This window comes from Myodes glareolus, chromosome 20 (genome assembly GCF_982192425.1).
Source record: "Myodes glareolus chromosome 20, mMyoGla1.1, whole genome shotgun sequence".
Classification (NCBI taxonomy): Eukaryota; Metazoa; Chordata; class Mammalia; order Rodentia; family Cricetidae; genus Myodes; species Myodes glareolus.
This window is the reverse complement of record NC_142045.1, coordinates 64,925,532-65,502,247: the sequence shown is the minus strand read 5'-3', so window position 1 is coordinate 65,502,247 and position 576,716 is coordinate 64,925,532.

Below are 576,716 nucleotides of genomic sequence, written 5' to 3'. Positions count from 1 at the left end.
TAGGAGAAACTCATGTGAGTTGATGGTGAATGCTTGTAATTAGCGTAAGGTACTTTCAAAGGAAAGTGATTCTCTCTGAAAGTACAGCATTTAGAAAGTGAATAAACACTCCATCACTTGGCAAAGTGAATTGAAATGTTGCAACAGACTGCTTCACTTTCAGAGAAACTCATGTGAGTTGCTGGTGAATGCCTGTAAGTAGCTTAAGGCACTTTCAAAGGAAAGTGATTTTCTCTGAAAGTACAGCATTTAGAAAGTGTAGCAACACTCCATTCACTTCGCATAGTGAATTGAAGTGTAGGAACAAACTGCTTCTCTTTCAGAGAAATGCATGTGAGTTGCTGGTGAATGCATGCAAGTATCTTAAGGAACGTTCAAAGGAAAGTGATTTTCTCTGAAATGACAGCATTTAGAAAGTGAAGCAACACTCCATTCACTTCGCACAGTGAATTGAAGTGTTGGAACAGACTGCTTCTCTTTCAGAGAAATTCATGTGAGTTGCTGGTGAATGCTTGTAAGTAGCTTATGGCACTTTCAAAGGAAAGAGATTTTCTCTGAAAGTACAGCATTTAGAAAGTGAAACAACAACACATTCACTTCGCACAATGAATTGAAGTGTTGGAACAGACTGCTTCTTCTCAGAGAAACTCATGTGAGTTGCTGGTGAATGCTTGTAATTAGCTTTAGGTACTTTGAAAGGAAAGTGATTTTCTCTGAAAGTACAGCATTTAGAAAGTGACGCAACACTCCATTCACTTCGCACAGTGAATTGAAGAGTTGGAACAGACTGCTTCTCTTTCAGAAACACTCATGTGAGTTGCTGGTGAATGCTTGTAAGTAGCTTAAGGCACATTCAAAGGGAAGTGATTTTCTCTGAAAGTACAGCATTTAGAAAGTGAAGCAACACTCCATTAACTTCGCAGAGTGATTTGAAGTGTTGGAACAGACTGCTAATCTTTCAGAGAAACTCATGTGAGTTGCTGGTGAATGCTTGTAAGTAGCTTAAGGCAGTTTCAAAGGAAAGTGATTTTCTCAGAAAGTACAGCATTTAGAAAGTGAAGCAACCCTCCATTCACTTCGCAGAGTGAATTAAAGTTTTGGAACAGACTGCTTCTCTTTCAGAGAAATGCATGTGAGTTGCTGTTGAATGCTTGTAGGTAGCTTAAGGCAGTTTCAAAAACAAGTGATTATCTCTGTAACAACAGCATTTAGAAAGTGAAGCAACACTCCATTCACTTCGCACATTGAATTGAAGTGTTGGAACAGTCTACTTCTCTTTCAGAGTAATGCATGAGAGTTGTTGGTGAATGCTTGTAAGTTACTTAAGGCACTTTCAAAGAAGAGTGATTTTCTCTCAAAGTACAGCATTTAGAAATTGAAACAACAACACATTCACTTCGCACAGTGAATTGAAGTGTTGGAACCGACTGCTTCTCTTTCAGAGAAACTCATGTGAGTTGCTGGTGAATGCTTGAAAGTAGCCTAAGACAGTTTCAAAGGAAAGTGATTTTCTCTGAAAGTACAGCATTTAGAAATTTAAGCAACACTCCATTCAGTTCGCACAGTGAAATGAAGTGTTGGAACAGACTGCTTCTCTTTCAGACTAATGTATGTGAGTTGCTGGTGAATGCTTGTAAGGAGCTTAATGCTGTTTCAAAGGAAAGTGTTTTTCTCTGAAAGTACAGCATTTAGAAAGTGAAACAACAACACATTCACTTCGCACAATGAATTGAAGTGTTGGAACAGACTGCTTCTCTTTCAGAGAAACTCATGTGAATTGCTGGTGAATGCTTGTAAATAGCTTAAGGTACTTTGAAAGGAAAGATATTTTCTCTGAAAGTACAGCATTTAAAAAGTGACGCAACACTCCATTCTCTTCGCACAGTGAATTTAAGAGTTGGAACAGACTGCTTCTTTTTCAGAGAAATGCATGTGAGTTTCTGGTGAATGCTTGTAAGTAGCTTAAGGCAGTTTCAAAGGAAAGTGATTTTCTCTGAAAGTACAGCCTTTACAAAGTGAAGCAACACTCCATTCACTTCGCACAGTGAATTGAAGTGTTGAATCAGACTGCTTGTCTTTCAGAGAAATGCATGTGTGTTGCTGGTGAAAGCTTGTAAGTACCTTAAGGCACTTTCAAAGGAAAGTGTTTTTCTCTGTAACTACAGCATTTCGAAAGTGAAGTGAGACTCCATTCACTTTGGACAATGAATTGTAGTGTTGGAACAGACTGCTTCCCTTTAGGAGAAACTCATGTGAGTTGCTGGTGAATGCTTGTAATTAGCTTAAGGTACTTTCAAAGGAAAGTGATTTTCTCTGAAAGTACAGCATTTAGAAAGTGAAACAACAACACATTCAATTCGCATAGTGAATTGAAGTGTAGGAACAAACTGCTTCTCTTTCAGAGAAATGCATGTGAGTTGCTGGTGAATGCATGCAAGTATCTTAAGGAACGTTCAAAGGAAAGTGATTTTCTCTGAAAAGACAGCATTTAGAAAGTGAAGCAACACTCCATTCACTTCGCACAGTGAATTGAAGTGTTGGAACAGACTGCTTCTCTTTCAGAGAAATGCATGTGAGTTGCTGGTAAATGCATGTGAGTAGCTTAAGGCACTTTCAACGGAAAGTTATTTTCTCTGAAAGTACAGCTTTTAGAAAGTTAAACAACAACACATTCAATTCGCACAGTGAATTGAAGCATTGGAACAGACTGCTTCTCTTTCAGAGAAACTCATGTGAGTTGCTGGTGAATGCTTGTAAGTAACTTAAGGTACTTGAAAGGAAAGTGATTTTCTCTGATAGTACAGCATTTAGAAAGTGAAGCATCACTCCATTCACTTCGCACAGTGAATTGAATTGTTGGAACAGACTGCTTCTCTTTCAGAGAAATTCATGTGACTTGCTGGTGAATGCTTGTAAGTAGCTTATGGCACTTTCAAAGGAAAGATATTTTCTCTGAAAGTACAGCATTTAGAAAGTGAAACAACAACACATTCACTTCGCACAGTGAATTGAAGTGTTGGAACAGACTTCTTCACTTTCAGAGAAACTCATGTGAGTTGCTGGTGAATGCTTGTAAGTAGCGTAAGGCAGTTTCAAAGGAAAGTGATTTTCTCTGAAAGTACAGGATTTAGAAAGTGATGCAACACTCCATTCAATTCACACAGTGAATTGAATTGTTGGAACAGACTGCTTCTCTTTCAGAGAAACTCATGTGAGTTGCTGGTGAATGCTTGTAAGTAGCTTAAGGCAGTTTCAAAGGAAAGTGATTTTCTCTGAAAGTACAGCATTTAGAAAGGGAAGCAACACTCCATTCACTTTGCACAGTGAATTGAAGTGTTGGAACAGACTGCTTCTCTTTCAGAGAAACTCATGTGTGTTGCTGGCGAATGCATATAAGTAGCTTAAGGCAGTTTCAAAGGAAAGTGATTTTCTCTGAAATTACAGCATTTAGAAAGTGAAGCAACACTTCATTCATTTCGCACAGTGAATTGAAGTGTTGGAACAAACTGCTTCTCTTTCAGAGAAGTGTATGTGAGTTGTTGGTGAATGCTTGTAAGTAGCTTAAGGCAGTTTCAAAGGAAAGTGATTTTCTCTCAAAGTACAGCATTTAGAAAGTGACGCAACACTCCATTCACTTCGCACAGTGAATTGAAGTGTTGGAACAGACTGCTTCTCTTTCAGAGAAACGCAAGTTAGTTTCATGTGAATGCTTGTAATTAGCTTAAGGCACTTTCAAAGGAAAGTGGTTTTCTCTGAAAGGACAGCATTTAGAAAGTGGAGCAACACTCCATTCATTTCGCACAGTGATTTGAAGTGTTGCAACAGACTGTTTCTCTTTCAGAGAAACAGATGTGAGTTTCTTGTGACTGCTTGTAAGTCGCTTCAGGCAGTTTGAAAAGAGAGTGATTTTCTCTCAAAGGAGAGCATTTATAAAGTGAAGCAACACTCCATTCACTTCGCACAGTGAATTGAAGTGTTGAAACAGACGGCTTCTCTTTCAGAGAAACTCATGTGAGTTGCTGGTCAATGCTTGTAAGTCGCTTAAGGCAGTTTCAAAGGAAAGTGATTTTCTGTGAAAGTACAGCATTTAGAAAGTGAAGCAACACTCCATTCACTTCGCACAGTGAATTGAAGAGTTGGAACAGACTGCTTCTCTTTCAGAGAAACTCATGTGAGTTGCTGGTGAATGCTTGTAAGTAGTTTAAGGCAGTTTCAAAGGAAAGTGATTTTCTCTGAAAGTACAGCATTTTGAAAGTGAAGCAACACTCCATTCACTTCGCACAGTGAATTGAAGTGTTGGAACAGACTGCTTCTCTTTCAGAAAAACGCATGTGAATTTCTGTTGAATACTTGTAAGTAGCTTAATGCACTTTCAAAGGAAAGTGATTTTCTCTGAAAGGACAGCATTTAGAAAGTGGAGCAACACTCCATTCACTTCGCACTGTGCATTGAAGTGTTGCAACAGACTGTTTCTCTTTCAGAGAAACAGATGTGAGTTTCTTTTGACTGCTTGTAAGTAGCTTCAGGCACTTTCAAAGGAAAGTGATTTTCTCTGAAAGGACAGCATGTAGAAAGTGAAGCAACACTCCATTCACTTCGTACCGTGAATTGAAGTTTTGGAACAGACTGCTTCTCTTTCAGAAAAACGCATGTGAATTTCTGTTGAATGCTTCTAAGTAGCTTAAGGCACTTTCAAAGGAAAGTGATTTTCTCTGAAAGGACAGCATTTAGAAAGTGGAGCAACACTCCATTCACTTTGCACTGTGAATTGAAGTGTTGCAACAGACTGTTTCTCTTTCAGAGAAGCAGATGTCAGTTTCTTGTCAATGCTTGTAAGTAGCTTAAGGCAGTTTCAAAAGAAGGTGATTTTCTCTAAAAGGAGAGCATTTAGAAAGTGAAGCAACACTCCATTCACTTCGCACAGTGAATTGAAGTGTTGGAACAGACTGCTTCTCTTTCAGAAAAATGCATGTGAGTTGCTGGTAAATGCTTGTAAGTAGCTTAAGGCACTTTCAAAGGAAAGTGATTTTCTCTGAAACTACAGCATTTAGAATGTGAAGGAACACTCTATTCACTTCGCACAGTGAATTGAAGTGTTGGAACAGACTGTTTCTCTTTCAGAGAAACAGATGTGAGTTTCGTGTGAATGCTTAAAAGTTTCTTTCAGTTTCAAAAGAAAGTGAATTTCTCTGAAAGGACAGCATTTAGAAAGTGAAGCAACACTCCATTCACTTTGCACAGTGAATTGAAGTGTTGGAACAGACTGCTTCTCTTTCAGAGAAATGCATGTGAGTTGCTGGTAAATGCATGTGAGTAGCTTAAGGCACTTTCAAAGGAAAGTGATTTTCTCTGAAAGCACAGCTTTTAGAAAGTGAAACAACAACACATTCACTTCGCACAGTGAATTGAAGTATTGGAACAGACTGCTTCTCTTTCAGAGAAACTCATGTGAGTTGCTGGTGAATGCTTGTAAGTAACTTAAGGTACTTTGAACGGAAAGTGATTTTCTCTGAAAGTATAGCATTTGGAAAGTGAAGCATCACTCCATTCACTTCGCACAGTGAATTGAATTGTTGGAACCGACTGCTTCTCTTTCAGAGAAACTCATGTGAGTTGCTGGTGAATGCTTATAAGTAGCTTAAGGCAGTTTCAAAGGAAAGTGATTTTCTCTGAAAGTACAGCATTTAGAAAGTGAAGGAACACTTCATTCATTTCGCACAATGAATTGAAGTGTTGGAACAAACTGCTTCTCTTTCAGAGAAATGTATGTGAGTTGTTGGTGAATGCTTGTAAGTAGCTTAAGGCAGTTTCAAAGGAAAGTGATTTTCTCTGAAAGTACAGCATTTAGAAAGTTAAGCAACACTCCGTTCAGTTCGCACAGTGAATTGAAGTGTTGGAACAGACTGCTTCTCTTTCAGGGAAAGTCATGTGAGTTGCTGGTGAATGCTTGAAAGTAGCCTAAGACAGTTTCAAAGGAAAGTGATTTTCTCTGAAAGTACAGCATTTAGAAAGTTAAGCAACACTCCATTCAGTTCGCACAGTGAAATGAAGTGTTGGAACAGCCTGCTTCCCTTTAGGAGAAACTCATGTGAGTTGCTGGTGAATGCTTGTAATTAGCGTAAGGCACTTTCAAAGGAAAGTGATTTTCTCTGAAAGTACAGCATTTAGAAAGTGAATAAACACTCCATCACTTCGCATAGTGAATTGAAATGTTGCAACAGACTGCTTCTCTTTCAGAGAAACTCATGTGAGTTGCTGGTGAATGCCTGTAAGTAGCTTAAGGCACTATCAAAGGAAAGTGATTTTCTCTGAAAGGACAGCATTTAGAAAGTGACGCAACACTCCATTCACTTCGCACAGTGAATTGAAGTGTTGGAACAGACTGCTTCTCTTTCAGAGAAACGCAAGTTAGTTTCATGTGAATGCTTGTAATTAGCTTAAGGCACTTTCAAAGGAAAGTGATTTTGTCTGAAAGGACAGCATTTAGAAAGTGGAGCAACACTCCATTCATTTCGCACAGTGATTTGAAGTGTTGCAACAGACTGTTTCTCTTTCAGAGAAACAGATGTGAGTTTCTTGTGACTGCTTGTAAGTCGCTTCAGGCAGTTTCAAAAGAGAGTGATTTTCTCTCAAAGGAGAGCATTTATAAAGTGAAGCAACACTCTATTCACTTCGCACAGTGAATTGAAGTGTTGGAACAGACGGCTTCTCTTTCAGAGAAACTCATGTGAGTTGTTGGTCAATGCTTGTAAGTCGCTTAAGGCAGTTTCAAAGGAAAGTGATTTTCTCTGAAAGTACAGCATTTAGAAAGTGAAGCAACACTCCATTCACTTCGCACAGTGAATTGAAGAGTTGGAACAGACTGCTTCTCTTTCAGAGAAACTCAAGTGAGTTGCTGGTGAATGCTTGTAAGTAGTTTAAGGCAGTTTCAAAGGAAAGTGATTTTCTCTGAAAGTACAGCATTTTGAAAGTGAAGCAACACTCCATTCACTTCGCACAGTGAATTGAAGTGTTGGAACAGACTGCTTCTCTTTCAGAAAAACGCATGTGAATTTCTGTTGAATGCTTGTAAGTAGCTTCAGGCACTTTCAAAGGAAAGTGATTTTCTCTGAAAGGACAGCATTTAGAAAGTGGAGCAACACTCCATTCACTTCGTACCGTGAATTGAAGTTTTGGAACAGACTGCTTCTCTTTCAGAAAAACGCATGTGAATTTCTGTTGAATGCTTGTAAGTAGCTTCAGGCACTTTCAAAGGAAAGTGATTTTCTCTGAAAGGACAGCATTTAGAAAGTGAAGCAACACTCCATTCACTTCGCACAGTGAATTGAAGTGTTGGAACAGATGGCTTCTCTTTCAGAGAAATGCATGAGAGTTTCTTGTGAATGCTTCCAATTAGCTTAAGGCACTTTCAAAGGAAAGTGATTTTCTCTGAAAATACAGAATTTAGAAAGTGAAGCAACACTCCATTCTCTTCGCACAGTGAATTGAAATGTTGGGACAGACTTCTTCTCTTTCAGAGAAATGCATTTGAGTTTCTACAAAATGCTTGTAAGTAGCTTAAGGCACTTTCAAAGGAAAGTGATTTTCTCTGAAAGTACAGCATTTAGAAAGTGAATCAACATTCCATTCATTTTGCATAGTGAATTGATGTGTTGGAAAAGACTGCTTCTCTTTCAGAGAAACGCATGTGAGTTTCTTGTGAATGCTTGTAAGTAACTTAAGGCACATTCAAAGGAAAGTGATTTTCTCTGAAAGTACAGCATTTAGAAAGTGAAGCATCACTCCATTCACTTCGCACAGTGAATTGAATTGTTGGAACAGACTGCTTCACTTTCAGAGAAATGCATGTGAGTTGCTAGAGATTGCTTGCAAGTAGCTTAAGGCAGTTTCAAAGGTAAGGGTTTTTCTCTGAAAGTACTGCATTGAGAAAGTGAAGCAACACTCCATTCACTTCGCACAGTGAATTGAAATGTAGGAACAGACTCCTTCTCTTTCAGAGAAATGCATGTGAGTTGCTAGAGAATGCTTGCAAGTAGCTTAAGGCAGTTTCAAAGGATAGTGATTTTCTCTGAAAGTACAGCATTGAGAAAGTGAAGCAACAATCCATTCAATTCGCAGAGTGAATTGAAGTGTTGGAACAGACTGCTTTTCTTCATGAAATGCATGTGAGTTTCTTGTGAATGTTTGTAATTAGATTAAGACACTTTAAAAGGAAAGCAATTTTCTCTGAAAGTAGAGCATTTAGAAAGTGAAGAAACACTCCATTCACTTCGCACAGTGAATTGTAGTGTTGGAACAGACTGCTTCTCTTTCAGAGAAATGCATGTGAGTTGCTGGTGAATGCGTGCAAGTATCTTAAGGAACTTTCAAACGAAAGTGATTTTCTCTGAAAGAACAGCATTTAGAAAGTGAAGCAACAACACATTCACTTCGCACAGTGAATTGAAGTTTTGGAACAGACTGCTTCTCTTTCAGAGAAATGCATGTGAGTTGCTGGTAAATGCATGTGAGTAGCTTAAGGCACTTTCAAAGGAAAGTGATTTTCTCTGAAAGTACAGCTTTTAGAAAGTGAAACAACAACACATTCACTTCGCACAGTGAATTGAAGTATTGGAACAGACTGCTTCTCTTTCAGAGAAACTCATGTTAGTTGATGGTGAATGCTTGTAAGTAACTTAAGGTACATTGAAAGGAAAGTGATTTTCTCTGAAAGTACAGCATTTAGAAAGTGAAGCATCACTCCATCCACTTCTCACAGTGAATTGAATTGTTGGAACAGACTGCTTCTCTTTCAGAGAAACTCATGTGAGTTGCTGGTGAATGCTTGTAAGTAACTTATGGCACTTTCAAAGGAAAGTGATTTTCTCTGAAAGGGCAGCATTTAGAAAGTGAAGCAACACTCCATTCACTTCGCACAGTGAATTGAAGTGTTGGAACAGATGGCTTCTCTTTCAGAGAAATGCATGAGAGTTTCTTGTGAATGCTTCCAATTAGCTTAAGGCACTTTCAAAGGAAAGTGATTTTCTCTGAAAGTACAGAATTTACAAAGTGAAGCAACACTCCATTCTCTTCGCACAGTGAATTGAAATGTTGGGACAGACTTCTTCTCTTTCAGAGAAATGCATTTGAGTTTCTACAAAATGTTTGTAAGTAGCTTAAGGCACTTTCAAAGGAAAGTGATTTTCTCTGAAAGTACAGCATTTAGAAAGTGAATCAACACTCCATTCACTTCGCACAGTGAATTGAATTGTTGGAACAGACTGCTTCTCTTTCAGAGAAATGCATGTGAGTTGCTAGAGATTGCTTGCAAGTAGCTTAAGGCAGTTTCAAAGGTAAGGGTTTTTCTCTGAAAGTACTGCATTGAGAAAGTGAAGCAACACTCCATTCACTTCGCACAGTGAATTGAAATGTAGGAACAGACTCCTTCTCTTTCAGAGAAATGCATGTGAGTTGCTAGAGAATGCTTGCAAGTAGCTTAAGGCAGTTTCAAAGGATAGTGATTTTCTCTGAAAGTACAGCATTGAGAAAGTGAAGCAAAAATCCATTCAATTCGCAGAGTGAATTGAAGTGTTGGAACAGACTGCTTTTCTTCATGAAATGCATGTGAGTTTCTTGTGAATGTTTGTAATTAGATTAAGACACTTTAAAAGGAAAGCGATTTTCTCTGAAAGTAGAGCATTTAGAAAGTGAAGCAACACTCCATTCACTTCACACAGTGAATTGAAGTGTTGGAACAGACTGCTTCTCTTTCAGAGAAACTCATGTGAGTTGCTGGTGAATGCTTTTAATTAGCTTAAGGCACTTTCAAAGAAAGTGATTTTCTCTGAAAGTAGAGCATTTAGAAAGTGAAGCAACACTACATTCACTTCGCACAGTGAATTGAAATGTTGTAACAGACTCCTTCTCTTTCAGAGAAATGCATGTGAGTTGCTGGAGAATGCTTGCAAGTAGCTTAAGGCAGTTTCAAAGGAAAGTGATTTTCTCTGAAAGTACAGCATTTAGAAAGTGAAACAACAACACATTCACTTCGCACAGTGAATTGAAGTGTTGGAACAGACTGCTTCTCTTTCAGAGAAAATCAAGTGAGTTGCTGGTGAATGCTTGTCTGTAGCTTAAGGAACTTTGAAATGAAAGTGATTTTCTCTGAAAGTACAGGATTTAGAAAGTGACGGAACACTCCATTCAATTCACACAGTGAATTGAAGTGTTTGAACAGACTGCTTCTCTTTCAGAGAAATGCATGTGAGTTGCTAGAGAATGCTTGCAAGTAGCTTAAGGCAGTTTCAAAGGAAAGGGTTTTTCTCTGAAAGTACTGCATTGAGAAAGTGAAGCAACTCTCCATTCACTTCGCACAGTGAATTGAGATGTTGGAACTGACTCCTTCTCTTTCAGAGAAATGCAAGTGAGTTGCTAGAGAATGCTTGCAAGTAGCTTAAGGCAGTTTCAAAGGAAAGTGATTTTCTCTGAAAGTACAGCATTGAGAAACTGAAGCAACAATACATTCAATTCGCACAGTGAATTGAAGTGTTGGAACAGACTGCTTTTCTTCATGAAATGCATGTGAGTTTCTTGTGAATGTTTGTAGTTAGACTAAGACACATTAAAAGGAAAGCGATTTTCTCTGAAAGTACAGCATTTAGAAAGTGAAGCAACACTCCATTCACTTCGCACAATGAATTGATGTGTTGGAATAGACTGCTTCTCTTTCAGAGAAATGCATGTGAGTTTCTGGTGAATGCTTGTAAGTAGCTTAAGGCAGTTTCAAAGGAAAGTGATTTTCTCTGAAAGTACAGCATTTACAAAGTGAAGCAACACTCCATTCACTTCGCACAGTGAATTGAAGTGTTGGAACAGACTGCTTGTCTTTCAGAGAAATGCATGTGTGTTGCTGGTGAAAGCTTGTAAGTAGCTTAAGGCACTTTCAAAGGAAAGTGTTTTTCTCTGTAACTACAGTATTTAGAAAGTGAAGTAAGACTCCATTCACTTTGGACAATGAATTGTAGTGTTGGAACAGACTGCTTCCCTTTAGGAGAAACTCATGTGAGTTGCTGGTGAATGCTTGTAATTAGCGTAAGGCACATTCAAAGGAAAGTGATTTTCTCTGAAAGCACAGCATTTAGAAAGTGAATAAACACTCCATCACTTCGCACAGTGAATTGAAATGTTGCAACAGACTGCTTCTCTTTCAGAGAAACTCATATGAGTTGCTGGTGAATGCCTGTAAGTAGCTTAAGGCAGTTTCAAAGGAAAGTGATTTTCTCTGAAAGTACAGCATTGAGAAAGTGAAGCAACAATCCATTCAATTCGCACAGTGAATTGAAGTGTTGGAACAGACGGCTTTTCTTCATGAAAAGCATGTGAGTTTCTTGTGAATATTTGTAATTAGATTAAGACACTTTAAAAGGAAAGCGATTTTCTCTGAAAGTACAGCACTTAGAAAGTGAAGCAACACTCCATTCACTTCGCACAGTGAATTGAAGTGTTGGAACAGACTGCTTCTCTTTCAGAGAAACTCATGTGAGTTGCTGGTGAATGCTTTTAATTAGCTTAAGGCACTTTCAGAGAAAGTGATTTTCTCTGAAAGTAGAGCATTTAGAAAGTGAAGCAACTCTCCATTCACTTCGCACAGTGAATTGAAATGTTGGAACAGACTCCTTCTCTTTCAGAGAAATGCATATGAGTTGCTGGAGAATGCTTGCAAGTACCTTAAGGCAGTTTCAAAGGAAAGTGATTTTCTCTGAAAGTACAGCATTTAGAAACTATAACAACAACACATTCACTTCGCACAGTGAATTGAAGTGTTGGAACAGACTGCTTCTCTTTCAGAGAAACTCATGTGAGTTGCTGGTGAATTCTTGTTTGTAGCTTAAGGTACTTTGAAAGGAAAGTGATTTTCTCTGAAAGTACAGCATTTAGAAAGTGAAGCAACACTCCATTCACTTCGCATAGTGAATTGAAGTGTTGGAACAGACTGCTTCTATTTCAGAGAAACTCATGTGAGTTGCAGGTGAATGCTTGTTAGTAGCGTAAGGCAGTTTCAAAGGAAAGTGATTTTCTCTGAAAGTACAGCATTTAGAAAGTGAATCAACACTCCATTCACTTTGCCCAGTGAATTGAAGTGCTGGAACAGACTGCTTCTCTTTCAGAGAAACTCATGTGAGTTGCTGGTGAATGCTTGTAAGTAGCTTAAGGCACTTTCAAAGAAAGTGATTTTCTCTGAAAGTACAGCACTTAGAAAGTGAAGCAACACTCCATTCACTTCGCACAGTGAATTGAAGTGTTGGAACAGACTGCTTCTCTTTCAGAGAAACGCATGCGATTTGTTGGTGAATGCTTGTAAGTAGCTTAAGGCAGTATCAAAAGGAAGTGATTTTCTCTGAAAGTACAGCACTTAGAAAGTGAAGCAACACTCCATTCACCTCGCACAGTGAATTGAAGTGTTGGAAAAGAATGCTTCTCTTTCAGAGAAACGCATGTGATTTGCTGGTGAATGCTTGTAAGTACCTTAAGTCAGTTTCAATAGAAAGTGATTATCTCTGTAAATACAGCATTTACAAAGTGAAGCAACAATTCATTCACTTTGCACAGTGTATTGAAGTGTTGGAACAGACTGCTTTTTTTCAGAGAAATGCATGTGAGTTGCTGGTGTATACTTGTAAGTAGCTAAAGGCAGTTTCAAAGGAAAGTGATTTTCTCTGAAAGTACAGCATTTAGAAAGTGAAACAACAACACATTCACTTCGCACAATGAATTGAAGTGTTGGAACAGACTGCTTCTCTTTCAGAGAAACTCATGTGAGTTGCTGGTGAATGCTTGTAAGTAGCTTAAGGTACTTTGAAAGGAAAGTGATTTTCTCTGAAAGTACAGCATTTAGAAAGTGACGCAACACTCCATTCACTTCGCACAGTGAATTGAAGAGTTGGAACAGACTGCTTCTCTTTCAGAGACACTCATGTGAGTTGCTGGTGAATGCTTGTAAGTAGCTTAATGCACATTCAAAGGGAAGTGATTTTCTCTGAAAGTACAGCATTTAGAAAGTGAAGCAACACTCCATTCACTTCGCAGAGTGATTTGAAGTGTTGGAACAGACTACTAATCTTTCAGAGAAACTCATGTGAGTTGCTGGTGAATGCTTGTAAGATTCTTAAGGCAGTTTCAAAGGAAAGTGATTTTCTCTGAAAGTACAGCATTTAGAAAGTGAAACAACAACACATTAACTTCGCACAATGAATTGTAGTGTTGGAACAGACTGCGTCTCTTTCAGAGAAACTCATGTGAGTTGCTGGTAAATGCTTGTAAGGAGCTTAAGGTACTTTGAAAGGAAAGTGATTTTCTCTCAAAGTACAGCATTTAGAAAGTGACGCAACACTCCATTCACTTTGCACAGTGAATTGAAGAGTTGAAACAGACTGCTTTCCTTTCAGAGAAACTCATTTGAGTTGCTGGTGAAAGCTTGTAAGTAGTTTAAGGCAGTTTCAAAGGAAAGTGATTTTCTCTGAAAGTACAGCATTTAGAAAGTGAAGCAACACTCCATTCACTTTGCAAAGTGAATTGAATGTTGGAACAGACTGCTTCTCTTTCAGGGAAAGTCATGTGAGTTGCTGGTGAATGCTTGAAAGTAGCCCAAAACAGTTTCAAAGGAAAGTGATTTTCTCTGAAAGTACAGTATTTAGAAAGTTAAGCAACACTCCATTCAGTTCGCACAGTGAAATGAAGTGTTGGAACAGACTGCTTCTCTTTCAGACAAATGTATTTGAGTTGCTGGTGAATGCTTGTAAGGAGCTTATGGCAGTTTCAAAGGAAAGTGTTTTTCTCTCAAAGTACAGCATTTAGAAAGTGATACAACAACACATTCACTTCGCACAGTGAATTGAAGTGTTGGAACAGACTGCTTCTCTTTAGGAGAAACTCATGTGAGTTGCTGGTAAATGCTTGTAAGTAGCGTAAGGCAGTTTCAAAGGAAAGTGATTTTCTCTGAAAGTACAGCATTTAGAAAGTGAATCAACACTCCATTCACTTTGCCCAGTGAATTGAAGTGTTGGAAAAGAATGCTTCTCTTTCAGAGAAACGCATGTGATTTGCTGGTGAATGCTGGTAAGTACCTTAAGTCAGTTTCAATAGAAAGTGATTATCTCTGTAAATACAGCATTTACAAAGTGAAGCAACAATCCATTCACTTTGCACAGTGAATTGAAGTGTTGGAACAGACTGCTTTTTTTCAGAGAAATGCATGTGAGTTGCTGGTGAATACTTGTAAGTAGCTAAAGGCAGTTTCAAAGGAAAGTGATTTTCTCTGAAAGTACAGCATTTAGAAAGTGAAACAACAACACATTCACTTCGCACAATGAATTGAAGTGTTGGAACAGACTGCTTCTCTTTCAGAGAAACTCATGTGAGTTGCTGGTAAATGCTTGCAATTAGCTTTAGGTACTTTGAAAGGAAAGTGATTTTCTCTGAAAGTACAGCATTTAGAAAGTGACGCAACACTCCATTCACTTCGCACAGTGAATTGAAGAGTTGGAACAGACTGCTTCTCTTTCAGAGACACTCATGTGAGTTGCTGGTGAATGCTTGTAAGTAGCTTAAGGCACATTCAAAGGGAAGTGATTTTCTCTGAAAGTACAGCATTTAGAAAGTGAAGCAACACTCCATTAACTTCGCAGAGTGATTTGAAGTGTTGGAACAGACTGCTAATCTTTCAGAGAAACTCATGTGAGTTGCTGGTGAATGTTTGTAAGTAGCTTAAGGCAGTTTCAAAGGAAAGTGATTTTCTCAGAAAGTACAGCGTTTAGAAAGTGAAGCAACCCTCCATTCACTTCGCAGAGTGAATTAAAGTTTTGGAACAGACTGCTTCTCTTTCAGAGAAATGCATGTGAGTTGCTGTTGAATGCTTGTAGGTAGCTTAAGGCAGTTTCAAAAACAAGTGATTATCTCTGTAACAACAGCATTTAGAAAGTGAAGCAACACTCCATTCACTTCGCACATTGAATTGAAGTGTTGGAACAGTCTGCTTCTCTTTCAGAGTAATGCATGAGAGTTGTTGGTGAATGCTTGTAAGTTACTTAAGGCACTTTCAAAGAAGAGTGATTTTCTCTCAAAGTACAGCATTTAGAAAGTGAAACAACAACACATTCACTTCGCACAGTGAATTGAAGTGTTGGAACAGACTGCTTCTCTATCAGAGAAACTCATGTGAGTTGCTGGTGAATGCTTGTAAGTAGCGTAAGGCAGTTTCAAAGGAAAGTGATTTTCTCTGAAAGTACAGGATTTAGAAAGTGAAGCAACACTCCATTCAATTCAACAGTGAATTGAAGTGTTGGAACAGACTGCTTCTCTTTCAGAGAAACTCATGTGAGTTGCTGGTGAATGCTTATAAGTAGCTTAAGGCAGTTTCAAAGGAAAGTGATTTTCTCTGAAAGTACAGCATTTAGAAAGTGAAGCAACACTCCATTCACTTTGCACAGTGAATTGAAGTGTTGGAACAGACTGCTTCTCTTTCAGGGAAAGTCATGTGAGTTGCTGGTGAATGCTTGAAAGTAGCCTAAGACAGTTTCAAAGGAAAGTGATTTTCTCTGAAAGTACAGCATTTAGAAATTTAAGCAACACTCCATTCAGTTCGCACAGTGAAATGAAGTGTTGGAACAGACTGCTTCTCTTTCAGACTAATATATGTGAGTTGCTGGTGAATGCTTGTAAGGAGCTTAAGGCTGTTTCAAAGGAAAGTGTTTTTCTCTGAAAGTACAGCCTTTACAAAGTGAAGCAACACTCCATTCACTTCGCACAGTGAATTGAAGTGTTAGAACAGACTGCTTGTCTTTCAGAGAAATGCATGTGTGTTGCTGGTGAAAGCTTGTAAGTACCTTAAGGCACTTTCAAAGGAAAGTGTTTTTCTCTGTAACTACAGCATTTCGAAAGTGAAGTGAGACTCCATTCACTTTGGACAATGAATTGTAGTGTTGGAACAGACTGCTTCCCTTTAGGAGAAACTCATGTGAGTTGCTGGTGAATGCTTGTAATTAGCGTAAGGTACTTTCAAAGGAAAGTGATTTTCTCTGAAAGTACAGCATTTAGAAAGTGAATAAACACTCCATCACTTGGCAAAGTGAATTGAAATGTTGCAACAGACTGCTTCACTTTCAGAGAAACTCATGTGAGTTGCTGGTGAATGCCTGTAAGTAGCTTAAGGCACTTTCAAAGGAAAGTGATTTTCTCTGAAAGTACAGTATTTAGAAAGTGTAGCAACACTCCATTCACTTCGCATAGTGAATTGAAGTGTAGGAACAAACTGCTTCTCTTTCAGAGAAATGCATGTGAGTTGCTGGTGAATGCATGCAAGTATCTTAAGGAACGTTCAAAGGAAAGTGATTTTCTCTCAAATGACAGCATTTAGAAAGTGAAGCAACACTCCATTCACTTCGCACAGTGAATTGAAGTGTTGGAACAGACTGCTTCTCTTTCAGAGAAATTCATGTGAGTTGCTGGTGAATGCTTGTAAGTAGCTTATGGCACTTTCAAAGGAAAGAGATTTTCTCTGAAAGTACAGCATTTAGAAAGTGAAACAACAACACATTCACTTCGCACAATGAATTGAAGTGTTGGAACAGACTGCTTCTTCTCAGAGAAACTCATGTGAGTTGCTGGTGAATGCTTGTAATTAGCTTTAGGTACTTTGAAAGGAAAGTGATTTTCTCTGAAAGTACAGCATTTAGAAAGTGACGCAACACTCCATTCACTTCGCACAGTGAATTGAAGAGTTGGAACAGACTGCTTCTCTTTCAGAAACACTCATGTGAGTTGCTGGTGAATGCTTGTAAGTAGCTTAAGGCACATTCAAAGGGAAGTGATTTTCTCTGAAAGTACAGCATTTAGAAAGTGAAGCAACACTCCATTAACTTCGCAGAGTGATTTGAAGTGTTGGAACAGACTGCTAATCTTTCAGAGAAACTCATGTGAGTTGCTGGTGAATGCTTGTAAGTAGCTTAAGGCAGTTTCAAAGGAAAGTGATTTTCTCAGAAAGTACAGCATTTAGAAAGTGAAGCAACCCTCCATTCACTTCGCAGAGTGAATTAAAGTTTTGGAACAGACTGCTTCTCTTTCAGAGAAATGCATGTGAGTTGCTGTTGAATGCTTGTAGGTAGCTTAAGGCAGTTTCAAAAACAAGTGATTATCTCTGTAACAACAGCATTTAGAAAGTGAAGCAACACTCCATTCACTTCGCACATTGAATTGAAGTGTTGGAACAGTCTACTTCTCTTTCAGAGTAATGCATGAGAGTTGTCGGTGAATGCTTGTAAGTTACTTAAGGCACTTTCAAAGAAGAGTGATTTTCTCTCAAAGTACAGCATTTAGAAAGTGAAACAACAACACATTCACTTCGCACAGTGAATTGAAGTGTTGGAACAGACTGCTTCTCTTTCAGAGAAACTCATGTGAGTTGCTGGTGAATGCTTGAAAGTAGCCTAAGACAGTTTCAAAGGAAAGTGATTTTCTCTGAAAGTACAGCATTTAGAAATTTAAGCAACACTCCATTCAGTTCGCACAGTGAAATGAAGTGTTGGAACAGACTGCTTCTCTTTCAGACTAATGTATGTGAGTTGCTGGTGAATGCTTGTAAGGAGCTTAATGCTGTTTCAAAGGAAAGTGTTTTTCTCTGAAAATACAGCATTTAGAAAGTGAAACAACAACACATTCACTTCGCACAATGAATTGAAGTGTTGGAACAGACTGCTTCTCTTTCAGAGAAACTCATGTGAATTGCTGGTGAATGCTTGTAAATAGCTTAAGGTACTTTGAAAGGAAAGATATTTTCTCTGAAAGTACAGCATTTAAAAAGTGACGCAACACTCCATTCTCTTCGCACAGTGAATTTAAGAGTTGGAACAGACTGCTTCTTTTTCAGAGAAATGCATGTGAGTTTCTGGTGAATGCTTGTAAGTAGCTTAAGGCAGTTTCAAAGGAAAGTGATTTTCTCTGAAAGTACTGCCTTTACAAAGTGAAGCAACACTCCATTCACTTCGCACAGTGAATTGAAGTGTTGGATCAGACTGCTTGTCTTTCAGAGAAATGCATGTGTGTTGCTGGTGAAAGCTTGTAAGTACCTTAAGGCACTTTCAAAGGAAAGTGTTTTTCTCTGTAACTACAGCATTTCGAAAGTGAAGTGAGACTCCATTCACTTTGGACAATGAATTGTAGTGTTGGAACAGACTGCTTCCCTTTAGGAGAAACTCATGTGAGTTGCTGGTGAATGCTTGTAATTAGCTTAAGGTACTTTCAAAGGAAAGTGATTTTCTCTGAAAGTACAGCATTTAGAAAGTGAAACAACAACACATTCAATTCGCATAGTGAATTGAAGTGTAGGAACAAACTGCTTCTCTTTCAGAGAAATGCATGTGAGTTGCTGGTGAATGCATGCAAGTATCTTAAGGAACGTTCAAAGGAAAGTGATTTTCTCTGAAAAGACAGCATTTAGAAAGTGAAGCAACACTCCATTCACTTCGCACAGTGAATTGAAGTGTTGGAACAGACTGCTTCTCTTTCAGAGAAATGCATGTGAGTTGCTGGTAAATGCATGTGAGTAGCTTAAGGCACTTTCAACGGAAAGTTATTTTCTCTGAAAGTACAGCTTTTAGAAAGTTAAACAACAACACATTCAATTCGCACAGTGAATTGAAGCATTGGAACAGACTGCTTCTCTTTCAGAGAAACTCATGTGAGTTGCTGGTGAATGCTTGTAAGTAACTTAAGGTACTTGAAAGGAAAGTGATTTTCTCTGATAGTACAGCATTTAGAAAGTGAAGCATCACTCCATTCACTTCGCACAGTGAATTGAATTGTTGGAACAGACTGCTTCTCTTTCAGAGAAATTCATGTGACTTGCTGGTGAATGCTTGTAAGTAGCTTATGGCACTTTCAAAGGAAAGATATTTTCTCTGAAAGTACAGCATTTAGAAAGTGAAACAACAACACATTCACTTCGCACAGTGAATTGAAGTGTTGGAACAGACTTCTTCACTTTCAGAGAAACTCATGTGAGTTGCTGGTGAATGCTTGTAAGTAGCGTAAGGCAGTTTCAAAGGAAAGTGATTTTCTCTGAAAGTACAGGATTTAGAAAGTGATGCAACACTCCATTCAATTCACACAGTGAATTGAATTGTTGGAACAGACTGCTTCTCTTTCAGAGAAACTCATGTGAGTTGCTGGTGAATGCTTGTAAGTAGCTTAAGGCAGTTTCAAAGGAAAGTGATTTTCTCTGAAAGTACAGCATTTAGAAAGGGAAGCAACACTCCATTCACTTTGCACAGTGAATTGAAGTGTTGGAACAGACTGCTTCTCTTTCAGAGAAACTCATGTGTGTTGCTGGCGAATGCATATAAGTAGCTTAAGGCAGTTTCAAAGGAAAGTGATTTTCTCTGAAATTACAGCATTTAGAAAGTGAAGCAACACTTCATTCATTTCGCACAGTGAATTGAAGTGTTGGAACAAACTGCTTCTCTTTCAGAGAAGTGTATGTGAGTTGTTGGTGAATGCTTGTAAGTAGCTTAAGGCAGTTTCAAAGGAAAGTGATTTTCTCTCAAAGTACAGCATTTAGAAAGTGACGCAACACTCCATTCACTTCGCACAGTGAATTGAAGTGTTGGAACAGACTGCTTCTCTTTCAGAGAAACGCAAGTTAGTTTCATGTGAATGCTTGTAATTAGCTTAAGGCACTTTCAAAGGAAAGTGGTTTTCTCTGAAAGGACAGCATTTAGAAAGTGGAGCAACACTCCATTCATTTCGCACAGTGATTTGAAGTGTTGCAACAGACTGTTTCTCTTTCAGAGAAACAGATGTGAGTTTCTTGTGACTGCTTGTAAGTCGCTTCAGGCAGTTTGAAAAGAGAGTGATTTTCTCTCAAAGGAGAGCATTTATAAAGTGAAGCAACACTCCATTCACTTCGCACAGTGAATTGAAGTGTTGAAACAGACGGCTTCTCTTTCAGAGAAACTCATGTGAGTTGCTGGTCAATGCTTGTAAGTCGCTTAAGGCAGTTTCAAAGGAAAGTGATTTTCTCTGAAAGTACAGCATTTAGAAAGTGAAGCAACACTCCATTCACTTCGCACAGTGAATTGAAGAGTTGGAACAGACTGCTTCTCTTTCAGAGAAACTCATGTGAGTTGCTGGTGAATGCTTGTAAGTAGTTTAAGGCAGTTTCAAAGGAAAGTGATTTTCTCTGAAAGTACAGCATTTTGAAAGTGAAGCAACACTCCATTAACTTCGCACAGTGAATTGAAGTGTTGGAACAGACTGCTTCTCTTTCAGAAAAACGCATGTGAATTTCTGTTGAATAATTGTAAGTAGCTTAATGCACTTTCAAAGGAAAGTGATTTTCTCTGAAAGGACAGCATTTAGAAAGTGGAGCAACACTCCATTCACTTCGCACTGTGCATTGAAGTGTTGCAACAGACTGTTTCTCTTTCAGAGAAACAGATGTGAGTTTCTTTTGACTGCTTGTAAGTAGCTTCAGGCACTTTCAAAGGAAAGTGATTTTCTCTGAAAGGACAGCATGTAGAAAGTGAAGCAACACTCCATTCACTTCGTACCATGAATTGAAGTTTTGGAACAGACTGCTTCTCTTTCAGAAAAACGCATGTGAATTTCTGTTGAATGCTTCTAAGTAGCTTAAGGCACTTTCAAAGGAAAGTGATTTTCTCTGAAAGGACAGCATTTAGAAAGTGGAGCAACACTCCATTCACTTTGCACTGTGAATTGAAGTGTTGCAACAGACTGTTTCTCTTTCAGAGAAGCAGATGTCAGTTTCTTGTCAATGCTTGTAAGTAGCTTAAGGCAGTTTCAAAAGAAGGTGATTTTCTCTAAAAGGAGAGCATTTAGAAAGTGAAGCAACACTCAATTCACTTCGCACAGTGAATTGAAGTGTTGGAACAGACTGCTTCTCTTTCAGAAAAATGCATGTGAGTTGCTGGTAAATGCTTGTAAGTAGCTTAAGGCACTTTCAAAGGAAAGTGATTTTCTCTGAAACTACAGCATTTAGAATGTGAAGGAACACTCTATTCACTTCGCACAGTGAATTGAAGTGTTGGAACAGACTGTTTCTCTTTCAGAGAAACAGATGTGAGTTTCGTGTGAATGCTTAAAAGTTTCTTTCAGTTTCAAAAGAAAGTGAATTTCTCTGAAAGGACAGCATTTAGAAAGTGAAGCAACACTCCATTCACTTCGCACAGTGAATTGAAGTGTTGGAACAGACTGCTTCTCTTTCAGAGAAATGCATGTGAGTTGCTGGTAAATGCATGTGAGTAGCTTAAGGCACTTTCAAAGGGAAGTGATTTCCTCTGAAAGCACAGCTTTTAGAAAGTGAAACAACAACACATTCACTTCGCACAGTGAATTGAAGTATTGGAACAGACTGCTTCTCTTTCAGAGAAACTCATGTGAGTTGCTGGTGAATGCTTGTAAGTAACTTAAGGTACTTTGAACGGAAAGTGATTTTCTCTGAAAGTATAGCATTTGGAAAGTGAAGCATCACTCCATTCACTTCGCACAGTGAATTGAATTGTTGGAACCGACTGCTTCTCTTTCAGAGAAACTCATGTGAGTTGCTGGTGAATGCTTGTAAGTAGCTTATGGCACTTTCACAGAAAAGTGATTTTCTCTGAAAGGACAGCATTTAGAAAGTGAAGGAACACTCCATTCACTTTGCACAGTGAATTGAAGTGTTGGAACAGACTGCTTCTCTTTCAGAGAAACGCATGTGAGTTGCTGATGAATGCTTATAAGTAGCTTAAGGCAGTTTCAAAGGAAAGTGATTTTCTCTGAAAGTACAGCATTTAGAAAGTGAAGGAACACTTCATTCATTTCGCACAATGAATTGAAGTGTTGGAACAAACTGCTTCTCTTTCAGAGAAATGTATGTGAGTTGTTGGTGAATGCTTGTAAGTAGCTTAAGGCAGTTTCAAAGGAAAGTGATTTTCTCTGAAAGTACAGCATTTAGAAAGTTAAGCAACACTCCGTTCAGTTCGCACAGTGAATTGAAGTGTTGGAACAGACTGCTTCTCTTTCAGGGAAAGTCATGTGAGTTGCTGGTGAATGCTTGAAAGTAGCCTAAGACAGTTTCAAAGGAAAGTGATTTTCTCTGAAAGTACAGCATTTAGAAAGTTAAGCAACACTCCATTCAGTTCGCACAGTGAAATGAAGTGTTGGAACAGACTGTTTCTCTTTCAGAGAAACAGATGTGAGTTTCGTGTGAATGCTTAAAAGTTTCTTTCAGTTTCAAAAGAAAGTGAATTTCTCTGAAAGTACAGCATTTAGAAAGTGAAGCAACACTCCATTCACTTTGCACAGTGAATTGAAGTGTTGGAACAGACTGCTTCTCTTTCAGGGAAAGTCATGTGAGTTGCTGGTGAATGCTTGAAAGTAGCCTAAGACAGTTTCAAAGGAAAGTGATTTTCTCTGAAAGTACAGCATTTAGAAATTTAAGCAACACTCCATTCAGTTCGCACAGTGAAATGAAGTGTTGGAACAGACTGCTTCTCTTTCAGACTAATATATGTGAGTTGCTGGTGAATGCTTGTAAGGAGCTTAAGGCTGTTTCAAAGGAAAGTGTTTTTCTCTGAAAGTACAGCCTTTACAAAGTGAAGCAACACTCCATTCACTTCGCACAGTGAATTGAAGTGTTAGAACAGACTGCTTGTCTTTCAGAGAAATGCATGTGTGTTGCTGGTGAAAGCTTGTAAGTACCTTAAGGCACTTTCAAAGGAAAGTGTTTTTCTCTGTAACTACAGCATTTCGAAAGTGAAGTGAGACTCCATTCACTTTGGACAATGAATTGTAGTGTTGGAACAGACTGCTTCCCTTTAGGAGAAACTCATGTGAGTTGCTGGTGAATGCTTGTAATTAGCGTAAGGTACTTTCAAAGGAAAGTGATTTTCTCTGAAAGTACAGCATTTAGAAAGTGAATAAACACTCCATCACTTGGCAAAGTGAATTGAAATGTTGCAACAGACTGCTTCACTTTCAGAGAAACTCATGTGAGTTGCTGGTGAATGCCTGTAAGTAGCTTAAGGCACTTTCAAAGGAAAGTGATTTTCTCTGAAAGTACAGCATTTAGAAAGTGTAGCAACACTCCATTCACTTCGCATAGTGAATTGAAGTGTAGGAACAAACTGCTTCTCTTTCAGAGAAATGCATGTGAGTTGCTGGTGAATGCATGCAAGTATCTTAAGGAACGTTCAAAGGAAAGTGATTTTCTCTCAAATGACAGCATTTAGAAAGTGAAGCAACACTCCATTCATTTCGCACAGTGAATTGAAGTGTTGGAACAGACTGCTTCTCTTTCAGAGAAATTCATGTGAGTTGCTGGTGAATGCTTGTAAGTAGCTTATGGCACTTTCAAAGGAAAGAGATTTTCTCTGAAAGTACAGCATTTAGAAAGTGAAACAACAACACATTCACTTCGCACAATGAATTGAAGTGTTGGAACAGACTGCTTCTTCTCAGAGAAACTCATGTGAGTTGCTGGTGAATGCTTGTAATTAGCTTTAGGTACTTTGAAAGGAAAGTGATTTTCTCTGAAAGTACAGCATTTAGAAAGTGACGCAACACTCCATTCACTTCGCACAGTGAATTGAAGAGTTGGAACAGACTGCTTCTCTTTCAGAAACACTCATGTGAGTTGCTGGTGAATGCTTGTAAGTAGCTTAAGGCACATTCAAAGGGAAGTGATTTTCTCTGAAAGTACAGCATTTAGAAAGTGAAGCAACACTCCATTAACTTCGCAGAGTGATTTGAAGTGTTGGAACAGACTGCTAATCTTTCAGAGAAACTCATGTGAGTTGCTGGTGAATGCTTGTAAGTAGCTTATGGCAGTTTCAAAGGAAAGTGATTTTCTCAGAAAGTACAGCATTTAGAAAGTGAAGCAACCCTCCATTCACTTCGCAGAGTGAATTAAAGTTTTGGAACAGACTGCTTCTCTTTCAGAGAAATGCATGTGAGTTGCTGTTGAATGCTTGTAGGTAGCTTAAGGCAGTTTCAAAAACAAGTGATTATCTCTGTAACAACAGCATTTAGAAAGTGAAGCAACACTCCATTCACTTCGCACATTGAATTGAAGTGTTGGAACAGTCTACTTCTCTTTCAGAGTAATGCATGAGAGTTGTTGGTGAATGCTTGTAAGTTACTTAAGGCACTTTCAAAGAAGAGTGATTTTCTCTCAAAGTACAGCATTTAGAAAGTGAAACAACAACACATTCACTTCGCACAGTGAATTGAAGTGTTGGACCAGACTGCTTCTCTTTCAGAGAAACTCATGTGAGTTGCTGGTGAATGCTTGAAAGTAGCCTAAGACAGTTTCAAAGGAAAGTGATTTTCTCTGAAAGTACAGCATTTAGAAATTTAAGCAACACTCCATTCAGTTCGCACAGTGAAATGAAGTGTTGGAACAGACTGCTTCTCTTTCAGACTAATGTATGTGAGTTGCTGGTGAATGCTTGTAAGGAGCTTAATGCTGTTTCAAAGGAAAGTGTTTTTCTCTGAAAGTACAGCATTTAGAAAGTGAAACAACAACACATTCACTTCGCACAATGAATTGAAGTGTTGGAACAGACTGCTTCTCTTTCAGAGAAACTCATGTGAATTGCTGGTGAATGCTTGTAAATAGCTTAAGGTACTTTGAAAGGAAAGATATTTTCTCTGAAAGTACAGCATTTAAAAAGTGACGCAACACTCCATTCTCTTCGCACAGTGAATTTAAGAGTTGGAACAGACTGCTTCTTTTTCAGAGAAATGCATGTGAGTTTCTGGTGAATGCTTGTAAGTAGCTTAAGGCAGTTTCAAAGGAAAGTGATTTTCTCTGAAAGTACTGCCTTTACAAAGTGAAGCAACACTCCATTCACTTCGCACAGTGAATTGAAGTGTTGGATCAGACTGCTTGTCTTTCAGAGAAATGCATGTGTGTTGCTGGTGAAAGCTTGTAAGTACCTTAAGGCACTTTCAAAGGAAAGTGTTTTTCTCTGTAACTACAGCATTTCGAAAGTGAAGTGAGACTCCATTCACTTTGGACAATGAATTGTAGTGTTGGAACAGACTGCTTCCCTTTAGGAGAAACTCATGTGAGTTGCTGGTGAATGCTTGTAATTAGCTTAAGGTACTTTCAAAGGAAAGTGATTTTCTCTGAAAGTACAGCATTTAGAAAGTGAAACAACAACACATTCAATTCGCATAGTGAATTGAAGTGTAGGAACAAACTGCTTCTCTTTCAGAGAAATGCATGTGAGTTGCTGGTGAATGCATGCAAGTATCTTAAGGAACGTTCAAAGGAAAGTGATTTTCTCTGAAAAGACAGCATTTAGAAAGTGAAGCAACACTCCATTCACTTCGCACAGTGAATTGAAGTGTTGGAACAGACTGCTTCTCTTTCAGAGAAATGCATGTGAGTTGCTGGTAAATGCATGTGAGTAGCTTAAGGCACTTTCAACGGAAAGTTATTTTCTCTGAAAGTACAGCTTTTAGAAAGTTAAACAACAACACATTCAATTCGCACAGTGAATTGAAGCATTGGAACAGACTGCTTCTCTTTCAGAGAAACTCATGTGAGTTGCTGGTGAATGCTTGTAAGTAACTTAAGGTACTTGAAAGGAAAGTGATTTTCTCTGATAGTACAGCATTTAGAAAGTGAAGCATCACTCCATTCACTTCGCACAGTGAATTGAATTGTTGGAACAGACTGCTTCTCTTTCAGAGAAATTCATGTGACTTGCTGGTGAATGCTTGTAAGTAGCTTATGGCACTTTCAAAGGAAAGATATTTTCTCTGAAAGTACAGCATTTAGAAAGTGAAACAACAACACATTCACTTCGCACAGTGAATTGAAGTGTTGGAACAGACTTCTTCACTTTCAGAGAAACTCATGTGAGTTGCTGGTGAATGCTTGTAAGTAGCGTAAGGCAGTTTCAAAGGAAAGTGATTTTCTCTGAAAGTACAGGATTTAGAAAGTGATGCAACACTCCATTCAATTCACACAGTGAATTGAATTGTTGGAACAGACTGCTTCTCTTTCAGAGAAACTCATGTGAGTTGCTGGTGAATGCTTGTAAGTAGCTTAAGGCAGTTTCAAAGGAAAGTGATTTTCTCTGAAAGTACAGCATTTAGAAAGGGAAGCAACACTCCATTCACTTTGCACAGTGAATTGAAGTGTTGGAACAGACTGCTTCTCTTTCAGAGAAACTCATGTGTGTTGCTGGCGAATGCATATAAGTAGCTTAAGGCAGTTTCAAAGGAAAGTGATTTTCTCTGAAATTACAGCATTTAGAAAGTGAAGCAACACTTCATTCATTTCGCACAGTGAATTGAAGTGTTGGAACAAACTGCTTCTCTTTCAGAGAAGTGTATGTGAGTTGTTGGTGAATGCTTGTAAGTAGCTTAAGGCAGTTTCAAAGGAAAGTGATTTTCTCTCAAAGTACAGCATTTAGAAAGTGACGCAACACTCCATTCACTTCGCACAGTGAATTGAAGTGTTGGAACAGACTGCTTCTCTTTCAGAGAAACGCAAGTTAGTTTCATGTGAATGCTTGTAATTAGCTTAAGGCACTTTCAAAGGAAAGTGGTTTTCTCTGAAAGGACAGCATTTAGAAAGTGGAGCAACACTCCATTCATTTCGCACATTGATTTGAAGTGTTGCAACAGACTGTTTCTCTTTCAGAGAAACAGATGTGAGTTTCTTGTGACTGCTTGTAAGTCGCTTCAGCAGTTTGAAAAGAGAGTGATTTTCTCTCAAAGGAGAGCATTTATAAAGTGAAGCAACACTCCATTCACTTCGCACAGTGAATTGAAGTGTTGAAACAGACGGCTTCTCTTTCAGAGAAACTCATGTGAGTTGCTGGTCAATGCTTGTAAGTCGCTTAAGGCAGTTTCAAAGGAAAGTGATTTTCTCTGAAAGTACAGCATTTAGAAAGTGAAGCAACACTCCATTCACTTCGCACAGTGAATTGAAGAGTTGGAACAGACTGCTTCTCTTTCAGAGAAACTCATGTGAGTTGCTGGTGAATGCTTGTAAGTAGTTTAAGGCAGTTTCAAAGGAAAGTGATTTTCTCTGAAAGTACAGCATTTTGAAAGTGAAGCAACACTCCATTCACTTCGCACAGTGAATTGAAGTGTTGGAACAGACTGCTTCTCTTTCAGAAAAACGCATGTGAATTTCTGTTGAATAATTGTAAGTAGCTTAATGCACTTTCAAAGGAAAGTGATTTTCTCTGAAAGGACAGCATTTAGAAAGTGGAGCAACACTCCATTCACTTCGCACTGTGCATTGAAGTGTTGCAACAGACTGTTTCTCTTTCAGAGAAACAGATGTGAGTTTCTTTTGACTGCTTGTAAGTAGCTTCAGGCACTTTCAAAGGAAAGTGATTTTCTCTGAAAGGACAGCATGTAGAAAGTGAAGCAACACTCCATTCACTTCGTACCGTGAATTGAAGTTTTGGAACAGACTGCTTCTCTTTCAGAAAAACGCATGTGAATTTCTGTTGAATGCTTCTAAGTAGCTTAAGGCACTTTCAAAGGAAAGTGATTTTCTCTGAAAGGACAGCATTTAGAAAGTGGAGCAACACTCCATTCACTTTGCACTGTGAATTGAAGTGTTGCAACAGACTGTTTCTCTTTCAGAGAAGCAGATGTCAGTTTCTTGTCAATGCTTGTAAGTAGCTTAAGGCAGTTTCAAAAGAAGGTGATTTTCTCTAAAAGGAGAGCATTTAGAAAGTGAAGCAACACTCCATTCACTTCGCACAGTGAATTGAAGTGTTGGAACAGACTGCTTCTCTTTCAGAAAAATGCATGTGAGTTGCTGGTAAATGCATGTGAGTAGCTTAAGGCACTTTCAAAGGAAAGTGATTTTCTCTGAAAGCACAGCTTTTAGAAAGTGAAACAACAACACATTCACTTCGCACAGTGAATTGAAGTATTGGAACAGACTGCTTCACTTTCAGAGAAACTCATGTGAGTTGCTGGTGAATGCTTGTAAGTAACTTAAGGTACTTTGAACGGAAAGTGATTTTCTCTGAAAGTATAGCATTTGGAAAGTGAAGCATCACTCCATTCACTTCGCACAGTGAATTGAATTGTTGGAACCGACTGCTTCTCTTTCAGAGAAACTCATGTGAGTTGCTGGTGAATGCTTGTAAGTAGCTTATGGCACTTTCACAGAAAAGTGATTTTCTCTGAAAGGACAGCATTTAGAAAGTGAAGGAACACTCCATTCACTTTGCACAGTGAATTGAAGTGTTGGAACAGACTGCTTCTCTTTCAGAGAAACGCATGTGAGTTGCTGATGAATGCTTATAAGTAGCTTAAGGCAGTTTCAAAGGAAAGTGATTTTCTCTGAAAGTACAGCATTTAGAAAGTGAAGGAACACTTCATTCATTTCGCACAATGAATTGAAGTGTTGGAACAAACTGCTTCTCTTTCAGAGAAATGTATGTGAGTTGTTGGTGAATGCTTGTAAGTAGCTTAAGGCAGTTTCAAAGGAAAGTGATTTTCTCTGAAAGTACAGCATTTAGAAAGTTAAGCAACACTCCGTTCAGTTCGCACAGTGAATTGAAGTGTTGGAACAGACTGCTTCTCTTTCAGGGAAAGTCATGTGAGTTGCTGGTGAATGCTTGAAAGTAGCCTAAGACAGTTTCAAAGGAAAGTGATTTTCTCTGAAAGTACAGCATTTAGAAAGTTAAGCAACACTCCATTCAGTTCGCACAGTGAAATGAAGTGTTGGAACAGACTGCTTCCCTTTAGGAGAAACTCATGTGAGTTGCTGGTGAATGCTTGTAATTAGCGTAAGGCACTTTCAAAGGAAAGTGATTTTCTCTGAAAGTACAGCATTTAGAAAGTGAATAAACACTCCATCACTTCGCATAGTGAATTGAAATGTTGCAACAGACTGCTTCTCTTTCAGAGAAACTCATGTGAGTTGCTGGTGAATGCCTGTAAGTAGCTTAAGGCACTATCAAAGGAAAGTGATTTTCTCTGAAAGGACAGCATTTAGAAAGTGACGCAACACTCCATTCACTTCGCACAGTGAATTGAAGTGTTGGAACAGACTGCTTCTCTTTCAGAGAAACGCAAGTTAGTTTCATGTGAATGCTTGTAATTAGCTTAAGGCACTTTCAAAGGAAAGTGATTTTGTCTGAAAGGACAGCATTTAGAAAGTGGAGCAACACTCCATTCATTTCGCACAGTGATTTGAAGTGTTGCAACAGACTGTTTCTCTTTCAGAGAAACAGATGTGAGTTTCTTGTGACTGCTTGTAAGTCGCTTCAGGCAGTTTCAAAAGAGAGTGATTTTCTCTCAAAGGAGAGCATTTATAAAGTGAAGCAACACTCTATTCACTTCGCACAGTGAATTGAAGTGTTGGAACAGACGGCTTCTCTTTCAGAGAAACTCATGTGAGTTGCTGGTCAATGCTTGTAAGTCGCTTAAGGCAGTTTCAAAGGAAAGTGATTTTCTCTGAAAGTACAGCATTTAGAAAGTGAAGCAACACTCCATTCACTTCGCACAGTGAATTGAAGAGTTGGAACAGACTGCTTCTCTTTCAGAGAAACTCAAGTGAGTTGCTGGTGAATGCTTGTAAGTAGTTTAAGGCAGTTTCAAAGGAAAGTGATTTTCTCTGAAAGTACAGCATTTTGAAAGTGAAGCAACACTCCATTCACTTCGCACAGTGAATTGAAGTGTTGGAACAGACTGCTTCTCTTTCAGAAAAACGCATGTGAATTTCTGTTGAATGCTTGTAAGTAGCTTCAGGCACTTTCAAAGGAAAGTGATTTTCTCTGAAAGGACAGCATTTAGAAAGTGAAGCAACACTCCATTCACTTCGTACCGTGAATTGAAGTTTTGGAACAGACTGCTTCTCTTTCAGAAAAACGCATGTGAATTTCTGTTGAATGCTTCTAAGTAGCTTAAGGCACTTTCAAATAAAAGTGATTTTCTCTGAAAGGACAGCATTTAGAAAGTGGAGCAACACTCCATTCACTTTGCACTGTGAATTGAAGTGTTGCAACAGACTGTTTCTCTTTCAGAGAAGCTGATGTCAGTTTCTTGTCAATGCTTGTAAGTAGCTTAAGGCAGTTTCAAAAGAAGGTGATTTTCTCTAAAAGGAGAGCATTTAGAAAGTGAAGCAACACTCCATTCACTTCGCACAGTGAATTGAAGTGTTGGAACAGACTGCTTCTCTTTCAGAAAAATGCATGTGAGTTGCTGGTAAATGCTTGTAATTAGCTTAAGGCACTTTCAAAGGAAAGTGATTTTCTCTGAAACTACAGCATTTAGAATGTGAAGGAACACTCTATTCACTTCGCACAGTGAATTGAAGTGTTGGAACAGACTGTTTCTCTTTCAGAGAAACAGATGTGAGTTTCGTGTGAATGCTTGAAAGTTTCTTTCAGTTTCAAAAGAAAGTGAATTTCTCTGAAAGGACAGCATTTAGAAAGTGAAGCAACACTCCATTCACTTCGCACAGTGAATTGAAGTGTTGGAACAGACTGCTTCTCTTTCAGAGAAATGCATGTGAGTTGCTGGTAAATGCATGTGAGTAGCTTAAGGCACTTTCAAACGAAAGTGATTTTCTCTGAAAGCACAGCTTTTAGAAAGTGAAACAACAACACATTCACTTCGCACAGTGAATTGAAGTATTGGAACAGACTGCTTCACTTTCAGAGAAACTCATGTGAGTTGCTGGTGAATGCTTGTAAGTAACTAAAGGTACTTTGAACGGAAAGTGATTTTCTCTGAAAGTATAGCATTTGGAAAGTGAAGCATCACTCCATTCACTTTGCACAGTGAATTGAATTGTTGGAACAGACTGCTTCTCTTTCAGAGAAACTCATGTGAGTTGCTGGTGAATGCTTGTAAGTAGCTTATGGCACTTTCAAATAAAAGTGATTTTCTCTGAACGGACAGCATTTAGAAAGTGAAGCAACACTCCATTCACTTTGCACAGTGAATTGAAGTTTTGGAACAGACTGCTTCTCTTTCAGAGAAATGTATGTGAGTTGTTGGTGAATGCTTGTAAGTAGCTTAAGGCAGTTTCAAAGGAAAGTGATTTTCTCTGAAAGTACAGCATTTAGAAAGTGAAGCAACACTTCATTCATTTCGCACAGTGAATTGAAGTGTTGGAACAAACTGCTTCTCTTTCAGAGAAATGTATGTGAGTTGTTGGTGAATGCTTGTAAGTAGCTTAAGGCAGTTTCAAAGGAAAGTGATTTTCTCTGAAAGTACAGCATTTAGAAAGTTAAGCAACACTCCATTCAGTTCGCACAGTGAATTGAAGTGTTGGAACAGACTGCTTCTCTTTCAGGGAAAGTCATGTGAGTTGCTGGTGAATGCTTGAAAGTAGCCTAAGACAGTTTCAAAGGAAAGTGATTTTCTCTGAAAGTACAGCATTTAGAAAGTTAAGCAACACTCCATTCAGTTCGCACAGTGAAATGAAGTGTTGGAACAGACTGCTTCCCTTTAGGAGAAACTCATATGAGTTGCTGGTGAATGCTTGTAATTAGCGTAAGGCACTTTCAAAGGAAAGTGATTTTCTCTGAAAGTACAGCATTTAGAAAGTGAAGCAACACTCCATTCACTTCGCACATTGAATTGAAGTGTTGGAACAGACTGCTTCTCTTTCAGAGTAATGCATGAGAGTTGTTGGTGAATGCTTGTATGTTACTTAAGGCACTTTCAAAGAAGAGTGATTTTCTCTCAAAGTACAGCATTTAGAAATTGAAACAACAACACATTCACTTCGCACAGTGAATTGAAGTGTTGGAACAGATAGCTTCTCTTTCAGAGAAACTCATGTGAGTAGCTGGTGAATGCTTGTAAGTAGCTTAAGGCAGTTTCAAAGGAAAGTGATTTTCTCTGAAAGTACAGGATTTAGAAAGTGATGCAACACTCCATTCAATTCACACAGTGAATTGAAGTGTTGGAACAGACTGCTTCTCTTTCAGAAAAACTCATGTGAGTTGCTGGTGAATGCTTGTAAGTAGCTTAAGGCAGTTTCAAAGGAAAGTGATTTTCTCTGAAAGTACAACATTTAGAAAGTGAAGCAACACTCCATTCACTTTGCACAGTGAATTGAAGTGTTGGAACAGACTGCTTCTCTTTCAGAGAAACTCATGTGAGTTGCTGATGAATGCTTATAAGTAGCTTAAGGCAGTTTCAAAGGAAAGTGATTTTCTCTGAAAGTACAGCATTTAGAAAGTGAAGCAACGCTTCATTCATTTCGCACAGTGAATTGAAGTGTTGGAACAAACTGCTTCTCTTTCAGAGAAATGTATTTGAGTTGTTGGTGAATGCTTGTAAGTAGCTTAAGGTAGTTTCAAAGGAAAGTGATTTTCTCTGAAAGTACAGCATTTAGAAAGTTACGCAACACTCCATTGAGTTCGCACAGTGAAGTGAAGTGTTGGAACAGACTGCTTCCCTGTAGGAGAAACTCATGTGAGTTGCTGGTGAATGCTTGTAATTAGCGTAAGGCACTTTCAAAGGAAAGTGATTTTCTCTGAAAGTACAGCATTTAGAAAGTGAATAAACACTCCATCACTTCGCATAGTGAATTGAAATGTTGCAACAGACTGCTTCTCTTTCAGAGAAATTCATGTGAGTTGCTGGTGAATGACTGTAAGTAGCTTAAGGCACTTTCAAAGGAAAGTGATTTTCTCTGAAAGTACAGCATTTAGAAAGTGAAGCAACACTCCATTCACTTCGCACATTGAATTGAAGTGTTGGAACAGACTGCTTCTCTTTCAGAGTAATGCATGAGAGTTGTTGGTGAATGCTTGTAAGTTACTTAAGGCACTTTCAAAGAAGAGTGATTTTCTCTCAAAGTACAGCATTTAGAAAGTGAAACAACAACACATTCACTTCGCACAGTGAATTGAAGTGTTGGAACAGACAGCTTCTCTTTCAGAGAAACTCATGTGAGTTGCTGATGAATGCTTATAAGTAGATTAAGGCAGTTTCAAAGGAAAGTGATTTTCTCTGAAAGTACAGCATTTAGAAAGTGAAGCAACACTTCATTCATTTCGCACAGTGAATTGTAGTGTTGGAACAAACTGCTTCTCTTTCAGAGAAATGTGTTTGAGTTGCTGGTGAATGCTTGAAAGTAGCCTAAGACAGTTTCAAAGGAAAGTGATTTTCTCTGAAAGTACAGCATTTAGAAAGTTAAGCAACACTTCATTCAGTTCGCACAGTGAAATGAAGTGTTGGAACAGACTGCTTCCCTTTAGGAGAAACTCATGTGAGTTGCTGGTGAATGCTTGTAATTAGCGTAAGGCACTTTCAAAGGAAAGTGATTTTCTCTGAAAGTACAGCATTTAGAAAGTGAATAAACACTCCATCACTTCGCATAGTGAATTGAAATGTTGCAACAGACTGCTTCTCTTACAGAGAAACTCATGTGGGTTGCTGGTGAATGCCTGTAAGTAACTTAAGGCACTTTCAAAGGAAAGTGATTTTCTCTGAAAGTGCAGCATTTAGAAAGTGTAGCAACACTCCATTCACTTCTCACAGTGAATTGAAGTGTAGGAAAAGACTGCTTCACTTTCAGAGAAATGCATGAGAGTTGCTGGTGAATGCATGCAAGTATCTTAAGGAACTTTCAAAGGAAAGTGATTTTCTCTGAAAAGACAGCATTTAGAATGTGAAGCAACACTCCATTCACTTCGCACAGTGAATTGAAATGTTGGAACAGACTGCTTCTCTTTCAGAGAAATGCATGTGAGTTGCTGGTAAATGCATGTGAGTAGCTTAAGGCACTTTCAACGGAAAGTGATTTTCTCTGAAAGTACAGCTTTTAGAAAGTGAAACAACAACACATTCACTTCGCACAGTGAATTGAAGTATTGAAACAGACTGCTTCTCGTTCAGAGAAACTCATGTGAGTTGCTGGTGAATGCTTGTAAGTAACTTAAGGTACTTGAAAGGAAAGTGATTTTCTCTGAAAGTACAGCATTCAGAAAGTGAAGCATAACTCCATTCACTTCGCACAGTGAATTGAATTGTTGGAACAGACTGCTTCTCTTTCAGAGAAATTCATGTGAGTTGCTGGTGAATGCTTGTAAGTAGCTTATGGCACTTTCAAAGGAAAGAGATTTTCTCTGAAAGGACAGCATTTAGAAAGTGAAGCAACACTCCATTCACTTCGCACAGTGAATTGAAGCGTTGGAACAGACGGCTTCTCTTTCAGAGAAATGCATGAGAGTTTCTTGTGAATGCTTCCAATTAGCTTAAGGCACTTTCAAAGGAAAGTGATTTTCTCTGAAAGTACAGAAGTTAGAAAGTGAATCAACACTCCACTCTCTTCGCACAGTGAATTGAAATGTTGGGACAGAATTCTTCTCTTTCAGAGAAACGCATTTGAGTTTCTACAAAATGCTTGTAAGTAGCTTAAGGCACTTTCAAAGGAAAGTGATTTTCTCTGAAAGTACGGCATTGAGACAGTGAAGCAACAATCCATTCAATTCGCACAGTGAATTGAAGTGTTGGAACAGACTGCTTTTCTTCATGAAATGCATGTGAGTTTCTTGTGAATGTTTGTAATTAGATTAAGACACTTTAAAAGGAAAGCGATTTTCTCTGAAAGTACAGCATTTAGAAAGTGAAGCAACAGTCCATTCACTTCGCACAGTGAATTGAAGTGTTGGAACAGACTGCTTCTCTTTCAGAGAAACTCATGTGAGTTGCTGGTGAATGCTTTCAATTAGCTTAAGGCACTTTCAAAGAAAGTGATTTTCTCTGAAAGTAGAGCATTTAGAAAGTGAAGCAACACTCCATTCACTTCGCACAGTTAATTGAAATGTTGGAACAGACTCCTTCTCATTCAGAGAAATGCATGTGAGTTGCTGGAGAATGCTTGCAAGTAGCTTAAGGCAGTTTCAAAGGAAAGTGATTTTCTCTGAAAGTACAGAATTTAGAAAGTATAACAACAACACATTCACTTCGCACAGTGAATTGAAGTGTTGGAACAGACAGCTTCTCTTTCAGAGAAACTCATGTGAGTCGCTGATGAATGCTTATAAGTAGCTTAAGGCAGTTTCAAAGGAAAGTGATTTTCTCTGAAAGTACAGCATTTAGAAAGTGAAGCAACACTCCATTCACTTCGCACAGTGAATTGAAGTGTTGGAACAGACTGCTTCTCTTTCAGAGAAATGCATGTGAGTTGCAGGTAAATGCATATGAGTAGCTTAAGGCACTTTCAACGGAAAGTGATTTTCTCTGAAAGTACAGCTTTTAGAAAGTGAAACAACAACACATTCACTTCGCACAGTGAATTGAAGTATTGGAACAGACTGCTTCTCGTTCAGAGAAACTCATGTGAGTTGCTGGTGAATGCTTGTAAGTAACTTAAGGTACTTGAAAGGAAAGTGATTTTCTCTGAAAGTACAGCATTTAGTAAGTGAAGCATCACTCCATTCACTTCGCACAGTGAATTGAATTGTTGGAACAGACTGCTTCTCTTTCAGAGAAATTCATGTGAGTTGCTGGTGAATGCTTGTAAGTAGCTTATGGCACTTTCTAAGGAAAGAGATTTTCTCTGAAAGGACAGCATTTAGAAAGTGAAGCAACACTCCATTCACTTCGCACAGTGAATTGAAGTGTTAGAACAGACGGCTTCTCTTTCAGAGACATGCATGAGAGTTTCTTGTGAATGCTTCCAATTAGCTTAAGGCACTTTCAAAGGAATGTGATTTTCTCTGAAAGTACAGAATTTAGATAGTGAAGCAACACTCCATTCTCTTCGCACAGTGAATTGAAATGTTGGGACAGAATTCTTCTCTTTCAGAGAAACGCATTTGAGTTTCTACAAAATGCTTGTAAGTAGCTTAAGGCACTTTCAAAGGAAAGTGATTTTCTCTGAAAGTACGGCATTTAGAAAGTGACGCAACACTCCATTCACTTCGCACAGTGAATTGAAGAGTTGGAACAGACTGCTTCTCTTTCAGAGACACTCATGTGAGTTGCTGGTGAATGCTTGTAATTAGCTTAAGGCACATTCAAAGGGAAGTGATTTTCTCTGAAAGTACAGCATTTATAAAGTGAAGCAACACTCCATTAACTTCGCACAGTGATTTGAAGTGTTGGAACAGACTGCTAATCTTTCAGAGAAACTCATGTGAGTTGCTGGTGAATGCTTGTAAGTAGCTTAAGGCAGTTTCAAAGGAAAGTGATTTTCTCTGAAAGTACAGCATTTAGAAAGTGAAGCAACCCTCCATTCACTTCGCAGAGTGAATTGAAGTGTTGGAACAGACTGCTTCTCTTTCAGAGAAATGCATGTGAGTTGCTGTTGAATGCTTGTAGGTAGCTTAAGGCAGTTTCAAAAAAAGTGATTATCTCTGTAACAACAGCATTTAGAAAGTGAAGGAACACTCCATTCACTTCGCACATTGAATTGAAGTGTTGGAACAGACTGCTTCTCTTTCAGAGTAATGCATGAGAGTTGATGGGGAATGCTTGTAAGTTACTTAAGGCACTTTCAAAGAAGAGTGATTTTCTCTCAAAGTACAGCATTTAGAAAGTGAAACAACAACACATTCACTTCGCACAGTGAATTGAAGTGTTGGAACAGACAGCTTCTCTTTCAGAGAAACTCATGTGAGTAGCTGGTGAATGCTTGTAAGTAGCTTAAGGCAGTTTCAAAGGAAAGTGATTTTCTCTGAAAGTACAGCATTTAGAAAGTGAAGCAACACTCCATTCACTTTGCACAGTGAATTGAAGTGTTGGAACAGACTGCTTCTCTTTCAGAGAAACTCATGTGAGTTCCTGATGAATACTTATAAGTAGCTTAAGGCAGTTTCAAAGGAAAGTGAATTTCTCTGAAAGTACAGCATTTAGAAAGTGAAGCAACACTTCATTCATTTCGCACAGTGAATTGAAGTGTTGGAACAAACTGCTTCTCTTTCAGAGAAATGTATGTGAGTTGTTGGTGAATGCTTGTAAGTAGCTTAAGGCAGTTTCAAAGGAAAGTGATTTTCTCTGAAAGTACAGCATTTAGAAAGTTAAGCAACACTCCATTCAGTTCGCACAGTAAATTGAAGTGTTGGAACAGACTGCTTCTCTTTCAGGGAAAGTCATGTGAGTTGCTGGTGAATGCTTGAAAGTAGTCTAAGACAGTTTCAAAGGAAAGTGATTTTCTCTGAAAGTACAGCATTTAGAAAGTTAAGCAACACTCCATTCAGTTCGCACAATGAAATGAAGTGTTGGAACAGACTGCTTCTCTTTCAGACAAATGTATGTGAGTTGCTGGTGAATGCTTGTAAGTAGCTTAAGGCAGTTTCAAAGGAAAGTGTTTTTCTCTGAAAGTACAGCATTTAGAAAGTGAAACAACAACACATTCACTTCGCACAATGAATTGAAGTGTTGGAACAGACTGCTTCTCTTTCAGAGAAACTCATGTGAGTTCCTGGTGAATGCTTGTAGGTAGCTTAAGGCAGTGTCAAAGGAAAGTGATTTTTTCTGAAAGTACAGCATTTAGAAAGTGAATCAACACTCCATTCACTTCGCACAGTGAATTGAAGTGTTGGAACAGACTGCTTCTCTTTCAGAGAAACGCATGTGAGTTTCTTGTGAATGCTTGTAAGTAGCTTAAGGGAGTATCAAAGGAAAGTGTTTTTCTCTGTAACTACAGCATTTAGAAAGTGAAGTAAGACTCCATTCACTTTGGACAACGAATTGTAGTGTTGGAACAGACTGCTTCCTTTTAGGAGAAACTCATGTGAGTTGCTGGTGAATACTTGTAATTAGCGTAAGGCACTTTCAAAGGAAAGTGATTTTCTCTGAAAGTACAGCATTTAGAAAGTGAATAAACACTCCATTCACATCGCACAGTGAATTGAAATGTTGCAACAGACTGCTTCTCTTTCAGAGAAACTCATGTGAGTTGCTGGTGAATGCTTGTTTGTAGCTTAATGCACTTGCAAAGGAAAGTGATTTTCTCTGAAAGTACAGCATTTAGAAAGTGAAGCAACACTCCATTCACTTCGCACAGTGAATTGAAGTGTTGGAACAGACTGCTTCTCTTTCAGAGAAATGCATGTGAGTTGCTGGTGAATGCATGCAAGTATCTTAAGGAACTTTCAAACGAAAGTGATTTTCTCTGAAAGAACAGCATTTAGAAAGTGAAGCAACACTCCATTCACTTCGCACAGTGAATTGAAGAGTTGGAACAGACTGCTTCTCTTTCAGAAAAATGCATGTGAGTTGCTGGTAAATGCATGTGAGTAGCTTAAGGTACTTTCAAAGGAAAGTGATTTTCTCTGAAAGTACAGCTTTTAGAAAGTGAAACAACAACACATAAACTTCGCACAGTGAATTGAAGTATTGGAACAGACTGCTTCTCTTTCAGAGAATCTCATGTGAGTTGCTGGTGAATGCTTGTAAGTAACTTAAGGTATTTTGAAAGGAAAGTGATATTCTCTGAAAGTATAGCATTTAGAAAGTGAAGCATCACTCCATTCACTTCGCACAGTGAATTGAATTGTTGGAACAGACTGCTTCTCTTTCAGAGAAACTCATGTGAGTTGCAGGTGAATGCTTGTAAGTAGCTTATGGCACTTTCAAAGGAAAGTGATTTTCTCTGAAAGGACAGCATTTAGAAAGTGAAGCAACACTCCATTCACTTCGCACAGTGAATTGAAGTATTGGAACAGACGGCTTCTCTTTCAGAGAAATGCATGAGAGTTTCTTGTGAATGCTTCCAATTACCTTAAGGCACTTTCAAAGGAAAGTGATTTTCTCTGAAAGTACAGAATTTAGAAAGTGAAGCAACACTCCATTCTCTTCGCACAGTGAATTGAAGTGTTGGAACAGACTGCTTCTCTTTCAGAGAAACACATGCGATTTGCTGGTGAATGCTTGTAAGTAGCTTAAGGCAGTTTCAAAAGGAAGTGATTATCTCTGTAACTACAGCATTTACAAAGTGCAGCAACAATCCATTAACTTTGCACAGTGAATTGAAGTGTTGGAACAGACTGCTTATTTTCAGAGATACTCATGTGAGTTGCTGGCGAATGCTTGTAAGTAGCTTAAGGCACTTTCAAAGGAAAGTGATTTTCTCTGAAACTACAGCATTTAGAATGTGAAGGAACACTCTATTCACTTCGCACAGTGAATTGAAGTGTTGGAACAGACTGTTTCTTTTTCAGAAAAACAGATGTGATTTTCTTGTAAATGCTTGAAAGTTGCTTTAGGCTGTTTCAAAAGAAAGTGATTTCTCTAAAAGGAGAGCATTTAGAAAGTGGAGCAACACTCCATTCACTTCGCTCAGTGAATTGAAGTGTTGGAACAGACTGCTTCTTTTTCAGAGAAATGCATGTGAGTTTCTTGTGAATGCTTGTAAGTAGCTTAAGGCACTTTCAAAGGAATGTGATTTTCTCTGAAAGTACAGCATTTAGAAAGTGAAGCAACACTCCATTCACTTCGCACAGTGAATTGAAGTGTTGGAACAGACAGCTTCTCTTTCAGAAAAATGCTTGTGAGTTTCTTGTGAATGCTTGTAAGTAGCTTAAGGCACTTTCAAAGGAAAGTGATTTTCTCTGAAAGTACAGCATTTAGAAAGTGAAGCAACACTCCATTCACTGAGCATAGTGAATTGTAGTGTTGGAATAGACTGCTTCTCTTTCAGAGAAACGCTTATGAATTTCTGTGAATGCTTGTAAGTAGCTTAAGGCACTTTCAAAGGAATGTGATTTTCTCTGGAAGGACAGCATTAAGAAGGTGAAGCCACACTCCATTCACTTCACACAGTGAATTGAAGTGTTGGAACTCACTGCTTCTCTTTCAGAGAAATGCATGGGAGTTTCTTGTGAATGCTTGTAAGTAGCTTAAGGCACTTTCAAAGAAAGTGATTTTCTCTGAAAGGACAGCATTTAGAAAGTGAAGCAACACTCCATTCACTTCACACAGTGAATTGAAGTGTTGGAACAGACAGCTTCTCTTTCAGAAAAATGCTTGTGAGTTTCTTGTGAATGCTTGTAAGTAGCTCTAGGCACTTTCAAGGGAAAGTGATTTTCTCTGAAAGGACAGCATTTAGAAAGTGAAACAACACTCCATTCACTTCGCACAGTGAATTGAAGTGTTGGAACAGACAGCTTCTCTTTCAGAGAAACACATTTGAGTTTCCTGTGAACGCTTGTAAGTAGCTTAAGGCACTTTCAAAGGAAATTGATTTTCTGTGAAACTACTCCATTTAGAATGTGAAGGAACACTCCATTCACTTTGCACAGTGATTTGAAGTGTTGGAACAGACTTTCTCTTTCAAAGAAACAGATGTTAGTTTCTTGTGAATGCTTGTAAGTCGCTTCAGGCAGTTTCAAAAGAGACTGACATTCTCTAAAAGGACAGCATTTAGAAAGAGAAGCAACACTCCATTCACTTCGCACAGTAAATTGAAGTGTTGGAACAGACTGCTTCTCTTTCAGAGAAATGCATGTGAGTTTCTTGTGAATGCTTGTAAGTAGCTTAAGGCACTTTCAAAGGAAAGTGATTTTCTCTGAAAGGACAGTATTTAGAAAGTGAAGCAACACTCCATTCACTTCGCACAGTGAATTGAAGTGTTGGAACAGACTGCTTCTTTTTCAGAGAAATGCATGTGAGTTTCTTGTGAATGCATGTAAGTAGCTTAAGGCACTTTCAAAGGAATGTGATTTTCTCTGAAAGTACAGCATTTAGAAAGTGAAGCAACACTCCATTCACTGAGCATAGTGAATTGTAGTGTTGGAACAGACTGCTTCTCTTTCAGAGAAACGCATATGAATTTCTTTTGAATGCTTGTAAGTAGCTTAAGGCACTTTCAAAGGAATGTGATTTTCTCTGGAAGGACAGCATTAAGAAGGTGAAGCCACACTCCATTCACTTCACACAGTGAATTGAAGTGTTGGAACTCACTGCTTCTCTTTCAGAGAAATGCATGGGAGTTTCTTGTGAATGCTTGTAAGTAGCTTAAGGCACTTTCAAAGAAAGTGATTTTCTCTGAAAGGACAGCATTTAGAAAGTGAAGCAACACTCCATTCACTTCGCACAGTGAATTGAAGTGTTGGAACAGACAGCTTCTCTTTCAGAAAAATGCTTGTGAGTTTCTTGTGAATGCTTGTAAGTAGCTCTAGGCACTTTCAAGGGAAAGTGATTTTCTCTGAAAGGACAGCATTTAGAAAGTGAAACAACACTCCATTCACTTCGCACAGTGAATTGAAGTGTTGGAACAGACAGCTTCTCTTTCAGAGAAACACATTTGAGTTTCCTGTGAACGCTTGTAAGTAGCTTAAGGCACTTTCAAAGGAAATTGATTTTCTGTGAAACTACTCCATTTAGAATGTGAAGGAACACTCCATTCACTTTGCACAGTGATTTGAAGTGTTGGAACAGACTTTCTCTTTCAAAGAAACAGATGTTAGTTTCTTGTGAATGCTTGTAAGTCGCTTCAGGCAGTTTCAAAAGAGACTGACATTCTCTAAAAGGACAGCATTTAGAAAGAGAAGCAACACTCCATTCACTTCGCACAGTAAATTGAAGTGTTGGAACAGACTGCTTCTCTTTCAGAGAAATGCATGTGAGTTTCTTGTGAATGCTTGTAAGTAGCTTAAGGCACTTTCAAAGGAAAGTGATTTTCTCTGAAAGGACAGTATTTAGAAAGTGAAGCAACACTCCATTCACTTCGCACAGTGAATTGAAGTGTTGGAACAGACTGCTTCTCTTTCAGAAAAACGCATGTGAATTTCTGTTGAATGCTTGTAAGTAGCTTAAGGCACTTTCAAAGGAAAGTGATTTTCTCTGAAAGGACAGCATTTAGAAAGTGAAGCAACACTTCATTCACTTCGCACAGTGAACTGAAGTGTTGGAACAGACTGCTTTTCTTTCAGAGAAACTCATGTGAGTTGCTGGTGAATGCTTGTAAGTAGCTTATGGCACTTTCAAAGGAAAGTGATTTTCTCTGAAAGGACAGCATTTAGAAAGTGAAGCAACACTCCATTCACTTCGCACAGTGAATTGAAGTGTTGGAACAGACGGCTTCTCTTTCAGAGAAATGCATGAGAGTTTCTTGAGAATGCTTCCAATTAGCTTAAGGCACTTTCAAAGGAAAGTGATTTTCTCTGAAAGTACAGAATTTAGAAAGTGAAGCAACACTCCATTCTCTTCGAACAGTGAATTGAAATGTTGGGACAGACTTCTTCTCTTTCAGAGAAACGCAATTGAATTTCTACAAAATGCTTATAAGTAGCTTAAGGCACTTTCAAAGGAAAGTGATTTTCTCTAAAAGTACAGCATTTAGAAAGTGAAGCAACACTCCATTCACTTCGCACAGTGAATTGAAGTGTTTGAACAGGCTGCTACTATTTCAGTGAATTGCATGTGAGTTGCTGGTGAATGCTTGTAAGTAGATTAAGGCACTTTCAAAGGAAAGTAATTTACTCTGTAATTACAGCATTTTGAAAGTGAAGGAAAACTCCATTCACTTCGCACAGTGTATTGAAGTGTTGGAACAGACTGCTTCTCTTTCAGAGAAATGCATGTGAGTTTCTTGTGAATGCTTGTAAGTAACTCAAGGCACATTCAAAGGAAAATGATTTTCTCTGTAACTACAGTATTTAGAAAGTGAAGTAACACTGCATTGACTTCGCACAGTGAATTGAAGTGTTGGAACAGACTGCTTTTCTTTCAGAGAAATGCATGTGAGATGCTGGTGAATGCTTGTAGGTAGCTTAAGGCAGTGTCAAAGGAAAGTGATTTTTTTCTGAAAGTACAGCATTTAGAAAGTGAATCAACACTCGATTCACTTCGCACATTGAACTGAAGTGTTGTAACAGACTGCTTCTCTTTCAGAGTAATGCATGAGAGTTGTTGGTGAATGCTTGTAAGTAGCTTACGGCACTTTCAAAGAAGAGTGATTTTCTCTGAAAGAACAGCATTTAGAAAGTGAAACAACAACACATTCACTTCGCACAGGAATTGAAGTGTTGGAACAGACTGCTTCTCTTTCAGAGAAACTCATTTGAGTTGCTGGTGAATGCTTGTTAGTAGCTTAAGGCACTTTCAAAGGAAAGTGATTTTCTCTGAAAGCACAGCATTTAGAAAGTGAATCACCACTCCATTCACTTTGCCCAGTGAATTGAAGTGTTGGAACAGACTACTTCTCTTTCAGAGAAACGCATGCGATTTGCTGGTGAATGCTTGTAAGTAGCTTAAGGCAGTTTCAAAAGGAAGTGATTATCTCTGTAACTACAGCATTTACAAAGTGCAGCGACAATCCATTCACTTTGCACAGTGAATTGAAGTGTTGGAACAGACTGCTTATTTTCAGAGATACTCATATGAGTTGCTGGCGAATGCTTGTAAGTAGCTTAAGGCACTTTCAAAGGAAAGTGATTTTCTCTGAAACTACAGCATTTAGAATGTGAAGGAACACTCTATTCACTTCGCACAGTGAATTGAAGTGTTGGAACAGACTGTTTCTCTTTCAGAAAAACAGATGTGATTTTCTTGTGAATGCTTGAAAGTTGCTTCAGGCTGTTTCAAAAGAAAGTGATTTCTCTAAAAGGAGAGCATTTAGAAAGTGGAGCAACACTCCATTCACTTCGCTCAGTGAATTGAAGTGTTGGAACAGACTGCTTCTTTTTCAGAGAAATGCATGTGAGTTGCTGGTGAATGCATGCAAGTATCTTAAGGAACGTTCAAAGGAAAGTGATTTTCTCTGAAAAGACAGCATTTAGAAAGTGAAGCAACACTCCATTCACTTCGCAGAGTGAATTGAAGTGTTGGAACAGACTGCTTCTCTTTCAGAGAAATTCATGTGAGTTGCTGGTGAATGCTTGTAAGTAGCTTATGGCACTTTCAAAGGAAAGAGATTTTCTCTGAAAGTACAGCATTTAGAAAGTGAAACAACAACACATTCACTTCGCACAATGAATTGAAGTGTTGGAACAGACTGCTTCTTCTCAGAGAAACTCATGTGAGTTGCTGGTGAATGCTTGTAATTAGCTTAAGGTACTTTGAAAGGAAAGTGATTTTCTCTGAAAGTACAGCATTTAGAAAGTGACGCAACACTCCATTCACTTCGCACAGTGAATTGAAGAGTTGAAACAGACTGCTTCTCTTTCAGAAACACTCATGTGAGTTGCTGGTGAATGCTTGTAAGTAGCTTAAGGCACATTCAAAGGGAAGTGATTTTCTCTGAAAGTACAGCATTTAGAAAGTGAAGCAACATTCCATTAACTTCGCAGAGTGATTTGAAGTGTTGGAACAGACTGCTAATCTTTCAGAGAAATGCATGTGAGTTGCTGTTGAATGCTTGTAGGTAGCTTAAGGCAGTTTCAAAAACAAGTGATTATCTCTGTAACAACAGCATTTAGAAAGTGAAGCAACACTCCATTCACTTCGCACATTGAATTGAAGTGTTGGAACAGTCTGCTTCTCTTTCAGAGTAATGCATGAGAGTTGTTGGTGAATGCTTGTAAGTTACTTAAGGCACTTTCAAAGAAGAGTTATTTTCTCTCAAAGTACAGCATTTAGAAAGTGAAACAACAACACATTCACTTCGCACAGTGAATTGAAGTGTTGGAACAGACTGCTTCTCTTTCAGAGAAACTCATGTGAGTTGCTGGTGAATGCTAGTAAGTAGCGTAAGGCAGTTTCAAAGGAAAGTGATTTTCTCTGAAAGTACAGGATTTAGAAAGTGATGCAACACTCCATTCAATTCACACAGTGAAATGAAGTGTTGGAACAGACTGCTTCTCTTTCAGAGAAACTCATGTGAGTTGCTGGTGAATGCTTGTAAGTAGCTTAAGGCAGTTTCAAAGGAAAATGATTTTCTCTGAAAGTACAGCATTTAGAAAGTGAAGCAACACTCCATTCACTTTGCACAGTGAATTGAAGTGTTGGAACAGACTGCTTCTCTTTCAGAGAAACTCATGTGAGTTGCTGGTGAATGCTTATAAGTAGCTTAAGGCAGTTTCAAAGGAAAGTGATTTTCTCTGAAAATACAGCATTTAGAAAGTGAAGCAACACTCCATTCACTTTGCACAGTGAATTGAAGTGTTGGAACAGACTGCTTCTCTTTCAGGGAAAGTCATGTGAGTTGCTGGTGAATGCTTGAAAGTAGCCTAAGACAGTTTCAAAGGAAAGTGATTTTCTCTGAAAGTACAGCATTTAGAAATTTAAGCAACACTCCATTCAGTTCGCACAGTGAAATGAAGTGTTGGAACAGACTGCTTCTCTTTCAGACTAATGTATGTGAGTTGCTGGTGAATGCTTGTAAGGTGCTTAAGGCTGTTTCAAAGGAAAGTGTTTTTCTCTGAAAGTACAGCATTTAGAAAGTGAAACAACAACACATTCACTTCGCACAATGAATTGAAGTGTTGGAACAGACTGCTTCTCTTTCAGAGAAACTCATGTGAATTGCTGGTGAATGCTTGTAAATAGCTTAAGGTACTTTGAAAGGAAAGATATTTTCTCTGAAAGTACAGCATTTAAAAAGTGACGCAACACTCCATTCTCTTCGCACAGTGAACTGAAGTGTTGGAACAGACTGCTTCTCTTTCAGAGAAATGCATGTGAGTTTCTGGTGAATGCTTGTAAGTAGCTTAACGCAATTTCAAAGGAAAGTGATTTTCTCTGAAAGTACAGCCTTTACAAAGTGAAGCAACACTCCATTCACTTCGCACAGTGAATTGAAGTGTTGGATCAGACTGCTTGTCTTTCAGAGAAATGCATGTGTGTTGCTGGTGAAAGCTTGTAAGTACCTTAAGGCACTTTCAAAGGAAAGTGTTTTTCTCTGTAACTACAGCATTTCGAAAGTGAAGTGAGACTCCATTCACTTTGGACAATGAATTGTAGTGTTGGAACAGACTGCTTCCCTTTAGGAGAAACTCATGTGAGTTGCTGGTGAATGCTTGTAATTAGCGTAAGGTACTTTCAAAGGAAAGTGATTTTCTCTGAAAGTACAGCATTTAGAAAGTGAATAAACACTCCATCAATTCGCATAGTGAATTGAAATGTTGCAACAGACTGCTTCTCTTTCAGAGAAACTCATGTGAGTTGCTGGTGAATGCCTGTTAGTAGCTTAAGGCACTTTCAAAGGAAAGTGATTTTCTCTGAAAGTACAGCATTTAGAAAGTGTAGCAACACTCCATTCACTTCGCATAGTGAATTGAAGTGTAGGAACAAACTGCTTCTCTTTCAGAGAAATGCATGTGAGTTGCTGGTGAATGCATGCAAGTATCTTAAGGAACGTTCAAGGAAAGTGATTTTCTCTGAAAAGACAGCATTTAGAAAGTGAAGCAACACTCCATTCACTTCGCACAGTGAATTGAAGTGTTGGAACAGACTGCTTCTCTTTCAGAGAAATGCATGTGAGTTGCTGGTAAATGCACGTGAGTAGCTTAAGGCACTTTCAACGGAAAGTTATTTTCTCTGAAAGTACAGCTTTTAGAAAGTGAAACAACAACACATTCAATTCGCACAGTGAATTGAAGCATTGGAACAGACTGCTTCTCTTTCAGAGAAAGTCATGTGAGTTGCTGGTGAATGCTTGTAAGTAACTTAAGGTACTTGAAAGGAAAGTGATTTTCTCTGATAGTACAGCATTTAGAAAGTGAAGCATCACTCCATTCACTTCGCACAGTGAATTGAATTGTTGGAACAGACTGCTTCTCTTTCAGAGAAATGCATGTGAGTTGCTGGTGAATACTTGTAAGTAGCTAAAGGCAGTTTCAAAGGAAAGTGATTTTCTCTGAAAGTACAGCATTTAGAAAGTGAAACAACAACACATTCAATTCGCACAATGAATTGAAGTGTTGGAACAGACTGCTTCTCTTTCAGAGAAACTCATGTGAGTTGCTGGTGAATGCTTGTAATTAGCTTAAGGTACTTTGAAAGGAAAGTGATTTTCTCTGAAAGTACAGCATTTAGAAAGTGACGCAACACTCCATTCACTTCGCACAGTGAATTGAAGAGTTGGAACAGACTGCTTCTCTTTCAGAGACACTCATGTGAGTTGCTGGTGAATGCTTGTAAGTAGCTTAAGGCACATTCAAAGGGAAGTGATTTTCTCTGAAAGTACAGCATTTAGAAAGTGAAGCAACACTCCATTAACTTCGCAGAGTGATTTGAAGTGTTGGAACAGACTGCTAATCTTTCAGAGAAACTCATGTGAGTTGCTGGTGAATGCTTTTAAGTAGCTTAAGGCAGTTTCAAAGGAAAGTGATTTTCTCAGAAAGTACAGCATTTAGAAAGTGAAGCAACCCTCCATTCACTTCGCAGAGTGAATTAAAGTTTTGGAACAGACTGCTTCTCTTTCAGAGAAATGCATGTGAGTTGCTGTTGAATGCTTGTAGGTAGCTTAAGGCAGTTTCAAAAAAAAGTGATTATCTCTGTAACAACAGCATTTAGAAAGTGAAGCAACACTCCATTCACTTCGCACATTGAATTGAAGTGTTGGAACAGTCTGCTTCTCTTTCAGAGTAATGCATGAGAGTTGTTGGTGAATGCTTGTAAGTTACTTAAGGCACTTTCAAAGAAGAGTGATTTTCTCTCAAAGTACAGCATTTAGAAAGTGAAACAACAACACATTCACTTCGCACAGTGAATTGAAGTGTTGGAACAGACTGCTTCTCTTTCAGAGAAACTCATGTGAGTTGCTGGTGAATGCTTGTAAGTAGCGTAAGGCAGTTTCAAAGGAAAGTGATTTTCTCTGAAAGTACAGGATTTAGAAAGTGATGCAACACTCCATTCAATTCACACAGTGAATTGAAGTGTTGGAACAGACTGCTTCTCTTTCAGAGAAACTCATGTGAGTTGCTGGTGAATGCTTGTAAGTAGGTTAAGGCAGTTTCAAAGGAAAGTGATTTTCTCTGAAAGTACAGCATTTAGAAAGTGAAGCAACACTCCATTCACTTTGCACAGTGAATTGAAGTGTTGGAACAGACTGCTTCTCTTTCAGAGAAACTCATGTGAGTTGCTGGTGAATGCTTATAAGTAGCTTAAGGCAGTTTCAAAGGAAAGTGATTTTCTCTGAAAATACAGCATTTAGAAAGTGAAGCAACACTCCATTCACTTTGCACAGTGAATTGAAGTGTTGGAACAGACTGCTTCTCTTTCAGGGAAAGTCATGTGAGTTGCTGGTGAATGCTTAAAGTAGCCTAAGACAGTTTCAAAGGAAAGTGATTTTCTCTGAAAGTACAGCATTTAGAAATTTAAGCAACACTCCATTCAGTTCGCACAGTGAAATGAAGTGTTGGAACAGACTGCTTCTCTTTCAGACTAATGTATGTGAGTTGCTGGTGAAGGCTTGTAAGGAGCTTAAGGCTGTTTCAAAGGAAAGTGTTTTTCTCTGAAAGTACAGCATTTAGAAAGTGAAACAACAACACATTCACTTCGCACAATGAATTGAAGTGTTGGAACAGACTGCTTCTCTTTCAGAGAAACTCATGTGAATTGCTGGTGAATGCTTGTAAATAGCTTAAGGTACTTTGAAAGGAAAGATATTTTCTCTGAAAGTACAGCATTTAAAAAGTGACGCAACACTCCTTTCTCTTCGCACAGTGAATTTAAGAGTTGGAACAGACTGCTTCTCTTTCAGAGAAATGCATGTGAGTTTCTGGTGAATGCTTGTAAGTAGCTTAAGGCAGTTTCAAAGGAAAGTGATTTTCTCTGAAAGTACAGCCTTTACAAAGTGAAGCAACACTCCATTCACTTCGCACAGTGTATTGAAATGTTGGAACAGACTGCTTGTCTTTCAGAGAAATGCATGTGTGTTGCTGGTGAAAGCTTGTAAGTACCTTAAGGCACTTTCAAAGGAAAGTGTTTTTCTCTGTAACTACAGCATTTCGAAAGTGAAGTGAGACTCCATTCACTTTGGACAATGAATTGTAGTGTTGGAACAGACGGCTTAACTTTAGGAGAAACTCATGTGAGTTGCTGGTGAATGCTTGTAATTAGCTTAAGGTACTTTCAAAGGAAAGTGATTTTCTCTGAAAGTACAGCATTTAGAAAGTGAATAAACACTCCATCACTTCGCATAGTGAATTGAAATGTTGCAACAGACTGCTTCTCTTTCAGAGAAACTCATGTGAGTTGCTGGTGAATGCCTGTAAGTAGCTAAAGGCACTTTCAAAGGAAAGTGATTTTCTCTGAAAGGACAGCATTTAGAAAGTGTAGCAACACTCCATTCACTTCGCATAGTGAATTGAAGTGTAGGAACAAACTGCTTCTCTTTCAGAGAAATGCATGTGAGTTGCTGGTGAATGCATGCAAGTATCTTAAGGAACGTTCAAAGGAAAGTGATTTTCTCTGAAAAGACAGCATTTAGAAAGTGAAGCAACACTCCATTCACTTCGGACAGTGAATTGAAGTGTTGGAACAGACTGCTTGTCTTTCAGAGAAATGCATGTGAGTTGCTGGTAAATGCATGTGAGTAGCTTAAGGCACTTTCAACGGAAAGTTATTTTCTCTGAAAGTACAGCTTTTAGAAAGTGAAACAACAACACATTCAATTCGCACAGTGAATTGAAGCATTGGAACAGACTGCTTCTCTTTCAGAGAAACTCATGTGAGTTGCTGGTGAATGCTTGTAAGTAACTTAAGGTACTTGAAAGGAAAGTGATTTTCTCTGATAGTACAGCATTTAGAAAGTGAAGCATCACTCCATTCACTTCGCACAGTGAATTGAATTGTTGGAACAGACTGCTTCTCTTTCAGAGAAATTCATGTGACTTGCTGGTGAATGCTTGTAAGTAGCTTATGGCACTTTCAAAGGAAAGAGATTTTCTCTGAAAGTACAGCATTTAGAAAGTGAAACAACAACACATTCACTTCGCACAGTGAATTGAAGTGTTGGAACAGACTTCTTCACTTTCAGAGAAACTCATGTGAGTTGCTGGTGAATGCTTGTAAGTAGCGTAAGGCAGTTTCAAAGGAAAGTGATTTTCTCTGAAAGTACAGGATTTAGAAAGTGATGCAACACTCCATTCAATTCACACAGTGAATTGAAGTGTTGGAACAGACTGCTTCTCTTTCAGAGAAACTCATGTGAGTTGCTGGTGAATGCTTGTAAGTAGCTTAAGGCAGTTTCAAAGGAAAGTGATTTTCTCTAAAAGTACAGCATTTAGAAAGGGAAGCAACACTCCATTCACTTTGCACAGTGAATTGAAGTGTTGGAACAGACTGCTTCTCTTTCAGAGAAACTCATGTGTGTTGCTGGCGAATGCATATAAGTAGCTTAAGGCAGTTTCAAAGGAAAGTGATTTTCTCTGAAATTAAAGCATTTAGAAAGTGAAGCAACACTTCATTCATTTCGCACAGTGAATTGAAGTGTTGGAACAAACTGCTTCTCTTTCAGAGAAGTGTATGTGAGTTGTTGGTGAATGCTTGTAAGTAGCTTAAGGCAGTTTCAAAGGAAAGTGATTTTCTCTCAAACTACAGCATTTAGAAAGTGACGCAACACTCCATTCACTTCGCACAGTGAATTGAAGTGTTGGAACAGACTGCTTCTCTTTCAGAGAAACGCAAGTTAGTTTCATGTGAATGCTTGTAATTAGCTTAAGGCACTTTCAAAGGAAAGTGATTTTCTCTGAAAGGACAGCATTTAGAAAGTGGAGCAACACTCCATTCATTTCGCACAGTGATTTGAAGTGTTGCAACAGACTGTTTCTCTTTCAGAGAAACAGATGTGAGTTTCTTGTGACTGCTTGTAAGTCGCTTCAGGCAGTTTGAAAAGAGAGTGATTTTCTCTCAAAGGAGAGCATTTATAAAGTGAAGCAACACTCCATTCACTTCGCACAGTGAATTGAAGTGTTGAAACAGACGGCTTCTCTTTCAGAGAAACTCATGTGAGTTGCTGGTCAATGCTTGTAAGTCGCTTAAGGCAGTTTCAAAGGAAAGTGATTTTCTCTGAAAGTACAGCATTTAGAAAGTGAAGCAACACTCCATTCACTTCGCACAGTGAATTGAAGAGTTGGAACAGACTGCTTCTCTTTCAGAGAAACTCATGTGAGTTGCTGGTGAATGCTTGTAAGTAGTTTAAGGCAGTTTCAAAGGAAAGTGATTTTCTCTGAAAGTACAGCATTTTGAAAGTGAAGCAACACTTCATTCACTTCGCACAGTGAATTGAAGTGTTGGAACAGACTGCTTCTCTTTCAGAAAAACGCATGTGAATTTCTGTTGAATACTTGTAAGTAGCTTAAGGCACTTTCAAAGGAAAGTGATTTTCTCTGAAAGGACAGCATTTAGAAAGTGGAGCACCACTCCATTCACTTCCCACTGTGCATTGAAGTGTTGCAACAGACTGTTTCTCTTTCAGAGAAACAGATGTGAGTTTCGTGTGAATGCTTGAAAGTTTCTTTCAGTTTCAAAAGAAAGTGAATTTCTCTGAAAGGACAGCATTTAGAAAGTGAAGCAACACTCCATTCACTTCGCACAGTGAATTGAAGTGTTGGAACAGACTGCTTCTCTTTCAGAGAAATGCATGTGAGTTGCTGGTAAATGCATGTGAGTAGCTTAAGGCACTTTCAAAGGAAAGTGATTTTCTCTGAAATCACAGCTTTTAGAAAGTGAAACAACAACACATTCACTTCGCACAGTGAATTGAAGTATTGGAACAGACTGCTTCTCTTTCAGAGAAACTCATGTGAGTTGCTGGTGAATGCTTGTAAGTAACTTAAGGTACTTTGAACGGAAAGTGATTTTCTCTGAAAGTATAGCATTTGGAAAGTGAAGCATCACTCCATTCACTTCGCACAGTGAATTGAATTGTTGGAACCGACTGCTTCTCTTTCAGAGAAACTCATGTGAGTTGCTGGTGAATGCTTGTAAGTAGCTTATGGCACTTTCACAGAAAAGTGATTTTCTCTGAAAGGACAGCATTTAGAAAGTGAAGCAACACTCCATTCACTTTGCACAGTGAATTGAAGTGTTGGAACAGACTGCTTCTCTTTCAGAGAAACGCATGTGAGTTGCTGATGAATGCTTATAAGTAGCTTAAGGCAGTTTCAAAGGAAAGTGATTTTCTCTGAAAGTACAGCATTTAGAAAGTGAAGGAACACTTCATTCATTTCGCACAATGAATTGAAGTGTTGGAACAAACTGCTTCTCTTTCAGAGAAATGTATGTGAGTTGTTGGTGAATGCTTGAAAGTAGCTTAAGGCAGTTTCAAAGGAAAGTGATTTTCTCTGAAAGTACAGCATTTAGAAAGTTAAGCAACACTCCATTCAGTTTCGCACAGTGAATTGAAGTGTTGGAACAGACTGCTTCTCTTTCAGGGAAAGTCATGTGAGTTGCTGGTGAATGCTTGAAAGTAGCCTAAGACAGTTTCAAAGGAAAGTGATTTTCTCTGAAAGTACAGCATTTAGAAAGTTAAGCAACACTCCATTCAGTTCGCACAGTGAAATGAAGTGTTGGAACAGACTGCTTCCCTTTAGGAGAAACTCATGTGAGTTGCTGGTGAATGCTTGTAATTAGCGTAAGGCACTTTCAAAGGAAAGTGATTTTCTCTGAAAGTACAGCATTTAGAAAGTGAATAAACACTCCATCACTTCGCATAGTGAATTGAAATGTTGCAACAGACTGCTTCTCTTTCAGAGAAACTCATGTGAGTTGCTGGTGAATGCCTGTAAGTAGCTTAAGGCACTTTCAAAGGAAAGTGATTTTCTCTGAAAGGACAGCATTTAGAAAGTGACGCAACACTCCATTCACTTCGCACAGTGAATTGAAGTGTTGCAACAGACTGCTTCTCTTTCAGAGAAACGCAAGTTAGTTTCATGTGAATGCTTGTAATTAGCTTAAGGCACTTTCAAAGGAAAGTGATTTTGTCTGAAAGAACAGCATTTAGAAAGTGGAGCAACACTCCATTCATTTCGCACAGTGATTTGAAGTGTTGCAACAGACTGTTTCTCTTTCAGAGAAACAGATGTGAGTTTCTTGTGACTGCTTGTAAGTCGCTTCAGGCAGTTTCAAAAGAGAGTGATTTTCTCTCAAAGGAGAGCATTTATAAAGTGAAGCAACACTCCATTCACTTCGCACAGTGAATTGAAGTGTTGGAACAGACGGCTTCTCTTTCAGAGAAACTCATGTGAGTTGCTGGTCAATGCTTGTAAGTCGCTTAAGGTAGTTTCAAAGGAAAGTGATTTTCTCTGAAAGTACAGCATTTAGAAAGTGAAGCAACACTCCATTCACTTCGCACAGTGAATTGAAGAGTTGGAACAGACTGCTTCTCTTTCAGAGAAACTCATGTGAGTTGCTGGTGAATGCTTGTAAGTAGTTTAAGGCAGTTTCAAAGGAAAGTGATTTTCTCTGAAAGTACAGCATTTTGAAAGTGAAGCAACACTCCATTCACTTCGCACAGTGAATTGAAGTGTTGGAACAGACTGCTTCTCTTTCAGAAAAACGCATGTGAATTTCTGTTGAATGCTTGTAAGTAGCTTAAGGCACTTTCAAAGGAAAGTGATTTTCTCTGAAAGGACAGCATTTAGAAAGTGGAGCAACACTCCATTCACTTCGCACTGTGCATTGAAGTGTTGCAACAGACTGTTTCTCTTTCAGAGAAACAGATGTGAGTTTCTTTTGACTGCTTGTAAGTAGCTTCAGGCACTTTCAAAGGAAAGTGATTTTCTCTGAAAGGACAGCATTTAGAAAGTGAAGCAACACTCCATTCACTTCGTACCGTGAATTGAAGTATCGGAACAGACTGCTTCTCTTTCAGAAAAACGCATGTGAATTTCTGTTGAATGCTTCTAAGTAGCTTAAGGCACTTTCAAATAAAAGTGATTTTCTCTGAAAGGACAGCATTTAGAAAGTGGAGCAAAACTCCATTCACTTTGCACTGTGAATTGAAGTGTTGCAACAGACTGTTTCTCTTTCAGAGAAGCTGATGTCAGTTTCTTGTCAATGCTTGTAAGTAGCTTAAGGCAGTTTCAAAAGAAGGTGATTTTCTCTAAAAGGAGAGCATTTAGAAAGTGAAGCAACACTCCATTCACTTCGCACAGTGAATTGAAGTGTTGGAACAGACTGCTTCTCTTTCAGAAAAATGCATGTGAGTTGCTGGTAAATGCTTGTAAGAAGCTTAAGGCACTTTCAAAGGAAAGTGATTTTCTCTGAAACTACAGCATTTAGAATGTGAAGGAACACTCTATTCACTTCGCACAGTGAATTGAAGTGTTGGAACAGACTGTTTCTCTTTCAGAGAAACAGATGTGAGTTTCGTGTGAATGCTTGAAAGTTTCTTTCAGTTTCAAAAGAAAGTGAATTTCTCTGAAAGGACAGCATTTAGAAAGTGAAGCAACACTCCATTCACTTCGCACAGTGAATTGAAGTGTTGGAACAGACTGCTTCTCTTTCAGAGAAATGCATGTGAGTTGCTGGTAAATGCATGTGAGTAGCTTAAGGCACTTTCAAACGAAAGTGATTTTCTCTGAAAGCACAGCTTTTAGAAAGTGAAACAACAACACATTCACTTCGCACAGTGAATTGAAGTATTGGAACAGACTGCTTCACTTTCAGAGAAACTCATGTGAGTTGCTGGTGAATGCTTGTAAGTAACTAAAGGTACTTTGAACGGAAAGTGATTTTCTCTGAAAGTATAGCATTTGGAAAGTGAAGCATCACTCCATTCACTTTGCACAGTGAATTGAATTGTTGGAACCGACTGCTTCTCTTTCAGAGAAACTCATGTGAGTTGCTGGTGAATGCTTGTAAGTAGCTTATGGCACTTTCAAATAAAAGTGATTTTCTCTGAACGGACAGCATTTAGAAAGTGAAGCAACACTCCATTCACTTTGCACAGTGAATTGAAGTGTTGGAACAGACTGCTTCTCTTTCAGAGAAACGCATGTGAGTTGCTGATGAATGCTTATAAGTAGCTTAAGGCAGTTTCAAAGGAAAGTGATTTTCTCTGAAAGTACAGCATTTAGAAAGTGAAGCAGCACTTCATTCATTTCGCACAGTGAATTGAAGTGTTGGAACAAACTGCTTCTCTTTCAGAGAAATGTATGTGAGTTGTTGGCGAATGCTTGTAAGTAGCTTAAGGCAGTTTCAAAGGAAAGTGATTTTCTCTGAAAGTACAGCATTTAGAAATTTAAGCAACACTCCATTCAGTTTGCACAGTGAATTGAAGTGTTGGAACAGACTGCTTCTCTTTCAGGGAAAGTCATGTGAGTTGCTGGTGAATGCTTGAAAGTAGCCTAAGACAGTTTCAAAGGAAAGTGATTTTCTCTGAAAGTACAGCATTTAGAAAGTTAAGCAACACTCCATTCAGTTCGCACAGTGACATGAAGTGTTGGAACAGACTGCTTCCCTTTAGGAGAAACTCATGTGAGTTACTGGTGAATGCTTGTAATTAGCGTAAGGCACTTTCAAAGGAAAGTGATTTTCTCTGAAAGGACAGCATTTAGAAAGTGAAGCAACACTCCATTCACTTCGCACATTGAATTGAAGTGTTGGAACAGACTGCTTCTCTTTCAGAGTAATGCATGAGAGTTGTTGGTGAATGCTTGTAAGTTACTTAAGGCACTTTCAAAGAAGAGTGATTTGCTCTCAAAGTACAGCATTTAGAAATTGAAACAACAACACATTCACTTCGCACAGTGAATTGAAGTGTTGGAACAGATAGCTTCTCTTTCAGAGAAACTCATGTGAGTAGCTGGTGAATGCTTGTAAGTAGCTTAAGGCAGTTTCAAAGGAAAGTGATTTTCTCTGAAAGTACAGGATTTAGAAAGTGATGCAACACTCCATTCACTTCGCATAGTGAATTGAAGTGTTGGAACAGACTGCTTCTCTTTCAGAAAAACTCATGTGAGTTGCTGGTGAATGCTTGTAAGTAGCTTAAGGCAGTTTCAAAGGAAAGTGATTTTCTCTGAAAGTACAGCATTTAGAAAGTGAAGCAACACTCCATTCACTTTGCACAGTGAATTGAAGTGTTGGAACAGACTGCTTCTCTTTCAGAGAAACTCATGTGAGTTGCTGATGAATGCTTATAAGTAGCTTAAGGCAGTTTCAAAGGAAAGTGATTTTCTCTGAAAGTACAGCATTTAGAAAGTGAAGCAACACTTCATTCATTTCGCACAGTGAATTGAAGTGTTGGAACAAACTGCTTCTCTTTCAGAGAAATGTATGTGAGTTGTTGGTGAATGCTTGTAAGTAGCTTAAGGTAGTTTCAAAGGAAAGTGATTTTCTCTGAAAGTACAGCATTTAGAAAGTTAAGCAACACTCCATTCAGTTCGCACAGTGAATTGAAGTGTTGGAACAGACTGCTTCTCTTTCAGGGAAAGACATTTGAGTTGCTGGTGAATGCTTGAAAGTAGCCTAAGACAGTTTCAAAGGAAAGTGATTTTCTCTGAAAGTACAGGATTTAGAAAGTTACGCAACACTCCATTGAGTTCGCACAGTGAAATGAAGTGTTGGAACAGACTGCTTCCCTTTAGAGAAACTCATGTGAGTTGCTGGTGAATGCTTGTAATTAGCGTAAGGCACTTTCAAAGGAAAGTGATTTTCTCTGAAAGTACAGCATTTAGAAAGTGAATAAACACTCCATCACTTCGCATAGTGAATTGAAATGTTGCAACAGACTGCTTCTCTTTCAGAGAAATTCATGTGAGTTGCTGGTGAATGCCTGTAAGTAGCTTAAGGCACTTTCAAAGGAAAGTGATTTTCTCTGAAAATACAGCATTTAGAAAGTGAAGCAACACTCCATTCACTTCGCACATTGAATTGAAGTGTTGGAACAGACTGCTTCTCTTTCAGAGTAATGCATGAGAGTTGTTGGTGAATGCTTGTAAGTTACTTAAGGCACTTTCAAAGAAGAGTGATTTTCTCTCAAAGTACAGCATTTAGAAAGTGAAACAACAACACATTCACTTCGCACAGTGAATTGAAGTGTTGGAACAGACAGCTTCTCTTTCAGAGAAACTCATGTGAGTTGCTGATGAATGCTTATAAGTAGATTAAGGCAGTTTCAAAGGAAAGTGATTTTCTCTGAAAGTACAGCATTTAGAAAGTGAAGCAACACTTCATTCATTTCGCACAGTGAATTGTAGTGTTGGAACAAACTGCTTCTCTTTCAGAGAAATGTATTTGAGTTGCTGGTGAATGTTTTAAAGTAGCTTAAGACAGTTTCAAAGGAAAGTGATTTTCTCTGAAAGTACAGCATTTAGAAAGTTAAGCAACACTTCATTCAGTTCGCACAGTGAAATGAAGTGTTGGAACAGACTGCTTCCCTTTAGGAGAAACTCATGTGAGTTGCTGGTGAATGCTTGTAATTAGCGTAAGTCACTTTCAAAGGAAAGTGATTTTCTCTGAAAGTACAGCATTTAGAAAGTGAATAAACACTCCATCACTTCGCATAGTGAATTGAAATGTTGCAACAAACTGCTTCTCTTTCAGAGAAACTCATGTGAGTTGCTGGTGAATGCCTGTAAGTAGCTTAAGGCACTTTCAAAGGAAAGTGATTTTCTCTGAAAGTGCAGCATTTAGAAAGTGAAGCAACACTCCATTCACTTCTCACAGTGAATTGAAGTGTAGGAAAAGACTGCTTCTCTTTCAGAGAAATGCATGAGAGTTGCTGGTGAATGCATGCAAGTATCTTAAGGAACTTTCAAAGGAAAGTGATTTTCTCTGAAAAGACAGCATTTAGAAAGTGAAGCAACACTCCATTCACTTCGCACAGTGAATTGAAATGTTGGAACAGACTGCTTCTCTTTCAGAGAAATGCATGTGAGTTGCTGGTAAATGCATGTGAGTAGCTTAAGGCACTTTCAACGGAAAGTGATTTTCTCTGAAAGTACAGCTTTTAGAAAGTGAAACAACAACACATTCACTTCGCACAGTGAATTGAAGTATTGGAAAAGACTGCTTCTCGTTCAGAGAAACTCATGTGAGTTGCTGGTGAATGCTTGTAAGTAACTTAAGGTACTTGAAAGGAAAGTGATTTTCTCTGAAAGTACAGCATTCAGAAAGTGAAGCATCACTCCATTCACTTCGCACAGTGAATTGAATTGTTGGAACAGACTGCTTCTCTTTCAGAGAAATTCATGTGAGTTGCTGGTGAATGCTTGTAAGGAGCTTATGGCACTTTCAAAGGAAAGAGATTTTCTCTGAAAGGACAGCATTTAGAAAGTGAAGCAACACTCCATTCACTTCGCACAGTGAATTGAAGCGTTGGAACAGACGGCTTCTCTTTCAGAGAAATGCATGAGAGTTTCTTGTGAATGCTTCCAATTAGCTTAAGGCACTTTCAAAGGAAAGTGATTTTCTCTGAAAGTACAGAAGTTAGAAAGTGAAGCAACACTCCATTCTCTTCGCACAGTGAATTGAAATGTTGGGACAGAATTCTTCTCTTTCAGAGAAACGCATTTGAGTTTCTACAAAATGCTTGTAAGTAGCTTAAGGCACTTTCAAAGGAAAGTGATTTTCTCTGAAAGTACGGCATTGAGACAGTGAAGCAACAATCCATTCAATTCGCACAGTGAATTGAAGTGTTGGAACAGACTGCTTTTCTTCATGAAATGCATGTGAGTTTCTTGTGAATGTTTGTAATTAGATTAAGACACTTTAAAAGGAAAGCGATTTTCTCTGAAAGTACAGCATTTAGAAAGTGAAGCAACAGTCCATTCACTTCGCACAGTGAATTGAAGTGTTGGAACAGACTGCTTCTCTTTCAGAGAAACTCATGTGAGTTGCTGGTGAATGCTTTCAATTAGCTTAAGGCACTTTCAAAGAAAGTGATTTTCTCTGAAAGTAGAGCATTTAGAAAGTGAAGCAACACTCCATTCACTTCGCACAGTTAATTGAAATGTTGGAACAGACTCCTTCTCATTCAGAGAAATGCATGTGAGTTGCTGGAGAATGCTTGCAAGTAGCTTAAGGCAGTTTCAAAGGAAAGTGATTTTCTCTGAAACTACAGAATTTAGAAAGTATAACAACAACACATTCACTTCGCACAGTGAATTGAAGTGTTGGAACAGACAGCTTCTCTTTCAGAGAAACTCATGTGAGTCGCTGATGAATGCTTATAAGTAGCTTAAGGCAGTTTCAAAGGAAAGTGATTTTCTCTGAAAGTACAGCATTTAGAAAGTGAAGCAACACTTCATTCATTTCGCACAGTGAATTGAAGTGTTGGAACAAACTGCTTCTCTTTCAGAGAAATGTAATTGAGTTGCTGGTGAATGCTTGAAAGTAGCCTAAGACAGTTTCAAAGGAAAGTGATTTTCTCTGAAAGTACAGCATTTAGAAAGTGAAGCAACACTCCATTCACTTCGCACAGTGAATTGAAGTGTAGGAACAGACTGCTTCTCTTTCACAGAAATGCATGTGAGTTGCTGGTGAATGCATGCAAGTATCTTAAGGAACTTTCAAAGGAAAGTGATTTTCTCTGAAAAGACAGCATTTAGAAAGTGAAGCAACACTCCATTCACTTCGCACAGTGAATTGAAGTGTTGGAACAGACTGCTTCTCTTTCAGAGAAATGCATGTGAGTTGCAGGTAAATGCATGTGAGTAGCTTAAGGCACTTTCAACGGAAAGTGATTTTCTCTGAAAATACAGCTTTTAGAAAGTGAAACAACAACACATTCACTTCGCACAGTGAATTGAAGTATTGGAACAGACTGCTTCTCGTTCAGAGAAACTCATGTGAGTTGCTGGTGAATGCTTGTAAGTAACTTAAGGTACTTGAAAGGAAAGTGATTTTCTCTGAAAGTACAGCATTTAGAAAGTGAAGCATCACTCCATTCACTTCGCACAGTGAATTGAATTGTTGGAACACACTGCTTCTCTTTCAGAGAAATTCATGTGAGTTGCTGGTGAATGCTTGTAAGTAGCTTATGGCACTTTCAAAGGAAAGAGATTTTCTCTGAAAGGACAGCATTTAGAAAGTGAAGCAACACTCCATTCACTTCGCACAGTGAATTGAAGTGTTGGAACAGACGGCTTCTTTTTCAGAGACATGCATGAGAGTTTCTTGTGAATGCTTCCAATTATCTTAAGGCACTTTCAAAGGAAAGTGATTTTCTCTGAAAGTACAGAATTTAGATAGTGAAGCAACACTCCATTCTCTTAGCACAGTGAATTGAAATGTTGGGACAGAATTCTTCTCTTTCAGAGAAACGCATTTGAGTTTCTACAAAATGCTTGTAAGTAGCTTAAGGCACTTTCAAAGGAAAGTGATTTTCTCTGAAAGAACGGCATTGAGACAGTGAAGCAACAATCTATTCAATTCGCACAGGGAATTGAAGTGTTGGAACAGACTGCTTTTCTTCATGAAATGCATGTGAGTTTCTTGTGAATGTTTGTAATTAGATTAAGACACTTTAAAAGGAAAGCAATTTTCTCTGAAAGTACAGCATTTAGAAAGTGAAGCAACACTCCATTAACTTCGCACAGTGAATTGAAGTGTTGGAACAGACTGCTTCTCTTTCAGAGAAACTCATGTGAGTTGCTGGTGAATGCTTTTAATTAGCTTAAGGCACTTTCAAAGAAAGTGATTTTCTCTGAAAGTAGAGCATTTAGAAAGTGAAGCAACACTCCATTCACTTCGCACAGTGAATAGAAATGTTGGAACAGACTCCTTCTCATTCAGATAAATGCATGTGAGTTGCTGGAGAATGCTTGCAAGTAGCTTAAGGCAGTTTCAAAGGAACGTGATTTTCACTGAAAGTACAGCATTTAGAAAGTATAACAACAACACATTCACTTCGCACAGTGAATTGAAGTGTTGGAACAGACTGCTTCTCTTTCCTAGTAACTCAAGTGAGTTGCTGGTGAATGCTTGTTTGTAGCTTAAGGTACTTTGAAAGGAAAGTGATTTTCTCTGAAAGTAAAGCATTTAGAAAGTGAAGCAGCACTCCATTCACTTCGCACAGTGAATTGAAGTGTTGGAACAGACTGCTTCTCTTTCAGAGAAACGCATGCGATTTGCTGGTGAATGCTTGTAAGTAGCTTAAGGCAGTATCAAAAGGAAGTGATTTTCTCTGAAAGTACAGCACTTAGAAAGTGAAGCAACACTCCATTCACCTCGCATAGTGAATTGAAGTGTTGGAAAAGAATGCTTCTCTTTCAGAGAAACTCATGTGATTTGCTGGTGAATGCTTGTAAGTACCTTAAGTCAGTTTCAATAGAAAGTGATTATCTCTGTAAGTACAGCATTTACAAAGTGAAGCAACAATCCATTCACTTTGCACAGTGAATTGAAGTGTTGGAACAGGCTCCTTTTTTTCAGAGAAATGCCTGTGAGTTGCTGGTAAATACTTGTAAGTAGCTTAAGGCAGTTTCAAAGGAAAGTGATTTTCTCTGAAAGTACAGCATTTAGAAAGTGAAACAACAACACATTCACTTCGCACAATGAATTGAAGTGTTGGAACAGACTGCTTCTCTTTCAGAGAAACTCATGTGAGTTGCTGGTGAATGCTTGTAAGTAGCTTAAGGTACTTTGAAAGGAAAGTGATTTTCTCTGAAAGTACAGCATTTAGAAAGTGATGCAACACTCCATTCACTTCGCACAGTGAATTGAAGAGTTGGAACAGACTGCTTCTCTTTCAGAGACACTCATGTGAGTTGCTGGTGAATGCTTGTAAGTAGCTTAAGGCACATTCAAAGGGAAGTGATTTTCTCTGAAAGTACAGCATTTAGAAAGTGAAGCAGCACTCCATTAACTTCGCACAGTGATTTGAAGTGTTGGAACAGACTGCTAATCTTTCAGAGAAACTCATGTGAGTTGCTGGTGAATGCTTGTAAGTAGCTTAAGGCAGTTTCAAAGGAAAGTGATTTTCTCTGAAAGTACAGCATTTAGAAAGTGAAGCAACCCTCCATTCACTTCGCAGAGTGAATTGAAGTGTTGGAACAGACTGCTTCTCTTTCAGAGAAAGGCATGTGAGTTGCTGTTGAATGCTTGTAGGTAGCTTAAGGCAGTTTCAAAAAAAAGTGATTATCTCTGTAACAACAGCATTTAGAAAGTGAAGCAACACTCCATTCACTTCGCACATTGAATTGAAGTGTTGGAACAGACTGCTTCTCTTTCAGAGTAATGCATGAGAGTTGTTGGGGAATGCTTGTAAGTTACTTAAGGCACTTTCAAAGAAGAGTGATTTTCTCTAAAAGTACAGCATTTAGAAAGTGAAACAACAACACATTCACTTCGCACAGTGAATTGAAGTGTTGGAACAGACAGCTTCTCTTTCAGAGAAACTCATGTGAGTTGCTGGTGAATGCTTGTAAGTAGCTTAAGGTACTTTGAAAGGAAAGTGATTTTCTCTGAAAGTACAGCATTTAGAAAGTGACGCAACACTCATTCACTTCGCACAGTGAATAGAAGAGTTGGAACAGACTGCTTCTCTTTCAGAGACACTCATGTGAGTTGCTGGTGAATGCTTGTAAGTAGCTTAAGGCACTTTCAAAGGGAAGTGATTTTCTCTGAAAGGACAGCATTTAGAAAGTGAAGCAACACTCCATTAACTTCGCACAGTGATTAGAAGTGTTGGAACAGACTGCTAATCTTTCAGAGAAACTCATGTGAGTTGCTGGTGAATGCTTGTAAGTAGCTTAAGGCAGTTTCAAAGGAAAGTGATTTTCTCTGAAAGTACAGGATTTAGAAAGTGACGCAACACTCCACTCAATTCACGCAGTGAATTGAAGTGTTGGAACAGACTGCTTCTCTTTCAGAGAAACTCATGTGAGTTGCTCGTGAATGCTTGTAATTAGCTTAAGGCACTTTCAAAGGAAAGTGATTTTCTCTGAAAGTCCAGCATTTAGAAAGTGAAGCAACACTCCATTCACTTTGCTCAGTGAATTGAAGTGTTGGAACAGACTCCTTCTCTTTCAGAGAAACTCATGTGAGATGCTGGTGAATGCTTGTAAGTATCTTAAGGCAGTTTCAAAGGAAAGTGATTTTCTCTGAAAGTACAGCATTTAGAAAGTGAAGCAACACTCCATTCATTTTGCACATTGAATTGAAGTGTTGGAACAGACTGCTTCTCTTTCAGAGTAATGCATGAGAGTTGTTGGTGAATGCTTGTAAGTAACTTAAGGCACTTTCAAAGAAGAGTGATTTTCTCTCAAAGTACAGCATTTAGAAAGTGAAGCAACACTCCATTCACTTTGCACAGTGAATTGAAGTGTTGGAACAGACTGCTTCTCTTTCAGAGAAACTCATGTGAGATGCTGGTGAATGCTTGTAAGTATCTTAAGGCAGTTTCAAAGGAAAGTGATTTTCTCTGAAAGTACAGCATTTAGAAAGTGAAGCAACACTCCATTCATTTCGCACAGTGAATTGAAGTGTTGGAACAAACTGCTTCTCTTTCAGAGAAATGTGTGTGAGTTGTTGGTGAATGCTTGTAAGTAGCTTAAGGCACTTTCAAAGGAAAGTGATTTTCTCTGAAAGTACAGCATTTAGAAAGTGAAACAACAACACATTAACTTCGCACAATGAATTGAAGTGTTGGAACAGACTGCGTCTCTCAGAGAAACTCATGTGAGTTGCTGGTGAATGCTTGTAAGTAGCTTAAGGTACTTTGAAAGGAAAGTGATTTTCTCTCAAAGAACAGCATTTACAAAGTGACGCAACACTCCATTCACTTCGCACAGTGAATTGAAGAGTTGGAACAGACTGCTTCCCTTTCAGAGAAACTCATTTGAGTTGCTGGTGAATGCTAGTAAGTAGTTTACTGCAGTTTCAAAGGAAAGTGATTTTCTCTGAAAGTACAGCATTTAGAAATTGAAGCAACACTCCATTCACTTTGCACAGTGAATTGAAGTGTTGGAACAGACTGCTTCTCTTTCAGGGAAAGTCATGTGAGTTGCTGGTGAATGTTTTAAAGTAGCTTAAGACAGTTTCAAAGGAAAGTGATTTTCTCTGAAAGTACACCATTTAGAAAGTGACGCAACACTCCATTCAGTTCGCACAGTGAAATGAAGTGTTGGAACAGACTGCTTCTCTTTCAGACAAATGTATGTGAGTTGCTGGTGAATGCTTGTAAGGAGCTTAAGGCAGTTTCAAAGGAAAGTGTTTTTCTCTGAAAGTACAGCATTTAGAAAGTGAAGCAACACTCCATTCACTTTGCACTGTGAATTGAAGTGTTGGAACAGACTGCGTCTCTTTCAGAGAAACTCATGTGAGTTGCTGGTGAATGCTTGTAAGTCGCTTAAGGCAGTTTCTAAGGAAAGTGAATTTATCTGAAAGTACAGCATTTAGAAAGTGAAGCAACACTACATTCACTTCGCACAGTGAATTGAAGTGTTGGAATAGACTGCTTCTCTTTCAGAGAAACGCATGTGAGTTTCTTGTGAACGCTTGTAAATAGCTTAAGGCAGTATCAAAGGAAAGTGATTTTCTCTGAAAGTACAGCATTTAGAAAGTGAAGTAACACTCCAGTCACTTCGCACAGTGAATTGAAGTGTTGGAACAGACTGCTTCTCTTTCAGCGAAACTCATGTGAGTTCCTGGTGAATGCCTTTAAGCAGCTTAAAACAGTTTCAAAGGAAAGTGATTTTTTCTGAAAGTACAGCACTTAGAAAGTGAAGTAACACTCCATTCACTTTGTACAGTGAATTGAAGTGTTGGAACAGACTGCTTCTCTTTCAGAGAAACGCATGTGAGTTTCTTGTGAATGCTTGTAAGTAACTTAAGGCACATTCAAAGGAAAATGATTTTCTCTGTAACTACAGTATTTAGAAAGTGAAGTAACACTCCATTGACTTCGCACAGTGAATTGAAGTGTTGGAACAGACTGCTTCTCTTTCAGAGAAATGCATGTGAGATGCTGGTGAAAACTTGTAGGTAGCTTAAGGCAGTGTCAAAGGAAAGTGATTTTTTCTGAAAGTACAGCATTTAGAAAGTGAATCAACACTCCATTCACTTCGCACATTGAATTGAAGTGTTGGAACAGACTGCTTCTCTTTCAGAGAAACTCATGTGAGTTGCTGGTGAAGGCTTCTTAGTAGCTTAAGGCACTTTCAAAGGAAAGTGATTTTCTCTGAAAGTACAGCATTTAGAAAGTGAATCAACACTCCATTCACTTTGCCCAGTGAATTGAAGTGCTGGAACAGACTGCTTCTCTTTCAGAGAAATGCATGCGATTTGCTGGTGAATGCTTGTAAGTAGCTTAAGGCAGTTTCAAAAGGAAGTGATTTTCTGTGAAAGTACAGCACTAAGAAAGTAAAGCAACACTCCATTCACCTCGCACAGTGAATAGAAGTGTTGGAAAAGAATGCTTCTCTTTCAGAGAAACGCTTGTGATTTGCTGGTGAATGCTTGTAAGTACCTTAAGTCAGTTTCAATAGAAAGTGATTATCTCTGTAACTACAGCATTTACAAAGTGAAGCAACAATCCATTCACTTTGCACAGTGAATTGAAATGTTGGAACAGACTGCTTTTTTTCAGAGAAATGCCTGTGAGTTGCTGGTGAATACTTGTAAGTAGCTAAAGGCAGTTTCAAAGGAAAGTGATTTTCTCTGAAAGTACAGCATTTAGAAAGTGAAAAAACAACACATTCACTTCGCACAATGAAATGAAGTGTTGGAACAGACTGCTTCTCTTTCAGAGAAACTCATGTGAGTTGCTGGTGAATGCTTGTTAGTGGCTTAAGGTACTTTGAAAGGAAAGTGATTTTCTCTAAAAGTACAGCATTTAGAAAGTGACGCAACACTCATTCACTTCGCACAGTGAATAGAAGAGTTGGAACAGACTGCTTCTCTTTCAGAGACACTCATGTGAGTTGCTGGTGAATGCTTGCGAGTAGCTTAAGGCACATTCAAAGGGAAGTGATTTTCTCTGAAAGGACAGCATTTAGAAAGTGAAGCAACACTCCATTCACTTTGCACTGTGAATTGAAGTGTTGGAACAGACTGCGTCTCTTTCAGAGAAACTCATGTGAGTTGCTGCTGAATGCTTGTAGGTAGCTTAAGGAACTTTCAAAGGAAAGTGATTTTCTCTGAAAGTACAGCATTTAGAAAGTGAAGCAACCCTCCATTCAATTCTCACAGTGAATTGAAGTGTTAGAACAGACTGCTTCTCTTTCAGAGAAACGCATGTGAGTGTCTTGTGAACGCATGTAAGTAGCTTAAGGCAGTATCAAAGGAAAGTGATTTTCTCTGAAAGTACAGCATTTAGAAAGTGAAACAACAACACATTCACTTCGCACAATGAAATGAAGTGTTGGAACAGACTGCTTCTCTTTCAGAGAAACTCATGTGAGTTTCTGGTTAATGCTTGTAAGTATCTTAAGGCAGTTTCAAAGGAAAGTGATTTTCTCTGAAAGTACAGCATTTAGAAAGTGAAACAACAACACATTAACTTCGCACAATGAATTGAAGTGTTGGAACAGACTGCGTCTCTTTCAGAGAAACTCATATGAGTTGCTGGTGAATGCTTGTAAGTAGCTTAAGGTACTTTGAAAGGAAAGTGATTTTCTCTCAAAGTACAGCATTTAGAAAGTGACGCAACACTCCATTCACTTCGCACAGTGAATTGAAGAGTTGGAACAGACTGCTTCTCTTTCAGGTGAAGTCATGTGAGTAGCTGGTGAATGCTTGAAAGTAGCCTAAGACAGTTTCAAAGTAAAGTGATTTTCTCTGAAAGTACAGCATTTAGAAAGTTAAGCAACACTCCATTCAGTTCGCACAGTGAAATGAAGTGTTGGAACAGACTGCTTCTCTTTCAGACAAATGTATGTGAGTTGCTGGTGAATGCTTGTAAGGAGCTTAAGGCAGTTTCAAAGGAAAGTGTTTTTCTCTGAAAGTACAGCATTTAGAAAGTGAAACAACAACACATTCACTTCGCACAATGAATTGAAGTGTTGGAACAGACTGCTTCTCTTTCAGAGAAACTCATGTGAATTGCTGGTGAATGCTTGTAAGTAGCTTAAGGTATTTTGAAAGGAAAGAGATTTTCTCTGAAAGTACAGCAATTAGAAAGTGAATCAACAACCATTCACTTCACACAGTGAATTGATGTGTTGGAACAGACTGCTTCTCTTTCAGAGAAACGCATGTGAATTTCTTGTGACCGCTTGTAAGTAACTTAAGGCACATTCAAAGAAAAATGATTTTCTCTGTAACTACAGTATTTAGAAAGTGAAGTAACACTTCATTGACTTCGCACAGTGAATTGAAGTGTTGGAACAGACTGCTTCTCTTTCAGAGAAATGCATGTGAGATGCTGGTGAATGCTTGTAGGTAGCTTAAGGCAGTGTCAAAGGAAAGTGATATTTTCTGAAAGTACAGCATTTAGAAAGTGAAGTAACACTCCAGTCATTTCGCACAGTGTATTGAAGTGTTGGAACAGACTACTTCTCTTTCAGAGAAACTCATGTGAGTTCCTGGTGAATGCTTGTACGTAGCTTAAGGCACTTTCAAAGAAGAGTGATTTTCTCTGAAAGTACTGCATTTAGAAAGTGAAACAACAACACATTCACTTCGCACAGTGAATTGAAGTGTTGGAACAGACTGCTTCTCTTTCAGAGAAACTCATGTGTGTTGCTGGTGAATGCTTGTAAGTAGCTTAAGGCAGTTTCAAAGGAAAGTGATTTTCTCTGAAAGTACAGCATTTAGAAAGTGACGCAACACTCCATTCACTTTGCACAGTGAATTGAAGTGTTGGAACAGACTGCTTCTCTTTCAGAGAAATGTATGTGAGTTCCTGGTGAATACTTGTAAGTAGCTTAAGGCAGTTTCAAAGGAAAGTGATTTTCTCTGAAAGTATAGCATTTAGAAACTGAACAAACACATTCACTTCGCACAATGAATTGAAGTGTTGGAACACACTGCTTCTCTTTCAGAGAAACTCATGTGAGTTGATGGTGAATGCTTGTAAGTAGCTTAATGTACTTTGAAAGGAAAGTGATTTTCTCTGAAAGTACAGCATTTAGAAAGTGACGCACCACTCCATTCACTTCGCACAGTGAATTGAAGAGTTGGAAAAGACTGCTTCTCTTTCAGAGAAACTCATGTGAGTTGCTGGTGAATGCTTGTAAGTAGTTTAAGGCAGCATCAAAGGAAAGTGATTTCCTCTGAAAGTACAGCATTTAGAAAGTGAAGCAACACTCCATTCTCTTTGCACTGTGAATTGAAGTGTTGTAACAGACTGCTTCTCTTTCAGAGAAACTCATGTGAGTTGCTGGTGAATGCTTGTAAGTAGCTTAAGGCACTTTCAAAGAAAGTGATTTTCTCTGAAAGTACAGCATCTAGAAAGTGAATCAACACTCCATTCACTTCGCACCGTGAATTGAAGTTTGGGAACAGACTGCTTCTCTTTCAGAGAAATGTATGTGAGTTGCCGGTGAATGCTTGTAAGTAGCTTAAGGCAGTTTCAAAGGAAAGTGATTTTCTCTGAAAGTACAGCATTTAGAAAGTGAAACAACAACACATTCACTTCGCCCAGTAAATTGAAGTGTTGGAACAGACTGCTTTTCTTTCAGAGAAATGTATGTGAGTTGCTGGTGAATGCTTGTAAGTAGCTTAAGGCACTTTCAAAGAAGAGTGATTTTCTCTGAAAGTACAGCATTTAGAAAGTGAAACAACAACACATTCACTTCACACAGTGAATTGAAGTGTTGGAACAGACTGCTTCTCTTTCAGAGAAACTCATGTGAGTTGCTGGTGAATGCTTGTAAGTCGTTTAAGGCAGTATCAAAGGAAAGTGATTTTCTCTGAAAGTACAGCATTTAGAAAGTGAAGCAACACTCCATTCTCTTTGCACTGTGAATTGAAGTGTTGGAACATACTGCTTCTCTTTCAGAGAAACTCATGTGAGTTGCTGGTGAATGCTTGTAAGTAGCTTAAGGCACTTTCAAATGAAAGTGATTTTCTCTGAAAGTACAGCATCTAGAAAGTGAATCAACACTCCATTCACTTGGTACAGTGAATTGAAGTGTGGGAACAGACTGCTTCTCTTTCAGAGAAATGTATGTGGGTTGCTGGTGAATGCTTGTAAGTAGCTTAAGGCAGTTTCAAAGGAAAGTGATTTTCTCTGAAAGTACAGCATTTAGAAAGTGAAACAACAACACATTCACTTCGCCCAGTAAATTGAAGTGTAGGAACATACTGCTTTTCTTTCAGAGAAATGTATGTGAGTTGCTGGTGAATGCTTGTAAGTAGCTTAAGGCACTTTAAAAGAAGAGTGATTTTCGCTGAAAGTAGAGCATTTAGAAAGTGAAGCAACACACCATTCACTTTGCACAGTGAATTGAAATGTTCAAGAGACTCCTTCTCTTTCAGAGAAATGCATGTGAGTTGCTGGAGAATGCTTGCAAGCAGCTTAAGGCAGTTTCAAAGGAAAGTGATTTTCTCTGAAGGTACAGCATTTAGAAAGTGAAACAACAACACATTCACTTCGCACAGTGAATTGAAGTGTTGGAACAGACTGCTTCTCTTTCAGAGAAACTCAAGTGAGTTGCTGGTGAATGCTTGTTTGTAGCTTAAGGTACTTTGAAAGGAAAGTGATTTTCGCTGAAAGTACAGCATTGAGAAAGTAAAGCAACACTCCATTCACTTCGCACAGTGAATTGAAGTGTTGGAACAGACTGCTTCTATTTCAGAGAAACCCAGGTGAGTTGCTGGTGAATGCTTGTTAGTAGCTTAAGGCACTTTCAAAGGAAAGTGATTTTCTCTGAAAGTACAGCATTTAGAAAGTGAATCAACACTCCATTCACTTTGCCCAGTGAATTGAAGTGTTGGAACAGACTGCTTCTCTTTCAGAGAAACTCCTGTGAGTTGCTGGTGAATGCTTGTAAGTAGCTTAAGCCACTTTCAAAGAAAGTGATTTTCTCTGAAAGTTCAGCACGTAGAAAGTGAAGCAACACTCCATTCACTTCGCACAGTGAATTGAAGTGTTGGAACAGACTGCTTCTCTTTCAGAGAAACGCATGCGATTTGGTGGTGAATGCTTGTAAGTAGCTTAAAGCAGTTTCAAAAGGAAGTGATTTTCTCTGAAAGTACTGCACTTAGAAAGTGAAGCAACACTCCATTCACCTCGCAGAGTGAATTGAAGTGTTGGTAAAGAATGCTTCTCTTTCAGAGAAACACATGTGATTTGCTGGTGAATGCTTGTAAGTACCTTAAGTCAGTTTCAATAGAAAGTGATTATCTCTGTAACTACAGCATTTACAAAGTGAAGCAACAATCCATTCACTTCGCACAGTGAATTGAAGTGTTGGACCAGACTGCTTCTCTTTAAGAGAAATGCATGTGAGTTGCTGGAGAATGCTGGCAAGTAGCTTAAGGCACTTTCAAAGGAAAGTGATTTTCTCTGAAAGTACAGCATTTAGAAAGTGAAACAACTCTCCATTCCCTTCGCACAGTGAATTGAAGTGTTGGAACAGATTGCTTCTCTTTCAGAGAAATGCATATGAGTTGCTGGTGAATGCTTGTAAGTAGCTTAAGGCAGTTTCAAAGGAAAGTAATTTTCTTTGAAAGCACAGCATTTAGAAAGTGAAGCAACACTCCATTCACTTCGCACAGTGAATTGAAGTGTTGGACCAGACTGCTTCTCTTTAAGAGAAATGCATGTGAGTTGCTGGAGAATGCTGGCAAGTAGCTTAAGGAAGTTTCAAAGGAAAGTGATTTTCTCTGAAAGTGCAGCATTTAGAAAGTGAGGCAACACTCCATTCAATTCTCACAGTGAATTGAAGTGTTGGAACAGACTGCTTCTCTTTCAGAGAAACGCATGTGAGTTTCTTGTGAATGCTTGTAAGTAGCTTAAGGCCGTTTCAAAGGAAAGTGATTTTCTCTGTTACTACAGCAATTATAAAGTGAAGTAACACTCCAATCACTTCGCACCGTGAATTGAAGTGTTGGAACAGACTGCTTCTTTTTCAGAGAAACTCATGTGAGTTGCTGGTGAATGCTTGTAAGTAGCTTAAGGCATTTTCAAAGAAGAGTGATTTTCTCTGAAAGTACAGCATTTAGAAAGTGAAGCAACACTCCATTCACCTTGCACTGTGAATTGAAATGTTGGGACAGACTGCTTCTCTTTCATAGAAACGAATGTGAGTTTCTTCTTAATGCTTGTAAGTAGTTTAACGGAGTTTCAAAAAAAGTGATTATCTCTGTAACTACCGTATTTAGAAAGTGAAGTAACACTCCAATCACTTCGAACCGTGAATTGAAGTGTTGGAACAGACTGCTTCTCTTTCAGAGAAACTCATGTGAGTTTCTTCTAAATGCTTGTAAGTAGCTTAAGGCAGTTTCAAAGGAAAGTGATTTTCTCTGAAAGTACAGCATTTAGAAAGTGAAACAAAAACATATTCACTTAGCACAGTGAATTGAAGTGTTGGAACAGACTGCTTCTCTTTCAGAGAAACTCATGTGAGTTGCTGGTGAATGCTTGTAAGTAGCTTAAGGTACTTTGAAAGGAAAGTGATTTTCTCTGAAAGTACAATATTTAGAAAGTAACGCAACACTCCATCCACTTCGCACAGTGAATTGAAGTGTTGGAACAGACTGCCTTTCTTTCAGAGAAACTCATGTGAGTTGCTAGTGAATGCTTGTAAGTAGATTAAGGCAGTTTCAAAGGAAAGTGATTTTCTTTGAAAGTACAGCATTTAGAAAGTGAAGCAACACTCCATTCACTTCACACAGTGAATTGAAGTATTGGAACACACTGCTTCTCTTTCAGAGAAACGCAAGTTAGTTTCATATGAATGCTTGTAATTAGCTTAAGGCACTTTCAAAGGAAAGTGATTTTCTCTGAAAGGACAGCATTTAGAAAGTGGAGCAACACTCCATTCATTTCGCACAGTGATTTGAAGTGTTGCAAGAGACTGTTTCTCTTTCAGAGAAACAGATGTGAGTTTCTTGTGACTGCTTGTAAGTCGCTTCAGGCAGTTTCAAAAGAGAGTGATTTTCTCTCAAAGGAGAGCATTTATAAAGTGAAGTAACACTCCAGTCACTTCGCACAGTGAATTGATGTGTTGGAACAGACTGCTTCTCTTTCAGAGAAACGCATGTGAGTTTCTTGTGAACGCTTGTAAGTAACTTAAGGCACATTCAAAGGAAAATGATTTTCTCTGTTCTACAGTATTTAGAAAGTGAAGTAACACTCCATTGACTTCGCACAGTGAATTGAAGTGTTGGAACAGACTGCTTCTCTTTCAGAGAAATGCATGTGAGATGCTTGTGAATGCTTGTAGGTAGCTTAAGGCAGTGTCAAAGGAAAGTGATTTTTTTCTGAAAGTACAGCATTTAGAAAGTGAATCAACACTCCATTCACTTCGCACATTGAATTGAAGTGTTGGAACAGACTGCTTCTCTTTCAGAGTATTGCATGGGAGTTGTTGGTGAATGCTTGTAAGTAGCTTAAGGCACTTTGAAAGAAGAGTGATTTTCTCTGAAAGTACTGCATTTAGAAAGTGAAACAACAACACATTCACTTCGCACAGTGAATTGAAGTGTTGGAACAGACTGCTTCTCTTTCAGAGAAACTCATGTGAGTTGCTGGTGAATGCTTGTAAGTAGCTTAATGTACTTTGAAAGGAAAGTGATTTTCTGTGAAAGTACAGCATTTAGAAAGTGACGCACCACTCCATTCACTTCGCACAGTGAATTTAGAGTTGGAAAAGACTGCTTCTCTTTCAGAGAAACTCATGTGAGTTGCTGGTGAATGCTTGTAGGTAGCTTAAGGAACTTTCAAAGGAAAGTGATTTTCTCTGAAAGTACAGCATTTAGAAAAGGAAGCAACACTCCATTCACTTCGCACTGTGAATTGAAGTGTTGGAACAGACTGCATCTCTTTCAGAGAAACGCATGTGAGTTTCTTGTGAACGCATGTAAGTAGCTTAAGACAGTATCAAAGGAAAGTGATTTTCTCTGAAAGTACAGCATGTAGAATGTGAAGTAACACTCCAGTCACTTCGCACAGTGAATTGAAGTGTTGGAACAGACTGCTTCTCTTTCAGAGAAACTCATGTGAGTTGCTGGTGAATGCTTGTAAGTAGCTTAAGGTACTTTGAAAGGAAAGTGATTTTCTCTGAAAGTACAGCATTTAGAAAGTAACGCAACACTCCATTCACTTCGCACAGTGAATTGAAGTGTTGGAACAGACTGCTTCTCTTTCAGAGAAACTCATGTGAGTTGCTGGTGAATGCTTGTAAGTAGATTAAGGCAGTTTCAAAGGAAAGTGATTTTCTTTGAAAGTATAGCATTTAGAAAGTGAAGCAACACTCCATTCACTTCACACAGTGAGTTGAAGTATTGGAACAGACTGCTTCTCTTTCAGAGAAACGCAAGTTAGTTTCATGTGAATGCTTGTAATTAGCTTAAGGCACTTACAAAGGAAAGTGATTTTCTCTGAAAGGACAGCATTTAGAAAGTGGAGCAACACTCCATTCATTTCGCACAGTGATTTGAAGTGTTGCAACAGACTGTTTCTCTTTCAGAGAAACAGATGTGAGTTTCTTGTGACTGCTTGTAAGTCGCTTCAGGCAGTTTCAAAAGAGAGTGATTTTCTCTCAAAGGAGAGCATTTATAAAGTGAAGCAACACTCCATTCACTTCGCACAGTGAATTGAAGTGTTGGAACAGACTGCTTCTCTTTCAGAGAAACTCATGTGAGTTGCTGGTGAATGCTTGTAAGTAGTTTAAGGCAGTTTCAAAGGAAAGTGATTTTCTCTGAAAGTACTGCATTTTGAAAGTGAAGCAACACTCCATTCACTTCGCACAGTGAATTGAAGTGTTGGAACAGACTGCTTCTCTTTCAGAAAAACGCATGTGAATTTCTGTTGAATGCTTCTAAGTAGCTTAAGGCACTTTCAAAGGGAAATGATTTTCTCTGAAAGGAAAGCATTTAGAAAGTGAAGCAACACTCCATTCACTTCGCACAGTGAATTGAAATGTTGGAACAGACTGCTTCTCTTTCAGAGAAACTCATGTGAGTTGCTGGTGAATGCTTGTAAGTAGTTTAAGGCTGTTTCAAAGGAAAGTGATTTTCTCTGAAAGTACAGCATTTAGAAAATGAAGCAACACTCCATTCACTTTGCCCAGTGAATTGAAGTGTTGGAACAGATTGCTTCACTTTCAGAGAAACGCATGTGAGTTTCTTGTGAACGCATGTAAGTAGCTTAAGGCAGTACCAAGGAAAGTGATTTTATTGAAAGTACAGCATTTAGAAAGTGAAGTAACACTCCAGTCACTTCGCACAGTGAATTGAAGTGTTGGAACAGTCTGCTTCTCTTTCAGAGAAACTCATGTGAGTTCCTGGTGAATGCTTGTAAGTTGCTTAAGGCAGTTTCAAAGAAAAGTGATATTCTCTGAAAGTACAGCATTTAGAAAGTGAATCAACATTCCATTCACTTCACACAGTGAATTGATGTGTTGGAACAGACTGCTTCTCTTTCAGAGAAACTCATGTGAGTTGCTGGTGAATGCTTGTAAGTAGATTAAGGCAGTTTCAAAGGAAAGTGATTTTCTTTGAAAGTACAGCATTTAGAAAGTGAAGCAACACTCCATTCACTTCACACAGTGAGTTGAAGTATTGGAACAGACTGCTTCTCTTTCAGAGAAACGCAAGTTAGTTTCATGTGAATACTTGTAATTAGCTTAAGGCACTTACAAAGGAAAGTGATTTTCTCTGAAAGGACAGCATTTAGAAAGTGGAGCAACACTCCATTCATTTCGCACAGTGATTTGAAGTGTTGCAACAGACTGTTTCTCTTTCAGAGAAACAGATGTGAGTTTCTTGTGACTGCTTGTAAGTCGCTTCAGGCAGTTTCAAAAGAGAGTGATTTTCTCTCAAAGGAGAGCATTTATAAAGTGAAGCAACACTCCATTCACTTCGCACAGTGAATTGAATTGTTGGAACAGACTGCTTCTCTTTCAGAGAAACTCATGTGAGTTGCTGGTGAATGCTTGTAAGTAGTTTAAGGCAGTTTCAAAGGAAAGTGATTTTCTCTGAAAGTACTGCATTTTGAAAGTGAAGCAACACTCCATTCACTTCGCACAGTGAATTGAAGTGTTGGAACAGACTGCTTCTCTTTCAGAAAAACGCATGTGAATTTCTGTTGAATGCTTGTAAGTATCTTAAGGCACTTTCAAAGGAAAGTGATTTTCTCTGAAAGGACAGCATTTAGAAAGTGGAACAACACTCCATTCACTTCGCACTGTGAATTGAAGTGTTGCAACAGACTGTTTCTCTTTCAGAGAAACAGATGTGAGTTTCTTTTGACTGCTTGTAAGTCGCTTCAGGCACTTTCAAAGGAAAGTGATTTTCTCTGAAAGTACAGCATTTAGAAAGTGAAGCAACACTCCATTCACTTCGTACCGTGAATTGAAGTTTTTTAACAGACTGCTTCTCTTTCAGAAAAACGCATGTGAATTTCTGTTGAATGCTTCTAAGTAGCTTAAGGCACTTTCAAAGGGAAATGATTTTCTCTGAAAGGAAAGCATTTAGAAAGTGAAGCAACACTCCATTCACTTCGCACAGTGAATTGAAGTGTTGGAACAGACTGCTTCTCTTTCAGAGAAACTCATGTGAGTTGCTGGTGAATGCTTGTAAGTAGTTTAAGGCTGTTTCAAAGGAAAGTGATTTTCTCTGAAAGTACAGCATTTAGAAAATGAAGCAACACTCCATTCACTTTGCCCAGTGAATTGAAGTGTTGGAACAGATTGCTTCTCTTTCAGAGAAACGCATGTGAGTTTCTTGTGAACGCATGTAAGTAGCTTAAGGCAGTACCAAGGAAAGTGATTTTTTCTGAAAGTACAGCATTTAGAAAGTGAAGTAACACTCCAGTCACTTCGCACAGTGAATTGAAGTGTTGGAACAGTCTGCTTCTCTTTCAGAGAAACTCATGTGAGTTCCTGGTGAATGCTTGTAAGTTGCTTAAGGCAGTTTCAAAGAAAAGTGATATTCTCTGAAAGTACAGCATTTAGAAAGTGAATCAACATTCCATTCACTTCACACAGTGAATTGATGTGTTGGAACAGACTGCTTCTCTTTCAGAGAAACTCATGTGAGTTGCTAGTGAATGCTTGTAAGTAGCTTAAGGCAGTTTCAAAGGAAAGTGATTTTCTCAGAAAGTACAGCATTTAGAAAGTGAGGCAACACTCCATTCACTTCACACAGTGAATTGAAGTGTTGGAACAGACTGCTTCACTTTCAGAGAAACTCATGTGAGTTGCTGGTGAATGCTTGTAAGAAGCTTAAGGCAGTTTCAAAGGAAAGTGATTTTCTCTGAAAGTACAGCATTGAGAAAGTGAAGCAACAATCCATTCCATTCGCAGAGTGAATTGAAGTGTTGGAACAGACTGCTTTTCTTTATGAAATGCATGTGAGTTTCTTGTGAATGTTTGTACTTAGATTAAGACACTTTAAAAGGAAAGCGATTTTCTCTGAAAGTACAGCATTTAGAAAGTGAAGCAACACTCCATTCACTTCGCACAGTGAATTGAAGTGTTGGAACAGACTGCTTCACTTTCAGAGACATGCATGTGAGTTGCTGGTGAATGCTTTTAATTAGCTTAAGGCACTTTCAAAGAAAGTGATTTTCTCTGAAAGTAGAGCATTTAGAAAGTGAAGCAACACTCCATTCACTTTGCACAGTGAATTGAAATGTTCAACAGACTCCTTCTCTTTCAGAGAAATGCATGTGAGTTGCTGGAGAATGCTTGCAAGTAGCTTAAGGCAGTTTCAAAGGAAAGTGATTTTCTCTGAAAGTACAGCATTTAGAAAGTGAAACAACAACACATTCACTTCGCACAGTGAATTGAAGTGTTGGAACAGACTGCTTCTCTTTCAGAGAAACTCAAGTGAGTTGCTGGTGAATGCTTGTTTGTAGCTTAAGGTACTTTGAAAGGAAAGTGATTTTCGCTGAAAGTACAGCATTGAGAAAGTGAAGCAACACTCCATTCACTTCGCACAGTGAATTGAAGTGTTGGAACAGACTGCTTCTATTTCAGAGAAACCCATGTGAGTTGCTGGTGAATACTTGTTAGTAGCTTAAGGCACTTTCAAAGGAAAGTGATTTTCTCTGAAAGTACAGCATTTAGAAAGTGAAGCAACACTCCATTCACTTCGCACAGTGAATTGAAGTGTTGGAACAGACTGCTTCTCTTTCAGAGAAACGCATGCGATTTGGTGGTGAATGCTTGTAAGTAGCTTAAATCAGTTTCAAAAGGAAGTGATTTTCTCTGAAAGTACTGCACTTAGAAAGTGAAGCAACACTCCATTCACCTCGCACAGTGAATTGAAGTGTTGGTAAAGAATGCTTCTCTTTCAGAGAAACTATTGTGATTTGCTGGTGAATGCTTGTAAGTACCTTAAGTCAGTTTCAATGGAAAGTGATTATCTCTGTAACTACAGCATTTACAAAGTGAAGCAACAATCCATTCACTTTGCACAGTGAATTGAAATGTTGGAACAGACTGCTTTTTATCAGAGAAATGCATGTGAGTTGCTGGTGAATACTTGTAAATAGCTTAAGGCAGTATCAAAAGAAAGTGATTTTCTCTGAAAGAACAGCATTTAGAAAGTGAAACAACAACACATTCACTTCGCACAGTGAATTGAAGTGTTGGAACAGACTGCTTCTCTTTCAGAGAAACTCATGTGAGTCGCTGGTGAATGCTTGTAAGTAGCTTAAGGCACTTTCAAAGGAAAGTGATTTTCTCTGAAAGTACAGCATTTAAAAAGTGAAGCAACCCTCCATTCACTTCGCACAGTGAATTGAAGGGTTGGAACAGACTGGTTCTCTTTCAGAAAAATGATTCTGAGTTGCTGGTGAATGCTTGTAAGTAGCTTAAGGCACTTTCAAAGGAAAGTGATTTTCTCTGAAACTACAGCATTTAGAAAGTGAAACAACTCTCCATTTCCTTCGCACAGTGAATTGAAGTGTTGGAACAGATTGCTTCTCTTTCAGAGAAATGCATATGAGTTGCTGTTGAATGCTTGTAAGTAGCTTAAGGCAGTTTCAAAGGAAAGTAATTATCTTTGAAAGCACAGCATTTAGAAAGTGAAGCAACACTCCATTCACTTCGCACAGTGAATTGAAGTGTTGGAACAGACTGCTTCTCTTTAAGAGAAATGCATGTGAGTTGCTGGAGAATGCTTGCAAGTAGCTTAAGGAAGTTTCAAAGGAAAGTGATTTTCTCTGAAAGTGCAGCATTTAGAAAGTGAAGCAACACTCCATTCACTTCTCACAGTGAATTGAAGTGTTGGAACAGACTGCTTCTCTTTCAGAGAAACGCATGTGAGTTTCTTGTGAATGCTTGTAAGTAGCTTAAGGCACTTTCAAAGCAAAGTGATTTTCTCTGTTACTACAGCAATTATAAAGTGAAGAAACACTCCAATCACTTCGCACCGTGAATTGAAGTGTTGGAACAGACTCATGTGAATTGCTGGTGAATGCTTGTAAGTAGCTTAAGGGACTTTGAAAGGAAAGAGATTTTCTCTGAAAGTACAGCATTAAAAAAGTGACGCAACACTCCATTCTCTTCGCACAATGAATTTAGGAGTTGGAACAGACTGCTTCTCTTTCAGAGAAACTCATGTGAGTTGTTGATGAATGCTTGTAAGTAGTTTAAGGCTATTTCAAAGGAAAGTGATTTGCTCTGAAAGTACAGCATTTAGAAAGTGAAGCAACACTTCATTCACTTTGCACTGTGAATTGAAGTGTTGCAACAGACTGCATCTCTTTCAGAGAAACTCATGTGAGTTGCTGGTGAATGCTTGTAGGTAGCTTAAGGAACTTTCAAAGGAAAGTGATTTTCTCTGAAAGTACAGCATTTAGAAAATGAAGCAACACTCCATTCACTTCGCACTGTGAATTGAAGTGTTGGAACAGACTGCTTCTCTTTCAGAGAAACGCATGTGAGTTTCTTGTGAACGCAGGTAAGTAGCTTAAGGCAGTATCAAAGGAAAGTGATTTTCTCTGAAAGTACAGCATTTAGAAAGTGAAGTAACACACCAGTCATTTCGTACAGTGAATTGAAGTGTTGGAACAGACTACTTCTCTTTCAGAGAAACTCATGTGAGTTCCTGGTGAATGCTTGTAAGTAGCTTAAGGCAGTTTCAAAGGAATGTGATTTTCTCTGAAAGTACAGCAATTAGAAAGTGAATCAACAACCATTCACTTCACACAGTGAATTGATGTGTTGGCACAGACTGCTTCTCTTTCAGAGAAACGCATGTTAGTTTCTAGTGAATGCTTGTAAGTATCTTAAGGCAGTTTCAAAGGAAAGTGATTTTCTCTGAAAGTACAGCATTTAGAAAGTGAAGTAACACTCCATTCACTTCGCACAGTGAATTGAAGTGTTGGAACAGAGTGCTTCTCTTTCAGAGAAACGCATGTGAATTTCTTGTGACCGCTTGTAAGTAACTTAAGGCACATTCAAAGAAAAATGATTTTCTCTGTAACTACAGTATTTAGAAAGTGAAGTAACACTCCATTGACTTCGCACAGTGAATTGAAGTGTTGGAACAGACTGCTTCTCTTTCAGAGAAATGCATGTGAGATGCTGGTGAATGCTTGTAGGTAGCTTAAGGCAGTGTCAAAGGAAAGTGATTTTTTCTGAAAGTACAGCATTTAGAAAGTGAAGTAACACTCCAGTCATTTCGCACAGTGAATTGAAGTGTTGGAACAGACTACTTCTCTTTCAGAGAAACTCATGTGAGTTCCTGGTGAATTTTTGTAAGTAGCTTAAGGCACTTTCAAAGAAGAGTGATTTTCTCTGAAAGTACTGCATTTAGAAAGTGAAACAACAACACATTCACTTCGCACAGTGAATTGAAGTGTTGGAACAGACTGCTTCTCTTTCAGAGAAACTCATGTGTGTTGCTGGTGAATGCTTGTAAGTAGCTTAAGGCAGTTTCAAAGGAAAGTGATTTTCTCTGAAATTACAGCATTTAGAAAGTGACGCAACACTCCATTCACTTTGCACAGTGAATTGAAATGTTGGAACAGACTGCTTCTCTTTCAGAGAAATGTATGTGAGTTCCTGGTGAATGCTTGTAAGTAGCTTAAGGCAGTTTCAAAGGAAAGTGATTTTCTCTGAAAGTATAGCATTTAGAAAGTGAACCAACACATTCACTTCGCACAATGAATTGAAGTGTTGGAACACACTGCTTCTCTTTCAGAGAAACTCATGTGAGTTGCTGGTGAATGCTTGTAAGTAGCTTAATGTACTTTGAAAGGAAAGTGATTTTCTCTGAAAGTACAGCATTTAGAAAGTGACGCACCACTCCATTCACTTCGCACAGTGAATAGAAGAGTTGGAAAAGACTGCTTCACTTTCAGAGAAACTCATGTGAGTTGCTGGTGAATGCTTGTAAGTAGCTTAAGGCACTATCAAAGAAAGTGATTTTCTCTGAAAGTACAGCATCTAGAAAGTGAATCAACACTCCATTCACTTCGCACCATGAATTGAAGTGTGGGAACAGACTGCTTCTCTTTCAGAGAAATGTATGTGAGTTGCTGGTGAATGCTTGTAAGTAGCTTAAGGCAGTTTCAAAGGAAAGTGATTTTCTCTGAAAGTACAGCATTTAGAAAGTGAAACAACAACACATTCACTTCGCCCAGTAAATTGAAGTGTTGGAACAGACTGCTTTTCTTTCAGAGAAATGTATGTGAGTTGCTGGTGAATGCTTGTAAGTAGCTTAAGGCACTTTCAAAGAAGAGTGATTTTCTCTGAAAGTACAGCATTTAGAAAGTGAAACAACAACACATTCACTTCACACAGTGAATTGAAGTGTTGGAACAGACTGCTTCTCTTTCAGAGAAACTCATGTGAGTTGCTGGTGAATGCTTGTAAGTAGTTTAAGGCAGTATCAAAGGAAAGTGATTTTCTCTGAAAGTACAGCATTTAGAAAGTGAAGCAACACTCCATTCTCTTTGCACTGTGAATTGAAGTGTTGGAACAGACTGCTTCACTTTCAGAGAAACTCATGTGAGTTGCTGGTGAATGCTTGTAAGTAGCTTAAGGCACTTTCAAAGGAAAGTGATTTTCTCTGAAAGTACAGCATCTAGAAAGTGAATCAACACTCCATTCACTTGGCACAGTGAATTGAAGTGTGGGAACAGACTGCTTCTCTTTCAGAGAAATGTATGTGGGTTGCTGGTGAATGCTTGTAAGTAGCTTAAGGCAGTTTCAAAGGAAGGTGATTTTCTCTGAAAGTACAGCATTTAGAAAGTGAAACAACAACACATTCACTTCGCCCTGTAAATTGAAGTGTTGGAACATAATGCTTTTCTTTCAGAGAAATGTATGTGAGTTGCTGGTGAATGCTTGTAAGTAGCTTAAGGCACTTTAAAAGAAGAGTGATTTTCTCTGAAAGTAGAGCATTTAGAAAGTGAAGCAACACTCCATTCACATTACACAGTGAATTGAAATGTTCAAGAGACTCCTTCACTTTCAGAGAAATGCATGTGAGTTGCTGGAGAATGCTTGCAAGCAGCTTAAGGCAGTTTCAAAGGAAAGTGATTTTCTCTGAAGGTACAGCATTTAGAAAGTGAAACAACAACACATTCACTTCGCACAGTGAATTGAAGTGTTGGAACAGACTGCTTCTCTTTCAGAGAAACTCAAGTGAGTTGCTGGTGAATGCTTGTTTGTAGCTTAAGGTACTTTGAAAGGAAAGTGATTTTCGCTGAAAGTACAGCATTGAGAAAGTGAAGCAACACTCCATTCACTTCGCACAGTGAATTGAAGTGTTGGAACAGACTGCTTCTCTTTCAGAGAAACTCATGTGAGTTGCTGGTGAATGCTTGTAAGTAGCTTAAGCCACTTTCAAAGAAAGTGATTTTCTCTGAAAGTTCAGCACGTAGAAAGTGAAGCAACACTCCATTCACTTCGCACAGTGAATTGAAGTGTTGGAACAGACTGCTTCTCTTTCAGAGAAACGCATGCGATTTGGTGGTGAATGCTTGTAAGTAGCTTAAAGCAGTTTGAAAAGGAAGTGATTTTCTCTGAAAGTACTGCACTTAGAAAGTGAAGCAACACTCCATTCACCTCGCACAGTGAATTGAAGTGTTGGTAAAGAATGCTTCTCTTTCAGAGAAACACATGTGATTTGCTGGTGAATGCTTGTAAGTACCTTAAGTCAGTTTCAATAGAAAGTGATTATCTCTGTAACTACAGCATTTACAAAGTGAAGCAACAATCCATTCACTTTGCACAGTGAATTGAAGTGTTGGAACAGACTGCTTTTTTTCAGAGAAATGCATGTGAGTTGCTGGTGAATACTTGTAAGTAGCTTAAGGCAGTTTCAAAGGAAAGTGATTTTCTCTGAAAGTACAGCATTTAGAAAGTGAAACAACAACACATTCACTTCGCACAGTGAATTGAAGTGTTGGAACAGACTACTTCCCTTTCAGAGAAACTCATGTGAGTTGCTGGTGAATGCTTGTAAGTAGCTTAAGGCACTTTCAAAGGAAAGTGATTTTCTCTGAAAGTACAGCATTTAAAAAGTGAAGCAACCCTCCATTCACTTCGCACAGTGAATTGAAGGGTTGGAACAGACTGCTTCTCTTTCAGAAAAATGATTCTGAGTTGCTGGTGAATGCTTGTAAGTAGCTTAAGGCACTTTCAAAGAAAAGTGATTTTCTCTGAAAGTACAGCATTTAGAAAGTGAAACAACTCTCCATTCCCTTCGCACAGTGAATTGAAGTGTTGGAGCAGATTGCTTCTCTTTCAGAGAAATGCATATGAGTTGCTGGTGAATGCTTGTAAGTAGCTTAAGGCAGTTTCAAAGGAAAGTAATTTTCTTTGAAAGCACAGCATTTAGAAAGTGAAGCAACACTCCATTCACTTCGCACAGTGAATTGAAGTGTTGGACCAGATTGCTTCTCTTTAAGAGAAATGCATGTGAGTTGCTGGAGAATGCTTGCAAGTAGCTTAAGGAAGTTTCAAAGCAAAGTGATTTTCTCTGAAAGTGCAGCATTTAGAAAGTGAAGCAACACTCCATTCAATTCTCACAGTGAATTGAAGTGTTGGAACAGACTGCTTCTCTTTCAGAGAAACGCATGTGAGTTTCTTGTGAATGCTTGTAAGTAGCTTAAGGCACTTTCAAAGGAAAGTGATTTTCTCTGTTACTACAGCAATTATAAAGTGAAGTAACACTCCAATCACTTCGCACCGTGAATTGAAGTGTTGGAACAGACTGCTTCTCTTTCAGAGAAACTCATGTGAGTTGCTGGTGAATGCTTGTAAGTAGCTTAAGGCATTTTCAAAGAAGAGTGATTTTCTCTGAAAGTACAGCATTTAGAAAGTGAAGCAACACTCCATTCACCTTGCACTGTGAATTGAAATGTTGGGACAGACTGCTTCTCTTTCAGAGAAACGAATGTGAGTTTCTTCTTAATGCTTGTAAGTAGTTTAACGGAGTTTCAAAAAAAGTGATTATCTCTGTAACTACCGCATTTAGAAAGTGAAGTAACACTCCAATCACTTCGAACCGTGAATTGAAGTGTTGGAACAGACTGCTTCTCTTTCAGAGAAACTCATGTGAGTTTCTTCTAAATGCTTGTAAGTAGCTTAAGGCAGTTTCAAAGGAAAGTGATTTTCTCTGAAAGTACAGCATTTAGAAAGTGAAACAAAAACATATTCACTTAGCACAGTGAATTGAAGTGTTGGAACAGACTGCTTCTCTTTCAGAGAAACTCATGTGAGTTGCTGGTGAATGCTTGTAAGTAGCTTAAGGTACTTTGAAAGGAAAGTGATTTTCTCTGAAAGTACAGCATTTAGAAAGTAACGCAACACTCCATTCACTTCGCACAGTGAATTGAAGTGTTGCAACAGACTACTTTTCTTTCAGAGAAACTCATGTGAGTTGCTGGTGAATGCTTGTAAGTAGATTAAGGCAGTTTCAAAGGAAAGTGTTTTTCTTTGAAAGTACAGCATTTAGAAAGTGAAGCAACACTCCATTCACTTCCCACAGTGAATTGAAGTGTTGGAACAGACTGCTTCTCTTTCAGAGAAATGCATGTGAGTTTCTTGAGAATGCTTGTAAGTAGCTTAAGGCACTTTCAAAGAAAAGTGATTTTCTCTGAAAGGACAGCATTTAGAAAGTGAATCAACACTCCATTCACTTTGCACAGTGAATTGAAGGGTTGGAACAGACTGCTTCTCTTTCAGAAAAACGCATGTGAATTTCTGTTGAATGCTTGTAAGTAGCTTAAGGCACGTTCAACGGAAAGTGATTTTCTCTGAAACTACAGCATTTAGAATGTGAAGGAACACTCTATTCACTTCGCACAGTGAATTGAAATGTTGGAACAGACTGTTTCTCTTTCAGAAAAACAGATGTGAGTTTCTTGTGAATGCTTGAAAGTTGCTTCAGGCTGTTTCAAAAGAAAGTGATTTTCTCTAAAAGGAGAGCATTTAGAAAGTGGAGCAACACTCCATTCACTGCGCACAGTGAATTGAAGTGTTGGAACAGACTGCTTCTTTTTCAGAGAAATGCATGTGAGTTTCTTGTGAATGCTTGTAAGTAGCTTAAGGCAGTTTCAAAGGAAAGTGATTTTCTCTGAAAGGACAGCATTTTGAAATTGAAGCAAAACTCCATTCATTCGCACAGTGAATTGAAGTGTTGGAACAGACTGCTTCTCTTTCAGAGAAATGCATGTGAGTTTCTGGTGAATGCTTGTAAGTAGCTTAAGGCAGTTTCAAAGGAAAGTGATTTTTTCTGAAAGTACAGCCTTTACAAAGTGAAGCAACACTCCATTCACTTCGCACAGTGAATTGAAGTGTTGGAACAGACTTCTTGTCTTTCAGAGAAATGCATGTGTGTTGCTGGTGAAAGCTTGTAAGTAGCTTAAGGCACTTTCAAAGGAAAGTGTTTTTCTCCGTATCTACAGCATTTAGAAAGTGAAGTAAGACCCCATTCACTTTGGACAATGAATTGTAGTGTTGGAACAGACTGCTTCCCTTTAGGAGAAACTCATGTGAGTTGCTGGTGAATGCTTGTAATTAGCGTAAGGCACTTTCAAAGGAAAGTGATTTTCTCTGAAAGTACAGCATTTAGAAAGTGAATAAACACTCCATTCACTTCGCACCGTGAATTGAAATGTTGGAACAGACTGCTTCTCTTTCAGAGAAACTCATGTGAGTTGCTGGTGAATGCTTATAAGTAGCTTAAGGCACTTTCAAAAGAAAGTGATTTTCTCTGAAAGTACAGCATTTAGAAAGTGAAGCAAAACTCCATTCACTTCGCACAGTGAATTGAAGTGTTGGAACAGACTGCTTCTCTTTCAGAGAAATGCATGTGAGTTGCTGGTGAATGCATGCAAGTATCTTAAGGAACTTTCAAACAAAAGTGATTTTCTCTCAAAGGACAGCATTTAGAAAGTGAAGCAACACTCCATTCACTTCGCATAATGAATTGAAGTGTTGGAACAGACTGCTTCTCTTTCAGAGAAATGCATGTGAGTTGCTGGTAAATGCATGTGAGTAGCTTAAGGCAGTTTCAAAGGAAAGTGATTTTCTCTGAAAGTACAGCTTTTAGAAAGTGAAACAACAACACATTCACTTTGCACAGTGAATTGAAGTGTTGGAACAGACTGCTTCTCTTTCAGAGAAACTCATGTGAGTTGCTGGTGAATGCTTGTTAGTAACTTTAGGTACTTTGAAAGGAAAGTGATTTTCTCTGAAAGTATAGCATTTAGAAAGTGAAGCATCACTCCATTCACTTCTCACAGTGAATTGAATTGTTGGAACAGACTGCTTCTCTTTCAGAGAAACTTATGTGAGTTGCTGGTGAATGCTTGTAAGTAGCTTATGGCACTTTCAAAGGAAAGTGATTTTCTCTGAAAGGACAGCATTTAGAATGTGAAGCATCACTCCATTCACTTCGCACAGTGAATTGAAGTGTTGGAACAGACGGCTTCTCTTTCAGAGAAATGCATGAGAGTTTATTGTGAATGCTTCCAATGAGCTTAAGGCACTTTCAAAAGAAAGTGATTTTCTCTGAAAGTACAGAATTTAGAAAGTGAAGCAACACTCCATTCTCTTCGCACAGTGAATTGAAATGTTGGGACAGACTTCTTCTCTTTCAGAGAAACGCATTTGAGTTTCTTGTGAATGCTTCCAAATAGCATAAGGCACTTTCAAAAGAAAGTGATTTTCTCTGAAAGTACAGCATTTAGAAAGTGAAGCAACACTCCATTCACTTCGCACAGTGAATTGAAGTGTTGGAACAGACTGCCTCTCTTTCAGAGAAACTCATGTGAGTTGCTGGTGAATGCTTGTAATTAGCATAAGGCACTTTCAAAGGAAAGTGATTTTCTCTGAAAGTACAGCATTTAGATAGTATATAAACACTCCATTGACTTCGCACAGTGAATTGAAATGTTGCAACAGACTGCTTCTCTTTCAGAGAAACTCATGTGAGTTGCTGGTGAATGCTTGTAATTAGCTTAAGGGAGTTTCAAAGTAAAGTGATTTTCTCTGAAAGGACAGCATTTAGAAAGTGAAGCAACACTCCATTCACTTCACAGAGTGAATTGAAGTGTTGTAATAGACTGCTTCTCTTTCATAGAAACGCATGTGAGTTTCTGGTGAATGCTTGTAAGTCGCTTAAGGCACTTTCAAAGATAAGTGATTACCTCTGTAACAACAGCATTTAGAAAGTGAGGCAACACTCTAATCACTTTGCTCAGTAAATTAAAGTGTTGGAACTGACTGCTTTTCTTCAGAGAAATGGATGTGAGTTTCTTGTGAACGCTTGTAATTAGAGTAAGGCACTCTAAAAGGAAAATGATTTTCTCTGAACGTACAGCATTTAGAAAGTGAAGCAACACTGCATTCACTTCGCACAGTGAATTGAAGTGTTGGAACAGACTGCTTCTCTTTCAGAGAAATAATTGTGAGTTGCTGGTGAATGCTTATAAGTAGCATAAGGCACTTTAAAGGAAAGTGATTTTCTCTGAAAGTACAGCATTTAGAAAGTGAAGAAACACTCCATTCACTTCGCACAGTGAATTGAAGTGTTGTAACAGACTGCTTTTCCTTCAGAGAAACTCATGTGAGTTGCTGGTGAATGCTTGTAAGTAGCTTAAGGCACTTTAAAAGAAAGTGGTTTTTTCTGAAAGTACAGCATTTACAAAGTGAAGCAACACTCCACTCACTTTTCACAGTGAATTGAAGTGTTGGAACAGACTGCTTCTCTTTCATAGAAACGCATGTGGTTTGCTGGTGAATGCTTGCATGTAACTTAAGGCAGTTTCAAAGATAGTGATTATCTCTGTAACTACAGCATTTCAAAAGTGAAACTCCACTCCATTCACTTAGCAGAGTGAATTGAAGTGTTGGAACACACTGCTAATCTTTCAGAGAAACTCATGTGAGTTGCTGATGAATGTTTGTAAGTAGCTTAAGGCAGTTTCAAAGGAAAGTGATTTTCTCTGAAAGTACAGCATTTAGAAAGTGAAGCAACCCACCTTTCACTTCGCACAGTGAATTGAAGTGTTGGAACAGACTGCTTCTCTTTCAGAGAAACTCATGTGAGTTGCTGCTTAATGCTTGTAAGTAGCTTAAGGCGCTTTCAAAGGAAAGTGCTTTTCTCTGAAAGTACATCATTTAGAAAGTGAAGCAACACCCCATTCACTTCGCACAGTGAATTGAAGTGTTGGAACAGATTGCTTCTCTTTCACAGAAATGCATGTGAGTTACTGGTGAATGCTTGTAAGTAGCTTAAGGCAGTTTCAAAGGAAAGTGATTTTCTCTGAAAATAAAGCATTTTGAAAGTGAAGCAACCCTCCATTCACTTCGCACAGTGAATTGAAGTGTTGGAACAGACTGCTTCTCTTTCATAAAAATGATTCTGAGTTGCTCGTGAATGCTTGTAAGTAGCTTTAGGCACTTTCAAAGGAAAGTGATTTTCTCTGAAAGTACAGCATTTAGAAAGTGAAGCAACACTCCATTCTCTTCGCACAGTGAATTGAAGTTTTGGAACAGACTGCTTCTCTTTCAGATAAACTCATGTGAGTTGCTGGTGAATGTTTGGAAGTAGCTTAAGGCACTTTCAAAGGAAAGTGATTATCTCTGTAACTACAGCATTTAGAAAGTGAAGCAACACTCCATACAGTTCGCACAGGGAATTGAAGTGTTGGAACAGACTGCTTCTCTTTCAGAGAATCTCATGTGAGGTGCTGATGAATGCTTGTAAGTAGCTTAAGGCACTTTCAATGGAAAGTGCTTTTCTCTGAATGTACAGCATTTAGAAAGTGAAGCAACACTCCATTCACTTCGCACGGTGTATTGAAGTGTTGGAGCAGACTGCTTCTCTTTCAGAGAAACTCATGTGAGTTGCTGATGAATGCTTGTAAGTAGCTTTAGGCACTTTCAAAGGAAAGTGATTTTCTCTGAAAGTACAGCATTTAGAAAGTGAAACAACAACACATTCACTTCGCACAGTGAATTGAAGTGTTGGAACAGACTGCTTATCTTTCAGAGAAACTCATGTGAGTTACTGGTGAATACTTGTAAGTAGCTTAAGGCACTTTCATAGGAAAGTGATTTTCTCTGAAATTACAGCATTTAGAAAGTGAAGCAACACTCCATTCACTTCGCACAGTGAATTGAAGTGTTGGAACTGACTGCTTCTCTTTCAGAGAAACGCATGTGAGTTTCTTGTGAATGCTTGTAAGTTGCTTAAGGCAGTATCAAAGGAAAATGATTTTCTCTGAAAGTACATCATTTAGAAAGTGAAGTAACACTCCAGTCACTTCGCACTGTGAATTGAAGAGTTGGAACTGACTGCCTCACTTTCAGAGAAATGCATGTGAGATGCTGTTGAATGCTTGTAAGTAGCTTAAGGCAGTTTCAAAGTACAGTGATTTTCTTTGAAAGTACAGCATTTAGAAAGTGAAGCAACACTCCATTCACCTCGCACAGTGAATTGAAGTGTTGGAACAGACTGCTTCTCTTTCAGAGAAACTCATGTGAGTTGCTGGTCAATGCTTGTAAGTAGCTCAAGGCAGTTTCAATGGAAAGTGATTTTCTCTTAAAGTACAGCATTTAGAAAGTGAGGCAACACTCCATTCACTTTGCACAGTGAATTGAAATGTTGGAACAGACTGCCTCGCTTTCAGAGAAACTCATGTGAGTTGCTGGTGAATACTTATAAGTATCTTAAAGCACTTTCAAAGAACGCGATTTTCTCTGAAAGTACAGCATGTAGAAAGTGAAGCAACACTCCATTCACTTCGCACAGTGAATTGAAGTGTTGGAACAGACTGCTTCTCTTTCAGAGAAACTCATGTGAGTTGCTGGTGAATGTTTGTAAGTAGCTTAAGGCAGTTTCAAAGGAAAGTGATTTTCTCTGAAAGTACAAAAGTTAAAAAGTGAATCAACATTTCATTCACTTCACACATTGAATTGAAGTGTTGGACCAGACTGCTTCTCTTTCAGAGAAACGATGTGAGTTTCTTGTGAATGCTTGTAAGTAGCTTCAGGCAGTTTCAAAGGAAAGTGATTTTCTCTGAAAGTACAGCATTTAGAAAGTGAAGTAACACTCCATTCACTTTGCACAGTGAATTGAAGTGTTGGAACAGACTGCTTCTCTTTCAGAGAAACGCATGTGAGTTTCTTGTGAATGCTTGTAAGTAACTTAAGGCACATTCAAAGGAAAGTGGTTTTCTCTGTAACTACTGCATTTAGAAAGTGAAGTAACACTCCATTGACTTCTCACAGTGAATTGAAGTGTTGGAACAGACTGCTTCTCTTTCACAAATGCTTGTGAGATGCTGTTGAATGCTTGTAGGTAGCTTAAGGCAGTGTCAAAGGAAAGTGATTTTTTCTGAAAGTACAGCATTTAAAAAGTGAATCAACACTCCATTCACTTTGCACAGTGAATTGAAGTGTGGGAACAGCCTGCCTTTCTTTCAGAGAAACTCATGAGAGTTGCTTGTGAATGCTTGTAAGTAGCTTAAGGCACTTTCAAAGGAAAGTGCATTTCCCTGAAAGCACAGCATTTAGAAAGTGAAGCAACACTCCATTCACTTCGCACAGTGAATTGAAGTGTTGGAACAGATTGCTTCTCTTTCACAGAAATGCATGTGAGTTACTGGTGAATGCTTGTAAGTAGCTTAAGGCAGTTTCAAAAGAAAGTGATTTTCTCTGAAAGTACAGCATTTTGAATGTGAAGCAACACTCCATTCACTTCGCACAGTGAATTGAAGTGTTGGAACAGACTGCTTCTTCTCAGAGAAACTCATGTGAGTTGCTAGTGAATGTTTTTAAGTAGCTTAAGGCACTTTCAAAGGAAAGTGATTATCTCTGTAACTACAGCATTTAGAAAGTGAAGCAACACTCCTTTCAGTTCGCAGAGTGAATTGAAGTGTTGGAACAGACTGCTAATCTTTCAGAGAAACTCATGTGATTTGCTGGTGAATGCTTGTAAGTAGCTTAAGGCACTTTCAAAGGAAAGTGATTTTCTTTGAAACTACAGCATTTAGAAAGTGAAGCAACACTCCATTCACTTCGCCCAGTGAATTGAAGTGTTGGAACAGACTGCTTCTCTTTCAGAAAAATGCATGTTAGTTTCTTGTGAATGCTTGTAAGTAGCTTAAGGCAGTTTCAAAGGAAAGTGATTTTCTCTGAAAGTACAGCATTTCGAAAGTGAAGCAACCCACCTTTCACTTCGCACAGTGAATTGAAGTGTGGGAACATACTGCTTCTCTTTCAGATAATGCATGTGAGTTTCTTGTGAATGCTTATAATTATCTTAAGGCACTTTCAAAGAAAGTGATTTTCTCTGAAATTACAGCATTTAGAAAGTGAAGCAACACTCCATTCACTTCGCACAGTGAATTGTAGTGTTGGAACAGACTGCTTCTCTTTCAGAGAAATGCATGTGAGTTCCTGTTGAATGCTTGTAAGTACCTTAAGGCAGTTTCAAAGGAAAGTGATTTTCTCTGAAAGTACAGCATTTTGAAAGTGAAGCAACAGTCCACTCACTTCGAAGAGTGAATTGAAGTGTTGGAACAGACTGCTTCTCTTTCAGAGAAATGCATGTGAGTTGCTGGTGAATGCTTGTAAGTAGCTTAAGGCAGTTCCAAAGGAAAGTGATTTTCTCTGAAAATACAGCATTTAGAAAGTGAAGTAACACTCCAGTCACTTCGCACAGTGAATTGAAGTGTTGGAACAGACTGCCTCTCTTTCAGAGAAACTCATGTGAGTTGCTGGTTAATGCTTGTAAGTAGCTTAAGGCGCTTTCAAAGGAAAGTGCTTTTCTCTGAAAGTACATCATGTAGAAAGTGAAGCAACACTCCATTCACTTCGCACAGTGAATTGAAGTGTTGGAACTGATTGCTTCTCTTTCACAGAAATGCATGTGAGTTACTGGTGAATGCTTGTAAGTAGCTTAAGGCAGTTTCAAAGGAAAGTGATTTTCTCTGAAAATACAGCATTTTGAAAGTGAACCAACCCTCCATTCACTTCGCACAGTGAATTGAAGTGTTGGAACAGACTGCTTCTCTTTCAGAAAAATGATTCTGAGTTGCTCGTGAATGCTTTTAAGTAGCTTAAGGCACTTTCAAAGGAAAGTGATTTTCTCTGAAAGTACAGCGTTTAGAAAGTGAAGCAACACTCCATTCTCTTCGCACAGTGAATTGAAGTTTTGGAACAGACTGCTTCTCTTTCAGATAAACTCATGTGAGTTGCTGGTGAATGTTTGGAAGTAGCTTAAGGCACTTTCATAGGAAAGTGATTATCTCTGTAACTATAGCATTTAGAAAGTGAAGCAACACTCCATACAGTTCGCACAGGGAATTGAAGTGTTGGAACAGACTGCTTCTCTTTCAGAGAATCTCATGTGAGGTGCTGATGAATGCTTGTAAGTAGCTTAAGGCACTTTCAATGGAAAGTGCTTTTCTCTGAATGTACAGCATTTAGAAAGTGAAGCAACACTCCATTCACTTCGCACGGTGAATTGAAGTGTTGGAGCAGACTGCTTCTCTTTCAGAGAAACTCATGTGAGTTGCTGATGAATGCTTGTAAGTAGCTTAAGGCAGTTTCAAAGGAAAGTGATTTTCTCTGAAAGTGCAGCATTTAGAACCTGAAGCAACACTCCATTCACTTCACACAGTGAATTGAAGTGTGGAGCAGACTGCTTCTCTTTCAGAGAAATGTATGTGAGTTGCTGGTGAATGCTTGTAAGTAGCTTAAGGCAGTTTCAAAGGAAAGTGGTTTTCTCTGAAAGTACAGCATTTAGAAAGTGAAACAACAACACATTCACTTCGCACAGTGAATTGAAGTGTTGGAACAGACTGCTTATCTTTCAGAGAAACTCATGTGAGTTGCTGGTGAATACTTGTAAGTAGCTTAAGGCACTTTCATAGGAAACTGATTTTCTCTGAAATTACAGCATTTAGAAAGTGAAGCAACACTCCATTCACTTCGCACAGTGAAATGAAGTGTTGGAACCAACTGCTTCTCTTTCAGAGAAACGCATGTGAGTTTGTAGTGAATGCTTGTAAGTTGCTTAAGGCAGTATCAAAGGAAAATGATTTTCTCTGAAAGTACATCATTTAGAAAGTGAAGTAACACTCCAGTCACTTCGCACAGTGAATTGAAGTGTTGGAACAGACTGCCTCACTTTCAGAGAAATGCATGTGAGATGCTGGTGAATGCTTGTAAGTAGCTTAAGGCAGTTTCAAAGTACAGTGATTTTCTTTGAAAGTACAGCATTTAGAAAGTGAGGCAACACTCCATTCACTTTGCACAGTGAATTGAAGTGTTGGAACAGACAGCCTCTCTTTCAGAGAAACTCATGTGAGTTGCTTGTGAATACTTATAAGTAGCTTAAAGCACTTTCAAAGAACGCGATTTTCTCTGAAAGTACAGCATGTAGAAAGTGAAGCAACACTCCATTCTCTTCGCACAGTGAATTGAAGTGTTGGAACAGACTGCTTCTCTTTCAGAGAAACTCATGTGAGTTGCTGGTGAATGTTTGTAAGTAGCTTAAGGCAGTTTCAAAGGAAAGTGATTTTCTCTGAAAGTACAAAAGTTAGAAAGTGAATCAACATTCCATTCACTTCACACAGTGAATTGAAGTGTTGGACCAGACTGCTTCTCTTTCAGAGAAACGATGTGAGTTTCTTGTGAATGCTTGAAATAGCTTCAGGCAGTTTCAAAGGAAAGTGATTTTCTCTGAAAGTACAGCATTTAGAAAGTGAAGTAACACTCCATTCACTTTGCACAGTGAATTGAAGTGTTGGAACAGACTGCTTCTCTTTCAGAGAAACGCATGTGAGTTTGTTGTGAATGCTTGTAAGTAACTTAAGGCACATTCAAAGGAAAGTGGTTTTCTCTGTAACTACAGCATTTAGAAAGTGAAGTAACACTCCATTGACTTCTCACAGTGAATTGAAGTGTTGGAACAGACTGCTTCTCTTTCAGAGAAATGCTTGTGAGATGCTGTTGAATGCTTGTAGGTAGCTTAAGGCAGGTTCAAAGGAAAGTGATTTTTTCTGAAAGTACAGCATTTAAAAAGTGAATCAACACTCCATTCACTTTGCACAGTGAATTGAAGTGTGGGAACAGCCTGCTTTTCTTTCAGAGAAACTCATGAGAGTTGCTTGTGAATGCTTGTAAGTAGCTTAAGGCACATTCAAAGGAAAGTGCATTTTCCTGAAAGCACAGCATTTAGAAAGTGAAGCAACACTCCATTCACTTTGCACAGTGAATTGAAGTGTTGGAACAGATTGCTTCTCTTTCACAGAAATGCATGTGAGTTACTGGTGAATGTTGTAAGTAGCTTAAGGCAGTTTCAAAGGAAAGTGATTTTCTCTGAAAGTACAGCATTTTGAAAGTGAAGCAACACTCCATTCACTTCGCACAGTGAATTGAAGTGTTGGAACAGACTGCTTCTTCTCAGAGAAACTCATGTGAGTTGCTAGTGAATGTTTGTAAGTAGCTTAAGGCACTTTCAAAGGAAAGTGATTATCTCTGTAACTACAGCATTTAGAAAGTGAAGCAACACTCCTTTCAGTTCGCAGAGTGAATTGAAGTGTTGGAACAGACTGCTAATCTTTCAGGAAACTCATGTGATTTGCTGGTGAATGCTTGTAAGTAGCTTAAGGCAGTTTCAAAGGAAAGTGATTTTCTCTGTAACTACAGCATTTAGAAAGTGAAGTAACACTCCATTCACTTCGCACAGTGAATTAAAGTCTTGGAACAGACTGCTTCTCTTTCAGAGAAACTCATGTGAGTTGCTGGTTAATGCTTTTAAGCAGCTTTAGGCACTTTCAAAGAAAGTGATTATCTCTGTAACTACAGCATTTAGAATGTGAAGCAACACTCCATTCACTTCACACAGTGAATTGAAATGTTGGAACAGACTACTTCTCTTTCAGAGAAATGCATGTGAATTTCTTGTGAATGCTTGTAATTAGCTGAAGGCACTTTCAAAGGAAAGTGATTTTCTCTGAAAGTACAGCATTTAGAAAGTAAAGCAACACCCCATTCACTTCTCACAGTGAATTGAAGTATTGGAAGATACTGCTTCTCTTTCAGAGAAACTCATGAGAGGTGCTGGTGAATGCTTGTAAGTAGCTTAAGGCACGTTAAATAAAAGTGATTTTCTCTGAAATTACAGCATTTAGAAAGTGATGCAAACTCCATTCACTTAGCACAGTGAATTGAAGTGTTGGAACAGACTGCTTCTCTTTCAGAGAAACTCTTGTGAGTTGCTGGTGAATGCTTGTAAGTAGCTTAAGGCAGTTTCAAAGGAAAGTGATTTTCTCTGAAAGTACAGCATTTAGAAAGTGAAGCAACACTCCATTCACTTCGCACAGAGAATTGAAGTGTTTGAACAGACTGTTTCTCTGTCAGAGAATCGCATGTGATTTGCTGGTGAATGCTTGAAAGTAGCTTAAGGCACTTTCAAAGAAAGTGTATTTCTCTGAAAGTACAGCATTTAGAAAGTGAAGAAACACTCCATTCACTTCGCACAGAGAATTGAAGTGTTTGAACAGACTGCTTCTCTGTCAGAGAAACGCATGTGATTTGCTGGTGAATGCTTGTAAGTAGCATAAGGCACTTTCAAAGGAAAGTAATTTTCTCTGAAAGTACAGCATTTAGAAAGTGAAGCAACACTCCATTCACTTTGCACTGTGAACTGAAGTGTTGGAACAGACTGCTTCTCTTTCAGAGAAATGCATGTGAGTTTCTTGTTAATGCTTATAATTATCTTAAGGCACGTTCAAAGAAAGTGAATTTCTCCTAAAGTACAGCATTTAGAAAATTAAGCAACACTCCATTCACTTCGCATAGTGAATTGAAGTGTTGGAACAGACTGCTTCTCTTTCAGAGAAATGTATGTGAGTTGCTGGTGAATGCTTGTAAGTAGCTTAAGCCAGTTTCAAAGGAAAGTGATTTTCTCTGAAAGTACAGCATTTAGAAAGTGAAGCAACACTCCATTCACTTCGCAGAGTGAATTGAAGTGTTGGAACAGACTGCTTCTCTTTCAGAGAAATGTATGTGAGTTGCTGGTGAATGCTTGTAAGTAGCTTAAGGCAGTTTTAAAGGAAAGTGATTTTCTCTGAAAGTACAGCATTTAGAAAGTGAAGCAACACTCCATTCACTTCGCACAGTGAATTGAAGTGTTGGAACAGACTGCTTCTCTTTCAGAGAAACTCATGTGTGTTGCTGGTTAATTCTTGTAAGTAGCTTAAGGCACTTTCAAAGGAAAGTGATTTTCTGTGAAAGTACAGCATTAAGAAAGTGAAACAACACTCCGTTCACTTCGCACAGTGAATTGAAGTGTTGGAACAGACTGCTTCTCTTTCAGAGAAATGCATGTGCGTTGCTGGTGAATACTTGAAAGTAGCTTAAGGCACTTTCAAGAAAGTGATTTTCTCTGAAAGTACAGCATTTAGAAAGTGAAGCAACACTCCATTCACTTCCCACAGTGAATTGAAGTGTTGGAACAGACTGCTTCTCTTTCAGAGAAACGCATGTGAGTTACTTGTGAATGCTTGTAAGTAGCTTAAGGCAGTTTCAAAGGAAAGTGATTTTCTCTGAAAGTACAGCATTTAGAAATTGAAACAACAACACATTCACTTTGCACAGTGAATTGAAGTGTTGGAACAGACTGCTAATCTTTCAGAGAAACTCATGTGAGTTGCTGGTGAATGCTTGTAAGTAGCATAAGGCACTTTCAAAGGAAAGTGATTTTCTCTGAAAGTACAGCATTTAGAAAGTGAAGCAACACTCCATTCACTTTGCACTGTGAACTGAAGTGTTGGAACAGACTGCTTCTCTTTCAGAGAAATGCATGTGAGTTTCTTGTTAATGCTTATATTTATCTTAAGGCACTTTCAAAGAAAGTGCATTTCCCTGAAAGTACAGCATTTAGAAAGTGAATCAACACTCCATTCACTTTGCACAGTGAATTGAAGTGTTGGAACAGACTGCTTCTCTTTCAGAGAAACTCATGTGAGTTGCTGCTGAATGCTTGTAAGTAGCTTAAGGTACTTTGAAAGGAAAGTGATTTTCTCTGAAAGTACAGCATTTAGAACGTGACGCAACACTCCATTCACTTCTCACAGTGAATTGAAGTGTTGGAACAGACTGCTTCTCTTACAGAGAAACTCATGTGAGTTGCTGGAGAATGCTTGTAAGTAGCTTAAGGTACATTGAAAGGAAAGTGATTTTCTCTGAAAGTACAGCATTTAGATCGTGACGCAACACTCCATTCACTTCGCACAGTGAATTGAAGTGTTGGAACAGACTGCTTCTCTTACAGAGAAACGCATGTGTGTTGCTGGTGAATGCTTGTAAGTAGCTTAAGGCACTTTCTAAGGAAAGTGATTCCTCTGAATGTACAGCATTTAGAAAGTGAAGCAACACTCCATTCACTTCGCACAGTGAATTGAAGTGTTGGAACAGACTGCTTCTCTTTTAGAGAAATGCATGTGAGTTGCTGGTAAATGCTTGTAAGTAGCTTAAGGCACTTTCAAAGGAAAGTGATTTTCTCTGAAAGTACAGTATTTTGAAAGTAAAGCAACCCTCCATTCACTTCATACAGTGAATTGAAGTGGTGGAACAGACTCCTTCTCTTTCAGAAAAATGATTCTGAGTTGCTCGTGAATTCTTGTAAGTAGCTTAAGGCACTTTCAAGGGAAAGTGATTTTCTCAGAAAGTACAGCATTTAGAAAGTGAAGCAACACTCCATTCACTTCGCACGGTGAATTGAAGTGTTGGAACAGATTGCTTCTCTTTCAGAGAAATGCATGTGAGTTGCTGTTGAATGCTTGTAAGTAGCTTAAGGCAGTTTCAAAGGAAAGTGATTGTCTCTGAGAGTACAGCATTTAGAAAGTGAAGCAATACTCCATTCACTTCGCACAGTGAATTGAAGTGTTAGACCAGACCGTTTGTCTTTCAGAGAAATGCATGTGAGTTGCTGGTGAATGCTTGTAAGTAGCTGAAGGCAGTTTCAAAGGAAAGTGATTTTCTCTGAAAGTACAGCATTTAGAAAGTGGAGCAACACTCCATTCATTTCGCACGGTGACTTGAAGTGTTGGAACAGAATGCTTCTCTTTCAGAGAAATGCATGTGAGTTGCTGGTGAATGCTTGTAAGTAGCTGAAGGCAGTTTCAAAGGAAAGTGATTTTCTCTGAAAGTACAGCATTTAGAAAGTGAAGCAACACTCCATTCTCTTTGCACTGTAAATTGAAATGTTGGAACAGACTGCTTCTCTATCAGAGAAATGCATGTGAGTTGCTGGAGAATGCTTGCAAGTAGCATAAGGCAGTTTCAAAGGAAAGTGATTTTCTCTGAAAGTACAGCATTTAGAAAGTGAAGCAACACTCCATGCACTTCGCACAGTGAATTGAAATATTTGAACAGACTGCTTCTCTTTCAGAGAAATGCATGTGAGTTGCTGGTGAATGCTTGTAAGTAGCTTAAGGCAGTTTCAAAGGAAAGTGATTTTCTCTGAAAGTATAGCACTTAGTATGTGAAGCAACACTCCATTCACTTTGCACAGTGAATTGAAGTGTTGGAACAGACTGCTTCTCTTTCAGAGAAATGCATGTGAGTTTCTTGTGAATGCTTGTAAGTGGCTTAAGGCACTTTCAAAGGAAAGTGATTTTCTCTGTAACTACAGCATTTGGAAAGTGAAGTAACACTCCAATCACTTCGCACAGTGAATTGAAGTGTTGGAACAGACTGCTTCTCTTTCAGAGAAACTCATGTGAGTGGCTGGTGAATGCTTGTAAGTCGCTTAAGGCAGTTTCTAAGGAAAGTGAATTTCTCTGAAAGGACAGCATTTAGAAAGTGAAGCAACACTCCATTCACTTCGCACAGTGAATTGAAATGTTGGAATAGACTGCTTCTCTTTCAGAGAAATGCATGTGAGTTGCTGGAGAATGCTTGCAAGTAGCTTAAGGCAGTTTCAAAGGAAAGTGATTTTCTCTGAAAGTACAGCATTTAGAAAGTGAAACAACAACACATTCACTTCACACAGTGAATTGAAGTGTTGGAACAGACTGCTTCTCCTTCAGAGAAACTCATGTGAGTTGCTGGTGAATGCTTGTAAGTAGCTTAAGGCATTTTCAAAGAAGAGTGATTTTCTCTGAAAATACAGCATTTAGAAAGTGAAGCAACACTCCATTCTCTTTGCACTGTGAAATGAAATGTTGGGACAGACTGCTTCTCTTTCAGAGAAACGAATGTGAGGTTCTTCTAAATGCTTCTAAGTAGCTTAAGGCAGTTTCAAAAAAATGTGATTATCTCTGTAAAAACAGCATTTAGAAAGTGAAGCAACACTCCATTCACTTCACACAGTGAATTGAAGTGTTGGAACAGACTGCTTCTTTTTCAGAGACACTCATGAGAGTTGCTGGTGAATGCTTGGAAGTACCTTAAGGCACTTTCAAAGGAAAGTGTTTTTCTCTGAAAGGACAGCATTTAGAAAGTGAAGCAACACTCCATTCACTTCGCACAGTGAATTGAAATGTTGGAACAGACTGCTTCTCTATCAGAGAAATGCATGTGAGTTGCTGGAGAATGCTTGCAAGTAGCATAAGGCAGTTTCAAAGGAAAGTGATTTTCTCTGAAAGTACAGCATTTAGAAAGTGAAGCAACACTCCATTCACTTCGCACAGTGAATTGAAGTGTTGGAACAGACTGCTTCTCTTTCAGAGAAACTTATGTGAGTTGCTGGTCAATGCTTGTAAGTACCTTAAGGAACTTTCAAAGGAAAGTGATTTTCTCTGAAAGTACAGCATTTAGAAAGTGAAGCAACACTCCATTCACTTCGCACAGTGAATTGAAGTGTTGGAACAGACTGCTTCTCTTTCAGAGAAATGCATGTGAGTTGCTGGTAAATGCTTGTAAGTAGCTTAAGGCACTTTCAAAAAAGTGATTTTCTCTGAAAATACAGTATTTTGAAAGTGAAGCAACCCTCCATTCACTTCGTACAGTGAATTGAAGTGGTGGAACAGACTGCTTCTCTTTCAGAAAAATGATTCTGAGTTGCTCGTGAATTCTTGTAAGTAGCTTAAGGCACTTTCAAGGGAAAGTGATTTTCTCAGAAAGTACAGCATTTAGAAAGTGAAGCAACACTCCATTCACTTCGCACGGTGAATTGAAGTGTTGGAACAGATTGCTTCTCTTTCAGAGAAATGCATGTGAGTTGCTGTTGAATGCTTGTAAGTAGCTTAAGGCAGTTTCAAAGGAAAGTGATTGTCTCTGAGAGTACAGCATTTAGAAAGTGAAGCAATACTCCATTCACTTCGCACAGTGAATTGAAGTGTTGGAACAGACTGCTTCTCTTTTAGAGAAATGCATGTGAGTTGCTGGTAAACGCTTGTAAGTAGCTTAAGGCACTTTCAAAGGAAAGTGATTTTCTCTGAAAGTACAGTATTTTGAAAGTAAAGCAACCCTCCATTCACTTCATACAGTGAATTCGAAGTGGTGGAACAGACTGCTTCTCTTTTAGAAAAATGATTCAGAGTTGCTCGTGAATTCTTGTAAGTAGCTTAAGGCACTTTCAAGGGAGAGTGATTTTCTCAGAAAGTACAGCATTTAGAAAGTGAAGCAACACTCCATTCACTTCGCACGGTGAATTGAAGTGTTGGAACAGATTGCTTCTCTTTCAGAGAAATGCATGTGAGTTGCTGTTGAATGCTTGTAAGTAGCTTAAGACAGTTTCAAAGGAAAGTGATTGTCTCTGAGAGTACAGCATTTAGAAAGTGAAGCAATACTCCATTCACTTCGCACAGTGAATTGAAGTGTTGGACCAGACCGTTTCTCTTTCAGAGAAATGCATGTGAGTTGCTGGTGAATGCTTGTAAGTAGCTGAAGGCAGTTTCAAAGGAAAGTGATTTTCTCTGAAAGTACAGCATTTAGAAAGTGGAGCAACACTCCATTCACTTCGCACGGTGAATTGAAGTGCTGGAACAGAATGCTTCTCTTTCAGAGAAATGCATGTGAGTTGCTGGTGAATGCTTGTAAGTAGCTGAAGGCAGTTTCAAAGGAAAGTGATTTTCTCTGAAAGTACAGCATTTAGAAAGTGAAGCAACACTCCATTCTCTTTGCACTGTGAATTGAAATGTTGGAACAGACTGCTTCTCTATCAGAGAAATGCATGTGAGTTGCTGGAGAATGCTTGCAAGTAGCATAAGGCAGTTTCAAAGGAAAGTGATTTTCTCTGAAAGTACAGCATTTAGAAAGTGAAGCAACACTCCATGCACTTCGCACAGTGAATTGAAATGTTTGAACAGACTGCTTCTCTTTCAGAGAAATGCATGTGAGTTGCTGGTGAATGCTTGTAAGTAGCTTAAGGCAGTTTCAAAGGAAAGTGATTTTCTCTGAAAGTATAGCACTTAGAAAGTGAAGCAACACTCCATTCACTTTGCACAGTGAATTGAAGTGTTGGAACAGACTGCTTCTCTTTCAGAGAAACTCATGTGAGTTGCTGGTGAATGCTTGTAAGTCGCTTAAGGCAGTTTCTAAGGAAAGTGAATTTCTCTGAAAGGACAGCATTTAGAAAGTGAAGCAACACTCCATTCACTTCGCACAGTGAATTGAAATGTTGGAACAGACTGCTTCTCTTTCAGAGAAATGCATGTGAGTTGCTGGAGAATGCTTGCAAGTAGCTTAAGGCAGTTTCAAAGGAAAGTGATTTTCTCTGAAAGTACAGCATTTAGAAAGTGAAACAACAACACATTCACTTCACACAGTGAATTGAAGTGTTGGAACAGACTGCTTCTCTTTCAGAGAAACTCATGTGAGTTGCTGGTGAATGCATGTAAGTAGCTTAAGGCATTTTCAAAGAAGAGTGATTTTCTCTGAAAGTACAGCATTTAGAAAGTGAAGCAACACTCCATTCTCTTTGCACTGTGAAATGAAATGTTGGGACAGACTGCTTCTCTTTCAGAGAAACGAATGTGAGGTTCTTCTAAATGCTTGTAAGTAGCTTAAGGCAGTTTCAAAAAAATGTGATTATCTATGTAAAAACAGCATTTAGAAAGTGAAGCAACACTCCATTCACTTCACACAGTGAATTGAAGTGTTGGAACAGACTGCTTCTTTTTCAGAGACACTCATGAGAGTTGCTGGTGAATGCTTGGAAGTACCCTAAGGCACTTTCAAAGAAAAGTGTTTTTCTCTGAAAGGACAGCATTTAGAAAGTGAAGCAACACTCCATTCACTTCACACAGTGAATTGAAATGTTGGAACAGACTGCTTCTCTATCAGAGAAATGCATGTGAGTTGCTGGAGAATGCTTGCAAGTAGCATAAGGCAGTTTCAAAGGAAAGTGATTTTCTCTGAAAGTACAGCATTTAGAAAGTGAAGCAACACTCCATTCACTTCGCACAGTGAATTGAAGTGTTGGAACAGACTGCTTCTCTTTCAGAGAAACTTATGTGAGTTGCTGGTCAATGCTTGTAAGTACCTTAAGGAACTTTCAAAGGAAAGTGATTTTCTCTGAAAGTACAGCATTTAGAAAGTGAAGCAACACTCCATTCACTTCGCACAGTGAATTGAAGTGTTGGAACAGACTGCTTCTCTTTCAGAGAAATGCATGTGAGTTGCTGGTAAATGCTTGTAAGTAGCTTAAGGCACTTTCAAAGGAAAGTGATTTTCTCTGAAAATACAGTATTTAGAAAGTGAAGCAACCCTCCATTCACTTCGTACAGTGAATTGAAGTGGTGGAACAGACTGCTTCTCTTTCAGAAAAATGATTCTGAGTTGCTCGTGAATTCTTGTAAGTAGCTTAAGACACTTTCAAAGGAAAGTGATTTTCTCAGAAAGTACAGCATTTAGAAAGTGAAGCAACACTCCATTCACTTCGCACAGTGAATTGAAGTGTTGGAACAGATTGCTTTTCTTTCAGAGAAATGCATGTGAGTTGCTGGTGAATGCTTGTAAGTAGCTTAAGGCAGTTTCAAAGGAAAGTGTTTTACTCTGAAAGCACAGCATTTAGAAAGTGAAGCCACACTCCATTCACTTCGCACAGTGAATTGAAGTGTTGGAACAGACTGCCTCTCTTTCAGAGAAACTCATGTGAGTTGCTGGTCAATGCTTGTAAGTATCTTAAGGCACTTTCAAAGGAAAGTGTTTTTCTCTGAAAGTACAGCATCTAGAAAGTGAAGCAACATTCCATTCACTTCGCACAGTGAATTGAAGTGTTGGAACAGACCGTTTCTCTTTCAGAGAAATGCATGTGAGTTGCTGGTGAATGCATGTAAGTAGCTTAAGGCAGTTTCAAAGGAAAGTGATTTTCTCTGAAGGGACAGCATTTAGAAAGTGAAGCAACACTCCATTCACTTCGCACAGTGAATTGAAATGTTTGAACAGACTGCTTCTCTTTCAGAGAAATGCATGTGAGTTGCTGGTGAATGCTTGTAAGTAGCTTAAGGCAGTTTCAAAGGAAAGTGATTTTCTCTGAAAGTACAGCACTTAGAAAGTGAAGCAACACTCCATTCACTTCGCACAGTGAATTGAAGTGTTGGAACAGACTGCTTCTCTTTCAGAGAAATGCATGTGAGTTCTTGTGAATGCTTGTAAGTAGCTTAAGGCACTTTCAAAGTAAAGTGATTTTATCTGTAACTACAGCATTTAGAAAGTCAAGTAACACTCCAATCACTTCGCACAGTGAATTGAAGTGTTGGAACAGACTGCTTCTCTTTCAGAGAAACTCATGTGAGTTGCTGGTGAATGCTTGTAAGTAGTTTAAGGCAGTTTCAAAGGAAAGTGAATTTCTCTGAAAGGACAGCATTTAGAAAGTGAAGCAACACTCCATTCACTTCGCACAGTGAATTGAAATGTTGGAACAGACTGCTTCTCTTTCAGAGAAATGCATGTGAGTTGCTGGAGAATGCTTGTAAGTAGCTTTAGGCAGTTTCAAAGGAAAGTGATTTTCTCTGAAAGTACGGCATTTAGAAAGTGAAACAACAACACATTCACTTCACACAGTTAATTGAAGTGTTGGAACAGACTGCTTCTCTTTCAGAGAAATGCATGTGAGTTTCTTGTGAATGCTTGTAAGTAGCTTAAGGCACTTTCAAAGGAAAGTGATTTTCTCTGTAACTACAGCATTTAGAAAGTGAAGCAACACTCCATTCTCTTTGCTCTGTGAATTGAAATGTTGGGACAGACTGCTTCTCTTTCAGAGAAACGAATGTGAGGTTCTTCTAATGCTTGTAAGTAGCTTAAGGCAGTGTCAAAAAAAAGTGATTTTCTCTGTAACAACAGCATGTAGAAAGTGAAGCAACACTCCATTCACTTCGCACAGTGAATTGAAGTGTTGGAACAGACCGTTTCTCTTTCAGAGAAATGCATGTGAGTTGCTGGTGAATGCATGTAAGTAGCTTAAGGCAGTTTCAAAGTAAAGTGATTTTCTCTGAAAGTACAGCATTTAGAAAGTGAATCAACACTCCATTCACTTTGCACAGTGAATTGAAATGTTGGAACAGACTGCTTCTCTTTCAGAGAAACTCATGTGAGTTGCTGCTGAATGCTTGTAAGTAGCTTAAGGTACTTTGAAAGGAAAGTGATTTTCTCTGAAAGTACAGCATTTAGAACGTGACACAACACTCCATTCACTTCGCACAGTGAATTGAAGTGTTGGAACAGACTGCTTCTCTTACAGAGAAACTCATGTGAGTTGCTGGAGAATGCTTGTAAGTAGCTTAAGGTACATTGAAAGGAAAGTGATTTTCTCTGAAAGTACAGCATTTAGATCGTGACGCAACACTCCATTCACTTCGCACAGTGAATTGAAGTGTTGGAACAGACTGCTTCTCTTACAGAGAAACGCATGTGAGTTGCTGGTGAATGCTTGTAAGTAGCTTAAGGCACTTTCTAAGGAAAGTGATTCCTCTGAATGTACAGCATTTAGAAAGTGAAGCAACACTCCATTCACTTCGCACAGTGAATTGAAGTGTTGGAACAGACTGCTTCTCTTTTAGAGAAATGCATGTGAGTTGCTGGTAAATGCTTGTAAGTAGCTTAAGGCACTTTCAAAGGAAAGTGATTTTCTCTGAAAGTACAGTATTTTGAAAGTAAAGCAACCCTCCATTCACTTCATACAGTGAATTGAAGTGGTGGAACAGACTGCTTCTCTTTCAGAAAAATGATTCTGAGTTGCTCGTGAATTCTTGTAAGTAGCTTAAGGCACTTTCAAGGGAAAGTGATTTTCTCAGAAAGTACAGCATTTAGAAAGTGAAGCAACACTCCATTCACTTCGCACGGTGAATTGAAGTGTTGGAACAGATTGCTTCTCTTTCAGAGAAATGCATGTGAGTTGCTGTTGAATGCTTGTAAGTAGCTTAAGGCAGTTTCAAAGGAAAGTGATTGTCTCTGAGAGTACAGCATTTAGAAAGTGAAGCAACACTCCATTCACTTCGCACAGTGAATTGAAGTGTTGGAACAGACCGTTTCTCTTTCAGAGAAATGCATGTGAGTTGCTGGTGAATGCTTGTAAGTAGCTGAAGGCAGTTTCAAAGGAAAGTGATTTTCTCTGAAAGTACAGCATTTAGAAAGTGAAGCAACACTCCATTCACTTCGCACAGTGAATTGAAGTGTTGGAACAGACTGCTTCTTTTTCAGAGACACTCATGAGAGTTGCTGGTGAATGCTTGGAAGTACCTTAAGGCACTTTCAAAGGAAAGTGTTTTTCTCTGAAAGGACAGCATTTAGAAAGTGAAGCAACACTCCATTCACTTCGCACAGTGAATTGAAATGTTGGAACAGACTGCTTCTCTATCAGAGAAATGCATGTGAGTTGCTGGAGAATGCTTGCAAGTAGCATAAGGCAGTTTCAAAGGAAAGTGATTTTCTCTGAAAGTACAGCATTTAGAAAGTGAAGCAACACTCCATTCACTTCGCACAGTGAATTGAAGTGTTGGAACAGACTGCTTCTCTTTCAGAGAAACTTATGTGAGTTGCTGGTCAATGCTTGTAAGTACCTTAAGGAACTTTCAAAGGAAAGTGATTTTCTCTGAAAGTACAGCATTTATAAAGTGAATCAACACTCCATTCACTTCGCACAGTGAATTGAAGTGTTGGAACAGACTGCTTCTCTTTAAGAGAAACTCATGTGAGTTGCTGGTGAATGCTTTTAAGCAGCTTAAGACAGTTTCAAAGGAAAGTGATATTCTCTGAAAGTACAGCATTTAGAAAGTGAAGCAACACTCCATTCACTTCGCACAGTGAATTGAAGTGTTGGACCAGAATCCTTCTCTTTCAGAGAAACTCATATGAGTTGCTGGTGAATGCTAGTAAGTAGCTTAAGGCAGTTCCAAAGGAAAGTGATTTTTTCTGAAAGTACAGCATTTAGAAAGTGAAGCAACACACCATTCACTTCCCACAGTGAATTGAAGTGTTGGAACAGACTGCTTCTCTTGCAGAGAAATGGATGTGGGTTTCTTGTGAATGCTTGTAAGTAACTTAAGGGACATTCAAAGGAAAGTGATTTTCTCTGAAAGTACAGCATTTAGAAAGTGAAGCAACACTCCATTTTCTTTGCACAGTGAATTGAAGTTTTGGAACAGACTGTTTCTCTTTCAGAGAAATTCATGTGAGTTGCTGGTGAATGCTTGTAAGTAGCTTAAGGCACTGTCAAAGGAAAGTGATTTTCTCTGAAAGTACAGCATTTAGAAAGTGAAACAACAACACATTCACTTCGCACAGTGTATTGAAGTGTTGGAACAGACTGCTTCTCCTTCAGAGAAACTCATGTGAGTTGCTGGTAAATGCTTGTAAGTAGTTTAAGGTACTTTGAAAGGAAAGTGATTTTCTCTGAAAATACAGCATTTAGAAAGTGAGGCAACACTCCATTCACTTCGCACAGTGAATTGAAGTGTTGGAACATACTGCTTCTCTTTCAGAGAAACTCATGTGAGTTGCTGGTGAATGTTTGTAAGTAGCTTAAGGCAGTTTCAAAGGAAAGTGATTTTCTCTGAAAGTACATCATTTAGAAAGTGAAGCAACACTCCATTCACTTCGCACAGTGAATTGAAGTGTTGGAACAGACTGCTTCTCTCAGAGAAACTCATTTGAGTTCCTGGTGAATGCTTGTAAGTAGCTTAAGGCAGTTTCAAAGGAAAGTGATTTTCTCTGAAAGTACAGCATTTAGAAAGTGAAGCAACACTCCCTTCACTTCGCACAGTGAATTGAAGTGTTAGAACAGAATGCTTCTCTTTCATAGAAATCCATGTGAGTTTCTTGTGAATGCTTATAATTAGCTTAAGGCACTTTCAAAGGAAAGTGATTTTCTCTGAAAGTACAGCATTTAGAAAGTGAAGCAACACTCCATTCACTTCGCACAGTGAATTGAAGTGTTGGAACAGACTGCTTCTCTTTCAGAGAAATGCATGTGAGTTGCTGGGGAATGCTTGTAAGTAGCTTAAGGCACTTACACTGGAAAGTGATTTTCTCTGAAAGTACAGAATTTTGCAAGTGAAGCAACCCTCCTTTCATTTCGCACAGTGAATTAAAGTGTTGGAACAGACTGCTTCTCTTTTAGAAAAATGATTGTGAGTTACTGGTGAATGATTGTAAGTAGCTTAAGGCACTTTAAAAGGAAAGTGATTTTCTCTGAAAGTACAGCATTTAGAATGTGAAGCAAAACTCCATTCACTTCGCACAGTGAATTGAAGTGTTGGAACAGACTGCTTTTCTTTCAGAGAAATGCATGTGAGTTGCTGGTGAATGCTTGTAAGTAGCTTAAGACAGTTTCAAAGAAAAGTGATTTTCTCTGAAAGTACAGCATTTAGAAAGTGAAGCAATACTCCATTCACTTTGCACAGTGAATTGAAGTGTTGAAAAAGACTGCTTCTCTTTCAGAGAAACGCATGTGAGTTTCTTGTGAATGCTTGTAAGTAACTTAAGGCACTTTCAAAGGAAAGTGATTTTCTCTGTAACTACAGCATTTGGAAAGTGAAGTAACACTCCATTCACTTCGCACAGTGAATTGAAGTGTTGGAATAGACTGCTTCTCTTTCAGACAAACTCATGTGAGTTGCTGGTGAATGCTTGTAAGTAGCTAAAGGCACCTTCAAAGGCAAGTGATTATCTCTGTAACTTCAGAATTTAGAAAGTGAAGCAACACTCCATTCACTTCGCACAGTGAATTGAAGTGTTGGAACAGACTGCTTTTCTTTCAGAGAAACGCATGTTGGTTTCTTGTGAATGCTTGTAAGTAACTAAAGGCACTTTCAAAGGAAAGTGATTTTCTCTGTAACTACAGCATTTTGAAATTGAAGTAACACTCCAATCACTTCGCACAGTGAATTGAAGTGTTGGAATAGACTGCCTCTCATTCAGAGAAACTCATGTGAGTTGCTGGTCAATGCTTGTAAGAACCTTAAGGCGCTTTCAAAGGAAAGTGATTTTCTCTGAAAGTACAGCATTTAGAAAGTGAAGCAACACTCCATTCACTTCGCACAGTGAATTGAAGTGTTGGAACAGACTGCTTCTCTTTCAGAGAAACACATGTGAGTTGCTGGTGAATGCTTGTACTTAGCTTAAGGTACTTTGAAAGGAAAGTGATTTTCTCTGAAAGTACAGCATTTAGAAAGTGACTCAACACTCCATACACTAAGCACAGTGAATTGAAGTGTTGGAACAGACTGTTTCTCTTTCAGAGAAACTCATGTGAGTTGCTGGTGAATGCTTGTAAGTAACTTAAGGCACTTTCAAAGGAAAGTGATTTGCTCTGAAAGTACAGCATTTAGAAAGTGATGCAACACTACATTCACTTCGCACAGTGAATTAAAGTGTTGGAAGAGACTGCTTCTCTTTCAGAGAAACTCATGTGAGTTGCTGGTGAATGCTAGTAAGTAGCTTAAGGCAGTTTCAAAGGAAAGTGATTTTTTCTGAAAGTACAGCATTTAGAAAGTTACGCAACACACCATTCACTTCGCACAGTGAATTGAAGTGTTGGAACAGACTGCTTCCCTTTCAGAGAAATGGATGTGGGTTTCTTGTGAATGCTTGTAAGTAACTTAAGGCACATTCAAAGGAAAGTGATTTACTCTGAAAGTACAGCATTTAGAAAGTGAAGCAACACTCCATTCTCTTCGCACAGTGAATTGAAGTTTTGGAACAGACTGTTTCTCTTTCAGAGAAATGCATGTGAGTTGCTGGTGAATGCTTGTAAGAAGCTTAAGGTACTGTGAAAAGAAAGTGATTTTCTCAGAAAGTACAGCATTTAGAAAGTGACGTAACACTCCATTCACTTCACACAGTGAATTGAAGTGTTGGAACAGACTGCTTCTCTTTCAGAGAAACGCATGTGAGTTGCTGGTGAATGCTTGTAAGTAGCTCAAGGCAGTTTCAAAGGAAAGTGATTTTCTCTGAAAGTACAGCATTTAGAAAATGACTCAACACTCCATACACTTCCCACAGTGAATGGAAGTGTTGGAACAGACTGCTTCTCTTTCAGAGAAACGCATGTGAGTTGCTGGTGAATGCTTGTAAGTAGCTTAAGGCAGTTTCAAAGGAAAGTGATATTCTCTGAAAGTACAGCATTTAGAAAGTGAAACAACAACACATTCACTTCGCACATTGTATTGAAATGTTGGAACAGACTGCTTCTCCTTCAGAGAAACTCATGTGAGTTGCTGGTGAATGCTTGTAAGTAGTTTAAGGTACTTTGAAAGGAAAGTGATTTTCTCTGAAAGTACAGCATTTAGAAAGTGGAACAACAACACATTCACTTCGCACAGTGAATTGAAGTGTTGGAACATACTGTTTCTCTTTCAGAGAAACTCATGTGAGTTGCTGGTGAATACTAGTAAGTAGTTTAAGGCAGTTCCAAAGGAACGTGATTTTTTCTGAAAATACAGCATTTAGAAAGTGAAGCAACAATCCATTCACTTCGCACAGTGAATTCAAGTGTTGGAACAGACTGCTTCTCTTTCAGAGAAATGGATATGGGTTTCTTGTGAATGCTTGTAAGAAACTTAAGGCAGATTCAAAGGAAAGTGATTTTCTCTGAAATTACAGCATTTAGAAAGTGAGGCAACACTCCATTCACTTCGAAAAGTGAATTGAAGTGTTGGAACATACTGCTTCTCTTTCAGAGAAACTCATGTGAGTTGCTGGTGAATGTGTGTAAGTAGCTTAAGGCAGTTTCAAAGGAAAGTGATTTTCTCTGAAAGTACATCATTTAGAAAGTGATGCAACACTCCATTCACTTCGCTCAGTGAATTGAAGTGTTGGAACAGACTGCTTCTCTCAGAGAAACTCATTTGAGTTCCTGGTGAATGCATGTAAGTAGCTTAAGGCAGTTTCAAAGGAAAGTGATTTTCTCTGAAAGTACAGCATTTAGAAAGTGAAGCAACACTCCATTCACTTCGCACAGTGAATTGAAGTGTTGGAACAGAATGCTTGTCTTTCATAAAATTGCATGTGAGTTTCTTGTGAATGCTTATAATTAGCTTTAGGCACTTTCAAAGGAAAGTGATTTTCTCTGAAAGTACAGCATTTAGAAAGTGAAGCAACACTCCATTCACTTCGCACAGTGAATTTAAGTGTTGGAACAGTCTGCTTCTCTTTCAGAGAAATGCATGTGGGTTGCTGTGGAATGCTTGTAAGTAGTTTAAGGCACTTACACTGGAAAGTGACTTTCTCTGAAAGTACAGAATTTTGAAAGTGAAGCAACCCACCTTTCATTTCGCACAGTGAAATGAAGTGTTGGAACAGAGTGCTTCTCTTTTAAAAAAATGATTGTGAGTTGCTGGTGAATGATTGTAAGTAGCTTAATGTACTTTGAAAGGAAAGTGATTTTCTCTGAAAGTACAGCATTTAGAAAGTGAAGTAATACTCCATTCACTTTGCACAGTAAATTGAAGTGTTGGAAAAGACTGCTTCTCTTTCAGAGAAACGCATGTGAGTTTCTTGTGAATGCTTGTAAGTAGCTTAGGGCACTTTCAAAGGAAAGTGATTTTCTCTGTAACTACAGCATTTGGAAAGTGAAGTAACACTCCATTCACTTCGCATAGTGAATTTTAGTGTTGGAATAGACTGCTTCTCTTTCAGAGAAACTCATGTGAGTTGCTGGTGAATGCTTGTAGGTAGCTTAAGGCACCTTCAAAAGCAAGTTATTATCTCTGTAACTTCAGCATTTAGAAAGTGAAGCAACACTCCACTCACTTTGCACAGTGAATTGAAGTGTTGGAACAGACTGCTTTTCTTTCAGAGAAACGCATGTTAGTTTCTTGTGAATGCTTGTAAGTAACTAAAGGCACTTTCAAAGGAAAGTGATTTTCACTGTAACTACAGCATTTTGAAAGTGAAGTAACACTCCAATCACTTCGCTCAGTGAATTGAAGTGTTGGAATATACTGCCTCTCATTCAGAGAAACTCATGTGAGTTGCTGGTCAATGCTTGTAAGTACCTTAAGGCACTTTCAAAGGTAAGTGATTTTCTCTGAAAATACATCATTTAGAAAGTGAAGCAACACTCCATTCACTTCGCACAGTGAATTGAAGTGTTGGAACAGACTGCTTCTATTTCAGAGAAACTCATGTGAGTTGCTGGTGAATGCTTGTACTTAGCTTAAGGTACTTTGAAAGGAAAGTGATTTTCTCTGAAAGTACAGCATTTAGAAATTGACTCAACACTCCATACACTACGCACAGTGAATTGAAGTGTTGGAACAGACTGTTTCTCTTTCAGAGAAACTCATGTGTGTTGCTGGTGAATGCTTGTAAGTAACTTAAGGCACTTTCAAAGGAAAGTGATTTTCTCTGAAAGTACAGCATTTAGAAAGTGATGCAACACTACATTCACTTTGCAAAGTGAATTAAAGTGTTGGAAGAGACTGCTTCTCTTTCAGAGAAACTCATGTGAGTTGCTGGTGAATGCTAGTAAGTAGTTTAAGGCAGATCCAAAGGAACGTGATTTTTTCTGAAAATACAGCATTTAGAAAGTGAAGCAACAATCCATTCACTTCGCACAGTGAATTCAAGTGTTGGAACAGACTGCTTCTCTTTCAGAGAAATGGATATGGGTTTCTTGTGAATGCTTGTAAGTAACTTAAGGCAGATTCAAAGGAAAGTGATTATCTCTGAAATTACAGCATTTAGAATGTGAAAGAACACTCCATTCAATTTGCACAGTGAATTGAAGTGTTGGAACAGACTGCTTCTCTTTCAGAGAAACTCATGTGAGTTGCTGGTGAATGCTTGTAAGTAGCTTGAAGCTGTTTCAAAGGAAAGTGATTTTCTCTGAAAATACAGCATTTAGAAAGTGAAGCTACACTCCATTCTCTTCGCACAGTGAATTGAAGTGTTGGAACAGACTGTTTCTCTTTCAGAGAAATGCATGTGAGTTGTTGGTGAATGCTTGTAAGTAGCTTAAGGCAGTTTCAAAGGAAAGTGATTTTCTCTTAAAGTACAGCATTTAGAAAGTGAAACAGGAACACATTCACTTCGCACAGTGTATTGAAATGTTGGAAAAGACTGCTTCTCCTTCAGAGAAACTCATGTGAGTTGCTGGTGAATGCTTGTAAGTAGTTTAACGTACTTTGAAAGGAAAGTGATTTTCTCTGAAAGTACTGCATTTAGAATGTGAAGCAACACTCAATTCACTTTGCACAGTGAACTGAAGTGTTGGAAGAGACTGCTTCTCTTTCAGAGAAACTCATGTGAGTTGCTGGTGAATGCTTGTAAGTAGCTTAAGGCAGTTTCAAAGGAAAGTGAATTTCTCTGAAAGTACAGCATTTAGAAAGTGAAACAACAACACATTCACTTCGCACAGTGAATTGAAGTGTTGGAACAGACTGCTTCTCTTTCAGAGAAATGCATGTGAGTTTCTTGTGAATGTTTATAATTAGCTTAAGGCACTTTCAAAGGAAAGTGATTTTCTCGGAAAGTACAGCATTTAGAAAGTGAAGCAACACTCCATTCATTTCGCACAGTGAATTGAAGTTTTGGAACAGACTGCTTCTCTTTCAGAGAAATGGATGTGAGTTGCTGGGGAATGCTTGAAAGTAGCTTAAGGCACTTTCAAAGGAATGTGATTTTCTCTGAAAGTACAGCCTTTTGAAAGTGAAGCAACCCTCCATTCACTTCGCACAGTGAACTGAAGTGTTGGAACAGACTGCTTCTCTTTCAGAGAAATGCATGTGAGTTTCTTGTGAATGCTTGTAAGTAGCTTAAGGCACTTTCAAAGGAAAGTGATTTTCTCTGAAAGGACAGCATTTAGAAAGTGAAGTAATACTCCATTCACTTCGCACAGTGAATTGAAGTGTTGGAACAGACTGCTTCTCTTTCAGAGAAATGCATGTGTGTTGCTGGTGAATACTTGTAAGTAACTTAAGGCAGTTTCAAAGGAAAGTGATTTTCTCTGAAATTACAGCATTTAGAAAGTGAAACAACAACACATTCACTTCGCACAGTGAATTGAAGTGTTGGAACAGACTGCTTCTCTTTCAGAAAAACGATTGTGAGTTGCTGGTGAATGCTTGTAAGTAGCTTAATGTACTTTGAAAAGAAAGTGATTTTCTCTGAAAGTACAGCATTTAGAAAGTGACACAACTCTCCATTCACTTCACAGAGTGAATTGAAGTGTTGTAACAGACTGCTCCTCTGTCATAGAAACTCATGGGAGTTGCTGGTGAATGCTTGTAAGGAGCTTAAGGCATTTTCAAAGGAAAGTGATTTTCTCTGAAAGTATAGCATTTAGAAAGTGAAGCAACCCTCCATTCACTTCGCACAGGGAATTGAAGTGTTGGAACAGACTGCTTCTCTTTCAGAGAAATGCATGTGGGTTGCTGGAGAATGCTTGTACGTAGCTTAAGGCAGTTTCAAAGGAAAGTGATTTTCTCTGAAAGTACAGCATTTTGAAAGTGAAGCAACACTCCATTCACTTCGCTCAGTGAATGAAGTGTTGGAACAGACTGCTTCTCTTTCAGAAAAATGCATGTGAGTTGCAGGTGAATGCTTGTAAGTAGCTTAAGGCACTTTCAAAGGAAAGTGAATTTCTCTGAAAGTACAGCATTTAGAAAGTGAAGGACCACTCCATTCACTTCGCACAGTGAATCGATGTGTTGGAACAGACTGCTTCTCTTTCAGAGAAATGCATGTGAGTTGCTGGTGAATGCTTGTAAGTAGCTTAAGGCAATTTCAAAGGAAAGTGATTTTCTCTAAAAGTACAGCATTTAGAAAGTGAAGCAACATTCCATTCACTTCGCACAGTGAATTGAAGTGTTGGAACAGACTGCTTCTCTTTCAGAGAAACGCATGTGAGTTTCTTGTGAATGCTTGTAAGTAGGTTAAGGCACTTTCAAAGGAAAGTGATTTTTTTCTGTAACTACAGCATTTGGAAAGTGAAGTAACACTCCAATCACTTCGCACAGTGAATTGAATTGTTGGAATAGACTGCTTCTCTTTCAGAGAAACTCATGAGAGTTGCTGGTTAATGCTTGTAAGTAGCTTAAGGCACTTTCAACGGAAAGTGATTTTCTCTGAAAATACAGCATTTAGAAAGTGAAGCAACACTCCATTCACTTCGCACAGTAAATTGAAGTGTTGGAACAGACTGCCTCTCTTTCAGAAAAATGGATGTGTGTTCCTTTTGAATACTTGTATGTAGCTTAAGGCACTTTCAAAGGAAAGTGATTTTCTCTGAAAGTACAGCATTTAGAAAGTGAAGCCAAACTCCATTCACTACGCACAATGAATTGAAGTATTGGAACAGACTGCCTCACTTTCAGAGAAACTCATGTGAGTTGCTGGTGAATGCTTGTAAGTAGCTTAAGGCAGTTTCACAGGAAAGTGATTTTCTCTGAAAGTACAGCATTTGGAAAGTGAAGTAACACTCCATTCACTTCGCACAGTGAATTGAAGTGTTGGAACAGACTGCTTCTCTTTCAGAGAAATGCATGTGAGTTGCTGGTGAATGCTTGTAAGTAGCTTAAGGCAGTTTCAAAGGAAAGTGATTTTCTCTGAAAGTACAGCATTTAGAAAGTGAAACAACAACATATTCACTTCGCACAGTGAATTGAAGTGTTGAAACAGACTGCTTCTCTTCCAGAAAAATGATTGTGAGTTGCTGGTGAATGCTTGTAAGTAGCTTAATGTACTTTGAAAGGAAAGTGATTTTCTCTGAAAGTACAGCATTTAGAAAGTTACACAACACTCCATTCACTTCACCCAGTGAATTGAAGTGTTGGAACAGACTGCTTCTCTTTCAGAGAAATGCATGTGAGTTGCTGGTGAATGCTTGTAAGTAAGTTAAGGCAGTTTCAAAGGAAAGTGATTTTCTCTGAAAGTACAGCATTTCGAAAGTGAAACAACAACACATTCACTTCGAACAGTGAATTGAAGTGTTGGAACAGACTGCTTCTCTTTCAGAGAAACTCATGTCAGTTGCTGGTGAATGTTTGTAAGTAGCTTAAGGCTGTTTCAAAGGAAAGTGATTTTCTCTGAAAGTACAGCATTTAGAAAGTGAAGCAACACTCCATTCACTTCTCACAGTGAATTGAAGTATTGGAACAGACTGCTTCTCTTTCAGAGAAATGCATGTGAGTTCCTGGTGAATGCTTGTAAGTAGCTTAAGGCAGTTTCAAAGGAAAGTGATTTTCTCTGAAAGTACAGCGTTTAGAAAGTGAAACAACAACACATTCACTTCACACAGTGAATTGAAATGTTGGAACAGACTGCTTCTCTTTCAGAGAAATGTATGTGGGTTGTTGGAGAATGCTTGTACGTACCTTAGGGCAGTTTCAAAGGAAAGTGATTTTCTCTGAAATTACAGCATTTCGAAAGTGAAGCAACCCTCCACTCACTTAGCACAGTGAATGAAGTGTTGGAACAGACTACTTATCTTTCAGAAAAATGCATGTGAGTTGCACGTGAATGCTTGTAAGTAGCTTAAGGCACTTTCAAATGAAAGTGAATTTCTCTGAAAGTACAGCATTTAAAAAGTGAAGCAACACGCCATTCACTTCGCACAGTGAATTGATGTGTTGGAACAGACTGCTTCTCTTTCAGAGAAACGCATGTGAGTTGCTGGTGAATGCTTGTAAGTAGCTTAAGGCAATTTCAAAGGAAAGTGATTTTCTCTAAAAGTACAGCATTTAGAAAGTGAAGCAACATTCCATTCACTTCGCACGGTGAATTGATGTGTTGGAACAGACTGCTTCTCTTTCAGAGAAATGCATGTGAGTTTCTTGTGAATGCTTGTAAGTAGGTTAAGGCACTTTCAAAGGAAAGTGATTTTTTTCTGTAACTACAGCATTTGGAAAGTGAAGTAACACTCCAATCACTTCGTACAGTGAATTGAATTGTTGGAATAGACTGCTTCTCTTTCAGAGAAACTCATGAGAGTTGCTGGTGAATGTTTGTAAGTAGCTTAAGGCACTTTCAAAGGAAAGTGATTATCTCTGAAAGTACAGCATTTAGAAAGTGAAGCAACACTCCATTCACTTCGCACAGTGAATTGAAGTGTTGGAACAGCCTGTTTCTCTTTCAGAGAAATGCATGTGAGTTGCTGGTGAATGCATGTAAGTACCTTAAGGCAGTTTCAAAGGAAAGTGATTTTCTCTGAAAGTACAGCATTTTGAAAATGAAACAACAACACATTCATTTCACACAGTGAATTGAAGTGTTGGAACAGACTGCTTCTCTTTCAGAGAAACTCATGTGAGTTGCTGGGGAATGCTTGTAAGTAGCTTAAGGCACTTTCAACGGAAAGTGATATTCTCTGAAATTACAGCATTTAGAAAATGAAGCAACACTCCATTCACTTCGCACAGTGAATTGAAGTGTTGGAACAGACTGCCTCTCTTTCAGAAAAAAGGATGTGTGTTTCTTTTGAATGCTTGTATGTAGCTTAAGGCACTTTCAAAGGAAAGTGATTTTCTCTGAAAGTACAGCATTTAGAAAGTGAAGCAAAACTCCATTCACTTCGCACAATGAATTGAAGTGTTGGAACAGACTGCTTCACTTTCAGAGAAACTCATGTGAGTTGCTGGTGAATGCTTGTAAGTAGCTTAAGGCAGTTTCACAGGAAAGTGATTTTCTCTGAAAGTACAGCATTTGGAAAGTGAAGCAACACTCCATTCACTTCGCACAGTGAATTGAAATGTTGGAACAGACTGCTTCTCTTTCAGAGAAATGCATGTGAGTTGCTGGTGTATGCTAGTAAGATGCTTAAGGCAGTTTCAAAGGAAAGTGATTTTCTCTGAATGTACAGCATTTAGAAAGTGAAACAACAACACATTCACTTCGCACATTGAATTAAAGTGTTGGAACAGACTGCTTCCCATTCAGAGAAACTCATGTGAGTTGCTGGTGAATGCTTGTTTGTAGCTTAATGTACTTTGAAAGGAAAGTGATTTTCTCTGAAAGTACAGCATTTAGAAAGTTACACAACACTGCATTCACTTCACACAGTGAATTGAGGTGTTGGAAGAGACTGCATCTCTTTCAGAGAAATACATGTGAGTTGCTGGTGAATGCTTGCAAGTAGCTTAAGGCAGTTTCAAAGGAAAGTGATTTCTCTGAAAGTACAGCATTTAGAAAGTGAAACAACAACACATTCACTTCACACAGTGAATTGAAGTGTTGGAACAGACTGCTTCTCTTTCAGAGAAACTCATGTCAGTTGCTGGTGAATGCTTGTAAGTAGCTTAAGGCATTTTCAAAGGAAAGTGATTTTCTCTGAAAGTACAGCATTTAGAAAGTGAAGCATCACTCCATTCACTTCTCACAGTGAATTGAAGTGTTGGAACAGACTGCTTCTCTTTCAGAGAAATGCATGTGAGTTCCTGGTGAATGCTTGTAAGTAGCTTAAGGCAGTTTCAAAGGAAAGAGATTTTTTTTGAAAGTACAGCGTTTAGAAAGTGAAACAACAACACATTCACTTCGCACAGTGAATTGAAATGTTGGAACAGAATTCTTCTCTTTCAGAGAAACGCATGTTAGTTTCTTGTGAATGCTTGTAAGTATCTTAAGGCAGTTTCAAAGGAAAGTGACTTTCTCTGAAAGTACAACATTTAGAAAGTGAAACAACAACACATTCACTTCACACAGTGAATTGAAGTGTTGGAACAGACTGCTTCTCTTTCAGAGAAACTCATGTAAGTTGCTGGTGAATGCTTGTAAGTAGCTTAAGGTACTTTGAAAGGAAAGTGATTTTCTCTGAAAGTACAGCATTTAGAAAGTGACGCAACACTCCATTCACTTTGCACAGTGAATTGAAGAGTTGGAACAGAATGCTTCTCTTTCAGAGAAACTCATGTGAGTTGCTGATGAATGCTTGTAAGTAGCTTAAGGCAGTTTCAAAGGAAAGTGATTTTCTCTGAAAGTACAGCATTTAGAAAGTGAAGCAACACTCAATTCACTTCGCACAGTGAATTGAAATGTTGGAACAGACTGCTTCTCTTTCAGAGAAATGCATGTGAGTTTCTTGTGAATGCTTATAATTAGTTTAAGGCAGTTTCAAAGGAAAGTGATTTTCTCTGAAAGTACAGCATTTAGAAAGTGAAGCAAAACTCCATTCACTTCGCACAGTGAACTGAAGTTTTGGAACAGACTGCTTCTCTTTCAGAGAAATGGATGTGAGTTGCTGGGGAATGCTTGAAAGTAGCTTAAGGCACTTTCAAAGGAAAGTGATTTTCTCTGAAAGTACAGCGTTTTGAAAGTGAAGCAACCCTCCATTCACTTCTCACAGTGAAATGAAGTGTTGGAACAGACTGCTTCTCTTTCAGATAAATTCATGTGAGATCCTGGTGAATGCTTGTAAGTACCTTAAGTCAGTTTAAGGAAAGTGATTTCCTCTGAAAGTACAGCATTTAGAAAGTGAAACAACAACACATTCACTTCACACAGTGAATTGAAGTGTTGTAACAGACTGCTTCTCTTTCAGAGAAATGCATGTGAGTTGCTGGTGAATGCTTGTAAGTAGCTTAAGGCAGTTTCAAAGGAAAGTGATTTTCTCTGAAAGTACAGCATTTAGAAAGTGAAACAACAACACATTAACTTCGCACAGTGAATTGAAGTGTTGGAACAGACTGCTTCTATTTCAGAGAAACTCATGTCAGTTGCTGGTGAATGCTTGTAAGTAGCTTAAGGCTGATTCAAAGGAAAGTGATTTTCTCTGAAAGTACAGCATTTAGAATGTGAAGCAACACTCCATTCACTTCGCACAGTGAATTGAAGTGTTGGAACAGACTGCTTCGCTTTCAGAGAAATGCATGTGAATTTCTGGTGAATGCTTATAATTAGCTTAAGGCACTTTCAAAGGAAAGTGATTTTCTCTGAAAGTACAGCATTTAGAAAGTGAAGCAACACTCCATTCACTTCGCACAGTAAATTGAAGTTTTGGAACAGACTGCTTCTCTTTCAGAGAAATGGATGTGAGTTGATGGGGAATGCTTTAAAGTAGCTAAGGCACTTTCAAAGGAAAGTGATTTTCTCTGAAAGTACAGCGTTTTGAAAGTGAAGCAACCCTCCATTCACTTCACACAATGAATTGAAGTGTTGAAACAGACTGCTTCTCTTTCAGAGAAATGCATGTGAGTTTCTTGTGAATGCTTAAGTAGCTTAAGGCACTTTCAAAGGAAAGTGATTTTCTCTGAAAGGACAGCATTTAGAAAGTGAAGCAACACTCCATTCACTTCGCACAGTGAATGAAGTGTTGGAACAGACTGCTTATCTTTCAGAAAAATGCATGTGAGTTGCACGTGAATGCTTGTAAGTAGCTTAAGGCACTTTCAAATGAAAGTGAATTTCTCTGAAAGTACAGCATTTAAAAAGTGAAGCAACACGCCATTCACTTCGCACAGTGAATTGATGTGTTGGAACAGACTGCTTCTCTTTCAGAGAAACGCATGTGAGTTGCTGGTGAATGCTTGTAAGTAGCTTAAGGCAATTTCAAAGGAAAGTGATTTTCTCTAAAAGTACAGCATTTAGAAAGTGAAGCAACATTCCATTCACTTCGCACGGTGAATTGATGTGTTGGAACAGACTGCTTCTCTTTCAGAGAAACGCATGTGAGTTTCTTGTGAATGCTTGTAAGTAGGTTAAGGCACTTTCAAAGGAAAGTGATTTTTTTCTGTAACTACAGCATTTGGAAAGTGAAGTAACACTCCAATCACTTCGTACAGTGAATTGAATTGTTGGAATAGACTGCTTCTCTTTCAGAGAAACTCATGAGAGTTGCTGGTGAATGTTTGTAAGTAGCTTAAGGCACTTTCAAAGGAAAGTGATTATCTCTGAAAGTACAGCATTTAGAAAGTGAAGCAACACTCCATTCACTTCGCACAGTGAATTGAAGTGTTGTAACAGCCTGTTTCTCTTTCAGAGAAATGCATGTGAGTTGCTGGTGAATGCTTGTAAGTACCTTAAGGCAGTTTCAAAGGAAAGTGATTTTCTCTGAAAGTACAGCATTTTGAAAATGAAACAACAACACATTCATTTCACACAGTGAATTGAAGTGTTGGAACAGACTGCTTCTCTTTCAGAGAAACTCATGTGAGTTGCTGGGGAATGCTTGTAAGTAGCTTAAGGCACTTTCAACGGAAAGTGATATTCTCTGAAATTACAGCATTTAGAAAATGAAGCAACACTCCATTCACTTCGCACAGTGAATTGAAGTGTTGGAACAGACTGCCTCTCTTTCAGAAAAAAGGATGTGTGTTTCTTTTGAATGCTTGTATGTAGCTTAAGGCACTTTCAAAGGAAAGTGATTTTCTCTGAAAGTACAGCATTTAGAAAGTGACACAACTCTCCATTCACTTCGCACAATGAATTGAAGTGTTGGAACAGACTGCTTCACTTTCAGAGAAACTCATGTGAGTTGCTGGTGAATGCTTGTAAGTAGCTTAAGGCAGTTTCACAGGAAAGTGATTTTCTCTGAAAGTACAGCATTTGGAAAGTGAAGCAACACTCCATTCACTTCGCACAGTGAATTGAAATGTTGGAACAGACTGCTTCTCTTTCAGAGAAATGCATGTGAGTTGCTGGTGTATGCTAGTAAGATGCTTAAGGCAGTTTCAAAGGAAAGTGATTTTCTCTGAATGTACAGCATTTAGAAAGTGAAACAACAACACATTCACTTCGCACATTGAATTAAAGTGTTGGAACAGACTGCTTCCCATTCAGAGAAACTCATGTGAGTTGCTGGTGAATGCTTGTTTGTAGCTTAATGTACTTTGAAAGGAAAGTGATTTTCTCTGAAAGTACAGCATTTAGAAAGTTACACAACACTGCATTCACTTCACACAGTGAATTGAGGTGTTGGAAGAGACTGCATCTCTTTCAGAGAAATGCATGTGAGTTGCTGGTGAATGCTTGCAAGTAGCTTAAGGCAGTTTCAAAGGAAAGTGATTTCTCTGAAAGTACAGCATTTAGAAAGTGAAACAACAACACATTCACTTCACACAGTGAATTGAAGTGTTGGAACAGACTGCTTCTCTTTCAGAGAAACTCATGTCAGTTGCTGGTGAATGCTTGTAAGTAGCTTAAGGCATTTTCAAAGGAAAGTGATTTTCTCTGAAAGTACAGCATTTAGAAAGTGAAGCATCACTCCATTCACTTCTCACAGTGAATTGAAGTGTTGGAACAGACTGCTTCTCTTTCAGAGAAATGCATGTGAGTTCCTGGTGAATGCTTGTAAGTAGCTTAAGGCAGTTTCAAAGGAAAGAGATTTTTTTTGAAAGTACAGCGTTTAGAAAGTGAAACAACAACACATTCACTTCGCACAGTGAATTGAAATGTTGGAACAGAATTCTTCTCTTTCAGAGAAACGCATGTTAGTTTCTTGTGAATGCTTGTAAGTATCTTAAGGCAGTTTCAAAGGAAAGTGATTTTCTCTGAAAGTACAACATTTAGAAAGTGAAACAACAACACATTCACTTCACACAGTGAATTGAAGTGTTGGAACAGACTGCTTCTCTTTCAGAGAAACTCATGTACGTTGCTGGTGAATGCTTGTAAGTAGCTTAAGGTACTTTGAAAGGAAAGTGATTTTCTCTGAAAGTACAGCATTTAGAAAGTGACGCAACACTCCATTCACTTTGCACAGTGAATTGAAGAGTTGGAACAGAATGCTTCTCTTTCAGAGAAACTCATGTGAGTTGCTGATGAATGCTTGTAAGTAGCTTAAGGCAGTTTCAAAGGAAAGTGATTTTCTCTGAAAGTACAGCATTTAGAAAGTGAAGCAACACTCCATTCACTTCGCACAGTGAATTGAAGTGTTGGAACAGACTGCTTCTCTTTCAGAGAAATGCATGTGAGTTTCTTGTGAATGCTTATAATTAGTTTAAGGCAGTTTCAAAGGAAAGTGATTTTCTCTGAAAGTACAGCATTTAGAAAGTGAAGCAAAACTCCATTCACTTCGCACAGTGAACTGAAGTTTTGGAACAGACTGCTTCTCTTTCAGAGAAATGGATGTGAGTTGCTGGGGAATGCTTGAAAGTAGCTTAAGGCACTTTCAAAGGAAAGTGATTTTCTCTGAAAGTACAGCGTTTTGAAAGTGAAGCAACCCTCCATTCACTTCTCACAGTGAAATGAAGTGTTGGAACAGACTGCTTCTCTTTCAGATAAATTCATGTGAGATCCTGGTGAATGCTTGTAAGTACCTTAAGTCAGTTTAAGGAAAGTGATTTCCTCTGAAAGTACAGCATTTAGAAAGTGAAACAACAACACATTCACTTCACACAGTGAATTGAAGTGTTGTAACAGACTGCTTCTCTTTCAGAGAAATGCATGTGAGTTGCTGGTGAATGCTTGTAAGTAGCTTAAGGCAGTTTCAAAGGAAAGTGATTTTCTCTGAAAGTACAGCATTTAGAAAGTGAAACAACAACACATTAACTTCGCACAGTGAATTGAAGTGTTGGAACAGACTGCTTCTATTTCATGGAAACTCATGTCAGTTGCTGGTGAATGCTTGTAAGTAGCTTAAGGCTGATTCAAAGGAAAGTGATTTTCTCTGAAAGTACAGCATTTAGAATGTGAAGCAACACTCCATTCACTTCGCACAGTGAATTGAAGTGTTGGAACAGACTGCTTCGCTTTCAGAGAAATGCATGTGAATTTCTTGTGAATGCTTATAATTAGCTTAAGGCACTTTCAAAGGAAAGTGATTTTCTCTGAAAGTACAGCATTTAGAAAGTGAAGCAACACTCCATTCACTTCGCACAGTAAATTGAAGTTTTGGAACAGACTGCTTCTCTTTCAGAGAAATGGATGTGAGTTGATGGGGAATGCTTTAAAGTAGCTAAGGCACTTTCAAAGGAAAGTGATTTTCTCTGAAAGTACAGCGTTTTGAAAGTGAAGCAACCCTCCATTCACTTCACACAATGAATTGAAGTGTTGAAACAGACTGCTTCTCTTTCAGAGAAATGCATGTGAGTTTCTTGTGAATGCTTAAGTAGCTTAAGGCACTTTCAAAGGAAAGTGATTTTCTCTGAAAGGACAGCATTTAGAAAGTGAAGCAACACTCCATTCACTTCGCACAGTGAATTGAAGTGTTGGAACAGACTGCTTCTCTTTCAGAGATATGCATGTGAGTTGCTGGTGAATACTTGTAAGTAACTTAAGGCAGTTAGAAAGGAAAGTGATTTTCTCTGAAAGTACAGCATTTAGAAAGTGAAACAACAACACATTCACTTCGCACAGTGAATTGAAGTGTTGGAACAGACTACTTCTCTTTCAGAGAAACTCATGTGAGTTGCTGGTGAATGCTTTTAAGTAGCTTAATGTACTTTGAAAGGAAAGTGAATTTCTCTGAAAGTACAGCATTTAGAAAGAGACACAACACTCCATTCACTTCACAGAGTGAATTGAAGTGTTGTAATAGACTGCTTCTCTCTCATAGAAACTCATGTGAATTGCTGGTGAATGCTTGAAAGTAGCTTAAGGCAGTTTCAAAGGAAAGTGCTTTTCTCTGAAAGTACAGCATTTAGAAAGTGAAGCAACACTCCAGTCACTTCGCACAGTGAATTGAAGGGTTGGAACAGACTGCTTCTCTTTCAGAGAAACTCATGTGAGTTGCTGGTGAATGCTTGTAAGTAGCTTAAGGCTGTTTCAAAGAATGTGATTTTCTCTGAAAGTACAGCATTTAGAAAGTGAAGCAACACTCCAGTCACTTCTCACAGTGAACTGAAGTGTTGGAACAGACTGCTTCTCTTTCAGAGAAATTCATGTGAGATCCTGGTGAATGCTTGTAAGTACCTTAAGGCCATTTCTAAGGAAAGTGATTTCCTCTGAAAGTACAGCATTTAGAAAGTGAAACAACAACACATTCACTTCACACAGTGAATTGAAGTGTAACAGACTACTTCTCTTTCAGAGAAATGCATGTGAGTTGCTGGAGAATGCTTGTAAGTTGCTTAAGGCAGTTTTAAAGGAAAGTGATTTTCTCTGAAATTACAGCTTTTAGAAAGTGAAACAACAACACATTCACTTCGCACAGTGAATTGAAGTGTTGGAACAGACTGCTTCTCTTTCAGAGAAATGCATGTGGCTTGCTGGAGAATGCTTGTATGTAGCTTAAGGCAGTTTCAAAGGAAAGTGATTTTCTCTGAAATTACAGCATTTAGAAAGTGAAACAACAACACATTCACTTCGCACAGTGAATTGAAGTGTTGGAACAGACTGCTTCCTTTCAGAGAAACTCATGTGAGTTGCTGGTGAATGCTTGTTTGTAGCTTAAGGTACTTTGAAAGGAAAGTGATTTTCTCTGAAAGTACAGCATTTAGAAAGTGAAGCAACACTCCATTCACTTCGCACAATGAAATGAAGTGTTGGAACAGACTGCTTCACTATCAGAGAAACTCATGTGAGTTGCTGGTGAATGCTTGTAAGAAGCTGAAGGCAGTTTCAAAGGAAAGTGATTTTCTCTGAAAGGACAGCATTTAGAAAGTGAAGCAACACTCCATTCACTTCGCACAGTGAATTGAAGTGTTGGAACAGACTGCTTCTCTTTCAGAGAAATGCATGTGAGTTTCTTTTAAATGCTTATAATTAGCTTAAGGCACTTTCAATGGAAAGTGATTTTCTCTGAAAGTACAGCATTTAGAAAGTGAAGCAATACTCCATTTACTTTGCACAGTGAATTGAAGTGTTGGAAAAGACTGCTTCTCTTTCAGAGAAACTCATGTGAGCTGCTGGTGAATGCTTTTAAGTAGCTTAATGTACTTTGAAAGGAAAGTGATTTTCTCTGAAAGTACAGCATTTAGAAAGAGACACAACACTCCATTCACTTCACAGAGTGAATTGAAGTGTTGTAATAGACTGCTTCTCTCTCATAGAAACTCATGTGAGTTGCTGGTGAATGCTTGAAAGTAGCTTAAGGCACTTTCAAAGGAAAGTGAATTTCTCTGAAAGTACAGCATTTAGAAAGTGAAGCAACACTCCATTCACTTCGCACAGTAAATTGATGCGTTGGAACAGACTGCTTTTCTTTCAGAGAAAGGCATGTGAGTTGCTGGTGAATGCTTGTAAGTAGCTTAAGGCAATTTCAAAGGAAAGTGATTTTCTCTGAAAGTACAGCATTTAGAAAGTGAAGCAAAACTCCATTCACTTCGCACAATGAATTGAAGTGTTGGAACAGACTGCTTCACTATCAGAGAAACTCATGTTAGTTGCTGGTGAATGCTTGTAAGAAGCTTAAGGCAGTTTCAAAGGAAAGTGATTTTCTCTGAAAGTACAGCATTTTGAAAATGAAACAACAACACATTCACTTCACACAGTGAATTGAAGTGTTGGAACAGACTGCTTCTCTTTCAGAGACACTCATGTGAGTTGCTGGGGAATGCTTGTTTGTAGCTTAATGTACTTTGAAAGGAAAGTGATTTTCTCTGAAAGTACAACATTTAGAAAGTATCACAACACTCCATTCACCTCGGACAGTGAATTGAAATGTTGGAACAGCCTGTTTCTCTTTCAGAGAAATGCATGTGAGTTGCTGGTGAATGCATGTAAGTAGCTTAAGGCAGTTTCAAAGGAAAGTGATTTTCTCTGAAAGTACAGCATTTTGAAAATGAAACAACAACACATTCACTTCACACAGTGAATTGAATTGTTGGAACAGACTGCTTCTCTTTCAGAGAAACTCATGTGAGTTGCTGGGGAATGCTTGTAAGTAGCTTAAGGCACTTTCAAAGGAAAGTGATTTTCTCTGAAAGTACAGCATTTAGAAAGTGACACAACACTCCATTCATTTCACACAGTGAATTGAAGTGTTGGAACAGACTGCTTCTCTGTCATAGAAACTCATGTGAGTTGCTGGTGAGTGCTTGTAAGTAGCTAAAGGCAGTTTCAAAGGAAAGTGATTTTCTCTGAAAGTAAAGCATTTAGAAAGTGAAGCAACACTCCATTCACTTTGCACAGTGAATTGAAGTGTTGGAACAGACTGCTTCTCTTTCAGAAAAACTCATGTGAGTTGCTGGTGAATGTTTGTAAGTAGCTTAAGGCTGTTTCAAAGGAAAGTTATTTTGTCTGAAAGTACAGCATTTAGAAAGTGAAACAACAACATATTCACTTCGCACAGTGAATTGTAGAGTTGGAACAGAATCCTTCTCTTTCAGAGAAAGGCATCTGAGTTTCTTGTGAATGCTTGTAAGTAGCTTAAGGCAGTTTCAAAGGAAAGTGATTTTCTCTGAAAGTACAGCATTTTGAAAATGAAACAACAACACATTCACTTCACACAGTGAATTGAATTGTTGGAACAGACTGCTTCTCTTTCAGAGAAACTCATGTGAGTTGCTGGGAAATGCTTGTAAGTAGCTTAAGGCACTTTCAAAGGAAAGTGATTTTCTCTGAAAGTACAGCATTTAGAAAGTGAAGCAACACTCCATTTACTTCGCACCGTGAATTGATGTGTTGGAACAGACTGCCTCTCTTTCAGAAAAATGGATGTTTGTTTCTTTGGATGCTTGTATGTAGCTTAAGGCACTTTCAAAGGAAAGTGATTTTCTCTGAAAGTACAGCATTTAGAAAGTGACACAACACTCCAATCATTTCACATAGTGAATTGAAGTGTTGGAACAGACTGCTTCTCTTTCAGAGAAAGGCATCTGAGTTTCTTGTGAATGCTTGTAAGTAGCTTAAGGCAGTTTCAAAGGAAAGTGATTTTCTCTGAAAGTACAGCATTTAGAAAGTGAAACAACAACACATTCACTTCGCCCAGTGAATTGAAGAGTGGGAACAGAATGCTTTTCTTTTAGAGAAATGGATGTGAGTTGCTGGGGAATGCTTGAAAGTAGCTTAAGGCACTTTCAAAGGAAAGTGATTTTCTCTGAAAGTATAGCCTTTTGAAAGTGAAGCAACCCTCCATTCACTTCGCCCAGTGAATTGAAGTGTTGGAACAGACTGCTTCACTTTCAGAGAAACTCATTTGAGTTGCTGGTGAATGCTTGTAAGTAGCTTAAGGCACTTTGAAAGGAAAGTGATTTTCTCTGAAAGTACAGCATTTAGAAAGTGAAACAACAACACATTCACTTCGCACAGTGAATTGAAGTGTGGGAACAGAATGCTTCTCTTTAAGAAAAACTCATGTGAGTTGCTGGTGAATGCTTGTAAGTAGCTTAAGGCAGTTTCAAAGGAAAGTGATTTTCTCTGAAAGTACAGCATTTAGAAAGTGAAGCAACACTACATTCACTACGCACAGTGAATTGAAGTGTTGGAACAGACTGATTATCTTTCAGAGAAATGCATGTGAGTTTCTTGTGAATGCTTATAATTAGCTTAAGGCACTTTCAAAGGAAAGTGATTTTCTCTGAAAGTACAGCATTTAGAATGTGAAGCAACACTCCATTCACTTCGCACAGTGAATTGAAGTTTTGGAACAGACTGCTTCTCTTTCAGAGAAATGGATGTGAGTTGCTGAGGAGTGCTTGAGAGTAGCTTAAGGCACTTTCAAAGGAAAGTGATTTTCTCTGAAAGTACAGCCTTTTGAAAGTGAAGCAACCCTCCATTCACTTCGCACAGTGAATTGAAGTATTGGAACAGACTGCTTCTCTTTCAGAGAAATGCATGTGAGTTGCTGGTGAATGCTTGAAAGTACCTTAAGGCAGTTTCAAAGGAAAGTGATTGTCTCTGAAAGTACAGCATTTGAAAAGTGAAGCAACACTCCATTCACTTCGCACAGTGAATTGAAGTGTTGGAACAGATTGCTTCTCTTTCAGAGAAACTCATGTGAGTTGCTGTTAAATGCTTTTAAGTAGCTGAAGGCAGTTTCAAAGGAAAGTGATTTTCTCTGAAAGTACAGCATTTAGAAAGTGAACCAACACTCCATTCACTTCGCACAGTGAATTGAATTGATGTAACAGACTGCTTCTCTTTCAGAGAAACTGATGTGAGCTGCTGGTGAATGCTTGTTAGAAGCTTGAGGCAGTTTCAAAGGAAAGTGAATTTCTCTGAAAGTACAGCATTTAGAAAGTGAACCAACACTCCATTCACTTCGCACAGTGAATTGAATTGATGTAACAGACTGCTTCTCTTTCAGAGAAACTCATGTGAGTTGCTGGTGAATGCTTGTTTGTAGCTTAAGGTACTTTGAAAGGAAAGTGATTTTCTCTGAAAGTACAGCATTTAGAAAGTGAAGCAATACTCCATTCACTTCGCACAATGAAATGAAGTTTTGGAACAGACTGCTTCTCTTTCAGAGAAACTCATGTGAGTTGCTGGTGAATGCTTGTATGTATCTGAAGGCAGTTTCAAAGGAAAGTGATTTTCTCTGAAAGTACAGCATTTAGAAAGTGAAGCAACACTCCATTCACTTCGCACAGTGAATTGAAGTGTTGGAACAGACTGCTTCTCTATCAGAGAAATGCATGTGGGTTGCTGGTGAATACTTGTTAGTAGCTGAAGGCAGTTTCAAAGGAAAGTGATTTTCTCTGAAAGTACAGCATTTAGAAAGTGAAGCAACACTCCATTCACTTCGCACAGTGAATTGAAGTGTTGGAACAGCCTGTTTCTCTTTCAGAGAAATGCATATGAGTTGCTGGTGAATGCTTGTATGTAGCTGAAGGCAGTTTCAAAGGAAAGTGATTTTCTCTGAAAGTACAGCATTTTGAAAATGAAACAACAACACATTCACTTCCCACAGTGAATTAAAGTGTTGGAACAGACTGCTTCTCTTTCAGAGAAACTCTTGTGAGTTGCTGGTGAATGCTTGTAAGTAGCTTAAGGCACTTTCAAAGGAAAGTGATTTTCTCTGAAAGTACAGCATTTAGAAAGTGAAGCAACACTCCATTCACTTCGCACAGTGAATTGAAGTGTTGGAACAGACTGCTTCTCTGTCATAGAAATTCATGTGAGTTGCTGGTGAGTGCTTGTAAGTAGCTTAAGGCAGTTTCAAAGGAAAGTGATTTTCTCTGAAAGTACAGCATTTAGAACGTGAAGCAACACTCCATTCACTTTGCACAGGGAATTGTAGAGTTGGAACAGAATGCTTCTCTTTCAGAGAAACTCATGTGAGTTGCTGGTGAATGCTTGTTTGTAGCTTAAGGTACTTTGAAAGGAAAGTGATTTTCTCTGAAAGTACAGCATTTAGAAAGTGAAGCAAAACTCCATTCACTTCGCACAATGAAATGAAGTGTTGGAACAGACTGCTTCTCTTTCAGAGAAACTCATGTGAGTTGCTGGTGAATGCTTGTAAGTAGCTGAAGACAGTTTCAAAGGAAAGTGATTTTCTCTGAAAGTACAGCATTTAGAAAGTGAAGCAACACTCCATTCACTTCGCACAGTTAATTGAAGTGTTGGAACAGACTGTTTCTCTAACAGAGAAATGCATGTGAGTTGCTGGTGAATGCTTGTAAGTAGCTTAAGGCACTTTCAAAGGAAAGTGATTTTCTCTGAAAATACAGCATTTAGAAAGTGAAGCAACACTCCATTAACTTCGCACAGTGAATTGAAGTGTTGGAACAGCCTGTTTCTCTTTCAGAGAAATGCATGTGAGTTGCTGGTGAATGCATGTAAGTAGCTTAAGGCAGTTTCAAAGGAAAGTGATTTTCTCTGAAAGTACAGCATTTTGAAAATGAAACAACAACACATTCACTTCACACAGTGAATTGAAGTGTTGGAACAGACTGCTTTTCTTTCAGAGAAACTCATGTGAGTTGCTGGTGAATGCTTGTAAGTAGCTTAAGGCAGTTTCAAAGGAAAGTGATTTTCTCTGAAAGTACAGCATTTAGAAAGTGACGCAACACTCACTTCGCACAGTGAATTGAAGTGTTGGAACAGACTGCCTCTCTTTCAGAAAAATGGATGTGTGTTTCTTTGAATGCTTGTATGTAGCTTAACTCACTTTCAAAAGGAAAGTGATTTTCTCTGAAAATACAGCATTTAGAAAGTGAAGCAAAACTCCATTCACTTCGCACAATGAATTGAAGTGTTGGAACAGCCTGTTTCTCTTTCAGAGAAACTCATGTGAGTTGCTGGTGAATGCTTGTAAGTAGCTTAAGGCAGTTTCAAAGGAAAGTGATTTTTTCTGAAAGTACAGCATTTGGAAAGTGAAGCAAAACTCCATTCACTTCGCACAGTGAATTGAAGTGTTGGAACAGATTGCTTCTCTACAGAGAAACTCATGTGAGTTGCTGTTGAATGCTTGTAAGTAGCTGAAGGCAGATTCAAAGGAAAGTGAGTTTCTCTGAAAGTACAGCATTTAGAAAGTGAAGCAACACTCCATTCACTTCGCACAGTGAATTGAATTGTTGTAACAGACTGCTTCTCTTTCAGAGAAACTGATGTGAGTTGCTGGTGAATGCTTGTAAGAAGCTTAAGGCAGTTTCAAAGGAAAGTGATTTTCTCTGAAAGTACAGCATTTAGAAAATGAAACAACAACACATTCACTTCGCACAGTGAATTGAAGTGTTGGAACAGACTGCTTCTCTTTCTGAAAAATGATTGTGAGTTGCTGGTGAATGCTTGTAAGTAGCTTAATGTTCTTTGAAAGGAAAGTGATTTTCTCTGAAAGTACAGCATTTAGAAAGTGACACAACACTCCATTCATTTCACACAGTGAATTGCAGTGTTGGAACAGACTGCTTCTCTGTCATAGAAACTCATGTGAGTTGCTGGTGAGTGCTTGTAAGTAGCTAAAGGCAGTTTCAAAGGAAAGTGATTTTCTCTGAAAGTACAGCATTTAGAAAGTGACACAACACTCCATTCACTTCGCACAGTGAATTGAAGTGTTGGAACAGACTGCTTCTCTTTCAGAGAAATGCATGTGAGTTGCTGGTGAATGCTTGTAAGTAGCTTAAGGCAATTTCAAAGGAAAGTGATTTTCTCTACAAGTACAGCATTTAGAAAGTGAAGCAACACTCCATTCACTTCGCACATTGAATCGAAGTTTTGGAACAGACTGCCTCTCTTTCAGAAAAATGGATGTGTGTTTCTTTTGAATGCTTGTATGTAGCTTAAGGCACTTTCAAAGGAAAGTGATTTTCTCTGAAAGGACAGCATTTAGAAAGTGAAGCAACACTCCATTCACTTCGCACAGTGAATTGAAGTGTTGGAACAGACTGCTTCTCTTTCAGAGATATGCATGTGAGTTGCTGGTGAATACTTGTAAGTAACTTAAGGCAGTTAGAAAGGAAAGTGATTTTCTCTGAAAGTACAGCATTTAGAAAGTGAAACAACAACACATTCACTTCGCACAGTGAATTGAAGTGTTGGAACAGACTACTTCTCTTTCAGAGAAACTCATGTGAGTTGCTGGTGAATGCTTTTAAGTAGCTTAATGTACTTTGAAAGGAAAGTGAATTTCTCTGAAAGTACAGCATTTAGAAAGAGACACAACACTCCATTCACTTCACAGAGTGAATTGAAGTGTTGTAATAGACTGCTTCTCTCTCATAGAAACTCATGTGAATTGCTGGTGAATGCTTGAAAGTAGCTTAAGGCAGTTTCAAAGGAAAGTGCTTTTCTCTGAAAGTACAGCATTTAGAAAGTGAAGCAACACTCCAGTCACTTCGCACAGTGAATTGAAGGGTTGGAACAGACTGCTTCTCTTTCAGAGAAACTCATGTGAGTTGCTGGTGAATGCTTGTAAGTAGCTGAAGGCTGTTTCAAAGAATGTGATTTTCTCTGAAAGTACAGCATTTAGAAAGTGAAGCAACACTCCATTCACTTCTCACAGTGAACTGAAGTGTTGGAACAGACTGCTTCTCTTTCAGAGAAATTCATGTGAGATCCTGGTGAATGCTTGTAAGTACCTTAAGGCCATTTCTAAGGAAAGTGATTTCCTCTGAAAGTACAGCATTTAGAAAGTGAAACAACAACACATTCACTTCTCACAGTGAATTGAAGTGTAACAGACTACTTCTCTTTCAGAGAAATGGATGTGAGTTGCTGGGGAATGTTTGAAAGTAGCTTAAGGCACTATCAAAGGAAAGTGATTTTCTCTGAAAGTACAGCCTTTTGAAAGTGAAGCAACCCTCCATTCACTTCGCACAGGGATTTGAAGTGTTGGAACAGACTGCTTCTCTTTCAGAGAAATGCATGTGAGTTGCTGGAGAATGCTTGTAAGTAGCTTAAGGCAGTTTTAAAGGAAAGTGATTTTCTCTGAAATTACAGCTTTTAGAAAGTGAAACAACAACACATTCACTTCGCACAGTGAATTGAAGTGTTGGAACAGACTGCTTCTCTTTCAGAGAAATGCATGTGGCTTGCTGGAGAATGCTTGTACGTAGCTTAAGGCAGTTTCAAAGGAAAGTGATTTTCTCTGAAATTACAGCATTTAGAAAGTGAAACAACAACACATTCACTTCGCACAGTGAATTGAAGTGTTGGAACAGACTGCTTCCTTTCAGAGAAACTCATGTGAGTTGCTGGTGAATGCTTGTTTGTAGCTTAAGGTACTTTGAAAGGAAAGTGATTTTCTCTGAAAGTACAGCATTTAGAAAGTGAAGCAACACTCCATTCACTTCGCACAATGAAATGAAGTGTTGGAACAGAGTGCTTCTCTTTCAGAGAAACTCATGTGAGTTGCTGGTGAATGCTTGTAAGAAGCTGAAGGCAGTTTCAAAGGAAAGTGATTTTCTCTGAAAGGACAGCATTTAGAAAGTGAAGCAACACTCCATTCACTTCGCACAGTGAATTGAAGTGTTGGAACAGACTGCTTCTCTTTCAGAGAAATGCATGTGAGTTTCTTTTAAATGCTTATAATTAGCTTAAGGCACTTTCAATGGAAAGTGATTTTCTCTGAAAGTACAGCATTTAGAAAGTGAAGCAATACTCCATTTACTTTGCACAGTGAATTGAAGTGTTGGAAAAGACTGCTTCTCTTTTAGAGAAACTCATGTGAGCTGCTGGTGAATGCTTTTAAGTAGCTTAATGTACTTTGAAAGGAAAGTGATTTTCTCTGAAAGTACAGCATTTAGAAAGAGACACAACACTCCATTCACTTCACAGAGTGAATTGAAGTGTTGTAATAGACTGCTTCTCTCTCATAGAAACTCATGTGAGTTGCTGGTGAATGCTTGAAAGTAGCTTAAGGCACTTTCAAAGGAAAGTGAATTTCTCTGAAAGTACAGCATTTAGAAAGTGAAGCAACACTCCATTCACTTCGCACAGTAAATTGATGCGTTGGAACAGACTGCTTCTCTTTCAGAGAAAGGCATGTGAGTTGCTGGTGAATGCTTGTAAGTAGCTTAAGGCAATTTCAAAGGAAAGTGATTTTCTCTGAAAGTACAGCATTTAGAAAGTGAAGCAAAACTCCATTCACTTCGCACAATGAATTGAAGTGTTGGAACAGACTGCTTCACTATCAGAGAAACTCATGTGAGTTGCTGGTGAATGCTTGTAAGAAGCTTAAGGCAGTTTCAAAGGAAAGTGATTTTCTCTGAAAGTACAGCATTTTGAAAGTGAAACAACAACACATTCACTTCACACAGTGAATTGAAGTGTTGGAACAGACTGCTTCTCTTTCAGAGACACTCATGTGAGTTGCTGGGGAATGCTTGTTTGTAGCTTAATGTACTTTGAAAGGAAAGTGATTTTCTCTGAAAGTACAACATTTAGAAAGTGTCACAACACTCCATTCACCTCGGACAGTGAATTGAAATGTTGGAACAGCCTGTTTCTCTTTCAGAGAAATGCATGTGAGTTGCTGGTGAATGCATGTAAGTAGCTTAAGGCAGTTTCAAAGGAAAGTGATTTTCTCTGAAAGTACAGCATTTTGAAAATGAAACAACAACACATTCACTTCACACAGTGAATTGAATTGTTGGAACAGACTGCTTCTCTTTCAGAGAAACTCATGTGAGTTGCTGGGGAATGCTTGTAAGTAGCTTAAGGCACTTTCAAAGGAAAGTGATTTTCTCTGAAAGTACAGCATTTAGAAAGTGACACAACACTCCATTCATTTCACACAGTGAATTGAAGTGTTGGAACAGACTGCTTCTCTGTCATAGAAACTCATGTGAGTTGCTGGTGAGTGCTTGTAAGTAGCTAAAGGCAGTTTCAAAGGAAAGTGATTTTCTCTGAAAGTAAAGCATTTAGAAAGTGAAGCAACACTCCATTCACTTTGCACAGTGAATTGAAGTGTTGGAACAGACTGCTTCTCTTTCAGAAAAACTCATGTGAGTTGCTGGTGAATGTTTGTAAGTAGCTTAAGGCTGTTTCAAAGGAAAGTTATTTTGTCTGAAAGTACAGCATTTAGAAAGTGAAACAACAACATATTCACTTCGCACAGTGAATTGTAGAGTTGGAACAGAATCCTTCTCTTTCAGAGAAAGGCATCTGAGTTTCTTGTGAATGCTTGTAAGTAGCTTAAGGCAGTTTCAAAGGAAAGTGATTTTCTCTGAAAGTACAGCATTTTGAAAATGAAACAACAACACATTCACTTCACACAGTGAATTGAATTGTTGGAACAGACTGCTTCTCTTTCAGAGAAACTCATGTGAGTTGCTGGGAAATGCTTGTAAGTAGCTTAAGGCACTTTCAAAGGAAAGTGATTTTCTCTGAAAGTACAGCATTTAGAAAGTGAAGCAACACTCCATTTACTTCGCACCGTGAATTGACGTGTTGGAACAGACTGCCTCTCTTTCAGAAAAATGGATGTTTGTTTCTTTGGATGCTTGTATGTAGCTTAAGGCACTTTCAAAGGAAAGTGATTTTCTCTGAAAGTACAGCATTTAGAAAGTGACACAACACTCCATTCATTTCACATAGTGAATTGAAGTGTTGGAACAGACTGCTTCTCTTTCAGAGAAAGGCATCTGAGTTTCTTGTGAATGCTTGTAAGTAGCTTAAGGCAGTTTCAAAGGAAAGTGATTTTCTGTGAAAGTACAGCATTTAGAAAGTGAAACAACAACACATTCACTTCGCCCAGTGAATTGAAGAGTGGGAACAGAATGCTTTTCTTTTAGAGAAATGGATGTGAGTTGCTGGGGAATGCTTGAAAGTAGCTTAAGGCACTTTCAAAGGAAAGTGATTTTCTCTGAAAGTACAGCCTTTTGAAAGTGAAGCAACCCTCCATTCACTTCGCCCAGTGAATTGAAGTGTTGGAACAGACTGCTTCTCTTTCAGAGAAACTCATTTGAGTTGCTGGTGAATGCTTGTAAGTAGCTTAAGGCACTTTGAAAGGAAAGTGATTTTCTCTGAAAGTACAGCATTTAGAAAGTGAAACAACAACACATTCACTTCGCACAGTGAATTGAAGTGTGGGAACAGAATGCTTCTCTTTAAGAAAAACTCATGTGAGTTGCTGGTGAATGCTTGTAAGTAGCTTAAGGCAGTTTCAAAGGAAAGTGATTTTCTCTGAAAGTACAGCATTTAGAAAGTGAAGCAACACTACATTCACTACGCACAGTGAATTGAAGTGTTGGAACAGACTGATTATCTTTCAGAGAAATGCATGTGAGTTTCTTGTGAATGCTTATAATTAGCTTAAGGCACTTTCAAAGGAAAGTGATTTTCTCTGAAAGTACAGCATTTAGAATGTGAAGCAACACTCCATTCACTTCGCACAGTGAATTGAAGTTTTGGAACAGACTGCTTCTCTTTCAGAGAAATGGATGTGAGTTGCTGAGGAGTGCTTGAGAGTAGCTTAAGGCACTTTCAAAGGAAAGTGATTTTCTCTGAAAGTACAGCCTTTTGAAAGTGAAGCAACCCTCCATTCACTTCGCACAGTGAATTGAAGTATTGGAACAGACTGCTTCTCTTTCTGAGAAATGCATGTGAGTTGCTGGTGAATGCTTGAAAGTACCTTAAGGCAGTTTCAAAGGAAAGTGATTGTCTCTGAAAGTACAGCATTTGAAAAGTGAAGCAACACTCCATTCACTTCGCACAGTGAATTGAAGTGTTGGAACAGATTGCTTCTCTTTCAGAGAAACTCATGTGAGTTGCTGTTAAATGCTTTTAAGTAGCTGAAGGCAGTTTCAAAGGAAAGTGATTTTCTCTGAAAGTACAGCATTTAGAAAGTGAACCAACACTCCATTCACTTCGCACAGTGAATTGAATTGATGTAACAGACTGCTTCTCTTTCAGAGAAACTGATGTGAGCTGCTGGTGAATGCTTGTTAGAAGCTTGAGGCAGTTTCAAAGGAAAGTGAATTTCTCTGAAAGTACAGCATTTAGAAAGTGAACCAACACTCCATTCACTTCGCACAGTGAATTGAATTGATGTAACAGACTGCTTCTCTTTCAGAGAAACTCATGTGAGTTGCTGGTGAATGCTTGTTTGTAGCTTAAGGTACTTTGAAAGGAAAGTGATTTTCTCTGAAAGTACAGCATTTAGAAAGTGAAGCAATACTCCATTCACTTCGCACAATGAAATGAAGTTTTGGAACAGACTGCTTCTCTTTCAGAGAAACTCATGTGAGTTGCTGGTGAATGCTTGTATGTATCTGAAGGCAGTTTCAAAGGAAAGTGATTTTCTCTGAAAGTACAGCATTTAGAAAGTGAAGCAACACTCCATTCACTTCGCACAGTGAATTGAAGTGTTGGAACAGACTGCTTCTCTATCAGAGAAATGCATGTGGGTTGCTGGTGAATACTTGTTAGTAGCTGAAGGCAGTTTCAAAGGAAAGTGATTTTCTCTGAAAGTACAGCATTTAGAAAGTGAAGCAACACTCCATTCACTTCGCACAGTGAATTGAAGTGTTGGAACAGCCTGTTTCTCTTTCAGAGAAATGCATATGAGTTGCTGGTGAATGCTTGTATGTAGCTGAAGGCAGTTTCAAAGGAAAGTGATTTTCTCTGAAAGTACAGCATTTTGAAAATGAAACAACAACACATTCACTTCCCACAGTGAATTGAAGTGTTGGAACAGACTGCTTCTCTTTCAGAGAAACTCTTGTGAGTTGCTGGTGAATGCTTGTAAGTAGCTTAAGGCACTTTCAAAGGAAAGTGATTTTCTCTGAAAGTACAGCATTTAGAAAGTGAAGCAACACTCCATTCACTTCGCACAGTGAATTGAAGTGTTGGAACAGACTGCTTCTCTGTCATAGAAATCCATCTGAGTTGCTGGTGAGTGCTTGTAAGTAGCTTAAGGCAGTTTCAAAGGAAAGTGATTTTCTCTGAAAGTACAGCATTTAGAAAGTGAAGCAACACTCCATTCACTTTGCACAGTGAATTGTAGAGTTGGAACAGAATGCTTCTCTTTCAGAGAAACTCATGTGAGTTGCTGGTGAATGCTTGTTTGTAGCTTAAGGTACTTTGAAAGGAAAGTGATTTTCTCTGAAAGTACAGTATTTAGAAAGTGAAGCAAAACTCCATTCACTTCGCACAATGAAATGAAGTGTTGGAACAGACTGCTTCTCTTTCAGAGAAACTCATGTGAGTTGCTGGTGAATGCTTGTAAGTAGCTGAAGACAGTTTCAAAGGAAAGTGATTTTCTCTGAAAGTACAGCATTTAGAAAGTGAAGCAACACTCCATTCACTTCGCACAGTTAATTGAAGTGTTGGAACAGACTGCTTCTCTAACAGAGAAATGCATGTGAGTTGCTGGTGAATGCTTGTAAGTAGCTTAAGGCACTTTCAAAGGAAAGTGATTTTCTCTGAAAATACAGCATTTAGAAAGTGAAGCAACACTCCATTAACTTCGCACAGTGAATTGAAGTGTTGGAACAGCCTGTTTCTCTTTCAGAGAAATGCATGTGAGTTGCTGGTGAATGCATGTAAGTAGCTTAAGGCAGTTTCAAAGGAAAGTGATTTTCTCTGAAAGTACAGCATTTTGAAAATGAAACAACAACACATTCACTTCACACAGTGAATTGAAGTGTTGGAACAGACTGCTTTTCTTTCAGAGAAACTCATGTGAGTTGCTGGTGAATGCTTGTAAGTAGCTTAAGGCAGTTTCAAAGGAAAGTGATTTTCTCTGAAAGTACAGCATTTAGAAAGTGACGCAACACTCCATTCACTTCGCACAGTGAATTGAAGTGTTGGAACAGACTGCCTCTCTTTCAGAAAAATGGATGTGTGTTTCTTTGAATGCTTGTATGTAGCTTAACTCACTTTCAAAAGGAAAGTGATTTTCTCTGAAAATACAGCATTTAGAAAGTGAAGCAACACTCCATTCACTTCGCACAGTGAATTGAATTGTTGTAACAGACTGCTTCTCTTTCAGAGAAACTGATGTGAGTTGCTGGTGAATGCTTGTAAGAAGCTTAAGGCAGTTTCAAAGGAAAGTGATTTTCTCTGAAAGTACAGCATTTAGAAAATGAAACAACAACACATTCACTTCGCACAGTGAATTGAAGTGTTGGAACAGACTGCTTCTCTTTCTGAAAAATGATTGTGAGTTGCTGGTGAATGCTTGTAAGTAGCTTAATGTTCTTTGAAAGGAAAGTGATTTCCTCTGAAAGTACAGCATTTAGAAAGTGACACAACACTCCATTCATTTCACACAGTGAATTGAAGTGTTGGAACAGACTGCTTCTCTGTCATAGAAACTCATGTGAGTTGCTGGTGAGTGCTTGTAAGTAGCTAAAGGCAGTTTAAAAAGGAAAGTGATTTTCTCTGAAAGTACAGCATTTAGAAAGTGACACAACACTCCATTCACTTCGCACAGTGAATTGAAGTATTGGAACAGACTGCTTCTCTTACAGAGAAATGCATGTGAGTTGCTGGTGAATGCTTGTAAGTAGCTTAAGGCAATTTCAAAGGAAAGTGATTTTCTCTACAAGTACAGCATTTAGAAAGTGAAGCAACACTCCATTCACTTCGCACATTGAATCGAAGTTTTGGAACAGACTGCCTCTCTTTCAGAAAAATGGATGTGTGTTTCTTTTGAATGCTTGTATGTAGCTTAAGGCACTTTCAAAGGAAAGTGATTTTCTCTGAAAGTACAGCATTTAGAAAGTGAAACCACAATACGTTCACTTCGCACAGTGAATTGAAATGTTGGAAGAGACTGCTTCTCTTTCAGGGAAACGCATGTGAGTTGCGGGTGAATGCTTGTTTGTAGCTTAAGGTACTTTGAAAGGAAAGTGATTTTCTCTGAAAGTACAGCATTTAGAAAGTGAAGCAACACTCAATTCACTTCGCAGAATGAATTGAAGTGTTGGAACAGACTGCTTCTCTTTCAGAGAAACTCATGTGAGTTGCTGGTGAATGCTTGTAAGTAGCTTAAGGCAGTTTCAAAGGAAAGTGATTGTCTCTGAAAGTACAGCATTTGGAAAGTGAAGCAACACTCCATTCACTTCGCACAGTGAATTGAAGTGTTGGAACAGATTGCTTCTCTTTCAGAGAAACTCATGTGAGTTGCTGTTGAATGCTTGTAAGTAGCTGAAGGCAGTTTCAAAGGAAAGTGATTTTCTCTGAAAGTACAGCATTTAGAAAGTGAAGAAACACTCCATTCACTTTGCACAGTGAATTGAAGTGTTGGAACAGACTGCTTCTCTTTCAGAAAAACTCATGTGAGTTGCTGGTGAATGCTTGTAAATAGCTTAAGGCTGTTTCAAAGGAAAGTGATTTTGTCTGAAAGTACAGCATTTAGAAAGTGAAACAACAACACATTCACTTCGCACAGTGAATTGTAGAGTTGGAACAGAATGCTTCTCTTTCAGAGAATCCCATGTGAGTTGCTGTTGAATGCTTGTTTGTAGCTTAAGGTACTTTGAAAGGAAAGTGATTTTCTCTGAAAGTATAGCATTTAGAAAGTGAAGCAAAACTCCATTCACTTCGCACAATGAAATGAAATGTTGTAACAGACTGCTTCTCTTTCAGAGAAACTCATGTGAGTTTCTGGTGAATGCTTGTAAGTAGCTGAAGACAGTTTCAAAGGAAAGTGATTTTCTCTGAAAGTACAGCATTTAGAAAGTGAAGCAACACTCCATTCACTTCGCACAGTGAATTGAAATGTTGGAACAGACTGCTTCTCTATCAGAGAAATGCATGTGAGTTGCTGGTGAATGCTTGTAAGTAGCTTAAGGTACTTTGAAAGGAAAGTGATTTTCTCTGAAAGTACAGCATTTAGAAAGTGAAGCAACACTCCATTCACTTTGCACAGTGAATTGAAGTGTTGGAACAGCCTGTTTCTCTTTCAGAGAAATGCATGTGAGTTGCTGGTGAATGCATGTATGTAGCTTAAGGCAGTTTCAAAGGAAAGTGATTTTCTCTGAAAGTACAGCATTTTGAAAATGAAACAACAACACATTCACTTCACACAGTGAATTGAAATGTTGGAACAGACTGCTTCTCTTTCAGAGAAACTCATGTGAGTTGCTGGTGAATGCTTGTAAGTAGCTTAAGGCAGTTTCAAAGGAAAGTGATTTTCTGTGAAAGGACAGCATTTAGAAAGTGAAGCAAAACTCCATTCACTTCGCACAGTGAATTGAAGTGTTGGAACAGACTGCTTCTCTTTCAGAAAAATGATTCTGAGTTGCTGGTGAAGGCTTGTAAGTAGCTTAATGTACTTTGAAAGGAAAATGATTTTCTCTGAAAGTACAGCATTTAGAAACTGACACAACACTCCATTCACTTCGCACAGTGAATTGAAGTGTTGGAACAGACTGCTTCTCTGTCATAGAAATTCATGTGAGTTGCTGGTGAGTGCTTGTAAGTAGCTTAAGGCAATTTCAAAGGAAAGTGATTTTCTCTGAAAGTACAGCAGTTAGAGTGTGACGCAACACTCCATTTACTTCGCACAGTGAATTGAAGTGTTGGAACAGACTGCTTCTCTTTCAGAGAAACTCATGTATTTTGCTGGTATATGTTGTAAGTAGCTTAAGGCTGTTTCAAAGGAAAGTGATTTTGTCTGAAATTACAGCATTTAGAAAGTGAAACAATAACAAATACACTTCGCACAGTGAATTGTAGAGTTGGAACAGAATGCTTCTCTTTCAGAGAAACCCATGTGAGTTGCTGGTGAATGCTTGTAAGTAGCTTAAGGCAGTTTCAAAGGAAAGGGATTTTCTCTGAAAGTACAGCATTTAGAATGAGACGCAACACTCAATTCACTTCGCACAGTGAATTGAAGTGTTGGAACAGACTGCTTTTCTTTCAGAGAAATGCATGTGAGTTTCTTGTGAATGCTTATTATTAGCTTAAGGAACTTTCAAAAGTAAGTAATTTTCTCTGAAAGTACAGCATTTAGAAAGTGAAGCAACACTCCATTCACTTCACACAGTCAATTGAAGTTTTGGAACAGACTGCTTCTCTTTCAGAGAAATACTTGTGAGTTGCTGGGGAATGCTTGAAAGTATCTTAAGGCACTTTCAAAGGAAAGTGATTTTCTCTGAAAGTACAGCCTTTTGAAAGTGAAGCAACCCTCCATTCACTTCACACAGTGAATTGAAGTTTTGGAAGAGACTGCTTCTCTTTCAGAGAAACGCATGTTAGGTTCTTGTGAATGCTTGTAAGTAGCTTAAGGCACTTTCAAAGGAAAGTGATTTTCTCTGAAAGTACAGCATTTAGAAAGTGATGCAACACTACATTCACTTTGCAAAGTGAATTAAAGTGTTGGAAGAGACTGCTTCTCTTTCAGAGAAACTCATGTGAGTTGCTGGTGAATGCTAGTAAGTAGTTTAAGGCAGATCCAAAGGAACGTGATTTTTTCTGAAAATACAGCATTTAGAAAGTGAAGCAACAATCCATTCACTTCGCACAGTGAATTCAAGTGTTGGAACAGACTGCTTCTCTTTCAGAGAAATGGATATGGGTTTCTTGTGAATGCTTGTAAGTAACTTAAGGCAGATTCAAAGGAAAGTGATTATCTCTGAAATTACAGCATTTAGAATGTGAAGGAACACTCCATTCAATTTGCACAGTGAATTGAAGTGTTGGAACAGACTGCTTCTCTTTCAGAGAAACTCATGTGAGTTGCTGGTGAATGCTTGTAAGTAGCTTGAAGCTGTTTCAAAGGAAAGTGATTTTCTCTGAAAATACAGCATTTAGAAAGTGAAGCTACACTCCATTCTCTTCGCACAGTGAATTGAAGTGTTGGAACAGACTGTTTCTCTTTCAGAGAAATGCATGTGAGTTGTTGGTGAATGCTTGTAAGTAGCTTAAGGCAGTTTCAAAGGAAAGTGATTTTCTCTTAAAGTACAGCATTTAGAAAGTGAAACAGGAACACATTCACTTCGCACAGTGTATTGAAATGTTGGAAAAGACTGCTTCTCCTTCAGAGAAACTCATGTGAGTTGCTGGTGAATGCTTGTAAGTAGTTTAACGTACTTTGAAAGGAAAGTGATTTTCTCTGAAAGTACTGCATTTAGAATGTGAAGCAACACTCAATTCACTTTGCACAGTGAACTGAAGTGTTGGAAGAGACTGCTTCTCTTTCAGAGAAACTCATTTGAGTTGCTGGTGAATGCTTGTAAGTAGCTTAAGGCAGTTTCAAAGGAAAGTGAATTTCTCTGAAAGTACAGCATTTAGAAAGTGAAGCAACACTCCATTCACTTCGCACAGTGAATTGAAGTGTTGGAACAGACTGCTTCTCTTTCAGAGAAATGCATGTGAGTTGCTGGTGAATGCTTGTAAGTAGCTGAAGGCAGTTTCAAAGGAAAGTGATTTTCTCTGAAAGGACAGCATTTAGAAAGTGAAGTAATACTCCATTCACTTCGCACAGTGAATTGAAGTGTTGGAACAGACTGCTTCTCTTTCAGAGAAATGCATGTGTGTTGCTGGTGAATACTTGTAAGTAACTTAAGGCAGTTTCAAAGGAAATTGATTTTCTCTGAAAGTACAGCATTTAGAAAGTGAAACAACAACACATTCACTTCGCACAGTGAATTGAAGTGTTGGAACAGACTGCTTCTCTTTCAGAAAAACGATTGTGAGTTGCTGGTGAATGCTTGTAAGTAGCTTAATGTACTTTGAAAAGAAAGTGATTTTCTCTGAAAGTACAGCATTTAGAAAGTGACACAACTCTCCATTCACTTCACAGAGTGAATTGAAGTGTTGTAACAGACTGCTCCTCTGTCATAGAAACTCATGGGAGTTGCTGGTGAATGCTTGTAAGGAGCTTAAGGCATTTTCAAAGGAAAGTGATTTTCTCTGAAAGTATAGCATTTAGAAAGTGAAGCAACCCTCCATTCACTTCGCACAGGGAATTGAAGTGTTGGAACAGACTGCTTCTCTTTCTGAAAAATGATTGTGAGTTGCTGGTGAATGCTTGTAAGTAGCTTAAGGTACTTTGAAAGGAAAGTGATTTTCTCTGAAAGTACAGCATTTAGAAAGTGACACAACACTCAATTCACTTCGCAGAGTGAATTGAAATGTTGGAACAGACTGCTTCTCTTTCAGAGAAATGCATGTGATTTGCTGGTGAATTCTTGTAAGTAGCTTAAGGCCGTTTCAAAGGAAAGTGATTTTCTCTGAAATTACAGCATTTGGAAAGTGAAATAACAACACATTCACTTCGCACAGTGAATTGAAATGTTGGAAGAGACTGCTTCTCTTTCAGAGAAACTCATGGGAGTTGCTGGTGAATGCTTGTTTGTAGCTTAAGGTACTTTGAAAGGAAAGTGATTTTCTCTGAAAGAACAGCATTTAGAAAGTGAAGCAAATCTCCATTCACTTCGCACAATGAAATGAAGTTTTGGAACAGACTGCTTCTCTTTCAGAGAAACTCATGTGAGATGCTGGTGAATGCTTGTATGTAGCTGAAGGCAGTTTCAAAGGAAAGTGATTTTCTCTGAAAGTACAGCATTTAGAAAGTGAAGCAACACTCCATTCACTTCGCACAGTGAATTGAAGTGTTGGAACAGACTGCTTCTCTAACAGAGAAATGCATGTGAGTTGCTGGTGAATGCTTGTTAGTAGCTGAAGGCAGTTTCAAATGAAAGTGATTTTCTCTGAAAGTACAGCATTTAGAAAGTGACGCAACACTCCATTCACTTCGCACAGTGAATTGAAGTGTTGGAACAGACTGCCTCTCTTTCAGAAAAATGGATGTGTGTTTCTTTGAATGCTTGTATGTAGCTTAACTCACTTTCAAAAGGAAAGTGATTTTCTCTGAAAATACAGCATTTAGAAAGTGAAGCAACACTCCATTCACTTCGCACAGTGAATTGAATTGTTGTAACAGACTGCTTCTCTTTCAGAGAAACTGATGTGAGTTGCTGGTGAATGCTTGTAAGAAGCTTAAGGCAGTTTCAAAGGAAAGTGATTTTCTCTGAAAGTACAGCATTTAGAAAATGAAACAACAACACATTCACTTCGCACAGTGAATTGAAGTGTTGGAACAGACTGCTTCTCTTTCTGAAAAATGATTGTGAGTTGCTGGTGAATGCTTGTAAGTAGCTTAATGTTCTTTGAAAGGAAAGTGATTTCCTCTGAAAGTACAGCATTTAGAAAGTGACACAACACTCCATTCATTTCACACAGTGAATTGAAGTGTTGGAACAGACTGCTTCTCTGTCATAGAAACTCATGTGAGTTGCTGGTGAGTGCTTGTAAGTAGCTAAAGGCAGTTTAAAAAGGAAAGTGATTTTCTCTGAAAGTACAGCATTTAGAAAGTGACACAACACTCCATTCACTTCGCACAGTGAATTGAAGTATTGGAACAGACTGCTTCTCTTACAGAGAAATGCATGTGAGTTGCTGGTGAATGCTTGTAAGTAGCTTAAGGCAATTTCAAAGGAAAGTGATTTTCTCTACAAGTACAGCATTTAGAAAGTGAAGCAACACTCCATTCACTTCGCACATTGAATCGAAGTTTTGGAACAGACTGCCTCTCTTTCAGAAAAATGGATGTGTGTTTCTTTTGAATGCTTGTATGTAGCTTAAGGCACTTTCAAAGGAAAGTGATTTTCTCTGAAAGTACAGCATTTAGAAAGTGAAACCACAATACGTTCACTTCGCACAGTGAATTGAAATGTTGGAAGAGACTGCTTCTCTTTCAGGGAAACGCATGTGAGTTGCGGGTGAATGCTTGTTTGTAGCTTAAGGTACTTTGAAAGGAAAGTGATTTTCTCTGAAAGTACAGCATTTAGAAAGTGAAGCAACACTCAATTCACTTCGCAGAATGAATTGAAGTGTTGGAACAGACTGCTTCTCTTTCAGAGAAACTCATGTGAGTTGCTGGTGAATGCTTGTAAGTAGCTTAAGGCAGTTTCAAAGGAAAGTGATTGTCTCTGAAAGTACAGCATTTGGAAAGTGAAGCAACACTCCATTCACTTCGCACAGTGAATTGAAGTGTTGGAACAGATTGCTTCTCTTTCAGAGAAACTCATGTGAGTTGCTGTTGAATGCTTGTAAGTAGCTGAAGGCAGTTTCAAAGGAAAGTGATTTTCTCTGAAAGTACAGCATTTAGAAAGTGAAGAAACACTCCATTCACTTTGCACAGTGAATTGAAGTGTTGGAACAGACTGCTTCTCTTTCAGAAAAACTCATGTGAGTTGCTGGTGAATGCTTGTAAATAGCTTAAGGCTGTTTCAAAGGAAAGTGATTTTGTCTGAAAGTACAGCATTTAGAAAGTGAAACAACAACACATTCACTTCGCACAGTGAATTGTAGAGTTGGAACAGAATGCTTCTCTTTCAGAGAATCCCATGTGAGTTGCTGTTGAATGCTTGTTTGTAGCTTAAGGTACTTTGAAAGGAAAGTGATTTTCTCTGAAAGTATAGCATTTAGAAAGTGAAGCAAAACTCCATTCACTTCGCACAATGAAATGAAATGTTGTAACAGACTGCTTCTCTTTCAGAGAAACTCATGTGAGTTTCTGGTGAATGCTTGTAAGTAGCTGAAGACAGTTTCAAAGGAAAGTGATTTTCTCTGAAAGTACAGCATTTAGAAAGTGAAGCAACACTCCATTCACTTCGCACAGTGAATTGAAATGTTGGAACAGACTGCTTCTCTATCAGAGAAATGCATGTGAGTTGCTGGTGAATGCTTGTAAGTAGCTTAAGGTACTTTGAAAGGAAAGTGATTTTCTCTGAAAGTACAGCATTTAGAAAGTGAAGCAACACTCCATTCACTTTGCACAGTGAATTGAAGTGTTGGAACAGCCTGTTTCTCTTTCAGAGAAATGCATGTGAGTTGCTGGTGAATGCATGTATGTAGCTTAAGGCAGTTTCAAAGGAAAGTGATTTTCTCTGAAAGTACAGCATTTTGAAAATGAAACAACAACACATTCACTTCACACAGTGAATTGAAATGTTGGAACAGACTGCTTCTCTTTCAGAGAAACTCATGTGAGTTGCTGGTGAATGCTTGTAAGTAGCTTAAGGCAGTTTCAAAGGAAAGTGATTTTCTGTGAAAGGACAGCATTTAGAAAGTGAAGCAAAACTCCATTCACTTCGCACAGTGAATTGAAGTGTTGGAACAGACTGCTTCTCTTTCAGAAAAATGATTCTGAGTTGCTGGTGAAGGCTTGTAAGTAGCTTAATGTACTTTGAAAGGAAAATGATTTTCTCTGAAAGTACAGCATTTAGAAACTGACACAACACTCCATTCACTTCGCACAGTGAATTGAAGTGTTGGAACAGACTGCTTCTCTGTCATAGAAATTCATGTGAGTTGCTGGTGAGTGCTTGTAAGTAGCTTAAGGCAATTTCAAAGGAAAGTGATTTTCTCTGAAAGTACAGCAGTTAGAGTGTGACGCAACACTCCATTTACTTCGCACAGTGAATTGAAGTGTTGGAACAGACTGCTTCTCTTTCAGAGAAACTCATGTATTTTGCTGGTATATGTTGTAAGTAGCTTAAGGCTGTTTCAAAGGAAAGTGATTTTGTCTGAAATTACAGCATTTAGAAAGTGAAACAATAACAAATACACTTCGCACAGTGAATTGTAGAGTTGGAACAGAATGCTTCTCTTTCAGAGAAACCCATGTGAGTTGCTGGTGAATGCTTGTAAGTAGCTTAAGGCAGTTTCAAAGGAAAGGGATTTTCTCTGAAAGTACAGCATTTAGAATGAGACGCAACACTCAATTCACTTCGCACAGTGAATTGAAGTGTTGGAACAGACTGCTTTTCTTTCAGAGAAATGCATGTGAGTTTCTTGTGAATGCTTATTATTAGCTTAAGGAACTTTCAAAAGTAAGTAATTTTCTCTGAAAGTACAGCATTTAGAAAGTGAAGCAACACTCCATTCACTTCACACAGTCAATTGAAGTTTTGGAACAGACTGCTTCTCTTTCAGAGAAATACTTGTGAGTTGCTGGGGAATGCTTGAAAGTATCTTAAGGCACTTTCAAAGGAAAGTGATTTTCTCTGAAAGTACAGCCTTTTGAAAGTGAAGCAACCCTCCATTCACTTCACACAGTGAATTGAAGTTTTGGAAGAGACTGCTTCTCTTTCAGAGAAACGCATGTTAGGTTCTTGTGAATGCTTGTAAGTAGCTTAAGGCACTTTCAAAGGAAAGTGATTTTCTCTGAAAGTACAGCATTTAGAAAGTGATGCAACACTACATTCACTTTGCAAAGTGAATTAAAGTGTTGGAAGAGACTGCTTCTCTTTCAGAGAAACTCATGTGAGTTGCTGGTGAATGCTAGTAAGTAGTTTAAGGCAGATCCAAAGGAACGTGATTTTTTCTGAAAATACAGCATTTAGAAAGTGAAGCAACAATCCATTCACTTCGCACAGTGAATTCAAGTGTTGGAACAGACTGCTTCTCTTTCAGAGAAATGGATATGGGTTTCTTGTGAATGCTTGTAAGTAACTTAAGGCAGATTCAAAGGAAAGTGATTATCTCTGAAATTACAGCATTTAGAATGTGAAGGAACACTCCATTCAATTTGCACAGTGAATTGAAGTGTTGGAACAGACTGCTTCTCTTTCAGAGAAACTCATGTGAGTTGCTGGTGAATGCTTGTAAGTAGCTTGAAGCTGTTTCAAAGGAAAGTGATTTTCTCTGAAAATACAGCATTTAGAAAGTGAAGCTACACTCCATTCTCTTCGCACAGTGAATTGAAGTGTTGGAACAGACTGTTTCTCTTTCAGAGAAATGCATGTGAGTTGTTGGTGAATGCTTGTAAGTAGCTTAAGGCAGTTTCAAAGGAAAGTGATTTTCTCTTAAAGTACAGCATTTAGAAAGTGAAACAGGAACACATTCACTTCGCACAGTGTATTGAAATGTTGGAAAAGACTGCTTCTCCTTCAGAGAAACTCATGTGAGTTGCTGGTGAATGCTTGTAAGTAGTTTAACGTACTTTGAAAGGAAAGTGATTTTCTCTGAAAGTACTGCATTTAGAATGTGAAGCAACACTCAATTCACTTTGCACAGTGAACTGAAGTGTTGGAAGAGACTGCTTCTCTTTCAGAGAAACTCATTTGAGTTGCTGGTGAATGCTTGTAAGTAGCTTAAGGCAGTTTCAAAGGAAAGTGAATTTCTCTGAAAGTACAGCATTTAGAAAGTGAAGCAACACTCCATTCACTTCGCACAGTGAATTGAAGTGTTGGAACAGACTGCTTCTCTTTCAGAGAAATGCATGTGAGTTGCTGGTGAATGCTTGTAAGTAGCTGAAGGCAGTTTCAAAGGAAAGTGATTTTCTCTGAAAGGACAGCATTTAGAAAGTGAAGTAATACTCCATTCACTTCGCACAGTGAATTGAAGTGTTGGAACAGACTGCTTCTCTTTCAGAGAAATGCATGTGTGTTGCTGGTGAATACTTGTAAGTAACTTAAGGCAGTTTCAAAGGAAATTGATTTTCTCTGAAAGTACAGCATTTAGAAAGTGAAACAACAACACATTCACTTCGCACAGTGAATTGAAGTGTTGGAACAGACTGCTTCTCTTTCAGAAAAACGATTGTGAGTTGCTGGTGAATGCTTGTAAGTAGCTTAATGTACTTTGAAAAGAAAGTGATTTTCTCTGAAAGTACAGCATTTAGAAAGTGACACAACTCTCCATTCACTTCACAGAGTGAATTGAAGTGTTGTAACAGACTGCTCCTCTGTCATAGAAACTCATGGGAGTTGCTGGTGAATGCTTGTAAGGAGCTTAAGGCATTTTCAAAGGAAAGTGATTTTCTCTGAAAGTATAGCATTTAGAAAGTGAAGCAACCCTCCATTCACTTCGCACAGGGAATTGAAGTGTTGGAACAGACTGCTTCTCTTTCTGAAAAATGATTGTGAGTTGCTGGTGAATGCTTGTAAGTAGCTTAAGGTACTTTGAAAGGAAAGTGATTTTCTCTGAAAGTACAGCATTTAGAAAGTGACACAACACTCAATTCACTTCGCAGAGTGAATTGAAATGTTGGAACAGACTGCTTCTCTTTCAGAGAAATGCATGTGATTTGCTGGTGAATTCTTGTAAGTAGCTTAAGGCCGTTTCAAAGGAAAGTGATTTTCTCTGAAATTACAGCATTTGGAAAGTGAAATAACAACACATTCACTTCGCACAGTGAATTGAAATGTTGGAAGAGACTGCTTCTCTTTCAGAGAAACTCATGGGAGTTGCTGGTGAATGCTTGTTTGTAGCTTAAGGTACTTTGAAAGGAAAGTGATTTTCTCTGAAAGAACAGCATTTAGAAAGTGAAGCAAATCTCCATTCACTTCGCACAATGAAATGAAGTTTTGGAACAGACTGCTTCTCTTTCAGAGAAACTCATGTGAGATGCTGGTGAATGCTTGTATGTAGCTGAAGGCAGTTTCAAAGGAAAGTGATTTTCTCTGAAAGTACAGCATTTAGAAAGTGAAGCAACACTCCATTCACTTCGCACAGTGAATTGAAGTGTTGGAACAGACTGCTTCTCTAACAGAGAAATGCATGTGAGTTGCTGGTGAATGCTTGTTAGTAGCTGAAGGCAGTTTCAAATGAAAGTGATTTTCTCTGAAATTACAGCATTTAGAAAGTGAAGCAACACTCCATTCACTTCGCCCAGGGAATTGAAGTGTTGGAACAGCCTGTTTCTCTTTCAGAGAAATGCATGTGAGTTGCTGGTGAATGCATGTAAGTAGCTTAAGGCAGTTTCAAAAGAAAGTGATGTTCTCTGAAAGTACAGCATTTTGAAAATGAAACAACAACACATTCACTTCACACAGTGAATTGAAGTGTTGGAACAGACTGCTTATCTTTCAGAGAAACTCATGTGAGTTGCTGGTGAATGCTTGTAAGTAGCTTAAGGCACTTTCAAAGGAAAGTGATTTTCTCTGAAAGTACAGCATTTAGAAAGTGAAGCAACACTCCATTCACTTCGCACAGTGAATTGAAGTGTTGGAACAGACTGCCTCTCTTTCAGAAAAAAGGATGTGTGTTTCTTTTGAATGCTTGTATGTAGCTTAAGGCACTTTCAAAGGAAAGTGATTTTCTCTGAAAGCACAGCATTTAGAATGTGAAGCAAAACTCCATTCACTTCGCACAATGAAATGAAGTGTTGGACCAGACTGCTTTTCTTTCAGAGAAACTCATGTGAGTTGCTGGTGAATGCTTGAAAGAAGCTTAAAGCAGTTTCAAAGGAAAGTGATTTTCTCTGAAAGTACAGCATTTAGAAAATGAAACAACAACACATTCACTTTGCACAGTGAATTGAAGTGTTGGAACAGACTGCTTCTCTTTCAGAAAAATGATTGTGAGTTGCTGGTGAATGATTTTAAGTAGCTTAATGTACTTTGAAAGGAAAGTGATTTTCTCTGAAAGTACAGCATTTAGAAAGTGACACAACACTCCATTCACTTCGCACAGTGAATTGAAGTGTTGGAACAGACTGCTTCTCTGTCATAGAAATTCATGTGAGTTGCTGGTGAGTGCTTGTAAGTAGCTTAAGGCAGTTTCAAAGGGAAGTGATTTTCCTGAAAGTACAGCATTTAGAAAGTGAAGGAACACTCCATTCACTTTGCACAGTGAATTGAATTGTTGGAACAGACTGCTTCTCTTTCAGAAAAACTCATGTGAGTTGCTGGTGAATGCTTGTAAGTAGGTTAAGGCCGTTTCAAAGGAAAGTGATTTTCTCTGAAATTACAGCATTTAGAAAGTGAAATAACAACACATTCACTTCGCACAGTGAATTGAAATGTTGGAACAGACAGCTTCTCTTTCAGAGAAACTCATGTGAGTTGCTGGTGAATGCTTGTTTGTAGCTTAAGGTTCTTTGAAAGGAAAGTGATTTTCTCTGAAAGTACAGCATTTAGAAAGTGAAGCAAAACTCCATTCACTTCGCACAATGAAATGAAGTTTTGGAACAGACTGCTTCTCTTTCAGAGAAACTCATGTGAGTTGCTGGTGAATGCTTGTATGTAGCTGAAGGCAGTTTCAAAGGAATGTGATTTTCTCTGAAAGTACAGCATTTAGAAAGTGAAGCAACACTCAATTCACATCGCACAGTGAATTGAAGTGTTGGAACAGACTGCTTCTCTATCAGAGAAATGCATGTGAGTTGCTGGTGAATGCTTGTTAGTAGCTGAAGGCAGTTTCAAAGGAAAGTGATTTTCTCTGAAATTACAGCATTTAGAAAGTGAAGCAACACTCCATTCACTTCGCACAGTGAATTGAAGTGTTGGAACAGCCTGTTTCTCTTTCAGAGAAACTCATGTGAGTTGCTGGTGAATGCTTGTAAGTAGCTTAAGGCACTTTCAAAGGAAAGTGATTTTCTCTGAAAGTACAGCATTTAGAAAGTGAAGCAACACTCCATTCACTTCGCACAGTGAATTGAAGTGTTGGAACAGACTGCCTCTCTTTCAGAAAAATGGATGTGTGTTTCTTTTGAATGCTTGCATGTAGCTTAAGGCACTTTCAAAGGAAAGTGATTTTCTCTGAAAGTACAGCATTTAGAATGTGAAGCAAAACTCCATTCACTTCGCACAGTGAATTGAAGTGTTGGAACAGACTGCTTCTCTTTCATAGAAACTGTTGTGAGTTGCTGGTGAATGCTAGTAAGAAGCTTAAGGCAGTTTCAAAGGAAAGTGATTTTCTCTGAAAGTACAGCATTTAGAAAATGAAACAACAACACATTCACTTTGCACAGTGAATTGAAGTGTTGGAACAGACTGATTCTCTTTCAGAAAATTGATTGTGAGTTGCTGGTGAATGCTTGTAAGTAGCTTAATGTACTTTGAAAGGAATGTGATTTTCTCTGAAAGTACAGCATTTAGAAAGTGCAGCAACCCTCCATTCACTTCGCACAGTGAATTGAAGTGTTGGAACAGACTGCTTCTCTGTCATAGAAATTCATGTGAGTTGCTGGTGAGTGCTTGTAAGTAGCTTAAGGCAGTTTCAAAGGAAAGTGATTTTCTCTGAAAGTACAGCACTTAGAAAGTGAAGAAACACTCCATTCACTTTGCACAGTGAATTGAAGTGTTGAAACAGACTGCTTCTCTTTCAGAAAAACTCATGTGCGTTGCTGGTAAATGCTTGTAAATAGCTTAAGGCTGTTTCAAAGGAAAGTGATTTTGTCTGAAAGTACAGCATTTAGAAAGTGAAACAACAACACATTCACTTCGCACAGTGAATTGTAGAGTTGGAACAGAATGCTTCTCTTTCAGAGAAACCAATGTGAGATGCTGGTGAATGCTTGTTTGTAGCTTAAGGTACTTTGAAAGGAAAGTGATTTTCTCTGAAAGTACAGCATTTAGAAAGTGAAGCAAAACTCCATTCACTTCGCACAATGAAATGAAGTGTTGGAACCGACTGCTTTTCTTTCAGAGAAACTCATGTTTGTTGCTGGTGAATGCTTGTAAGTATCTGAAGACAGTTTCAAAGGAAAGTGATTTTCTCTGAAAGTACAGCATTTAGAAAGTGAAACAACACTCCATTCACTTCGCACAGTGAATTGAAGTGTTGGAACAGACTGCTTCTCTATCAGAGAAATGCATGTGAGTTGCTGGTGAATGCTTGTAAGTAGCTTAAGGCAGTTTCAAAGGAAAGTGATTTTCTCTGAAACTACAGCATTTAGAAAGTGAAGCAACACTCCATTCACTTCGAACAGTGAATTGAAGTGTTGGAACAGACTGCCTCTCTTTCAGAAAAATGGATGTGTGTTTCTTTTGAATGCTTGTATGTAGCTTAAGGCACTTTCAAAGGAAAGTGATTTTCTCTGAAAGTACAGCATTTAGAATGTCAAGCAAAACTCCATTCACTTCGCACAGTGAATTGAAGTGTTGGAACAGACTGCTTCTCTTTCAGAGAAACTGATGTGAGTTGCTGGTGAATGCCAGTAAGAAGCTTGAGGCAGTTTCAAAGGAAAGTGATTTTCTCTGAAAGTACAGCATTTAGAAAATGAAACAACAACACATTCACTTCGCACAGTGAATTGAAGTGTTGGAACAGACTGCTTCTCTTTCAGAAAAATGATTGTGAGTTGCTGGTGAATGCCTGTAAGTAGCTTAATGTACTTTGAAAGGAAAGTGATTTTCTCTGAAAGTACAGCATTTAGAAAGTGACACTACACTCCATTCACTTCGCACAGTGAATTGAAGTGTTGGAACAGACTGCTTCTCTGTCATAGAAATTCATGTGAGTTGCTGGTGAGTGCTTGTAAGTAGCTTAAGGCAGTTTCAAAGGAAAGTGATTTTGTCTGAAAGTACAGCATTTAAAAGTGAAACAACAACACATTCACTTCGCACAGTGAATTGTAGAGTTGGAACAGAATGCTTCTCTTTCAGAGAAACTAATGTGAGTTGCTGGTGAATGCTTGTAAGTAGCTTAAGGCAGTTTCAAAGGAAAGGGATTTTCTCTGAAAGTACAGCATTTAGAAAGTGACACAACACTCCATTCACTTCGCACAGTGAATTGAAGTGTTGGATCAGACTGCTTTTCTTTCAGAGAAATGCATGTGAGTTTCTTGTGAATGCTTATTATTAGCTTAAGGCACTTTCAAAGGAAAGTGATTTTCTCTGAAAGTACAGCATTCAGAAAGTGAAGCAACACTCCATTCACTTCACACAGTCAATTGAAGTTTTGGAACAGACTGCTTCTCTTTCAGAGAAATGCATGTGAGTTGCTGGGGAATGCTTGAAAGTATCTTAAGGCACTTTCAAAGGAAAGTGATTTTCTCTGAAAGTACAGCCTTTTGAAAGTGAAGCAACCCTCCATTCACTTCACACAGTGAATTGAAGTGTTGGAACAGACTGCTTCTCTTTCAGAATAATGATTGTGAGTTGCTGGTGAAGGCTTGTAAGTAGCTTAATGTTCTTTGAAAGGAAAGTGATTTTCTCTGAAGGTACAGCATTTAGAAAGTGACGCAACACTCCATTCACTTCGCACAATGAATTGAAGTGTTGGAACAGACTGCTTCTCTTTCAGAGAAACTCATGTGAGTTGCTGGTGAATGCTTGTAAGTAGCTTAAGGCACTTTCAAAGGAAAGTGATTTTCTCTGAAAGTACAGCATTTGGAAAGTGAAGCAACACTCCACTCATTCGCACAGTGAATTGAAGTGTTGGAACAGCCTGTTTCTCTTTCAGAGAAATGCATGTGAGTTGCTGGTGAATGCATGTAAGTACCTTAAGGCAGTTTCAAAGGAAAGTGATTTTCTCTGAAAGTACAGCATTTTGAAAATGAAACAACAACACATTCACTTCACACAGTGAATTGAAATGTTGGAACAGACTGCTTCTCTTTCAGAGAAACTCATGTGAGTTGCTGGTGAATGCTTGTAAGTAGCTTAAGGCAGTTTCAAAGGAAAGGGATTTTCTCTGAAAGTACAGCATTTAGAAAGTGAAGCAACACTCCATTCACTTCGCACAGTGAATTGAAGTGTTGGAACCGACTGCCTCTCTTTCTGAAAAATGGATGTGTGTTTCTTTTGAATGCTTGTATGTAGCTTAAGGCACTTTCAATGAAAGTGATTTTCTCTGAAAGTACAGCATTTAGAATGTCAAGCAAAACTCCATTCACTTCGCACAGTGAATTGAAGTGTTGGAACAGACTGCTTCTCTTTCAGAGAAACTGATGTGAGTTGCTGGTGAATGCTTGTAAGAAGCTTAAGGCAGGTTCAAAGGAAAGTGATTTTCTCTGAAATTACAGCATTTAGTAAATGAAACAACAACACATTCACTTCGCACAGTGAATTGAAGTGTTGGAACAGACTGCTTCTCTTTCAGAAAAATGATTGTGAGTTTCTGGTGAATGCTTGTAAGTAGCTTAATGTACTTTGAAAGGAAAGTGATTTTCTCTGAAAGTACAGCATTTAGAAAGTGAAGCAACACTCCATTCACTTCGCACAGTCAATTGAAGTTTTGGAACAGACTGCTTCTCTTTCAGAGAAATGCATGTGAGTTGCTGGGTAATGCTTGAAAGTAGCTTAAGGCAGTTTCAAAGGAAAGTGATTTTCTCTGAAAGTACAGCCTTTTGAAAATGAAGCAACCCTCCATTCACTTCACACAGTGAATTGAAGTGTTGGAACAGACTGCTTTTCTTTCAGAGAAATGCATGTGAGTTGTTCGAGAATGCTTGTAAGTAGCTTAAGGCAGTTTCAAAGGAAAGTGATTTTCTCTGAAATTACAGCATTTAGAAAGTGAAACAACAACACGTTCACTTCGCACAGTGAATTGAAGTGTTGGAACAGACTGCTTCTCTTTCAGAGAAACTCATGTGAGTTGCTGGTGAATGCTTGTTTGTAGATTAAGGTACTTTGAAAGGAAAGTGATTTTCTCTGAAAGTACAGCATTTAGAAAGTGAAGCAACACTCCATTCACTTCGCAAAATGAATTGAAATGTTGGAACAGACAGCTTCTCTTTCAGAGAAACTGATGTGAGCTGCTGGTGAATGCTTGTTAGAAGCTTGAGGCAGTTTCAAAGGAAAGTTATTTTCTCTGAAAGTACAGCATTTAGAAAATGAAACAACAACACATTCACTTCCCACAGTGAATTGAAGTGTTGGAACAGACTGCTTCTCTTTCAGAGAAATGCATGTGAGTTGCTGGTGAATGCTTGTAAGTAGCTTAAGGCCGTTTCAAAGGAAAGTGATTTTCTCTGAAATTACAGCATTTAGAAAGTGAAATAACAACACATTCACTTCGCACAGTGAATTGAAATGTTGGAACAGACTGCTTATCTTTCAGAGAAACTCATGTGAGTTGCTGGTGAATGCTTGTAAGTAGCTTAAGGCACTTTCAAAGGAAAGTGATTTTCTCTGAAAGTACAGCATTTAGAAAGTGAAGCAACACTCCATTCACTTCGCACAGTGAATTGAAGTGTTGGAACAGACTGCCTCTATTTCAGAAAAATGGATGTGTGTTTCTTTTGAATGCTTGCATGTAGCTTAAGGCACTTTCAAAGGAAAGTGATTTTCTCTGAAAGTACAGCATTTAGAATGTGAAGCAAAACTCCATTCACTTCGCACAGTGAATTGAAGTTTTGGAACAGACTGCTTCTCTTTCAGAGAAACTGATGTGAGTTGCTGGTGAATGCTAGTAAGAAGCTTAAGGCAGTTTCAAAGGAAAGTGATTTTCTCTGAAAGTACAGCATTTAGAAAATGAAACAACAACACATTGACTTCGCACAGTGAATTGAAGTGTTGGAACAGACTGATTCTCTTTCAGAAAAATGATTGTGAGTTGCTGGTGAATGCTTGTAAGTAGCTTAATGTACTTTGAAAGGAAAGTGATTTTCTCTGAAAGTACAGCATTTAGAAAGTGACACAACACTCCATTCACTTCGTACAGTGAATTGAAGTGTTGGAACAGACTGCTTCTCTGTCATAGATATTCATGTGAGTTGCTGGTGAGTGCTTGTAAGTAGCTTAAGGCAGTTTCAAAGGAAAGTGATTTTCTCTGAAAGTACAGCATTTAGAAAGTGAAGGAACACTCCATTCACTTTGCACAGTGAATTGAAGTGTTGGAACAGACTGCTTCTCTTTCAGAAAAACTCATGTGCGTTGCTGGTGAATGCTTGTAAATAGCTTAAGGCTGTTTCAAAGGAAAGTGATTTTGTCTGAAAGTACAGCATTTAGAAAGTGAAACAACAACACATTCACTTCGCACAGTGAATTGTAGAGTTGGAACAGAATGCTTCTCTTTCAGAGAAACCCATGTGAGTTGCTGGTGAATGCTTGTTTGTAGCTTAAGGTACTTTGAAAGGCAAGTGATTTTCTCTGAAAGTACAGCCTTTTGAAAGTGGAGCAACCCTCCATTCACTTCACACAGTGAATTGAAGTGTTGGAACAGACTGCTTCTCTTTCAGAATAATGATTGTGAGTTGCTGGTGAAGGCTTGTAAGTAGCTTAATGTTCTTTGAAAGGAAAGTGATTTTCTCTGAAGGTACAGCATTTAGAAAGTGACGCAACACTCCATTCACTTCGCACAATGAATTGAAGTGTTGGAACAGACTGCTTCTCTTTCAGAGAAACTGATGTGAGCTGCTGGTGAATGCTTGTTAGAAGCTTGAGGCAGTTTCAAAGGAAAGTGATTTTCTCTGAAAGTACAGCATTTAGAAAATGAAACAACAACACATTCACTTCCCACAGTGAATTGAAGTGTTGGAACAGACTGCTTCTCTTTCAGAGAAATGCATGTGAGTTGCTGGTGAATGCTTGTAAGTAGCTGAAGACAGTTTCAAAGGAAAGTGATTTTCTCTGAAATTACAGCATTTAGAAAGTGAAATAACACTTCATTCACTTCGCACAGTGAATTGAAATGTTGGAACAGACAGCTTCTCTTTCAGAGAACTCATGTGAGTTGCTGGTGAATGCTTGTTTGTAGCTTAAGGTACTTTGAAAGGAAAGTGATTTTCTCTGAAAGTACAGCATTTAGAAAGTGAAGCAAAACTCCATTCACTTCGCACAATGAAATGAAGTTTTGGAACAGACTGCTTCTCTTTCGAGAAACTCATGTGAGTTGCTGGTGAATGCTTGTATGTAGCTGAAGGCAGTTTCAAAGGAAAGTGATTTTCTCTCAAAGTACAGCATTTAGAAAGTGAAGCAACACTCCATTCACTTCGCACAGTGAATTGAAGTGTTGGTACATACTGCTTCTCTATCAGAGAAATGCATGTGAGTTGCTGGTGAATGCTTGTTAGTAGCTGAAGGCAGTTCCAAAAGAAAGTGATTTTCTTTGAAATTACAGCATTTAGAAAGTGAAGCAACACTCCATTCACTTCGCACAGTGAATTGAAGTGTTGGAACAGCCTGTTTCTCTTTCAGAGAAATGCATGTGAGTTGCTGGTGAATGCATGTAAGAAGCTTAAGGCAGTTTCAAAAGAAAGTGATGTTCTCTGAAAGTACAGCATTTTGAAAATGAAACAACAACACATTCACTTCACACAGTGAATTGAAGTGTTGGAACAGACTGCTTATCTTTCAGAGAAACTCATGTGATTTGCTGGTGAATGCTTGTAAGTAGCTTAAGGCACTTTCAAAGGAAAGTGATTTTCTCTGAAAGTACAGCATTTAGAAAGTGAAGCAACACTCCATTCACTTCGCACATTGAATTGAAGTGTTGGAACAGACTGCCTCTCTTTCAGAAACATGGATGTGTGTTTCTTTTGAATGCTTGCATGTAGCTTAAGGCACTTTCAAAGGAAAGTGATTTTCTCTGAAAGTACAGCATTTAGAATGTGAAGCAAAACTCCATTCACTTCGCACAGTGAATTGAAGTTTTGGAACAGACTGCTTCTCTTTCAGAGAAACTGATGTGAGTTGCTGGTGAATGCTAGTAAGAAGCTTAAGGCAGTTTCAAAGGAAAGTGATTTTCTCTGAAAGTACAGCATTTAGAAAATGAAACAACAACACATTGACTTCGCACAGTGAATTGAAGTGTTGGAACAGACTGATTCTCTTTCAGAAAAATGATTGTGAGTTGCTGGTGAATGCTTGTAAGTAGCTTAATGTACTTTGAAAGGAAAGTGATTTTCTCTGAAAGTACAGCATTTAGAAAGTGACACAACACTCCATTCACTTCGCACAGTGAATTGAAGTGTTGGAACAGACTGCTTCTCTGTCATAGAAATTCATGTGAGTTGCTGGTGAGTGCTTGTAATTAGCTTAAGGCAGTTTCAAAGGAAAGTGATTTTCTCTGAAAGTACAGCATTTAGAAAGTGAAGGAACACTCCATTCACTTTGCACAGTGAATTGAAGTGTTGGAACAGACTGCTTCTCTTTCAGAAAAACTCATGTGCGTTGCTGGTGAATGCTTGTAAATAGCTTAAGGCTTTTTCAAAGGAAAGTGATTTTGTCTGAAAGTACAGCATTTAGAAAGTGAAACAACAACACATTCACTTCGCACAGTGAATTGTAGAGTTGGAACAGAATGCTTCTCTTTCAGAGAAACCCATGTGAGTTGCTGGTGAATGCTTGTTTGTAGCTTAAGGTACTTTGAAAGGAAAGTGATTTTCTCTGAAAGTACAGCCTTTTGAAAGTGGAGCAACCCTCCATTCACTTCACACAGTGAATTGAAGTGTTGGAACAGACTGCTTCTCTTTCAGAATAATGATTGTGAGTTGCTGGTGAAGGCTTGTAAGTAGCTTAATGTTCTTTGAAAGGAAAGTGATTTTCTCTGAAGGTACAGCATTTAGAAAGTGACGCAACACTCCATTCACTTTGCACAATGAATTGAAGTGTTGGAACAGACTGCTTCTCTTTCAGAGAAACTGATGTGAGCTGCTGGTGAATGCTTGTTAGAAGCTTGAGGCAGTTTCAAAGGAAAATGATTTTCTCTGAAAGTACAGCATTTAGAAAATGAAACAACAACACATTCACTTTCCACAGTGAATTGAAGTGTTGGAACAGACTGCTTCTCTTTCAGAGAAATGCATGTGAGTTGCTGGTGAATGCTTGTTTGTAGATTAAGGTACTTTGAAAGGAAAGTGATTTTCTCTGAAAGTACAGCATTTAGAAAGTGAAGCAACACTCCATTCACTTCGCAAAATGAATTGAAATGTTGGAACAGACAGCTTCTCTTTCAGAGAAACTGATGTGAGCTGCTGGTGAATGCTTGTTAGAAGCTTGAGGCAGTTTCAAAGGAAAGTTATTTTCTCTGAAAGTACAGCATTTAGAAAATGAAACAACAACACATTCACTTCCCACAGTGAATTGAAGTGTTGGAACAGACTGCTTCTCTTTCAGAGAAATGCATGTGAGTTGCTGGTGAATGCTTGTAAGTAGCTTAAGGCCATTTCAAAGGAAAGTGATTTTCTCTGAAATTACAGCATTTAGAAAGTGAAATAACAACACATTCACTTCGCACAGTGAATTGAAATGTTGGAACAGACTGCTTATCTTTAAGAGAAACTCATGTGAGTTGCTGGTGAATGCTTGTAAGTAGCTTAAGGCACTTTCAAAGGAAAGTGATTTTCACTGAAAGTACAGCATTTAGAAAGTGAAGCAACACTCCATTCACTTCGCACAGTGAATTGAAGTGTTGGAACAGACTGCCTCTATTTCAGAAAAATGGATGTGTGTTTCTTTTGATTGCTTGCATGTAGCTTAAGGCACTTTCAAAGGAAAGTGATTTTCTCTGAAAGTACAGCATTTAGAATGTGAAGCAAAACTCCATTCACTTCGCACAGTGAATTGAAGTTTTGGAACAGACTGCTTCTCTTTCAGAGAAACTGATGTGAGTTGCTGGTGAATGCTAGTAAGAAGCTTAAGGCAGTTTCAAAGGAAAGTGATTTTCTCTGATAGTACAGCATTTAGAAAATGAAACAACAACACATTGACTTCGCACAGTGAATTGAAGTGTTGGAACAGACTGATTCTCTTTCAGAAAAATGATTGTGAGTTGCTGGTGAATGCTTGTAAGTAGCTTAATGTACTTTGAAAGGAAAGTGATTTTCTCTGAAAGTACAGCATTTAGAAAGTGACACAACACTCCATTCACTTCGTACAGTGAATTGAAGTGTTGGAACAGACTGCTTCTCTGTCATAGATATTCATGTGAGTTGCTGGTGAGTGCTTGTAAGTAGCTTAAGGCAGTTTCAAAGGAAAGTGATTTTCTCTGAAAGTACAGCATTTAGAAAGTGAAGGAACACTCCATTCACTTTGCACAGTGAATTGAAGTGTTGGAACAGACTGCTTCTCTTTCAGAAAAACTCATGTGCGTTGCTGGTGAATGCTTGTAAATAGCTTAAGGCTGTTTCAAAGGAAAGTGATTTTGTCTGAAAGTACAGCATTTAGAAAGTGAAACAACAACACATTCACTTCGCACAGTGAATTGTAGAGTTGGAACAGAATGCTTCTCTTTCAGAGAAACCCATGTGAGTTGCTGGTGAATGCTTGTTTGTAGCTTAAGGTACTTTGAAAGGCAAGTGATTTTCTCTGAAAGTACAGCCTTTTGAAAGTGGAGCAACCCTCCATTCACTTCACACAGTGAATTGAAGTGTTGGAACAGACTGCTTCTCTTTCAGAATAATGATTGTGAGTTGCTGGTGAAGGCTTGTAAGTAGCTTAATGTTCTTTGAAAGGAAAGTGATTTTCTCTGAAGGTACAGCATTTAGAAAGTGAAGCAACACTCCATTCACTTCGCACAATGAATTGAAGTGTTGGAACAGACTGCTTCTCTTTCAGAGAAACTGATGTGAGCTGCTGGTGAATGCTTGTTAGAAGCTTGAGGCAGTTTCAAAGGAAAGTGATTTTCTCTGAAAGTACAGCATTTAGAAAATGAAACAACAACACATTCACTTCCCACAGTGAATTGAAGTGTTGGAACAGACTGCTTCTCTTTCAGAGAAATGCATGTGAGTTGCTGGTGAATGCTTGTAAGTAGCTGAAGACAGTTTCAAAGGAAAGTGATTTTCTCTGAAATTACAGCATTTAGAAAGTGAAATAACAACACATTCACTTCGCACAGTGAATTGAAATGTTGGAACAGACAGCTTCTCTTTCAGAGAAACTCATGTGAGTTGCTGGTGAATGCTTGTTTGTAGCTTAAGGTACTTTGAAAGGAAAGTGATTTTCTCTGAAAGTACAGCATTTAGAAAGTGAAGCAAAACTCCATTCACTTCGCACAATGAAATGAAGTTTTGGAACAGACTGCTTCTCTTTCAGAGAAACTCATGTGAGTTGCTGGTGAATGCTTGTATGTAGCTGAAGGCAGTTTCAAAGGAAAGTGATTTTCTCTCAAAGTACAGCATTTAGAAAGTGAAGCAACACTCCATTCACTTCGCACAGTGAATTGAAGTGTTGGTACATACTGCTTCTCTATCAGAGAAATGCATGTGAGTTGCTGGTGAATGCTTGTTAGTAGTTGAAGGCAGTTCCAAAAGAAAGTGATTTTCTTTGAAATTACAGCATTTAGAAAGTGAAGCAACACTCCATTCACTTCGCACAGTGAATTGAAGTGTTGGAACAGCCTGTTTCTCTTTCAGAGAAATGCATGTGAGTTGCTGGTGAATGCATGTAAGAAGCTTAAGGCAGTTTCAAAAGAAAGTGATGTTCTCTGAAAGTACAGCATTTTGAAAATGAAACAACAACACATTCACTTCACACAGTGAATTGAAGTGTTGGAACAGACTGCTTATCTTTCAGAGAAACTCATGTGAGTTGCTGGTGAATGCTTGTAAGTAGCTTAAGGCACTTTCAAAGGAAAGTGATTTTCTCTGAAAGTACAGCATTTAGAAAGTGAAGCAACACTCCATTCACTTCGCACATTGAATTGAAGTGTTGGAACAGACTGCCTCTCTTTCAGAAACATGGATGTGTGTTTCTTTTGAATGCTTGCATGTAGCTTAAGGCACTTTCAAAGGAAAGTGATTTTCTCTGAAAGTACAGCATTTAGAATGTGAAGCAAAACTCCATTCACTTCGCACAGTGAATTGAAGTTTTGGAACAGACTGCTTCTCTTTCAGAGAAACTGATGTGAGTTGCTGGTGAATGCTAGTAAGAAGCTTAAGGCAGTTTCAAAGGAAAGTGATTTTCTCTGAAAGTACAGCATTTAGAAAATGAAACAACAACACATTGACTTCGCACAGTGAATTGAAGTGTTGGAACAGACTGATTCTCTTTCAGAAAAATGATTGTGAGTTGCTGGTGAATGCTTGTAAGTAGCTTAATGTACTTTGAAAGGAAAGTGATTTTCTCTGAAAGTACAGCATTTAGAAAGTGACACAACACTCCATTCACTTCGCACAGTGAATTGAAGTGTTGGAACAGACTTCTTCTCTGTCATAGAAATTCATGTGAGTTGCTGGTGAGTGCTTGTAATTAGCTTAAGGCAGTTTCAAAGGAAAGTGATTTTCTCTGAAAGTACAGCATTTAGAAAGTGAAGGAACACTCCATTCACTTTGCACAGTGAATTGAAGTGTTGGAACAGACTGCTTCTCTTTCAGAAAAACTCATGTGCGTTGCTGGTGAATGCTTGTAAATAGCTTAAGGCTGTTTCAAAGGAAAGTGATTTTGTCTGAAAGTACAGCATTTAGAAAGTGAAACAACAACACATTCACTTCGCACAGTGAATTGTAGAGTTGGAACAGAATGCTTCTCTTTCAGAGAAACCCATGTGAGTTGCTGGTGAATGCTTGTTTGTAGCTTAAGGTACTTTGAAAGGCAAGTGATTTTCTCTGAAAGTACAGCCTTTTGAAAGTGGAGCAACCCTCCATTCACTTCACACAGTGAATTGAAGTGTTGGAACAGACTGCTTCTCTTTCAGAATAATGATTGTGAATTGCTGGTGAAGGCTTGTAAGTAGCTTAATGTTCTTTGAAAGGAAAGTGATTTTCTCTGAAGGTACAGCATTTAGAAAGTGACGCAACACTCCATTCACTTTGCACAATGAATTGAAGTGTTGGAACAGACTGCTTCTCTTTCAGAGAAACTGATGTGAGCTGCTGGTGAATGCTTGTTAGAAGCTTGAGGCAGTTTCAAAGGAAAGTGATTTTCTCTGAAAGTACAGCATTTAGAAAATGAAACAACAACACATTCACTTTCCACAGTGAATTGAAGTGTTGGAACAGACTGCTTCTCTTTCAGAGAAATGCATGTGAGTTGCTGGTGACTGCTAGTAAGTAGCTTAAGGCCGTTTCAAAGGAAAGTGATTTTCTCTGAAATTACAGCATTTAGAAAGTGAAATAACAACACATTCACTTCGCACAGTGAATTGAAATGTTGGAACAGACAGCTTCTCTTTCAGAGAAACTCATGTGAGTTTCTTGTGAATGCTTGTTTGTAGCTTAAGGTACTTTGAAAGGAAAGTGATTTTCTCTGAAAGTACAGCATTTAGAAAGTGAAGCAAAACTCCATTCACTTCGCACAATGAAATGAAGTTTTGGAACAGACTGCTTCTCTTTCAGAGAAACTCATGTGAGTTGCTGGTGAATGCTTGTATGTAGCTGAAGGCAGTTTCAAAGGAAAGTGATTTTCTCTCAAAGTACAGCATTTAGAAAGTGAAGCAACACTCCATTCACTTCGCACAGTGAATTGAAGTGTTGGAACATACTGCTTCTCTATCAGAGAAATGCATGTGAGTTGCTGGTGAATGCTTGTTAGTAGCTGAAGGCAGTTCCAAAAGAAAGTGATTTTCTCTGAAATTACAGCATTTAGAAAGTGAAGCAACACTCCATTCACTTCGCACAGTGAATTGAAGTGTTGGAACAGCCTGTTTCTCTTTCAGAAATTTGCATGTGAGTTGCTGGTGAATGCATGTAAGTAGCTTAAGGCAGTTTCAAAAGAAAGTGATGTTCTCTGAAAGTACAGCATTTTGAAAATGAAACAACAACACATTCACTTCACACAGTGAATTGAAGTGTTGGAACAGACTGCTTATCTTTCAGAGAAACTCATGTGAGTTGCTGGTGAATGCTTGTAAGTAGCTTAAGGCACTTTCAAAGGAAAGTGATTTTCTCTGAAAGTACAGCATTTAGAAAGTGAAGCAACACTCCATTCACTTCGCACAGTGAATTGAAGTGTTGGAACAGACTGCCTCTTTTTCAGTAAAATGGATGTGTGTTTCTTTTGAATGCTTGCATGTAGCTTAAGGCACTTTCAAAGGAAAGTGATTTTCTCTGAAAGTACAGCATTTAGAATGTGAAGCAAAACTCCATTCACTTCGCACAGTGAATTGAAGTTTTGGAACAGACTGCTTTTCTTTCAGAGAAACTGATGTGAGTTGCTGGTGAATGCTAGTAAGAAGCTTAAGGCAGTTTCAAAGGAAAGTGATTTTCTCTGAAAGTACAGCATTTAGAAAATGAAACAACAACACATTCACTTCGCACAGTGAATTGAAGTGTTGGAACAGACTGATTCTCTTTCAGAAAAATGATTGTGAGTTGCTGGTGAATGCTTGTAAGTAGCTTAATGTACTTTGAAAGAAAGTGATTTTCTCTGAAAGTACAGCATTTAGAAAGTGACACAACACTCCATTCACTTCGCACAGTGAATTGAAGTGTTGGAACAGACTGCTTCTCTGTCATAGAAATTCATGTGAGTTGCTGGTGAGTGCTTGTAAGTAGCTTAAGGCAGTTTCAAAGGAAAGTGATTTTCTCTGAAAGTACAGCATTTAGAAAGTGAAGGAACACTCCATTCACTTTGCACAGTGAATTGAAGTGTTGGAACAGACTGCTTCTCTTTCAGAAAAACTCATGTGCGTTGCTGGTGAATGCTTGTAAATAGCTTAAGGCTGTTTCAAAGGAAAGTGATTTTGTCTGAAAGTACAGCATTTAGAAAGTGAAACAACAACACATTAACTTCGCACAGTGAATTGTAGAGTTGGAACAGAATGCTTCTTTTTCAGAGAAACCCATGTGAGTTGCTGGTGAATGCTTGCTTGTAGCTTAAGGTACTTTGAAAGGAAAGTGATTTTCTCTGAAAGTACAGCCTTTTGAAAGTGGAGCAACCCTCCATTCACTTCACACAGTGAATTGAAGTGTTGGAACAGACTGCTTCTCTTTCAGAATAATGATTGTGAGTTGCTGGTGAAGGCTTGTAAGTAGCTTAATGTTCTTTGAAAGGAAAGTGATTTTCTCTGAAGGTACAGCATTTAGAAAGTGACGCAACACTCCATTCACTTCGCACAATGAATTGAAGTGTTGGAACAGACTGCTTCTCTTTGAGAGAAACTCATGTGAGTTGCTGGTGAATGCTTGTAAGTAGCTTAAGGCAGTTTCAAAGGAAAGTGATTTTCTCTGAAAGTACAGCATTTGGAAAGTGAAGCAACACTCCATTCACTTCGCACAGTGAATTGAAGTGTTGGAACAGCCTGTTTCTCTTTCAGAGAAATGCATGTGAGTTGCTGGTGAATGCATGTAAGTATCTTAAGGCAGTTTCAAAGGAAAGTGATTTTCTCTGAAAGTACAGCATTTTGAAAATGAAACAACAACACATTCACTTCACACAGTGAATTGAAATGTTGGAACAGACTGCTTCTCTTTCAGAGAAACTCATGTGAGTTGCTGGTGAATGCTTGTAAGTAGCTTAAGGCAGTTTCAAAGGAAAGGGATTTTCTCTGAAAGTACAGCATTTAGAAAGTGAAGCAACACTCCATTCACTTCGCACAGTGAATTGAAGTGTTGGAACAGAGTGCTTCTCTTTCAGAAAAATGGATGTGTGTTTCTTTTGTATGCTTGTATGTAGCTTAAGGCACTTTCAAAGGAAAGTGATTTTCTCTGAAAGTACAGCATTTAGAATGTCAAGCAAAACTCCATTCACCTCGTACAGTGAATTGAAATGTTGGAACAGACTGCTTCTCTTTCAGAGAAACTGATGTGAGTTGCTGGTGAATTCTTGTAAGAAGCTTAAGGCAGTTTCAAAGGAAAGTGATTTTCTCTGAAAGTACAGCATTTAGTAAATGAAACAACAACACATTCACTTCGCACAATGAATTGAAGTGTTGGAACAGACTGCTTCTCTTTCAGAAAAATGATTGTGAGTTGCTGGTGAATGCTTGTAAGTAGCTTAATGTACTTTGAAAGGAAAGTGATTTTCTCTGAAAGTACAGCATTTAGAAAGTGAAATAACAACACATTCACTTCGCACAGTTAATTGAAATGTTGGAACAGACAGCTTCTCTTTCAGAGAAACTCATGTGAGTTGCTGGTGAATGCTTGTTTGTAGCTTAAGGTACTATGAAAGGAAAGTGACTTTCTCTGAAAGTACAGCATTTAAAAAGTGAAGCAAAACTCCATTCACTTCGCACAATGAAATGAAGTTTTGGAACAGACTGCTTCTCTTTCAGAGAAACTCATATGAGTTGCTGGTGAATGCTTGTATGTAGCTGAAGGCAGTTTCAAAGGAAAGTGATTTTCTCTGAAAGTACAGCATTTAGAAAGTGAAGCAACACTCCATTCACTTCGCACAGTGAATTGAAGTGTTGGAACAGCCTGTTTCTCTTTCAGAGAAATGCATGTGAGTTGCTGGTGAATGCATGTAAGTAGCTTAAGGCAGTTTCAAAAGAAAGTGATTTTCTCTGAAAGTACAGCATTTTGAAAATGAAACAACAACACATTCACTTCACACAGTGAATTGAAGTGTTGGAACAGACTGCTTATCTTTCAGAGAAACTCATGTGAGTTGCTGGTGAATGCTTCTAAGTAGCTTAAGGCACTTTCAAAGGAAAGTGATTTTCTCTGAAAGTACAGCATTTAGAAAGTGAAGCAACACTCCATTCACTTCGCACAGTGAATTGAAGTGTTGGAACAGCCTGCTTCTCTTTCAGAAAAATGGATGTGTGTTTCTTTTGAATGCTTGTATGTAGCTTAAGGCACTTTCAAAGGAAAGTGATTTTCTCTGAAAGTACAGCATTTAGAATGTGAAACAAAACTCCATTCACTTCACACAGTGAATTGAAGTGTTGGAACAGACTGCTTCTCTTTCAGAGAAACTGATGTGAGTTGCTGGTGAATGCTAGTAAGAAGCTTAAGGCAATTTCAAAGGAAAGTGATTTTCTCTGAAAGTACAGCATTTAGAAAATGAAACAACAACACATTCACTTCGCACAGTGAATTGAAGTGTTGCAACAGACTGCTTCTCTTTCAGAGAAATGCATGTGAGTTGCTGGTGAATGCTTGTAAGTAACTTAAGGCAGTTTCAAAGGAAAGTGATTTTCTCTGAAAGTACAGCATTTAGAAAGTGACACAACACTGCATTCACTTCGCACAGTGAATTGAAGTGTTGGAACAGACTGCTTCTCTGTCATAGAAATTCATGTGAGTTGCTGGTGAGTGCTTGTAAATAGCTTAAGGCAGTTTCAAAGGAAAGTGATTTTCTCTGAAAGTACAGCATTTAGAAAGTGAAGGAACACTCCATTCACTTTGCACAGTGAATTGAAGTGTTGGAACAGACTGCTTCTCTTTCAGAAAAACTCATGTGAGTTGCTGGTGAATGCTTGTAAATAGCTTAAGGCTTTTTCAAAGGAAAGTGATTTTGTCTGAAAGTACAGCATTTAGAAAGTGAAACAACAACACATTCACTTCGCACAGTGAATTGTAGAGTTGGAACAGAATGCTTCTCTTTCAGAGAAACCAATGTGAGTTGCTGGTGAATGCTTGTTTGTAGCTAAAGGTACTTTGAAAGGAAAGTGATTTTCTCTGAAAGTACAGCATTTAGAAAGTGAAGCAAAACTCCATTCACTTCGCTCAATGAAATGAAGTGTTGGAACAGACTGCTTTTCTTTCAGAGAAACTCATGTGAGTTGCTGGCGAATGCTTGTAAGTAGCTGAAGACAGTTTCATAGGAAAGTGATTTTCTCTGAAAGTACAGCATTTAGAAAGTGAAGCAACACTCCATTCACTTCGCACAGTGAATTGAAATGTTGGAACAGACTGCTTCTCTATCAGAGAAATGCATGAGAGTTGCTGGTGAATGCTTGTAAGTAGCTAAGGCAGTTTCAAAGGAAAGTGATTTTCTCTGAAAGTACAGCATTTAGAAAGTGAAGCAACACTCCATTCACTTCGCACAGTGAATTGAAGTGTTGCAACAGACTGCCTCTCTTTCAGAAAAATGGATGTGTGTTTCTTTTGAATGCTTGTATGTAGCTTAAGGCACTTTCAAAGGAAAGTGATTTTCTCTGAAAGTACAGCATTTAGTAAATGAAACAACAACACATTCACTTCGCACAGTGAATTGAAGTGTTGGAACAGACTGCTTCTCTTTCAGAAAAATGATTGTGAGTTGCTGGTGAATGATTTTAAGTAGCTTAATGTACTTTGAAAGGAAAGTGATTTTCTCTGAAAGTACAGCATTTAGAAAGTGACACAACACTCCATTCACTTCGCACAGTGAATTGAAGTGTTGGAACAGACTGCTTCTCTGTCATAGAAATTCATGTGAGTTGCTGGTGAGTGCTTGTAAGTAGCTTAAGGCAGTTTCAAAGGAAAGTGATTTTCTCTGAAAGTACACCAGTTAGAATGTGACGCAACACTCCATTTACTTCGCACAGTGAATTGAAGTGTTGGAACAGACTGCTTCTCTTTCAGAGAAACTCATGTATGTTGCTGGTATATGTTGTAAGTAGCTTAAGGCTGTTTCAAAGGAAAGTAATTTTGTCTGAAAGTACAGCATTTAGAAAGTGAAACAACAACACATTCACTTCGCACAGTGAATTGCAGAGTTGGAACAGAATGCTTCTCTTTCAGAGAAACTCATGTGAGTTGCTGGTGAATGCTTGTAAGTAGCTTAAGGCAGTTTCAAAGGAAAGGGATTTTCTCTGAAAGTACAGCATTTAGAAAGTGACGCAACACTCCATTCACTTCACACAGTCAATTGAAGTTTTGGAACAGACTGCTCCTCTTTCAGAGAAATGCATGTGAGTTGCTGGGGAATGCTTGAAAGTATCTTAAGGCACTTTCAAAGGAAAGTGATTTTCTCTGAAAGTACAGCCTTTTGAAAGTGATGCAACCCTCCATTCACTTCACACAGTGAATATAAGTGTTGGAACAGACTGCTTCCCTTTCAGAAAAATGATTGTGAGTTGCTGGTGAAGGCTTGTAAGTAGCTTAATGTTCTTTGAAAGGAAAGTGATTTTCTCTGAACGTACAGCATTTAGAAAGTGAAGCAACACTCCATTCACTTCGCACAATGAATTGAAGTGTTGGAACAGACTGCTTCTCTTTCAGAGAAACTCATGTGAGTTGCTGGTGAATGCTTGTAAGTAGCTTAAGGCAGTTCCAAAGAAAGTGATTTTCTCTGAAAGTACAGCATTTGGAAAGTGAAGCAACACTCCATTCACTTCGCACAGTGAATTGAAGTGTTGGAACAGCCTGTTTCTCTTTCAGAGAAATGCATGTGAGTTGCTGGTGAATGCATGTAAGTAGCTTAAGGCAGTTTCAAAGGAAAGTGATTTTCTCTGAAAGTACAGCATTTTGAAAATGAAACAACAACACATTCACTTCACACAGTGAATTGAAATGTTGGAACAGACTGCTTCTCTTTCAGAGAAACTCATGTGAATTGCTGGTGAATGCTTGTAAGTAGCTTAAGGCAGTTTCAAAGGAAAGGGATTTTCTCTGAAAGTACAGCATTTAGAAAGTGAAGCAACACTCCATTCACTTCGCAGGGTGAATTGAAGTATTGGAACAGACTGCCTCTCTTTCAGAAAAATGGATGTGTGTTTCTTTTGAATGCTTGTATGTAGCTTAAGGCACTTTCAAAGGAAAGTGATTTTCTCTGAAAGTACAGCATTTAGAATGTCAAGCAACACTCCATTCACTTCGCACAGTGAATTGAAGTGTTGGAACAGACTGCTTCTCTTTCAGAGAAACTGATGTGAGTTGCTGGTGAATGCTTGTAAGAAGCTTAAGGCACTTTCAAAGGAAAGTGATTTTCTCTGAAAGTACAGCATTTAGTAAATGAAACAACAACACATTCACTTCGCACAGTGAATTGAAGTGTTGGAACAGACTGCTTCTCTTTCAGAAAAATGATTGTGAGTTGCTGGTGAATGCTTGTAAGTAGCTTAAGGCACTTTCAAAGGAAAGTGATTTTCTCTGAAAGTACAGCATTTAGAAAGTGACACAACACTCCATTGAATTCGCACAGTGAATTGAAGTGTTGGAACAGACTGCTTCTCTGTCATAGAAATTCATGTGAGTTGCTGGTGAGTGCTTGTAAGTAGCTTAAGGCAGTTTCAAAAGAAAGTGATTTTCTCTGAAAGTACAGCAGTTAGAATGTGAAGCAACACTCCATTTACTTCGCACAGTGAATTGAAGTGTAGGAACAGACTGCTTCTCTTTCAGAGAAACTCATGTATGTTGCTGGAATATGTTGTAAGTAGCTTAAGGCTGTTTCAAAGGAAAGTGATTTTGTCTGAAAGTACAGCATTTAGAAAGTGAAACAACAACACATTCACTTCGCACTGTGAATTGTAGAGTTGGAACAGAATGCTTCTCCTTCAGAGAAACTCATGTGAGTTGCTGGTGAATGCTTGTAAGTAGCTTAAGGCAGTTTCAAAGGAAAGTGATTTTCTCTGAAAGTACAGCATTTAGAAAGTGACGCAACACTCCTTTCACTTCGCACCGTGAATTTAAGTGTTGGAACAGACTGCTTTTCTTTCAGAGAAATGCATGTGAGTTTCTTGTGAATGCTTATTATTAGCTTAAGGCACTTTCAAAGGAAAGTGATTTTCTCTTAAAGTACAGCATTTAGAAAGTGAAGCAACACTCCATTCACTTCGCACAGTTAATTGAAGTTTTGGAACAGACTGCTTCTCTTTCAGAGAAATGCATGTGAGTTGCTGGGTAATGCTTGAAAGTAGCTTAAGGCAGTTTCAAAGGAAAGTGATTTTCTCTGAAAGTACAGCCTTTTGAAAATGAAGCAACCCTCCATTCACTTCACACAGTGAATTGAAGTGTTGGAACAGACTGCTTTTCTTTCAGAGAAATGCATGTGAGTTGCTGGAGAATGCTTGTAAGTAGCTTAAGGCAGTTTCAAAGGAAAGTGATTTTCTCTGAAATTACAGCATTTAGAAAGTGAAACAACAACACGTTCACTTCACACAGTGAATTGAAGTGTTGGAACAGACTGCTTCTCTTTCAGAGAAACTCATGTGAGTTGCTGGTGAATGCTTGTTTGTAGCTTAAGGTACTTTGAAAGGAAAGTGATTTTCTATGAAAGTACAGCATTTAGAAAGTGAAGCAACACTCCATTCACTTCGCACAATGAATTGAAGTGTTGGAACAGACAGCTTCTCTTTCAGAGAAACTCATGTGAGTTGCTGGTGAATGCTTGTAAGTAGCTTAAGGCAGTTTCAAAGGAAAGTGATTTTCTCTGAAAGTACAACATTTGAAAAGTGAAGCAACACTCCATTCACTTCGCACAGTGAATTGAAGTGTTGGAACAGATTGCTTCTCTTTCAGAGAAACTCATGTGTGTTGCTGTTGAATGCTTGTAAGTAGCTGAAGGCAGTTACAAAGGAAAGTGACTTTCTCTGAAAGTACAGCATTTAGAAAGTGAAGCAACACTCCATTCACTTCGCACAGTGAATTGAAGTGTTGGAACAGACTGCTTCTCTTTCAGAGAAATGCATGTGAGTTTCTTGTGAATGCTTATAATTAGCTTAAGGCACTTTCAAAGGAAAGTGATTTTCTCTGAAAGTTCAGCATTTAGAAAGTGAAGCAACACTCCATTTACTTTGCCCAGTGAATTGAAGTGTTGGGACAGACTGCTTCTCTTTCAGAGAAATGCATGTGAGTTGCTAGTGAATGCTTGTCAGTAGCTTAAGGCAGTTTCAAAGGAAAGTGATTTTCTCTGAAGTACAGCACTTAGAAAGTGAAGAAACACTCCATTCACTTCACACAGTTAATTGAATTGTTGGAACAGACTGCTTCTCTTTCAGAGAAATGCATGTTAGGTTTTTGTGAATGCTTGTAAGTAGCTTAAGGCACTTTCAAAGAAAGTGATTATCTCTGTAACTACAACATTTAGAAAGTGAAGCAACACTCCATTTACTTTGCCCAGTGAATAAAGTGTTGGGACAGACTGCTTCTCTTTCAGAAAAATGATTATGAGTTGCTGGTGAATGCTTTTAAGTAGCTTATGGCAGTTTCAAAGGAAAGTGATTTTCTCAGAAAGTATAGCATTTAGAAAGTGACGCAACACTCCATTCACTTCGCACAGTGAATTGAAGTGTTGGAACAGACTGCTTCTCTTTCAGAGAAACTCATGTGATTTGCTGTTGAATGATTGTTTGCAGCTTAAGGTACTTTGAAAGGAAAGTGATTTTCTCTGAAAGTACAGCATTTAGAAAGTGACGCAACACTCTATTCAATTCGCAGAGTGAATTGAAGAGTTGGAACAGACTGCTTCTCTTTCAGAGAAATGCATGTGAGTTGCTGGTGAATGCTTGTAAGTATCTTAAGGCAGTTTCAAAGGAAAGTGAATTTCTCTGAAAGTACAGCATTTAGAATGTGAAGCAACACTCCATTCTCTTGAACAGTGAATTGAAGTGTTGGAACAGACTGCTTCTCTTTCACAGAAACTCATGTGAGTAGCTGGTGAATGCTTGTAAGTAGCTTAATGCAGTTTCAAAGGAAAGTGATTTTTCTCTGAAAGTACAGCATTTAGAAAATGAAGCAACACTCCATTCACTTCGCACAATGAATTGAAGTGTTGGAACAGACTGCCTCTCTTTCAGAGAAATGCATGTGAGTTTCTTGTGAATGGTTATAATTAGCTTAAGGCACTTTCAAGGGAAAGTGATTTTCTCTGAAAGTCCAGCATTTTGAAAGTGAAGCAAACCTCCATTCACTTCGCACAGTGAATTGAAGTGTTGGAACAGACTGCTTCTCTTTCAGAAAAATGATTGTGAGTTTCTGGTGAATGCTTGTAAGAAGCTTAAGGTTGTTTCAAAGGGAAGTGATTTTCTCTGAAAGTACAGCATTTAGAATGTGAAGCAACACTCCATTCACTTCGCACAGTGAAATGAAGTGTTGGAACAGACTGCTTCTCTTTCAGAGAAACTCATGTGTATTGCTGGTGAATGCTTGTAAGTAGCTGAAGGCAGTTACAAAGGAAAGTGACTTTCTCTGAAAGTACAGCATTTAGAAAGTGAAGCAACACTCCATTCACTTCGCACAGTGAATTGAAGTGTTGGAACAGACTGCTTCTCTTTCAGAGAAATGCATGTGAGTTTCTTGTGAATGCTTATAATTAGCTTAAGGCACTTTCAAAGGAAAGTGATTTTCTCTGAAAGTTCAGCATTTAGAAAGTGAAGCAACACTCCATTTACTTTGCCCAGTGAATTGAAGTGTTGGGACAGACTGCTTCTCTTTCAGAGAAATGCATGTGAGTTGCTAGTGAATGCTTGTCAGTAGCTTAAGGCAGTTTCAAAGGAAACTGATTTTCTCTGAAGTACAGCACTTAGAAAGTGAAGAAACACTCCATTCACTTCACACAGTTAATTGAATTGTTGGAACAGACTGCTTCTCTTTCAGAGAAATGCATGTTAGGTTTTTGTGAATGCTTGTAAGTAGCTTAAGGCACTTTCAAAGAAAGTGATTATCTCTGTAACTACAACATTTAGAAAGTGAAGCAACACTCCATTTACTTTGCCCAGTGAATAAAGTGTTGGGACAGACTGCTTCTCTTTCAGAAAAATGATTATGAGTTGCTGGTGAATGCTTTTAAGTAGCTTATGGCAGTTTCAAAGGAAAGTGATTTTCTCAGAAAGTATAGCATTTAGAAAGTGACGCAACACTCCATTCACTTCGCACAGTGAATTGAAGTGTTGGAACAGACTGCTTCTCTTTCAGAGAAACTCATGTGATTTGCTGTTGAATGATTGTTTGCAGCTTAAGGTACTTTGATAGGAAAGTGATTTTCTCTGAAAGTACAGCATTTAGAAAGTGACGCAACACTCTATTCAATTCGCAGAGTGAATTGAAGAGTTGGAACAGACTGCTTCTCTTTCAGAGAAATGCATGTGAGTTGCTGGTGAATGCTTGTAAGTATCTTAAGGCAGTTTCAAAGGAAAGTGAATTTCTCTGAAAGTACAGCATTTAGAATGTGAAGCAACACTCCATTCTCTTGAACAGTGAATTGAAGTGTTGGAACAGACTGCTTCTCTTTCACAGAAACTCATGTGAGTAGCTGGTGAATGCTTGTAAGTAGCTTAATGCAGTTTCAAAGGAAAGTGATTTTTCTCTGAAAGTACAGCATTTAGAAAATGAAGCAACACTCCATTCACTTCGCACAATGAATTGAAGTGTTGGAACAGACTGCCTCTCTTTCAGAGAAATGCATGTGAGTTTCTTGTGAATGGTTATAATTAGCTTAAGGCACTTTCAAGGGAAAGTGATTTTCTCTGAAAGTCCAGCATTTTGAAAGTGAAGCAAACCTCCATTCACTTCGCACAGTGAATTGAAGTGTTGGAACAGACTGCTTCTCTTTCAGAAAAATGATTGTGAGTTTCTGGTGAATGCTTGTAAGAAGCTTAAGGTTGTTTCAAAGGGAAGTGATTTTCTCTGAAAGTACAGCATTTAGAATGTGAAGCAACACTCCATTCACTTCGCACAGTGAAATGAAGTGTTGGAACAGACTGCTTCTCTTTCAGAGAAACTCATGTAAGTTGCTGGTGAATGCTTGTAAGTAGCTTAAGGCAGTTTCAAAGGAAAGTGATTTTCTCTGAAAGTACAGCATTTAGAACGTGAAACAACAACACATTCACTTCTCAGAGTGAATTGAAGTGTTGGAACAGACTGCTTCACTTTTAGAGAAACTCATGTGAGTTGCTGGTGAATGCTTGTACGTAGCTTAAGGTACTTTGAAAGGAAAGTGATTTTCTCTGAAAGTACAGCATATAGAAAGTGAAGCAACACTCCATTCACTTCGCACAGTGAATTGAAGTTTAGGAACAGACTGCTTCTCTTTCAGAGAAACGCATGTGAGATTCTTGTGAATGCTTTTATGTGGCTTAAGGCACTTTAAGGAAAGTGATTTTCTCTGTAACTACAGCATTTAGAAAGTAAAGCAACACTCCATTCACTTCGCACAGTGAATTGAAATGTTGGGACAGACTGCTTCTCTTTCAGAGAAACGAATGTGAGGTTCTTCTAAATGCTTCTAAGTAGCTTAATGCAGTTTCAAAAAAAGTGATTATCTCTGTAACTACAGCATTTAGAAAGTGAAGCAACACTCCATTCACTTCACACTGTGAATTGAAGTGTTTGAACACACTGCTCCTCTAACACAGAAACTCATGTGAGTTGCTGGTAAATTCCTGTAAGTAGCTTAAGGCAGTTTCAAAGGAAAGTGATTTTCTCTGAAAGTACAGCATTTAGAAAGTGACGCAACACTCTCTTCACTTCGCAGAGTGAATTGAAGTGTTGGAACAGACTGCTTCTCTTTCAGAGAAACTCATGTGAGTTGCTGGTGAATGCGTGTAAGTAGCTTAAGGTACTTTGAAAGGAAAGTGATTTTCTCTGAAAGTACAGCATTTAGAATGTGAAGCAACACTCTATTCACTTCACAGAGTGAATTGAAGTGTTGGAACAGACTGCTTCTCTTTCAGAGGAACTCATGTGAGTTGCTGGTGAATGCTTGTAAGTAGCTTAAGGTACTTTGAAAGGAAAGTGGTTTTCTATGAAAGTACAGCATTTAGAAAGTGAAGCAACACTCCATTCACTTCGCACAGTGAATTGAAGTGTAGGAACAGACTGCTTCTCTTTCAGAGAAACGCATGTGAGTTTCTTGTGAATGCTTTTATGTAGCTTAAGGCACTTTCATAGGAAAGTGATTTTCTCTGTTTCCACAGAATTTAGAAAGTAAAGTAACACTCCATTCACTTTGCACAGAGAATTGAAATGTTGGGACAGACTGCTTCTCTTTCAAAGAAACGAATGTGAGGTTCATCTAAATGCTTGTAAGTAGCTTAAGGCAGTTTCAAAAAAAAGTGATTATGTCTGTATCTACAGCATTTAGAAAGTGAAGCAACACTCCATTCACTTCACACTGTGAATTGAAGTGTTGGAACAGACTGCTTCTCTTTCAGAGAAACTCATGTGAGTTGCTGTTGAATGATTGTTTGTAGCTTAAGGTACTTTGAGAGGAAAGTGATTTTCACTGAAAGTACAGCATTTAGAAAGTGACGCAACACTTGATTCACTTCGCAGAGTGTATTGAAGTGTTGGAAAAGACTGCTTCTCTTTCAGAGAAATGCATGTGAGTTACTGGTGAATGCTTGTAAGTAGCTTAAGGCAGTTTCAAAGGAAAGTGATTTTCTCTGAAAGTACAGCATTTAGAATGTGACGCAACACTCCATTCTCTTTGAACAGTGAATTGAAGTGTTGGAACAGACTGCTTCTCTTTCACAGAAACTCATGTGAGTTGATGGTGAATGCTTGTAAGTAGCTTAAGGCACTTTCAAAGGAAAGTGATCTTTTCTGAAAGTACAGCATTTAGAAAGTGAAACAACAACAAATTCACTTCGCACAGTGAATTGATGTGAAGGAACAGACTGCCTATCTTTCAGAGAAATGCATGTGAGTTTCTTGTGAATGGTTATAATTAGCTTAAGGCACTTTCAAGGAAAAGTGATTTTCTCTGAAAGTACAGCACTTTGAATGTAAAGCAACCCTCCATTCACTTCGCACAGTGAATTGAAGTGTTGGAACAGACTGCTTCCCTTTCAGAGAAACTCATGTGAGTTGCTGGTGAATGTTTGTAAGTACATTAAGGCACTTTCAAAGGAAAGTGATTATCTCTGTAACTACAACATTTAGAAAGTGAAGCAACACTCCATTCACTTCACACTGTGAATTGAAGAGTTGGAAAATACTGCTTCTCTTTCAGAGAAACTCATGTGAGTTGCTGTTGAATGCTTTTTTGTAGCTTAAGGTACTTTGAAAGGAAAGTGATTTTCTTTGAAAGTACAGCATTTAGAAAGTGACGCAACACTCTATTCACTTCGCAGAGTGAATTGAAGTGTTGGAAGAGACTGTTTCTCTTTCAGGAAATGCATGTGAGTTTCTTGTGAATGCTTATTATTAGCTTAAGGCACTTTCAAAGAAAGTGATTTTCTCTGAAAGTACAGCATTTATAAAGTGAAGCAACACTCCATTCACGTCGCACAGTCAATTGAAGTTTTGGAACAGACTTCTTCTCTTTCAGAGAAATGCATGTGAGTTGCTGGGGAATGCTTGAAAGTTCCTTAAGGCAGTATCAAAGGAAAGTGATTTTCTCTGAAAGTACAGTCTTTTGAAAGTGAAGCAACCGTCCATTCACTTCACACAGTGAATTGAAGTGTTGGAACAGACTGCTTCTCTTTCAGAGAAATGCATGTGAGTTGCTGGAGAATGCTTGTAAGTAGCTTAAGGCAGTTTCAAAGGAAAGTGATTTTCTCTGAAATTACAGCTTTTAGAAAGTGAAACAACAACACGTTCACTTCGCACAGTGAATTGAAGTGTTGGAACAGATTGCTTCTCTTTCAGAGAAACTCATGTGAGTTGCTGTTGAAATCTTGTAAGTAGCTTAATGCAGTTTCAAAGGAAAGTGATTTTTCTCTGAAAGTACAGCATTTAGAAAATGAAGCAACACTCCATTCACTTCGCACAATGAATTGAAGTGTTGGAACAGACTGCCTCTCTTTCAGAGAAATGCATGTGAGTTTCTTGTGAATGGTTATAATTAGCTTAAGGCACTTTCAAGGGAAAGTGATTTTCTCTGAAAGTCCAGCATTTTGAAAGTGAAGCAAACCTCCATTCACTTCGCACAGTGAATTGAAGTGTTGGAACAGACTGCTTCTCTTTCAGAAAAATGATTGTGAGTTTCTGGTGAATGCTTGTAAGAAGCTTAAGGTTGTTTCAAAGGGAAGTGATTTTCTCTGAAAGTACAGCATTTAGAATGTGAAGCAACACTCCATTCACTTCGCACAGTGAAATGAAGTGTTGGAACAGACTGCTTCTCTTTCAGAGAAACTCATGTAAGTTGCTGGTGAATGCTTGTAAGTAGCTTAAGGCAGTTTCAAAGGAAAGTGATTTTCTCTGAAAGTACAGCATTTAGAACGTGAAACAACAACACATTCACTTCTCAGAGTGAATTGAAGTGTTGGAACAGACTGCTTCACTTTTAGAGAACCTCATGTGAGTTGCTGGTGAATGCTTGTACGTAGCTTAAGGTACTTTGAAAGGAAAGTGATTTTCTCTGAAAGTACAGCATATAGAAAGTGAAGCAACACTCCATTCACTTCGCACAGTGAATTGAAGTTTAGGAACAGACTGCTTCTCTTTCAGAGAAACGCATGTGAGATTCTTGTGAATGCTTTTATGTGGCTTAAGGCACTTTAAGGAAAGTGATTTTCTCTGTAACTACAGCATTTAGAAAGTAAAGCAACACTCCATTCACTTCGCACAGTGAATTGAAATGTTGGGACAGACTGCTTCTCTTTCAGAGAAACGAATGTGAGGTTCTTCTAAATGCTTCTAAGTAGCTTAATGCAGTTTCAAAAAAAGTGATTATCTCTGTAACTACAGCATTTAGAAAGTGAAGCAACACTCCATTCACTTCACACTGTGAATTGAAGTGTTTGAACACACTGCTCCTCTAACACAGAAACTCATGTGAGTTGCTGGTAAATTCCTGTAAGTAGCTTAAGGCAGTTTCAAAGGAAAGTGATTTTCTCTGAAAGTACAGCATTTAGAAAGTGACGCAACACTCTCTTCACTTCGCAGAGTGAATTGAAGTGTTGGAACAGACTGCTTCTCTTTCAGAGAAACTCATGTGAGTTGCTGGTGAATGCGTGTAAGTAGCTTAAGGTACTTTGAAAGGAAAGTGATTTTCTCTGAAAGTACAGCATTTAGAATGTGAAGCAACACTCTATTCACTTCACAGAGTGAATTGAAGTGTTGGAACAGACTGCTTCTCTTTCAGAGGAACTCATTTGAGTTGCTGGTGAATGCTTGTAAGTAGCTTAAGGTACTTTGAAAGGAAAGTGATTTTCTATGAAAGTACAGCATTTAGAAAGTGAAGCAACACTCCATTCACTTCGCACAGTGAATTGAAGTGTAGGAACAGACTGCTTCTCTTTCAGAGAAACGCATGTGAGTTTCTTGTGAATGCTTTTATGTAGCTTAAGGCACTTTCATAGGAAAGTGATTTTCTCTGTTTCCACAGAATTTAGAAAGTAAAGTAACACTCCATTCACTTTGCACAGAGAATTGAAATGTTGGGACAGACTGCTTCTCTTTCAAAGAAACGAATGTGAGGTTCATCTAAATGCTTGTAAGTAGCTTAAGGCAGTTTCAAAAAAAAGTGATTATGTCTGTATCTACAGCATTTAGAAAGTGAAGCAACACTCCATTCACTTCACACTGTGAATTGAAGTGTTGGAACAGACTGCTTCTCTTTCAGAGAAACTCATGTGAGTTGCTGTTGAATGATTGTTTGTAGCTTAAGGTACTTTGAGAGGAAAGTGATTTTCACTGAAAGTACAGCATTTAGAAAGTGACGCAACACTTGATTCACTTCGCAGAGTGTATTGAAGTGTTGGAAAAGACTGCTTCTCTTTCAGAGAAATGCATGTGAGTTACTGGTGAATGCTTGTAAGTAGCTTAAGGCAGTTTCAAAGGAAAGTGATTTTCTCTGAAAGTACAGCATTTAGAATGTGACGCAACACTCCATTCTCTTTGAACAGTGAATTGAAGTGTTGGAACAGACTGCTTCTCTTTCACAGAAACTCATGTGAGTTGATGGTGAATGCTTGTAAGTAGCTTAAGGCACTTTCAAAGGAAAGTGATCTTTTCTGAAAGTACAGCATTTAGAAAGTGAAACAACAACAAATTCACTTCGCACAGTGAATTGATGTGAAGGAACAGACTGCCTATCTTTCAGAGAAATGCATGTGAGTTTCTTGTGAATGGTTATAATTAGCTTAAGGCACTTTCAAGGAAAAGTGATTTTCTCTGAAAGTACAGCACTTTGAATGTAAAGCAACCCTCCATTCACTTCGCACAGTGAATTGAAGTGTTGGAACAGACTGCTTCCCTTTCAGAGAAACTCATGTGAGTTGCTGGTGAATGTTTGTAAGTACATTAAGGCACTTTCAAAGGAAAGTGATTATCTCTGTAACTACAACATTTAGAAAGTGAAGCAACACTCCATTCACTTCACACTGTGAATTGAAGAGTTGGAAAATACTGCTTCTCTTTCAGAGAAACTCATGTGAGTTGCTGTTGAATGCTTTTTTGTAGCTTAAGGTACTTTGAAAGGAAAGTGATTTTCTTTGAAAGTACAGCATTTAGAAAGTGACGCAACACTCTATTCACTTCGCAGAGTGAATTGAAGTGTTGGAAGAGACTGTTTCTCTTTCAGGAAATGCATGTGAGTTTCTTGTGAATGCTTATTATTAGCTTAAGGCACTTTCAAAGAAAGTGATTTTCTCTGAAAGTACAGCATTTATAAAGTGAAGCAACACTCCATTCACGTCGCACAGTCAATTGAAGTTTTGGAACAGACTTCTTCTCTTTCAGAGAAATGCATGTGAGTTGCTGGGGAATGCTTGAAAGTTCCTTAAGGCAGTATCAAAGGAAAGTGATTTTCTCTGAAAGTACAGTCTTTTGAAAGTGAAGCAACCGTCCATTCACTTCACACAGTGAATTGAAGTGTTGGAACAGACTGCTTCTCTTTCAGAGAAATGCATGTGAGTTGCTGGAGAATGCTTGTAAGTAGCTTAAGGCAGTTTCAAAGGAAAGTGATTTTCTCTGAAATTACAGCTTTTAGAAAGTGAAACAACAACACGTTCACTTCGCACAGTGAATTGAAGTGTTGGAACAGATTGCTTCTCTTTCAGAGAAACTCATGTGAGTTGCTGTTGAAATCTTGTAAGTAGCTTAATGCAGTTTCAAAGGAAAGTGATTTTTCTCTGAAAGTACAGCATTTAGAAAATGAAGCAACACTCCATTCACTTCGCACAATGAATTGAAGTGTTGGAACAGACTGCCTCTCTTTCAGAGAAATGCATGTGAGTTTCTTGTGAATGGTTATAATTAGCTTAAGGCACTTTCAAGGGAAAGTGATTTTCTCTGAAAGTCCAGCATTTTGAAAGTGAAGCAAACCTCCATTCACTTCGCACAGTGAATTGAAGTGTTGGAACAGACTGCTTCTCTTTCAGAAAAATGATTGTGAGTTTCTGGTGAATGCTTGTAAGAAGCTTAAGGTTGTTTCAAAGGGAAGTGATTTTCTCTGAAAGTACAGCATTTAGAATGTGAAGCAACACTCCATTCACTTCGCACAGTGAAATGAAGTGTTGGAACAGACTGCTTCTCTTTCAGAGAAACTCATGTAAGTTGCTGGTGAATGCTTGTAAGTAGCTTAAGGCAGTTTCAAAGGAAAGTGATTTTCTCTGAAAGTACAGCATTTAGAACGTGAAACAACAACACATTCACTTCTCAGAGTGAATTGAAGTGTTGGAACAGACTGCTTCACTTTTAGAGAACCTCATGTGAGTTGCTGGTGAATGCTTGTACGTAGCTTAAGGTACTTTGAAAGGAAAGTGATTTTCTCTGAAAGTACAGCATATAGAAAGTGAAGCAACACTCCATTCACTTCGCACAGTGAATTGAAGTTTAGGAACAGACTGCTTCTCTTTCAGAGAAACGCATGTGAGATTCTTGTGAATGCTTTTATGTGGCTTAAGGCACTTTAAGGAAAGTGATTTTCTCTGTAACTACAGCATTTAGAAAGTAAAGCAACACTCCATTCACTTCGCACAGTGAATTGAAATGTTGGGACAGACTGCTTCTCTTTCAGAGAAACGAATGTGAGGTTCTTCTAAATGCTTCTAAGTAGCTTAATGCAGTTTCAAAAAAAGTGATTATCTCTGTAACTACAGCATTTAGAAAGTGAAGCAACACTCCATTCACTTCACACTGTGAATTGAAGTGTTTGAACACACTGCTCCTCTAACACAGAAACTCATGTGAGTTGCTGGTAAATTCCTGTAAGTAGCTTAAGGCAGTTTCAAAGGAAAGTGATTTTCTCTGAAAGTACAGCATTTAGAAAGTGACGCAACACTCTCTTCACTTCGCAGAGTGAATTGAAGTGTTGGAACAGACTGCTTCTCTTTCAGAGAAACTCATGTGAGTTGCTGGTGAATGCGTGTAAGTAGCTTAAGGTACTTTGAAAGGAAAGTGATTTTCTCTGAAAGTACAGCATTTAGAATGTGAAGCAACACTCTATTCACTTCACAGAGTGAATTGAAGTGTTGGAACAGACTGCTTCTCTTTCAGAGGAACTCATGTGAGTTGCTGGTGAATGCTTGTAAGTAGCTTAAGGTACTTTGAAAGGAAAGTGATTTTCTATGAAAGTACAGCATTTAGAAAGTGAAGCAACACTCCATTCACTTCGCACAGTGAATTGAAGTGTAGGAACAGACTGCTTCTCTTTCAGAGAAACGCATGTGAGTTTCTTGTGAATGCTTTTATGTAGCTTAAGGCACTTTCATAGGAAAGTGATTTTCTCTGTTTCCACAGAATTTAGAAAGTAAAGTAACACTCCATTCACTTTGCACAGAGAATTGAAATGTTGGGACAGACTGCTTCTCTTTCAAAGAAACGAATGTGAGGTTCATCTAAATGCTTGTAAGTAGCTTAAGGCAGTTTCAAAAAAAAGTGATTATGTCTGTATCTACAGCATTTAGAAAGTGAAGCAACACTCCATTCACTTCACACTGTGAATTGAAGTGTTGGAACAGACTGCTTCTCTTTCAGAGAAACTCATGTGAGTTGCTGTTGAATGATTGTTTGTAGCTTAAGGTACTTTGAGAGGAAAGTGATTTTCACTGAAAGTACAGCATTTAGAAAGTGACGCAACACTTGATTCACTTCGCAGAGTGTATTGAAGTGTTGGAAAAGACTGCTTCTCTTTCAGAGAAATGCATGTGAGTTACTGGTGAATGCTTGTAAGTAGCTTAAGGCAGTTTCAAAGGAAAGTGATTTTCTCTGAAAGTACAGCATTTAGAATGTGACGCAACACTCCATTCTCTTTGAACAGTGAATTGAAGTGTTGGAACAGACTGCTTCTCTTTCACAGAAACTCATGTGAGTTGATGGTGAATGCTTGTAAGTAGCTTAAGGCACTTTCAAAGGAAAGTGATCTTTTCTGAAAGTACAGCATTTAGAAAGTGAAACAACAACAAATTCACTTCGCACAGTGAATTGATGTGAAGGAACAGACTGCCTATCTTTCAGAGAAATGCATGTGAGTTTCTTGTGAATGGTTATAATTAGCTTAAGGCACTTTCAAGGAAAAGTGATTTTCTCTGAAAGTACAGCACTTTGAATGTAAAGCAACCCTCCATTCACTTCGCACAGTGAATTGAAGTGTTGGAACAGACTGCTTCCCTTTCAGAGAAACTCATGTGAGTTGCTGGTGAATGTTTGTAAGTACATTAAGGCACTTTCAAAGGAAAGTGATTATCTCTGTAACTACAACATTTAGAAAGTGAAGCAACACTCCATTCACTTCACACTGTGAATTGAAGAGTTGGAAAATACTGCTTCTCTTTCAGAGAAACTCATGTGAGTTGCTGTTGAATGCTTTTTTGTAGCTTAAGGTACTTTGAAAGGAAAGTGATTTTCTTTGAAAGTACAGCATTTAGAAAGTGACGCAACACTCTATTCACTTCGCAGAGTGAATTGAAGTGTTGGAAGAGACTGTTTCTCTTTCAGGAAATGCATGTGAGTTTCTTGTGAATGCTTATTATTAGCTTAAGGCACTTTCAAAGAAAGTGATTTTCTCTGAAAGTACAGCATTTATAAAGTGAAGCAACACTCCATTCACGTCGCACAGTCAATTGAAGTTTTGGAACAGACTTCTTCTCTTTCAGAGAAATGCATGTGAGTTGCTGGGGAATGCTTGAAAGTTCCTTAAGGCAGTATCAAAGGAAAGTGATTTTCTCTGAAAGTACAGTCTTTTGAAAGTGAAGCAACCGTCCATTCACTTCACACAGTGAATTGAAGTGTTGGAACAGACTGCTTCTCTTTCAGAGAAATGCATGTGAGTTGCTGGAGAATGCTTGTAAGTAGCTTAAGGCAGTTTCAAAGGAAAGTGATTTTCTCTGAAATTACAGCTTTTAGAAAGTGAAACAACAACACGTTCACTTCGCACAGTGAATTGAAGTGTTGGAACAGATTGCTTCTCTTTCAGAGAAACTCATGTGAGTTGCTGTTGAAATCTTGTAAGTAGCTTAATGCAGTTTCAAAGGAAAGTGATTTTTCTCTGAAAGTACAGCATTTAGAAAATGAAGCAACACTCCATTCACTTCGCACAATGAATTGAAGTGTTGGAACAGACTGCCTCTCTTTCAGAGAAATGCATGTGAGTTTCTTGTGAATGGTTATAATTAGCTTAAGGCACTTTCAAGGGAAAGTGATTTTCTCTGAAAGTCCAGCATTTTGAAAGTGAAGCAAACCTCCATTCACTTCGCACAGTGAATTGAAGTGTTGGAACAGACTGCTTCTCTTTCAGAAAAATGATTGTGAGTTTCTGGTGAATGCTTGTAAGAAGCTTAAGGTTGTTTCAAAGGGAAGTGATTTTCTCTGAAAGTACAGCATTTAGAATGTGAAGCAACACTCCATTCACTTCGCACAGTGAAATGAAGTGTTGGAACAGACTGCTTCTCTTTCAGAGAAACTCATGTAAGTTGCTGGTGAATGCTTGTAAGTAGCTTAAGGCAGTTTCAAAGGAAAGTGATTTTCTCTGAAAGTACAGCATTTAGAACGTGAAACAACAACACATTCACTTCTCAGAGTGAATTGAAGTGTTGGAACAGACTGCTTCACTTTTAGAGAACCTCATGTGAGTTGCTGGTGAATGCTTGTACGTAGCTTAAGGTACTTTGAAAGGAAAGTGATTTTCTCTGAAAGTACAGCATATAGAAAGTGAAGCAACACTCCATTCACTTCGCACAGTGAATTGAAGTTTAGGAACAGACTGCTTCTCTTTCAGAGAAACGCATGTGAGATTCTTGTGAATGCTTTTATGTGGCTTAAGGCACTTTAAGGAAAGTGATTTTCTCTGTAACTACAGCATTTAGAAAGTAAAGCAACACTCCATTCACTTCGCACAGTGAATTGAAATGTTGGGGCAGACTGCTTCTCTTTCAGAGAAACGAATGTGAGGTTCTTCTAAATGCTTCTAAGTAGCTTAATGCAGTTTCAAAAAAAGTGATTATCTCTGTAACTACAGCATTTAGAAAGTGAAGCAACACTCCATTCACTTCACACTGTGAATTGAAGTGTTTGAACACACTGCTCCTCTAACACAGAAACTCATGTGAGTTGCTGGTAAATTCCTGTAAGTAGCTTAAGGCAGTTTCAAAGGAAAGTGATTTTCTCTGAAAGTACAGCATTTAGAAAGTGACGCAACACTCTCTTCACTTCGCAGAGTGAATTGAAGTGTTGGAACAGACTGCTTCTCTTTCAGAGAAACTCATGTGAGTTGCTGGTGAATGCATGTAAGTAGCTTAAGGTACTTTGAAAGGAAAGTGATTTTCTCTGAAAGTACAGCATTTAGAATGTGAAGCAACACTCTATTCACTTCACAGAGTGAATTGAAGTGTTGGAACAGACTGCTTCTCTTTCAGAGGAACTCATTTGAGTTGCTGGTGAATGCTTGTAAGTAGCTTAAGGTACTTTGAAAGGAAAGTGATTTTCTATGAAAGTACAGCATTTAGAAAGTGAAGCAACACTCCATTCACTTCGCACAGTGAATTGAAGTGTAGGAACAGACTGCTTCTCTTTCAGAGAAACGCATGTGAGTTTCTTGTGAATGCTTTTATGTAGCTTAAGGCACTTTCATAGGAAAGTGATTTTCTCTGTTTCCACAGAATTTAGAAAGTAAAGTAACACTCCATTCACTTTGCACAGAGAATTGAAATGTTGGGACAGACTGCTTCTCTTTCAAAGAAACGAATGTGAGGTTCATCTAAATGCTTGTAAGTAGCTTAAGGCAGTTTCAAAAAAAAGTGATTATGTCTGTATCTACAGCATTTAGAAAGTGAAGCAACACTCCATTCACTTCACACTGTGAATTGAAGTGTTGGAACAGACTGCTTCTCTTTCAGAGAAACTCATGTGAGTTGCTGTTGAATGATTGTTTGTAGCTTAAGGTACTTTGAGAGGAAAGTGATTTTCACTGAAAGTACAGCATTTAGAAAGTGACGCAACACTTGATTCACTTCGCAGAGTGTATTGAAGTGTTGGAAAAGACTGCTTCTCTTTCAGAGAAATGCATGTGAGTTACTGGTGAATGCTTGTAAGTAGCTTAAGGCAGTTTCAAAGGAAAGTGATTTTCTCTGAAAGTACAGCATTTAGAATGTGACGCAACACTCCATTCTCTTTGAACAGTGAATTGAAGTGTTGGAACAGACTGCTTCTCTTTCACAGAAACTCATGTGAGTTGATGGTGAATGCTTGTAAGTAGCTTAAGGCACTTTCAAAGGAAAGTGATCTTTTCTGAAAGTACAGCATTTAGAAAGTGAAACAACAACAAATTCACTTCGCACAGTGAATTGATGTGAAGGAACAGACTGCCTATCTTTCAGAGAAATGCATGTGAGTTTCTTGTGAATGGTTATAATTAGCTTAAGGCACTTTCAAGGAAAAGTGATTTTCTCTGAAAGTACAGCACTTTGAATGTAAAGCAACCCTCCATTCACTTCGCACAGTGAATTGAAGTGTTGGAACAGACTGCTTCCCTTTCAGAGAAACTCATGTGAGTTGCTGGTGAATGTTTGTAAGTACATTAAGGCACTTTCAAAGGAAAGTGATTATCTCTGTAACTACAACATTTAGAAAGTGAAGCAACACTCCATTCACTTCACACTGTGAATTGAAGAGTTGGAAAATACTGCTTCTCTTTCAGAGAAACTCATGTGAGTTGCTGTTGAATGCTTTTTTGTAGCTTAAGGTACTTTGAAAGGAAAGTGATTTTCTTTGAAAGTACAGCATTTAGAAAGTGACGCAACACTCTATTCACTTCGCAGAGTGAATTGAAGTGTTGGAAGAGACTGTTTCTCTTTCAGGAAATGCATGTGAGTTTCTTGTGAATGCTTATTATTAGCTTAAGGCACTTTCAAAGAAAGTGATTTTCTCTGAAAGTACAGCATTTATAAAGTGAAGCAACACTCCATTCACGTCGCACAGTCAATTGAAGTTTTGGAACAGACTTCTTCTCTTTCAGAGAAATGCATGTGAGTTGCTGGGGAATGCTTGAAAGTTCCTTAAGGCAGTATCAAAGGAAAGTGATTTTCTCTGAAAGTACAGTCTTTTGAAAGTGAAGCAACCGTCCATTCACTTCACACAGTGAATTGAAGTGTTGGAACAGACTGCTTCTCTTTCAGAGAAATGCATGTGAGTTGCTGGAGAATGCTTGTAAGTAGCTTAAGGCAGTTTCAAAGGAAAGTGATTTTCTCTGAAATTACAGCTTTTAGAAAGTGAAACAACAACACGTTCACTTCGCACAGTGAATTGAAGTGTTGGAACAGATTGCTTCTCTTTCAGAGAAACTCATGTGAGTTGCTGTTGAAATCTTGTAAGGAGCTGAAGGCAGTTTCAAAGGAAAGAGACTTTCTCTGAAAGTACAGCATTTAGAAAGTGAAGCAACTCTCCATTCACTTCGCACAGTGAATTGAAGTGTTGGAACAGACTGCTTCTCTGTCAGAGAAATGCATGTGAGTTTCTTGTGAACGCTTATAATTAGCTTAAGGCACATTCAAAGGAAAGTGATTTTCTCTAAAAGTACAGCATTTAGAAAGTGAAGCAACACTCCATTTACTATGCACAGTGAATTGAAGTGTTGGGACAGACTGCTTCTCTTTCAGAGAAACTCATGTGAGTTGCTGGTGAATGCTTGTAAGTAGCTTAAGGCAGTTTAAAGGAAAGTGATTTTCTCTGAAAGGACAGCATTTAGAAAGTGAAGCAACACTCCATTCACTTCGCACAGTTAATTGAAGTGTTGGAACAGACTGCTTCTCTTTCAGAAAAACGCATGTTAGGTTCTTGTGAATGCTTCTAAGGAGCTTAAGGCACTTTCAAAGGAAAGTGATTTTCTCTGTAACTATAGCATTTAGAAAGAGAAGTACCACTCCAATCTCTTCGCACAGTGAATTGAAGTGTTGGAACAGACTGCTTCTCTTTCAGAGAAATGAAAGTGAGTTGCTGATGAATGCTTGTAAGTAGCTTAAGGCAATTTCAAAGGAAAGTGATTTTGCTAAAAGTTCAGCATTTAGAAAGTGAAGCAACACTCCATTCACTTCGCAAAGTGAATTGAAATGTTGGAACAGACTGCATCTCTTTCAGAGAAACGCATGTGAGTTTCTTGTGAATGCTTGTAAGTAGCTTAAGGCACTTTCAAAGGAAAGTGATTTTCTCTGTAACTACAGCATTTGGAAAGTGAAGTAACACTCCAATCACTTCGCACAGTGAATTGAATTGTTGTAATAGACTGCTTCCCTTTCAGAGAAACTCATGTGAGTTGCTGGTGTATGCTTGTAAGTAGCTTAAGGCAGTTTAAAACGAAAGTGATTATCTCTGTAACTACAACATTTAGAAAGTGAAGCAACAGTCCATTCACTTCACACAGTGAATTGAAGTGTTGGAACATACTGCTTCTCTTTCAGAGAAACTCATGTGAGTTGCTGTTGAATGCTTGTTTGTAGCTTAAGGTACTTTGAAAGGAAAGTGATTTTCTCTGAAAGTACAGCTTTTAGAAAGTGACGCAACACTCTATTCACTTCGCAGAGTGAATTGAAGTGTTAGAACAGACTGCTTCTCTTTCAGAGAATTGCAAGTGAGTTGCTGGTGAATGCTTGTAAGTAGCTTAAGGCAGTTTCAAAGGAAAGTGATTTTCTCTGAAACTACAGCATTTAGAAAGTTGAACAACAACACGTTCACTTCGCACAGTGATTTGAAGTGTTGGAACAGAGTGCTTCTCTTTCAGAGAAACTCATGTCAGTTGCTGGTGAATGCTTGTTTGTAGCTTAAGGTACGTTGAAAGGAAAGTGATTTTCTCTGAAAGTACAGCATTTAGAAAGTGAAACAACCCTCCATTCACTTTGCACAGTCAATTGAAGTGTTGGAACAGATTGCTTCTCTTTCAGAGAAACTCATGTGAGTTGCTGTTGAAATCTTGTAAGTAGCTGAAGGCAGTTTCAAAGGAAAGTGACTTTCTCTGAAAGTACAGCATTTAGAAAGTGAAGCAACACTCCATTCACTTCGAACAGTGAATTGAAGTGTTGGAACAGACTGCTTCTCTGTCAGAGAAATGCATGTGAGTTTCTTGTGAATGCTTATAATTAGCTTACGGCACTTTCAAAAGAAAGTGATTTTCTCTGAAAGTACAGCATTTAGAAAGTGAAGCAACACTCCATTTACTTTGCACAGTGAATTGAAGTGTTGGGACAGACTGCTTCTCTTTCAGAGAAATGCATGTGAGTTGATGGTGAATGCTTGTGAGTAGCTTAAGGCAGTTTCAAAGGAAAGTGATTTTCTCTGAAAGGACAGCACTTAGAAAGTGAAGCAACACTCCATTCACTTCGCACAGTTAATTGAAGTGTTGGAACAGACTGCTTCTCTTTCAGAAAAATGATTGTGAGTTTCTGGTGAATGCTTGAAAGAAGCTTAACGCAGTTTCAAAGGATAGTGATTTTCTCTGAAAGTACAGCATTTAGAATGTGAAGCAACACTCCATTCACTTCGCACAGTGAATTGAAGTGTTGGAACAGACTGCGTCTCTTTCAGAGAATCTCATGTAAGTTGCTGGTGAATGCTTGTAAGTAGCTTAAGGCAGTTTCAAAGGAAAGTGATTTTCTCTGAAAGTACAGCATTTAGAAAGTGAAGCAACACTCCATTCACTTCGCATAGTGAATTGAAGTGTTGGAACAGACTGCTTCTCTTTCAGAGAAATGCATGTGAATTTCTTGTGAATGCTTATAATTAGCTTAAGGCACTTTCAAGGGAAAGTGATTTTCTCTGAAAGTACAGCATTTTGAAAGTGAAGCAACCCTCCATTCACTTTGCACAGTGAATTGAAGTGTTGGAACAGACTGCTTCTTTTTCACAGAAACTCATGTGAGTTGCTGGTGAATGCTTGTAAGAAGCTCAAGGCACTTTTAAAGGAAAGTAATTTTCTCTGAAAGTACAGCATTTAGAAAGTGAAGAAACACTCCATTCACTTCGCACAGTGAATTGAAGTGTATGAACAGACTGCCTCCCTTTCATAGAAATGAATGTGAGTTTCTTGTGAATGCTTATAATTAGCTTAAGGCACTTTCAAAGGAAAGTGATTTTCTCTGAAAGTACAGCATTTGGAATGTGAAGCAACACTCCATTAACTTCGCACAGTGAATTCAAGTGTTGGAACAGACTGCTTCTCTTTCAGAGAAATGCATGTGAGTTTCTTGTGAATGCTTATAATTAGCTTAAGGCACTTTCAAGGGAAAGTGATTTTCTCCGAAAGTACAGCATTTTAAAAGTGAAGCAACCCTGCATTCACTTCGCACAGTGAATTGAAGTGTTGGAACAGACTGCTTCTCTTTCAGAAAAATGATTTTGAGTTTCTGGTGAATGCTTGTAAGAAGCTTAAGGCAGTTTCAAACGAAAGTGATTTTCTCTGAAAGTACAGCATTTAGAAAGTGACGCAACACTCTATTCACTTCACAGAGTGAATTGAAGTGTTGGAACAGATTGCTTCTCTTTCAGAGAAATGCATGTGAGTTGCTGTTGAATGCTTGTAAGTAGCTTAAGGCAGTTTCAAAGGACAGTGATTTTCTCTGAAAGTACAGCATTTAGAAAGTGAAGCAACACTCCATTCACTTCACACAATGTATTGAAGTGTTGGAACAGACTGCTTCTCTTTCAGAGAAATGTATGTGAGTTTCTTGTGAATGGTTATAATTATCTTAAGGCTCTATCAAAGAAAGTGATTTTCTCTGAAAGTACAGCATTTAGAAAGTGAAGCAACACTCCATTCACTTCGCACAGTGATTTGAAATGTTGGAACAGACTGCTTCTCTTTCAGAGAAATGCATGTGAGTTTCTTGTGAATTCTTATAATTATCTTAAGGCACTTTCAAAGAAAGTGATTTTCTCTGAAAGTACAGCATATAGAAAGTGATGCAACAGTCCATTCACTTCGCACAGTGAATTGAAGTGTTGAAAGAGACTGCTTCTCTTTCAGAGAAACGCATGTGAGTTTCTTGTGAATGCTTTTATGTAGGTTAAGGCAGTTTAAGGAAAGTGATTTTCTCTGTAACTTCAGCATTTAGAAAGTAAAGCAACACTCCATTCACTTCGCACAGTGAATTGAAATGTTGGGACAGACTGCTTCTCTTTCAGAGAATCGAATGTGAGGTTCTTCTAAATGATTGTAAGTAGCTTAAGGCAGTTTCAAAAAAAGTGATTATCTCTGTAAATACAGCATTTAGAAAGTGAAGCAACACTCCATTCACTTCACACGGTGAATTGAAGTGTTGGAACAGACTGCTCCTCTTACACAGAAACTCATGTGAGTTGCTGGTGAATTCCTGTAAGTAGCTTAAGGCAGTTTCAAAGGAAAGTGATTTTCTCTGAAATTACAGCATTTAGAAAGTGAAGCAACACTCCATTCTCTTTGAACAGTGAATTGAAGTGTTGGAACAGACTGCTTCTCTTTCACAGAAACTCATGTGTGTTGGTGGTGAATGCTTGTAAGTAGCTTAAGGCACTTTCAAAGGAAAGTGATTTTCTCTGAAAGTACAGCATTTAGAAAGTGAAGCAACATTCCATTCACTTCGCACAGTGAATTGAAGTGTTGGAAGAGACTGCCTCTCTTTCAGAGAAATGCATGTGAGTTTCTTTTGAATGCTTATAATTAGCTTAAGGCACTTTCAAAGGAAAGTGATTTTCTCTGAAAGTACAGCATTTAGAAAGTGAAGCAACACTCCATTCACTTCGCACAGTGAACTGAAGTGTAGGAACAGACTGCCTCTCTTTCAGAGAAATGCATGTGAGTTTCTTGTGAATGCTTATAATTAGCTTAAGGCACTTTCAAAGGAAAGTGATTTTCTCTGAAATACAGCATTTGGAAAGTGAATCAACAGTCCATTCACTTCGCACAGTGAATTGAAGTGTTGGAACAGACTGCTTCTCTTTCAGAGAAATGCATGTAAGTTTCTTGTGAATGCTTATAATTAGCTTAAGGCACTTTCAAGGGAAAGTGATTTTCTCTGAAAGTACAGCAATTTGAAAGTGAAGCAACCCTCCATTCACTTCGCACAGTGAATTGAAGTGTTGGAACAGACTGCTTCTCTTTCAGAAAAATGATTTTGAGTTTCTGGTGATTGCTTGTAAGAAGCTTAAGGTAGATTCAAAGGAAAGTGATTTTCTCTGAAATTACAGCATTTATAAAGTGAAGCAACACTCCATTCACTATGCACAGTGAATTGAAGTGTTGGAACAGACTGCTTCTCTTTCAGAGAAACTCATGTGAGTTGCTGGTTAATGCTTGTAAGCAGCTTAAGGTACTTTGAAAGGAAAGTGATTTTCTCTGAAAGTACAGCATTTAGAAAGTGAAGCAACACTCCATTCACTTCGCACAGTGAATTGAAGTGTAGGAACAGACTGCTTCTCTTTCAGAGAAACGCATGTGAGTTTCTTGTGAATGCTTTATGTAGCTTAAGGCACTTTCAATGGAAACTGATTTTCTCTGTAACTACAGCATTTAGAAAGTAAAGCAACTCTCATTCACTTCGCACAGTGAATTGAAATGTTGGGACAGACTGCTTCTCTTTCAGAGAAACGAATGTGAGGTTCTTCTAAATGCTTGTAAGTATTTTAAGGCAGTTTCAAAAAAAAGTGATTATCTGGGTAACTACAGCATTTAGAAAGTGACGCAACACTCCATTCACTTCACACAGTGAATAGAAGTGTTGGAAGAGATTGCTTCTCTTTCAGAGAAACTCATGTGAGTTGCTGGTGAATGCTTGTAAGTAGCTTAAGGCAGTTTCAAAGGAAAGTGATTTTCTCTGAAAGTACAGCATTTAGAAAGTGAAACAACAACACATTGTCTTCACACAGTGAATTGAAGTGTTGGAACAGACTACTTCACTTTCAGAGAAACTCTTGTGAGTTGCTGGTGAATGCTTGTAAGTAGCTTAAGGTACTTTGAAAGGAATGTGAATTTCTCTGAAAGTACAGCATTTAGAAAGTGACGCAACACTCCATTCACTTCGCACAGTGAATTGAAGTGTTGGAACAGACTGCTTCTCTTTCAGAGAAACTCATGTGAGTTGCTGATGAATGCTTGTAAGTAGCTTAAGGCAGTTTCAAAAGAAAGTGATTTTCTCTGAAAGTACAGCATTTAGAAAGTGAATCAACACTCCATTCACTTCGCACAGTGAATTGAAGTGTTGGAAGAGATTGCTTCTCTTTCAGAGAAACTCATGTGAGTTGCTGGTGAATGCTTGTAAGTAGCTTAAGGCAGTTTCAAAGGAAAGTGATTTTCTCTGAAAGTACAGCATTTAGAAAGTGAAACAACAACACATTGTCTTCACACAGTGAATTGAAGTGTTGGAACAGACTGCTTCACTTTCAGAGAAACTCTTGTGAGTTGCTGGTGAATGCTTGTAAGTAGCTTAAGGTACTTTGAAAGGAATGTGAATTTCTCTGAAAGTACAGCATTTAGAAAGTGACGCAACACTCCATTCACTTCGCACAGTGAATTGAAGTGTTGGAACAGACTGTTACTCTTCAGAAAAATGCATGTGAGTTTCTTGTGAATGCTTATAATTATCTTAAGGCGCTTTTAAAGAAAGTGATTTTCTATGAAAGTACAGCATTTAGAAAGTGAAGCAACACTCCATTCACTTCTCACAGTGAATTGAAGTGTTGGAACAGACTGCTTCTCTTTCAGAGAAACTCATGTGAGTTGCTGGTGAATGCTTGTAAGTAGTTTAAGGCAGTTTCAAGGGAAAGTGATTTTCTCTGAAAGTACAGCATTTAGAAAATGAAGCAACACTCCATTCATTTTGCACAGTGAATTGAAATCTTGGAACAGACTGCTTCTCTTTCAGAGAAATGCATGTGAGTTTCATGTGAATGCTTATAATTATCTTAAGGCACTTTCAAAGAAAGTGATTTTCTCTGAAAATACAGCATTTAGAAAGTGAAGCAACACTCCATTCATTTCGCTCAGTGAATTGAAGTGTTGGAACAGACTGCTTCTCTTTCAGAGAAATGCATGTGAGTTGCTGTTGAATGCTTGTAGGTAGCTAAGGCAGTTTCAAAGGAAAGTGATTATCTCTGAAAGTACAGCCTTTTGAAAGTGAAGCAATATTCCATTCACTTCGCACAGTGAATTGAAGTGTTGGAACAGACTGCTTCTCTTTCAGAGAAATGCATGTGAGTTGCTTGTGAATGCTTGTAAGTAGCGTAAGGCAGTTTCAAAGAAGAGTGATTTTCTCTGAAAGTACAGCATTTAGAAAGTGAAGCAACACTTCATTCACTTCGCACAGTGAATCGAAGTGTTGGAACAGACTGCTTCTCTTTCAGAGTAATGCATGAGAGTTGTTGGTGAATGCTTGTAAGTAGCTTAAGGTACTTTCAAAGAAGAGTGATTTTCTCTGAAATTACAGCATTTAGAAAATGAAGCGACACTCCATTCACTTTGCACAGTGAATTGAAGTGTTGGAACAGACTGATTCTCCTTCAGAGAAACTCATGTGAGTTGCTGGTGAATCCTAGTAAGTAGCTTAAGGCACTTTCAAAGGAAAGTGATTTTCTCTGAAATTACAGCATTTACAAAATGAAGCGACACTCCATTCACTTCGCACAGTGAATTGAAGTGTTGGAACTGACTGCTTCTCTTTCAGAGAAACGCATGTGAGTTTCTTGTGAATGCCTGTAAGTAGCTTAAGGCAGAATCAAAGGAAAGTGATTTTCTCTGAAAAAACAGCATTTAGAAAGTGAAACAACAACACATTCATTTCGCAGAGTGAATTGAAGTGTTGGAACAGACTCCTTCACTTTCAGAGAAACTCTTCTGAGTTGCTGGTGAATGCTTGTAAGTAGCTTAAGGTACTTTGAAAGGAAAGTTATTTTCTCTGAAAGTACAGCATTTAGTAAGTGATACAACACTCAATTCACTTCGCACAGTGAATTGAAGAGTTGGAACAGACTGCTTCTCTTTCAGAGAAACGCATGTGAGTTTCTTGTGAATGCTTGTAAGTAGCTTAAGGCAGTATCAAAGGAAAGTGATTTTCTCTGAAAATACAGCATTTAGAAAGTGAAACAACAACACATTCAATTTGCACAGTGAATTGAAGTGTTGGAACAGACTGTTTCTCTTTCAGAGAAACTCATGTGAGTTGCTGGTGAATGCTTGTAAGTAGCTTAAGGCAGTTTCAAAAGAAAGTGATTTTCTCTAAAAGTACAGCATTTAGAAAGTTAAGCAACACTCCATTCACTTCGCACAGTGAATTGAAGTGTTGGAACAGACTGCTTCTCTTTCAGAGAAATGCATGTGAGTTGCTGTTGAATGCTTATAATTATCTTAAGGCACTTTCAAAGAAAGTGATTTTCTCTAAAAGTACAGCATTTAGAAAGTGACGCAACACTCCATTCACTTCGCACAGTGAATTGAAGAGTTGGAACAGAATGCTTCTCTTACAGAAAAACTCATGTGATTTGCTGTTGAATGCTTGTAAGTAGTTGAAGGCAGTTTCAAAGGAAAATGATTTTCTCTGAAAGTACAGCATTTAGAAAGTGAAGCAACACTCCATTCACTTTGCACGGTGAATTGAAGTGTTGGAACAGAATACTTCTCTTTCAGAGAAACTCATGTGAGTTGCTGGTGAATGCTTTTAAGTAGCTTAAGGGAGTTTCAAAGGAAAGTGATTTTCTCTGAAAGTACAGCATTTAGAAAGTGAAGCAACACTCCATTCACTTCGCCCAGTGAATTGAAGTGTTGGAACAGACTGCTTCTTATTCAGAGAAATGTATGTGAGTTGCTGGTGATTGCGTGTAAGTAGCTTAAGGCAGTTTCAAAGGAAAGTGATTTTCTCTGAAAGTACAGCATTTAGAAAGTGAAACAACAACACATTCACTTCACACAATGAATTGAAGTGTTGGAACAGACTGCTTCTCTTTCAGAGAAACTCATGTGAGTTGCTGGTGAATGCTTGTAAGTACCTTAAGGTACTTTGAAAGGAAAGTGATTTTCTCTGAAAGTACAGCATTTAGAAAGTGACGCAACACTCCATTCACTTCACACAGTTAATTGAAGTGTTGGAAGAGACTGCTTCTCTTTCAGACAAACTCATGTGAGCTGCTGGTGAATGCTTGTAAGTAGCTTAAGGCAGTTTCAAAGGAAAGTGATTTTCTCTGAAAGTACAGCATTTAGAAAGTGAAACAACATATTCATTTCGCAAAGTGAATTGAAGTGTTGGAACAGACTGCTTCTCTTTCAGAAAAATGCATGTGAGTTTCTTGTGATTGCTCATAATTATCTTAAGGCACTTTCAAAGATAGTGATTTTCTATGAAAGTACAGCATTTAGAAAGTAAAGCAACACTCCATTCACTTTGCACTGTGAATTGAAGTGTTGGAACAGAATACTTCTCTTTCAGAGAAACTCATGTGAGTTGCTGGTGAATGCTTGTAAGTAGCTTAAGGCAGTTTCAAAGGAAAGTGAATTTCTCTGAAACTACAGCATTTAGAAAGTGAAGCAACACTCCATTCACTTCGCATAATGAATTGAAGTGTTGGAACAGACTGCTTCTCTTTCAGAGAAATGCATGTGAGTTGCTGTTGAATGCTTGTAGGTAGCTTAAGGCAGTTTCAAAGGAAAGTGATTTACTCTGAAAGTACAGCATTTTGAAAGTGAAGCAACACTCCATTCAATTTGCACTGTGAATTGAAGTGTTGTAACAGAAAACTTCTCTTTCAGAGAAACTCATGTGAGTTGCTACTGGATGCTTGTAAGTAGCTTAAGGCAGTTTCAAAGGAGAGTGATTTTCTCTGAAAGTACATCGTTTAGAAAGTGAAAGAACAACACATTCACTTCGCACAATGAATTGAAGTGTTGGAACAGACTGCTTCTCTTTCAGAGAAACTCATGTGAGTTGCTGGTGAATGCTTGTAAGTAGCTTAAGGCACTTTCAAAGGAAAGTGATTTTCTCTGTAACTACAGTATTTAGAAAGTGAAGTAACACTCCATTGACTTCGCACAGTGAATTTAAGTATTGGAACAGACTGCTTCTCTTTCAGAGAAATGCATGTGAGATGCTGGTGAATGCTTGTAGGTAGCTTAAGGCAGTGTCAAAGGAAAGTGATTTTTTCTGAAAATACAGCATTTAGAAAGTGAATCAACACTCCATTCACTTCGCACAGTGAATTGAAATGTGGGAACAGACTGCTTTTCTTTCAGAGAAACTCATGTGAGTTGCTGGTGAATGCTTGTAAGTAGCTTAAGGCACTTTCAAAGAAGAGTGATTTTCTCTGAAAGTACAGCATTTAGAAAGTGAAGCAACACTCCATTCACTTCGCACAGTGAATTGAAGTGTTGGAACAGACTGCTTCTCTTTCAGAGAAACGCATGTGAGTTTCTTGTGAATGCTTGTAAGTACCTCAAGGCAGAATCAAAGGAAAGTGATTTTCTCTGAAAATACAGCATTGAGAAAGTGAAACAACAACACATTCACTTCGCACAGTGAATTGAAGTGTTGGAACAGACTGCTTCTCTTTCAGAGAAATGCATGTGAGTTTCTTGTGAATGCTTATAATTATGTTAAGGCACTTTCATAGAAAGTGATTTTCTCTGAAAGTACAACATTTAGAAAGTGAAGCAACACTCCATTCACTTCGCACAGTGAATTGAAGTGTTGGAACAGACTCCTTCTCTTTCAGAGAAATGCATGTGAGTTGCTGTTGAATGCTTGTAGGTAGCTTAAGGTTGTTTCAAAGGAAGTGATTTTCTCTGAAAGTACAGCATTTAGAAAGTGAAGCAACACTCCATTCACTTTGCACAGTGAATTGAAGTGTTGGAACAGACTGCTTCTCTTTCAGAGAAATGCATGTGAGTTGCTTGTGAATGCTTGTAAGTAGCTTAAGGCAGTTTCAAAGGACAGTGGTTTTCTCTGAAAGTACAGCATTTAAAAAGTGAAGCAACACTCCATTCACTTCGCACATTGAATTGAAGTGTTGGAACAGAGTGCTTCTCTTTCAGAGTAATGCATGAGAGTTGTTGGTGAATGCTTGAAAGTAGCTTAAGGCACTTTCAAAGAAGAGTGATTTTCTCTGAAAGTACAGCATTTAGAAAGTGAAACAACAACACATTCACTTCGCACAGTGAATTGAAGTGTTGGAACAGACTGCTAATCTTTCAGAGAAGCTCATGTGAGTTGCTGGTGAATGCTTGTAAGTAGCTTAAGGCCGTTTCAAAGGAGAGTGATTTTCTCTGAAAGTACATCGTTTAGAAAGTGAAAGAACAACACATTCACTTCGCACAATGAATTGAAGTGTTGGAACAGACTGCTTCTCTTTCAGAGAAACTCATGTGAGTTGCTGGTGAATGCTTGTAAGTAGCTTAAGGCAGTTTCAAAGGAAAGTGATTTTCTCTGAAAGTACAGCATTTAGAAAGTGAAGCAACACTCCATTCACTTCGCATAGTGAATTGAAGTGTTGGAACAGACTGCTTCTCTTTCAGAGAAATGCATGTGAGTTGCTGTTGAATGCTTGTAGGTAGCTTAAGGCAGTTTCAAAGGAAAGTGATTTTCTCTGAAAGTACAGCATTTTGAAAGTGAAGCAACACTCCATTCAATTTGCACTGTGAATTGAAGTGTTGGAACAGAAAACTTCTCTTTCAGAGAAACTCATGTGAGTTGCTACTGGATGCTTGTAAGTAGCTTAAGGCAGTTTCAAAGGAGAGTGATTTTCTCTGAAAGTACATCGTTTAGAAAGTGAAAGAACAACACATTCACTTCGCACAATGAATTGAAGTGTTGGAACAGACTGCTTCTCTTTCAGAGAAACTCATGTGAGTTGCTGGTGAATGCTTGTAAGTAGCTTAAGGCACTTTCAAAGGAAAGTGATTTTCTCTGTAACTACAGTATTTAGAAAGTGAAGTAACACTCCATTGACTTCGCACAGTGAATTTAAGTATTGGAACAGACTGCTTCTCTTTCAGAGAAATGCATGTGAGATGCTGGTGAATGCTTGTAGGTAGCTTAAGGCAGTGTCAAAGGAAAGTGATTTTTTCTGAAAGTACAGCATTTAGAAAGAGAATCAACACTCCATTCACTTCGCACAGTGAATTGAAGTGTGGGAACAGACTGCTTTTCTTTCAGAGAAACTCATGTTAGTTGCTGCTGAATGCTTGTAAGTAGCTTAAGGCACTTTCAAAGAAGAGTGATTTTCTCTGAAAGTACAGCATTTAGAAAGTGAAGCAACACTCCATTCACTTCGCACAGTGAATTGAAGTGTTGGAACAGACTGCTTCTCTTTCAGAGAAACGCATATGAGTTTCTTGTGAATGCTTGTAAGTACCTCAAGGCAGAATCAAAGGAAAGTGATTTTCTCTGAAAATACAGCATTGAGAAAGTGAAACAACAACACATTCACTTCGCACTGTGAATTGAAGTGTTGGAACAGAAAACTTCTCTTTCAGAGAAACTCATGTGAGTTGCTACTGGATGCTTGTAAGTAGCTTAAGGCAGTTTCAAAGGAGAGTGATTTTCTCTGAAAGTACATCGTTTAGAAAGTGAAGCAACACTCCATTCACTTTGCACAGTGAATTGAAGTGTTGGAACAGACTGCTTCTCTTTCAGAGAAATGCATGTGAGTTGCTTGTGAATGCTTGTAAGTAGCTTAAGGCAGTTTCAAAGGACAGTGGTTTTCTCTGAAAGTACAGCATTTAAAAAGTGAAGCAACACTCCATTCACTTCGCACATTGAATTGAAGTGTTGGAACAGAGTGCTTCTCTTTCAGAGTAATGCATGAGAGTTGTTGGTGAATGCTTGAAAGTAGCTTAAGGCACTTTCAAAGAAGAGTGATTTTCTCTGAAAGTACAGCATTTAGAAAGTGAAACAACAACACATTCACTTCGCACAGTGAATTGAAGTGTTGGAACAGACTGCTAATCTTTCAGAGAAGCTCATGTGAGTTGCTGGTGAATGCTTGTAAGTAGCTTAAGGCCGTTTCAAAGGAAAGTGATTTTCTCTGAAAGTACAGCATTTAGAAAGTGAAGCAACCCTCCATTCACTTCGCACAGTGAATTGAAGTGTTGGAACAGACTGCTTCTCTTTCAGAGAAATGCATGTGAGTTTCTTGTGAATGCTTATAATTATGTTAAGGCACTTTCAAAGAAAGTGATTTTCTCTGAAAGTACAGCATTTAGAAAGTGAAGCAACACTCCATTCACTTCGCACAGTGAATTGAAGTGTTGGAACAGACTGCTTCTCTTTCAGAGAAATGCATGTGAGTTGCTTGTGAATGCTTGTAAGTAGCTTAAGGCAGTTTCAAAGGACAGTGATTTTCTCTGAAAGTACAGCATTTAAAAAGTGAAGCAACACTCCATTCACTTCGCACATTGAATTGAAGTGTTGGAGCAGAGTGTTTCTCTTTCAGAGTAATGCATGAGAGTTGTTGGTGAATGATTGTAAGTAGCTTAAGGCACTTTCAAAGAAGAGTGATTTTCTCTGAAAGTACAGCATTTAGAAAGTGAAACAACAACACATTCACTTCGCACAGTGAATTGAAGTGTTGGAACAGACTGCTTCTCTTTCAGAGAAACTCATGTGAGTTGCTGGTGAATGCTAGTAAGTAGCTTAAGGCAGTTTCAAAGGAAAGTGATTTTCTCTGAAAGTTCAGAATTTAGAAAATGATGCAACACTCCATTCACTTCACACAGTGAATTGAAGTGTTGGAATAGACTGCTTCTCTTTCAGAGAAACTCATGTGAGTTGCTGGTGAATGCTTGTAAGTAGCTTAAGGCAGATTCAAAGGACAGTGAATTTCTCTGAAAGTACTGCATTGAGAAAGTGAAACTACAACACATTCACTTCGCACAGTGAATTGAAGTGTTGGAACAGACTGCTTCTCTTTCAGAGAAACTCATGTGAGTTACTGGTGAATGCTTGTAAGTAGTTTAAGTTACATTGAAAGGAAAGTGATTTTCTCTGAGAGTACAGCATTTAGAAAGTGACCCAACACTCCATTCACTTCGCACAGTGAATTGAAGAGTTGGAACAAACTGCTTCTCTTTCAGAGAAACTCATGTGAGTTGCTGATGGATGCTTGTAAGTAGCTTAAGGTACTTTCAAAGAAGAGTGATTTTCTCTGAAAGTACAGCATTTAGAAAGTGAAGCAACACTCCATTCACTTCGCACAGTGAATTGAAGTGTTGGAACAGACTGCTTCTCTTTCAGAGAAACACATGTGAGTTTCTTGTGAATGCTTGTAAGTACCTTAAGTCAGAATCAAAGGAAAGTGATTTTTTCTGAAAATACAGCATTGAGAAAGTGAAACAACAACACATTCACTTCGCACAGTGAATTGAAGTGTTGGAACAGACTGCTAATCTTTCAGAGAAACTCATGTGAGTTGCTGGTGAATGCTTGTAAGTAGCTTAAGGCAGTTTCAAAGGAAAGTGATTTTCTCTGAAAGTACAGCATTTAAAAAGTGAAGCAACCCTCCATTCACTTCGCACAGGGAATTGAAGTGTTGGAACAGACTGCTTCTCTTTCAGAGAAATGCATGTGAGTTTCTTGTGAATGCTTATAATTATGTTAAGGCACTTTCAAAGGAAGTGATTTTCTCTGAAAGTACAGCATTTAGAAAGTGAAGCAACACTCCATTCACTTTGCCTAGTGAATTGAAGTGTTGGAACAGACTCCTTCTCTTTCAGAGAAATGCATGAGAGTTCCTGGAGAATGCTTGCAAGTAGCTTAAGGCAGTTTCAACGGAAAGTGATTTTCTCTGAAAGTACGGCATTTAGAAAGTGAAACAACAACACATTCACTTCGCACAGTGAATTGAAGTGTTGGAACAGACTGCTTCTCTTTCAGAGAAACTCAAGTGAGTTGCTGGTGAATGCTTGTTTGTAGCCTAAGGTACTTTGAAAGGAAAGTGATTTTCTCTGAAAGTACAGCATTTAGAAAGTGAAGCAACACTCCATTCACTTTGCACATTGAATTGAAGTGTTGGAACAGACTGCTTCTATTTCAGAGAAACTCATGTGAGTTGCTGGTGAATGCTCGTTAGTAGCTTAAGGCAGTTTCAAAGGAAAGTGATTTTCTCTGAAAGTACAGCATTTAGAAAGTGAATCAACACTCCATTCACTTTGCCCAGTGAATTGAATTGTTGGAACAGACTGCTTCTCTTTCAGAGAAACTCATATGAGTTGCAGGTGAATGCTTGTAAGTAGCTTAAGGCACTTTCAAAGAAAATGATTTTCGCTGAAAGTACAGCACTTAGAAAGTGAAGCAACACTCCATTCACTTCGCACAGTGAATTGAAGTGTTGGAACATACTGCTTCTCTTTCAGAGAAACGCATGCGAATTGCTGGTGAATGCTTGTAAGTATCTTAAGGCAGTTTCAAAAGAAAGTGATTTTCTCTGAAAGTACAGCACTTAGAAAGTGAAGGAACACTCCATTCACCTCGCACAGTGAATTGTATTGATGGAAAAGAATGCTTCTCTTTCAGAGAAACGCATGTGAGTTGCTGGTGAATGCTTGTAAGTACCTTAAGTCAGTTTCAATAGAAAGTGATTATCTCTGTAACTACAGCATTTACAAAGTGAAGAAACACTTCATTCACTTCGCACAGTGAATTGAAGTGTTGGAACAGACTGCTTTTTTTCAGAGAAATGCATGGTAGTTGCTGGTGAATGCTTGTAAGTAGCTTAAGGCAGTTTCAAAGGAAAGTGATTATCTCTGAAAGTACAGCATTTAGAAAGTGAAACAACAACACATTCACTTTGCACAGTGAATTGAAATGTTGGAACAGACTGCTTCTCTTTCAAAGAAACTCATGTGAGTTGCTGGTGAATGCTTGTAAGTAGCTTAAGGCACTTTCAAAGGAAAGTGATTTTCTCTGAAAGTACAGCATTTAGAAAGTGAAGCAACACTCCATTCACTTTGCACAGTGAATTGAAGTGTTGGAACAGACTGCTTCTCTTTCAGAGAAACTCAAGTGAGTTGCTGGTGAATGCTTGTTTGTAGCTTAAGGTACTTTGAAAGGAAAGTGATTTTCTCTGAAAGTACAGCATTTAGAAAGTGAAGCAACACTCCATTCACTTCGCACATTGAATTGAAGTGTTGGATCAGACTGCTTCTATTTCAGAGAAACTCATGTGAGTTGCTGGTGAATGCTTGTTAGTAGCTTAAGGCAGTTTCAAAGGAAAGTGATTTTCTCTGAAAGTACAGCATTTAGAAAGTGAATCAACACTCCATTCACTTTGCCCAGTGAATTGAAGTGTTGGAACAGACTTCTTCTCTTTCAGAGAAACTCATGTGATTTTCAGGTGAATGCTTGTAAGTAGCTTAAGGCACTTTCAAAGAAAATGATTTTCTCTGAAAGTACAGCACTTAGAAAGTGAAGCAACACTCCATTCACTTCGCACAGTGAATTGAAGTGTTGGAACAGACTTTCTCTTTCAAAGAAACAGATGTTAGTTTCTTTTGAATGCTTGTAAGTCACTTCAGGCAGTTTCAAAAGAGACTGACATTCTCTAAAAGGACAGCATTTAGAAAGTGAAGCAACACTCCATTCACTTCGCACAGTAAATTGAAGTGTTGGAACAGACTGCTTCTCTTTCAGAGAAATGCATGTGAGTTTCTTGTGAATGCTTGTAAGTAGCTTAAGGCACTTTCAAAGGAAAGTGATTTTCTCTGAAAGGACAGCATTTAGAAAGTGAAACAACACTCCATTCACTTCGCACAGTGAATTGAAGTGTTGGAACAGACTGCTTCTCTTTCAGAGAAACAGATGTCAGTTTCTTGTGAATGCTTGTAAGTAGCTTAAGGCAGTTTCAAAAGAAGGTGATATTCTCTAAAGAGAGAGCTTTTAGAAAGTGAAGCAACACTCCATTCACTTCCCACAGTGAATTGAAATGTTGGAACAGACTGCTTCTCTTTCAGAGAAACTCATGTAAGTTGCTGGTGAATGCTTGTTAAGTAGCTTAAGGCAGTTTCAAAGGAAAGTGATTTTCTCTGAAAGTACAGCATTTAGAAAGTGAAGCAACACTCCATTCACTTCGCACAGTGAATTGAAGTGTTGGAATAGACTGCTTCTCTTTCAGAGAAATGCACGTGCGTTGCTGGTGAATGCATGCAAGTATCTTAAGGAACTTTCAAACGAAAGTGATTTTCTCTGAAAAGACAGCATTTAGAAAGTGAAGCAACACTCCATTCACTTCGTACAGTGAATTGAAGTGTTGGAACAGATTGCTTCTCTTTCAGAGAAATGCATGTGAGTTGCTGGTAAATGCATGTGAGTAGCTTAAGGCACTTTCAAAGGAAAGTGATTTTCTCTGAAAGGACAGCATTTAGAAAGTGAAGCAACACTCCATTCTCTTCGCACAGTGAATTGAAATGTTGGGACATGTAACATGAGGGGCCGGCCTGTTGGGGTTTCTGTCCTGCCCAGTACCCCAACAGCCGGCAAGCCCAAAGAAAATCACACACAAGACTCCATAAGGTTATAAACTGATTGGCTCATTAGGTCAGGCTTCTTGTTAACTCTTATAACTTATATTATCCCATTATTCTCATCTATGTTAGCCATAATGGCTCTGTACCTTTCTCTGCTGGGCAAGTTACATGCTGCCTCTTCGGTGGTCTGTACAGGAATGGCTGAGAGAGAGCTTCTGCTTCCAGAATACTCCCAGTCTCTTTGCTCCACCCCTACTTCCTGTCTGGCTTTCCCGCCTATACTGCCTGCCTGGCCAATCAGCGTTTTATTAAAATATGATTGACAGAATACAGATAATTCTCCTGCACCATTTCCCTCTTTTTTTTTTTAAACAAAGAAAAATACCCATAGTCCATTTGTTGGGAATGTGGGCGTAGTATTTCAGGCTGCTTCCTGCTGGTTGGGGGCGCTGATGATCTTATGGGGACCTAAAGGAAACTTAGAGTTATAATTCAAGTCCTGACTGGAGTATCCTGTGAGTCTCGATCATCTCAGGCGACAGTCTTGAATCTGTTTTGGATGTAGAATTTAGACATCTGTGCCATCTGTTCCTGTCAGAGATTTTTCAGGTGGCCTCCCTTGATCAAAACTGATTTTTCTTAATTCAGAATGAATCCATAGCCTCTCATTTTCTGTGGAAACAAAAGCAAAATCTCTTCTCCAAAGTAACATACCTTTTGACTTCAGTTTTGAAGCCAAGGTATTTTCAAAATGTCTATCTTATATTAATTCTGCAGCATTTATAAACAAAAGTCTTTTAGCAGCTGTTTCTCCTTCCTCAGCATTCAAACAATTTAAAGAGAGCATAATAGCATACAGTATCAAGATTCTCTGTGTATTTTTCATCTTTATGTAGCTTTATTTCAACCTCTATTTCTTTTATTTTTACTTTTAACTTTTTGAGACAGGTTCTCTGTGTATCTTTGTCCTGGAATAACTCTGTAGACCAGGCTGTCCTTGAATTCACAGAGATCCCTCGGTCTCTGTGTCCCCAGTGCCTGGCTCAAAGGTGTATGCTACCACACTCTGAACTGAACTCAGAGATCTGTCTATCTCTGTCTTCCAGGCATTGGGATTAAAGGCGTGTGCTACCACACCTTGAAGTCATAGAGGTCAATCTCTACCTCTGTCCCTTGAAGTCACAGAGGTCAATATGCCTCTGCCTTTCAGACATTGGGATTAAAGGTGTGTACCACCACACCCTATTTTTCCCTTTCTTTCTTTTTTATTTTTAAAGACTTTAACCTTTAGCCTGCATATATTTTTAACATACTGTAAACCATTTAGAGGTTTTCTTTCTCTTTGAATCTCTCTTTACTGTATATCTCTCTTTTTTGACCACATGAGCCTTTAATTTACAAAGCAATGTGGAAAGCCGTGGCTTTGAAGGCTAGATCCTTAACTTTCCAGCCTCTGCGGAGGTACTGGCTGTAGCCATTTTTGTTGCCACAACTCTATGGCGTTTCAAGGTCCTTGTTAGCAAGTAAGCTGGAGCATTCTGCTCACAGACCACACTCAGTAGGACTGCCTGTCTGAAAGAGTCAGAGATTGCCCTGACAGGACAGCCCAGAAAGCCGGCATTTTAAAACAGCGCAGCTTTTTTCCTGCTACTGCTGAAAACCTGAAAAGTATGCGTTCAGCTTTTCATCAACACCATTTAAGTGCTTCACAGCAGGACCTCTTAAAAGAGCTGCAAGGTTTTGCAGCTAAAGCTGAGTCAGGAAGCCTCTCTTAGATGAGGGCACTTGCTTGCCTCTAGCAAGCAGAGCAGACCCGAGAAATTGCTGCCACCAAGAAGCCATGCTTTACTCTATTCTTTTCCAAGCTTTCTCAGGCTTTCTGTGGATTCAGTTATCCACGTCTGGGCGCCATATGTAACATGAGGGCCGGCTTGTTGGGGTTTCCGTCTGCCCGGTACCCCAACAGCCGGCAAATCCCAAAGAGAAAATCACACACAAGACTCCATAAGGTTATAAACTGATTGGCTCATTAGGTCAGGCTTCTTGTTAACTCTTATAACTTATATTATCCCATTATTCTCATCTATGTTAGCCATAATGGCTCCGTACCTTTCTCTGCTGGGCAAGTTACATGCTGCCTCTTCGGTGGTCTGTACAGGAATGGCAGAGAGAGAGCTTCTGCTTCCAGAATACTCCCAGTCTCTTTGCTCCACCCCTACTTCCTGTCTGGCTTTCCCGCCTATACTGCCTGCCTGGCCAATCAGCGTTTTATTAAAATATGATTGACAGAATACAGATAATTCTCCTGCACCAGGGACAGACTTCTTCTCTTTCAGAGAAACGCATGTGAGTTTCTACAAAATGCTTGTAAGTAGCTTAAGGCACTTTAAAAGGAAAGTGATTTTCTCTAAAAGTACAGCATTTAGAATGTGAAGCAACACTCCATTCACTTCGCACAGTGAATTGAAGTGTTGGAACAGACTGCTTGTCTTTCAGAGAAATGCATGTGTGTTGCTGGTGAAAGCTTGTAAGTAGCTTAAGGCACTTTCAATGGAAAGTGTTTTTCTCTGTAACTACAGCATTTAGAAAGTGATGTAAGACTCCATTCACTTTGGACAATGAATTGTAGTGTTGGAACAGACTGCTTCCCTTTAGGAGAAACTCATGTGTTTTGCTGGTGAATGCTTCTAATTAGCGTAAGGCACTTTCAAAGGAAAGTGATTTTCTCTGAAAGTACAGCATTTAGAAAGTGAATAAACACTCCATTCACTTCGCACAGTGAATTGAAATGTTGCAACAGACTGCTTCTCTTTCAGAGAAACTCATGTGAGTTGCTGGTGAATGGTTGTAATTAGCTTAAGGGAGTTTCAAAGTAAAGTGATTTTCTCTGAAAGGACAGCATTTAGAAAGAGAAGCAACACTGCAATCACTTCGCAGAGTGAATTGAAGTGTTGGAACAGACTGCCTCTCTTTCAGAGAAACGCATGTGATATGAAGGTGAATGCTTGTAAGTAGCTTAAAGCACTTTCAAAGGAAAGTGATTATCTCTGTAACTACAGCATTTAGAAAGTGAAGCAACACTCCATTCACTTCAGACAGTGAATTGAAGTGTTGGAACAGACTGCATCTCTTTCAGAGAAACTCATGTGATTTGCTGGTGTATGCTTGTAAGAAGCTTAAGGCATTTTCAAAGAAAGTGATTTTCTCTGAAAGTACAGCATTTAGAAAGTGAAGTAACACTCTATTCACTTCACACAGTGAATTGAAGTGTTAGAACAGACAGCTTCTCTTTCAGAGAAACTCATGTGAGTTGCTGGCGAATGCTTGTAAGTAGCTTAAGGCACTTTCAAAGATAAGTGATTATCTCTGTAACTACAGCATTTAGAAAGTGAGGCAACACTCCATTCACTTCGAACAGTGAATTGAAGTGTTGGAATAGAATACTTTTCTTTCAGAGAAATGCATGCGATTTTCTTGTGAATGCTTGTAATTAGCTTAAGGCAATTTCAAAGAGAGTGATTTTCTCTGAAAGTACAGCATTTTGAAAGTGAAGCAACACTCCATTCAATTCGCACAGTGAATTGAAGTGTTGGAACAGACTGCTTCTCTTTCAGAGAAACGAATGTGAGTTTCTACAAAATGCTTGTAAGTAGCTTAAGGCACTTTCAAAGGAAAGTGATTTTCTCTGAAAGTACAGCATTTAGAAAGTGAAGCAACACTCCGTTCACTTCGCATAGTGAATTGAAGTGTTTTAACAGACTGCGTCTCTTTCAGAGAAACTCATGTGAGTTGCTGATGAATGCTTGTAAGTAACTTAGGGCAGTTTCAATGAAAGTGATTTTCTCTGAAAGTACAGCATTTAGAAAGTGAAGCAACACTCCATTCACTTCGCACAGTGAATTGAAGTGTTGGAACAGACTGCCTCTCTTTCAGAGAAACTCATGTGATTTGCTGGTGAATGCTTGTAAGTACCTTAAGGCACTTTCAAAGGAAAGTGATTTTTTCTGAAAGTACAGCATTTAGAAAGCGAAGCAACACTCTATTCACTTCGGACAGTGAATTGAAGTGTTGGAACAGACAGCTTCTCTTTCAGAGAAAGTCATGTGAGTTGCTGGTGAATGCTTGTAAGTGGCTTTCAAAAATAAGTGATTATCTCTATAACTACAGCATTTAGAAAGTGAAGTAACACACCATTCACTTCGCACAGTGAATTGAAGAGTTGGAACAGACTGCTTCTCTTTCAGAGAAACTCATGTGAATTGCTGGTGAATGCTTGTAAGTAGTTTAAGGCAGTTTCAAAGGAAAGTGATTTTCTCTGAAAGTACAGCATTTAGAAAGTGAAGCATCACTCCATTCACTTTGCACAGTGAATTGAAGTGTTGGAACAGACTGCTTTTCTTTCAGAGAAACTCATGTGAGTTGCTGGTGAATGCTTGTAAGTAGCTTAAGGCACTTTCAAAGGAAAGTGATTTTCTCTGAAAGTACAGCATTTAGAAAGTGAAGCAACACTCCATTCACTTCGCACAGTGAATTGAAGTGTTGGAACAGACTGCTTCTCTTTCAGAGAAACGCATGTGAGTTTCTTGTGAATGCTTGTAAGTAGCTTAAGGCAGTATCAAAGGAAAGTGATTTTCTCTGAAAATACAGCATTTAGAAAGTGAAAGAATAACACATTCACTTCGCACAGTGAATAGAAGTGTTGGAACAGACTGCTTCTCTTTCAGAGAAACTCATGTGAGTTGCTGGTGAATGCTTGTAAGTAGCTTAAGGCACTTTCAAAGAAAGGGATTTTCTCTGAGAGTACAGCATTTAGAAAGTGAAGCAACACTCCATTCACTTCGGACATTGAATTGAAGTGTTGGAACAGATTGCTTCTATTTCAGAGAAATGCATGTGAGTTTCTGGTGAATGCCTGTAAGTAGCTTGAGGCACTTTCAAAGATAAGTGATTATCTCTGTAACTACAGCATTTAGAAAGTGAGGCAACACACCAATCACTTCGCTCAGTAAATTAAAGTGTTGGAACAGACTGCTTTTCTTCAGAGAAATGCATGTGAGTTTCTTGTGAATGCTTGTAATTAGATTAAGGCACTCTAAAAGGAAAGCGATTTTCTCTGAACGTACACCATTTAGAAAGTCAAGCAACACTCCATTCACTTCGCAAGTGAATTGAAGTGTTGGAACAGAATGCTTCTCTTTCAGAGAAATAATTGTGAGTTGGTGGTGAATGCTTGTAAGTAGCTTAAGGCGCTTTAAAGGAAAGTGATTTTCTCTGAAAGTACAGCATTTAGAAAGTGAAGCAACATTCCATTCACTTTGCACAGTGAATTGAAGTGTTGGAACAAACTGCTTCTCTTTCAGAGAAACGCATGTGATTTGCTGGTGAATGCTTGTATGTAGCTTAAGGCAGTTTCAAAGAAAGTGATTATCTCTGTAACTACAGCATTTCGAAAGTGAGGCTACACTCCACTCACTTCGCACAGTGAATTGAAGTTTTGGGACAGACTGCTTCTCTTTCCAGGAATATCATTTGAGTTGTTGGTGAATGCCTGTAAATAGCTTAAGGCACTTTCAAAGGAAAGTGATTTTCTCTGAAAGTACAGCATTTAGAAAGTGAAGCAACGCTCTCTTCACTTCGCACAGTGAATTGAAGTGTTGAAACAGACTGCTTCTCTTTCAGAGAAACTCATATGAGGTGCTGGTGAATGCTTGTAAGTAGCTTAAGGTACTTTGAAAGGAAAGTGATTTTCTCTGAAAGTACAGCATTTAGAAAGTGACGCAACCCTCCTTTCAGTTCGCATAGTGAATTGAAGAGTTGGAACAGACTACTTCTCTTTCAGAGAAACTCATGTGAGTTTCTGGTGAATGCATGTATTTAGTTTAAGGCAGTTTCAAAGGAAAGTGATTTTCTCTGAAAGTACAGCACTAAGAAAGTGAGGCAACACTCCATTCACTTTGCACAGAGAATTGAAGTGTTGGAACAGACTGCTTCTCTTTCAGAGAAATGCATGTGATTTGCTGTTGAATTCTAGTAAGTAGTTTAAGAAAGTTTCAAAGGAAAGTGATTTTCACTGAAAGCACAGCATTTTGAAAGTGAAGCAACACTCCACTCACTTCGAACAGTGAATTGAAGTGTTGGAACAGACTGCTTCACATTCAGAGTAATGCATGAGAGTTGTTGGTGAATGCTTGTAAGTAGTTTAAGGCACTTTCAAAGAAGAGTGATTTTCTCTGAAAGTACAGCATTTAGAAAGTGAAACAACAGCACATTCAATTCGCCCAGTGAATTGAAGTGTTGGAACAGAAAGCTTCTCTTTCAGAGAAACTAATGTGAGTTGCTGGTGAATGCTTGTAAGTAACTTAAGGCAGTTTCAAAGGAAAGTGATTTTCTCTGAAAGTACAGCATTTAGAACGTGACGAAACACTTCATTCACTTCACACAGTGAATTGAAGTGTTGGAACAGACTGCTTCTCTTTCAGAGAAACTCATGTGAGTTGCTGGTGAATGCTTGTAAGTAGCTTAAGGCAGTTTCAAAGGAAAGTGATTTTCTCTGAAAGTACAGCATTTAGAAAGTGAAGAAACACTCCATTCACTTCACACAGTGAATTGAAGTGTTGGAACAGACTGCTTCTCTTTCAGAGAAATGTATGTGAGTTGCTGGTGAATGCTTGTAGGTAGCTTAAGGCAGTTTCAAAGGAAAGTGGTTTTCTCTGAAAGTATAGCATTTAGAAAGTGAAACAACAACACATTCACTTCGCACAGTGAATTGAAATGTTGGAACAGACTGCTTATCTTTCAGAGAAACTCATGTGAGTTGCTGGTGAATGCTTGTAAGTAGCTTAAGGTACTTTGAAAGTAAAGTGATTTTCTCTGAAAGTACAGCATTTAGAAAGTGACACAACACTCCATTCACTTCACACAGTGAATTGAAGAGTTGGAACAGACTGCTTCTCTTTCAGAGAAACTCATGTGAGTTGCTGGTGAATGCTTCTAAGTAGTTTAAGGCAGTTTCAAAGGAAAGTGATTTTCTCTGAAAGTACAGCATTTAGAAAGTGAAGCAACACTCCATTCACTTTGCACTGTGAAATGAAGTGTTGGAACAGACTGCTTCTATTTACGGGAAACTCATGTGAGTTGCTGGTGAATACTTGTAAGTAGCTTAAGGCACTTTCAAAGGAAAGTGATTTTCTCTGAAAGCACAGCATTTAGAAAGTGAAACAACATCACATTCACTTCGCACTGTGAATTGAAGTGTTGGAACAGACTGCTTCTCTCATAAAACTCGTTAGTTGCTGGTGAATGCTTGTAAGTAGCTTAAGGTACTTTGAAAGGAAAGTGATTTTCTCTGAAAGTACAGCCTTTAGAAAGTGAATCAACACTCCATTCCCTTCGCACAGTGAATTGAAGTGTTGGAACAGACTGCTTCTCTTTCAGAGAAACTCATGTGAGTTGCTGATGAATGCATGTAAGTATCTTAAGGCACTTTCAAAGGAAAGTGATTTTCTCTGAAAGTACAGCATTTAGAAAGTGAAACAACAACACATTCAATTCGCCCAGTGAATTGAAGTGTTGGAACAGACTGCTTCTCTTTCAGAGAAACTCATGTGAGTTGATGGTGAATGCTTGTAAGTAGCTTAAGGCAGTTTCAAAGGAAAGTGATTTTCTCTGAAAGTACAGCATTTAGAATGTGACGAAACACTCCATTCACTTCACACAGTGAATTGAAGTGTTGGAACAGACTGCTTCTCTTTCAGAGAAACTCATGTGAGTTGCTGGTGAATGCTTGTAAGTAGCTTAAGGTACTCTGAAAGTAAAGTTATTTTCTCTGAAAGTACAGCATTTAGAAAGTGACACAACACTCCATTCACTTCTCTCAGTGAATTGAAGAGTTGGAACAGACTGCTTCTCTTTCAGAGAAACTCATGTGAGTTGCTGGTGAATTCTTGTAAGTAGCTTAAGGCAGTTTCAAAGGAAAGTGATTTTCTCTGTAAGTACAGCATTTAGAAAGTGAAGCAACACTACATTCACTTTGAACAGTGAATTGAAGTGTTGGAACAGACTGCTTGTCTTTCAGAGAAACTCATGTGAGTTGCTGGTGAATGCTTGTAAGTAGCTTAAGGCACTTTCAAAGGAAAGTGATTTTCTCTGAAAGTACAGCATTTAGAAAGTGAAGCAACACTCCATTCACTTCGCACAGTGAATTGAAGTGTTGGAACAGACTACTTCTCTTTCAGAGAAATGCATGTGATTTTCTTGTGAATGCTTGTAATTAGCTTAAGGCATTTTCAAAGAAAGTGATTTTGTCTGAAAGTACAGCATTTAGAAAGTGAAGCAACACTCCATTCACTTCGCACAGAGAATTGACGTGTTTGAACAGACTGCTTCACTGTCAGAGAAACGCTTGTGATTTGCTGGTGAATGCTTGTAAGTAGTTTAAGGCACTTTCAAAGGGAAGTGATTTTCTCTGAAAGTAGAGTAATTAGAAAGTGAAGCAACACTCCATTCACTTCGCACAGTGAATTGAAGTGTTGGAACAGACTGCCTCTCTTTCAGAGAAACATGTGAGTTGCTGGTCAATGCTTGTAAGTAGCGTAAGGCATTTTCAAGGAAGAGTGATTTTCTCTGAAAGTACAGCATTTAGATAGTGAAACAACAGCACATTCAATTCGCCCAGTGAATTGAAGTGTTGGAACAGAAAGCTTCTCTTTCAGAGAAACTAATGTGAGTTGCTGGTGAATGCTTGTAAGTAACTTAAGGCAGTTTCAAAGGAAAGTGATTTTCTCTGAAAGTACAGCATTTAGAACGTGACAAAACACTTCATTCACTTCACACAGTGAATTGAAGTGTTGGAACAGACTGCTTCTCTTTCAGAGAAACTCATGTGAGTTGCTGGTGAATGCTTGTAAGTAGCTTAAGGCAGTTTCAAAGGAAAGTGATTTTCTCTGAAAGTACAGCATTTAGAAAGTGAAGAAACACTCCATTCACTTCACACAGTGAATTGAAGTGTTGGAACAGACTGCTTCTCTTTCAGAGAAATGTATGTGAGTTGCTGGTGAATGCTTGTAGGTAGCTTAAGGCAGTTTCAAAGGAAAGTGGTTTTCTCTGAAAGTATAGAATTTAGAAAGTGAAACAACAACACATTCACTTCGCACAGTGAATTGAAATGTTGGAACAGACTGCTTATCTTTCAGAGAAACTCATGTGAGTTGCTGGTGAATGCTTGTAAGTAGCTTAAGGTACTTTGAAAGTAAAGTGATTTTCTCTGAAAGTACAGCATTTAGAAAGTGACACAACACTCCATTCACTTCACACAGTGAATTGAAGAGTTGGAACAGACTGCTTCTCTTTCAGAGAAACTCATGTGAGTTGCTGGTGAATGCTTCTAAGTAGTTTAAGGCAGTTTCAAAGGAAAGTGATTTTCTCTGAAAGTACAGCATTTAGAAAGTGAAGCAACACTCCATTCACTTTGCACTGTGAAATGAAGTGTTGGAACAGACTGCTTCTATTTACGGGAAACTCATGTGAGTTGCTGGTGAATACTTGTAAGTAGCTTAAGGCACGTTCAAAGGAAAGTGATTTTCTCTGAAAGCACAGCATTTAGAAAGTGAAACAACATCACATTCACTTCGCACTGTGAATTGAAGTGTTGGAACAGACTGCTTCTCTCATAAAACTCGTTAGTTGCTGGTGAATGCTTGTAAGTAGCTTAAGGTACTTTGAAAGGAAAGTGATTTTCTCTGAAAGTACAGCCTTTAGAAAGTGAATCAACACTCCATTCCCTTCGCACAGTGAATTGAAGTGTTGGAACAGACTGCTTCTCTTTCAGAGAAACTCATGTGAGTTGCTGATGAATGCATGTAAGTAGCTTAAGGCACTTTCAAAGGAAAGTGATTTTCTCTGAAAGTACAGCATTTAGAAAGTGAAACAACAACACATTTAATTCGCCCAGTGAATTGAAGTGTTGGAACAGACTGCTTCTCTTTCAGAGAAACTCATGTGAGTTGATGGTGAATGCTTGTAAGTAGCTTAAGGCAGTTTCAAAGGAAAGTGATTTTCTCTGAAAGTACAGCATTTAGAATGTGACGAAACACTCCATTCACTTCACACAGTGAATTGAAGTGTTGGAACAGACTGCTTCTCTTTCAGAGAAACTCATGTGAGTTGCTGGTGAATGCTTGTAAGTAGCTTAAGGTACTCTGAAAGTAAAGTTATTTTCTCTGAAAGTACAGCATTTAGAAAGTGACACAACACTCCATTCACTTCTCTCAGTGAATTGAAGAGTTGGAACAGACTGCTTCTCTTTCAGAGAAACTCATGTGAGTTGCTGGTGAATTCTTGTAAGTAGCTTAAGGCAGTTTCAAAGGAAAGTGATTTTCTCTGAAAGTACAGCATTTAGAAAGTGAAGCAACACTCCATTCACTTCGCACAGTGAATTGAAGTGTTGGAACAGACTACTTCTCTTTCAGAGAAATGCATGTGATTTTCTTGTGAATGCTTGTAATTAGCTTAAGGCATTTTCAAAGAAAGTGATTTTGTCTGAAAGTACAGCATTTAGAAAGTGAAGCAACACTCCATTCACTTCGCACAGAGAATTGACGTGTTTGAACAGACTGCTTCACTGTCAGAGAAACGCTTGTGATTTGCTGGTGAATGCTTGTAAGTAGTTTAAGGCACTTTCAAAGGGAAGTGATTTTCTCTTAAAGTAGAGTAATTAGAAAGTGAAGCAACAATCCATTCACTTCGCACAGTGAATTGAAGTGTTGGAACAGACTGCCTCTCTTTCAGAGAAACATGTGAGTTGCTGGTCAATGCTTGTAAGTAGCGTAAGGCATTTTCAAGGAAGAGTGATTTTCTCTGAAAGTACAGCATTTAGATAGTGAAACAACAGCACATTCAATTCGCCCAGTGAATTGAAGTGTTGGAACAGAAAGCTTCTCTTTCAGAGAAACTAATGTGAGTTGCTGGTGAATGCTTGTAAGTAACTTAAGGCAGTTTCAAAGGAAAGTGATTTTCTCTGAAAGTACAGCATTTAGAACGTGACGAAACACTTCATTCACTTCACACAGTGAATTGAAGTGTTGGAACAGACTGCTTCTCTTTCAGAGAAACTCATGTGAGTTGCTGGTGAATGCTTGTAAGTAGCTTAAGGCAGTTTCAAAGGAAAGTGATTTTCTCTGAAAGTACAGCATTTAGAAAGTGAAGAAACACTCCATTCACTTCACACAGTGAATTGAAGTGTTGGAACAGACTGCTTCTCTTTCAGAGAAATGTATGTGAGTTGCTGGTGAATGCTTGTAGGTAGCTTAAGGCAGTTTCAAAGGAAAGTGGTTTTCTCTGAAAGTATAGCATTTAGAAAGTGAAACAACAACACATTCACTTCGCACAGTGAATTGAAATGTTGGAACAGACTGCTTATCTTTCAGAGAAACTCATGTGAGTTGCTGGTGAATGCTTGTAAGTAGCTTAAGGTACTTTGAAAGTAAAGTGATTTTCTCTGAAAGTACAGCATTTAGAAAGTGACACAACACTCCATTCACTTCACACAGTGAATTGAAGAGTTGGAACAGACTGCTTCTCTTTCAGAGAAACTCATGTGAGTTGCTGGTGAATGCTTCTAAGTAGTTTAAGGCAGTTTCAAAGGAAAGTGATTTTCTCTGAAAGTACAGCATTTAGAAAGTGAAGCAACACTCCATTCACTTTGCACTGTGAAATGAAGTGTTGGAACAGACTGCTTCTATTTACGGGAAACTCATGTGAGTTGCTGGTGAATACTTGTAAGTAGCTTAAGGCACGTTCAAAGGAAAGTGATTTTCTCTGAAAGCACAGCATTTAGAAAGTGAAACAACATCACATTCACTTCGCACTGTGAATTGAAGTGTTGGAACAGACTGCTTCTCTCATAAAACTCGTTAGTTGCTGGTGAATGCTTGTAAGTAGCTTAAGGTACTTTGAAAGGAAAGTGATTTTCTCTGAAAGTACAGCCTTTAGAAAGTGAATCAACACTCCATTCCCTTCGCACAGTGAATTGAAGTGTTGGAACAGACTGCTTCTCTTTCAGAGAAACTCATGTGAGTTGCTGATGAATGCATGTAAGTAGCTTAAGGCACTTTCAAAGGAAAGTGATTTTCTCTGAAAGTACAGCATTTAGAAAGTGAAACAACAACACATTCAATTCGCCCAGTGAATTGAAGTGTTGGAACAGACTGCTTCTCTTTCAGAGAAACTCATGTGAGTTGATGGTGAATGCTTGTAAGTATCTTAAGGCAGTTTCAAGGAAAGTGATTTCCTCTGAAAGTACAGCATTTAGAATGTGACGAAACACTCCATTCACTTCACACAGTGAATTGAAGTGTTGGAACAGACTGCTTCTCTTTCAGAGAAACTCATGTGAGTTGCTGGTGAATGCTTGTAAGTAGCTTAAGGTGCTCTGAAAGTAAAGTTATTTTCTCTGAAAGTACAGCATTTAGAAAGTGACACAACACTCCATTCACTTCTCTCAGTGAATTGAAGAGTTGGAACAGACTGCTTCTCTTTCAGAGAAACTCATGTGAGTAGCTGGTGAATTCTTGTAAGTAGCTTAAGGCAGTTTCAAAGGAAAGTGATTTTCTCTGTAAGTACAGCATTTAGAAAGTGAAGCAACACTACATTCACTTTGAACAGTGAATTGAAGTGTTGGAACAGACTGCTTGTCTTTCAGAGAAACTCATGTGAGTTGCTGGTGAATGCTTGTAAGTAGCTTAAGGCACTTTCAAAGGAAAGTGATTTTCTCTGAAAGTACAGCATTTAGAAAGTGAAGCAACACTCCATTCACTTCGCACAGTGAATTGAAGTGTTGGAACAGACTACATCTCTTTCAGAGAAATGCATGTGATTTTCTTGTGAATGCTTGTAATTAGCTTAAGGCATTTTCAAAGAAAGTGATTTTGTCTGAAAGTACAGCATTTAGAAAGTGAAGCAACACTCCATTCACTTCGCACAGAGAATTGACGTGTTTGAACAGACTGCTTCACTGTCAGAGAAACGCTTGTGATTTGCTGGTGAATGCTTGTAAGTAGTTTAAGGCACTTTCAAAGGGAAGTGATTTTCTCTGAAAGTAGAGTAATTAGAAAGTGAAGCAACACTCCATTCACTTCGCACAGTGAATTGAAGTGTTGGAACAGACTGCCTCTCTTTCAGAGAAACATGTGAGTTGCTGGTCAATGCTTGTAAGTAGCGTAAGGCATTTTCAAGGAAGAGTGATTTTCTCTGAAAGTACAGCATTTAGAAAGTGAAGCACCACTCCATGCTCTTTGCACTGTTTATTGAAATGTTGGGACAGACTGCTTTTCTTTCAGAAAAACGAATGTATGTTTCTTCTAAATGCTTGTAAGTAGTTTAACGGAGTTTCAAAAAAAGTGATTATCTCTGTAACTATCGCATTTAGAAAGTGAAGTAACACTCCATTCACTTCGCACAGTGAATTGAAGTGTTGGAACTGACTGCTTTTCTTTCAGAGAAATGCATGTGAGTTTCTTGTGAATGCTTATAATTAGCTTAAAGCACTTTCAAAGGAAAGTGATTTTCTCTGAAAGTACAGCATTTAGAAAGTGAAGCAACACTCCATTGACTTCGCACAGTGAATTGAAGTGTTGGAACAGACTGCTTCTCTTTCAGAGAAATGCATGTGAGTTGCTGGTGAATGCTCGTAAGTAGCTTAAGGCATTTTCAAAGGAAAGTGATTTTCTCTGAAAGTACAGCATTTAGAAAGTGAAACAACATCACATTCACTTCGCACTGTGAATTGAACTGTTGGAACAGACTGCTTCTCTCATAAAACTCGTTAGTTGCTGGTGAACGCTTGTAAGTAGCTTACGACAGTTTCAAAAGAAAGGGATTTTCTCTGAAAGTACAGCATTTAGAAAGTGAAACAACACTCCATTCACTTTGCACAGTGAATTGAAGTGTCGGAACAGACTGCTTCTCTTTCAGAGAAATGCATGTGAGATGCTGGTGAATGCTTTTAAGTAGCTTAAGGCAGAATCAAAGGAAAGTGAATTTCTCTGAAAGTACAGCATTTAGAAAGTGAAACAACTACACATTCGAATCGCACAGTGAATTGAAGTGTTGGACCAGACTGCTTCTCTTTCAGGGAAACTCATGTGAGTTGCTGGTGAATGCTTGTAAGTAGCTGAAGGCACTTTCAAAGGAAAGTAATTTTCTCTGAAAGTACAGCATTTAGAAAGTGAAGTAACACTCCATTCACTTCGTACACTGAATTGAAGTGTTGGAACAGACTGCTTCTCTTTCAGAGAAACGAATGTGAGTTTCTTCTAAATGCTTGTAAGTAGCTTAAGGCAGTTTCAAAGGAAAGTGATTTTCTCTGAAAGTACAGCATTTAGAACGTGAAACAACAACACATTCACTTCGCACAGTGAATGGAAGTGTTGGAACCTACTGCTTCTCTTTCAGAGAAACTCATGTGAGTTGCTGGTGAATGCTTGTAAGTAGCTTAAGGTACTTTGAAAGGAAAGTGAATTTCTCTGAAAGTACAGCATTTAGAAAGTAACGCAACACTCCATTCACTTCGCACAGTGAATTGAAGTGTTGGAACAGACTGCCTCTCTTTCAGAGAAACGAATGTGAGTTTCTTCTAAATGCTTGTAAGTAGCTTAAGGCAGTTTCAAAGGAAAGTGATTTTCTCTGAAAGGACAGCATTTAGAAAGTGAAACAACAACACATTCACTTCACACAGTGAATTGAAGTGTTCGAACCGACTGCTTCTCTTTCAGAGAAACTCATGTGAGTGGCTGGTGAATGCTTGTATGCAGCTTAAGGTACGTTGAAAGGAAAGTGATTTTCTCTGAATGTACAGCATTTAGAAAGTAACGAAACACTCCATTCACTTAGCACAGTGAATTGAAGTGTTGGAACAGACTGCTTCTCTTTCAGAGAAATGCATGTGAGTTGCTGGAGAATGCTTGCAAGTAGCTTAAGGCAGTTTCAAAGGAAAGTGATTTTCTCTGAAAGTACAGCATTTAGAAAGTGAAGCAACACTCCATTCACTTCGCACAGTGAATTGAAGTGTTGGAACAGACTGCCTCTCTTTCAGAGAAACATGTGAGTTGCTGGTCAATGCTTGTAAGTAGCTTAAGGCATTTTCAAGTAAGAGTGATTTTCTCTGAAATTACAGCATTTTGAAAGTGAAGCACCACTCCATGCTCTTTGCAATGTGAATTGAAATGTTGGGACAGACTGCTTCTCTTTCAGATAAACGAATGTGAGTTTCTTCTAAATGCTTGTAAGTAGTTTAACGGAGTTTCAGAAAAAGTGATTATCTCTGTAACTATCGCAATTAGAAAGTGAAGTAACACTCCATTCACTTCGCACAGTGAATTGAAGTGTTGGAACAGACTGCTTCTCTTTCAGAGAAATGCATGTGAGTTTCTTGTGAATGCTTATAATTAGCTTAAAGCACTTTCAAAGGAAAGTGATTTTCTCTGAAAGTACAGCATTTAGAAAGTGAAGCAACACTCCATTCACTTTGCACAGTGAATTGAAGTGTTGGAACAGACTGCTTCTCTTTCAGAAAAATGCATGTGAGTTGCTGGTGAATGCTCGTAAGTAGCTTAAGGCATTTTCAAAGGAAAGTGATTTTCTCTGAGAGTACAGCATTGAGAAAGTGAAGCAACACTCCATTCACTTCGCACAGTGAATTGAAGTGTTGGAACAGACTGCTTCTATTTCAGAGAAACTCAAGTGAGTTGCTGGTGAATGCTTGTTACTAGTTTAAGGCACTTTCAAAGGGAAGTGATTTTCTCTGAAAGTACAGCAATTAGAAAGTGAAGCAACACTCCATTCACTTCGCACAGTGAATTGAAGTGTTGGAACAGACTGCTTCTCTTTCAGAGAAACTCATGTGAGTTGCTGATGAATGCATGTAAGTAGCTTAAGGCACTTTCAAAGGAAAGTGATTTTCTCTGAAAGTACAGCATTTAGAAAGTGAAACAACAACACATTCAATTCGCCCAGTGAATTGAAGTGTTGGAACAGACTGCTTCTCTTTCAGAGAAACTCATGTGAGTTGATGGTGAATGCTTGTAAGTAGCTTAAGGCAGTTTCAAGGAAAGTGATTTCCTCTGAAAGTACAGCATTTAGAATGTGACGAAACACTCCATTCACTTCACACAGTGAATTGAAGTGTTGGAACAGACTGCTTCTCTTTCAGAGAAACTCATGTGAGTTGCTGGTGAATGCTTGTAAGTAGCTTAAGGTGCTCTGAAAGTAAAGTTATTTTCTCTGAAAGTACAGCATTTAGAAAGTGACACAACACTCCATTCACTTCTCTCAGTGAATTGAAGAGTTGGAACAGACTGCTTCTCTTTCAGAGAAACTCATGTGAGTAGCTGGTGAATTCTTGTAAGTAGCTTAAGGCAGTTTCAAAGGAAAGTGATTTTCTCTGTAAGTACAGCATTTAGAAAGTGAAGCAACACTACATTCACTTTGAACAGTGAATTGAAGTGTTGGAACAGACTGCTTGTCTTTCAGAGAAACTCATGTGAGTTGCTGGTGAATGCTTGTAAGTAGCTTAAGGCACTTTCAAAGGAAAGTGATTTTCTCTGAAAGTACAGCATTTAGAAAGTGAAGCAACACTCCATTCACTTCGCACAGTGAATTGAAGTGTTGGAACAGACTACTTCTCTTTCAGAGAAATGCATGTGATTTTCTTGTGAATGCTTGTAATTAGCTTAAGGCATTTTCAAAGAAAGTGATTTTGTCTGAAAGTACAGCATTTAGAAAGTGAAGCAACACTCCATTCACTTCGCACAGAGAATTGACGTGTTTGAACAGACTGCTTCACTGTCAGAGAAACGCTTGTGATTTGCTGGTGAATGCTTGTAAGTAGTTTAAGGCACTTTCAAAGGGAAGTGATTTTCTCTGAAAGTAGAGTAATTAGAAAGTGAAGCAACACTCCATTCACTTCGCACAGTGAATTGAAGTGTTGGAACAGACTGCCTCTCTTTCAGAGAAACATGTGAGTTGCTGGTCAATGCTTGTAAGTAGCGTAAGGCATTTTCAAGGAAGAGTGATTTTCTCTGAAAGTACAGCATTTAGAAAGTGAAGCACCACTCCATGCTCTTTGCACTGTTTATTGAAATGTTGGGACAGACTGCTTTTCTTTCAGAAAAACGAATGTATGTTTCTTCTAAATGCTTGTAAGTAGTTTAACGGAGTTTCAAAAAAAGTGATTATCTCTGTAACTATCGCATTTAGAAAGTGAAGTAACACTCCATTCACTTCGCACAGTGAATTGAAGTGTTGGAACTGACTGCTTTTCTTTCAGAGAAATGCATGTGAGTTTCTTGTGAATGCTTATAATTAGCTTAAAGCACTTTCAAAGGAAAGTGATTTTCTCTGAAAGTACAGCATTTAGAAAGTGAAGCAACACTCCATTGACTTCGCACAGTGAATTGAAGTGTTGGAACAGACTGCTTCTCTTTCAGAGAAATGCATGTGAGTTGCTGGTGAATGCTCGTAAGTAGCTTAAGGCATTTTCAAAGGAAAGTGATTTTCTCTGAAAGTACAGCATTTAGAAAGTGAAACAACATCACATTCACTTCGCACTGTGAATTGAACTGTTGGAACAGACTGCTTCTCTCATAAAACTCGTTAGTTGCTGGTGAACGCTTGTAAGTAGCTTACGACAGTTTCAAAAGAAAGGGATTTTCTCTGAAAGTACAGCATTTAGAAAGTGAAACAACACTCCATTCACTTTGCACAGTGAATTGAAGTGTCGGAACAGACTGCTTCTCTTTCAGAGAAATGCATGTGAGATGCTGGTGAATGCTTTTAAGTAGCTTAAGGCAGAATCAAAGGAAAGTGATTTTCTCTGAAAGTACAGCATTTAGAAAGTGAAACAACTACACATTCGAATCGCACAGTGAATTGAAGTGTTGGACCAGACTGCTTCTCTTTCAGGGAAACTCATGTGAGTTGCTGGTGAATGCTTGTAAGTAGCTGAAGGCACTTTCAAAGGAAAGTAATTTTCTCTGAAAGTACAGCATTTAGAAAGTGAAGTAACACTCCATTCACTTCGTACACTGAATTGAAGTGTTGGAACAGACTGCTTCTCTTTCAGAGAAACGAATGTGAGTTTCTTCTAAATGCTTGTAAGTAGCTTAAGGCAGTTTCAAAGGAAAGTGATTTTCTCTGAAAGTACAGCATTTAGAACGTGAAACAACAACACATTCACTTCGCACAGTGAATGGAAGTGTTGGAACCTACTGCTTCTCTTTCAGAGAAACTCATGTGAGTTGCTGGTGAATGCTTGTAAGTAGCTTAAGGTACTTTGAAAGGAAAGTGAATTTCTCTGAAAGTACAGCATTTAGAAAGTAACGCAACACTCCATTCACTTCGCACAGTGAATTGAAGTGTTGGAACAGACTGCCTCTCTTTCAGAGAAACGAATGTGAGTTTCTTCTAAATGCTTGTAAGTAGCTTAAGGCAGTTTCAAAGGAAAGTGATTTTCTCTGAAAGGACAGCATTTAGAAAGTGAAACAACAACACATTCACTTCACACAGTGAATTGAAGTGTTCGAACCGACTGCTTCTCTTTCAGAGAAACTCATGTGAGTGGCTGGTGAATGCTTGTATGCAGCTTAAGGTACGTTGAAAGGAAAGTGATTTTCTCTGAATGTACAGCATTTAGAAAGTAACGAAACACTCCATTCACTTAGCACAGTGAATTGAAGTGTTGGAACAGACTGCTTCTCTTTCAGAGAAATGCATGTGAGTTGCTGGAGAATGCTTGCAAGTAGCTTAAGGCAGTTTCAAAGGAAAGTGATTTTCTCTGAAAGTACAGCATTTAGAAAGTGAAGCAACACTCCATTCACTTCGCACAGTGAATTGAAGTGTTGGAACAGACTGCCTCTCTTTCAGAGAAACATGTGAGTTGCTGGTCAATGCTTGTAAGTAGCTTAAGGCATTTTCAAGTAAGAGTGATTTTCTCTGAAATTACAGCATTTTGAAAGTGAAGCACCACTCCATGCTCTTTGCAATGTGAATTGAAATGTTGGGACAGACTGCTTCTCTTTCAGATAAACGAATGTGAGTTTCTTCTAAATGCTTGTAAGTAGTTTAACGGAGTTTCAGAAAAAGTGATTATCTCTGTAACTATCGCAATTAGAAAGTGAAGTAACACTCCATTCACTTCGCACAGTGAATTGAAGTGTTGGAACAGACTGCTTCTCTTTCAGAGAAATGCATGTGAGTTTCTTGTGAATGCTTATAATTAGCTTAAAGCACTTTCAAAGGAAAGTGATTTTCTCTGAAAGTACAGCATTTAGAAAGTGAAGCAACACTCCATTCACTTTGCACAGTGAATTGAAGTGTTGGAACAGACTGCTTCTCTTTCAGAAAAATGCATGTGAGTTGCTGGTGAATGCTCGTAAGTAGCTTAAGGCATTTTCAAAGGAAAGTGATTTTCTCTGAGAGTACAGCATTGAGAAAGTGAAGCAACACTCCATTCACTTCGCACAGTGAATTGAAGTGTTGGAACAGACTGCTTCTATTTCAGAGAAACTCAAGTGAGTTGCTGGTGAATGCTTGTTACTAGTTTAAGGCACTTTCAAAGGGAAGTGATTTTCTCTGAAAGTACAGCAATTAGAAAGTGAAGCAACACTCCATTCACTTCGCACAGTGAATTGAAGTGTTGGAACAGACTGCTTCTCTTTCAGAGAAACACATGCGATTTGCTGGTGAATGCTTGTAAGTAGCTTAAGACAGTTTCAAAAGAAAGGGATTTTCTCTGAAAGTACAGCACTTAGAAAATGAAACAACAACACATTCACTTCGCACAGTGAATTGAAGTGTTGGAACAGACTGCTTCTCTTTCAGAGAAACTCATGTGAGTTGATGGTGAATGCTTGTAAGTATCTTTAGGCACTTTCAAAGGAAAGTGATTTTCTCTGAAAGTACAGCATTTAGAAAGTGAAGCAACACTCCATTCACTTTGCACAGTGAATTGAAGTGTCGGAACAGACTGCTTCTCTTTCAGAGAAATGCATGTGAGTTGCTGGTGAATGCTTTTAAGTAGCTTAAGGCTGTTTCAAAGGAAAGTGATTTTTTCTGAAAGTACAGCATTTAGAAAGTGAAACAACAACACATTCACATCGCACAGTGAATTAAAGTGTTGGACCAGACTGCTTCTCTTTCAGAGAAACTCATGTGAGTTGCTGGTGCATGCTTGTAAGTACCTTAAGGCACTTTCAAAGGAAAGTGATTTGCTCTGAAAGTACAGCATTACAAAGTGAAGCAACACTCCATTCACATTGCATAGTGAATTGAAGTGTTGGAACAGACTGCTTCTCTTTCAGAGAAACTCATGTGAGTTGCTGGTGAATGCTTGTAAATAGCTGAAGGCACTTTCAAAGGAAAGTGATTTTCTCTGAAAGTACAGCATTTAGAAAGTGACGCAACCCTCCTTTCAGTTCGCATAGTGAATTGAAGGGTTGGAACAGACTACTTCTCTTTCAGAGAAACTCATGTGAGTTTCTGGTGAATGCATGTATTTAGTTTAAGGCAGTTTCAAAGGAAAGTGATTTTCTCTGAAAGTACAGCACTAAGAAAGTGAGGCAACACTCCATTCACTTTGCACAGAGAATTGAAGTGTTGGAACAGACTGCTTCTCTTTCAGAGAAACTCATGTAAGTAGCTGGTGAATGCTTGTAAGTAGCTTAAGGCACTTTCAAAGGAAAGTGATTTTCTCTGATAGTACAGCATTTAGAAAGTGAAGCAACACTCCATTCACTTCGCACAGTGAATTGAAGTGTTGGACCAGACTGCTTCTCTTTCAGAGAAACGCATGTGAGTTTCTTGTGAATGTTTGTAAGTAGCTTAAGGCAGTATCAAAGGAAAGTGATTTTCTCTGAAAATACAGCATTTAGAATTTGAAACAACAACACATTCACTTCGCACAGTGAATTGAAGTGTTGGAACCGACTGCTTCTCTTTCATAGAAACGCATGTGAGTTGCTTGTGAATGCTTGTAAGTAGCTTAAGGCACTGTCAAAGGAAAGTGATTTTCTCTGAAAGTACAGCATTTAGAAAGTGAAGCAACCCTCCATTCACTTCGCACAGTGAATTGAAGTGTTGGAACACACTGCTTCTCTTTCAGAGAAATGCATGTGAGTTTCCTGTGAATGCTTATAATTATCTTAAGGCACTTTCAAATAAAGTGATTTTCTCTGAAAGTACAGCATTTAGAAAGTAAGCAACACTCCATTCACTTCGCACAGTGAATTGAAGTGTTGGAACTGACTGCTTCTCTTTCAGAGTAATGCATGTGATTTGCTGTTGAATTCTAGTAAGTAGCTTAAGAAAGTTTCAAAGGAAAGTGATTTTCACTGAAAGCACAGCATTTTGAAAGTGAAGCAACACTCCACTCACTTCGAACAGTGAATTGAAGTGTTGGAACAGACTGCTTCACTTTCAGAGTAATGCATGAGAGTTGTTGGTGAATGCTTGTAAGTAGTTTAAGGCACTTTCAAAGAAGAGTGATTTTCTCTGAAAGTACAGCATTTAGAAAGTGAAACAACAGCACATTCAATTCGCCCAGTGAATTGAAGTGTTGGAACAGAAAGCTTCTCTTTCAGAGAAACTCATGTGAGTTGCTGGTGAATGCTTGTAAGTAACTTAAGGCAGTTTCAAAGGAATGTGATTTTCTCTGAAAGTACAGCATTTAGAACGTGACGAAACACTTCATTGACTTCACACAGTGAATTGAAGTGTTGGAACAGACTGCTTCTCTTTCAGAGAAACTATGTGAGTTGCTGGTGAATGCTTGTAAGTAGCTTAAGGCAGTTTCTAAGGAAAGTGATTTTCTCTGAAAGTACAGCATTTAGAAAGTGAAGAAACCCTCCATTCACTTCACACAGTGAATTGAAGTGTTGGAACAGACTGCTTCTCTTTCAGAGAAATGTATGTGAGTTGCTGGTGAATGCTTGTAGGTAGCTTAAGGCAGTTTCAAAGGAAAGTGGTTTTCTCTGAAAGTATAGCATTTAGAAAGTGAAACAACAACACATTCACTTCGCACAGTGAATTTAAATGTTGGAACAGACTGCTTATCTTTCAGAGAAACTCATGTGAGTTGCTGGTGAATGCTTGTAAGTAGCTTAAGGTACTTTGAAAGTAAAGTGATTTTCTCTGAAAGTACAGCATTTAGAAAGTGACACAACACTCCATTCACTTCACACAGTGAATTGAAGTGTTGGAACAGACTGCTTCTCTTTCAGATAAACTCATGTGAGTTGCTGGTGAATGCTTGTAAGTAGTTTAAGGCAGTTTCAAAGGAAAGTGATTTTCTCTGAAAATACAGCATTTAGAATTTGAAACAACAACACATTCACTTCGCACAGTGAATTGAAGTGTTGGAACCGACTGCTTCTCTTTCAGAGAAACGCATGTGAGTTGCTGGTGAATGCTTGTAAGTAGCTTAAGGCACTTTCAAAGGAAAGTGATTTTCTCTGAAAGTACAGCATTTAGAAAGTGAAGCAACCCTCCATTCACTTTGCACAGTGAATTGAAGTGTTGGAACACACTGCTTCTCTTTCAGAGAAATGCATGTGAGTTTCCTGTGAATGCTTATAATTATCTTAAGGCACTTTCAAAGAAAGTGATTTTCTCTGAAAGTACAGCATTTAGAAAGTAAGCAACACTCCATTCACTTCGCACAGTGAATTGAAGTGTTGGAACAGACTGCTTCTCTTTCAGAGTAATGCATGTGATTTGCTGTTGAATTCTAGTAAGTAGCTTAAGAAAGTTTCAAAGGAACGTGATTTTCTCTGAAAGTACAGCATTTAGAAAGTGAAGCAACACTCCATTCACTTTGCACTGTGAATTGAAATGTTGGAACAGACTGCTTTTCTTTACGGTAAACTCATGTGAGTTGCTGGTGAATACTTGTAAGTAGCTTAAGGCACGTTCAAAGGAAAGTGATTTTCTCTGAAAGTACAGCATTTAGAAAGTGAAGCAACACTCCATTCACTTCGCACAGTGAATTGAATTATTGGAACAGACTGCTTCTCTTTCAGAGAAACTCATGTGAGTTGCTGGTGAATGCTTGTAAGTAGCTTAAGGCAGTTTCAAAGGAAAGTGATTTTCTCTGTAAGTACAGCATTTAGAAAGTGAAGCAATACTCCATTCACTTTGAACAGTGAATTGAAGTGTTGGAACACATTGCTTGTCTTTCAGAGAAACTCATGTGAGTTGCTGGTGAATGCTTGTAAGTAGCTTAAGGCAGTTTCAAAGGAAAGTGATTTTCTCTGAAAATATAGCATGTAGAAAGTGAAGCAACACTCCAATCACTTTGCACAGTGAATTGAAGTGTTGGAACAAACTGCTTCTCTTTCAGAGAAACGCATGTGATTTGCTGGTGAATGCTTGTATGTAGCTTAAGGCAGTTTCAAAGAAAGTGATTATTTCTGTAACTACAGCATTTCGAAAGTGAGGCTACACTCCATTCACTTCGCACAGTGAATTGAAGTGTTGGGACAGACTGCTTCTCTTTCCAAGAATATCATTTGAGTTGTTGGTGAATGCCTGTAAATAGCTTAAGGCACTTTCAAAGGAAAGTGATTTTCTCTGAAAGTACAGCATTTAGAATGTGAAGCAACGCTCTATTCACTTCGCACAGTGAATTGAAGTGTTGAAACAGACTGCTTCTCTTTCAGAGAAATGCATGTGATTTGCTGTTGAATTCTAGTAAGTAGCTTAAGAAAGTTTCAAAGGAAAGTGATTTTCTCTGAAAGTACAGCATTTAGAAAGTGAAGAAACCCTCCATTCACTTCACACAGTGAATTGAAGTGTTGGAACAGACTGCTTCTCTTTCAGAGAAATGTATGTGAGTTGCTGGTGAATGCTTGTAGGTAGCTTAAGGCAGTTTCAAAGGAAAGTGGTTTTCTCTGAAAGTATAGCATTTAGAAAGTGAAACAACAACACATTCACTTCGCACAGTGAATTGAAATGTTGGAACAGACTGCTTATCTTTCAGAGAAACTCATGTGAGTTGCTGGTGAATGCTTGTAAGTAGCTTAAGGTACTTTGAAAGGAAAGTGATTTTCTCTGAAAGTACAGCATTTAGAAAGTGACACAACACTCCATTCACTTCACACAGTGAATTGAAGTGTTGGAACAGACTGCTTCTCTTTCAGAGAAACTCATGTGAGTTGCTGGTGAATGCTTCTAAGTAGTTTAAGGCAGTTTCAAAGGAAAGTGATTTTCTCTGAAAGTACAGCATTTAGAAAGTGAAGCAACACTCCATTCACTTTGCACTGTGAAATGAAGTGTTGGAACAGACTGCTTCTATTTACGGGAAACTCATGTGAGTTGCTGGTGAATACTTGTAAGTAGCTTAAGGCACGTTCAAAGGAAAGTGATTTTCTCTGAAAGCACAGCATTTAGAAAGTGAAACAACATCACATTCACTTCGCACTGTGAATTGAAGTGTTGGAACAGACTGCTTCTCTCATAAAACTCGTTAGTTGCTGGTGAATGCTTGTAAGTAGCTTAAGGTACTTTGAAAGGAAAGTGATTTTCTCTGAAAGTACAGCCTTTAGAAAGTGAATCAACACTCCATTCCCTTCGCACAGTGAATTGAAGTGTTGGAACAGACTGCTTCTCTTTCAGAGAAACTCATGTGAGTTGCTGATGAATGCATGTAAGTAGCTTAAGGCACTTTCAAAGGAAAGTGATTTTCTCTGAAAGTACAGCATTTAGAAAGTGAAACAACAACACATTCAATTCGCCCAGTGAATTGAAGTGTTGGAACAGACTGCTTCTCTTTCAGAGAAACTCATGTGAGTTGATGGTGAATGCTTGTAAGTAGCTTAAGGAAGTTTCAAAGGAAAGTGATTTTCTCTGAAAGTACAGCATTTAGAATGTGACGAAACACTCCATTTACTTCACACAGTGAATTGAAGTGTTGGAACAGACTGCTTCTCTTTCAGAGAAACTCATGTGAGTTGCTGGTGAATGCTTGAAAGTAGCTTAAGGAACTCTGAAAGTAAAGTTATTTTCTCTGAAAGTACAGCATTTAGAAAGTGACACAACACTCCATTCACTTCTCTCAGTGAATTGAAGAGTTGGAACAGACTGCTTCTCTTTCAGAGAAACTCATGTGAGTTGCTGGTGAATTCTTGTAAGTAGCTTAAGGCAGTTTCAAAGGAAAGTGATTTTCTCTGTAAGTAAAGCATTTAGAAAGTGAAGCAACACTACATTCACTTTGAACAGTGAATTGAAGTGTTGGAACAGACTGCTTGTCTTTCAGAGAATCTCATGTGAGTTGCTGGTGAATGCTTGTAAGTAGCTTAAGGCACTTTCAAAGGAAAGTGATTTTCTCTGAAAGTACAGCATTTAGAAAGTGAAGCAACACTCCATTCACTTCGCACAGTGAATTGAAGTGTTGGAACAGACTACTTCTCTTTCAGAGAAATGCATGTGATTTTCTTGTGAATGCTTGTAATTAGCTTAAGGCATTTTCAAAGAAAGTGATTTTGTCTGAAAGTACAGCATTTAGAAAGTGAAGCAACACTCCATTCACTTCGCACAGAGAATTGACGTGTTTGAACAGACTGCTTCACTGTCAGAGAAACGCTTGTGATTTGATGGTGAATGCTTGTAAGTAGTTTAAGGCACTTTCAAAGGGAAGTGATTTTCTCTGAAAGTACAGCAATTAGAAAGTGAAGCAACACTCCATTCACTTCGCACAGTGAATTGAAGTGTTGGAACAGACTGCCTCTCTTTCAGAGAAACATGTGAGTTGCTGGTCAATGCTTGTAAGTAGCGTAAGGCATTTTCAAGGAAGAGTGATTTTCTCTGAAAGTACAGCATTTAGAAAATGAAGCACCACTCCATGCTCTTTGCACTGTGAATTGAAATGTTGGGAGAGACTGCTTTTCTTTCAGAAAAACGAATGTATGTTTCTTCTAAATGCTTGTAAGTAGTTTAACGGAGTTTCAAAAAAAGTGATTATCTCTGTAACTATCGCATTTAGAAAGTGAAGTAACACTCCATTCACTTCGCACAGTGAATTGAAGTGTTGGAACAGACTGCTTTTCTTTCAGAGAAATGCATGTGATTTTCTTGTGAATGCTTATAATTAGCTTAAAGCACTTTCAAAGGAAAGTGATTTTCTCTGAAAGTACAGCATTTAGAAAGTGAAGCAACACTCCATTGACTTCGCACAGTGAATTGAAGTGTTGGAACAGACTGCTTCTCTTTCAGAGAAATGCATGTGAGTTGCTGGTGAATGCTCGTAAGTAGCTTAAGGCATTTTCAAAGGAAAGTGATTTTCTCTGAAAGTACAGCATTTAGAAAGTGAAACAACATCACATTCACTTCGCACTGTGAGTTGAACTGTTGGAACAGACTGCTTCTCTCATAAAACTCGTTAGTTGCTGGTGAACGCTTGTAAGTAGCTTAAGGCAGTTTCAAAGGAAAGTGATTTTCTCTGTAAGTACAGCATTTAGAAAGTGAAGCAACACTCCATTCACTTTGCACAGTGAATTGAAGTGTTGGAACAGACTGCCTCTCTTTCAGAGAAACTCATGTGAGTTGCTGGTGAATACTTGTAAGTAGTTTAAGGCACTTTCAAAGGGAAATGATTTTCTCTGAAAGTACAGCCATTAGAAAGTGAAGCAACACTCCATTCACTTCGCACAGTGAATTGAAGTGTTGGAACAGACTGCTTCTCTTTCAGAGAAACTCATGCGATTTGCTGGTGAATGCTTGTAAGTAGCTTACGACAGTTTCAAAAGAAAGGGATTTTCTCTGAAAGTACAGCATTTAGAAAGTGAAACAACACTCCATTCACTTTGCACAGTGAATTGAAGTGTCGGAACAGACTGCTTCTCTTTCAGAGAAATGCATGTGAGTTGCTGGTGAATGCTTTTAAGGAGCTTAAGGCAGAATCAAAGGAAAGTGATTTTCTCTGAAAGTACAGCATTTAGAAAGTGAAACAACAACACATTCACATCGCACAGTGAATTGAAGTGTTGGACCAGACTGCTTCTCTTTCAGGGAAACTCATGTGAGTTGCTGGTGAATGCTTGTAAGTAGCTGAAGGCACTTTCAAAGGAAAGTGATTTTCTCTGAAAGTACAGCATTTAGAAAGTGATTAACACTCCATTCACTTCGCACACTGAATTGAAGTGTTGGAACAGACTGCTTCTATTTCAGAGAAACTCATGTGAGTTGCTGGTGAATGCTTGTAAGTAGCTTAAGGCAGTTTCAAAGGAAAGTGATTTTCTCTGAAAGTACAGCATTTAGAACGTGAAACAGCAACACATTCACTTCGCACAGTGAATGGAAGTGTTGGAACCTACTGCTTCTCTTTCAGAGAAACTCATGTGAGTTGCTGGTGAATGCTTGTAAGTAGCTTAAGGTACTTTGAAAGGAAAGTGAATTTCTCTGAAAGTACAGCATTTAGAAAGTAACGCAACACTCCATTCACTTCGCACAGTGAATTGAAGTGTTGGAACAGACTGCCTCTCTTTCAGAGAAACTCATGTGAGTTGCTGGTGAATGCTTGCAAGTAGCTTAAGGCACTTTCAAAGAAAGTGATTTTCTCTGAAAGTACAGTATTTTGAAAGTGAAGCAACCCTCCATTCACTTCGCACATTGAATTGAAGTGTTGGAACAGACAGCTTCTCTTTCAGAGAAATGATTCTGAGTTGCTCGTGAATGCTTGTAAGTAGTTTAAGGGAGTTTCAAAAAAAGTTATCATCTCTGTAATTATCGCATTTAGAAAGTGAAGCAACACTCCATTCACTTCGCACAGTGATTTGAAGTGTTGGAACAGACTGCTTCTCTTTCAGAGAAACTCATGCGATTTGCTGGTGAATGCTTGTAAGTAGCTTAAGACAGTTTCAAAAGAAAGGGATTTTCTCTGAAAGTACAGCACTTAGAAAGTGAAACAACAACACATTCACTTCGCACAGTGAATTAAAGTGTTGGAACAGACTGCTTCTCTTTCAGAGAAACAAATGTGAGTTTCTTCTAAATGCTTGTAATTAGCTTAAGGCAGTTTCAAAGGAAAGTGATTTTCTCTGAAAGGACAGCATTTAGAAAGTGAAACAACAACACATTCACTTCGCACAGTGAATTGAAGTGTTCGAACCGACTGCTTCTCTTTCAGAGAAACTCATGTGAGTGGCTGGTGAATGCTTGTATGCAGCTTAAGGTACGTTGAAAGGAAAGTGATTTTCTCTGAATGTACAGCATTTAGAAAGTAACGAAACACTCCATTCACTTCGCACAGTGAATTGAAGTGTTGGAACAGAATGCTTCTCTTTCAGAGAAACTCATGTGAGTTGCTGGTGAATGCTTGTAAGCAGCTTAAGGCAGTTTCAAAGGAAAGTGATTTTCTCTGAAAGTACAGCATTTAGAAAGTGAAACAACAACACATTCACTTCGCACAGTGAATTGAAGTGTTGGAACAGACTGCCTCTCTTTCAGAGAAACATGTGAGTTGCTGGTCAATGCTTGTAAGTAGCTTAAGGCATTTTCAAGTAAGAGTGATTTTCTCTGAAATTACAGCATTTTGAAAGTGAAGCACCACTCCATGCTCTTTGCAATGTGAATTGAAATGTTGGGACAGACTGCTTCTCTTTCAGATAAACGAATGTGAGTTTCTTCTAAATGCTTGTAAGTAGTTTAACGGAGTTTCAGAAAAAGTGATTATCTCTGTAACTATCGCAATTAGAAAGTGAAGTAACACTCCATTCACTTCGCACAGTGAATTGAAGTGTTGGAACAGACTGCTTCTCTTTCAGAGAAATGCATGTGAGTTTCTTGTGAATGCTTATAATTAGCTTAAAGCACTTTCAAAGGAAAGTGATTTTCTCTGAAAGTACAGCATTTAGAAAGTGAAGCAACACTCCATTCACTTTGCACAGTGAATTGAAGTGTTGGAACAGATTGCTGCTCTTTCAGAAAAATGCATGTGAGTTGCTGGTGAATGCTCGTAAGTAGCTTAAGGCATTTTCAAAGGAAAGTGATTTTCTCTGAAAGTACAGCATTGAGAAAGTGAAGCAACACTCCATTCACTTCGCACAGTGAATTGAAGTGTTGGAACAGACTGCTTCTATTTCAGAGAAACTCAAGTGAGTTGCTGGTGAATGCTTGTTACTAGTTTAAGGCACTTTCAAAGGGAAGTGATTTTCTCTGAAAGTACAGCAATTAGAAAGTGAAGCAACACTCCATTCACTTCGCACAGTGAATTGAAGTGTTGGAACAGACTGCTTCTCTTTCAGAGAAACACATGCGATTTGCTGGTGAATGCTTGTAAGTAGCTTAAGACAGTTTCAAAAGAAAGGGATTTTCTCTGAAAGTACAGCACTTAGAAAATGAAACAACAACACATTCACTTCGCACAGTGAATTGAAGTGTTGGAACAGACTGCTTCTCTTTCAGAGAAACTCATGTGAGTTGATGGTGAATGCTTGTAAGTATCTTTAGGCACTTTCAAAGGAAAGTGATTTTCTCTGAAAGTACAGCATTTAGAAAGTGAAGCAACACTCCATTCACTTTGCACAGTGAATTGAAGTGTCGGAACAGACTGCTTCTCTTTCAGAGAAATGCATGTGAGTTGCTGGTGAATGCTTTTAAGTAGCTTAAGGCTGTTTCAAAGGAAAGTGATTTTCTCTGAAAGTACAGCATTTAGAAAGTGAAGCACCACTCCATGCTCTTTGCTTTGTGAATTGAAATGTTGGGACAGACTGCTTCTCGTTCAGAAAAATGAATGTATGTTTCTTCTAAATGCTTGTAAGTAGTTTAACGGAGTTTCAAAAAAAGTGATTATCTTGGTAACTATCGCATTTAGAAAGTGAAGTAACACTCCATTCACTTCGCACAGTGAATTGAAGTGTTGGAACAGACTGCTTCTCTTTCAGAGAAATGCATGTGAGTTTCTTGTGAATGCTTATAATTAGCTTAAAGCACTTTCAATGGAAAGTGATTTTCTCTGAAAGTACAGCATTTAGAAAGTGAAGCAACAATCCATTGAATTCGTACAGTGAATTGAAGTGTTGGAACAGACTGCTTCTCTTTCAGAAAAATGCATGTATGTTGCTGGTGAATGCTCGTAAGTAGCTTAAGGCATTTTCAAAGGAAAGTGATTTTCTCTGAAAAAACAGCATTGAGAAAGTGAAGCAACACTCCATTCACTTCGCACAGTGAATTGAAGTGTTGGAACAGACTGCTTCTATTTCAGAGAAACTCATGTGAGTTGCTGGTGAATGCTTGTATGTAGTTTAAGGCACTTTCAAAGGGAAGTGATTTTCTCTGAAAGTACAGCAATTAGAAAGTGAAGCAACACTCCATTCACTTCGCACAGTGAATTGAAGTGTTGGAACAGACTGCTTCTCTTTCAGAGAAACTCATGTGAGTTGCTCGTGCATGCTTGTAAGTACCTTAAGGCACTTTCAAAGGAAAGTGATTTTCTCTGAAAGTACAGCATTACAAAGTGAAGCAACACTCCATTCACTTCGCACAGTGAATTGAAGTGTTGGAACAGACTGCTTCTCTTTCAGAGAAACGAATGTGAGTTTCTTCTAAATGCTTGTAAGTAGCTTAAGGCAGTTTCAAAGGAAAGTGATTTTCTCTGAAAGTACAGCATTTAGAACGTGAAACAACAACACATTCACTTCGCACAGTGAATTGAAGTGTTGGAACTTACTGCTTCTCTTTCAGAGAAACTCATGTGAGTTGCTGGTGAATGCTTGTAAGTAGCTTAAGGTACTTTGAAAGGAAAGTGATTTTCTCTAAAAGTACAGCATTTAGAAAGTAACGCAACACTCCATTCACTTCGCACAGTGAATTAGAGTGTTGGAACAGACTGCTTCTCTTTCAGAGAAACTCATGTGAGTTGCTGGTGAATGCTTGCTATTAGCATAAGGCACTTTCAAAGGAAAGTGATTTTCTCTGAAAGTACAGTATTTTGAAAGTGAAGCAACCCTCCATTCACTTTACACATTGAATTGAAGTGTTGGAACAGACTGCTTCTCTTTGAGAGAAATGATTCTGAGTTTCTCGTGAATGCTTGTAAGTAGCTTAAGGCAGTTTCAAAGGAAAGTGATTTTCTCTGAAAGTACAGCATTTAGAAAGTGAAGCAACTCTCCATTCACTTTGCACAGTGAATTGAAGTGTTGGAACAGACTGCTTCTCTTTCAGAGAAACTCAAGTGAGTTGCTGGTGAATGCTTGTATATAGGTGAAGGCAGTTTCATAGGAAAGTGATTTTCTCTGAAAGTACAGCATTTAGAAAGTGAAGCAAAACTCCATTCACTTCGCAGAGTGAATTGAAGTGTTGGAACAGACTGCTTCTCTTTCAGAGAAATGCATGTGAGTTTCTTGTGAATGCTTATAATTAGCTTAAGGCACTTTCAAAGGAAAGTGATTTTCTCTGAAAGGACAGCATTTAGAAAGTGAAGCAACACTCCATTCACTTCGCACAGTGAATTGAAGTGTTGGAACAGACTGCTTCTCTTTCAGAGAAATGCATGTGAATTGCTGGTGAATGCTTGTAAGTAGCTTAAGGCAGTTTCAAAGGAAAGTGATTTTCTCTGAAAGTACAGCATTTAGAATGTGAAACAACACTCCATTTACATCGCACAATGAATTGAAGTGTTGGAACAGACTGCTTCTCTTTCAGAGAAATGCATGTGAGTTGCTGGTGAATGCTTGTAAGTAGCTTAAGGCAGTTTCAAAGAAGAGTGATTTTCTCTGAAAGTACAGCATTTAGAAAGTGAAGCACCACTCCATGCTCTTTGCACTGTGAATTCAAATGTTGGGACAGACTGCTTCTCTTTCAGAAAAACGAATGTGAGTTTCTTCTAAATGCTTGTAAGTAGTTTAACGGAGTTTCAAAAAAAGTGATTATCTCTGTAACTATCGCATTTAGAAAGTGAAGTAACACTCCATTCACTTCGCACAGTGAATTGAAGTGTTGGAACAGACTGCTTCTCTTTCAGAGAAACTCATGAGAGTTGCTGGTGAATGCTTGGAAGTAGCTTAAGGCACTTTAAAAGGAAAGTGATTTTCTCTGAAATTACAGCATTTAGAAAGTGAAGCAACACTCCATTCACTACGCACAGTGAATTGTACAGCAGTGTTGAAACAGACTGCTTCTCTTTCAGAGAAACGAATGTGATTTTCTTCTAAATGCTTGTAAGTAGCTTAAGGCAGTTTCAAAGGAAAGTGATTTTCTCTGAAAGGACAGCATTTAGAAATTGAAACAACAATACATTCACCTCGCACAGTGAATTGAAGTCTTCGAACCGACTGCTCTCTTTCAGAGAAACTCATGTGAGTGGCTGGTGAATGCTTGTATGCAGCTTAAGGTACTTTGAAAGGAAAGTGATTTTCTCTGAAAGTACAGCATTTAGAAAGTAACGCAACACTCCATTCACTTCGCACAGTGAATTGAAGTGTTGGAACAGACTGCTTCTCTTTCAGAGAAACTCATGTGAGTTGCTGGTGAATGCTTGTAAGTAGCTTAAGGCAGTTTCAAAGGACAGTGATTTTCTCTGAAAGTACAGCATTTAGAAAGTGAAGCAACTCTCCATTCACTTTGCACAGTGAATTGAAGTGTTGGAACAGACTGCTTCTCTTTCAGAGAAACTCAAGTGAGTTGCTGGTGAATGCTTGTATATAGGTGAAGGTAGTTTCATAGGAAAGTGATTTTCTCTGAAAGTACAGCATTTAGAAAGTGAAGCAAGACTCCATTCACTTCGCAGAGTGAATTGAAGTGTTGGAACAGACTGCTTCTCTTTCAGAGAAATGCATGTGAGTTTCTTGTGAATGCTTATAATTAGCTTAAAGCACTTTCAAAGGAAAGTGATTTTCTCTGAAAGGACAGCATTTAGAAAGTGAAGCAACACTCCATTCACTTCGCACAGTGAATTGAAGTGTTGGAACAGACTGCTTCTCTTTCAGAGAAATGCATGTGAGTTGCTGGTGAATGCTTGTAAGTAGCTTAAGGCAGTTTCAAAGGAAAGTGATTTTCTCTGAAAGTACAGCATTTAAAATGTGAAACAACACTCCATTTACATCGCACAATGAATTGAAGTGTTGGAACAGATTGCTTTTCTTTCAGAGAAATGCATGTGAGTTGCTGGTGAATGCTTTTAAGTAGCTTAAGGCAGTTTCAAAGGAAAGTGATTTTCTCTGTAAGTATAGCATTTAGAAAGTGAAACAACAACACATTCACTTCGCACAGTGAATTGAAGTGTTGGAACATACTGCTTCTCTTTCAGAGAAACTCATGTGAGTTGCTGCTGAATGCTTGTAAGTAGCTTAAGGTACTTTGAAAAGAAAGTGATTTTCTCTGAAAGTACAGCATTTAGAAAGTGAAGCAACACTCCATTCACTTCGCACAGAGAATTGAAGTGTTTGAACAGACTGCTTCTCTGTCAGAGAAACGCTTGTGATTTGCTGGTGAATGCTTGTAAGTAGCTTAAGGCAGTTTCAAAGGAAAGTGATTTTCTCTGAAAGTACAGCATTTAGAAAGTGAAGCAACACTCCATTCACTTCGCACCGTGAATTGAAGTGTTGGAACAGACTGCTTCTCTTTCAGAGAAATGCATGTGAGTTGCTGGTGAATGTTCGTAAGTAGCTTAAGGCATTTTCAAAGGAAAGTGATTTTCTCTGAAAATACAGCATTGAGGAAGTGAAGCAACACTCCATTCACTTCGCACAGTGAATTGAAGTGTTGGAACAGACTGCTTCTATTTCAGAGAAACTCATGTGAGTTGCTGGTGAATGCTTGTAAGTAGTTTAAGGCACTTTCAAAGGAAGTGATTTTCTCTGAAAGTACAGCAATTAGAAAGTGAAGCAACACTCCATTCACTTCGCACAGTGAATTGAAGTGTTGGAACAGACTTCTTCTCTTGCAGAGAAACTCATGCGATTTGCTGGTGAATGCTTGTAAGTAGCTTAAGACAGTTTCAAAAGAAAGGGATTTTCTCGGAAAGTACAGCATTTAGAAAGTGAAACAACAACACATTCACTTCGCACAGTGAACTGAAGTGTTGGAACAGACTGCTTCTCGTTCAGAGAAACTCATGTGAGTTGCTGGTCAATGCTTGTAAGTAGCTGAAGGCACTTTCAAAGGAAAGTGATTTTCTCTGAAAGTACAGCATTACAAAGTGAAGCAACACTCCATTCACATTGCACAGTGAATTGAAGTGTTGGAACAGACTGCTTCTCTTTCAGAGAAACTCATGTGAGTTGCTGGTCAATGCTTGTAAGTAGCTGAAGGCACTTTCAAAGGTAAGTGATTTTTTCTGAAAGTACAGCATTTAGAAAGTGAAGCAACACTCCATTCACTTCGCACACTGAATTGAAGTGTTGGAAGAGACTGCTTCTCTTTCAGAGAAACGAATGTGAGTTGCTGCTGAATGCTTGTAAGTAGCTTAAGGTACTTTGAAAAGAAAGTGATTTTCTCTGAAAGTACAGCATTTAGAAAGTGAAGCAACACTCCATTCACTTCGCACAGAGAATTGAAGTGTTTGAACAGACTGCTTCTCTGTCAGAGAAACGCTTGTGATTTGCTGGTGAATGCTTGTAAGTAGCTTAAGGCAGTTTCAAAGGAAAGTGATTTTCTCTGAAAGTACAGCATTTAGAAAGTGAAGCAACACTCCATTCACTTCGCACCGTGAATTGAAGTGTTGGAACAGACTGCTTCTCTTTCAGAGAAATGCATGTGAGTTGCTGGTGAATGCTCGTAAGTAGCTTAAGGCATTTTCAAAGGAAAGTGATTTTCTCTGAAAATACAGCTTTGAGGAAGTGAAGCAACACTCCATTCACTTCGCACAGTGAATTGAAGTGTTGGAACAGACTGCTTCTATTTCAGAGAAACTCATGTGAGTTGCTGGTGAATGCTTGTAAGTAGTTTAAGGCACTTTCAAAGGAAGTGATTTTCTCTGAAAGTACAGCAATTAGAAAGTGAAGCAACACTCCATTCACTTCGCACAGTGAATTGAAGTGTTGGAACAGACTTCTTCTCTTGCAGAGAAACTCATGCGATTTGCTGGTGAATGCTTGTAAGTAGCTTAAGACAGTTTCAAAAGAAAGGGATTTTCTCTGAAAGTACAGCATTTAGAAAGTGAAACAACAACACATTCACTTCGCACAGTGAACTGAAGTGTTGGAACAGACTGCTTCTCGTTCAGAGAAACTCATGTGAGTTGCTGGTCAATGCTTGTAAGTAGCTGAAGGCACTTTCAAAGGAAAGTGATTTTCTCTGAAAGTACAGCATTACAAAGTGAAGCAACACTCCATTCACATTGCACAGTGAATTGAAGTGTTGGACCAGACTGCTTCTCTTTCAGAGAAACGAATGTGAGTTTCTTCTAAATGCTTGAAAGTAGCTTAAGGCAGTTTAAAAGGAAAGTGATTTTCTCTGAAAGTTCAGCATTTAGAACGTGAAACAACAACACATTCACTTCGCACAGTGAATTGAAGTGTTGGAACCTACTGCTTCTCTTTCAGAGAAACTCATGTGAGTTGCTGGTGAATGCTTGTAAGTAGCTTAAGGTACTTTGAAAGGAAAGTGATTTTCTCTGAAAGTACAGCATTTAGAAAGTGAAGCAAAACTCCATTCACTTCGCACAATGAAATGAAGTTTTGGAACAGACTGCTTCTCTTTCAGAGAAACTCATGTGAGTTGCTGGTGAATGCTTGTATGTAGCTTAAGGCAGTTTCAAAGGAAAGTGATTTTCTCTGAAAGTACAGCATTTAGAAAGTGAAGCAACACTCCATTCACTTCGCACAGTGAATTGAAGTGTTGGAACAGACTGCTTCTCTTTCAGAGAAATGCATGTGAGTTGCTGGTGAATGCTCGTAAGTAGCTTAAGGCATTCTTAAAGGAAAGTGATTTTCTCTGAAAGTACAGCATTTAGAAAGTGAAGCACCACTCCATGCTCTTTGCACTGTGAATTGAAATGTTGGGACAGACTGCTTCTCGTTCAGAAAAACGAATGTATGTTTCTTCTAAATGCTTGTAAGTAGTTTAACGGAGTTTCAAAAAAAGTGATTATCTTGGTAACTATCGCATTTAGAAAGTGAAGTAACACTCCATTCACTTCGCACAGTGAATTGAAGTGTTGGAACAGACTGCTTCTCTTTCAGAGAAATGCATGTGAGTTTCTTGTGAATGCTTATAATTAGCTTAAAGCACTTTCAATGGAAAGTGATTTTCTCTGAAAGTACAGCATTTAGAAAGTGAAGCAACAATCCATTGACTTCGCACAGTGAATTGAAGTGTTGGAACAGACTGCTTCTCTTTCAGAAAAATGCATGTGAGTTGCTGGTGAATGCTCGTAAGTAGCTTAAGGCATTTTCAAAGGAAAGTGATTTTCTCTGAAAAAACAGCATTGAGAAAGTGAAGCAACACTCCATTCACTTCGCACAGTGAATTGAAGTGTTGGAACAGACTGCTTCTATTTCAGAGAAACTCATGTGAGTTGCTGGTGAATGCTTGTATGTAGTTTAAGGTACTTTCAAAGGGAAGTGATTTTCTCTGAAAGTACAGCAATTAGAAAGTGAAGCAACACTCCATTTACTTCGCACAGTGAATTGAAGTGTTGGAAAAGACTGCTTCTCTTTCAGAGAAACTCATGTGAGTTGCTGGTGCATGCTTGTAAGTACCTTAAGGCCCTTTCAAAGGAAAGTGATTTTCTCTGAAAGTACAGCATTACAAAGTGAAGCAACACTCCATTCACTTCGCACAGTGAATTGAAGTGTTGGAACAGACTGCTTCTCTTTCAGAGAAACGAATGTGAGTTTCTTCTAAATGCTTGTAAGTAGCTTAAGGCAGTTTCAAAGGAAAGTGATTTTCTCTGAAAGTCCAGCATTTAGAACGTGAAACAACAACACATTCACTTCGCACAGTGAATTGAAGTGTTGGAACCTACTGCTTCTCTTTCAGAGAAACTCATGTGTGTTGCTGGTGAATGCTTGTAAGTAGCTTAAGGTACTTTGAAAGGAAAGTGATTTTCTCTAAAAGTACAGCATTTAGAAAGTAACGCAACACTCCATTCACTTCGCACAGTGAATTAGAGTGTTGGAACAGACTGCTTCTCTTTCAGAGAAACTCATGTGAGTTGCTGGTGAATGCTTGCTATTAGCATAAGGCACTTTCAAAGGAAAGTGATTTTCTCTGAAAGTACAGTATTTTGAAAGTGAAGCAACCCTCCATTCACTTCACACATTGAATTGAAGTGTTGGAACAGACTGCTTCTCTTTGAGAGAAATGATTCTGAGTTTCTCGTGAATGCTTGTAAGTAGCTTAAGGCAGTTTCAAAGGAAAGTGATTTTCTCTGAAAGTACAGCATTTAGAAAGTGAAGCAATACTCCATTCACTTCGCATAGTGAATTGAAGTGTTGGAACAGACTGTCTCTCTTTCAGAGAAACATGTGAGTTGCTGGTCAATGCTTGTAAGTAGCTTAAGGCATTTTCAAAGAAGAGTGATTTTCTCTGAAAGTACAGCATTTAGAAAGTGAAGCACCACTCCATGCTCTTTCACTGTGAATTCAAATGTTGGGACAGACTGCTTCTCTTTCAGAAAAACGAATGTGAGTTTCTTCTAAATGCTTGTAAGTAGTTTAACGGAGTTTCAAAAATGTGATTATCTCTGTAACTATCGCATTTAGAAAGTGAAGTAACACTCCAGTCACTTCGCACAGTGAATTGAAGTGTTGGAACAGACTGCTTCTCTTTCAGAGAAACTCATGAGAGTTGCTGGTGAATGCTTGGAAGTAGCTTAAGGCACTTTAAAAGGAAAGTGATTTTCTCTGAAATTACAGCATTTAGAAAGTGAAGCAACACTCCATTCACTACGCACAGTGAATTGTACAGCAGTGTTGGAACAGACTGCTTCTCTTTCAGAGAAACGAATGTGAGTTTCTTCTAAATGCTTGTAAGTAGCTTAAGGCAGTTACAAAGGAAAGTGATTTTCTCTGAAAGTACAGCATTTAGAACGTGAAGCATCAACACATTCACTTAGCACAGTGAATTGAAGTGTTGGAACCTACTGCTTCTCTTTCAGAGAAACCCATGTGAGTTGCTGGTGAATGCTTGTAAGTAGCTTAAGGTACTTTGAAGGGAAAGTGATTTTCTCTGAAAGTACAGCATTTAGAAAGTAACGCAACACTCCATTCACTTCGCACAGTGAATTGAAGTGTTGGAACAGACTGCTTCTCTTTCAGAGAAACACATGTGAGTTGCTGGTGAATGCTTGTATGTAGCTGAAGGTAGTTTCAAAGGAAAGTGATTTTCTCTGAAAGTACAGCATTTAGAAAGTGAAGCAAAACTCCATTCACTTCACAGAGTGAATTGAAGTGTTGGAACAGACTGCTTCTCTTTTAGAGAAATGCATGTGAGTTTCTTGTGAATGCTTATAATTAGCTTAAAGCACTTTCAAAGGAAAGTGAATTTCTCTGAAAGTACAGCATTTAGAAAGTGAAGCAACACTCCATTCAATTCGCACAGTGAATTGAAGTGTTGGAACAGACTGCTTCTCTTTCAGAGAAATGCATGTGAGTTGCTGGTGAATGCTCGAAAGTAGCTTAAGGCATTTTCAAAGAAAAGTGATTTTCTCTGAAAGTACAGCGTTGAGAAAGTGAAGCAACACTCCATTCCCTTCGCACAGTGAATTGAAGTGTTGGAACAGACTTCTTCTATTTCAGAGAAACTCATGTGAGTTGCTGGTGAATGCTTGTAAGTAGCTTAATGCTGTTTCAAAGGAAAGTGATTTTCTCTGAAAGTACAGCAATTAGCAAGTGAAGCAACACTCCATTCACTTCGCATAGTGAATTGAAGTGTTGGAACAGACTGCTTCTCTTTCAGAGAAACGCATGCGATTTGCTGGGGAATGCTTGTAAGTAGCTTAAGGCAGTTACAAAGAAAAGTGATTTTCTCTGAAAGTACAGCATTTAGAACGTGAAACAACAACACATTCACATCGCACAGTGAATTGAAGTGTTGGACCAGACTGCTTCTCTTTCAGAGAAACTCATGTGAGTTGCTGGTGCATGCTTGTAAGTACCTTAAGGCACTTCCAAAGGAAAGTGATTTTCTCTGAAAGGACAGCATTACAAAGTGAAGCAACACTCCATTCACTTTGCACATTGAATTGAAGTGTTGGAACAGACTGCTTCTGTTTCAGAGAATCACATATGAGTTGCTTGTGAATGCTTGTAAGTAGCTGAAGGCACTTTCAAAGGAAAATGATTTTCTCTGAAAGTACAGCATTTAGAAAGTGAAGCAACACTCCATTCACTTTGCACACTAAATTGAAGTGTTGGAACATACTGCTTCTCTTTCAGAGAAACGAATGTGAGTTTCTTCTAAATGCTTGTAAGTAGCTTAAGGCAGTTTCAAAGGAAAGTGATTTTCTCTGAAAGTACAGCATTTAGAACGTGAAGCATCAACACATTCACTTAGCACAGTGAATTGAAGTGTTGGAACCTACTGCTTCTCTTTCAGAGAAACCCATGTGAGTTGCTGGTGAATGCTTGTAAGTAGCTTAAGGTACTTTGAAAGGAAAGTGATTTTTTCTGAAAGTACAGCATTTAGGAAGTAACGCAACACTCCATTCACTTCGCACAGTGAATTGAAATGTTGGGACAGACTGCTTCTCTTTCAGAAAAACGAATGTGAGTTTCTTCTTAATGCTTGTAAGCAGTTTAACGGCGTTTCAAAAAAAGTGATTATCTCTGTAACTATCGCATTTAGAAAGTGAAGTAACACTCCATTCACTTCGCACAGTGAATTGAAGGGTTGGAACAGACTGCTTCTTTTTCAGAGAAACTCATGTGAGTGGCAGGTGAATGCTTGTATGCAGCTTAAGGTACTTTGAAAGGAAAGTGATTTTCTCTGAAAGTACAGCATTTAGAAAGTAACGCAACACTCCATTCACTTCGCACAGTGAATAGAAGTGTTGGAACAGACTGATTCTCTTTCAGAAAAATGCATGTGAGTTTCTTGTGAATGCTTATAGTTAGCTTAAGGCACTTTCAAAGGAAAGTGATTTTCTCTGAAAGGACAGCATTTAGAAAGTGAAGCAACACTCCATTCACTTCGCACAGTGAATTGAAGTGTTGGAACAGACTGCCTCTCTTTCAGAGAAACATGTGAGTTTCTGGTCAATGCTTGTAAGTAGCTTAAGGCATTTTCAAGGAAGAGTGATTTTCTCTGAAAGTACAGCATTTAGAAAGTGAAGCACCACTCCATGCTCTTTGCACTGTGAACTGAAATGTTGGGACACACTGCTTCTCTTTCAGAAAAACGAATGTGAGTTTCTTCTTAATGCTTGTAAGTAGTTTAACGGAGTTTCAAAAAAAGTGATTATCTCTGTAACTATCGCATTTAGAAAGTGAAGTAACACTCCATTCACTTCGCACAGTGAATTGAAGTGTTGGAACAGACTGCTTCTCTTTCAGAGAAATGCATGTGAGTTTCTTGTCAATGCTTATAATTAGCTTAAAGCACTTTCAAAGGAAGGTGATTTTCTCTGAAAGTACAGCATTTAGAAAGTGAAGCAACAATCCATTCACTCCGCACAGTGAATTGAAGTGTTGGAACAGACTGCTTCTCTTTCAGAGAAATGCATGTGAGTTGCTGGTGAATGCTCGTAAGTAGCTTAAGGCATTTTCAAAGGAAAGTGATTTTCTCTGAAAGTACAGCATTGAGAAAGTGAAGCAACACTCCATTCACTTCGCACAGTGAATTGAAGTGTTGGAACAGACTGCTTCTATTTCAGAGAAACTCATGTGAGTTGCTGGTGAATGCTTGTAAGTAATTTAAGGCACTTTCAAAGGGAAGTGATTTTCTCTGAAAGTACAGCAATTAGAAAGTGAAGCAACACTCCATTCACTTCGCACAGTGAATTGAAGTGTTGGAACAGACTGCTTCTCTTTCAGAGAAACGCATGTGATTTGCTGGTGAATGCTTGTAAGTAGCTTAAGACAGTTTCAAAAGAAAGGGATTTTCTCTGAAAGTACAGCACTTAGAAAGTGAAACAACACATTCACTTCGCAGAGTGAATTGAAGTGTTGGAACAGACTGCTTCTCTTTCAGAGAAACTCATGTGAGTTGCTGGTGAATGCTTGTAAGTATCTTAAGGCACTTTCAAAGGAAAGTGATTTTCTCTGAAAGTACAGCATTTAGAAAGTGAAGCAACACTCCATTCACTTTGCACAGTGAATTGAACTGTCGGAACAGACTGCTTCTCTTTCAGAGAAACTCATGTGAGTTGCTGGTGAATGCTATTAAGTAGCTTAAGGCTGTTTCAAAGGAAAGTGATTTTCTCTGAAAGTACTGCATTTAGAAAGTGAAACAACATCACATTCACTTCACACTGTAAATTGAAATGTTGGAACAGACTGCTTCTCTCATAAAACTCGTTAGTTGCTGGTGAATGCTTGTAAGTAGCTTAAGGTACTTTGAAAGGAAATTGATTTTCTCTGAAAGTACAGCATTTAGAAAGTGAATCAACACTCCATTCCCTTCGCACAGTGAATTGAAGTGTTGGAACAGACTGCTTCTCTTTCAGAGAAACTCATGTGAGTTGCTGGTGAATGCTTGTAAGTAGCTTAAGGCAGTTTCAAAGGAAAGTGATTTTCTCTGTAACTACAGCATTTAGAAAGTGAAGTAACACTCCAATCACTTCGCACAGTAAATTGAAGTGTTGGAACAGACTGCCTCTCTTTCATAGAAACTCATGTGAGTTGCTGGTGAATACTTGTAAGTAGCTTAAGGCACTTTCAAAGAAAGTGATTTTCTCTGAAAGTACAGCATTTAGAAAGTGAAGCAACACTCCATTCACTTCGCACAGTGAATTGAAGTGTTGGAACAGACTGCCTTTCTTTCAGAGAAACATGTGAGTTTGCTGGTCAATGCTTATAAGTAGCTTAAGGCATTTTCAAGGAAGAGTGATTTTCTCTGAAAGTACAGCATTTAGAAAGTGAAGCACCACTCCATGCTCTTTGCACTGTGAATTGAAATGTTGGGACAGACTGCTTCTCTTTCAGAAAAACGAATGTGAGTTTCTTCTAAATGCTTGTAAGTAGTTTAACGGAGTTTCAAAAAAAGTGATTATCTCTGTAACTATCGCATTTAGAAAGTGAAGTAACACTCCATTCACTTCGCACAGTGAATTGAAATGTTGGAACAGACTGCTTCTCTTTCAGAGAAACTCATGTGAGTTGCTGGTGAATGCTTGTAAGTAGCTTAAGGTACTTTGAAAGGAAAGTGATTTTCTCTGAAAGTACAGCATTTAGAAAGTAACGCAACACTCCATTCACTTCGCACAGTGAATTGAGGTGTTGGAACAGACTGCTTCTCTTTCAGAGAAACTCATGTGAGTTGCTGGTGAATGCTTGTAAGTAGCTTAAGGCAGTTTCAAAGGACAGTGATTTTCTCTGAAAGTACAGCATTTAGAATGTGAAGCAACTCTCCATTCACTTTGCACAGTGAATTGAAGTGTTGGAACAGACTGCTTCTCTTTCAGAGAAACTCAAGTGAGTTGCTGGTGAATGCTTGTATATAGGTGAAGGTAGTTTCATAGGAAAGTGATTTTCTCTGAAAGTACAGCATTTAGAAAGTGAAGCAAGACTCCATTCACTTCGCAGAGTGAATTGAAGTGTTGGAACAGACTGCTTCTCTTTCAGAGAAATGCATGTGAGTTTCTTGTGAATGCTTATAATTAGCTTAAAGCACTTTCAAAGGAAAGTGATTTTCTCTGAAAGGACAGCATTTAGAAAGTGAAGCAACACTCCATTCACTTCGCACAGTGAATTGAAGTGTTGGAACAGACTGCTTCTCTTTCAGAGAAATGCATGTGAGTTGCTGGTGAATGCTTGTAAGTAGCTTAAGGCAGTTTCAAAGGAAAGTGATTTTCTCTGAAAGTACAGCATTTAAAATGTGAAACAACACTCCATTTACATCGCACAATGAATTGAAGTGTTGGAACAGATTGCTTTTCTTTCAGAGAAATGCATGTGAGTTGCTGGTGAATGCTTTTAAGTAGCTTAAGGCAGTTTCAAAGGAAAGTGATTTTCTCTGTAAGTATAGCATTTAGAAAGTGAAACAACAACACATTCACTTCGCACAGTGAATTGAAGTGTTGGAACATACTGCTTCTCTTTCAGAGAAACTCATGTGAGTTGCTGCTGAATGCTTGTAAGTAGCTTAAGGTACTTTGAAAAGAAAGTGATTTTCTCTGAAAGTACAGCATTTAGAAAGTGAAGCAACACTCCATTCACTTCGCACAGAGAATTGAAGTGTTTGAACAGACTGCTTCTCTGTCAGAGAAACGCTTGTGATTTGCTGGTGAATGCTTGTAAGTAGCTTAAGGCAGTTTCAAAGGAAAGTGATTTTCTCTGAAAGTACAGCATTTAGAAAGTGAAGCAACACTCCATTCACTTCGCACCGTGAATTGAAGTGTTGGAACAGACTGCTTCTCTTTCAGAGAAATGCATGTGAGTTGCTGGTGAATGTTCGTAAGTAGCTTAAGGCATTTTCAAAGGAAAGTGATTTTCTCTGAAAATACAGCATTGAGGAAGTGAAGCAACACTCCATTCACTTCGCACAGTGAATTGAAGTGTTGGAACAGACTGCTTCTATTTCAGAGAAACTCATGTGAGTTGCTGGTGAATGCTTGTAAGTAGTTTAAGGCACTTTCAAAGGAAGTGATTTTCTCTGAAAGTACAGCAATTAGAAAGTGAAGCAACACTCCATTCACTTCGCACAGTGAATTGAAGTGTTGGAACAGACTTCTTCTCTTGCAGAGAAACTCATGCGATTTGCTGGTGAATGCTTGTAAGTAGCTTAAGACAGTTTCAAAAGAAAGGGATTTTCTCGGAAAGTACAGCATTTAGAAAGTGAAACAACAACACATTCACTTCGCACAGTGAACTGAAGTGTTGGAACAGACTGCTTCTCGTTCAGAGAAACTCATGTGAGTTGCTGGTCAATGCTTGTAAGTAGCTGAAGGCACTTTCAAAGGAAAGTGATTTTCTCTGAAAGTACAGCATTACAAAGTGAAGCAACACTCCATTCACATTGCACAGTGAATTGAAGTGTTGGAACAGACTGCTTCTCTTTCAGAGAAACTCATGTGAGTTGCTGGTCAATGCTTGTAAGTAGCTGAAGGCACTTTCAAAGGTAAGTGATTTTTTCTGAAAGTACAGCATTTAGAAAGTGAAGCAACACTCCATTCACTTCGCACACTGAATTGAAGTGTTGGAAGAGACTGCTTCTCTTTCAGAGAAACGAATGTGAGTTGCTGCTGAATGCTTGTAAGTAGCTTAAGGTACTTTGAAAAGAAAGTGATTTTCTCTGAAAGTACAGCATTTAGAAAGTGAAGCAACACTCCATTCACTTCGCACAGAGAATTGAAGTGTTTGAACAGACTGCTTCTCTGTCAGAGAAACGCTTGTGATTTGCTGGTGAATGCTTGTAAGTAGCTTAAGGCAGTTTCAAAGGAAAGTGATTTTCTCTGAAAGTACAGCATTTAGAAAGTGAAGCAACACTCCATTCACTTCGCACCGTGAATTGAAGTGTTGGAACAGACTGCTTCTCTTTCAGAGAAATGCATGTGAGTTGCTGGTGAATGCTCGTAAGTAGCTTAAGGCATTTTCAAAGGAAAGTGATTTTCTCTGAAAATACAGCTTTGAGGAAGTGAAGCAACACTCCATTCACTTCGCACAGTGAATTGAAGTGTTGGAACAGACTGCTTCTATTTCAGAGAAACTCATGTGAGTTGCTGGTGAATGCTTGTAAGTAGTTTAAGGCACTTTCAAAGGAAGTGATTTTCTCTGAAAGTACAGCAATTAGAAAGTGAAGCAACACTCCATTCACTTCGCACAGTGAATTGAAGTGTTGGAACAGACTTCTTCTCTTGCAGAGAAACTCATGCGATTTGCTGGTGAATGCTTGTAAGTAGCTTAAGACAGTTTCAAAAGAAAGGGATTTTCTCTGAAAGTACAGCATTTAGAAAGTGAAACAACAACACATTCACTTCGCACAGTGAACTGAAGTGTTGGAACAGACTGCTTCTCGTTCAGAGAAACTCATGTGAGTTGCTGGTCAATGCTTGTAAGTAGCTGAAGGCACTTTCAAAGGAAAGTGATTTTCTCTGAAAGTACAGCATTACAAAGTGAAGCAACACTCCATTCACATTGCACAGTGAATTGAAGTGTTGGACCAGACTGCTTCTCTTTCAGAGAAACGAATGTGAGTTTCTTCTAAATGCTTGAAAGTAGCTTAAGGCAGTTTAAAAGGAAAGTGATTTTCTCTGAAAGTTCAGCATTTAGAACGTGAAACAACAACACATTCACTTCGCACAGTGAATTGAAGTGTTGGAACCTACTGCTTCTCTTTCAGAGAAACTCATGTGAGTTGCTGGTGAATGCTTGTAAGTAGCTTAAGGTACTTTGAAAGGAAAGTGATTTTCTCTGAAAGTACAGCATTTAGAAAGTGAAGCAAAACTCCATTCACTTCGCACAATGAAATGAAGTTTTGGAACAGACTGCTTCTCTTTCAGAGAAACTCATGTGAGTTGCTGGTGAATGCTTGTATGTAGCTTAAGGCAGTTTCAAAGGAAAGTGATTTTCTCTGAAAGTACAGCATTTAGAAAGTGAAGCAACACTCCATTCACTTCGCACAGTGAATTGAAGTGTTGGAACAGACTGCTTCTCTTTCAGAGAAATGCATGTGAGTTGCTGGTGAATGCTCGTAAGTAGCTTAAGGCATTCTTAAAGGAAAGTGATTTTCTCTGAAAGTACAGCATTTAGAAAGTGAAGCACCACTCCATGCTCTTTGCACTGTGAATTGAAATGTTGGGACAGACTGCTTCTCGTTCAGAAAAACGAATGTATGTTTCTTCTAAATGCTTGTAAGTAGTTTAACGGAGTTTCAAAAAAAGTGATTATCTTGGTAACTATCGCATTTAGAAAGTGAAGTAACACTCCATTCACTTCGCACAGTGAATTGAAGTGTTGGAACAGACTGCTTCTCTTTCAGAGAAATGCATGTGAGTTTCTTGTGAATGCTTATAATTAGCTTAAAGCACTTTCAATGGAAAGTGATTTTCTCTGAAAGTACAGCATTTAGAAAGTGAAGCAACAATCCATTGACTTCGCACAGTGAATTGAAGTGTTGGAACAGACTGCTTCTCTTTCAGAAAAATGCATGTGAGTTGCTGGTTAATGCTCGTAAGTAGCTTAAGGCATTTTCAAAGGAAAGTGATTTTCTCTGAAAAAACAGCATTGAGAAAGTGAAGCAACACTCCATTCACTTCGCACAGTGAATTGAAGTGTTGGAACAGACTGCTTCTATTTCAGAGAAACTCATGTGAGTTGCTGGTGAATGCTTGTATGTAGTTTAAGGTACTTTCAAAGGGAAGTGATTTTCTCTGAAAGTACAGCAATTAGAAAGTGAAGCAACACTCCATTTACTTCGCACAGTGAATTGAAGTGTTGGAAAAGACTGCTTCTCTTTCAGAGAAACTCATGTGAGTTGCTGGTGCATGCTTGTAAGTACCTTAAGGCCCTTTCAAAGGAAAGTGATTTTCTCTGAAAGTACAGCATTACAAAGTGAAGCAACACTCCATTCACTTCGCACAGTGAATTGAAGTGTTGGAACAGACTGCTTCTCTTTCAGAGAAACGAATGTGAGTTTCTTCTAAATGCTTGTAAGTAGCTTAAGGCAGTTTCAAAGGAAAGTGATTTTCTCTGAAAGTACAGCATTTAGAACGTGAAACAACAACACATTCAAATCGCACAGTGAATTGAAGTGTTGGAACCTACTGCTTCTCTTTCAGAGAAACTCATGTGTGTTGCTGGTGAATGCTTGTAAGTAGCTTAAGGTACTTTGAAAGGAAAGTGATTTTCTCTAAAAGTACAGCATTTAGAAAGTAACGCAACACTCCATTCACTTCGCACAGTGAATTAGAGTGTTGGAACAGACTGCTTCTCTTTCAGAGAAACTCATGTGAGTTGCTGGTGAATGCTTGCTATTAGCATAAGGCACTTTCAAAGGAAAGTGATTTTCTCTGAAAGTACAGTATTTTGAAAGTGAAGCAACCCTCCATTCACTTCACACATTGAATTGAAGTGTTGGAACAGACTGCTTCTCTTTGAGAGAAATGATTCTGAGTTTCTCGTGAATGCTTGTAAGTAGCTTAAGGCAGTTTCAAAGGAAAGTGATTTTCTCTGAAAGTACAGCATTTAGAAAGTGAAGCAATACTCCATTCACTTCGCATAGTGAATTGAAGTGTTGGAACAGACTGTCTCTCTTTCAGAGAAACATGTGAGTTGCTGGTCAATGCTTGTAAGTAGCTTAAGGCATTTTCAAAGAAGAGTGATTTTCTCTGAAAGTACAGCATTTAGAAAGTGAAGCACCACTCCATGCTCTTTCACTGTGAATTCAAATGTTGGGACAGACTGCTTCTCTTTCAGAAAAACGAATGTGAGTTTCTTCTAAATGCTTGTAAGTAGTTTAACGGAGTTTCAAAAATGTGATTATCTCTGTAACTATCGCATTTAGAAAGTGAAGTAACACTCCAGTCACTTCGCACAGTGAATTGAAGTGTTGGAACAGACTGCTTCTCTTTCAGAGAAACTCATGAGAGTTGCTGGTGAATGCTTGGAAGTAGCTTAAGGCACTTTAAAAGGAAAGTGATTTTCTCTGAAATTACAGCATTTAGAAAGTGAAGCAACACTCCATTCACTACGCACAGTGAATTGTACAGCAGTGTTGGAACAGACTGCTTCTCTTTCAGAGAAACGAATGTGAGTTTCTTCTAAATGCTTGTAAGTAGCTTAAGGCAGTTACAAAGGAAAGTGATTTTCTCTGAAAGTACAGCATTTAGAACGTGAAGCATCAACACATTCACTTAGCACAGTGAATTGAAGTGTTGGAACCTACTGCTTCTCTTTCAGAGAAACCCATGTGAGTTGCTGGTGAATGCTTGTAAGTAGCTTAAGGTACTTTGAAGGGAAAGTGATTTTCTCTGAAAGTACAGCATTTAGAAAGTAACGCAACACTCCATTCACTTCGCACAGTGAATTGAAGTGTTGGAACAGACTGCTTCTCTTTCAGAGAAACACATGTGAGTTGCTGGTGAATGCTTGTATGTAGCTGAAGGTAGTTTCAAAGGAAAGTGATTTTCTCTGAAAGTACAGCATTTAGAAAGTGAAGCAAAACTCCATTCACTTCACAGAGTGAATTGAAGTGTTGGAACAGACTGCTTCTCTTTTAGAGAAATGCATGTGAGTTTCTTGTGAATGCTTATAATTAGCTTAAAGCACTTTCAAAGGAAAGTGAATTTCTCTGAAAGTACAGCATTTAGAAAGTGAAGCAACACTCCATTCAATTCGCACAGTGAATTGAAGTGTTGGAACAGACTGCTTCTCTTTCAGAGAAATGCATGTGAGTTGCTGGTGAATGCTCGAAAGTAGCTTAAGGCATTTTCAAAGAAAAGTGATTTTCTCTGAAAGTACAGCGTTGAGAAAGTGAAGCAACACTCCATTCCCTTCGCACAGTGAATTGAAGTGTTGGAACAGACTTCTTCTATTTCAGAGAAACTCATGTGAGTTGCTGGTGAATGCTTGTAAGTAGCTTAATGCTGTTTCAAAGGAAAGTGATTTTCTCTGAAAGTACAGCAATTAGCAAGTGAAGCAACACTCCATTCACTTCGCATAGTGAATTGAAGTGTTGGAACAGACTGCTTCTCTTTCAGAGAAACGCATGCGATTTGCTGGGGAATGCTTGTAAGTAGCTTAAGGCAGTTACAAAGAAAAGTGATTTTCTCTGAAAGTACAGCATTTAGAACGTGAAACAACAACACATTCACATCGCACAGTGAATTGAAGTGTTGGACCAGACTGCTTCTCTTTCAGAGAAACTCATGTGAGTTGCTGGTGCATGCTTGTAAGTACCTTAAGGCACTTCCAAAGGAAAGTGATTTTCTCTGAAAGGACAGCATTACAAAGTGAAGCAACACTCCATTCACTTTGCACATTGAATTGAAGTGTTGGAACAGACTGCTTCTGTTTCAGAGAATCACATATGAGTTGCTTGTGAATGCTTGTAAGTAGCTGAAGGCACTTTCAAAGGAAAATGATTTTCTCTGAAAGTACAGCATTTAGAAAGTGAAGCAACACTCCATTCACTTTGCACACTAAATTGAAGTGTTGGAACATACTGCTTCTCTTTCAGAGAAACGAATGTGAGTTTCTTCTAAATGCTTGTAAGTAGCTTAAGGCAGTTTCAAAGGAAAGTGATTTTCTCTGAAAGTACAGCATTTAGAACGTGAAGCATCAACACATTCACTTAGCACAGTGAATTGAAGTGTTGGAACCTACTGCTTCTCTTTCAGAGAAACCCATGTGAGTTGCTGGTGAATGCTTGTAAGTAGCTTAAGGTACTTTGAAAGGAAAGTGATTTTTTCTGAAAGTACAGCATTTAGGAAGTAACGCAACACTCCATTCACTTCGCACAGTGAATTGAAATGTTGGGACAGACTGCTTCTCTTTCAGAAAAACGAATGTGAGTTTCTTCTTAATGCTTGTAAGCAGTTTAACGGCGTTTCAAAAAAAGTGATTATCTCTGTAACTATCGCATTTAGAAAGTGAAGTAACACTCCATTCACTTCGCACAGTGAATTGAAGGGTTGGAACAGACTGCTTCTTTTTCAGAGAAACTCATGTGAGTGGCAGGTGAATGCTTGTATGCAGCTTAAGGTACTTTGAAAGGAAAGTGATTTTCTCTGAAAGTACAGCATTTAGAAAGTAACGCAACACTCCATTCACTTCGCACAGTGAATAGAAGTGTTGGAACAGACTGATTCTCTTTCAGAAAAATGCATGTGAGTTTCTTGTGAATGCTTATAGTTAGCTTAAGGCACTTTCAAAGGAAAGTGATTTTCTCTGAAAGGACAGCATTTAGAAAGTGAAGCAACACTCCATTCACTTCGCACAGTGAATTGAAGTGTTGGAACAGACTGCCTCTCTTTCAGAGAAACATGTGAGTTTCTGGTCAATGCTTGTAAGTAGCTTAAGGCATTTTCAAGGAAGAGTGATTTTCTCTGAAAGTACAGCATTTAGAAAGTGAAGCACCACTCCATGCTCTTTGCACTGTGAACTGAAATGTTGGGACACACTGCTTCTCTTTCAGAAAAACGAATGTGAGTTTCTTCTTAATGCTTGTAAGTAGTTTAACGGAGTTTCAAAAAAAGTGATTATCTCTGTAACTATCGCATTTAGAAAGTGAAGTAACACTCCATTCACTTCGCACAGTGAATTGAAGTGTTGGAACAGACTGCTTCTCTTTCAGAGAAATGCATGTGAGTTTCTTGTCAATGCTTATAATTAGCTTAAAGCACTTTCAAAGGAAGGTGATTTTCTCTGAAAGTACAGCATTTAGAAAGTGAAGCAACAATCCATTCACTCCGCACAGTGAATTGAAGTGTTGGAACAGACTGCTTCTCTTTCAGAGAAATGCATGTGAGTTGCTGGTGAATGCTCGTAAGTAGCTTAAGGCATTTTCAAAGGAAAGTGATTTTCTCTGAAAGTACAGCATTGAGAAAGTGAAGCAACACTCCATTCACTTCGCACAGTGAATTGAAGTGTTGGAACAGACTGCTTCTATTTCAGAGAAACTCATGTGAGTTGCTGGTGAATGCTTGTAAGTAATTTAAGGCACTTTCAAAGGGAAGTGATTTTCTCTGAAAGTACAGCAATTAGAAAGTGAAGCAACACTCCATTCACTTCGCACAGTGAATTGAAGTGTTGGAACAGACTGCTTCTCTTTCAGAGAAACGCATGTGATTTGCTGGTGAATGCTTGTAAGTAGCTTAAGACAGTTTCAAAAGAAAGGGATTTTCTCTGAAAGTACAGCACTTAGAAAGTGAAACAACACATTCACTTCGCAGAGTGAATTGAAGTGTTGGAACAGACTGCTTCTCTTTCAGAGAAACTCATGTGAGTTGCTGGTGAATGCTTGTAAGTATCTTAAGGCACTTTCAAAGGAAAGTGATTTTCTCTGAAAGTACAGCATTTAGAAAGTGAAGCAACACTCCATTCACTTTGCACAGTGAATTGAACTGTCGGAACAGACTGCTTCTCTTTCAGAGAAACTCATGTGAGTTGCTGGTGAATGCTATTAAGTAGCTTAAGGCTGTTTCAAAGGAAAGTGATTTTCTCTGAAAGTACTGCATTTAGAAAGTGAAACAACATCACATTCACTTCACACTGTAAATTGAAATGTTGGAACAGACTGCTTCTCTCATAAAACTCGTTAGTTGCTGGTGAATGCTTGTAAGTAGCTTAAGGTACTTTGAAAGGAAATTGATTTTCTCTGAAAGTACAGCATTTAGAAAGTGAATCAACACTCCATTCCCTTCGCACAGTGAATTGAAGTGTTGGAACAGACTGCTTCTCTTTCAGAGAAACTCATGTGAGTTGCTGGTGAATGCTTGTAAGTAGCTTAAGGCAGTTTCAAAGGAAAGTGATTTTCTCTGTAACTACAGCATTTAGAAAGTGAAGTAACACTCCAATCACTTCGCACAGTAAATTGAAGTGTTGGAACAGACTGCCTCTCTTTCATAGAAACTCATGTGAGTTGCTGGTGAATACTTGTAAGTAGCTTAAGGCACTTTCAAAGAAAGTGATTTTCTCTGAAAGTACAGCATTTAGAAAGTGAAGCAACACTCCATTCACTTCGCACAGTGAATTGAAGTGTTGGAACAGACTGCCTTTCTTTCAGAGAAACATGTGAGTTTGCTGGTCAATGCTTATAAGTAGCTTAAGGCATTTTCAAGGAAGAGTGATTTTCTCTGAAAGTACAGCATTTAGAAAGTGAAGCACCACTCCATGCTCTTTGCACTGTGAATTGAAATGTTGGGACAGACTGCTTCTCTTTCAGAAAAACGAATGTGAGTTTCTTCTAAATGCTTGTAAGTAGTTTAACGGAGTTTCAAAAAAAGTGATTATCTCTGTAACTATCGCATTTAGAAAGTGAAGTAACACTCCATTCACTTCGCACAGTGAATTGAAATGTTGGAACAGACTGCTTCTCTTTCAGAGAAACTCATGTGAGTTGCTGGTGAATGCTTGTAAGTAGCTTAAGGTACTTTGAAAGGAAAGTGATTTTCTCTGAAAGTACAGCATTTAGAAAGTAACGCAACACTCCATTCACTTCGCACAGTGAATTGAGGTGTTGGAACAGACTGCTTCTCTTTCAGAGAAACTCATGAGAGTTGCTGGTGAATGCTAGGAAGTAGCTTAAGGCATTTTAAAAGGAAAGTGATTTTCTCTGAAATTACAGCATTTAGAAAGTGAAGCAACACGTCATTCACTATGCACAGTGAATTGAAGTGTTGGAACAGACTGCTTCTCTTTCAGAGAAACTCATGTGAGTGGCTGGTGAATGCTTGTATGCAGCTTAATTTACTTTGAAAGGAAAGTGATTTTCTCTGAAAGTACAGCATTTAGAAAGTGAAGCAACACTCCATTCACTTCGCACAATGAATTGAAGTGTTGGAACAGACTGCTTCTCTTTCAGAGAAACTCATGTGAGTTGCTGGTGAATGCTTGTAAGTAGCTTAAGGCAGTTTCAAAGGAAAGTGATTTTCTCTGAAAGTACAGCATTTATAAAGTGAAGCAACACTCCATTCATTTTGCACAGTGAATTGAAGTGTTGGAACAGACTGCTTCTCTTTCAGAGAAACTCATGTGAGTTGCTGGTGAATGCTTGTATGTAGGTGAAGGTAGTTTCATAAGAAAGTGATTTTCTCTGAAAGTACAGCATTTAGAAAGTGAAGCAATACTCCATTCACTTCGCACAGTGAATTGAATTGTTGGAACAGACTGCTTCTCTTTCAGAGAAATGCATGTGAGTTTTTGTGAATGCTTATAATTAGCTTAAAGCACTTTCAAAGGAAAGTAATTTTCTCTGAAAGTACAGCATTTAGAAAGTGAAGCAACACTCCATTCACTTCGCACAGTGAATTGAAGTGTTGGAACACACTGCTTCTCTTTCAGAGAAATGCATGTGAGTTGCTGGTGAATGCTCGTAAGTAGCTTAAGGCAGTTTCAAAGGAAAGTGATTTACTCTGAAAGTACAGCATTGAGAAAGTGAAGCAACACTCCATTCACTTCGCACAGTGAATTGAAGTGTTGGAACAGACTGCTTCTCTTTCAGAGAAATGCATGCGATTTGCTGGTGAATGCTTGTAAGTAGCTTAAGGCAGTTTCAAAGGACAGTGATTTTCTCTGAAAGTACAGCATTTAGAACGTGAAACAACAACTCACTCACATCGCACAGTGAATTGAAGTGTTGAACCAGCCTGCTTCTCTTTCAGAGAAACTCATGTGAGTTGCTGGTGCATGCTTGTAAGTACCTTAAGGCACTTTCAAAGGAAAGTGATTTTCTCTGAAAGTACAGCATTACAAAGTGAAGCAACACTCCATACACGTTGCATAGTGAATTGAAGTGTTGGAACAAACTGCTTCTCTTTCAGAGAAACGAATGTGAGTTTCTTCTAAATGCTTGTAAGTAGCTTAAGGCAGTTTCAAAGGAAAGTGATTTTCTCTGAAAGTACAGCATTTAGAACGTGAAACAACAACACATTCACTTCGCACAGTGAATTGAAGTGTTGGAACAGACTGCTTCTCTTTCAGAGAAATGATTCTGAGTTGCTCGTGAATGCTTGTAAGTAGCTTAAGGCAGTTTCAAAGGAAAGTGATTTTCTCTGAAAGTACAGCATTTAGAAAGTGAAGCAACACTCCATTCACTTCGCACAGTGAATTGAACTGTTGTAACAGACTGCCTCTCTTTCAGAGATACATGTGAGTTGCTGGTCAATGCTTGTAAGTAGCTTAAGGTACTTTGAAAGGAAAGTGATTTTCTCTGAAAGTACAGCATTTAGAAAGTAACGCAACACTCCATTCACTTCGCACAATGAATTGAAGTGTTGGAACAGACTGCTTCTCTTTCAGAGAATCTAATGTGAGTTGCTGGTGAATGCTTGTAAGTAGCTTAAGGCAGTTTTAAAGGAAAGTGATTTTCTCTGAAAGTACAGCATTTAGAACTTGAAGCAACACTCCAATCAGTTCGCATAGTGAATTGAAGTGTTGGAACAGACTTTTTCCCTTTCAGAGAAACTCATGTGAGTTTCTGCTGAATGCTTTAAGTAGCTTAAGGCAGTTTCAAAGGAAAGTGATTTTCTCTGAATGTACAGCATTTAGAAAGTGAAGCAACACTCCATTCACTTTTCACAGTGAATTGAAGTGTTGGAACAGACTGCTTCCCTTTCAGAGCAACTCATGTGAGTTGCTGGTGAATGCTTGTATGTAGCTGAAGGTAGTTTCAAAGGAAAGTGATTTTCTCTGAAAGTACAGCATTTAGAAAGTGAAGCAACACTCCATTCACTTCGCACAGTGAATTGAAGTGTTGGAACAGACTGCTTCTCTTTCAGAGAAACTCATGTGAGTTGCTGGTGAATGCTTGTAAGTAGCTTAAGGTACATTGAAAGGAAAGTGATTTTCTCTGAGAGTACAACATTTAGAATGTGAAGCAACACTGCATTCACTTCGCACACTGAATTGAAGTGTTGGAACAGACTGCTTCTCTTTCAGAGAAACACATGTGAGTTGCTGGTGAATGCTTGTAAGTAGCTTAAGGCACTTTCAAGGGAAAGTGATTTTCTCTGAATGAACAGCATTTAGAAAGTGAAGCAACACTCCATTCACTTCGCACAGTGAATTGAAGTGTTGGAACAGACTGCCTCTCTTTCAGAGAAACTCAGGTCAGTTGATGGTCAATGCTTGTAAGTAGCTTAAGGCACTTTCAAAGGAAAGTGATTTTCTCTGAAAGTACAGCATTTAGAAAGTGAAACAACAACACATTCACTTCGCACAGTGAACTGAAGTGTTGGAACAGACTGCTTCTCTTTCAGAGAAACTCATGTGAGTAGCTGGTGAATGCTTGTTTGTAGATTAAGATATGTTGAAAGGAAAGTGAATTTCCCTGAAAGTACAGCATTTAAATAGTGAAGCAACACTCCATTCACTTCGCACAGTGAATTGAAGTGTTGGATCAGACTGCTTCTCTTTCAGAGAAACTCATGTGAGTTGCTGGTGAATGCTTGTAAGTAACTTAAGGCAGTTTCAAAGAAAAATGATTTTCTCTGAAAGTACAGCATTTAGAAAGTGAAGCAACTCCATTCACTTTGCACAGTGAATTTAAGTGTTGGAACAGACTGCATCTCTTTCAGAGAAACTCATGTGAGTTGCTGGTGAATGCTTATAGTTAGCTTTAGGCACTTTCAAAGGAAAGTGATTTTCTCTGAAGGTACAGCATTTAGAAAGTGAAGCAACACTCCATTCACTCCCGACAGTGAATTGAAATGTTGGAACAGACTGCTTCTCTTTCAGAGAAATGCATGTGAGTTGCTAGTGAATGCTTGTAAGTAGCTTAAGGCACTTTAAAAAGAAAGTGATTTTCTCTGAAAGTACAGCATTTTGAAAATGAAGCAACCCTCCATTCACTTCGTACAGTGAATTGAAGTGTTGGAACAGACTGCATCTCTTTCAGAGAAACTCATGTGAGTTGCTGCTGAATGCTTGTAAGTAGCTTAAGGTACTTTGAAAGGAAAGTGATTTTCTCGGAAATTACAGCATTTAGAAAGAGACGCAACACTCCATTCACTTCGCACAGTGAATTGAAGTGTTGGACCAGACTGCTTCTCTTTCAGAGAAACTCATGTGAGTTGCTGGTGAATGCTTGGAAGTAGCTTAAGGCACTTTCAAAGGAAAGAGATTTTCTCTGAAAGTACATTTTTTAAAAAGTGAAGCAACACTCCATTCACTTTGCACAGTGAATTGAAGTTTTGAAACAGACTGCTTTTCTTTCAGAAAAATGATTCTGAGTTGCTCGTGAATGCTTGTAAGTAGCTTAAGGCACTTATAAAAAAGTGATTTTCTCTGAAAGTAAAGCATTTAGAAAGTGAAGCAACACTCCATTCACTTCTCACAGTGAATTGAAGTGTTGGAACAGATTGCTTCTCTTTCAGAGAAAGGCATGTAAGTTTCTGGTGAATGCTTGTATGTAGCTTAAGGCAGTTTCAAAGGAAAGTGATTTTCTTTCAAAGTACATCATTTAGAAAGTGAAGCACCACTCCATTCACTTCACACAGTGAATTGAAGTTTTGGAACAGACTGCTTCTCTTTCAAAGAAATGCATGTGAATTGCTGGTGAATGCATGTAAGTAGCTTAAGGCACTTTCAAAGGAAAGTGATTTCCTCTGAAAGCACAGCATTGAGAAAGTGAATCAACTCTCCATTCACTTCGCAGAGTGAATTGCAATATTGGAACAGACTGCTTCTCTTTCAGAGAAATGCATGTGAGTTGCTGGAGAATGCTTGTAAGTAACTTAAGGTAATTTCAAAGGAAAGTGATTTTCTCTGAAAGTACAGCATTTAGAAAGTGAAACAACAACACATTCACTTCGCACAGTGAATTGAAGTGTTGGAACATACTGCTTCTCTTTCAGAGAAACTCATGTGAGTTGCTGGTGAATGCTTGTTTTTAGCTGAAGGTACTTTGAAAGGAAAGTGATTTTCCCTGAAAGTACAGCATTTAAAAAGTGAACCAACACTCCAATCACTTCGCACAGTGAATTGAAGTGTTGGAACAGACTGCTTCTCTTTCAGATAAACTCATGTGAGTTGCTGGTGAATGCTTGAAGTAGCTTAAGGCAATTTCAAAGGAAAGTGATTTTCTCTGAAAGTACAGCATTTAGAAAGTGAAGCAACACTCCATTCACTTCACAAAGTGAATTGAACTGTTGGAACAGACTGCTTCTCTTTCAGAAAAATGATTGTGAGTTGCGGGTGAATGCTTGCAAGTAGCTTAAGGCAGTTTCAAAGGAACGTGATTTTCTCTGAAAGTACAGCATTTAGAAAGTGAAGCAACACTCCATTCCCTTCGCACAGTGAATTGATGTGTTGTAACAGACTTCCTCTCTTTCAGAGAAATGCATGTGAGTTGCTGATAAATGCTTGTTTGTAGCTTAAGGTACTTTGAAAGGAAAGTGATTTTCCCTGAAAGTACAGCATTTAAAAATTGAAGCACCACTCCATTCACTTCGCACAGTGAATTGAAGTGTTGGACCAGACTGCTTCTCTTTCAGAGAAACTCATGTGAGTTGCTGGTGAATGCTTGTAAGTAGCTTAAAGCACTTTCAAAGGAAAGTGATTATCTCTGAAAGTACAGCATTTAGAAAGTGAAGCAACACTCCATTCACTTCGCACAGTGAATTGAAGTGTTGGAACAGACTGCCTCTCTTTCAGAGAAACTCAGGTCAGTTGATGGTCAAAGCTTGTAAGTAGCTTAAGGCACTTTCAAAGGAAAGTGATTTTCTCTGAAAGTACAGCATTTAGAAAGTGAAACAACAACACATTCACTTCGCACAGTGAACTGAAGTGTTGGAACAGACTGCTTCTCTTTCAGATAAACTCATGTGAGTTGCTGGTGAATGCTTGAAGTAGCTTAAGGCAATTTCAAAGGAAAGTGATTTTCTCTGAAAGTACAGCATTTAGAAAGTGAAGCAACACTCCATTCACTTTGCACAGTGAATTGAAGTGTTGGAACAGACTGCTTCTCTTTCAGAGAAATGCATGTGAGTTTCTTGTGAATGCTTATAATTAGCTTAAGGCACTTTCAAGGGAAAGTGATTTTCTCTGAAAGGACAGCATTTAGAAAGTAAAGCAATACTCCATTCACTTCGCACAGTGAATTTAAATGCTGGAACAGACTGCTTCTCTTTCAGAGAAATGCATGTGAGTTGCTGGTGAATGCTTGTAAGTAGCTTAAGGCACATTGAAAGGAAAGTGATTTTCTCTGAGAGTACAGCATTTTGAAAGTGAAGCAACACTCCATTCACTTCACAAAGTGAATTGAACTGTTGGAACAGACTGCTTCTCTTTCAGAAAAATGATTGTGAGTTGCTGGTGAATGCTTGCAAGTAGCTTAAGGCAGTTTCAAAGGAACGTGATTTTCTCTGAAAGTACAGCATTTAGAAAGTGAAGCAACACTCCATTCCCTTCGCACAGTGAATTGAAGTGTTGTAACAGACTTACTCTCTTTCAGAGAAATGCATGTGAGTTGCTGACAAATGCTTGTTTGTAGCTTAAGGTACTTTGAAAGGAAAGTGATTTTCCCTGAAAGTACAGCATTTAAAAATTGAAGCACCACTCCATTCACTTCGCACAGTGAATTGAAGTGTTGGACCAGACTGCTTCTCATTCAGAGAAACTCATGTGAGTTGCTGGTGAATGCTTGTAAGTAGCTTAAGGCACTTTCAAAGGAAAGTGATTATCTCTGAAAGTACAGCATTTAGAAAGTGAAGCAACACTCCATTCACTTCGCACAGTGAATTGAAGTGTTGGAACAGACTGCCTCTCTTTCAGAGAAACTCAGGTCAGTTGATGGTCAATGCTTGTAAGTAGCTTAAGGCACTTTCAAAGGAAAGTGATTTTCTCTGAAAGTACAGCATTTAGAAAGTGAAACAACAACACATTCACTTCGCACAGTGAACTGAAGTGTTGGAACAGACTGCTTCTCTTTCAGAGAAACTCATGTGAGTAGCTGGTGAATGCTTGTTTGTAGATTAAGATATGTTGAAAGGAAAGTGAATTTCCCTGAAAGTACAGCATTTAAATAGTGAAGCAACACTCCATTCACTTCGCACAGTGAATTGAAGTGTTGGATCAGACTGCTTCTCTTTCAGAGAAACTCATGTGAGTTGCTGGTGAATGCTTGTAAGTAACTTAAGGCAGTTTCAAAGAAAAATGATTTTCTCTGAAAGTACAGCATTTAGAAAGTGAAGCAATTCCATTCACTTTGCACAGTGAATTTAAGTGTTGGAACAGACTGCATCTCTTTCAGAGAAACTCATGTGAGTTGCTGGTGAATGCTTATAGTTAGCTTTAGGCACTTTCAAAGGAAAGTGATTTTCTCTGAAAGTACAGCATTTAGAAAGTGAAGCAACCCTCCATTCACTTCCGACAGTGAATTGAAGTGTTGGAACAGACTGCTTCTCTTTCAGAGAAACTCATGTGAGTTGCTGCTGAATGCTTGTAAGTAGCTTAAGGTACTTTGAAAGGAAAGTGATTTTCTCGGAAAATACAGCATTTAGAAAGAGACGCAACACTCCATTCACTTCGCACAGTGAATTGAAGTGTTGGAACAGACTGCTTCTCTTTCAGAGAAACTCATGTGAGTTGCTGGTGAATGCTTGGAAGTAGCTTAAGGCACTTTCAAAGGAAAGAGATTTTCTCTGAAAGTACAGCATTTAAAAAGTGAAGCAACACTCCATTCACTTTGCACAGTGAATTGAAGTTTTGAAACAGACTGCTTCTCTTTCAGAAAAATGATTCTGAGTTGCTCGTGAATGCTTGTAAGTAGCTTAAGGCACTTATAAAAAAGTGATTTTCTCTGAAAGTAAAGCATTTAGAAAGTGAAGCAACACTCCATTCACTTCTCACAGTGAATTGAAGTGTTGGAACAGATTGCTTCTCTTTCAGAGAAAGGCATGTGAGTTTCTTGTGAATGCTTATAATCAGCCTAAAGCACTTTCAAAGGAAAGTGATTTTCTCTGAAACGACAGCATTTAGAAAGTGAAGCAACACTCCATTCACTTTGCACAGTGAATTGAAGTGTTGGAACAGACTGCTTCTCTTTCAGAGAAACTCATGTGAGTTGCTGGTGAATGTTTGTAAGTATCTTATGCAGTTCCAAAGGAAAGTGATTTTCCCTGACAGTACAGCATTTAAAAAGTGAAGCAACACTCCATTCACTTCGCACAGTCAATTGAAGTGTTGGAACAGACTGCTTCTCTTTCAGAGAAACTCATGTGAGTTGCTGGTGAATGCTTGTAAGTAGCTTAAGGCAGTTTCAAAGGAACGTGATTTTCTCTGAAAGTATAGCATTTAGAAAGTGAAGCAACAGCATTCACTTTGCACAGTGAATTGAAGTGTTGGAACAGACTGCTTCTCTTTCAGTGAAACTCATGTGAGTTGCTGGTGAATGCTTACAGTTAGCTTTAGGCACTTTCAAAGGAAAGTGATTTTCTCTGAAAGTACAGCATTTAGAAAGTGAAGCAACACTCCATTCACTTCGCACAGTGAATTGAAGTGTTGGAACAGACTGCTTCTCTTTCTGAAAAATGATTCTGAGTTGCTCGTGAATGCTTATAGTTAGCTTTAGGCACTTTCAAAGGAAAGTGATTTTCTCTGAAAGGACAGCATTTAGAAAGTGAAGAAACACTCCATTCACTTCGCACAGTGAATTGAAATGTTGGATGAGACTGCTTCACTTTCAGAGAAATGCATGTGAGTTGCTAGTGAATGCTTGCAAGTAGCTTAAGGCACTATAAAAGGAAAGTGATTTTCTCTGAAAGTACAGCATTTTGAAAGTGAAGCAACCCTCCATTCATTTCGCACAGTGAATTGAAGTGTTGGAACAGACTGCTTCTCTTTCAGAGAAACTCATGTGAGTTGCTGGTGAATGCTTGTAAGTACCTTGAGGCACTTTCAAAGTAAAGTGATTTTCTCTGAAAGTACAGCATTTAGAAAGTGAAGCAACACTCCATTCACTTCGCACAGTGAATTGAAGTGTTGGAACAGACTGCTTCTCTTTCAGAGAAACGCATGTGAATTTCTGTGGAATGCTTGTAAGTAGCTTAAGGCACTTTCAAAGGAAAGTGATTATCTCTGTAACTACAGCATTTAGAAAGTGAAGAAACACTCCATTCACTTCGCACAGTAAATAGAAGTGTTGTAACAGACTGCTTCTCTTTCATAGAAATGCATGTGAGTTGCTGGGGAATGATTGTAAGTAGCTTAAGGCACTTTCAAAGGAAAGTGATTTTCTCTGAAAGTACAGCATTTAGAAAGTGAAGCAACACTCCATTCACTTCGCACAGTGAATTGAAGTGTTGGAACAGACTACTTCTCTTTCAGAGAAACTCATGTGAGTTGCTGGTGAATGCTTGTAAGTAGCTTAAGGCACTTTCCAAGGAAAGTGATTTTCTCTGAAAGTACAGCATTTAAAAAGTGAAGAAACACTCCATTCACTTCGCACAGTGAATTGAAGTGTTGGAACAGACTGATTCTCTTTCAGAAAAATGCATGTGAGTTTCTTGTGAATGCTTATAGTTAGCTTAAGGCACTTTCAAAGGAAAGTGATTTTCTCTGAAAGGACAGCATTTAGAAAGTGAAGCAACACTCCATTCACTTCGCACAGTGAATTGAAGTGTTGGAACAGACTGCTTCTCTTTCAGCGAAACTCATGTGAGTGGCTGGTGAATGCTTGTAAGTACCTTGAGGCACTTTCAAAGTAAAGTGATTTTCGCTGAAAGTACAGCATTTAGAAAGTGAAGAAACACTCCATTCAATTTTGCAAAGTGAATTGAAGTGTTGGAACAGACTGCTTCTCTTTCAGAAAAACGCATGTGATTTGCTGGTGAATGCTTGTAAGTAGCTTAAGGCAGTTTCAATAGAAAGTGATTATCTCTGTAACTACAGCATTTAGAAAGAGAATCAACACTCCATTCACTTCGCACAGTGAATTGAAGTGTTGGAACAGACTGCTTCTCTTTCAGAGAAATGCATGTGAGTTGCTGGGGAATGATAGTAAGTAGCTTAAGGCACTTTCAAAGGAAAGTGATTTTCTCTGAAAGTACAGCATTTAGAAAGTGAAGCAACAACACATTCTCTTCACACAGTGAATTGAAGTGTTGGAACAGACTGCTTCACTTTCAGAGAAACTCTTGTGAGTTGCTGGTGAATGCTTGTAAGTAGCTTAAGGTACTTTGAAAGGAATGTGATTTTCTCTGAAAGTACAGCATTTAGAAAGTGACGCAACACTCCATTCACTTCGCACAGTGAATTGAAGTGTTGGAAGAGACTGCTTCTCTTTCAGAGAAACTCATGTGAGTTGCTGATGAATGCTTGTAAGTAGCTTAAGGCAGTTTCAAAAGAAAGTGATTTTCTCTTAAAGTACAGCATTTAGAAAGTGAATCAACACTCCATTCACTTCGCACAGTGAATTGAAGTGTTGGAACAGACTGTTACTCTTCAGAAAAATGCATGTGAGTTTCTTGTGAATGCTTATAATTATCTTAAGGCACTTTTAAAGAAAGTGATTTTCTATGAAAGTACAGCATTTAGAAAGTGAAGCAACACTCCATTCACTTCGCACAGTGAATTGAAGTGTTGGAACAGACTGCTTCTCTTTCAGAGAAACTCATGTGAGTTGCTGGTGAAAACTTGTAAGTAGTTTAAGGCAGTTTCAAAGGAAAGTGATTTTCTCTGAAAGTACAGCATTTAGAAAATGAAGCAACACTCCATTCATTTTGCACAGTGAATTGAAGTCTTGGAACAGACTGCTTCTCTTTCAGAGAAATGCATGTGAGTTTCATGTGAATGCTTATAATTATCTTAAGGCACTTTCAAAGAAAGTGATTTTCTCTGAAAGTACAGCATTTAGAAAGTGAAGCAACACTCCATTCATTTCGCTCAGTGAATTGAAGTGTTGGAACAGACTGCTTCTCTTTCAGAGAAATGCATGTGAGTTGCTGTTGAATGCTTGTAGGTAGCTAAGGCAGTTTCAAAGGAAAGTGATTTTCTCTGAAAGTACAGCCTTTTGAAAGTGAAGCAATATTCCATTCACTTCGCACAGTGAATTGAAGTGTTGGAACAGACTGCTTCTCTTTCAGAGAAATGCATGTGAGTTGCTTGTGAATGCTTGTAAGTAGCGTAAGGCAGTTTCAAAGAAGAGTGATTTTCTCTGAAAGTACAGCATTTAGAAAGTGAAGCAACACTTCATTCACTTCGCACATTGAATCGAAGTGTTGGAACAGACTGCTTCTCTTTCAGAGTAATGCATGAGAGTTGTTGGTGAATGCTTGTAAGTAGCTTAAGGTACTTTCAAAGAAGAGTGATTTTCTCTGAAAGTACAGCATTTAGAGAGTGAAACAACACTCCATTCACTTCGCCCAGTGAATGGAAGTGTTGGAACAGACTGCTTCTCTTTCAGAGAAACTCATGTGAGTTGCTGGTGAATGCTTGTGAGAAGTTTAAGGCAGTTTCAAAGGAAAGTGATTTTCTCTGAAATTACAGCATTTAGAAAATTAAGCGACACTCCATTCACTTCGCACAGTGAATTGAAGTGTTGGAACTGACTGCTTGTCTTTCAGAGAAACGCATGTGAGTTTCTTGTGAATGCCTGTAAGTAGCTTAAGGCAGAATCAAAGGAAAGTGATTTTCTCTGAAAAAACAGCATTTAGAAAGTGAAACAACAACACATTCATTTCGCAGAGTGAATTGAAGTGTTGGAACAGACTCCTTCACTTTCAGAGAAACTCTTCTGAGTTGCTGGTGAATGCTTGTAAGTAGCTTAAGGTACTTTGAAAGGAAAGTGATTTTCTCTGAAAGTACAGCATTTAGTAAGTGACACAACACTCCATTCACTTCGCACAGTGAATTGAAGAGTTGGAACAGACTGCTTCTCTTTCAGAGAAACGCATGTGAGTTTCTTGTGAATGCTTGTAAGTAGCTTAAGGCAGTATCAAAGGAAAGTGATTTTCTCTGAAAATACAGCATTTAGAAAGTGAAACAACAACACATTCACTTTGCACAGTGAATTGAAGTGTTGGAACAGACTGTTTCTCTTTCAGAGAAACTCATGTGAGTTGCTGGTGAATGCTTGTAAGTAGCTTAAGGCAGTTTCAAAAGAAAGTGATTTTCTCTAAAAGTACAGCATTTAGAAAGTGAAGCAACACTCCATTCACTTCGCACAGTGAATTGAAGTGTTGGAAGAGACTGTTTCTCTTTCAGAGAAATGCATGTGAATTTCTTGTGAATGCTTATAATTATCTTTAGGCACTTTCAAAGAAAGTGATTTTCTATGAAATTACAGCATTTAGAAAGTGAAGCAACACTCCGTTCACTTCGCACAGTGAATTGAAGTGTTGGAACAGACTGCTTCTCTTTCAGAGAAACTCATGTGAGTTGCTGGTGAATGCTTGTAAGTAGTTTAAGGCAGTTTCAAAGGAAAGTGATTTTCTCTGAAAGAACAGCATTTAGAAAATGAAGCAACACTCCATTCACTTTGCACAGTGAATTGAAGTGTTGGAACAGACTGCTTCTCTTTCAGAGTAACTCATGTGAGTTGCTGGTGAATCCTTGTAAGTAGCTTAAGGCACTTTCAAAGAAAAGTGATTTTCTCTGAAAGTACAGCATTTAGAAAGTGAAGCAACCCTCCATTCACTTCACACAATGAATTGAAGTGTTGGAACAGACTGCTTCTCTTTCAGAAAAATGCATGTGAGTTGCTGTTGAATGCTTATAATTATCTTAAGGTACTTTCAAAGAAAGTGATTTTCTCTAAAAGTACAGCATTTAGAAAGTGACGCAACACTCCATTCACTTCGCACAGTGAATTGAAGAGTTGGAACAGAATGCTTCTCTTTCAGAAAAACTCATGTGATTTGCTGGTGAATGCTTGTAAGTAGTTGAAGGCAGTTTCAAAGGAAAGTGATTTTCTCTGAAAGTACAGCATTTAGAAAGTGAAGCAACACTCCATTCACTTTGCACTGTGAATTGAAGTGTTGGAACAGAATACTTCTCTTTCAGAGAAACTCATGTGAGTTGCTGGTGAATGCTTTTAAGTAGCTTAAGGCAGTTTCAAAGGAAAGTGATTTTCTCTGAAAGTACAGCATTTAGAAAGTGAAGCAACACTCCATTCACTTCGCCCAGTGAATTGAAGTGTTGGAACAGACTGCTTCTTATTCAGAGAAATGTATGTGAGTTGCTGGTGATTGCTTGTAAGTAGCTTAAGGCAGTTTCAAAGGAAAGTGATTTTCTCTGAAAGTACAGCATTTAGAAAGTGAAACAACAACACATTCACTTCACACAATGAATTGAAGTGTTGGAACAGACTGCTTCTCTTTCAGAGAAACTCATGTGAGTTGCTGGTGAATGCTTGTAAGTACCTTAAGGTACTTTGAAAGGAAAGTGATTTTCTCTGAAAGTACAGCATTTAGAAAGTGACGCAACACTCCATTCACTTCACACAGTTAATTGAAGTGTTGGAAGAGACTGCTTCTCTTTCAGAGAAACTCATGTGAGTTGCTGGTGAATGCTTGTAAATAGCTTAAGGCAGTTTCAAAGGAAAGTGATTTTCTCTGAAAGTACAGCATTTAGAAAGTGAAACAACAACACATTCGCTTAGCACAGTGAATTGAAGTGTTGGAACAGACTGCTTCTCTTTCAGAAAAATGCATGTGAGTTTCTATTGAATGCTCCTAATTTTCTTAAGGCACTTTCAAAGATAGTGATTTTCTATGAAAGTACAGCATATAGAAAGTAAAGCAACACTCCATTCACTTTGCACTGTGAATTGAAGTGTTGGAACAGAATACTTCTCTTTCAGAGAAACTCATGTGAGTTGCTGGTGAATGCTTGTAAGTAGCTTAAGGCAGTTTCAAAGGAAAGTGATTTTCTCTGAAAGTACAGCATTTAGAAAGTGAAGCAACACTCCATTCACTTCGCATAGTGAATTGAAGTGTTGGAACACACTGCTTCTCTTTCAGAGAAATGCATGTGAGTTGCTGTTGAATGCTTGTAGGTAGCTTAAGGCAGTTTCAAAGGAAAGTGATTTTCTCTGAAAGTACAGCATTTTGAAAGTGAAGCAACAGTCCATTCACTTCGCACAGTGAATTGAAGTGTTGGAACATACTTCTTCTCTTTCAGAGAAATGCATGTGAGTTGCTTGTGAATGCTTGTAAGTAGCTTAAGGCAGTTTCAAAGAAGAGTGATTTTCTCTGAAAGTACAGCATTTAGAAAGTGAAGCAACACTCCATTCACTTCGCACATTGAACTGAAGTGTTGGAACAGACTGCTTCTCTTTCAGAGTAATGCATGAGAGTTGTTGGTGAATGCTTGTAAGTAGCTTAAGGCACTTTCAAAGAAGAGTGATTTTCTCTGAAATTACAGCATTTAGAAAGTGAAACAGCAACACATTCACTTCGCCCAGTGAATGGAAGTGTTGGAACAGACTGCTTCTCTTTAAGAGAAACTCATGTGAGTTGCTGGTGAATGCTTGTAAGTATCTTAAGGTACTTTGAAAGGAAAGTGATTTTCTCTGAAAGTACAGCTTTTAGAAAATGAAGCGACACTCCATTCAATTTGCACAGTGAAAAGAAGTGTTGGAACAGACTGCTTCTCTTTCAGAGAAACTCATGTGAGTTGCTGGTGAATGCTTGTGAGTAGTTTACGGCAGGTTCAAAGGAAAGTGATTTTCTCTGAAAGTACAGCATTTAGAAAGTGAAGCAACACTCCATTCACTTTGCACAGTGAATTGAAGTGTTGGAACAGACTGCTTCTCTTTCAGAGAAACTCATGTGAGTTGCTGGTGAATCCTAGTAAGTAGCTTAAGGCACTTTCAAAGGAAAGTGATTTTCTCTGAAATTACAGCATTTAGAAAGTGAAGCAACACTCCATTCACTTCACACAGTGAATTGAAGTGTTGGAACAGACTGCTTCTCTTTCAGAGAAATGTATGTGAGTTGCTGGTGAATGCTTGTAGGTAGCTTAAGGCAGTTTCAAAGGAAAGTGGTTTTCTCTGAAAGTATAGCATTTAGAAAGTGAAGCAACACTCCATTCACTTCGCACATTGAATTGAAGTGTTGGATCAGACTGCTTCTATTTCAGAGAAACTCATGTGAGTTGCTGGTGAATGCTTGTTAGTAGCTTAAGGCAGTTTCAAAGGAAAGTGATTTTCTCTGAAAGTACAGAATTTAGAAAGTGAATCAACACTCCATTCACTTTGCCCAGTGAATTGAAGTGTTGGAACAGACTTCTTCTCTTTCAGAGAAACTCATGTGATTTTCAGGTGAATGCTTGTAAGTAGCTTAAGGCACTTTCAAAGAAAATGATTTTCTCTGAAAGTACAGCACTTAGAAAGTGAAGCAACACTCCATTCACTTCGCACAGTGAATTGAAGTGTTGGAACAGACTTTCTCTTTCAAAGAAACAGATGTTAGTTTCTTTTGAATGCTTGTAAGTCGCTTCAGGCAGTTTCAAAAGAGACTGACATTCTCTAAAAGGACAGCATTTAGAAAGTGAAGCAACACTCCATTCACTTCGCACAGTAAATTGAAGTGTTGGAACAGACTGCTTCTCTTTCAGAGAAATGCATGTGAGTTTCTTGTGAATGCTTGTAAGTAGCTTAAGGCACTTTCAAAGGAAAGTGATTTTCTCTGAAAGGACAGCATTTAGAAAGTGAAACAACACTCCATTCACTTCGCACAGTGAATTGAAGTGTTGGAACAGACTGCTTCTCTTTCAGAGAAACAGATGTCAGTTTCTTGTGAATGCTTGTAAGTAGCTTAAGGCAGTTTCAAAAGAAGGTGATATTCTCTAAAGAGAGAGCACTTAGAAAGTGAAGCAACACTCCATTCACTTCCCACAGTGAATTGAAATGTTGGAACAGACTGCTTCTCTTTCAGAGAAACTCATGTAAGTTGCTGGTGAATGCTTGTTAAGTAGCTTAAGGCAGTTTCAAAGGAAAGTGATTTTCTCTAAAAGGACAGCATTTAGAAAGTGAAGCAACACTCCATTCACTTCGCATAGTGAATTGAAGTGTTGGAATAGACTGCTTCTCTTTCAGAGAAATGCACGTGAGTTGCTGGTGAATGCATGCAAGTATCTTAAGGAACTTTCAAACGAAAGTGATTTTCTCTGAAAAGACAGCATTTAGAAAGTGAAGCAACACTCCATTCACTTCGTACAGTGAATTGAAGTGTTGGAACAGATTGCTTCTCTTTCATAGAAATGCATGTGAGTTGCTGGTAAATGCATGTGAGTAGCTTAAGGCACTTTCAAAGGAAAGTGATTTTCTCTGAAAGGACAGCATTTAGAAAGTGAAGCAACACTCCATTCTCTTCGCATAGTGAATTGAAATGTTGGGACATGTAACATGAGGGGCCGGCTTGTTGGGGTTTCTGTCCTGCCCAGTACCCCAACAGCCGGCAAGCCCAAAGAAAATCACACACAAGACTCCATAAGGTTATAAACTGATTGGCTCATTAGGTCAGGCTTCTTGTTAACTTTTATAACTTATATTATCCCATTATTCTCATCTATGTTAGCCATAATGGCTCCGTACCTTTCTCTGCTGGGCAAGTTACATGCTGCCTCTTCGGTGGTCTGTACAGGAATGGCTGAGAGAGAGCTTCTGCTTCCAGAATACTCCCAGTCTCTTTGCTCCACCCCTACTTCCTGTCTGGCTTTCCCGCCTATACTGCCTGCCTGGCCAATCAGCGTTTTATTAAAATATGATTGACAGAATACAGATAATTCTCCTGCACCAGGGACAGACTTCTTCTCTTTCAGAGAAACGCATGTGAGTTTCTACAAAATGCTTGTAAGTAGCTTAAGGCACTTTAAAAGGAAAGTGATTTTCTCTAAAAGTACAGCATTTAGAATGTGAAGCAACACTCCATTCACTTCGCACAGTGAATTGAAGTGTTGGAATAGACTGCTTGTCTTTCAGAGAAATGCATGTGTGTTGCTGGTGAAAGCTTGTAAGTAGCTTAAGGCACTTTCAATGGAAAGTGTTTTTCTCTGTAACTACAGCATTTAGAAAGAGATGTAAGACTCCATTCACTTTGGACAATGAATTGTAGTGTTGGAACAGACTGCTTCCCTTTATGAGAAACTCATGTGTTTTGCTGGTGAACAAATTAGAAGTGAATGCTTCTAATTAGCGTAAGGCACTTTCAAAGGAAAGTGATTTTCTCTGAAAGTACAGCATTTAGAAAGTGAATAAACACTCCATTCACTTCGCACAGTGAATTGAAATGTTGCAACAGACTGATTCTCTTTCAGAGAAACTCATGTGAGTTGCTGGTGAATGGTTGTAATTAGCTTAAGGGAGTTTCAAAGTAAAGTGATATTCTCTGAAAGGACAGCATTTAGAAAGAGAAGCAACACTCCAATCACTTCGCAGAGTGAATTGAAGTGTTGGAACAGACTGCCTCTCTTTCAGAGAAACGCATGTGATATGAAGGTGAATGCTTGTAAGTAGCTTAAAGCACTTTCAAAGGAAAGTGATTATCTCTGTAACTACAGCATTTAGAAAGTGAAGCAACACTCCATTCACTTCAGACAGTGAATTGAAGTGTTGGAACGGACTGCATCTCTTTCAGAGAAACTCATGTGATTTGCTGGTGTATGCTTGTAAGAAGCTTAAGGCATTTTCAAAGAAAGTGATTTTCTCTGAAAGTACAGCATTTAGAAAGTGAAGTAACACTCTATTCACTTCACACAGTGAATTGAAGTGTTGGAACAGACAGCTTCTCTTTCAGAGAAACTCATGTGAGTTGCTGGCGAATGCTTGTAAGTAGCTTAAGGCACTTTCAAAGATAAGTGATTATCTCTGTAACTACAGCATTTAGAAAGTGAGGCAACACTCCATTCACTTCGAACAGTGAATTGAAGTGTTGGAATAGAATACTTTTCTTTCAGAGAAATGCATGCGATTTTCTTGTGAATGCTTGTAATTAGCTTAAGGCAATTTCAAAGAGAGTGATTTTCTCTGAAAGTACAGCATTTAGAAAGTGAAGCAACACTCCATTCAATTCGCACAGTGAATTGAAGTGTTGGAACAGACTGCTTCTCTTTCAGAGAAACGAATGTGAGTTTCTACAAAATGCTTGTAAGTAGCTTAAGGCACTTTCAAAGGAAAGTGATTTTCTCTGAAAGTACAGCATTTAGAAAGTGAAGCAGCACTCCGTTCACTTCGCATAGTGAATTGAAGTGTTTTAACAGACTGCGTCTCTTTCAGAGAAACTCATGTGAGTTGCTGATGAATGCTTGTAAGTAACTTAGGGCAGTTTCAAAGGAAAGTGATTTTCTCTGAAAGTACAGCATTTAGAAAGTGAAGCAACACTCCATTCACTTCGCACAGTGAATTGAAGTGTTGGAACAGACTGCCTCTCTTTCAGAGAAACTCATGTGATTTGCTGGTGAATGCTCGTAAGTACCTTAAGGCACTTTCAAAGGAAAGTGATTTTTTCTGAAAGTACAGCATTTAGAAAGTGAAGCAACACTCTATTCACTTCGGACAGTGAATTGAAATGTTGGAACAGAGAGCTTCTCTTTCAGAAAAAGTCATGTGAGTTGCTGGTGAATGCTTGTAAGTGGCTTAAGGCACTTTCAAAAATAAGTGATTATCTCTATAACTACAGCATTTAGAAAGTGAAGTAACACTCCATTCACTTCGCACAGTGAATTGAAGTGTTGGAACAGACTGCTTCTCTTTCAGAGAAACTCATTTGAGTTGCTGGTGAATGCTTGTAAGTAGCTTAAGGCACTTTGAAAGGAAAGTGATTTTCTCTGAAAGTACAGCATTTAGAAAGTGAAACAACAACACATTCACTTCGCACAGTGAATTGAAGTGTGGGAACAGAATGCTTCTCTTTAAGAAAAACTCATGTGAGTTGCTGATGAATGCTTGTAAGTAGCTTAAGGCAGTTTCAAAGGAAAGTGATTTTCTCTGAAAGTACAGCATTTAGAAAGTGAAGCAACACTCCATTCACTTCGCACAGTGAATTGAAGTGTTGGAACAGACTGATTATCTTTCAGAGAAATGCATGTGAGCTTCTTGTGAATGCTTATAATTAGCTTAAGGCACTTTCAAAGGAAAGTGATTTTTTCTGAAAGTACAGCATTTAGAATGTGAAGCAACACTCCATTCACTTCGCACAGTGAATTGAAGTTTTGGAACAGACTGCTTCTCTTTCAGAGAAATGGATGTGAGTTGCTGAGGAATGCTTGAGAGTAGCTTAAGGCACTTTCAAAGGAAAGTGATTTTCTCTTAAAGTACAGCCTTTTGAAAGTGAAGCAACCCTCCATTCACTTCGCACAGTGAATTGAAGTGTTGGAACAGACTGCTTCTCTTTCAGAGAAATGCGTGTGAGTTGCTGGTGAATGCTTGTAAGTAGCTTAAGGCAATTTCAAAGGAAAGTGATTTTCTCTACAAATACAGCATTTAGAAAGTGTAGCAACACTCCATTCACTTCGCACAGTGACTTGAATTGTTGGAACAGACCGCTTCTCTTTCAGAGAAAGGCATGTGAGTTTCTTGTGAATGCTTGTAAGTAGCTTAAGGCACTTTCAAAGGAAAGTGATTTTTTTCTGTAAAAACAGCATTTGGAAAGTGAAGTAACACTCCAATCACTTCCCACAGTGAATTGAATTGTTGGAATAGACTTCTTCTCTTTAAAAGAAACTCATGTGACTTGTTGGTGAATGTTTGTAAGTAGCTTAAGGCACTTTCAAAGGAAAGTGATTATCTCTGAAAGTACAGCAATTAGAAAGTGAAGCAACACTCCATTCACTTCGCACAGTGAATTGAAGTGTTGGAACAGCCTGTTTCTCTTTCAGAGATATGCATGTGAGTTGCTGGTGAATGCATGTAAGTAGATTAAGGCAGTTTCAAAGGAAAGTGATTTTCTCTGAAAGTACAGCATTTTGAAAATGAAACAACAACACATTCACTTCACACAGTGAATTGAAGTGTTAGAACAGACTGCTTCTCTTTCAGAGAAACTCATGTGATTTGCTGGTGAATGCTTGTAAGTAGCTTAAGGCACTTTGAAAGGAAAGTGATTTTCTCTAAAAGTACAGCATTTAAAAGTGAAGCAACACTCCATTCACTTCGCACAGTGAATTGAAGTTTTGGAACAGACTGCCTCTCTTTCAGAAAAATGGATGTGTATTTCTTTTGAATGCTTGTATGTAGCTTAAGGCACTTTCAAAGGAAAGTGATTTTCTCTGGAAGTACAGCATTTAGAAAGTGAAGCAACACTCCATTCAATTCGCACAGTCAATTGATGTTTTGGAACAGACTGCTTCTCTTTCAGAGAAATGCATGTGAGTTGCTGGGGAATGCTTGAAAGTAGCTTAAGGCACTTTCAAAGGAAAGTGATTTTCTCTGAAAGTACAGCCTTTTGAAAGTGAAGCAACCCTCCATTCACTTCGCACAGTGAATTGAAGTGTTGGGACAGACTGCTTCTCTTTCAGAGAAATGCATGTGAGTTGCTGGAGAATGCTTGTAAGTAGCTTAAGGCAGTTTCAAAGGAAAGTGATTTTCTCTGAAATTACAGCATTTAGAAAGTGAAACAACAACACGTTCACTTCGCACAGTGAATTGAAGTGTTGGAACAGACTGCTTCACTTTCAGAGAAACGCATGTGAGTTGCGGGTGAATGCTTGTTTGTAGCTTATGGTACTTTGAAAGGAAAGTGATTTTCTCTGAAAGTACAGCATTTAGAAAGTGAAGCAACACTCCATTCACTTCGCAGAATGAATTGAAGTGTTGGAACAGACTGCTTCACTTTCAGAGAAACTCATGTGAATTGCTGGTGAATGCTTGTAAGTAGCTTAAGGCAGTTTAAAGGAAAGTGATTTTCTCTGAAAGGACAGCATTTAGAAAGTGAAGGAACACTCCATTCACTTCGCACAGTTAATTGAAGTGTTGGAACAGACTGCTTCTCTTTCAGAAAAACGCATGTTAGGTTCTTGTGAATGCTTCTAAGGAGCTTAAGGCACTTTCAAAGGAAAGTGATTTTCTCTGTAACTATAGCATTTAGAAAGTGAAGTAACACTCCAATCTCTTCGCACAGTGAATTGAAGTGTTGGAACAGACTGCTTCTCTTTCAGAGAAATGCAAGTGAGTTGCTGGTGAATGCTTGTAAGTAGCTTAAGGCAATTTCAAAGGAAAGTGATTTTGCTAAAAGTTCAGCATTTAGAAAGTGAAGCAACACTAAATTCACTTTGCACAGTGAATTGAAATGTTGGAACAGACTGCATCTCTTTCAGAGAAACGCATGTGATTTTCTTGTGAATGCTTGTAAGTAGCTTAAGGCACTTTCAAAGGAAAGTGATTTTCTCTGTAACTACAACATTTAGAAAGGGAAGCAACAGTCCATTCACTTCACACAGTGAATTGAAGTGTTGGAACATACTGCTTCTCTTTCAGAGAAACTCATGTGAGTTGCTGTTGAATGCTTGTTTGTAGCTTAAGGTACTTTGAAAGGAAAGTGATTTTCTCTGAAAGTACAGCATTTAGAAAGTGACGCAACACTCTATTCACTTCGCAGAGTGAATTGAAGTGTTGGAACAGACTGCTTCTCTTTCAGAGAAATGCAAGTGAGTTGCTGGTGAATGCTTGTAAGTAGCTTAAGGCAGTTTCAAAGGAAAGTGATTTTCTCTGAAATTACAGCATTTAGAAAGTGAAACAACAACACGTTCACTTCGCACAGTGATTTGAAGTGTTGGAACAGAGTGCTTCTCTTTCAGAGAAACTCATGTGAGTTGCTGGTGAATGCTTGTTTGTAGCTTAAGGTACGTTGAAAGGAAAGTGATTTTCTCTGAAAGTACAGCATTTAGAAAGTGAAGCAACACTCCATTCACTTCGCACAGTCAATTGAAGTGTTGGAACAGATTGCTTCTCTTTCAGAGAAACTCATGTGAGTTGCTGTTGAAATATTGTAAGTAGCTGAAGGCAGTTTCAAAGGAAAGTGACTTTCTCTGAAAGTACAGCACTTAGAAAGTGAAGCAACACTCCATTCACTTCGCACAGTGAATTGAAGTGTTGGAACAGACTGCTTCTCTGTCAGAGAAATGCATGTGAGTTTCTTGTGAATGCTTATAATTAGCTTAAGGCACTTTCAAAGGAAAGTGATTTTCTCTGAAAGTACAGCATTTAGAAAGTGAAGCAACACTCCATTTACTTTGCACAGTGAATTGAAGTGTTGGGACAGACTGCTTCTCTTTCAGAGAAATGCATGTGAGTTGCTTGTGAATGCTTGTGAGTAGCTTAAGGCAGTTTCAAAGGAAAGTGATTTTCTCTGAAAGGACAGCACTTAGAAAGTGAAGCAACACTCCATTCACTTCGCACAGTTAATTGAAGTGTTGGAACAGACTGCTTCTCTTTCAAAAAAACGCATGTTAGGTTCTTGTGAATGCTTCTAAGTAGCTTAAGGCACTTTCAAAGGAAAGTGATTTTCTCTGTAACTACAGCATTTAGAAAGTGAAGTAACACTCCAATCTCTTCGCACAGTGAATTGAAGTGTTGGAACAGACTGCTTCTCTTTCAGAGAAATGCAAGTGAGTTTCTGGTGAATGTTTGTAAGAAGCTTAAGTCTGTTTCAAAGGAAAGTGGTTTTCTCTGAAAGTACAGCATTTAGAATGTGAAGCAACACTCCATTCACTTCGCACAGTGAATTGAAGTGTTGGAACAGACTGCTTCTCTTTCAGAGAAACTCATGTAAGTTGCTGGTGAATGCTTGTAAGTAGCTTAAGGCAGTTTCTAAGGAAAGTGATTTTCTCTGAAAGTACAGCATTTAGAAAGTGAAACAACAACACATTCACTTCTCAGAGTGAATTGAAGTGTTGGAACAGACTGCTTCTCTTTTAGAGAAACTCATGTGAGTTGCTGGTGAATGCTTGTAAATAGCTTAAGGTATATTGAAAGGAAAGTGATTTTCTCTGAGAGTACAGCATTTAGAAAGTGAAGCAACACTCCATTCACTTCGCACAGTGAATTGAAGTGTAGGAACAGACTGCTTCTCTTTCAGAGAAACGCATGTGAGATTCTTGTGAATGCTTTTATGTAGCTTAAGGCACTTTAAGGAAAGTGATTTTCTCTGTAACTACAGCATTTAGAAAGTAAAGCAACACTCCATTCACTTCGCACAATGAATTGAAGTGTTGGAACAGACTGCATCTCTTTCAGAGAAATGCATGTGAGTTGCTGGTGAATGCTTGTAAGTAGTTTAAGGCTGTTTCAAAGGAAAGTGATTTTCTCTGAAAGTACAGCATTTAGAAACTGAAGCAACTTCAATTCGCACAGTAAATTGAAGTGTTGGAACAGACTGCTTCTCTTTCAGAAAAATGATTGTGAGTTTCTGGTGAATGCTTGAAAGAAGCTTAAGGCAGTTTCAAAGGATAGTGATTTTCTCTGAAAGTACAGCATTTAGAATGTGAAGCAACACTCCATTCACTTCGCACAGTGAATTGAAGTGTTGGAACAGACTGCGTCTCTTTCAGAGAAACTCATGTAAGTTGCTGGTGAATGCTTGTAAGTAGCTTAAGGCAGTTTCAAAGGAAAGTGATTTTCTCTGAAAGTACAGCATTTAGAAAGTGAAACAACAACACATTCACTTCTCAGCGTGAATTGAAGTGTTGGAAGAGACTGCTTCTCTTTCAGAGAAATGCATGTGAATTTCTTGTGAATGCTTATAATTAGCTTAAGGCACTTTCAAGGGAAAGTGATTTTCTCTGAAAGTACAGCATTTTGAAAGTGAAGCAACCCTCCATTCACTTCGCACAGTGAATTGAAGTGTTGGAACAGACTGCTTCTTTTTCACAGAAACTCATGTGAGTTGCTGGTGAATGCTTGTAAGTAGCTCAAGGCACTTTTAACGGAAAGTAATTTTCTCTGAAAGTACAGCATTTATAAAGTGAAGAAACACTCCATTCACTTCGCACAGTGAATTGAAGTGTATGAACAGACTGCCTCCCTTTCATAGAAATGCATGTGAGTTTCTTGTGAATGCTTATAATTAGCTTAAGGCACTTTCAAAGGAAAGTGATTTTCTCTGAAAGTACAGCATTTGGAATGTGAAGCAACACTCCATTCACTTCGCACAGTGAATTCAAGTGTTGGAACAGACTGCTTCTCTTTCAGAGAAATGCATGTGAGTTTCTTGTGAATGCTTATAATTAGCTTAAGGCACTTTCAAGGGAAAGTGATTTTCTCCGAAAGTACAGCATTTTGAAAGTGAAGCAACCCTGCATTCACTTCACAGAGTGAATTGAAGTGTTGGAACATATTGCTTCTCTTTCAGAGAAACCCATGTGAGTTGCTGGTGAATGCTTGTAAGTAGTTTAAGGTACTTTGAAAGGAAAGTGATTTTCTCTGAAAGTACAGCATTTAGAAAGTGAAGCAACACTCCATTCACTTTGCACAGTGAATTGAAGAGTTGGAACAGACTGCTTCCCTTTCAGAGAAACTCATGTGAGTTGCTGGTGAATGCTTGTAAGTAGTTTAAGGCAGTTTCAAAGGAAAGTGATTTTCTCTGAAAGTACAGCATTTAGAAGGTGACGCAACACTCTATTCACTTCGCAGAGTGAATTGAAGTGTTGGAACAGACTGCTTCTCTTTCAGAAAAACGCATGTGAGTTGCTGTTGAATGCTTGTAGGTAGCTTAAGGCAGTTTCAAAGGAAAATGATTTTCTCTGAAAGTACAGCATTTAGAAAGTGAAGCAACACTCCATTCACTTCGCACATTGAATTGAAGTGTTGGAACAGACTGCTTCTCTTTCAGGGTAATGCATGAGAGTTGTTGGTGAATGCTTGTAAGTAGCTTAAGGCACTTTCAAAGAGGATTGATTGTCTCTGAAAGTACAGTATTTAGAAAGTGAAACAACAACGCATTCACTTCGCACAGTGAATTGAAGTGTTGGAACAGACTGCTTCTCTTTCAGAGAAACTCATGTGAGTTGCTGGTGAATGCTTGTAAGTAGCTTAAGGCAGTTTCAAAGGAAAGTGATTTTCTCTGTAAGTACAGAATTTAGAAAGTGAAGCAAACCTCCATTCACTTCGCAGAGTGAATTGAAGTGTCGGAACAGACTGCTTCTCTTTCAGAGAAATGTATGTGAGTTTCTTGTGAATGCTTATAATTATCTTAAGGCACTATCAAAGAAAGTGATTTTCTCTGAAAGTACAGCATTTAGAAAGTGAAGCAACACTCCATTCACTTCGCACAGTGATTTGAAATGTTGGAACAGACTGCTTCTCTTTCAGAGAAATGCATGTGAGTTTCCTGTGAATTCTTATAATTATCTTAAGGCACTTTCAAAGAAAGTGATTTTCTCTGAAAGTACAGCATATAGAAAGTGATGCAACAGTCCATTCACTTCGCACAGTGAATTGAAATGTTGGGACAGACTGCTTCTCTTTCAGAGAATCAAATGTGAGGTTCTTCTAAATGATTGTAAGTAGCTTAAGGCAGTTTCAAAAAAAAGTGATTATCTCTGTAAATACAGCATTTAGAAAGTGAAGCAACACTCCATTCACTTCACACTGTGAATTGAAGTGTTGGAACAGACTGCTCCTCTTACACAGAAACTCATGTGAGTTGCTGGTGAATTCCCGTAAGTAGCTTAAGGCAGTTTCAAAGGAAAGTGATTTTCTCTGAAATTACAGCATTTAGAAAGTGAAGCAACACTCCATTCTCTTTGAACAGTGAATTGAAGTGTTGGAACAGACTGCTTCTCTTTCACAGAAACTCATGTGTTTTGGTGGTGAATGCTTGTAAGTAGCTTAAGGCACTTTCAAAGGAAAGTGATTTTCTCTGAAAGTACAGCATTTAGAAATTGAAGCAACATTCCATTCACTTCGCACAGTGAATTGAAGTGTTGGAACAGACTGCCTCTCTTTCAGAGAAATGCATGTGAGTTTCTTTTGAATGCTTATAATTAGCTTAGGGCACTTTCAAAGGAAAGTGATTTTCTCTGAAAGTACAGCATTTAGAAAGTGAAGCAACACTCCATTCACTTCGCACAGTGAATTGAAGTGTAGGAACCGACTGCCTCTCTTTCAGAAAAATGATTTTGAGTTTCTGGTGATTGCTTGTAAGAAGCTTAAGGCAGATTCAAAGGAAAGTGATTTTCTCAGAAATTACAGCATTTATAAAGTGAAGCAACACTCCATTCACTATGCACAGTGAATTGAAGTGTTGGAACAGACTGCTTCTCTTTCAGAGAAACTCATGTGAGTTGCTGGTTAATGCTTGTAAGTAGCTTAAGGTACTTTGAAAGGAAAGTGATTTTCTCTGAAAGTACAGCATTTAGAAAGTGAAGCAACACTCCATTCACTTCGCACAGTGAATTGAAGTGTAGGAACAGACTGCTTCTCTTTCAGAGAAACGCATGTGAGTTTCTTGTGAATGCTTTTATGTAGCTTAAGGCACTTTCAATGGAAACTGATTTTCTCTGTAACTTCAGCATTTAGAAAGTAAAGCAACTCTCATTCACTTCGCACAGTGAATTGAAATGTTGGGACAGACTGCTTCTCTTTCAGAGAAACGAATGTGAGGTTCTTCTAAATGCTTGTAAGTAGCTTAAGGCAGTTTCAAAAAAAAGTGATTATCTGGGTAACTACAGCATTTAGAAAGTGACGCAACACTCCATTCACTTCGCACAGTGAATTGAAGTGTTGGAAGAGACTGCTTCTCTTTCAGAGAAACTCATGTGAGTTGCTGATGAATGCTTGTAAGTAGCTTAAGGCAGTTTCAAAAGAAAGTGATTTTCTCTTAAAGTACAGCATTTAGAAAGTGAATCAACACTCCATTCACTTCGCACAGTGAATTGAAGTGTTGGAACAGACTGTTACTCTTCAGAAAAATGCATGTGAGTTTCTTGTGAATGCTTATAATTATCTTAAGGCACTTTTAAAGAAAGTGATTTTCTATGAAAGTACAGCATTTAGAAAGTGAAGCAACACTCCATTCACTTCGCACAGTGAATTGAAGTGTTGGAACAGACTGCTTCTCTTTCAGAGAAACTCATGTGAGTTGCTGGTGAAAACTTGTAAGTAGTTTAATGCAGTTTCAAAGGAAAGTGATTTTCTCTGAAAGTACAGCATTTAGAAAATGAAGCAACACTCCATTCATTTTGCACAGTGAATTGAAGTCTTGGAACAGACTGCTTCTCTTTCAGAGAAATGCATGTGAGTTTCATGTGAATGCTTATAATTATCTTAAGGCACTTTCAAAGAAAGTGATTTTCTCTGAAAGTACAGCATTTAGAAAGTGAAGCAACACTCCATTCATTTCGATCAGTGAATTGAAGTGTTGGAACAGACTGCTTCTCTTACAGAGAAATGCATGTGAGTTGCTGTTGAATGCTTGTAGGTAGCTAAGGCAGTTTCAAAGGAAAGTGATTTTCTCTGAAAGTACAGCCTTTTGAAAGTGAAGCAATATTCCATTCACTTCGCACAGTGAATTGAAGTGTTGGAACAGACTGCTTCTCTTTCAGAGAAATGCATGTGAGTTGCTTGTGAATGCTTGTAAGTAGCGTAAGGCAGTTTCAAAGAAGAGTGATTTTTTCTGAAAGTACAGCATTTAGAAAGTGAAGCAACACTTCATTCACTTCGCACATTGAATCGAAGTGTTGGAACAGACTGCTTCTCTTTCAGAGTAATGCATGAGAGTTGTTGGTGAATGCTTGTAAGTAGCTTAAGGTACTTTCAAAGAAGAGTGATTTTCTCTGAAAGTACAGCATTTAGAGAGTGAAACAACACTCCATTCACTTCGCCCAGTGAATGGAAGTGTTGGAACAGACTGCTTCTATTTCAGAGAAACTCATGTGAGTTGCTGGTGAATGCTTGTGAGAAGTTTAAGGCAGTTTCAAAGGAAAGTGATTTTCTCTGAAATTACAGCATTTAGAAAATTAAGCGACACTCCATTCACTTCGCACAGTGAATTGAAGTGTTGGAACTGACTGCTTGTCTTTCAGAGAAACGCATGTGAGTTTCTTGTGAATGCCTGTAAGTAGCTTAAGGCAGAATCAAAGGAAAGTGATTTTCTCTGAAAAAACAGCATTTAGAAAGTGAAACAACAACACATTCATTTCGCAGAGTGAATTGAAGTGTTGGAACAGACTCCTTCACTTTCAGAGAAACTCTTCTGAGTTGCTGGTGAATGCTTGTAAGTAGCTTAAGGTACTTTGAAAGGAAAGTGATTTTCTCTGAAAGTACAGCATTTAGTAAGTGACACAACACTCCATTCACTTTGCACAGTGAATTGAAGAGTTGGAACAGACTGCTTCTCTTTCAGAGAAACGCATGTGAGTTTCTTGTGAATGCTTGTAAGTAGCTTAAGGCAGTATCAAAGGAAAGTGATTTTCTCTGAAAATACAGCATTTAGAAAGTGAAACAACAACACATTCACTTTGCACAGTGAATTGAAGTGTTGGAACAGACTGTTTCTCTTTCAGAGAAACTCATGTGAGTTGCTGGTGAATGCTTGTAAGTAGCTTAAGGCAGTTTCAAAAGAAAGTGATTTTCTCTAAAAGTACAGCATTTAGAAAGTGAAGCAACACTCCATTCACTTCGCACAGTGAATTGAAGTGTTGGAAGAGACTGTTTCTCTTTCAGAGAAATGCATGTGAATTTCTTGTGAATGCTTATAATTATCTTTAGGCACTTTCAAAGAAAGTGATTTTCTATGAAATTACAGCATTTAGAAAGTGAAGCAACACTCCGTTCACTTCGCACAGTGAATTGAAGTGTTGGAACAGACTGCTTCTCTTTCAGAGAAATTCATGTGAGTTGCTGGTGAATGCTTGTAAGTAGTTTAAGGCAGTTTCAAAGGAAAGTGATTTTCTCTGAAAGAACAGCATTTAGAAAATGAAGCAACACTCCATTCACTTTGCACAGTGAATTGAAGTGTTGGAACAGACTGCTTCTCTTTCAGAGTAACTCATGTGAGTTGCTGGTGAATGCTTGTAAGTAGCTTAAGGCACTTTCAAAGAAAAGTGATTTTCTCTGAAAGTACAGCATTTAGAAAGTGAAGCAACCCTCCATTCACTTCACACAATGAATTGAAGTGTTGGAACAGACTGCTTCTCTTTCAGAAAAATGCATGTGAGTTGCTGTTGAATGCTTATAATTATCTTAAGGCACTTTCAAAGAAAGTGATTTTCTCTAAAAGTACAGCATTTAGAAAGTGACGCAACACTCCATTCACTTCGCACAGTGAATTGAAGAGTTGGAACAGAATGCTTCTCTTTCAGAAAAACTCATGTGATTTGCTGGTGAATGCTTGTAAGTAGTTGAAGGCAGTTTCAAAGGAAAGTGATTTTCTCTGAAAGTACAGCATTTAGAAAGTGAAGCAACACTCCATTCACTTTGCACTGTGAATTGAAGTGTTGGCACAGAATACTTCTCTTTCAGAGAAACTCATGTGAGTTGCTGGTGAATGCTTTTAAGTAGCTTAAGGCAGTTTCAAAGGAAAGTGATTTTCTCTGAAAGTACAGCATTTAGAAAGTGAAGCAACACTCCATTCACTTCGCCCAGTGAATTGAAGTGTTGGAACAGACTGCTTCTTATTCAGAGAAATGTATGTGAGTTGCTGGTGATTGCTTGTAAGTAGCTTAAGGCAGTTTCAAAGGAAAGTGATTTTCTCTGAAAATACAGCATTTAGAAAGTGAAACAACAACACATTCACTTCACACAATGAATTGAAGTGTTGGAACAGACTGCTTCTCTTTCAGAGAAACTCATGTGAGTTGCTGGTGAATGCTTGTAAGTACCTTAAGGTACTTTGAAAGGAAAGTGATTTTCTCTGAAAGTACAGCATTTAGAAAGTGACTCAACACTCCATTCACTTCACACAGTTAATTGAAGTGTTGGAAGAGACTGCTTCTCTTTCAGGGAAACTCATGTGAGTTGCTGGTGAATGCTTGTAAATGTCTTAAGGCAGTTTCAAAGGAAAGTGATTTTCTCTGAAAGTACAGCATTTAGAAAGTGAAACAACAACACATTCGCTTCGCACAGTGAATTGAAGTGTTGGAACAGACTGCTTCTCTTTCAGAAAAATGCATGTGAGTTTCTATTGAATGCTCCTAATTTTCTTAAGGCACTTTCAAAGATAGTGATTTTCTATGAAAGTACAGCATATAGAAAGTACAGCAACACTCCATTCACTTTGCACTGTGAATTGAAGTGTTGGAACAGAATACTTCTCTTTCAGAGAAACTCATGTGAGTTGCTGGTGAATGCTTGTAAGTAGCTTAAGGCAGTTTCAAAGGAAAGTGATTTTCTCTGAAAGTACAGCATTTAGAAAGTGAAGCAACACTCCATTCACTTCGCATAGTGAATTGAAGTGTTGGAACACACTGCTTCTCTTTCAGAGAAATGCATGTGAGTTGCTGTTGAATGCTTGTAGGTAGCTTAAGGCAGTTTCAAAGGAAAGTGATTTTCTCTGAAAGTACAGCATTTTGAAAGTGAAGCAACAGTCCATTCACTTCGCACAGTGAATTGAAGTGTTGGAACATACTTCTTCTCTTTCAGAGAAATGCATGTGAGTTGCTTGTGAATGCTTGTAAGTAGCTTAAGGCAGTTTCAAAGAAGAGTGATTTTCTCTGAAAGTACAGCATTTAGAAAGTGAAGCAACACTCCATTCACTTCGCACATTGAACTGAAGTGTTGGAACAGACTGCTTCTCTTTCAGAGTAATGCATGAGAGTTGTTGGTGAATGCTTGTAAGTAGCTTAAGGCACTTTCAAAGAAGAGTGATTTTCTCTGAAATTACAGCATTTAGAAAGTGAAACAGCAACACATTCACTTCGCCCAGTGAATGGAAGTGTTGGAACAGACTGCTTCTCTTTCAGAGAAACTCATGTGAGTTGCTGGTGAATGCTTGTAAATATCTTAAGGTACTTTGAAAGGAAAGTGATTTTCTCTGAAAGTACAGCTTTTAGAAAATGAAGCGACACTCCATTCAATTTGCACAGTGAAAAGAAGTGTTGGAACAGACTGCTTCTCTTTCAGAGAAACTCATGTGAGTTGCTGGTGAATGCTTGTGAGTAGTTTACGGCAGGTTCAAAGGAAAGTGATTTTCTCTGAAAGTACAGCATTTAGAAAATGAAGCAACACTCCATTCATTTTGCACAGTGAATTGAAGTCTTGGAACAGACTGCTTCTCTTTCAGAGAAATGCATGTGAGTTTCATGTGAATGCTTATAATTATCTTAAGGCACTTTCAAAGAAAGTGATTTTCTCTGAAAGTACAGCATTTAGAAAGTGAAGCAACACTCCATTCATTTCGCTCAGTGAATTGAAGTGTTGGAACAGACTGCTTCTCTTACAGAGAAATGCATGTGAGTTGCTGTTGAATGCTTGTAGGTAGCTAAGGCAGTTTCAAAGGAAAGTGATTTTCTCTGAAAGTACAGCCTTTTGAAAGTGAAGCAATATTCCATTCACTTCGCACAGTGAATTGAAGTGTTGGAACAGACTGCTTCTCTTTCAGAGAAATGCATGTGAGTTGCTTGTGAATGCTTGTAAGTAGCGTAAGGCAGTTTCAAAGAAGAGTGATTTTCTCTGAAAGTACAGCATTTAGAAAGTGAAGCAACACTTCATTCACTTCGCACATTGAATCGAAGTGTTGGAACAGACTGCTTCTCTTTCAGAGTAATGCATGAGAGTTGTTGGTGAATGCTTGTAAGTAGCTTAAGGTACTTTCAAAGAAGAGTGATTTTCTCTGAAAGTACAGCATTTAGAGAGTGAAACAACACTCCATTCACTTCGCCCAGTGAATGGAAGTGTTGGAACAGACTGCTTCTCTTTCAGAGAAACTCATGTGAGTTGCTGGTGAATGCTTGTGAGAAGTTTAAGGCAGTTTCAAAGGAAAGTGATTTTCTCTGAAATTACAGCATTTAGAAAATTAAGCGACACTCCATTCACTTCGCACAGTGAATTGAAGTGTTGGAACTGACTGCTTGTCTTTCAGAGAAACGCATGTGAGTTTCTTGTGAATGCCTGTAAGTAGCTTAAGGCAGAATCAAAGGAAAGTGATTTTCTCTGAAAAAACAGCATTTAGAAAGTGAAACAACAACACATTCATTTCGCAGAGTGAATTGAAGTGTTGGAACAGACTCCTTCACTTTCAGAGAAACTCTTCTGAGTTGCTGGTGAATGCTTGTAAGTAGCTTAAGGTACTTTGAAAGGAAAGTGATTTTCTCTGAAAGTACAGCATTTAGTAAGTGACACAACACTCCATTCACTTCGCACAGTGAATTGAAGAGTTGGAACAGACTGCTTCTCTTTCAGAGAAACGCATGTGAGTTTCTTGTGAATGCTTGTAAGTAGCTTAAGGCAGTATCAAAGGAAAGTGATTTTCTCTGAAAATACAGCATTTAGAAAGTGAAACAACAACACATTCACTTTGCACAGTGAATTGAAGTGTTGGAACAGACTGTTTCTCTTTCAGAGAAACTCATGTGAGTTGCTGGTGAATGCTTGTAAGTAGCTTAAGGCAGTTTCAAAAGAAAGTGATTTTCTCTAAAAGTACAGCATTTAGAAAGTGAAGCAACACTCCATTCACTTCGCACAGTGAATTGAAGTGTTGGAAGAGACTGTTTCTCTTTCAGAGAAATGCATGTGAATTTCTTGTGAATGCTTATAATTATCTTTAGGCACTTTCAAAGAAAGTGATTTTCTATGAAATTACAGCATTTAGAAAGTGAAGCAACACTCCGTTCACTTCGCACAGTGAATTGAAGTGTTGGAACATACTTCTTCTCTTTCAGAGAAATGCATGTGAGTTGCTTGTGAATGCTTGTAAGTAGCTTAAGGCAGTTTCAAAGAAGAGTGATTTTCTCTGAAAGTACAGCATTTAGAAAGTGAAGCAACACTCCATTCACTTCGCACATTGAACTGAAGTGTTGGAACAGACTGCTTCTCTTTCAGAGTAATGCATGAGAGTTGTTGGTGAATGCTTCTAAGTAGCTTAAGGCACTTTCAAAGAAGAGTGATTTTCTCTGAAATTACAGCATTTAGAAAGTGAAACAGCAACACATTCACTTCGCCCAGTGAATGGAAGTGTTGGAACAGACTGCTTCTCTTTCAGAGAAACTCATGTGAGTTGCTGGTGAATGCTTGTAAGTATCTTAAGGTACTTTGAAAGGAAAGTGATTTTCTCTGAAAGTACAGCTTTTAGAAAATGAAGCGACACTCCATTCAATTTGCACAGTGAAAAGAAGTGTTGGAACAGACTGCTTCTCTTTCAGAGAAACTCATGTGAGTTGCTGGTGAATGCTTGTGAGTAGTTTACGGCAGGTTCAAAGGAAAGTGATTTTCTCTGAAAGTACAGCATTTAGAAAGTGAAGCAACACTCCATTCACTTTGCACAGTGAATTGAAGTGTTGGAACAGACTGCTTCTCTTTCAGAGAAACTCATGTGAGTTGCTGGTGAATCCTAGTAAGTAGCTTAAGGCACTTTCAAAGGAAAGTGATTTTCTCTGAAATTACAGCATTTAGAAAGTGAAGCAACACTCCATTCACTTCACACAGTGAATTGAAGAGTTGGAACAGACTTTCTCTTTCAAAGAAACAGATGTTAGTTTCTTTTGAATGCTTGTAAGTCGCTTCAGGCAGTTTCAAAAGAGACTGACATTCTCTAAAAGGACAGCATTTAGAAAGTGAAGCAACACTCCATTCACTTCGCACAGTAAATTGAAGTGTTGGAACAGACTGCTTCTCTTTCAGAGAAATGCATGTGAGTTTCTTGTGAATGCTTGTAAGTAGCTTAAGGCACTTTCAAAGGAAAGTGATTTTCTCTGAAAGGACAGCATTTAGAAAGTGAAACAACACTCCATTCACTTCGCACAGTGAATTGAAGTGTTGGAACAGACTGCTTCTCTTTTAGAGAAACAGATGTCAGTTTCTTGTGAATGCTTGTAAGTAGCTTAAGGCAGTTTCAAAAGAAGGTGATATTCTCTAAAGAGAGAGCATTTAGAAAGTGAAGCAACACTCCATTCACTTCCCACAGTGAATTGAAATGTTGGAACAGACTGCTTCTCTTTCAGAGAAACTCATGTAAGTTGCTGGTGAATGCTTGTTAAGTAGCTTAAGGCAGTTTCAAAGGAAAGTGATTTTCTCTAAAAGGACAGCATTTAGAAAGTGAAGCAACACTCCATTCACTTCGCATAGTGAATTGAAGTGTTGGAATAGACTGCTTCTCTTTCAGAGAAATGCACGTGAGTTGCTGGTGAATGCATGCAAGTATCTTAAGGAACTTTCAAACGAAAGTGATTTTCTCTGAAAAGACAGCATTTAGAAAGTGAAGCAACACTCCGTTCACTTCGCACAGTGAATTGAAGTGTTGGAACAGACTGCTTCTCTTTCAGAGAAACTCATGTGAGTTGCTGGTGAATGCTTGTAAGTAGTTTAAGGCAGTTTCAAAGGAAAGTGATTTTCTCTGAAAGAACAGCATTTAGAAAATGAAGCAACACTCCATTCACTTTGCACAGTGAATTGAAGTGTTGGAACAGACTGCTTCTCTTTCAGAGTAACTCATGTGAGTTGCTGGTGAATGCTTGTAAGTAGCTTAAGGCACTTTCAAAGAAAAGTGATTTTCTCTGAAAGTACAGCATTTAGAAAGTGAAGCAACCCTCCATTCACTTCACACAATGAATTGAAGTGTTGGAACAGACTGCTTCTCTTTCAGAAAAATGCATGTGAGTTGCTGTTGAATGCTTATAATTATCTTAAGGCACTTTCAAAGAAAGTGATTTTCTCTAAAAGTACAGCATTTAGAAAGTGACGCAACAATCCATTCACTTCGCACAGTGAATTGAAGAGTTGGAACAGAATGCTTCTCTTTCAGAAAAACTCATGTGATTTGCTGGTGAATGCTTGTAAGTAGTTGAAGGCAGTTTCAAAGGAAAGTGATTTTCTCTGAAAGTACAGCATTTAGAAAGTGAAGCAACACTCCATTCACTTTGCACTGTGAATTGAAGTGTTGGAACAGAATACTTCTCTTTCAGATAAACTCATGTGAGTTGCTGGTGAATGCTTTTAAGTAGCTTAAGGCAGTTTCAAAGGAAAGTGATTTTCTCTGAAAGTACAGCATTTAGAAAGTGAAGCAACACTCCATTCACTTCGCCCAGTGAATTGAAGTGTTGGAACAGACTGCTTCTTATTCAGAGAAATGTATGTGAGTTGCTGGTGATTGCTTGTAAGTAGCTTAAGGCAGTTTCAAAGGAAAGTGATTTTCTCTGAAAGTACAGCATTTAGAAAGTGAAACAACAACACATTCACTTCACACAATGAATTGAAGTGTTGGAACAGACTGCTTCTCTTTCAGAGAAACTCATGTGAGTTGCTGGTGAATGCTTGTAAGTACCTTAAGGTACTTTGAAAGGAAAGTGATTTTCTCTGAAAGTACAGCATTTAGAAAGTGACTCAACACTCCATTCACTTCACACAGTTAATTGAAGTGTTGGAAGAGACTGCTTCTCTTTCAGGGAAACTCATGTGAGTTGCTGGTGAATGCTTGTAAATGTCTTAAGGCAGTTTCAAAGGAAAGTGATTTTCTCTGAAAGTACAGCATTTAGAAAGTGAAACAACAACACATTCGCTTCGCACAGTGAATTGAAGTGTTGGAACAGACTGCTTCTCTTTCAGAAAAATGCATGTGAGTTTCTATTGAATGCTCCTAATTTTCTTAAGGCACTTTCAAAGATAGTGATTTTCTATGAAAGTACAGCATATAGAAAGTACAGCAACACTCCATTCACTTTGCACTGTGAATTGAAGTGTTGGAACAGAATACTTCTCTTTCAGAGAAACTCATGTGAGTTGCTGGTGAATGCTTGTAAGTAGCTTAAGGCAGTTTCAAAGGAAAGTGATTTTCTCTGAAAGTACAGCATTTAGAAAGTGAAGCAACACTCCATTCACTTCGCATAGTGAATTGAAGTGTTGGAACACACTGCTTCTCTTTCAGAGAAATGCATGTGAGTTGCTGTTGAATGCTTGTAGGTAGCTTAAGGCAGTTTCAAAGGAAAGTGATTTTCTCTGAAAGTACAGCATTTTGAAAGTGAAGCAACAGTCCATTCACTTCGCACAGTGAATTGAAGTGTTGGAACATACTTCTTCTCTTTCAGAGAAATGCATGTGAGTTGCTTGTGAATGCTTGTAAGTAGCTTAAGGCAGTTTCAAAGAAGAGTGATTTTCTCTGAAAGTACAGCATTTAGAAAGTGAAGCAACACTCCATTCACTTCGCACATTGAACTGAAGTGTTGGAACAGACTGCTTCTCTTTCAGAGTAATGCATGAGAGTTGTTGGTGAATGCTTCTAAGTAGCTTAAGGCACTTTCAAAGAAGAGTGATTTTCTCTGAAATTACAGCATTTAGAAAGTGAAACAGCAACACATTCACTTCGCCCAGTGAATGGAAGTGTTGGAACAGACTGCTTCTCTTTCAGAGAAACTCATGTGAGTTGCTGGTGAATGCTTGTAAGTATCTTAAGGTACTTTGAAAGGAAAGTGATTTTCTCTGAAAGTACAGCTTTTAGAAAATGAAGCGACACTCCATTCAATTTGCACAGTGAAAAGAAGTGTTGGAACAGACTGCTTCTCTTTCAGAGAAACTCATGTGAGTTGCTGGTGAATGCTTGTGAGTAGTTTACGGCAGGTTCAAAGGAAAGTGATTTTCTCTGAAAGTACAGCATTTAGAAAGTGAAGCAACACTCCATTCACTTTGCACAGTGAATTGAAGTGTTGGAACAGACTGCTTCTCTTTCAGAGAAACTCATGTGAGTTGCTGGTGAATCCTAGTAAGTAGCTTAAGGCACTTTCAAAGGAAAGTGATTTTCTCTGAAATTACAGCATTTAGAAAGTGAAGCAACACTCCATTCACTTCACACAGTGAATTGAAGAGTTGGAACAGACTTTCTCTTTCAAAGAAACAGATGTTAGTTTCTTTTGAATGCTTGTAAGTCGCTTCAGGCAGTTTCAAAAGAGACTGACATTCTCTAAAAGGACAGCATTTAGAAAGTGAAGCAACACTCCATTCACTTCGCACAGTAAATTGAAGTGTTGGAACAGACTGCTTCTCTTTCAGAGAAATGCATGTGAGTTTCTTGTGAATGCTTGTAAGTAGCTTAAGGCACTTTCAAAGGAAAGTGATTTTCTCTGAAAGGACAGCATTTAGAAAGTGAAACAACACTCCATTCACTTCGCACAGTGAATTGAAGTGTTGGAACAGACTGCTTCTCTTTTAGAGAAACAGATGTCAGTTTCTTGTGAATGCTTGTAAGTAGCTTAAGGCAGTTTCAAAAGAAGGTGATATTCTCTAAAGAGAGAGCATTTAGAAAGTGAAGCAACACTCCATTCACTTCCCACAGTGAATTGAAATGTTGGAACAGACTGCTTCTCTTTCAGAGAAACTCATGTAAGTTGCTGGTGAATGCTTGTTAAGTAGCTTAAGGCAGTTTCAAAGGAAAGTGATTTTCTCTAAAAGGACAGCATTTAGAAAGTGAAGCAACACTCCATTCACTTCGCATAGTGAATTGAAGTGTTGGAATAGACTGCTTCTCTTTCAGAGAAATGCACGTGAGTTGCTGGTGAATGCATGCAAGTATCTTAAGGAACTTTCAAACGAAAGTGATTTTCTCTGAAAAGACAGCATTTAGAAAGTGAAGCAACACTCCATTCACTTCGTACAGTGAATTGAAGTGTTGGAACAGATTGCTTCTCTTTCATAGAAATGCATGTGAGTTGCTGGTAAATGCATGTGAGTAGCTTAAGGCACTTTCAAAGGAAAGTGATTTTCTCTGAAAGGACAGCATTTAGAAAGTGAAGCAACACTCCATTCTCTTCGCATAGTGAATTGAAATGTTGGGACATGTAACATGAGGGGCCGGCTTGTTGGGGTTTCTGTCCTGCCCAGTACCCCAACAGCCGGCAAGCCCAAAGAAAATCACACACAAGACTCCATAAGGTTATAAACTGATTGGCTCATTAGGTCAGGCTTCTTGTTAACTCTTATAACTTATATTATCCCATTATTCTCATCTATGTTAGCCATAATGGCTCCGTACCTTTCTCTGCTGGGCAAGTTACATGCTGCCTCTTCGGTGGTCTGTACAGGAATGGCTGAGAGAGAGCTTCTGCTTCCAGAATACTCCCAGTCTCTTTGCTCCACCCCTACTTCCTGTCTGGCTTTCCCGCCTATACTGCCTGCCTGGCCAATCAGCGTTTTATTAAAATATGATTGACAGAATACAGATAATTCTCCTGCACCAGGGACAGACTTCTTCTCTTTCAGAGAAACGCATGTGAGTTTCTACAAAATGCTTGTAAGTAGCTTAAGGCACTTTAAAAGGAAAGTGATTTTCTCTAAAAGTACAGCATTTAGAATGTGAAGCAACACTCCATTCACTTCGCACAGTGAATTGAAGTGTTGGAATAGACTGCTTGTCTTTCAGAGAAATGCATGTGTGTTGCTGGTGAAAGCTTGTAAGTAGCTTAAGGCACTTTCAATGGAAAGTGTTTTTCTCTGTAACTACAGCATTTAGAAAGTGATGTAAGACTCCATTCTCTTTGGACAATGAATTGTAGTGTTGGAACAGACTGCTTCCCTTTATGAGAAACTCATGTGTTTTGCTGGTGAACAAATTAGAAGTGAATGCTTCTAATTAGCGCAAGGCACTTTCAAAGGAAAGTGATTTTCTCTGAAAGTACAGCATTTAGAAAGTGAATAAACACTCCATTCACTTCGCACAGTGAATTGAAATGTTGCAACAGACTGATTCTCTTTCAGAGAAACTCATGTGAGTTGCTGGTGAATGGTTGTAATTAGCTTAAGGGAGTTTCAAAGTAAAGTGATTTTCTCTGAAAGGACAGCATTTAGAAAGAGAAGCAACACTCCAATCACTTCGCAGAGTGAATTGAAGTGTTGGAACAGACTGCCTCTCTTTCAGAGAAACGCATGTGATATGAAGGTGAATGCTTGTAAGTAGCTTAAAGCACTTTCAAAGGAAAGTGATTATCTCTGTAACTACAGCATTTAGAAAGTGAAGCAACACTCCATTCACTTCAGACAGTGAATTGAAGTGTTGGAACGGACTGCATCTCTTTCAGAGAAACTCATGTGATTTGCTGGTGTATGCTTGTAAGAAGCTTAAGGCATTTTCAAAGAAAGTGATTTTCTCTGAAAGTACAGCATTTAGAAAGTGAAGTAACACTCTATTCACTTCACACAGTGAATTGAAGTGTTGGAACAGACAGCTTCTCTTTCAGAGAAACTCATGTGAGTTGCTGGCGAATGCTTGTAAGTAGCTTAAGGCACTTTCAAAGATAAGTGATTATCTCTGTAACTACAGCATTTAGAAAGTGAGGCAACACTCCATTCACTTCGAACAGTGAATTGAAGTGTTGGAATAGAATACTTTTCTTTCAGAGAAATGCATGCGATTTTCTTGTGAATGCTTGTAATTAGCTTAAGGCAATTTCAAAGAGAGTGATTTTCTCTGAAAGTACAGCATTTAGAAAGTGAAGCAACACTCCATTCAATTCGCACAGTGAATTGAAGTGTTGGAACAGACTGCTTCTCTTTCAGAGAAACGAATGTGAGTTTCTACAAAATGCTTGTAAGTAGCTTAAGGCACTTTCAAAGGAAAGTGATTTTCTCTGAAAGTACAGCATTTAGAAAGTGAAGCAGCACTCCGTTCACTTCGCATAATGAATTGAAGTGTTTTAACGGACTGCGTCTCTTTCAGAGAAACTCATGTGAGTTGCTGATGAATGCTTGTAAGTAACTTAGGGCAGTTTCAAAGGAAAGTGATTTTCTCTGAAAGTACAGCATTTAGAAAGTGAAGCAACACTCCATTCACTTCGCACAGTGAATTGAAGTGTTGGAACAGACTGCCTCTCTTTCAGAGAAACTCATGTGATTTGCTGGTGAATGCTTGTAAGTACCTTAAGGCACTTTCAAAGGAAAGTGATTTTTTCTGAAAGTACAGCATTTAGAAAGTGAAGCAACACTCTATTCACTTCGGACAGAGAATTGAAATGTTGGAACAGAGAGCTTCTCTTTCAGAGAAAGTCATGTGAGTTGCTGGTGAATGCTTGTAAGTGGCTTAAGGCACTTTCAAAAATAAGTGATTATCTCTATAACTACAGCATTTAGAAAGTGAAGTAACACTCCATTCACTTCGCACAGTGAATTGAAGAGTTGGAACAGACTGCTTCTCTTTCAGAGAAACTCATGTGAGTTGCTGGTGAATGCTTGTAAGTAGCTTAAGGCAGTTTCAAAGGAAAGTGATTTTCTCTGAAAGTACAGCACTAAGAAAGTGAGGCAACACTCCATTCACTTTGCACAGAGAATTGAAGTGTTGGAACAGACTGCTTCTCTTTCAGAGAAACTCATGTAAGTTTCTGGTGAATGCTTGTAAGTAGCTTAAGGCACTTTCAAAGGAAAGTGACTTTCTCTGAAAGTACAGCATTTAGAAAGTGAAGCAACACTCCATTCACTTCGCACAGTGAATTGAAGTGTTGGACCAGACTGCTTCTCTTTCAGAGAAACGCATGTGAGTTTCTTGTGAATGCTTGTAAGTAGCTTAAGGCAGTATCAAAGGAAAGTGATTTTCTCTGAAAATACAGCATTTAGAATTTGAAACAACAACACATTCACTTCGCACAGTGAATTGAAGTGTTTGAACCGACTGCTTCTATTTCAGAGAAACGCATGTGAGTTGCTGGTGAATGCTTGTAAGTAGCTTAAGGCACTTTCAAAGGAAAGTGATTTTCTCTGAAAGTACAGCATTTAGAAAGTGAAGCAACCCTCCATTCACTTCGCACAGTGAATTGAAGTGTTGGAACACACTGCTTCTCTTTCAGAGAAATGCATGTGAGTTTCCTGTGAATGCTTATAATTATCTTAAGGCACTTTCAAAGAAAGTGATTTTCTCTGAAAGTACAGCATTTAGAAAGTAAGCAACACTCCATTCACTTCACACAGTGAATTGAAGTGTTGGAACAGACTGCTTCTCTTTCAGAGAAATGCATGTGATTTGCTGTTGAATTCTAGTAAGTAGCTTAAGAAAGTTTCAAAGGAAAGTGATTTTCACTGAAAGCACAGCATTTTGAAAGTGAAGCAACACTCCACTCACTTCGAACAGTGAATTGAAGTGTTGGAACAGACTGCTTCACTTTCAGAGTAATGCATGAGAGTTGTTGGTGAATGCTTGTAAGTAGTTTAAGGCACTTTCAAAGAAGAGTGATTTTCTCTGAAAGTACAGCATTTAGAAAGTGAAACAACAGCACATTCAATTCGCCCAGTGAATTGAAGTGTTGGAACAGAAAGCTTCTCTTTCAGAGAAACTCATGTGAGTTGCTGGTGAATGCTTGTAAGTAACTTAAGGCAGTTTCAAAGGAAAGTGATTTTCTCTGAAAGTACAGCATTTAGAACATGACGAAACACTCCATTCACTTCACACAGTGAATTGAAGTGTTGGAACAGACTGCTTCTCTTTCAGAGAAACTCATGCGATTTGCTGCTGAATGCTTGTAAGTAGCTTACGACAGTTTCAAAAGAAAGGGATTTTCTCTGAAAGTACAGCATTTAGAAAGTGAAACAACACTCCATTCACTTTGCACAGTGAATTGAAGTGTCAGAACAGACTGCTTCTCTTTCAGAGAAATGCATGTGAGTTGCTGGTGAATGCTTTTAAGTAGCTTAAGGCAGAATCAAAGGAAAGTGATTGTCTCTGAAAGTACAGCATTTAGAAAGTGAAACAACAACACATTCACATCGCACAGTGAATTGAAGTGTTGGACCAGACTGCTTCTCTTTCAGGGAAACTCATGTGAGTTGCTGGTGAATGCTTGTAAGTAGCTGAAGGCACTTTCAAAGGAAAGTGATTTTCTCTGAAAGTACAGCATTTAGAAAGTGAAGCAACACTCCATTCACTTCGCACAGTGAATTGAAGTGTTGGAACAGACTGCTTCTCTTTCAGAGAAACGAATGTGAGTTTCTTCTAAATGCTTGTAAGTAGCTTAAGGCAGTTTCAAAGGAAAGTGATTTTCTCTGAAAGTACAGGATTTAGAACGTGAAACAACAACACATTCACTTCGCACAATAAATGGAAGTGTTGGAACCTACTGCTTCTCTTTCAGAGAAACTCATGTGAGTTGCTGGTGAATGCTTGTAAGTAGCTTAAGGTACTTTGAAAGGAAAGTGAATTTCTCTGAAAGTACAGCATTTAGAAAGTAACGCAACACTCCATTCACTTCGCACAGTGAATTGAAGTGTTGGAACAGACTGCCTCTCGTTCAGAGAAACTCATGTGAGTTGCTGGTGAATGCATGCAAGTAGCTTAAGGCACTTTCAAAGAAAGTGATTTTCTCTGAAAGTACAGTATTTTGAAAGTGAAGCAACCCTCCATTCACTTCGCACATTGAATTGAAGTGTTGGAACAGACTGCTTCTCTTTCAGAGAAATGTATGTGAGTTGCTGGTGAATGCTTGTAGGTAGCTTAAGGCAGTTTCAAAGGAAAGTGGTTTTCTCTGAAAGTACAGCATTTAGAACGTGACGAAACACTTCATTCACTTCACACAGTGAATTGAGTGTTGGAACAGACTGCATCTCTTTCAGAGAAACTCATGTGAGTTGCTGGTGAATGCTTGTAAGTAGCTTAATGCAGTTTCAAAGGAAAGTGATTTTCTCTGAAAGTACAGCATTTAGAAAGTGAAGAAACACTCCATTCACTTCACACAGTGAATTGAAGTGTTGGAACAGACTGCTTCTCTTTCAGAGAAATGTATGTGAGTTGCTGGTGAATGCTTGTAGGTAGCTTAAGGCAGTTTCAAAGGAAAGTGGTTTTCTCTGACAGTATAGCATTTAGAAAGTGAAACAACAACACATTCACTTCGCACAGTGAATTGAAATGTTGGAACAGACTGCTTATCTTTCAGAGAAACTCATGTGAGTTGCTGGTGAATGCTTGTAAGTAGCTTAAGGTACTTTGAAAGTAAAGTGATTTTCTCTGAAAGTACAGCATTTAGAAAGTGACACAACACTCCATTCACTTCACACAGTGAATTGAAGAGGTGGAACAGACTGCTTCTCTTTCAGAGAAACTCATGTGAGTTGCTGGTGAATGCTTCTAAGTAGTTTAAGGCAGTTTCAAAGGAAAGTGATTTTCTCTGAAAGGACAGCATTTAGAAAGTGAAGCAACACTCCATTCACTTTGCACTGTGAAATGAAGTGTTGGAACAGACTGCTTCTCTTTACGGAAAACTCATGTGAGTTGCTGGTGAATACTTGTAAGTAGCTTAAGGCACGTTCAAACGAAAGTGATTTTCTCTGAAAGCACAGCATTTAGAAAGTGAAACAACATCACATTCACTTCGCACTGTGAATTGAACTGTTGGAACAGACTGCTTCTCTCATAAAACTCATTAGTTGCTGGTGAATGATTGTAAGTAGCTTAAGGTACTTTGAAAGGAAAGTGATTTTCTCTGAAAGTACAGCCTTTAGAAAGTGAATCAACACTCCATTCACTTCGCACAGTGAATTGAAGTGTTGGAACAGACTGCTTCTCTTTCAGAGAAACTCATGTGAGTTGCTGATGAATGCATGTAAGTAGCTTAAGGCACTTTCAAAGTAAAGTGATTTTCTCTGAAAGTACAGCATTTAGAAAGTGAAACAACAACACATTCAATTCGCCTAGTGAATTGAAGTGTTGGAACAGACTGCTTCTCTTTCAGAGAAACTCATGTGAGTTGAGGGTGAATGCTTGTAAGTAGCTTAAGGCAGTTTCAAAGGAAAGTGATTTTCTCTGAAAGTACAGCATTTAGAATGTGACGAAACACTCCATTCACTTCACACAGTGAATTGAAGTGTTGGAACAGACTGCTTCTCTTTCAGAGAAACTCATGTGAGTTGCTGGTGAATGCTTGTAAGTAGCTTAAGGTACTCTGAAAGTAAAGTTATTTTCTCTGAAAGTACAGCATTTAGAAAGTGACACAACACTCCATTCACTTCTCTCAGTGAATTGAAGAGTTGGAACAGACTACTTCTCTTTCAGAGAAACTCATGTGAGTTGCTGGTGAATTCTTGTAAGTAGCTTAAGGCAGTTTCAAAGGAAAGTGATTTTCTCTGTAAGTACAGCATTTAGAAAGTGAAGCAACACTACATTCACTTTGAACAGTGAATTGAAGTGTTGGAACAGACTGCTTGTCTTTCAGAGAAACTCATGTGAGTTGCTGGTGAATGCTTGTAAGTAGCTTAAGGCACTTTCAAAGGAAAGTGATTTTGTCTGAAAGTACAGCATTTAGAAAGTGAAGCAACACTCCATTCACTTCGTACAGTGAATTGAAGTGTTGGAACAGACTACTTCTCTTTCAGAGAAATGCATGTGATTTTCTTGTGAATGCTTGTCATTAGCTTAAGGCATTTTCAAAGAAAGTGATTTTCTCTGAAAGTACAGCATTTAGAAAGTGAAGCAACACTCCATTCACTTCGCACAGAGAATTGACGTGTTTGAACAGACTGCTTCACTGTCAGAGAAACGCTTGTGATTTGCTGGTGAATGCTTGTAAGTAGTTTAAGGCACTTTCAAAGGAAAGTGATTTTCTCTGAAAGTACAGCAATTAGAAAGTGAAGCAACACTCCATTCACTTCGCACAGTGAACTGAAGTGTAGGAACAGACTGCTTCTCTTTCAGAGTAATGCATGAGAGTTGTTGGTGAATGCTTGTAAGTAGCTTAAGGCACTTTCAAAGAAGAGTGATTTTCTCTGAAATTACAGCATTTAGAAAGTGAAACAGCAACACATTCACTTCGCCCAGTGAATGGAAGTGTTGGAACAGACTGCTTCTCTTTCAGAGAAACTCATGTGAGTTGCTGGTGAATGCTTGTAAGTATCTTAAGGTACTTTGAAAGGAAAGTGATTTTCTCTGAAAGTACAGCTTTTAGAAAATGAAGCGACACTCCATTCAATTTGCACAGTGAAAAGAAGTGTTGGAACAGACTGCTTCTCTTTCAGAGAAACTCATGTGAGTTGCTGGTGAATGCTTGTGAGTAGTTTACGGCAGGTTCAAAGGAAAGTGATTTTCTCTGAAAGTACAGCATTTAGAAAGTGAAGCAACACTCCATTCACTTTGCACAGTGAATTGAAGTGTTGGAACAGACTGCTTCTCTTTCAGAGAAACTCATGTGAGTTGCTGGTGAATCCTAGTAAGTAGCTTAAGGCACTTTCAAAGGAAAGTGATTTTCTCTGAAATTACAGCATTTAGAAAGTGAAGCAACACTCCATTCACTTCACACAGTGAATTGAAGTGTTGGAACAGACTTTCTCTTTCAAAGAAACAGATGTTAGTTTCTTTTGAATGCTTGTAAGTCGCTTCAGGCAGTTTCAAAAGAGACTGACATTCTCTAAAAGGACAGCATTTAGAAAGTGAAGCAACACTCCATTCACTTCGCACAGTAAATTGAAGTGTTGGAACAGACTGCTTCTCTTTCAGAGAAATGCATGTGAGTTTCTTGTGAATGCTTGTAAGTAGCTTAAGGCACTTTCAAAGGAAAGTGATTTTCTCTGAAAGGACAGCATTTAGAAAGTGAAACAACACTCCATTCACTTCGCACAGTGAATTGAAGTGTTGGAACAGACTGCTTCTCTTTTAGAGAAACAGATGTCAGTTTCTTGTGAATGCTTGTAAGTAGCTTAAGGCAGTTTCAAAAGAAGGTGATATTCTCTAAAGAGAGAGCATTTAGAAAGTGAAGCAACACTCCATTCACTTCCCACAGTGAATTGAAATGTTGGAACAGACTGCTTCTCTTTCAGAGAAACTCATGTAAGTTGCTGGTGAATGCTTGTTAAGTAGCTTAAGGCAGTTTCAAAGGAAAGTGATTTTCTCTAAAAGGACAGCATTTAGAAAGTGAAGCAACACTCCATTCACTTTGCATAGTGAATTGAAGTGTTGGAATAGACTGCTTCTCTTTCAGAGAAATGCACGTGAGTTGCTGGTGAATGCATGCAAGTATCTTAAGGAACTTTCAAACGAAAGTGATTTTCTCTGAAAAGACAGCATTTAGAAAGTGAAGCAACACTCCATTCACTTCGTACAGTGAATTGAAGTGTTGGAACAGATTGCTTCTCTTTCATAGAAATGCATGTGAGTTGCTGGTAAATGCATGTGAGTAGCTTAAGGCACTTTCAAAGGAAAGTGATTTTCTCTGAAAGGACAGCATTTAGAAAGTGAAGCAACACTCCATTCTCTTCGCATAGTGAATTGAAATGTTGGGACATGTAACATGAGGGGCCGGCTTGTTGGGGTTTCTGTCCTGCCCAGTACCCCAACAGCCGGCAAGCCCAAAGAAAATCACACACAAGACTCCATAAGGTTATAAACTGATTGGCTCATTAGGTCAGGCTTCTTGTTAACTCTTATAACTTATATTATCCCATTATTCTCATCTATGTTAGCCATAATGGCTCCGTACCTTTCTCTGCTGGGCAAGTTACATGCTGCCTCTTCGGTGGTCTGTACAGGAATGGCTGAGAGAGAGCTTCTGCTTCCAGAATACTCCCAGTCTCTTTGCTCCACCCCTACTTCCTGTCTGGCTTTCCCGCCTATACTGCCTGCCTGGCCAATCAGCGTTTTATTAAAATATGATTGACAGAATACAGATAATTCTCCTGCACCAGGGACAGACTTCTCTTTCAGAGAAACGCATGTGAGTTTCTACAAAATGCTTGTAAGTAGCTTAAGGCACTTTAAAAGGAAAGTGATTTTCTCTAAAAGTACAGCATTTAGAATGTGAAGCAACACTCCATTCACTTCGCACAGTGAATTGAAGTGTTGGAATAGACTGCTTGTCTTTCAGAGAAATGCATGTGTGTTGCTGGTGAAAGCTTGTAAGTAGCTTAAGGCACTTTCAATGGAAAGTGTTTTTCTCTGTAACTACAGCATTTAGAAAGTGATGTAAGACTCCATTCACTTTGGACAATGAATTGTAGTGTTGGAACAGACTGCTTCCCTTTATGAGAAACTCATGTGTTTTGCTGGTGAACAAATTAGAAGTGAATGCTTCTAATTAGCGTAAGGCACTTTCAAAGGAAAGTGATTTTCTCTGAAAGTACAGCATTTAGAAAGTGAATAAACACTCCATTCACTTCGCACAGTGAATTGAAATGTTGCAACAGACTGATTCTCTTTCAGAGAAACTCATGTGAGTTGCTGGTGAATGGTTGTAATTAGCTTAAGGGAGTTTCAAAGTAAAGTGATTTTCTCTGAAAGGACAGCATTTAGAAAGAGAAGCAACACTCCAATCACTTCGCAGAGTGAATTGAAGTGTTGGAACAGACTGCCTCTCTTTCAGAGAAACGCATGTGATATGAAGGTGAATGCTTGTAAGTAGCTTAAAGCACTTTCAAAGGAAAGTGATTATCTCTGTAACTACAGCATTTAGAAAGTGAAGCAACACTCCATTCACTTCAGACAGTGAATTGAAGTGTTGGAATGGACTGCATCTCTTTCAGAGAAACTCATGTGATTTGCTGGTGTATGCTTGTAAGAAGCTTAAGGCATTTTCAAAGAAAGTGATTTTCTCTGAAAGTACAGCATTTAGAAAGTGAAGTAACACTCTATTCACTTCACACAGTGAATTGAAGTGTTGGAACAGACAGCTTCTCTTTCAGAGAAACTCATGTGAGTTGCTGGCGAATGCTTGTAAGTAGCTTAAGGCACTTTCAAAGATAAGTGATTATCTCTGTAACTACAGCATTTAGAAAGTGAGGCAACACTCCATTCACTTCGAACAGTGAATTGAAGTGTTGGAATAGAATACTTTTCTTTCAGAGAAATGCATGCGATTTTCTTGTGAATGCTTGTAATTAGCTTAAGGCAATGTCAAAGAGAGTGATTTTCTCTGAAAGTACAGCATTTAGAAAGTGAAGCAACACTCCATTCAATTCGCACAGTGAATTGAAGTGTTGGAACAGACTGCTTCTCTTTCAGAGAAACGAATGTGAGTTTCTACAAAATGCTTGTAAGTAGCTTAAGGCACTTTCAAAGGAAAGTGATTTTCTCTGAAAGTACAGCATTTAGAAAGTGAAGCAGCACTCCGTTCACTTCGCATAGTGAATTGAAGTGTTTTAACGGACTGTGTCTCTTTCAGAGAAACTCATGTGAGTTGCTGATGAATGCTTGTAAGTAACTTAGGGCAGTTTCAAAGGAAAGTGATTTTCTCTGAAAGTACAGCATTTAGAAAGTGAAGCAACACTCCATTCAATTCGCACAGTGAATTGAAGTGTTGGAACAGACTGCCTCTCTTTCAGAGAAACTCATGTGATTTGCTGGTGAATGCTTGTAAGTACCTTAAGGCACTTTCAAAGGAAAGTGATTTTTTCTGAAAGTACAGCATTTAGAAAGTGAAGCAACACTCTATTCACTTCGGACAGTGAATTGAAATGTTGGAACAGAGAGCTTCTCTTTCAGAGAAAGTCATGTGAGTTGCTGGTGAATGCTTGTAAGTGGCTTAAGGCACTTTCAAAAATAAGTGATTATCTCTATAACTACAGCATTTAGAAAGTGAAGTAACACTCCATTCACTTCGCACAGTGAATTGAAGAGTTGGAACAGACTGCTTCTCTTTCAGAGAAACTCATGTGAGTTGCTGGTGAATGCTTGTAAGTAGCTTAAGGCAGTTTCAAAGGAAAGTGATTTTCTCTGAAAGTACAGCACTAAGAAAGTGAGGCAACACTCCATTCACTTTGCACAGAGAATTGAAGTGTTGGAACAGACTGCTTCTCTTTCAGAGAAACTCATGTAAGTTTCTGGTGAATGCTTGTAAGTAGCTTAAGGCACTTTCAAAGGAAAGTGACTTTCTCTGAAAGTACAGCATTTAGAAAGTGAAGCAACACTCCATTCACTTCGCACAGTGAATTGAAGTGTTGGACCAGACTGCTTCTCTTTCAGAGAAACGCATGTGAGTTTCTTGTGAATGCTTGTAAGTAGCTTAAGGCAGTATCAAAGGAAAGTGATTTTCTCTGAAAATACAGCATTTAGAATTTGAAACAACAACACATTCACTTCGCACAGTGAATTGAAGTGTTTGAACCGACTGCTTCTATTTCAGAGAAACGCATGTGAGTTGCTGGTGAATGCTTGTAAGTAGCTTAAGGCACTTTCAAAGGAAAGTGATTTTCTCTGAAAGTACAGCATTTAGAAAGTGAAGCAACCCTCCATTCACTTCGCACAGTGAATTGAAGTGTTGGAACACACTGCTTCTCTTTCAGAGAAATGCATGTGAGTTTCCTGTGAATGCTTATAATTATCTTAAGGCACTTTCAAAGAAAGTGATTTTCTCTGAAAGTACAGCATTTAGAAAGTAAGCAACACTCCATTCACTTCACACAGTGAATTGAAGTGTTGGAACAGACTGCTTCTCTTTCAGAGAAATGCATGTGATTTGCTGTTGAATTCTAGTAAGTAGCTTAAGAAAGTTTCAAAGGAAAGTGATTTTCACTGAAAGCACAGCATTTTGAAAGTGAAGCAACACTCCACTCACTTCGAACAGTGAATTGAAGTGTTGGAACAGACTGCTTCACTTTCAGAGTAATGCATGAGAGTTGTTGGTGAATGCTTGTAAGTAGTTTAAGGCACTTTCAAAGAAGAGTGATTTTCTCTGAAAGTACAGCATTTAGAAAGTGAAACAACAGCACATTCAATTCGCCCAGTGAATTGAAGTGTTGGAACAGAAAGCTTCTCTTTCAGAGAAACTCATGTGAGTTGCTGGTGAATGCTTGTAAGTAACTTAAGGCAGTTTCAAAGGAAAGTGATTTTCTCTGAAAGTACAGCATTTAGAACATGACGAAACACTCCATTCACTTCACACAGTGAATTGAAGTGTTGGAACAGACTGCTTCTCTTTCAGAGAAACTCATGCGATTTGCTGCTGAATGCTTGTAAGTAGCTTACGACAGTTTCAAAAGAAAGGGATTTTCTCTGAAAGTACAGCATTTAGAAAGTGAAACAACACTCCATTCACTTTGCACAGTGAATTGAAGTGTCAGAACAGACTGCTTCTCTTTCAGAGAAATGCATGTGAGTTGCTGGTGAATGCTTTTAAGTAGCTTAAGGCAGAATCAAAGGAAAGTGATTGTCTCTGAAAGTACAGCATTTAGAAAGTGAAACAACAACACATTCACATCGCACAGTGAATTGAAGTGTTGGACCAGACTGCTTCTCTTTCAGGGAAACTCATGTGAGTTGCTGGTGAATGCTTGTAAGTAGCTGAAGGCACTTTCAAAGGAAAGTGATTTTCTCTGAAAGTACAGCATTTAGAAAGTGAAGCAACACTCCATTCACTTCGCACAGTGAATTGAAGTGTTGGAACAGACTGCTTCTCTTTCAGAGAAACGAATGTGAGTTTCTTCTAAATGCTTGTAAGTAGCTTAAGGCAGTTTCAAAGGAAAGTGATTTTCTCTGAAAGTACAGGATTTAGAACGTGAAACAACAACACATTCACTTCGCACAGTAAATGGAAGTGTTGGAACCTACTGCTTCTCTTTCAGAGAAACTCATGTGAGTTGCTGGTGAATGCTTGTAAGTAGCTTAAGGTACTTTGAAAGGAAAGTGAATTTCGCTGAAAGTACAGCATTTAGAAAGTAACGCAACACTCCATTCACTTCGCACAGTGAATTGAAGTGTTGGAACAGACTGCCTCTCGTTCAGAGAAACTCATGTGAGTTGCTGGTGAATGCATGCAAGTAGCTTAAGGCACTTTCAAAGAAAGTGATTTTCTCTGAAAGTACAGTATTTTGAAAGTGAAGCAACCCTCCATTCACTTCGCACATTGAATTGAACTGTTGGAACAGACTGCTTCTCTTTCAGAGAAATGTATGTGAGTTGCTGGTGAATGCTTGTAGGTAGCTTAAGGCAGTTTCAAAGGAAAGTGGTTTTCTCTGAAAGTACAGCATTTAGAACGTGACGAAACACTTCATTCACTTCACACAGTGAATTGAAGTGTTGGAACAGACTGCATCTCTTTCAGAGAAACTCATGTGAGTTGCTGGTGAATGCTTGTAAGTAGCTTAAGGCAGTTTCAAAGGAAAGTGATTTTCTCTGAAAGTACAGCATTTAGAAAGTGAAGAAACACTCCATTCACTTCACACAGTGAATTGAAGTGTTGGAACAGACTGCTTCTCTTTCAGAGAAATGTATGTGAGTTGCTGGTGAATGCTTGTAGGTAGCTTAAGGCAGTTTCAAAGGAAAGTGGTTTTCTCTGAAAGTATAGCATTTAGAAAGTGAAACAACAACACATTCACTTCGCACAGTGAATTGAAATGTTGGAACAGACTGCTTATCTTTCAGAGAAACTCATGTGAGTTGCTGGTGAATGCTTGTAAGTAGCTTAAGGTACTTTGAAAGTAAAGTGATTTTCTCTGAAAGTACAGCATTTAGAAAGTGACACAACACTCCATTCACTTCACACAGTGAATTGAAGAGTTGGAACAGACTGCTTCTCTTTCAGAGAAACTCATGTGAGTTGCTGGTGAATGCTTCTAAGTAGTTTAAGGCAGTTTCAAAGGAAAGTGATTTTCTCTGAAAGGACAGCATTTAGAAAGTGAAGCAACACTCCATTCACTTTGCACTGTGAAATGAAGTGTTGGAACAGACTGCTTCTCTTTACGGAAAACTCATGTGAGTTGCTGGTGAATACTTGTAAGTAGCTTAAGGCACGTTCAAACGAAAGTGATTTTCTCTGAAAGCACAGCATTTAGAAAGTGAAACAACATCACATTCACTTCGCACTGTGAATTGAACTGTTGGAACAGACTGCTTCTCTCATAAAACTCGTTAGTTGCTGGTGAATGATTGTAAGTAGCTTAAGGTACTTTGAAAGGAAAGTGATTTTCTCTGAAAGTACAGCCTTTAGAAAGTGAATCAACACTCCATTCACTTCGCACAGTGAATTGAAGTGTTGGAACAGACTGCTTCTCTTTCAGAGAAACTCATGTGAGTTGCTGATGAATGCATGTAAGTAGCTTAAGGCACTTTCAAAGTAAAGTGATTTTCTCTGAAAGTACAGCATTTAGAAAGTGAAACAACAACACATTCAATTCGCCTAGTGAATTGAAGTGTTGGAACAGACTGCTTCTCTTTCAGAGAAACTCATGTGAGTTGAGGGTGAATGCTTGTAAGTAGCTTAAGGCAGTTTCAAAGGAAAGTGATTTTCTCTGAAAGTACAGCATTTAGAATGTGACGAAACACTCCATTCACTTCACACAGTGAATTGAAGTGTTGGAACAGACTGCTTCTCTTTCAGAGAAACTCATGTGAGTTGCTGGTGAATGCTTGTAAGTAGCTTAAGGTACTCTGAAAGTAAAGTTATTTTCTCTGAAAGTACAGCATTTAGAAAGTGACACAACACTCCATTCACTTCTCTCAGTGAATTGAAGAGTTGGAACAGACTGCTTCTCTTTCAGAGAAACTCATGTGAGTTGCTGGTGAATTCTTGTAAGTAGCTTAAGGCAGTTTCAAAGGAAAGTGATTTTCTCTGTAAGTACAGCATTTAGAAAGTGAAGCAACACTACATTCACTTTGAACAGTGAATTGAAGTGTTGGAACAGACTGCTTGTCTTTCAGAGAAACTCATGTGAGTTGCTGGTGAATGCTTGTTTTTTTTTTTTTTTTTTCTTTTTTTTTTTTTTTTTGTACATTTTATTAAATTATAAAAGTTTCCATTTCCGCCCCCCCTCGCAACACCCTCCCACTCCCCCTACTCCCCCTCCTCCTCCCTCTTCGTCCCCCAGGGCAGTCAGGGTTTCCTGCCCTGTGGGAAGTTCCAGTTCCTTCCCCCTCCCTCCAGGTCCAGGAAGGTGAGTGTCCAAACAAACTGGATCCCCAAAATCCATTAAATGTGGAGGAAACAGGTCCCAATGTCATAGTCAATGGCTTTTCAAAAAGACTTCGGGTCAGCCACAGTCAGAGAATCCGGCCAAATTCGGAGAGTCTGGTTAGATCACGTCTCTAAGTACAGCATTTAGAAAGTGAAGCACCACTCCATGCTCTTTGCACTGTGAATTGAAATGTTGGGACACACTGTTTCTCCTTCAGAAAAACGAATGTGAGTTTCTTCTTAATGCTTGTAAGTAGTTTAACGGAGTTTCAAAAAAAGTGATTATCTCTGTAACTATCGCATTTAGAAAGTGAAGTAACACTCCATTCACTTCGCACAGTGAATTGAAGTGTTGGAACAGACTGCTTCTCTTTCAGAGAAATGCATGTGAGTTTCTTGTCAATGCTTATAATTAGCTTAAAGCACTTTCAAAGGAAAGTGATTTTCTCTGAAAGTACAGCATTTAGAAAGTGAAGCAACAATCCATTCACTCCGCACAGTGAATTGAAATGTTGGAACAGACTGCTTCTCTTTCAGAGAAATGCATGTGAGTTGCTGGTGAATGCTCGTAAGTAGCTTAAGGCATTTTCAAAGGAAAGTGATTTTCTCTGAAAGTACAGCATTGAGAAAGTGAAGCAACACTCCATTCACTTCTCACAGTGAATTGAAGTGTTGGAACAGACTGCTTCTATTTCAGAGAAACTCATGTGAGTTGCTGGTGAATGCTTGTAAGTAGTTTAAGGCACTTTGAAAGGGAAGTGATTTTCTCTGAAAGTACAGCAATTAGAAAGTGAAGCAACACTCCATTCACTTCGCACAGTGAATTGAAGTGTTGGAACAGACTGCTTCTCTTTCAGAGAAACGCATGCGATTTGCTGGTGAATGCTTGTAAGTAGCTTAAGACAGTTTCAAATGAAAGGGATTTTCTCTGAAAGTACAGCACTTAGAAAGTGAAACAACACATTCACTTCGCAGAGTGAATTGAAGTGTTGGAACAGACTGCTTCTCTTTCAGAGAAACTCATGTGAGTTGCTGGTGAATGCTTGTAAGTATCTTAAGGCACTTTCAAAGGAAAGTGATTTTCTCTGAAAGTACAGCATTTAGAAAGTGAAGCAACACTCCATTCACTTTGCACAGTGAATTGAACTGTCGGAACAGACTGCTTCTTTTTCAGAGAAACTCATGTGAGTTGCTGGTGAATGCTATTAAGTAGCTTAAGGCTGTTTCAAAGGAAAGTGATTTTTTCTGAAAGTACAGCATTTAGAAAGTGAAACAACACTCCGTTCACTTCGCACAGTGAATTGAAGTGTTGTAACAGACTGCTTCTCTTTCAGAGAAATGCATGTGAGTTACTTGTGAATGCTTATAATTAGGTTAAGGCACTTTCAAAGGAAAGTGATTTTCTCTGAAAGTACAGCATTTAGAAAGTGAAGCAACACTCCATTCACTTCGCACAGTGAATTGAAGTGTTGGAACAGACTGCTTCTCTTTCAGAGAAATGCATGTGAGTTGCTGGTGAATGCTTGAAAGTAGCTTAAGGCAGTTTCAAAGAAAGTGATTTTCTCTGAAAGTACAGCATTTAGAATGTGAAACAACACTCCATTTACATCGCACAGTGAATTGAAGTGTTGGAACAGACTGCTTCTCTTTCAGAGAAATGCATGTGAGTTGCTGGTGAATGCTTTTAAGTAGCTTTAGGCAGTTTCAAAAGAAAGTGATTTTCTCTGAAAGTATAGCATTTTGAAAGTGAAACAACAACACATTCACTTCGCACAGTGAATTGAAGTGTTGGAACACACTGCTTCTCTTTCAGAGAAACTCATGTGAGTTGCTGCCGAATGCTTGTAAGTAGCTTAAGGTACTTTGAAAGGAAAGTGATTTTCTCTGAAAGTACAGCATTTAGAAAGTGAAGCAACACTCCATTCACTTCGCACAGAGAATTGAAGTGTTTGAACAGACTGCTTCTCTGTCAGAGAAACGCTTGTGATTTGCTGGTGAATGCTTGTAAGTAGCTTAAGGTAGTTTCAAAGGAAAGTGATTTTCTCTGAAAGTACAGCATTTAGAAAGTGAAACAACATCACATTCACTTCGCACTGTAAATTGAAATGTTGGAACAGACTGCTTCTCTCATAAAACTCGTTAGTTGCTGGTGAATGCTTGTAAGTAGCTTAAGGTACTTTGAAAGGAAATTGATTTTCTCTGAAAGTACAGCATTTAGAAAGTGAATCAACAATCCATTCACTTCGCACTGTGAATTGAAGTGTTGGAACAGACTGCTTCTCTTTCAGAGAAACTCATGTGAGTTGCTGGGGAATGCTTGTAAGTAGCTTAAGGTACTTTGAAAGGAAAGTGATTTTCTCTGAAAGTACAGCATTTAGAAAGTAACGCAACACTCCATTCACTTCGCACAGTGAATTGAGGTGTTGGAACAGACTGCTTCTCTTTCAGAGAAACTCATGAGAGTTGCTGGTGAATGCTAGGAAGTAGCTTAAGGCATTTTAAAAGGAAAGTGATTTTCTCTGAAATTACAGCATTTAGAAAGTGAAGCAACACTTCATTCACTACGCACAGTGAATTGAAGTGTTGGAACAGACTGCTTCTCTTTCAGAGAAACTCATGTGAGTGGCTGGTGAATGCTTGTATGCAGCTTAAGGTACTTTGAAAGGAAAGTGATTTTCTCTGAAAGTACAGCATTTAGAAAATAACGCAACACTCCATTCACTTCGCACAGTGAATTGAAGTGTTGGAACAGACTGCTTCTCTTTCAGAGAAACTCATGTGAGTTGCTGGTGAATGCTTGTAAGTAGCTTAAGGCAGTTTCAAAGGAAAGTGATTTTCTCTGAAAGTACAGCATTTATAAAGTGAACCAACACTCCATTCATTTTGCACAGTGAATTGAAGTGTTGGAACAGACTGCTTCTCTTTCAGAGAAACTCATGTGAGTTGCTGGTGAATGCTTGTATGTAGGTGAAGGTAGTTTCATAAGAAAGTGATTTTCTCTGAAAGTACAGCATTTAGAAAGTGAAGCAATACTCCATTCACTTCGCACAGTGAATTGAAGTGTTGGAACAGACTGCTTCTCTTTCAGAGAAATGCATGTGAGTTGCTGGTGAATGCTTGTAAGTAGTTTAAGGCACTTTCAAAGGGAAGTGATTTTCTCTGAAAGTACAGCAATTAGAAAGTGAAGCAACACTCCATTCACTTCGCACAGTGAATTGAAGTGTTGGAACAGACTGCTTCTATTTCAGAGAAACTCATGTGAGTTGCTGGTGAATGCTTGTAAGTAGTTTAAGGCACTTTCAAAGGGAAGTGATTTTCTCTGAAAGTACAGCAATTAGAAAGTGAAGCAACACTCCATTCACTTCGCACAGTGAATTGAAGTGTTGGAACAGACTGGTCTCTTTCAGAGAAACGCATGCGATTTGCTGGTGAATGCTTGTAAGTAGCTTAAGACAGTTTCAAAAGAAAGGGATTTTCTCTGAAAGTACAGCACTTAGAAAGTGAAACAACACATTCACTTCGCAGAGTGAATTGAAGTGTTGGAACAGACTGCTTCTCTTTCAGAGAAACTCATGTGAGTTGCTGGTGAATGCTTGTAAGTATCTTAAGGCACTTTCAAAGGAAAGTGATTTTCTCTGAAAGTACAGCATTTAGAAAGTGAAGCAACACTCCATTCACTTTGCACAGTGAATTGAACTGTCGGAACAGACTGCTTCTTTTTCAGAGAAACTCATGTGAGTTGCTGGTGAATGCTATTAAGTAGCTTAAGGCTGTTTCAAAGGAAAGTGATTTTTTCTGAAAGTACAGCATTTAGAAAGTGAAACAACACTCCATTTACATCGCACAGTGAATTGAAGTGTTGGAACAGACTGCTTCTCTTTCAGAGAAATGCATGTGAGTTGCTGGTGAATGCTTTTAAGTAGCTTAAGGCAGTTTCAAAAGAAAGTGATTTTCTCTGAAAGTATAGCATTTTGAAAGTGAAACAACAACACATTCACTTCGCACAGTGAATTGAAGTGTTGGAACACACTGCTTCTCTTTCAGAGAAACTCATGTGAGTTGCTGCCGAATGCTTGTAAGTAGCTTAAGGTACTTTGAAAGGAAAGTGATTTTCTCTGAAAGTACAGCATTTAGAAAGTGAAGCAACACTCCATTCACTTCGCACAGAGAATTGAAGTGTTTGAACAGACTGCTTCTCTGTCAGAGAAACGCTTGTGATTTGCTGGTGAATGCTTGTAAGTAGCTTAAGGTAGTTTCAAAGGAAAGTGATTTTCTCTGAAAGTACAGCATTTAGAAAGTGAAACAACATCACATTCACTTCGCACTGTAAATTGAAATGTTGGAACAGACTGCTTCTCTCATAAAACTCGTTAGTTGCTGGTGAATGCTTGTAAGTAGCTTAAGGTACTTTGAAAGGAAATTGATTTTCTCTGAAAGTACAGCATTTAGAAAGTGAATCAACAATCCATTCACTTCGCACTGTGAATTGAAGTGTTGGAACAGACTGCTTCTCTTTCAGAGAAACTCATGTGAGTTGCTGGTGAATGCTTGTAAGTAGCTGAAGGCACTTTCAAAGGAAAGTGATTTTCTCTGAAAGTACAGCATTTAGAAAGTGAAGCAACACTCCATTCACTTCGCACAGTGAATTGAAGTGTTGGAACAGACTGCTTCTCTTTCAGAGAAACGAATGTGAGTTTCTTCTAAATGCTTGTAAGTAGCTTAAGGCAGTTTCAAAGGAAAGTGATTTTCTCTGAAAGTACAGGATTTAGAACGTGAAACAACAACACATTCACTTCGCACAGTAAATGGAAGTGTTGGAACCTACTGCTTCTCTTTCAGAGAAACTCATGTGAGTTGCTGGTGAATGCTTCTAAGTAGCTTAAGGTACTTTGAAAGGAAAGTGAATTTCTCTGAAAGTACAGCATTTAGAAAGTAACGCAACACTCCATTCACTTCGCACAGTGAATTGAAGTGTTGGAACAGACTGCCTCTCGTTCAGAGAAACTCATGTGAGTTGCTGGTGAATGCATGCAAGTAGCTTAAGGCACTTTCAAAGAAAGTGATTTTCTCTGAAAGTACAGTATTTTGAAAGTGAAGCAACCCTCCATTCACTTCGCACATTGAATTGAACTGTTGGAACAGACTGCTTCTCTTTCAGAGAAATGTATGTGAGTTGCTGGTGAATGCTTGTAGGTAGCTTAAGGCAGTTTCAAAGGAAAGTGGTTTTCTCTGAAAGTACAGCATTTAGAACGTGACGAAACACTTCATTCACTTCACACAGTGAATTGAAGTGTTGGAACAGACTGCATCTCTTTCAGAGAAACTCATGTGAGTTGCTGGTAAAGGCTTGTAAGTAGCTTAAGGCAGTTTCAAAGGAAAGTGATTTTCTCTGAAAGTACAGCATTTAGAAAGTGAAGAAACACTCCATTCACTTCACACAGTGAATTGAAGTGTTGGAACAGACTGCTTCTCTTTCAGAGAAATGTATGTGAGTTGCTGGTGAATGCTTGTAGGTAGCTTAAGGCAGTTTCAAAGGAAAGTGGTTTTCTCTGACAGTATAGCATTTAGAAAGTGAAACAACAACACATTCACTTCGCACAGTGAATTGAAATGTTGGAACAGACTGCTTATCTTTCAGAGAAACTCATGTGAGTTGCTGGTGAATGCTTGTAAGTAGCTTAAGGTACTTTGAAAGTAAAGTGATTTTCTCTGAAAGTACAGCATTTAGAAAGTGACACAACACTCCATTCACTTCACACAGTGAATTGAAGAGGTGGAACAGACTGCTTCTCTTTCAGAGAAACTCATGTGAGTTGCTGGTGAATGCTTCTAAGTAGTTTAAGGCAGTTTCAAAGGAAAGTGATTTTCTCTGAAAGGACAGCATTTAGAAAGTGAAGCAACACTCCATTCACTTTGCACTGTGAAATGAAGTGTTGGAACAGACTGCTTCTCTTTACGGAAAACTCATGTGAGTTGCTGGTGAATACTTGTAAGTAGCTTAAGGCACGTTCAAACGAAAGTGATTTTCTCTGAAAGCACAGCATTTAGAAAGTGAAACAACATCACATTCACTTCGCACTGTGAATTGAACTGTTGGAACAGACTGCTTCTCTCATAAAACTCGTTAGTTGCTGGTGAATGATTGTAAGTAGCTTAAGGTACTTTGAAAGGAAAGTGATTTTCTCTGAAAGTACAGCCTTTAGAAAGTGAATCAACACTCCATTCACTTCGCACAGTGAATTGAAGTGTTGGAACAGACTGCTTCTCTTTCAGAGAAACTCATGTGAGTTGCTGATGAATGCATGTAAGTAGCTTAAGGCACTTTCAAAGTAAAGTGATTTTCTCTGAAAGTACAGCATTTAGAAAGTGAAACAACAACACATTCAATTCGCCTAGTGAATTGAAGTGTTGGAACAGACTGCTTCTCTTTCAGAGAAACTCATGTGAGTTGAGGGTGAATGCTTGTAAGTAGCTTAAGGCAGTTTCAAAGGAAAGTGATTTTCTCTGAAAGTACAGCATTTAGAATGTGACGAAACACTCCATTCACTTCACACAGTGAATTGAAGTGTTGGAACAGACTGCTTCTCTTTCAGAGAAACTCATGTGAGTTGCTGGTGAATGCTTGTAAGTAGCTTAAGGTACTCTGAAAGTAAAGTTATTTTCTCTGAAAGTACAGCATTTAGAAAGTGACACAACACTCCATTCACTTCTCTCAGTGAATTGAAGAGTTGGAACAGACTGCTTCTCTTTCAGAGAAACTCATGTGAGTTGCTGGTGAATTCTTGTAAGTAGCTTAAGGCAGTTTCAAAGGAAAGTGATTTTCTCTGTAAGTACAGCATTTAGAAAGTGAAGCAACACTACATTCACTTTGAACAGTGAATTGAAGTGTTGGAACAGACTGCTTGTCTTTCAGAGAAACTCATGTGAGTTGCTGGTGAATGCTTGTTTTTTTTTTTTTTTTTTTTTTTTTTTTTTTTTTTTGTACATTTTATTAAATTATAAAAGTTTCCATTTCCGCCCCCCCTCGCAACACCCTCCCACTCCCCCTACTCCCCCTCCTCCTCCCTCTTCGTCCCCCAGGGCAGTCAGGGTTTCCTGCCCTGTGGGAAGTTCCAGTTCCTTCCCCCTCCCTCCAGGTCCAGGAAGGTGAGTGTCCAAACAAACTGGATCCCCAAAATCCATTAAATGTAGAGGAAACAGGTCCCAATGTCATAGTCAATGGCTTTTCAAAAAGACTTCGGGTCAGCCACAGTCAGAGAATCCGGCCAAATTCGGAGAGTCTGGTTAGATCACGTCTCTAAGTACAGCATTTAGAAAGTGAAGCACCACTCCATGCTCTTTGCACTGTGAATTGAAATGTTGGGACACACTGTTTCTCCTTCAGAAAAACGAATGTGAGTTTCTTCTTAATGCTTGTAAGTAGTTTAACGGAGTTTCAAAAAAAGTGATTATCTCTGTAACTATCGCATTTAGAAAGTGAAGTAACACTCCATTCACTTCGCACAGTGAATTGAAGTGTTGGAACAGACTGCTTCTCTTTCAGAGAAATGCATGTGAGTTTCTTGTCAATGCTTATAATTAGCTTAAAGCACTTTCAAAGGAAAGTGATTTTCTCTGAAAGTACAGCATTTAGAAAGTGAAGCAACAATCCATTCACTCCGCACAGTGAATTGAAATGTTGGAACAGACTGCTTCTCTTTCAGAGAAATGCATGTGAGTTGCTGGTGAATGCTCGTAAGTAGCTTAAGGCATTTTCAAAGGAAAGTGATTTTCTCTGAAAGTACAGCATTTAGAAAGTGAAGCAACAATCCATTCACTCCGCACAGTGAATTGAAATGTTGGAACAGACTGCTTCTCTTTCAGAGAAATGCATGTGAGTTGCTGGTGAATGCTCGTAAGTAGCTTAAGGCATTTTCAAAGGAAAGTGATTTTCTCTGAAAGTACAGCATTGAGAAAGTGAAGCAACACTCCATTCACTTCGCACAGTGAATTGAAGTGTTGGAACAGACTGCTTCTATTTCAGAGAAACTCATGTGAGTTGCTGGTGAATGCTTGTAAGTAGTTTAAGGCACTTTGAAAGGGAAGTGATTTTCTCTGAAAGTACAGCAATTAGAAAGTGAAGCAACACTCCATTCACTTCGCACAGTGAATTGAAGTGTTGGAACAGACTGCTTCTCTTTCAGAGAAACGCATGTGATTTGCTGGTGAATGCTTGTAAGTAGCTTAAGACAGTTTCAAAAGAAAGGGATTTTCTCTGAAAGTACAGCACTTAGAAAGTGAAACAACACATTCACTTCGCAGAGTGAATTGAAGTGTTGGAACAGACTGCTTCTCTTTCAGAGAAACTCATGTGAGTTGCTGGTGAATGCTTGTAAGTATCTTAAGGCACTTTCAAAGGAAAGTGATTTTCTCTGAAAGTACAGCATTTAGAAAGTGAAGCAACACTCCATTCACTTTGCACAGTGAATTGAACTGTCGGAACAGACTGCTTCTTTTTCAGAGAAACTCATGTGAGTTGCTGGTGAATGCTATTAAGTAGCTTAAGGCTGTTTCAAAGGAAAGTGATTTTTTCTGAAAGTACAGCATTTAGAAAGTGAAACAACACTCCGTTCACTTCGCACAGTGAATTGAAGTGTTGTAACAGACTGCTTCTCTTTCAGAGAAATGCATGTGAGTTACTTGTGAATGCTTATAATTAGGTTAAGGCACTTTCAAAGGAAAGTGATTTTCTCTGAAAGTACAGCATTTAGAAAGTGAAGCAACACTCCATTCACTTCGCACAGTGAATTGAAGTGTTGGAACAGACTGCTTCTCTTTCAGAGAAATGCATGTGAGTTGCTGGTGAATGCTTGAAAGTAGCTTAAGGCAGTTTCAAAGAAAGTGATTTTCTCTGAAAGTACAGCATTTAGAATGTGAAACAACACTCCATTTACATCGCACAGTGAATTGAAGTGTTGGAACAGACTGCTTCTCTTTCAGAGAAATGCATGTGAGTTGCTGGTGAATGCTTTTAAGTAGCTTAAGGCAGTTTCAAAAGAAAGTGATTTTCTCTGAAAGTATAGCATTTTGAAAGTGAAACAACAACACATTCACTTCGCACAGTGAATTGAAGTGTTGGAACACACTGCTTCTCTTTCAGAGAAACTCATGTGAGTTGCTGCCGAATGCTTGTAAGTAGCTTAAGGTACTTTGAAAGGAAAGTGATTTTCTCTGAAAGTACAGCATTTAGAAAGTGAAGCAACACTCCATTCACTTCGCACAGAGAATTGAAGTGTTTGAACAGACTGCTTCTCTGTCAGAGAAACGCTTGTGATTTGCTGGTGAATGCTTGTAAGTAGCTTAAGGTAGTTTCAAAGGAAAGTGATTTTCTCTGAAAGTACAGCATTTAGAAAGTGAAACAACATCACATTCACTTCGCACTGTAAATTGAAATGTTGGAACAGACTGCTTCTCTCATAAAACTCGTTAGTTGCTGGTGAATGCTTGTAAGTAGCTTAAGGTACTTTGAAAGGAAATTGATTTTCTCTGAAAGTACAGCATTTAGAAAGTGAATCAACAATCCATTCACTTCGCACTGTGAATTGAAGTGTTGGAACAGACTGCTTCTCTTTCAGAGAAACTCATGTGAGTTGCTGGGGAATGCTTGTAAGTAGCTTAAGGTACTTTGAAAGGAAAGTGATTTTCTCTGAAAGTACAGCATTTAGAAAGTAACGCAACACTCCATTCACTTCGCACAGTGAATTGAGGTGTTGGAACAGACTGCTTCTCTTTCAGAGAAACTCATGAGAGTTGCTGGTGAATGCTAGGAAGTAGCTTAAGGCATTTTAAAAGGAAAGTGATTTTCTCTGAAATTACAGCATTTAGAAAGTGAAGCAACACTTCATTCACTACGCACAGTGAATTGAAGTGTTGGAACAGACTGCTTCTCTTTCAGAGAAACTCATGTGAGTGGCTGGTGAATGCTTGTATGCAGCTTAAGGTACTTTGAAAGGAAAGTGATTTTCTCTGAAAGTACAGCATTTAGAAAGTAACGCAACACTCCATTCACTTCGCACAGTGAATTGAAGTGTTGGAACAGACTGCTTCTCTTTCAGAGAAACTCATGTGAGTTGCTGGTGAATGCTTGTAAGTAGCTTAAGGCAGTTTCAAAGGAAAGTGATTTTCTCTGAAAGTACAGCATTTATAAAGTGAACCAACACTCCATTCATTTTGCACAGTGAATTGAAGTGTTGGAACAGACTGCTTCTCTTTCAGAGAAACTCATGTGAGTTGCTGGTGAATGCTTGTATGTAGGTGAAGGTAGTTTCATAAGAAAGTGATTATCTCTGAAAGTACAGCATTTAGAAAGTGAAGCAATACTCCATTCACTTCGCACAGTGAATTGAAGTGTTGGAACAGACTGCTTCTCTTTCAGAGAAATGCATGTGAGTTGCTGGTGAATGCTTGTAAGTAGTTTAAGGCACTTTCAAAGGGAAGTGATTTTCTCTGAAAGTACAGCAATTAGAAAGTGAAGCAACACTCCATTCACTTCGCACAGTGAATTGAAGTGTTGGAACAGACTGCTTCTATTTCTGAGAAACTCATGTGAGTTGCTGGTGAATGCTTGTAAGTAGTTTAAGGCACTTTCAAAGGGAAGTGATTTTCTCTGAAAGTACAGCAATTAGAAAGTGAAGCAACACTCCATTCACTTCGCACAGTGAATTGAAGTGTTGGAACAGACTGCTTCTCTTTCAGAGAAACGCATGCGATTTGCTGGTGAATGCTTGTAAGTAGCTTAAGACAGTTTCAAAAGAAAGGGATTTTCTCTGAAAGTACAGCACTTAGAAAGTGAAACAACACATTCACTTCGCAGAGTGAATTGAAGTGTTGGAACAGACTGCTTCTCTTTCAGAGAAACTCATGTGAGTTGCTGGTGAATGCTTGTAAGTATCTTAAGGCACTTTCAAAGGAAAGTGATTTTCTCTGAAAGTACAGCATTTAGAAAGTGAAGCAACACTCCATTCACTTTGCACAGTGAATTGAACTGTCGGAACAGACTGCTTCTTTTTCAGAGAAACTCATGTGAGTTGCTGGTGAATGCTATTAAGTAGCTTAAGGCTGTTTCAAAGGAAAGTGATTTTTTCTGAAAGTACAGCATTTAGAAAGTGAAACAACACTCCGTTCACTTCACACAGTGAATTGAAGTGTTGTAACAGACTGCTTCTCTTTCAGAGAAATGCATGTGAGTTTCTTGTGAATGCTTATAATTAGGTTAAGGCACTTTCAAAGGAAAGTGATTTTTTCTGAAAGTACAGCATTTAGAAAGTGAAGCAACACTCCATTCACTTCGCACAGTGAATTGAAGTGTTGGAACAGACTGCTTCTCTTTCAGAGAAATGCATGTGAGTTGCTGGTGAATGCTTGAAAGTAGCTTAAGGCAGTTTCAAAGAAAGTGATTTTCTCTGAAAGTACAGCATTTAGAATGTGATACAACACTCCATTTACATCGCACAGTGAATTGAAGTGTTGGAACAGACTGCTTCTCTTTCAGAGAAATGCATGTGAGTTGCTGGTGAATGCTTTTAAGTAGCTTAAGGCAGTTTCAAAAGAAAGTGATTTTCTCTGAAAGTATAGCATTTTGAAAGTGAAACAACAACACATTCACTTCGCACAGTGAATTGAAGTGTTGGAACACACTGCTTCTCTTTCAGAGAAACTCATGTGAGTTGCTGCCGAATGCTTGTAAGTAGCTTAAGGTACTTTGAAAGGAAAGTGATTTTCTCTGAAAGTACAGCATTTAGAAAGTGAAGCAACACTCCATTCACTTCGCACAGAGAATTGAAGTGTTTGAACAGACTGCTTCTCTGTCAGAGAAACGCTTGTGATTTGCTGGTGAATGCTTGTAAGTAGCTTAAGGTAGTTTCAAAGGAAAGTGATTTTCTCTGAAAGTACAGCATTTAGAAAGTGAAACAACATCACATTCACTTCGCACTGTAAATTGAAATGTTGGAACAGACTGCTTCTCTCATAAAACTCGTTAGTTGCTGGTGAATGCTTGTAAGTAGCTTAAGGTACTTTGAAAGGAAATTGATTTTCTCTGAAAGTACAGCATTTAGAAAGTGAATCAACAATCCATTCACTTCGCACTGTGAATTGAAGTGTTGGAACAGACTGCTTCTCTTTCAGAGAAACTCATGTGAGTTGCTGGGGAATGCTTGTAAGTAGCTTAAGGTACTTTGAAAGGAAAGTGATTTTCTCTGAAAGTACAGCATTTAGAAAGTAACGCAACACTCCATTCACTTTGCACAGTGAATTGAGGTGTTGGAACAGACTGCTTCTCTTTCAGAGAAACTCATGAGAGTTGCTGGTGAATGCTAGGAAGTAGATTAAGGCATTTTAAAAGGAAAGTGATTTTCTCTGAAATTACAGCATTTAGAAAGTGAAGCAACACTTCATTCACTACGCACAGTGAATTGAAGTGTTGGAACAGACTGCTTCTCTTTCAGAGAAACTCATGTGAGTGGCTGGTGAATGCTTGTATGCAGCTTAAGGTACTTTGAAAGGAAAGTGATTTTCTCTGAAAGTACAGCATTTAGAAAGTAACGCAACACTCCATTCACTTCGCACAGTGAATTGAAGTGTTGGAACAGACTGCTTCTCTTTCAGAGAAACTCATGTGAGTTGCTGGTGAATGCTTGTAAGTAGCTTAAGGCAGTTTCAAAGGAAAGTGATTTTCTCTGAAAGTACAGCATTTATAAAGTGAACCAACACTCCATTCATTTTGCACAGTGAATTGAAGTGTTGGAACAGACTGCTTCTCTTTCAGAGAAACTCATGTGAGTTGCTGGTGAATGCTTGTATGTAGGTGAAGGTAGTTTCATAAGAAAGTGATTTTCTCTGAAAGTACAGCATTTAGAAAGTGAAGCAACACTCCATTCACTTCGCACACTGAATTGAAGTGTTGGAACAGACTGCTTCTCTTTCAGAGAAACGAATGTGAGTTTCTTCTAAATGCTTGTAAGTAGCTTAAGGCAGTTTCAAAGGAAAGTGATTTTCTCTGAAAGTACAGCATTTAGAACGTGAAACAACAACACATTCACTTCGCACAGTTAATTGAAGTGTTGGAACAGACTGCTTCTCTTTCAGAGAAATGATTCTGAGTTGCTCGTGAATGCTTGTAAGTAGCTTAAGGCAGTTTCAAAGGAAAGTGATTTTCTCTGAAAGTACAGCATTTAGAAAGTGAAGCAACACTCCATTCACTTCGCACAGTGAATTGAAGTGTTGTAACAGACTGCCTCTCTTTCAGAGATACATGTGAGTTGCTGGTCAATGCTTGTAAGTAGCTTAAGGTACTTTGAAAGGAAAGTGATTTTCTCTGAAAGTACAGCATTTAGAAAGTAACGCAACACTCCATTCACTTCGCACAATGAATTGAAGTGTTGGAACAGACTGCTTCTCTTTCAGAGAATCTAATGTGCGTTGCTGGTGAATGCTTGTAAGTAGCTTAAGGCAGTTTTAAAGGAAAGTGATTTTCTCTGAAAGTACAGCATTTAGAACTTGAAGCAACACTCCAATCAGTTCGCATAGTGAATTGAAGTGTTGGAACAGACTGTTTCCCTTTCAGAGAAACTCATGTGAGTTGATGCTGAATGCTTTAAGTAGCTTAAGGCAGTTTCAAAGGAAAGTGATTTTCTCTGAATGCACAGCATTTAGAAAGTGAAGCAACACTCCATTCACTTTTCACAGTGAATTGAAGTGTTGGAACAGACTGCTTCTCTTTCAGAGAAACTCATGTGACTTGCTGGTGAATGCTTGTATGTAGCTGAATGTAGTTTCAAAGGAAAGTGATTTTCTCTGAAAGTACAGCATTTAGAAAGTGAAGCAACACTCCATTCACTTTGCACAGTGAATTGAAGTGTTGGAACAGACTGCTTCTCTTTCAGAGAAACTCATGTGACTTGCTGGTGAATGCTTGTAAGTAGCTTAAGGTACATTGAAAGGAAAGTGATTTTCTCTGAGAGTACAACATTTAGAATGTGAAGCAACACTGCATTCACTTCGCACACTGAATTGAAGTGTTGGAACAGACTGCTTCTCTTTCAGAGAAACGCATGTGAGTTGCTGGTGAATGCTTGTAAGTAGCTTAAGGCACTTTCAAGGGAAAGTGATTTTCTCTGAATGAACAGCATTTAGAAAGTGAAGCAACACTCCATTCACTTCGCACAGTGAATTGAAGTGTTGGAACAGACTGCTTTTCTTTCAGAGAAATGCATGTGAGTTGCTGGTGAATGCTTGTAAGTAGCTTAAGGCAGTTTCAAAGGAAAGTGATTTTCTCTGAAAGTACAGCATTTAGAATGTGAAAAAAACAACACATTCACTTCGCACAGTGAATTGAAGTGTTTGAACAGACTGCTTCTCTTTCAGAGAAACTCATCTGAGTTACTGCTGAATGCTTGTAAGTAGCTTAAGGTACTTTGAAAGGAAAGGGATTTTCTTGAAAGTACAGCATTTAGAAAGTGACGCAACACTCCATTCACTTTGCACAGTGAATTGAAGTTTTGTAAGAGACTGCTTCTCTTTCAGAGAAACTCATGTGAGTTACTGGTGAATGCTTATACCTTAAGGTACATTGAAAGGAAAGTGATTTTCTCAGAGAGTACAGCATTTAGAAAGTGACGCAACACTCCATTCACTTCGCACAGTGAATTGAAGTGTTGGAACAGCCTGCTTCTCTTTCAGAGAAACGCATGTGAGTTGCTGGTGAATGCTTCTAAGTAGCTTAAGGCACATTCAAAGGACAGTGATTTTCTCTGAAAGTACAGCATTTAGAAAGTGAAGCAACACTCCATTCACTTCGCACAGTGAATTGAAATGTTGGAACAGACTGTCTCTCTTTCAGAGAAACTCAGGTCAGTTGATGGTCAATGCTTGTAAGTAGCTTAAGGCACTTTCAAAGGAAAGTGATTTTCTCTGAAAGTACAGCATTTAGAAAGTGAAACAACAACACATTCACTTCGCACAGTGAACTGAAGTGTTGGAACAGACTGCTTCTCTTTCAGAGAAACTCATGTGAGTAGCTGGTGAATGCTTGTTTGTAGCGTAAGATATGTTGAAAGGAAAGTGATTTTCCCTGAAAGTACAGCTTTTAAATAGTGAAGCAACACTCCATTCCCTTCGCACAGTGAATTGAAGTGTTGGATCAGACTGCTTCTCTTTCAGAGAAACTCATGTGAGTTGCTGGTGAATGCTTGTAAGTAACTTAAGGCAGTTTCAAAGAAAAATGATTTTCTCTGATAGTACAGCATTTAGAAAGTGAAGCAACTCCATTCACTTTGCACAGTGAATTTAAGTGTTGGAACAGACTGCATCTCTTTCAGAGAAACTCATGTGAGTTGCTGGTGAATGCTTATAGTTAGCTTTAGGCACTTTCAAAGGAAAGTGATTTTCTCTGAAAGTACAGCATTTAGAAAGTGAAGCAACACTCCATTCACTTCCGACAGTGAATTGAACTGTCGGAACAGACTGCTTCTTTTTCAGAGAAACTCATATGAGTTGCTGGTGAATGCTATTAAGTAGCTTAAGGCTGTTTCAAAGGAAAGTGATTTTTTCTGAAAGTACAGCATTTAGAAAGTGAAACAACACTCCGTTCACTTCGCACAGTGAATTGAAGTGTTGGAACAGACTGCCTCTCTTTCAGAGAAACATGTGAGTTTCTGGTCAATGCTTGTAAGTAGCTTAAGGCATTTTCAAGGAAGGGTGATTTTCTCTGAAAGTACAGCATTTAGAAAGTGAAGCACCACTCCATGCTCTTTGCACTGTGAATTGAAATGTTGGGACACACTGCTTCTCCTTCAGAAAAACGAATGTGAGTTTCTTCTTAATGCTTGTAAGTAGTTTAACGGAGTTTCAAAAAAAGTGATTATCTCTGTAACTATCGCATTTAGAAAGTGAAGTAACACTCCATTCACTTCGCTCAGTGAATTGAAGTGTTGGAACAGACTGCTTCTCTTTCAGAGAATTGCATGTGAGTTTCTTGTCAATGCTTATAATTAGCTTAAAGCACTTTCAAAGGAAAGTGATTTTCTCTGAAAGTACAGCATTTAGAAAGTGAAGCAACAATCCATTCACTCCGCACAGTGAATTGAAATGTTGGAACAGACTGCTTCTCTTTCAGAGAAATGCATGTGAGTTGCTGGTGAATGCTCGTAAGTAGCTTAAGGCATTTTCAAAGGAAAGTGATTTTCTCTGAAAGTACAGCATTGAGAAAGTGAAGCAACACTCCATTCACTTCGCACAGTGAATTGAAGTGTTGGAACAGACTGCTTCTATTTCAGAGAAACTCATGTGAGTTGCTGGTGAATGCTTGTAAGTAGTTTAAGGCACTTTCAAAGGGAAGTGATTTTCTCTGAAAGTACAGCAATTAGAAAGTGAAGCAACACTCCATTCACTTCGCACAGTGAATTGAAGTGTTGGAACAGACTGCTTCTCTTTCAGAGAAACGCATGCGATTTGCTGGTGAATGCTTGTAAGTAGCTTAAGACAGTTTCAAAAGAAAGGGATTTTCTCTGAAAGTACAGCACTTAGAAAGTGAAACAACACATTCACTTCGCAGAGTGAATTGAAGTGTTGGAACAGACTGCTTCTCTTTCAGAGAAACTCATGTGAGTTGCTGGTGAATGCTTGTAAGTATCTTAAGGCACTTTCAAAGGAAAGTGATTTTCTCTGAAAGTACAGCATTTAGAAAGTGAAGCAACACTCCATTCACTTTGCACAGTGAATTGAACTGTCGGAACAGACTGCTTCTTTTTCAGAGAAACTCATGTGAGTTGCTGGTGAATGCTATTAAGTAGCTTAAGGCTGTTTCAAAGGAAAGTGATTTTTTCTGAAAGTACAGCATTTAGAAAGTGAAACAACACTCCGTTCACTTCGCACAGTGAATTGAAGTGTTGTAACAGACTGCTTCTCTTTCAGAGAAATGCATGTGAGTTACTTGTGAATGCTTATAATTAGGTTAAGGCACTTTCAAAGGAAAGTGATTTTCTCTGAAAGTACAGCATTTAGAAAGTGAAGCAACACTCCATTCACTTCGCACAGTGAATTGAAGTGTTGGAACAGACTGCTTCTCTTTCAGAGAAATGCATGTGAGTTGCTGGTGAATGCTTGAAAGTAGCTTAAGGCAGTTTCAAAGAAAGTGATTTTCTCTGAAAGTACAGCATTTAGAATGTGAAACAACACTCCATTTACATCGCACAGTGAATTGAAGTGTTGGAACAGACTGCTTCTCTTTCAGAGAAATGCATGTGAGTTGCTGGTGAATGCTTTTAAGTAGCTTAAGGCAGTTTCAAAAGAAAGTGATTTTCTCTGAAAGTATAGCATTTTGAAAGTGAAACAACAACACATTCACTTCGCACAGTGAATTGAAGTGTTGGAACACACTGCTTCTCTTTCAGAGAAACTCATGTGAGTTGCTGCCGAATGCTTGTAAGTAGCTTAAGGTACTTTGAAAGGAAAGTGATTTTCTCTGAAAGTACAGCATTTAGAAAGTGAAGCAACACTCCATTCACTTCGCACAGAGAATTGAAGTGTTTGAACAGACTGCTTCTCTGTCAGAGAAACGCTTGTGATTTGCTGGTGAATGCTTGTAAGTAGCTTAAGGTAGTTTCAAAGGAAAGTGATTTTCTCTGAAAGTACAGCATTTAGAAAGTGAAACAACATCACATTCACTTCGCACTATAAATTGAAATGTTGGAACAGACTGCTTCTCTCATAAAACTCGTTAGTTGCTGGTGAATGCTTGTAAGTAGCTTAAGGTACTTTGAAAGGAAATTGATTTTCTCTGAAAGTACAGCATTTAGAAAGTGAATCAACAATCCATTCACTTCGCACTGTGAATTGAAGTGTTGGAACAGACTGCTTCTCTTTCAGAGAAACTCATGTGAGTTGCTGGGGAATGCTTGTAAGTAGCTTAAGGTACTTTGAAAGGAAAGTGATTTTCTCTGAAAGTACAGCATTTAGAAAGTAACGCAACACTCCATTCACTTCGCACAGTGAATTGAGGTGTTGGAACAGACTGCTTCTCTTTCAGAGAAACTCATGAGAGTTGCTGGTGAATGCTAGGAAGTAGCTTAAGGCATTTTAAAAGGAAAGTGATTTTCTCTGAAATTACAGCATTTAGAAAGTGAAGCAACACTTCATTCACTACGCACAGTGAATTGAAGTGTTGGAACAGACTGCTTCTCTTTCAGAGAAACTCATGTGAGTGGCTGGTGAATGCTTGTATGCAGCTTAAGGTACTTTGAAAGGAAAGTGATTTTCTCTGAAAGTACAGCATTTAGAAAGTAACGCAACACTCCATTCACTTCGCACAGTGAATTGAAGTGTTGGAACAGACTGCTTCTCTTTCAGAGAAACTCATGTGAGTTGCTGGTGAATGCTAGGAAGTAGCTTAAGGCAGTTTCAAAGGAAAGTGATTTTCTCTGAAAGTACAGCATTTATAAAGTGAACCAACACTCCATTCATTTTGCACAGTGAATTGAAGTGTTGGAACAGACTGCTTCTCTTTCAGAGAAACTCATGTGAGTTGCTGGTGAATGCTTGTATGTAGGTGAAGGTAGTTTCATAAGAAAGTGATTTTCTCTGAAAGTACAGCATTTAGAAAGTGAAGCAATACTCCATTCACTTCGCACAGTGAATTGAAGTGTTGGAACAGACTGCTTCTCTTTCAGAGAAATGCATGTGAGTTTTTGTGAATGCTTATAATTAGCTTAAAGCACTTTCAAAGGAAAGTAATTTTCTCTGAAAGTACAGCATTTAGAAAGTGAAGCAACACTCCATTCACTTCGCACAGTGAATTAAAGTGTTGGAACACACTGCTTCTCTTTCAGAGAAATGCATGTGAGTTGCTGGTGAATGCTCGTAAGTAGCTTAAGGCAGTTTCAAAGGAAAGTGATTTACTCTGAAAGTAGAGCATTGAGAAAGTGAAGCAACACTCCATTCACTTCGCACAGTGAATTGAAGTGTTGGAAAAGACTGCTTCTCTTTCAGAGAAATGCATGCGATTTGCTGGTGAATGCTTGTAAGTAGCTTAAGGCAGTTTCAAAGGACAGTGATTTTCTCTGAAAGTACAGCATTTAGAAAGTAACGCAACACTCCATTCACTTCGCACAGTGAATTGAAGTGTTGGACCAGACTGCTTCTCTTTCAGAGAAACTCATGTGAGTTGCTGGTGCATGCTTGTAAGTACCTTAAGGCACTTTCAAAGGAAAGTGATTTTCTCTGAAAGTACAGCATTACAAAGTGAAGCAACACTCCATACACGTTGCATAGTGAATTGAAGCGTTGGAACAAACTGCTTCTCTTTCAGAGAAACTCATGTGAGTTGCTGGTGAATGCTTGTAAGTAGCTGAAGGCACTTTCAAAGGAAAATGATTTTCTCTGAAAGTACAGCATTTAGAAAGTGAAGCAACACTCCATTCACTTCGCACACTGAATTGAAGTGTTGGAACAGACTGCTTCTCTTTCAGAGAAACGAATGTGAGTTTCTTCTAAATGCTTGTAAGTAGCTTAAGGCAGTTTCAAAGGAAAGTGATTTTCTCTGAAAGTACAGCATTTAGAACGTGAAACAACAACACATTCACTTCGCACAGTTAATTGAAGTGTTGGAACAGACTGCTTCTCTTTCAGAGAAATGATTCTGAGTTGCTCGTGAATGCTTGTAAGTAGCTTAAGGCAGTTTCAAAGGAAAGTGATTTTCTCTGAAAGTACAGCATTTAGAAAGTGAAGCAACACTCCATTCACTTCGCACAGTGAATTGAAGTGTTGTAACAGACTGCCTCTCTTTCAGAGATACATGTGAGTTGCTGGTCAATGCTTGTAAGTAGCTTAAGGTACTTTGAAAGGAAAGTGATTTTCTCTGAAAGTACAGCATTTAGAAAGTAACGCAACACTCCATTCACTTCGCACAATGAATTGAAGTGTTGGAACAGACTGCTTCTCTTTCAGAGAATCTAATGTGCGTTGCTGGTGAATGCTTGTAAGTAGCCTAAGGCAGTTTTAAAGGAAAGTGATTTTCTCTGAAAGTACAGCATTTAGAACTTGAAGCAACACTCCAATCAGTTCGCATAGTGAATTGAAGTGTTGGAACAGACTGTTTCCCTTTCAGAGAAACTCATGTGAGTTGATGCTGAATGCTTTAAGTAGCTTAAGGCAGTTTCAAAGGAAAGTGATTTTCTCTGAATGCACAGCATTTAGAAAGTGAAGCAACACTCCATTCACTTTTCACAGTGAATTGAAGTGTTGGAACAGACTGCTTCTCTTTCAGAGAAACTCATGTGACTTGCTGGTGAATGCTTGTATGTAGCTGAATGTAGTTTCAAAGGAAAGTGATTTTCTCTGAAAGTACAGCATTTAGAAAGTGAAGCAACACTCCATTCACTTTGCACAGTGAATTGAAGTGTTGGAACAGACTGCTTCTCTTTCAGAGAAACTCATGTGAGTTGCTGGTGAATGCTTATAAGTAGCTTAAGGTACATTGAAAGGAAAGTGATTTTCTCTGAGAGTACAACATTTAGAATGTGAAGCAACACTGCATTCACTTCGCACACTGAATTGAAGTGTTGGAACAGACTGCTTCTCTTTCAGAGAAACGCATGTGAGTTGCTGGTGAATGCTTGTAAGTAGCTTAAGGCACTTTCAAGGGAAAGTGATTTTCTCTGAATGAACAGCATTTAGAAAGTGAAGCAACACTCCATTCACTTCGCACAGTGAATTGAAGTGTTGGAACAGACTGCTTTTCTTTCAGAGAAATGCATGTGAGTTGCTGGTGAATGCTTGTAAGTAGCTTAAGGCAGTTTCAAAGGAAAGTGATTTTCTCTGAAAGTACAGCATTTAGAATGTGAAAAAAACAACACATTCAGTTCGCACAGTGAATTGAAGTGTTGGAACAGACTGCTTCTCTTTCAGAGAAACTCATCTGAGTTACTGCTGAATGCTTGTAAGTAGCTTAAGGTACTTTGAAAGGAAAGGGATTTTCTTGAAAGTACAGCATTTAGAAAGTGAAGCAACACTCCATTCACTTCGCACAGTGAATTGAAGTTTTGTAAGAGACTGCTTCTCTTTCAGAGAAACTCATGTGAGTTACTGGTGAATGCTTATACCTTAAGGTACATTGAAAGGAAAGTGATTTTCTCAGAGAGTACAGCATTTAGAAAGTGACGCAACACTCCATTCACTTCGCACAGTGAATTGAAGTGTTGGAACAGCCTGCTTCTCTTTCAGAGAAGCGCATGTGAGTTGCTGGTGAATGCTTCTAAGTAGCTTAAGGCACATTCAAAGGACAGTGATTTTCTCTGAAAGTACAGCATTTAGAAAGTGAAGCAACACTCCATTCACTTCGCACAGTGAATTGAAATGTTGGAACAGACTGCCTCTCTTTCAGAGAAACTCAGGTCAGTTGATGGTCAATGCTTGTAAGTAGGTTAAGGCACTTTCAAAGGAAAGTGATTTTCTCTGAAAGTACAGCATTTAGAAAGTGAAACAACAACACATTCACTTCGCACAGTGAACTGAAGTGTTGGAACAGACTGCTTCTCTTTCAGAGAAACTCATGTGAGTAGCTGGTGAATGCTTGTTTGTAGCGTAAGATATGTTGAAAGGAAAGTGATTTTCCCTGAAAGTACAGCTTTTAAATAGTGAAGCAACACTCCATTCCCTTCGCACAGTGAATTGAAGTGTTGGATCAGACTGCTTCTCTTTCAGAGAAACTCATGTGAGTTGCTGGTGAATGCTTGTAAGTAACTTAAGGCAGTTTCAAAGAAAAATGATTTTCTCTGATAGTACAGCATTTAGAAAGTGAAGCAACTCCATTCACTTTGCACAGTGAATTTAAATGTTGGAACAGACTGCATCTCTTTCAGAGAAACTCATGTGAGTTGCTGGTGAATGCTTATAGTTAGCTTTAGGCACTTTCAAAGGAAAGTGATTTTCTCTGAAAGTACAGCATTTAGAAAGTGAAGCAACACTCCATTCACTTCCGACAGTGAATTGAAATGTTGGAACAGACTGCTTCTCTTTCAGAGAAATGCATGTGAGTTGTTAGTGAATGCTTGTAAGTAGCTTAAGGCACTTTAAAAAGAAAGTGATTTTCTCTGAAAGTACAGCATTTTGAAAGTGAAGCAACCCTCCATTCACTTCGTACATTGAATTGAAGTGTTGGAACAGACTACTTCTCTTTCAGAGAAACTCATGTGAGTTGCTGCTGAATGCTTGTAAGTAGCTTAAGGTACTTTGAAAGGAAAGTGTTTTTCTCGGAAAGTACAGCATTTAGAAAGTGACGCAACACTCCATTCACTTCGCACAGTGAATTGAAGTGTTGGACCAGACTGCTTCTCTTTCAGAGAAACTCATGTGAGTTGCTGGTGAATGCTTGGAAGTAGCTTAAGGCACTTTCAAAGGAAAGAGATTTTCTCTGAAAGTACAGCATTTAAAAAGTGAAGCAATACTCCATTCACTTTGCACAGTGAATTGAAGTTTTGAAACAGACTGCTACTCTTTCAGAAAAATGATTCTGAGTTGCTCGTGAATGCTTGTAAGTAGCTTAAGGCACTTATAAAAAAGTGATTTTCTCTGAAAGTAAAGCATTTAGAAAGTGAAGCAACACTCCATTCACTTCTCACAAGGAATTGAAGTGTTGGAACAGATTGCTTCTCTTTCAGAGAAAGGCATGTAAGTTTCTGGTGAATGCTTGTATGTAGCTTAAGGCAGTTTCAAAGGAAAGTGATTTTCTTTCAAAGTACATCATTTAGAAAGTGAAGCACCACTCCATTCACTTCACACAGTGAATTGAAGTTTTGGAACAGACTGCTTCTCTTTCAAAGAAATGCATGTGAATTGCTGGTGAATGTATGTAAGTAGCTTAAGGCACTTTCAAAGGAAAGTGATTTCCTCTGAAAGGACAGCATTGAGAAAGTGAATCAACTCTCCATTCACTTCGCAGAGTGAATTGCAATGTTGGAACAGACTGCTTCTCTTTCAGAGAAATGCATGTGAGTTGCTGGAGAATGCTTGTAAGTAACTTAAGGTAATTTCAAAGGAAAGTGATTTTCTCTGAAAGTACAGCATTTAGAAAGTGAAACAACAACACATTCACTTCGCACAGTGAATTGAAGTGTTGGAACATACTGCTTCTCTTTCAGAGAAACTCATATGAGTTGCTGGTGAATGCTTGTTTTTAGCTGAAGGTACTTTAAAAGGAAAGTGATTTTCCCTGAAAGTACAGCATTTAAAAAGTGAAGCAACACTCCAATCACTTCGCACAGTGAATTGAAGTGTTGGAACAGACTGCTTCTCTTTCAGAGAAACTCATGTGAGTTGCTGGTGAATGCTTGAAGTAGCTTAAGGCAATTTCAAAGGAAAGTGATTTTCTCTGAAAGTACAGCATTTAGAAAGTGAAGCAACACTCCATTCACCTTGCACAGTGAATTGAAGTGTTGGAACAGACTGCTTCTCTTTCAGAGAAATTATGTGAGTTTCTTGTGAATGCTTATAATTCGCTTAAGGCACTTTCAAGGGAAAGTGATTTTCTCTGAAAGGACAGCATTTAGAAAGTAAAGCAATACTCCATTCACTTCGCACAGTGAATTGAAATGCTGGAACAGACTGCTTCTCTTTCAGAGAAATGCATGTGAGTTGCTGGTGAATGCTTGTAAGTAGCTTAAGGCACGTTGAAAGGAAAGTGATTTTCTCTGAGAGTACAGCATTTTGAAAGTGAAGCAACACTCCATTCACTTCACAAAGTGAATTGAACTGTTGGAACAGACTGCTTCTCTTTCAGAAAAATGATTGTGAGTTGCTGGTGAATGCTTGCAAGTACCTTAAGACAGTTTCAAAGGAACGTGATTTTCTCTGAAAGTACAGCATTTAGAAAGTGAAGCAACACTCCATTCCCTTTGCCCAGTGAATTGAAGTGTTGGAACAGACTGCTTCTCTTTCAGAGAAATGCATGGGAGTTGCTGGTGAATGCTTTTAAGTAGCTTAAGGCAGTTTCAAAATAAAGTGATTTTCTCTGAAAGTACAGCATTTAGAAAGTGAAGCAACACTCCATTCATTTCGCACAGTGAATTGAAGTGTTGGAACAGACTGCCTCTCTTTCAGAGAAACTCATATGTTTTGCTGGTCAATGCTTGTAAGTAGCTTAAGGCACTTTCAAAGGAAAGTGATTTTCTCTGAAAGTACAGCATTTAGAAAATGAAGCAACAATCCATTCACTTCGCAGAGTAATTGAAGTGTTGTATCAGACTGCTTTTCCTCAGAGAAATGCATGTGAGCTTCTTGTGAATGCTTGTAATTAGATTAAGGCACTTTAAAAGGAAAGCGATTTTCTCTGAAGTACAGCATGTAGAAAGTGAAACAACAAAACATTCACTTCGCACAGTGAATTGAAGTGTTGGAACAGACTGCTTCTCTTTAAGAGAAACTCATGTGATTTGCTGGTGAATGCTTGTTTGTAGCTTAAGGTACTTTGAAAGGAAAGTGATTTTCCCTGAAAGTACAGCATTTAGAAAGTGAAGGAACACTCCATTCACTTCGCACAGTGAATTGAAATGTTTGAACAGACTACTTCTCTTTCACAGAAATGCATGTGAGTTGCTGGAGAATGCTTGCAAGTAGCTTAAGGCAGTTTGAAAGGAAAGTGATTTTCTCTGAAAGTACAGTATTTAGAAAGTGAAACAACAACACATTCACTTCGCACAGTGAATTGAAGTGTTGGAACAGACTGCTTCTCTTTCAGAAAAACGTATGTGATTTGCTGGTGAATGCTTCTAAGTAGCTTAAGGCAGTTTCAATAGAAAGTGATTATCTCTGTAACTACAGCATTTAGAAAGTGAATCAACACTCCATTCACTTCGCACAGTGAATTGAAGTGTTGGAACAGACTGCTTCTCTTTCAGAGAAATGCGTGTGATTTGCTGGGGAATGATTGTAATTAGCTTAAGGCACTTTCAAAGGAAAGTGATTTTCTCTGAGAATACAGCATTTAGAAAGTGAAGCAACACTCCATTCACTTCGCACAGTGAATTGAAGTGTTGGAACAGACTGCTAATCTTTCAGAGAAACTCATGTGAGTTTCTGGTGAATGCTTGTAAGTACCTGAAGGCACTTTCAAAGGTAAGTGATTTTCTCTGAAAGTACAGCATTTAGAAAGTGAAGAAACACTCCATTCACTTCGCACAGTGAATTGAAGTGTTGGAACATACTGATTCTCTTTCAGAAAAATGCATGTGAGTTTCTTGTGAATGCTTATAGTTAGCTTAAGGCACTTTCAAAGGAAAGTGATTTTCTCTGAAAGTACAGCATTTAGAAAGTGAAGCAACACTCCATTCACTTCGCACAGTGAATTGAAGTGTTGGAACAGACTGCTTCTCTTTCAGCGAAACTCATGTGAGTTGCTGCTGAATACTAGTAAGTAGCTTAAGGTACTTTGAAAGGAAAGTTATTTTCTCAGAAATTACAGCATTTAGAAAGTGACGCAACACTTCATTCACTTCACACAGTGAATTGAAGTGTTGGAACAGACTGCTTCTCATTCAGAGAAACTCATGTGAGTTGCTGGTGAATGATTGTAAGTAGCTGAAGGCACTTTCAATGGAAAGTGATATTTTCTGAAAGTACAGCATTACAAACTGAAGAAAAACTCCATTCACTTTGCACAGTGAATTGAAGTGTTGGAACAGACGGCTTCTCTTTCAGAGAAACTCATGTGAGTTGCTGGTGAATGCTTGTAAGTAGCTGAAGGCACTTTCAAAGGAAAGTGATTTTCTCTGAAAGTACAGCATTTAGAAAGTGAAGCAACACTCCATTCACTACGCACAATGAATTGAAGTGTTGGAACAGACTGCTTCTCTTTCAGAGAAATGCATGTGAGTTTCTTGTGAATGCTTATAATTAGCTTAAGGCACTTTCAAGGGAAAGTGATTTTCTCTGAAAGGACAGCATTTAGAAAGTGAAGCAATACTCCATTCACTACGCACAGTGAATTGAAGTGTTGGAACAGACTGCTTCTCTTTCAGAGAAATTCACGTGATTTGCTGGTGAATGCTTGTAAGTAGCTTAAGGCACGCTGAAAGGAAAGTGATTTTCTCTGAAAGTACAGCATTTTGAAAGTGAAGCAACCCTCCATTCACTTCGCAAAGTGAATTGAAGTGTTGGAACAGACTTCCTCTCTTTCAGAGAAATGCATGTGAGTTGCTGGTGAATGCTTGTAAGTAGCTGAAGGCACGTTGAAAGGAAAGTGATTTTGTCTGAAAGTACAGCATTTTGAAAGTGAAGCAACCCGCCATTCACTTGGCACAGTGAATTGAACTGTTGGAACAGACTGCTTCTCTTTCAGAAAAATGATTGTGAGTTGCTGGTGAATGCTTGCAAGTAGCTTAAGGCAGTTTCAAAGGAACGTGATTTTCTCTGAAAGTACAGCATTTAGAAAGTGAAGCAACACTCCATTCCCTTCGCACAGTGAATTGAAGTGTTGGAACAGACTGCTTCTCTTTCAGAGAAATGCATGGGAGTTGCTGGTGAATGCTTGTAAGTAGCTTAAGGCAGTTTCAAAATAAAGTGATTTTCTCTGAAAGTACAGCATTTAGAAAGTGAAGCAACACTCCATTCACTTCGCACAGTGAATTGAAGTGTTGGAACAGACTGCATCACTTTCAGAGAAACTCATGTGTTTTGCTGGTCAATGCTTGTAAGTAGCTTAAGGCACTTTCAAAGGAAAGTGATTTTCTCTGAAGATACAGCATTTAGAAAATGAAGCAACAATCCATTCACTTCGCACAGTGAATTGAAGTTTTGTATCAGACTGCTTTTCCTCAGAGAAATGCATGTGAGCTTCTTGTGAATGCTTGCATTAGATTAAGGCACTTTAAAAGGAAAGCGATTTTCTCTGAAGTACAGCATTTAGAAAGTGGAATGACAACACATTCACTTCGCACAGTGAATTGAAGTGTTGGAACAGACTGCTTCTCTTTAAGAGAAACTCATGTGATTTGCTGGTGAATGCTTGTTTGTAGCTTAAGGTACTTTGAAAGGAAAGTGATTTTCCCTGAAAGTACAGCATTTAGAAAGTGAAGCAACACTCCACTCACTTCGCACAGTGAATTGATGTGTTGGAACAGACTGGTTCTCTTTCAGAGAAATGCATGTGAGTTTCTTGTGAATGCTTATAATCAGCTTAAGGCACTTTCAAAGGAAAGTGATTTTCTCTGAAAGTACAGCATTTTGAAAGTGAAGCAACACTCCATTCACTTCGCACAGTGAATTGAAGTGTTGGAACAGACTGCTTCTCTTTCAGAGAAATGCATGTGAGTTGCTGGGGAATGCTTGTAAGTAGCTTAAGGCACTTACAAAGGAAAGTGATTTTCTCTGAAAGGACAGCATTTTGAAAGTGAAGCAACCCTCCATTCACTTCGCAAAGTGAATTGAAGTGTTGGAACAGACTGCTTCTCTTTCAGAAAAATGATTGTGAGTTGCTGGTGAATGCTTGCAAGTAGCTTAAGGCAGTTTCAAAGGAACGTGATTTTCTCTGAAAGTACAGCATTTAGAAAGTGAAGCAACACTCCATTCCCTTCGCACAGTGAATTGAAGTGTTGGAACAGACTTCCTCTCTTTCAGAGAAATGCATGTGAGTTGCTGGTGAATGCTTGTAAGTAGCTGAAGGCACGTTGAAAGGAAAGTGATTTTGTCTGAAAGTACAGCATTTTGAAAGTGAAGCAACACTCCATTCACTTCGCACAGTGAATTGAAGTGTTGGAACTGACTGCATCACTTTCAGAGAAACTCATGTGTTTTGCTGGTCAATGCTTGCAAGTAGCTTAAGGCACTTTCTAAGGAAAGTGATTTTCTCTGAATGTACAGCATTTAGAAAATGAAGCAACAATCCATTCACTTCGCACAGTGAATTGAAGTGTTGGAACTGACTGCATCACTTTCAGAGAAACTCATGTGTTTTGCTGGTCAATGCTTGCAAGTAGCTTAAGGCACTTTCTAAGGAAAGCGATTTTCTCTGAAGTACAGAATTTAGAAAGTGAAACGACAACACATTCACTTCGCACAGTGAATTGAAGTGTTGGAACAGACTGCTTCTCTTTCAGGAAACGCATGTGAGTTTCTTGTGAATGCTTGTAAGTAGCTTAAGGCAGTATCAAAGGAAAGTGATTTTCTCTGAAAGTACAGCATTTAGAAAGTGAAGCAACACTCCATTCACTTCGCACAGTGAATGAAGTGTTGGAACAGACTGCTTCTCTTTTAGAGAAACGCATGTGAGTTTCTTATGAACGCTTGTAAGTAGCTTAAGGCACTTTCAAAGGAAAGTGATTATCTCTGAAAGTACAGCATTTAGAAAGTGAAGCAACACTCCACTCACTTCGCCCAGTGAATTGAAGTGTTGGAACAGACTGCTTCACTTTCAGAGAAATGCATGTGAGTTGCTGGTGAATGCTTGTAAGTAGCTTAAGACTGTTTCAAAGGAAAGTGATTTTCTCTGAAAGTACAGCATTTTGAAAGTGAAGCAATACTCCATTCACTTTGCACAGTGAATTGAAGTGTTGGAAAAGAATGCTTCTCTTTCAGAGAAACGCATGTGAGTTTCCTGTGAATGCTTGTAAGTAGCTTAAGGCACTTTCAAAGGAATGTGATTTTCTCTGTAACTACAGCATTTGGAAAGTAAAGTAGCACTCCATACACTTCGCACAGTGAATTGAAGGGTTGGAATAGACTGCTTCTCTCAGAGAAACTCATGTGAGTTGCTGGTGAATGTTGTAAGTAGCTTAAGGCACTTTCAAAGGCAAGTGATTATCTCTGTAACTTCAGCATTTAGAAAGTGAAGCAACACTCCATTCACTTCGCACAGTGAATTGAAGTGTTGGAACAGACTTCTTCTCTTTCAGAGAAATGCATGTGAGTTTCTTGTGAATGCTTGTAAGTAGCTCAAGGCACTGTCAAAGGAAAGTGATTTTCTCTATAACTACAGCATTTAGAAAGTGAAGCTACACTCCATTCACTTCGCACAGTGAATTGAAGTGTTGGAACAGACTGCCTCTCTTTCAGAGAAACTCATGTGAGTTGCTGGTCAATGCTTTTAAGTACCTTAAGGCACTTTCAAAGGAAAGTGATTTTCTCTGAAAGTACTGCATTTAGAGAGTGAAGCAACACTCCATTCACTTCGCACAGTGAATTGAAGTGTTGGAACAGACTGTTTCTCTTTCAGAGAAACTCATGTGAGTTGCTGGTGAATGCTTGTAAGTAGCTTAAAGCAGTTTCATAGGAAAGTGATTTTCTCTGAAAGTACAGCATTTAGAAAGTGAAGCAACACTCCATTTACTTCGCACAGTGAATTGATGTGTTGGACCAGACTCCTTCTCTTCAGAAAAACTCATGTGAGTTGCTGGTGAATTCTAGCACTTAGCTAAAGGGACTTTGAAAGGAAAGTGATTTTATCTGAAAGTACAGCATTTAGAAAGTGACTCAACACTCCATACACTTCGCACAGTGAATTGAAGTGTTGGAACAGACTGCTTCTCTTTCAGAAAAACTCATGTGAGTTGCTGGTGAATGCTTGTAAGCAGCTTAGGGCACTTTCAAAGGAATTTGATTTTCTCTGAAAGTACAGCATTTAGAAAGTGATGCAACACTACATTCACTTTGCACATTGAATTAAAGTGTTGGAAGAGACTGCTTCTCTTTCAGAAAAATGATTCTGAGTTGCTCGTGAATGCTTGTAAGTAGCTTAAGGCACTTTCAAAGGAAAGTGATTTTCTCTGAAAGGACAGCATTTAGAAAGTGAAGCAACACTCCATTCACTTCGCACAGTGAATTGAAGTGTTGGACCAGACTGCTTCTCTTTCAGAGAAACTCATGTGAGTTGCTGGTGAATGCTTATAGTTAGCTTTAGGCACTTTCAAAGGAAAGTGATTTTCTCTGAAAGTACAGCATTTAGAAAGTGAAGCAACACTTCATTCACTTCGCACAGTGAATTGAAATGTTGGAACAGACTGCTTCACTTTCAGTGAAATGCATGTGAGTTGCTAGTGAATGCTTGTAAGTGGCTTAAGGCAATATAAAAGGAAAGTGATTTTCTCTGAAAGTACAGCATTTGGAAAGTGAAGCAACCCTCCATTCACTTCGCACAGTGACTTGAAGTGTTGGAACAGACTGTTTCTCTTTCAGAGAAACTCATGTGAGTTACTGGTGAATGCTTGTAAGTACCCTGAGGCACTTTCAAAGTAAAGTGATTTTCGCTGAAAGTACAGCATTTAGAAAGTGAAGAAACACTCCATTCAATTTTGCACAGTGAATTGAAGTGTTGGAACAGACTGCTTCTCTTTCAGAAAAACGCATGTGATTTGCTGGTGAATGCTTGTAAGTAGCTTAAGGCAGTTTCAATAGAAAGTGATTATCTCTGTAACTACAGCATTTAGAAAGTGAATCAACACTCCATTCACTTCGCACAGTGAATTGAAGTGTTGGAACAGACTGCTTCTCTTTCAGAGAAATGCATGTGAGTTGCTGGGGAATGATTGTAAGTAGATTAAGGCACTTTCAAAGGAAAGTGATTTTCTCTGAAAGGACAGCATTTAGAAAGTGAAGCAACATTCCATTCACTTCGCACAGAGAATTGAAGTGTTGGAACAGACTGCTTCTCTTTCAGAGAAACTCATGTGAGTTGCTGGTGAATGCTTGTAAGTACCTGAAGGCACTTTCAAAGGAAAGTGATATTCTCTGAAAGTACAGCATTTAGAAAGTGAAAAAACACTCCATTCACTTTGCACAGTGAATTGAAGTGTTGGAACAGACTGCTTCTCTTTCAGAAAAATGCATGTGATTTGCTGGTGAATGCTTGTAAGTAGCTAAAGGCAGTTTCAATAGAAAGTGATTTTCTCTGAAAGTACAGCATTTAGAAAGTGAAGCAACACTCCATTCACTTCGCACAGTGAATTGAAGTGTTGGAACAGACTGCTTCTCTTTCAGAGAAACTCATGTGAGTTGCTGGTGAATGCTTGTAAGTAGCTGAAGGCACTTTCAAAGGAAAGTGGTTTTTTCTGAAAGTACAGCATTACAAACTGAAGAAAAACTCCATTCACTTTGCACAGTGAATTGAAGTGTTGGAACAGACTGCTTCTCTTTCAGAGAAATGCATGTGAGTTTCTTGTGAATGCTTATAATCAGCTTAAGGCACTTTCAAAGGAAAGTGATTTTCTCTGAAAGGACAGCATTTAGAAAGTGAAGCAACACTCCATTCACTTCGCACAGTGAATTGAAATGTTGGAACAGACTGCTTCTCTTCCAGAGAAATGCATGTGAGTTGCTGGTGAATGCTTGTAAGTAGCTTAAGGCTGTTTCAAAGGAAAGTGATTTTCTCTGAAAGTACAGCATTTAGAAAGTGAAGTAACACTCCATTCACTTCGCACAGTGAATTGAAGTGTTGGAACAGACTGCTTCTCTTTCAGAGAAATGCATGTGAGTTGCTGGTGAATGCTTGTAAGCAGCTTAAGGCAGTTTAAAAGGAAAGTGAATTTCTCTGAAAGTACAGCATTTAGAAAGTGAAACAACAACACATTCACTTCGCACAGTGAATTGAAGTGTTGGAACAGACTGCTTCTCTTTCAGAAAACGCATGTGAGTTTCTTGTGAATGCTTGTAAGTAGCTTAAGGCAGTATCAAAGGAAAGTGATTTTCTCTGAAAGGACAGCATTTTGAAAGTGAAGCAACCCTCCATTCACTTCGAACAGTGAATTGAAGTGTTGGAACAGACTGCTTCTCTTTCAGAGAAATGCATGTGAGTTGCTGGTGAATGCTTGTAAGTAGCTTAAGGCAGTTTAAAAGGTAAGTTTTTTTCTCTGAAAGTACAGCATTTAGAAAGTGAAGCAACACTCCATTTACCTCGCACAGTGAATTGATGTGTTGAACCAGACTCCTTCTCTTTCAGAAAAACTCATGTGAGTTGCTGGTGAATGCTAGCACTTAGCTTAAGGTACTTTGAAAGGAAAGTGATTTTCTCTGAAAGTACAGCATTTAGAAAGTGACTCAACACTCCATACACTTCGCACAGTGAATTGAAGTGTTGGAACAGAATGCTTCTCTTTCAGAGAAACTCATGTGAGTTGTAGGTGAATGCTTGTAAGTAGCTTAAGGCACTTTCAAAGGAAAGTGATTTTCTCTGAAAGTACAGCACTTAGAAAGTGATGCAATACTCCATTCACTTTGCACAGTGAATTGAAGTGTTGGAACAGACTGCTTCTCTTTCAGAGAAACTCATGTAAGTTGCTGGTGAATGCTAGTAAGTAGTTTAAGGCAGTTCCATAGGAAAGGGACTTTTTCTGAAAGTACAGCATTTAGAAAGTGACGCAATACTCCCTTCACTTCGCACAGTGAATTGAAGTGTTGGAACAGACTGCTTCTCTTTCAGAGAAACTCATGTGAGTTGCTGGTGAATGTTTGTAAGTATCTTAAGGCAGTTCCAAAGGAAAGTGATTTACTCTGAAAGTACATCATTTAGAAAGTGAAGCAACACTCCATTCACTTCGCACAGTGAATTGAAATGTTGGAACAGACTGCTTCTCTTTCAGAGAAATTCATTTGAGCTGCTGGTGAATACTTGTAAGTAGCTTAGGGCAGTTTCAAAGGAAAGTGATTTTCTCTGAAAGTACAGCATTTAGAAAGTGAAGCAACACTCCATTCACTTCGCACAGTGAATTGAAGTGTTGGAACAGACTGCTTCTCTTTCAGAGAAATGCATGTGAGTTTCTTGTGAATGCTTATAATCAGCCTAAAGCACTTTCAAAGGAAAGTGATTTTCTCTGAAACGACAGCATTTAGAAAGTGAAGCAACACTCCATTCACTTTGCACAGTGAATTGAAGTGTTGGAACAGACTGCTTCTCTTTCAGAGAAACTCATGTGAGTTGCTGGTGAATGTTTGTAAGTATCTTAAGGCAGTTCCAAAGGAAAATGATTTTCCCTGACAGTACTGCATTTAAAAAGTGAAGCAACACTCCATTCACTTCGCACAGTGAATTGAAGTGTTGGAACAGACTGCTTCTCTTTCAGAGAAACTCATGTGAGTTGCTGGTGAATGCTTGTAAGTAGCTTAAGGCAGTTTCAAAGGAATGTGATTTTCTCTGAAAGTATACCATTTAGAAAGTGAAGCAACAGCATTCACTTTGCACAGTGAATTGAAGTGTTGGAACAGACTGCTTCTCTTTCAGTGAAACTCATGTGAGTTGCTGGTGAATGCTTACAGTTAGCTTTAGGCACTTTCAAAGGAAAGTGATTTTCTCTGAAAGTACAGCATTTAGAAAGTGAAGCAACACTCCATTCACTTCGCACAGTGAATTGAAGTGTTGGAACAGACTGCTTCTCTTTCTGAAAAATGATTCTGAGTTGCTCGTGAATGCTTATAGTTAGCTTTAGGCACTTTCAAAGGAAAGTGATTTTCTCTGAAAGGACAGCATTTAGAAAATGAAGCAACACTCCATTCACTTCGCACAGTGAATTGAAATGTTGGAAGAGACTGCTTCACTATCAGAGAAATGCATGTGAGTTGCTAGTGAATGCTTGCAAGTAGCTTAAGGCACTCTAAAAGGAAAGTGATTTTCTCTGAAAGTACAGAATTTTGAAAGTGAAGCAACCCTCCATTCACTTCGCACAGTGAATTGAAGTGTTGGAACAGACTGCTTCTCTCTCAGAGAAACTCATGTGAGTTGCTGGTGAATGCTTGTAAGTACCTTGAGGCACTTTCAAAGTAAAGTGATTTTCTCTGAAAGTACAGCATTTAGAAAGTGAAGCAACACTCCATTCACTTCGCACAGTGAATTGAAGTGTTGGAACAGACTGCTTCTCTTTCAGAGAAACGCATGTGAATTTCTGTGGAATGCTTGTAAGTAGCTTAAGGCACTTTCAGAGGAAAGTGATTATCTCTGTAACTACAGCATTTAGAAAGTGAAGAAACACTCCATTCACTTCTCACAGTAAATAGAAGTGTTGTAACAGACTGCTTCTCTTTCAGAGAAATGCATGTGAGTTGCTGGGGAATGATTGTAAGTAGCTTAAGGCACTTTCAAAAGAAAGTGATTTTCTCTGAAAGTACAGCATTTAGAAAGTGAAGCAACACTCCATTCACTTCGCACAGTGAATTGAAGTGTTGGAACAGACTACTTCTCTTTCAGAGAAACTCATGTGAGTTGCTGGTGAATGCTTGTAAGTAGCTTAAGGCACTTTCCAAGGAAAGTGATTTTCTCTGAAAGTACAGCATTTAGAAAGTGAAGAAACACTCCATTCACTTCGCACAGTGAATTGAAGTGTTGGAACAGACTGATTCTCTTTCAGAAAAATGCATGTGAGTTTCTTGTGAATGCTTATAGTTAGCTTAAGGCACTTTCAAAGGAAAGTGATTTTCTCTGAAAGGACAGCATTTAGAAAGTGAAGCAACACTCCATTCACTTCGCACAGTGAATTGAAGTGTTGGAACAGACTGCTTCTCTTTCAGCGAAACTCATGTGAGTTGCTGGTGAATGCTTGTAAGTAGCTTAAGGCTGTTTCAAAGGAAAGTGATTTTCTCTGAAAGTACAGCATTTAGAAAGGGAAGCAACACTCCATTCACTTCGCACAGTGAATTGAAGTGTTGGAACAGACTGCTTCTCTTTCAGAGAAATGCATGTGAGTTGCTGGTGAATGCTTGTAAGCAGCTTAAAGCAGTTTAAAAGGAAAGTGATTTTCTCTGAAAGTACAGCATTTAGAAAGTGAAACAACAACACATTCACTTCGCACAGTGAATTGAAGTGTTGAAACAGACTGCTTCTCTTTCAGAGAAACTCATGTGAGTTGCTGGTGAATGCTTGTAAGTAGCTTAAAGCAGTTTCAAAGGAAAGTGATTTTCTCTGAAAGTACAGCATTTAGAAAGTGAAGCAACACTCCATTTACTTCGCACAGTGAATTGATGTGTTGGACCAGACTCCTTCTCTTTCAGAAAAACTCATGTGAGTTGCTGGTGAATGCTAGCACTTAGCTTAAGTTACTTTGAAAGGAAAGTGATTTTCTCTGAAAATACAGCATTTAGAAAGTGACGCAATACTCCCTTCACTTCGCACAGTGTATTGAAGTGTTGGAACAGACTGCTTCTCTTTCAGAGAAATGCATGTGTGTTTCCTGTGAATGCTTATAATCAGCCTAAGGCACTTTCAAAGGAAAGTGATTTTCTCTGAAAGGACAGCATTTAGAAAGTGAAGCAACACTCCATTCACTTCGCACACTGAATTGAAGTGTTGCAACAGACTGCTTATCTTTCAGAGAAACTCATGTGAGTTGCTGGTGAATGTTAGTAAGTATCTTAAGGCAGTTCCAAAGGAAAGTGATTTTCCCTGACAGTACAGCATTTAAAAAGTGAAGCAACACTCCATTTACTACGCACAGTGAATTGAAGTGTTGGACCAGACTGCTTCTCTTTCAGAGAAACTCATGTGAGTTGCTGGTGAATGCTTGTAAGTTGCTTAAGGCAGTTTCAAAGAAAAGTGATTTTCTCTGAAAGTACAGCATTTAGAAAGTGAAGCAACTGCATTCACTTTGCACAGTGAATTGAAGTGTTGGAACAGACTGCTTCTCTTTCAGTGAAACTCATGTGAGTTGCTGGTGAATGCTTATAGTTAGCTTTAGGCACTTTCAAAGGAAAATGATTTTCTCTGAAAGTAGAGCATTTAGAAAGTGAAGCAACACTCCATTCACTTCGCACAGTGAATTGAAGTGTTGGAACAGACTGCTTCTCTTTCAGAGAAATGCATGTGAGTTGCTGGAGAATGCTTGCAAGTAGCTTAAGGCACTTTCAAAGGAAAGTGATTTTCTCTGAAAGGACAGCATTTAGAAAGTGAAGCAACACTCCATTCACTTCGCACAGTGAATTGAAGTGTTGGACTAGACTGCTTCTCTTTCAGAGAAACTCATGTGAGTTGCTGGTGAATGCTTATAGTTAGCTTTAGGCACTTTCAAAGGAAAGTGATTTTCTCTGAAAGTACAGCATTTAGAAAGTGAAGCAACACTCCATTCACTTCGCACAGTGAATTGAAATGTTGGAACAGACTGCTTCACTTTCAGTGAAATGCATGTGAGTTGCTAGTGAATGCTTGTAAGTAGCTTAGGCACTATAAAAGGAAAGTGATTTTCTCTGAAAGTACAGCATTTTGAAAGTGAAGCAACCCTCCATTCACTTCGCACAGTGACTTGAAGTGTTGGACCAGACTGCTTCTCTTTCAGAGAAACTCATGTGAGTTGCTGGTGAATGCTTGTAAGTACCTTGAGGCACTTTCAAAGTAAAGTGATTTTCTCTGAAAGTACAGCATTTAGAAAGTGAAGAAACACTCCATTCACTTCGCACAGTGAATTGAAGTGTTGGAACAGACTGATTCTCTTTCAGAAAAATGCATGTGAGTTTCTTATGAATGCTTATCGTTAGCTTAAGGCACTTTCAAAGGAAAGTGATTTTCTCTGAAAGTACAGCATTTAGAAAGTGAAGCAACACTCCATTCACTTCGCACAGTGAATTGAAGTGTTGGAACAGACTGATTCTCTTTCTGAAAAATGCATGTGAGTTTCTTGTGAATGCTTATAGTTAGCTTAAGGCACTTTCAAAGGAAAGTGATTTTCTCTGAAAGGACAGCATTTAGAAAGTGAAGCAACACTCCATTCACTTCGCACAGTGAATTGAAGTGTTGGAACAGACTGCTTCTTTTTCAGAGAAACTCATGTGAGTGGCAGGTGAATGCTTGTATGCAGCTTAAGGTACTTTGAAAGGAAAGTGATTTTCTCTGAAAGTACAGCATTTAGAAAGTAACGCAACACTCCATTCACTTCGCACAGTGAATTGAAGTGTTGGAACAGACTGCTTCTCTTTCAGAGAAACTCATGTGAGTTGCTGGTGAATGCTTGTAAGTACCTTGAGGCACTTTCAAAGTAAAGTGATTTTCTCTGAAAGTACAGCATTTAGAAAGTGAAGCAACACTCCATTCACTTCGCACAGTGAATTGATGTGTTGGAACAGACTGATTCTCTTTCTGAAAAATGCATGTGAGTTTCTTGTGAATGCTTATAGTTAGCTTAAGGCACTTTCAAAGGAAAGTGATTTTCTCTGAAAGGACAGCATTTAGAAAGTGAAGCAACACTCCATTCACTTCGCACAGTGAATTGAAGTGTTGGAACAGACTGCTTCTCTTTCAGCGAAACTCATGTGAGTTGGTGCTGAATACTTGTATACGTAGCTTAAGGTACTTTGAAAGGAAAGTGATTTTCTCTGAAAGTACAGCATTTAGAAAGTGACGCAACGCACCATTCACTTTGCACAGTGAATTGAAGAGTTGGAACAGACTGCTTCTCATTCAGAGAAACTCATGTGAGTTGCTGCTGAATGCTTGTAAGTAGCTTAAGGTACTTTGAAAGGAAAGTGATTTTCTCGGAAAGTACAGCATTTAGAAAGTGACGCAACACTCCATTCACTTTGCACAGTGAATTGAAGTGTTGGAACAGACTGCTTCTCTTTCAGATAAACTCATGTGAGTTGCTGTTGAATGCTTGTAAGTAGCTTAAGGCACTTTCAAAGGAAAGTGATTTTCTCTGAAAGTACAGCATTTAGAAAGTGATGCAACACTACATTCACTTTGCACAGTGAATTGAAGTGTTGGAACAGACTGCTTCTCTTTCAGAAAAACGCATGTGATTTGCTGGTGAATGCTTGTAAGTAGCTTAAGGCAGTTTCAATAGAAAGTGATTATCTCTGTAACTACAGCATTTAGAAATTGAATCAACACTCCATTCACTTCGCACAGTGAATTGAAGTGTTGGAACAGACTGCTTCTCTTTCAGAGAAATGCATGTGAGTATCCTGTGAATGCTTATAATCAGCCTAAGGCACTTTCAAAGGAAAGTGATTTTCTCTGAAAGGACAGAATTTAGAAAGTGAAGCAAAACTCCATTCACTTCGCACAGTGAATTGAAATGTTGGAACAGACTGCTTCACTTTCAGTGAAATGCATGTGAGTTGCTAGTGAATGCTTGTAAGTAGCTTAAGGCACTATAAAAGGAAAGTGATTTTCTCTGAAAGTACAGCATTTAGAAAGTGACGCAACACTCCATTCACTTCGCACAGTGAATTGAAGTGTTGGAACTGACTGCTTCTCTATCAGAGAAATGCATGTGAGTTTCCTGTGAATGCTTATAATCAGCCTAAGGCACTTTCAAAGGAAAGTGATTTTCTCTGAAAGGACAGCATTTAGAAAGTGAAGCAACACTCCATTCACTTCGCACAGTGAATTGAAGTGTTGCAACAGACTGCTTCTATTTCAGAGAAACTCATGTGAGTTGCTGGTGAATGTTTGTAAGTATCTTAAGGCAGTTCCAAAGGAAAGTAATTTTCCCTGACAGTACAGCATTTAAAAAGTGAAGCAACACTCCATTCACTTCGCACAGTGAATTGAAATGTTGGACCAGACTGCTTCTCTTTCAGAGAAACTCATGTGAGTTGCTGGTGAATGCTTGTAAGTAGCTTAAGGCAGTTTCAAAGAAAAGTGATTTTCTCTGAAAGTACAGCATTTAGAAAGTGAAGCAACTCTATTCACTTTGCACAGTGAATTGAAGTCTTGGAACAGACTGCTTCTCTTTCAGTGAAACTCATGTGAGTTGCTGGTGAATGCTTATAGTCAGCAGTAGGCACTTTCAAAGGAAAATGATTTTCTCTGAAAGTACAGAATTTAGAAAGTGAAGCAACACTCCATTCACTTCGCACAGTGAATTGAAGTGTTGGAACAGACTGCTTCTCTTTCAGAGAAATGCATGTGAGTTGCTGGAGAATGCTTGCAAGTAGCTTAAGGCACTTTCAAAGGAAAGTGATTTTCTCTGAAAGGACAGCATTTAGAAAGTGAAGCAACACTCCATTCACTTCGCACAGTGAATTGAAGTGTTGGACCAGACTGCTTCTCTTTCAGAGAAACTCATGTGAGTTGCTGGTGAATGCTTATAGTTAGCTTTAGGCACTTTCAAAGGAAAGTGATTTTCTCTGAAAGTACAGCATTTAGAAAGTGAAGCAACACTCCATTCACTTCGCACAGTGACTTGAAGTGTTGGAACAGACTGCTTCTCCTTCAGAGAAACTCATGTGAGTTGCTGGTGAATGCTTGTAAGTACCTTGAGGAACTTTCAAAGTAAAGTGATTTTCTCTGAAAGTACAGCATTTAGAAAGTGAAGAAACACTCCATTCACTTCGCACAGTGAATTGAAGTGTTGGAACAGACTGCTTCTCTTTCAGAATAATGATTGTGAGTTGCTGGTGAAGGCTTGTAAGTAGCTTAATGTTCTTTGAAAGGAAAGTGATTTTCTCTGAAGGTACAGCATTTAGAAAGTGACGCAACACTCCATTCACTTCGCACAATGAATTGAAGTGTTGGAACAGACTGCTTCACTTTCAGAGAAACTCATGTGAATTGCAGGTGAATGCTTGTAAGTAGCTTAAGGCAGTTTCAAAGGAAAGTGATTTTCTCTGAAAGTACAGCATTTGGAAAGTGAAGCAATACTCCATTCACTTCGCACAGTGAATTGAAGTGTTGGAACAGCCTGTTTCTCTTTCAGAGAAATGCATGTGAGTTGCTGGTGAATGCATGTAAGTAGCTTAAGGCAGTTTCAAAGGAAAGTGATTTTCTCTGAAAGTACAGCATTTTGAAAATGAAACAACAACACATTCACTTCACACAGTGAATTGAAATGTTGGAACAGACTGCTTCTCTTTCAGTGAAACTCATGTGAGTTGCTGGTGAATGCTTGTAAGTAGCTTAAGGCAGTTTCAAAGGAAAGGGATTTTCTCTGAAAGTACAGCATTTAGAAAGTGAAGCAGCACTCCATTCACTTCGCACAGTGAATTGAAGTGTTGGAACCGACTGCCTCTCTTTCAGAAAAATGGATGTGTGTTTCTTTTGAATGCTTGTATGTAGCTTAAGGCACTTTCAAAAAAAGTGATTTTCTCTGAAAGTACAGCATTTAGAATGTCAAGCAAAACTCCATTCACTTCGCACAGTGAATTGAAGTGTTGGAACAGACTGCTTCTCTTTCAGAGAAACTGATGTGAGTTGCTGGTGAATGCTTGCAAGAAGCTTAAGGCAGTTTCAAAGGAAAGTGATTTTCTCTGAAATTACAGCATTTAGAAAATGAAACAACAACACATTCACTTCGCACACTGAATTGAAGTGTTGGAACAGACTGCTTCTCTTTCAGAAAAATGATTGTGAGTTGCTGGTGAATGCTTGTAAGTAGCTTAATGTACTTTGAAAGGAAAGTGATTTTCTCTGAAAGTACAGCATTTAGAAAGTGAAGCAACACTCCATTCACTTCGCACAGTCAATTGAAGTTTTGGAACAGACTGCTTCTCTTTCAGAGAAATGCATGTGAGTTGCTAGGTAATGCTTGAAAGTAGCTTAAGGCAGTTTCAAAGGAAAGTGATTTTCTCTGAAAGTACAGCCTTTTGAAAGGGAAGCAACCCTCCATTCACTTCACACAGTGAATTGAAGTGTTGGAACAGACAGCTTTTCTTTCAGAGAAATGCATGTGAGTTGCTCGAGAATGCTTGTAAGTAGCTTAAGGCAGTTTCAAAGGAAAGTGATTTTCTCTGAAATTACAGCATTTAGAAAGTGAAACAACAACACGTTCACTTCCCACAGTGAATTGAAGTGTTGGAACAGACTGCTTCTCTTTCAGAGAATCTCATGTGAGCTGCTGGTGAATGCTTGTTTGTAGCTTAAGGTACTTTGAAAGGAAAGTGATTTTCTCTGAAAGTACAGCATTTAGAAAGTGAAGCAACACTCCATTCACTTCGCACAATGAATTGAAATGTTGGAACAGACAGCTTCTCTTTCAGAGAAACTGATGTGAGCTGCTGGTGAATGCTTGTTAGAAGCTTGAGGCAGTTTCAAAGGAAAGTGATTTTCTCTGAAAGTACAGCATTTAGAAAATGAAACAACAACACATTCACTTCCCACAGTGAATTGAAGTGTTGGAACAGACTGCTTCTCTTTCAGAGAAATGCATGTGAGTTGCTGGTGAATGCTTGTAAGTAGCTTAAGGCCGTTTCAAAGGAAAGTGATTTTCTCTGAAATTACAGCATTTAGAAAGTGAAATAACAACACATTCACTTCGCACAGTGAATTGAAATGTTGGAACAGACTGCTTCTCTTTCAGTGTACCTCATGTGAGTTGCTGGTGAATGCTTGTAAGTAGCTTAAGGTACTTTGAAAGGAAAGTGATTTTCTCTGAAAGTACAGCATTTAGAAAGTGACGCAACACACCATTCACTTCGCACAGTGAATTGAAGAGTTGGAACAGACTGCTTCTCATTCAGAGAAACTCATGTGAGTTGCTGCTGAATGCTTGTAAGTAGCTTAAGGTACTTTGAAAGGAAAGTGATTTTCTCGGAAAGTACAGCATTTAGAAAGTGACGCAACACTCCATTCACTTTGCACAGTGAATTGAAGTGTTGGAACAGACTGCTTCTCTTTCAGAAAAACGCATGTGATTTGCTGGTGAATGCTTGTAAGTAGCTTAAGGCAGTTTCAATAGAAAGTGATTATCTCTGTAACTACAGCATTTAGAAATTGAATCAACACTCCATTCACTTCGCACAGTGAATTGAAGTGTTGGAACAGACTGCTTCTCTTTCAGAGAAACTCATGTGAGTTGCTGGTGAATGCTTGTAAGTAGCTGAAGGCACTTTCAAAGGAAAGTGATTTTTTCTGAAAGTACAGCATTACAAACTGAAGAAAAACTCCATTCACTTTGCACAGTGAATTGAAGTGTTGGAACAGACTGCTTCTCTTTCAGATAATGATTGTGAGTTGCTGGTGAAGGCTTGTAAGTAGCTTAATGTTCTTTGAAAGGAAAGTGATTTTCTCTGAAGGTACAGCATTTAGAAAGTGACGCAACACTCCATTCACTTCGCACAATGAATTGAAGTGTTGGAACAGACTGCTTCTCTTTCAGAGAAACTCATGTGAGTTGCTGGTGAATGCTTGTAAGTAGCTTAAGGCAGTTTCAAAGGAAAGTGATTTTCTCTGAAAGTACAGCATTTTGAAAATGAAACAACAACACATTCACTTCACACAGTGAATTGAAATGTTGGAACAGACTGCTTCTCTTTCAGTGAAACTCATGTGAGTTGCTGGTGAATGCTTGTAAGTAGCTTAAGGCAGTTTCAAAGGAAAGGGATTTTCTCTGAAAGTACAGCATTTAGAAAGTGAAGCAGCACTCCATTCACTTCGCACAGTGAATTGAAGTGTTGGAACCGACTGCCTCTCTTTCAGAAAAATGGATGTGTGTTTCTTTTGAATGCTTGTATGTAGCTTAAGGCACTTTCAATAAAAGTGATTTTCTCTGAAAGTACAGCATTTAGAATGTCAAGCAAAACTCCATTCACTTCGCACAGTGAATTGAAGTGTTGGAACAGACTGCTTCTCTTTCAGAGAAACTGATGTGAGTTGCTGGTGAATGCTTGTAAGAAGCTTAAGGCAGTTTCAAAGGAAAGTGATTTTCTCTGAAATTACAGCATTTAGAAAATGAAACAACAACACATTCACTTCGCACACTGAATTGAAGTGTTGGAACAGACTGCTTCTCTTTCAGAAAAATGATTGTTAGTTGCTGGTGAATGCTTGTAAGTAGCTTAATGTACTTTGAAAGGAAAGTGATTTTCTCTGAAAGTACAGCATTTAGAAAGTGAAGCAACACTCCATTCACTTCGCACAGTCAATTGAAGTTTTGGAACAGACTGCTTCTCTTTCAGAGAAATGCATGTGAGTTGCTGGTGAATGCTTGTAAGTAGCTTAAGGCCGTTTCAAAGGAAAGTGATTTTCTCTGAAATTACAGCATTTAGAAAGTGAAATAACAACACATTCACTTCGCACAGTGAATTGAAATGTTGGAACAGACAGCTTCTCTTTCAGAGAAACTCATGTGAGTTGCTGGTGAATGCTTGTTTGTAGCTTAAGGTACTTTGAAAGGAAAGTGATTTTCTCTGAAAGTACAGCATTTAGAAAGTGAAGCAAAACTCCATTCACTTCGCACAATGAAATGAAGTTTTGGAACAGACTGCTTCTCTTTCAGAGAAACTCATGTGAGTTGCTGGTGAATGCTTGTATGTAGCTGAAGGCAGTTTCAAAGGAAAGTGATTTTCTCTCAAAGTACAGCATTTAGAAAGTGAAGCAACACTCCATTCACTTTGCCCAGTGAATTGAAGTGCTGGAATATACTGCTTCTCTATCAGAGAAATGCATGTGAGTTGCTGGTGAATGCTTGTTAGTAGCTGAAGGCAGTTCCAAAAGAAAGTGATTTTCTCTGAAATAACAGCATTTAGAAAGTGAAGCAACACTCCATTCACTTTGCACAGTGAATTGAAGTGTTGGAACAGCCTGTTTCTCTTTCAGAGAAATGCATGTGAGTTGCTGGTGAATGCATGTAAGTAGCTTAAGGCAGTTTCAAAAGAAAGTGATGTTCTCTGAAAGTACAGCATTTTGAAAATGAAACAACAACACATTCACTTCACACAGTGAATTGAAGTGTTGGAACAGACTGCTTATCTTTCAGAGAAACTCATGTGAGTTGCTGGTGAATGCTTGTAAGTAGCTTAAGGCACTTTCAAAGGAAAGTGATTTTCTCTGAAAGTACAGCATTTAGAAAGTGAAGCAACACTCCATTCACTTCGCACAGTGAATTGAAGTGTTGGAACAGACTGCCTCTCTTTCAGAAAAATGGATGTGTGTTTCTTTTGAATGCTTGCATGTAGCTTAAGGCACTTTCAAAGGAAAGTGATTTTCTCTGAAAGTACAGCGTTTAGAATGTGAAGCAAAACTCCATTCACTTCGCACAGTGAATTGAAGTGTTGGAACAGACTGCTTCTCTTTCAGAGAAACTGATGTGAGTTGCTGGTGAATGCTAGTAAGAAGCTTAAGGCAGTTTCAAAGGAAAGTGATTTTCTCTGAAAGTACAGCATTTAGAAAATGAAACAACAACACATTCACTTCGCACAGTGAATTGAAGTGTTGGAACAGACTGATTCTCTTTCAGAAAAATGATTGTGAGTTGCTGGTGAATGCTTGTAAGTAGCTTAATGTACTTTGAAAGGAAAGTGATTTTCTCTGAAAGTACAGCATTTAGAAAGTGACACAACACTCCATTCACTTCGCACAGTGAATTGAAGTGTTGGAACAGACTGCTTCTCTGTCATAGAAATTCATGTGAGTTGCTGGTGAGTGCTTGTAAGTAGCTTAAGGCACTTTCAAAGGAAAGTGATTTTCTCTGAAAGTACAGCATTTAGAAAATGAAACAACAACACATTCACTTCCCACAGTGAATTGAAGTGTTGGAACAGACTGCTTCTCTTTCAGAGAAATGCATGTGAGTTGCTGGTGAATGCTTGTAAGTAGCTTAAGGCCGTTTCAAAGGAAAGTGATTTTCTCTGAAATTACAGCATTTAGAAAGTGAAATAACAACACATTCACTTCGCACAGTGAATTGAAATGTTGGAACAGACTGCTTCTCTTTCAGTGTACCTCATGTGAGTTGCTGGTGAATGCTTGTAAGTAGCTTAAGGTACTTTGAAAGGAAAGTGATTTTCTCTGAAAGTACAGCATTTAGAAAGTGACGCAACACACCATTCACTTCGCACAGTGAATTGAAGAGTTGGAACAGACTGCTTCTCATTCAGAGAAACTCATGTGAGTTGCTGCTGAATGCTTGTAAGTAGCTTAAGGTACTTTGAAAGGAAAGTGATTTTCTCGGAAAGTACAGCATTTAGAAAGTGACGCAACACTCCATTCACTTTGCACAGTGAATTGAAGTGTTGGAACAGACTGCTTCTCTTTCAGAAAAACGCATGTGATTTGCTGGTGAATGCTTGTAAGTAGCTTAAGGCAGTTTCAATAGAAAGTGATTATCTCTGTAACTACAGCATTTAGAAATTGAATCAACACTCCATTCACTTCGCACAGTGAATTGAAGTGTTGGAACAGACTGCTTCTCTTTCAGAGAAACTCATGTGAGTTGCTGGTGAATGCTTGTAAGTAGCTGAAGGCACTTTCAAAGGAAAGTGATTTTTTCTGAAAGTACAGCATTACAAACTGAAGAAAAACTCCATTCACTTTGCACAGTGAATTGAAGTGTTGGAACAGACTGCTTCTCTTTCAGATAATGATTGTGAGTTGCTGGTGAAGGCTTGTAAGTAGCTTAATGTTCTTTGAAAGGAAAGTGATTTTCTCTGAAGGTACAGCATTTAGAAAGTGACGCAACACTCCATTCACTTCGCACAATGAATTGAAGTGTTGGAACAGACTGCTTCTCTTTCAGAGAAACTCATGTGAGTTGCTGGTGAATGCTTGTAAGTAGCTTAAGGCAGTTTCAAAGGAAAGTGATTTTCTCTGAAAGTACAGCATTTTGAAAATGAAACAACAACACATTCACTTCACACAGTGAATTGAAATGTTGGAACAGACTGCTTCTCTTTCAGTGAAACTCATGTGAGTTGCTGGTGAATGCTTGTAAGTAGCTTAAGGCAGTTTCAAAGGAAAGGGATTTTCTCTGAAAGTACAGCATTTAGAAAGTGAAGCAGCACTCCATTCACTTCGCACAGTGAATTGAAGTGTTGGAACCGACTGCCTCTCTTTCAGAAAAATGGATGTGTGTTTCTTTTGAATGCTTGTATGTAGCTTAAGGCACTTTCAATAAAAGTGATTTTCTCTGAAAGTACAGCATTTAGAATGTCAAGCAAAACTCCATTCACTTCGCACAGTGAATTGAAGTGTTGGAACAGACTGCTTCTCTTTCAGAGAAACTGATGTGAGTTGCTGGTGAATGCTTGTAAGAAGCTTAAGGCAGTTTCAAAAAAGTGATTTTCTCTGAAATTACAGCATTTAGAAAATGAAACAACAACACATTCACTTCGCACACTGAATTGAAGTGTTGGAACAGACTGCTTCTCTTTCAGAAAAATGATTGTTAGTTGCTGGTGAATGCTTGTAAGTAGCTTAATGTACTTTGAAAGGAAAGTGATTTTCTCTGAAAGTACAGCATTTAGAAAGTGAAGTAACACTCCATTCACTTCGCACAGTCAATTGAAGTTTTGGAACAGACTGCTTCTCTTTCAGAGAAATGCATGTGAGTTGCTGGGTAATGCTTGAAAGTAGCTTAAGGCAGTTTCAAAGGAAAGTGATTTTCTCTGAAAGTACAGCCTTTTGAAAGTGAAGCAACCCTCCATTCACTTCACACAGTGAATTGAAGTGTTGGAACAGACTGCTTTTCTTTCAGAGAAATGCATGTGAGTTGCTCGAGAATGCTTGTAAGTAGCTTAAGGCAGTTTCAAAGGAAAGTGATTTTCTCTGAAATTACAGCATTTAGAAAGTGAAACAACAACACGTTCACTTCGCACAGTGAATTGAAGTGTTGGAACAGACTGCTCCTCTTTCAGAGAAACTCATGTGAGTTGCTGGTGAATGCTTGTTTGTAGCTTAAGGTACTTTGAAAGGAAAGTGATTTTCTCTGAAAGTACAGCATTTAGAAAGTGAAGCAACACTCCATTCACTTCGCACATTGAATTGAAATGTTGGAACAGACAGCTTCACTTTCAGAGAAACTGATGTGAGCTGCTGGTGAATGCTTGTTAGAAGCTTGAGGCAGTTTCAAAGGAAAGTGATTTTCTCTGAAAGTACAGCATTTAGAAAATGAAACAACAACACATTCACTTCCCACAGTGAATTGAAGTGTTGGAACAGATTGCTTCTCTTTCAGAGAAATGCATGTGAGTTGCTGGTGAATGCTTGTAAGTAGCTTAAGGCCGTTTCAAAGGAAAGTGATTTTCTCTGAAAGTACAGCATTTAGAAAGTGAAGCAAAACTCCATTCACTTCGCACAATGAAATGAAGTTTTGAAATAGACTGATTCTCTTTCAGAGAAACTCATGTGAGTTGCTGGTGAATGCTTGTATGTAGCTGAAGGCAGTTTCAAAGGAAAGTGATTTTCTCTGAAAGTACAGCATTTAGAAAGTGAAGCAACACTCCATTCACTTCGCACAGTGAATTGAAGTGTTGGAACAGACTGCTTCTCTATCAGAGAAATGCATGTGAGTTGCTGGTGAATGCTTGTTAGTAGCTGAAGGCAGTTTCAAAGGAAAGTGATTTTCTCTGAAATTACAGCATTTAGAAAGTGAAGCAACACTCCATTCACTTCGCACAGTGAATTGAAGTGTTGGAACAGCCTGTTTCTCTTTCAGAGAAATGCATGTGAGTTGCTGGTGAATGCATGTAAGTAGCTTAAGGCAGTTTCAAAAGAAAGTGATGTTCTCTGAAAGTACAGCATTTTGAAAATGAAACAACAACACATTCACTTCACACAGTGAATTGAAGTGTTGGAACAGACTGCTTATCTTTCAGAGAAACTCATGTGAGTTGCTGGTGAATGCTTGTAAGTAGCTTAAGGCACTTTCAAAGGAAAGTGATTTTCACTGAAATTACAGCATTTAGAAAGTGAAATAACAACACATTCACTTCGCACAGTGAATTGAAATGTTGGAACAGACAGCTTCTCTTTCAGAGAAACTCATGTGAGTTGCTGGTGAATGCTTGTTTGTAGCTTAAGGTACTATGAAAGGAAAGTGACTTTCTCTGAAAGTACAGCATTTAGAAAGTGAAGCAAAACTCCATTCACTTCGCACAATGAAATGAAGTTTTGGAACAGACTGCTTCTCTTTCAGAGAAACTCATGTGAGTTGCTGGTGAATGCTTGTATGTAGCTGAAGGCAGTTTCAAAGGAAAGTGATTTTCTCTGAAAGTACAGCATTTAGAAAGTGAAGCAACACTCCATTCACTTCGCACAGTGAATTGAAGTGTTGGAACAGACTGCTTCTCTATCAGAGAAATGCATGTGAGTTGCTGGTGAATGCTTGTTAGTAGCTGAAGGCAGTTTCAAAGGAAAGTGATTTTCTCTGAAATTACAGCATTTAGAAAGTGAAGCAACACTCCATTCACTTCGCACAGTGAATTGAAGTGTTGGAACAGCCTGTTTCTCTTTCAGAGAAATGCATGTGAGTTGCTGGTGAATGCATGTAAGTAGCTTAAGGCAGTTTCAAAAGAAAGTGATTTTCTCTGAAAGTACAGCATTTTGAAAATGAAACAACAACACATTCACTTCACACAGTGAATTGAAGTGTTGGAACAGACTGCTTATCTTTCAGAGAAACTCATGTGAGTTGCTGGTGAATGCTTGTAAGTACCTTAAGGCACTTTCAAAGGAAAGTGATTTTCTCTGAAAGTACAGCATTTAGAAAGTGAAGGAACACTCCATTCACTTCGCACAGTGAATTGAAGTGTTGCAACAGACTGCTTCTCTTTCAGAGAAATGCATGTGAGTTGCTGGTGAATGCTTGTAAGTAACTTAAGGCAGATTCAAAGGAAAGTGATTTTCTCTGAAAGTACAGCATTTAGAAAGTGACACAACACTCCATTCACTTCACAATGTGAATTGAAGTGTTGGAACAGACTGCTTCTCTGTCATAGAAATTCATGTGAGTTGCTGGTGAGTGCTTGTAAGTAGCTTAAGGCAGTTTCAAAGGAAAGTGATTTTCTCTGAAAGTACAGCATTTAGAAAGTGAAGGAACACTCCATTCACTTTGCACAGTGAATTGAAGTGTTGGAACAGACTGCTTCTCTTTCAGAAAAACTCATGTGAGTTGCTGGTGAATGCTTGTAAATAGCTTAAGGCTGTTTAAAAGGAAAGTGATTTTGTCTGAAAGTACAGCATTTAGAAAGTGAAACAACAACACATTCACTTCGCACAGTGAATTGTAGAGTTGGAACAGAATGCTTCTCTTTCAGAGAAACCCATGTGAGTTGCTGGTGAATGCTTGTTTGTAGCTTAAGGTACTTTGAAAGGAAAGTGATTTTCTCTGAAAGTACAGCATTTAGAAAGTGAAGCAAAACTCCATTCACTTCGCACAATGAAATGAAGTGTTGGAACAGACTGCTTTTCTTTCAGAGAAACTCATGTGAGTTGCTGGTGAATGCTTGTAAGTAGCTGAAGACAGTTTCATAGAAAAGTGATTTTCTCTGAAAGTACAGCATTTAGAAAGTGAAGCAACACTCCATTCACTTCGCACTGTGAATTGAAATGTTGGAACAGACTGCTTCTCTATCAGAGAAATGCATGTGAGTTGCTGATGAATGCTTGTAAGTAGCTTAAGGCAGTTTCAAAGGAAAGTGATTTTCTCTGAAAGTACAGCATTTAGAAAGTGAAGCAACACTCCATTCACTTCGCACAGTGAATTGAAGTGTTGGAACAGACTGCCTCTCTTTCAGAAAAATGGATGTGTGTTTCTTTTGAATGCTTGTATGTAGCTTAAGGCACTTTCAAAGGAAAGTGATTTTCTCTGAAAGTACAGCATTTAGAATGTCAAGCAAAACTCCATTCACTTCGCACAGTGAATTGAAGTGTTGGAACAGACTGCTTCTCTTTCAGAGAAACTGATGTGAGTTGCTGGAGAATGCTTGTAAGAAGCTTAAGGCAGTTTCAAAGGAAAGTGATTTTCTCTGAAAGTACAGCATTTAGTAAATGAAACAACAACACATTCACTTCGCACAGTGAATTGAAGTGTTGGAACAGACTGCTTCTCTTTCAGAAAAATGATTGTGAGTTGCTGGTGAATGCTTGTAAGTAGCTTAATGTACTTTGAAAGGAAAGTGATTTTCTCTGAAATTACAGCATTTAGAAAGTGACACAACACTCCATTCACATCGCACAGTGAATTGAAGTGTTGGAACAGACTGCTTCTCTGTCATAGAAATTCATGTGAGTTGCTGGTGAGTGCTTGTAAGTAGCTTAAGGCAGTTTCAAAGGAAAGTGATTTTCTCTGAAAGTACAGCAGTTAGAATGTGACGCAACACTCCATTTACTTCGCACAGTGAATTGAAGTGTTGGAACAGACTGCTTCTCTTTCAGAGAAACTCATGTATGTTGCTGGTATATGTTGTAAGTAGCTTAAGGCTGTTTCAAAGGAAAGTGATTTTGTCTGAAAGTACAGCATTTAGAAAGTGAAACAACAACACATTCACTTCGCACAGTGAATTGCAGAGTTGGAACAGAATACTTCTCTTTCAGAGAAACTCATATGAGTTGCTGGTGAATGCTTGTAAGTAGCTTAAGGCAGTTTCAGAGGAAAGGGATTTTCTCTGAAAGTACAGCATTTAGAAAGTGACGCAACACTCCATTCACTTCGCACAGTGAATTGAAGTGTTGGAACAGACTGCTTTTCTTTCAGAGAAATGCATGTGAGTTTCTTGTGAATGCTTATTATTAGCTTAAGGCACTTTCAAAGGAAAGTGATTTTCTCTGAAAGTACAGCATTTAGAAAGTGAAGCAACACTCCATTCACTTCACACAGTCAATTGAAGTTTTGGAACAGACTGCTTCTCTTTCAGAGAAATGCATGTGAGTTGCTGGGGAATGCTTGAAAGTATCTTAAGGCACTTTCAAAGGAAAGAGATTTTCTCTGAAAGTACAGCCTTTTGAAAGTGAAGCAACCCTCCATTCACTTCACACAGTGAATTGAAGTGTTGGAACAGAGTGCTTCCCTTTCAGAAAAATGATTGTGAGTTGCTGGTGAAGGCTTGTAAGAAGCTTAATGTTCTTTGAAAGGAAAGTGATTTTCTCTGAATGTACAGCATTTAGAAAGTTAAGCAACACTCCATTCACTTCGCACAATGAATTGAAGTGTTGGAACAGACTGCTTCTCTTTCAGAGAAACTCATGTGAGTTGCTGGTGAATGCTTGTAAGTAGCTTAAGGCAGTTTCAAAGGAAAGTGATTTTCTCTGAAAGTACAACATTTGGAAAGTGAAGCAACACTCCATTCACTTCGCACAGTGAATTGAAGTGTTGGAACAGCCTGTTTCTCTTTCAGAGAAATGCATGTGAGTTGCTGGTGAATGCATGTAAGTAGCTTAAGGCAGTTTCAAAGGAAAGTGATTTCCTCTGAAAGTACAGCATTTTGAAAATGAAACAACAACACATTCACTTCACACAGTGAATTGAAATGTTGGAACAGACTGCTTCTCTTTCAGAGAAACTCATGTGAATTGCTGGTGAATGCTTGTAAGTAGCTTAAGGCAGTTTCAAAGGAAAGGGATTTTCTCTGAAAGTACAGCATTTAGAAAGTGAAGCAACACTCCATTCACTTCGCACAGTGAATTGAAGTGTTGGAACAGACTGCTTCTCTTTCAGAGAACTGATGTGAGTTGCTGGTGAATGCTTGTAAGAAGCTTAAGGCACTTTCAAAGGAAAGTGATTTTCTCTGAAAGTACAGCATTTAGTAAATGAAACAACAACACATTCACTTCGCACAGTGAATTGAAGTGTTGGAACAGACTGCTTCTCTTTCAGAAAAATGATTGTGAGTTGCTGGTGAATGCTTGTAAGTAGCTTAAGGCACTTTCAAAGGAAAGTGATTTTCTCTGAAAGTACAGCATTTGGAAAGTGAAGCAACACTCCATTCACTTCGCACAGTGAATTGAAGTTTTGGAACAGATTGCTTCTCTGTCAGAGAAACTCATATGAGTTGCTGTTGAATGCTTGTAAGTAGCTGAAGGCATTTTCAAAGAAAAGTGATTTTCTCTGAAAGTACAGCATTTAGAAAATGAAGCAACACTCCACTTACTTTGCACAGTGAATTGAAGTGTTGGGACAGACTGCTTCTCTTTCAGAGAAATGCGTGTGAGTTGCTGGTGAATGCTTGTCAGTAGCTTAAGGCAGTTTCAAAGGAAAGTGATTTTCTCTGAAAGTACAGCACTTAGAAAGTGAAGCAACACTCCATTCACATCACACAGTTAATTGAATTGTTGGAACAGACTGCTTCTCTTTAAGAGAAACGCATGTTAGGTTCTTGTGAATGCTTGTAAGTAGCTTAAGGCACTTTCAAAAGTAACTGATTTTCTCTGTAACTACAGCATTTAGAAAGTGAAGTAACACTCCAATCACTTCGCACAGTGAATTGAAGTGTTGGAACAGACTGCTTCTCTTTCAGAGAAATGCATGTGAGTTGCTGTTGAATGCTTGTAAGTAGCTTAAGGCAGTTTCAAAGGACAGTGATTTTCTCTGAAAGTACAGCATTTAGAACGTGAAGCAACACTCCACTCACTTCACACAATGTATTGAAGTGTTGGAACAGACTGCTTCTCTTTCAGAGAATCCCATGTGAGTTGCTAGTGATTGCGTGTAAGTAGTTTAAGGTACTTTGAAAGGAAAGTGTTTTTCTCTGAAAGTACAGCATTTAGAAAGTGACGCAACACTCCATTCACTTTGCACAGTGAATTGAAGAGTTGGAACAGACTGCTTCCCTTTCAGAGAAACTCATGTGAGTTGCTGGTGAATGCTTGTAAGTAGTTTAAGGCAGTTTCAAAGGAAAGTGATTTTCTCTGAAAGTACAGCATTTAGAAAGTGACGCAACACTCTATTCACTTCGCAGAGTGAATTGAAGTGTTGGAACAGACTGCTTCTCTTTCAGAAAAACGCATGTGAGTTGCTGTTGAATGCTTGTAGGTAGCTTAAGGCAGTTTCAAAGGAAAATGATTTTCTCTGAAAGTACAGCATTTAGAAAGTGAAGCAACACTCCATTCACTTCGCACATTGAATTGAAGTGTTGGAACAGACTGCTTCTCTTTCAGGGTAATGCATGAGAGTTGTTGGTGAATGCTTGTAAGTAGCTTAAGGCACTTTCAAAGAGGATTGATTGTCTCTGAAAGTACAGTATTTAGAAAGTGAAACAACAACGCATTCACTTCGCACAGTGAATTGAAGTGTTGGAACAGACTGCTTCTCTTTCAGAGAAACTCATGTGAGTTGCTGGTGAATGCTTGTAAGTAGCTTAAGGCAGTTTCAAAGGAAAGTGATTTTCTCTGTAAGTACAGAATTTAGAAAGTGAAGCAAACCTCCATTCACTTCGCAGAGTGAATTGAAGTGTCGGAACAGACTGCTTCTCTTTCAGAGAAATGTATGTGAGTTTCTTGTGAATGCTTATAATTATCTTAAGGCACTATCAAAGAAAGTGATTTTCTCTGAAAGTACAGCATTTAGAAAGTGAAGCAACACTCCATTCACTTCGCACAGTGATTTGAAATGTTGGAACAGACTGCTTCTCTTTCAGAGAAATGCATGTGAGTTTCCTGTGAATTCTTATAATTATCTTAAGGCACTTTCAAAGAAAGTGATTTTCTCTGAAAGTACAGCATATGGAAAGTGATGCAACAGTCCATTCACTTCGCACAGTGAATTGAAGTGTTGAAACAGACTGCTTCTCTTTCAGAGAAACGCATGTGAGTTTCTTGTGAATGCTTTTATGTAGGTTAAGGCAGTTTAAGGAAAGTGATTTTCTCTGTAACTACAGCATTTAGAAAGTAAAGCAACACTCCATTCACTTCGCACAGTGAATTGAAATGTTGGGACAGACTGCTTCTCTTTCAAAGAATCGAATGTGAGGTTCTTCTAAATGATTGTAAGTAGCTTAAGGCAGTTTCAAAAAAAAGTGATTATCTCTGTAAATACAGCATTTAGAAAGTGAAGCAACACTCCATTCACTTCACACTCTGAATTGAAGTGTTGGAACAGACTGCTCCTCTTACACAGAAACTCATGTGAGTTGCTGGTGAATTCCTGTAAGTAGCTTAAGGCAGTTTCAAAGGAAAGTGATTTTCTCTGAAATTACAGCATTTAGAGAGTGAAGCAACACTCCATTCTCTTTGAACAGTGAATTGAAGTGTTGGAACAGACTGCTTCTCTTTCACAGAAACTCATGTGTGTTGGTGGTGAATGCTTGTAAGTAGCTTAAGGCACTTTCAAAGGAAAGTGATTTTCTCTATAAGTACAGCATTTAGAAAGTGAAGCAACATTCCATTCACTTCGCACAGTGAATTGAAGTGTAGGAACAGACTGCCTCTCTTTCAGAGAAATGCATGTGAGTTTCTTGTGAATGCTTATAATTAGCTTAAGGCACTTTCAAAGGAAAGTGATTTTCTCTGAAATACAGCATTTGGAAAGTGAATCAACAGTCTATTCACTTCGCACAGTGAATTGAAGTGTTGGAACAGACTGCTTCTCTTTCAGAGAAATGCATGTGAGTTTCTTGTGAGTGCTTATAATTAGCTTAAGGCACTTTCAAGGGAAAGTGATTTTCTCTGAAAGTACAGCATTTTGAAAGTGAAGCAACCCTCCATTCACTTCGCACAGTGAATTGAAGTGTTGGAACAGACTGCTTCTCTTTCAGAAAAATGATTTTGAGTTTCTGGTGATTGCTTGTAAGAAGCTTAAGGCAGATTCAAAGGAAAGTGATTTTCTCTGAAATTACAGCATTTATAAAGTGAAGCAACACTCCATTCACTATGCACAGTGAGTTGAAGTGTTGGAACAGACTGCTTCTCTTTCAGAGAAACTCATGTGAGTTGCTGGTTAATGCTTGTAAGTAGCTTAAGTTACTTTGAAAGGAAAGTGATTTTCTCTGAAAGTACAGCATTTAGAAAGTGAAGCAACACTCCATTCACTTCGCACAGTGAATTGAAGTGTAGGAACAGACTGCTTCTCTTTCAGAGAAACGCATGTGAGTTTCTTGTGAATGCTTTTATGTAGCTTAAGGCACTTTCAATGGAAACTGATTTTCTCTGTAACTACAGCATTTAGAAAGTAAAGCAACTCTCATTCTCTTCGCACAGTGAATTGAAATGTTGGGACAGACTGCTTCTCTTTCAGAGAAACGAATGTGAGGTTCTTCTAAATGCTTGTAAGTAGCTTAAGGCAGTTTCAAAAAAAAGTGATTATCTGGGTAACTACAGCATTTAGAAAGTGACGCAACACTCCATTCACTTCACACAGTGAATTGAAGTGTTGGAAGAGATTGCTTCTCTTTCAAAGAAACTCATGTGAGTTGCTGGTGAATGCTTGTAAGTAGCTTAAGGCAGTTTCAAAGGAAAGTGATTTTCTCTGAAAGTACAGCATTTAGAAAGTGAAACAACAACACATTCTCTTCACACAGTGAATTGAAGTGTTGGAACAGACTGCTTCACTTTCAGAGAAACTCTTGTGAGTTGCTGGTGAATGCTTGTAAGTAGCTTAAGGTACTTTGAAAGGAATGTGATTTTCTCTGAAAGTACAGCATTTAGAAAGTGACGCAACACTCCATTCACTTCGCACAGTGAATTGAAGTGTTGGAACAGACTGCTTCTCTTTCAGAGAAACTCATGTGAGTTGCTGATGAATGCTTGTAAGTAGCTTAAGGCAGTTTCAAAAGAAAGTGATTTTCTCTGAAAATACAGCATATAGAAAGTGAATCAACACTCCATTCACTTCGCACAGTGAATTGAAATGTTGGAACAGACTGTTACTCTTCAGAAAAATGCATGTGAGTTTCTTGTGAATGCTTATAATTATCTTAAGGCACTTTTAAAGAAAGTGATTTTCTATGAAAGTACAGCATTTAGAAAGTGAAGCAACACTCCATTCACTTCGCACAGTGAATTGATGTGTTGGAACAGACTGCTTCTCTTTCAGAGAAACTCATGTGAGTTGCTGGTGAAAACTTGTAAGTAGTTTAAGGCAGTTTCAAAGGAAAGTGATTTTCTCTGAAAGTACAGCATTTAGAAAATGAAGCAACACTCCATTCATTTTGCACAGTGAATTGAAGTCTTGGAACAGACTGCTTCTCTTTCAGAGAAATGCATGTGAGTTTCATGTGAATGCTTATAATTATCTTAAGGCACTTTCAAAGAAAGTGATTTTCTCTGAAAGTACAGCATTGAGAAAGTGAAGCAACACTCCATTCATTTCGCTCAGTGAATTGAAGGGTTGGAACAGACTGCTTCTCTTTCAGAGAAATGCATGTGAGTTGCTGTTGAATGCTAGTAGGTAGCTAAGGCAGTTTCAAAGGAAAGTGATTTTCTCTGAAAGTACAGCATTTTGAAAGTGAAGCAATATTCCATTCACTTCGCACAGTGAATTCAAGTGTTGGAACAGACTGCTTCTCTTTCAGAGAAATGCATGTGAGTTGCTTGTGAATGCTTGTAAGTAGCGTAAGGCAGTTTCAAAGAAGAGTGATTTTCTCTGAAAGTACAGCATTTAGAATGTGAAGCAACACTTCATTCACTTCGCACATTGAATCGAAGTGTTGGAACAGACTGCTTCTCTTTCAGAGTAATGCATGAGAGTTGTTGGTGAATGCTTGCAAGTAGCTTAAGGTACTTTCAAAGAAGAGTGATTTTCTCTGAAAGTACAGCATTTAGAGAGTGAAACAACACTCCATTCACTTCGCCCAGTGAATGGAAGTGTTGGAACAGACTGCTTCTCTTTCAGAGAAACTCATGTGAGTTGCTGGTGAATGCTTGTGAGAAGTTTAAGGCAGTTTCAAAGGAAAGTGATTTTCTCTGAAATTACAGCATTTAGAAAATGAAGCGACACTCCATTCACTTCGCACAGTGAATTGAAGAGTTGGAACAGACTGCTTCCCTTTCAGAGAAACTCATGTGAGTTGCTGGTGAATGCTTGTAAGTAGTTTAAGGCAGTTTCAAAGGAAAGTGATTTTCTCTGAAAGTACAGCATTTACAAAGTGACGCAACACTCTATTCACTTCGCAGAGTGAATTGAAGTGTTGGAACAGACTGCTTCTCTTTCAGAAAAACGCATGTGAGTTGCTGTTGAATGCTTGTAGGTAGCTTAAGGCAGTTTCAAAGGAAAATGATTTTCTCTGAAAGTACAGCATTTAGAAAGTGAAGCAACACTCCATTCACTTCGCACATTGAATTGAAGTGTTGGAACAGACTGCTTCTCTTTTGGGTAATGCATGAGAGTTGTTGGTGAATGCTTGTAAGTAGCTTAAGGCACTTTCAAAGAGGATTGATTGTCTCTGAAAGTACAGTATTTAGAAAGTGAAACAACAACGCATTCACTTCGCACAATGAATTGAAGTGTTGGAACAGACTGCTTCTCTTTCAGAGAAACTCATGTGAGTTGCTGGTGAATGCTTGTAAGTAGCTTAAGGCAGTTTCAAAGGAAAGTGATTTTCTCTGTAAGTACAGAATTTAGAAAGTGAAGCAAACCTCCATTCACTTCGCAGAGTGAATTGAAGTGTAGGAACAGACTGCTTCTCTTTCAGAGAAATGTATGTGAGTTTCTTGTGAATGCTTATAATTATCTTAAGGCACTATCAAAGAAAGTGATTTTCTCTGAAAGTACAGCATTTAGAAAGTAAAGCAACACTCCATTCACTTCGCACAGTGATTTGAAATGTTGGAACAGACTGCTTCTCTTTCAGAGAAATGCATGTGAGTTTCCTGTGAATTCTTATAATTATCTTAAGGCACTTTCAAAGAAAGTGATTTTCTCTGAAAGTACAGCATATAGAAAGTGATGCAACAGTCCATTCACTTCGCACAGTGAATTGAAGTGTTGAAACAGACTGCTTCTCTTTCAGAGAAACGCATGTGAGTTTCTTGTTAATGCTTTTATGTAGGTTAAGGCACTTTAAGGAAAGTGATTTTCTCTGTAACTACAGCATTTAGAAAGTAAAGCAACACTCCATTCACTTCGCACAGTGAATTGAAATGTTGGGACAGACTGCTTCTCTTTCAGAGAATCGAATGTGAGGTTCTTCTAAATGATTGTAAGTAGCTTAAGGCAGTTTCAAAAAAAAGTGATTATCTCTGTAAATACAGCATTTAGAAAGTGAAGCAACACTCCATTCACTTCACACTGTGAATTGAAGTGTTGGAACAGACTGCTCCTCTTACACAGAAACTCATGTGAGTTGCTGGTGAATTCCTGTAAGTAGCTTAAGGCAGTTTCAAAGGAAAGTGATTTTCTCTGAAATTACAGCATTTAGAAAGTGAAGCAACACTCCATTCTCTTTGAACAGTGAATTGAAGTGTTGGAACAGACTGCTTCTCTTTCACAGAAACTCATGTGTGTTGGTGGTGAATGCTTGTAAGTAGCTTAAGGCACTTTCAAAGGAAAGTGATTTTCTCTGAAAGTACAGCATTTAGAAAGTGAAGCAACATTCCATTCACTTCGCACAGTGAATTGAAGTGTTGGAACAGACTGCCTCTCTTTCAGAGAAATGCATGTGAGTTTCTTTTGAATGCTTATAATTAGCTTAGGGCACTTTCAAAGGAAAGTGATTTTCTCTGAAAGTACAGGATTTAGAAAGTGAAGCAAAACTCCATTTACTTCGCACAGTGAATTGATGTGTTGGACCAGACTCCTTCTCTTCAGAAAAACTCTTGTGAGTTGCTGGTGAATTCTAGCACTTAGCTAAAGGGACTTTGAAAGGAAAGTGATTTTATATGAAAGTACAGCATTTAGAAAGTGACTCAACACTCCATACACTTCGCACAGTGAATTGAAGTGTTGGAACAGACTGCTTCTCTTTCAGAAAAACTCATGTGAGTTGCTGGTGAATGCTTGTAAGTAGCTTAGGGCACTTTCAAAGGAATTTGATTTTCTCTGAAAGTACAGCATTTAGAAAGTGATGCAACACTACATTCACTTTGCACAGTGAATTAAAGTGTTGGAAGAGACTGCTTCTCTTTCAGAAAAATGATTCTGAGTTGCTCGTGAATGCTTGTAAATAGCTTAAGGCACTTTCAAAGGAAAGTGATTTTCTCTGAAAGGACAGCATTTAGAAAGTGAAGCAACACTCCATTCACTTCGCACAGTGAATTGAAGTGTTGGACCAGACTGCTTCTCTTTCAGAGAAACTCATGTGAGTTGCTGGTGAATGCTTATAGTTAGCTTTAGGCACTTTCAAAGGAAAGTGATTTTCTCTGAAACTACAGCATTTAGAAAGTGAAGCAACACCTCATTCACTTCGCGCAGTGAATTGAAATGTTGGAACAGACTGCTTCACTTTCAGTGAAATGCATGTGAGTTGCTAGTGAATGCTTGTAAGTAGCTTAAGGCACTATAAAAGGAAAGTGATTTTCTCTGAAAGTACAGCATTTGGAAAGGGAAGCAACCCTCCATTCACTTCACACAGTGACTTGAAGTGTTGGAACAGACTGTTTCTCTTTCAGAGAAACTCATGTGAGTTACTGGTGAATGCTTGTAAGTACGTTGAGGCACTTTCAAAGTAAAGTGATTTTCGCTGAAAGTACAGCATTTAGAAAGTGAAGAAACACTCCATTCAATTTTGCACAGTGAATTGAAGTGTTGGAACAGACTGCTTCTCTTTCAGAAAAACGCATGTGATTTGCTGGTGAATGCTTGTAAGTAGCTTAAGGCAGTTTCAATAGAAAGTGATTATCTCTGTAACTACAGCATTTAGAAAGTGAATCAACACTCCATTCACTTCGCACAGTGAATTGAAGTGTTGGAACAGACTGCTTCTCTTACAGAGAAATGCATGTGAGTTGCTGGGGAATGATTGTAAGTATCTTAAGGCACTTTCAAAGGAAAGTGATTTTCTCTGAAAGGACAGCATTTAGAAAGTGAAGCAACACTCCATTCACTTCGCACAGAGAATTGAAGTGTTGGAACAGACTGCTTCTCTTTCAGAGAAACTCATGTGAGTTGCTGGTGAATGCTTGTAAGTACCTGAAGGCACTTTCAAAGGAAAGTGATATTCTCTGAAAGTACAGTATTTAGAAAGTGAAGAAACACTCCATTCACTTCGCACAGTGAATTGAAGTGTTGGAACAGACTGATTCTCTTTCAGAAAAATGCATGTGAGTTTCTTATGAATGCTTATAGTTAGCTTAAGGCACTTTCAAAGGAAAGTGATTTTCTCTGAATGTACAGCATTTAGAAAGTGAAGCAACACTCCTTTCACTTCGCACAGTGAATTGAAGTGTTGGAACAGACTGCTTCTCTTTCAGCGAAACTCATGTGAGTTGCTGCTGAATACTTGTAAGTAGCTTAAGGTACTTTGAAAGGAAAGTGATTTTCTCGGAAAGTACAGCATTTAGAAAGTGACGCAACACACCATTCACTTCGCACAGTGAATTGAAGTGTTGGAACAGACTGCTTCTCATTCAGAGAAACTCATGTGAGTTTCTGCTGAATGCTTGTAAGTAGCTTAAGGTACTTTGAAAGGAAAGTGATTTTCTCGGAATGTACAGCATTTAGAAAGTGACGCAACACTCCATTCACTTCGAACAGTGAATTGAAGTGTTGGAACAGACTGCTTCTCTTTCAGAAAAATGCATGTGATTTGCTGGTGAATGCTTGTAAGTAGCTAAAGGCAGTTTCAATAGAAAGTGATTATATCTGTAACTACAGCATTTAGAAATTGAATCAACACTCCATTCACTTCGCACAGTGAATTGAAGTGTTGGAACAGACAGCTTCTCTTTCAGAGAAACTCATGTGAGTTGCTGGTGAATGCTTGTAAGTAGCTGAAGGAACTTTCAAAGGAAAGTGATTTTTTCTGAAAATACAGCATTACAAACTGAAGAAAAACTCCATTCACTTTGCACAGTGAATTGAAGTGTTGGAACAGACTGCTTCTCTTTCAGAGAAATGCATGTGAGTTTCTTGTGAATGCTTATAATCAGCTTAAGGCACTTTCAAAGGAAAGTGATTTTCTCTGAAAGGACAGCATTTAGAAAGTGAAGCAACACTCCATTCACTTCGCACAGTGAATTGAAATGTTGGAACAGACTGCTTCTCTTTCAGAGAAATGAATGTGAGTTGCTGGTGAATGCTTGTAAGTAGCTTAAGGCTGTTTCAAAGGAAAGTGATTTTCTCTGAAAGTACAGCATTTAGAAAGTGAAGTAACACTCCATTCAATTTTGCTCAGTGAATTGAAGTGTTGGAACAGACTGCTTCTCTTTCAGAAAAACGCATGTGATTTGCTGGTGAATGCTTGTAAGTAGCTTAAGGCAGTTTCAATAGAAAGTGATTATCTCTGTAACTACAGCATTTAGAAAGTGAATCAACACTCCATTCACTTCGCACAGTGAATTGAAGTGTTGGAACAGACTGCTTCTCTATCAGAGAAATGCATGTGAGTTGCTGGGGAATGATTGTAAGTAGCTTAAGGCACTTTCAAAGGAAAGTGATTTTCTCTGAAAGGACAGCATTTAGAAAGTGAAGCAACACTCCATTCACTTCGCACAGAGAATTGAAGTGTTGGAACAGACTGCTTCTCTTTCAGAGAAACTCATGTGAGTTGCTGGTGAATGCTTCTAAGTACCTGAAGGCACTTTCAAAGGAAAGTGATATTCTCTGAAAGTACAGCATTTAGAAAGTGAAGAAACACTCCATTCACTTCGCACAGTGAATTGAAGTGTTGGAACAGACTGATTCTCTTTCAGAAAAATGCATGTGAGTTTCTTATGAATGCTTATAGTTAGCTTAAGGCACTTTCAAAGGAAAGTGATTTTCTCTGAAAGTACAGCATTTAGAAAGTGAAGCAACACTCCTTTCACTTCGCACAGTGAATTGAAGTGTTGGAACAGACTGCTTCTCTTTCAGCGAAACTCATGTGTGTTGCTGCTGAATACTTGTAAGTAGCTTAAGGTACTTTGAAAGGAAAGTGATTTTCTCGGAAAGTACAGCATTTAGAAAGTGACGCAACACACCATTCACTTCGCACAGTGAATTGAAGTGTTGGAACAGACTGCTTCTCATTCAGAGAAACTCATGTGAGTTTCTGCTGAATGCTTGTAAGTAGCTTAAGGTACTTTGAATGGAAAGTGATTTTCTCGGAATGTACAGCATTTAGAAAGTGACGCAACACTCCATTCACTTCGCACAGTGAATTGAAGTGTTGGAACAGACTGCTTCTCTTTCAGAAAAATTCATGTGATTTGCTGGTGAATGCTTGTAAGTAGCTAAAGGCAGTTTCAATAGAAAGTGATTATATCTGTAACTACAGCATTTAGAAATTGAATCAACACTCCATTCACTTCGCACAGTGAATTGAAGTGTTGGAACAGACTGCTTCTCTTTCAGAGAAACTCATGTGAGTTGCTGGTGAATGCTTGTAAGTAGCCGAAGGCACTTTCAAAGGAAAGTGATTTTTTCTGAAAGTACAGCATTACAAACTGAAGAAAAACTCCATTCACTTTGCACAGTGAATTGAAGTTTTGGAACAGACTGCTTCTCTTTCAGAGAAATGCATGTGAGTTTCTTGTGAATGCTTATAATCAGCTTAAGGCACTTTCAAAGGAAAGTGATTTTCTCTGAAAGGACAGCATTTAGAAAGTGAAGCAACACTCCATTCACTTCGCACAGTGAATTGAAATGTTGGAACAGACTGCTTCTCTTTCAGAGAAATGCATGTGAGTTGCTGGTGAATGCTTGTAAGTAGCTTAAGGCTGTTTCAAAGGAAAGTGATTTTCTCTGAAAGTACAGCATTTAGAAAGTGAAGTAACACTCCATTCACTTCGCACAGTGAATTGAAGTATTGGAACAGACTGCTTCTCTTTCAGAGAAATGCATGTGAGTTGCTGGTGAATGCTTGTAAGCAGCTTAAGGCAGTTTAAAAGGAAAGTGAATTTCTCTGAAAGTACAGCATTTAGAAAGTGAAACAACAACACATTCACTTCGCACAGTGAATTGAAGTGTTGGAACAGACTGCTTCTCTTTCAGAGAAACGCATGTGAGTTTCTTGTGAATGCTTATAGTTAGCTTAAGGCACTTTCAAAGGAAAGTGATTTTTTTCTGAAAGTAGAGCATTACAAACTGAAGAAAAACTCCATTCACTTTGCACAGTGAATTGAAGTGTTGGAACAGACTGCTTCTCTTTCAGAGAAATGCATGTGAGTTTCTTGTGAATGCTTATAATCAGCTTAAGGCAGTTTCAAAGGAAAGTGATTTTCTCTGAAAGGACAGCATTTAGAAAGTGAAGCAACACTCCATTCAATTCGCACAGTGAATTGAAATGTTGGAACAGACTGCTTCTCTTTCAGAGAAATGCATGTGAGTTGCTGGTGAATGCTTGTAAGTAGCTTAAGGCTGTTTCAAAGGAAAGTGATTTTCTCTGAAAGTACAGCATTTAGAAAGTGAAGTAACACTCCATTCACTTCGCACAGTGAATTGAAGTGTTGGAACAGACTGCTTCTTTTTCAGAGAAATGCATGTGAGTTGCTGGTGAATGCTTGTAAGCAGCTTAAGGCAGTTTAAAAGGAAAGTGAATTTCTCTGAAAGTACAGCATTTAGAAAGTGAAACAACAACACATTCACTTCGCACAGTGAATTGAAGTGTTGGAACAGACTGCTTCTCTTTCAGAGAAACGCATGTGAGTTTCTTGTGAATGCTTGTAAGTAGCTTAAGGCAGTATCAAAGGAAAGTAATTTTCTCTGAAAGGACAGCATTTTGAAAGTGAAGCAACCCTCCATTCACTTCGAACAGTGAATTGAAGTGTTGGAACAGACTGCTTCTCTTTCAGAGAAATGCATGTGAGATGCTGGTGAATGCTTGTAAGTAGCTTAAGGCAGTTTAAAAGGTAAGTTTTTTTCTCTGAAAGTACAGCATTTAGAAAGTGAAGCAACACTCCATTTACCTCGCACAGTGAATTGATGTGTTGAACCAGACTCCTTCTCTTTCAGAAAAACTCATGTGAGTTGCTGGTGAATGCTAGCACTTAGCTTAAGGTACTTTGAAAGGACAGTGATTTTCTCTGAAAGTACAGCATTTAGAAAGTGACTCAACACTCCATACACTTCGCACAGTGAATTGAAGTGTTGGAACAGAATGCTTCTCTTTCAGAGAAACTCATGTGAGTTGTAGGTGAATGCTTGTAAGTAGCTTAAGGCACTTTCAAAGGAAAGTGATTTTCTCTGAAAGTACAGCACTTAGAAAGTGATGCAATACTCCATTCACTTTGCACAGTGAATTGAAGTGTTGGAACAGACTGCTTCACTTTCAGAGAAACTCATGTAAGTTTCTGGTGAATGCTAGTAAGTAGCTTAAGGCAGTATCAAAGGAAAGTGATTTTCTCTGAAAGTACAGCATTTAGAAAGTGAAGCAACACTCCATTCACTTCGCACAGTGAATTGAAATGTTGGAACAGACTGCTTCTCTTTCAGAGAAATGCATGTGAGTTTCTTGTGAATGCTTATAATCAGCCTAAAGCACTTTCAAAGGAAAGTGATTTTCTCTGAAACGACAGCATTTAGAAAGTGAAGCAACACTCCATTCACTTTGCACAGTGAATTGAAGTGTTGGAACAGACTGATTCTCTTTCAGAGAAACTCATGTGAGTTGCTGGTGAATGTTTGTAAGTATCTTAAGGCAGTTCCAAAGGAAAATGATTTTCCCTGACAGTACAGCATTTAAAAAGTGAAGCAACACTCCATTCACTTCGCACAGTGAATTGAAGTGTTGGAACAGACTGCTTCTCTTTCAGAGAAACTCATGTGAGTTGCTGGTGAATGCTTGTAAGTAGCTTAAGGCAGTTTCAAAGGAACGTGATTTTCTCTGAAAGAATAGCATTTAGAAAGTGAAGCAACAGCATTCACTTTGCACAGTGAATTGAAGTGTTGGAACAGACTGCTTCTCTTTCAGTGAAACTCATGTGAGTTGCTGGTGAATGCTTACAGTTAGCTTTAGGCACTTTCAAAGGAAAGTGATTTTCTCTGAAAGTACAGCATTTAGAAAGTGAAGCAACACTCCATTCACTTCGCACAGTGAATTGAAGTGTTGGAACAGACTGCTTCTCTTTCTGAAAAATGATTCTGAGTTGCTCGTGAATGCTTATAGTTAGCTTTAGGCACTTTCAAAGGAAAGTGATTTTCTCTGAAAGGACAGCATTTAGAAAGTGAAGCAACACTCCATTCACTTCGCACAGTGAATTGAAATGTTGGAAGAGACTGCTTCACTTTCAGAGAAATGCATGTGAGTTGCTAGTGAATGCTTGCAAGTAGCTTAAGGCACTATAAAAGGAAAGTGATTTTCTCTGAAAGTACAGCATTTTGAAAGTGAAGCAACCCTCCATTCACTTCGCACAGTGAATTGAAGTTTTGGAACAGACTGCTTCTCTTTCAGAGAAACTCATGTGAGTTGCTGGTGAATGCTTGTAAGTACCTTGAGGCACTTTCAAAGTAATGTGATTTTCTCTGAAAATACAGCATTTAGAAAGTGAAGCAACACTCCATTCACTTCGCACAGTGAATTGAAGTGTTGGAACAGACTGCTTCTCTTTCAGAGAAACGCATGTGAATTTCTGTGGAATGCTTGTAAGTAGCTTAAGGCACTTTCAAAGGAAAGTGATTATCTCTGTAACTACAGCATTTAGAAAGTGAAGAAACACTCCATTCACTTCTCACAGTAAATAGAAGTGTTGTAACAGACTGCTTCTCTTTCAGAGAAATGCATATGAGTTGCTGGGAAATGATTGTAAGTAGCTTAAGGCAGTTTCAAAGGAAAGTGATTTTCTCTGAAAGTACAGCATTTAGAAAGTGAAGAAACACTCCATTCACTTCGCACAGTGAATTGAAGTGTTGGAACAGACTACTTCTCTTTCAGAGAAACTCATGTGAGTTGCTGGTGAATGCTTGTAAGTACCTGAAGGCACTTTCCAAGGAAAGTGATTTTCTCTGAAAGTACAGCATTTAGAAAGTGAAGAAACACTCCTTTCACTTCGCACAGTGAATTGAAGTGTTGGAACAGACTGATTCTCTTTCAGAAAAATGCATGTGAGTTTCTTGTGAATGCTTATAGTTAGCTTAAGGCACTTTCAAAGGAAAGTGATTTTCTCTGAAAGGACAGCATTTAGAAAGTGAAGCAACACTCCATTCACTTCGCACAGTGAATTGAAGTGTTGGAACAGACTGCTTCTCTTTCAGCGAAACTCATGTGAGTTGCTGCTGAATACTTGTAAGTAGCTTAAGGTACTTTGAAAGGAAAGTGATTTTCTCTGAAAGTACAGCATTTAGAAAGTGACGCAACACACCATTCACTTCGCACAGTGAATTGAAGAGTTGGAACAGACTGCTTCTCATTCAGAGAAACTCATGTGAGTTGCTGCTGAATGCTTGTAAGTAGCTTAAGGTACTTTGAAAGGAAAGTGATTTTCTCGGAAAGTACAGCATTTAGAAAGTGACGCAACACTCCATTCACTTTGCACAGTGAATTGAAGTGTTGGAACAGACTGCTTCTCTTTCAGATAAACTCATGTGAGTTGCTGTTGAATGCTTGTAAGTAGCTTAAGGCACTTTCAAAGGAAAGTGATTTTCTCTGAAAGTACAGCATTTAGAAAGTGATGCAACACTACATTCACTTTGCACAGTGAATTGAAGTGTTGGAACAGACTGCTTCTCGTTCAGAAAAACGCATGTGATTTCCTGGTGAATGCTTGTAAGTAGCTTAAGGCAGTTTCAATAGAAAGTGATTATCTCTGTAACTACAGCATTTAGAAATTGAATCAACACTCCATTCACTTCGCACAGTGAATTTAAGTGTTGGAACAGACAGCTTCTCTTTCAGAGAAACTCATGTGAGTTGCTGGTGAATGCTTGTAAGTAGCTTAAGGCTGTTTCAAAGGAAAGTGATTTTCTCTGAAAGTACAGCATTTAGAAAGTGAAGCAACACTCCATTCACTTCGCACAGTGAATTGAAGTGTTGGACCAGACTGCTTCTCTTTCAGAGAAACTCATGTGAGTTGCTGGTGAATGCTTGTAAGTAGCTTAAGGCAGTTTCAAAGAAAAGTGATTTTCTCTGAAAGTACAGCATTTAGAAAGTGAAGCAACTGCATTCACTTTGCACAGTGAATTGAAGTGTTGGAACAGACTGCTTCTCTTTCAGTGAAACTCATGTGAGTTGCTGGTGAATGCTTATAGTTAGCTTTAGGCACTTTAAAAGGAAAATGATTTTCTCTGAAAGTACAGCATTTAGAAAGTGAAGTAACACTCCATTCACTTCGCACAGTGAATTGAAGTGTTGGAACAGACTGCTTCTCTTTCTGAAAAATGATTCTGAGTTGCTCGTGAATGCTTATAGTTAGCTTTAGGCACTTTCAAAGGAAAGTGATTTTCTCTGAAAGGACAGCATTTAGAAAGTGAAGCAACACTCCATTCACTTCGCACAGTGAATTGAAATGTTGGAAGAGACTGCTTCACTTTCAGAGAAATGCATGTGAGTTGCTAGTGAATGCTTGCAAGTAGCTTAAGGCACTATAAAAGGAAAGTGATTTTCTCTGAAAGTACAGCATTTTGAAAGTGAAGCAACCCTCCATTCACTTCGCACAGTGAATTGAAGTTTTGGAACAGACTGCTTCTCTTTCAGAGAAACTCATGTGAGTTGCTGGTGAATGCTTGTAAGTACCTTGAGGCACTTTCAAAGTAATGTGATTTTCTCTGAAAATACAGCATTTAGAAAGTGAAGCAACACTCCATTCACTTCGCACAGTGAATTGAAGTGTTGGAACAGACTGCTTCTCTTTCAGAGAAACTCATGTGAGTTGCTGCTGAATGCTTGTAAGTAGCTTAAGGTACTTTGAAAGGAAAGTGATTTTCTCGGAAAGTACAGCATTTAGAAAGTGACGCAACACTCCATTCACTTTGCACAGTGAATTGAAGTGTTGGAACAGACTGCTTCTCTTTCAGATAAACTCATGTGAGTTGCTGTTGAATGCTTGTAAGTAGCTTAAGGCACTTTCAAAGGAAAGTGATTTTCTCTGAAAGTACAGCATTTAGAAAGTGATGCAACACTACATTCACTTTGCACAGTGAATTGAAGTGTTGGAACAGACTGCTTCTCGTTCAGAAAAACGCATGTGATTTGCTGGTGAATGCTTGTAAGTAGCTTAAGGCAGTTTCAATAGAAAGTGATTATCTCTGTAACTACAGCATTTAGAAATTGAATCAACACTCCATTCACTTCGCACAGTGAATTTAAGTGTTGGAACAGACAGCTTCTCTTTCAGAGAAACTCATGTGAGTTGCTGGTGAATGCTTGTAAGTAGCTGAAGGCACTTTCAAAGGAAAGTAATTTTTTCTGAAAGTACAGCATTACAAACTGAAGAAAAACTCCATTCACTTTGCACAGTGAATTGAAGTGTTGGAACAGACTGCTTCTCTTTCAGAGAAATGCATGTGAGTTTCTTGTGAATGCTTATAATTAGCTTAAGGCACTTTCAAAGGAAAGTGATTTTCTCTGAAAGGACAGCATTTAGAAAGTGAAGCAACACTCCATTCACTTCGCACAGTGTATTGAAATGTTGGAAAAGACTGCTTCTCTTTCAGAGAAATGCATGTGAGTTGCTGGTGAATGCTTGTAAGTAGCTTAAGGCTGTTTCAAAGGAAAGTGATTTTCTCTGAAAGTACAGCATTTAGAAAGTGAAGCAACACTCCATTCACTTCGCACAGTGAATTGAAGTGTTGGACCAGACTGCTTCTCTTTCAGAGAAACTCATGTGAGTTGCTGGTGAATGCTTGTAAGTAGCTTAAGGCAGTTTCAAAGAAAAGTGATTTTCTCTGAAAGTACAGCATTTAGAAAGTGAAGCAACTGCATTCACTTTGCACAGTGAATTGAAGTGTTGGAACAGACTGCTTCTCTTTCAGTGAAACTCATGTGAGTTGCTGGTGAATGCTTATAGTTAGCTTTAGGCACTTTAAAAGGAAAATGATTTTCTCTGAAAGTACAGCATTTAGAAAGTGAAGTAACACTCCATTCACTTCACACAGTGAATTGAAGTGTTGGAACAGACTGCTTCTCTTTCAGAGAAATGCATGTGAGTTTCTTGTGAATGCTTATAATCAGCTTAAGGCACTTTCAAAGGAAAGTGATTTTCTCTGAAAGGACAGCATTTAGAAAGTGAAGCAACACTCCATTCACTTCGCACAGTGAATTGAAATGTTGGAACAGACTGCTTCTCGTTCAGAGAAATGCATGTGAGTTGCTGGTGAATGCTTGTAAGTAGCTTAAGGCTGTTTCAAAGGAAAGTGATTTTCTCTGAAAGTACAGCATTTAGAAAGTGAAGCAACACTCCATTCACTTCGCACAGTGAATTGAAGTGTTGGAACAGACTGCTTCTCTTTCAGAGAAATGCATGTGAGTTTCCTGTGAATGCTTATAATCAGCCTAAGGCACTTTCAAAGGAAAGTGATTTTCTCTGAAAGGACAGCATTTAGAAAGTGAAGCAACACTCCATTCACTTCGCACAGTGAATTGAAATGTTGGAACAGACTGCTTCACTTTCAGTGAAATGCATGTGAGTTGCTAGTGAATGCTTGTAAGTAGCTTAAGGCACTATAAAAGGAAAGTGATTTTCTCTGAAAGTACAGCATTTTGAAAGTGAAACAACTCTCCATTCACTTCGCACAGTGAATTGAAGTGTTGGAACAGACTGCTTCTCTTTCTGAAAAATGATTCTGAGTTGCTCGTGAATGCTTATAGTTAGCTTTAGGCACTTTCAAAGGAAAGTGATTTTCTCTGAAAGGACAGCATTTAGAAAGTGAAGCAACACTCCATTCACTTCGCACAGTGAATTGAAATGTTGGAAGAGACTGCTTCACTTTCAGAGAAATGCATGTGAGTTGCTAGTGAATGCTTGCAAGTAGCTTAAGGCACTATAAAAGGAAAGTGATTTTCTCTGAAAGTACAGCATTTTGAAAGTGAAGCAACCCTCCATTCACTTCGCACAGTGAATTGAAGTTTTGGAACAGACTGCTTCTCTTTCAGAGAAACTCATGTGAGTTGCTGGTGAATGCTTGTAAGTACCTTGAGGCACTTTCAAAGTAATGTGATTTTCTCTGAAAATACAGCATTTAGAAAGTGAAGCAACACTCCATTCACTTCGCACAGTGAATTGAAGTGTTGGAACAGACTGCTTCTCTTTCAGAGAAACGCATGTGAATTTCTGTGGAATGCTTGTAAGTAGCTTAAGGCACTTTCAAAGGAAAGTGATTATCTCTGTAAATACAGCATTTAGAAAGTGAAGAAACACTCCATTCACTTCTCACAGTAAATAGAAGTGTTGTAACAGACTGCTTCTCTTTCAGAGAAATGCATATGAGTTGCTGGGGAATGATTGTAAGTAGCTTAAGGCACTTTCAAAGGAAAGTGATTTTCTCTGAAAGTACAGCATTTAGAAAGTGAAGAAACACTCCATTCACTTCGCACAGTGAATTGAAGTGTTGGAACAGACTGATTCTCTTTCAGAAAAATGCATGTGAGTTTCTTGTGAATGCTTATAGTTAGCTTAAGGCACTTTCAAAGGAAAGTGATTTTCTCTGAAAGGACAGCATTTAGAAAGTGAAGCAACACTCCATTCACTTCGCACAGTGAATTGAAGTGTTGGAACAGACTGCTTCTCTTTCAGCGAAACTCATGTGAGTTGCTGCTGAATACTTGTAAGTAGCTTAAGGTACTTTGAAAGGAAAGTGATTTTCTCTGAAAGTACAGCATTTAGAAAGTGACGCAACACACCATTCACTTCGCACAGTGAATTGAAGAGTTGGAACAGACTGCTTCTCATTCAGAGAAACTCATGTGAGTTGCTGCTGAATGCTTGTAAGTAGCTTAAGGTACTTTGAAAGGAAAGTGATTTTCTCGGAAAGTACAGCATTTAGAAAGTGACGCAACACTCCATTCACTTTGCACAGTGAATTGAAGTGTTGGAACATACTGCTTCTCTTTCAGATAAACTCATGTGAGTTGCTGTTGAATGCTTGTAAGTAGCTTAAGGCACTTTCAAAGGAAAGTGATTTTCTCTGAAAGTACAGCATTTAGAAAGTGATGCAACACTACATTCACTTTGCACAGTGAATTGAAGTGTTGGAACAGACTGCTTCTCGTTCAGAAAAACGCATGTGATTTGCTGGTGAATGCTTGTAAGTAGCTTAAGGCAGTTTCAATAGAAAGTGATTATCTCTGTAACTACAGCATTTAGAAATTGAATCAACACTCCATTCACTTCGCACAGTGAATTTAAGTGTTGGAACAGACAGCTTCTCTTTCAGAGAAACTCATGTGAGTTGCTGGTGAATGCTTGTAAGTAGCTGAAGGCACTTTCAAAGGAAAGTAATTTTTTCTGAAAGTACAGCATTACAAACTGAAGAAAAACTCCATTCACTTTGCACAGTGAATTGAAGTGTTGGAACAGACTGCTTCTCTTTCAGAGAAATGCATGTGAGTTTCTTGTGAATGCTTATAATTAGCTTAAGGCACTTTCAAAGGAAAGTGATTTTCTCTGAAAGGACAGCATTTAGAAAGTGAAGCAACACTCCATTCACTTCGCACAGTGTATTGAAATGTTGGAAAAGACTGCTTCTCTTTCAGAGAAATGCATGTGAGTTGCTGGTGAATGCTTGTAAGTAGCTTAAGGCTGTTTCAAAGGAAAGTGATTTTCTCTGAAAGTACAGCATTTAGAAAGTGAAGCAACACTCCATTCACTTCGCACAGTGAATTGAAGTGTTGGACCAGACTGCTTCTCTTTCAGAGAAACTCATGTGAGTTGCTGGTGAATGCTTGTAAGTAGCTTAAGGCAGTTTCAAAGAAAAGTGATTTTCTCTGAAAGTACAGCATTTAGAAAGTGAAGCAACTGCATTCACTTTGCACAGTGAATTGAAGTGTTGGAACAGACTGCTTCTCTTTCAGTGAAACTCATGTGAGTTGCTGGTGAATGCTTATAGTTAGCTTTAGGCACTTTAAAAGGAAAATGATTTTCTCTGAAAGTACAGCATTTAGAAAGTGAAGTAACACTCCATTCACTTCGCACAGTGAATTGAAGTGTTGGAACAGACTGCTTCTCTTTCAGAGAAATGCATGTGAGTTTCTTGTGAATGCTTATAATCAGCTTAAGGCACTTTCAAAGGAAAGTGATTTTCTCTGAAAGGACAGCATTTAGAAAGTGAAGCAACACTCCATTCACTTCGCACAGTGAATTGAAATGTTGGAACAGACTGCTTCTCGTTCAGAGAAATGCATGTGAGTTGCTGGTGAATGCTTGTAAGTAGCTTAAGGCTGTTTCAAAGGAAAGTGATTTTCTCTGAAAGTACAGCATTTAGAAAGTGAAGCAACACTCCATTCACTTCGCACAGTGAATTGAAGTGTTGGAACAGACTGCTTCTCTTTCAGAGAAATGCATGTGAGTTTCCTGTGAATGCTTATAATCAGCCTAAGGCACTTTCAAAGGAAAGTGATTTTCTCTGAAAGGACAGCATTTAGAAAGTGAAGCAACACTCCATTCACTTCGCACAGTGAATTGAAATGTTGGAACAGACTGCTTCACTTTCAGTGAAATGCATGTGAGTTGCTAGTGAATGCTTGTAAGTAGCTTAAGGCACTATAAAAGGAAAGTGATTTTCTCTGAAAGTACAGCATTTTGAAAGTGAAACAACTCTCCATTCACTTCGCACAGTGACTTGAAGTGTTGGAACAGACTGCTTCTCTTTCAGAGAAACTCATGTGAGTTGCTGGTGAATGCTTGTAAGTACCTTGAGGCACTTTCAAAGTAAAGTGATTTTCTCTGAAAGTACAGCATTTAGAAAGTGAAGAAACACTCCATTCACTTCGCACAGTGAATTGAAGTGTTGGAACAGACTGATTCTCTTTCAGAAAAATGCATGTGAGTTTCTTATGAATGCTTATCGTTAGCTTAAGGCACTTTCAAAGGAAAGTGATTTTCTCTGAAAGTACAGCATTTAGAAAGTGAAGCAACACTCCATTCACTTCGCACAGTGAATTGAAGTGTTGGAACAGACTGATTCTCTTTCAGAAAAATGCATGTGAGTTTCTTGTGAATGCTTATAGTTAGCTTAAGGCACTTTCAGAGGAAAGTTATTTTCTCTGAAATGACAGCATTTAGAAAGTGAAGCAACACTCCATTCACTTCGCACAGTGAATTGAAGTGTTGCAACAGACTGCTTCTCTTTCAGCGAAACTCATGTGAGTTGCTGCTGAATACTTGTAAGTAGCTTAAGGTACTTTGAAAGGAAAGTGATTTTCTCTGAAAGTACAGCATTTAGAAAGTGACGCAACACACCATTCACTTCGCACAGTGATTTGAAGAGTTGGAACAGACTGCTTCTCATTTAGAGAAACTCATGTGAGTTGCTGCTGAATGCTTGTAAGTAGCTTAAGGTACTTTGAAAGGAATGTGATTTTCTCGGAAAGTACAGCATTTAGAAAGTGACGCAACACTCCATTCACTTTGCACAGTGAATTGAAGTGTTGGAACAGACTGCTTCTCTTTCAGATAAACTCATGTGAGTTGCTGTTGAATGCTTGTAAGTAGCTTAAGGCACTTTCAAAGGAAAGTGATTTTCTCAGAAATTACAGCATTTAGAAAGTGATGCAACACTACATTCACTTTGCACAGTGAATTGAAGTGTTGGAACAGACTGCTTCTCGTTCAGAAAAACGCATGTGATTTGCTGTTGAATGCTTGTAAGTAGCTTAAGGCAGTTTCAAAGGAAAGTGATTTTTTCTGAAAGTACAGCATTACAAACTGAAGAAAAACTCCATTCACTTTGCACAGTGAATTGAAGTGTTGGAACAGACTGCTTCTCTTTCAGAGAAATGCATGTGAGCTTCTTGTGAATGCTTATAATCAGCTTAAGGCACTTTCAAAGGAAAGTGATTTTCTCTGAAAGGACAGCATTTAGAAAGTGAAGAAACACTCCATTCACTTCGCACAGTGAATTGAAGTGTTGGAACTGACTGCTTCTCTTTCAGAAAAATGCATGTGAGTTTCCTGTGAATGCTTATAATCAGCCTAAGGCACTTTCAAAGGAAAGTGATTTTCTCTGAAAGGACAGCATTTAGAAAGTGAAGCAACACTCCATTCACTTCGCACAGTGAATTGAAGTGTTGGAACAGACGGCTTCTCTTTCAGAGAAATGCATGTGAGTTGCTGGAGAATGCTTGCAAGTAGCTTAAGGCACTTTCAAAGGAAAGTGATTTTCTCTGAAAGGACAGCATTTAGAAAGTGAAGCAACACTCCATTCACTTCGCACAGTGAATTGAAGTGTTGCAACAGACTGCTTCTCTTTCAGAGAAACTCATGTGAGTTGCTGGTGAATGTTTGTAAGTATCTTAAGGCAGTTCCAAAGGAAAGTAATTTTCCCTGACAGTACAGCATTTAAAAAGTGAAGCAACACTCCATTCACTTCGCACAGTGAATTGAAGTGTTGGACCAGACTGCTTCTCTTTCAGAGAAACTAATGTGAGTTGCTGGTGAATGCTTGTAAGTAGCTTAAGGCAGTTTCAAAGAAAAGTGATTTTCTCTGAAAGTACAGCATTTAGAAAGTGAAGCAACTCTATTCACTTTGCACAGTGAATTGAAGTCTTGGAACAGACTGCTTCTCTTTCAGTGAAACTCATGTGAGTTGCTGGTGAATGCTTATAGTTAGCTTTAGGCACTTTCAAAGGAAAATGATTTTCTCTGAAAGTACAGCATTTGGAAAGTGAAGCAACACTCCATTCACTTCGCACAGTGAATTGAAGTGTTGGAACAGACTGCTTCTCTTTCAGAGAAATGCATGTGAGTTGCTGGAGAATGCTTGCAAGTAGCTTAAGGCACTTTCAAAGGAAAGTGATTTTCTCTGAAAGGACAGCATTTAGAAAGTGAAGCAACACTCCATTCACTTCGCACAGTGAATTGAAGTGTTGGACCAGACTGCTTCTCTTTCAGAGAAACTCATGTGAGTTGCTGGTGAATGCTTATAGTTAGCTTTAGGCACTCTCAAAGGAAAGTGATTTTCTCTGAAAGTACAGCATTTAGAAAGTGAAGCAACACTCCATTCACTTCGCACAGTGACTTGAAGTGTTGGAACAGACTGCTTCTCTTTCAGAGAAACTCATGTGAGTTGCTGGTGAATGCTTGTAAGTTCCTTGAGGAACTTTCAAAGGAAAGTGATTTTCTCTGAAAGTACAGCATTTAGAAAGTGAAGAAACACTCCATTCACTTCGCACAGTGAATTGAAGTGTTGGAACAGACTGATTCTCTTTCAGAAAAATACATGTGAGTTTCTTATGAATGCTTATCGTTAGCTTAAGGCACTTTCAAAGGAAAGTGATTTTCTCTGAAAGTACACCATTTAGAAAATGAAGCAACACTCCATTAACTTCGCACAGTGAATTGAAGTGTTGGAACAGACTGATTCTCTTTCAGAGAAACTCATGTGAGTTGCTGGTGAATGCTTGTAAGTAGCTGAAGGCACTTTCAAAGGAAAGTGATTTTCTCTGAAAGTACAGCATTACAAACTGAAGAAAAACTCCATTCACTTTGCACAGTGAATTGAAGTTTTGGAACAGACTGCTTCTCTTTCAGAATAATGATTGTGAGTTGCTGGTGAAGGCTTGTAAGTAGCTTAATGTTCTTTGAAAGGAAAGTGATTTTCTCTGAAGGTACAGCATTTAGAAAGTGACGCAACACTCCATTCACTTCGCACAATGAATTGAAGTGTTGGAACAGACTGCTTCTCTTTCAGAGAAACTCATGTGAGTTGCTGGTGAATGCTTGTAAGTAGCTTAAGGCAGTTTCAAAGGAAAGTGATTTTCTCTGAAAATACAGCATTTGGAAAGTGAAGCAACAACATATTCACTTCACACAGTGAATTGAAATGTTGGAACAGACTGCTTCTCTTTCAGTGAAACTCATGTGAGTTGCTGGTGAATGCTTGTAAGTAGCTTAAGGCAGTTTCAAAGGAAAGGGATTTTCTCTGAAAGTACAGCATTTAGAAAGTGAAGCAACACTCCATTCACTTCGCACAGTGAATTGAAGTGTTGGAACCGACTGCCTCTCTTTCAGAAAAATGGATGTGTGTTTCTTTTGAATGCTTGTATGTAGCTTAAGGCACTTTCAATGAAAGTGATTTTCTCTGAAAGTACAGCATTTAGAATGTCAAGCAAAACTCCATTCACTTCGCACAGTGAATTGAAGTGTTGGAACAGACTGCTTCTCTTTCAGAGAAACTGATGTGAGTTGCTGGTGAATGCTTGTAAGAAGCTTAAGGCAGTTTCAAAGGAAAGTGATTTTCTCTGAAAGTACAGCATTTAGTAAATGAAACAACAACACATTCACTTCGCACACTGAATTGAAGTGTTGGAACAGACTGCTTCTCTTTCAGAAAAATGATTGTGAGTTGCTGGTGAATGCTTGTAAGTAGCTTAATGTACTTTGAAAGGAAAGTGATTTTCTCTGAAAGTACAGCATTTAGAAAGTGAAGCAACACTCCATTCACTTCGCACAGTCAATTGAAGTTTTGGAACAGACTGCTTCTCTTTCAGAGAAATGCATGTGAGTTGCTGGGTAATACTTGAAAGTAGCTTAAGGCAGTTTCAAAGGAAAGTGATTTTCTCTGAAAGTACAGCCATTTGAAAGGGAAGCAACCCTCCATTCACTTCACACAGTGAATTGAAGTGTTGGAACAGACAGCTTTTCTATCAGAGAAATGCATGTGAGTTGCTCGAGAATGCTTGTAAGTAGCTTAAGGCAGTTTCAAAGGAAAGTGATTTTCTCTGAAATTACAGCATTTAGAAAGTGAAGCAACACTCCATTCACTTCGCACAATGAATTGAAATGTTGGAACAGACAGCTTCTCTTTCAGAGAAACTGATGTGAGCTGCTGGTGAATGCTTGTTAGAAGCTTGAGGCAGTTTCAAAGGAAAGTGATTTTCTCTGAAAGTACAGCATTTAGAAAATGAAACAACAACACATTCACTTCCCACAGTGAATTGAAGTGTTGGAACAGACTGCTTCTCTTTCAGAGAAATGCATGTGAGTTGCTGGTGAATGCTTGTAAGTAGCTTAAGGCCGTTTCAAAGGAAAGTGATTTTCTCTGAAATTACAGCATTTAGAAAGTGAAATAACAACACACTCACTTCGCACAGTGAATTGAAATGTTGGAACAGACAGCTTCTCTTTCAGAGAAACTCATGTGAGTTGCTGGTGAATGCTTGTTTGTAGCTTAAGGTACTTTGAAAGGAAAGTGATTTTCTCTGAAAGTACAGCATTTAGAAAGTGAAGCAAAACTCCATTCACTTCGCACAATGAAATGAAATTTTGGAACAGACTGCTTCTCTTTCAGAGAAACTCATGTGAGTTGCTGGTGAATGCTTGTATGTAGCTGAAGGCAGTTTCAAAGGAAAGTGATTTTCTCTCAAAGTACAGCATTTAGAAAGTGAAGCAACACTCCATTCACTTTGCCCAGTGAATTGAAGTGTTGGAACATACTGCTTCTCTATCAGAGAAATGCATGTGAGTTGCTGGTGAATGCTTGTTAGTAGCTGAAGGCAGTTCCAAAAGAAAGTGATTTTCTCTGAAATTACAGCATTTAGAAAGTGAAGCAACACTCCATTCACTTTGCACAGTGAATTGAAGTGTTGGAACAGCCTGTTTCTCTTTCAGAGAAATGCATGTGAGTTGCTGGTGAATGCATGTAAGTAGCTTAAGGCAGTTTCAAAAGAAAGTGATGTTCTCTGAAAATACAGCATTTTGAAAATGAAACAACAACACATTCACTTCACACAGTGAATTGAAGTGTTGGAACAGACTGCTTATCTTTCAGAGAAACTCATGTGAGTTGCTGGTGAATGCTTGTAAGTAGCTTAAGGCACTTTCAAAGGAAAGTGATTTTCTCTGAAAGTACAGCATTTAGAAAGTGAAGCAACACTCCATTCACTTCGCACAGTGAATTGAAGTGTTGGAACAGACTGCCTCTCTTTCAGAAAAATGGATGTGTGTTTCTTTTGAATGCTTGCATGTAGCTTAAGGCACTTTCAAAGGAAAGTGATTTTCTCTGAAAGTACAGCATTTAGAATGTGAAGCAAAACTCCATTCACTTCGCACAGTGAATTGAAGTGTTGGAACAGACTGCTTCTCTTTCAGAGAAACTGATGTGAGTTGCTGGTGAATGGTAGTAAGAAGCTTAAGGCAGTTTCAAAGGAAAGTGATTTTCTCTGAAAGTACAGCATTTAGAAAATGAAACAACAACACATTCACTTCGCACAGTGAATTGAAGTGTTGGAACAGACTGATTCTATTTCAGAAAAATGATTGTGAGTTGCTGGTGAATGCTTGTAAGTAGCTTAATGTACTTTGAAAGGAAAGTGATTTTCTCTGAAAGTACAACATTTAGAAAGTGACACAACACTCCATTCACTTCGCACAGTGAATTGAAGTGTTGGAACAGACTGCTTCTCTGTCATAGAAATTCATGTGAGTTGCTGGTGAGTGCTTGTAAGTAGCTTAAGGCAGTTTCAAAGGAAAGTGATTTTCTCTGAAAGTACAGCATTTTGAAAATGAAACAACAACACATTCACTTCACACAGTGAATTGAATTGTTGGAACAGACTGCTTATCTTTCAGAGAAACTCATGTGAGTTGCTGGTGAATGCCTGTAAGTAGCTTAAGGCACTTTCAAAGGAAAGTGATTATCTCTGAAAGTACAGCATTTAGAAAGTGAAGGAACACTCCATTCACTTTGCACAGTGAATTGAAGTGTTGGAACAGACTGCTTCTCTTTCAGAAAAACTCATGTGCTTTGCTGGTGAATGCTTGTAAATGGGCTTAAGGCTGTTTCAAAGGAAAGTGATTATGTCTGAAAGTACAGCATTTAGAAAGTGAAACAACAACACATTCACTTCGCACAGTGAATTGTAGAGTTGGAACAGAATGCTTCTCTTTCAGAGAAACCCATGTGAGTTGCTGGTGAATGCTTGTTTGTAGCTTAAGGTACTTTGAAAGGAAAGTGATTTTCTCTGAAAGTACAGCATTTAGAAAGTGAAGCAAAACTCCATTCACTTCGCACAATGAAATGAAGTGTTGGAACAGACTGCTTTTCTTTCAGAGAAACTCATGTGAGTTGCTGGTGAATGCTTGTAAGTAGCTGAAGACAGTTTCAAAGGAAAGTGATTTTCTCTGAATGTACAGCATTTAGAAAGTGAAGCAACACTCCATTCACTTCGCACAGTGAATTGAAGTGTTGGAACAGACTGCTCTCTATCAGAGAAATGCATGTGAGTTGCTGGTGAATGCTTGTAAGTAGCTTAAGGCAGTTTCGAAGGAAAGTGATTTTCTCTGAAAGTACAGCATTTAGAAAGTGAAGCAACACTCCATTCACTTCGCACAGTGAATTGAAGTGTTGGAAAAGACTGCCTCTCTTTCAGAAAAATGGATGTGTGTTTCTTTTGAATGCTTGTATGTAGCTTAAGGCACTTTCAAAGGAAAGTGATTTTCTCTGAAAGTACAGCATTTAGAATGTCAAGCAAAACTCCATTCACTTCGCACAGTGAATTGAAGTGTTGGAACAGACTTCTTCTCTTTCAGAGAAACTGATGTGAGTTGCTGGTGAATGCTTGTAAGAAGCTTAAGGCAGTTTCAAAGGAAAGTGATTTTCTCTGAAAGTACAGCATTTAGAAAATGAAACAACAACACATTCACTTCGCACAGTGAATTGAAGTGTTGGAACAGACTGCTTCTCTTTCAGAAAAATGATTGTGAGTTGCTGGTGAATGCTTGTAAGTAGCTTAATGTACTTTGAAAGGAAAGTGATTTTCTCTGAAAGTACAGCATTTAGAAAGTGAAGCAACACTCCATTCACTTCGCACAGTCAATTGAAGTTTTGGAACAGACTCCTTCTCTTTCAGAGAAATGCATGTGAGTTGCTGGGTAATGCTTGAAAGTAGCTTAAGGCAGTTTCAAAGGAAAGTGATTTTCTCTGAAAGTACAACCTTTTGAAAGGGAAGCAACCCTCCATTCACTTCACACAGTGAATTGAAGTGTTGGAACAGACAGCTTTTCTTTCAGAGAAATGCATGTGAGTTGCTCGAGAATGCTTGTAAGTAGCTTAAGGCAGTTTCAAAGGAAAGTGATTTTCTCTGAAATTACAGCATTTAGAAAGTGAAACAACAACACGTTCACTTCCCAAAGTGAATTGAAGTGTTGGAACAGACTGCTTCTCTTTAGAGAAACTCATGTGAGTTGCTGGTGAATGCTTGTTTGTAGCTTAAGGTACTTTGAAAGGAAAGTGATTTTCTCTGAAAGTACAGCATTTAGAAAGTGAAGCAACACTCCATTCACTTCGCACAATGAATTGAAATGTTGGAACAGACAGCTTCTCTTTCAGAGAAACTGATGTGAGCTGCTGGTGAATGCTTGTTAGAAGCTTGAGGCAGTTTCAAAGAAAAGTGATTTTCTCTGAAAGTACAGCATTTAGAAAATGAAACAACAACACATTCACTTCCCACAGTGAATTGAAATGTTGGAATAGACAGCTTCTCTTTCAGAGAAACTCATGTGAGTTGCTGGTGAATGCTTGTTTGTAGCTTAAGGTACTTTGAAAGGAAAGTGATTTTCTCTGAAAGTACAGCATTTAGAAAGTGAAGCAAAACTCCATTCACTTCGCACAATGAAATGAAGTTTTGGAACACACTGCTTCTCTTTCAGAGAAACTCATGTGAGTTGCTGGTGAATGCTTGTATGTAGCTGAAGGCAGTTTCAAAGGAAAGTGATTTTCTCTCAAAGTACAGCATTTAGAAAGTGAAGCAACACTCCATTCACTTTGCCCAGTGAATTGAAGTGTTGGAACAGACTGCTTCTCTATCAGAGAAATGCATGTGAGTTGCTGGTGAATGCTTGTTAGTAGCTGAAGGCAGTTCCAAAAGAAAGTGATTTTCTCTGAAATTACAGCATTTAGAAAGTGAAGCAACACTCCATTCACTTTGCACAGTGAATTGAAGTGTTGGAACAGGCTGTTTCTCTTTCAGAGAAATGCATGTGAGTTGCTGGTGAATGCATGTAAGTAGCTTAAGGCAGTTTCAAAAGAAAGTGATGTTCTCTGAAAGTACAGCATTTTGAAAATGAAACAACAACACATTCACTTCACACAGTGAATTGAAGTGTTGGAACAGACTGCTTATCTTTCAGAGAAACTCATGTGAGTTGCTGGTGAATGCTTGTAAGTAGCTTAAGGCACTTTCAAAGGAAAGTGATTTTCTCTGAAAGTACAGCATTTAGAAAGTGAAGCAACACTCCATTCACTTCGCACAGTTAATTGAAGTGTTGGAACAGACTGCCTCTCTTTCAGAAAAATGGATGTGTGTTTCTTTTGAATGCTTGCATGTAGCTTAAGGCACTTTCAAAGGAAAGTGATTTTCTCTGAAAGTACAGCATTTAGAATGTGAAGCAAAACTCCATTCACTTCGCACAGTGAATTGAAGTGTTGGAACAGACTGCTTCTCTTTCAGAGAAACTGATGTGAGTTGCTGGTGAATGCTAGTAAGAAGCTTAAGGCAGTTTCAAAGGAAAGTGATTTTCTCTGAAAGTACAGCATTTAGAAAATGAAACAACAACACATTCACTTCGCACAGTGAATTGAAGTGTTGGAACAGACTGATTCTATTTCAGAAAAATGATTGTGAGTTGCTGGTGAATGCTTGTAAGTAGCTTAATGTACGTTGAAAGGAAAGTGATTTTCTCTGAAAGTACAGCATTTAGAAAGTGACACAACACTCCATTCACTTCGCACAGTGAATTGAAGTGTTGGAACAGACTGCTTCTCTGTCATAGAAATTCATGTGAGTTGCTGGTGAGTGCTTGTAAGTAGCTCAAGGCAGTTTCAAAGGAAAGTGATTTTCTCTGAAAGTACAGCATTTAGAAAGTGAAGGAACACTCCATTCACTTCGCACAGTGAATTGAAATGTTGGAACAGACTGCTTCTCTTTCAGAAAAACTCATGTGCTTTGCTGGTGAATGCTTGTAAATAGCTTAAGGCTGTTTCAAAGGAAAGTGATTATGTCTGAAAGTACAGCATTTAGAAAGTGAAACAACAACACATTCACTTCGCACAGTGAATTGTAGAGTTGGAACAGAATGCTTCTCTTTCAGAGAAACCCATGTGAGTTGCTGGTGAATGCTTGTTTGTAGCTTAAGGTACTTTGAAAAGAAAGTGATTTTCTCTGAAAGTACAGCATTTAGAAAGTGAAGCAAAACTCCATTCACTTCGCACAATGAAATGAAGTGTTGGAACAGACTGCTTTTCTTTCAGAGAAACTCATGTGAGTTGCTGGTGAATGCTTGTAAGTAGCTGAAGACAGTTTCAAAGGAAAGTGATTTTCTCTGAATGTACAGCATTTAGAAAGTGAAGCAACACTCCATTCACTTCGCACAGTGAATTGAAGTGTTGGAACAGACTGCTTCTCTATCAGAGAAATGCATGTGAGTTGCTGGTGAATGCTTGTAAGTAGCTTAAGGCAGTTTCGAAGGAAAGTGATTTTCTCTGAAAGTACAGCTTTTAGAAAGTGAAGCAACACTCCATTCACTTCGCACAGTGAATTGAAGTGTTGGAACAGACTGCCTCTCTTTCAGAAAAATGGATGTGTGTTTCTTTTGAATGCTTGTATGTAGCTTAAGGCACTTTCAAAGGAAAGTGATTTTCTCTGAAAGTACAGCATTTAGAATGTCAAGCAAAACTCCATTCACTTCGCACAGTGAATTGAAATGTTGGAACAGACTGCTTCTCTTTCAGAGAAACTGATGTGAGTTGCTGGTGAATGCTTGTAAGAAGCTTAAGGCAGTTTCAAAGGAAAGTGATTTTCGCTGAAAGTACAGCATTTAGAAAATGAAACAACAACACATTCACTTCGCACAGTGAATTGAAGTGTTGGAACAGACTGCTTCTCTTTCAGAAAAATGATTGTGAGTTGCTGGTGAATGCTTGTAAGTAGCTTAATGTACTTTGAAAGGAAAGTGATTTTCTCTGAAAGTACAGCATTTAGAAAGTGACACAACACTCCATTCACTTCGCACAGTGAATTGAAGTGTTGGAACAGACTGCTTCTCTGTCATAGAAATTCATTTGAGTTGTTGGTGAGTGCTTGTAAGTAGCTTAAGGCAGTTTCAAAGGAAAGTGATTTTCTCTGAAAGTACAGCAGTTAGAATGTGACGCAACACTCCATTTACTTCGCACAGTGAATTGAAGTGTTGGAACAGACTGCTTCTCTTTCAGAGAAACTGATGTGAGTTGCTGGTGAATGCTTGTAAGAAACTTAAGGCAGTTTCAAAGGAAAGTGATTTTCTCTGAAAGTACAGCATTTAGAAAATGAAACAACAACACATTCACTTCGCACACTGAATTGAAGTTTTGGAACAGACTGCTTCTCTTTCAGAAAAATGATTGTGAGTTGCTGGTGAATGCTTGTAAGTAGCTTAATGTACTTTGAAAGGAAAGTGATTTTCTCTGAAAGTACAGCATTTAGAAAGTGACACAACACTCCATTCACTTCGCACAGTGAATTGAAGTGTTGGAACAGACTGCTTCTCTGTCATAGAAATTCATGTGAGTTGCTGGTGAGTGCTTGTAAGTAGCTTAAGGCAGTTTCTTAGGAAAGTGATTTTCTCTGAAAGTACAGCAGTTAGAATGTGACGCAACACTCCATTTACTTCGCACAGTGAATTGAAGTGTTGGAACAGACTGCTTCTCTTTCAGAGAAACTCATGTATGTTGCTGGTATATGTTGTAAGTAGCTTAATGTACTTTGAAAGGAAAGTGATTTTCTCTGAAAGTACAGCATTTAGAAAGTGACACAACACTCCATTCACTTCGCACAGTGAATTGAAGTGTTGGAACAGACTGCTTCTCTGTCATAGAAATTCATGTGAGTTGCTGGGGAATGCTTGAAAGTATCTTAAGGCACTTTCAAAGGAAAGTGATTTTCTCTGAAAGTACAGCCTTTTGAAAGTGGTGCAACCCTCCATTCACTTCACACGGTGAATTGAAGTGTTGGAACAGACTGCTTCTCTTTCAGAATAATGATTGTGAGTTGCTGGTGAAGGCTTGTAAGTAGCTTAATGTTCTTTGAAAGGAAAGTGATTTTCTCTGAAGGTACAGCATTTAGAAAGTGACGCAACACTCCATTCACTTCCCACAATGAATTGAAGTGTTGGAACAGACTGCTTCTCTTTCAGAGAAACTCATGTGAGTTGCTGGTGAATGCTTGTAAGTAGCTTAAGGCAGTTTCAAAGGAAAGGGATTTTCTCTGAAAGTACAGCATTTAGAAAGTGAAGCAACACTCCATTCACTTCGCACAGTGAATTGAAGTGTTGGAACAGACTGCCTCTCTTACAGAAAAATGGATGTGTGTTTCTTTTGAATGCTTGTATGTAGCTTAAGGCACTTTCAAAGGAAAGTGATTTTCTCTGAAAGTACAGCATTTAGAATGTCAAGCAAAACTCCATTCACTTCGCACAGTGAATTGAAATGTTGGAACAGACTGCTTCTCTTTCAGAGAAACTGATGTGAGTTGCTGGTGAATGCTTGTAAGAAGCTTAAGGCAGTTTCAAAGGAAAGTGATTTTCTCTGAAAGTACAGCATTTAGTAAATGAAACAACAACACATTCACTTCGCACAATGAATTGAAGTGTTGGAACAGACTGCTTCTCTTTCAGAAAAATGATTGTGAGTTGCTGGTGAATGCTTGTAAGTAGCTTAATGTACTTTGAAAGGAAAGTGATTTTCTCTGAAAGTACAGCATTTAGAAAGTGAAGTAACACTCCATTCACTTCACACAGTCAATTGAAGTTTTGGAACAAACTGCTTCTCTTTCAGAGAAATGCATGTGAGTTGCTGGGGAATGCTTGAAAGTATCTTAAGGCACTTTCAAAGGAAAGTGATTTTCTCTGAAAGTACAGCCTTTTGAAAGTGAAGCAACCCTCCATTCACTTCACACAGTGAATTGAAGTGTTGGAACAGACTGCTTTTCTTTCAGAGAAATGCATGTGAGTTGCTGGAGAATGCTTGTAAGTAGCTTAAGGCAGTTTCAAAGGAAAGTGATTTTCTCTGAAATTACAGCATTTAGAAAGTGAAACAACAACACGTTCACTTCGCACAGTGAATTGAAGTGTTGGAACAGACTGCTTCTCTTTCAGAGAAACTCATGTGAGTTTCTGGTGAATGCTTGTTTGTAGCTTAGGGTACTTTGAAAGGAAAGTGATTTTCTCTGAAAGTACAGCATTTAGAAAGTGAAGCAACACTCCATTCACTTCGCACAATGAATTGAAATGTTGGAACACACAGCTTCTCTTTCAGAGAAACTGATGTGAGCTGCTGGTGAATGCTTGTTCGAAGCTTGAGGCAGTTTCAAATGAAAGTGATTTTCTCTGAAAGTACAGCATTTAGAAAATGAAACAACAACACATTCACTTCCCACAGTGAATTGAAGTGTTGGAACAGACTGCTTCTCTTTCAGAGAAATGCATGTGAGTTGCTGGTGAATGCTTGTAAGGAGCTTAAGGCCGTTTCAAAGGAAAGTGATTTTCTCTGAAATTACAGCATTTAGAAAGTGAAATAACACTTCATTCACTTCGCACAGAGAATTGAAATGTTGGAACAGACAGCTTCTCTTTCAGAGAAACTCATGTGAGTTGCTGGTGAATGCTTTTTTGTAGCTTAAGGTTCTTTGAAAGGAAAGTGATTTTCTCTAAAAGTACAGCATTTAGAAAGTGAAGCAAAACTCCATTCACTTCGCACAATGAAATGAAGTTTTGAAACAGACTGCTTCTCTTTCAGAGAAACTCAAGTGAGTTGCTGGTGAATGCTTGTATGTAGCTGAAGGCAGTTTCAAAGGAAAGTGATTTTCTCTGAAATTACAGCATTTAGAAAGTGAAGCAACACTCCATTCACTTCGCACAGTGAATTGAAGTGTTGGAACAGCCTGTTTCTCTTTCAGAGAAATGCATGTGAGTTGCTGGTGAATGCATGTAAGAAGCTTAAGGCAGTTTCAAAAGAAAGTGATGTTCTCTGAAAGTACAGCATTTTGAAAATGAAACAACAACACATTCACTTCACACAGTGAATTGAAGTGTTGGAACAGACTGCTTATCTTTCAGAGAAACTCATGTGAGTTGCTGGTGAATGCTTGTAAGTAGCTTAAGGCACTTTCAAAGGAAAGTGATTTTCTCTGAAATTACAGCTTTTAGAAAGTGAAATAACAACACATTCACTTCGCACAGTGAATTGAAATGTTGGAACAGACAGCTTCTCTTTCAGAGAAACTCATATGAGTTGCTGGTGAATGCTTGTTTGTAGCTTAAGGTACTATGAAAGAAAAGTGACTTTCTCTGAAAGTACAGCATTTAGAAAGTGAAGCAAAACTCCATTCACTTCGCACAATGAAATGAAGTTTTGGAACAGACTGCTTCTCTTTCAGAGAAACTCATGTGAGTTGCTGGTGAATGCTTGTATGTAGCTTAAGGCAGTTTCAAAGGAAAGTGATTTTCTCTGAAAGTACAGCATTTAGAAGGTGAAGCAAAACTCCATTCACTTCGCACAATGAAATGAAGTTTTGGAACAGACTGCTTCTCTATCAGAGAAATGCATGTGAGTTGCTGGTGAATGCTTGTTAGTAGCTGAAGGCAGTTTCAAAGAAAAGGGATTTTCTCTGAAAGTACAGCATTTTGAAAATGAAACAACAACACATTCACTTCACACAGTGAATTGAAGTGTTGGAACAGACTGCTTATCTTTCAGAGAAACTCATGTGAGTTGCTGGTGAATGCTTGTAAGTAGCTTAAGGCAGTTTCAAAGAAAAGGGATTTTCTCTGAAAGTACAGCATTTAGAAAGTGACACAACACTCCATTCACTTCGCACTGTGAATTGAAGTGTTGGAACAGACTGCTTTTCTTTCAGAGAAATGCATGTGAGTTTCTTGTGAATGCTTATTATTAGCTTAAGGCACTTTCAAAGGAAAGTGATTTTCTCTGAAAGTACAGCATTTAGAAAGTGAAGCAACACTCCATTCACTTCACACAGTCAATTGAAGTTTTGGAACAGACTGCTTCTCTTTCAGAGAAATGCATGTGAGTTGCCTGGGAATGCTTGAAAGTATCTTAAGGCACTTTCAAAGGAAAGTGATTTTCTCTGAAAGTACAGCCTTTTGAAAGTGAAGCAACCCTCCATTCACTTCACACAGTGAATTGAAGTGTTGGAACAGACTGCTTCTCTTTCAGAATAATGATTGTGAGTTGCTGGTGAAGGCTTGTAAGTAGCTTAAGGCAGTTTCAAAGGAAAGTGATTTTCTCTGAAAGTACAGCATTTTGAAAATGAAACAACAACACATTCACTTCACACAGTGAATTGAAATGTTGGAACAGACTGCTTCTCTTTCAGAGAAACTCATGTGAGTTGCTGGTGAATGCTTGTAAGTAGCTTAAGGCAGTTTCAAAGGAAAGGGATTTTCTCTGAAAGTACACCATTTAGAAAGTGAAGCAACACTCCATTCACTTCGCACAGTGAATTGAAGTGTTGTAACAGACTGCCTCTCTTTCAGAAAAATGGATGTGTGTTTCTTTTGAATGCTTGTATGTAGCTTAAGGCACTTTCAAAGGAAAGGGATTTTCTCTGAAAGTACACCATTTAGAAAGTGAAGCAAAACTCCATTCACTTCGCACAGTGAATTGAAGTGTTGGAACACACTGCTTCTCTTTCAGAGAAACTGATGTGAGTTGCTGGTGAATGCTTGTAAGAAGCTTAAGGCAGTTTCAAAGGAAAGTGATTTTCTCTGAAAGTACAGCATTTAGTAAATGAAACAACACATTCACTTCGCACAGTGAATTGAAGTGTTGGAACAGACTGCTTCTCTTTTAGAAAAATGATTGTGAGTTGCTGGTGAATGCTTGTAAGTAGCTTAATGTACTTTGAAAGGAAAGTGATTTGCTCTGAAAGTACAGCATTTAGAAAGTGAAGTAACACTCCATTCACTTCGCACAGTCAATTGAAGTTTTGGAACAGACTGCTTCTCTTTCAGAGAAATGCATGTGAGTTGCTGGGTAATGCTTGAAAGTAGCTTAAGGCAGTTTCAAAGGAAAGTGATTTTCTCTGAAAGTACAGCCTTTTGAAAGTGAAGCAACCCTCCATTCACTTCACACAGTGAATTGAAGTGTTGGAACAGACTGCTTTTCTTTCAGAGAAATGCATGTGAGTTGCTCGAGAATGCTTGTAAGTAGCTTAAGGCAGTTTCAAAGGAAAGTGATTTTCTCTGAAATTACAGCATTTAGAAAGTGAAACAACAACACGTTCACTTCGCACATTGAATTGAAGTGTTGGAACAGACTGCTTCTCTTTCAGAGAAACTCATGTGAGTTGCTGGTGAATGCTTGTTTGTAGCTTAAGGTACTTTGAAAGGAAAGTGATTTTCTCTGAAAGTACAGCATTTAGAAAGTGTAGCAACACTCCATTCACTTCGCACAATGAATTGAAATGTTGGAACAGACAGCTTCACTTTCAGAGAAACTGATGTGAGCTGCTGGTGAATTCTTGTTAGAAGCTTGAGGCCGTTTCAAAGGAAAGTGATTTTCTCTGAAAGTACAGCATTTAGAAAATGAAACAACAACACATTCACTTCCCACAGTGAATTGAAGTGTTGGAACAGACTGCTTCTCTTTCAGAGAAATGCATGTGAGTTGCTGGTGAATGCTTGTAAGTAGCTTAAGGTCGTTTCAAAGGAAAGTGATTTTCTCTGAAATTACAGCATTTAGAAAGTGAAATAACACTTCATTCACTTCGCACAGTGAATTGAAATGTTGGAACAGACAGCTTCTCTTTCAGAGAAACTCATGGGAGTTGCTGGTGAATGCTTTTTGTAGCTTAAGGTACTTTGAAAGAAAGTGATTTTCTCTGAAAGTACAGCATTTAGAAAGTGAAGCAAAACTCCATTCACTTCGCACAATGAAATGAAGTTTTGAAACAGACTGCTTCTCTTTCAGAGAAACTCTTGTGAGTTGCTGGTGAATGCTTGTATGTAGCTGAAGGCAGTTTCAAAGGAAAGTGATTTTCTCTGAAATTACAGCATTTAGAAAGTGAAGCAACACTCCATTCACTTCGCACAGTGAATTGAAGTGTTGGAACAGCCTGTTTCTCTTTCAGAGAAATGCATGTGAGTTGCTGGTGAATGCATGTAAGTAGCTTAAGGCAGTTTCAAAAGAAAGTGATGTTCTCTGAAAGTACAGCATTTTGAAAATGAAACAACAACACATTCACTTCACACAGTGAATTGAAGTGTTGGAACAGACTGCTTATCTTTCAGAGAAACTCATGTGAGTTGCTGGTGAATGCTTGTAAGTAGCTTAAGGCACTTTCAAAGGAAAGTGATTTTCTCTGAAATTACAGCTTTTAGAAAGTGAAATAACAACACATTCACTTCGCACAGTGAATTGAAATGTTGGATCAGACAGCTTCTCTTTCAGAGAAACTCATATGAGTTGCTGGTGAATGCTTGTTTGTAGCTTAAGGTACTATGAAAGAAAAGTGACTTTCTCTGAAAGTACAGCATTTAGAAAGTAAAGCAAAACTCCATTCACTTCGCACAATGAAATGAAGTTTTGGAACAGACTGCTTCTCTTTCAGAGAAACTCATGTGAGTTGCTGGTGAATGCTTGTATGTAGCTTAAGGCAGTTTCAAAGGAAAGTGATTTTCTCTGAAAGTACAGCATTTAGAAGGTGAAGCAACACTCCATTCAATTCGCACAGTGAATTGAAGTGTTGGAACAGACTGCTTCTCTATCAGAGAAATGCATGTGAGTTGCTGGTGAATGCTTGTTAGTAGCTGAAGGCAGTTTCAAAGAAAAGGGATTTTCTCTGAAAGTACAGCATTTTGAAAATGAAACAACAACACATTCACTTCACACAGTGAATTGAAGTGTTGGAACAGACTGCTTATCTTTCAGAGAAACTCATGTGAGTTGCTGGTGAATGCTTGTAAGTAGCTTAAGGCAGTTTCAAAGAAAAGGGATTTTCTCTGAAAGTACAGCATTTAGAAAGTGACACAACACTCCATTCACTTCGCACTGTGAATTGAAGTGTTGGAACAGACTGGTTTTCTTTCAGAGAAATGCATGTGAGTTTCTTGTGAATGCTTATTATTAGCTTAAGGCACTTTCAAAGGAAAGTGATTTTCTCTGAAAGTACAGCATTTAGAAAGTGAAGCAACACTCCATTCACTTCACACAGTCAATTGAAGTTTTGGAACAGACTGCTTCTCTTTCAGAGAAATGCATGTGAGTTGCCTGGGAATGCTTGAAAGTATCTTAAGGCACTTTCAAAGGAAAGTGATTTTCTCTGAAAGTACAGCCTTTTGAAAGTGAAGCAACCCTCCATTCACTTCACACAGTGAATTGAAGTGTTGGAACAGACTGCTTCTCTTTCAGAATAATGATTGTGAGTTGCTGGTGAAGGCTTGTAAGTAGCTTAAGGCAGTTTCAAAGGAAAGTGATTTTCTCTGAAAGTACAGCATTTTGAAAATGAAACAACAACACATTCACTTCACACAGTGAATTGAAATGTTGGAACAGACTGCTTCTCTTTCAGAGAAACTCATGTGAGTTGCTGGTGAATGCTTGTAAGTAGCTTAAGGCAGTTTCAAAGGAAAGGGATTTTCTCTGAAAGTACACCATTTAGAAAGTGAAGCAACACTCCATTCACTTCGCACAGTGAATTGAAGTGTTGTAACAGACTGCCTCTCTTTCAGAAAAATGGATGTGTGTTTCTTTTGAATGCTTGTATGTAGCTTAAGGCACTTTCAAAGGAAAGGGATTTTCTCTGAAAGTACACCATTTAGAAAGTGAAGCAAAACTCCATTCACTTCGCACAGTGAATTGAAGTGTTGGAACAGACTGCTTCTCTTTCAGAGAAACTGATGTGAGTTGCTGGTGAATGCTTGTAAGAAGCTTAAGGCAGTTTCAAAGGAAAGTGATTTTCTCTGAAAGTACAGCATTTAGTAAATGAAACAACACATTCACTTCGCACAGTGAATTGAAGTGTTGGAACAGACTGCTTCTCTTTTAGAAAAATGATTGTGAGTTGCTGGTGAATGCTTGTAAGTAGCTTAATGTACTTTGAAAGGAAAGTGATTTGCTCTGAAAGTACAGCATTTAGAAAGTGAAGTAACACTCCATTCACTTCGCACAGTCAATTGAAGTTTTGGAACAGACTGCTTCTCTTTCAGAGAAATGCATGTGAGTTGCTGGGTAATGCTTGAAAGTAGCTTAAGGCAGTTTCAAAGGAAAGTGATTTTCTCTGAAAGTACAGCCTTTTGAAAGTGAAGGAACACTCCATTCACTTTGCACAGTGAATTGAAGTGTTGGAACACACTGCTTCTCTTTCAGAAAAACTCATGTGAGTTGCTGGTGAATGCTTGTAAGTAGCTTAAGGCAGTTTCAAAGGAAAGTGATTTTCTCTGAAAGTACAGCCTTTTGAAAGTGAAGCAACCCTCCATTCACTTCACACAGTGAATTGAAGTGTTGGAACAGACTGCTTCTCTTTCAGAGAAACCCATGTGAGTTGCTGGTGAATGCTTGTTTGTAGTAAGGTACTTTGAAAGGAAAGTGATTTTCTCTGAAATTACAGCATTTAGAAAGTGAAGCAAAACTCCATTCACTTCGCACAATGAAATGAAGTGTTGGAACAGACTGCTTTTCTTTCAGAGAAACTCATGTGAGTTGCTGGTGAATGCTTGTAAGTAGCTGAAGACAGTTTCATAGGAAAGTGATTTTCTCTGAAAGTACAGCATTTAGAAAGTGAAGCAACACTCCATTCACTACGCACAGTGAATTGAAATGTTGGAACAGACTGCTTCTCTATCAGAGAAATGCATGTGAGTTGCTGGTGAATGCTTGTAAGTAGCTTAAGGCAGTTTCAAAGGAAAGTGATTTTCTCTGAAAGTACAGCATTTAGAAAGTGAAGCAACACTCCATTAACTTCGCACAGTGAATTGAAGTGTTGTAACAGACTACCTCTCTTTCAGAAAAATGGATGGGTGTTTCTTTTGAATGCTTGTATGTAGCTTAAGGCACTTTCAAAGGAAAGTGATTTTCTCTGAAAGTACAGCATTTAGAATGTCAAGCAAAACTCCATTCACTTCGCACAGTGAATTGAAGTGTTGGAACAGACTGCTTCTCTTTCAGAGAAACTGATGTGAGTTGCTGGAGAATGCTTGTAAGAAGCTTAAGGCAGTTTCAAAGGAAAGTGATTTTCTCTGAAAGTACAGCATTTAGAAAGTGACACAACACTCCATTCCCTTCGCACAGTGAATTGAAGTGTTGGAACAGACTGCTTCTCTGTCATAGAAATTCATGTGAGTTGCTGGTGAGTGCTTGTAAGTAGCTTAAGGCAGTTTCAAAGGAAAGTGATTTTCTCTGAAAGTACAGCAGTTAGAATGTGACGCAACACTCCATTTACTTCGCACAGTGAATTGAAGTGTTGGAACAGACTGCTTCTCTTTCAGAGAAACTCATGTATGTTGCTGGTATATGTTGTAAGTAGCTTAAGGCTGTTTCAAAGGAAAGTGATTTTGTCTGAAAGTACAGCATTTTGAAAATGAAACAACAACACATTCACTTCGCACAGTGAATTGCAGAGTTGGAACAGAATGCTTCTCTTTCAGAGAAACTCATGTGAGTTGCTGGTGAATGCTTGTAAGTAGCTTAAGGCAGTTTCAAAGGAAAGGGATTTTCTCTGAAAGTACAGCATTTAGAAAGTGACGCAACACTCCATTCACTTCGCACAGTGAATTGAAGTGTTGGAACAGACTGCTTTTCTTTCAGAGAAATGCATGTGAGTTTCTTGTGAATGCTTATTATTAGCTTAAGGCACTTTCAAAGGAAAGTGATTTTCTCTGAAAGTACAGCATTTAGAAAGTGAAGCAACACTCCATTCACTTCACACAGTCAATTGAAGTTTTGGAACAGACTGCTTCTCTTTCAGAGAAATGCATGTGAGTTGCTGGGGAATGCTTGAAAGTATCTTAAGGCACTTTCAAAGGAAAGTGATTTTCTCTGAAAGTACAGCCTTTTGAAAGTGAAGCAACCCTCCATTCACTTCACACAGTGAATTGAAGTGTTGGAACAGACTGCTTCCCTTTCAGAAAAATGATTGTGAGTTGCTGGTGAAGGCTTGTAAGTAGCTTAATGTTCTTTGAAAGGAAAGTGATTTTCTCTGAAGGTACAGCATTTCGAAAGTGAAGCAACACTCCATTCACTTCGCACAATGAATTGAAGTGTTGGAACAGACTGCTTCTCTTTCAGAGAAACTCATGTGAGTTGCTGGTGAATGCTTGTAAGTAGCTTAAGGCAGTTTCAAAGGAAAGTGATTTTCTCTGAAAGTACAACATTTGGAAAGTGAAACAACAACACATTCACTTCACACAGTGAATTGAAATGTTGGAACAGACTGCTTCTCTTTCAGAGAAACTCATGTGAATTGCTGGTGAATGCTTGTAAGTAGCTTAAGGCACTTTCAAAGGAAAGTGATTTTCTCTGAAAGTACAGCATTTAGAAAGTGAAGCAACACTCCATTCACTTCGCACAGTGAATGGAAGTGTTGGAACAGACTGCCTCTCTTTCAGAAATTTGGATGTGTGTTTCTTTTGAATGCTTGTATGTAGCTTAAGGCACTTTCAAAGGAAAGTGATTTTCTCTGAAAGTACAGCATTTAGAATGTCAAGCAACACTCCATTCACTTCGCACAGTGAATTGAAGTGTTGGAACAGACTGCTTCTCTTTCAGAGAAACTGATGTGAGTTGCTGGTGAATGCTTGTAAGAAGCTTAAGGCACTTTCAAAGGAAAGTGATTTTCTCTGAAAGTACAGCATTTAGTAAATGAAACAACAACACATTCACTTCGCACAGTGAATTGAAGTGTTGGAACAGACTGCTTCTCTTTCAGAAAAATGATTGTGAGTTGCTGGTGAATGCTTGCAAGTAGCTTAAGGCACTTTCAAAGGAAAGTGATTTTCTCTGAAAGTACAGCAGTTAGAATGTGAAGCAACACTCCATTTACTTCGCACAGTGAATTGAAGTGTAGGAACAGACTGTTTCTCTTTCAGAGAAACTCATGTATGTTGCTGGTATATGTTGTAAGTAGCTTAAGGCTGTTTTAAAGGAAAGTGATTTTGTCTGAAAGTACAGCATTTAGAAAGTGAAACAACAACACATTCACTTCGCACAGTGAATTGTAGAGTTGGAACAGAATGCTTCTCCTTCAGAGAAACTCATGTGAGTTGCTGGTGAATGCTTGTAAGTAGCTTAAGGCAGTTTCAAAGGAAAGTGATTTTCTCTGAAAGTACAGCACTTAGAAAGTGAAGCAACACTCCATTCACTACACACAGTTAATTGAATTGTTGGAACAGACTGCTTCTCTTTAAGAGAAACGCATGTTAGGTTCTTGTGAATGCTTGTAAGTAGCTTAAGGCACTTTCAAAAGTAAGTGATTTTCTCTGAAAGTACAGCATTTAGAAAGTGACGCAACACTCCTTTCACTTCGCACAGTGAATTGAAGTGTTGGAACAGACTGCTTTTCTTTCAGAGAAATGCATGTGAGTTTCTTGTGAATGCTTATTATTAGCTTAAGGCACTTTCAAAGGAAAGTGATTTTCTCTAAAAGTACAGCATTTAGAAAGTGAAGCAACACTCCATTCACTTCGCACAATGAATTGAATTGTTGGAACAGACTGCTTCTCTTTCAGAGAAACTCATGTGAGTTGCTGGTTAATGCTTGTAAGTAGCTTAAGGCAGTTTCAAAGGAAAGTGATTTTCTCTGAAAGTACAGCATTTGGAAAGTGAAGCAACACTCCATTCACTTCGCACAGTGAATTGAAGTGTTGGAACAGACTGCTTCTCTGTCAGAGAAATGCATGTGAGTTTCTTGTGAATGCTTATAATTAGCTTAAAGCACTTTCAAAGGAAAGTGATTTTCTCTGAAAGTACAGCATTTAGAAAGTGAAGCAACACTCCATTCACTTCGCACAGTGAATTGAAATATTGGAACAGACTGCTTCTCTTTCAGAAAAACGATTATGAGTTGCTGGTGAAGGCTTTTAAGTAGCTTAAGGCACTTTCAAAGGAAAGTGATTTTCTCTGAAAGTACAGCATTTAGAAAGTGAAACAACAACACATTCACTTCTCAGAGTGAATTGAAGTGTTGGAACAGATTGCCTCTGTTTCAGAGAAATGCATGTGAGTTTCTTGTGAATGGTTATAATTAGCTTAAGGCACTTTCAAAGGAAAGTGGTTTTCTCTGAAAGTACAGCATTTTGAAAGGGAAGCAAACCTATATTCACTTCGCACAGTGAATTGAAGTGTAGGAACAGACTGCTTCTCTTTCAGAGAAACGCATGTGGCATTCTTGTGAATGCTTTTATGTAGCTTAAGGCACTTTAAGGAAAGTGATTTTCTCTGTAACTACAGCATTTAGAAAGTAAAGCAACACTCCATTCACTTCGCACAATGAATTGAAGTGTTGGAACAGACTGCTTCTCTTTCAGAGAAATGCATGTGAGTTGCTGGTGAATGCTTGTAAGTAGTTTAAGGCTGTTTCAAAGGAAAGTGATTTTCTCTGAAAGTACAGCATTTAGAAACTGAAGCAACTTCACTTCGCACAGTGAATTGAAGTGTTGGAACAGACTGCTTCTCTTTCAGAAAAATGATTGTGAGTTTCTGGTGAATGCTTGAAAGAAGCTTAAGGCAGTTTCAAAGGATAGTGATTTTCTCTGAAAGTACAGCATTTAGAATGTGAAGCAACACTCCATTCACTTCGCACAGTGAATTGAAGTGTTGGAACAGACTGTGTCTCTTTCAGAGAAACTCATGTAAGTTGCTGGTGAATGCTTGTAAGTAGCTTAAGGCAGTTTCAAAGGAAATTGATTTTCTCTGAAAGTACAGCATTTAGAAAGTGAAACAACAACACATTCACTTCTCAGCGTGAATTGAAGTGTTGGAAGAGACTGCTTCTCTTTCAGAGAAATGCATGTGAATTTCTTGTGAATGCTTATATTTAGCTTAAGGCACTTTCAAGGGAAAGTGATTTTCTCTGAAAGTACAGCATGTTGAAAGTGAAGCAACCCTCCATTCACTTCGCACAGTGAATTGAAGTGTTGGAACAGACTGCTTCTTTTTCACAGAAACTCATGTGAGTTTCTGGTGAATGCTTGTAAGTAGCTCAAGGCACTTTTAAAGGAAAGTAATTTTCTCTGAAAGTACAGCATTTAGAAAGTGAAGAAACACTCCATTCACTTCGCACAGTGAATTGAAGTGTATGAACAGACTGCCTCCCTTTCATAGAAATGCATGTGAGTTTCTTGTGAATGCTTATAATTAGCTTAAGGCACTTTCAAAGGAAAGTGATTTTCTCTGAAAGTACAGCATTTGGAATGTGAAGCAACACTCCATTCACTTCGCACAGTGAATTCAAGTGTTGGAACAGAGTGCTTCTCTTTCAGAGAAATGCATATGAGTTTCTTGTGAATGCTTATAATTAGCTTAAGGCACTTTCAAGGGAAATTGATTTTCTCCGAAAGTACAGCATTTTGAAAGTGAAGCAACCCTGCATTCACTTCGCACAGTGAATTGAAGTGTTGGAACAGACTGCTTCTCTTTCAGAAAAATGATTTTGAGTTTCTGGTGAATGCTTGTAAGAAGCTTAAGGCAGTTTCAAACGAAAGTGATTTTCTCTGAAAGTACAGCATTTAGAAAGTGACACAACACTCTATTCACTTCACAGAGTGAATTGAAGTGTTGGAACAGATTGCTTCTCTTTCAGAGAAATGCATGTGAGTTGCTGTTGAATGCTTGTAAGTAGCTTAAGGCAGTTTAAAAGGACAGTGATTTTCTCTGAAAGTACAGCATTTAGAAAGTGAAGCAACACTCCATTCACTTCACACAATGTATTGAAGTGTTGGAACAGACTGCTTCTCTTTCAGAGAAACCCATGTGAGTTGCTGGTGAATGCTTGTAAGTAGTTTAAGGTTCTTTGAATGGAAAGTGTTTTTCTGTGAAAGTACAGCATTTAGAAAGTGACGCAACACTCCATTCACTTCGCACAGTGAATTGAAGAGTTGGAACAGACTGCTTCCCTTTCAGAGAAACTCATGTGAGTTGCTGGTGAATGCTTGTAAGTAGTTTAAGGCAGTTTCATAGGAAAGTGATTTTCTCTGAAAGTACAGCATTTAGAAAGTGACGCAACACTCTATTCACTTCGCAGAGTGAATGGAAGTGTTGGAACAGACTGCTTCTCTTTCAGAGAAATGCATGTGAGTTGCTGTTGAATGCTTGTAGGTAGCTTAAGGCAGTTTCAAAGGAAAATGATTTTCTCTGAAAGTACAGCATTTAGAAAGTGAAGCAACACTCCATTCACTTCGCACATTGAATTGAAGTGTTGGAACAGACTGCTTCTCTTTCAGGGTAATGCATGAGAGTTGTTGGTGAATGCTTGTAAGTAGCTTAAGGCACTTTCAAAGAGGATTGATTTTCTCTGAAAGTACAGCATTTAGAAAGTGAAACAACAACGCATTCACTTCGCACAGTGAATTGAAGTGTTGGAACAGACTGCTTCTCTTTCAGAGAAACTCATGAGAGTTTCTGGTGAATGCTTGTAAGTAGCTTAAGGCAGTTTCAAAGGAAAGTGATTTTCTCTGTAAGTACAGAATTTAGAAAGTGAAGCAAACCTCCATTCACTTCGCAGAGTGAATTGAAGTGTCGGAACAGACTGCTTCTCTTTCAGAGAAACTCATATGAGTTGCTGTTGAATGCTTTTTTGTAGCTTAAGGTACTTTGAAAGGAAAGTGATTTTCTTTGAAAGTACAGCATTTAGAAAGTGACGCAACACTCTATTCACTTCGCAGAGTGAATTGAAGTGTTGGAAGAGACTGTTTCTCTTTCAGGAAATGCATGTGAGTTTCTTGTGAATGCTTATTATTAGCTTAAGGCACTTTCAAAGAAAGTGATTTTCTCTGAAAGTACAGCATTTATAAAGTGAAGCAACACTCCATTCACTTCGCACAGTCAATTGAAGTTTTGGAACAGACTTCTTCTCTTTCAGAGAAATGCATGTGAGTTGCTGGGGAATGCTTGAAAGTAGCTTAAGGCAGTATCAAAGGAAAGTGATTTTCTCTGAAAGTACAGCCTTTTGAAAGTGAAGCAACCGTCCATTCACTTCACACAGTGAATTGAAGTGTTGGAACAGACTGCTTCTCTTTCAGAGAAATGCATGTGAGTTGCTGGAGAATGCTTGTAAGTAGCTTAAAGCAGTTTCAAAGGAAAGTTATTTTCTCTGAAATTACAGCTTTTAGGAAGTGAAACAACAACACGTTCACTTCGCACAGTGAATTGAAGTGTTGGAACAGATTGCTTCTCTTTCAGAGAAACTCATGTGAGTTGCTGTTGAAATCTTGTAAGGAGCTGAAGGCAGTTTCAAAGGAAAGTGACTTTCTCTGAAAGTACAGCATTTAGAAAGTGAAGCAACACTCCATTCACTTCGCACAGTGAATTGAAGTGTTGGAACAGACTGCTTCTCTGTCAGAGAAATGCATGTGAGTTTCTTGTGAATGCTTATAATTAGCTTAAGGCACTTTCAAAGGAAAGTGATTTTCTCTGAAAGTACAGCATTTAGAAAGTGAAGCAACACTCCATTCACTTCGCACAGTGAATTGAAATATTGGAACAGACTGCTTCTCTTTCAGAAAAACGATTATGAGTTGCTGGTGAAGGCTTTTAAGTAGCTTAAGGCACTTTCAAAGGAAAGTGATTTTCTCTGAAAGTACAGCATTTAGAAAGTGACGCAACACTCCATTCACTTCGCACAGTGAATTGAAGTGTTGGAACAGACTGCTTCTCTTTAAGAGAAACTCATGTGAGTTGCTGGGTCATGCTTGTAAGTAGCTTAAGGCAGTTTCAAAGGAAAGTGATTTTCTCTGAAAGTACAGCATTTAGAAAGTGAAACAACAACACATTCACTTCTCAGAGTGAATTGAAGTGTTGGAACAGATTGCCTCTGTTTCAGAGAAATGCATGTGAGTTTCTTGTGAATGGTTATAATTAGCTTAAGGCACTTTCAAAGGAAAGTGGTTTTCTCTGAAAGTACAGCATTTTGAAAGGGAAGCAAACCTATATTCACTTCGCACAGTGAATTGAAGTGTAGGAACAGACTGCTTCTCTTTCAGAGAAACGCATGTGGCATTCTTGTGAATGCTTTTATGTAGCTTAAGGCACTTTAAGGAAAGTGATTTTCTCTGTAACTACAGCATTTAGAAAGTAAAGCAACACTCCATTCACTTCGCACAATGAATTGAAGTGTTGGAACAGACTGCTTCTCTTTCAGAGAAATGCATGTGAGTTGCTGGTGAATGCTTGTAAGTAGTTTAAGGCTGTTTCAAAGGAAAGTGATTTTCTCTGAAAGTACAGCATTTAGAAACTGAAGCAACTTCACTTCGCACAGTGAATTGAAGTGTTGGAACAGACTGCTTCTCTTTCAGAAAAATGATTGTGAGTTTCTGGTGAATGCTTGAAAGAAGCTTAAGGCAGTTTCAAAGGATAGTGATTTTCTCTGAAAGTACAGCATTTAGAATGTGAAGCAACACTCCATTCACTTCGCACAGTGAATTGAAGTGTTGGAACAGACTGTGTCTCTTTCAGAGAAACTCATGTAAGTTGCTGGTGAATGCTTGTAAGTAGCTTAAGGCAGTTTCAAAGGAAATTGATTTTCTCTGAAAGTACAGCATTTAGAAAGTGAAACAACAACACATTCACTTCTCAGCGTGAATTGAAGTGTTGGAAGAGACTGCTTCTCTTTCAGAGAAATGCATGTGAATTTCTTGTGAATGCTTATATTTAGCTTAAGGCACTTTCAAGGGAAAGTGATTTTCTCTGAAAGTACAGCATGTTGAAAGTGAAGCAACCCTCCATTCACTTCGCACAGTGAATTGAAGTGTTGGAACAGACTGCTTCTTTTTCACAGAAACTCATGTGAGTTTCTGGTGAATGCTTGTAAGTAGCTCAAGGCACTTTTAAAGGAAAGTAATTTTCTCTGAAAGTACAGCATTTAGAAAGTGAAGAAACACTCCATTCACTTCGCACAGTGAATTGAAGTGTATGAACAGACTGCCTCCCTTTCATAGAAATGCATGTGAGTTTCTTGTGAATGCTTATAATTAGCTTAAGGCACTTTCAAAGGAAAGTGATTTTCTCTGAAAGTACAGCATTTGGAATGTGAAGCAACACTCCATTCACTTCGCACAGTGAATTCAAGTGTTGGAACAGAGTGCTTCTCTTTCAGAGAAATGCATATGAGTTTCTTGTGAATGCTTATAATTAGCTTAAGGCACTTTCAAGGGAAAGTGATTTTCTCCGAAAGTACAGCATTTTGAAAGTGAAGCAACCCTGCAATCACTTCGCACAGTGAATTGAAGTGTTGGAACAGACTGCTTCTCTTTCAGAAAAATGATTTTGAGTTTCTGGTGAATGCTTGTAAGAAGCTTAAGGCAGTTTCAAACGAAAGTGATTTTCTCTGAAAGTACAGCATTTAGAAAGTGACACAACACTCTATTCACTTCACAGAGTGAATTGAAGTGTTGGAACAGACTGCTTCTCTTTCAGGGTAATGCATGAGAGTTGTTGGTGAATGCTTGTAAGTAGCTTAAGGCAGTTTAAAAGGACAGTGATTTTCTCTGAAAGTACAGCATTTAGAAAGTGAAGCAACACTCCATTCACTTCACACAATGTATTGAAGTGTTGGAACAGACTGCTTCTCTTTCAAAGAAACCCATGTGAGTTGCTGGTGAATGCTTGTAAGTAGTTTAAGGTTCTTTGAATGGAAAGTGTTTTTCTGTGAAAGTACAGCATTTAGAAAGTGACGCAACACTCCATTCACTTCGCACAGTGAATTGAAGAGTTGGAACAGACTGCTTCCCTTTCAGAGAAACTCATGTGAGTTGCTGGTGAATGCTTGTAAGTAGTTTAAGGCAGTTTCATAGGAAAGTGATTTTCTCTGAAAGTACAGCATTTAGAAAGTGACGCAACACTCTATTCACTTCGCAGAGTGAATGGAAGTGTTGGAACAGACTGCTTCTCTTTCAGAGAAATGCATGTGAGTTGCTGTTGAATGCTTGTAGGTAGCTTAAGGCAGTTTCAAAGGAAAATGATTTTCTCTGAAAGTACAGCATTTAGAAAGTGAAGCAACACTCCATTCACTTCGCACATTGAATTGAAGTGTTGGAACAGACTGCTTCTCTTTCAGGGTAATGCATGAGAGTTGTTGGTGAATGCTTGTAAGTAGCTTAAGGCACTTTCAAAGAGGATTGATTTTCTCTGAAAGTACAGCATTTAGAAAGTGAAACAACAACGCATTCACTTCGCACAGTGAATTGAAGTGTTGGAACAGACTGCTTCTCTTTCAGAGAAACTCATGAGAGTTTCTGGTGAATGCTTGTAAGTAGCTTAAGGCAGTTTCAAAGGAAAGTGATTTTCTCTGTAAGTACAGAATTTAGAAAGTGAAGCAAACCTCCATTCACTTCGCAGAGTGAATTGAAGTGTCGGAACAGACTGCTTCTCTTTCAGAGAAATGTATGTGAGTTTCTTGTGAATGCTTATAATTATCTTAAGGCACTATCAAAAAAAGTGATTTTCTATGAAAGTACAGCATTTAGAAAGTGAAGCAACACTCCATTCACTTCGCACAGTGATTTGAAATGTTGGAACAGACTGCTTCTCTTTCAGAGAAATGCATGTGAGTTTCTTGTGAATTCTTATAATTATCTTAAGGCACTTTCAAAGAAAGTGATTTTCTCTGAAAGTACAGCATATAGAAAGTGATGCAACAGTCCATTCACTTCGCACAGTGAATTGAAGTGTTGGAACAGACTGCTTCTCTTTCAGAGAAACGCATGTGAGTTTCTTGTGAATGCTTTTATGTAGGGTAAGGCACTTTAAGGAAAGTGATTTTCTCTGTAACTTCAGCATTTAGAAAGTAAAGCAACACTCCATTCACTTCGCACAGTGAATTGAAATGTTGGGACAGACTGCTTCTCTTTCAGAGAATCGAATGTGAGATTCTTCTAAATGATTGTAAGTAGCTTAAGGCAGTTTCAAAAAAAGTGATTATCTCTGTAGATACAGCATTTAGAAAGTGAAGCAACACTCCATTCACTTCACACTGTGAATTAAAGTGTTGGAACAGACTGCTCCTCTTACACAGAAACTCATGTGAGTTGCTGGTGAATTCCTGTAAGTAGCTTAAGGCAGTTTCAAAGGAAAGTGATTTTCTCTGCAATTACAGCATTTAGAAAGTGAAGCAACACTCCATTCTCTTTGAACAGTGAATTGAAGTGTTGGAACCGACTGCTTCTCTTTCACAGAAACTCATGTGTGTTGGTGGTGAATGCTTGTAAGTAGCTTAAGGCACTTTCAAAGGAAAGTGATTTTCTCTGAAAGTACAGCATTTAGAAAGTGAAACAACATTCCATTCACTTCGCACAGTGAATTGAAGTGTTGGAACAGACTGCTTCTCTTTCAGAGAAATGCATGTGAGTTTCTTGTGAATGCTTATAATTCGCTTAAGGCACTTTCAAGGGAAAGTGATTTTCTCTGAAAGTACAGCATTTTGAAAGTGAAGCAACCATCCATTCACTTCGCACAGTGAATTGAAGTGTTGGAACAGACTGCTTCTCTTTCAGAAAAATGATTTTGAGTTTCTGGTGAATGCTTGTAAGAAGCTTAAGGCAGATTCAAAGGAAAGTGATTTTCTCTGAAATTACAGCATTTATAAAGTGAAGCAACACTCCATTCAATATGCACAGTGAATTGAAGTGTTGGAACAGACTGCTTCTCTTTCAGAGAAACTCATGTAAGTTGCTGGTGAATGCTTGTAAGTAGCTTAAGGCACTTTCAAAGGAAAGTGATTTTCTCTAAAGTACAGCATTTAGAAAGTGAAGCAACACTCCATTCACTTCGCACAGTAAATTGATGCGTTGGAACAGACTGCTTCTCTTTCAGAGAAATGCATGTGAGTTGCTGGTGAATGCTTGTAAGTAGCTTAAGGCAATTTCAAAGGAAAGTGATTTTCTCTGAAAGTACAGCATTTAGAAAGTGAAACAACAACACATTCACTTCGCACAGTGAATTGAAGAGTGGGAAAAGAATGCTTTTCTTTTAGAGAAATGGATGTGAGTTGCTGGGGAATGCTTGAAAGTAGCTTAAGGCACTTTCAAAGGAAAGTGATTTTCTCTGAAAGTACAGCCTTTTGAAAGTGAAGCAACCCTCCATTGACTTCGCACAGTGAATTGAAGTGTTGGAACAGACTGCTTCTCTTTCAGAGAAACTCATTTGAGTTGCTGGTGAATGCTTGTAAGTAGCTTAAGGCACTTTGAAAGGAAAGTGATTTTCTCTGAAAGTACAGCATTTAGAAAGTGAAACAACAACACATTCACTTCGCACAGTGAATTGAAGTGTGGGAACAGAATGCTTCTCTTTAAGAAAAACTCATGTGAGTTGCTGGTGAATGCTTGTAAGTAGCTTAAGGCAGTTTCAAAGGAACGTGATTTTCTCTGAAAGTACAGCATTTAGAAAGTGACACAACACTCCATTCACTTCGCACAGTGAATTGAAGTGTTGGAACAGACTGATTATCTTTCAGAGAAATGCATGTGAGCTTCTTGTGAATGCTTATAATTAGCTTAAGGCACTTTCAAAGGAAAGTGATTTTCTCTGAAAGTACAGCATTTAGAATGTGAAGCAACACTCCATTCACTTCGCACAGTGAATTGAAGTTTTGGAACAGACTGCTTCTCTTTCAGAGAAATGGATGTGAGTTGCTGAGGAATGCTTGAGAGTAGCTTAAGGCACTTTCAAAGGAAAGTGATTTTCTCTGAAAGTACAGCCTTTTGAAAGTGAAGCAACCCTCCATTCTCTTCGCACAGTGAATTGAAGTGTTGGAACAGACTGCTTCTCTTTCAGAGAGATGCGTGTGAGTTGCTGGTGAATGCTTGTAAGTAGCTTAAGGCAATTTCAAAGGAAAGTGATTTTCTCTGAAAGTACAGCATTTAGAAAGTGAAGCAACATTCCATTCACTTCGCACAGTGAATTGACGTGTTGGAACAGACTGCCTCTCTTTCAGAGAAATGCATGTGAGTTTCTTTTGAATGCTTATAATTAGCTTAAGGCACTTTCAAAGGAAAGTGATTTTCTCTGAAAGTACAGCATTTACAAAGTGAAGCAACACTCCATTCACTTCGCACAGTGAATTGAAGTGTAGGAACAGACTGCCTCTCTTTCAGAGAAATGCACGTGAGTTTCTTGTGAATGCTTATAATTAGCTTAAGTCACTTTCAAAGGAAAGTGATTTTCTCTGAAATACAGCATTTGGAAAGTGAATCAACAGTCCATTCACTTCGCACAGTGAATTGAAGTGTTGGAACAGACTGCTTCTCTTTCAGATAAATGCATGTGAGTTTCTTGTGAATGCTTATAATTAGCTTAAGGCACTTTCAAGGGAAAGTGATTTTCTCTGAAAGTACAGCATTTTGAAAGTGAAGCAACCCTCCATTCACTTCGCACAGTGAATTGAAGTGTTGGAACAGACTGCTTCTCTTTCAGAAAAATTATTTTGAGTTTCTGGTGATTGCTTGTAAGAAGCTTAAGGCAGATTCAAAGGAAAGTGATTTTCTCTGAAATTACAGCATTTATAAAGTGAAGCAACACTCCATTCACTATGCACAGTGAATTGAAGTGTTGGAACAGACTGCTTCTCTTTCAGAGAAACTCATGTGAGTTGCTGGTTAATGCTTGTAAGTAGCTTAAGGTACTTTGAAAGGAAAGTGATTTTCTCTGTAACTACAGCATTTAGAAAGTGAAGCAACTCTCATTCACTTCGCACAGTGAATTGAAATGTTGGGACAGACTGCTTCTCTTTCAGAGAAACGAATGTGAGGTTCTTCTAAATGCTTGTAAGTAGCTTAAGGCAGTTTCAAAAAAAAGTGATTACCTGGGTAACTACAGCATTTAGAAAGTGACGCAACACTCCATTCACTTCACACAGTGAATTGAAGTGTTGGAAGAGATTGCTTCTCTTTCAGAGAAACTCATGTGAGTTGCTGGTGAATGCTTGTAAGTAGCTTAAGGCAGTTTCAAAGGAAAGTGATTTTCTCTGAAAGTACAGCATTTAGAAACTGAAGCAACTTCACTTCGCACAGTGAATTGAAGTGTTGGAACAGACTGCTTCTCTTTCAGAAAAATGATTGTGAGTTTCTGGTGAATGCTTGAAAGAAGCTTAAGGCAGTTTGAAAGGATAGTGATATTCTCTGAAAGTACAGCATTTAGAATGTGAAGCAACACTCCATTCACTTCGCACAGTGAATTGAAGTGTTGGAACAGACTGCGTCTCTTTCAGAGAAACTCATGTAAGTTGCTGGTGAATGCTTGTAAGTAGCTTAAGGCAGTTTCAAAGGAAAGTGATTTTCTCTGAAAGTACAGCATTTAGAAAGTGAAACAAAAACACATTCACTTCTCAGCGTGAATTGAAGTGTTGGAAGAGACTGCTTCTCTTTCAGAGAAATGCATGTGAATTTCTTGTGAATGCTTATAATTAGCTGAAGGCACTATCAAGGGAAAGTGATTTTCTCTGAAAGTACAGCATTTTGAATGTGAAGCAACCCTCCATTCACTTTGCACAGTGAATTGAAGTGTTGGAACAGACTGCTTGTCTTTCAGAAAAATGATTTTGAGTTTCTGGTGAATGTTTGTAAGAAGCTTAAGGCAGTTTCAAACGAAAGTGATTTTCTCTGAAAGTACAGCATTTAGAAAGTGACGCAACACTCTATTCACTTCACAGAGTGAATTGAAGTGTTGGAACAGATTGCTTCTCTTTCAGAGAAATGCATGTGAGTTGCTGTTGAATGCTTGTAAGTAGCTTAAGGCAGTTTCAAAGGACAGTGATTTTCTCTGAAAGTACAGCATTTAGAACGTGAAGCAACACTCCACTCACTTCACACAATGTATTGAAGTGTTGGAACAGACTGCTTCTCTTTCAGAGAAACCCATGTGAGTTGCTGGTGAATGCTTGTAAGTAGTTTAAGGTACTTTGAAAGGAAAGTGTTTTTCTCTGAAAGTACAGCATTTAGAAAGTGACGCAACACTCCATTCACTTCGCACAGTGAATTGAAGAGTTGGAAGAGATTGCTTCTCTTTCAGAGAAACTCATGTGAGTTGCTGGTGAATGCTTGTAAGTAGCTTAAGGCAGTTTCAAAGGAAAGTGATTTTCTCTGAAAGTACAGCATTTAGAAACTGAAGCAACTTCACTTCGCACAGTGAATTGAAGTGTTGGAACAGACTGCTTCTCTTTCAGAAAAATGATTGTGAGTTTCTGGTGAATGCTTGAAAGAAGCTTAAGGCAGTTTGAAAGGATAGTGATTTTCTCTGAAAGTACAGCATTTAGAATGTGAAGCAACACTCCATTCACTTCGCACAGTGAATTGAAGTGTTGGAACAGACTGCGTCTCTTTCAGAGAAACTCATGTAAGTTGCTGGTGAATGCTTGTAAGTAGCTTAAGGCAGTTTCAAAGGAAAGTGATTTTCTCTGAAAGTACAGCATTTAGAAAGTGAAACAAAAACACATTCACTTCTCAGCGTGAATTGAAGTGTTGGAAGAGACTGCTTCTCTTTCAGAGAAATGCATGTGAATTTCTTGTGAATGCTTATAATTAGCTGAAGGCACTATCAAGGGAAAGTGATTTTCTCTGAAAGTACAGCATTTTGAAAGTGAAGCAACCCTCCATTCACTTGGCACAGTGAATTGAAGTGTTGGAACAGACTGCTTGTCTTTCAGAAAAATGATTTTGAGTTTCTGGTGAATGTTTGTAAGAAGCTTAAGGCAGTTTCAAACGAAAGTGATTTTCTCTGAAAGTACAGCATTTAGAAAGTGACGCAACACTCTATTCACTTCACAGAGTGAATTGAAGTGTTGGAACAGATTGCTTCTCTTTCAGAGAAATGCATGTGAGTTGCTGTTGAATGCTTGTAAGTAGCTTAAGGCAGTTTCAAAGGACAGTGATTTTCTCTGAAAGTACAGCATTTAGAACGTGAAGCAACACTCCACTCACTTCACACAATGTATTGAAGTGTTGGAACAGACTGCTTCTCTTTCAGAGAAACCCATGTGAGTTGCTGGTGAATGCTTGTAAGTAGTTTAAGGTACTTTGAAAGGAAAGTGTTTTTCTCTGAAAGTACAGCATTTAGAAAGTGACGCAACACTCCATTCACTTCGCACAGTGAATTGAAGAGTTGGAACAGACTGCTTCCCTTTCAGAGAAACTCATGTGAGTTGCTGGTGAATGCTTGTAAGTAGTTTAAGGCAGTTTCAAAGGAAAGTGATTTTCTCTGAAAGTACAGCATTTAGAAAGTGACACAACACTCTATTCACTTCGCAGAGTGAATTGAAGTGTTGGAACAGACTGCTTCTCTTCCAGAAAAACGCATGTGAGTTGCTGTTGAATGCTTGTAGGTAGCTTAAGGCAGTTTCAAAGGAAAATGATTTTCTCTGAAAGTACAGCATTTAGAAAGTGAAGCAACACTCCATTCACTTCGCACATTGAAATGAAGAGTTGGAACAGACTGCTTCTCTTTCAGAGAAACGCATGTGAGTTTCTTGTGAATGCTTGTAAGTAGCTTAAGGCAGTATCAAAGGAAAGTGATTTTCTCTGAAAATACAGCATTTAGAAAGTGAAACAACAACACATTCACTTTGCACAGTGAATTGAAGTGTTGGAACAGACTGTTTCTCTTTCAGAGAAACTCATGTGAGTTGCTGGTGAATGCTTGTAAGTAGCTTAAGGCAGTTTCAAAAGAAAGTGATTTTCTCTAAAAGTACAGCATTTAGAAAGTGAAGCAACACTCCATTCACTTCGCACAGTGAATTGAAGTGTTGGAAGAGACTATTTCTCTTTCAGAGAAATGCATGTGAATTTCTTGTGAATGCCTATAATTATCTTTAGGCACTTTCAAAGAAAGTGATTTTCTATGAAATTACAGCATTTAGAAAGTGAAGCAACACTCCGTTCACTTCGCACAGTGAATTGAAGTGTTGGAACAGACTGCTTCTCTTTCAGAGAAACTCATGTGAGTTGCTGGTGAATGCTTGTAAGTAGTTGAAGGCAGTTTCAAAGGAAAGTGATTTTCTCTGAAAGTACAGCATTTAGAAAGTGAAGCAACCCTCCATTCACTTCACACAATGAATTGAAGTGTTGGAACAGACTGCTTCTCTTTCAGAGAAATGCATGTGAGTTGCTGGTGATTGCTTGTAAGTAGCTTAAGGCAGTTTCAAAGGAAAGTGATTTTCTCTGAAAGTACAGCATTTAGAAAGTGAAACAACAACACATTCACTTCACACAATGAATTGAAGTGTTGGAACAGACTGCTTCTCTTTCAGAGAAACTCATGTGAGTTGCTGGTGAATGCTTGTAAGTACCTTAAGGTACTTTGAAAGGAAAGTGATTTTCTCTGAAAGGACAGCATTTAGAAAGTGACACAACACTCCATTCAGTTCACACAGTTAATTGAAGTGTTGGAAGAGACTGCTTCTCTTTCAGAGAAACTCATGTGAGTTGCTGGTGAATGCTTGTAAATAGCTTAAGGCAGTTTCAAGGGAAAGTGATTTTCTCTGAAAGTACAGCATTTAGAAAGTGAAACAACAACACATTCACTTCGCACAGTGAATTGAAGTGTTGGAACAGACTGCTTCTCTTTCAGAAAAATGCATGTGAGTTTCTTGTGAATGCTCATAATTATCTTAAGGCACTTTCAAAGATAGTGATTTTCTATGAAAGTACAGCATATAGAAAGTAAAGCAACACTCCATTCACTTCGCATAGTGAATTGAAGTGTTGGAACACACTGCTTCTCTTTCAGAGAAATGCATGTGAGTTGCTGTTGAATGCTTGTAGGTAGCTTAAGGCAGTTTCAAAGGAAAGTGATTTTCTCTGAAAGTACAGCATTTTGAAAGTGAAGCAACAGTCCATTCACTTCGCACAGTGAATTGAAGTGTTGGAACATACTGCTTCTCTTTCAGAGAAATGCATGTGAGTTGCTTGTGAATGCTTGTAAGTAGCTTAAGGCAGTTTCAAACAAGAGTGATTTTCTCTGAAAGTACAGCATTTAGAAAGTGAAGCAACACTCCAATCACTTCGCACATTGAACTGAAGTGTTGGTACAGACTGCTTCTCTTTCAGAGTAATGCATGAGAGTTGTTGGTGAATGCTTGTAAGTAGCTTAAGGCACTTTCAAAGAAGAGTGATTTTCTCTGAAATTACAGCATTTAGAAAGTGAAACAGCAACACATTCACTTCGCCCAGTGAATGGAAGTGTTGGAACAGACTGCTTCTCTTTCAGAGAAACTCATGTGAGTTGCTGGTGAATGCTTGTAAGTATCTTAAGGTACTTTGAAAGGAAAGTGATTTTCTCTGAAAGTACAGCTTTTAGAAAATGAAGCGACACTCCATTCAATTTGCACAGTGAATAGAAGTGTTGGAACAGACTGCTTCTCTTTCAGAGAAACTCATGTGAGTTGCTGGTGAATGCTTGTGAGTAGTTTGAGGCAGGTTCAAAGGAAAGTGATTTTCTCTGAAAGTACAGCATTTAGAAAGTGAAGCAACACTCCATTCACTTTGCACAGTGAATTGAAGTGTTGGAACAGACTGCTTCTCTTTCAGAGAAACTCATGTGAGTTGCTGGTGAATGCTTGTAAGTATCTTAAGGTACTTTAAAAGGAAAGCGATTTTCTCTGAAAGTACAGCATTTAGAAAGTGACGAAACACTCCATTCACTTCGCACTGTGAATTGATGAGTTGGAATAGACTGCTTCTCTTTCAGAGAAACTCATGTGAGTTGCTGGTCAATGCTTTTAAGTACCTTAAGGCACTTTCATAGGAAAGTGATTTTCTCAGAAATTACAGCATTTATAAAGTGAAGCAACACTTCGCACAGTGAATTGAAGTGTTGGAACAGACTGCTTCTCTTTCAGAGAAACGCATGTGAGTTTCTTGTGAATGCTTGTAAGTGGCTTAAGCCAGAATCAAAGGAAAGTGATTTTCTCTGAAAATACAGCATTTAGAAAGTGAAACAACAACACATTCACTTCGCACAGTGAATTGAAGTGTTGGAACAGACTGCTAATCTTTCAGAGAAACTCATGTGAGTTGCTGGTGAATGCTTGTAAGTAGCTTAAGGCACTTTCAAAGGAAAGTGATTTTCTCTGAAAGTACAGCATTTAGAAAGTGAAGTAACACTCCATTGACTTCGCACAGTGAATTTAAGTATTGGAACAGACTGCTTCTCTTTCAGAGAAATGCATGTGAGATGCTGGTGAATGCTTGTAGGTAGCTTAAGGCAGTGTCAAAGGAAAGTGATTATTTCTGAAAGTACAGCATTTAGAAAGTGAATCAACGCTCCATTCACTTCGCACAGTGAATTGAAGTGTGGGAACAGACTGCTAATCTTTCAGAGAAACTCATGTGAGTTGCTGGTGAATGCTTGTAAGTAGCTTAAGGCAGTTTCAAAGGAACGTGATTTTCTCTGAAAGTACAGCATTTAGAAAGTGAAGCAACCCTTCCTTCACTTCGCACAGTGAATTGAAGTGTTGGAACAGACTGCTTCTCTTTCAGAGAAATGCATGTGAGTTTCTTGTGAATGCTTATAATTATGTTAAGGCACTTTCATAGAAAGTGATTTTCTCTGAAAGTACAGCATTTAGAAAGTGAAGCAACACTCCATTCACTTCGCACAGTGAATTGAAGTGTTGGAACAGACTCCTTCTCTTTCAGAGAAATGCATGTGAGTTGCTGTTGAATGCTTGTAGGTAGCTTAAGGCTGTTTCAAAGGAAGTGATTTTCTCTGAAAGTACAGCATTTAAAAAGTGAGGCAACACTCCATTCACTTTGCACTGTGAATTGAAGTGTTGGGACAGAATACTTCCCTTTCAGAAAAACTCATGTGAGTTGCTACTGAATGCTTATAAGTAGCTTAAGGCAGTTTCAAAGGAAAGTGATTTTCTCTGAAAGTACAGCATTTAGAAAGTGAAAGAACAACACATTCACTTCGCACAATGAATTGAAGTGTTGGAACAGACTGCTTCTCTTTCAGAGAAACTCATGTGTGTTGCTGGTGAATGCTTGTAAGTAGCTTAAGGCACTTTCAAAGGAAAGTGATTTTCTCTGTAACTACATTATTTAGAAAGTGAAGTAACACTCCATTGACTTCGCACAGTGAATTGAAGTGTTGGAACAGACTGCTTCTCTTTCAGAGAAATGCATGTGAGATGCTGGTGAATGCTTGTAGGTAGCTTAAGGCAGTGTCAAAGGAAAGTGATTTTTTTCTGAAAGTACAGCATTTAGAAAGTGAATCAACACTCCATTCACTTTGCACAGTGAATTGAAGTGTGGGAACAGACTGCTTTTCTTTCAGAGAATCTCATGTGAGTTGCTGGTGAATGCTTGTAAGTAGCTTAAGGCACTTTCAAAGGAAAGTGATTTTCTCTGAAATTACAGCATTTATAAAGTGAAGCAACACTCCATTCACTTCGCACAGTGAATTGAAGTGTTGGAACAGACTGCTTCTCTTTCAGAGAAACGCATGTGAGTTGTGAATGCTTGTAAGTAGCTTAAGGCAGAATCAAAGGAAAGTGATTTTCTCTGAAAACACTGCATTTAGAAAGTGAAACAACAACACATTCACTTCGCACAGTGAATTGAAGTGTTGGAACAGAATGCTAATCTTTCAGAGAAACTCATGTGAGTTGCTGGTGAATGCTAGTAAGTAGCTTAAGGCAGTTTCAAAGGAAAGTGATTTTCTCTGAAAGTGCAGAATTTAGAAAGTGATGCAACACTCCATTCACTTCACACAGTGAATTGAAGTGTGGAACAGACTGCTTCTCTTTCAGAGAAACTCATGTGAGTTGCTGGTGATGGCTTGTAAGTAGCTTAAGGCAGTTTCAAAGGAAAGTGATTTTCTCTGAAAATACAGCATTTAGAAAGTGAAGCAACACTCCATTCACTTCGCACAGTGAATTGGAGTGTTGGAACAGACTGCTTCTCTTTCAGAGAATTGTATGTGAGTTGCTGGTGAATGCTTGTAAGTAGCTTAAGGCAGATTCAAAGGACAGTGATTTTCTCTGAAAGTACTGCATTTAGAAAGTGAAACTACAACACATTCACTTCACACAGTGAATTGAAGTGTTGGAACAGACTGCTTCACTTTCAGAGAAACTCATGTGAGTTACTGGTGAATGCTTGTAAGTAGTTTAAGATACATTGAAAGGAAATTGATTTTCTCTGAGAGTACAGCATTTAGAAAGTGACCCAACACTCCATTCACTGCGCACAGTGAATTGAAGAGTTGGAACAGACTGCTTCTCTTTCAGAGAAACTCATGTGAGTTGCTGGTGAATGCTTGTAAGTAGTTGAAGGTAGTTTCAAAGGAAAGTGATTTTCTCTGAAAGTACAGCATTTAGAATGTGAAGCAACACTCCATTCACTTTGCACTGTGAATGGAAGTGTTGGAACAGAATACTTCTCTTTCAGAGAAACTCATTATGAGTTGCTACTGGATGCTTGTAAGTAGCTTAAGGCAGTTTCAAAGGAGAGTGATTTTCTCTGAAAGTACAGCGTTTAGAAAGTGAAAGAACAACACATTCACTTCGCACAATGAATTGAAGTGTTGGAACAGACTGCTTCTCTTTCAGAGAAACTCATGTGAGTTGCTGGTGAATGCTTGTAAGTAGCTTAAGGCACTTTCAAAGGAAAGTGATTTTCTCTGTAACTACAGTATTTAGAAAGTGAAGTACACTCCATTGACTTCGCACAGTGAATTTAAGTATTGGAACAGACTGCTTCACTTTCAGAGAAATGCATGTGAGATGCTGGTGAATGCTTGTAAGTAGCTTAAAGCAGTTTCAAAGGACAGTGATTTTCTCTGAAAGTACAGCATTTAAAAAGTGAAGCAACACTCCATTCACTTCGCACATTGAATTGAAGTGTTGGAACAGAGTGCTTCTCTTTCAGAGTAATGCATGAGAGTTGTTGGTGAATGCTTGAAAGTAGCTTAAGGCACTTTCAAAGAAGAGTGATTTTCACTGAAAGTACAGCATTTAGAAAGTGAAACAACAACACATTCACTTCGCACAGTGAATTGAAGTGTTGGAACAGACTGCTAATCTTTGAGAGAAGCTCATGTGAGTTGCTGGTGAATGCTTGTAAGTAGCTTAAGGCCGTTTCAAAGGAAAGTGATTTTCTCTGAAAGTACAGCATTTAGAAAGTGAAGCAACCCTCCATTCACTTCGCACAGTGAATTGAAGTGTTGGAACAGACTGCTTCTCTTTCAGAGAAATGCATGTGAGTTTCTTGTGAATGCTTATAATTATGTTAAGGCACTTTCAAAGAAAGTGATTTTCTCTGAAAGTACAGCATTTAGAAAGTGAAGCAACACTCCATTCACTTCGCACAGTGAATTGAAGTGTTGGAACAGACTGCTTCTCTTTCAGAGAAATGCATGTGAGTTGCTTGTGAATGCTTGTAAGTAGCTTAAGGCAGTTTCAAAGGATAGTGATTTTCTCTGAAATTACAACATTTAGAAAGTGAAACAGCAACACATTCACTTCGCCCAGTGAATGGAAGTGTTGGAACAGACTGCTTCTCTTTCAGAGAAACTCATGTGAGTTGCTGGTGAATGCTTGTAAGTATCTTAAGGTACTTTGAAAGGAAAGTGATTTTCTCTGAAAGTACAGCTTTTAGAAAATGAAGCGACACTCCATTCAATTTGCACAGTGAATAGAAGTGTTGGAACAGACTGCTTCTCTTTCAGAGAAACTCATGTGAGTTGCTGGTGAATGCTTGTGAGTAGTTTAACGCAGGTTCAAAGGAAAGTGATTTTCTCTGAAAGTACAGCATTTAGAAAGTGAAGCAACACTCCATTCACTTTGCACAGTGAATTGAAGTGTTGGAACAGACTGCTTCTCTTTCAGAGAAACTCATGTGAGTTGCTGGTGAATCCTAGTAAGTAGCTTAAGGCACTTTCAAAGGAAAGTGATTTTCTCTGAAATTACAGCATTTAGAAAGTGAAGCAGCACTCCATTCACTTCGCTTAGTGAATTGAAGTGTTGGAACAGACTGCTTCTCTTTCAGAGAAATGCATGTGAGTTTCCTGTGAATGCTTGTAAGTAGCTTAAGGCAGAATCAAAGGAAAGTGATTTTCTCTGAAAATACAGCATTTAGAAAGTGAAACAACCCTCCATTCACTTCGCACAGTGAATTGAAGTGTTGGAACAGACTGCTAATCTTTCAGAGATACTCATGTGAGTTGCTGGTGAATGCTAGTAAGTAGCTTAAGGCAGTTTCAAAGGAAAGTGATTTTCTCTGAAAGTACAGCATTTAGAAAGTGAAGCAACCCTCCATTCACTTCGCACAGTGAATTGAAGTGTTGGAACAGACTGCTTCTCTTTCAGAGAAATGCATGTGAGTTTCATGTGAATGCTTATAATTATCTTAAGGCACTTTCAAAGAAAGTGATTTTCTCTGAAAGTACAGCATTTAGAAAGTGAAGCAACACTCCATTCACTTCGCACAGTGAATTGAAGTGTTGGAACAGACTGCTCCTCTTTCAGAGAAATGCATGTGTGTTGCTGTTGAATGCTTGTAGGTAGCTTAAGGCAGTTTCAAAGGAAAGTGATTTTGTCTGAAAGTACAGCATTTTCAAAGTGAAGCAACAGTCCATTCACTTCGCACCGTGAATTGAAGTGTTGGAACAGACTGCTTCTCTTTCAGAGAAATGTATGTGAGTTGCTGGTGATTGCTTGTAAGTAGCTTAATGCAGTTTCAAAGGAAAGTGATTTTCTCTGAAAGTACAGCATTTAGAAAGTGAAGCAACACTCCATTCACTTCGCACATTGAATTGAAGTGTTGGAACAGACTGCTTCTCTTTCAGAGTAATGCATGAGAGTTGTTGGTGAATGTTTGTTTGTAGCTTAAGGCACTTTCAAAGAAGAGTGATTTTCTCTGAAAGTACAGGATTTAGAAAGTGAAACAGCAACGCATTCACTTCGCCCAGTGAATGGAAGTGTTGGAACAGACTGCTTCTCTTTCAGAGAAACTCATGTGAGTTGCTGGTGAATGCTTGTAAGTATCTTAAGGTACTTTGAAAGGAAAGCGATTTTCTCTGAAAGTACAGCATTTAGAAAGTGACGAAACACTCCATTCACTTCGCACTGTGAATTGATGAGTTGGAATAGACTGCTTCTCTTTCAGAAAAACTCATGTGAGTTGCTGGTCAATGCTTTTAAGTACCTTAAGGCACTTTCATAGGAAAGTGATTTTCTCAGAAATTACAGCATTTATAAAGTGAAGCAACACTCCATTCACTTCGCACAGTGAATTGAAGTGTTGGAACAGACTGCTTCTCTTTCAGAGAAACGCATGTGAGTTTCTTGTGAATGCTTGTAAGTAGCTTAAGGCAGAATCAAAGGAAAGTGATTTTCTCTGAAAATACAGCATTTAGAAAGTGAAACAACAACACATTCACTTCGCACAGTGAATTGAAGTGTTGGAACAGACTGCTAATCTTTCAGAGAAACTCATGTGAGTTGCTGGTGAATGCTTGTAAGTAGCTTAAGGCAGTTTCAAAGGAAAGTGATTTTCTCTGTAAGTACAGCATTTAGAAAGTGAAGCAACCCTCCATTCACTTCGCACAGTGAATTGAAGTGTTGGAACAGACAGCTTCTCTTTCAGAGAAATGCATGTGAGTTTCTTGTGAATGTTTATAATTATGTTAAGGCACTTTCAAAGAAAGGGATTTTCTCTGAAAGTACAGCATTTAGAAAGTGAAGCAACACTCCATTCACTTCCCACAGTGAATTGAAGTGTTGGAACAGACTGCTTCTCTTTCAGAGAATTGTATGTGAGTTGCTGGTGAATGCTTGTAAGTAGCTTAAGGCAGATTCAAAGGACAGTGATTTTCTCTGAAAGTACTGCATTTAGAAAGTGAAACTACAACACATTCACTTCGCACAGTGAATTGAAGAGTTGGAACAGACTGCTTCTCTTTCAGAGAAACTCATGTGAGTTGCTGGTGAATGCTTGTAAGTAGATGAAGGTAGTTTCAAAGGAAAGTGATTTTCTCTGAAAGTACAGCATTTATAAAGTGAAGCAACACTCCATTCACTTTGCACTGTGAATTGAAGTGTTGGGACAGAATACTTCCCTTTCAGAAAAACTCATGTGAGTTGCTACTGAATGCTTATAAGTAGCTTAAGGCAGTTTCAAAGGAAAGTGATTTTCTCTGAAAGTACAGCATTTAGAAAGTGAAAGAACAACACATTCACTTCGCACAATGAATTGAAGTGTTGGAACAGACTGCTTCTCTTTCAGAGAAACTCATGTGTGTTGCTGGTGAATGCTTGTAAGTAGCTTAAGGCACTTTCAAAGGAAAGTGATTTTCTCTGTAACTACAGTATTTAGAAAGTGAAGTAACACTCCATTGACTTCGCACAGTGAATTGAAGTGTTGGAACAGACTGCTTCTCTTTCAGAGAAATGCATGTGAGATGCTGGTGAATGCTTGTAGGTAGCTTAAGGCAGTGTCAAAGGAAAGTGATTTTTTTCTGAAAGTACAGCATTTAGAAAGTGAATATACACTCCATTCACTTTGCACAGTGAATTGAAGTGTGGGAACAGACTGCTTTTCTTTCAGAGAATCTCATGTGAGTTGCTGGTGAATGCTTGCAAGTAGCTTAAGGCACTTTCAAAGGAAAGTGATTTTCTCTGAAATTACAGCATTTATAAAGTGAAGCAACACTCCATTCACTTCGCACAGTGAATTGAAGTGTTGGAACAGACTGTTTCTCTTTCAGAGAAACGCATGTGAGTTGTGAATGCTTGTAAGTAGCTTAAGGCAGAATCAAAGGAAAGTGATTTTCTCTGAAAACACTGCATTTAGAAAGTGAAACAACAACACATTCACTTCGCACAGTGAATTGAAGTGTTGGAACAGAATGCTAATCTTTCAGAGAAACTCATGTGAGTTGCTGGTGAATGCTAGTAAGTAGCTTAAGGCAGTTTCAAAGGAAAGTGATTTTCTCTGAAAGTGCAGAATTTAGAAAGTGATGCAACACTCCATTCACTTCACACAGTGAATTGAAGTGTGGAACAGACTGCTTCTCTTTCAGAGAAACTCATGTGAGTTGCTGGTGATGGCTTGTAAGTAGCTTAAGGCAGTTTCAAAGGAAAGTGATTTTCTCTGAAAATACAGCATTTAGAAAGTGAAGCAACACTCCATTCACTTCGCACAGTGAATTGGAGTGTTGGAACAGACTGCTTCTCTTTCAGAGAATTGTATGTGAGTTGCTGGTGAATGCTTGTAAGTAGCTTAAGGCAGATTCAAAGGACAGTGATTTTCTCTGAAAGTACTGCATTTAGAAAGTGAAACTACAACACATTCACTTCACACAGTGAATTGAAGTGTTGGAACAGACTGCTTCACTTTCAGAGAAACTCATGTGAGTTACTGGTGAATGCTTGTAAGTAGTTTAAGATACATTGAAAGGAAATTGATTTTCTCTGAGAGTACAGCATTTAGAAAGTGACCCAACACTCCATTCACTGCGCACAGTGAATTGAAGAGTTGGAACAGACTGCTTCTCTTTCAGAGAAACTCATGTGAGTTGCTGGTGAATGCTTGTAAGTAGTTGAAGGTAGTTTCAAAGGAAAGTGATTTTCTCTGAAAGTACAGCATTTAGAATGTGAAGCAACACTCCATTCACTTTGCACTGTGAATTGAAGTGTTGGAACAGAATACTTCTCTTTCAGAGAAACTCATTATGAGTTGCTACTGGATGCTTGTAAGTAGCTTAAGGCAGTTTCAAAGGAGAGTGATTTTCTCTGAAAGTACAGCGTTTAGAAAGTGAAAGAACAACACATTCACTTCGCACAATGAATTGAAGTGTTGGAACAGACTGCTTCTCTTTCAGAGAAACTCATGTGAGTTGCTGGTGAATGCTTGTAAGTAGCTTAAGGCACTTTCAAAGGAAAGTGATTTTCTCTGTAACTACAGTATTTAGAAAGTGAAGTACACTCCATTGACTTCGCACAGTGAATTTAAGTATTGGAACAGACTGCTTCACTTTCAGAGAAATGCATGTGAGATGCTGGTGAATGCTTGTAAGTAGCTTAAAGCAGTTTCAAAGGACAGTGATTTTCTCTGAAAGTACAGCATTTAAAAAGTGAAGCAACACTCCATTCACTTCGCACATTGAATTGAAGTGTTGGAACAGAGTGCTTCTCTTTCAGAGTAATGCATGAGAGTTGTTGGTGAATGCTTGAAAGTAGCTTAAGGCACTTTCAAAGAAGAGTGATTTTCACTGAAAGTACAGCATTTAGAAAGTGAAACAACAACACATTCACTTCGCACAGTGAATTGAAGTGTTGGAACAGACTGCTAATCTTTGAGAGAAGCTCATGTGAGTTGCTGGTGAATGCTTGTAAGTAGCTTAAGGCCGTTTCAAAGGAAAGTGATTTTCTCTGAAAGTACAGCATTTAGAAAGTGAAGCAACCCTCCATTCACTTCGCACAGTGAATTGAAGTGTTGGAACAGACTGCTTCTCTTTCAGAGAAATGCATGTGAGTTTCTTGTGAATGCTTATAATTATGTTAAGGCACTTTCAAAGAAAGTGATTTTCTCTGAAAGTACAGCATTTAGAAAGTGAAGCAACACTCCATTCACTTCGCACAGTGAATTGAAGTGTTGGAACAGACTGCTTCTCTTTCAGAGAAATTCATGTGAGTTGCTTGTGAATGCTTGTAAGTAGCTTAAGGCAGTTTCAAAGGACAGTGATTTTCTCTGAAATTACAGCATTTAGAAAGTGAAACAGCAACACATTCACTTCGCCCAGTGAATGGAAGTGTTGGAACAGACTGCTTCTCTTTCAGAGAAACTCATGTGAGTTGCTGGTGAATGCTTGTAAGTATCTTAAGGTACTTTGAAAGGAAAGTGATTTTCTCTGAAAGTACAGCTTTTAGAAAATGAAGCGACACTCCATTCAATTTGCACAGTGAATAGAAGTGTTGGAACAGACTGCTTCTCTTTCAGAGAAACTCATATGAGTTGCTGGTGAATGCTTGTGAGTAGTTTAACGCAGGTTCAAAGGAAAGTGATTTTCTCTGAAAGTACAGCATTTAGAAAGTGAAGCAACCCTCCATTCACTTCGCACAGTGAATTGAAGTGTTGGAACAGACTGCTTCTCTTTCAGAGAAATGCATGTGAGTTTCATGTGAATGCTTATAATTATCTTAAGGCACTTTCAAAGAAAGTGATTTTCTCTGAAAGTACAGCATTTAGAAAGTGAAGCAACACTCCATTCACTTCGCACAGTGAATTGAAGTGTTGGAACAGACTGCTCCTCTTTCAGAGAAATGCATGTGTGTTGCTGTTGAATGCTTGTAGGTAGCTTAAGGCAGTTTCAAAGGAAAGTGATTTTGTCTGAAAGTACAGCATTTTCAAAGTGAAGCAACAGTCCATTCACTTCGCACCGTGAATTGAAGTGTTGGAACAGACTGCTTCTCTTTCAGAGAAATGTATGTGAGTTGCTGGTGATTGCTTGTAAGTAGCTTAATGCAGTTTCAAAGGAAAGTGATTTTCTCTGAAAGTACAGCATTTAGAAAGTGAAGCAACACTCCATTCACTTCGCACATTGAATTGAAGTGTTGGAACAGACTGCTTCTCTTTCAGAGTAATGCATGAGAGTTGTTGGTGAATGTTTGTTTGTAGCTTAAGGCACTTTCAAAGAAGAGTGATTTTCTCTGAAAGTACAGGATTTAGAAAGTGAAACAGCAACGCATTCACTTCGCCCAGTGAATGGAAGTGTTGGAACAGACTGCTTCTCTTTCAGAGAAACTCATGTGAGTTGCTGGTGAATGCTTGTAAGTATCTTAAGGTACTTTGAAAGGAAAGCGATTTTCTCTGAAAGTACAGCATTTAGAAAGTGACGAAACACTCCATTCACTTCGCACTGTGAATTGATGAGTTGGAATAGACTGCTTCTCTTTCAGAAAAACTCATGTGAGTTGCTGGTCAATGCTTTTAAGTACCTTAAGGCACTTTCATAGGAAAGTGATTTTCTCAGAAATTACAGCATTTATAAAGTGAAGCAACACTCCATTCACTTCGCACAGTGAATTGAAGTGTTGGAACAGACTGCTTCTCTTTCAGAGAAACGCATGTGAGTTTCTTGTGAATGCTTGTAAGTAGCTTAAGGCAGAATCAAAGGAAAGTGATTTTCTCTGAAAATACAGCATTTAGAAAGTGAAACAACAACACATTCACTTCGCACAGTGAATTGAAGTGTTGGAACAGACTGCTAATCTTTCAGAGAAACTCATGTGAGTTGCTGGTGAATGCTTGTAAGTAGCTTAAGGCAGTTTCAAAGGAAAGTGATTTTCTCTGTAAGTACAGCATTTAGAAAGTGAAGCAACCCTCCATTCACTTCGCACAGTGAATTGAAGTGTTGGAACAGACAGCTTCTCTTTCAGAGAAATGCATGTGAGTTTCTTGTGAATGTTTATAATTATGTTAAGGCACTTTCAAAGAAAGGGATTTTCTCTGAAAGTACAGCATTTAGAAAGTGAAGCAACACTCCATTCACTTCCCACAGTGAATTGAAGTGTTGGAACAGACTGCTTCTCTTTCAGAGAATTGTATGTGAGTTGCTGGTGAATGCTTGTAAGTAGCTTAAGGCAGATTCAAAGGACAGTGATTTTCTCTGAAAGTACTGCATTTAGAAAGTGAAACTACAACACATTCACTTCGCACAGTGAATTGAAGAGTTGGAACAGACTGCTTCTCTTTCAGAGAAACTCATGTGAGTTGCTGGTGAATGCTTGTAAGTAGATGAAGGTAGTTTCAAAGGAAAGTGATTTTCTCTGAAAGTACAGCATTTATAAAGTGAAGCAACACTCCATTCACTTTGCACTGTGAATTGAAGTGTTGGGACAGAATACTTCCCTTTCAGAAAAACTCATGTGAGTTGCTACTGAATGCTTATAAGTAGCTTAAGGCAGTTTCAAAGGAAAGTGATTTTCTCTGAAAGTACAGCATTTAGAAAGTGAAAGAACAACACATTCACTTCGCACAATGAATTGAAGTGTTGGAACAGACTGCTTCTCTTTCAGAGAAACTCATGTGTGTTGCTGGTGAATGCTTGTAAGTAGCTTAAGGCACTTTCAAAGGAAAGTGATTTTCTCTGTAACTACAGTATTTAGAAAGTGAAGTAACACTCCATTGACTTCGCACAGTGAATTGAAGTGTTGGAACAGACTGCTTCTCTTTCAGAGAAATGCATGTGAGATGCTGGTGAATGCTTGTAGGTAGCTTAAGGCAGTGTCAAAGGAAAGTGATTTTTTTCTGAAAGTACAGCATTTAGAAAGTGAATATACACTCCATTCACTTTGCACAGTGAATTGAAGTGTGGGAACAGACTGCTTTTCTTTCAGAGAATCTCATGTGAGTTGCTGGTGAATGCTTGCAAGTAGCTTAAGGCACTTTCAAAGGAAAGTGATTTTCTCTGAAATTACAGCATTTATAAAGTGAAGCAACACTCCATTCACTTCGCACAGTGAATTGAAGTGTTGGAACAGACTGTTTCTCTTTCAGAGAAACGCATGTGAGTTGTGAATGCTTGTAAGTAGCTTAAGGCAGAATCAAAGGAAAGTGATTTTCTCTGAAAACACTGCATTTAGAAAGTGAAACAACAACACATTCACTTCGCACAGTGAATTGAAGTGTTGGAACAGAATGCTAATCTTTCAGAGAAACTCATGTGAGTTGCTGGTGAATGCTAGTAAGTAGCTTAAGGCAGTTTCAAAGGAAAGTGATTTTCTCTGAAAGTGCAGAATTTAGAAAGTGATGCAACACTCCATTCACTTCACACAGTGAATTGAAGTGTGGAACAGACTGCTTCTCTTTCAGAGAAACTCATGTGAGTTGCTGGTGATGGCTTGTAAGTAGCTTAAGGCAGTTTCAAAGGAAAGTGATTTTCTCTGAAAATACAGCATTTAGAAAGTGAAGCAACACTCCATTCACTTCGCACAGTGAATTGGAGTGTTGGAACAGACTGCTTCTCTTTCAGAGAATTGTATGTGAGTTGCTGGTGAATGCTTGTAAGTAGCTTAAGGCAGATTCAAAGGACAGTGATTTTCTCTGAAAGTACTGCATTTAGAAAGTGAAACTACAACACATTCACTTCACACAGTGAATTGAAGTGTTGGAACAGACTGCTTCACTTTCAGAGAAACTCATGTGAGTTACTGGTGAATGCTTGTAAGTAGTTTAAGATACATTGAAAGGAAATTGATTTTCTCTGAGAGTACAGCATTTAGAAAGTGACCCAACACTCCATTCACTGCGCACAGTGAATTGAAGAGTTGGAACAGACTGCTTCTCTTTCAGAGAAACTCATGTGAGTTGCTGGTGAATGCTTGTAAGTAGTTGAAGGTAGTTTCAAAGGAAAGTGATTTTCTCTGAAAGTACAGCATTTAGAATGTGAAGCAACACTCCATTCACTTTGCACTGTGAATTGAAGTGTTGGAACAGAATACTTCTCTTTCAGAGAAACTCATTATGAGTTGCTACTGGATGCTTGTAAGTAGCTTAAGGCAGTTTCAAAGGAGAGTGATTTTCTCTGAAAGTACAGCGTTTAGAAAGTGAAAGAACAACACATTCACTTCGCACAATGAATTGAAGTGTTGGAACAGACTGCTTCTCTTTCAGAGAAACTCATGTGAGTTGCTGGTGAATGCTTGTAAGTAGCTTAAGGCACTTTCAAAGGAAAGTGATTTTCTCTGTAACTACAGTATTTAGAAAGTGAAGTACACTCCATTGACTTCGCACAGTGAATTTAAGTATTGGAACAGACTGCTTCACTTTCAGAGAAATGCATGTGAGATGCTGGTGAATGCTTGTAAGTAGCTTAAAGCAGTTTCAAAGGACAGTGATTTTCTCTGAAAGTACAGCATTTAAAAAGTGAAGCAACACTCCATTCACTTCGCACATTGAATTGAAGTGTTGGAACAGAGTGCTTCTCTTTCAGAGTAATGCATGAGAGTTGTTGGTGAATGCTTGAAAGTAGCTTAAGGCACTTTCAAAGAAGAGTGATTTTCACTGAAAGTACAGCATTTAGAAAGTGAAACAACAACACATTCACTTCGCACAGTGAATTGAAGTGTTGGAACAGACTGCTAATCTTTGAGAGAAGCTCATGTGAGTTGCTGGTGAATGCTTGTAAGTAGCTTAAGGCCGTTTCAAAGGAAAGTGATTTTCTCTGAAAGTACAGCATTTAGAAAGTGAAGCAACCCTCCATTCACTTCGCACAGTGAATTGAAGTGTTGGAACAGACTGCTTCTCTTTCAGAGAAATGCATGTGAGTTTCTTGTGAATGCTTATAATTATGTTAAGGCACTTTCAAAGAAAGTGATTTTCTCTGAAAGTACAGCATTTAGAAAGTGAAGCAACACTCCATTCACTTCGCACAGTGAATTGAAGTGTTGGAACAGACTGCTTCTCTTTCAGAGAAATTCATGTGAGTTGCTTGTGAATGCTTGTAAGTAGCTTAAGGCAGTTTCAAAGGACAGTGATTTTCTCTGAAATTACAGCATTTAGAAAGTGAAACAGCAACACATTCACTTCGCCCAGTGAATGGAAGTGTTGGAACAGACTGCTTCTCTTTCAGAGAAACTCATGTGAGTTGCTGGTGAATGCTTGTAAGTATCTTAAGGTACTTTGAAAGGAAAGTGATTTTCTCTGAAAGTACAGCTTTTAGAAAATGAAGCGACACTCCATTCAATTTGCACAGTGAATAGAAGTGTTGGAACAGACTGCTTCTCTTTCAGAGAAACTCATATGAGTTGCTGGTGAATGCTTGTGAGTAGTTTAACGCAGGTTCAAAGGAAAGTGATTTTCTCTGAAAGTACAGCATTTAGAAAGTGAAGCAACACTCCATTCACTTTGCACAGTGAATTGAAGTGTTGGAACAGACTGCTTCTCTTTCAGAGAAACTCATGTGAGTTGCTGGTGAATCCTAGTAAGTAGCTTAAGGCACTTTCAAAGGAAAGTGATTTTCTCTGAAATTACAGCATTTAGAAAGTGAAGCAACACTCCATTCACTTCGCTTAGTGAATTGAAGTGTTGGAACAGACTGCTTCTCTTTCAGAGAAATGCATGTGAGTTTCCTGTGAATGCTTGTAAGTAGCTTAAGGCAGAATCAAAGGAAAGTGATTTTCTCTGAAAATACAGCATTTAGAAAGTGAAACAACCCTCCATTCACTTCGCACAGTGAATTGAAGTGTTGGAACAGACTGCTAATCTTTCAGAGATACTCATGTGAGTTGCTGGTGAATGCTAGTAAGTAGCTTAAGGCAGTTTCAAAGGAAAGTGATTTTCTCTGAAAGTACAGCATTTAGAAAGTGAAGCAACCCTCCATTCACTTCGCACAGTGAATTGAAGTGTTGGAACAGACTGCTTCTCTTTCAGAGAAATGCATGTGAGTTTCATGTGAATGCTTATAATTATCTTAAGGCACTTTCAAAGAAAGTGATTTTCTCTGAAAGTACAGCATTTAGAAAGTGAAGCAACACTCCATTCACTTCGCACAGTGAATTGAAGTGTTGGAACAGACTGCTTCTCTTTCAGAGAAATGCATGTGTGTTGCTGTTGAATGCTTGTAGGTAGCTTAAGGCAGTTTCAAAGGAAAGTGATTTTATCTGAAAGTACAGCATTTTCAAAGTGAAGCAACAGTCCATTCACTTCGCACCGTGAATTGAAGTGTTGGAACAGACTGCTTCTCTGTCATAGAAATTCATGTGAGTTGCTGGTGAGTGCTTGTAAGTAGCTTAATGCAGTTTCAAAGGAAAGTGATTTTCTCTGAAAGTACAGCATTTAGAAAGTGAAGCAACACTCCATTCACTTCGCACATTGAATTGAAGTGTTGGAACAGACTGCTTCTCTTTCAGAGTAATGCATGAGAGTTGTTGGTGAATGTTTGTTAGTAGCTTAAGGCACTTTCAAAGAAGAGTGATTTTCTCTGAAAGTACAGGATTTAGAAAGTGAAACAGCAACGCATTCACTTCGCCCAGTGAATGGAAGTGTTGGAACAGACTGCTTCTCTTTCAGAGAAACTCATGTGAGTTGCTGGTGAATGCTTGTAAGTATCTTAAGGTACTTTGAAAGGAAAGCGATTTTCTCTGAAAGTACAGCATTTAGAAAGTGACGAAACACTCCATTCACTTCGCACTGTGAATTGATGAGTTGGAATAGACTGCTTCTCTTTCAGAAAAACTCATGTGAGTTGCTGGTCAATGCTTTTAAGTACCTTAAGGCACTTTCATAGGAAAGTGATTTTCTCAGAAATTACAGCATTTATAAAGTGAAGCAACACTCCATTCACTTCGCACCGTGAATTGAAGTGTTGGAACAGACTGCTTCTCTTTCAGAGAAACGCATGTGAGTTTCTTGTGAATGCTTGTAAGTATCTTAAGGCAGAATCAAAGGAAAGTGATTTTCTCTGAAAATACAGCATTTAGAAAGTGAAGCAACCCTGCATTCACTTCGCACAGTGAATTGAAGTGTTGGAACAGACAGCTTCTCTTTCAGAGAAATGCATGTGAGTTTCTTGTGAATGTTTATAATTATGTTAAGGCACTTTCAAAGAAAGTGATTTTCTCTGAAAGTACAGCATTTAGAAAGTGAAGCAACACTCCATTCACTTCCCACAGTGAATTGAAGTGTTGGAACAGACTGCTTCTCTTTCAGAGAATTGTATGTGAGTTGCTGGTGAATGCTTGTAAGTAGCTTAAGGCAGATTCAAAGGACAGTGATTTTCTCTGAAAGTACTGCATTTAGAAAGTGAAACTACAACACATTCACTTCGCACAGTGAATTGAAGAGTTGGAACAGACAGCAGTTTCTCTTTCAGAGAAACTCATGTGAGTTGCTGGTGAATGCTTGTAAGTAGTTGAAGGTAGTTTCAAAGGAAAATGATTTTCTCTGAAAGTACAGCATTTAGAAAGTGAAGCAACACTCCATTCACTTTGCACTGTGAATTGAAGTGTTGGGACAGAATACTTCCCTTTCAGAAAAACTCATGTGAGTTGCTACTGAATGCTTATAAGTAGCTTAAGGCAGTTTCAAAGGAAAGTGATTTTCTCTGAAAGTACAGCATTTAGAAAGTGAAAGAACAACACATTCACTTCGCACAATGAATTGAAGTGTTGGAACAGACTGCTTCTCTTTCAGAGAAACTCATGTGTGTTGCTGGTGAATGCTTGTAAGTAGCTTAAGGCACTTTCAAAGGAAAGTGATTTTCTCTGTAACTACAGTATTTAGAAAGTGAAGTAACACTCCATTGACTTCGCACAGTGAATTGAAGTGTTGGAACAGACTGCTTCTCTTTCAGAGAAATGCATGTGAGATGCTGGTGAATGCTTGTAGGTAGCTTAAGGCAGTGTCAAAGGAAAGTGATTTTTTTCTGAAAGTACAGCATTTAGAAAGTGAATCAACACTCCATTCACTTTGCACAGTGAATTGAAGTGTGGGAACAGACTGCTTTTTTCAGAGAATCTCATGTGAGTTGCTGGTGAATGCTTGTAAGTAGCTTAAGGCACTTTCAAAGGAAAGTGATTTTCTCTGAAATTACAGCATTTATAAAGTGAAGCAACACTCCATTCACTTCGCACAGTGAATTGAAGTGTTGGAACAGACTGCTTCTCTATCAGAGAAACGCATGTGAGTTGTGAATGCTTGTAAGTAGCTTAAGGCAGAATCAAAGGAAAGTGATTTTCTCTGAAAACACTGCATTTAGAAAGTGAAACAACAACACATTCACTTCGCACAGTGAATTGAAGTGTTGGAACAGACTGCTTCACTTTCAGAGAAACTCATGTGAGTTGCTGGTGAATGCTAGTAAGTAGCTTAAGGCAGTTTCAGAGGAAAGTGATTTTCTCTGAAAGTGCAGAATTTAGAAAGTGATGCAACACTCCATTCACTTCATACAGTGAATTGAAGTGTTGGAACAGACTGCTTCTCTTTCAGAGAAATGCATGTGAGATGCTGGTGAATGCTTGTAGGTAGCTTAAGGCAGTTTCAAAGGAAAGTGATTTTCTCTGAAAATACAGCATTTAGAAAGTGAAGCAACACTCCATTCACTTCGCACAGTGAATTGGAGTGTTGGAACAGACTGCTTCTCTTTCAGAGAATTGTATGTGAGTTGCTGGTGAATGCTTGTAAGTAGCTTAAGGCAGATTCAAAGGACAGTGATTTTCTCTGAAAGTACTGCATTTAGAAAGTGAAACTACAACACATTCACTTCACACAGTGAATTGAAGTGTTGGAACAGACTGCTTCTCTTTCAGAGAAACTCATGTGAGTTACTGGTGAATTCTTGTAAGTAGTTTAAGTTACATTGAAAGGAAAGTGATTTTCTCTGAGAGTACAGCATTTAGAAAGTGACCCAACACTCCATTCACTTCGCACAGTGAATTGAAGAGTTGGAACAGACTGCTTCTCTTTCAGAGAAACTCATGTGAGTTGCTGGTGAATGCTTGTAAGTAGCTGAAGGTAGTTTCAAAGGAAAGTGATTTTCTCTGAAAGTACAGCATTTAGAATGTGAAGCAACACTCCATTCACTTTGCACTGTGAATTGAAGTGTTGGAACAGAATACTTCTCTTACAGAGAAACTCATTATGAGTTGCTACTGGATGCTTGTAAGTAGCTTAAGGCAGTTTCAAAGGAGAGTGATTTTCTCTGAAAGTACAGCATTTAGAAAGTGAAGCAACACTCCATTCACTTCGCACATGAATTGAAGTGTTGGAACAGACTGCTTCTTTTTCAGAGAAATGCATGTGAGTTGCTTGTGAATGCTTGTAAGTAGCTTAAGGCAGTTTCAAAGGACAGTGATTTTCTCTGAAAGTACAGCATTTAAAAAGTGAAGCAACACTTCATTCACTTCGCACATTGAATTGAAGTGTTGGAACAGAGTGCTTCTCTTTCAGAGTAATGCATGAGAGTTGTTGGTGAATGCTTGTAAGTAGCTTAAGGCACTTTCAAAGAAGAGTGATTTTCTCTGAAAGTACAGCATTTAGAAAGTGAAACAACAACACATTCACTTCGCACAGTGAATTGAATGTTGGAACAGACTGCCTCTCTTTCAGAGAAACTCATGTGAGTTGCTGGTGAATGCTAGTAAGTAGCTTAAGGCAGTTTCAAAGGAAAGTGATTTTCTCTGAAAGTTCAGAATTTAGAAAGTGATGCAACACTCCATTCACTTCACACAGTGAATTGAAGTGTTGGAATAGACTGCTTCTCTTTCAGAGAAACTCATGTGAGTTGCTGGTGAATGCTTGTAAGTAGCTTAAGGCAGATTCAAAGGACAGTGAATTTCTCTGAAAGTACTGCATTTAGAAAGTGAAACTACAACACATTCACTTCGCACAGTGAATTGAAGTGTTGGAACAGACTGCTTCTCTTTCAGAGAAACTCATGTGAGTTACTGGTGAATGCTTGTAAGTAGTTTAAGTTACATTGAAAGGAAAGTGATTTTCTCTGAGAGTACAGCATTTAGAAAGTGACCCAACACTCCATTCACTTCGCACAGTAAATTGAAGAGTTGGAACAGACTGCTTCTCTTTCAGAGAAACTCATGTGAGTTGCTGATGAATGCTTGTAAGTAGCTTAAGGTACTTTCAAAGAAGAGTGATTTTCTCTGAAAGTACAGCATTTAGAAAGTGAAGCAACACTCCATTCACTTCGCACAGTGAATTGAAGTGTTGGAACAGACTGCTTCTCTTTCAGAGAAACGCATGTGAGTTTCTTGTGAATGCTTGTAAGTAGCTTAAGGCAGAATCAAAGGAAAGTGATTTTTTCTGAAAATACAGCATTGAGAAAGTGAAACAACAACACATTCACTTCGCACAGTGAATTGAAGTGTTGGAACAGACTGCTAATCTTTCAGAGAAACTCATGTGAGTTGCTGGTGAATGCTTGTAAGTAGCTTAAGGCAGTTTCAAAGGAAAGTGATTTTCTCTGAAAGTACAGCATTTAAAAAGTGAAGCAACCCTCCATTCACTTCGCACAGGGAATTGAAGTGTTGGAACAGACTGCTTCTCTTTCAGAGAAATGCATGAGAGTTCCTGGAGAATGCTTGCAAGTAGCTTAAGGCAGTTTCAACGGAAAGTGATTTTCTCTGAAAGTACGGCATTTAGAAAGTGAAAGAACAACACATTCACTTCGCACAGTGAATTGAAGTGTTGGAACAGACTGCTTCTCTTTCAGAGAAACTCAAGTGAGTTGCTGGTGAATGCTTGTTTGTAGCTTAAGGTACTTTGAAAGGAAAGTGATTTTCTCAGAAAGTACAGCATTTAGAAAGTGAATCAACACTCCATTCACTTTGCCCAGTGAATTGAATTGTTGGAACAGACTGCTTCTCTTTCAGAGGAACTCATATGAGTTGCAGGTGAATGCTTGTAAGTAGCTTAAGGCACTTTCAAAGAAAATGATTTTCGCTGAAAGTACAGCACTTAGAAAGTGAAGCAACACTCCATTCACTTCGCACAGTGAATTGAAGTGTTGGAGCAGACTGCTTCACTTTCAGAGAAACGCATGCGATTTGCTGGTGAATGCTTGTAAGTATCTTAAGGCAGTTTCAAAAGAAAGTGATTATCTCTGAAAGTACAGCACTTAGAAAGTGAAGGAACACTCCATTCACCTCGCACAGTGAATTGTATTGATGGAAAAGAATGCTTCTCTTTCAGAGAAACGCATGTGAGTTGCTGGTGAATGCTTGTAAGTACCTTAAGTCAGTTTCAATAGAAAGTGATTATCTCTGTAACTACAGCATTTACAAAGTGAAGATACACTTCATTCACTTCGCACAGTGAATTGAAGTGTTGGAACAGACTGCTTTTTTTCAGAGAAATGCATGTGAGTTACTGGTGAATGCTTGTAAGTAGCTTAAGGCAGTTTCAAAGGAAAGTGATTATCTCTGAAAGTACAGCATTTAGAAAGTGAAACAACAACACATTCACTTTGCACAGTGAATTGAAGTGTTGGAACAGACTGCTTCTCTTTCAAAGAAACTCATGTGAGTTGCTGGTGAATGCTTGTAAGTAGCTTAAGGCACTTTCAAAGGAAAGTGATTTTCTCGGAAAGTACAGCATTTAGAAAGTGAAGCAACACTCCATTCACTTCGCACAGTGAATTGAAGTGTTGGAACAGACTGCTTCCCTTTCAGAGAAACTCATGTGAGTTGCTGGGGAATGCTTGTTAGTAGCTTAAGGCAGTTTCAAAGGAAAGTGATTTTCTCTGAAAGTACAGCATTTAGAAAGTGAATCAACACTCCATTCACTTTGCCCAGTGAATTGAAGTGTTGGAACAGACTTCTTCTCTTTCAGAGAAACTCATGTGATTTTCAGGTGAATGCTTGTAAGTAGCTTAAGGCACTTTCAAAGAAAATGATTTTCTCTGAAAGTACAGCACTTAGAAAGTGAAGCAACACTCCATTCACTTCGCACAGTGAATTGAAGTGTTGGAACAGACTTTCTCTTTCAAAGAAACAGATGTTAGTTTCTTTTGAATGCTTGTAAGTCGCTTCAGGCAGTTTCAAAAGAGACTGACATTCTCTAAAAGGACAGCATTTAGAAAGTGAAGCAACACTCCATTCACTTCGCACAGTAAATTGAAGTGTTGGAACAGACTGCTTCTCTTTCAGAGAAATGCATGTGAGTTTCTTGTGAATGCTTGTAAGTAGCTTAAGGCACTTTCAAAGGAAAGTGATTTTCTCTGAAAGGACAGCATTTAGAAAGTGAAACAACACTCCATTCACTTCGCACAGTGAATTGAAGTGTTTTAACAGACTGCTTCTCTTTCAGAGAAACAGATGTCAGTTTCTTGTGAATGCTTGTAAGTAGCTTAAGGCAGTTTCAAAAGAAGGTGATATTCTCTAAAGAGAGAGCATTTAGAAAGTGAAGCAACACTCCATTCACTTCCCACAGTGAATTGAAATGTTGGAACAGACTGCTTCTCTTTCAGAGAAACTCATGTAAGTTGCTGGTGAATGCTTGTTAAGTAGCTTAAGGCAGTTTCAAAGGAAAGTGATTTTCTCTGAAAGTACAGCATTTAGAAAGTGAAGCAACACTCCATTCACTTCGCACAGTGAATTGAAGTGTTGGAATAGACTGCTTCTCTTTCAGAGAAATGCACGTGAGTTGCTGGTGAATGCATGTAAGTATCTTAAGGAACTTTCAAACGAAAGTGATTTTCTCTGAAAAGACAGCATTTAGAAAGTGAAGCAACACTGCATTCACTTCGCCCAGTGAATTGAAGTATTGGAACAGATTGCTTCTCTTTCAGAGAAATGCATGTGAGTTGCTGGTAAATGCATGTGAGTAGCTTAAGGCACTTTCAAAGGAAAGTGATTTTCTCTGAAAGGACAGCATTTAGAAAGTGAAGCAACACTCCATTCTCTTCGCACAGTGAATTGAAATGTTGGGACATGTAACATGAGGGGCCGGCTTGTTGGGGTTTCTGTCCTGCCCAGTACCCCAACAGCCGGCAAGCCCAAAGAAAATCACACACAAGACTCCATAAGGTTATAAACTGATTGGCTCATTAGGTCAGGCTTCTTGTTAACTCTTATAACTTATATTATCCCATTATTCTCATCTATGTTAGCCATAATGGCTCCGTACCTTTCTCTGCTGGGCAAGTTACATGCTGCCTCTTCGGTGGTCTGTACAGGAATGGCTGAGAGAGAGCTTCTGCTTCCAGAATACTCCCAGTCTCTTTGCTCCACCCCTACTTCCTGTCTTGCTTTCCCGCCTATACTGCCTGCCTGGCCAATCAGCGTTTTATTAAAATATGATTGACAGAATACAGATAATTCTCCTGCACCATTTCCCTCTTTTTTTTTTTAAACAAAGAAAAATACCCATAGTCCATTTGTTGGGAATGTGGGCGTAGTATTTCAGGCTGCTTCCTGCTGGTTGGGGGCGCTGATGATCTTATGGGGACCTAAAGGAAACTTAGAGTTATAATTCAAGTCCTGACTGGAGTATCCTGTGAGTCTCGATCATCTCAGGCGACAGTCTTGAATCTGTTTTGGATGTAGAATTTAGACATCTGTGCCATCTGTTCCTGTCAGAGATTTTTCAGGTGGCCTCCCTTGATCAAAACTGATTTTTCTTAATTCAGAATGAATCCATAGCCTCTCATTTTCTGTGGAAACAAAAGCAAAATCTCTTCTCCAAAGTAACATACCTTTTGACTTCAGTTTTGAAGCCAAGGTATTATCAAAATGTCTATCTTATATTAATTCTGCAGCATTTATAAACAAAAGTCTTTTAGCAGCTGTTTCTCCTTCCTCAGCATTCAAACAATTTAAAGAGAGCATAATAGCATACAGTATCAAGATTCTCTGTGTATTTTTCATCTTTATGTAGCTTTATTTCAACCTCTATTTCTTTTATTTTTACTTTTAACTTTTTGAGACAGGTTCTCTGTGTATCTTTGTCCTGGAATAACTCTGTAGACCAGGCTGTCCTTGAATTCACAGAGATCCCTCGGTCTCTGTGTCCCCAGTGCCTGGCTCAAAGGTGTATGCTACCACACTCTGAACTGAACTCAGAGATCTGTCTATCTCTGTCTTCCAGGCATTGGGATTAAAGGCGTGTGCTACCACACCTTGAAGTCATAGAGGTCAATCTCTACCTCTGTCCCTTGAAGTCACAGAGGTCAATATGCCTCTGCCTTTCAGACATTGGGATTAAAGGTGTGTACCACCACACCCTATTTTTCCCTTTCTTTCTTTTTTATTTTTAAAGACTTTAACCTTTAGCCTGCATATATTTTTAACATACTGTAAACCATTTAGAGGTTTTCTTTCTCTTTGAATCTCTCTTTACTGTATATCTCTCTTTTTTGACCACATGAGCCTTTAATTTACAAAGCAATGTGGAAAGCCGTGGCTTTGAAGGCTAGATCCTTAACTTTCCAGCCTCTGCGGAGGTACTGGCTGTAGACATTTTTGTTGCCACAACTCTATGGCGTTTCAAGGTCCTTGTTAGCAAGTAAGCTGGAGCATTCTGCTCACAGACCACACTCAGTAGGACTGCCTGTCTGAAAGAGTCAGAGATTGCCCTGACAGGACAGCCCAGAAAGCCGGCATTTTAAAACAGCGCAGCTTTTTTCCTGCTACTGCTGAAAACCTGAAAAGCATGCGTTCAGCTTTTCATCAACACCATTTAAGTGCTTCACAGCAGGACCTCTTAAAAGAGCTGCAAGGTTTTGCAGCTAAAGCTGAGTCAGGAAGCCTCTCTTAGATGAGGGCACTTGCTTGCCTCTAGCAAGCAGAGCAGACCCGAGAAATTGCTGCCACCAAGAAGCCATGCTTTACTCTATTCTTTTCCAAGCTTTCTCAGGCTTTCTGTGGATTCAGTTATCCACGTCTGGGCGCCATATGTAACATGAGGGCCGGCTTGTTGGGGTTTCCGTCTGCCCGGTACCCCAACAGCCGGCAAATCCCAAAGAGAAAATCACACACAAGACTCCATAAGGTTATAAACTGATTGGCTCATTAGGTCAGGCTTCTTGTTAACTCTTATAACTTATATTATCCCATTATTCTCATCTATGTTAGCCATAATGGCTCCGTACCTTTCTCTGCTGGGCAAGTTACATGCTGCCTCTTCGGTGGTCTGTACAGGAATGGCTGAGAGAGAGCTTCTGCTTCCAGAATACTCCCAGTCTCTATGCTCCACCCCTACTTCCTGTCTGGCTTTCCCGCCTATACTGCCTGCCTGGCCAATCAGCGTTTTATTAAAATATGATTGACAGAATACAGATAATTCTCCTGCACAAGGGACAGACTTCTTCTCTTTCAGAGAAACGCATGTGAGTTTCTACAAAATGCTTGTAAGTAGCGTAAGGCACTTTAAAAGGAAAGTGATTTTCTCTAAAAGTACAGCATTTAGAATGTGAAGCAACACTCCATTCACTTCGCACAGTGAATTGAAGTGTTGGAACAGACTGCTTGTCTTTCAGAGAAATGCATGTGTGTTGCTGGTGAAAGCTTGTAAGTAGCTTAAGGCACTTTCAAAGGAAAGTGTTTTTCTCTGTAACTACAGCATTTAGAAAGTGAAGTAAGACTCCATTCACTTTGGACAATGAATTGTAGTGTTGGAACAGACTGCTTCCCTTTAGGAGAAACTCATGTGTTTTGCTGGTGAATGCTTCTAATTAGCGTAAGGCACTTTCAAAGGAAAGTGATTTTCTCTGAAAGTACAGCATTTAGAAAGTGAATAAACACTCCATTCACTTCGCACAGTGAATTGAAATGTTGCAACAGACTGCTTCTCTTTCAGAGAAACTCATGTGAGTTGCTGGTGAATGCTTGTAATTAGCTTAAGGGAGTTTCAAAGTAATGTGATTTTCTCTGAAAGGACAGCATTTAGAAAGAGAAGCAACACTCCAATCACTTCGCAGAGTGAATTGAAGTGTTGGAACAGACTGCCTCTCTTTCAGAGAAACGCATGTTATATGAAGGTGAATGCTTGTAAGTAGCTTAAAGCACTTTCAAAGGAAAGTGATTATCTCTGTAACTACAGCATTTAGAAAGTGAAGCAACACTCCATTCACTTCAGACAGTGAATTGAAGTGTTGGAACAGACTGCATCTCTTTCAGAGAAACTCATGTGATTTGCTGGTGTATGCTTGTAAGAAGCTTAAGGCAGTTTCAAAGAAAGTGATTTTCTCTGTAAGTACAGCATTTAGAAAGTGAAGCAATACTCCATTCATTTTGAAAAGTGAATTGAAGTGTTGGAACACATTGCTTGTCTTTCAGAGAAACTCATGTGAGTTGCTGGTGAATGCTTGTAAGTAGCTTAAGGCAGTTTCAAAGGAAAGTGATTTTCTCTGAAAATATAGCATGTAGAAAGTGAAGCAACACTCCATTCACTTTGCACAGTGAATTGAAGTGTTGGAACAAACTGCTTCTCTTTCAGAGAAACGCATGTGATTTGCTGGTGAATGCTTGTATGTAGCTTAAGGCAGTTTCAAAGAAAGTGATTATCTCTGTAACTACAGCATTTCGAAAGTGAGGCTACACTCCATTCACTTCGCACAGCGAATTGAAGTGTTGGGACAGACTGCTTCTCTTTCCAAGAATATCATTTGAGTTGTTGGTGAATGCCTGTAAATAGCTTAAGGCACTTTCAAAGGAAAGTGATTTTCTCTGAAAATACAGCATTTAGAAAGTGAAGCAACGCTCTATTCACTTCGCACAGTGAATTGAAGTGTTGAAACAGACTGCTTCTCTTTCAGAGAAACTCATATGAGGTGCTGGTGAATGCTTGTAAGTAGCTTAAGGTACTTTGAAAGGAAAGTGATTTTCTCTGAAAGTACAGCATTTAGAAAGTGACGCAACCCTCCTTTCAGTTCGCATAGTCAATTGAAGAGTTGGAACAGACTACTTCTCTTTCAGAGAAACTCATGTGAGTTGCTGGTGAATGCATGTATTTAGTTTAAGGCAGTTTCAAAGGAAAGTGATTTTCTCTGAAAGTACAGCACTAAGAAAGTGAGGCAACACTCCATTCACTTTGCACAGAGAATTGAAGTGTTGGAACAGACTGCTTCTCTTTCAGAGAAACTCATGTAAGTTGCTGGTGAATGCTTGTAAGTAGCTTAAGGCACTTTCAAAGGAAAGTGACTTTCTCTGAAAGTACAGCATTTAGAAAGTGAAGCATCACTCCATTCACTTCGCACAGTGAATTGAAGTGTTGGACCAGACTGCTTCTCTTTCAGAGAAACGCATGTGAGTTTCTTGTGAATGCTTGTAAGTAGCTTAAGGCAGTATGAAAGGAAAGTGATTTTCTCTGAAAATACAGCATTTAGAATTTGAAACAACAACACATTCACTTCGCACAGTGAATTGAAGTGTTGGAACAGACAGCTTCTCTTTCAGAGAAAGTCATGTGAGTTGCTGGTGAATGCTTGTAAGTGGCTTAAGGCACTTTCAAAAATAAGTGATTATCTCTATAACTACAGCATTTAGAAAGTGAAGTAACACTCCATTCACTTCGCACAGTGAATAGAAGTGTTGGAACAGACTGGTTCTGTTTCAGAGAAACTCATGTGAGTTGCTGGTGAATGCTTGTAAGTAGCTTAAGGCACTTTCAAAGAAAGGGATTTTCTCTGAGAGTACAGCATTTAGAAAGTGAAGCAACACTCAATTCACTTCGGACATTGAATTGAAGTGTTGGAACAGATTGCTTCTATTTCAGAGAAATGCATGTGAGTTTCTGGTGAATGCCTGTAAGTAGCTTAAGGCACTTTCAAAGATAAGTGATTATCTCTGTAACTACAGCATTTAGAAAGTGAGGCAACACACCAATCACTTCGCTCAGTAAATTAAAGTGTTGGAACAGACTGCTTTTCTTCAGAGAAATGCATGTGAGTTTCTTTTGAATGCTTGTAATTAGATTAAGGCACTCTAAAAGGAAAGCGATTTTCTCTGAACGTACACCATTTAGAAAGTCAAGCAACACTCAATTCACTTCGCACAGTGAATTGAAGTGTTGGAACAGAATGCTTCTCTTTCAGAGAAATAATTGTGAGTTGGTGGTGAATGCTTGTAAGTAGCTTAAGGCACTTTAAAGGAAAGTGATTTTCTCTGAAAGTACAGCATTTAGAAAGTGAAGCAACATTCCATTCACTTTGCACAGTGAATTGAAGTGTTGGAACAAACTGCTTCTCTTTCAGAGAAACGCATGTGATTTGCTGGTGAATGCTTGTATGTAGCTTAAGGCACTTTCAAAGAAAGTGATTATATCTGTAACTACAGCATTTCGAAAGTGAGGCTACACTCCATTCACTTCGCACAGTGAATTGAAGTGTTGGGACAGACTGCTTCTCTTTCCAAGAATATCATTTGAGTTGTTGGTGAATGCCTGTAAATAGCTTAAGGCACTTTCAAAGGAAAGTGATTTTCTCTGAAAGTACAGCATTTAGAAAGTGAAGCAACGCTGTATTCTCTTCGCACAGTGAATTGAAGTGTTGAAACAGACTGCTTCTCTTTCAGAGAAACTCATATGAGGTGCTGGTGAATGCTTGTAAGTAGCTTAAGGTACTTTGAAAGGAAAGTGATTTTCTCTGAAAGTACAGCATTTAGAAAGTGACGCAACCCTCCTTTCAGTTCGCATAGTGAATTGAAGAGTTGGAACAGACTACTTCTCTTTCAGAGAAACTCATGTGAGTTTCTGGTGAATGCATGTATTTAGTTTAGGGCAGTTTCAAAGGAAAGTGATTTTCTCTGAAAGTACAGCACTAAGAAAGTGAGGCAACACTCCATTCACTTTGCACAGAGAATTGAAGTGTTGGAACACACTGCTTCTCTTTCAGAGAAACTCATGTAAGTTGCTGGTGAATGCTTGTAAGTAGCTTAAGGCACTTTCAAAGGAAAGTGATTTTCTCTGAAAGTACAGCATTTAGAAAGTGAAGCAACACTTCATTCACTTCGCACAGTGAATTGAAGTGTTGGACCAGACTGCTTCTCTTTCAGAGAAACGCATGTGAGTTTCTTGTGAATGCTTGTAAGCAGCTTAAGGCAGTATGAAAGGAAAGTGATTTTCTCTGAAAATACAGCATTTAGAATTTGAAACAACAACACATTCACTTCGCACAGTGAATTGAAGTGTTGGAACCGACTGCTTCTCTTTCAGAGAAATGCATGTGAGTTGCTGGTGAATGCTTGTAAGTAGCTTAAGGCACTTTCAAAGGAAAGTGATTTTCTCTGAAAGTACAGCATTTAGAAAGTGAAGCAACCCTCCATTCACTTCGCACAGTGAATTGAAGTGTTGGAACAGACTGCTTCTCTCATAAAACTCGTTAGTTGCTGGTGAACGCTTGTAAGTAGCTTAAGGCAGTTTCAAAGGAAAGTGATTTTCTCTGTAAGTACAGCATTTAGAAAGTGAAGCAACACTACATTCACTTTGCACAGTGAATTGAAGTGTTGGAACAGACTGCCTCTCTTTCAGAGAAACTCATGTGAGTTGCTGGTGAATACTTGTAAGTAGTTTAAGGCACTTTCAAAGGGAAGTGATTTTCTCTGAAAATACAGCCATTAGAAAGTGAAGCAACACTCCATTCACTTCGCACAGTGAATTGAAGTGTTGGAACAGACTGCTTCTCTTTCAGAGAAACTCATGCGATTTGCTGGTGAATGCTTGTAAGTAGCTTACGACAGTTTCAAAAGAAAGGGATTTTCTCTGAAAGTACAGCATTTAGAAAGTGAAACAACACTCCATTCATTTTGCACAGTGAATTGAAGTGTCGGAACAGACTGCTTCTCTTTCATAGAAAAGCATGTGAGTTGCTGGTGAATGCTTTTAAGTAGCTTAAGTCAGAATCAAAGGAAAGTGATTTTCTCTGAAAGTACAGCATTTAGAAAGTGAAACAACAACACATTCACATCGCACAGTGAATTGAAGTGTTGGACCAGACTGCTTCTCTTTCAGAGAAACTCATGTGAGTTGCTGGTGCCTGCTTGTAAGTACCTTAAGGCACTTTAAAAGGAAAGTGATTTTCTCTGAAAGTACAGCATTACGAAGTGAAGCAACACTCCATTCAATTTGCACAGTGAATTGAAGTGTTGGAACAGACTGCTTCTCTTTCAGAGAAACTCATGTGAGTTGCTGGTGAATGCTTGTAAGTAGCTGAAGGCACTTTCAAAGGAAAGTGATTTTCTCTGAAAGTACAGCAGTTAGAAAGTGAAGCAACACTCCATTCACTTCGCACACTGAATTGAAGTGTTGGAACAGACTGCTTCTCTTTCAGAGAAACGAATGTGAGTTTCTTCTAAATGCTTGTAAGTAGCTTAAGGCAGTTTCAAAGGAAAGTGATTTTCTCTGAAAGTACAGCATTTAGAACGTGAAAAAACAACACATTCACTTCGCACAGTGAATGGAAGTGTTGGAACCTACTGCTTCTCTTTCAGAGAAACTCATGTGAGTTGCTGGTGAATGCTTGTAAGTAGCTTAAGTTACTTTGAAACAAAAGTGAATTTCTCTGAAAGTACAGCATTTAGAAAGTAACGCAACACTCCATTCACTTCGCACAGTGAATTGAAGTGTTGGAACAGACTGCCTCTCTTTCAGAGAAACTCATGTGAGTTGCTGGTGAATGCTTGCAAGTAGCTTAAGGCACTTTCAAAGAAAGTGATTTTCTCTGAAAGTACAGTATTTTGAAAGTGAAGCAACCCTCCATTCACTTCGCACATTGAATTGAAGTGTTGGAACAGACTGCTTCTCTTTCAGAGAAATGATTCTGAGTTGCTCGTGAATGCTTGTAAGTAGCTTAAGGCAGTTTCAAAGGAAAGTGATTTTCTCTGAAAGTACAGCATTTAGAACGTGAAACAACAACACATTCACTTCGCACAGTGAATGGAATTGTTGGAACAGATTGCCTCTCTTTCAGAGAAACATGTGAGTTGCTGGTCAATGCTTGTAAGAAGCTTAAGGCATTTTCAAAGAAGAGTGATTTTCTCTGAAAGTACAGCATTTAGAAAGTGAAGCACCACTCCATGCTCTTTGCACTGTGAATTGAAATGTTGGGACAGACTGCTTTTCTTTCAGAAAAACGAATGTGAGTTTCTTCTAAATGCTTGTAAGTAGTTTAAGGGAGTTTCAAAAAAAGTTATTATCTCTGTAATTATCGCATTTAGAAAGTGAAGCAACACTCCATTCACTTTGCACAGTGAATTGAAGTGTTGGAACAGACTTCTTCTCTTTCAGAGAAACTCATGCGTTTTGCGGGTGAATGCTTGTAAGTAGCTTAAGACAGTTTCAAAAGAAAGGGATTTTCTCTGAAAGTACAGCACTTAGAAAGTGAAACAACAACACATTCACTTCGCACAGTGAATTAAAGTGGTGGAACAGACTGCTTCTCTTTCAGAGAAACGAATGTGAGTTTCTTCTAAATGCTTGTAAATAGCTTAAGGCAGTTTCAAAGGAAAGTGATTTTCTCTGAAAGGACAGCATTTAGAAAGTGAAACAACAACACATTCACTTCGCACAGTGAATTGAAGTGTTCGAACCGACTGCTTCTCTTTCAGAGAAACTCATGTGAGTGGCTGGTGAATGCTTGTATGCAGCTTAAGGTACTTTGAAAGGAAAGTGATTTTCTCTGAATGTACAGCATTTAGAAAGTAACGCAACACTCCATTCACTTCGCACAGTGAATTGAAGTGTTGGAACAGAATGCTTCTCTTTCAGAGAAACTCATGTGAGTTGCTGGTGAATGCTTGTAAGTAGCTTAAGGCAGTTTCAAAGGAAAGGGATTTTCTCTGAAAGTACAGCATTTAGAAAGTGAAACAACAACACATTCACTTCGCACAGTGAATTGAAGTGTTGGAACAGACTGCTTCTCTTTCAGAGAAACTCATGTGAGTTGCTGCTGAATGCTTGTAAGTAGCTTAAGGTACTTTGAAAGGAAAGTGATTTTCTCTGAAAGTACAGCATTTAAAAAGTGACACAACACTCCATTCACATCGCACAGTGAATTAAAATGTTGGAACAGACTGCTTCTCTTTCAGAGAAATGCATGTGAGTTGCTGGAGAATGCTTGCAAGTAGCTTAAGGCAGTTTCAAAGGAAAGTGATTTTCTCTGAAAGTACAGCATTTAGAAAGTGAAGCAACACTCCATTCACTTCGCACAGTGAATTGAAGTGTTGGAACAGACTGCCTCTCTTTCAGAGAAACTTGTGAGTTGCTGGTCAATGCTTGTAAGTAGCTTAAGGCATTTTCAAGTAAGAGTGATTTTCTCTGAAATTACAGCATTTTGAAAGTGAAGCACCACTCCATGCTCTTTACAATGTGAACTGAAATGTTGGGACAGACTGCTTCTCTTTCAGATAAACGAATGTGAGTTTCTTCTAAAAGCTTGTAAGTAGTTTAACGGAGTTTCAGAAAAAGTGATTATCTCTGTAACTATCGCAATTAGAAAGTGAAGTAACACTCCATTCACTTCGCACAGTGAATTGAAGTGTTGGAACAGACTGCTTCTCTTTCAGAGAAATGCATGTGAGTTTCTTGTGAATGCTTATAATTAGCTTAAAGCACTTTCAAAGGAAAGTGATTTTCTCTGAAAGTACAGCATTTAGAAAGTGAAGCAACACTCCATTCACTTCGCACAGTGAATTGAAGTGTTGGAACAGACTGCTTCTCTTTCAGAAAAATGCATGTGAGTTGCTGGTGAATGCTCGTAAGTAGCTTAAGGCATTTTCAAAGGAAAGTGATTTTCTCTGAAAGTACAGCATTGAGAAAGTGAAGCAACACTCCATTCACTTCGCACAGTGAATTGAAGTGTTGGAACAGACTGCTTCTATTTCAGAGAAACTCAAGTGAGTTGCTGGTGAATGCTTGTTACTAGTTTAAGGCACTTTCAAAGGGAAGTGATTTTCTCTGAAAGTACAGCAATTAGAAAGTGAAGCAACACTCCATTCACTTCGCACAGTGAATTGAAGTGTTGGAACAGACTGCTTCTCTTTCAGAGAAACACATGCGATTTGCTGGTGAATGCTTTTAAGTAGCTTAAGACAATATCAAAAGAAAGGGATTTTCTCTGAAAGTACAGCACTTAGAAAATGAAACAACAACACATTCACTTCGCACAGTGAATTGAAGTATTGGAACAGACTGCTTCTCTTTCAGAGAAACTCATGTGAGTTGATGGTGAATGCTTGTAAGTAGCTTAAGGCTGTTTCAAAGGAAAGTGATTTTTTCTGAAAGTACAGCATTTAGAAAGTGAAACAACAACACATTCACATCACACAGTGAATTAAAGTGTTGGACCACACTGCTTCTCTTTCAGAGAAACTCATGTGAGCTGCTGGTGCATGCTTGTAAGTACCTTAAGGCACTTTCAAAGGAAAGTGATTTGCTCTGAAAGTACAGCATTACAAAGTGAAGCAACACTCCATTCACATTGCACAGTGAATTGAAGTGTTGGAACAGACTGCTTCTCTTTCAGAGAAACTCATGTGAGTTGCTGGTGAATGCTTGTAAATAGCTGAAGGCACTTTCAAAGGAAAGTGATTTTCTCTGAAAGTACAGCATTTAGAAAGTGAAGCAACACTCCATTCACTTCGCACACTGAATTGAAGTGTTGGAACAGACTGCTTCTCTTTCAGAGAAACGAATGTGAGTTTATTATAAATGCTTGTAAGTAGCTTAAGGCAGTTTCAAAGGAAAGTGATTTTCTCTGAAAGTACAGCATTTAGAAAGTGAAGCAACACTCCATTCACTTCGCACCGTGAATTGAAGTGTTGGAACAGACTGCTTCTCTTTCAGAGTAATGCATGTGAGTTGCTGGTGAATGCTCATAAGTAGCTTAAGGCATTTTCAAAGGAAAGTGATTTTCTCTGAAAATACAGCATTGAGAAAGTGAAGCAACACTCCATTCACTTCGCACAGTGAATTGAAGTGTTGGAACAGACTGCTTCTATTTCAGAGAAACTCATGTGAGTTGCTGGTGAATGCTTGTAAGTAGTTTAAGGCACTTTCAAAGGGAAGTGATTTTCTCTGAAAGTACAACAATTAGAAAGTGAAGCAACACTCCATTCACTTCGCACAGTGAATTGAAGTGTTGGAACAGACTTCTTCTCTTTCAGAGAAACTCATGCGATTTGCTGGTGAATGCTTGTAAGTAGCTTAAGACAGTTTCAAAAGAAAGGGATTTTCTCTGAAAGTACAGCACTTAGAAAGTGAAAAAACAACACATTCACTTCACACAGTGAACTGAAGTGTTGGAACAGACTGCTTCTCTTTCAGAGAAACTCATGTGAGTTGCTGGTCAGTGCTTGTAAGTAGCTGAAGGCACTTTCAAAGGAAAGTGATTTTCTCTGAAAGTACAGCATTACAAAGTGAAGCAACTCTCCATTCACTTTACACAGTGAATTGAAGTGTTGGAAAAGACTGCTTCTCTTTCAGAGAAACTCATGTGAGTTGCTGGTCAATGCTTGTAAGTAGCTGAAGGCACTTTCAAAGGAAAGTGATTTTTTCTGAAAGTACAGCATTTAGAAAGTGAAGCAACACTCCATTCACTTCGCACAGTGAATTGAAGTGTTGGAACAGACTGCTTCTCTTTCAGAGAAACGAATGTGAGTTTCTTCTAAATGCTTGTAAGTAGCTTAAGGCAGTTTAAAAGGAAAGTGATTTTCTCTGAAAGTTCAGCATTTAGAACGTGAAACAACAACACATTCACTTCGCACAGTGAATTCAAGTGTTGGAACCTACTGCTTCTCTTTCAGAGAAACTCATGTGAGTTGCTGGTGAATGCTTGTAAGTAGCTTAAGGACTTTGAAAGGAAAGTGATTTTCTCTGAAAGTACAGCATTTAGAAAGTAACGCAACACTCCATTCACTTCGCACAGTGAATTGAAGTGTTGGAACAGACTGCTTCTCTTTCAGAGAAATGCATGTGAGTTGCTGGTGAATGCTCGAAAGTAGCTTAAGGCATTCTCAAAGGAAAGTGATTTTCTCTGAAAGTACAGCATTTAGAAAGTGAAGCACCACTCCATGCTCTTTGCACTGTGAATTGAAATGTTGGGACAGACTGCTTCTCGTTCAGAAAAACGAATGTATATTTCTTCTAAATGCTTGTAAGTAGTTTAACGGAGATTCAAAAAAAGTGATTATCTTGGTAACTATCGCATTTAGAAAGTGAAGTAACACTCCATTCACTTCGCACAGTGAATTGAAGTGTTGGAACAGACTGCTTCTCTTTCAGAGAAATGCATGTGAGTTTCTTGTGAATGCTTATAATTAGCTTAAAGCACTTTCAAAGGAAAGTGATTTTCTCTGAAAGTACAGCATTTAGAAAGTGAAGCAACAATCCATTGAATTCGCACAGTGAATTGAAGTGTTGGAACAGACTGCTTCTCTTTCAGAAAAATGCATGTGAGTTGCTGGTGAATGCTCGTAAGTAGCTTAAGGCATTTTCAAAGGAAAGTGATTTTCTCTGAAAAAACAGCATTGAGAAAGTGAAGCAACACTCCATTCACTTCGCACAGTGAATTGAAGTGTTGGAACAGACTGCTTCTATTTCAGAGAAACTCATGTGAGTTGCTGGTGAATGCTTGTATGTAGTTTAAGGCACTTTCAAAGGGAAGTGATTTTCTCTGAAAGTACAGCAATTAGAAAGTGAAGCAACACTCCATTCACTTCGCACAGTAAATTGAAGTGTTGGAACAGACTGCTTCTCTTTCAAAGAAACTCATGTGAGTTGCTGGTGCATGCTTGTAAGAACCTTAAGGCACTTTCAAAGGAAAGTGATTTTCTCTGAAAGTACAGCATTACAAAGTGAAGCAACACTCCATTCACTTCGCACAGTGAATTGAAGTGTTGGAACAGACTGCTTCTCTTTCAGAGAAACGAATGTGAGTTTCTTCTAAATGCTTGTAAGTAGCTTTAGGCAGTTTCAAAGGAAAGTGATTTTCTCTGAAAGTACAGCATTTAGAACGTGAAACAACAACACATTCACTTCGCACAGTGAATTGAAGTGTTGGAACCTACTGCTTCTCTTTCAGAGAAACTCATGTGAGTTGCTGGTGAATGCTTGTAAGTAGCTTAAGGTACTTTGAAAGGAAAGTGATTTTCTCTAAAAGTACAGCATTTAGAAAGTAACGCAACACTCCATTCACTTCGCACAGTGAATTAGAGTGTTGGAACAGACTGCTTCTCTTTCAGAGAAACTCATGTGAGTTGCTGGTGAATGCTTGCTATTAGCATAAGGCACTTTCAAAGGAAAGTGATTTTCTCTGAAAGTACAGTATTTTGAAAGTGAAGCAACCCTCCATTCACTTCACACATTGAATTGAAGTGTTGGAACAGACTGCTTCTCTTTGAGAGAAATGATTCTGAGTTTCTCGTGAATGCTTGTAAGTAGCTTAAGGCAGTTTCAAAGGAAAGTGATTTTCTCTGAAAGTACAGCATTTAGAAAGTGAAGCAATACTCCATTCACTTCGCATAGTGAATTGAAGTGTTGGAACAGACTGTCTCTCTTTCAGAGAAACATGTGAGTTGCTGGTCAATGCTTGTAAGTAGCTTAAGGCATTTTCAAAGAAGAGTGATTTTCTCTGAAAGTACAGCATTTAGAAAGTGAAGCACCACTCCATGCTCTTTGCACTGTGAATTCAAATGTTGGGACAGACTGCTTCTCTTTCAGAAAAACGAATGTGAGTTTCTTCTAAATGCTTGTAAGTAGTTTAACGGAGTTTCAAAAAAAGTGATTATCTCTGTAACTATCGCATTTAGAAAGTGAAGTAACACTCCATTCACTTCGCACAGTGAATTGAAGTGTTGGAACAGACTGCTTCTCTTTCAGAGAAACTCATGAGAGTTGCTGGTGAATGCTTGGAAGTAGCTTAAGGCACTTTAAAAGGAAAGTGATTTTCTCTGAAATTACAGCATTTAGAAAGTGAAGCAACACTCCATTCACTACGCACAGTGAATTGTACAGCAGTGTTGGAACAGACTGCTTCTCTTTCAGAGAAACGAATGTGAGTTTCTTCTAAATGCTTGTAAGTATCTTAAGGCAGTTTCAAAGGAAAGTGATTTTCTCTGAAAGGACAGCATTTAGAAATTGAAACAACAATACATTCACTTCGCACAGTGAATTGAAGTCTTCGAACCGACTGCTTCTCTTTCAGAGAAACTCATGTGAGTGGCTGGTGAATGCTTGTATGCAGCTTAAGGTACTTTGAAAGGAAAGTGATTTTCTCTGAAAGTACAGCATTTAGAAAGTGAAGCAACACTCCATTCACTTCGCACAGAGAATTGACGTGTTTGAACAGACTGCTTCACTGTCAGAGAAACGCTTGTGATTTGCTGGTGAATGCTTGTAAGTAGTTTAAGGCACTTTCAAAGGGAAGTGATTTTCTCTGAAAGTACAGCATTTAGAAAGTGAAGCAACACTCCATTCACTTCGCACAGTGAATTGAAGTGTTGGAACAGACTGCCTCTCTTTCAGAGAAACATGTGAGTTGCTGGTCAATGCTTGTAAGTAGCGTAAGGCATTTTCAAGGAAGAGTGATTTTCTCTGAAAGTACAGCATTTAGAAAGTGAAGCACCACTCCATGCTCTTTGCACTGTGAATTGAAATGTTGGGACAGACTGCTTCTCGTTCAGAAAAACGAATGTATGTTTCTTCTAAATGCTTGTATGTAGTTTAACGGAGTTTCAAAAAAAGTGATTATCTCTGTAACTATCGCATTTTGAAAGTGAAGTAACACTCCATTCACTTCGCACAGTGAATTGAAGTGTTGGAACAGACTGCTTTTCTTTCAGAGAAATGCATGTGAGTTTCTTGTGAATGCTTATAATTAGCTTAAAGCACTTTCAAAGGAAAGTGATTTTCTCTGAAAGTACAGCATTTAGAAAGTGAAGCAACACTCCATTGACTTCGCACAGTGAATTGAAGAGTTGGAACAGACTGCTTCTCTTTACGGGAAACTCATGTGAGTTGCTGGTGAATGCTCGTAATTAGCTTAAGGCATTTTCAAAGGAAAGTGATTTTCTCTGAAAGTACAGCATTTAGAAAGTGAAACAACATCACATTCACTTCACACTGTGAATTGAACTGTTGGAACAGACTGCTTCTCTCATAAAACTCGTTAGTTGCTGGTGAACGCTTGTAAGTAGCTTAAGGCAGTTTCAAAGGAAAGTGATTTTCTCTCTAAGTACAGCATTTAGAAAGTGAAGCAACACTACATTCACTTTGCACAGTGAATTGAAGTGTTGGAACAGACTGCCTCTCTTTCAGAGAAACTCATGTGAGTTGCTGGTGAATACTTGTAAGTAGTTTAAGGCACTTTCAAAGGGAAGTGATTTTCTCTGAAAATACAGCCATTAGAAAGTGAAGCAACACTCCATTCACTTCGCACAGTGATTTGAAGTGTTGGAACAGACTGCTTCTCTTTCAGAGAAACTCATGCGATTTGCTGGTGAATGCTTGTAAGTAGCTTACGACAGTTTCAAAAGAAAGGGATTTTCTCTGAAAGTACAGCATTTAGAAAGTGAAACAACACTCCATTCATTTTGCACAGTGAATTGAAGTGTCGGAACAGACTGCTTCTCTTTCAGAGAAAAGCATGTGAGTTGCTGGTGAATGCTTTTAAGTAGCTTAAGTCAGAATCAAAGGAAAGTGATTTTCTCTGAAAGTACAGCATTTAGAAAGTGAAACAACAACACATTCACATCGCACAGTGAATTGAAGTGTTGGACCAGACTGCTTCTCTTTCAGAGAAACTCATGTGAGTTGCTGGTGCCTGCTTGTAAGTACCTTAAGGCACTTTAAAAGGAAAGTGATTTTCTCTGAAAGTACAGCATTACGAAGTGAAGCAACACTCCATTCAATTTGCACAGTGAATTGAAGTGTTGGAACAGACTGCTTCTCTTTCAGAGAAACTCATGTGAGTTACTGGTGAATGCTTGTAAGTAGCTGAAGGCACTTTCAAAGGAAAGTGATTTTCTCTGAAAGTACAGCAGTTAGAAAGTGAAGCAACACTCCATTCACTTCGCACACTGAATTGAAGTGTTGGAACAGACTGCTTCTCTTTCAGAGAAACGAATGTGAGTTTCTTCTAAATGCTTGTAAGTAGCTTAAGGCAGTTTCAAAGGAAAGTGATTTTCTCTGAAAGTACAGCATTTAGAACGTGAAAAAACAACACATTCACTTCGCACAGTGAATGGAAGTGTTGGAACCTACTGCTTCTCTTTCAGAGAAACTCATGTGAGTTGCTGGTGAATGCTTGTAAGTAGCTTAAGTTACTTTGAAAGAAAAGTGAATTTCTCTGAAAGTACAGCATTTAGAAAGTAACGCAACACTCCATTCACTTCGCACAGTGAATTGAAGTGTTGGAACAGACTGCCTCTCTTTCAGAGAAACTCATGTGAGTTGCTGGTGAATGCTTGCAAGTAGCTTAAGGCACTTTCAAAGAAAGTGATTTTCTCTGAAAGTACAGTATTTTGAAAGTGAAGCAACCCTCCATTCACTTCGCACATTGAATTGAAGTGTTGGAACAGACTGCTTCTCTTTCAGAGAAATGATTCTGAGTTGCTCGTGAATGCTTGTAAGTAGCTTAAGGCAGTTTCAAAGGAAAGTGATTTTCTCTGAGAGTACAGCATTTAGAACGTGAAACAACAACACATTCACTTCGCACAGTGAATGGAATTGTTGGAACAGATTGCCTCTCTTTCAGAGAAACATGTGAGTTGCTGGTCAATGCTTGTAAGTAGCTTAAGGCATTTTCAAAGAAGAGTGATTTTCTCTGAAAGTACAGCATTTAGAAAGTGAAGCACCACTCCATGCTCTTTGCACTGTGAATTGAAATGTTGGGACAGACTGCTTTTCTTTCAGAAAAACGAATGTTAGTTTCTTCTAAATGCTTGTAAGTAGTTTAAGGGAGTTTCAAAAAAAGTTATTATCTCTGTAATTATCGCATTTAGAAAGTGAAGCAACACTCCATTCACTTTGCACAGTGAATTGAAGTGTTGGAACAGACTTCTTCTCTTTCAGAGAAACTCATGCGTTTTGCGGGTGAATGCTTGTAAGTAGCTTAAGACAGTTTCAAAAGAAAGGGATTTTCTCTGAAAGTACAGCACTTAGAAAGTGAAACAACAACACATTCACTTCGCACAGTGAATTAAAGTGGTGGAACAGACTGCTTCTCTTTCAGAGAAACGAATGTGAGTTTCTTCTAAATGCTTGTAAATAGCTTAAGGCAGTTTCAAAGGAAAGTGATTTTCTCTGAAAGGACAGCATTTAGAAAGTGAAACAACAACACATTCACTTCGCACAGTGAATTGAAGTGTTCGAACCGACTGCTTCTCTTTCAGAGAAACTCATGTGAGTGGCTGGTGAATGCTTGTATGCAGCTTAAGGTACTTTGAAAGGAAAGTGATTTTCTCTGAATGTACAGCATTTAGAAAGTAACGCAACACTCCATTCACTTCGCACAGTGAATTGAAGTGTTGGAACAGAATGCTTCTCTTTCAGAGAAACTCATGTGAGTTGCTGGTGAATGCTTGTAAGTAGCTTAAGGCAGTTTCAAAGGAAAGGGATTTTCTCTGAAAGTACAGAATTTAGAAAGTGAAACAACAACACATTCACTTCGCACAGTGAATTGAAGTGTTGGAACAGACTGCTTCTCTTTCAGAGAAACTCATGTGAGTTGCTGCTGAATGCTTGTAAGTAGCTTAAGGTACTTTGAAAGGAAAGTGATTTTCTCTGAAAGTACAGCATTTAAAAAGTGACACAACACTCCATTCACTTCGCACAGTGAATTAAAATGTTGGAACAGACTGCTTCTCTTTCAGAGAAATGCATGTGAGTTGCTGGAGAATGCTTGCAAGTAGCTTAAGGCAGTTTCAAAGGAAAGTGATTTTCTCTGAAAGTACAGCATTTAGAAAGTGAAGCAACACTCCATTCACTTCGCACAGTGAATTGAAGTGTTGGAACAGACTGCCTCTCTTTCAGAGAAACTTGTGAGTTGCTGGTCAATGCTTGTAAGTAGCTTAAGGCATTTTCAAGTAAGAGTGATTTTCTCTGAAATTACAGCATTTTGAAAGTGAAGCACCACTCCATGCTCTTTACAATGTGAACTGAAATGTTGGGACAGACTGCTTCTCTTTCAGATAAACGAATGTGGGTTTCTTCTAAAAGCTTGTAAGTAGTTTAACGGAGTTTCAGAAAAAGTGATTATCTCTGTAACTATCGCAATTAGAAAGTGAAGTAACACTCCATTCACTTCGCACAGTGAATTGAAGTGTTGGAACAGACTGCTTCTCTTTCAGAGAAATGCATGTGAGTTTCTTGTGAATGCTTATAATTAGCTTAAAGCACTTTCAAAGGAAAGTGATTTTCTCTGAAAGTACAGCATTTAGAAAGTGAAGCAACACTCCATTCACTTCGCACAGTGAATTGAAGTGTTGGAACAGACTGCTTCTCTTTCAGAAAAATGCATGTGAGTTGCTGGTGAATGCTCGTCAGTAGCTTAAGGCATTTTCAAAGGAAAGTGATTTTCTCTGAAAGTACAGCATTGAGAAAGTGAAGCAACACTCCATTCACTTCGCACAGTGAATTGAAGTGTTGGAACAGACTGCTTCTATTTCAGAGAAACTCAAGTGAGTTGCTGGTGAATGCTTGTTACTAGTTTAAGGCACTTTCAAAGGGAAGTGATTTTCTCTGAAAGTACAGCAATTAGAAAGTGAAGCAACACTCCATTCACTTCGCACAGTGAATTGAAGTGTTGGAACAGACTGTTTCTCTTTCAGAGAAACACATGCGATTTGCTGGTGAATGCTTTTAAGTAGCTTAAGACAGTATCAAAAGAAAGGGATTTTCTCTGAAAGTACAGCACTTAGAAAATGAAACAACAACACATTCACTTCGCACAGTGAATTGAAGTATTGGAACAGACTGCTTCTCTTTCAGAGAAACTCATGTGAGTTGATGGTGAATGCTTGTAAGTAGCTTAAGGCTGTTTCAAAGGAAAGTGATTTTTTCTGAAAGTACAGCATTTAGAAAGTGAAACAACAACACATTCACATCACACAGTGAATTAAAGTGTTGGACCACACTGCTTCTCTTTCAGAGAAACTCATGTGAGCTGCTGGTGCATGCTTGTAAGTACCTTAAGGCACTTTCAAAGGAAAGTGATTTGCTCTGAAAGTACAGCATTACAAAGTGAAGCAACACTCCATTCACATTGCACAGTGAATTGAAGTGTTGGAACAGACTGCTTCTCTTTCAGAGAAACTCATGTGAGTTGCTGGTGAATGCTTGTAAATAGCTGAAGGCACTTTCAAAGGAAAGTGATTTTCTCTGAAAGTACAGCATTTAGAAAGTGAAGCAACACTCCATTCACTTCGCACACTGAATTGAAGTGTTGGAACAGACTGCTTCTCTTTCAGAGAAACGAATGTGAGTTTATTATAAATGCTTGTAAGTAGCTTAAGGCAGTTTCAAAGGAAAGTGATTTTCTCTGAAAGTACAGCATTTAGAAAGTGAAGCAACACTCCATTCACTTCGCACCGTGAATTGAAGTGTTGGAACAGACTGCTTCTCTTTCAGAGAAATGCATGTGAGTTGCTGGTGAATGCTCATAAGTAGCTTAAGGCATTTTCAAAGGAAAGTGATTTTCTCTGAAAATACAGCATTGAGAAAGTGAAGCAACACTCCATTCACTTCGCACAGTGAATTGAAGTGTTGGAACAGACTGCTTCTATTTCAGAGAAACTCATGTGAGTTGCTGGTGAATGCTTGTAAGCAGTTTAAGGCACTTTCAAAGGGAAGTGATTTTCTCTGAAAGTACAACAATTAGAAAGTGAAGCAACACTCCATTCACTTCGCACAGTGAATTGAAGTGTTGGAACAGACTTCTTCTCTTTCAGAGAAACTCATGCGATTTGCTGGTGAATGCTTGTAAGTAGCTTAAGACAGTTTCAAAAGAAAGGGATTTTCTCTGAAAGTACAGCACTTAGAAAGTGAAAAAACAACACATTCACTTCACACAGTGAACTGAAGTGTTGGAACAGACTGCTTCTCTTTCAGAGAAACTCATGTGAGTTGCTGGTCAGTGCTTGTAAGTAGCTGAAGGCACTTTCAAAGGAAAGTGATTTTCTCTGAAAGTACAGCATTACAAAGTGAAGCAACTCTCCATTCACATTACACAGTGAATTGAAGTGTTGGAAAAGACTGCTTCTCTTTCAGAGAAACTCATGTGAGTTGCTGGTCAATGCTTGTAAGTAGCTGAAGGCACTTTCAAAGGAAAGTGATTTTTTCTGAAAGTACAGCATTTAGAAAGTGAAGCAACACTCCATTCACTTCGCACAGTGAATTGAAGTGTTGGAACAGACTGCTTCTCTTTCAGAGAAACGAATGTGAGTTTCTTCTAAATGTTTGTAAGTAGCTTAAGGCAGTTTAAAAGGAAAGTGATTTTCTCTGAAAGTTCAGCATTTAGAACGTGAAACAACAACACATTCACTTCGCACAGTGAATTCAAGTGTTGGAACCTACTGCTTCTCTTTCAGAGAAACTCATGTGAGTTGCTGGTGAATGCTTGTAAGTAGCTTAAGGTACTTTGAAAGGAAAGTGATTTTCTCTGAAAGTACAGCATTTAGAAAGTAACGCAACACTCCATTCACTTCGCACAGTGAATTGAAGTGTTGGAACAGACTGCTTCTCTTTCAGAGAAATGCATGTGAGTTGCTGGTGAATGCTCGTAAGTAGCTTAAGGCATTCTCAAAGGAAAGTGATTTTCTCTGAAAGTACAGCATTTAGAAAGTGAAGCACCACTCCATGCTCTTTGCACTGTGAATTGAAATGTTGGGACAGACTGCTTCTCGTTCAGAAAAACGAATGTATGTTTCTTCTAAATGCTTGTAAGTAGTTTAACGGAGATTCAAAAAAAGTGATTATCTTGGTAACTATCGCATTTAGAAAGTGAAGTAACACTCCATTCACTTCGCACAGTGAATTGAAGTGTTGGAACAGACTGCTTCTCTTTCAGAGAAATGCATGTGAGTTTCTTGTGAATGCTTATAATTAGCTTAAAGCACTTTCAAAGGAAAGTGATTTTCTCTGAAAGTACAGCATTTAGAAAGTGAAGCAACAATCCATTGAATTCGCACAGTGAATTGAAGTGTTGGAACAGACTGCTTCTCTTTCAGAAAAATGCATGTGAGTTGCTGGTGAATGCTCGTAAGTAGCTTAAGGCATTTTCAAAGGAAAGTGATTTTCTCTGAGAAAACAGCATTGAGAAAGTGAAGCAACACTCCATTCACTTCGCACAGTGAATTGAAGTGTTGGAACAGACTGCTTCTATTTCAGAGAAACTCATGTGAGTTGCTGGTGAATGCTTGTATGTAGTTTAAGGCACTTTCAAAGGGAAGTGATTTTCTCTGAAAGTACAGCAATTAGAAAGTGAAGCAACACTCCATTCACTTCGCACAGTAAATTGAAGTGTTGGAACAGACTGCTTCTCTTTCAGAGAAACTCATGTGAGTTGCTGGTGCATGCTTGTAAGAACCTTAAGGCACTTTCAAAGGAAAGTGATTTTCTCTGAAAGTACAGCATTACAAAGTGAAGCAACACTCCATTCACTTCGCACAGTGAATTGAAGTGTTGGAACAGACTGCTTCTCTTTCAGAGAAACGAATGTGAGTTTCTTCTAAATGCTTGTAAGTAGCTTTAGGCAGTTTCAAAGGAAAGTGATTTTCTCTGAAAGTACAGCATTTAGAACGTGAAACAACAACACATTCACTTCGCACAGTGAATTGAAGTGTTGGAACCTACTGCTTCTCTTTCAGAGAAACTCATGTGAGTTGCTGGTGAATGCTTGTAAGTAGCTTAAGGTACTTTGAAAGGAAAGTGATTTTCTCTAAAAGTACAGCATTTAGAAAGTAACGCAACACTCCATTCACTTCGCACAGTGAATTAGAGTGTTGGAACAGACTGCTTCTCTTTCAGAGAAACTCATGTGAGTTGCGGGTGAATGCTTGCTATTAGCATAAGGCACTTTCAAAGGAAAGTGATTTTCTCTGAAAGTACAGTATTTTGAAAGTGAAGCAACCCTCCATTCACTTCACACATTGAATTGAAGTGTTGGAACAGACTGCTTCTCTTTGAGAGAAATGATTCTGAGTTTCTCGTGAATGCTTGTAAGTAGCTTAAGGTAGTTTCAAAGGAAAGTGATTTTCTCTGAAAGTACAGCATTTAGAAAGTGAAGCAATACTCCATTCACTTCGCATAGTGAATTGAAGTGTTGGAACAGACTGTCTCTCTTTCAGAGAAACATGTGAGTTGCTGGTCAATGCTTGTAAGTAGCTTAAGGCATTTTCAAAGAAGAGTGATTTTCTCTGAAAGTACAGCATTTAGAAAGTGAAGCACCACTCCATGCTCTTTGCACTGTGAATTCAAATGTTGGGACAGACTGCTTCTCTTTCAGAAAAACGAATGTGAGTTTCTTCTAAATGCTTGTAAGTAGTTTAACGGAGTTTCAAAAAAAGTGATTATCTCTGTAACTATCGCATTTAGAAAGTGAAGTAACACTCCATTCACTTCGCACAGTGAATTGAAGTGTTGGAACAGACTGCTTCTCTTTCAGAGAAACTCATGAGAGTTGCTGGTGAATGCTTGGAAGTAGATTAAGGCACTTTAAAAGGAAAGTGATTTTCTCTGAAATTACAGCATTTAGAAAGTGAAGCAACACTCCATTCACTACGCACAGTGAATTGTACAGCAGTGTTGGAACAGACTGCTTCTCTTTCAGAGAAACGAATGTGAGTTTCTTCTAAATGCTTGTAAGTATCTTAAGGCAGTTTCAAAGGAAAGTGATTTTCTCTGAAAGGACAGCATTTAGAAATTGAAACAACAATACATTCACTTCGCACAGTGAATTGAAGTCTTCGAACCGACTGCTTCTCTTTCAGAGAAACTCATGTGAGTGGCTGGTGAATGCTTGTATGCAGCTTAAGGTACTTTGAAAGGAAAGTGATTTTCTCTGAAAGTACAGCATTTAGAAAGCAACGCAACACTCCATTCACTTCGCACAGTGAATTGAAGTGTTGGAACAGACTGCTTCTTTTTCAGAGAAACACATGTGAGTTGCTGGTGAATGCTTGTAAGTAGCTTAAGGCAGTTTCAAAGGACAGTGATTTTCTCTGAAAGTACAGCATTTAGAAAGTGAAGCAACTCTCCATTCACTTTGCACAGTGAATTGAAGTGTTGGAACAGACTGCTTCTCTTTCAGAGAAATGCATGTGAGTTGCTGGTGAATGCTCGTAAGTAGCTTAAGGCATTCTCAAAGGAAAGTGATTTTCTCTGAAAGTACAGCATTTAGAAAGTGAAGCACCACTCCATGCTCTTTGCACTGTGAATTGAAATGTTGGGACAGACTGCTTCTCGTTCAGAAAAACGAATGTATGTTTCTTCTAAATGCTTGTAAGTAGTTTAACGGAGATTCAAAAAAAGTGATTATCTTGGTAACTATCGCATTTAGAAAGTGAAGTAACACTCCATTCACTTCGCACAGTGAATTGAAGTGTTGGAACAGACTGCTTCTCTTTCAGAGAAATGCATGTGAGTTTCTTGTGAATGCTTATAATTAGCTTAAAGCACTTTCAAAGGAAAGTGATTTTCTCTGAAAGTACAGCATTTAGAAAGTGAAGCAACAATCCATTGAATTCGCACAGTGAATTGAAGTGTTGGAACAGACTGCTTCTCTTTCAGAAAAATGCATGTGAGTTGCTGGTGAATGCTCGTAAGTAGCTTAAGGCATTTTCAAAGGAAAGTGATTTTCTCTGAAAAAACAGCATTGAGAAAGTGAAGCAACACTCCATTCACTTCGCACAGTGAATTGAAGTGTTGGAACAGACTGCTTCTATTTCAGAGAAACTCATGTGAGTTGCTGGTGAATGCTTGTATGTAGTTTAAGGCACTTTCAAAGGGAAGTGATTTTCTCTGAAAGTACAGCAATTAGAAAGTGAAGCAACACTCCATTCACTTCGCACAGTAAATTGAAGTGTTGGAACAGACTGCTTCTCTTTCAGAGAAACTCATGTGAGTTGCTGGTGCATGCTTGTAAGAACCTTAAGGCACTTTCAAAGGAAAGTGATTTTCTCTGAAAGTACAGCATTACAAAGTGAAGCAACACTCCATTCACTTCGCACAGTGAATTGAAGTGTTGGAACAGACTGCTTCTCTTTCAGAGAAACGAATGTGAGTTTCTTCTAAATGCTTGTAAGTAGCTTAAGGCAGTTTAAAAGGAAAGTGATTTTCTCTGAAAGTTCAGCATTTAGAACGTGAAACAACAACACATTCACTTCGCACAGTGAATTCAAGTGTTGGAACCTACTGCTTCTCTTTCAGAGAAACTCATGTCAGTTGCTGGTGAATGCTTGTAAGTAGCTTAAGGTACTTTGAAAGGAAAGTGATTTTCTCTGAAAGTATAGCATTTAGAAAGTAACGAAACACTCCATTCACTTCGCACAGTGAATTGAAGTGTTGGAACAGACTGCTTCTTTTTCAGAGAAACTCATGTGAGTTGCTGGTGAATGCTTGTAAGTAGCTTAAGGCAGTTTCAAAGGAAAGTGATTTTCTCTGAAAGTACAGCATTTAGAAAGTGAAGCAATACTCCATTCACTTCGCATAGTGAATTGAAGTGTTGGAACAGACTGTCTCTCTTTCAGAGAAACATGTGAGTTGCTGGTCAATGCTTGTAAGTAGCTTAAGGCATTTTCAAAGAAGAGTGATTTTCTCTGAAAGTACAGCATTTAGAAAGTGAAGCACCACTCCATGCTCTTTGCACTGTGAATTCAAATGTTGGGACAGACTGCTTCTCTTTCAGAAAAACGAATGTGAGTTTCTTCTAAATGCTTGTAAGTAGTTTAACGGAGTTTCAAAAAAAGTGATTATCTCTGTAACTATCGCATTTAGAAAGTGAAGTAACACTCCATTCACTTCGCACAGTGAATTGAAGTGTTGGAACAGACTGCTTCTCTTTCAGAGAAACTCATGAGAGTTGCTGGTGAATGCTTGGAAGTAGCTTAAGGCACTTTAAAAGGAAAGTGATTTTCTCTGAAATTACAGCATTTAGAAAGTGAAGCAACACTCCATTCACTACGCACAGTGAATTGTACAGCAGTGTTGGAACAGACTGCTTCTCTTTCAGAGAAACGAATGTGAGTTTCTTCTAAATGCTTGTAAGTATCTTAAGGCAGTTTCAAAGGAAAGTGATTTTCTCTGAAAGGACAGCATTTAGAAATTGAAACAACAATACATTCACTTCGCACAGTGAATTGAAGTCTTCGAACCGACTGCTTCTCTTTCAGAGAAACTCATGTGAGTGGCTGGTGAATGCTTGTATGCAGCTTAAGGTACTTTGAAAGGAAAGTGATTTTCTCTGAAAGTACAGCATTTAGAAAGTGAAGCAACTCTCCATTCACTTTGCACAGTGAATTGAAGTGTTGGAACAGACTGCTTCTCTTTCAGAGAAACTCAAGTGAGTTGCTGATGAATGCTTGTATATAGGTGAAGGTAGTTTCATAGGAAAGTGATTTTCTCTGAAAGTACAGCATTTAGAAAGTGAAGCAAAACTCCATTCACTTCGCAGAGTGAATTGAAGTGTTGGAACAGACTGCTTCTCTTTCAGAGAAATGCATGTGAGTTTCTTGTGAATGCTTATAATTAGCTTAAGGCACTTTCAAAGGAAAGTGATTTTCTCTGAAAGGACAGCATTTAGAAAGTGAAGCAACACTCCATTCACTTCGCACAGTGAATTGAAGTGTTGGAACAGACTGCTTCTCTTTCAGAGAAATGCATGTGAGTTGCTGGTGAATGCTTGTAAGTAGCTTAAGGCAGTTTCAAAGGAAAGTGATTTTCTCTGAAAGTACAGCATTTAGAATGTGAAACAACACTCCATTTACATCGCACAATGAATTGAAGTGTTGGAACAGACTGCTTCTCTTTCAGAGAAATGCATGTGAGTGGCTGGTGAATGCTTTTAAGTAGCTTAAGGCAGTTTCAAAGGAAAGTGATTTTCTCTGTAAGTATAGAATTTAGAAAGTGAAACAACAACACATTCACTTCGCACAGTGAATTGAAGTGTTGGAACATACTGCTTCTCTTTCAGAGAAACTCATGTGAGTTGCTGCTGAATGCTTGTAAGTAGCTTAAGGTACTTTGAAAAGAAAGTGATTTTCTCTGAAAGTACAGCATTTAGAAAGTGAAGCAACACTCCATTCACTTCGCACAGAGAATTGAAGTGTTTGAACAGACTGCTTCTCTGTCAGAGAAACGCTTGTGATTTTCTGGTGAATGCTTGTAAGTAGCTTAAGGCAGTTTCAAAGGAAAGTGATTTTCTCTGAAAGTACAGCATTTAGAAAGTGAAGCAACACTCCATTCACTTCGCACCGTGAATTGAAGTGTTGGAACAGACTGCTTCTCTTTCAGAGAAACTCATGTGAGTTGCTGGTGAATGCTTGTAAGTAGCTTAAGGTACTTTGAAAGGAAAGTGATTTTCTCTAAAAGTACAGCATTTAGAAAGTAACGCAACACTCCATTCACTTCGCACAGTGAATTGAAGTGTTGGAACAGACTGCTTCTCTTTCAGAGAAATGCATGTGAGTTGCTGGTGAATGCTCGTAAGTAGCTTAAGGCATTCTCAAAGGAAAGTGATTTTCTCTGAAAGTACAGCATTTAGAAAGTGAAGCACAACTCCATGCTCTTTGCACTGTGAATTGAAATGTTGGGACAGACTGCTTCTCGTTCAGAAAAACGAATGTATGTTTCTTCTAAATGCTTGTAAGTAGTTTAACGGAGATTCAAAAAAAGTGATTATCTTGGTAACTATCGCATTTAGAAAGTGAAGTAACACTCCATTCACTTCGCACAGTGAATTGAAGTGTTGGAACAGACTGCTTCTCTTTCAGAGAAATGCATGTGAGTTTCTTGTGAATGCTTATAATTAGCTTAAAGCACTTTCAAAGGAAAGTGATTTTCTCTGAAAGTACAGCATTTAGAAAGTGAAGCAACAATCCATTGAATTCGCACAGTGAATTGAAGTGTTGGAACAGACTGCTTCTCTTTCAGAAAAATGCATGTGAGTTGCTGGTGAATGCTCGTAAGTAGCTTAAGGCATTTTCAAAGGAAAGTGATTTTCTCTGAAAAAACAGCATTGAGAAAGTGAAGCAACACTCCTTTCACTTCGCACAGTGAATTGAAGTGTTGGAACAGACTGCTTCTATTTCAGAGAAACTCATGTGAGTTGCTGGTGAATGCTTGTATGTAGTTTAAGGCACTTTCAAAGGGAAGTGATTTTCTCTGAAAGTACAGCAATTAGAAAGTGAAGCAACACTCCATTCACTTCGCACAGTAAATTGAAGTGTTGGAACAGACTGCTTCTGTTTCAGAGAAACTCATGTGAGTTGCTGGTGCATGCTTGTAAGACCCTTAAGGCACTTTCAAAGGAAAGTGATTTTCTCTGAAAGTACAGCATTACAAAGTGAAGCAACACTCCATTCACTTCGCACAGTGAATTGAAGTGTTGGAACAGACTGCTTCTCTTTCAGAGAAACGAATGTGAGTTTCTTCTAAATGCTTGTAAGTAGCTTTAGGCAGTTTCAAAGGAAAGTGATTTTCTCTGAAAGTACAGCATTTAGAACGTGAAACAACAACACATTCACTTCGCACAGTGAATTGAAGTGTTGGAACCTACTGCTTCTCTTTCAGAGAAACTCATGTGAGTTGCTGGTGAATGCTTGTAAGTAGCTTAAGGTACTTTGAAAGGAAAGTGATTTTCTCTAAAAGTACAGCATTTAGAAAGTAACGCAACACTCCATTCACTTCGCACAGTGAATTAGAGTGTTGGAACAGACTGCTTCTCTTTCAGAGAAACTCATGTGAGTTGCTGGTGAATGCTTGCTATTAGCATAAGGCACTTTCAAAGGAAAGTGATTTTCTCTGAAAGTACAGTATTGTGAAAGTGAAGCAACCCTCCATTCACTTCACACATTGAATTGAAGTGTTGGAACAGACTGCTTCTCTTTGAGAGAAATGATTCTGAGTTTCTCGTGAATGCTTGTAAGTAGCTTAAGGCAGTTTCAAAGGAAAGTGATTTTCTCTGAAAGTACAGCATTTAGAAAGTGAAGCAATACTCCATTCACTTCGCATAGTGAATTGAAGTGTTGGAACAGACTGTCTCTCTTTCAGAGAAACATGTGAGTTGCTGGTCAATGCTTGTAAGTAGCTTATGGCATTTTCAAAGAAGAGTGATTTTCTCTGAAAGTACAGCATTTAGAAAGTGAAGCACCACTCCATGCTCTTTGCACTGTGAATTCAAATGTTGGGACAGACTGCTTCTCTTTCAGAAAAACGAATGTGAGTTTCTTCTAAATGCTTGTAAGTAGTTTAACGGAGTTTCAAAAAAAGTGATTATCTCTGTAACTATCGCATTTAGAAAGTGAAGTAACACTCCATTCACTTCGCACAGTGAATTGAAGTGTTGGAACAGACTGCTTCTCTTTCAGAGAAACTCATGAGAGTTGCTGGTGAATGCTTGGAAGTAGCTTAAGGCACTTTAAAAGGAAAGTGATTTTCTCTGAAATTACAGCATTTAGAAAGTGAAGCAACACTCCATTCACTACGCACAGTGAATTGTACAGCAGTGTTGGAACAGACTGCTTCTCTTTCAGAGAAACGAATGTGAGTTTCTTCTAAATGCTTGTAAGTATCTTAAGGCAGTTTCAAAGGAAAGTGATTTTCTCTGAAAGGACAGCATTTAGAAATTGAAACAACAATACATTCACTTCGCACAGTGAATTGAAGTCTTCGAACCGACTGCTTCTCTTTCAGAGAAACTCATGTGAGTGGCTGGTGAATGCTTGTATGCAGCTTAAGGTACTTTGAAAGGAAAGTGATTTTCTCTGAAAGTACAGCATTTAGAAAGTAACGCAACACTCCATTCACTTCGCACAGTGAATTGAAGTGTTGGCACAGACTGCTTCTTTTTCAGAGAAACTCATGTGAGTTGCTGGTGAATGCTTGTAAGTAGCTTAAGGCAGTTTCAAAGGACAGTGATTTTCTCTGAAAGTACAGCATTTAGAAAGTGAAGCAACTCTCCATTCACTTTGCACAGTGAATTGAAGTGTTGGAACAGACTGCTTCTCTTTCAGAGAAATGCATGTGAGTTGCTGGTGAATGCTCGTAAGTAGCTTAAGGCATTCTCAAAGGAAAGTGATTTTCTCTGAAAGTACAGCATTTAGAAAGTGAAGCACCACTCCATGCTCTTTGCACTGTGAATTGAAATGTTGGGACAGACTGCTTCTCGTTCAGAAAAACGAATGTATGTTTCTTCTAAATGCTTGTAAGTAGTTTAACGGAGATTCAAAAAAAGTGATTATCTTGGTAACTATCGCATTTAGAAAGTGAAGTAACACTCCATTCACTTCGCACAGTGAATTGAAGTGTTGGAACAGACTGCTTCTCTTTCAGAGAAATGCATGTGAGTTTCTTGTGAATGCTTATAATTAGCTTAAAGCACTTTCAAAGGAAAGTGATTTTCTCTGAAAGTACAGCATTTAGAAAGTGAAGCAACAATCCATTGAATTCGCACAGTGAATTGAAGTGTTGGAACAGACTGCTTCTCTTTCAGAAAAATGCATGTGAGTTGCTGGTGAATGCTCGTAAGTAGCTTAAGGCATTTTCAAAGGAAAGTGATTTTCTCTGAAAAAACAGCATTGAGAAAGTGAAGCAACACTCCTTTCACTTCGCACAGTGAATTGAAGTGTTGGAACAGACTGCTTCTATTTCAGAGAAACTCATGTGAGTTGCTGGTGAATGCTTGTATGTAGTTTAAGGCACTTTCAAAGGGAAGTGATTTTCTCTGAAAGTACAGCAATTAGAAAGTGAAGCAACACTCCATTCACTTCGCACAGTAAATTGAAGTGTTGGAACAGACTGCTTCTGTTTCAGAGAAACTCATGTGAGTTGCTGGTGCATGCTTGTAAGAACCTTAAGGCACTTTCAAAGGAAAGTGATTTTCTCTGAAAGTACAGCATTACAAAGTGAAGCAACACTCCATTCACTTCGCACAGTGAATTGAAGTGTTGGAACAGACTGCTTCTCTTTCAGAGAAACGAATGTGAGTTTCTTCTAAATGCTTGTAAGTAGCTTTAGGCAGTTTCAAAGGAAAGTGATTTTCTCTGAAAGTACAGCATTTAGAACGTGAAACAACAACACATTCACTTCGCACAGTGAATTGAAGTGTTGGAACCTACTGCTTCTCTTTCAGAGAAACTCATGTGAGTTGCTGGTGAATGCTTGTAAGTAGCTTAAGGTACTTTGAAAGGAAAGTGATTTTCTCTAAAAGTACAGCATTTAGAAAGTAACGCAACACTCCATTCACTTCGCACAGTGAATTAGAGTGTTGGAACAGACTGCTTCTCTTTCAGAGAAACTCATGTGAGTTGCTGGTGAATGCTTGCTATTAGCATAAGGCACTTTCAAAGGAAAGTGATTTTCTCTGAAAGTACAGTATTGTGAAAGTGAAGCAACCCTCCATTCACTTCACACATTGAATTGAAGTGTTGGAACAGACTGCTTCTCTTTGAGAGAAATGATTCTGAGTTTCTCGTGAATGCTTGTAAGTAGCTTAAGGCAGTTTCAAAGGAAAGTGATTTTCTCTGAAAGTACAGCATTTAGAAAGTGAAGCAATACTCCATTCACTTCGCATAGTGAATTGAAGTGTTGGAACAGACTGTCTCTCTTTCAGAGAAACATGTGAGTTGCTGGTCAATGCTTGTAAGTAGCTTATGGCATTTTCAAAGAAGAGTGATTTTCTCTGAAAGTACAGCATTTAGAAAGTGAAGCACCACTCCATGCTCTTTGCACTGTGAATTCAAATGTTGGGACAGACTGCTTCTCTTTCAGAAAAACGAATGTGAGTTTCTTCTAAATGCTTGTAAGTAGTTTAACGGAGTTTCAAAAAAAGTGATTATCTCTGTAACTATCGCATTTAGAAAGTGAAGTAACACTCCATTCACTTCGCACAGTGAATTGAAGTGTTGGAACAGACTGCTTCTCTTTCAGAGAAACTCATGAGAGTTGCTGGTGAATGCTTGGAAGTAGCTTAAGGCACTTTAAAAGGAAAGTGATTTTCTCTGAAATTACAGCATTTAGAAAGTGAAGCAACACTCCATTCACTACGCACAGTGAATTGTACAGCAGTGTTGGAACAGACTGCTTCTCTTTCAGAGAAACGAATGTGAGTTTCTTCTAAATGCTTGTAAGTATCTTAAGGCAGTTTCAAAGGAAAGTGATTTTCTCTGAAAGGACAGCATTTAGAAATTGAAACAACAATACATTCACTTCGCACAGTGAATTGAAGTCTTCGAACCGACTGCTTCTCTTTCAGAGAAACTCATGTGAGTGGCTGGTGAATGCTTGTATGCAGCTTAAGGTACTTTGAAAGGAAAGTGATTTTCTCTGAAAGTACAGCATTTAGAAAGTAACGCAACACTCCATTCACTTCGCACAGTGAATTGAAGTGTTGGCACAGACTGCTTCTTTTTCAGAGAAACTCATGTGAGTTGCTGGTGAATGCTTGTAAGTAGCTTAAGGCAGTTTCAAAGGACAGTGATTTTCTCTGAAAGTACAGCATTTAGAAAGTGAAGCAACTCTCCATTCACTTTGCACAGTGAATTGAAGTGTTGGAACAGACTGCTTCTCTTTCAGAGAAATGCATGTGAGTTGCTGGTGAATGCTCGTAAGTAGCTTAAGGCATTCTCAAAGGAAAGTGATTTTCTCTGAAAGTACAGCATTTAGAAAGTGAAGCACCACTCCATGCTCTTTGCACTGTGAATTGAAATGTTGGGACAGACTGCTTCTCGTTCAGAAAAACGAATGTATGTTTCTTCTAAATGCTTGTAAGTAGTTTAACGGAGATTCAAAAAAAGTGATTATCTTGGTAACTATCGCATTTAGAAAGTGAAGTAACACTCCATTCACTTCGCACAGTGAATTGAAGTGTTGGAACAGACTGCTTCTCTTTCAGAGAAATGCATGTGAGTTTCTTGTGAATGCTTATAATTAGCTTAAAGCACTTTCAAAGGAAAGTGATTTTCTCTGAAAGTACAGCATTTAGAAAGTGAAGCAACAATCCATTGAATTCGCACAGTGAATTGAAGTGTTGGAACAGACTGCTTCTCTTTCAGAAAAATGCATGTGAGTTGCTGGTGAATGCTCGTAAGTAGCTTAAGGCATTTTCAAAGGAAAGTGATTTTCTCTGAAAAAACAGCATTGAGAAAGTGAAGCAACACTCCTTTCACTTCGCACAGTGAATTGAAGTGTTGGAACAGACTGCTTCTATTTCAGAGAAACTCATGTGAGTTGCTGGTGAATGCTTGTATGTAGTTTAAGGCACTTTCAAAGGGAAGTGATTTTCTCTGAAAGTACAGCAATTAGAAAGTGAAGCAACACTCCATTCACTTCGCACAGTAAATTGAAGTGTTGGAACAGACTGCTTCTGTTTCAGAGAAACTCATGTGAGTTGCTGGTGCATGCTTGTAAGAACCTTAAGGCACTTTCAAAGGAAAGTGATTTTCTCTGAAAGTACAGCATTACAAAGTGAAGCAACACTCCATTCACTTCGCACAGTGAATTGAAGTGTTGGAACAGACTGCTTCTCTTTCAGAGAAACGAATGTGAGTTTCTTCTAAATGCTTGTAAGTAGCTTTAGGCAGTTTCAAAGGAAAGTGATTTTCTCTGAAAGTACAGCATTTAGAACGTGAAACAACAACACATTCACTTCGCACAGTGAATTGAAGTGTTGGAACCTACTGCTTCTCTTTCAGAGAAACTCATGTGAGTTGCTGGTGAATGCTTGTAAGTAGCTTAAGGTACTTTGAAAGGAAAGTGATTTTCTCTAAAAGTACAGCATTTAGAAAGTAACGCAACACTCCATTCACTTCGCACAGTGAATTAGAGTGTTGGAACAGACTGCTTCTCTTTCAGAGAAACTCATGTGAGTTGCTGGTGAATGCTTGCTATTAGCATAAGGCACTTTCAAAGGAAAGTGATTTTCTCTGAAAGTACAGTATTGTGAAAGTGAAGCAACCCTCCATTCACTTCACACATTGAATTGAAGTGTTGGAACAGACTGCTTCTCTTTGAGAGAAATGATTCTGAGTTTCTCGTGAATGCTTGTAAGTAGCTTAAGGCAGTTTCAAAGGAAAGTGATTTTCTCTGAAAGTACAGCATTTAGAAAGTGAAGCAATACTCCATTCACTTCGCATAGTGAATTGAAGTGTTGGAACAGACTGTCTCTCTTTCAGAGAAACATGTGAGTTGCTGGTCAATGCTTGTAAGTAGCTTATGGCATTTTCAAAGAAGAGTGATTTTCTCTGAAAGTACAGCATTTAGAAAGTGAAGCACCACTCCATGCTCTTTGCACTGTGAATTCAAATGTTGGGACAGACTGCTTCTCTTTCAGAAAAACGAATGTGAGTTTCTTCTAAATGCTTGTAAGTAGTTTAACGGAGTTTCAAAAAAAGTGATTATCTCTGTAACTATCGCATTTAGAAAGTGAAGTAACACTCCATTCACTTCGCACAGTGAATTGAAGTGTTGGAACAGACTGCTTCTCTTTCAGAGAAACTCATGAGAGTTGCTGGTGAATGCTTGGAAGTAGCTTAAGGCACTTTAAAAGGAAAGTGATTTTCTCTGAAATTACAGCATTTAGAAAGTGAAGCAACACTCCATTCACTACGCACAGTGAATTGTACAGCAGTGTTGGAACAGACTGCTTCTCTTTCAGAGAAACGAATGTGAGTTTCTTCTAAATGCTTGTAAGTATCTTAAGGCAGTTTCAAAGGAAAGTGATTTTCTCTGAAAGGACAGCATTTAGAAATTGAAACAACAATACATTCACTTCGCACAGTGAATTGAAGTCTTCGAACCGACTGCTTCTCTTTCAGAGAAACTCATGTGAGTGGCTGGTGAATGCTTGTATGCAGCTTAAGGTACTTTGAAAGGAAAGTGATTTTCTCTGAAAGTACAGCATTTAGAAAGTAACGCAACACTCCATTCACTTCGCACAGTGAATTGAAGTGTTGGCACAGACTGCTTCTTTTTCAGAGAAACTCATGTGAGTTGCTGGTGAATGCTTGTAAGTAGCTTAAGGCAGTTTCAAAGGACAGTGATTTTCTCTGAAAGTACAGCATTTAGAAAGTGAAGCAACTCTCCATTCACTTTGCACAGTGAATTGAAGTGTTGGAACAGACTGCTTCTCTTTCAGAGAAATGCATGTGAGTTGCTGGTGAATGCTCGTAAGTAGCTTAAGGCATTCTCAAAGGAAAGTGATTTTCTCTGAAAGTACAGCATTTAGAAAGTGAAGCACCACTCCATGCTCTTTGCACTGTGAATTGAAATGTTGGGACAGACTGCTTCTCGTTCAGAAAAACGAATGTATGTTTCTTCTAAATGCTTGTAAGTAGTTTAACGGAGATTCAAAAAAAGTGATTATCTTGGTAACTATCGCATTTAGAAAGTGAAGTAACACTCCATTCACTTCGCACAGTGAATTGAAGTGTTGGAACAGACTGCTTCTCTTTCAGAGAAATGCATGTGAGTTTCTTGTGAATGCTTATAATTAGCTTAAAGCACTTTCAAAGGAAAGTGATTTTCTCTGAAAGTACAGCATTTAGAAAGTGAAGCAACAATCCATTGAATTCGCACAGTGAATTGAAGTGTTGGAACAGACTGCTTCTCTTTCAGAAAAATGCATGTGAGTTGCTGGTGAATGCTCGTAAGTAGCTTAAGGCATTTTCAAAGGAAAGTGATTTTCTCTGAAAAAACAGCATTGAGAAAGTGAAGCAACACTCCATTCACTTCGCACAGTGAATTGAAGTGTTGGAACAGACTGCTTCTATTTCAGAGAAACTCATGTGAGTTGCTGGTGAATGCTTGTATGTAGTTTAAGGCACTTTCAAAGGGAAGTGATTTTCTCTGAAAGTACAGCAATTAGAAAGTGAAGCAACACTCCATTCACTTCGCACAGTGAATTAGATTGTTGGAACAGACTGCTTCTCTTTCAGAGAAACTCATGTGAGTTGCTGGTGAATGCTTGCTATTAGCATAAGGCACTTTCAAAGGAAAGTGATTTTCTCTGAAAGTACAGCATTTTGAAAGTGAAGCAACCCTCCATTCACTTCACACATTGAATTGAAGTGTTGGAACAGACTGCTTCTCTTTGAGAGAAATGATTCTGAGTTTCTCGTGAATGCTTGTAAGTAGCTTAAGGCAGTTTCAAAGGAAAGTGATTTTCTCTGAAAGTACAGCATTTAGAAAGTGAAGCAATACTCCATTCACTTCGCATAGTGAATTGAAGTGTTGGAACAGACTGTCTCTCTTTCAGAGAAACATGTGAGTTGCTGGTCAATGCTTGTAAGTAGCTTAAGGCATTTTCAAAGAAGAGTGATTTTCTCTGAAAGTACAGCATTTAGAAAGTGAAGCACCACTCCATGCTCTTTGCACTGTGAATTCAAATGTTGGGACAGACTGCTTCTCTTTCAGAAAAACGAATGTGAGTTTCTTCTAAATGCTTGTAAGTAGTTTAACGGAGTTTCAAAAAAAGTGATTATCTCTGTAACTATCGCATTTAGAAAGTGAAGTAACACTCCATTCACTTCGCACAGTGAATTGAAGTGTTGGAACAGACTGCTTCTCTTTCAGAGAAACTCATGAGAGTTGCTGGTGAATGCTTGGAAGTAGCTTAAGGCACTTTAAAAGGAAAGTGATTTTCTCTGAAATTACAGCATTTAGAAAGTGAAGCAACACTCCATTCACTACGCACAGTGAATTGTACAGCAGTGTTGGAACAGACTGCTTCTCTTTCAGAGAAACGAATGTGAGTTTCTTCTAAATGCTTGTAAGTAGCTTAAGGCAGTTTCAAAGGAAAGTGATTTTCTCTGAAAGGACAGCATTTAGAAATTGAAACAACAATACATTCACTTCGCACAGTGAATTGAAGTCTTCGAACCGACTGCTTCTCTTTCAGAGAAACTCATGTGAGTGGCTGGTGAATGCTTGTATGCAGCTTAAGGTACTTTGAAAGGAAAGTGATTTTCTCTGAAAGTACAGCATTTAGAAAGTGAAGCAACTCTCCATTCACTTTGCACAGTGAATTGAAGTGTTGGAACAGACTGCTTCTCTTTCAGAGAAACTCAAGTGAGTTGCTGATGAATGCTTGTATATAGGTGAAGGTAGTTTCATAGGAAAGTGATTTTCTCTGAAAGTACAGCATTTAGAAAGTGAAGCAAAACTCCATTCACTTCGCAGAGTGAATTGAAGTGTTGGAACAGACTGCTTCTCTTTCAGAGAAATGCATGTGAGTTTCTTGTGAATGCTTATAATTAGCTTAAGGCACTTTCAAAGGAAAGTGATTTTCTCTGAAAGGACAGCATTTAGAAAGTGAAGCAACACTCCATTCACTTCGCACAGTGAATTGAAGTGTTGGAACAGACTGCTTCTCTTTCAGAGAAATGCATGTGAGTTGCTGGTGAATGCTTGTAAGTAGCTTAAGGCAGTTTCAAAGGAAAGTGATTTTCTCTGAAAGTACAGCATTTAGAAAGTAACGCAACACTCCATTCACTTCGCACAGTGAATTGAAGTGTTGGCACAGACTGCTTATTTTTCAGAGAAACTCATGTGAGTTGCTGGTGAATGCTTGTAAGTAGCTTAAGGCAGTTTCAAAGGACAGTGATTTTCTCTGAAAGTACAGCATTTAGAAAGTGAAGCAACTCTCCATTCACTTTGCACAGTGAATTGAAGTGTTGGAACAGACTGCTTCTCTTTCAGAGAAATGCATGTGAGTTGCTGGTGAATGCTCGTAAGTAGCTTAAGGCATTCTCAAAGGAAAGTGATTTTCTCTGAAAGTACAGCATTTAGAAAGTGAAGCACCACTCCATGCTCTTTGCACTGTGAATTGAAATGTTGGGACAGACTGCTTCTCTTTCAGAAAAACGAATGTATGTTTCTTCTAAATGCTTGTAAGTAGTTTAACGGAGATTCAAAAAAAGTGATTATCTTGGTAACTATCGCATTTAGAAAGTGAAGTAACACTCCATTCACTTCGCACAGTGAATTGAAGTGTTGGAACAGACTGCTTCTCTTTCAGAGAAATGCATGTGAGTTTCTTGTGAATGCTTATAATTAGCTTAAAGCACTTTCAAAGGAAAGTGATTTTCTCTGAAAGTACAGCATTTAGAAAGTGAAGCAACAATCCATTGAATTCGCACAGTGAATTGAAGTGTTGGAACAGACTGCTTCTCTTTCAGAAAAATGCATGTGAGTTGCTGGTGAATGCTTGTAAGTAGCTTAAGGCATTTTCAAAGGAAAGTGATTTTCTCTGAAAAAACAGCATTGAGAAAGTGAAGCAACACTCCATTCACTTCGAACAGTGAATTGAAGTGTTGGAACAGACTGCTTCTATTTCAGAGAAACTCATGTGAGTTGCTGGTGAATGCTTGTATGTAGTTTAAGGCACTTTCAAAGGGAAGTGATTTTCTCTGAAAGTACAGCAATTAGAAAGTGAAGCAACACTCCATTCACTTCGCACAGTGAATTAGAGTGTTGGAACAGACTGCTTCTCTTTCAGAGAAACTCATGTGAGTTGCTGGTGAATGCTTGCTATTAGCATAAGGCACTTTCAAAGGAAAGTGATTTTCTCTGAAAGTACAGCATTTTGAAAGTGAAGCAACCCTCCATTCACTTCACACATTGAATTGAAGTGTTGGAACAGACTGCTTCTCTTTGAGAGAAATGATTCTGAGTTTCTCGTGAATGCTTGTAAGTAGCTTAAGGCAGTTTCAAAGGAAAGTGATTTTCTCTGAAAGTACAGCATTTAGAAAGTGAAGCAATACTCCATTCACTTCGCATAGTGAATTGAAGTGTTGGAACAGACTGTCTCTCTTTCAGAGAAACATGTGAGTTGCTGGTCAATGCTTGTAAGTAGCTTAAGGCATTTTCAAAGAAGAGTGATTTTCTCTGAAAGTACAGCATTTAGAAAGTGAAGCACCACTCCATGCTCTTTGCACTGTGAATTCAAATGTTGGGACAGACTGCTTCTCTTTCAGAAAAACGAATGTGAGTTTCTTCTAAATGCTTGTAAGTAGTTTAACGGAGTTTCAAAAAAAGTGATTATCTCTGTAACTATCGCATTTAGAAAGTGAAGTAACACTCCATTCACTTCGCACAGTGAATTGAAGTTTTGGAACAGACTGCTTCTCTTTCAGAGAAACTCATGAGAGTTGCTGGTGAATGCTTGGAAGTAGCTTAAGGCACTTTAAAAGGAAAGTGATTTTCTCTGAAATTACAGCATTTAGAAAGTGAAGCAACACTCCATTCACTACGCACAGTGAATTGTACAGCAGTGTTGGAACAGACTGCTTCTCTTTCAGAGAAACGAATGTGAGTTTCTTCTAAATGCTTGTAAGTAGCTTAAGGCAGTTTCAAAGGAAAGTGATTTTCTCTGAAAGGACAGCATTTAGAAATTGAAACAACAATACATTCAATTCGCACAGTGAATTGAAGTCTTCGAACCGACTGCTTCTCTTTCAGAGAAACTCATGTGAGTGGCTGGTGAATGCTTGTATGCAGCTTAAGGTACTTTGAAAGGAAAGTGATTTTCTCTGAAAGTACAGCATTTAGAAAGTGAAGCAACTCTCCATTCACTTTGCACAGTGAATTGAAGTGTTGGAACAGACTGCTTCTCTTTCAGAGAAACTCAAGTGAGTTGCTGATGAATGCTTGTATATAGGTGAAGGTAGTTTCATAGGAAAGTGATTTTCTCTGAAAGTACAGCATTTAGAAAGTGAAGCAAAACTCCATTCACTTCGCAGACTGAATTGAAGTGTTGGAACAGACTGCTTCTCTTTCAGAGAAATGCATGTGAGTTTCTTGTGAATGCTTATAATTAGCTTAAGGCACTTTCAAAGGAAAGTGATTTTCTCTGAAAGGACAGCATTTAGAAAGTGAAGCAACACTCCATTCACTTCGCACAGTGAATTGAAGTGTTGGAACAGACTGCTTCTCTTTCAGAGAAATGCATGTGAGTTGCTGGTGAATGCTTGTAAGTAGCTTAAGGCAGTTTCAAAGGAAAGTGATTTTCTCTGAAAGTACAGCATTTAGAAAGTAACGCAACACTCCATTCACTTCGCACAGTGAATTGAAGTGTTGGCACAGACTGCTTCTTTTTCAGAGAAACTCATGTGAGTTGCTGGTGAATGCTTGTAAGTAGCTTAAGGCAGTTTCAAAGGACAGTGATTTTCTCTGAAAGTACAGCATTTAGAAAGTGAAGCAACTCTCCATTCACTTTGCACAGTGAATTGAAGTGTTGGAACAGACTGCTTCTCTTTCAGAGAAATGCATGTGAGTTGCTGGTGAATGCTCGTAAATAGCTTAAGGCATTCTCAAAGGAAAGTGATTTTCTCTGAAAGTACAGCATTTAGAAAGTGAAGCACCACTCCATGCTCTTTGCACTGTGAATTGAAATGTTGGCACAGACTGCTTCTCGTTCAGAAAAACGAATGTATGTTTCTTCTAAATGCTTGTAAGTAGTTTAACGGAGATTCAAAAAAAGTGATTATCTTGGTAACTATCGCATTTAGAAAGTGAAGTAACACTCCATTCACTTCGCACAGTGAATTGAAGTGTTGGAACAGACTGCTTCTCTTTCAGAGAAATGCATGTGAGTTTCTTGTGAATGCTTATAATTAGCTTAAAGCACTTTCAAAGGAAAGTGATTTTCTCTGAAAGTACAGCATTTAGAAAGTGAAGCAACAATCCATTGAATTCGCACAGTGAATTGAAGTGTTGGAACAGACTGCTTCTCTTTCAGAAAAATGCATGTGAGTTGCTGGTGAATGCTCGTAAGTAGCTTAAGGCATTTTCAAAGGAAAGTGATTTTCTCTGAAAAAACAGCATTGAGAAAGTGAAGCAACACTCCATTCACTTCGCACAGTGAATTGAAGTGTTGGAACAGACTGCTTCTATTTCAGAGAAACTCATGTGAGTTGCTGGTGAATGCTTGTATGTAGTTTAAGGCACTTTCAAAGGGAAGTGATTTTCTCTGAAAGTACAGCAATTAGAAAGTGAAGCAACACTCCATTCACTTCGCACAGTGAATTAGAGTGTTGGAACAGACTGCTTCTCTTTCAGAGAAACTCATGTGAGTTGCTGGTGAATGCTTGCTATTAGCATAAGGCACTTTCAAAGGAAAGTGATTTTCTCTGAAAGTACAGCATTTTGAAAGTGAAGCAACCCTCCATTCACTTCACACATTGAATTGAAGTGTTGGAACAGACTGCTTCTCTTTGAGAGAAATGATTCTGAGTTTCTCGTGAATGCTTGTAAGTAGCTTAAGGCAGTTTCAAAGGAAAGTGATTTTCTCTGAAAGTACAGCATTTAGAAAGTGAAGCAATACTCCATTCACTTCGCATAGTGAATTGAAGTGTTGGAACAGACTGTCTCTCTTTCAGAGAAACATGTGAGTTGCTGGTCAATGCTTGTAAGTAGCTTAAGGCATTTTCAAAGAAGAGTGATTTTCTCTGAAAGTACAGCATTTAGAAAGTGAAGCACCACTCCATGCTCTTTGCACTGTGAATTCAAATGTTGGGACAGACTGCTTCTCTTTCAGAAAAACGAATGTGAGTTTCTTCTAAATGCTTGTAAGTAGTTTAACGGAGTTTCAAAAAAAGTGATTATCTCTGTAACTATCGCATTTAGAAAGTGAAGTAACACTCCATTCACTTCGCACAGTGAATTGAAGTGTTGGAACAGACTGCTTCTCTTTCAGAGAAACTCATGAGAGTTGCTGGTGAATGCTTGGAAGTAGCTTAAGGCACTTTAAAAGGAAAGTGATTTTCTCTGAAATTACAGCATTTAGAAAGTGAAGCAACACTCCATTCACTACGCACAGTGAATTGTACAGCAGTGTTGGAACAGACTGCTTCTCTTTCAGAGAAACGAATGTGAGTTTCTTCTAAATGCTTGTAAGTAGCTTAAGGCAGTTTCAAAGGAAAGTGATTTTCTCTGAAAGGACAGCATTTAGAAATTGAAACAACAATACATTCACTTCGCACAGTGAATTGAAGTCTTCGAACCGACTGCTTCTCTTTCAGAGAAACTCATGTGAGTGGCTGGTGAATGCTTGTATGCAGCTTAAGGTACTTTGAAAGGAAAGTGATTTTCTCTGAAAGTACAGCATTTAGAAAGTGAAGCAACTCTCCATTCACTTTGCACAGTGAATTGAAGTGTTGGAACAGACTGCTTCTCTTTCAGAGAAACTCAAGTGAGTTGCTGATGAATGCTTGTATATAGGTGAAGGTAGTTTCATAGGAAAGTGATTTTCTCTGAAAGTACAGCATTTAGAAAGTGAAGCAAAACTCCATTCACTTCGCAGAGTGAATTGAAGTGTTGGAACAGACTGCTTCTCTTTCAGAGAAATGCATGTGAGTTTCTTGTGAATGCTTATAATTAGCTTAAGGCACTTTCAAAGGAAAGTGATTTTCTCTGAAAGGACAGCATTTAGAAAGTGAAGCAACACTCCATTCACTTCGCACAGTGAATTGAAGTGTTGGAACAGACTGCTTCTCTTTCAGAGAAATGCATGTGAGTTGCTGGTGAATGCTTGTAAGTAGCTTAAGGCAGTTTCAAAGGAAAGTGATTTTCTCTGAAAGTACAGCATTTAGAATGTGAAACAACACTCCATTTACATCGCACAATGAATTGAAGTGTTGGAACAGACTGCTTCTCTTTCAGAGAAATGCATGTGAGTTGCTGGTGAATGCTTTTAAGTAGCTTAAGGCAGTTTCAAAGGAAAGTGATTTTCTCTGTAAGTATAGCATTTAGAAAGTGAAACAACAACACATTCACTTCGCACAGTGAATTGAAGTGTTGGAACATACTGCTTCTCTTTCAGAGAAACTCATGTGAGTTGCTGCTGAATGCTTGTAAGTAGCTTAAGGTACTTTGAAAAGAAAGTGATTTTCTCTGAAAGTACAGCATTTAGAAAGTGAAGCAACACTCCATTCACTTCGCACAGAGAATTGAAGTGTTTGAACAGACTGCTTCTCTGTCAGAGAAACGCTTGTGATTTGCTGGTGAATGCTTGTAAGTAGCTTAAGGCAGTTTCAAAGGAAAGTGATTTTCTCTGAAAGTACAGCATTTAGAAAGTGAAGCAACACTCCATTCACTTCGCACCGTGAATTGAAATGTTGGAACAGAATGCTTCTCTTTCAGAGAAACTCATGTGAGTTGCTGGTGAATGCTTGTAAGTAGCTTAAGGTACTTTGAAAGGAAAGTGATTTTCTCTAAAAGTACAGCATTTAGAAAGTAACGCAACACTCCATTCACTTCGCACAGTGAATTAGAGTGTTGGAACAGACTGCTTCTCTTTCAGAGAAACTCATGCGATTTGCTGGTGAATTCTTGTAAGTAGCTTAAGACAGTTTCAAAAGAAAGGGAATTTCTCTGAAAGTACAGCACTTAGAAAGTGAAACAACAACACATTCACTTCGCACAGTGAACTGAAGTGTTGGAACAGACTGCTTCTCTTTCAGAGAAACTCATGTGAGTTGCTGGTCAATGCTTGTAAGTAGCTGAAGGCACTTTCAAAGGAAAGTGATTTTCTCTGAAAGTACAGCATTTAGAAAGTGAAGCAATACTCCATTCACTTCGCATAGTGAATTGAAGTGTTGGAACAGACTGTCTCTCTTTCAGAGAAACATGTGAGTTGCTGGTCAATGCTTGTAAGTAGCTTAAGGCATTTTCAAAGAAGAGTGATTTTCTCTGAAAGTACAGCATTTAGAAAGTGAAGCACCACTCCATGCTCTTTGCACTGTGAATTCAAATGTTGGGACAGACTGCTTCTCTTTCAGAAAAACGAATGTGAGTTTCTTCTAAATGCTTGTAAGTAGTTTAACGGAGTTTCAAAAAAAGTGATTATCTCTGTAACTATCGCATTTAGAAAGTGAAGTAACACTCCATTCACTTCGCACAGTGAATTGAAGTGTTGGAACAGACTGCTTCTCTTTCAGAGAAACTCATGAGAGTTGCTGGTGAATGCTTGGAAGTAGCTTAAGGCACTTTAAAAGGAAAGTGATTTTCTCTGAAATTACAGCATTTAGAAAGTGAAGCAACACTCCATTCACTACGCACAGTGAATTGTACAGCAGTGTTGGAACAGACTGCTTCTCTTTCAGAGAAACGAATGTGAGTTTCTTCTAAATGCTTGTAAGTAGCTTAAGGCAGTTTCAAAGGAAAGTGATTTTCTCTGAAAGGACAGCATTTAGAAATTGAAACAACAATACATTCACTTCGCACAGTGAATTGAAGTCTTCGAACCGACTGCTTCTCTTTCAGAGAAACTCATGTGAGTGGCTGGTGAATGCTTGTATGCAGCTTAAGGTACTTTGAAAGGAAAGTGATTTTCTCTGAAAGTACAGCATTTAGAAAGTAAAGCAACTCTCCATTCACTTTGCACAGTGAATTGAAGTGTTGGAACAGACTGCTTCTCTTTCAGAGAAACTCAAGTGAGTTGCTGATGAATGCTTGTATATAGGTGAAGGTAGTTTCATAGGAAAGTGATTTTCTCTGAAAGTACAGCATTTAGAAAGTGAAGCAAAACTCCATTCACTTCGCAGAGTGAATTGAAGTGTTGGAACAGACTGCTTCTCTTTCAGAGAAATGCATGTGAGTTTCTTGTGAATGCTTATAATTAGCTTAAGGCACTTTCAAAGGAAAGTGATTTTCTCTGAAAGGACAGCATTTAGAAAGTGAAGCAACACTCCATTCACTTCGCACAGTGAATTGAAGTGTTGGAACAGACTGCTTCTCTTTCAGAGAAATGCATGTGAGTTGCTGGTGAATGCTTGTAAGTAGCTTAAGGCAGTTTCAAAGGAAAGTGATTTTCTCTGAAAGTACAGCATTTAGAATGTGAAACAACACTCCATTTACATCGCACAATGAATTGAAGTGTTGGAACAGACTGCTTCTCTTTCAGAGAAATGAATGTGAGTTGCTGGTGAATGCTTTTAAGTAGCTTAAGGCAGTTTCAAAGGAAAGTGATTTTCTCTGTAAGTATAGCATTTAGAAAGTGAAACAACAACACATTCACTTCGCACAGTGAATTGAAGTGTTGGAACATACTGCTTCTCTTTCAGAGAAACTCATGTGAGTTGCTGCTGAATGCTTGTAAGTAGCTTAAGGTACTTTGAAAAGAAAGTGATTTTCTCTGAAAGTACAGCATTTAGAAAGTGAAGCAACACTCCATTCACTTCGCACAGAGAATTGAAGTGTTTGAACAGACTGCTTCTCTGTCAGAGAAACGCTTGTGATTTGCTGGTGAATGCTTGTAAGTAGCTTAAGGCAGTTTCAAAGGAAAGTGATTTTCTCTGAAAGTACAGCATTTAGAAAGTGAAGCAACACTCCATTCACTTCGCACCGTGAATTGAAGTGTTGGAACAGACTGCTTCTCTTTCAGAGAAACTCATGTGAGTTGCTGGTGAATGCTTGTAAGTAGCTTAAGGTACTTTGAAAGGAAAGTGATTTTCTCTAAAAGTACAGCATTTAGAAAGTAACGCAACACTCCATTCACTTCGCACAGTGAATTAGAGTGTTGGAACAGACTGCTTCTCTTTCAGAGAAACTCATGTGAGTTGCTGGTGAATGTTTGCTATTAGCATAAGGCACTTTCAAAGGAAAGTGATTTTCTCTGAAAGTACAGTATTGTGAAAGTGAAGCAACCCTCCATTCACTTCACACATTGAATTGAAGTGTTGGAACAGACTGCTTCTCTTTGAGAGAAATGATTCTGAGTTTCTCGTGAATGCTTGTAAGTAGCTTAAGGCAGTTTCAAAGGAAAGTGATTTTCTCTGAAAGTACAGCATTTAGAAAGTGAAGCAATACTCCATTCACTTCGCATAGTGAATTGTAGTGTTGGAACAGACTGTCTCTCTTTCAGAGAAACATGTGAGTTGCTGGTCAATGCTTGTAAGTAGCTTAAGGCATTTTCAAAGAAGAGTGATTTTCTCTGAAAGTACAGCATTTAGAAAGTGAAGCACCACTCCATGCTCTTTGCACTGTGAATTCAAATGTTGGGACAGACTGCTTCTCTTTCAGAAAAACGAATGTGAGTTTCTTCTAAATGCTTGTAAGTAGTTTAACGGAGTTTCAAAAAAAGTGATTATCTCTGTAACTATCGCATTTAGAAAGTGAAGTAACACTCCATTCACTTCGCACAGTGAATTGAAGTGTTGGAAAAGACTGCTTCTCTTTCAGAGAAACTCATGAGAGTTGTTGGTGAATGCTTGGAAGTAGCTTAAGGCACTTTAAAAGGAAAGTGATTTTCTCTGAAATTACAGCATTTAGAAAGTGAAGCAACACTCCATTCACTTCGCACAGTGAATTGAAGTGTTGGAGCAGACTGCTTCTCTTTCAGAGAAACTCATGTGAGTTGCTGGTGAATGCTTGTAAGTAGCTTAAAGTACATTGAAAGGAAAGTGATTTTCTCTGAGAGTACAACATTTAGAATGTGAAGCAACACTGCATTCACTTCGCACACTGAATTGAAGTGTTGGAACAGACTGCTTCTCTTTCAGAGAAACGCATGTGAGTTGCTGGTGAATACTTGTAAGTAGCTTAAGGCACTTTCAAGGGAAAGTGATTTTCTCTGAATGAACAGCATTTAGAAAGTGAAGCAAAACTCCATTCACTTCGCAGAGTGAATTGAAGTGTTGGAACAGACTGCTTCTCTTTCAGAGAAATGCATGTGAGTTTCTTGTGAATGCTTATAATTAGCTTAAGGCACTTTCAAAGGAAAGTGATTTTCTCTGAAAGGACAGCATTTAGAAAGTGAAGCAACACTCCATTCACTTCGCACAGTGAATTGAAGTGTTGGAACAGACTGCTTCTCTTTCAGAGAAATGCATGTGAGTTGCTGGTGAATGCTTGTAAGTAGCTTAAGGCAGTTTCAAAGGAAAGTGATTTTCTCTGAAAGTACAGCATTTAGAAAGTGAAGCAACTCTCCATTCACTTTGCACAGTGAATTGAAGTGTTGGAACAGACTGCTTCTCTTTCAGAGAAATGCATGTGAGTTGCTGGTGAATGCTCGTAAGTAGCTTAAGGCATTCTCAAAGGAAAGTGATTTTCTCTGAAAGTACAGCATTTAGAAAGTGAAGCACCACTCCATGCTCTTTGCACTGTGAATTGAAATGTTGGGACAGACTGCTTCTCGTTCAGAAAAACGAATGTATGTTTCTTCTAAATGCTTGTAAGTAGTTTAACGGAGATTCAAAAAAAGTGATTATCTTGGTAACTATCGCATTTAGAAAGTGAAGTAACACTCCATTCACTTCGCACAGTGAATTGAAGTGTTGGAACAGACTGCTTCTCTTTCAGAGAAATGCATGTGAGTTTCTTGTGAATGCTTATAATTAGCTTAAAGCACTTTCAAAGGAAAGTGATTTTCTCTGAAAGTACAGCATTTAGAAAGTGAAGCAACAATCCATTGAATTCGCACAGTGAATTGAAGTGTTGGAACAGACTGCTTCTCTTTCAGAAAAATGCATGTGAGTTGCTGGTGAATGCTTGTAAGTAGCTTAAGGCATTTTCAAAGGAAAGTGATTTTCTCTGAAAAAACAGCATTGAGAAAGTGAAGCAACACTCCATTCACTTCGCACAGTGAATTGAAGTGTTGGAACAGACTGCTTCTATTTCAGAGAAACTCATGTGAGTTGCTGGTGAATGCTTGTATGTAGTTTAAGGCACTTTCAAAGGGAAGTGATTTTCTCTGAAAGTACAGCAATTAGAAAGTGAAGCAACACTCCATTCACTTCGCACAGTGAATTAGAGTGTTGGAACAGACTGCTTCTCTTTCAGAGAAACTCATGTGAGTTGCTGGTGAATGCTTGCTATTAGCATAAGGCACTTTCAAAGGAAAGTGATTTTCTCTGAAAGTACAGCATTTTGAAAGTGAAGCAACCCTCCATTCACTTCACACATTGAATTGAAGTGTTGGAACAGACTGCTTCTCTTTGAGAGAAATGATTCTGAGTTTCTCGTGAATGCTTGTAAGTAGCTTAAGGCAGTTTCAAAGGAAAGTGATTTTCTCTGAAAGTACAGCATTTAGAAAGTGAAGCAATACTCCATTCACTTCGCATAGTGAATTGAAGTGTTGGAACAGACTGTCTCTCTTTCAGAGAAACATGTGAGTTGCTGGTCAATGCTTGTAAGTAGCTTAAGGCATTTTCAAAGAAGAGTGATTTTCTCTGAAAGTACAGCATTTAGAAAGTGAAGCACCACTCCATGCTCTTTGCACTGTGAATTCAAATGTTGGGACAGACTGCTTCTCTTTCAGAAAAACGAATGTGAGTTTCTTCTAAATGCTTGTAAGTAGTTTAACGGAGTTTCAAAAAAAGTGATTATCTCTGTAACTATCGCATTTAGAAAGTGAAGTAACACTCCATTCACTTCGCACAGTGAATTGAAGTTTTGGAACAGACTGCTTCTCTTTCAGAGAAACTCATGAGAGTTGCTGGTGAATGCTTGGAAGTAGCTTAAGGCACTTTAAAAGGAAAGTGATTTTCTCTGAAATTACAGCATTTAGAAAGTGAAGCAACACTCCATTCACTACGCACAGTGAATTGTACAGCAGTGTTGGAACAGACTGCTTCTCTTTCAGAGAAACGAATGTGAGTTTCTTCTAAATGCTTGTAAGTAGCTTAAGGCAGTTTCAAAGGAAAGTGATTTTCTCTGAAAGGACAGCATTTAGAAATTGAAACAACAATACATTCACTTCGCACAGTGAATTGAAGTCTTCGAACCGACTGCTTCTCTTTCAGAGAAACTCATGTGAGTGGCTGGTGAATGCTTGTATGCAGCTTAAGGTACTTTGAAAGGAAAGTGATTTTCTCTGAAAGTACAGCATTTAGAAAGTGAAGCAACTCTCCATTCACTTTGCACAGTGAATTGAAGTGTTGGAACAGACTGCTTCTCTTTCAGAGAAACTCAAGTGAGTTGCTGATGAATGCTTGTATATAGGTGAAGGTAGTTTCATAGGAAAGTGATTTTCTCTGAAAGTACAGCATTTAGAAAGTGAAGCAAAACTCCATTCACTTCGCAGACTGAATTGAAGTGTTGGAACAGACTGCTTCTCTTTCAGAGAAATGCATGTGAGTTTCTTGTGAATGCTTATAATTAGCTTAAGGCACTTTCAAAGGAAAGTGATTTTCTCTGAAAGGACAGCATTTAGAAAGTGAAGCAACACTCCATTCACTTCGCACAGTGAATTGAAGTGTTGGAACAGACTGCTTCTCTTTCAGAGAAATGCATGTGAGTTGCTGGTGAATGCTTGTAAGTAGCTTAAGGCAGTTTCAAAGGAAAGTGATTTTCTCTGAAAGTACAGCATTTAGAAAGTAACGCAACACTCCATTCACTTCGCACAGTGAATTGAAGTGTTGGCACAGACTGCTTCTTTTTCAGAGAAACTCATGTGAGTTGCTGGTGAATGCTTGTAAGTAGCTTAAGGCAGTTTCAAAGGACAGTGATTTTCTCTGAAAGTACAGCATTTAGAAAGTGAAGCAACTCTCCATTCACTTTGCACAGTGAATTGAAGTGTTGGAACAGACTGCTTCTCTTTCAGAGAAATGCATGTGAGTTGCTGGTGAATGCTCGTAAGTAGCTTAAGGCATTCTCAAAGGAAAGTGATTTTCTCTGAAAGTACAGCATTTAGAAAGTGAAGCACCACTCCATGCTCTTTGCACTGTGAATTGAAATGTTGGCACAGACTGCTTCTCGTTCAGAAAAACGAATGTATGTTTCTTCTAAATGCTTGTAAGTAGTTTAACGGAGATTCAAAAAAAGTGATTATCTTGGTAACTATCGCATTTAGAAAGTGAAGTAACACTCCATTCACTTCGCACAGTGAATTGAAGTGTTGGAACAGACTGCTTCTCTTTCAGAGAAATGCATGTGAGTTTCTTGTGAATGCTTATAATTAGCTTAAAGCACTTTCAAAGGAAAGTGATTTTCTCTGAAAGTACAGCATTTAGAAAGTGAAGCAACAATCCATTGAATTCGCACAGTGAATTGAAGTGTTGGAACAGACTGCTTCTCTTTCAGAAAAATGCATGTGAGTTGCTGGTGAATGCTCGTAAGTAGCTTAAGGCATTTTCAAAGGAAAGTGATTTTCTCTGAAAAAACAGCATTGAGAAAGTGAAGCAACACTCCATTCACTTCGCACAGTGAATTGAAGTGTTGGAACAGACTGCTTCTATTTCAGAGAAACTCATGTGAGTTGCTGGTGAATGCTTGTATGTAGTTTAAGGCACTTTCAAAGGGAAGTGATTTTCTCTGAAAGTACAGCAATTAGAAAGTGAAGCAACACTCCATTCACTTCGCACAGTGAATTAGAGTGTTGGAACAGACTGCTTCTCTTTCAGAGAAACTCATGTGAGTTGCTGGTGAATGCTTGCTATTAGCATAAGGCACTTTCAAAGGAAAGTGATTTTCTCTGAAAGTACAGCATTTTGAAAGTGAAGCAACCCTCCATTCACTTCACACATTGAATTGAAGTGTTGGAACAGACTGCTTCTCTTTGAGAGAAATGATTCTGAGTTTCTCGTGAATGCTTGTAAGTAGCTTAAGGCAGTTTCAAAGGAAAGTGATTTTCTCTGAAAGTACAGCATTTAGAAAGTGAAGCAATACTCCATTCACTTCGCATAGTGAATTGAAGTGTTGGAACAGACTGTCTCTCTTTCAGAGAAACATGTGAGTTGCTGGTCAATGCTTGTAAGTAGCTTAAGGCATTTTCAAAGAAGAGTGATTTTCTCTGAAAGTACAGCATTTAGAAAGTGAAGCACCACTCCATGCTCTTTGCACTGTGAATTCAAATGTTGGGACAGACTGCTTCTCTTTCAGAAAAACGAATGTGAGTTTCTTCTAAATGCTTGTAAGTAGTTTAACGGAGTTTCAAAAAAAGTGATTATCTCTGTAACTATCGCATTTAGAAAGTGAAGTAACACTCCATTCACTTCGCACAGTGAATTGAAGTGTTGGAACAGACTGCTTCTCTTTCAGAGAAACTCATGAGAGTTGCTGGTGAATGCTTGGAAGTAGCTTAAGGCACTTTAAAAGGAAAGTGATTTTCTCTGAAATTACAGCATTTAGAAAGTGAAGCAACACTCCATTCACTACGCACAGTGAATTGTACAGCAGTGTTGGAACAGACTGCTTCTCTTTCAGAGAAACGAATGTGAGTTTCTTCTAAATGCTTGTAAGTAGCTTAAGGCAGTTTCAAAGGAAAGTGATTTTCTCTGAAAGGACAGCATTTAGAAATTGAAACAACAATACATTCACTTCGCACAGTGAATTGAAGTCTTCGAACCGACTGCTTCTCTTTCAGAGAAACTCATGTGAGTGGCTGGTGAATGCTTGTATGCAGCTTAAGGTACTTTGAAAGGAAAGTGATTTTCTCTGAAAGTACAGCATTTAGAAAGTGAAGCAACTCTCCATTCACTTTGCACAGTGAATTGAAGTGTTGGAACAGACTGCTTCTCTTTCAGAGAAACTCAAGTGAGTTGCTGATGAATGCTTGTATATAGGTGAAGGTAGTTTCATAGGAAAGTGATTTTCTCTGAAAGTACAGCATTTAGAAAGTGAAGCAAAACTCCATTCACTTCGCAGAGTGAATTGAAGTGTTGGAACAGACTGCTTCTCTTTCAGAGAAATGCATGTGAGTTTCTTGTGAATGCTTATAATTAGCTTAAGGCACTTTCAAAGGAAAGTGATTTTCTCTGAAAGGACAGCATTTAGAAAGTGAAGCAACACTCCATTCACTTCGCACAGTGAATTGAAGTGTTGGAACAGACTGCTTCTCTTTCAGAGAAATGCATGTGAGTTGCTGGTGAATGCTTGTAAGTAGCTTAAGGCAGTTTCAAAGGAAAGTGATTTTCTCTGAAAGTACAGCATTTAGAATGTGAAACAACACTCCATTTACATCGCACAATGAATTGAAGTGTTGGAACAGACTGCTTCTCTTTCAGAGAAATGCATGTGAGTTGCTGGTGAATGCTTTTAAGTAGCTTAAGGCAGTTTCAAAGGAAAGTGATTTTCTCTGTAAGTATAGCATTTAGAAAGTGAAACAACAACACATTCACTTCGCACAGTGAATTGAAGTGTTGGAACATACTGCTTCTCTTTCAGAGAAACTCATGTGAGTTGCTGCTGAATGCTTGTAAGTAGCTTAAGGTACTTTGAAAAGAAAGTGATTTTCTCTGAAAGTACAGCATTTAGAAAGTGAAGCAACACTCCATTCACTTCGCACAGAGAATTGAAGTGTTTGAACAGACTGCTTCTCTGTCAGAGAAACGCTTGTGATTTGCTGGTGAATGCTTGTAAGTAGCTTAAGGCAGTTTCAAAGGAAAGTGATTTTCTCTGAAAGTACAGCATTTAGAAAGTGAAGCAACACTCCATTCACTTCGCACCGTGAATTGAAATGTTGGAACAGACTGCTTCTCTTTCAGAGAAACTCATGTGAGTTGCTGGTGAATGCTTGTAAGTAGCTTAAGGTACTTTGAAAGGAAAGTGATTTTCTCTAAAAGTACAGCATTTAGAAAGTAACGCAACACTCCATTCACTTCGCACAGTGAATTAGAGTGTTGGAACAGACTGCTTCTCTTTCAGAGAAACTCATGCGATTTGCTGGTGAATTCTTGTAAGTAGCTTAAGACAGTTTCAAAAGAAAGGGAATTTCTCTGAAAGTACAGCACTTAGAAAGTGAAACAACAACACATTCACTTCGCACAGTGAACTGAAGTGTTGGAACAGACTGCTTCTCTTTCAGAGAAACTCATGTGAGTTGCTGGTCAATGCTTGTAAGTAGCTGAAGGCACTTTCAAAGGAAAGTGATTTTTTCTGAAAGTACAGCATTACAAGGTGAAGCAACACTCCATTCACAATGCACAGTGAATTGAAGTGTTGGAACAGACTGCATCTCTTTCAGAGAAACTCATGTGAGTTGCTGGTCAATGCTTGTAAGAACCTTAAGGCACTTTCAAAGGAAAGTGATTTTCTCTGAAAGTACAGCATTACAAAGTGAAGCAACACTCCATTCACTTCGCACAGTGAATTGAAGTGTTGGAACCTACTGCTTCTCTTTCAGAGAAACTCATGTGAGTTGCTGGTGAATGTTTGTAAGTAGCTTAAGGTACTTTGAAAGGAAAGTGATTTTCTCTAAAAGTACAGCATTTAGAAAGTAACGCAACACTCCATTCACTTCGCACAGTGAATTAGAGTGTTGGAACAGACTGCTTCTCTTTCAGAGAAACTCATGTGAGTTGCTGGTGAATGCTTGCTATTAGCATAAGGCACTTTCAAAGGAAAGTGATTTTCTCTGAAAGTACAGCATTTTGAAAGTGAAGCAACCCTCCATTCACTTCACACATTGAATTGAAGTGTTGGAACAGACTGCTTCTCTTTGAGAGAAATGATTCTGAGTTTCTCGTGAATGCTTGTAAGTAGCTTAAGGCAGTTTCAAAGGAAAGTGATTTTCTCTGAAAGTACAGCATTTAGAAAGTGAAGCAATACTCCATTCACTTCGCATAGTGAATTGAAGTGTTGGAACAGACTGTCTCTCTTTCAGAGAAACATGTGAGTTGCTGGTCAATGCTTGTAAGTAGCTTAAGGCATTTTCAAAGAAGAGTGATTTTCTCTGAAAGTACAGCATTTAGAAAGTGAAGCACCACTCCATGCTCTTTGCACTGTGAATTCAAATGTTGGGACAGACTGCTTCTCTTTCAGAAAAACGAATGTGAGTTTCTTCTAAATGCTTGTAAGTAGTTTAACGGAGTTTCAAAAAAAGTGATTATCTCTGTAACTATCGCATTTAGAAAGTGAAGTAACACTCCATTCACTTCGCACAGTGAATTGAAGTGTTGGAACAGACTGCTTCTCTTTCAGAGAAACTCATGAGAGTTGCTGGTGAATGCTTGGAAGTAGCTTAAGGCACTTTAAAAGGAAAGTGATTTTCTCTGAAATTACAGCATTTAGAAAGTGAAGCAACACTCCATTCACTACGCACAGTGAATTGTACAGCAGTGTTGGAACAGACTGCTTCTCTTTCAGAGAAACGAATGTGAGTTTCTTCTAAATGCTTGTAAGTAGCTTAAGGCAGTTTCAAAGGAAAGTGATTTTCTCTGAAAGGACAGCATTTAGAAATTGAAACAACAATACATTCACTTCGCACAGTGAATTGAAGTCTTCGAACCGACTGCTTCTCTTTCAGAGAAACTCATGTGAGTGGCTAGTGAATGCTTGTATGCAGCTTAAGGTACTTTGAAAGGAAAGTGATTTTCTCTGAAAGTACAGCATTTAGAAAGTAAAGCAACTCTCCATTCACTTTGCACAGTGAATTGAAGTGTTGGAACAGACTGCTTCTCTTTCAGAGAAACTCAAGTGAGTTGCTGATGAATGCTTGTATATAGGTGAAGGTAGTTTCATAGGAAAGTGATTTTCTCTGAAAGTACAGCATTTAGAAAGTGAAGCAAAACTCCATTCACTTCGCAGAGTGAATTGAAGTGTTGGAACAGACTGCTTCTCTTTCAGAGAAATGCATGTGAGTTTCTTGTGAATGCTTATAATTAGCTTAAGGCACTTTCAAAGGAAAGTGATTTTCTCTGAAAGGACAGCATTTAGAAAGTGAAGCAACACTCCATTCACTTCGCACAGTGAATTGAAGTGTTGGAACAGACTGCTTCTCTTTCAGAGAAATGCATGTGAGTTGCTGGTGAATGCTTGTAAGTAGCTTAAGGCAGTTTCAAAGGAAAGTGATTTTCTCTGAAAGTACAGCATTTAGAATGTGAAACAACACTCCATTTACATCGCACAATGAATTGAAGTGTTGGAACAGAGTGCTTCTCTTTCAGAGAAATGAATGTGAGTTGCTGGTGAATGCTTTTAAGTAGCTTAAGGCAGTTTCAAAGGAAAGTGATTTTCTCTGTAAGTATAGCATTTAGAAAGTGAAACAACAACACATTCACTTCGCACAGTGAATTGAAGTGTTGGAACATACTGCTTCTCTTTCAGAGAAACTCATGTGAGTTGCTGCTGAATGCTTGTAAGTAGCTTAAGGTACTTTGAAAAGAAAGTGATTTTCTCTGAAAGTACAGCATTTAGAAAGTGAAGCAACACTCCATTCACTTCGCACAGAGAATTGAAGTGTTTGAACAGACTGCTTCTCTGTCAGAGAAACGCTTGTGATTTGCTGGTGAATGCTTGTAAGTAGCTTAAGGCAGTTTCAAAGAAAAGTGATTTTCTCTGAAAGTACAGCATTTAGAAAGTGAAGCAACACTCCATTCACTTCGCACCGTGAATTGAAGTGTTGGAACAGACTGCTTCTCTTTCAGAGAAACTCATGTGAGTTGCTGGTGAATGCTTGTAAGTAGCTTAAGGTACTTTGAAAGGAAAGTGATTTTCTCTAAAAGTACAGCATTTAGAAAGTAACGCAACACTCCATTCACTTCGCACAGTGAATTAGAGTGTTGGAACAGACTGCTTCTCTTTCAGAGAAACTCATGTGAGTTGCTGGTGAATGTTTGCTATTAGCATAAGGCACTTTCAAAGGAAAGTGATTTTCTCTGAAAGTACAGTATTGTGAAAGTGAAGCAACCCTCCATTCACTTCACACATTGAATTGAAGTGTTGGAACAGACTGCTTCTCTTTGAGAGAAATGATTCTGAGTTTCTCGTGAATGCTTGTAAGTAGCTTAAGGCAGTTTCAAAGGAAAGTGATTTTCTCTGAAAGTACAGCATTTAGAAAGTGAAGCAATACTCCATTCACTTCGCATAGTGAATTGAAGTGTTGGAACAGACTGTCTCTCTTTCAGAGAAACATGTGAGTTGCTGGTCAATGCTTGTAAGTAGCTTAAGGCATTTTCAAAGAAGAGTGATTTTCTCTGAAAGTACAGCATTTAGAAAGTGAAGCACCACTCCATGCTCTTTGCACTGTGAATTCAAATGTTGGGACAGACTGCTTCTCTTTCAGAAAAACGAATGTGAGTTTCTTCTAAATGCTTGTAAGTAGTTTAACGGAGTTTCAAAAAAAGTGATTATCTCTGTAACTATCGCATTTAGAAAGTGAAGTAACACTCCATTCACTTCGCACAGTGAATTGAAGTGTTGGAAAAGACTGCTTCTCTTTCAGAGAAACTCATGAGAGTTGCTGGTGAATGCTTGGAAGTAGCTTAAGGCACTTTAAAAGGAAAGTGATTTTCTCTGAAATTACAGCATTTAGAAAGTGAAGCAACACTCCATTCACTTCGCACAGTGAATTGAAGTGTTGGAGCAGACTGCTTCTCTTTCAGAGAAACTCATGTGAGTTGCTGGTGAATGCTTGTAAGTAGCTTAAAGTACATTGAAAGGAAAGTGATTTTCTCTGAGAGTACAACATTTAGAATGTGAAGCAACACTGCATTCACTTCGCACACTGAATTGAAGTGTTGGAACAGACTGCTTCTCTTTCAGAGAAACGCATGTGAGTTGCTGGTGAATACTTGTAAGTAGCTTAAGGCACTTTCAAGGGAAAGTGATTTTCTCTGAATGAACAGCATTTAGAAAGTGAAGCAACACTCCATTCACTTCGCACAGTGAATTGAAGTGTTGGAACAGACTGCTTTTCTTTCAGAGAAATGCATGTGAGTTGCTGATGAATGCTTGTAAGTAGCTTAAGGCAGTTTCAAAGGAAAGTGATTTTCTCTGAAAGTACAGCATTTAGAATGTGAAAAAAACAACACATTCACTTCGCACAGTGAATTGAAGTGTTGGAACAAACTGCTTCTCTTTCAGAGAAACTCATCTGAGTTTTGCTGAATGCTTGTAAGTAGCTTAAGGTACTTTGAAAGGAAAGGGATTTTCTTGAAAGTACAGCATTTAGAAAGTGACGCAACACTCCATTCACTTCGCACAGTGAATTGAAGTGTTGGAAGAGACTGCTTCTCTTTCAGAGAAACTCATGTGAGTTACTGGTGAATGCTTGTACCTTAATTTACATTGAAAGGAAAGTGATTTTCTCAGAGAGTACAGCATTTAGAAAGTGACGCAACACTCCATTCACTTCGCACAGTGAATTGAAGTGTTGGAACAGCCTGCTTATCTTTCAGAGAAACGAATTGTGAGTTGCTGGTGAATGCTTCTAAGTAGCTTAAGGCACATTCAAAGGGCAGTGATTTTCTCTGAAAGTACAGCATTTAGAAAGTGAAGCAAGACTCCATTCACTTCGCACAGTGATTTGAAATGTTGGAACAGACTGCCTCTCTTTCAGAGAAACTCAGGTCAGTTGATGGTCAATGCTTGTAAGTAGCTTAAGGCACTTTCAAAGGAAAGTGATTTTCTCTGAAAGTACAGCATTTAGAATGTGAAACAACAACACATTCACTTCGCACAGTGAACTGAAGTGTTGGAACAGACTGCTTCTCTTTCAGAGAAACTCATGTGAGTAGCTGGTGAATGCTTGTTTGTAGCGTAAGATATGTTGAAAGGAAAGTGATTTTCCCTGAAAGTACAGCATTTAAATAGTGAAGCAACACTCCATTCACTTCGCACAGTGAATTGAAGTGTTGGAACAGACTGCTTCTCTTTCAGAGAAACTCATGTGAGTTGCTGGTGAATGCTTGTAAGTAACTTAAGGCAGTTTCAAAGAAAAATGATTTTCTCTGAAAGTACAGCATTTAGAAAGTGAAGCAACACTCCATTCACTTCTGACAGTGAATTGAAATGTTGGAACAGACTGCTTCTCTTTCAGAGAAATGCATGTGAGTTGCTAGTGAATGCTTGTAAGTAGCTTAAGGCACTTTAAAAAGAAAGTGATTTTCTCTGAAAGTACAGCATTTTGAAAGTGAAGCAACCCTCCATTCACTTCGTACAGTGAATTGAAGTGTTGGAACAGACTGCTTCTCTTTCAGAGAAACTCATGTGAGTTGCTGCTGAATGCTTGTAAGTAGCTTAAGGTACTTTGAAAGGAAAGTGATTTTCTAGGAAAGTACAGCATTTAGAAAGTGACGCAACACTCCATTCACTTCGCACAGTGAATTGAAGTGTTGGACCAGACTGCTTCTCTTTCAGAGAAACTCATGTGAGTTGCTGGTGAATGCTTGGAAGTAGCTTAAGGCACTTTCAAAGGAAAGAGATTTTTTCTGAAAGTACAGCATTTAAAAAGTGAAGCAACACTCCATTCACTTTGCACAGTGAATTGAAGTTTTGGAACAGACTGCTTCTCTTTCAGAAAAATGATTCTGAGTTGCTCGTGAACGCTTGTAAGTAGCTTTAGGCACTTATAAAAAAGTGATTTTCTCTGAAAGTAAAGCATTTAGAAAGTGAAGCAACACTCCATTCACTTCTCACAGTGAATTGAAGTGTTGGAACAGATTGCTTCTCTTTCAAAGAAATGCATGTGAATTGCTGGTGAATGCATGTAAGTAGCTTAAGGCACTTTCAAAGGAAAGTGATTTCCTCTGAAAGGACAGCATTGAGAAAGTGAATCAACTCTCCATTCACTTCGCAGAGTGAATTGCAATGTTGGAACAGACTGCTTCTCTTTCAGAGAAATGCATGTGAGTTGCTGGAGAATGCTTGTAAGTAACTTAAGGCAATTTCAAAGGAAAGTGATTTTCTCTGAAAGTACAGCATTTAGAAAGTGAAACAACAACACATTCATTTCGCACAGTGAATTGAAGTGTTGGAACAGACTGCTTCTCTTTCAGAGAAAATCATGTGAGTTGCTGGTGAATGCTTGTTTTTAGCTGAAGGTACTTTGAAAGGAAAGTGATTTTCCCTGAAAGTACAGCATTTAAAAAGTGAAGCAACACTCCAATCACTTCGCACAGTGAATTGAAGTGTTGGAACAGACTGCTTCTCTTTCAGAGAAACTCATGTGAGTTGCTGGTGAATGCTTGTAAGTAGCTTAAGGCACGTTGAAAGGAAAGTGATTTTCTCTGAAAGTACAGCATTTTGAAAGTGAAGCAACACTCCATTCACTTCGCAAAGTGAATTGAACTGTTGGAACAGACTGCTTCTCTTTCAGAAAAATGATTGTGAGTTGCTGGTGAATGCTTGCAAGTATCTTAAGGCAGTTTCAAAGGAACGTGATTTTCTCTGAAAGTACAGCATTTAGAAAGTGAAGCAACACTCCATTCCCTTCGCACAGTGAATTGAAGTGTTGGAACAGACTTCCTCTCTTTCAGAGAAATGCATGTGAGTTGCTGATAAATGCTTGTAAGTAGCTGAAGGCACGTTGAAAGGAAAGTGATTTTCTCTGAAAGTACAGAATTTTGAAAGTGAAGCAACCCTCCATTCACTTCGCACAGTGAATTGAACTGTTGGAACAGACTGCTTCTCTTTCAGAAAAATGATTGTGAGTTGCTGGTTAATGCTTGCAAGTAGCTTAAGACAGTTTCAAAGGAACGTGATTTTCTCTGAAAGTACAGCATTTAGAAAGTGAAGCAACACTCCATTCCCTTCGCCCAGTGAATTGAAGTGTTGGAACAGACTGCTTCTCTTTCAGAGAAATGCATGGGAGTTGCTGGTGAATGCTTGTAAGTAGCTTAAGGCAGTTTCAAAATAAAGTGATTTTCTCTGAAAGTACAGCATTTAGAAAGTGAAGCAACACTCCATTCACTTCGCACAGTGAATAGAAGTGTTGGAACAGACAGCTTCTCTTTCATAGAAACGCATTTGAGTTTCCTGTGAATGTGTGTAAGTAGCTTAAGGCACTTTCAAAGGAAAGTGTTTTTCTCTGAAAGGACAGCATTTAGAAAGTGAAGCAACACTCCATTCACTTCGCACAGTGACTTGAAGTGTTGGAACAGACTGCTTCTCTTTCAGTGAAACGCATGTGAGTTTCTTGTGAATGCTTGTAAGTAGCTTAAGGCACTTTCAAAGGAAAGTGATTTTCTCTGAAAGGACAGCATTTAGAAAGTGAAGCAACACTCCATTCACTTCGCACAGTGAATTGAAGTGTTGGAACAGACTGCTTCTCTTTCAGAGAAACTCATGTGAGTTGCTGGTGAATGCTTGGAAGTAGCTTAAGGCACTTTCAAAGGAAAGAGATTTTTTCTGAAAGTACAGCATTTAAAAAGTGAAGCAACACTCCATTCACTTTGCACAGTGAATTGAAGTTTTGGAACAGACTGCTTCTCTTTCAGAAAAATGATTCTGAGTTGCTCGTGAACGCTTGTAAGTAGCTTTAGGCACTTATAAAAAAGTGATTTTCTCTGAAAGTAAAGCATTTAGAAAGTGAAGCAACACTCCATTCACTTCTCACAGTGAATTGAAGTGTTGGAACAGACTGCTTCTCTTTCAGAGAAACTCATGTGAGTTGCTGGTGAATGCTTGTAAGTAGCTTAAGGCACGTTGAAAGGAAAGTGATTTTCTCTGAAAGTACAGCATTTTGAAAGTGAAGCAACACTCCATTCACTTCGCAAAGTGAATTGAACTGTTGGAACAGACTGCTTCTCTTTCAGAAAAATGATTGTGAGTTGCTGGTGAATGCTTGCAAGTAGCTTAAGGCAGTTTCAAAGGAACGTGATTTTCTCTGAAAGTACAGCATTTAGAAAGTGAAGCAACACTCCATTCCCTTCGCACAGTGAATTGAAGTGTTGGAACAGACTTCCTCTCTTTCAGAGAAATGCATGTGAGTTGCTGATAAATGCTTGTAAGTAGCTGAAGGCACGTTGAAAGGAAAGTGATTTTCTCTGAAAGTACAGAATTTTGAAAGTGAAGCAACCCTCCATTCACTTCGCACAGTGAATTGAACTGTTGGAACAGACTGCTTCTCTTTCAGAAAAATGATTGTGAGTTGCTGGTTAATGCTTGCAAGTAGCTTAAGACAGTTTCAAAGGAACGTGATTTTCTCTGAAAGTACAGCATTTAGAAAGTGAAGCAACACTCCATTCCCTTCGCCCAGTGAATTGAAGTGTTGGAACAGACTGCTTCTCTTTCAGAGAAATGCATGGGAGTTGCTGGTGAATGCTTGTAAGTAGCTTAAGGCAGTTTCAAAATAAAGTGATTTTCTCTGAAAGTACAGCATTTAGAAAGTGAAGCAACACTCCATTCACTTCGCACAGTGAATAGAAGTGTTGGAACAGACAGCTTCTCTTTCATAGAAACGCATTTGAGTTTCCTGTGAATGTGTGTAAGTAGCTTAAGGCACTTTCAAAGGAAAGTGTTTTTCTCTGAAAGGACAGCATTTAGAAAGTGAAGCAACACTCCATTCACTTCGCACAGTGAATTGAAGTGTTGGAACAGACTGCTTCTCTTTCAGTGAAACGCATGTGAGTTTCTTGTGAATGCTTGTAAGTAGCTTAAGGCACTTTCAAAGGAAAGTGATTTTCTCTGAAAGGACAGCATTTAGAAAGTGAAGCAACACTCCATTCACTTCGCACAGTGAATTGAAGTGTTGGAACAGACTGCTTCTCTTTCAGTGAAACACATGTGAATTTCTGTTGAATGCTTGTAAGTAGCTTAAGGCACTTTCAAAGGAAAGTGATTTTCTCTGAAAGGACAGCATTTAGAAAGTGAAGTAACACTCCATTCACTTCGCACAGTGAATTGAAGTGTTGGAACAGACAGCTTCTCTTTCATAGAAACGCATTTGAGTTTCCTGTGAATGTGTGTAAGTAGCTTAAGGCACTTTCAAAGGAAAGTGATTTTCTCTGAAAGGACAGCATTTAGAAAGTGAAGCAACACTCCATTCACTTCGCACAGTGAATTGAAGTGTTGGAACAGACTGCTTCTCTTTCAGTGAAACGCATTTGAATTTCTGTTGAATGCTTTTAAGTAGCTTAAGGCACTTTCAAAGGAAAGCGATTTTCTCTGAAAGGACAGCATTTAGAAAGTGAAGCAAAACTCCATTCACTTCGCACAGTGAATTGAAGTGTTGGAACAGACAGCTTCTCTTTCATAGAAACGCATTTGAGTTTCCTGTGAATGTGTGTAAGCAGCTTAAGGCACTTTCAAAGGAAAGTGATTTTCTCTGAAAGGACATCATTTAGAAAGTGGAGCAACAGTCCATTCACTTCGCACAGTGAATTGAAGTGTTGGAACAGACTGCTTCTCTTTCAGTGAAATGCATGTGAATTTCTGTTGAATGCTGTAAGTAGCTTAAGGCACTTTCAAAGGAAAGTGATTTTCTCTGAAAGGACAGCATTTAGAAAGTGAAGCAACACTCCATTCACTACGCACAGTGAATTGAAGTGTTGGAACAGACTGCTTCTCTTTCAGTGAAACACATGTGAATTTCTGTTGAATGCTTGTAAGTAGCTTAAGGCACATTCAAAGGAAAGTGATTTTCTCTGAAAGGACAGCATTTAGAAAGTGAAGCAACACTCCATTCACTTCGCACAGTGAATTGAAGTGTTGGAACAGACAGCTTCTCTTTCATAGAAACGCATTTGAGTTTCCTGTGAATGTGTGTAAGTAGCTTAAGGCACTTTCAAAGGAAAGTGATTTTCTCTGAAAGGACAGCATTTAAAAAGTGAAGCAACACTCCATTCACTTCGCACAGTGAATTGAAGTGTTGGAACAGACTGCCTCTCTTCCAGAGAAACTCATGTGTTTTGCTGGTCAATGCTTGTAAGTAGCTTAAGGCACTTTCAAAGGAAAGTGATTTTCTCTGAAAGTACAGCATTTAGAAAATGAAGCAACAATCCATTCACTTCCCAGAGTAATTGAAGTGTTGTATCAGACTGCTTTTCCTCAGAGAAATGCATGTGAGCTTCTTGTGAATGCTTGTAATTAGATTAGGGCACTTTAAAAGGAAAGCGATTTTCTCTGAAGTACAGCATGTAGAAAGTGAAACAACAACACATTCACTTCGCACAGTGAATTGAAGTGTTGGAACAGACTGCTTCTCTTTAAGAGAAACTCATGTGATTTGCTGGTGAATGCTTGTTTGTAGCTTAAGGTACTTTGAAAGGAAAGTGATTTTCCCTGAAAGTACAGCATTTAGAAAGTGAAGCAACACTCCATTCACTTCGCACAGTGAATTGAAATGTTTGAACAGACTACTTCTCTTTCACAGAAATGCATGTGAGTTGCTGGAGAATGCTTGCAAGTAGCTTAAGGCAGTTTGAAAGGAAAGTGATTTTCTCTGAAAGTACAGTATTTAGAAAGTGAAACAACAACACATTCACTTCCCACAGTGAATTGAAGTGTTTTAACAGACTGCTTCTCTTTCAGAGAAACTCATGTGAGTTGCTGGTGAATGCTTTTAAGTAGCTTAAGGCATTTTCAAAGAAGAGTGATTTTCTCTGAAATTACAGCATTTAGAAAGTGAAGCAACACTCCATTCACTGTGCACAGTGAATTGAAGTGTTGGAACAGACTGCTTCTCTTTCAGAAAAACGTATGTGATTTGCTGGTGAATGCTTCTAAGTAGCTTAAGGCAGTTTCAATAGAAAGTGATTATCTCTGTAACTACAGCATTTAGAAAGTGAATCAACACTCCATTCACTTCGCACAGTGAATTGAAGTGTTGGAACAGACTGCTTCTCTTTCAGAGAAATGCGTGTGATTTGCTGGGGAATGATTGTAATTAGCTTAAGGCACTTTCAAAGGAAAGTGATTTTCTCTGAGAGTACAGCATTTAGAAAGTGAAGCAACACTCCATTCACTTCGCACAGTGAATTGAAGTGTTGGAACAGACTGCTTCTCTTTCAGAGAAACTCATGTGAGTTGCTGGTGAATGCTTGTAAGTAACTTAAGGCAGTTTCAAAGAAAAATGATTTTCTCTGAAAGTACAGCATTTAGAAGGTGAAGCAACTCCATTCACTTTGCACAGTGAATTTAAGTGTTGGAACAGATTGCTTCTCTTTCAGAGAAACTCATGTGAGTTGCTGGTGAATGCTTATAGTTAGCTTTAGGCACTTTCAAAGGAAAGTGATTTTCTCTGAAAGTACAGCATTTAGAAAGTGAAGCAACACTCCATTCACTTCCGACAGTGAATTGAAATGTTGGAACAGACTGCTTCTCTTTCAGAGAAACGAATGTGAGTTTCTTCTAAATGCTTGTAAGTAGCTTAAGGCAGTTTCAAAGGAAAGTGATTTTCTCTGAAAGTACAGCATTTAGAACGTGAAACAACAACACATTCACTTCGCACAGTGAATTGAAGTGTTGGAACAGACTGCTTCTCTTTCAGAGAAATGATTCTGAGTTGCTCGTGAATGCTTGTAAGTAGCTTAAGGCAGTTTCAAAGGAAAGTGATTTTCTCTGAAAGTACAGCATTTAGAAAGTGAAGCAACACTCCATTCACTTCGCACAGTGAATTGAAGTGTTGTAACAGACTGCCTCTCTTTCAGAGAATCATGTGAGTTGCTGGTCAATGCTTGTAAGTAGCTTAACGTACTTTGAAAGGAAAGTGATTTTCTCTGAATGTACAGCATTTAAAAAGTGAAGCAACACTCCATTCACTTTTCACAGTGAATTGAAGTGTTGGAACAGACTGCTTCTCTTTCAGAGAAACTCATGTGAGTTGCTGGTGAATGCTTGTATGTAGCTGAAGGTAGTTTCAAAGGAAAGTGATTTTCTCTGAAAGTACAGCATTTAGAAAGTGAAGCAACACTCCATTCACTTCGCACAGTGAATTGAAGTGTTTGAGCAGACTGCTTCTCTTTCAGAGAAACTCATGTGAGTTGCTGGTGAATGCTTGTAAGTAGCTTAAGGTACATTGAAAGGAAAGTGATTTTCTCTGAGAGTACAACATTTAGAATGTGAAGCAACACTGCATTCACTTCGCACACTGAATTGAAGTGTTGGAACAGACTGCTTCTCTTTCATAGAAACGCATGTGAGTTGCTGGTGAATGCTTGTAAGTAGCTTAAGGCACTTTCAAGGGAAAGTGATTTGCTCTGAATGAACAGCATTTAGAAAGTGAAGCAACACTCCATTCACTTCGCACAGTGAATTGAAGTGTTGGAACAGACTGCTTTTCTTTCAGAGAAATGCATGTGAGTTGCTGGTGAATGCTTGTAAGTAGCTTAAGGCAGTTTCAAAGGAAAGTGATTTTCTCTGAAAGTACAGCATTTAGAATGTGAAAAAAACAACACATTCACTTCGCACAGTGAATTGAAGTGTTGGAACAAACTGCTTCTCTTTCAGAGAAACTCATCTGAGTTGCTGCTGAATGCTTGTAAGTAGCTTAAGGTACTTTGAAAGGAAAGGGATTTTCTTGAAAGTACAGCATTTAGAAAGTGATGCAACACTCCATTCACTTCGCACAGTGAACTGAAGTGTTGGAAGAGACTGCTTCTCTTTCAGAGAAACTCATGTGAGTTACTGGTGAATGCTTGTACCTTAATTTACATTGAAAGGAAAGTGATTTTCTCAGAGAGTACAGCATTTAGAAAGTGATGCAACACTCCATTCACTTCGCACAGTGAATTGAAGTGTTGGAACAGCCTGCTTCTCTTTCAGAGAAACGAATTGTGAGTTGCTGGTGAATGCTTCTAAGTAGCTTAAGGCACATTCAAAGGACAGTGATTTTCTCTGAAAGTACAGCATTTAGAAAGTGAAGCAAGACTCCATTCACTTCGCACAGTGAATTGAAATGTTGGAACAGACTGCCTCTCTTTCAGAGAAACTCAGGTCAGTTGATGGTCAATGCTTGTAAGTAGCTTAAGGCACTTTCAAAGGAAAGTGATTTTCTCTGAAAGTACAGCATTTAGAATGTGAAACAACAACACATTCACTTCGCACAGTGAACTGAAGTGTTGGAACAGACTGCTTCTCTTTCAGAGAAACTCATGTGAGTAGCTGGTGAATGCTTGTTTGTAGCGTAAGATATGTTGAAAGGAAAGTGATTTTCCCTGAAAGTACAGCATTTAAATAGTGAAGCAACACTCCATTCACTTCGCACAGTGAATTGAAGTGTTGGAACAGACTGCTTCTCTTTCAGAGAAACTCATGTGAGTTGCTGGTGAATGCTTGTAAGTGACTTAAGGCAGTTTCAAAGAAAAATGATTTTCTCTGAAAGTACAGCATTTAGAAAGTGAAGCAACACTCCATTCACTTCCGACAGTGAATTGAAATGTTGGAACAGACTGCTTCTCTTTCAGAGAAATGCATGTGAGTTGCTAGTGAATGCTTGTAAGTAGCTTAAGGCACTTTAAAAAGAAAGTGATTTTCTCTGAAAGTACAGCATTTTGAAAGTGAAGCAACCCTCCATTCACTTCGTACAGTGAATTCAAGTGTTGGAACAGACTGCTTCTCTTTCAGAGAAACTCATGTGAGTTGCTGCTGAATGCTTGTAAGTAGCTTAAGGTACTTTGAAAGGAAAGTGATTTTCTAGGAAAGTACAGCATTTAGAAAGTGACGCAACACTCCATTCACTTCGCACAGTGAATTGAAGTGTTGGACCAGACTGCTTCTCTTTCAGAGAAACTCATGTGAGTTGCTGGTGAATGCTTGGAAGTAGCTTAAGGCACTTTCAAAGGAAAGAGATTTTTTCTGAAAGTACAGCATTTAAAAAGTGAAGCAACACTCCATTCACTTTGCACAGTGAATTGAAGTTTTGGAACAGACTGCTTCTCTTTCAGAAAAATGATTCTGAGTTGCTCGTGAATGCTTGTAAGTAGCTTTAGGCACTTATAAAAAAGTGATTTTCTCTGAAAGTAAAGCATTTAGAAAGTGAAGCAACACTCCATTCACTTCTCACAGTGAATTGAAGTGTTGGAACAGATTGCTTCTCTTTCAAAGAAATGCATGTGAATTGCTGGTGAATGCATGTAAGTAGCTTAAGGCACTTTCAAAGGAAAGTGATTTCCTCTGAAAGGACAGCATTGAGAAAGTGAATCAACTCTCCATTCACTTCGCAGAGTGAATTGCAATGTTGGAACAGACTGCTTCTCTTTCAGAGAAATGCATGTGAGTTGCTGGAGAATGCTTGTAAGTAACTTAAGGCAATTTCAAAAGAAAGTGATTTTCTCTGAAAGTACAGCATTTAGAAAGTGAAACAACAACACATTCATTTCGCACAGTGAATTGAAGTGTTGGAACAGACTGCTTCTCTTTCAGAGAAACTCATGTGAGTTGCTGGTGAATGCTTGTTTTTAGCTGAAGGTACTTTGAAAGGAAAGTGATTTTCCCTGAAAGTACAGCATTTAAAAAGTGAAGCAACACTCCAATCACTTCGCACAGTGAATTGAAGTGTTGGAACAGACTGCTTCTCTTTCAGAGAAACTCATGTGAGTTGCTGGTGAATGCTTGTAAGTAGCTTAAGGCACGTTGAAAGGAAAGTGATTTTCTCTGAAAGTACAGCATTTTGAAAGTGAAGCAACACTCCATTCACTTCGCAAAGTGAATTGAACTGTTGGAACAGACTGCTTCTCTTTCAGAAAAATGATTGTGAGTTGCTGGTGAATGCTTGCAAGTAGCTTAAGGCAGTTTCAAAGGAACGTGATTTTCTCTGAAAGTACAGCATTTAGAAAGTGAAGCAACACTCCATTCCCTTCGCACAGTGAATTGAAGTGTTGGAACAGACTTCCTCTCTTTCAGAGAAATGCATGTGAGTTGCTGATAAATGCTTGTAAATAGCTGAAGGCACGTTGAAAGGAAAGTGATTTTCTCTGAAAGTACAGAATTTTGAAAGTGAAGCAACCCTCCATTCACTTCGCACAGTGAATTGAACTGTTGGAACAGACTGCTTCTCTTTCAGAAAAATGATTGTGAGTTGCTGGTTAATGCTTGCAAGTAGCTTAAGACAGTTTCAAAGGAACGTGATTTTCTCTGAAAGTACAGCATTTAGAAAGTGAAGCAACACTCCATTCCCTTCGCCCAGTGAATTGAAGTGTTGGAACAGACTGCTTCTCTTTCAGAGAAATGCATGGGAGTTGCTGGTGAATGCTTGTAAGTAGCTTAAGGCAGTTTCAAAATAAAGTGATTTTCTCTGAAAGTACAGCATTTAGAAAGTGAAGCAACACTCCATTCATTTCGCACAGTGAATTGAAGTGTTGGAACAGACTGCCTCTCTTTCAGAGAAACTCATGTGTTTTGCTGGTCAATGCTTGTAAGTAGCTTAAGGCACTTTCAAAGGAAAGTGATTTTCTCTGAAAGTACAGCATTTAGAAAATGAAGCAACAATCCATTCACTTCGCAGAGTAATTGAAGTGTTGTATCAGACTGCTTTTCCTCACAGAAATGCATGTGAGCTTCTTGTGAATGCTTGTAATTAGATTAAGGCACTTTAAAAGGAAAGCGATTTTCTCTGAAGTACAGCATGTAGAAAGTGAAACAACAACACATTCACTTCGCACAGTGAATTGAAGTGTTGGAACAGACTGCTTCTCTTTAAGAGAAACTCATGTGATTTGCTGGTGAATGCTTGTTTGTAGCTTAAGGTACTTTGAAAGGAAAGTGATTTTCCCTGAAAGTACAGCATTTAGAAAGTGAAGCAACACTCCATTCACTTCGCACAGTGAATTGAAATGTTTGAACAGACTACTTCTCTTTCACAGAAATGCATGTGAGTTGCTGGAGAATGCTTGCAAGTAGCTTAAGGCAGTTTGAAAGGAAAGTGATTTTCTCTGAAAGTACAGTATTTAGAAAGTGAAACAACAACACATTCACTTCCCACAGTGAATTGAAGTGTTTTAACAGACTGCTTCTCTTTCAGAGAAACTCATGTGAGTTGCTGGTGCATGCTTGTAAGAACCTTAAGGCACTTTCAAAGGAAAGTGATTTTCTCTGAAAGTACAGCATTACAAAGTGAAGCAACACTCCATTCACTTCGCACAGTGAATTGAAGTGTTGGAACAGACTGCTTCTCTTTCAGAGAAACGAATGTGAGTTTCTTCTAAATGCTTGTAAGTAGCTTTAGGCAGTTTCAAAGGAAAGTGATTTTCTCTGAAAGTACAGCATTTAGAACGTGAAACAACAACACATTCACTTCGCACAGTGAATTGAAGTGTTGGAACCTACTGCTTCTCTTTCAGAGAAACTCATGTGAGTTGCTGGTGAATGCTTGTAAGTAGCTTAAGGTACTTTGAAAGGAAAGTGATTTTCTCTAAAAGTACAGCATTTAGAAAGTAACGCAACACTCCATTCACTTCGCACAGTGAATTAGAGTGTTGGAACAGACTGCTTCTCTTTCAGAGAAACTCATGTGAGTTGCTGGTGAATGCTTGCTATTAGCATAAGGCACTTTCAAAGGAAAGTGATTTTCTCTGAAAGTACAGTATTTTGAAAGTGAAGCAACCCTCCATTCACTTCACACATTGAATTGAAGTGTTGGAACAGACTGCTTCTCTTTGAGAGAAATGATTCTGAGTTTCTCGTGAATGCTTGTAAGTAGCTTAAGGCAGTTTCAAAGGAAAGTGATTTTCTCTGAAAGTACAGCATTTAGAAAGTGAAGCAATACTCCATTCACTTCGCATAGTGAATTGAAGTGTTGGAACAGACTGTCTCTCTTTCAGAGAAACATGTGAGTTGCTGGTCAATGCTTGTAAGTAGCTTAAGGCATTTTCAAAGAAGAGTGATTTTCTCTGAAAGTACAGCATTTAGAAAGTGAAGCACCACTCCATGCTCTTTGCACTGTGAATTCAAATGTTGGGACAGACTGCTTCTCTTTCAGAAAAACGAATGTGAGTTTCTTCTAAATGCTTGTAAGTAGTTTAACGGAGTTTCAAAAAAAGTGATTATCTCTGTAACTATCGCATTTAGAAAGTGAAGTAACACTCCATTCACTTCGCACAGTGAATTGAAGTGTTGGAACAGACTGCTTCTCTTTCAGAGAAACTCATGAGAGTTGCTGGTGAATGCTTGGAAGTAGCTTAAGGCACTTTAAAAGGAAAGTGATTTTCTCTGAAATTACAGCATTTAGAAAGTGAAGCAACACTCCATTCACTACGCACAGTGAATTGTACAGCAGTGTTGGAACAGACTGCTTCTCTTTCAGAGAAACGAATGTGAGTTTCTTCTAAATGCTTGTAAGTAGCTTAAGGCAGTTTCAAAGGAAAGTGATTTTCTCTGAAAGGACAGCATTTAGAAATTGAAACAACAATACATTCACTTCGCACAGTGAATTGAAGTCTTCGAACAGACTGCTTCTCTTTCAGAGAAACTCATGTGAGTGGCTGGTGAATGCTTGTATGCAGCTTAAGGTACTTTGAAAGGAAAGTGATTTTCTCTGAAAGTACAGCATTTAGAAAGTGAAGCAACTCTCCATTCACTTTGCACAGTGAATTGAAGTGTTGGAACAGACTGCTTCTCTTTCAGAGAAACTCAAGTGAGTTGCTGATGAATGCTTGTATATAGGTGAAGGTAGTTTCATAGGAAAGTGATTTTCTCTGAAAGTACAGCATTTAGAAAGTGAAGCAAAACTCCATTCACTTCGCAGAGTGAATTGAAGTGTTGGAACAGACTGCTTCTCTTTCAGAGAAATGCATGTGAGCTTCTTGTGAATGCTTATAATTAGCTTAAGGCACTTTCAAAGGAAAGTGATTTTCTCTGAAAGGACAGCATTTAGAAAGTGAAGCAACACTCCATTCACTTCGCACAGTGAATTGAAGTGTTGGAACAGACTGCTTCTCTTTCAGAGAAATGCATGTGAGTTGCTGGTGAATGCTTGTAAGTAGCTTAAGGCAGTTTCAAAGGAAAGTGATTTTCTCTGAAAGTACAGCATTTAGAATGTGAAACAACACTCCATTTACATCGCACAATGAATTGAAGTGTTGGAACAGACTGCTTCTCTTTCAGAGAAATGCATGTGAGTTGCTGGTGAATGCTTTTAAGTAGCTTAAGGCAGTTTCAAAGGAAAGTGATTTTCTCTGTAAGTATAGCATTTAGAAAGTGAAACAACAACACATTCACTTCGCACAGTGAATTGAAGTGTTGGAACATACTGCTTCTCTTTCAGAGAAACTCATGTGAGTTGCTGCTGAATGCTTGTAAGTAGCTTAAGGTACTTTGAAAAGAAAGTGATTTTCTCTGAAAGTACAGCATTTAGAAAGTGAAGCAACACTCCATTCACTTCGCACAGAGAATTGAAGTGTTTGAACAGACTGCTTCTCTGTCAGAGAAACGCTTGTGATTTGCTGGTGAATGCTTGTAAGTAGCTTAAGGCAGTTTCAAAGAAGAGTGATTTTCTCTGAAAGTACAGCATTTAGAAAGTGAAGCACCACTCCATGCTCTTTGCACTGTGAATTCAAATGTTGGGACAGACTGCTTCTCTTTCAGAAAAACGAATGTGAGTTTCTTCTAAATGCTTGTAAGTAGTTTAACGGAGTTTCAAAAAAAGTGATTATCTCTGTAACTATCGCATTTAGAAAGTGAAGTAACACTCCATTCACTTCGCACAGTGAATTGAAGTGTTGGAACAGACTGCTTCTCTTTCAGAGAAACACATGAGAGTTGCTGGTGAATGCTTGGAAGTAGCTTAAGGCACTTTAAAAGGAAAGTGATTTTCTCTGAAATTACAGCATTTAGAAAGTGAAGCAACACTCCATTCACTACGCACAGTGAATTGTACAGCAGTGTTGGAACAGACTGCTTCTCTTTCAGAGAAACGAATGTGAGTTTCTTCTAAATGCTTGTAAGTAGCTTAAGGCAGTTTCAAAGGAAAGTGATTTTCTCTGAAAGGACAGCATTTAGAAATTGAAACAACAATACATTCACTTCGCACAGTGAATTGAAGTCTTCGAACCGACTGCTTCTCTTTCAGAGAAACTCATGTGAGTGGCTGGTGAATGCTTGTATGCAGCTTAAGGTACTTTGAAAGGAAAGTGATTTTCTCTGAAAGTACAGCATTTAGAAAGTGAAGCAACTCTCCATTCACTTTGCACAGTGAATTGGAGTGTTGGAACAGACTGCTTCTCTTTCAGAGAAACTCAAGTGAGTTGCTGATGAATGCTTGTATATAGGTGAAGGTAGTTTCATAGGAAAGTGATTTTCTCTGAAAGTACAGCATTTAGAAAGTGAAGCAAAACTCCATTCACTTCGCAGAGTGAATTGAAGTGTTGGAACAGACTGCTTCTCTTTCAGAGAAATGCATGTGAGTTTCTTGTGAATGCTTATAATTAGCTTAAGGCACTTTCAAAGGAAAGTGATTTTCTCTGAAAGGACAGCATTTCGAAAGTGAAGCAACACTCCATTCACTTCGCACCGTGAATTGAAGTGTTGGAACAGACTGCTTCTCTTTCAGAGAAACTCATGTGAGTTGCTGGTGAATGCTTGTAAGTAGCTTAAGGTACTTTGAAAGGAAAGTGATTTTCTCTAAAAGTACAGCATTTAGAAAGTAACGCAACACTCCATTCACTTCGCACAGTGAATTGAAGTGTTGGAACAGACTGCTTCTCTTTCAGAGAAATGCATGTGAGTTGCTGGTGAATGCTCGTAAGTAGCTTAAGGCATTCTCAAAGGAAAGTGATTTACTCTGAAAGTACAGCATTTAGAAAGTGAAGCACCACTCCATGCTCTTTGCACTGTGAATTGAAATGTTGGGACAGACTGCTTCTCGTTCAGAAAAACGAATGTATGTTTCTTCTAAATGCTTGTAAGTAGTTTAACGGAGATTCAAAAAAAGTGATTATCTTGGTAACTATCGCATTTAGAAAGTGAAGTAACACTCCATTCACTTCGCACAGTGAATTGAAGTGTTGGAACAGACTGCTTCTCTTTCAGAGAAATGCATGTGAGTTTCTTGTGAATGCTTATAATTAGCTTAAAGCACTTTCAAAGGAAAGTGATTTTCTCTGAAAGTACAGCATTTAGAAAGTGAAGCAACAATCCATTGAATTCGCACAGTGAATTGAAGTGTTGGAACAGACTGCTTCTCTTTCAGAAAAATGCATGTGAGTTGCTGGTGAATGCTCGTAAGTAGCTTAAGGCATTTTCAAAGGAAAGTGATTTTCTCTGAAAAAACAGCATTGAGAAAGTGAAGCAACACTCCATTCACTTCGCACAGTGAATTGAAGTGTTGGAACAGACTGCTTCTATTTCAGAGAAACTCATGTGAGTTGCTGGTGAATGCTTGTATGTAGTTTAAGGCACTTTCAAAGGGAAGTGATTTTCTCTGAAAGTACAGTAATTAGAAAGTGAAGCAACACTCCATTCACTTCGCACAGTAAATTGAAGTGTTGGAACAGACTGCTTCTCTTTCAGAGAAACTCATGTGAGTTGCTGGTGCATGCTTGTAAGAACCTTAAGGCACTTTCAAAGGAAAGTGATTTTCTCTGAAAGTACAGCATTACAAAGTGAAGCAACACTCCATTCACTTCGCACAGTGAATTGAAGTGTTGGAACAGACTGCTTCTCTTTCAGAGAAATGAATGTGAGTTTCTTCTAAATGCTTGTAAGTAGCTTTAGGCAGTTTCAAAGGAAAGTGATTTTCTCTGAAAGTACAGCATTTAGAACGTGAAACAACAACACATTCACTTCGAACAGTGAATTGAAGTGTTGGAACCTACTGCTTCTCTTTCAGAGAAACTCATGTGAGTTGCTGGTGAATGCTTGTAAGTAGCTTAAGGTACTTTGAAAGGAAAGTGATTTTCTCTAAAAGTACAGCATTTAGAAAGTAACGCAACACTCCATTCACTTCGCACAGTGAATTAGAGTGTTGGAACAGACTGCTTCTCTTTCAGAGAAACTCATGTGAGTTGCTGGTGAATGCTTGCTATTAGCATAAGGCACTTTCAAAGGAAAGTGATTTTCTCTGAAAGTACAGTATTTTGAAAGTGAAGCAACCCTCCATTCACTTCACACATTGAATTGAAGTGTTGGAACAGACTGCTTCTCTTTGAGAGAAATGATTCTGAGTTTCTCGTGAATGCTTGTAAGTAGCTTAAGGCAGTTTCAAAGGAAAGTGATTTTCTCTGAAAGTACAGCATTTAGAAAGTGAAGCAATACTCCATTCACTTCGCATAGTGAATTGAAGTGTTGGAACAGACTGTCTCTCTTTCAGAGAAACATGTGAGTTGCTGGTCAATGCTTGTAAGTAGCTTAAGGCATTTTCAAAGAAGAGTGATTTTCTCTGAAAGTACAGCATTTAGAAAGTGAAGCACCACTCCATGCTCTTTGCACTGTGAATTCAAATGTTGGGACAGACTGCTTCTCTTTCAGAAAAACGAATGTGAGTTTCTTCTAAATGCTTGTAAGTAGTTTAACGGAGTTTCAAAAAAAGTGATTATCTCTGTAACTATCGCATTTAGAAAGTGAAGTAACACTCCATTCACTTCGCACAGTGAATTGAAGTGTTGGAACAGACTGCTTCTCTTTCAGAGAAACTCATGAGAGTTGCTGGTGAATGCTTGGAAGTAGCTTAAGGCACTTTAAAAGGAAAGTGATTTTCTCTGAAATTACAGCATTTAGAAAGTGAAGCAACACTCCATTCACTACGCACAGTGAATTGTACAGCAGTGTTGGAACAGACTGCTTCTCTTTCAGAGAAACGAATGTGAGTTTCTTCTAAATGCTTGTAAGTAGCTTAAGGCAGTTTCAAAGGAAAGTGATTTTCTCTGAAAGGACAGCATTTAGAAATTGAAACAACAATACATTCACTTCGCACAGTGAATTGAAGTCTTCGAACAGACTGCTTCTCTTTCAGAGAAACTCATGTGAGTGGCTGGTGAATGCTTGTATGCAGCTTAAGGTACTTTGAAAGGAAAGTGATTTTCTCTGAAAGTACAGCATTTAGAAAGTGAAGCAACTCTCCATTCACTTTGCACAGTGAATTGAAGTGTTGGAACAGACTGCTTCTCTTTCAGAGAAACTCAAGTGAGTTGCTGATGAATGCTTGTATATAGGTGAAGGTAGTTTCATAGGAAAGTGATTTTCTCTGAAAGTACAGCATTTAGAAAGTGAAGCAAAACTCCATTCACTTCGCAGAGTGAATTGAAGTGTTGGAACAGACTGCTTCTCTTTCAGAGAAATGCATGTGAGCTTCTTGTGAATGCTTATAATTAGCTTAAGGCACTTTCAAAGGAAAGTGATTTTCTCTGAAAGGACAGCATTTAGAAAGTGAAGCAACACTCCATTCACTTCGCACAGTGAATTGAAGTGTTGGAACAGACTGCTTCTCTTTCAGAGAAATGCATGTGAGTTGCTGGTGAATGCTTGTAAGTAGCTTAAGGCAGTTTCAAAGGAAAGTGATTTTCTCTGAAAGTACAGCATTTAGAATGTGAAACAACACTCCATTTACATCGCACAATGAATTGAAGTGTTGGAACAGACTGCTTCTCTTTCAGAGAAATGCATGTGAGTTGCTGGTGAATGCTTTTAAGTAGCTTAAGGCAGTTTCAAAGGAAAGTGATTTTCTCTGTAAGTATAGCATTTAGAAAGTGAAACAACAACACATTCACTTCGCACAGTGAATTGAAGTGTTGGAACATACTGCTTCTCTTTCAGAAAAACTCATGTGAGTTGCTGCTGAATGCTTGTAAGTAGCTTAAGGTACTTTGAAAAGAAAGTGATTTTCTCTGAAAGTACAGCATTTAGAAAGTGAAGCAACACTCCATTCACTTCGCACAGAGAATTGAAGTGTTTGAACAGACTGCTTCTCTGTCAGAGAAACGCTTGTGATTTGCTAGTGAATGCTTGTAAGTAGCTTAAGGCAGTTTCAAAGGAAAGTGATTTTCTCTGAAAGTACAGCATTTAGAAAGTGAAGCAACACTCCATTCACTTCGCACCGTGAATTGAAGTGTTGGAACAGACTGCTTCTCTTTCAGAGAAACTCATGTGAGTTGCTGGTGAATGCTTGTAAGTAGCTTAAGGTCCTTTGAAAGGAAAGTGATTTTCTCTAAAAGTACAGCATTTAGAAAGTAACGCAACACTCCATTCACTTCGCACAGTGAATTAGAGTGTTGGAACAGACTGCTTCTCTTTCAGAGAAACTCATGTGAGTTGCTGGTGAATGCTTGCTATTAGCATAAGGCACTTTCAAAGGAAAGTGATTTTCTCTGAAAGTACAGTATTGTGAAAGTGAAGCAACCCTCCATTCACTTCACACATTGAATTGAAGTGTTGGAACAGACTGCTTCTCTTTGAGAGAAATGATTCTGAGTTTCTCGTGAATGCTTGTAAGTAGCTTAAGGCAGTTTCAAAGGAAAGTGATTTTCTCTGAAAGTACAGCATTTAGAAAGTGAAGCAATACTCCATTCACTTCGCATAGTGAATTGAAGTGTTGGAACAGACTGTCTCTCTTTCAGAGAAACATGTGAGTTGCTGGTCAATGCTTGTAAGTAGCTTAAGGCATTTTCAAAGAAGAGTGATTTTCTCTGAAAGTACAGCATTTAGAAAGTGAAGCACCACTCCATGCTCTTTGCACTGTGAATTCAAATGTTGGGACAGACTGCTTCTCTTTCAGAAAAACGAATGTGAGTTTCTTCTAAATGCTTGTAAGTAGTTTAACGGAGTTTCAAAAAAAGTGATTATCTCTGTAACTATCGCATTTAGAAAGTGAAGTAACACTCCATTCACTTCGCACAGTGAATTGAAGTGTTGGAAAAGACTGCTTCTCTTTCAGAGAAACTCATGAGAGTTGCTGGTGAATGCTTGGAAGTAGCTTAAGGCACTTTAAAAGGAAAGTGATTTTCTCTGAAATTACAGCATTTAGAAAGTGAAGCAACACTCCATTCACTACGCACAGTGAATTGTACAGCAGTGTTGGAACAGACTGCTTCTCTTTCAGAGAAACGAATGTGAGTTTCTTCTAAATCCTTGTAAGTAGCTTAAGGCAGTTTCAAAGGAAAGTGATTTTCTCTGAAAGGACAGCATTTAGAAATTGAAACAACAATACATTCACTTCGCACAGTGAATTGAAGTCTTCGAACCGACTGCTTCTCTTTCAGAGAAACTCATGTGAGTGGCTGGTGAATGCTTGTATGCAGCTTAAGGTACTTTGAAAGAATGTGATTTTCTCTGAAAGTACAGTATTTAGAAAGTGAAGCAACTCTCCATTCAGTTTGCACAGTGAATTGAAGTGTTGGAACAGACTGCTTCTCTTTCAGAGAAACTCAAGTGAGTTGCTGGTGAATGCTTGTATATAGGTGAAGGTAGTTTCATAGGAAAGTGATTTTCTCTGAAAGTACAGCATTTAGAAAGTGAAGCAAAACTCCATTCACTTCGCACAGTGAATTGAAGTGTTGGAACAGACTGCTTCTATTTCAGAGAAACTCATGTGAGTTGCTGGTGAATGCTTGTAAGTAGTTTAAGGCACTTTCAAAGGGAAGTGATTTTCTCTGAAAGTACAGCAATTAGAAAGTGAAGCAACACTCCATTCACTTCGCACAGTGAATTGAAGTGTTGGAACAGACTTCTTCTCTTTCAGAGAAACTCATGCGATTTGCTGGTGAATTCTTGTAAGCAGCTTTAGACAGTTTCAAAAGAAAGGGAATTTCTCTGAAAGTTCAGCACTTAGAAAGTGAAACAACAACACATTCACTTCGCACAGTGAACTGAAGTGTTGCAACAGACTGCTTCTCTCTCAGAGAAACTCATGTGAGTTGCTGGTCAATGCTTGTAAGTAGCTGAAGGCACTTTCAAAGGAAAGTGATTTTTTCTGAAAGTACAGCATTACAAAGTGAAGCAACACTCCATTCACATTGCACAGTGAATTGAAGTGTTGGAACAGACTGCATCTCTTTCAGAGAAACTCATGTGAGTTGCTGGTCAATGCTTGTAAGTAGCTGAAGGCACTTTCAAAGGAAAGTGATTTTCTCTGAAAGTACAGCATTTAGAAAGTGAAGCAACACTCCATTCACTTCGCACACTGAATTGAAGTGTTGGAAGAGACTGCTTCTCTTTCAGAGAAACGAATGTGAGTTTCTTCTAAATGCTTGTGAGTAGCTTAAGGCAGTTAAAAAGGAAAGTGATTTTCTCTGAAAGTTCAGCATTTAGAACGTGAAACAACAACACATTCACTTCGCACAGTGAATTGAAGTGTGGGAACCTACTGCTTCTCTTTCAGAGAAACTCATGTGAGTTGCTGGTGAATGCTTGTAAGTAGCTTAAGGTACTTTGAAAGGAAATTGATTTTCTCTGAAAGTACAGCATTTAGAAAGTAACTCAACACTCCATTCACTTCGCACAGTGAATTGAAGTGTTGGAACAGACTGCTTCTCTTTCAGAGAAATGCATATGAGTTGCTGGTGAATGCTCGTAAGTAGCTTAAGGCATTCTCAAAGGAAAGTGATTTTCTCTGAAAGTACAGCATTTATAAAGTGAAGCACCACTCCATGCTCTTTGCACTGTGAATTGAAATGTTGGGACAGACTGCTTCTCGTTCAGAAAAACGAATGTATGTTTCTTCTAAATGCTTGTAAGTAGTTTAACGGAGTTTCAAAAAAAGTGATTATCTTGGTAACTATCGCATTTAGAAAGTGAAGTAACACTCCATTCACTTCGCACAGTGAATTGAAGTGTTGGAACAGACTGCTTCTCTTTCAGAAAAATGCATGTGAGTTGCTGGTGAATGCTTGGAAGTAGCTTAAGGCATTTTCAAAGGAAAGTGATTTTCTCTGAAAAAACAGCATTGAGAAAGTGAAGCAACACTCCATTCACTTCGCACAGTGAATTGAAGTGTTGGAACAGACTGCTTCTATTTCAGAGAAACTCATGTGAGTTGCTGGTGAATGCTTGTATGTAGTTTAAGGCACTTTCAAAGGGAAGTGATTTTCTCTGAAAGTACAGCAATTAGAAAGTGAAGCAACACTCCATTCACTTCGCACAGTAAATTGAAGTGTTGGAACAGACTGCTTCTATTTCAGAGAAACTCATGTGAGTTGCTGGTGAATGCTTGTATGTAGTTTAAGGCACTTTCAAAGGGAAGTGATTTTCTCTGAAAGTACAGCAATTAGAAAGTGAAGCAACACTCCATTCACTTCGCACAGTGAATTGAAGTGTTGGAACAGACTGCTTCTCTTTCAGAGAAACTCATGTGAGTTGCTGGTGCATGCTTGTAAGTACCTTAAGGCACTTTCAAAGGAAAGTGATTTTCTCTGAAAGTACAGCATTACAAAGTGAAGCAACACTCCATTCACTTCGCACAGTGAATTGAAGTGTTGGAACAGACTGCTTCTCTTTCAGAGAAATGAATGTGAGTTTCTTCTAAATGCTTGTAAGTAGCTTAAGGCAGTTTCAAAGGAAAGTGATTTTCTCTGAAAGTACAGCATTTAGAACGTGAAACAACAACACATTCACTTCGCACAGTGAATTGAAGTGTTGGAACCTACTGCTTCTCTTTCAGAAAACTTATGTGAGTTGCTGGTGAATGCTTGTAAGTAGCTTAAGGTACTTTGAAAGGAAAGTGATTTTCTCTAAAAGTACAGCATTTAGAAAGTAACGCAACACTCCATTCACTTCACACATTGAATTGAAGTGTTGGAACAGACTGCTTCTCTTTGAGAGAAATGATTCTGAGTTTCTCGTGAATGCTTGTAAGTAGCTTAAGGCAGTTTCAAAGGAAAGTGATTTTCTCTGAAAGTACAGCATTTAGAAAGTGAAGCAATACTCCATTCACTTCGCATAGTGAATTGAAGTGTTGGAACAGACTGTCTCACTTTCAGAGAAACATGTGAGTTGCTGGTCAATGCTTGTAAGTAGCTTAAGGCATTATCAAAGAAGAGTGATTTTCTCTGAAAGTACAGCATTTAGAAAGTGAAGCACCACTCCATGCTCTTTGCACTGTGAATTCAAATGTTGGGACAGACTGCTTCTCTTTCAGAAAAACGAATGTGAGTTTCTTCTAAATGCTTGTAAGTAGTTTAACAGAGTTTCAAAAAAAGTGATTATCTCTGTAACTATCGCATTTAGAAAGTGAAGTAACACTCCATTCACTTCGCACAGTGAATTGAAGTGTTGGAACAGACTGCTTCTCTTTCATAGAAACTCATGAGAGTTGCTGGTGAATGCTTGGAAGTAGCTTAAGGCACTTTAAAAGGAAAGTGATTTTCTCTGAAATTACAGCATTTAGAAAGTGAAGCAACACTCCATTCACTACGCACAGTGAATTGTACAGCAGTGTTGGAACAGACTGCTTCTCTTTCAGAGAAACGAATGTGAGTTTCTTCTAAATGCTTGTAAGTAGCTTAAGGCAGTTTCAAAGGAAAGTGATTTTCTCTGAAAGGACAGCATTTAGAAATTGAAACAACAATACATTCACTTCGCACAGTGAATTGAAGTCTTCGAACCGACTGCTTCTCTTTCAGAGAAACTCATGTGAGTGGCTGGTGAATGCTTGTATGCAGCTTAAGGTACTTTGAAAGGAAAGTGATTTTCTCTGAAAGTACAGCATTTAGAAAGTAACGCAACACTCCATTCACTTCGCACAGTGAATAGAAGTGTTGGAACAGACTGCTTCTTTTTCAGAGAAACTCATGTGAGTTGCTGGTGAATGCTTGTAAGTAGCTTAAGGCAGTTTCAAAGGACAGTGATTTTCTCTGAAAGTACAGCATTTAGAAAGTGAAGCAACTCTCCATTCACTTTGCACAGTGAATTGAAGTGTTGGAACAGACTGCTTCTCTTTCAGAGAAACTCAAGTGAGTTGCTGGTGAATGCTTGTATATAGGTGAAGGTAGTTTCATAGGAAAGTGATTTTCTCTGAAAGTACAGCATTTAGAAAGTGAAGCAAAACTCCATTCACTTCGCAGAGTGAATTGAAGTGTTGGAACAGACTGCTTCTCTTTCAGAGAAATGCATGTGAGTTTCATGTGAATGCTTATAATTAGCTTAAGGCACTTTCAAAGGAAAGTGATTTTCTCTGAAAGGACAGCATTTAGAAAGTGAAGCAACACTCCATTCACTTCGCACAGTGAATTGAAGTGTTGGAACAGACTGCTTCTCTTTCAGAGAAATGCATGTGAGTTGCTGTTGAATGCTTGTAAGTAGCTTAAGGCAGTTTCAAAGGAAAGTGATTTTCTCTGAAAGTACAGCATTTAAAATGTGAAACAACACTCCATTTACATCGCACAATGAATTGAAGTGTTGGAACAGACTGCTTCTCTTTCAGAGAAATGCATGTGAGTTGCTGGTGAATGCTTTTAAGTAGCTTAAGGCAGTTTCAAAGGAAAGTGATTTTCTCTGAAAGGACAGCATTTAGAAATTGAAACAACAATACATTCACTTCGCACAGTGAATTGAAGTCTTCGAACCGACTGCTTCTCTTTCAGAGAAACTCATGTGAGTGGCTGGTGAATGCTTGTATGCAGCTTAAGGTACTTTGAAAGGAAAGTGATTTTCTCTGAAAGTACAGCATTTAGAAAGTAACGCAACACTCCATTCACTTCGCACAGTGAATAGAAGTGTTGGAACAGACTGCTTCTTTTTCAGAGAAACTCATGTGAGTTGCTGGTGAATGCTTGTAAGTAGCTTAAGGCAGTTTCAAAGGACAGTGATTTTCTCTGAAAGTACAGCATTTAGAAAGTGAAGCAACTCTCCATTCACTTTGCACAGTGAATTGAAGTGTTGGAACAGACTGCTTCTCTTTCAGAGAAACTCAAGTGAGTTGCTGGTGAATGCTTGTATATAGGTGAAGGTAGTTTCATAGGAAAGTGATTTTCTCTGAAAGTACAGCATTTAGAAAGTGAAGCAAAACTCCATTCACTTCGCAGAGTGAATTGAAGTGTTGGAACAGACTGCTTCTCTTTCAGAGAAATGCATGTGAGTTTCATGTGAATGCTTATAATTAGCTTAAGGCACTTTCAAAGGAAAGTGATTTTCTCTGAAAGGACAGCATTTAGAAAGTGAAGCAACACTCCATTCACTTCGCACAGTGAATTGAAGTGTTGGAACAGACTGCTTCTCTTTCAGAGAAATGCATGTGAGTTGCTGTTGAATGCTTGTAAGTAGCTTAAGGCAGTTTCAAAGGAAAGTGATTTTCTCTGAAAGTACAGCATTTAAAATGTGAAACAACACTCCATTTACATCGCACAATGAATTGAAGTGTTGGAACAGACTGCTTCTCTTTCAGAGAAATGCATGTGAGTTGCTGGTGAATGCTTTTAAGTAGCTTAAGGCAGTTTCAAAGGAAAGTGATTTTCTCTGTAAGTATAGCATTTAGAAAGTGAAACAACAACACATTCACTTCGCACAGTGAATTGAAGTGTTGGAACATACTACTTCTCTTTCAGAGAAACTCATGTGAGTTGCTGGTGAATGCTTGTAAGTAGCTTAAGGTACTTTGAAAAGAAAGTAATTTTCTCTGAAAGTACAGCATTTAGAAAGTGAAGCAACACTCCATTCACTTCGCACAGAGAATTGAAGTGTTTGAACAGACTGCTTCTCTGTCAGAGAAACACTTGTGATTTGCTGGTGAATGCTTGTAAGTAGCTTAAGGCAGTTTCAAAGGAAAGTGATTTTCTCTGAAAGTACAGCATTTAGAAAGTGAAACAACATCACATTCAATTCGCACTGTGAATTGAAATGTTGGAACAGACTGCTTCTCTCATAAAACTCGTTAGTTGCTGGTGAATGCTTGTAAGTAGCTTAAGGTACTTTGAAAGGAAAGTGATTTTCTCTGAAAGTACAGCATTTAGAAAGTGAATCAACACTCCATTCACTTCGCACAGTGAATTGAAGTGTTGGAACAGACTGCTTCTCTTTCAGAGAAACTCATGTGAGTTGCTGGTGAATGCTTGTAAGTAGCTTAAGGCAGCTTCAAAGGAAAGTGATTTTCTCTGTAACTACAGCATTTAGAAAGTGAAGTAACACTCCAATCACTTCGCACAGTAAATTGAAGTGTTGGAACAGACTGCCTCTCTTTCAGAGAAACTCATGTGAGTTGCTGGTGAATACTTGTAAGTAGCTTAAGGCACTTTCAAAGAAAGTGATTTTCTCTGACAGTACAGCATTTAGAAAGTGAAGCAACACTCCATTCACTTCGCACAGTGAATTGAAGTGTTTTAACAGACTGCTTCTTTTTCAGAGAAACGCATGTGATTTCCTGGTGAATGCTTGTAAGTAGCTTAAGGCAGTTTCAAAGGAAAGTAATTTTCTCTGAATGTACAGCATTTAGAAAGTGAAGCAACACTCCATTGACTTTGTAAAGTGAAGTGAAGTGTTGGAACAGACTGCTTCTTTTTCAGAGAAACACATGTGAGTTGCTGGTGAATGCTTGTATGTAGCTGAAGGTAGTTTCAAAGGAAAGTGATTTTTTCTGAAAGTACAGCATTTAGAAAGTGAAGCAGAACTCCATTCACTTCGCAGAGTGAATTGAAGTGTTGGAACAGACTGCTTCTCTTTCAGAGAAATGCATGTGAGTTGCTGGTGAATGCTCGAAAGTAGCTTAAAGCATTTTCAAAGAAAAGTGATTTTCTCTGAAATTACAGCATTGAGAAAGTGAAGCAACACTCCATTCCCTTCGCACAGTGATTTGAAGTGTTGGAACAGACTTCTTCTATTTTAGAGAAACTCATGTGAGTTGCTGGTGAATGCTTGTAAGTAGTTTAAGGCACTTTCAAAGGGAAGTGATTTTCTCTGAAAGTACAGCAATTAGCAAGTGAAGCAACACTCCATTCACTTCGCACAGTGAATTGAAGTGTTGGAACAGACTGCTTCTCTTTCAGAGAAACGCATGCGATTTGCTGGGGAATGCTTGTAAGTAGCTTAAGGCAGTTTCAAAGGAAAATGATTTTCTCTGAAAGTACAGCATTTAGAAAGTGAAGCAACACTCCATTCACTTTGCACACTAAATTGAAGTGTTGGAACAGACTGCTTCTCTTTCAGAGAAACGAATGTGAGTTTCTTCTCAATGCTTGTAAGTAGCTTAAGGCAGTTTCAAAGGAAAGTGATTTTCTCTGAAAGTACATCATTTAGAACGTGAAGCATCAACACATTCACTTCGCACAGTGAATTGAAGTGTTGGAACCTACTGCTTCTCTTTCAGAGAAACCCATGTGAGTTGCTGGTGAATGCTTGTAAGTAGCTTAACGTACTTTGAAAGGAAAGTGATTTTTTCTGAAAGTACAGCATTTAGAAAGTGAAGCAACACTCCATTCACTTCGCACAGTGAATTGAAGTGTTTTAACAGACTGCTTCTTTTTCAGAGAAACGCATGTGATTTCCTGGTGAATGCTTGTAAGTAGCTTAAGGCAGTTTCAAAGGAAAGTAATTTTCTCTGAATGTACAGCATTTAGAAAGTGAAGCAACACTCCATTGACTTTGTAAAGTGAAGTGAAGTGTTGGAACAGACTGCTTCTTTTTCAGAGAAACACATGTGAGTTGCTGGTGAATGCTTGTATGTAGCTGAAGGTAGTTTCAAAGGAAAGTGATTTTTTCTGAAAGTACAGCATTTAGAAAGTGAAGCAGAACTCCATTCACTTCGCAGAGTGAATTGAAGTGTTGGAACAGACTGCTTCTCTTTTAGAGAAATGCATGTGAGTTTCTTGTGAATGCTTATAATTAGCTTAAAGCACTTTCAAAGGAAAGTGATTTTCTCTGAAAGTACAGCATTTAGAAAGTGAAGCAACACTCCATTCAATTCGCACAGTGAATTGAAGTGTTGGAACAGACTGCTTCTCTTTCAGAGAAATGCATGTGAGTTGCTGGTGAATGCTCGAAAGTAGCTTAAAGCATTTTCAAAGAAAAGTGATTTTCTCTGAAATTACAGCATTGAGAAAGTGAAGCAACACTCCATTCCCTTCGCACAGTGATTTGAAGTGTTGGAACAGACTTCTTCTATTTTAGAGAAACTCATGTGAGTTGCTGGTGAATGCTTGTAAGTAGTTTAAGGCACTTTCAAAGGGAAGTGATTTTCTCTGAAAGTACAGCAATTAGCAAGTGAAGCAACACTCCATTCACTTCGCACAGTGAATTGAAGTGTTGGAACAGACTGCCTCTCTTTCAGAGAAACATGTGAGTTTCTGGTCAATGCTTGTAAGTAGCTTAAGGCATTTTCAAGGAAGAGTGATTTTCTCTGAAAGTACAGCATTTAGAAAGTGAAGCACCACTCCATGCTCTTTGCACTGTGAATTGAAATGTTGGGACACACTGCGTCTCTTTCAGAAAAACGAATGTGAGTTTCTTCTTAATGCTTGTAAGTAGTTTAACGGAGTTTCAAAAAAAGTGATTATCTCTGTAACTATCGCATTTAGAAAGTGAAGTAACACTCCATTCACTTCGCACAGTGAATTGAAGTGTTGGAAGAGACTGCTTCTCTTTCAGAGAAATGCATGTGAGTTTCTTGTCAATGCTTATAATTAGCTTAAAGCACTTTCAAAGGAAAGTGATTTTCTCTGAAAGTACAGCATTTAGAAAGTGAAGCAACAATCCATTCACTCCGCACAGTGAATTGAAGTGTTGGAACAGACTGCTTCTCTTTCAGAGAAATGCATGTGAGTTGCTGGTGAATGCTCGTAAGTAGCTTAAGGCATTTTCAAAGGAAAGTGATTTTCTCTGAAAGTACAGCATTGGGAAAGTGAAGCAACACTCCATTCATTTCGCACAGTGAATTGAAGTGTTGGAACAGACGGCTTCTATTTCAGAGAAACTCATGTGAGTTGCTGGTGAATGCTTGTAAGTATTTAAGGCACTTTCAAAGGGAAGTGATTTTCTCTGAAAGTACAGCAATTAGATAGTGAAGCAACACTCCATTCAATTCGCACAGTGAATTGAAGTGTTGGAACAGACTGCTTCTCATTCAGAGAAACTCATGTGAGTTGCTGGTGAATGCTTGTATGTAGTTTAAGGCACTTTCAAATGGAAGTGATTTTCTCTGAAAGTACAGCAATTAGAAAGTGAAGCAATACTCCATTCACTTCGCACAGTGAATTGAAGTGTTGGAACAGACTGCTTCTATTTCAGAGAAACTCATGTGAGTTGCTGGTGAATGCTTGTCTGTAGTTTAAGGCACTTTCAAAGGGAAGTGATTTTCTCTGAAAGTACAGCAATTAGAAAGTGAAGCAACACACCATTCACTTCGCACAGTGAATTGAAGTGTTGGAACAGACTGCTTCTCTTTCAGAGAAACTCATGTGAGTTGCTGGTGCATGCTTGTAAGTACCTTAAGGCACTTTCAAAGGAAAGTGATTTTCTCTGAAAGTACAGCATTACAAAGTGAAGCAACACTCCATTCACTTCTCACAGTGAATTGAAGTGTTGGAACAGACTGCTACTTTCAGAGAAACTCATTTGAGTTGCTGGTGAATGCTTGTAAGTAGCTTAAGCAGTTTCAAATGAAAGTGATTTTCTCTGAAAGTACAGCATTTAGAAAGTGAAGCAAAACTCCATTCACTTCGCAGAGTGAATTGAAGTGTTGGAACAGACTGCTTCTCTTTCAGAGAAATGCATGTGAGTTTCATGTGAATGCTTATAATTAGCTTAAGGCACTTTCAAAGGAAAGTGATTTTCTCTGAAAGGACAGCATTTAGAAAGTGAAGCAACACTCCATTCACTTCGCACAGTGAATTGAAGTGTTGGAACAGACTGCTTCTCTTTCAGAGAAATGCATGTGAGTTGCTGGTGAATGCTTGTAAGTAGCTTAAGGCAGTTTCAAAGGAAAGTGATTTTCTCTGAAAGTACAGCATTTAAAATGTGAAACAACACTCCATTTACATCGCACAATGAATTGAAGTGTTGGAACAGACTGCTTCTCTTTCAGAGAAATGCATGTGAGTTGCTGGTGAATGCTTTTAAGTAGCTTAAGGCAGTTTCAAAGGAAAGTGATTTTCTCTGTAAGTATAGCATTTAGAAAGTGAAACAACAACACATTCACTTCGCACAGTGAATTGAAGTGTTGGAACATACTACTTCTCTTTCAGAGAAACTCATGTGAGTTGCTGGTGAATGCTTGTAAGTAGCTTAAGGTACTTTGAAAAGAAAGTAATTTTCTCTGAAAGTACAGCATTTAGAAAGTGAAGCAACACTCCATTCACTTCGCACAGAGAATTGAAGTGTTTGAACAGACTGCTTCTCTGTCAGAGAAACACTTGTGATTTGCTGGTGAATGCTTGTAAGTAGCTTAAGGCAGTTTCAAAGGAAAGTGATTTTCTCTGAAAGTACAGCATTTAGAAAGTGAAACAACATCACATTCAATTCGCACTGTGAATTGAAATGTTGGAACAGACTGCTTCTCTCATAAAACTCGTTAGTTGCTGGTGAATGCTTGTAAGTAGCTTAAGGTACTTTGAAAGGAAAGTGATTTTCTCTGAAAGTACAGCATTTAGAAAGTGAATCAACACTCCATTCACTTCGCACAGTGAATTGAAGTGTTGGAACAGACTGCTTCTCTTTCAGAGAAACTCATGTGAGTTGCTGGTGAATGCTTGTAAGTAGCTTAAGGCAGCTTCAAAGGAAAGTGATTTTCTCTGTAACTACAGCATTTAGAAAGTGAAGTAACACTCCAATCACTTCGCACAGTAAATTGAAGTGTTGGAACAGACTGCCTCTCTTTCAGAGAAACTCATGTGAGTTGCTGGTGAATACTTGTAAGTAGCTTAAGGCACTTTCAAAGAAAGTGATTTTCTCTGAAAGTACAGCATTTAGAAAGTGAAGCAACACTCCATTCACTTCGCACAGTGAATTGAAGTGTTTTAACAGACTGCTTCTTTTTCAGAGAAACGCATGTGATTTCCTGGTGAATGCTTGTAAGTAGCTTAAGGCAGTTTCAAAGGAAAGTAATTTTCTCTGAATGTACAGCATTTAGAAAGTGAAGCAACACTCCATTGACTTTGTAAAGTGAAGTGAAGTGTTGGAACAGACTGCTTCTTTTTCAGAGAAACACATGTGAGTTGCTGGTGAATGCTTGTATGTAGCTGAAGGTAGTTTCAAAGGAAAGTGATTTTTTCTCAAAGTACAGCATTTAGAAAGTGAAGCAGAACTCCATTCACTTCGCAGAGTGAATTGAAGTGTTGGAACAGACTGCTTCTCTTTTAGAGAAATGCATGTGAGTTTCTTGTGAATGCTTATAATTAGCTTAAAGCACTTTCAAAGGAAAGTGATTTTCTCTGAAAGTACAGCATTTAGAAAGTGAAGCAACACTCCATTCAATTCGCACAGTGTATTGAAGTGTTGGAACAGACTGCTTCTCTTTCAGAGAAATGCATGTGAGTTGCTGGTGAATGCTCGAAAGTAGCTTAAAGCATTTTCAAAGAAAAGTGATTTTCTCTGAAATTACAGCATTGAGAAAGTGAAGCAACACTCCATTCCCTTCGCACAGTGATTTGAAGTGTTGGAACAGACTTCTTCTATTTTAGAGAAACTCATGTGAGTTGCTGGTGAATGCTTGTAAGTAGTTTAAGGCACTTTCAAAGGGAAGTGATTTTCTCTGAAAGTACAGCAATTAGCAAGTGAAGCAACACTCCATTCACTTCGCACAGTGAATTGAAGTGTTGGAACAGACTGCTTCTCTTTCAGAGAAACGCATGCGATTTGCTGGGGAATGCTTGTAAGTAGCTTAAGGCAGTTTCAAAGGAAAATGATTTTCTCTGAAAGTACAGCATTTAGAAAGTGAAGCAACACTCCATTCACTTTGCACACTAAATTGAAGTGTTGGAACAGACTGCTTCTCTTTCAGAGAAACGAATGTGAGTTTCTTCTCAATGCTTGTAAGTAGCTTAAGGCAGTTTCAAAGGAAAGTGATTTTCTCTGAAAGTACATCATTTAGAACGTGAAGCATCAACACATTCACTTCGCACAGTGAATTGAAGTGTTGGAACCTACTGCTTCTCTTTCAGAGAAACCCATGTGAGTTGCTGGTGAATGCTTGTAAGTAGCTTAACGTACTTTGAAAGGAAAGTGATTTTTTCTGAAAGTACAGCATTTAGAAAGTGAAGCAACACTCCATTCACTTCGCACAGTGAATTGAAGTGTTTTAACAGACTGCTTCTTTTTCAGAGAAACGCATGTGATTTCCTGGTGAATGCTTGTAAGTAGCTTAAGGCAGTTTCAAAGGAAAGTAATTTTCTCTGAATGTACAGCATTTAGAAAGTGAAGCAACACTCCATTGACTTTGTAAAGTGAAGTGAAGTGTTGGAACAGACTGCTTCTTTTTCAGAGAAACACATGTGAGTTGCTGGTGAATGCTTGTATGTAGCTGAAGGTAGTTTCAAAGGAAAGTGATTTTTTCTGAAAGTACAGCATTTAGAAAGTGAAGCAGAACTCCATTCACTTCGCAGAGTGAATTGAAGTGTTGGAACAGACTGCTTCTCTTTTAGAGAAATGCATGTGAGTTTCTTGTGAATGCTTATAATTAGCTTAAAGCACTTTCAAAGGAAAGTGATTTTCTCTGAAAGTACAGCATTTAGAAAGTGAAGCAACACTCCATTCAATTCGCACAGTGAATTGAAGTGTTGGAACAGACTGCTTCTCTTTCAGAGAAATGCATGTGAGTTGCTGGTGAATGCTCGAAAGTAGCTTAAAGCATTTTCAAAGAAAAGTGATTTTCTCTGAAATTACAGCATTGAGAAAGTGAAGCAACACTCCATTCCCTTCGCACAGTGATTTGAAGTGTTGGAACAGACTTCTTCTATTTTAGAGAAACTCATGTGAGTTGCTGGTGAATGCTTGTAAGTAGTTTAAGGCACTTTCAAAGGGAAGTGATTTTCTCTGAAAGTACAGCAATTAGCAAGTGAAGCAACACTCCATTCACTTCGCACAGTGAATTGAAGTGTTGGAACAGACTGCTTCTCTTTCAGAGAAACGCATGCGATTTGCTGGGGAATGCTTGTAAGTAGCTTAAGGCAGTTTCAAAGGAAAATGATTTTCTCTGAAAGTACAGCATTTAGAAAGTGAAGCAACACTCCATTCACTTTGCACACTAAATTGAAGTGTTGGAACAGACTGCTTCTCTTTCAGAGAAACGAATGTGAGTTTCTTCTCAATGCTTGTAAGTAGCTTAAGGCAGTTTCAAAGGAAAGTGATTTTCTCTGAAAGTACATCATTTAGAACGTGAAGCATCAACACATTCACTTCGCACAGTGAATTGAAGTGTTGGAACCTACTGCTTCTCTTTCAGAGAAACCCATGTGAGTTGCTGGTGAATGCTTGTAAGTAGCTTAACGTACTTTGAAAGGAAAGTGATTTTTTCTGAAAGTACAGCATTTAGAAAGTAACGCAACACTCCATTCACTTCGCACAGTGAATTGAAGTGTTGGAACAGACTGCTTCTCTTTCAGAGAAACTCATGTGAGTTGCTGGTGAATGCTTGTAAGTAGCTTAAGGCAGTTTCAAAGGAAAGTGATTTTCTCTGAATGTACAGCATTTAGAAAGTGAAACAACAACACATTCACTTCGCACAGTGAATTGAAGTGTTGGAACAGACTGCTTCTCTTTCAGAGAAACTCATGTGAGTTGCTGCTGAATGCTTGTAAGTAGCTTAACGTACTTTGAAAGGAAAGTGATTTTCTCTGAAAGTACAGCATTTAAAAAGTGACGCAACACTCCATTCACTTCGCACAGTGAATTGAAGTGTTGGAACAGACTGCTTCTCTTTCAGAGACATGCATGTGAGTTGCTGGAGAATGCTTGCAAGTAGCTTAAGGCAGTTTCAAAGGAAAGTGATTTTCTCTGAAAGGACAGCATTTAGAAAGTGAAGCAACACTCCATTCACTTCGCACAGTGAATTGAAGTGTTGGAACAGACTGCCTCTCTTTCAGAGAAACATGTGAGTTTCTGGTCAATGCTTGTAAGTAGCTTAAGGCATTTTCAAGGAAGAGTGATTTTCTCTGAAAGTACAGCATTTAGAAAGTGAAGCACCACTCCATGCTCTTTGCACTGTGAATTGAAATGTTGGGACACACTGCGTCTCTTTCAGAAAAACGAATGTGAGTTTCTTCTTAATGCTTGTAAGTAGTTTAACGGAGTTTCAAAAAAAGTGATTATCTCTGTAACTATCGCATTTAGAAAGTGAAGTAACACTCCATTCACTTCGCACAGTGAATTGAAGTGTTGGAAGAGACTGCTTCTCTTTCAGAGAAATGCATGTGAGTTTCTTGTCAATGCTTATAATTAGCTTAAAGCACTTTCAAAGGAAAGTGATTTTCTCTGAAAGTACAGCATTTAGAAAGTGAAGCAACAATCCATTCACTCCGCACAGTGAATTGAAGTGTTGGAACAGACTGCTTCTCTTTCAGAGAAATGCATGTGAGTTGCTGGTGAATGCTCGTAAGTAGCTTAAGGCATTTTCAAAGGAAAGTGATTTTCTCTGAAAGTACAGCATTGGGAAAGTGAAGGAACACTCCATTCATTTCGCACAGTGAATTGAAGTGTTGGAACAGACGGCTTCTATTTCAGAGAAACTCATGTGAGTTGCTGGTGAATGCTTGTAAGTATTTAAGGCACTTTCAAAGGGAAGTGATTTTCTCTGAAAGTACAGCAATTAGATAGTGAAGCAACACTCCATTCAATTCGCACAGTGAATTGAAGTGTTGGAACAGACTGCTTCTCTTTCAGAGAAACTCATGTGAGTTGCTGGTGAATGCTTGTATGTAGTTTAAGGCACTTTCAAATGGAAGTGATTTTCTCTGAAAGTACAGCAATTAGAAAGGGAAGCAACACTCCATTCACTTCGCACAGTGAATTGAAGTGTTGGAACAGACTGCTTCTATTTCAGAGAAACTCATGTGAGTTGCTGGTGAATGCTTGTCTGTAGTTTAAGGCACTTTCAAAGGGAAGTGATTTTCTCTGAAAGTACAGCAATTAGAAAGTGAAGCAACACACCATTCACTTCGCACAGTGAATTGAAGTTTTGGAACAGACTGCTTCTCTTTCAGAGAAACTCATGTGAGTTGCTGGTGCATGCTTGTAAGTACCTTAAGGCACTTTCAAAGGAAAGTGATTTTCTCTGAAAGTACAGCATTACAAAGTGAAGCAACACTCCATTCACTTCGCACAGTGAATTGAAGTGTTGGAACAGACTGCTTCTCTTTCAGAGAAACGAATGTGAGTTTCTTCTAAATGCTTGTAAGTAGCTTAAGGCAGTTTCAAAGGAAAGTGATTTTCTCTGAAAGTACAGCATTTAGAACGTGAAACAACAACACATTCACTTCGCACAGTGAATTGAAGTGTTGGAACCTACTGCTTCTCTTTCAGAAAACTTATGTGAGTTGCTGGTGAATGCTTGTAAGTAGCTTAAGGTACTTTGAAAGGAAAGTGATTTTCTCTAAAAGTACAGCATTTAGAAAGTAACGCAACACTCCATTCATTTCACACATTGAATTGAAGTGTTGGAACAGACTGCTTCTCTTTGAGAGAAATGATTCTGAGTTTCTCGTGAATGCTTGTAAGTAGCTTAAGGCAGTTTCAAAGGAAAGTGATTTTCTCTGAAAGTACAGCATTTAGAAAGTGAAGCAATACTCCATTCACTTCGCATAGTGAATTGAAGTGTTGGAACAGACTGTCTCACTTTCAGAAAAACATGTGAGTTGCTGGTCAATGCTTGTAAGTAGCTTAAGGCATTTTCAAAGAAGAGTGATTTTCTCTGAAAGTACAGCATTTAGAAAGTGAAGCACCACTCCATGCTCTTTGCACTGTGAATTCAAATGTTGGGACAGACTGCTTCTCTTTCAGAAAAACGAATGTGAGTTTCTTCTAAATGCTTGTAAGTAGTTTAACGGAGTTTCAAAAAATGTGATTATCTCTGTAACTATCGCATTTAGAAAGTGAAGTAACACTCCATTCACTTCGCACAGTGAATTGAAGTGTTGGAACAGACTGCTTCTCTTTCAGAGAAACTCATGAGAGTTGCTGGTGAATGCTTGGAAGTAGCTTAAGGCACTTTAAAAGGAAAGTGATTTTCTCTGAAATTACAGCATTTAGAAAGTGAAGCAACACTCCATTCACTACGCACAGTGAATTGTACAGCAGTGTTGGAACAGACTGCTTCTCTTTCAGAGAAACGAATGTGAGTTTCTTCTAAATGCTTGTAAGTAGCTTAAGGCAGTTTCAAAGGAAAGTGATTTTCTCTGAAAGGACAGCATTTAGAAATTGAAACAACAATACATTCACTTCGCACAGTGAATTGAAGTCTTCGAACCGACTGCTTCTCTTTCAGAGAAACTCATGTGAGTGGCTGGTGAATGCTTGTATGCAGCTTAATGTACTTTGAAAGGAAAGTGATTTTCTCTGAAAGTACAGCATTTAGAAAGTAACGCAACACTCCATTCACTTCGCACAGTGAATAGAAGTGTTGGAACAGACTGCTTCTTTTTCAGAGAAACTCATGTGAGTTGCTGGTGAATGCTTGTAAGTAGCTTAAGGCAGTTTCAAAGGACAGTGATTTTCTCTGAAAGTACAGCATTTAGAAAGTGAAGCAACTCTCCATTCACTTTGCACAGTGAATTGAAGTGTTGGAACAGACTGCTTCTCTTTCAGAGAAACTCAAGTGAGTTGCTGGTGAATGCTTGTATATAGGTGAAGGTAGTTTCATAGGAAAGTGATTTTCTCTGAAAGTACAGCATATAGAAAGTGAAGCAAAACTCCATTCACTTCGCAGAGTGAATTGAAGTGTTGGAACAGACTGCTTCTCTTTCAGAGAAATGCATGTGAGTTTCATGTGAATGCTTATAATTAGCTTAAGGCACTTTCAAAGGAAAGTGATTTTCTCTGAAAGGACAGCATTTAGAAAGTGAAGCAACACTCCATTCACTTCGCACAGTGAATTGAAGTGTTGGAACAGACTGCTTCTCTTTCAGAGAAATGCATGTGAGTTGCTGGTGAATGCTTGTAAGTAGCTTAAGGCAGTTTCAAAGGAAAGTGATTTTCTCTGAAAGTACAGCATTTAAAATGTGAAACAACACTCCATTTACATCGCACAATGAATTGAAGTGTTGGAACAGACTGCTTCTCTTTCAGAGAAATGCATGTGTGTTGCTGGTGAATGCTTTTAAGTAGCTTAAGGCAGTTTCAAAGGAAAGTGATTTTCTCTGTAAGTATAGCATTTAGAAAGTGAAACAACAACACATTCACTTCGCACAGTGAATTGAAGTGTTGGAACATACTGCTTCTCTTTCAGAGAAACTCATGTGAGTTGCTGGTGAATGCTTGTAAGTAGCTTAAGGTACTTTGAAAAGAAAGTGATTTTCTCTGAAAGTACAGCATTTAGAAAGTGAAGCAACACTCCATTCACTTCGCACAGAGAATTGAAGTGTTTGAACAGACTGCTTCTCTGTCAGAGAAACACTTGTGATTTGCTGGTGAATGCTTGTAAGTAGCTTAAGGCAGTTTCAAAGGAAAGTGATTTTCTCTGAAAGTACAGCATTTAGAAAGTGAAACAACATCACATTCAATTCGCACTGTGAATTGAAATGTTGGAACAGACTGCTTCTCTCATAAAACTCGTTAGTTGCTGGTGAATGCTTGTAAGTAGCTTAAGGTACTTTGAAAGGAAAGTGATTTTCTCTGAAAGTACAGCATTTAGAAAGTGAATCAACACTCCATTCACTTCGCACAGTGAATTGAAGTGTTGGAACAGACTGCTTCTCTTTCAGAGAAACTCATGTGAGTTGCTGGTGAATGCTTGTAAGTAGCTTAAGGCAGCTTCAAAGGAAAGTGATTTTCTCTGTAACTACAGCATTTAGAAAGTGAAGTAACACTCCAATCACTTCGCACAGTAAATTGAAGTGTTGGAACAGACTGCCTCTCTTTCAGAGAAACTCATGTGAGTTGCTGGTGAATACTTGTAAGTAGCTTAAGGCACTTTCAAAGAAAGTGATTTTCTCTGAAAGTACAGCATTTAGAAAGTGAAGCAACACTCCATTCACTTCGCACAGTGAATTGAAGTGTTTTAACAGACTGCTTCTTTTTCAGAGAAACGCATGTGATTTCCTGGTGAATGCTTGTAAGTAGCTTAAGGCAGTTTCAAAGGAAAGTAATTTTCTCTGAATGTACAGCATTTAGAAAGTGAAGCAACACTCCATTGACTTTGTAAAGTGAAGTGAAGTGTTGGAACAGACTGCTTCTTTTTCAGAGAAACACATGTGAGTTGCTGGTGAATGCTTGTATGTAGCTGAAGGTAGTTTCAAAGGAAAGTGATTTTTTCTGAAAGTACAGCATTTAGAAAGTGAAGCAGAACTCCATTCACTTCCCAGAGTGAATTGAAGTGTTGGAACAGACTGCTTCTCTTTTAGAGAAATGCATGTGAGTTTCTTGTGAATGCTTATAATTAGCTTAAAGCACTTTCAAAGGAAAGTGATTTTCTCTGAAAGTACAGCATTTAGAAAGTAAAGCAACACTCCATTCAATTCGCACAGTGAATTGAAGTGTTGGAACAGACTGCTTCTCTTTCAGAGAAATGCATGTGAGTTGCTGGTGAATGCTCGAAAGTATCTTAAAGCATGTTCAAAGAAAAGTGATTTTCTCTGAAATTACAGCATTGAGAAAGTGAAGCAACACTCCATTACCTTCGCACAGTGATTTGAAGTGTTGGAACAGACTTCTTCTATTTCAGAGAAACTCATGTGAGTTGCTGGTGAATGCTTGTAAGTAGTTTAAGGCACTTTCAAAGGGAAGTGATTTTCTCTGAAAGTACAGCAATTAGCAAGTGAAGCAACACTCCATTCACTTCGCACAGTGAATTGAAGTGTTGGAACAGACTGCTTCTCTTTCAGAGAAACGCATGCGATTTGCTGGGGAATGCTTGTAAGTAGCTTAAGGCAGTTTCAAAGGAAAATGATTTTCTCTGAAAGTACAGCATTTAGAAAGTGAAGCAACACTCCATTCACTTTGCACACTAAATTGAAGTGTTGGAACAGACTGCTTCTCTTTCAGAGAAACGAATGTGAGTTTCTTCTCAATGCTTGTAAGTAGCTTAAGGCAGTTTCAAAGGAAAGTGATTTTCTCTGAAAGTACATCATTTAGAACGTGAAGCATCAACACATTCACTTCGCACAGTGAATTGAAGTGTTGGAACCTACTGCTTCTCTTTCAGAGAAACCCATGTGAGTTGCTGGTGAATGCTTGTAAGTAGCTTAACGTACTTTGAAAGGAAAGTGATTTTTTCTGAAAGTACAGCATTTAGAAAGTAACGCAACACTCCATTCACTTCGCACAGTGAATTGAAGTGTTGGAACAGACTGCTTCTCTTTCAGAGAAACTCATGTGAGTTGCTGGTGAATGCTTGTAAGTAGCTTAAGGCAGTTTCAAAGGAAAGTGATTTTCTCTGAATGTACAGCATTTAGAAAGTGAAACAACAACACATTCACTTCGCACAGTGAATTGAAGTGTTGGAACAGACTGCTTCTCTTTCAGAGAAACTCATGTGAGTTGCTGCTGAATGCTTGTAAGTAGCTTAAGGTACTTTGAAAGGAAAGTGATTTTCTCTGAAAGTACAGCATTTAAAAAGTGACGCAACACTCCATTCACTTCGCACAGTAAATTGAAGTGTTGGAACAGACTGCTTCTCTTTCAGAGACATGCATGTGAGTTGCTGGAGAATGCTTGCAAGTAGCTTAAGGCAGTTTCAAAGGAAAGTGATTTTCTCTGAAAGTACAGCATTTAGAAAGTGAAGCAACACTCCATTCACTTCGCACAGTGAATTGAAGTGTTGGAACAGACTGCCTCTCTTTCAGAGAAACATGTGAGTTTCTGGTCAATGCTTGTAAGTAGCTTAAGGCATTTTCAAGGAAGAGTGATTTTCTCTGAAAGTACAGCATTTAGAAAGTGAAGCACCACTCCATGCTCTTTGCACTGTGAATTGAAATGTTGGGACACACTGCTTCTCTTTCAGAAAAACGAATGTGAGTTTCTTCTTAATGCTTGTAAGTAGTTTAACGGAGTTTCAAAAAAAGTGATTATCTCTGTAACTATCGCATTTAGAAAGTGAAGTAACACTCCATTCACTTCGCACAGTGAATTGAAGTGTTGGAACAGACTGCTTCTCTTTCAGAGAAATGCATGTGAGTTTCTTGTCAATGCTTATAATTAGCTTAAAGCACTTTCAAAGGAAAGTGATTTTCTCTGAAAGGACAGCATTTAGAAAGTGAAGCAACAATCCATTCACTCCGCACAGTGAATTGAAGTGTTGGAACAGACTGCTTCTCTTTCAGAGAAATGCATGTGAGTTGCTGGTGAATGCTCGTAAGTAGCTTAAGGCATTTTCAAAGGAAAGTGATTTTCTCTGAAAGTACAGCATTGGGAAAGTGAAGCAACACTCCATTCACTTCGCACAGTGAATTGAAGTGTTTGAACAGACTGCTTCTATTTCAGAGAAACTGATGTGAGTTGCTGGTGAATGCTTGTAAGTAGTTTAAGGCACTTTCAAAGGGAAGTGATTTTCTCTGAAAGTACAGCAATTAGATAGTGAAGCAACACTCCATTCAATTCGCACAGTGAATTGAAGTGTTGGAACAGACTGCTTCTCTTTCAGAGAAACGCATGCGATTTGCTGGTGAATGCTTGTCAGTAGCTTAAGACAGTTTCAAAAGAAAGGGATTTTCTCTGAAAGTACAGCACTTAGAAAGTGAAACAAGACATTCACTTCGCAGAGTGAATTGAAGTGTTGGAAAAGACTGCTTCTCTTTCAGAGAAACTCATGTGAGTTGCTGGTGAATGCTTGTAAGTATCTTAAGGCACTTTCAAAGGAAAGTGATTTTCTCTGAAAGTACAGCATTTAGAAAGTGAAGCAACACTCCATTCACTTTGCACAGTGAATTGAACTGTCGGAACAGACTGCTTCTGTTTCAGAGAAATGCATGTGAGTTTCTTGTGAATGCTTATAATTAGGTTAAGGCACTTTCAAAGGAAAGTGATTTTCTCTGAAAGTACAGCATTTTAAAGTGAAGCAACACTCCATTCACTTCGCACAGTGAATTGAAGTGTTGGAACAGACTGCTTCTCTTTCAGAGAAATGCATGTGAGTTGCTGGTGAATGCTTGTAAGTAGCTTAAGGCAGTTTCAGAGAAAGTGATTTTCTCTGAAAGTACAGCATTTAGAATGTGAAACAACACTCCATTTACATCGCACAGTGAATTGAAGTGTTTGAACAGACTGCTTCTCTGTCAGAGAAACGCTTGTGATTTGCTGGTGAATGCTTCTAAGTAGCTTAAGGCAGTTTCAAAGGAAAGTGATTTTCTCTGAAAGTACAGCATTTAGAAAGTGAAACAACATCACATTCACTTCGCACTGTAAATAGAAATGTTGGAACAGACTGCTTCTCTCATAAAACTCGTTAGTTGCTGGTGAATGCTTGTAAGTAGCTTAAGGTACTTTGAAAGGAAAGTGATTTTCTCTGAAAGTACAGCATTTAGAAAGTGAAGCAACACTCCATTCACTTCGCACAGTGAATTGAAGTGTTGGAACAGACTGCTTCTCTTTCAGAGAAACTCATGTGAGTTGCTGGTGAATACTTGTAAGTGGCTTAAGGCACTTTCAAAGAAAGTGATTTTCTCTGAAAGTACAGCATTTAGAAAGTGAAGCAACACTCCATTCACTTCGCACAGTGAATTGAAGTGTTGGAACAGACTGCCTCTCTTTCAGAGAAACATGTGAGTTTGCTGGTCAATGCTTATAAGTAGCTTAAGGCATTTTCAAGGAAGAGTGATTTTCTCTGAAAGTACAGCATTTAGAAAGTGAAGCACTACTCCATGCTCTTTGCACTGTGAATTGAAATGTTGGGACAGACTGCTTCTCTTTCAGAAAAACGAATGTGAGTTTCTTCTAAATGCTTGTAAGTAGTTTAACGGAGTTTCAAAAAAAGTGATTATCTCTGTAACTATCGCATTTAGAAAGTGAAGTAACACTCCATTCACTTCGCACAGTGAATTGAAGTGTTGGAACAGACTGATTCTCTTTCAGAGAAATTCATATGAGTTGCTGGTGAATGCTCGTAAATAGCTTAAGGCATTTTCAAAGGAGAGTGATTTTTTCTGAAAGTACAGCATTGAGAAAGTGAAACAACAACACATTCACTTCGCACAGTGAATTGAAGTGTTGGAACAGACTGCTTCTATTTCAGAGAAACTCATGTGAGTTGCTGGTGAATGCTTGTAAGTAGTTTAAGGCACTTTCAAAGGGAAGTGATTTTCTCTGAAAGTACAGCAATTAGACAGTGAAGCAACACTCCATTCACTTCGCACAGTGAATTGAAGTGTTGGAACAGACTGCTTCTCCTTCACAGAAACGCATGCGATTTGCTGGTGAATGCTTGTAAGTAGCTTAAGACAGTTTCAAAAGAAAGGGATTTTCTCTGAAAGTACAGAACTTAGAAAGTGAAACAACAACACATTCACTTCGCACAGTGAATTGAAGTGTTGGAACAGACTGCTTCTCTTTCAGAGAAACTCATGTGAGTTGCTGGTGAATGCTTGTAAGTATCTTAAGGCACTTTCAAAGGAAAGTGATTTTCTATGAAAGTACAGCATTTTGGAAAATGAAGCAACACTCCATTCACTTTGCACAGTGAATTGAAGTGTCGGAACAGACTGCTTCTCTTTCAGAGAAACTCATGTGAGTTGCTGGTGAATGCTTTTAAGTAGCTTAAGGCTGTTTCAAAGGAAAGTGATTTTCTCTGAAATTACAGCATTTAGAAATGAAACAACAACACATTCACATCGCACAGTGAATTGAAGTGTTGGACCAGACTGCTTTTCTTTCAGAGAAAGTCATGTGAGTTGCTGGTGAATGCTTGTAAGTAGCTGAAGGCACTTTCAAAGGAAAGTGATTTTCTCTGAAAGTACAGCATTTAGAAAGTGAAGCAACACTCCATTCACTTCGCACACTGAATTGAAGTGTTGGAAGAGACTGCTTCTCTTTCAGAGAAACGAATGTGAGTTTCTTCTAAATGCTTGTAAGTAGCTTAAGGCAGTTTCAAAGGAAAGTGATTTTCTCTGAAAGTACAGTTTTAGAATGTGAAACAACAACACATTCACTTCGCACAGTGAATTGAAATGTGGAACCTACTGCTTCTCTTTCAGAGAAACTCATGTGAGTTGCTGGGGAATGCTTGTAAGTAGCTTAAGGTACTTTGAAAGGAAAGTGATTTTCTCTGAAAGTGCAGCATTTAGAAAGTAACGCAACACTCCATTCACTTCGCACAGTGAATTGAGGTGTTGGAACAGACTGCTTCTCTTTCAGAGAAACTCATGAGAGTTGCTGGTAAATGCTAGGAAGTAGCTTAAGGCATTTTAAAAGGAAAGTGATTTTCTCTGAAATTACAGCATTTAGAAAGTGAAGCAACACTTCATTCACTACGCACAGTGAATTGAAGTGTTGGAACAGACTGCTTCTCTTTCAGAGAAACTCATGTGAGTGGCTAGTGAATGCTTGTATGCAGCTTAAGGTACTTTGAAAGGAAAGTGATTTTCTCTGAAAGTACAGCATTTAGAAAGTAACGCAACACTCCATTCACTTCGCACAGTGAATTGAAGTGTTGGAACAGACTGCTTCTCTTTCAGAGAAACTCATGTGAGTTGCTGGTGAATGCTTGTAAGTAGCTGAAGGCACTTTCAAAGGAAAGTGATTTTCTCTGAAAGTACAGCATTTAGAAAGTGAAGCAATACTCCATTCACTTCGCACAGTGAATTGAAGTGTTGGAACAGACTGCTTCTCTTTCAGAGAAACTCATGTGAGTTGCTGGTGAATACTTGTAAGTGGCTTAAGGCACTTTCAAAGAAAGTGATTTTCTCTGAAAGTACAGCATTTAGAAAGTGAAGCAACACTCCATTCACTTCGCACAGTGAATTGAAGTGTTGGAACAGACTGCCTCTCTTTCAGAGAAACATGTGAGTTTGCTGGTCAATGCTTATAAGTAGCTTAAGGCATTTTCAAGGAAGAGTGATTTTCTCTGAAAGTACAGCATTTAGAAAGTGAAGCACTACTCCATGCTCTTTGCACTGTGAATTGAAATGTTGGGACAGACTGCTTCTCTTTCAGAAAAACGAATGTGAGTTTCTTCTAAATGCTTGTAAGTAGTTTAACGGAGTTTCAAAAAAAGTGATTATCTCTGTAACTATCGCATTTAGAAAGTGAAGTAACACTCCATTCACTTCGCACAGTGAATTGAAGTGTTGGAACAGACTGATTCTCTTTCAGAGAAATTCATATGAGTTGCTGGTGAATGCTCGTAAATAGCTTAAGGCATTTTCAAAGGAGAGTGATTTTTTCTGAAAGTACAGCATTGAGAAAGTGAAACAACAACACATTCACTTCGCACAGTGAATTGAAGTGTTGGAACAGACTGCTTCTATTTCAGAGAAACTCATGTGAGTTGCTGGTGAATGCTTGTAAGTAGTTTAAGGCACTTTCAAAGGGAAGTGATTTTCTCTGAAAGTACAGCAATTAGACAGTGAAGCAACACTCCATTCACTTCGCACAGTGAATTGAAGTGTTGGAACAGACTGCTTCTCCTTCACAGAAACGCATGCGATTTGCTGGTGAATGCTTGTAAGTAGCTTAAGACAGTTTCAAAAGAAAGGGATTTTCTCTGAAAGTACAGAACTTAGAAAGTGAAACAACAACACATTCACTTCGCACAGTGAATTGAAGTGTTGGAACAGACTGCTTCTCTTTCAGAGAAACTCATGTGAGTTGCTGGTGAATGCTTGTAAGTATCTTAAGGCACTTTCAAAGGAAAGTGATTTTCTATGAAAGTACAGCATTTTGGAAAATGAAGCAACACTCCATTCACTTTGCACAGTGAATTGAAGTGTCGGAACAGACTGCTTCTCTTTCAGAGAAACTCATGTGAGTTGCTGGTGAATGCTTTTAAGTAGCTTAAGGCTGTTTCAAAGGAAAGTGATTTTCTCTGAAATTACAGCATTTAGAAATGAAACAACAACACATTCACATCGCACAGTGAATTGAAGTGTTGGACCAGACTGCTTTTCTTTCAGAGAAAGTCATGTGAGTTGCTGGTGAATGCTTGTAAGTAGCTGAAGGCACTTTCAAAGGAAAGTGATTTTCTCTGAAAGTACAGCATTTAGAAAGTGAAGCAACACTCCATTCACTTCGCACACTGAATTGAAGTGTTGGAAGAGACTGCTTCTCTTTCAGAGAAACGAATGTGAGTTTCTTCTAAATGCTTGTAAGTAGCTTAAGGCAGTTTCAAAGGAAAGTGATTTTCTCTGAAAGTACAGTTTTAGAATGTGAAACAACAACACATTCACTTCGCACAGTGAATTGAAATGTGGAACCTACTGCTTCTCTTTCAGAGAAACTCATGTGAGTTGCTGGGGAATGCTTGTAAGTAGCTTAAGGTACTTTGAAAGGAAAGTGATTTTCTCTGAAAGTGCAGCATTTAGAAAGTAACGCAACACTCCATTCACTTCGCACAGTGAATTGAGGTGTTGGAACAGACTGCTTCTCTTTCAGAGAAACTCATGAGAGTTGCTGGTAAATGCTAGGAAGTAGCTTAAGGCATTTTAAAAGGAAAGTGATTTTCTCTGAAATTACAGCATTTAGAAAGTGAAGCAACACTTCATTCACTACGCACAGTGAATTGAAGTGTTGGAACAGACTGCTTCTCTTTCAGAGAAACTCATGTGAGTGGCTAGTGAATGCTTGTATGCAGCTTAAGGTACTTTGAAAGGAAAGTGATTTTCTCTGAAAGTACAGCATTTAGAAAGTAACGCAACACTCCATTCACTTCGCACAGTGAATTGAAGTGTTGGAACAGACTGCTTCTCTTTCAGAGAAACTCATGTGAGTTGCTGGTGAATGCTTGTAAGTAGCTGAAGGCACTTTCAAAGGAAAGTGATTTTCTCTGAAAGTACAGCATTTAGAAAGTGAAGCAATACTCCATTCACTTCGCACAGTGAATTGAAGTGTTGGAACAGACTGCTTCTCTTTCAGAGAAATGCATGTGAGTTTCTTGTGAATGCTTATAATTAGCTTAAAGCACTTTCAAAGGAAAGTAATTTTCTCTGAAAGTACAGCATTTAGAAAGTGAAGCAACACTCCATTCACTTCGCACAGTGAATTGAAGTGTTGGAACACACTGTTTCTCTTTCAGAGAAATGCATGTGAGTTGCTGGTGAATGCTCGTAAGTAGCTTAAAGCAGTTTCAAAGGAAAGTGATTTACTCTGAAAGTACAGCATTGAGAAAGTGAAGCAACACTCCATTCACTTCGCACAGTGAATTGAAGTGTTGGAACAGACTGCTTCTCTTTCAGAGAAATGCATGCGATTTGCTGGTGAATGCTTGTAAGTAGCTTAAGGCAGTTTCAAAGCAAGGTGATTTTCTCTGAAAGTACAGCATTTAGAACGTGAAACAACAACTCACTCACATCGCACAGTGAATTGAAGTGTTGGACCAGACTGCTTCTCTTTCAGAGAAACTCATGTGAGTTGCTGGTGCATGCTTGTAAGTAGCTTAAGGCAGTTTCAAAGAAAAGTGATTTTCTCTGAAAGTACAGCATTTAGAAAGTGAAGCAACTGCAATCACTTTGCACAGTGAATTGAAGTGTTGGAACAGACTGCTTCTCTTTCAGTGAAACTCATGTGAGTTGCTGGTGAATGCTTGTAAGTAGCTGAAGGCACTTTCAAAGGAAAATGATTTTCTCTTAAAGTACAGCATTTAGAAAGTGAAGCAACACTCCATACACGTTGCAGAGTGAATTGAAGTGTTGGAACAAACTGCTTCTCTTTCAGAGAAACTCATGTGAGTTGCTGGTGAATGCTTTTAAGTAGCTGAAGGCACTTTCAAAGGAAAATGATTTTCTCTTAAAGTACAGCATTTAGAAAGTGAAGCAACACTCCATTCACTTCGCACACTGAATTGAAGTGTTGAAACAGACTGCTTCTCTTTCAGAGAAACGAATGTGAGTTTCTTCTAAATGCTTGTAAGTAGCTTAAGGCAGTTTCAAAGGAAAGTGATTTTCTCTGAAAGTACAGCATTTAGAACGTGAAACAACAACACATTCACTTCGCACAGTGAATTGAAGTGTTGGAACAGACTGCTTCTCTTTCAGAGAAATGATTCTGAGTTGCTCGTGAATGCTTGTAAGTAGCTTAAGGCACTTTCAAAGGAAAGTGATTTTCTCTGAAAGTACAGCATTTAGAAAGTGAAGCAACACTCCATTCACTTCGCACAGTGAATTGAAGTGTTGTAACAGACTGCCTCTCTTTCAGAGAATCATGTGAGTTGCTGGTCAATGCTTGTAAGTAGCTTAAGGTACTTTGAAAGGAAAGTGATTTTCTCTGAAAGTACAGCATTTAGAAAGTAACGCAACACTCCATTCACTTCGCACAATGAATTGAAGTGTTGGAACAGACTGCTTCTCTTTCAGAGAATCTAATGTGAGTTGCTGGTGAATGCTTGTAAGTAGCTTAAGGTAGTTTCAAAGGAAAGTGATTTTCTCTGAAAGTACAGCATTTAGAACTTGAAGCAACACTCCATTCAGTTCGCATAGTGAATTGAAGTGTTGGAACAGACTGTTTCCCTTTCAGAGAAACTCATGTGAGTTGCTGCTGAATGCTTTAAGTAGCTTAAGGCAGTTTCAAAGGAAAGTGATTTTCTCTGAATGTACAGCAGTTAGAAAGTGAAGCAACATTCCATTCACTTTTCACAGTGAATTGAAGTGTTGGAACAGACTGCTTCTCTTTCAGAGAAACTCATGTGAGTTGCTGGTGAATGCTTGTATGTAGCTGAAGGTAGTTTCAAAGGAAAGTGATTTTCTCTGAAAGTACAGCATTTAGAAAGTGAAGCAACACTCCATTCACTTCGCACAGTGAATTGAAGTGTTGGAGCAGACTGCTTCTCTTTCAGAGAAACTCATGTGAGTTGCTGGTGATTGCTTGTAAGTAGCTTAAGGTACATTGAAAGGAAAGTGATTTTCTCTGAGAGTACAACATTTAGAATGTGAAGCAACACTGCATTCACTTTGCACACTGAATTGAAGTGTTGGAACAGACTGCTTCTCTTTCAGAGAAACGCATGTGAGTTGCTGGTGAATGCTTGTAAGTAGCTTAAGGCACTTTCAAGGGAAAGTGATTTTCTCTGAATGAACAGCATTTAGAAAGTGAAGCAACACTCCATTCACTTCGCACAGTGAATTGAAGTGTTGGAACAGACTGCTTTTCTTTCAGAGAAATGCATGTGAGTTGCTGGTGAATGCTTGTAAGTAGCTTAAGGCAGTTTCAAAGGAAAGTGATTTTCTCTGAAAGTACAGCATTTAGAATGTGAAAAAAACAACACATTTACTTCGCACAGTGAATTGAAGTGTTGGAACAAACTGCTTCTCTTTCAGAGAAACTCATCTGAGTTGCTGCTGAATGCTTGTAAGTAGCTTAAGGTACTTTGAAAGGAAAGGGATTTTCTTGAAAGTACAGCATTTAGAAAGTGACGCAACACTCCATTCACTTCGCACAGTGAATTGAAGTGTTGGAAGAGACTGCTTCTCTTTCAGAGAAACTCATGTGAGTTACTGGTGAATGCTTGTACCTTAATTTACATTGAAAGGAAAGTGATTTTCTCAGAGAGTACAGCATTTTGAAAGTGACGCAACACTCCATTCACTTCGCACAGTGAATTGAAGTGCTGGAACAGCCTGCTTCTCTTTCAGAGAAACGCATGTGAGTTGCTGGTGAATGCTTCTAAGTAGCTTAAGGCACATTCAAAGGACAGTGATTTTCTCTGAAAGTACAGCATTTAGAAAGTGAAGCAACACTCCATTCACTTCGCACAGTGAATTGAAATGTTGGAACAGACTGCCTCTCTTTCAGAGAAACTCAGGTCAGTTGATGGTCAATGCTTGTAAGTAGCTTAAGGCACTTTCAAAGGAAAGTGATTTTCTCTGAAAGTACAGCATTTAGAAAGTGAAACAACAACACATTCACTTCGCACAGTGAACTGAAGTGTTGGAACAGACTGCTTCTCTTTCAGAGAAACTCATGTGAGTAGCTGGTGAATGCTTGTTTGTAGCGTAAGATATGTTGAAAGGAAAGTGATTTTCCCTGAAAGTACAGCATTTAAATAGTGAAGCAACACTCCATTCACTTCGCACAGTGAATTGAAGTGTTGGAACAGACTGCTTCTCTTTCAGAGAAACTCATGTGAGTTGCTGGTGAATGCTTGTAAGTAACTTAAGGCAGTTTCAAAGAAAAATGATTTTCTCTGAAAGTACAGCATTTAGAAAGTGAAGCAACTCCATTCACTTTGCACAGTGAATTTAAGTGTTGGAACAGATTGCTTCTCTTTCAGAGAAACTCATGTGAGTTGCTGGTGAATGCTTATAGTTAGCTTTAGGCACTTTCAAAGGAAAGTGATTTTCTCTGAAAGTACAGCATTTAGAAAGTGAAGCAACACTCCATTCACTTCCGACAGTGAATTGAAATGTTGGAACAGACTGCTTCTCTTTCAGAGAAACGAATGTGAGTTTCTTCTAAATGCTTGTAAGTAGCTTAAGGCAGTTTCAAAGGAAAGTGATTTTCTCTGAAAGTACAGCATTTAGAACGTGAAACAACAACACATTCACTTCACACAGTGAATTGAAGTGTTGGAACAGACTGCTTCTCTTTCAGAGAAATGATTCTGAGTTGCTCGTGAATGCTTGTAAGTAGCTTAAGGCAGTTTCAAAGGAAAGTGATTTTCTCTGAAAGTACAGCATTTAGAAAGTGAAGCAACACTCCATTCACTTCGCACAGTGAATTGAAGTGTTGTAACAGACTGCCTCTCTTTCAGAGAATCATGTGAGTTGCTGGTCAATGCTTGTAAGTAGCTTAAGGTACTTTGAAAGGAAAGTGATTTTCTCTGAAAGTACAGCATTTAGAAAGTAACGCAACACTCCATTCACTTCGCATAATGAATTGAAGTGTTGGAACAGACTGCTTCTCTTTCAGAGAATCTAATGTGAGTTGCTAGTGAATGCTTGTAACTAGCTTAAGGTAGTTTCAAAGGAAAGTGATTTTCTCTGAAAGTACAGCATTTAGAACTTGAAGCAACACTCCATTCAGTTCGCATAGTGAATTGAAGTGTTGGAACAGACTGTTTCCCTTTCAGAGAAACTCATGTGAGTTGCTGCTGAATGCTTTAAGTAGCTTAAGGCAGTTTCAAAGGAAAGTGATTTTCTCTGAATGTACAGCATTTAGAAAGTGAAGCAACACTCCATTCACTTTTCACAGTGAATTGAAGTGTTGGAACAGACTGCTTCTCTTTCAGAGAAACTCATGTGAGTTGCTGGTGAATGCTTGTATGTAGCTGAAGGTAGTTTCAAAGGAAAGTGATTTTCTCTGAAAGTACAGCATTTAGAAAGTGAAGCAACACTCCATTCACTTCGCACAGTGAATTGAAGTGTTGGAGCAGACTGTTTCTCTTTCAGAGAAACTCATGTGAGTTGCTGGTGAATGCTTGTAAGTAGCTTAAGGTACATTGAAAGGAAAGTGATTTTCTCTGAGAGTATAACATTTAGAATGTGAAGCAACACTGCATTCACTTTGCACACTGAATTGAAGTGTTGGAACAGACTGCTTCTCTTTCAGAGAAACGCATGTGAGTTGCTGGTGAATGCTTGTAAGTAGCTTAAGGCACTTTCAAGGGAAAGTGATTTTCTCTGAATGAACAGCATTTAGAAAGTGAAGCAACACTCCATTCACTTCGCACAGTGAATTGAAGTGTTGGAACAGACTGCTTTTCTTTCAGAGAAATGCATGTGAGTTGCTGGTGAATGCTTGTAAGTAGCTTAAGGCAGTTTCAAAGGAAAGTGATTTTCTCTGAAAGTACAGCATTTAGAATGTGAAAAAAACAACACATTCACTTCGCACAGTGAATTGAAGTGTTGGAACAAACTGCTTCTCTTTCAGAGAAACTCATCTGAGTTGCTGCTGAATGCTTGTAAGTAGCTTAAGGTACTTTGAAAGGAAAGGTATTTTCTTGAAAGTACAGCATTTAGAAAGTGACGCAACACTCCATTCACTTCGCACAGTGAATTGAAGTGTTGGAAGAGACTGCTTCTCTTTCAGAGAAACTCATGTGAGTTACTGGTGAATGCTTGTACCTTAATTTACATTGAAAGGAAAGTGATTTTCTCAGAGAGTACAGCATTTTGAAAGTGACGCAACACTCCATTCACTTCGCACAATGAATTGAAGTGCTGAAACAGCCTGCTTCTCTTTCAGAGAAACGCATGTGAGTTGCTGGTGAATGCTTCTAAGTAGCTTAAGGCACATTCAAAGGACAGTGATTTTCTCTGAAAGTACAGCATTTAGAAAGTGAAGCAACACTCCATTCACTTCGCACAGTGAATTGATATGTTGGAACAGACTGCCTCTCTTTCAGAGAAACTCAGGTCAGTTGATGGTCAATGCTTGTAAGTAGCTTAAGGCACTTTCAAAGGAAAGTGATTTTCTCTGAAAGTACAGCATTTAGAAAGTGAAACAACAACACATTCACTTCGCACAGTGAACTGAAGTGTTGGAACAGACTGCTTCTCTTTCAGAGAAACTCATGTGAGTAGCTGGTGAATGCTTGTTTGTAGCGTAAGATATGTTGAAAGGAAAGTGATTTTCCCTGAAAGTACAGCATTTAAATAGTGAAGCAACACTCCATTCACTTCGCACAGTGAATTGAAGTGTTGGAACAGACTGCTTCTCTTTCAGAGAAACTCATGTGAGTTGCTGGTGAATGCTTGTAAGTAACTTAAGGCAGTTTCAAAGAAAAATGATTTTCTCTGAAAGTACAGCATTTAGAAAGTGAAGCAACTCCATTCACTTTGCACAGTGAATTTAAGTGTTGGAACAGATTGCTTCTCTTTCAGAGAAACTCATGTGAGTTGCTGGTGAATGCTTATAGTTAGCTTTAGGCACTTTCAAAGGAAAGTGATTTTCTCTGAAAGTACAGCATTTAGAAAGTGAAGCAACACTCCATTCACTTCCGACAGTGAATTGAAATGTTGGAACAGACTGCTTCACTTTCAGAGAAACGAATGTGAGTTTCTTCTAAATGCTTGTAAGTAGCTTAAGGCAGTTTCAAAGGAAAGTGATTTTCTCTGAAAGTACAGCATTTAGAACGTGAAACAACAACACATTCACTTCGCACAGTGAATTGAAGTGTTGGAACAGACTGCTTCTCTTTCAGAGAAATGATTCTGAGTTGCTCGTGAATGCTTGTAAGTAGCTTAAGGCAGTTTCAAAGGAAAGTGATTTTCTCTGAAAGTACAGCATTTAGAAAGTGAAGCAACACTCCATTCACTTCGCACAGTGAATTGAAGTGTTGTAACAGACTGCCTCTCTTTCAGAGAATCATGTGAGTTGCTGGTCAATGCTTGTAAGTAGCTTAAGGTACTTTGAAATGAAAGTGATTTTCTCTGAAAGTACAGCATTTAGAAAGTAACGCAACACTCCATTCACTTCGCACAATGAATTGAAGTGTTGGAACAGACTGCTTCTCTTTCAGAGAATCTAATGTTAGTTGCTGGTGAATGCTTGTAAGTAGCTTAAGGTAGTTTCAAAGGAAAGTGATTTTCTCTGAAAGTACAGCATTTAGAACTTGAAGCAACACTCCATTCAGTTCACATAGTGAATTGAAGTGTTGGAACAGACTGTTTCCCTTTCAGAGAAACTCATGTGAGTTGCTGCTGAATGCTTTAAGTAGCTTAAGGCAGTTTCAAAGGAAAGTGATTTTCTCTGAATGTACAGCATTTAGAAAGTGAAACAACATTCCATTCACTTTTCACAGTGAATTGAAGTGTTGGAACAGACTGCTTCTCTTTCAGAGAAACTCATGTGAGTTGCTGGTGAATGCTTGTATGTAGCTGAAGGTAGTTTCAAAGGAAAGTGATTTTCTCTGAAAGTACAGCATTTAGAAAGTGAAGCAACACTCCATTCACTTCGCACAGTGAATTGAAGTGTTGGAGCAGACTGCTTCTCTTTCAGAGAAACTCATGTGAGTTGCTGGTGAATGCTTGTAAGTAGCTTAAGGTACATTGAAAGGAAAGTGATTTTCTCTGAGAGTACAACATTTAGAATGTGAAGCAACACTGCATTCACTTCGCACACTGAATTGAAGTGTTGGAACAGACTGCTTCTCTTTCAGAGAAACGCATGTGAGTTGCTGGTGAATGCTTGTAAGTAGCTTAAGGCACTTTCAAGGGAAAGTGATTTTCTCTGAATGAACAGCATTTAGAAAGTGAAGCAACACTCCATTCACTTCGCACAGTGAATTGAAGTGTTGGAACAGACTGCTTTTCTTTCAGAGAAATGCATGTGAGTTGCTGGTGAATGCTTGTAAGTAGCTTAAGGCAGTTTCAAAGGAAAGTGATTTTCTCTGAAAGTACAGCATTTAGAATGTGAAAAAAACAACACATTCACTTCGCACAGTGAATTGAAGTGTTGGAACAAACTGCTTCTCTTTCAGAGAAACTCATCTGAGTTGCTGCTGAATGCTTGTAAGTAGCTTAAGGTACTTTGAAAGGAAAGGGATTTTCTTGAAAGTACAGCATTTAGAAAGTGACGCAACACTCCATTCACTTCGCACAGTGAATTGAAGTGTTGGAAGAGACTGCTTCTCTTTCAGAGAAACTCATGTGAGTTACTGGTGAATGCTTGTACCTTAATTTACATTGAAAGGAAAGTGATTTTCTCAGAGAGTACAGCATTTTGAAAGTGACGCAACACTCCATTCACTTCGCACAGTGAATTGAAGTGCTGGAACAGCCTGCTTCTCTTTCAGAGAAAAGCATGTGAGTTGCTGGTGAATGCTTCTAAGTAGCTTAAGGCACATTCAAAGGACAGTGATTTTCTCTGAAAGTACAGCATTTAGAAAGTGAAGCAACACTCCATTCACTTCGCACAGTGAATTGAAATGTTGGAACAGACTGCCTCTCTTTCAGAGAAACTCAGGTCAGTTGATGGTCAATGCTTGTAAGTAGCTTAAGGCACTTTCAAAGGAAAGTGATTTTCTCTGAAAGTACAGCATTTAGAAAGTGAAACAACAACACATTCACTTCGCACAATGAACTGAAGTGTTGGAACAGACTGCTTCTCTTTCAGAGAAACTCATGTGAGTAGCTGGTGAATGCTTGTTTGTAGCGTAAGATATGTTGAAAGGAAAGTGATTTTCCCTGAAAGTACAGCATTTAAATAGTGAAGCAACACTCCATTCACTTCGCACAGTGAATTGAAGTGTTGGAACAGACTGCTTCTCTTTCAGAGAAACTCATGTGAGTTGCTGGTGAATGCTTGTAAGTAACTTAAGGCAGTTTCAAAGAAAAATGATTTTCTCTGAAAGTACAGCATTTAGAAAGTGAAGCAACTCCATTCACTTTGCACAGTGAATTTAAGTGTTGGAACAGATTGCTTCTCTTTCAGAGAAACTCATGTGAGTTGCTGGTGAATGCTTATAGTTAGCTTTAGGCACTTTCAAAGGAAAGTGATTTTCTCTGAAAGTACAGCATTTAGAAAGTGAAGCAACACTCCATTCACTTCCGACAGTGAATTGAAATGTTGGAACAGACTGCTTCTCTTTCAGAGAAACGAATGTGAGTTTCTTCTAAATGCTTGTAAGTAGCTTAAGGCAGTTTCAAAGGAAAGTGATTTTCTCTGAAAGTACAGCATTTAGAACGTGAAACAACAACACATTCACTTCGCACAGTGAATTGAAGTGTTGGAACAGACTGCTTCTCTTTCAGAGAAATGATTCTGAGTTGCTCGTGAATGCTTGTAAGTAGCTTAAGGCAGTTTCAAAGGAACGTGATTTTCTCTGAAAGTACAGCATTTAGAAAGTGAAGCAACACTCCATTCACTTCGCACAGTGAATTGAAGTGTTGTAACAGACTGCCTCTCTTTCAGAGAATCATGTGAGTTGCTGGTCAATGCTTGTAAGTAGCTTAAGGTACTTTGAAAGGAAAGTGATTTTCTCTGAAAGTACAGCATTTAGAAAGTAACGCAACACTCCATTCACTTCGCACAATGAATTGAAGTGTTGGAACAGACTGCTTCTCTTTCAGAGAATCTAATGTCAGTTGCTGGTGAATGCTTGTAAGTAGCTTAAGGTAGTTTCAAAGGAAAGTGATTTTCTCTGAAAGTACAGCATTTAGAACTTGAAGCAACACTCCATTCAGTTCGCATAGTGAATTGAAGTGTTGGAACAGACTGTTTCCCTTTCAGAGAAACTCATGTGAGTTGCTGCTGAATGCTTTAAGTAGCTTAAGGCAGTTTCAAAGGAAAGTGATTTTCTCTGAATGTACAGCATTTAGAAAGTGAAGCAACACTCCATTCACTTTTCACAGTGAATTGAAGTGTTGGAACAGACTGCTTCTCTTTCAGAGAAACTCATGTGAGTTGCTGGTGAATGCTTGTATGTAGCTGAAGGTAGTTTCAAAGGAAAGTGATTTTCTCTGAAAGTACAGCATTTAGAAAGTGAAGCAACACTCCATTCACTTCGCACAGTGAATTGAAGTGTTGGAGCAGACTGCTTCTCTTTCAGAGAAACTCATGTGAGTTGCTGGTGAATGCTTGTAAGTAGCTTAAGGTACATTGAAAGGAAAGTGATTTTCTCTGAGAGTACAACATTTAGAATGTGAAGCAACACTGCATTCACTTCGCACACTGAATTGAAGTGTTGGAACAGACTGCTTCTCTTTCAGAGAAACGCATGTGAGTTGCTGGTGAATGCTTGTAAGTAGCTTAAGGCACTTTCAAGGGAAAGTGATTTTCTCTGAATGAACAGCATTTAGAAAGTGAAGCAACACTCCATTCACTTCGCACAGTGAATTGAAGTGTTGGAACAGACTGCTTTTCTTTCAGAGAAATGCATGTGAGTTGCTGGTGAATGCTTGTAAGTAGCTTAAGGCAGTTTCAAAGGAAAGTGATTTTCTCTGAAAGTACAGCATTTAGAATGTGAAAAAAACAACACATTCACTTCGCACAGTGAATTGAAGTGTTGGAACAAACTGCTTCTCTTTCAGAGAAACTCATCTGAGTTGCTGCTGAATGCTTGTAAGTAGCTTAAGGTACTTTGAAAGGAAAGGGATTTTCTTGAAAGTACAGCATTTAGAAAGTGACGCAACACTCCATTCACTTCGCACAGTGAATTGAAGTGTTGGAAGAGACTGCTTCTCTTTCAGAGAAACTCATGTGAGTTACTGGTGAATGCTTGTACCTTAATTTACATTGAAAGGAAAGTGATTTTCTCAGAGAGTACAGCATTTAGAAAGTGACGCAACACTCCATTCACTTCGCACAGTGAATTGAAGTGTTGGAACAGCCTGCTTCTCTTTCAGAGAAACGAATTGTGAGTTGATGGTGAATGCTTCTAAGTAGCTTAAGGCACATTCAAAGGACAGTGATTTTCTCTGAAAGTACAGCATTTAGAAAGTGAAGCAAGACTCCATTCACTTCGCACAGTGAATTGAAATGTTGGAACAGACTGCCTCTCTTTCAGAGAAACTCAGGTCAGTTGATGGTCAATGCTTGTAAGTAGCTTAAGGCACTTTCAAAGGAAAGTGATTTTCTCTGAAAGTACAGCATTTAGAATGTGAAACAACAACACATTCACTTCGCACAGTGAACTGAAGTGTTGGAACAGACTGCTTCTCTTTCAGAGAAACTCATGTGAGTAGCTGGTGAATGCTTGTTTGTAGCGTAAGATATGTTGAAAGGAAAGTGATTTTCCCTGAAAGTACAGCATTTAAATAGTGAAGCAACACTCCATTCACTTCGCACAGTGAATTGAAGTGTTGGAACAGACTGCTTCTCTTTCAGAGAAACTCATGTGAGTTGCTGGTGAATGCTTGTAAGTAACTTAAGGCAGTTTCAAAGAAAAATGATTTTCTCTGAAAGTACAGCATTTAGAAAGTGAAGCAACACTCCATTCACTTCCGACAGTGAATTGAAATGTTGGAACAGACTGCTTCTCTTTCAGAGAAATGCATGTGAGTTGCTAGTGAATGCTTGTAAGTAGCTTAAGGCACTTTAAAAAGAAAGTGATTTTCTCTGAAAGTACAGCATTTTGAAAGTGAAGCAACCCTCCATTCACTTCGTACAGTGAATTGAAGTGTTGGAACAGACTGCTTCTCTTTCAGAGAAACTCATGTGAGTTGCTGCTGAATGCTTGTAAGTAGCTTAAGGTACTTTGAAAGGAAAGTGATTTTCTAGGAAAGTACAGCATTTAGAAAGTGACGCAACACTCCATTCACTTCGCACAGTGAATTGAAGTGTTGGACCAGACTGCTTCTCTTTCAGAGAAACTCATGTGAGTTGCTGGTGAATGCTTGGAAGTAGCTTAAGGCACTTTCAAAGGAAAGAGATTTTTTCTGAAAGTACAGCATTTAAAAAGTGAAGCAACACTCCATTCACTTTGCACAGTGAATTGAAGTTTTGGAACAGACTGCTTCTCTTTCAGAAAAATGATTCTGAGTTGCTCGTGAACGCTTGTAAGTAGCTTTAGGCACTTATAAAAAAGTGATTTTCTCTGAAAGTAAAGCATTTAGAAAGTGAAGCAACACTCCATTCACTTCTCACAGTGAATTGAAGTGTTGGAACAGATTGCCTCTCTTTCAAAGAAATGCATGTGAATTGCTGGTGAATGCATGTAAGTAGCTTAAGGCACTTTCAAAGGAAAGTGATTTCCTCTGAAAGGACAGCATTGAGAAAGTGAATCAACTCTCCATTCACTTCGCAGAGTGAATTGCAATGTTGGAACAGACTGCTTCTCTTTCAGAGAAATGCATGTGAGTTGCTGGAGAATGCTTGTAAGTAACTTAAGGCAATTTCAAAGGAAAGTGATTTTCTCTGAAAGTACAGCATTTAGAAAGTGAAACAACAACACATTCATTTCGCACAGTGAATTGAAGTGTTGGAACAGACTGCTTCTCTTTCAGAGAAACTCATGTGAGTTGCTGGTGAATGCTTGTTTTTAGCTGAAGGTACTTTGAAAGGAAAGTGATTTTCCCTGAAAGTACAGCATTTAAAAAGTGAAGCAACACTCCAATCACTTCGCACAGTGAATTGAAGTGTTGGAACAGACTGCTTCTCTTTCAGAGAAACTCATGTGAGTTGCTGGTGAATGCTTGTAAGTAGCTTAAGGCACGTTGAAAGGAAAGTGATTTTCTCTGAAAGTACAGCATTTTGAAAGTGAAGCAACACTCCATTCACTTCGCAAAGTGAATTGAACTGTTGGAACAGACTGCTTCTCTTTCAGAAAAATGATTGTGAGTTGCTGGTGAATGCTTGCAAGTAGCTTAAGGCAGTTTCAAAGGAACGTGATTTTCTCTGAAAGTACAGCATTTAGAAAGTGAAGCAACACTCCATTCCCTTCGCACAGTGAATTGAAGTGTTGGAACAGACTTCCTCTCTTTCAGAGAAATGCATGTGAGTTGCTGATAAATGCTTGTAAGTAGCTGAAGGCACGTTGAAAGGAAAGTGATTTTCTCTGAAAGTACAGAATTTTGAAAGTGAAGCAACCCTCCATTCACTTCGCACAGTGAATTGAACTGTTGGAACAGACTGCTTCTCTTTCAGAAAAATGATTGTGAGTTGCTGGTTAATGCTTGCGAGTAGCTTAAGACAGTTTCAAAGGAACGTGATTTTCTCTGAAAGTACAGCATTTAGAAAGTGAAGCAACACTCCATTCCCTTCGCCCAGTGAATTGAAGTGTTGGAACAGACTGCTTCTCTTTCAGAGAAATGCATGGGAGTTGCTGGTGAATGCTTGTAAGTAGCTTAAGGCAGTTTCAAAATAAAGTCATTTTCTCTGAAAGTACAGCATTTAGAAAGTGAAGCAACACTCCATTCATTTCGCACAGTGAATTGAAGTGTTGGAACAGCCTGCTTCTCTTTCAGAGAAACGAATTGTGAGTTGCTGGTGAATGCTTCTAAGTAGCTTAAGGCACATTCAAAGGACAGTGATTTTCTCTGAAAGTACAGCATTTAGAAAGTGAAGCAACACTCCATTCACTTCGCACAGTGAATTGAAATGTTGGAACAGACTGCCTCTCTTTCAGAGAAACTCAGGTCAGTTGATGGTCAATGCTTGTAAGTAGCTTAAGACACTTTCAAAGGAAAGTGATTTTCTCTGAAAGTACAGCATTTAGAAAGTGAAACAACAACACATTCACTTCGCACAGTGAACTGAAGTGTTGGAACAGACTGCTTCTCTTTCAGAGAAACTCATGTGAGTAGCTGGTGAATGCTTGTTTGTAGCGTAAGATATGTTGAAAGGAAAGTGATTTTCCCTGAAAGTACAGCATTTAAATAGTGAAGCAACACTCCATTCACTTCGCACAGTGAATTGAAGTGTTGGAACAGACTGCTTCTCTTTCAGAGAAACTCATGTGAGTTGCTGGTGAATGCTTGTAAGTAACTTAAGGCAGTTTCAAAGAAAAATGATTTTCTCTGAAAGTACAGCATTTAGAAAGTGAAGCAACTCCATTCACTTTGCACAGTGAATTTAAGTGTTGGAACAGATTGCTTCTCTTTCAGAGAAACTCATGTGAGTTGCTGGTGAATGCTTATAGTTAGCTTTAGGCACTTTCAAAGGAAAGTGATTTTCTCTGAAAGTACAGCATTTAGAAAGTGAAGCAACACTCCATTCACTTCCGACAGTGAATTGAAATGTTGGAACAGACTGCTTCTCTTTCAGAGAAACGAATGTGAGTTTCTTCTAAATGCTTGTAAGTAGCTTAAGGCAGTTTCAAAGGAAAGTGATTTTCTCTGAAAGTACAGCATTTAGAACGTGAAACAACAACACATTCACTTCGCACAGTGAATTGAAGTGTTGGAACAGACTGCTTCTCTTTCAGAGAAATGATTCTGAGTTGCTCGTGAATGCTTGTAAGTAGCTTAAGGCAGTTTCAAAGGAACGTGATTTTCTCTGAAAGTACAGCATTTAGAAAGTGAAGCAACACTCCATTCACTTCGCACAGTGAATTGAAGTGTTGTAACAGACTGCCTCTCTTTCAGAGAATCATGTGAGTTGCTGGTCAATGCTTGTAAGTAGCTTAAGGTACTTTGAAAGGAAAGTGATTTTCTCTGAAAGTACAGCATTTAGAAAGTAACGCAACACTCCATTCACTTCGCACAATGAATTGAAGTGTTGGAACAACTGCTTCTCTTTCAGAGAATCTAATGTGAGTTGCTGGTGAATGCTTGTAAGTAGCTTAAGGTAGTTTCAAAGGAAAGTGATTTTCTCTGAAAGTACAGCATTTAGAACTTGAAGCAACACTCCATTCAGTTCGCATAGTGAATTGAAGTGTTGGAACAGACTGTTTCCCTTTCAGAGAAACTCATGTGAGTTGCTGCTGAATGCTTTAAGTAGCTTAAGGCAGTTTCAAAGGAAAGTGATTTTCTCTGAATGTACAGCATTTAGAAAGTGAAGCAACACTCCATTCACTTTTCACAGTGAATTGAAGTGTTGGAACAGACTGCTTCTCTTTCAGAGAAACTCATGTGAGTTGCTGGTGAATGCTTGTATGTAGCTGAAGGTAGTTTCAAAGGAAAGTGATTTTCTCTGAAAGTACAGAATTTAGAAAGTGAAGCAACACTCCATTCACTTCGCACAGTGAATTGAAGTGTTGGAGCAGACTGCTTCTCTTTCAGAGAAACTCATGTGAGTTGCTGGTGAATGCTTGTAAGTAGCTTAAGGTACATTGAAAGGAAAGTGATTTTCTCTGAGAGTACAACATTTAGAATGTGAAGCAACACTGCATTCACTTCGCACACTGAATTGAAGTGTTGGAACAGACTGCTTCTCTTTCAGAGAAACGCATGTGAGTTGCTGGTGAATGCTTGTAAGTAGCTTAAGGCACTTTCAAGGGAAAGTGATTTTCTCTGAATGAACAGCATTTAGAAAGTGAAGCAACACTCCATTCACTTCGCACAGTGAATTGAAGTGTTGGAACAGACTGCTTTTCTTTCAGAGAAATGCATGTGAGTTGCTGGTGAATGCTTGTAAGTAGCTTAAGGCAGTTTCAAAGGAAAGTGATTTTCTCTGAAAGTACAGCATTTAGAATGTGAAAAAAACAACACATTCACTTCGCACAGTGAATTGAAGTGTTGGAACAAACTGCTTCTCTTTCAGAGAAACTCATCTGAGTTGCTGCTGAATGCTTGTAAGTAGCTTAAGGTACTTTGAAAGGAAAGGGATTTTCTTGAAAGTACAGCATTTAGAAAGTGACGCAACACTCCATTCACTTCGCACAGTGAATTGAAGTGTTGGAAGAGACTGCTTCTCTTTCAGAGAAACTCATGTGAGTTACTGGTGAATGCTTGTACCTTAATTTACATTGAAAGGAAAGTGATTTTCTCAGAGAGTACAGCATTTAGAAAGTGAAGCAACACTCCATTCACTTCCGACAGTGAATTGAAATGTTGGAACAGACTGCTTCTCTTTCAGAGAAATGCATGTGAGTTGCTAGTGAATGCTTGTAAGTAGCTTAAGGCACTTTAAAAAGAAAGTGATTTTCTCTGAAAGTACAACATTTTGAAAGTGAAGCAACCCTCCATTCACTTCGTACAGTGAATTGAAGTGTTGGAACAGACTGCTTCTCTTTCAGAGAAACTCATGTGAGTTGCTGCTGAATGCTTGTAAGTAGCTTAAGGTGCTTTGAAAGGAAAGTGATTTTCTAGGAAAGTACAGCATTTAGAAAGTGACGCAACACTCCATTCACTTCGCACAGTGAATTGAAGTGTTGGACCAGACTGCTTCTCTTTCAGAGAAACTCATGTGAGTTGCTGGTGAATGCTTGGAAGTAGCTTAAGGCACTTTCAAAGGAAAGAGTTTTTTTCTGAAAATACAGCATTTAAAAAGTGAAGCAACACTCCATTCACTTTGCACAGTGAATTGAAGTTTTGGAACAGACTGCTTCTCTTTCAAAAAAATGATTCTGAGTTGCTCGTGAACGCTTGTAAGTAGCTTTAGGCACTTATAAAAAAGTGATTTTCTCTGAAAGTAAAGCATTTAGAAAGTGAAGCAACACTCCATTCACTTCTCACAGTGAATTGAAGTGTTGGAACAGATTGCTTCTCTTTCAAAGAAATGCATGTGAATTGCTGGTGAATGCATGTAAGTAGCTTAAGGCACTTTCAAAGGAAAGTGATTTCCTCTGAAAGGACAGCATTGAGAAAGTGAATCAACTCTCCATTCACTTCGCAGAGTGAATTGCAATGTTGGAACAGACTGCTTCTCTTTCAGAGAAATGCATGTGAGTTGCTGGAGAATGCTTGTAAGTAACTTAAGGCAATTTCAAAGGAAAGTGATTTTCTCTGAAAGTACAGCATTTAGAAAGTGAAACAACAACACATTCATTTCGCACAGTGAATTGAAGTGTTGGAACAGACTGCTTCTCTTTCAGAGAAACTCATGTGAGTTGCTGGTGAATGCTTGTTTTTAGCTGAAGGTACTTTGAAAGGAAAGTGATTTTCCCTGAAAGTACAGCATTTAAAAAGTGAAGCAACACTCCAATCACTTCGCACAGTGAATTGAAGTGTTGGAACAGACTGCTTCTCTTTCAGAGAAACTCATGTGAGTTGCTGGTGAATGCTTGTAAGTAGCTTAAGGCACGTTGAAAGGAAAGTGATTTTCTCTGAAAGTACAGCATTTTGAAAGTGAAGCAACACTCCATTCACTTCGCAAAGTGAATTGAACTGTTGGAACAGACTGCTTCTCTTTCAGAAAAATGATTGTGAGTTGCTGGTGAATGCTTGCAAGTAGCTTAAGGCAGTTTCAAAGGAACGTGATTTTCTCTGAAAGTACAGCATTTAGAAAGTGAAGCAACACTCCATTCCCTTCGCACAGTGAATTGAAGTGTTGGAACAGACTTCCTCTCTTTCAGAGAAATGCATGTGAGTTGCTGATAAATGCTTGTAAGTAGCTGAAGGCACGTTGAAAGGAAAGTGATTTTCTCTGAAAGTACAGAATTTTGAAAGTGAAGCAACCCTCCATTCACTTCGCACAGTGAATTGAACTGTTGGAACAGACTGCTTCTCTTTCAGAAAAATGATTGTGAGTTGCTGGTTAATGCTTGCAAGTAGCTTAAGACAGTTTCAAAGGAACGTGATTTTCTCTGAAAGTACAGCATTTAGAAAGTGAAGCAACACTCCATTCCCTTCGCCCAGTGAATTGAAGTGTTGGAACAGACTGCTTCTCTTTCAGAGAAATGCATGGGAGTTGCTGGTGAATGCTTGTAAGTAGCTTAAGGCAGTTTCAAAATAAAGTGATTTTCCCTGAAAATACAGCATTTAGAAAGTGAAGCAACACTCCATTCATTTCGCACAGTGAATTGAAGTGTTGGAACAGACTGCCTCTCTTTCAGAGATACTCATGTGTTTTGCTGGTCAATGCTTGTAAGTAGCTTAAGGCACTTTCAAAGGAAAGTGATTTTCTCTGAAAGTACAGCATTTAAAAATGAAGCAACAATCCATTCACTTCGCAGAGTAATTGAAGTGTTGTATCAGACTGCTTTTCCTCAGAGAAATGCATGTGAGCTTCTTGTGAATGCTTGTAATTAGATTAAGGCACTTTAAAAGGAAAGCGATTTTCTCTGAAGTACAGCATGTAGAAAGTGAAACAACAACACATTCACTTCGCACAGTGAATTGAAGTGTTGGAACAGACTGCTTCTCTTTAAGAGAAACTCATGTGATTTGCTTGTGAATGCTTGTTTGTAGCTTAAGGTACTTTGAAAGGAAAGTGATTTTCCCTGAAAGTACAGCATTTAGAAAGTGAAGCAACACTCCATTCACTTCGCACAGTGAATTGAAATGTTTGAACAGACTACTTCTCTTTCACAGAAATGCATGTGAGTTGCTGGAGAATGCTTGCAAGTAGCTTAAGGCAGTTTGAAAGGAAAGTGATTTTCTCTGAAAGTACAGTATTTAGAAAGTGAAACAACAACACATTCACTTCGCACAGTGAATTGAAGTGTTTTAACAGACTGCTTCTCTTTCAGAGAAACTCATGTGAGTTGCTGGTGAATGCTTTTAAGTAGCTTAAGGCATTTTCAAAGAAGAGTGATTTTCTCTGAAATTACAGCATTTAGTAAGTAAAGCAACACTCCATTCACTGTGCACAGTGAATTGAAGTGTTGGAACAGACTGCTTCTCTTTCAGAAAAACGTATGTGATTTGCTGGTGAATGCTTCTAAGTAGCTTAAGGCAGTTTCAATAGAAAGTGATTATCTCTGTAACTACAGCATTTAGAAAGTGAATCAACACTCCATTCACTTCGCACAGTGAATTGAAGTGTTGGAACAGACTGCTTCTCTTTCAGAGAAATGCGTGTGATTTGCTGGGGAATGATTGTAATTAGCTTAAGGCACTTTCAAAGGAAAGTGATTTTCTCTGAGAGTACAGCCTTTAGAAAGTGAAGCAACACTCCATTCACTTCGCACAGTGAATTGAAGTGTTGGAACAGACTGCTAATCTTTCAGAGAAACTCATGTGAGTTTCTGGTGAATGCTTGTAAGTACCTGAAGGCACTTTCAAAGGTAAGTGATTTTCTCTGAAAGTACAGCATTTAGAAAGTGAAGAAACACTCCATTCACTTCGCACAGTGAATTGAAGTGGTAGAACATACTGATTCTCTTTCAGAAAAATGCATGTGAGTTTCTTGTAAATGCTTATAGTTAGCTTAAGGCACTTTCAAAGGAAAGTGATTTTCTCTGAAAGTACAGCATTTAGAAAGTGAAGCAACACTCCATTCACTTCGCACAGTGAATTGAAGTGTTGGAACAGACTGCTTCTCTTTCAGCGAAACTCATGTGAGTTGCTGCTGAATACTAGTAAGTAGCTTAAGGTACTTTGAAAGGAAAGTTATTTTCTCTGAAATTACAGCATTTAGAAAGTGACGCAACACTCCATTCACTTCACACAGTGAATGAAGTGTTGGAACAGACTGCTTCTCATTCAGAGAAACTCATGTGAGTTGCTGGTGAATGATTTTAAGTAGCTGAAGGCACTTTCAATGGAAAGTGATTTTTTCTGAAAGTACAGCATTACAAACTGAAGAAAAACTCCATTCACTTTGCACAGTGAATTGAAGTTTTGGAACAGATGGCTTCTCTTTCAGAGAAACTCATGTGAGTTGCTGGTGAATGCTTGTAAGTAGCTGAAGGCACTGTCAAAGGAAAGTGATTTTCTCCGAAAGTACAGCATTTAGAAAGTGAAGCAACACTCCATTCACTACGCACAGTGAATTGAAGTGTTGGAACAGACTGCTTCTCTTTCAGAGAAATGCATGTGAGTTTCTTGTGAATGCTTATAATTAGCTTAAGGCACTTTCAAGGGAAAATGATTTTCTCTGAAAGGACAGCATTTAGAAAGTGAAGCAATACTCCATTCACTTCGCACAGTGAATTGAAATGCTGGAACAGACTGCCTCTCTTTCAGAGAAATGCATGTGAGTTGCTGGTGAATGCTTGTAAGTAGCTTAAGGCACGTTGAAAGGAAAGTGATTTTCTCTGAAAGTACAGCATTTTGAAAGTGAAGCAACCCTCCATTCACTTCGCAAAGTGAATTGAAGTGTTGGAACAGACTGCTTCTCTTTCAGAAAAATAATTGTGAGTTGCTGGTGAATGCTTGCAAGTAGCTTAAGGCAGTTTCAAACGAACGTGATTTTCTCTGAAAGTACAGCATTTAGAAAGTGAAGCAACACATCATTCCCTTCGCACAGTGAATTGAAGTGTTGGAACAGACTTCCTCTCTTTCAGAGAAATGCATGTGAGTTGCTGGTGAATGCTTGTAAGTAGCTGAAGGCACGTTGAAAGGAAAGTGATTTTGTCTGAAAGTACAGCATTTTGAAAGTGAAGCAACCCGCCATTCACTTCGCACAGTGAATTGAACTGTTGGAACAGACTGCTTCTCTTTCAGAAAAATGATTGTGAGTTGCTGGTGAATGCTTGCAAGTAGCTTAAGGCAGTTTCAAAGGAACGTGATTTTCTCTGAAAGTACAGCATTTAGAAAGTGAAGCAACACTCCATTCCCTTCGCACAGTGAATTGAAGTGTTGGAACAGACTGCTTCTCTTTCAGAGAAATGCATGGGAGTTGCTGGTGAATGCTTGTAAGTAGCTTAAGGCAGTTTCAAAATAAAGTGATTTTCTCTGAAAGTACAGCATTTAGAAAGTGAAGCAACACTCCATTCACTTCGCACAGTGAATTGAAGTGTTGGAACAGACTGCATCACTTTCAGAGAAACTCATGTGTTTTGCTGGTCAATGCTTGTAAGTAGCTTAAGGCACTTTGAAAGGAAAGTGATTTTCTCTGAAGGTACAGCATTTAGAAAATGAAGCAACAATCCATTCACTTCGCACAGTGAATTGAAGTGTTGTATCAGACTGCTTTTCCTCAGAGAAATGCATGTGAGCTTCTTGTGAATGCTTGCATTAGATTAAGGCACTTTAAAAGGAAAGCGATTTTCTCTGAAGTACAGCATTTAGAAAGTGAAACGACAACACATTCACTTCGCACAGTGAATTGAAGTGTTGGAACAGACTGCTTCTCTTTAAGAGAAACTCATGTGATTTGCTGGTGAATGCTTGTTTGTAGCTTAAGGTACTTTGAAAGGAAAGTGATTTTCCCTGAAAGTACAGCATTTAAAAATTGAAGCACCACTCCATTCACTTCGCACAGTGAATTGAAGTGTTGGACCAGACTGCTTCTCTTTCAGAGAAACTCATGTGAGTTGCTGGTGAATGCTTGTAAGTAGCTTAAGGCACTTTCAAAGGAAAGTGATTATCTCTGAAAGTACAGCATTTAGAAAGTGAAGCAACACTCCATTCCCTTCGCACAGTGAATTGAAGTGTTGGAACAGACTGCTTCTCTTTTAGAGAAACGCATGTGAGTTTCTTATGAATGCTTGTATGTAGCTTAAGGCACTTTCAAAGAAAAGTGATTTTCTCTGAAAGTACAGCATTTAGAAAGTGAAGCAACACTCCACTCATTTCGCACAGTGAATTGAAGTGTTGGAACAGACTGCTTCACTTTCAGAGAAATGCATGTGAGTTGCTGGTGAATGCTTGTAAGTAGCTTAAGACTGTTTCAAAGGAAAGTGATTTTCTCTGTAACTACAGCATTTGGAAAGTAAAGTAGCACTCCATACACTTCGCACAGTGAATTGAAGGGTGGGAATAGACTGCTTCTCTTTCAGAGAAACTCATGTGAGTTGCTGGTGAATGTTGTAAGTAGCTTAAGGCACTTTCAAAGGCAAGTGATTATCTCTGTAACTTCAGCATTTAGAAAGTGAAGCAACACTCCATTCACTTCGCACAGTGAATTGAAGTGTTGGAACAGACTGCTTTTCTTTCAGAGAAACGCATGTGAGTTTCCTGTGAATGCTTGTAAGTAGCTTAATGCACTCTCAAAGGAAAGTGATTTTCTCTGTAACTACAGCATTTTGAAAGTGAAGTAACACTCCAATCACTACGCCCAGTGAATTGAAGTGTTGGAATAGACTGCTTCTCTTTAAGAGAAACACATGTGAGTTTCTTGTGAATGCTTGTAAGTAGCTCAAGGCACTGTCAAAGGAAAGTGATTTTCTCTATAACTACAGCATTTAGAAAGTGAAGCTACACTCCATTCACTTCGCACAGTGAATTGAAGTGTTGGAACAGACTGCCTCTCTTTCAGAGAACCTCATGTGAGTTGCTGGTCAATGCTTTTAAGTACCTTAAGGCACTTTCAAAGGAAAGTGATTTTCTCTGAAAGTACTGCATTTAGAGAGTGAAGCAACACTCCATTCACTTCGCACAGTGAATTGAAGTGTTGGAACAGACTGTTTCTCTTTCAGAGAAACTCATGTGAGTTGCTGGTGAATGCTTGTAAGTAGCTTAAAGCAGTTTCATAGGAAAGTGATTTTCTCTGAAAATACAGTATTTAGAAAGTGAAACAACAACACATTCACTTCGCACAGTGAATTGAAGTGCTTTAACAGACTGCTTCTCTTTCAGAGAAACTCATGTGAGTTGCTGGTGAATGCTTTTAAGTAGCTTAAGGCATTTTCAAAGAAGAGTGATTTTCTCTGAAATTACAGCATTTAGAAAGTGAAGCAACACTCCATTCACTGTGCACAGTGAATTGAAGTGTTGGAACAGACTGCTTCTCTTTCAGAAAAACGTATGTGATTTGCTGGTGAATGCTTCTAAGTAGCTTAAGGCAGTTTCAATAGAAAGTGATTATCTCTGTAACTACAGCATTTAGAAAGTGAATCAACACTCCATTCACTTCGCACAGTGAATTGAAGTGTTGGAACAGACTGCTTCTCTTTCAGAGAAATGCGTGTGATTTGCTGGGGAATGATTGTAATTAGCTTAAGGCACTTTCAAAGGAAAGTGATTTTCTCTGAGAGTACAGCATTTAGAAAGTGAAGCAACACTCCATTCACTTCGCACAGTGAATTGAAGTGTTGGAACAGACTGCTAATCTTTCAGAGAAACTCATGTGAGTTTCTGGTGAATGCTTGTAAGTACCTGAAGGCACTTTCAAAGGTAAGTGATTTTCTCTGAAAGTACAGCATTTAGAAAGTGAAGCAACACTCCATTCACTACGCACAGTGAATTGAAGTGTTGGAACAGACTGCTAATCTTTCAGAGAAACTCATGTGAGTTGCTGGTGAATGCTTGTAAGTAGCTGAAGGCACTTTCAAAGGAAAGTGATTTTCTCTGAAAGTACAGCATTTAGAAAGTGAAGCAACACTCCATTCACTACGCACAGTGAATTGAAGTGTTGGAACAGACTGCTTCTCTTTCAGAGAAATGCATGTGAGTTTCTTGTGAATGCTTATAATTATCTTAAGGCACTTTCAAGGGAAAGTGATTTTCTCTGAAAGGACAGCATTTAGAAAGTGAAGCAATACTCCATTCACTTCGCACAGTGAATTGAAATGCTGGAACAGACTGCCTCTCTTTCAGAGAAATGCATGTGAGTTGCTGGTGAATGCTTGTAAGTAACTTAAGGCACGTTGAAAGGAAAGTGATTTTCTCTGAAAGTACAGCATTTTGAAAGTGAAGCAACCCTCCATTCACTTTGCAAAGTGAATTGAAGTGTTGGAACAGACTGCTTCTCTTTCAGAAGAATGATTGTGAGTTGCTGGTGAATGCTTGCAAGTAGCTTAAGGCAGTTTCAAAGGAACGTGATTTTCTCTGAAAGTACAGCATTTAGAAAGTGAAGCAACACTCCATTCACTTCGCACAGTGAATTGAAGTGTTGGAACAGACTTCCTCTCTTTCAGAGAAATGCATATGAGTTGCTGGTGAATGCTTGTACGTAGCTGAAGGCACGTTGAAAGGAAAGTGATTTTGTCTGAAAGTACAGCATTTTGAAAGTGAAGCAACCCGCCATTCACTTCGCACAGTGAATTGAACTGTTGGAACAGACTGCTTCTCTTTCAGAAAAATGATTGTGAGTTGCTGGTGAATGCTTGCAAGTAGCTTAAGGCAGTTTCAAAGGAACGTGATTTTCTCTGAAAGTACAGCATTTAGAAAGTGAAGCAACACTCCATTCCCTTCGCACAGTGAATTGAAGTGTTGGAACAGACTGCTTCTCTTTCAGAGAAATGCATGGGAGTTGCTGGTGAATGCTTGTAAGTAGCTTAAGGCAGTTTCAAAATAAAGTGATTTTCTCTGAAAGTACAGCATTTAGAAAGTGAAGCAACACTCCATTCACTTCGCACAGTAAATTGAAGTGTTGGAACAGACTGCATCACTTTCAGAGAAACTCATGTGTTTTGCTGGTCAATGCTTGTAAGTAGCTTAAGGCACTTTCAAAGGAAAGTGATTTTCTCTGAAGGTACAGCATTTAGAAAATGAAGCAACAATCCATTCACTTCGCACAGTGAATTGAAGTGTTGTATCAGACTGCTTTTCCTCAGAGAAATGCATGTGAGCTTCTTGTGAATGCTTGCATTAGATTAAGGCACTTTAAAAGGAAAGCGATTTTCTCTGAAGTACAGCATTTAGAAAGTGAAACGACAACACATTCACTTCGCACAGTGAATTGAAGTGTTGGAACAGACTGCTTCTCTTTAAGAGAAACTCATGTGATTTGCTGGTGAATGCTTGTTTGTAGCTTAAGGTACTTTGAAAGGAAAGTGATTTTCCCTGAAAGTACAGCATTTAAAAATTGAAGCACCACTCCATTCACTTCGCACAGTGAATTGAAGTGTTGGACCAGACTGCTTCTCTTTCAGAGAAACTCATGTGAGTTGCTGGTGAATGCTTGTAAGTAGCTTAAGGCACTTTCAAAGGAAAGTGATTATCTCTGAAAGTACAGCATTTAGAAAGTGAAGCAACACTCCATTCACTTCGCACAGTGAATTGAAGTGTTGGAGCAGACTGCTTCTCTTTTAGAGAAACGCATGTGAGTTTCTTATGAATGCTTGTAAGTAGCTTAAGGCACTTTCAAAGGAAAGTGATTTTCTCTGAAAGTACAGCATTTAGAAAGTGAAGCAACACTCCACTCACTTCGCACAGTGAATTGAAGTGTTGGAACAGACTGCTTCACTTTCAGAGAAATGCATGTGAGTTGCTGGTGAATGCTTGTAAGTAGCTTAAGACTGTTTCAAAGGAAAGTGATTTTCTCTGTAACTACAGCATTTGGAAAGTAAAGTAGCAATCCATACACTTCGCACAGTGAATTGAAGGGTGGGAATAGACTGCTTCTCTTTCAGAGAAACTCATGTGAGTTGCTGGTGAATGTTGTAAGTAGCTTAAGGCACTTTCAAAGGCAAGTGATCATCTCTGTATCTTCAGCATTTAGAAAGTGAAGCAACACTCCATTCACTTCGCACAGTGAATTGAAGTGTTGGAACAGACTGCTTTTCTTTCAGAGAAACGCATGTGAGTTTCCTGTGAATGCTTGTAAGTAGCTTAATGCGCTCTCAAAGGAAAGTGATTTTCTCTGTAACTACAGCATTTTGAAAGTGAAGTAACACTCCAATCACTTTGCCCAGTGAATTGAAGTGTTAGAATAGACTGCTTCTCTTTAAGAGAAACACATGTGAGTTTCTTGTGAATGCTTGTAAGTAGCTCAAGGCACTGTCAAAGGAAAGTGATTTTCTCTATAACTACAGCATTTAGAAAGTGAAGCTACACTCCATTCACTTCGCACAGTGAATTGAAGTGTTGGAACAGACTGCCTCTCTTTCAGAGAAACTCATGTGAGTTGCTGCTCAATGCTTTTAAGTACCTTAAGGCACTTTCAAAGGAAAGTGATTTTCTCTGAAATTACAGCATTTCGAAAGTGAAGCAACACTCCATTTACTTCACACAGTGAATTGATGTGTTGGACCAGACTCCTTCTCTTCAGAAAAACTCATGTGAGTTGCTGGTGAATTCTAGCACTTAGCTAAAGGGACTTAGAAAGGAAAGTGATTTTATCTGAAAGTACAGCATTTAGAAAGTGACTCAACACTCCATAAACTTCGCAAAGTGAATTGAAGTGTTGGAACAGACTGCTTCTCTTTCAGAGAAACTCATGTGAGTTGCTGGTGAATGCTTGTAAGTAGCTTAAGGCACATTCAAAGGAATTTGTTTTTCTCTGAAAGTACAGCATTTAGAAAGTGATGCAACACTACATTCACTTTGCACAGTGAATTAAAGTGTTGGAAGAGACTGCTTCTCTTTCAAAGAAACTCATGTAAGTTGCTGGTGAATGCTAGTAAGTAGTTTAAGGCAGTTCCAAAGGACAGGGATTTTTTCTTTCAGAAAAACGTATGTGATTTGCTGGTGAATGCTTCTAAGTAGCTTAAGGCAGTTTCAATAGAAAGTGATTATCTCTGTAACTACAGCATTTAGAAAGTGAATCAACACTCCATTCACTTCGCACAGTGAATTGAAGTGTTGGAACAGACTGCTTCTCTTTCAGAGAAATGCGTGTGATTTGCTGGGGAATGATTGTAATTAGCTTAAGGCACTTTCAAAGGAAAGTGATTTTCTCTGAGAGTACAGCATTTAGAAAGTGAAGCAACACTCCATTCACTTCGCACAGTGAATTGAAGTGTTGGAACAGACTGCTAATCTTTCAGAGAAACTCATGTGAGTTTCTGGTGAATGCTTGTAAGTACCTGAAGGCACTTTCAAAGGTAAGTGATTTTCTCTGAAAGTACAGCATTTAGAAAGTGAAGAAACACTCCATTCACTTCGCACAGTGAATTGAAGTGTTGGAACATACTGATTCTCTTTCAGAAAAATGCATGTGAGTTTCTTGTGAATGCTTATAGTTAGCTTAAGGCACTTTCAAAGGAAAGTGATTTTCTCTGAAAGTACAGCATTTAGAAAGTGAAGCAACACTCCATTCACTTCGCACAGTGAATTGAAGTGTTGGAACAGACTGCTTCTCTTTCAGCGAAACTCATGTGAGTTGCTGCTGAATACTAGTAAGTAGCTTAAGGTACTTTGAAAGGAAAGTTATTTTCTCTGAAATTACAGCATTTAGAAAGTGACCAAACACTCCATTCACTTCACACAGTGAATTGAAGTGTTGGAACAGACTGCTTCTCATTCAGAGAAACTCATGTGAGTTGCTGGTGAATGATTGTAAGTAGCTGAAGGCACTTTCAATGGAAAGTGATTTTTTCTGAAAGTACAGCATTACAAACTGAAGAAAAACTCCATTCACTTTGCACAGTGAATTGAAGTGTTGGAACAGACGGCTTCTCTTTCAGAGAAACTCATGTGAGTTGCTGGTGAATGCTTGTAAGTAGCTGAAGGCACTTTCAAAGGAAAGTGATTTTCTCAGAAAGTACAGCATTTAGAAAGTGAAGCAACACTCCATTCACTACGCACAGTGAATTGAAGTGTTGGAACAGACTGCTTCTCTTTCAGAGAAATGCATGTGAGTTTCTTGTGAATGCTAATAATTATCTTAAGGCACTTTCAAGGGAAAGTGATTTTCTCTGAAAGGACAGCATTTAGAAAGTGAAGCAATACTCCATTCACTTCGCACAGTGAATTGAAATGCTGGAACAGACTGCCTCTCTTTCAGAGAAATGCATGTGAGTTGCTGGTGAATGCTTGTAAGTAGCTTAAGGCACGTTGAAAGGAAAGTGATTTTCTCTGAAAGTACAGCATTTTGAAAGTAAAGCAACCCTCCATTCACTTTGCAAAGTGAATTGAAGTGTTGGAACAGACTGCTTCTCTTTCAGAAAAATGATTGTGAGTTGCTGGTGAATGCTTGCAAGTAGCTTAAGGCAGTTTCAAAGGAACGTGATTTTCTCTGAAAGTACAGCATTTAGAAAGTGAAGCAACACTCCATTCCCTTCGCACAGTGAATTGAAGTGTTGGAACAGACTTCCTCTCTTTCAGAGAAATGCATGTGAGTTGCTGGTGAATGCTTGTACGTAGCTGAAGGCACGTTGAAAGGAAAGTGATTTTGTCTGAAAGTACAGCATTTTGAAAGTGAAGCAACCCGCCATTCACTTCGCACAGTGAATTGAACTGTTGGAACAGACTGCTTCTCTTTCAGAAAAATGATTGTGAGTTGCTGGTGAATGCTTGCAAGTAGCTTAAGGCAGTTTCAAAGGAACGTGATTTTCTCTGAAAGTACAGCATTTAGAAAGTGAAGCAACACTCCATTACCTTCGCACAGTGAATTGAAGTGTTGGAACAGACTGCTTCTCTTTCAGAGAAATGCATGGGTGTTGCTGGTGAATGCTTGTAAGTAGCTTAAGGCAGTTTCAAAATAAAGTGATTTTCTCTGAAAGTACAGCATTTAGAAAGTGAAGCAACACTCCATTCACTTCGCACAGTGAATTGAAGTGTTGGAACAGACTGCATCACTTTCAGAGAAACTCATGTGTTTTGCTGGTCAATGCTTGTAAGTAGCTTAAGGCACTTTCAAAGGAAAGTGATTTTCTCTGAATGTACAGCATTTAGAAAATGAAGCAACAATCCATTCACTACGCACAGTGAATTGAAGTGTTGTATCAGACTGCTTTTCCTCAGAGAAATGCATGTGAGCTTCTTGTGAATGCTTGCATTAGATTAAGGCACTTTAAAAGGAAAGCGATTTTCTCTGAAGTACAGCATTTAGAAAGTGAAACGACAACACATTCACTTCGCACAGTGAATTGAAACGTTGGAACAGACTGCTTCTCTTTAAGAGAAACTCATGTGATTTGCTGGTGAATGCTTGTTTGTAGCTTAAGGTACTTTGAAAGGAAAGTGATTTTCCCTGAAAGTACAGCATTTAAAAATTGAAGCACCACTCCATTCACTTCGCACAGTGAATTGAAGTGTTGGAACAGACTGCTTCTCTTTCAGAGAAACTCATGTGAGTTGCTGGTGAATGCTTGTAAGTAGCTTAAGGCACTTTCAAAGGAAAGTGATTATCTCTGAAAGTACAGCATTTAGAAAGTGAAGCAACACTCCATTCACTTCGCACAGTGAATTGAAGTGTTGGAGCAGACTGCTTCTCTTTTAGAGAAACGCATGTGAGTTTCTTATGAATGCTTGTAAGTAGCTTAAGGCACTTTCAAAGGAAAGTGATTTTCTCTGAAAGTACAGCATTTAGAAAGTGAAGCAACACTCCACTCACTTCGCACAGTGAATTGAAGTGTTGGAACAGACTGCTTCACTTTCAGAGAAATGCATGTGAGTTGCTGGTGAATGCTTGTAAGTAGCTTAAGACTGTTTCAAAGGAAAGTGATTTTCTCTGTAACTACAGCATTTGGAAAGTAAAGTAGCACTCCATACACTTCGCACAGTGAATTGAAGGGTGGGAATAGACTGCTTCTCTTTCAGAGAAACTCATGTGAGTTGCTGGTGAATGTTGTAAGTAGCTTAAGGCACTTTCAAAGGCAAGTGATTATCTCTGTAACTTCAGCATTTAGAAAGTGAAGCAACACTCCATTCACTTCGCACAGTGAATTGAAGTGTTGGAACAGACTGCTTTTCTTTCAGAGAAACTCATGTGAGTTTCCTGTGAATGCTTGTAAGTAGCTTAATGCACTCTCAAAGGAAAGTGATTTTCTCTGTAACTACAGCATTTTGAAAGTGAAGTAACACTCCAATCACTTCGCCCAGTGAATTGAAGTGTTGGAATAGACTGCTTCTCTTTAAGAGAAACACATGTGAGTTTCTTGTGAATGCTTGTAAGTAGCTCAAGGCACTGTCAAAGGAAAGTGATTTTCTCTATAACTACAGCATTTAGAAAGTGAAGCTACACACCATTCACTTCGCACAGTGAATTGAAGTGTTGGAACAGACTGCCTCTCTTTCAGAGAAACTCATGTGAGTTGCTGGTCAATGCTTTTAAGTACCTTAAGGCACTTTCAAAGGAAAGTGATTTTCTCTGAAAGGACAGCATTTAGAGAGTGAAGCAACACTCCATTCACTTCGCACAGTGAATTAAAGTGTTGGAACAGACTGCTTCTCTTTCAGAGAAACTCATGTGAGTTGCTGGTGAATGCTTGTAAGTAGCTTAAGGCACATTCAAAGGAATTTGTTTTTCTCTGAAAGTACAGCATTTAGAAAGTGATGCAACACTACATTCACTTTGCACAGTGAATTAAAATGTTGGAAGAGACTGCTTCTCTTTCAAAGAAACTCATGTAAGTTGCTGGTGAATGCTAGTAAGTAGTTTAAGGCAGTTCCAAAGGAAAGGTATTTTTTCTGAAAGTACAGCATTTAGAAAGTGACGCAATACTCCATTGACTTCGCACAGTGAATTGAAGTGTTGGAACAGACTGCTTCTCTTTCAGAGAAACTCATGTGAGTTGCTGGTGAATGTTTGTAAGTATCTTAAGTCAGTTTCAAAGGAAAGTTATTTTCTCGGAAAGTACATCATTTAGAAAGTGAAGCAACACTCCATTCACTTCGCACAGTGAATTGAAGTGTTGGAACAGACTGCTTCTCTTTCAGAGAAACTCATTTGAGTTGCTGGTGAATGCTTGTAAGTAGCTTAAGGCAGTTTCAAAGGAAAGTGATTTTCTCTGAAAGTACAGCATTTAGAAAGTGAAGCAACACTCCATTCACTTTGCACAGTGAATTGAAGTGATGGAACAGACTGGTTCTCTTTCAGAGAAATGCATGTGAGTTTCTTGTGAATGCTTATAATCAGCTTAAGGCACTTTCAAAGGAAAGTGATTTTCTCTGAAAGGACAGCATTTAGAAAGTGAAGCAACACTCCATTCACTTCGCACAGTGAATTGAAGTGTTGGAACAGACTGCTTCTCTTTCAGAGAAATGCATGTGAGTTGCTGGGGAATGCTTGTAAGTAGCTTAAGGCACTTACAAAGGAAAGTGATTTTCTCTGAAATTACAGCATTTTGAAAGTGAAGCAACCCTCCATTCACTTCGAACAGTGAATGGAAGTGTTGGAACAGACTGCTTCTCTTTCAGAAAAATGATTGTGAGTTGCTGGAAAATGCTTGTAAGTAGCTTAAGGCACTTTCAAATGAAAGTGATTTTCTCTGAAAGTACAGCATTTAGAATGTGAAGCAACACTCAATTCACTTCGCACAATGAATTGAAGTGTTGGAACTGACTGCTTCTCTTCCAGAGAAATGCATGTGAGTTGCTCGTGAATGCTTGTAAGAAGCTTAAGGCAGTTTCAAAGGAAAGTGATTTTCTCTGAAAGTACAGCATGTAGAAAGTGAAGCAACACTCCATTCACTTCGCACACTGAATTGAAGTGTTGGAACAGACTCCTTCTATTTCAGAGAAACTCATGTGAGTTGCTCGTGAATGCTTGTAAGTAGCTTAAGGTACTTTGAAAGGAAAGTGATTTTCTCTGAAAGTACAGCATTTAGAAAGTGACTCAAAACTCCATACACTTCGCACAGTGAACTGAAGTGTTGGAACAGACTGCTTCTCTTTCTGAAAAATGATTCTGAGTTGCTCGTGAATGCTTATAGTTAGCTTTAGGCACTTTCAAAGGAAAGTGATTTTCTCTGAAAGGACAGCATTTAGAAAGTGAAGCAACACTCCATTCACTTCGCACAGTGAATTGAAATGTTGGAAGAGACTGCTTCACTTTCAGAGAAATGCATGTGAGTTGCTAGTGAATGCTTGTAAGTAGCTTAAGGCACTATAAAAGGAAAGTGATTTTCTCTGAAAGTACAGCATTTTGAAAGTGAAGCAACCCTCCATTCACTTCGCACAGTGAATTGAAGTGTTGGACCAGACTGCTTCTCTTTCAGAGAAACTCATGTGAGTTGCTGGTGAATGCTTGTAAGTACCTTGAGGCACTTTCAAAGTAAAGTGATTTTTTCTGAAAGTACAGCATTTAGAAAGTGAAGCAACACTCCATTCACTTTGCACAGTGAATTGAAGTGTTGGAACAGACTGCTTCTCTTTCAGAAAAACCCTTGTGATTTGCTGGTGAATGCTTGTAAGTAGCTTAAGGCAGTTTCAATAGAAAGTGATTATCTCTGTAACTACAGCATTTAGAAAGTGAAGAAACTCTCCATTCTCTTCGCACAGTGAATTGAAGTGTTGTAACAGACTGCTTCTCTTTCAGAGAAATGCATGTGAGTTGCTGGGGAATGATTGTAAGTAGCTTAAGGCACTTTCAAAGGAAAGTGATTTTCTCTGAAAGTACAGCATTTAGAAAGTGATGCAACACTACATTCACTATGCACAGTGAATTGAAGTGTTGGAACAGACTGCTTCTCTTTCAGAAAAACACATGTGATTTGCTGGTGAATGCTTGTAAGTAGCTTAAGGCAGTTTCAATAGAAAGTGATTATCTCTGTAAGTACAGCATTTAGAAATTGAATCAACACTCCATACACTTCGCACAGTGAATTGAAGTGTTGGAACAGACTGCTTCTCTTTCAGAGAAACTCATGTGAGTTGCTGGTGAAAGCTTGTAAGTAGCTGAAGGCACTTTCAAAGGAAAGTGATTTTTTCTGAAAGTACAGCATTACAAACTGAAGATAAACTCCTTTCACTTTGCACAGTGAATTGAAGTGTTGGAACAGACTGCTTCTCTTTCAGAGAAATGCATGTGAGTTTCCTGAAAATGCTTATAATCAGCTTAAGGCACTTTCAAAGGAAAGTGATTTTCTCTGAAAGGACAGCATTTAGAAAGTGAAGCAACACTCCATTCACTTCGCACAGTGAATTGAAATGTTGGAACAGACTGCTTCTCTTTCAGAGAAATGCATGTGAGTTGCTGGTGAATGCTTGTAAGTAGCTTAAGGCTGTTTCAAAGAAAAGTGATTTTCTCTGAAAGTACAGCATTTAGAAAGAGAAGCAACACTCCATTCACTTCGAACAGTGAATTGAAGTGTTGGAACAGACTGCTTCTCTTTCAGAGAAATGCATGTGAGTTGCTGGTGAAAGCTTGTAAGCAGCTTAAGGCAGTTTAAAAGGAAAGTGATTTTCTCTGAAAGTACAGCATTTAGAAAGTGAAACAACAACACATTCACTTCGCACAGTGAATTGAAGTGTTGGAACAGACTGCTTCTCTTTCAGAGAAACTCATGTGAGTTGCTGGTGAATGCTTGTAAGTAGCTTAAAGCAGTTTCAAAGGAAAGTGATTTTCTCTGAAAGTACAGCATTTAGAAAGTGAAGCAACACTCCATTTAATTCGCACAGTGAATTGATGTGTTGGACCAGACTCCTTCTCTTTCAGAAAAACTCATGTGAGTTGCTGGTGAATGCTAGAACTTAGCTTAAGGTACTTTGAAAGGAAAGTGATTTTCTCTGAATGTACAGCATTTAGAAAGTGACGCAATACTCCCTTCACTTCGCACAGTGAATTGAAGTGTTGGAACAGACTGCTTCTCTTTCAGAGAAATGCATGAGAGTTTCTTGTGAATGCTTATAATCAGCCTAAGGCACTTTCAAAGGAAAGTGATTTTCTCTGAAAGGACAGCATTTAGAAAGTGAAGCAACACTCCATTCACTTCGCACAGTGAATTGAAGTGTTGGACCAGACTGCTTCTCTTTCAGAGAAACTCATGTGAGTTGCTGGTGAATGCTTGTAAGTAGCTTAAGGCAGTTTCAAAGAAAAGTGATTTTCTCTGAAAGTACAGCATTTAGAAAGTGAAGCAACTGCAATCACTTTGCACAGTGAATTGAAGTGTTGGAACAGACTGCTTCTCTTTCAGTGAAACTCATGTGAGTTGCTGGTGAATGCTTATAGTTAGCTTTAGGCACTTTCAAAGGAAAATGATTTTCTCTGAAAGTACAGCATTTAGAAAGTGAAGCAACACTCCATTCACTTCGCACAGTGAATTGAAGTGTTGGAACAGACTGCTTCTCTTTCAGAAAAATGATTCTGAGTTGCTCGTGAATGCTTGTAAGTAGCTTAAGGCACTTTCAAAGGAAAGTGATTTTCTCTGAAAGGACAGCGTTTAGAAAGTGAAGCAACACTCCATTCACTTCGCACAGTGAATTGAAGTGTTGGACCAGACTGCTTCTCATTCAGAGAAACTCATGTGAGTTGCTGGTGAATGCTTATAGTTAGCTTTAGGCACTTTCAAAGGAAAGTGATTTTCTCTGAAAGGACAGCATTTAGAAAGTGAAGCAACACTCCATTCACTTCGCACAGTGAATTGAAATGTTGGAAGAGACTGCTTCACTTTCAGAGAAATGCATGTGAGTTGCCAGTGAATGCTTGTAAGTAGCTTAAGGCACTATAAAAGGAAAGTGATTTTCTCTGAAAGTACAGCATTTTGAAAGTGAAGCAACCCTCCATTCACTTCGCACAGTGAATTGAAGTGTTGGAACAGACTGCTTCTCTTTCAGAGAAACTCATGTGAGTTGCTGGTGAATGCTTGTAAGTACCTTGAGGCACTTTCAAAGTAAAGTGATTTTTTCTGAAAGTACAGCATTTAGAAAGTGAAGCAACACTCCATTCACTTTGCACAGTGAATTGAAGTGTTGGAACAGACTGCTTCTCTTTCAGAAAAACCCTTGTGATTTGCTGGTGAATGCTT